The 555,313-nt window shown below is 37.5% G+C and overlaps 5 protein-coding genes, 1 long non-coding RNA gene and 1 pseudogene across 21 annotated transcripts; 2 read left to right on the top strand and 5 right to left on the bottom strand.

Annotated features, from left to right (window-relative positions):
- Window positions 1-141,915: 141,915 nt before the first annotated feature.
- Window positions 141,916-201,771, top strand: PLEKHG3 (pleckstrin homology and RhoGEF domain containing G3). 10 transcript variants are annotated; one of them, XM_074236126.1, is made up of 20 exons: window positions 141,916-142,278; window positions 142,524-142,803; window positions 152,310-152,365; window positions 177,690-178,082; window positions 178,845-178,942; window positions 180,193-180,262; window positions 180,845-180,891; window positions 181,011-181,161; window positions 181,309-181,440; window positions 182,100-182,282; window positions 182,556-182,648; window positions 183,867-183,953; window positions 184,475-184,508; window positions 184,891-184,989; window positions 188,988-189,164; window positions 189,773-189,855; window positions 190,279-190,605; window positions 191,185-191,298; window positions 192,147-193,512; window positions 193,999-201,771. In XM_074236126.1, the coding sequence occupies exons 4-20, from the start codon at window positions 177,729-177,731 to the stop codon at window positions 194,778-194,780; spliced, it is 4,197 nt and encodes a 1,398-aa protein (XP_074092227.1). In that variant the 5' UTR covers window positions 141,916-142,278; window positions 142,524-142,803; window positions 152,310-152,365; window positions 177,690-177,728; the 3' UTR covers window positions 194,781-201,771. The 10 variants fall into 10 exon arrangements, with proteins under 10 accessions (XP_074092227.1, XP_074092228.1, XP_074092233.1 ...); XM_074236132.1 differs by having other exon boundaries at window positions 141,917-142,278; window positions 189,126-189,164; window positions 189,773-189,795; XM_074236130.1 differs by having other exon boundaries at window positions 141,917-142,278; window positions 189,126-189,164.
- On the bottom strand, window positions 198,814-381,942 carry SPTB (spectrin beta, erythrocytic). Of its 4 annotated transcripts, none has more exons than XM_074236122.1 (37): window positions 381,812-381,942; window positions 329,701-329,899; window positions 313,099-313,250; window positions 309,432-309,605; window positions 304,713-304,804; window positions 304,191-304,271; window positions 303,518-303,633; window positions 302,561-302,673; window positions 301,563-301,750; window positions 294,018-294,135; window positions 293,164-293,322; window positions 290,233-290,535; window positions 289,042-289,192; window positions 286,801-287,671; window positions 285,063-285,200; window positions 269,330-270,086; window positions 268,777-268,979; window positions 268,019-268,109; window positions 266,492-266,638; window positions 263,989-264,252; window positions 262,179-262,385; window positions 261,483-261,572; window positions 246,647-246,925; window positions 245,032-245,162; window positions 241,684-241,888; window positions 240,906-241,280; window positions 238,499-238,743; window positions 237,211-237,349; window positions 236,789-236,873; window positions 235,954-236,150; window positions 235,122-235,171; window positions 234,401-234,479; window positions 228,268-228,330; window positions 206,758-206,987; window positions 204,430-204,603; window positions 203,702-203,744; window positions 198,814-203,296 (listed from the first exon to the last, which is right to left on the bottom strand). In XM_074236122.1, the coding sequence occupies exons 2-37, from the start codon at window positions 329,843-329,845 to the stop codon at window positions 203,129-203,131; spliced, it is 7,023 nt and encodes a 2,340-aa protein (XP_074092223.1). In that variant the 5' UTR covers window positions 329,846-329,899; window positions 381,812-381,942; the 3' UTR covers window positions 198,814-203,128. The 4 variants fall into 4 exon arrangements, with proteins under 4 accessions (XP_074092223.1, XP_074092224.1, XP_074092225.1 ...); XM_074236123.1 differs by lacking the exon at window positions 381,812-381,942 and adding an exon at window positions 357,052-357,180; XM_074236124.1 differs by lacking the exon at window positions 381,812-381,942 and adding an exon at window positions 332,401-332,545.
- Window positions 356,614-366,278, bottom strand: LOC141522589 (small kinetochore-associated protein-like; annotated as a pseudogene).
- A 42,229-nt stretch (window positions 381,943-424,171) lies between the features above and the next one.
- On the bottom strand, window positions 424,172-453,924 carry LOC141522585 (uncharacterized). The gene is made up of 3 exons (XR_012478241.1): window positions 453,510-453,924; window positions 439,653-439,699; window positions 424,172-424,235 (listed from the first exon to the last, which is right to left on the bottom strand). It is a non-coding gene; the product is annotated as an uncharacterized LOC141522585 (long non-coding RNA).
- On the top strand, window positions 453,458-474,193 carry CHURC1 (churchill domain containing 1). The gene is made up of 4 exons (XM_074236121.1): window positions 453,458-453,632; window positions 463,977-464,112; window positions 464,917-464,987; window positions 469,993-474,193. Exons 1-4 carry the CDS (start codon window positions 453,594-453,596, stop codon window positions 470,083-470,085), a joined length of 339 nt encoding a protein of 112 aa, XP_074092222.1. The 5' UTR covers window positions 453,458-453,593; the 3' UTR covers window positions 470,086-474,193.
- Window positions 474,194-476,842: 2,649 nt separating this feature from the next.
- On the bottom strand, window positions 476,843-484,192 carry GPX2 (glutathione peroxidase 2). 3 transcript variants are annotated; one of them, XM_074236109.1, is made up of 4 exons: window positions 484,110-484,192; window positions 483,891-483,961; window positions 482,980-483,252; window positions 476,843-481,026 (listed from the first exon to the last, which is right to left on the bottom strand). In XM_074236109.1, exons 3-4 carry the CDS (start codon window positions 483,199-483,201, stop codon window positions 480,676-480,678), a joined length of 573 nt encoding a protein of 190 aa, XP_074092210.1. In that variant the 5' UTR covers window positions 483,202-483,252; window positions 483,891-483,961; window positions 484,110-484,192; the 3' UTR covers window positions 476,843-480,675. The 3 variants fall into 3 exon arrangements, with proteins under 3 accessions (XP_074092210.1, XP_074092208.1, XP_074092209.1); XM_074236107.1 differs by lacking the exon at window positions 484,110-484,192 and having other exon boundaries at window positions 483,891-483,978; XM_074236108.1 differs by lacking the exons at window positions 483,891-483,961; window positions 484,110-484,192 and having other exon boundaries at window positions 482,980-483,380.
- An 18,464-nt stretch (window positions 484,193-502,656) lies between these two features.
- On the bottom strand, window positions 502,657-553,653 carry RAB15 (RAB15, member RAS oncogene family). 2 transcript variants are annotated; one of them, XM_074236106.1, is made up of 8 exons: window positions 553,474-553,562; window positions 551,666-551,750; window positions 511,292-511,352; window positions 510,212-510,272; window positions 508,811-508,888; window positions 507,573-507,662; window positions 503,441-503,506; window positions 502,657-503,250 (listed from the first exon to the last, which is right to left on the bottom strand). In XM_074236106.1, the coding sequence occupies exons 3-8, from the start codon at window positions 511,336-511,338 to the stop codon at window positions 503,092-503,094; spliced, it is 501 nt and encodes a 166-aa protein (XP_074092207.1). In that variant the 5' UTR covers window positions 511,339-511,352; window positions 551,666-551,750; window positions 553,474-553,562; the 3' UTR covers window positions 502,657-503,091. The 2 variants fall into 2 exon arrangements, with proteins under 2 accessions (XP_074092207.1, XP_074092206.1); XM_074236105.1 differs by lacking the exon at window positions 551,666-551,750 and having other exon boundaries at window positions 553,474-553,653.
- Between the last annotated feature and the right edge of the window lie 1,660 nt (window positions 553,654-555,313).

Genomic DNA, 555,313 nt, shown 5'->3' with positions numbered 1-555,313 from the left:
GCTAAAGAATGCTGCCCTTTCTCCTGTATTTAGAATAAATTAAACTTTGGTTGTCTTCCAAGAGGTGAGTAACTGCCAAGAACTGGCTTTTCTCAAGATTTAAATGTAAAATTTTGATCATTTCTTTAGAACTCATTGGCACAAAACTCAGCTAATCAACTCCCTATAAAGCAAAGAAATAATCAACAAAAAATGAGCTTGTTGCCCTGAGCTACTCAGTCATTTGGCATCCTCCAGAAAAGAGATTTAAAGAAAGAAAAGTTAGTTTTTACTTTCATCAGTGAACTGGATGATGGAATTGGGAAGAATGGAATTATTGAAGTGAGTAGATGAGACAGAATTATATTTGGTTGCTTTATATTCCAAAATAAAGGAACAATGCTCAAAATGACCTTGTTCAATGAGAGAAATAATCCAAAATAACAGAAAAAAGACAGAAGACTAATTAGGTTTACTAATCAATGAGAAAAAAAGAAGTCATATTAGGTTACAAGCTGGATATTGGTTAACAAGAGTTTTGTTGTTGTTGTTGTTCAGTAGTTTTCAGTTGTGTATAACTCTTTGTGACTACATTTGGTGTTTTCCTGGCAAAGATACTGTAGTGGTTTGCTATTTCCTTCTCCAGTTCATTTTTATAGATGAGGAAATTCAGGCAGAGTTAAGTGATTTGCCCAGGGTTACACAGCTAGTTGTGTCTGAGACTAGATTTGAACCCAGGAAGATGACTCTTTCTGATTCCAAGCCCAGCACTCTAGTCACTTTGATATCTAACTGCTTGACAAGGTAGAATTGTTATACATCAAAATAACATGATTCTAGAATGTGGTTATGGGATAATGATGGGCAAAATCTTCTAAATCTCTGATTAGTTAAGTGGCTTTTCCAAAGTCACACAATTAGTAAATAGTTCTAATTTCAAATCTAGTACAGTCCCCCTCCAACCTTTCCTGTACAAACTTGTCTTCTGGAATTAAAAGCCCTTTATAATCTGTCTCCAACTTAGTTTTTCCAGTTTTTTTTCCTTATACATTACTCCCTTCTGTGTATTCTGTGTGCCAATCATACTGATCTACCAGGAGAAAGAAATGAAAACCTACTCTAGTATCTTTGTCAAAAAACAAAACAAAACCAAAACACAACCCCAAACTCCATGTATAATATTATAACAACATAACACAACAACCTCCTAGGGTTGTTGTGAGGAATCAAATGAGATAGTATTTGTAAAGTGCTGACACTTGGTTACTATTATTATCATCATGTCATCATCTTTGATGATGAGGAATAATTGATCAAAGTTGAAAGAAGAAAAACTTGGATTCTGAATTCCTGGATTATTTGTTTTTTAAGAGAGAAAAAGTATTTACACAGCTGTTACTGTGTACCAAGCTCCTAAGGATCAATGGTCTTTCCCAACATCACACTCAAGAATCACCTACTTTTAAGTTTTACTTCCAGACTGGGTTCCTGTTAACTTTCAACTACTTTCCCTCATTGGCAGTTGATGTGCTCTCTGAAAATACCAGCCACATTCATCATTATAATCAGTAAGAAAAAAATACAGTTGGGGAGATAAATAACATTACTGTATTTCCTCATGTATAAGTTACACCTTTTTAAGAAAAATTTGGGGTCTAAGAACTGAGATAATAGATTTTTTTTTATTCGCATTTCCTGCCTTTTTTTGCCCTTTTTGTCTTTGTGCTCATTCTTTTGCGTTTGTTACTGGCGTATTAAGTTACGTTTTGCCATGCTTTGCTCAGAAAAGATTTTCATCCAGTGCTGAATTCAAGTTCAAAGTGATCCAGTTTGCAAAAGTGGAAGGTCAGCCTGGTCCTCCTCCAACTGAGAAAACATTCCAAGACTGGCTCCCAGAAGAAGAAATCCTCCTGAAGATTCCCGGGCAGAAGAATGCCACAAAAAGGCAAGGCAGCCAAATGGCCTGAGTTAGAGAGGGAAGTGAAGAGATGGATTGAAGAGCAGAGGGTCAGTGGAATTCCTGTGTCCACAAAAATGGTTCAGCAGGAGATCAGAAGAATTGTGATGAACAAGAAATGACTGATTTCAAAGGACACAATGGGTGCTTCAGGTTCATGATACTGAATGGCCTGAGCATGCATCTAGGCACTAGACTTGCCCAAAAGATGCCTGAAAGTGATGAGCAGAAGGGTCTTGAATTTCGTGATGAATTAAATGAGTTCATTAACTTTATGTAATACTTCTTTTTCAGATTTTGGACCCCCAAAATAAGGTGCATCTTATACATGGGGAGATACAGTATATTTCAAAGCAAAATATAAAAATATTTAGAGATTATTTGTGCTATTTATTGCCCCAGATTTATAAATTAGGTGTGTTTATCTTGGAGAACTGTAGATTAAGTTTTGCTTTATAAATGAGAGTGTGAATCATTTCCTGACTCTGATAAAACATTATTGAACCTTGATACTACTTCATAGGAAATTATAGGGATAGATAAGGCAGTAAAACTCAAACCTTTTTTTTCCCCTATATTGGTGTGAACCACACGTATTCTATTGTCCTGTTGTAACATTTCATAATTTGTCCTACTAGGTTTATGAAACGTCATCTTTTTAAGTTAAAGTAAGGTTCACTTACTACTTTGAAATTTAGTTTTAAATTCAGGTGAATTTACATATGGATCACAGATTTAGCAGTTGAAGGGAACTCAGAGGTGACTCAGTCCATTTTAGAGATGAGAAAATTGAGAATCCAGAGAGGTTAAGTGATTGTCCAACAACACACAGCTAGGAAGTAGCAGAGCTGAATTCTAGTCTGGGTCTTCTGACTCCATTTCCTAATACTCTTGCATTGTACCACACTGCAAGGTTTAAATGTACAAGAGCATAGCTAGTTCTAAAGCATTCAATGACTTTATAAGGAAGAGATCTTGTCAAATTATCTAGTTTCATTGAAGTTAGATGTTGAGCTTCTTGAGGGCAGGAGCTGTCTTTGCCTTTTTTTGTATCCCTGATGCTTAGACAGTTTTTCCTTGAATTTTTAAAGAGTTAATAACATCATGGGGTGATGTCTTGACTTGAGAATGGGACTATAAGTGGGGCAGAGCTGTGCAGAGTCAACAGTCTCATGCTCTTTTCCAAAGGCAGTTGAAATCCAGTGTCAAGACAGAAGTCAAAATGACTGGGGATGACCAGGTACAGTAGATGACTTTATTGTCTGATGCCTGATCCAGCTCTAACTGCTTCAGCCCTTTGTGGGTTTTGGAACAAATTGTTCTTATCCTCTCTTTCCCTGAGGGACTGTCTTCACCCACCCCAGTAAATAGCTAAACCAGGTTGAGGGTGATCTAAAGGCTTGACACAAAGTAGATGCTTAATGAATTGTTGACTTGGCTTCAACCACTCAACTTACAAAAGAGAAAATCAAAACGAATCCAGTTCTCCTTTGATTACATCATACTACAAAGTTCTCTGATTTCTGCATCCAAGGTACTAGATTCCTCTCTGGATAAGTGTTTCTCCTCTAGTGGTTCAAAATCTTTATTGTGTCATAGATACCTTTGTCAGTCTGGGTAAGCCTAATAACCCCTTCTCAGAATTATGTTTTAAAATAATTGATAAAAAATGCTAAATTTCAGTTAGAGGTTTGGGAAAATAAAGATGTAATTTTTTTCCCCATGCAAATTCATAGAATCACTTAAATCTGTCTACAAACTTGAGGGTTCATGGTTAAGAACTTTTGTTTATTAATATACATTCCCTTAGATAAAAATCAAAAGGGTAATATGGTACAGCTAGAGCTGGGGTTAAAGGACATGGATTTGAATCCTGACTCCACCATTTACAATCTGTGTGACTGTGCAAATTACTTAACCTTGCAGAGCCCCCTGTTCATTTGTAAAATGCCTGGGGCAGATTAGATGATATCTGCACTGCCTTTCAGCCCTGATACTATGATCCAAAGGCAATTAAGTAGCACAGTGAATAAAATTTAGCCTCTAAAAGTCATACAGCCAGTAAAGGACAGAACTGGGATTCAAACCCAAAGTTTTTAGTTTCTAAGTCTAAATCTCTCTCTCCTCTAAACTGGGGAAACATATGGAAGAAAAAAAGGATTCTAAGAATTGAAGTTACAAGCAAGTCAAAATTAAGCTATGTTTGAGTTTTCTGTTAGTGCTTTGAAATCCTTGGGTGAATTTAATTGATTACCTTTTAGGGGTAGTAATATGTAAAAGAATTTAAAAATAAAATGTATAGGATTTTCCCCAAAATGTCTTTATATCTTTATATCTTCATATACATACATATACATATATATATACATATATATATATATATATCTTTTATATCTTTATATCTCCTCTATATCTTTCCCCTCTTCTTATTGTATTAACACATCTACTCTTTGGTGAAGTTTTATAAGCCTTTCTTCTTTCATAGAAGAAAAATTAGTAGGAAATAGGGTCCTTAGAAAGATTTGAGCTCCCTAAGCATGGAAACAATCAATAAAATTTCCAGTTGGCCTCTATTTATTCTCCCTCTAGTGTTCCTTTAAATAACAAGAAGGCTGAATGTTCTTTAAGCCTGATGAATAATACTACATAAATAAACTCCTCCTAGTATTTGTAGTTAGCACATTCTGTTTGTGCTGCATTAAAGGCCAAAATTCCTGGACCGGGTCATATTTACCTTGGAGGCTCAGATGCCAAGAGCAAGTGAACTCAAAGATGTTCTCATTGGCATAAACACATGGTCTCTAATAGCAGCAAGCAACACAACAGTACTGGCCTAATCTATGCATGAGGAAAGTAAACTGGAGTTGCAGGCACCAGGTTCCTACAAGCCTGTGAGTATACAACAGTGAATCAAGTTTGAATATTATGTAATGTGTTTATAAAAAGAAGCTGGGAAAAACAAATAAAAAGAAAGTATTATTTAGTCATGACAACATTCTACTTATTGGCTACTCAACTATTTGTCTTGTATATATCCATGCAAAAGTAACTAGGATTTATATCAAAATGTCATTAGTCCAACTGTCCATTTCTTTTTTTTAGGTTTTTTTTTTGTGCAAGGCAAATGGGGTTAAGTGGCTTGCCCAAGGCCACACAGCTAGGTAATTATTAAGTGTCTGAGACCGGATTTGAACCCAGGTACTACTGACTCCAGGGCCAGTGCTCTATCCACTGTGCCACCTAGCAGCCCCCTAACTGTCCATTTCTAACGTGCCTAATAACTCTCATGGGAAGTGTGGCCTGGTTCATTTCATTTGATGAGAAATTATAAAATGTATTTGCAGCATTTAAAGTTATTTAAAAAATCTCTCAGACATAACTAAAAGTTTTGATCTGGTTATTGGTGTCCTTGATTGACTTCATACCAGTGTAAACTATGAATCTGTAGTTCAATCTTACACAAATTGGGATCAATCTTTGTGACTTTTCAAAAACATTGGGTTAGGATTCTATTGAGATTTTAGGATCTAAGAAAGTCTAAATTTGGCTCCTGGCTTTCTCTGCTCCCTGCCTAGCCTTTTCCCCATGTAAGCAGAAGGGCTTACAAAGCATCAAGAAAGAGCAGATTTATTACAAGCAACATGAACAACAAAAGAGGAAAAGATATACATTGTTTTGGAGGAAAAGTCCTATGCATTATTATTATTACCTTGAAAAGATAAAAAAAATCGACAATTATAGACCCATCTGTCTACTTTCTCATAGCTATAAAATGTTTATGAGAAACATCTACACACATATCCAGAATTTCTTTGGCAAAATGTAAGGATAAAAGAGGCAAATTATATTTTATAGTAAATTTTTTAGCCATATAATTGATTGAATATACAAAGAATCAAGATCCCACTGCCCTTATTATTTATTTTTTTAAAAGTGCTTAATGGGGCAGAGTCAAGATGACAGAGTAAGGTCAAGGACTCACCTGAACTCTCCTAAATTCCCCTCCAAACAACTTTAAAATAACATCTCAAAATGAATTTTGTAGCCACAGAATCAATAAAAGGACAGGGTAAAACAATTTTGCAGCCAAAGACAACTTAGGTCACAAGAAACCCCTTACTGGATCAAGAGTGGAGAACATTCCAACCAAGGCTGAACCCTAGCATACCTGTAGCAAGCCTGGGGGAGACTGAATTGGCAGCTCTCAGCTCACTGATGATAAGGAAGTCAGATAACTGAGTAGAAAGATATTACAGGGGACTCTTTGCTGGCACTGGGTGTAGGACTCAGTTGCATTATCCATATGTGGTTCTGAGTCAGAGTATCAGGGGCAAGGGGCACTAGCAGGAGCAGGGTGGTCACATAGACCAGAGCAGAGGTCAGTATAGAAGGGACCATACCCCTCCTTAGATCATGCCATCTTGGAACAACTGCAAACTTACAGACCCCCAAAACTAACTCTGAAAACAGCAGCACAAAAAACCCTGAAGCTTGAGACTGTGTCCCTTGCTACTAGGAGTCCAATTTTAACATAAAAGTTGAAAATCAAGAAATAGATTGGAAAAATGAGCAATCTACAAAAAAAAGAACCTGATCATAGACAGGGAAGATAAACACAAACTCAGTAAAGTAAAAACCTGCCACATCCAAAGATTTAAAGAGAAATGTGAATTAGTCTTAGATCCCAAAAGATTTTTCAGAAGAAATCAAAAAGGATTAAAAAAAATCAAGAGAGGTAGAGGAAAAATTGGGGAAAGAAATGAAAGTGATGCAAGATGGTCATGAAATAGAGTCAACAGCTTGGTAAAAGAGGAATAAAAAAAAATCCTGAAGAAAATAACAGAAATAGAATAGACCAAATGATAAAAAGAGCACAGAAATCCACTAAAGAAGAAAACTCCTTAAAAATCAGAACTGGCTAAGTGGAAATATGAGATACCAAAAAACAAAAATCACTGAAGAAACAACTCTTAAAAATTTGAATTGGACAAGTGGAAGTTAATGACTTCATAAGACACCAAAAACCATAAAACAAAATCAAAAGAATAAAAAATAAAGGAAAATGTGAAATATTTCATTGAAAAAACCTGGAAGCTGGATTGAGGAGGAAATAATTTAAGAATTATTGGACTACATCAAAGCCACGATATCATCTTTCAAAGAATCATCAAGGAAAACTGTCCAGATGTCCTAGAACCAGAGGACAAAATAAGAAATGGAAAGAATCCGTTAATTACCTCCTGCAAGAAATCAAAAAAAAAATTAGTAGCATTACAGCTAAATTCCAGAATTCCCAAATCAAGGAGAAAATGATACAAGCAGTCTGAAAGGAACGATGTAAAGCCACAGTAAAGATTACATAAGATTTAGCAGCTTCTACATTAAAGAATTGGAGTGCTTGGAATATGATAGGGCAAAGGAGCTAGGATTACAACCAAGAATCAACTAGTAAAACTGAATATAATCCTTCAAGGGGATAATAGATTTTTAATGAAATAGAGGATTTTCAGGCATTAAAAAGTGATGCAAGGCATTAAAAAGTAGGAGACTTGCTAGATATATGCAAAGAAAAACTATCAACTTGTGCTGCATATTTGGTGAATGTAAGCATTTAACCAAACTATGGAACTTGTCTGTAATGATTATCTCTGATGAGATAGCTAGCAGATAGATAGCATTTATGAAGCATTTTACATAAAACTTTGAGGTTTGCAAAGGATTTTACATGTTACCTTATTTCATCATCAAAGCTCTGTGATTTTATATATATATATATATATATATATATATACACATATATAATTCATTTTATAGATGAGGCAACTAGGGCTCAGAGAGAAGATGTAATTATGTGATCATACACAACTATTAAGTGTCTCAGGCAAGATTCAAATTGTTTTTCTCACTTTAGATCCAAAGTTCTACCTAATACACCACATAGAACAAAAGTCATATCTTAGTAGCAATTGTTCCATTCACCATCTACACAGAAGCACACTTGACTAGGAGCAAGGAAGCATCCACAGTTGCCAAGGAGAAGTATTTCTTGGTGCATGATTTCCTACCAGATATTCAGTTTAATCAAGGCAGAGCCTTTGAGTGATTGAATATGCTGAGAATATAAGATTTTAGGACTGTTATTATTCATTAACTATTAAAAATGTAGAGCCAAATTTAACATTAATATAAGCATCTAAATTTGTAGCATTGAGAGCAAAGGAATTCCATTCTTGGCAGGTATCCAGATGTCTGGAACTATGTCATACCATCCACATAGGGGCACAGAGCCTGAATATTTCTACCTTACACTGTTGAACATACTCAAGTTGAACATACTCTGAAACTAGAATAAAAATTTCAACATGGGACAAGAGTCAATATGTGACAATTCTACCTTAGATGTACAATTTCAACAACAACAACCACAATAATAATAATAATAATAATAGCTATGATTTACATAAGACTTACATAGGCACTGTGCTAAGCAATTTATAATTATTATTCTATTAGATCCCTACAGAAATTGTAGGAGGTAGGTTCTATTATTATCACCATTTTAGAGATGAGGAACCTGAAGCTAATGACCTGCTCAGGGTCACTCAGCTACGAAATAACTAATTTGAACTGATCTAGCCTCCTTCCCATTGAGTCACCTATCTAGCTGCTAACATAGGGGTGAGAGCCATGTCTATTATTGACCTGTGTGCTTTGAAGTTTCAAAATATGGAGTGTATTTCTTTCATGAATATATTATATTGATAGAATCTACCTTCTAGTAATCATTTCAGCTCAGAAGGGATCTGATATAAATATGACAATATGATGCCCTACTCCACTATCAACTCAAGATTTTCATAAAGGAGTTTTGCTGAGAAATCTTGGTCTTCAGAAGACATACAATTTAGAAAATCAGTGGAAAACTATTCCATCACAAATTGTTGAGAGACTAGGTATATTGCCTATTTACAGAATAACCCTAGAGAAAGGCAGGGATCATTTAAAGACAATTCACTCCTATTGAACAACCTATTGACAAACCCTCCTATTGAACATATTAGTAGACTCATTTAGCCTCTGAGCAGGAAGACAGAAGTAATAGAAATCTCAGCCAAATGAATGCAGGAGATCAATTTTATTGACCCATATCAATTTTGTAAAAACTGTTTGAACCATAAATCAGCTCACAAAAGAAATATTTCCAATGAAAGACACCTTGTTTACCATTACCCATCCACCTTGACTCAAATTGAAAACTCCAATCTGCACAGGGAGAAAAAAAATGAATCCAAATTTGACACCTTTCCTGTAGAGAACTTCAGCTATAGAGACTTCTAGGACTACAGAGGCAACCCATACATGGCAATGTTCATAGCCTGAACTTTGGCAAGTTCAAGTTCAGAGAGATAGGTCTATAGCTGTGCTGAGGATAAGGATAAGTCCAAAATCTTTTAACTAACTCAGGCCTAGAGGCAGAAAGGACTTATTCAGTCTATGACCAGACTAACTTAGTATATTACAAATAAACCAAGAGAAGTAATTAGATATGTATGTAGCCAGATAATAATACTAAGTAAGGATTGCCTTATGTTTTCTTTGCATGCAAAAGCCTATGTCTATTGTTTTACAAATTAAATACTGCATATTTTGAGTTATACTTCTGTTTAATTATTTTGATATTATGTTTATCTACATATGTTTATATATTATATTTGTTGCATAACAACTTCTGTTAATTAGGTGCTGTTTTCTTTTTTGTTTAGGTATGTACTTAGGCTTATATCTGTGTTTTCATAGATCTATCAATATTGTTAGAATTAGTTTTTATTCTTTTTTATTGTACATGATTATATATATATATATATATATATATATATATATATATATATACATATGCAGGTATTCTTGGGATTTATGTGTCTCATGAAATGTGTATATTTAGTCACTGAAAAGACTGTAAAGCATTGCTTTTTTGGTTTATTTTTAGAGACTGAGTCTCCCTATCTTGCCCAGGATTTAGAGTCATGGTCCATTCAAGGGTCTGATCCCTCTCTAATTTGCATGGGAGCTTTGACCTTTTCCTTTGTTGAACTGAATTGGCTCACCTCTCCTTAAGCAACATGGTGGGCCCCCAATACTTGTGTTTTACTCTATTAGCTCCTGGCTGTCCACCTGATTAATTTTAGTTCACTGAAGCTTAAAGCTCACAAGTCCAGGAGATCCACTAACCTTCACCAATATTGGGATTACAAATATGTACTGCCACATCCAGTAGTATAATCGACAATTCCAATGTTTTCTATTAGGTTAGGTCTGTTTGTATTGTCCTGGTGCCATTTGCTATGAACTATAATATGGGGATGATTAACTGAGTTTATAGGATGATTATCCTTGTTATTTTAAAGTATTTGATGTTTCTTTTGATATTTATGATATATGTAATTGTAAATTTCAAGTATAAACTAGCTAATTTTTGCAAGGTATTGGAAAATGCATTGACATAAGTAAAAAATAGAGAATCTTCTGCCAGTCTTACTCTAAAGTCTGAGTCCTTTCTGGAAAAGGTCAGAAGTACGTCAGGTTAAGGACCACAGCAATTCCCAGGCAAATCTCAGGTTGGGGGCAGGGGAAAACTATAGCTGCCCATTGAAGAGCAAGCCTAGAAAGTTCATCAGCTGACCTATCTTGCACCCCCTGGAGGACTTACCAGCAGCTAAGGGACCTACCCAGATCATCAACCTGTTATCAGATCAACTGATTTAAGAAATATATCATTGCTCTCCAAAGAACAAGTCCAGGTGACTGATTGGTCAGATGAAATCTATCATTTATAAGGAGCAAACCCAAGTAATAATAATAATAATAATGATGATGATGATGATGATGATGATGATGATGATGATGATGATACCCTGCATTTTTATAATACTTTGAGGCTTGCAATGTGATTTACAAATATTATCTCATTTTGTCTTCACAATATCCTGCAAGGTAGATGTTATTATTATCCCCATTTTACAGATTAGGATATTGAGGCTGAAAAAAAGTTAATTGAGAAGTCTATGGTCACACTACTAGTAAGTGACTAAGGCCAGATTTGACCCAAGTGTTCCTGACCCTCAATCTAGTACACTAACCTAGTACTCTGGCAAGTATTCCTGATCAAGCTAGTCTATGAAGGCAAATTGTTGAATGTGAACTGTTATTATTCAATCATATCAACCATGTTTGACACTTCAAGACTCCATTTGGGATTTTTTTGGCAAAGATACTAGAGTGGTTTACCATTTCCTTCTCCAATTCATTTTATAGATAAGGAAACTGAGGCAGGGTTAAGTGAATTACCTAGGGTCACACAACTAAGAAGTGTCTGTGGTCAAATTTGAACCCAGGTCTTTCTAATTCGTAGTCCAACACTCTTATCTACTATGCCACCTAGCTTCCCCTATTATTAACATAGTCACTTGAATTTAAATCAAAATTTACCTTGATATAGTGGAAAGAGTAGAGTTTGGATCCCAGTTGCACTTTTAGCATCATAGGAAAGACAATGCAAATGGACTGCTAGAGAAAATACATCAGCATTTTCACTCACCCAGAAGTCAATTATAAACAGAATAGTTTAATAAACAAAATGATGCAAACACTAACTGGCATATTTTGAAACTAGCTCCAATCACTACAGAGGATAAGATCATGTGACTACAATTGTATTGGGTTCTTATGTCAGTACAATGCATAGAGTCCTGGGATTGGAGGGCAGGAAGACCTGAGTGCAAATCCTTTCTCACACATTTACTAGCTGTGCAAATTGATACAAGTCACTTAATCTCTGTCTGCCTCAATATTCACAATTGTAAAATGGGGATAAAATAGTACCTACCTCACAGAGTTATTATGAGTATCAAATGAGATCATCTTTTGAGGGGCAACTAGGTGGATAGAATACTGACCTTGGAATTAGGAGGACCTGAGTTCAAATCCAGACATAGATATTTCCTACTTTAACTGTATGACCTTGGGCAAGTCACTTAACCCCAATTACCTCATATTCTCATTCCAAAAATAAGCAAATAAATAAATGAATGAATGAATGAATGAATAAATAGATAGATAGATAGATAGATAGATAGACAGATACATAAATAAATAAATAAATATATAAAAGATCATATTTCTAAGTGCAAACTACCTGGTACATAGTAGGTGTTGAATACTTATTTCTTTTCCCTTGGGTGTTTGCCCATCTCTGTATGTATTGCTGTGTCTACTGGTATCTTTGGAGATAGTATCTAGTAGAAAAGGTAGTGTGGAAGAGAAATAGACACATGATGGAGGTAATTTAGCTAGATTTTATCAAAGTTTTAAATATAGTATATTATTTTTGTTGAGAAGATGGAGAGATACAGATTAAGCAATAATATAATCAGATGATTTCAGGTCTGCTTCAATGTGCTTAGACCTGTTACTGATTAACATTTTTATCTCTAACTTGAATAATGGCATAGATAGCATGCTCACTCCTACTGTAAAAAGACACTAAGTGGGAGGAAGATAACTAATACAATGGTTGACAGAATCAGGCTCCATAATGACTTTGGCTACCTAGATTAGAGGATGAACAGAATCTATAAAATGAAACTTAATATGGAAAATTGTAAAGTTTTATACTTTTATGCAAAAAATCCTCAATTTTTCAAATATAAGATGGGATTTTTGTTGAGTCATTTCAGTCGTGTTTGAATCTTTGTGACTCCAGGTGAGGGTTTCTTGACAAAAATACTAGAGTGGTTTGCCATTTCCTTCTCCAGCTCATTTTACAGATGAGGAAACTGTGTCAAACAGGATAAAGTGACTTATCCAGGGTCACATAGCTAGGAAGTGTCTGAGGCTGGATTTGCACTCATGAACATTATGGGGGTTTTAGTGGATTTCAAGTTTAATATGAATCAGTAATATGATATGGTAGGCAATAAACTGAATGTGATCTTGGGTTGTATTAAGAGAAACATAACTTTCAGGAACAAGAAAGTGATAGTGCCACCATATAATGCCAACACATGCCTCATGTGTTGAGTTTGGGACACCGTGGTTTAAGAAGGATATTGATCACCTGGAGAATGCACTGAAAAACTCAATCAGAGAAATGAACAGTCTTGAGTCCATGTCATGTGAGATACATTGAAGTAACTGGGCATGCCCCTGAAGTGGAGATGATTGCTAGCAGGAGGAGAGGATGGGGAGGGAAAAGGCATGGGAACTGGTTCCAAAAAGGGCTGTCAGGAGGAGGAGGGATGACATTTATTCTCTTTGCAGTCCCAGAAAGTCCCAGCAGGTAGAAGTTATAAAGGGGCCGATTTAGACTTGTGGTCAGGAAAAAATTCCTAACAATTAGCACCATCTCAAAGTGGAATGTCCTGCCTCAAGAGGTGGGGGATTCCCACTCTTTGGAGGTCTTCAAGAAGAGTTTGAATGACTTGCTGGATATGTTATAGTAAGGATTCTTCTTACGTATGGGTTTGCTACTGAGGTCCTTGCTAACTCCTGAATTCTGTGTTTCTACTTAGGGTATGATGCATGCATTCTGGAGGTCTGGGTAAGAGTTAACACTATCTGAGAGTAGCCTATGCTTATTATACTTTTAGATTACGCAGAAATTGCAAACCTATTATCGTCTGAGACTAATACTTTGATCCATTAGATATATTCAGCAAGGGCTGGAGAAGTAAAGCCTCCACGGGCAGTGTGTTGTGGTAGGGAGAATGCTCTATAGAGAGAATGACATCTAGAAAACCTAGGTTCACATCCTGCCCCTGCCCACTCTTTGAAATCAGTTTCTTTATCCATAAAATGGGAACAATACTATCTGTATTCCCTATCCCCCCCATCCCTCAGGGTTGAGATGACTTATGCAGTTGAGGTAGCCTATGTAGAGCATTCTGTAATCTGTCAAGCACTATGCAAATGTGAGTTATTATTATTGACTTTTCCCAATCTCCTCAACCACTTCTAATTATGAATATCACCCCAGGTGTTCCAAGCTTGGCTGTGCCAAGACACTTGTGCCTGCTGAGACCTGTCTTCTCATGGTTGAGTGTCTCTTAGTGCTTTTGACATGAAACTAGCCTCTAGGAAATTCTTCCTTATTGTGCATGTAGAGGGTGGGGATGGAGGGGAGTGGTGCATAAAATAATTCACCTTTTCCCAAAATATTTTTCCATAATTATAGAAAATTTCATGATAATGTTTCTGAGGGTGGGTGCTTTTTTTCTTCCTGTATCTGTGGGAGGGTTTTCTTAACCATTTCCATGCATTCAAACTTCCTATAAGAAGTGAGTTTGTTGGGTTCATTCTGAACATTTTATTTGAAAATGTTAAGTATTATCTTTAGCTTTACTGAAATGATCAGGAATTCATCCTCAAAACTCTGCCTTTACTTATACTTAGTCAGTCTATTGCTGTTGGATGGTTGACCACATACTGACATCTAGGTGATAAAATGGATAGAGTTCTGGGTCTAAAGTCAGGAAGACTCATCTTCCTTAATTCAAATCTGATCTCAGAAGCTCACAAGCTGAGCAAGTCACCTAACCCTCTTTGCCTCTGTTTCCTCATCTGTAAAAGGAGCTGGAAAAGGAAATAGCAAATCACTCCAGCATCTTTGCCAAGAAAATCCCAAATGGGATCATGAAGCATCAGACATGACTAAGTGAACAACAATAATAATGTACTGAAATACTGAAATATTAAATATGACTTAAAAGGCTCTCATTATATTGCATATATTTCTGATTTAATTAGAGGAAACTTCATTTAGTTGGGGACTGATTTCTAGGTTGTTCCCTTAGAATGCTCTCAATCTCTAGGTCTTTAGGTCTTCTAAGTTTCCTTGGATAGCATTCCTAGGCAGTGCTAGCATAGTCCATGAATAATGGATGACTTCCCATCACAGGTTCAAGTACAACTGCATGGTAAATAACATTGAGAAAAAACTAAAAGTTGTTTTTAATCTTCCCCTTTGTTCCAATCCAGTCCCTGAGAGCAGTCATCTAAGTGCATCTACTGTACTAACTTCTGTGAATACAAAGACAAAATTGTAATGCCTCAATGAATTACAATGGCTCTAGTTCTTTTAGGCATTTAAAACCCTGCACAACCTGGCTCCTATTTACCCTTTCAGGATTATTATATTTAACTGCTCTTCGCAATCAGATATTTCCAGCTTTCATTTCTGTTGCTTATACAAGATGTCCCCTATTCTTGGAATGTAAATGTCCACCTTTAGGAATTCTTAGTTTCCTTCCAAGCTCAATTCTTTCACCACTTTCTACATCAGACTTTCTTTATTGCCATTTCCCAAGGACTAGTGCCTATCCCCACCCTCCAAATTATCTTTTTATATATAATTATAGATATAAATATATATTTTATATATAAATGTATGTATATATAATGTATGTCTATTTTCTATAGATATAGATAGATACACACATTATCTGGAATATATGCTCTTTGAGACTATTGTTGTTTTGTTATTCAGTTGTGTCTGATGTTTTGTGACCCCATTTGGGGTTTTCTTGCAAAGATTCAAGAGTGGTTTGCCATTTCCTTCTCCAGCTCCTTTTAAAATTGAGGAAACTGAATCAAATAATAGAGTTAAGTAAATTGCTCAGAATCAAACAGCTAGTGAGTATCTGAAACTGGATTTGAACTCAGGAAGATGATTGTTCCTGATTCCAGGTTCAGTGCTCTTACCTACTGTGCCACCTACTTGCCGTCCTTGAGGCTAGGGAATGTTTTATATCTACCTAGCCTCAGTGCTTGATATTGGATAAATGAATGCCTACTGATTGCTTCTACTAGAAAGATTCAACATGTAAACAGAAAAGTATATAGATGATCATTAGAGGAAGATAAAGCACTAACAATTGACATCCAGAAAGGTTATAGATTGATTATGAATTGATTCTTGAAGGAAATTTGGAATTCTAAGAGGCAGAGATAAGGAGGACTTGCCATTCAGACATGGGGAACACACTCCCTTATGGAAATGTTTGTACAGGGAAATCAAGGAGTTGTTCATCAATTGGGGAATGACTGAACAATTTATGTCATTTTGATGTACTATAAGAAATGATACTATAGTTTGTGATGCTATACATTGTGCTACTAGAAATGATGAAAGAGGTATCACAAGATGTGGCCATTCTTCCTCCTGCATGAGCACAACTGGGAAAACAATATAAAATAGCAACAACATTGTAAAGACAAAAAATCTTTGAAAGATTTAAGAATTCTGATCAATGCAGTGACCAGTCATGCTGCCAATGATGAGCCACCTTCTGCCAGAGAGGGGATTGATTCATTGTGCTGAAATGAGATATATATTTTTGGACATGGAGACTATGGAAATTTGTTTTGTTTGATTATGCACATTTGTTACAAGGCTTTTATTTTTCTATTTTTCTTTTCATTTGGGGATAGGAAAGGGGGGTATTAGTGTTTGTTCACTGAAATCTTTAATTTTATAAAAAAGAAAATGTCTATGCAAAAATACAGAGAAAGCAGGTGGAATGTAGAGTTTATGAAAGAGAAGATTATATATGTATATATATATATATATATATATATATATATATATATATATATGTAGTGAGAGAAAGAGAGAAAGAAAAAGAGAGATGGTCTAGAAAGGTAGACGAGTCATATTGTAACATATCCACTCTACCATCTGGCATCAGTGTGCTTGCTCTCTTGTTTAGGGACTAGCATCTTTGGTACCTGTGTCTCCTCTGTCCCTTTTCTAGTTTAAAGTGATATCTAACTGGAACAGTGAATAGAGTTCAAATCCTGCTTTAGATACTTATTAACTATATGATCTTAAGAAAGTCACTTCCCTGTTATTTGCCTCAGTTTCTTCAACTGTAAAATGGGGATAAGAGCACTTATTGGCATGGTGTCTGATACTTAATAGGTGCAAAATAAATGCTGTTTATTATTATCTTACAACATCTAGTTGAGTTTTTTTTCTGAACAAAGTATGTGTTCCAAAAATGTTGTTAACTGAATAATAATTTTGTTCAGTTCTTACTGGTATACGGGAGAAGGGCATTAGCTTTTTGGCAGAGAGTGGCAAAGGCCAAGGGAATATGATGGGGACTTGGGCTCTTGGAACTGAAATTTCCCCAAAATTTTTATGTAATTCTATTCTAGTCCCATAAGCTCCATGGTTAATTGAGTTGCTGTTTAGGATAGGAGGAACAGTGGCCACATTTTCAGATACCTATGCACACTCACACCCTTCTGTTACTAGGGTTATGTATCATTGTATTGTTTATTGTATTTCACTAGTAATCTAGTTTTCTATCTCAGTGTTTTCTTCAGCTTAACCATTTCTCCAGTAAAAATGATAATTTTATTCAACCAAAGCCAATTTGGAGGATCTTTATTTTCAATGACTCACTGTATTTCCAGACCATAATATCTGGCCTCATTCCAACCTCACCCTCTCTAGGGTGTGGTTGAGAAAACTTGGCATTGAGGCTCATTCCAGACCATTCTTCATGGGAAACTTCTGTGTGAAGACCTAAAGAAGACACTGCCTTAATCATCTTTGGTCACAAGATTTGGATAATACCCAAGCCTCTGTATCTATAGTAGCTATGATATCTTAGTCTTATTTTCTAAATAACTACTAATACAAATATAGAATCTGACAACCTCTAAATACTGATTCCTGGTCTTTAATTCAAGGTCTTGTTTGCTATTATGGTCAGCTAGATGGAGCAGGGTATAAGCACCTGAGTTCAAACACAACTTCAGATATTTGCTAGCTGTGTGACCCTGGGTCACACATTTACCCTTGTTTATCTCTTTTTCTTCATCAATAAAATGAGCTGGAGAAGGAAATGGCAAACTACTCCAGTATCTTTGTGAAGAAAACCTGAAATGGGTCACAAAAACTTGTACATGACTGAAAAATGACTGAACAAGTGTGGTGTAGTAGAGTGAACAAGCCTGGGGTCAAATCCTACTTTTTCTACTGTCTATTGTGAGTCATCTCTCTTCCTTGGGTTTAGTTTCTTCATTTCTGGACTTCACCACCTTGCCTCAATTGCCTTCTCACCATGTATTTCCTTCATCATGACCTTCACACCTTGGAATACTACTGTGCCCTGCATACACCTTCTCCTATTGATGAATTCTTCTAGAATTTTGAGGAAGAGCCATTCTTCATTCCTCTCCCAGCTCTGCTTCAGATTTTCTGGACTTAGTCATTACATTCCTCTGTTGGCATTATCTCCCCTACCCCATTTTTAGCTCCCTTTTGTAAGTCTTCTCCTATTAGAATATAAATTATATAAGGACAGAGATTAAGGCTGTTGATGGCAGAGTGGATAGAGGACTAGGTCTAGGGTTGGGAAGACTTGAGTTTAACTCTGGTCTCAGACATTTACTATCCATGTGAGCCTGGGCAAGTCAACCCTATTAGCCTCAGAGAATAAGTAAAAAACACAATATGGGCACCACTCTCTTCAGTTCTCACTCCTTTTATTCTCAGATGAAATGAAATTAGATTCCTGTTTAATGACTAACTCCAGACCAGTAAAAATTTTCACTTCTCATCAGCAATTGTTTTAAATCAGCAAACATTTATTATTGTTACTAGGTGCCTATTCTTGTGCTGAAGAGAAAAAGAAGTGTAGGACTTCATCCTGGTTCTTCTCATCGTTAATTAACTAATTAACTAGTTGACATAGACTTACAAAGACTCAGTCATATAATAATCGCTAACAGTTCATTTGTAATAAAAGGTAGGTGACAAGGTAATTCTTGATTAAATATCAAGCTCAGACTAGATGCTATAGAACTTCAAAAGAGAGATTGATTTCTGTCAGGTAGAACTTCCTGAAGAAGGAATTTGAGCACAGTCTGATGAGATTTGGAAGATAAGTTAAGGAGTGACAGAAAAGGACAATTAGAATACAATGTATTCTAATAAACTTATAGTTTAATAGTTTTGTCTTCCTGACTTCCCATCTTCCTTTATATTTAACCAAGTGAGAAATCACTTCAGATTTCTGAGAGAGAAAACAAATTAGTGGTACCTAGGATAGATTGAATCTTTGTTTTTGTTTGTTTTTACAAGGCAATGGGGTTAAGTGACTTGTCCAAGGTCACACAGTTAAATAAGTATTAAGTGTCTGAGGTTACATTTGAACTCAGGTCCTTGTGACTCGGGGACCAGTGCCCTATCCACTGCACCACCTAGTTGTTCCTATATAGAAATCTTAACAAAGTGATGAAAGGTAGTGAAGTGGTGCAGTTTGCAATTATCACATTGCCCCATAGTTACTTGTGGATATGTCTTCTTGGAAATGCCCTGTTTAAGAAAGTCTTAGCAACTCCTATGAAAAGTTATTCAAAGATTTCTTATTGAAAAAACAAAAATCTGTAGCTAAACACTAGCTGAGAACAAGATAAAGACCTGAATAAGGAAATGAGTGGAATAGTACTAGAAGCAGAGATAGAAGGAGGCTAAAAAAGTAATAATAATAATGATTGTATTTATATAGAAAAATCTGGTCTTAGTCACTTACTGACTGTGTGACCCTAGCAAGTCTTTTAACCCTGTTTGCCTAAATTTCTCCTCTGTAAAATGAGCTGGAGAAGGAAATGGCAAACCACTCTCATCTCTTTGCCAAGAAAACCTCAAATGGAGTCACGAAGAGTCAGACTCAATGAAAACAAAACAAAAAAGATTGTTCAAACACAGCCAGAAAGCAACAGAATTGAGATTTGAAACTAAGTCTTCTGACTTCAAATACAAATCTTCCCTTCATAATTTTATCTAAGATGGAACCTGACAAGACAGGCAAAACAGATGATAAATGTAAGGTCTCAGAAGTTGACATGGATCTGAAATACCTCCCCTATCATTTTTCTACTGCTGGGGTTAATCCAGAGTTTGTCAGTATCCTTGTTTGCCTAAACATAAAGCCTTCTCTGTTGCTTCTTTTAAGCTAACAAACACTACAATGTGATACCCTAGTGGATATGTGAGACATTTAACAAGAACAAACATTTATTGAGACCTCGTTATATATTCTTGTTATTCTAGGGTTAAGAAATCTAAGGGATCCAGAGACCTCTGTCCTCATGGAGTTTATATCCATTTACATGTCTGGGAAATTTCATTTCTTAGTCCTCATTAAAATTAGTACCTTCTTTCTGAGAATATCTCCAATTTATTTTCCATATAACCTGGTTATATAATTGTTTGCCTGTTGTCTTTCATTAGGTGACAGGCTCCTTGAAAGCAGAGTTTTGGGGCTCTTCTCCTCTCTCTTAGTTCAGCACTTAATAAATGCTTATTGATGTGATTTGCAGTTAATGGAACTATAGTCATTTTAGAGTCATGGAATGTTAGAGCTGGCAGGGAATCTTTAAATGCAAACTGGTCTAATGCTTTCCTTTTACAGGTGAGGACTCTGAGAAATGATATTCCTCATGATCTCAGAAATTGTTAATGACTGAGCTGGAATTAGAAGCCAACCCACCTAGTTATGGTGCCTATGGCACCATAAATATTTTTAAAAAATAAAAATTCCTATGCAGAAGAAAATCTTTAAACCAATAGCAATGTGATTGAAGAAATTATCTGAAATGAAATCTATAGTGAGGCATTCCATAGATTTTTTAATCAGATATGGGTTGGTCTGGAAGACCTCTTGAGTCTCTTCCAACTCTGACTGCAAGAATAAAACCTGAAAAATGCCTGAGCCAGCAGTCAGGAAATCTGGCCTCAGCTCTGCCCACAAAACACTTGAAAAATTCCTTTAAGGAGTGGAAGGTAACAAGCACACACAAAATATGAGCAAAATAAATACAAAAGAATGGAGAGGTGGAGGGTGTCGAGCATTAGCTATTGATCTTTGAACTAAGTTTTGAGGGAAATTAGAGATTCTAAGAAACTGAGGCAGGGAGACAGTGCTTTCCAAGAACTGAGGAAAAGCCTCTAAAAACATTAAGGTCAGTTGGACTGTGTCATAGAGTGTATGAAGAGAATAATGTATAATAATGTTGGGAAGGAAGTTGTAATCAAGTTGTGAAGGGTTTTCAATGCTTGATTGATCATAGAGAGTGATTTATGTCATAATTTAGTAAACTCTATGGCTACCTTCTAAGAATGTTTTTATATAAGACAGGCAACTAGATGGAACCCTGGTTAAGAGAGATAGATCTGGAATCAGGAAGATTTGAACTCAGGCACAAGTTGTGTGATCCTAGCCAAGTCATTTAACCTCTATCTATCTTACCTCCCTCATCTGTAAAATGGGAATAATAAAAGCACTTACCTCTGAGGATCAGTATAAGGATCAAATGATTTAACATTTGTAAAGCATTTTGTGAACCTTGAAGGGATATATATAAATACTAGATATTATTATCAGTGCTTAGTATAGTACCTGATCTATTAGTAGGCACTTAATAAATTGAGGAAACTAAGGCCTAGAATTAAATAACTTGCTCAGAATCACACAGGTACTAAGAGTCAGAGGCAGGATCAGGCCATAAGTGACTCAGTCACTTAACCTCATATTTGCTTCCTAAAGCGTTTTGCCAGAATGGCAAAGATGTCAGCAGAGAAAACCAGCTTGTGTATTTTTCTCCACTTGTGTTTCTCTCACCTTCTTGAGACTTATTAAAGTTTCAAGATAAATTGTGAGGTAGGATGCCAGCTACTAGAGGTGGAGTCCATTATAAATTTGGAGGCACCCATAAAAAAGGGTGTATATTCATATAACAAGATAAGCTCCAAATGAATAAATGACAGAAATGAAAGATTTTGTCATAAACAAATCAGTGAAGTGAGGAAGAAATTACCTTTTGGCTCTATGGCTAGGGAAGGATTCATAATTAAACAAGAGATGAATATTACATAGGATAAAATTTTGATTACATACTTTTAAAAGTGTTTGCACAAACAAAAGAAGTCCAAGTTAAAATTCGAAGGGAAATAACTGGGTAAAAATCTCTATCGCAAATTTCTTTGATAAATATCTCATTTCTGGGATAGTTAGGTGGCATAGTAGATAGAACACCAGCCCTGCAGTCAGTAGTACCTGAGTTCAACTCCAACCTCAGACACTTAATAATGATCTGTGTGACCTTGGGTAAGTCACTTAACCTCATTGCCTTGTAAAAACAAGAAAGAAAAATGCCTCTATTCCAAAATAGGGGTGTATGGGGTTTTGAAGAAGGACTAGGACATATGGTGTGAGGATTTGCTTAGACTTTCAAGGCTACTTATTTACCTTTGTGTCCATCTGTCACCCATCTCTCAAGATGTGGCATGCACAAAAGCCACATCTCGGTAAAGCCCTTTCACCAGAAACCAGATGGAAGGTAACAGATAAATCTCAAACCCATTGGTGGGTTAGGGAAATATCTACACTAAGCACATGAAGACTTCCCCCAGTGGAATAGGAAGAGAGCAATTTGTTCCAAGAGAAGAGAGAATAAGCCTGACAACTTTGTATCTCTGACTCACTGAAATCCAATTCTGCAAATGAAGACATCACTCTGTGATGTCATTGTTCTTCCTCAAAAAAAAATGATAAATGATTAACATTTCCAAAATAAAAGAAACCAATTCAAATGTCTAAAAATAATTTTTCTTTCCTATTATTTTCTACATGATAAATGATTAAAGGATTAAAACAGTCTACTTTTAGAAGAAACACTTGCTATCAACAATCAAATAAATGAATACTCCAAATCACTAATAATTAGAGAAATGCAAATTAAAACAACCCCGATATTTCACCTCATATCCATCAGATTGGCAAATTTGACAAAAAAGGAAAATTATAGATGATAGAATTGTTGTGAGAAGTAGGCATATTAATGCACTCTTGATAGAAAAATTATTAGTCCAGCCATTCTGGAAAGCAATTTCCAGGGTTACTAGCTTAACCTAGTAATACTACTATTAGACCTAAATGTAAAGAGATCAAAGAAAGAAGAAAAGGCACTATGTATACAAAAATATTTATAGCAGTTTTTTTGGTGGTAACAAAGAATTGGAAACCAAGAGGGTATATGGAATATGAATGTAATGGAAAACTATTATACCATAAAATGATGAATGTTTGGTAGAATAAATAAATTTATTAAAAGAAAAAAATGATGAAAGAAGTTTCAGAGGAACCTAGTAAATCTTGTATGAACTGACACAAAGTAAAAAAACCAGAAGAACAGTTTAGGCAATAACAACAGCATGATAAAGACAAATAACTTTGAAAGACATAAGAAATTTGATCAACAACCAAGCATACTTCCAGAGGACCTATGTTGATACATGTTGTTGTCATTTGTCCATTGTTTTTGAAGAGGCCCAATGACATTATAATGTTGGGGTGAAATAGACTGATGCCTTGATTTGCAGGTGAATTGAATTTAAGTGAGGCAGAGTTGTACAAAGTTGTCTGACTTACTCTCTCTCTTCCAGAGTCATGGAAGTCCAGTAACAGGACAAAAGTTAAAAAGTCAAAAGACTCAATGACCTGGGATGCAACAAATGATCTTCAGTCACCTTCATGGCTATTGGAACAAATTGTTTTCATTTACCCATTCCACAACAGGAGGTCTTCACATGTTTGAAATAGACATCCCTCAACTCACTGATGGGTTTGAGGTCTATGCCCTCTACCTGTTTTAGTCTTTCTGCCAAGAAGATTTTACCTGTGTGAGGCAATTGCATATGTTATCCACCTCCTAACAGAAAGGCCATGGACTTAAATATATAGAATAAGACATACATTTGTTGGATATAATCAATAATGGAATTTGTTTTCCTTTACTGTGCATTATTCTTTTTTTTTTAGGTTTTTGCAAGGCAAATGGGGTTAAGTGGCTTGCCCAAGGCCACACAGCTAGGTAATTATTAAGTGTCTGAGACTGGATTTGAACCCAGGTATTCCTGACTCCAGGGCCGGTGCTTTATCCACTACACCACCTAGCCGCCCCATACTGTGCATTATTCTTGTAAGGATTTTTAAAATTTTCAATGATGATGATGAGAGAAAAGCAAAAATAAATGCTTGTTAACTGAAAATAATTTTTAAAAGTTAAAGACAGAAAAAGTACATATTTATCCCAAACCCCCATATAAGATATGGACGGTGTGGAAAGGCATGACATCTTCCCTGAGATGAAGAAGTGAGTAACTCATTCTAACCCAAACAAGAGTTGGAGTACTCTCCTTGAAAAGGGCAACAAAAGAAAGTCTACCATCTACTTGAGCAGATTTTTGGGGGTATCACCTCAGTACTGCTAGGTGGGTAGGTGAGAAGATGACCCCACAATGTGACAAATAGCTCCTGAGGCATGCTGCCTAGGTTTCTGGTGAACACAGTAAATAACCAGAGTAAGAAGAAAGATAGGAGGCTTCAAAAGAGGGCAACTAAGAAAGCAAGTCTGGGACAGTAGCAACAGTGATGTTGTCTTCTGAGATGAGGTACAAGTGAGACAGATTTGGAGATAGATCTTCATCAAAGTTCAGGTTCAGAAGCAGAAAGTTAATAATTAACAGCTTAGGACATAAAGGACTACCTAGAGAGGGCAACTACTGAAATATGAGTTTCTTCAAAGGGCATATGTTCACTTTCTCTACTGATGAATAATCTTGTAAAAGATTTTTCTCATTTGTTCATGGGAATAACTTGTTGTATGGTTGTGGCCACCTCTTCATGACGCCATTTGAAGTTTTCTTGGCAATGATAATGGAGTGCTTTGTCATTTCCTTCTCCAACTAATTTTACAAATGAAGAAATGGAGGCAAAGAGGATTAGGCAACTTGCCCAAGGTCACATCTCTAGTGATTGTCTAGGTGGGATTTGAATTTATGAAGATTAGTCCCCACACTCTATCCATTGATCCAACTAGTTTCCCCTTAAGAATAAACCTACTGGGTAGTTTTTCCTTTGGTGCTTTGTTTTTAAAATTTTACTAAAATAATTCTTAAATTCTTTACTAAAAAATCTATTTTGGTAACAACAATCCTCAAAGTCAGTTTTTACAGCCTAGCTATATTTCTGTCTTGCCTAACCCTCAAAGAATCTGGGTGATGGAAAATGTTTTAATCTTCTTCTGAGTGGTGCTGTAATTCATCTTCATTCAATTAAATATGCAGATGGTTCAAATCCGGCCTCAGACACTTAATAATTACCTAGCTGTGTGGCCTTGGGCAAGCCACTTAACCCTGTTTGCCTTGCAAAAAAAAAATATGCAGATGGGAATAGAATACTTATCTCTTGAGTGACAAAGGGATAGAGGGAAATCAAGTTTTCTTTCAAAATGGTTTGAAATAAAAGTAAGCAAACTGAGACAAGAAAATATTAGAGGGTTTGCTCATGTGGTCAGAATAGGGACAGTATTTAAGCCTTCCTCGTATGAAAAAAGATTCCTCCAGTATACTCAGCCCTTACTCTTTCATTTCATTTCTTTGTTGTTGTTCAGTTGTGTCCAACTCTTTGTGTCTTAGTAGACCATGACATGCTAATACTGTTCATGGGGTTTTCTAGGTAAAGGTAGTGGAGCAGTTTACCATTTCATTCTCCAGTGGATTAAGGCAAAGAGAGGTTAAATGGCTTACTTAGGGTCACAGAGTGAGTGTCTGAGGCCAGATTTGAATTCAAATCTTCCTGACTCCAGTACCAGCTCTCTATCGACTGAGCCACCTTGCTGCCTTCTAGGCAAACAGATGTTAAGTGACTTGCCAAGCTCAGATAACTAGTAAGTGTATCTGAAGCCACCTGAATCAGGTCTTTCTGATTGCAGGCCCACTGCTCTGTCCACTGAGTCACCAAACTGCCTCTCATCTCATTTCTGGGGACTAGATTTTTCATTCAACATTTTTTGTTGTTTCTCATCTGTAATTTGCTAAGTCCAGAGAACTGCTGTTAAAATACCTTCAATGAATGTTGACCAATAATTTTTCTGTAATTTATAGTCTTAAATAGTTCCTTGAGGACTCTAAGAAGTTGTGACTTGTCTATGATCACACAGTTAGTATATGAAAGATTGCACTTGAGCTGAGACCTTTCTAATTCCAAAACCAGTTCTCTAGCAACTTTACCATATAGTCCATCACTCTACAACTTGAGGTTTTTAAATTTTCCAATGGCCTGTGATTTTGTCAACATGGGAACTCATTTCAACCAATGTAGATTACCACTCCTCTATGACTTTATGGATGATCTTTCTGAGTGTCTATGAACAAATCAATCAATCCATCAATGTTTATTTAAACACCTAGAAAATATGTGCCAGTCAGAATACTAAACACTAAGGATTTTTTTTAAAAAGGCAAAAAACAGTCCTTGACTTTTAGGCTTCATAATCTAGTGGAGGAGACAACAAGCAAATATATACAAATAACCTTTACATAGAAAAAATAGAAAATAATTATCAGAGGGAAGGCAGTAGAATTAAAACTACATCACTGCAGTAAAAGTGACTAATCTATTGCTATCCTCAAATCTTTCTATTGTAAATGGGACCTGCCACGGATTCTACTGCTATAACCTTGTAGAAGGTAGAACTAAAATCTTCCCCTCTGCTACTTGAAATAAAAAAACTTTAAAATGGAAATAAGCAAGGAAATGGAAATACTTTCACATATGCAGAAGTCTAAGGGCAATATGAGATACTTTCTTCAGTACAGTGTAAAAGAAACAAAGGGACACAGAAGTCTAAAGGGGAAATTAGAGGTACCAAATTAGAGGTACTTCTTCTATGATTTTGCATTAGCAACCATCTTGATGGATAATTTCTGGAGAGTGGAGTGAGCCAGTCAATGAACAAACAAAAAGAATGTTTCTGAGACTGGGGGGAAAGTCCCCAAAGGAAAATTTATGAAAGGCATTTTCTCAAAAGACCAAATGTGCCTTAACCTTTCTTGAAGCCCTTGGAAGAGAACTGGGAGCATTCAAAAATATTTTTACTGTGTCAGGGATGTTATGTTAACTGCTTTGGGAAGGAATTTAATGCCATTTCATTATATCTGGTGACATGGCAAAAAACCATTGTAATGACATACTTTAGTTTAGCTCAGAGTTCATCCAATTCTGAAGCAAAAAAGTTTTACTTAAAACTATTAGAAATTAGCTAGTTTGTGTGAGTCATTTTTATTTCTATAGGCCTTATTTTCCTCCTCTATAATAAGGAATTTGAATTTCTAGTGTCCATCCCAGTTCTGAGATTCTATGATTCCATAAAACCTGTGGAGCAATTTGAGTATAGGTTCAGGAATTCAAGACAAAGATTGGCAGTTTTAACTTGCTCCTATGGTATTACTAAATAAAGCTTTTCATAGACTGTATGAATGGCACAAGCACTAGCTTCTGGGAGAATGAGTCAAAAATACTTACTCATCCCAACCATATCAAATTGATCTCCTAATGGAAGAAAAGCAAGTCAATCAATAAGACAGATCTAATCTGAAGCACTGTTACTAGTCTGTCTGGATGTGGGTGTTGTCTGATTCATGAGGGGGCTCATACAGTCTTGAGCCTATGGGTTAATTCACAATGGAGTTGTTGTCATTACCCTGTGGGGAAAAGGCACTAGCAGTAGCAACTCAGTGAAAAAGCAGTAGTTGGTAGATCAAGAAATGCTAACCCTGTGGGAAAGGAGCAACTGAGAGCTAGGGAGATAGAAAGGTGATCTGGAAATCTTGGAAGCAACAATTGGCCAGGTTATAGATGTTTCTTCCACCCTTTTCTAATGGTAGTTATGAGAATCTGTAGGAGTGTGTGTGTGTGTGTGTGTGTGTGTGTGTGTGTGTGTAGAGGAGAAGGGAGAGGATGCTTCTTGTTATTTACCTTGTTTTGTTTATTTCAATCCCTTTGCTTTGAATTAATATATCTTCTAAGTTGAATAAAAGAAGAAAAAATGGGTAAAGTCTTGTGAGTTGTGCTTTTAAATAGATAATGACTCAAGAGCTTGAACCTGAGCAAAACTTATAGGAAGTTAATGGGACAAGGAGTGGGAAGGTTGTAGATATGTGTGTGTATAATATATGTATATAGGTATGCTTGTATGTATTGACTCTATCAGACTATTTGTACAGTATATTTATCTATATGTCAGAGATAAGTTCATGGATTACCAGAGGATAGAGCACTGACCCTAGAGTCAGGGGGACTGGAGTTCGAATCCAGCATCTGATACCTGATGCTTGCTGTGTGACCTTGGGCAAGTCTGATTCTCTCCTATTCTGGGCCATCTCCAGTCATTCTGATTCTTATCTGGCTACCGAATCCAGATGGCTCTGGAGGAGAAAGTAAGACTGGTGACTTAGCACAGCATCCCCTCACTCAAATCCAATTCATATGCTTGTCCTGGCATCAACCTCCCTGATGTCATGGTCTTCTTCAAAAATAGACAAAAAAAATCATCATATTAGCAAGGATATCTACCTTAACTTACAGGCTTTTATATCTGACTTGGACCACCTGGTACTGCTTTCTAGCTCTTGAAATGGATGCTACATTGACTCTAGGTTTAAAGTGAATGTAAGCAGCAATTAATTCTGGCCAAAAACTCTAAGGGGGTTCCCCTTCGAGATTGATTTTTATTTTTTAACTAGGAAAGAGGCAATTTTTTAAACTAATTTCTGACCTTAATTGCTGAATAGGCTTTGCCTTTGACAAATTGAGACCTGGGGGAAAAAAAGGCCAAGGTCTTCCATGGCATCTGGGACCATCTCTAATCATCCTGATCTATTTCTTGCTAGTGGATCCAGATGGCAGTTCCAGAGGAGAGAGTGAGAATATTGACTTTGTATAGCTTTGCCTCATTAAAAATCTTATTCACTTACAATTCGTGACATCACCTTCTTATTGTCCTGGTCCTCCTTGAGATAAAAGATGTGTGTGTGTGTGTGTGTGTGTGTGTGTGTGGTGTGTGTGTGTGTGTATAAAAGATAACAACCTCCCAGGTAAATATAAGGAAGATCATTCTGTAAGCCTCGTCTATTCCACTGATTCACTAGGCTGCTCAACTCTTGAAATTTGCCCCCTGTGACTCTCATAAGAAGGGACTGAGGAAAACTAGGACAAGGAAGAAGGAAATAGTTGTACAAATTCAAATTCTGGGCCCCCAGATACTAATTTCAGAAAAAGTTACTTTTTCTCTTGTTAGGGCATCCTAATGGTCTAGTGTGAGAAAAATGACAAAAGCAACCAGAGTCAGAGTGAAGGAGGTACAGCTTTCAGCACTTCCAAAACTCTGAGTCTCCTCTACATTGTAGGGATGATTGAAGACTGCATAATTTTTTAAAATGTCAAAGGGTTCAAAATTTTAAGCATTATTGTTGGGATGGAGGCAAATAGTGGAAAGCAGAGCCAGAAAGGTTTAGAATGAGCTTTCAGAAATGGGGAGGACCCTAGAAGGTGGGAGTGGGTGGACTCTGCCTTGATATGAACATATAAAACTTTGAGCACTTCAAAGACCAGGCCCTCAAAGATTGAAGCAAGCACATACTTGAAACTTTGAATCATCCCATACTATTTCTTCCCACTTTTTTTTCAAGAAAAGAAGTCTTTATTTGGAATGATTCACTTAACAGCTTATAAATCCAGGGGCACATAAAACAGACTTAGAGTAACTAAGAAACCCAAAGAGTTTCAGAAGACATAAAATAAATCATCTCAAAAATCCTCTTCCAAGGGTAGTTTGAAGTCTGGAAATTTAACCTCAGAAGGAAACATTTAAAATCTGAAGTCAACTCTCTCTTTCCACAGAGGAACAGTGATAATGCTGCTAATAGAATTCTGTTGGGTAGTTCAAACTTAACTTTCTAAAACGAAATGTTCTTTCTCTCATAGGCAAAAAAAAGTAAATCTTGTAATTTTCTATGCCATTAATGAATCTTTAGATAGAGTCATATATCAGAATATTTTTGGAGATATATATATTTTTGGAAATAAAGATAGGATTTAAAAACCATCTTCCCTCAAATCTCTAATAATTTGGAATACTGCCCTACAGACACTTCTGATAGCAGTATTGTGTCAGTTTTATCCTAAGAATCAATCAATAAAAATCTAATAAAGTGCCTACAATGTGTCAAACTTTGCTAATCTCTGAGGATTAAAAAAAAGAAGCAAAATACAGTCTCTGCCCTCAAGGAGTTTATAATCTAAATGGGGATAACATTGAGCAAGTGAAAAGAATAGCAGGGCAGCTAGGTGGTGCAGTGGATAGAGCACCGGCCCTGGAGTCAGGAGTACCTGAGTTCAAATCTGACCTGAGACACTTAATATAATTACCTAGCTGTGTGGCCTGGGGCAAACTACTTAACCCCATTTCCCTTGCAAAAACCTAAAAAAAATAATAATAAAAGAAGAAAAGAATAGCAAATTTAAGAGTCAGGGAATCTGAGTATTAGCTCTTGCTTAGTCAGCTGTATGACCTTAGACATGCTACTTTTCCTCTCCAGACCTTATTTTCCTCATTTATCCAATGAGGAGATTAGAGTCAATAATCTCTAAAGTTTCTTCCAGCTCTAAATTTCATAATTTTATGTTTTCACAGGACCCCTTCCAACTCTAATAATTTTATGATTCCCTCAACTTCATAACTATTTCTTTTCCAAAATTGACTGAACTGTGTTATATAACAGGACCTGGCACATGTGCAGAGAACCTGGGATGGCTACTTCCTGCAGGGAGACATAGGGGAGCCTGCTTCTGAGGGAGTCATGATGTGTAATGGAAATAGCTTGGAAAGACATTGGAACATGTCCAGGTGTTCTATAACTGGTTCTGGTTAGCTAACCACGTTTTTAGGAGGTTTCTTGATTGTCTGTATAGTTAGACTGGAGAAGAAGAAGAAGAGGAATCTTCAGAAAGGGCTTAGTTGGTCTCAAATTCTCATTTTGTTTGGCACCTCCATCTTGCTGAGTCACTGTGACCCCTTCATTCATGATCTTTCATTTAAGACAATGCTGAAGGAAAGAATCTTTCTGCCCTCCAAGAGCATGTGGCCCTGTAAATATAGACCTGGAATCTTTGCCCATCTTGAGATGTATACTTTTGTCTTTGGTGAAGGAAGCTCCAATTTGGTGGGTTTTAAAAGGTCAGGAGGACAAGTATCCAGGCTTCTAGGCATCTGAGCATCCTACCTTTGCAGCCAGATCAGCATCAATGCCCTGAGGTCCAAAGAATAATCTTCAAGATCACACCCAGAGGTAGTTAGAACAGGATTCATCAGCCAATTGTGTTACAATTAGATGGGAACTTGGAGGGATTAATATAATATTCAAAACTGAGTCAAATTTGAGCCAGCTCTCCCCAGAGACCAAAGGGTTACTGATAATATGTCTTCAGAAGTGTTGGACGTGATTCTAATCAATCAATGTTAAGTGAGTAAATGGAATTAGGGCAATTAAGAGGAACACCACTGGTAGGATACAGAGTCAACAGCAAGAGAGAAGAGACACTCCAGTCCCTGGAAAACCCTAGAACCAAAGGATCTCTCCAGAACTGATTATTAAATTTTTAGTGTGAGCATTTATACCTCAGGAATGGACAACATTACAAATCAGGACTTGTTTTATTGCTTTGTTGATTTTATAGACTTATGAAAGAGATAAAGATGTTAACAGTGTAAATTAAACTTAAAAGTATAACGTATGCACATTTTTCTTTTTGGAAAGTTGGTAAACATTTTACCAGCATACCCTTGTCTTTGAAAGCACAGATATAGCCAGGCTGGTTCTTAGTCAGAGTCAGGCATGTTTGCTATATCAAGCAAATAAATAAATACTGAGTTTTTTTTTTTAAATTCAGGTTGATGAATCCATGGATCATTGGAAGTATTTTCTATGAGACTCAGATTGTGATCTCCTTCAGGTAGAATGACTAGATTACCAATAAACTTGGTGACTTGTACCTATAACTTGAAGAGGCTACTCCACATGTTCTCTAGTGGGATCAGTGGCATTATGCTTGGAGAAACAAATTCAGGATAGGAGGGAAAGTTTGAGAAGAAATGGATATGGCCAAGGAGAAGATTTATAGAACTAGTTGGAGAGAGGAACTATAGCAAAGTCTCATTAATTTGGGATTACTGGGAAATAAAGCAAGTAATTATTACAGAAAAATTTGAATTATTAAGGAATTTCAAAACAGTAGTCTAGAATCAGAAGAACTAAATTTAAGTGTCACCTTCACCACTCACTAGCTGCCTGATCTTTTGATAAGTCAGTCCATCTCCCTGAACCTTGGTTTCCTTATCAGTAAAATAATAGGTTGAATCAGATGATTCCTAAGGACTGACAATCAATGCTTAATTTCAAGTACATGAATTACTTTCAGGTCCCATTGCCCTAAAGGAGGTTCTACTTTAATGATTAGCTCGAAATTATTTATATTTGCTTATTAAGGCACTAGCTTTATTTTAATATTGACTTGGAGATATTTGTAGGTAGACTTTAAAAAATGGGAAGAATAAAGGACCAGAAGAAAGGTAAACTAGGTTCTAATTCCTACTCTTGCCAGTCACTGAACTTTACAAACCTGTTTTCTCATGTATAAAATGTTGTGCTTAGACTCAGTCTCAGAGATAGGAGAGTTTTTGAATCTAACAATCCTATGATTGCCTTAGTTCGGCAAACATTTCACCAGTAGTGCTGTATGTATCACTAATTTACTTAACATGTCTTTTCTCTCTTCCCCTTTCCCCCTCCCCCCCCAAGACTGAGTAGTGTAAAGGCAAACTCGATCTCAAGTGCCATATCAAATGGCCAAAAAATAAAGTTAATGCTAAAGGTTGTGAAATAGAAAGTAAATGCTGCAGTGGATAGATAGTCCTGGACCTAGAGTCAGGTAGACTCATCTTCATGAGTTCAAATCCTGCCTCAGACACTTACTAGCTGTGTGATTCTAGGCAAGCTGCTTCATTCTCCCTCAATTTCCTCACCTGTTTGATGAATTGTAGAGGGAAATGGCAAACATTTCAGGATCTTTTCCAAGAAAAATCCAAATGGGAGCGTGAAGAGTTAGACATGACTGAACAACAACAAAGGCTTTTTATTCTTGATTCCTATGCACAAATTAGAAGAAAACTCCCATTGGCTTATGCATCAGTAGAGAAAGTGAACAAATTCCCCCTGGGAAAGCTCACATTCCAGTAAAGTTGCAAATGTAACTGCTCCAGGAAGCCCCTTATGTCCTAAGTTGTCATTTGCTAACACTCTGCTTTCAAACCCCAAAATTGCTAGGTTCTGTCTCCAAACCTGTGATTCATTGAAGCATTCACTCAACTGCATTTCATCTCAGAAGTTAACTTCGCCGCTGCTACTTTCCCTGGCTTGCTTTCTTAGCTGCTCTCTCTTGAAACCTCCTTGCCTGTCTTCCTCCTCTGGTTGTTTACTTTGTTAGCTGGGAACCTAGGCAGCCTGCCTCAGAAGCTATTTGCCACATTGCTGGATCTGTCTTCTTATCTTCCCACACAAGCAGTCCTGAGGTGATGCTTAAAAATTTCTGCTCAAGAAAATGTAAGAAAAAAATGCTAGTAATCTCCAGAGCAAGAACTGAGTCTGAATACAGATCAATGCATACTGTCTATTTTTTTAAACTTTATTTATCAGTTTGTTTATCCATTTTCTTCCTCATTTTAACTAATATGGAGATATATTTTACATGATTGCACATGTCTACATTTTATCAAATTGCTTGAAGGGGTGGGAAGAAGGATGAAAGAATTTAGAAATCAAAATTGTTTTCAAAAGAAGTTAAAAATTGTTTTATATGTAATTGGAAAAATGAAATATTAAAAAGAAAGAAAAATTGGAGTTGAGAGATTAAATGAATTGTTCAGAGGGTAGATTTGAACTCAGATTTTTCCTGATTTAAGGACCAGAACTCTATTCATAGCATCATCTGTCTTGGAGAGATGCATCATGAATGAATGAAAAAGTATTTAAGCATCAACTATGTACCAATCATAGGGGAATACAAATAGAAAAATAAGAAAGTCTCTTCTCTAGTTTATATTCTAACATGAAGAGACAATATATATGGATTTCATTTGCAAATCAGATGAAAATGATGTATGGTCCTTAGAGAATAGCAGCAAAACAGATGCTAATGCATCTCCATTGATAAAAACCAAATCTACTCTATGATGTTCAACCATTTGACAATGTCAAGGACTTTGGTGGTGGGTTTTTTCTGGGTCTTTAGAACCTGTCACTACGAAGAGCTAAAGGCCACGAAGTAGTGACCAGGTTGCATCTCCACAAGGATTGCTCTAATCTACTGTGGTTCTGAGGGCTGGGCTAAAAGTATGTCTGATGGACTGGAGGTGAGGGGCTCCTGCTATTACTGGGATCCATATGTGCTTCAAAATGTTGCACTTAAGAAGTGGTATTAGCAGATATCATTGAGGAAATACATAACCACGAAAGAAGATGGGTGAGAGCCTGTACTGAGTGCTTCACTTCTTGAAGAAATGAAAAATACCTAGGGAAAGACTTTCAGCATGTTAGGTGGATGTTTTCTGAGAAATCTATGGAAGAACATGTATAAAAATAACATAGGATAAGAAGATATGGATGGGTTGTGATCTACACCAATGGAGAGAACATATACATTCATAGGATCATAGATTCAGTAAAAATGTAAGAAATCAATTTGCTGAGGGACTTTCTCTGTGTCTTTTTTTTTATGTTTCTGCTAGGTAATGGGGTTAAGTGGCTTGCCCAAGGCCACACAGCTAGGTAATTAATAAATGTCTGAGGTCGGTTTTGAACTCAGGTACTCCTGACTCCAGGGCAGGTGCTTTATCCACTGCGCCGCCTAGCTGTTCCTTCCTCTGTGTCTTTTAACATTTAGCAATTATTAGTACAGTATGTACTCAGGTCATGTCATCTCTTGCCCTCTTTTCATTCCAGTTCACCTCTTTTTCCAATCAGCCATGCACAAATCCATGTTGGTAATCCACTCTAGCTTAAATATGCCCACTTCAAATCTTTCCATTGCCCTTTGACTGAACTGTAATCCAAATTCTTTGGAGAGTAATATTCTATGATCTATAGCCATATAATATCCCCTAAAAAACTTTGGTGTTAAAGAGATATGACTTTGCTCCAGGAAGTATCTCATGAAAATACTGGAATAATTTCTCAAAAGTAAAAATATAAACTGCTCTTTTCTCCTTTCCCAACCTGCCATGTCTGCTCACATGAGCTCACATGGAACTAGGTTCATCTTTTATTTTTTAAATTATTTTTAAGATTTTATTTATTTTGAGTTTTACAATTTTTACCCCAATTTCACTTCCCCCCACCCCCCACAGAAAGCAATTTGTCAGTCTTTACTTTGTTTCCATGTTGTACATTGATCCAAATTGAGTATGATGAGAGAGAAATCATATCCTTAAAGAATAAACATAAAGTATAAGAGATAACAAGATCAGACAATAAAATAGCAGTTTTTTTTCTAAATTAAAGAGAATAGTCCTTGAATTTTGTTCAAACTCCACGGTTCTTATCTGGATACAAATGGTATTCTCCATTGAAGACAGCCCCAAATTGTCCTTGATTATTGCACTGATGAATAAGCGTGTCCATCAAGGTTGAACATCACCTCCATGTTGCTGTTAGGGTGCACAGTGTTTTTCTGGTTCTGCTCATCTCACTCAGCATCAAGAACCAGGTTCATCTTGAGGGGGACTGAACTCAAAAGTATCACTAGTTCTTTGGTTTCTTAACGTCTCTGCTTGCATTTTTTTTCAGGAAAAACCTCTGAAACAAAGTTTTGCTATAGTTCATATCCAGAGTTCCTCTTGGCTTCTTTCATGTCCCAGCTAAAATTCCATTTTCTAGAAAAGGCTTTTCCAATGCTTCTTAATACCAGTGCCTTCCCTCTGCTGACTATTTCATATTTCTCCTGTCTGTAGCTTATAGCTTGTATGTCATCTCCTCCAATAGACCAAGAGTGCCTTAAGAGCCGGATTATCTTTTACCTTTCTTTGCATTCTCAGCACTTAGCTTCTGGTACATAGTAATAATAATTAATAAATGTTTATTGATTGACCAACTGGCTACATGAGTAACAGAATTCCCTCTTTCTCCACTTCCAAAGAAGGTACTCTGCATAATATGGGTATCTGGTATGAGATGACTTGTTTACTCCACCAAAGACAATACCTAAGATGCAAAGGATCCAAAGCACAAATGAGCAAACCCAGGAAACATAAATGCTCTTTAGAGAGCTACAGCTAGGGAGAAGACTTTTTGTGGGACAGCTGAATAGGGATTTTTGCATTCATCTCAGATCTGCCTATCTGAGAAACCAACATCAATTATCATGGAAGGTTTTCAAGGTTCCAAGCAAATGCTCTCCTGGTGTCTCTAGAGGATTAGTAGATAGAAGCTGAAGCAAAACTGGTAGTCTGGGGTGTGGTGTTGAAGTTTAAAACTTCTTAAAGAAAAAGAGTCCATGAGAATAAGTTTTGAGTTTATTCCCAGGAAGTCTTATTCCTTATATGCTTATTGGATTTAGAGTAAAAAAAAAACAAACTTTCAGCACATCATAATCAGCTCACTCATTTGACCAGACTGTTCCTTTTCGGGGAGGGAGGGTCTGAAACAAATTCTGCTATATATATGAGCAAAAGAGAATATTATTGTGCTTCAAGAAATGAAAAAAAGGGATAAATTCAGAATAACCTGGGAAGACGTGTCTAAAGTGAAGTGAATAGGACCAGAAGAACAATTTATATATGTGTGTATGTGTGTGTGTGTGTGTGTGTGTGTGTGTGTGTGCATAAAAGAAATTTCAGATCATTGCAAGCTGTTCTCCTTTTGTTTTGAAAAGGTTTCAAATTTGAAAACAAATCCCAGGGGGCAGTTGGGTGGGCCAGTGGATAGAGCACTGCACTGGACCTGGAGTCAGGAGGACCTGAGTTCAAATATGGGCTCAGACATTTAACCTAGCTGTGAGACCTTGGGCAAGTCACTTAACCCCATTTCCTTAAATAAAATAAAAATATATTTTTAAAAATAGTTTTTATTATTATGAACTTGATGAATATGAACAAGCATGAACATTTCACAATACAAAGAATAACAGCAACAAAAAAACCACTGCATATGAATCTTCATTAAATATACTTGGTTATAGAGGGCTATATTTCATAATTAAAATGATAGTTTATGTTTGCTTCCCTTTTTGAACTTTCTTTTGCTTCTTTATGTTAATTTTTAAATGATGATTAACATATGTAATATTCTTGCCTTTTTTAGTGTCACTATAATTCCTTGCCCTTTAAAAAAAATCCCTTTCATATAGTATATTAGAAGACTAGTAGGCTCATAATGATCTGATCTTTAGAGCATACATGGATTTGCCCTTGGTTCACCTCTGTACAGTCCTTCCTCCCTCCCACCCAAAAAATAGGTACTGTATAATCATGCAAAACAAATCCAAACAGTGGTCAAATTTCTGTCAAAAGGTGGAAAGCATGATTCATTGTTAACCTTCAGAATTATGATATTCAATGCATTAATCACAGATCTTTCATATTATTTTCCTTTATAATGTCATTTGAAAACATTCTTCTGGTTCTGCTTACTTCACACAGGTTTTCTCAAATTTCTGTGAATCCATTCTGCTTGCCATTTCTTTCAGCACAGTAATATTCTATTGCTTTCTTATGTCATCATTTATTCTATCATTTTCAATTGATCTATATTCCTTATTATGCAGTTCTTTGTTATAATTAAAAATTGTATTTTATACAGCTTCATTCTTGCTCCCCCCAAATACAGAACCTTATAGGTCACAAGCAGAAGTATGTCAGTAAATGTTTAATATTTACTGGAAGGGAGAAAAAAGGGAAGGACAGGAAGGGAAGCATAGTGGATACGTCTTTTTACTTAATCTACATAATTAACATCTCTACTATTTTCTTAAGGCCAGATAATCAACAAAACCCAAAATCAAGCCCTGATTTGTAGTGTTTGCTGTTTTCTGGAGGATAAATGCCCACAGTGAAAATGTCACAGTCAGCTCTTGGGAGCCAGGTCTGGTACCATACTATACTCCAAACATGGGAGACATCTCTGCCTGTGCTGATGCTTGGCTTTCTTCTTGATTGACTTTTTCATTGCCTGTAGGCTTCTGGTTGACTGGGATTGGTTTTTCAATACTGGGATAAATGATATCACTACAATTCCTCATTGCAATTTTCAATTTTTTGATCTAGTGTTAATTTTAGGTTTTTCTAGATAGCATAAGTGTATGGGAATGAAGTTTCCTGCCTTAATTCAAATAGTCATTTTGGCCAGACTGTTTCATTTCATTTCATTTCATTCCAATACTGAACCTATTGCTCCCGTCAGTCTGGGCCAACTGCATCAAATGATCAATAATCACATGAAAATATTACAAATCACTAACAATAAGAAGAATGGAAATTAATACACCTATAAGGTTCCACCTTGTGCAAGGAACAATATTTTCAAGTAAATCAGGCTAGTTTTTCTTGAGGTCTTACCTCATGAAGATTAGATTAGTTTTTCTTTCAGATGAATTAAAACTATCCTTGAGACTTAATTAAGGCTGAGACTACTGACATAGCTTATGTACAAAAAAGTCAGGGAACAAAAAGATATCTCTCCCCTGTCAGACTTTTACCTAGCAGACCAATGTGATTCATACAGACAGGGAAAGTGTGCCCAACCGAACCAGTGCTATATCTTCACTGAATACCTTTTCCCCTCCTATAATTAAGTAAACTACTTGTTAGTGAATGAATAAAAAAATGGAAAAACAGCTTCATCATCATCATCATCATCATTATGTTATAAGCATCATGTGGAAAGCTGGAATTACAAATATAAAAGCTAAGAAATTTCCTTCCTTAAAGAGCTTACATTTTAATGAGTCCAGAAAATTACAAGTTTGGTAAGTGAAATCATAGTGGCATCACTTCTATAGATAGAGTGCCGGACCTGAAATAAGGAAGACCTGACCTCATATTTGTCCTCAGATGACTATGCCACATATGTATCCAATGAGAGCATTGTACTCTAAGTATGAGTCCAGTCTTCCCATGTATGATATATGTATTTGTAGGAGTGTGTGCTCCAGTTTTATGTGGAAAATACTTTATAGCTTCTGTTTTTGCTATATCATTTGAATAAATACCTTTTAGTATGATCCAATTAAGTCTTCTACCTGATTGATTATAGGAAGCATCTAACAGGGGCTCAGGAGCTGTATAGCATTTGAGGTAACAGTTGACTTCTATGGAATCAATCTGTGAAACTACAGAATATATGCAAGTTGAGGGAATAGCCCTGGGTTAGAAATAAGAGAATACTTGCCCTAAATGTTACAAAGCAGAGTTTGCATTTTGGGAGATGGAAAGAAGGGAGTTTTGAGAGGGATTAAGAGGGTGGTAATAAAGATACCAAAACAAGGAAGAAAAGAAAGAAAAAAATCAAAGAAAACAAAATAAAGGATGTCAATGAAACTTTTAAAACTATATTCAGAAGAGCAGAAGGAGGATCAGAAAAGGATTGATATAAGCAGGGTAGTGTTGGAATTACCATGGTAAACAATATGTATACTTTAAAAATCTGTTATGTAACAGAGTTCCATAGTGTCATACTCTATTCAGTTTTATATTAAAAGTTCATGTTTATAGATGCTATCAAGTCTGTAGTAATGAGAAATTGAATGTAATAAGATAATATTAATGAAAAGTTTATATAGTATCTTAGCAAAGAGACTTAAAGATATTTGATCTTCACAATCATCCCATTTTTATTAGTCCCCTTTTATAGATGAGAAAAATAAGCCTTAGAAAAATTAAATGATTTGCCTTGGGTCACAAAGATAGTATTTACCTTGCCACATAAATTTCAGAAAAAAAAATCCCAAAACTTCTTTATCAAGAACCTTTGTTTCTGGTCAGCTAGTTGGTTCAGTGTATAGAGTGGTCCTGTAGTCAGGGGGACCTGAGTTCAAATGTGATCTTAGACACTTAATACTTACTTAGCTGTATGATCTTGGGCAAGTCACTAACCCCATTGCCTTGCAAAAAAATAAACAAAAAAGAACCTTTGTCTCTCCACTAAGGCTTACTAATTTTCTCTGGTTCTACTGCTCAAGAATTTTCAAGTTCAAGCCCAGTATGATTTGAGGATTGTCATAAGTGTTATTTTGAATGACAGGATGGGATTGACAAAGGATGGGAGGTTAGGAAAAGTCAAACATACTGTTTATTGGAGAGGGACATTAATGGGGAGCACTGTTGTGGAAGACCAGGTAGTCAAAGAACAAGCAGCCTGAAGACTTGAGAAAGGAAGTGCTAAAATTGATTGCCATCCTAAATCACCTTGGGCCTGTTCTACTTTTTTTTTAATCTGAGCTTTCATCAGTAAAAGGAATGCCCTAATATGACCACACCTTCAACAGATGTTACAGATCAGCAACTTCTGTAATTTAGAAGTTGAACAATTTGCCCTGTTCATATTGCTAGTTTTCCTAACAGATGAGACAAGAATTCATATGTACCTAATTTCTTTACTATACATACCTTCCCTCCTTTACTGCTTGAATTACATTAGTTGTTCTCAGGGCAAAATTGTGAAGCTAGAAAAGTCTGTGCTAGGGTTCTTGTTCATCCTGAAGTCCTTGTTCTTATCTCCTCAGCCTTCCTGTGTTTTGATCTCTCTTTTTAAAAATATTATGTATTTATTTTAATTTATGGAATTAAGCAAACATTTCATAGCACAGTATAATAAAAATATGGTTAAACATGAAACTGCAGAGGCAGGTCAGTGGCAGAGTGGATAGAATACCAGTCCTGGAGTCAGGAGGATCTGAGTTCAAATCCAACCTCAGACACTTGGTAATTACCTAGCTGTGTGACCTTGGGCAAGTCATTTAACCCCATTGCCTTACCAAAAAAAAAATGAAACAGCAAATCTATTGTGTACAACATGCTATTCTTTTTAAATGTATGATAATCATGTAAATTTCTTTTTCCCCATTTTTCTTCCTTCCATCCCCTATCTCCAGTCCTATAATGGCTATCATTAGATAGAAATATATAAATATAAAATTATACTTCTATTTATCAGTTCTTTTTCTTGGTGCAGATATCTTTCTTCATATATCTTTTATAGTTAATTTGGTATTTATAAAAGTCAAAATGATTTATTCTCTCAAAGTTGTTTTTAAAAATATTGCTGTTTCTATATACAATGTTCTCTTTGCTCTGCTCATTTCACTTTTCATTATTTCATGCAAGTCTTTCCATGTTTTTTCCTAAGATCAATGAGCTCATCATCTCTTATAGTATTTTTCCATCACAATCATAAACTTCAACATGTTCAGCCATTCAGCAAATGATGGGCATTTTGGCAATTTCCAGTTCTTTGCCACCTCAAAGAAGCTACTATAAACATTTTAGAATGTATCATTTCTCATGAAACTTTGCTCTTTAGTCCCAATCATCATTGAAAAATGGATCCGGGATGAAGTAGTTGAGAAGATAGGTATTCCTTTCCTTTAGGACCCTCAATTTAATAGAAAACTCCTGAACACCTAATACTCATCAAGATTTAAATAATGATAGAATTCCATGCACTTAAAGTTGTGATAAGAGATTTTTCAGTGGAGACTTGTCCCTTCCCAGTATTTCTCTAAACCATATGGAAAATTACCTTTCCTGTTGATCAAAAGTCTAGTCCTGACCACAAGAGTCACAAAGTAATTTCTGAAATCTATCTTGAGTCAATCTAATACTACAAAGTTAGAGAAGACCTGTGAGATACTCTAACATAACACGGTCTTTTAACAGATGAGGAAACAGAGTCAGAGAAGTTAACTTATATACCCTACTGTTTAGAAACAGAGCCAGGGCTAGAATCCAGATCTTTTGATTCCCCAGGTCTATGTTATTTTATTATTTTTACTTACTAGTATTTCTTTTCCATTACATGTAAAGACAGTTTTCAACATTCGTTTTTGCAAGATAAGTTCCAACTCCGCCCCCCCCCAAGACAGCAAGCAGTCTCATATTGGTTTACCTGCACACTCATGTTAAACATATTTCCTTATTAGATGCGTTGTGAAAGAAGAATCAAAACTAAAGGAAAAAGACTTGAGAAAGAAAAAAAAAGCAAAAAACAAACATTAAAAAGTAAAAATGGTATGCTTTGATCTGCATTAGGGAAGTGGATAGCATTTTCCATCACAAATATTTTGGAATTGTCTTTGAGCATTGTACTGCTAAGAAGAGATAATGCTATTAAAGTTAATAATCACTGTTCATATGTACAATTTTCTCCTGGTTCTACTCACTTTACTCAGCATCAGTTCTTGCAAATCTTTCCAGATTTTTCCAAAATCTCAGTGCTATGTTCTTTCTATTATACTGATGTCTCTTTAGAGTTAAAGCAACCCCTCTTCTCCAACCTCCCTCACAATTTTACCTATAGTACACTTTAATAAAATATACACTTATCAGGAAGATATAAACTATTAACATATTAACATGAGTTCATTTATCAGATTTCCAGTTGTTGTCTAGGATAGAAGAGAATTCCACCCTTGAAGGAATAGGAAAACAGAAAGGAAAATTTGGAAGATGTGGGAGATTAAGAATGATCCCCCCCCCCCAAAAAAAGAATGACCCAATACATTAGGGAGATCCATGAGAAGCACCTTAATGGTAAATCTTGGGATGCCCAAGGGAAGTAATTAGGCATTAGGCATGGACCTATTAGCAACAAAAGATGGAAAGTTATCTTCTGAAATGCACTATAAATAACAGAGAAGGTGTTGACCTGCATTGAAGGCCTTTGTACCAATGGAAGCTCTGTTCCTACCCACTTTACCTAGGACTTGCCTTATTCAAATTTAGGGAACTAGGCCTGGAGTCAGGAAGACCTGAGTTCAAATATTAGCTCTCCTGGGCCTTCCTATTTTCTTTCTTTCCTTTCTATCTTCTTTCCTCACTTCTTTTGAACCTTAAGTGTAGACAAAGAAAAATCTGGATAAGGAAAGCGCAGGAATCTGGTTCTGAGACTTAAATCTGTGTTGCTGTGGTTCTCTATAAACAGAGTGACTGGAAAGTTGAGCCAGTATAGGGAACATTGCCACTTCGTGGACATTCCTAAGAATAGCACCCAGAAAATTCCCAGTTCATATAACCTCCCCAACCATAACCAAACTTTTCTAGTTTCTCAGATCCACTGGATTGAGGTCTGCTCCATTATCAGAAACTGAAAAAGAGAGGCCAACAGTACTTAAGGTCCTTGGGGAGAATTTCACACTACAATCTAAGGTTTCAAAATTCTTTTTTTTTTTTATGATAGACATAGAAAGAATTTCCATGTATGGTTGTCTAACAGCCTTGGTTTAGAGGAAATGGGAAGAGCAATCAGACCATTTGCATTTTAACCATTAAAGACAGGTCAATATTAAACCGAACTCTCAGACATTGAAAGGTATTTCTTTGACCTAAGCTAATGACTGCCTAGATAGATATCACAAATTGTATAACATTCTGAAGTTTGTTAAATTGAATTATGTGGCCCAGTGCTGGATTTGAAGTTAGAAAGGATCTTGGATTAAAATCCCAGCTTTGCTGATTACTGCCTGCAAGATCTTGGGAAAGTTCATCAAATTCTTTTAACCTTTTATATAAAATGGGGGTGGGGGTGGGGGTGGGGTGACCTAATTGGACTCTCTTCTAACTATAAATCTATAATACCTATTTTTATTTAACCTCAAGGAGTCTTTGATTCTATGGAATCTAGAACAATTCCCAGTTAGTAGAAAAAGGTCCCTGAACATGATTTGTGCTCAATGAACATGTATGACATTGGTAAACTGTATTATTAATTCATTAGATAGAGGGTCAGCCTTAATATTACTGGCTATATAATCTTGGGCAAGTCTCCTAAGCATTCAGTGTTGTAAGAAATCCTCTAAGACTAAGTTCCAGAGGGGGTACTTTGATGGAAAGTTTCCTCACTTGGGGGTTCCCCATATCAACAAAATTACATAAAGTCCCTATTTCTATCTTTATTCCTCATCATTACCTCATGATGTCACTGGTTCCCTTCGAAAACAAAAGACAACAGCAACAACAACTGACATGTCATTAACAGAGGCATAATTAGGAATTCTGGCATCTAAGACAAACACAATTGGAATACCAGGTGATAGCCATTCTTATGCATGATTGAGGTAGATTAGAGATTGAGTGATGGGAGATGAGGAATTAAGTAAATACTTGGGAGGTCAGGATTGTTCAAAGGGGGAGGGAATGGATGGAATGGAGAAAAATTGTGAGCCTTGTACTAAACTCATTGGGGAAGAGGAAGATTGATCTGGACTTGGACAAGATGGATTGAACTTTAAAGAAGGAGTGGTTTCTACATGATGGAAGGTCTGAAAAATGGCAACAGTGAGCAAGGATTATTTAGCTTCCTCCTGCTTCTGTGTATTTAGAGAAAAGATGGAGTCAGCCTTTGGGATTAGAGAGTATGGTCAACAGGAGAAAGTTAAGCTTCACAAGATGAAAGGAACTGGGAAAAATAAAAGAGGGGTTTATTAATGATAGGAAAATCTAGGAGGCCCTGTGGAAAGGGAAGGCAGAAGAGAATAAAGATTGGAGAGGACTAGAATGGGCTGAGATAGGCAGAGACAAGGAAGTTGGGGAGATAGTAAAGCAAAGGAGATCTGAAAACAGGGGGATATGGCAATAGGCAAAGGCAAGATAGACAGCAACTCTACTCATTCAAGTACCCCAGGACCCTTTTCTCCCCTCCTTACTTCCTTAGAGGCACAGTTTGATGGAAGACCTTGAGGATTAATGGTATGAACAACAGTTAGAACACAAAGGGCTAGGGTACTTGAGAAAAATCTTGTTTTTCTTGCCTTAATTATGGCTCTGGCTATCATACTTTAGTTTATCAAATTAGAGGACTTTCACCTGGAGTGAACAGGAGGAACCTATGAGAATGAATGGAATGAAATGGAAAAAGTATTTATTAAGCACTTTTTATTATGGTCAATCAACTAGCAGATATTAATTATCTAATAAGTCCTATGCTAAGAAAAGCAAAAACAATTCATGCTCTCAAGATATTTACATTTTAATAGGGAAAACAACATATAAATGATTATGTAGAATACATATACATATACATATACATATACATATACATATACACTGGATAAATTGGAGGTATAAACAGAGAGAAGGTTCTAAGATTAAGGAAGACCAGGAAAAGTTTCTTACAAAAGACAGGACTTTATATGAAACTTGAAGGAACCTTGGGAAGTCAGGAGGTAGAGATGAGGAGGGGGGAACATTCTAGAATGTTCTCCAGGGAAGAGACTCACAGTCAGGAGCTGGAGCATCATGCCTGCAAAGACACCACTGCCAATGGAGAACAGAATGAGACACAGATAAGTTTTGATGTAAGAAAAGGAATTGTGAAAGTCCAGAACAGAGGAGAAAATTTGTAGAGAGAAGAACTGATAAGATCCTTTAAAACGAAAAAGTATAGTCCAAGGACTTTGGGTAACTAGGAGACTAATGGGGAGGGGAAGGAAACTCAGAAAGGGAGATAGGCAATCCTCTTATGGTGTGCCAAATAAAGAAGTGCTCTACTTGGTAACTTTCCTCCTTCCTAATTTGTAACTTCCTAACTTTTCCACTCTCTGATCTGAATTCAGAAGTCTGAGTGCTCTGTGGAGTCTATAGGGATGTTGCAGTTAAAATTAAGGTAAATTGAGTTACAAAACTCCAAACACTCAATTTTTTAGTAAGTCTAGTAGTTACCAAAAAAAGGGTCTTTCAATGCCTCAATAATACAAATGACCCTGAATGAGGGATGTTGAATTATTTTATGGACAAAAAAAAAGGAGTATCCAAAAACTGAAAGGCAACATTACAGAAGGGGAAATCAATGTGAAGCATCACAGATGTAGGGGATAGTGTGCTTGGAAATTTGTAGTGCAGAGCTAGTAGCAACCCCTGCTTCCATCTTGTCACTATGGAAAGCTCATTAATGGTGTTCACCTGCATGACTAGCTAGTGTCACAGCGGTAACAGAGCAGTCTTTCTTGAAGAACAGTCGGTGTTGCAGAATTAACAGTTCAGATTCTCTGACATTCATCTGCATACTTCAAGGATAACGGATCTCCTTGACATAAATAGGATAGTGATTTGCAAGAAAACTGAATTTCTAAACTTAATTAACTAAGAGAGGAAAGCCAAACTTATGAACATAACTCTCAAAGAATTATGATGCAGATAAATATACAGAATGTTGGCAGTGGTTTAGAATAGAATCAATCACAAAAATAGAGATAATATTAATTTGATTTTCTCAGGGAGACTTATAGAGTAGGGTCAGACTGATCCTGGGAAGTGCTGGCATTGAATTCAATTCACAATTATTTATCTACTAGAAGGATGGAAATTTAAGAATATATTGAAAGACTAGGTTTTTGCTTCAACTGATGCTCTTGATCCTTCTTAAATATGTTAGACAAAAATCAAACATTCCTTGCCTTCAGGAACCTTATATTGTAAAGAAAGGTCTCTCTTTGGAAGATCTAGAGAAAGGAAAGGACACCTGAGGATAAATATTGACTTGTATGACTTGAAAGTAGAAAACCTTACCAATAAGGGGTTATAGTTGAAGGAGCTGGGCTGACTTCAGATGCTAGAAATAGCCAGTGTTTCTGGGGTCTCTTTTTGCTATCCATCTGCTCTGTGTGTGCAAGTTTGTTTTTTTTTGCAAGGCAAATGGGGTTAAGTGGCTTGCCCAAGGCCACACAGTTAGGTAATTATTAACTGTCTGAGACTGGATTTGAACCCATGTACTCCTGACCTCAAGGCCAGTGCTTTTTCCACTACGCCACCTAGCCGTCCCATGTGCAAGTTTGTACTAATGGTTTGGAGTCCTTTTCTATGTTACCTGCTTTCTGGGCCTATAAAGCACTTGACACAGTTCTTTTGTGTTCAATTCCACTTGTGCAAATGATTCTTTCTGCAAAGACTTTTGCAAAAATGCATTCATTTTTCTTACCCACTACAAAAACATAAGGTCATTAGAGTTAAAAATTAATCTTGAATTGACTGCTATTTCCCAGTCAAATTTAAATGTGTGGAATTCATCCCTGATGTCTCAATTATTCCTGCCAGTTACCTTTGTTTTACCACCTGAGATCCATTTTTGGATTTTTACCTAGAGATTTTTTACCCCAGAGACTGTAGCATTTTCCTTTGAGTATCTTCAGCAATAGCTAATCTAAGTGTGATCTTCTTTTGAAAGTAGTCAAACAGGGCTAATTCTAATGGAGGAGATAATATTTGAGGTTAAGAATGAGATATAATTTCTGTTCTTTTGATAGAAAGATGGGAGGGAGACATTGGGTATAAAATGAAGCAACCTTTGTCAGTTGATGTTTGTTTACCTGTTTTATTTTGTTACAGTCAATAAATATTAAGTTCCTACTATGTGTTAGGCATGGTGACAATTAACCCCAAGGGAAGATTATCTAAGTAGGTGGTGGTTTGGGGCAATGATAGCTGTTTATTTTCAAAGAGGACCAATGACATCTTGGGTGATGTCTTCACTTGGTCAAGAATTTTATTTAAGTAAGGCAGAGTTGCCCCAGTTATCAACCTTACTCTCTTTTCCAGTCATTGAAGTCCATTGTCAGGGCAAAAGTCAGAATGATGGTGATGACCTAAAGTGAATGATCTTGGTATCTTCAATGTCTGGCAACTTTTAAATGTTCCACAGTGCCCACTTCTGAAATTTTCATGACCGTTGGAACAAATTGTTCTCATATGAAAGCAAAAGACATCAATAAAAACTTTAAGAAGGAAGAATGAGGTATGAATGACTTTTTCTTCTGTGATTCTTAAAATGATACTTAAGGCAATTCTAAAAGAGAAATTTAAAAAAAATGTTTTGAGGACCAACCAAAGTTATGATTTATCAAGAGGACTATTTTAAAAGACAATGCTCACTATGATATATGAGCATGCTCACTATGATATATGAGCATGTTCATTTAAAGAGAATAATTCTCATTATTTTGTAAACAGACTTTCTATACCCTTCTCCTACACAAGGTCATGTCTAACTTCCTCATAGAATCATTCAAGAGAACATCTCCTAATACATATATTCTATCCTATATATTTTGCATATGAGAAAACTGATGTTAATACTGATAAAAATTCAGTCAAGGCCACTCAGCTAGCAAGTGGTAGAACCATAACCAGGGTGAGACAACCAGATTTTTGATTACAAAGTTCAAAAACTTAGGGAGCACCAATAAGAATATCTTGGAACCTACTTTCTCTCCCACCTCCTTTACACTCATAATTTCTTCCCCTGCCCACAACTTACAAACTAGGACCACAACTTACAAACTAGGTATCCTGACTCCTAGTCAAGTTCTAACTATATTACAAAATATGTCTCTCTCTCCAACACTAATATTAGAGGAAAATAGATAATAGCATTATAACTGGAAGGCATCCTCATGGTATAGATGAGTTAGCTAAGACCCAGAGAGATTAAATGAATTACTCAAAGTCATATAGTATGTGTCAGAACCAAGATTTGAACTAAATCTAAAGACTAAAGTCTTCTGTTGCCTGCATTGATGTCTCTCTCATGTAAAAATCCCACAGCTTTCATATTTACCCAGGTTCATAAATACCATGAGGCTTATGGGAGTATTGTCCTATTTAAGACTCCAAATTCAATTCAATAAACATTAAGTGCCTACTAGGTGCAGGATCTGTGTAAGTAGTAGGGATACAAAAAGAGGCAGAAGACAACCTCTGCCTTTAAGGAGCTTACAAGCTCCAAGATATCACCTTCACCAATAGCTTTTACTTTTTATAAAGTGAAATGGGAGACTCTAAACAACAACCTGAAAATTCACCAAAAAAAGGTCACTGCTGCAATTTATGCATCCTCAGAATGCTTCTTGCTCTCTGTAATATTTTCCTTGTATTAAATTATTAGAGAGTACAGGAGGTCTTCCTCCTGACACTAAGTTTCAAGATTTTATTCTACAAGGAAGGTGGAGGATGAGCCCTTTGCCTTTGTAGCATTCTGAAGCCTTTGGGTTTTTTCCCCTTAATTTAAGAAAAGAAATGTCCACTAGAGAAAAATGGAATTTGCAACTGTGACCCAATCAAGACTACCTATTGGCAAAGTAGCCTATCACCTACATGGTAGAATTTTAACCCTACCAAAAAAGGCCTCTCTGACCCAAAAAATATTCCTTCCTAATGATGTCTAAAATTCCCTGAATGATTCACTTCTCTTTATTAAATGTTATTTTTCAGGAATGCAGTAAAACAGAGGAATAAGAAAGCCAGACCTCTACCTAGGTCTATAAAGGAAGTAGTGGGACAAAATCAGGACACTTTTTAATGTTGTTTTTTTTTTTTGTAAATGCAGATCTATTTAATGCCAGGTTTCTCTCAATAAAACATAATTTTCTTTTTGTGATAAGTTTTGTTTTTACAATGAAGACTGAACCATGCCAGAAGGATATTTTTCAACTCTTCTTAGTTTATAAATACTTGGTCCAGTTCTTTTCTCTAGTTCTCTTTTAAAATGCAAATTATTTTCCCTTTCTTCCCTCCCCCCCTCCTTGGCTACACATTAATAACCTAATACCTTAGGTCAAGGAATTTGTCAACTCTCTTTCCTCTCATCCCAAAGGTGAGGGTATGAGTTTCTGGGAGAGAAGAGGGGATGTAAGAAAAAAGGGGAAAATGAGAACTTAAAGAATCCAAGGTTCTAGGACAGCATGGAAAATTCCTAAGAGAATTTCTAGCTACTTTTCCATTTTACAAAAAACAAGCCCTCAGGTCATTGGAATAATAGACCCAAGGAATATTCCATAGTACAGCCACATTTCAATAAGGAATTTAACATCATCATCTGTGATATTCTTTTAGACAAATTGGTGAATTATAGACTAGATGAGAGTGAAGTTAATGTGGATTTTGAACTGATTAAATGCCTATACCCAAAGTACAATGACTAATATACTTATGTCAACCATGAATGACATCCCTAATGAATTTCCCCAAGTATTTCTCTTTGTCCCTGTTTTGTCTAATATTTTTGTCAATGATTCAGATGAAGATTTACTATACTGTTCAGATCTTTAGTTTATATAAAACTGGGATGATAGAATCAAGATCAAAATAGGAAGAAAGCTTAATAGGCTAGAGCTTTGGAAAGGATCTAATAAGATTTATCTTAATAAGAGTCATATAATTTAATAAGAGGGTTTGAAAAAATCAGCCATATCAGTTTGGGATGAGGAAGGCATGGATTGAGAATAGTTCATGTGAAAAAAAGTTGGAGGTTTTAATGGATTGCAAATGCAACGTTGGTAGATAGGGTGGGATGGCAACCAAAAGGGCAATGAGAACTTAGGCTGCAATAAGAAAAGAAAAGAAAAGTAATAATTTCATCACACTCTTTCTTGATCAGAGTGCATCTGGAATACTGTATTTATTTTAGTTTAGGAAAGATTTTTTTCAGATTGAAATTTTTATTTATTTTTGAATTTTACAATTTCCCCCCAATCTTACTTCCCTCCCCACACCCCCCATAGAAGGTAGTCTGATAGTCTTTACATTGTTTCCATGTTATACATTTATCCAAACTGAATGTGTTGAGAGAGAAATCATATCCCTAAGGAAAAAATAAAGTATAAGTGATAGCAAAATTACTTAATAAGATAACAGATTTTTTTTTTTAATTAACAGTAATAGTCTTTGGTCTTTGTTCAAACTCAACAATTCTCTGTCTGGATGCATTTGGTATTCTCCATCACAGATGCCCCCAAATTGTCACTGATTGTTGCACTGATGAAATGAGCAAGTCCATTGAGATTGATCATCAACCCCATGTTGCTGTTATGGTATACTTCTGGTTCTGCTCATCTTGCTCAGCATTAGTTCATGCAAATCCTTCCAGGCTTCTCTGAATTCCCATCTCTTCTGGTTTCTAACAGAGCAATAGTGTTCTATAACATACATATACCACAATTTGTTCAGTCATTCCCCAATTGATGGACATCACTCAATTTCCAATTCTTTGCCACCACAAACAGAGCTGCTATGAATATTTTTGTACAAGTGATGTTTTTACCCTTTTTCATGATCTCTTCAGGGTATAGACCCAGTAGTGGTATTGCTGGATCAAAGGGTATGCACATTTTATTGCCCTTTGGGTGTGATTCAAAATTGTTCTCCAGAAAGGTTGGATGAGTTCACAGCTCTACCAACAGTGTATTAGTGTCCCAGATTTCCTATATTCTATCCAACATTGATCTTTCTCCTTTAGGAAAGATATTAATAAACTGATATTAATAAGTGAGGTGATCAGAAGGGGACTCAAAACTGTGTCACATGAATACTAGTTGAAGGAAATTAAAATATTTAATTCTATCCCATTCTATAAGCATTTATTAAGTGTCTACTATATACAAGATGCTGGGAACAGAGACAAAAATTTAAAAGCTTTGGAGCACAGGACCAAGGAGGAACATGATAGCTATCCTTAAATATTTCAAGAATTGACTCATGGCAGAGGATTCAATCTTTTTTTTGTTTGTTTTATTTTGTTCCAGAGTATGGAACTACAAACAATGAATGGAAATTCCAGAGTTTCAATTTCAAATTAAAATAAGAAAAAAAATTTATACTAATTGAATACAAAAGAATTATGGGCCACCTTGGGAAGCAATGAGTTTCTTATCAGCAAAACTTTTGAAGTCTGGATGACCATTTGTCAAGAGGTCAGTATATAAACCAGAGCATTGAGATGATACAGTGGATAGAATGGCAGGCCTGGAATCAGGAAGACTCATCTTCCCAAGTTCAAATCTGACCTCAGACATTAATTAACTGAGTCACCCTGGGGAAGTCATTTAACCCTATTTGTCTCAGTTTCCATATCTGTAAAATGAATTGAATAAGGAAATTACATCATTCTCTAGTATCCTTGCCAAGAAAACTGTAAATGAGGTCATGAAGAGTTAGAAATACAACAGCAGTTGCAACAACATAATTATTTGGAATAGAATTTCTCTTTATAATTTTGTTGGCTACATACATACATACATACATATATATATATATATATATACATATATATATGAATGCTAATGATTTCCATGGATTTATTTTATATTCTTCAATTTTGATGAAATTATTATTTCAATTAACAATTTAATTGACTCTCTAGGATTCTCAAAATATATCATCTTATTTACAAAAGGTGATATTTTATTTTCTCTTTGTCATTGTTTATTTTCTCAGAATATTTTTCTTGTTTTATTTCTACCCTGAGAAAAGTAGTAGTGATGAGACTTTCGGGGCAGAACCAAGATGGCAGTGCAAAACCAGCATGCTTCAGGAGTTTTTCCCTATAGAATGTTAAATGAAGCCTCTACACAGACATTAAAGCTATATATTCCGCAAAAAAAAAAAAGACAAAAATTGAAATGAATTTTCAATTGTAGACATTGTGGAGGAGCTTCAGTGAAGGTCTGTCTGTCTCTTCAAGAGAAAGGGGAAAGAGAAACCCAGTGAGGCAGAATTGGAAAGGTAGCAGGAGCTTTTAGCCATGGCATAATCCATGTCCCAGCAACCTGACAACAGCATAGGTCCCAGCAGCTAAATAGCAAGCCAGTAGGGAGAGTCCCAACCCCAAAGAAAGCCTGAACCCTGGCAACACTAGGGCAAAAAACAGGACTGGGTTGGGAACAAACCTCTGCATAGCAACACCTGGAGTATTATAAGCTGAAGATCAGACCCCAACCCCAGCACGAAAAGCTCAGAACTGTATCAAGGAACAGAGCTCATATAATCAAAATGCGCAAAAAAACTAAAAGAGCACTAACAATAGCTACTATGTAGATAGAGATGATAAAAATGCCACTTAAGAAGAAGAAAACAATGAAAAATTACCTACATGGGAAGTCTCAAAGGAGTCTATGAATTGGATTCAAATCTAAAAGCTCATAAAAGAGATTAAAAAAGAATTTAAAAACCAAGGAATAGAAGAAGAAAAATGGAAAAAAGAAATAAGAGCAATGCAGGAAAATCATGAAAAAATTAATTAAAGAAGTCAACTCCTTTAAAAGCAAAAATAGCCACCTGGAAAAAGAATATAACTCTTCAAAAAATAAAATTGACCAACTGAAAAGGAATGCAATACATCTAAAACTCAAATCAACCAACAGGAAAGGGAATGCAATTCAGCAAAAAGTAAAATTACCCAAATGGAAAAGGATAAAAGTTAACTGAAGAAAATAAAACCCTAAAAGTAAGAATTGGACAAATAGAAACCAATATATAAGACTACAAGATTCCATCAAACAAAGTAAAAAAAGACTGAAAAATTGAAGAAAATATAAACTACTTTTTAGGAAAATGACCTGAAAAAATAGATCCCAGAGTGATAATTTACAAATTATTGCTCTATCAGAAAGCCTAGATCAGAAAAGGAGCCTGGAAAATATATTTCAGGAAATTATCAGTGAAAACTGTCCAAATCTGCTAGATCAAGTAGACAAAATAGCCATTCAAAGAATACCTAGAACTACTCCAAAAAGAGACCCCAGGATAAAAACTCCATAGTCAAATTTCAGAATTCTCAAATAAAAGAGAAAGTATTGCAAGCAGTCAAAAAGAAACAATTTAAATACAAAGGAAGCCCTATCAGACTTATGTAGGACTTATCATTTTCAACACTGAAGGATGGGAGGACCTGGAATACAATGTTTTGGAAGGCAAGGAACCTTGAGTTACAACCAAGAATTTACTATCCTGCAAAGTTCAGCATATATTGTCAGAGGAAAACATGGATGTTCAATGAAATGGAGGACTTCCAAAATTTCCTGATAAGACAATTCAATCTTCAAATACAAGACTCAAGAGATGCATAAAGGGTATACAGAAAGGGAAAAAAAAAACAAATGTTAGTCAAGAATTTTAAATTGTAGGGACAGCTAGGTTGTGCAATGAATAGAGCACTGGCCCTGGAGTCAGGAGTACCTGAGTTCAAATTTGTCCTCAGACACTTCATAATTATTCAGCTATGTGGCCTTGGGCAAACCACTTAACCCCATTGACTTAAAAAAAACCTTAAAAAAAAAGAATATTAAATTGTATACAGCCTTACAAGGGAAGATAATACATAACTCTTGAAAATTGTATTTCTCTTAGGATAGTTAAAGGATTGAATATAGCTGAAGAGATTGTATTTAGAGGATATAGATATGGTTGATTCTTGTCTTTGTTGTCTTTCTATTGAAGAAGACCAAAATGACATCACTATGTTTGAGACTGTGACTGATAAGACCAATACTAGTTCAGAGTGCTCTACCACAGGTTGTACACAAATAGTCCATATGAAAAGCTGGGGTATTTACTCTAAATTTATATGTCTCATGTTTCCTTTGACCTACTTTAATTCTGTCTTGCTCAGCATTTTCTCTGATGAGAGCATCCTATGCTGGGTGGTCATGTGCCAGTGTCTCCCAAATCTTACAATCAGTTGTAAAGTTCTTAAGAGATATCTTCAAAGTGTCCCAGTACTTAGAGTATTTAGAAGTTCTATTCATAATTAAATCAGAAGTGACTTTACTAGATACTAAGAGGTTTGTAGTACCATAGGGGCAGAGGGTGGAAACCTACTTAGAAAGGCTGGACATAAAGAGATAAGGAAGTGATTTTATCTTAATCCATATTTTAGTTGACAAGGGTTTAAGTACCATGATTGGGGAGCTAAAGGAGTGGGGGGAGTGTGGAGTGTGGGAGAGAGTATGCTTAGGGGGATACAAATGGTTCATGAAATGATTTAGCTTTGTATGATGCTTTAACTCATGAGGATTGTGTGTCCATGAAAGGGGTAAGATATAAAATGATTATAAGTGGATGTGATTCATGACTCTTGAAAAGTGTATTTCTAATGAGACAGAAGAGGGGAGGATACTTAGTAAGTCTGAGGTAATGCTGCTTATCAATCAATCAATCAATCTTTGATTGTATTTTGGTTGATAGTACTTAGATAGTACTGTCAGGTCAGATAAAAGGAGTACTGACAAAAGAGATATAAGTACAAAGCAGGGTTAAAACAATAAAAACATAAAAAGGAGAGGATTAGGCATTAATAGATAAATAACACCAGATGAAGAGGCACAAAGACATATTAGGGTAGAGGGAAAGAAAGGAGGGTGTGAATACTGAGTAAGTCCTATTCAATAGATTTGGCCCAAAGAGGGAATAAGATATGTTCCCGATTGGGTTTTAAAATGTATCTTACTCTACATGGAAGTGCAGTTAGGGGAAGGGAAAGAAAAGGGAAGAAGGGACTGATAAAGGGGAAGGCAAAGGTATAAGTGAAAGTAAATTTAAAATTTAAAAGAAAAGTTGAAGGGGAAAGGGAGCAAAACATTGATGAGGGGGCAGCTAGGTGGTGCAGTGGATAGAGCACCAGTCCTGAAGTCAGGAGTACTTGAGTTCAAATTCAGCCTCAGACACTTCATAACTATCCAGCTGTGTGACCTTGGGCAAGCCATTTAAACCCATTTGCTTTGCAAAAACCTAAAAAAAAAAGTTTGTGAGGAGAAATAAGAGAAAAGGAAAGAGGAAAAGTATAAATGGGGAAAGATAACATGGAGGGAAATAAAGAATTAAAAATCTTAACTGTAATTGTGAATGGGATGAATTCTCCCATAAAATGGAAGCAGATAGCAGAATCTATTAAAATTCAGAATCCTTAAATATGTTGTGCTCAAGAAACACATTTGAAGCAGAGAGATACACAGGGTAAAGGTAAAAGGCAAACTATATTATGCCTCAACTGAAGAAAAATCTGATTTTAAAAAGAAAGAAGGAAACCAAAATACCAGTATCAAAAATGAAAAGGGTAACCTCACCACCATTGAGGAGGAAATTAAAGAGATAATTAGAAGCTATTTTGTCCAACTGTATATCAATAAATTTGATAACGTGAATGAAATGGATGAATATTTACAAAAATATAAATTACCTAGATTAACCAGAAAGAGGAAATAAAATACTTAAATAACCCCATTTCAGAAAAAGAAATTGAAGAAATCATCAATAAACTCCCTAAGGAAAAAGTCTCCAGGTCCAGATGGATTTACAAGTGAATTTTAGCACACATTTAAAGAACAATTAATTCCAATTCTATTCAAACTATTTATAAATATAGGAAGAGTTTTGCTAAATTCCTTTTATGACACTAATACAGTGCTGATACCTAAACAGGAAGAACCAAAACAGACAAAGAAAATTATAGACCAATCTCACTATTGAATACTGATGCAAAAATCTTAAATAAATTTTTAGCAAAGAGATTACAGCAAGTTATTGCTAGGATAAAACACGATGATCAGGTATACCAGGTAGGCAAGGATGGTTCAATATTAGGAAATCACTAAACATAATTGAACGTATCAATAACAAAACTAACAGAAATCATATGATTATATCAATAGATGCTGAAAAAGCCTTTGACAAAATACAACATCCATTTCTATTAAAAATACTAGAGAGTATCAGAATAAATGGATTTTTCCTTAAAATAATAAACATATCTATCTAACCCATCAACAAATATTATATTTAATGGGGATAAACTAGGAGCATTTACAATTAGATCAGGGGTGAAACAAGGATGCCCATTATCACCATTACTATTCAATATAGTATTAGAAATGTTAGCTTTAGCAATAAGAGAAGAAAAAGATAATTGAAGGAAATAGAATGGACAATTAAGAAGCAAAACTTTCACTCTTTGCAGATGATATGATGGTATATTTAGAGAACTGGAGAAAATCATCTTAATTGCCTAGCTGAGTGACCTTTGGCAAGTCACTTAGCCTCATTGCCTTAAATAATTTTTTTTAAAAGAAAGCAATTAAATTCAGCAAAGTAACAGGATATAAAATAAATGCACATAAATCATCAGCATTTCTATAAATAAACAACAAATCCCAAGAGCAAGAGCTATAAAGAGACATTCTATTTAAAGTAACTGCAGACAACTTTAAATACTTGGGAATCTACCTCCCAAGACAAACTCAGGAACTGTATGAACACAATTACAAAGCACTTTTCACACAAATAAAGACAGATCTAAACAATTGGGAAAATATCAATTGCTTATGGTTAGGTTGAGCTAATATAATAAAAATGATAATTCTACCTAAATTAAATTACTTATTCAGTGCCATACCAATCAAACTACCAAAATAGCTGTTTTACTGAGAGCAATAAAATGTCAAGAATATCAAGGGAACTGATGAAAAAATGTAAATGAAGGTGGCCTTGCTCTAACTGCTTGGAACTGGTTAAGAAATAGAATAATGGGGGCGGCTAGGTGGCGCAATGGATAGAGCACCAGCCCTGGAGTCAGGAGTACCTGGGTTCAAATCTGGTCTCAGACACTTAATAATTACCTAGCCGTGTGGCCTTGGGCAAGCCACTTAACCCCATTTGCCTTGCAAAAACCTAAAAAAAAAATAGAATAATGGATCAGTGGACTAGGATAGGTTCAAAAGAAATAGTAGTAAATGACTACAGTAATTTACTGTTTGACAAACTCAAAGACATTAGTTTCTGAGATAAGAATTTGACAAAAATTGTTGAGAAAACTAGAAAATAGTATGGCAAAAACTAGGCATAGATCTATATCTCACACCCTATACCAAAATACCAAAATAAGGTCAAAATGGATACCGAATTTAGGCATAAAGGGCAATACCAAAGACCAATTAATAGATCAAGAAATACTCTATCTGTTTGATCTATGAAAAGGAGAGAAATTTATCATCAAACAAGAAATAGAGTGAAATACATGATAAATTGTAAAATGGATGATTTTTACTATATTAAATTTTAAAAGTTTTTGCACTAATAAAGCCAATGCAACCAAGATTAGAAGAAAAACAAAAAACTGGGAAACGTTTTTCACAACTAGGTGTTCTGATAAAGGTTTCATTTCCAAAATATATAGAGAAATGAATCAAATTTATAATATTATAAGCCATTCCCCAATTGATAAATGATCAAAGGATATGAACAGTTTTCAAATGAAGAAATTAAAGCTATATATAAAATCATATGAAAAAATGCTCCAAATCAGTACTGAATATAGAAATGCAAATTAAAATAACTATGAAGTACCATCTCACATCTATCAGATTGACTAAGATGACAAAAAGGGAAATAATCAATATTGGAGAGGTTGTGGGAGGATTGGGACTGTAATGCCCTGTTGGTGGAGTTGTGAACTGATCCAACCATTCTGGAAAGCAAAATGTAACTATGCCCAAAGAGCAATAAAACTGATCATATTCATTGGCCCAGCAATACTAATATTAGGTCCATATCCAGAAGAAATCATAAAAAAATGAGAAAAGTCCCACATGATATAAAATGTTCATAGCAGCTCTTTTTCATAGTGGCAAAAAAAAATGTAAATTGAAATGTCCATCAATTGGGGAATGTCTGAACAAGTTATGGTTTATGAATATTATGGAATTATTCTATAAGAAAACATGAATGGTTGAATTCTAGAGAAGCATGGAATGAATTACAGCATGGAATGATGCTGAATGAAAGGAATAGAACCAAGGAGAGCATTAAATATATTAACAACATTATGAGTTGATCAGCCTTGATGGATGCTGCTCTTCTCAGCAGTTCAGAGAGTTAGGACAACCCTGGGAGACTTGTGATAGACAATGCTAACTACATCCAGAAGAAGAAAACCAAAATAATAATCAAAAAATCCTACAGAGGGGTGGCTAGGTGGCACAGTAGATAGAGCACTGGCCCTGGAATCAGGAGTACCTGGGTTCAAATCCAGCCTCAGACTCTTAATAATTGCCTAGCTGTGTGGCCTTGGGCAAGCCACTTAATACCATTTGCCTTGCAAAAAAAACCCCTAAAAAATATAATAATAATAATAATAATAATAATAATAATAATAATAATAATAATAATAGCAGAAGCTAAGTGGGACATTGGATGGAACACTGGCCCTGGAGCCAGGAGCACCTGAGCCCAAATCCGGCCCCAGACACCCAATAATCACCCAGTTGTGCGACCCTGGGCAAGCCACCCCAACCTCACGGCACTATAAAAACCAAAAAAAAAAAACCCCAAAATAAAATAAAATGATAGTAATAATAATAATAATAGTAGGGGTGGCCAGGTTATGCAGTAGACAGAGCACTAGCCCCAGAGTAAGGAGCACCCAGGTCCAAATCTGGCCTCAGACACCCAACAATCACCTAGCTGTGTGATCCCGGGCCACCCAATCCCATCTGCCCCACAACTCCCCCAAAATAACAACAACAACAACAACAATAATGATGATGATGATGATGATGATGATGATGATAATAATAATAATAAATGTGCTTCAGTCTGTGTTCCAACACCACCAGCTCTGTTGTGGGTAGATCACATTTTTAGGATAAGGCCATCACAAAAGCTACTTCCATAATTTTCTACTGTTGCCATTGCTGATTGCAACTTCCTCCATTAGTACTTCCCCACTACCATAACTATATTTTCATTCTCCTTTCACTCTGTCTCTCTTCTTAAATGTGCTGTAGGGTAGCTGAGTGGCACAGCAGACTAATCAGCAGCCCTGGGACCAAGAGGTCCTGAGCCCACCTACCACCCCTAAGGCCCAACAACCATCTGGCCTGTGGTCCTGGACAAGACCATCCAGTCCCAGCCCCTTGCAAGAAGTAAAAAAAAAAATGTGTTATATCTGACCACTCTCCCTCACAGTTCACCCTCTCCTCCATCACTCACATCCCCCCCCATCCCCCTGTCCCCCTTCTCTCCTTCTTATTCTAGATGGCTATACCCCATTGAGCATATATGCTGTTTCCTCTCTGAGCCACCTCTGATGAAAGCGAAGGTTCTCTCATTCCCCCTCGCCTTCCCCCTTCCATATCATTGCAATAACTCATTATAATAAAAAAAATCTTATTATATGAAATAGTTTAGCCTATTCTTCCTTTCCTTTCTCTTACTCCCATTACATTTCCCTTTTACATTGACTCCATTTTTACAATATATTATATCTTCAAACTCAGTTCTCTCCTGTGCTTCATCCATAAAAGCTCCTTCTACCTGCTCTATTAAATGAGAAGATTCAAATGAGTATTTTCAGTATATTTTTCTATGCCAGAATACATGTAGTTCATCATTAAGTCCCTCATATTTTACCTTTCTTCTCTACTCTCTATGCTTTACCTGAGTCCTGTACCTGAAGATCGAACTTTCTGTTCAGCTCTGGCCATTCCAACAGGAACATTTGAAATTCCCCTGGTTCATTGAAAGTCCATATTTTTCCCTGGAAGAGGACATTCAGTTTCGCTGGGTAGTTGATTCTTGGTTGTATTCTAAGCTCCTTTGCCTTCCAGTATATTATATTCCAAGCCCTACAAGCTTTTAATGTAGTTGCTGCTAAGTCCTGTGTGATCCTGATGGCAGCTCCACAATATTTGAATTGTGTCCTTCTGGCTGCTTGTAATATTTTCTCTTTGACTTGGGAGTTCTGGAACTTGGCTATAATATTCCTGGGGGTTGTTTTTTTTTTTGATCTCTTTCTCAGGGAGATTGGTGGATTCTCTCAATTTCTATTTTGCCCTCTGCTTCTAGGCTATCAGGGCAATTTTCATGTAGTAATTCTTTGAAAATGATGTCAAGGCTCTTTTCCTGATCATGACTTTCAGGTATTCCAATAATTTTTAAATTATCTTTCCTGAATCTGTTTTCCAGTTCAGTTGTTTTTTTCAGTGAGATGTTTTACATTTTCTTCTACTTTTTCATTCTTTTGGTTTTGAAGTATTGTGTCCTGACTTCTTGTAAAATCAGCAGCTTCCTTCAGCTCCATTCTAGACCTGAAGGATTTGTTTTCCTCTGAGAGCTTTCTTATCTTTTTTTCCATCTGACCAATTCTGCTTTTTAAAGCATTCTTCTCCTCAATAACTTTTTGAACTGTTTTATCTATTTGGCCTAAGCTGGTTTTTAACATGCTATTTTCTTCAGCATTTTTTTGGATCTCCTTGACTAAGCTGCTGACTTCTTTTTCATGTTTTCCCTGCATCTCTCTCATTTCTTTTCCCAATTTTTCTTCTATCTCCCTCACTTGATTTTTTTTTTTTAGGTTTTTGCAAGGCAAATGGGGTTAAGTGGCTTGCCCAAGGCCACACAGCTAGGTAATTATTAAGTGTCTGAGACTGGATTTGAACCCAGGTACTCCTGACTCCAAGGCCTGTGCTTTATCCACTACACAACCTAGCTTCCCCTCCCTCACTTGATTTTCAAAATATTTTTTGAGCTCTGTCATAGTCCAAGACCAATTTCCGTTTTTCTTGGAGTCTTTGGATACAGGAGTTTGGACTTCCTCATTTTCTGACTATTTTGATCCTTCTTGGGATCATAGACAAAGTATTTCTCAATGGTGTTCCTTTTTTTTCTCTGTTCACTCATTTCCCCAGACTATGCCTGTTCTTGGGGTGCTTCCTGAGCTTTTGAGTATTATTGTGTCATCCCCCCACAAGGGTCTCAGTGTGTGAGGCTCTGTCCTCCCTCCTGGTCTGTGAATGACAATAAGTGCGCCCCTCTGCCATGGGGCTGAGGTGGGGGGGGGCTGCTGTTCTATGGGGGGCCTAGACTGTGATCAGGATCTGAATGTGGTCAGAGCCCCAGAGTCCTGTTCCAGGGACAGAGGACAGACCTCGGAAGTCTCTCTCTACTCCCCTACCTAGGCTGAGCACTCAAGGCTCCTTTGCCTGGGGGCTCCTGCTTACTGGCTCTGCCTGCTTCCAGTTCCTGGATCCAGGCTGCTGCAGACATGGAGGCTGGTCACTGAGTGCCCTCAGGGCTGGTTTTCACGGCTGGCACTGGCAGAACTCCCCCCCACCCCCGCACTGATCTTCCAATTTGTACCCAGTGCTCCCTGAGTGTAGGTCAGGAAACTGCCCCCCGCCCCATGAGCACCAGCTCCCGGTGCCCTGGGGTTGCCTCCAGAAGGCTGAAGTTCCTTCACTCTGGCCACCACCCTTCCAACCTCATGGAGCCCATCCTTTCCACTATTTTCCAGGTTACCTTGGTCTGGAGAACTGCCTCACTGGATCCCTCTGTGGATTCTGTCTCTTGAAAATTTAGAGTTTTTATTTTATAAGTTTTGAGGAAGAGCACCTAAGAGAAGCTCTTCTCCTGTTGCCATCTTGGCTCTGCCCCCCCGCCATTTCTAGAATTTTAATAGAAATGAGTGTTGGATTTTGTCCAGTCTTTTTGGCATCTCTTGATAAAATGACATGATTTTTATTATTTATATTATTAACATTGTTTATTATATTTCTAGATTTCTTTATATTGAACCAATACTACATTACTGGTATAAATCCAATCTGATAATACTATATCTTTAAAAAACTTATTGTAGCCTGTTTGCTAATATTATTTAAATCTTTGCTTCAGTGTTCATTAGGATTGTAGTTGTTTAGCTGTGTCTGACTCTTCATAACTCTGTAATTGACCATGGGGTTTTCTTGGCAAAAAAGTCATTTCTTTTTCCAGTTTTATGCAGGCAGTGATTTAAGTGATTTACCCAGGGTTACATGGTTAGAACTATCTTAGGTCAGATTTGAATTCTGATTTTTCTGACTCCAAGACCAGTGCTCTATTCATTTGTGCTACCTAACTGCCTGCCTTCCATTAGGAATATTGGTCTATAATTCTTTTTGTCTGTTTTTCTTTTCCTTGGGTAGGTGTCAAGAGTATTTATATCAAAGAAAGAAATTAAGAGTGTCTTCTTATTACATAAAAAAGTTCACGTAGTATTAGAATTAATTGTTCCTTGCATTTTTCAATAGAATTCATATAAAAATCCATCAGGTCTAGAGTTTATTTCTTTGGGGTTTCATTTATAGTTTGGTCAGTTTCTTTTCCTGATAGTTATTGAAATAGTCTAATTCTTTTCTAAATCTGGACTTTTGTAATTTTGTAAATTGCCATCTATTTCCTCTAAACTACCAATTTTGTTAGCACGTAATTGGGCAAATTGGGGTGGTTTTTTTTGTTTGTTTTTGCAAGGCAATGGGGTTAAGTGGCTTGTCCAAGACCTCACAGCTAGGTAATTATTAAGTGTCTGAGGTTGGATTTGAACTCAGGTACTCCTGACTCCAGGGCCGGTGCTCTATCCACCACGACAACCATGCTGCCCTGGCAAATTGGTTTTTAATATCCTTCATGTCCTCTAAATTTTGGCAAGTTTTTCTTTTTTTTCATTTCTGATATAATAGCTTGGTTTTCTTCTTTTTAAAAAATCCTGTCTACTCCGAGTTTGTTTGTTTTTTTAAATAAATTAATTTTCTTTTGCTTTTTAAAATCTCTTCTTTAGTTTTCAGAATTTCTACTTTGTTAGAAATTTTTTCTTTGTTCTATACAAATTTTTAAAACTTTAATTGCATACCTAATTCATTGATTTGATCTTTCTTTTGTTGTTGAAATCCTTTAGATACCTAAAAATATATAAATTAAAAATACAAATGAAAAGCTACAAATATACATATAGAATGGATGGATATAAACACATCTAAGTAAATAAAATTTCCCCTCAGAACTAGGCAATTTTCACTTGTAAGTTCCTAAAATATGATATCCAGGCTTGTTTTTTTACTTATCATAATTTTTAAATAGTTCTAAACATTTTGATTTGGCTTGTTTTCCAAGTCAGTTGTTTTGGTTATTATAGTGCTTAGATTTTCTTTTTCTCTTTCCATTTTTTGTTTTGTTTGTATATTTCTTGTTACATTGTTGAGTCTGACCCATTATAATTTTCAGAACTTTCAATCCTTAAGATGAGGTTTTTACACTTTCAATTCTAAGGTGTTGATCTTCCTTGTCACGCTTTCCTTTTCTGTTTTGTATCTTATTTCATTCCTCCAAATACTCCTGTTGTCCCTGCAGCCAGGGCAATTTTTTTTCTGAGGCTTTCCTTTCGCTTGTTTCTGTGGGTCTCTGAAACCAAAGTTTTAACTGGTATTCATAGTTTCCCTTATTGATTAGTGGGGTAGGGATAGACAGGAGTATACTTGGAAATAATCCTTTAAACTGAATGGTGTGGGTGGAGCCTGCCAAGTTCTGGGTGAAGTGGTCCTGACTAGGTCCCTGCTCAAAGGACCCCAGACTCCTCCTGTGATGGATTCAGGCAGGGAGCTCTCTCTTTGTACAAGACTCCATGACTTGTGGTGGGCTCTCCTGGGGTTCTTCCCCCATTCCAACTAGTTTCCCACCACAAACTTTAAAGAGTTTCAGCCAGATTTTGCCCAGGAAACTTTCTCCCTGTGTTTGTGTAAGGTGCTGTATGAGCCCACTGATATTGTTCTAGATCTTTCCTAGAAAGTCCTGAGACTGCTTTCTCTGCCAGGTTAGGGTTGAGTCGGGACCTGGGTGGGGATGAGCTAATCACAGGCTAGTTTCCTAGAGTTTTATGCTGGACTAGCCTAGAATTCCTTGAGCTTGCTCCCTCCAGGCTAGGCTCATGCCTAGTCAAGAGATTGAGGAAGGCTTGGGGTAAGCTCAGGTGCTCTCTCGTTTGGGCAAAGAGTTCCATATTGGATAGTCCAGAACCTCTCAGCTTAGAACTCTATGTGATTCAGAATTTACTGCAGCAACCAGATGGGGAAAGCTTGGTCAGGAATGAAGTGTAAGATCTGCCCTGTCCCCCATCTTATCTTGGCCATCAACCAGACAACTTGACTTGTCTGTCTTGGGTTGTCCAATCAATTTTAAGGGTTTCTCTGGGAATTTCTGAGTTGAATGGAGGGATCTAATGGTAATTATTATGATCCTTAATAGATTTTTTATTTTGTGGTTTCTGCTTATCTGCATGTAATGAGCAGGACCAGGAGAATAATTTATATTAACAACAGTATTGAAAAGCAACTTTTAAAGACTAAATAATTGATCAGTACCATGACCAAAGATGTCTAATAGGGTGTTCCATCATTGACCCTAATGGGGGGGAACTTGAAATGCTAAGTATCCTAACATTACCTCTTCCAGCTTTCCACACATTGCCCTGCCTCAATTATTTTAAATTTTCAATTTTAATGGATGAAAATTCACCTTTCCCTTTCATCCTGCCTCTCAAATCCATTGAAAAAAAAAGAAAAACAGGGGTGGCTAGGTGGCACAGTAGATAGAGCATCAGTCCTGGAGTCAGGAGTACCTGAGTTCAAATCTGGCCTCAGACACTTATTAATAATAATAATTACCTAGATGTGTGGCCTTGGGCAAGCCACTTAACCATGTTTGCCTTGAAAAAAACCTAAAAAAAAATAGCAAATACCCATAGCCAAGCCAAAAAAAAAATCCCCATTTGGTCAAGTCCCATTACCTGACAGGAGGTAAGTAGCATGTTTCATCATGAACCTTCTGGAATCACATTTGGTCAATGCATTGATCAGATGTCCTGTTTGTCTTTGCAATGTTGTTATTATTAGAAATTGTTCTCCTGGTTCTGATTATTTCATTGCTAATGCAGTTAAACCAGCAGAAATAGAACAAAAAAATCTACTTAATGACTACAATATGTAAATGAAAATTATACTGAAAGAAACCCAAATCCTGTCTTCCAGAACAGGCAATGAAATAGTCCTGCCTTTTCTTAGTACAGAAGTGAGGGTCTACGGACATAGCACACCACATATATTATTAGACATGGTCACTGTCTCAGTTATTATTACTTTTTTGTTATAAAGAAAAGTTCAATTCCAGCAATGGGATAGAGTTAAGGGAGCTACTTATAGTAATTATTGTAGTTGTTGTGCAGTCTTTGCAGTTGTGTCTGACTCTTCTTGACCCCTTTTGTAATAATCTTGGGCAAAGATATTGTAGTAGTTTGCCATTTCTGCCTTCAATTCATTTTGTAGATGAGGAAACTGAAGCAAATAGGATTAAGTGATTTGCCTAAGATCATATAGTCAATAAGTGTCTGATACCAGATTTGAACTCAGAAAGATGAGATTTCCTGAATCCACATCTGGCACTACATATTGTACCACCTAGCTGCCTAATTATTGTAGTGAAAAAAGAAAAGAAAACAATAAAACTTATTTTTTTAAATGTCATGAGTATTCAAGTTCAGAATAAGGCAAGATTAATGCATATTAATAAAGAAAGCAAAAAGGGGGTCATTTATATTTTTTAGCAATGTTCAGGAGAAAATAGTATCAACTGCTGCTCAGGGTGGATGGAACAATTATAACAGACAGTATTATAAAGCAGAACTATTCAACTCATACTCTCTGTTTTCTTTAATTAGGAAAATCATTAGGAAATTGGAAATGGAACAACTAAAAAAAGTAATAGGGAGTTGAAATCATAGATAAGACAGGAAATAAAAAAGTAAATAGCTGCTCCCTAATGAGTTAAAATCTTGAGACCCAAACCACCTACATCTCAGAGGACTAAAAGAATTGGCAAATATAATTGCTGAGCCACTGTCATTGTTGAAAGGCCATGGGAAATAGATAAAATAATGTAGAAAACCGGAGAGAGAAAAATGACTTTTTTTAAGGGGACAGTGATATCTGAAAACTGTACATAAATACCAGTAAACAATTTCAGTTCATGACAAAATTCTCAGAGAGATGGTTAATGAATAACTAGAAAGAAAAAAATAATAGTGAACCAGTATGACTTCATTAAGAATAGGTCACATAAAACTAATTTCTTTTCTTCCCCCTTATTTTTTTTTTTGGACAGGAGATCTAATCCTAGCAGATCAAGGCTAAGATGTAGATATGGTTTACCTGGATTCTTAGCAACGCATTTCACAAAGGTACTTAGACTATCTTGTGGGAAAAATGAAGAGACATGCACCAGGGTATACCATAGTTAAATGGAGTTGAAACTAGTTGAATGACCAAACCCAGAGTAGTCATGTTAACTTCAAAGGTGATCACTAGAAGAATGACTGAAATATTTAACAATGTCACCAGATTTAAGTCAAGGGGTAAAGGGCATGCTTATAAACTTTGCAGATGGCATAAAGCTAATATGGAACAATAATAAAGTGGGGGGAGATTAGCTAATACATTGGTTAATAGAGTCAAGATTTTAAAAGGTTAAAATATTAGGCTGAAGTAGTCAAGTTACAATTTCATGAAGACAATTATAAAACTTTATATTTGGCTCTCAAAAATCAGTTTCCTATGAAATATGGAGAAAATACGATGATATAGCATTTATCTGGAAAATGATCTGGGATTTTTAGCATAGTCCCATATACTATAGTTTTGACAGTAAAAAAAAAAAAGGCTCAAAAAGATTTTAGGTTCCAGTAAAAGGAGATGTGCCCAGAAATTGAAAAGTGATAATCCTATTGCACTATTTATGAAGGATACTGATAAACTGGAGAGGGACCAGAAGAGAACCAGGTTAAACTGGAAAATGTCCAGAGGCAACCAAGTTGGTTAGGGGCCTTTAGTCCAAGTGACATATAGATAGGATATCCATATATCTATCTATCTATCTATCTATCTATCATCTATCTATCTATCTATACATATATATACATGTGTGTATATATATATATATATATATATATATATATATATATATATATATATTGTTTAACTTGAAGAGTAAAAGACCTCATGGAGAAATGATTGCTGTCTTCAAGTATTTGAAGGGTTATCATGTGTAATCGGGATTATACTCTGGCATGGCCAAAGATGACAAAACAAAGAGAATAAATTGAAATTAAAGAGACAAATCTATGTTTGCTTTAAGGAAAAGCTTCCAAACAATTAGAGCTTTCTGTATTTGGACCATTTCTACTGTTGTTGCCTTTCTAATAGCTTAGCAGAATGGCTAGTACATTGTTATTGTTTCAAAGAGGACCAATCATTTGATGAAATCTTCAACTGGTCATGAATTGGATTTAAGTGAGGTAGAGTCACACAAAATCATCAGTTTCACTTTCTCTTCCAGAGTTATTATCAAAGTTCAGTGGCAAGACAAAAGTCAGGATGACTGTGATAGTCCAGGATGCAATGGATGACCATGGTGTCTTTGATACCCAGACAACTTCTAAGTGCTCCACATTCCTGACTGTTGACATCCCCTAACTCACAGATGGGTCTGAGTCCCATAGATTACCCTTAACCTGGTTTAGCCTTCTACTGAACCAGTTTTATGAGGGCGTGGTCGCTGTGCATGCTATAGCTTCTTGGAGCAACAGGTGAGAGTTGGGTGAAAGGTAGGCACCAAAGAAGATCAGCAGCGCTGGAAAGAGCTCAATAAACCCTCACATTAGAAGTGCTAGTCCTTCCTGAATACCCAGTAGGTAATTAATAAAAACTAGTTGACTGATCGACTGACTCATCAGGTATGTTGGAGATTCTTGTTCAGCTGACCTTCCCACTCTGAGATTCTGCAATTCTATAATTCTGTGAAAAGTCCATGACATGGAAAGTTGAAAGGCATCAGTAACAAATTCAACAAAATTGTATTGAGCACTATCATTTATGCAAGGATTACATTTGTGCAAAATAATCTCCTGGGGTGCTTTTGAAAAGCTAGATAGAAGGAATAGAAGATAGAAGAAATCCTATCAACACAGAATAAGCATCATGGAATATTTAATCTCAAGGAAATGTTAGAACTTATCTAGCTAGATCCTGTCATATGTAGTGTAAGAAAGATTTAATTTAAGTTCAATATTGTATCCAGAATCAAATCATTCATACTTTATATAAAAGTTTAGGATGCAGAAAAAGCATCAGTCGGTAAAAATTCCATTCTGTTCTTTCATCGGTGAAATCACTTGTATGATAAATCCCAAAAGTATGCAAAGTTTATGAAAAGTTTCTATTTTAATATAGTTTTGATTTAATAACTGAAAAATCTTCACACTAGGGAGAAACTTTCTAGTTTACTAAGAATAGGAAGTGCTTTGGTTTGAACTAAAGCCAATGCTAGAGGTATAATTTACCACCATCAAAGCAACCCCTGCTTTGAGGTAAAGAAAAAAGAAATGAAAAGGCATTTTTTAAAAAAGTTTACATAGAGCAAGGTAGCACAGTGGATAGAGCACCGGCCCCAGAGTCGGGTGTACCTGAGTTCATATCTGGCCTCAGACACTTAATAATTACCTAGCTGTGTGGCCTTGGGCAAGCCGCTTAACCCCATTGCCTTGCAAAAAAAAAACCTAAAAACAAGTTTACATTATTTTTATTAGCCTTCTGGTTTTCCATGATATTCCTTTCCAAATCTATCCAAACTCACTTCCCCAGTGAGTTATTCCTTATAACAAATATTTAAAAAGAACATGGGAAAAACACAGTTTAGCAAAATTAAACTAATTTATTGACCTTGACTCCAGTATATGTAATATTTTATACCTATAGTCCCTAAACTCTGCAATGAAAAAAAGGAGGTATATTTTTTTCAGTTTTTCTCAGAGGACAGATTTGGTCATTATAATTGTATAACACTCAGTCATTTTCTTTCTTTGGATTTTCATTGTTGTTTTCCTGGTTTTACTGACTTCATTCTGCTAGATCACATAAATTTTCTCAAACTCTTCTTTGTTCTTCATAGCCCTTGTTTCTTAAAGTATTTCATTACATTATTGTGCCATAGTTTGTCAGTCATTCCCCTATTAACAAGCACCTACCTTGTTTCTGATTTTTTGTTGGCATAAAAAAACGTTGCCATGAATATTTTGGCATACATGAGGTTTTTCATTCTTTTTTTTGATGTCCTTTGCATATGAGAGTCAAAAAGTATGGGAATTTTAGTGACCTTTTTTCTTTTTAAATCATAATTCTAAATTGCTTTCCATAAGGGAGTAGGACCAATTTACCCCAACAGGGTGCTAGTGTTCATGATTTCTCAAAACTCTTCCGACACTATTTTCATATTTTAGTAATCTGACGATGACATTCCTTGGGTTGGAGTACTAAGAGGTAATTCCTCTGTCAGATGTACCTATGATTCTAGAATTTTTTTTAGCTTAACTTTTTGAAATTGCGTTTTCTATTATGAAGTTAACAAAATTTGAAATGTCTGAAATTTGATATCTGAACATGTAATCTCATTCTGCTCCTCTAATCCATTTCTTATCTGTCAAGAGATGGGAAGTGTGATTCGTCATCAGTCTTTATCATGATTGGTCATTGCATCAATTAAAATTCATTAAGTCTTTCATAGTTGATTTCCTTAACAATGTTGTAATCATTTCATTTCACTTTGAATCAGTTAATATAGTCCTCTCAGACTTCTCTGAATTCATTCCTTTTGCCATTTTTATAGCACAACAATATTCCATTATATTAACATACTATAATTTACTTAGTCCTTACCCAGCTGATGGACACCCACTTTGTTCCTAGTTCTATCTTTCATAAGGAATCCACTAGAACTGCAATTGGTTATTAGTCTCATAAGACTTTCTAAATCATGAAAAGTTGCTTGACTCTTAAATATTTTTGTTGTCTAAATTGTTTTCCCAATTTTATTTAGTTCACTCAGCATTCTCAGAGATGTTTAAATTTTCATTTCTGTTTTAGTGATTTAGAACTTTTTTATATGGATGTTAATAACTTGCCTTTTGTTGACCATTTATTACTGGGAAATAACTTTAGTTCTTACATATTAGTATAAATTCTTTATATAACTTAGATATCAAGCCTTTGTCAGGGAAATTTATTATAAAGATTTCTTCTGTTTCCCTTCTCATCAATTATATTGATTTTGTTTATGCAAAACCTCTTCAATTTTATTGTATTTGAAAACTATGCTACTATGTTTGTTTACTTCTATATGTTATAAAACTAATCTGTTCTACTGATCGAACTTTCTGTTTTTAAACTAATAGCAACTAGTTTTGATGATTTGTAGTTTGAGATCTGATTTTGCTAGACCCTTTCCTTTCCCACTTTTTTTCATTCTCTTGATAATCTTGACCTTTTGTTCCTTCAGATGAATTTTGTTATCACTATTTCTAACTCTATAATAATGTTTTGATAGTTTGGTACAGGACTGAATAAGTAATTTAGACAATGTTGTAACTTGTATTACATTAGTAAAACCCTCCCCACAAACAAGGAATATTTCTCCAATTATCTAGTTCTACCTAATTCTATAAAAAGTGTTTTCTAGTTGATTCATATAGTTTCTGTGTGAATCTTCATAGACTCACATTCCATAGTTATTCTGAATAGAATTTCTCTTTCTATCTTTTGCTTTTTGATTTTGTTGGCAATCTACAAAAATATTGATTTATGTGGGTTTATAATTTGATAAATTATATGCTTCAATTAATTTTTTAGTTCATTCTTGTTTTTTTCTAACTAGACCACCATATAAAAGCAATAATTTATTTGTTTTATACCTATGCTTATTCCCTCAATTTCTTTTATTTTATTTCTTCAGTGAACATTTCTAGCCTGATGTCCAAAAAAATGGTTTTAATGGATAGTCTTGCTTTACTCCTAACCTTACTGAAAAAAAAACCCCAAATTAGTTTAAAGTTTTCTTTTTTTGCCTTGTCCCTAGTTAGGTATTAATATCATATTTATGTTAAAGAATTTGTAAGAATCCTTTCTTTTTCTATTATTATAATATATCTTAGAATTAACTGTTCTTTGAATGTTTAATATAATTCATTTTGGGGGAGGCAATTGGGATTAAGTGACTTGTTGAGAGTCACATAGCTAGTATCTGAGGCCAGATTTGAACACTATTGGTTTTCTATGCACTGTGCCATTTAGCTATTCCAATATAATTCACTTATAAATCCAGCTGGTCCTGTTTTTTCCCTCACTTTGGTAATTCATTTGTAACTTGCTCAAATTCTTTTTCTGACATAGGGTTATTTAAATAATCCATTTTTTTGCTCTGTTAACCTGAGTATTTTACATTCTGCATAGATAATAATTCATTTTATCTATGTTATCAGCTCTGTTGGCATATGATTGAGCAAAATAGTTTCTGATAACTTCTTTTCTTTGAATTTTATTAGTGTCCTACTTGAGTCATTAGGTCAATAAACTCCTCAGTTTCTTTCTGGCATGAGCATGCCTTTCAAAAGGCTGCAATATAATATTGGGACCACCAGAGGACTCTTAATTTGTCAATACTTAAATTACTCTTCTCACTGACAATATGGCCCCTTGACAGGGTTGTTAAGCGGGTCAAACCCTGGAAATTGAATCCATAATTATCCAGGGAATGAAATAAGATAAAATAATCTTCAAAAATTATATACATATACTTCTTAAATCCACATATTAAAGCAGTTCAAAAACCCAAATACTAAAACAAATCCTGGAGGCTGGATCCAGAATTATCCAGGGGATGAAATAAAATATCTATCTGTTTCTCTATCTATTTGTCTGTCTATCTGTTTGCCTGATTGACTGTCTGTCCACCTATTTCTAAAATTCATATATTAAAGACTACTCTAGTACTCTCATCTCATACCTTGGTTTTTTTTTTTTATTTTATATTACAAGCCTTCACATTCACAAGACTCTGGTAGTTGAACTATCATGATCATATAGTTTATTGACCATAGCAAAAATAGAGAAAAATGGGTTAAACATTTCTATATGGTGCATCTGCCTTCTGCCATTGCCCAAACCTCCTCTCACTTGTTTGTCCCTCCCCTCCAACACCCACCCCCCAATTTTCAGGTGAAGATTGGTAGAATTTTTGAGCCACCCACCTCCATAGCTCATGGAGAAGAAAAAAGAGAAGTGGTATGTTTCTGAAATCTCAGGTCTGAATCATTGCTAACAACAAGAGAAAGAAAGGGAAGGTTGGGGGGAGAAATCAGTCTCTTGCTCTTACTCACCATCTGATAGGATTCTTAATGGCAGCTAGTCTCTACAAACTTTCTAGTCTTCCTCATGCTCCAGAAACTGGGTCATTTGCTAAGGTAGGAGCAATATCCTACTCCTACCCCCATGAAAGCTGGGCTAGTTTTCTTCTTAAGAAAATATTGAAAGGCAGCTAGGTGGCACAGTGGATGGAGCATGACCCTGGAGTCAGGAGGAACTGAATTCAAATCTAGTCTCAGACACATAATAATTACCTAGCTGTGTGATCTTGAACAGGTCACTTAACCTCATTGCAAAAAGCAAACGGACAAAAAAAGATATTGAGACCATCCTTAGTTACTTGATTGTTTCAGTGATCTAAAGTCTCAGACATCTTTTTCAATGCCTGAGTGCAAAGCACTTTGATGCTTGGCTGGTAAAAAATAATGAGCAACTCAGTCATGGAAGCTTCACTCAGTCAAATCAATTCTAAATGTCCTCAATACCTATCCTTCCTGATATAGCTAAATAAATACCTTTTTGTTTACTATTGAATAATCCACAAGTGTCTCTTTTTGTTCCCTTATTGAATATAAACCAGGGAACTTTGGACTTTGTGAGACCCAGCCCAGAACACCTGGAGGCTGGTCTCTGGCAGTCTCTTTTGCCATCTGCTTGAGCCTTAGATCCTAGCAACAGCAGTCACCATGGTCAAATCCTGTCCTTTCTAGTCCAAGTCACCTAAGGCCAGAAGCTCAGATTCAATAATAGTCACAACTCTTAGACACCTGCATAATAATGAGCAATTCTGCATCTCAAGATTAACAGAAGGAATAAGAGATGATCAATACTATAGGCCAATATGGATCTATTACCTTTCTATCCAATTGCATAATTTCCTAACTGCTATGACAGAGGTCTCAGAGATTCCTTATGAGGGAAAAATAAGCCTCTGTTTATACTAGGATTATCAGAAACCACTTTGCTTATCTCTCTCTCTCCCTGAATCATCATTAACTGGAACCCAGAGGAAGATAATAATTCAGACAGATAAGAGGAGGACAAGACATGAGCATGGATTACTCTGAGAAATAACTTAACAGATGTTCTAACCAGCCTCCAGCTCGCACACTATAGGTTCCCAGCAGCTGCAATTTTCTAATCCTTCCTAGCTTATTCCCATTTCCTGCTGTGAAACAAGGATGCTTTTCTCATTAGGCTGTGTTTTTCAGCCTTCAGCCTGCAGTCTCCATTTTAGGTAAGAGTTTACAGTGGTACAAATCTCTGAAAAGAAATGGTCCCATGTGATATATTGTTGGAATTTCCTGTGAAATAGTGTACGGTTTCATTGTTAGGAATAACTGCAGGTACAGAATTCAAACACGTGTGTGTGTTTGTGTGTGTGTGGTGTTTAATTCCATATAGGGAGTGCCTTTGGTGAAAAAGATGTGAGAAAGAAGGAGAGAGAGAGAGAGAGAGAGAGAGAGAGAATGCAGAAATTCCTTATTTCCTACAGAAGGTTCAATTTGAATTCTCAGTCAATTTTTAAATAACTTCTGAACTCTAACCTTGTTTTAAAATAGCCACCACTGACTTCACATATCTAAACTCTGACTGATGCTAACATTCTTGTGACCATAATTTCCAAGGCAAAAATCAAGGTTTTTTTTTAAGAATTTATTGTCTTTTGTTTTTATATCACCTATTTCTGGATATATTCTCCTTGTTGCTCCTCAACCCTCAATGAACTCTCCTTTGTAATAAGAAAAATTACTTAAATAAAACCAACTGGCACAATCACTGACAGGGGAAAAATTCTATACCCATAGTTCCATGCCTTTTTACCAAAAACAGAGAAGTGCATTTCCTAATACCTGCTCTGGGACCAAAGTTGTTCATTATAATGACTCAAAATTTAACTTCACTTAAGTATAAAAAATAAGCTTTTTTACAGAGAACTGATAAAAATATATTTGCTTTCTTGAACTAAGACTATCTGAGGCATATAGTAACTAACCAATATGTGAGAGCGAGATTTAGAAAGTAGGCAAAGATATTGAAGTTAGAATGACAGTGAAATTATGGGGATTTAAAAAGACACCTTATAGATATAAACCAATTGTAAGTGTTGGGGGTCCATTCAATCACTCAATGTTCAGCTGATTCACCTCAGTTGAAGTATCTATATTTGTCATCTCTGTTGAATCAATCAATCAGTATTATAAATTAAATGTAAACCAGGCCTAGACATCTCTCTCTGGAATCAGTCAATTGATCAATCAAGGATATTAGACAAGGTAAGAAAAGTCTCTGAAAGACTTCTGATATAATGGAGTGGCTCTATGTAGGAGATATTGGGCTAGATTGAAGAAACTTGTTCATACCCTGTAGACCATCATAGAATCCATTGTCTAGTAGCTTAGAGGACAGTAAGCTATTTCAATCAAGTTTCTGAAAGTGAATACCTTTTGGAGAGGGTTCTTGAGCATCTTAGTAAATACTCCTTAAGCAACTACCTGTATATAAGGGTACTTTTTGCCACATTCTACCCAGAAATGACTCAGAAAACATTTTCATACTGTACTGAATTCAAGTTCAAAGTGACCCAGTTTGCAAAAGTGAATGAAAATAGTGCTGCTGAAGGTCAGTGTGTCCTCCTCCAACTGAGAAACTAATCTGAGGTAGCTATGGGAAGAAGAAACCCTACTGAAAAATGCCCTGGCAGAAGAAGACCACCAGAAGCAAGGCAGCCAAATGACCTGAGTTAGAGAGGGAAGTGAAGAGATAATGGAAGAGCAAAGGACTGGTGGAATTCCTGTGCCCACAAAAGATGGATCAGCAGGAGGCCAGAAGAATTGTGATCAACAAGAAGTGACTGATTTCAAACGAGACACAATGTATGCCTCAGCTTCATGAAACAGAATGGACTGAGCATGTATCCATACACCAGACTAGTACAAAAGATGTCTGAAAGCAAGTTCAATAACTTTATGTAATACATTTTTTTTTCAAATTTCGGGTCCCCAAATTAAGGTGCATGTTATACATGGGGAAATATGGTATATCTCTAGAGCATGAGGTATGATACTATGAACTAAAGAAAGTGTCATGGGAATCATACACCTGGAGAAGAAGGGAGAAATAATATGATTGAAAAAGATTAAGTACCCCATATTTTTTTTCTAGGCACTGGTATGTGAGTTTACACAGGTAAAGGATCTACCAAGTTGTATATAGTCCATAGCTTAGATGACTGTCCTACTTCTCACTTAACAGACAAGTCAGATCCCTAAAACTTAATATCTATGTCTGTTCCAGACTCTGGGAGTATTTTGAGAGTTTGGGAGGTTGTTTTTGTAGAACTATTGGCTAAAAACCCCTTTCAAATGTGTTTTCCCTGTGATTATGGATTGATAATCATTTGCTCAACCAGATAAATTATTTTTAAAAAGAACATTCACTAAAATGGTTTAAAGAGTTTAAAAAAAAGTTTATAACATACTCTCCCACCAAGTCCAAGGGAATAAGCTCAAGTTTAGGGAATCTATTTGGCAAAAGGGGAGACACAGCTTATGGCTGCAGGGAGTTCTTTTCTCCCCTTCATAAGGTGTTAAGAGGTTCCCCTTGGGCATGGTTTACTCTCTTCCTGAGCTCATTAAAGAGCCATGAATTTATGTTTGGTCTGCCCTTAGCTCCCAATGCAAACACTGCTGTCAACTGATCCAGGGTGACCACTAAGACTCCACTGAAAAAATAGATAGTCCAAAGATCTCCAGGGTCTTTGAAGTTTACATGGTCTTTCTATTGCAAAGGAGAGGAAAGGAAAGGAGCATATGAAAGTGAAGGAAGTCAAAGTGGAGGCCTCTACACTATCTCCAAGTTCCTCCTTAGTGGGTTTTATTGGGATAGGATAAGGCACTTCAATCTATGGAATGACTCAGGTTCTCAAATAGCTTATAAATTATATGTGCCCATTAGAGTGTGACCAAATTTCTTCAGACTTTCTGAACACTCTTCCTGCATAATGTCACTCTCCTTCTAAGTACTTTTCACATTTAGTCTAAAGCCTATAATTGACTTGTTGGGTTTGTTGAAACTAACCATATGACTAAATCTGAGTGATTGTTTTCACCTATTTAACCAGGTATTATCTTTTACTGTAATTGGGATAAGGTTTGAGTAAACCAATTTTGAGTATTTGAGTGAACCAATCAAGCCTACCATTACATATATGGTCTAAACAAAAATCAGTATAAGTTAGGAAATGATTTTCAATAAATAGGGAAAACTTTTAGAATAATTAATTGACACAAGAAAGATAAACGATTAAAAAAATTTAAAAAGATTTATATTCACTTATTAGGCCTATACCCACCAAAGAGTTCAAAGAGGAAAAGGACTCAAAAATGCAAAAAACCCCAAAATATTTACAGTGTATCTTTTTTTATAGTAGAGGGCTAGAAATTAAGGATATATCCATCCACTGGGTTATGTCTAAAGCAAATAAATTATGCTTTATGAATGTAATGGAATATCATTGTACCATAAGAAAGTACAAAAGGAATGGTTTAAGAGAAACATGGGAAGACTTGTATGAACCATTGCAGAATGAAGCAAACAGAACCAGGAGAACAATTTATACAACAACAACATTGTAAAGACAATTTCAGAAGACTTCCTATCTGTTCAATGCAATGACCATTCCTGAGAACACATGATGAAGCATATTATCCCTCTCCTAAATCAGAGAAATCATCAACTTAAAATGCCAAATAAGATATACATTTTTTGAACATGGTCAATGAGGGAATTTGTTTTGTTTGACTATCCAAATTTGTTACAAGGACTTTATTTTTTTTAACAATTAAAGGGAAGAGAAAAATTGGGAAAGGGGAGATAAAGGATAAAGTCAAAAGTAATATGAGGCTCAAATGAGATAATTAATGTAAAATGCTTTGAAAATTTTAAATTGCTATGTAAATGCCAGTTGTTGTTATTGTGATTATTATTAATTATACTGCAGTCACCAGGCCTCCAGTCTGGTGATGCATTCTTTCTTAAGCCTTCTACTGAAGTCCATATGAATTCTGGCAATGTTTATAGAGCAATAAAAGGGTGTGTTGGTAAATGTTTAATAACTGGTCTGGGGGGGCAGGGGGATGGAGAATGCATGCACACACTTTTAAGTTTAAATCTGTATTAACTGAAGATAAAGCACACAATTTGCATTTTCTTAAGTCTAGACAATCAACAAAGGAATAAATCAAGTTCTGATTTGTAGCAGTTGACAATTTTTCAATTGAAAGTTTCACAATTTGCTCCTAAAAGTCAGAGCCATCTTCAACATGCTATTGGATAAGTTCTCTCTGCCCCTCAAATGAGAACGGGTCAGCAGAAAGGTCACAAGAAATCATAGTTTGAAAGTTCAATGCTGAACTTATACTTTTTTAAAAGAAAAGGAAACTCTACATAATAAAAAGTTATAGTTACATGTATACCTAACTCATGGAAATGCTCATTTTATTTGGTGTTTATTACCTTCAAATTTTAGAAAATAAAATCAAAAAATAAATTAATGGAATCAAAAGCAAGTACTTCTGGTTTGGGAATCTGAAAGGTGGAAAGTGATTTACAATGATAGTCATAGACATCATAGATTTAGAACTAAATGAACTTTTAGGATCATTAAATCCAATTCAGTCCCTTGACAAATGAGCCTAAGGTCTAGAGAGGCAAAGGAATTTGCCCCCCACTTACACAGGTAATAATTTTTTTCATTATCAATATTTTTATTACTCAATCCATGTCCACTATCTATTCAGTAATACAGTGAGTCTACCCTACTCATTCAGAATTCTGGGCTTGTGCAACAATTGTAAAAATTTTAAAGGAAATGAATGTATCCAAATGAAGGAAGCAGGACAATTAAGCTGTGAGAGCAGGAAAACAGTAACTTCTGCCATACTCCTCTGGTGGCCAACATTCTCTTTCCCACTCAAAGTCTGCCTATTGGTATTGTATAAAAAGAAGGAAAGCCCAGATCTATAGGCATATATCTCTTAAACTGTATACAGTGACAATGAAGCTACTTTTATTGGTGAGACTGTCCAATAACCAAATAGGTGAGGTCTCTTTATAGAAGATCAGCATGGGTCTCTGGTGTCTGGCTCACTAAGCTGTCTTCCCTGTATTCCTGTTCCTGTTCTTGTACATTGAATGCATCCCTGGGAAAACTTCATGGACTGGGCAATGCTATCAGTTTACTTGAGGTCTTAGACACCGAATAGACTACAGAACTGAGTAGTAAATGACTTTGCATGATCAGATCATCGGATTTCAGATTCTAGTTGTAAAAAGAACTAAGCAGTCTTTGAGTCCAAATCTATCATTTTATAAATGAAGAAACTAAGACTCAGAGAGGTTAGGTGATTTACCCAAAGTCACACAGGTAGTAATTGATAGAAACAGGATTTGTATTTGTATTCGTATTCTCTGATTCCAAATCCTGTATTTTTCCCATTGCACTACATTGTATCCCCAGGGGGCAGCTAGATGGCATAGTGGATAGAGCACACGCCATGGAGTCAGAAAGACCTGAGTTCAAATCCCATCTCAGACACATAATTACCTAGCTGTGTGACCTTGGGCAAGTCACTTAACCCTATTGCCTAACATTTTTTAAAAATGTTTTTTAAAAAGATCTAGGTAGAAGAAAATCTCTAGTATTTTGGGGCACACTATTGAGGACATTGTAGAAGGATATGGGTCAGATCTTCAGTAGTAGGTATAGATGGTTATCATTTATTCTAAAGTAATAAGTGTGTACTTTGAGGCAAGTCACTTAGCTGACCTCAGTCTTAGTTTTTTCAGATCTTAAAATGGGATTACTACCTTTTTATGCTTACTTAACAGTGTTGTTTGTGAAGCTTAAGTGAAATAATCTATATAAAGGTGCTTTGCAGACTTTCAAGTGTTTATAAATGTTAGTTGTTAAAATTATAATTGTTGTTGTTATATCATAGTCCAGTGAAAGTGGCCTGATTAAAAAATCCTAGCATTCAGTTTTTCTGGGACTTTTATGATAATAAAACAAAAAAAATTATTTATAAATTTCCCAGAGGGCTGGCTAGGTGGCATAGTGGATAGAGTACCGGCCCTGGAGTCAGGAGGACCTGAGTTCAAATCCAGCCTCAGACACTTAATAATTACCTAGCTGAGTGGCCTTGGGCAAGCCATTTAACCCCATTGCCTTTCTTTTTTTTCCCTAGAAATATTTTAGTTTACTTAAATTGTTTCCATTGCCTTTCAAAAACTTAAAAAAAAAGTTTCCCAAATAAGTGAAAAGGGGAATTTGTGGAGTTTAAGTAGAAGAATCCCAGGGTTATGGAAATGAAATGAAAAATTTGTTCCTGTCTCTGTGTTCTGGTGCCTGCTACTTCAGCAGGCACCAGAGCAGTCTATATTAGCCTAGAGTCTGAATATATTTCCAAAGTATCAGCAATTTGGAAAACCAGTAGGGTTAGTATGCTAATACTTGTCCATCTTCAAATCATCTGGCTTGTGTCAGTAGGCCTGCTTTGCTTTTGGCTGCCCAAATATGTTCTTATTTTGATATAGGCCAATGTTGGTGGTGGGGCTCATTAACCTTGCTCAAGTGCTCATTTTTTTTGTTGTCTTTGTTTTGTTTTTGTTCTACATGACTGTTATACTGAAGAGAAATATGCAAAGGAGGAATAGCAAAGAAAGGAAAAAACCACAGCATGGTCTTAAAAATGCAATGAACTCATATGTTTACACAAGTCTGTATTTAGAGAACATAGAACAGGGAAATGGATTTAAAAGATAAAAATATCATAGGATCATAGACCTGGAGTTGAAAGGGATCTCAGAGGCCATCTAGTCCACTCCCTCATTTTACAGATGAGGAGACTGAGGTCAAGGAGACCATCAAGTGACTTGTCCAAGGTCACATAGATTGTAAACAGTAAGGGTAGGACTTGAACTTGGTCCCTGGACTTCTGTGTTTTTTCTACTCTACTAAGAAAGGGAAAAGATGAGGAAATTGGGGAGAAGGGCACTCTGCCTAAGTTATATATATATATCTGAATTCATTTTTCTCTTGAAGCTACTATTTTGAACACTCTGTTTCTTCTTGTAAACCATAAAATTCCAGGTTTATTCAAATATGATTTTATTTTATCTTAATAACCTAAAAACTCTTTCCAACTGAAAAAAGTCTAAACTTTTAAGTTTAGCATTCACAGTATGACTCTAACCTATCTTCCTAATCTTATCTCACAATGCTTCTTTTCATGAAGCCTAAATGTCAGCTGAACTGGATTATTAACCCTTCTTATTTTGAATTGGTGAGATAGTTGCAGCATTGTAGAGAGAGAGAACTGGTCTTAGAGTCAGGAAGAGCTTGGTTCAAGTCTTAGCTTTGATACATCCTGGACAACATACTTAACCTCTTAGTATTCCCAAGAGAGATAAAGAACTAGGTATTTGATAGAAAAAGGAGTCCTTACCAGGAAGTTCCTTTAATGAAATCATAAGTCTGGTGAAAACAAAACAACACAAAACTGCACATGGGATCCCAATCTGGATGACATAAGAATTGGCCTCTGGAACTGAGAGACAACAATTTTTCTTCCCCTTTGCTTCTAAGTCAATATTCTTAAAATGTTCTTCAAACTGGGGAGTGAATTTTATTTGCCAGTACAATGCAAGGGATGAGAACTCTGTGCAGTGGAGTAGAACAGCTCATTTTGGGGGAATCTGATTCCTTGGGTGCCTTCTTTTGAATGTCATTCTGTTGTTGCAGGTTCATCCTGAAGAAAATTTCAGAGAAAGTTGTTATAAGCCAATGAAAATTCTAAAGCATAGCATTTCCCAAAGGATTGGGCAACTATGATGCTGCATAACAAGTCAGCAATATCACGCTTTCTGAGTCTTTCCCTGTCCTCTTGGGCATACCTAGGCAGACAGAGGATAGGGAATCCTTACAACCTCTATGCATTTGTTGCCAAAGGTGCATGTGTGTGTGTGTGTGTGTGTGTGTGTGCATTCACATATAGTCTCTTTTACATAAGTGTAGATTGATAGAAAGGTGGCAGATACCCACCCATATGTGTCAGATACCCTGTACCTAATATAATGCTCTTTGACTGATGCAAGGTGGTTTTTCACCTGTTACATTTGACACTCATCCTGGAATTTGAATGCACAAAATACTTAATCACGGGAAAGGAAATTCCTGGGCATTGCACAAGGATTAATTTAGATGAGTTAAGGAGACCATTCCAGATCTCAGACTGTACTTATTTAGTCATTAATAATGACTTTTACATGTAATAGTAATAATATCTGCTATAGTCCCTGTCCTGTCATGTTTCCATAAAAAGTACTGAAACCTTCACTGATATTTAATTGACCCAGAAGACTAAGTTTTAACACTGAACTAAATTTCTTTTGGTCTTAGTAGAAAACCTGAGCATTTTTACAAATATTATTTCATTTGTTCCTCACAATAACTTTGTGGAGTAGGTGCTCTTATCAGACCCATTTTACAGATGAAGAAAGAGAGGCAGACAGAGAATAAGTGACCTGCCTAAGGTATGTTATCTTAGCAAGTGACTGAGGTCAGAACTGAACTTGGATCTTCTAGGCTCCCAGTCGAATATACTATCCACTGAGTCACTTAGCTGCTTCTTAAAAGGTAAAAAGAGCCAAGATGTCCTGAAAGGGAAGACTTGTATCTTCTGGCCTCTGTAATTCTGGCAGCAGGGCCATGTACCTCAAGGTACCCCTACCCAATGCAGGGGAAAGGTTAGAAATTCAAGTGTCTATTGGCATGCAGGTAGATGTGGATGAATTCTTCATCATTTAATGCCCCAAAGATTTTAAATATTATAAATGGATATTATTGAATTTTCATAACTTCATATTTAGGAATGATAGTATTCTTCAGGCCAAGCAGTTTTGATAATCCTGGGACCTCCTTAGAAACTGCGATTGAAGAATTATCTGTGACCTAAACTGAATAAACTCTTTAGAACTTTTTATATGGCTTTTGCTAGGCCATTGGGCTCTGTGCCACATGGATTTGTTGCAATTTTTGACATAAGGCTCTGGGGAAGATAATACTTGATCTTTCCCAGGAGTCCAGAAATTGGAGATATGGACAAATGTGTCAGATGCACACCAGGTGATTTACTGAAATATGAGGGAATAAAGAAGGTGGAATGTCAATTTAAAAAGTGTTTCTTCTCTCTAAATTGTAATTCTCTTTATTTCTAGGACTTATAGTGAAGTCTGGGTGAGGGGATCCTAAGGAGTAGACCAAAACACACACCCTCTGTCTTGCCTCTGACCCTGGAAGAAATGGCAGTACTCAGACCCTGGCCCAGATAGTCATTGTTGGCACTGGCAGAGCAGGGAGAAATCTGTACCCTCCCTGCAGATAATGTTTGCCTTTGACAGAATGGGTGGCATTGCTAGCCTTTATGCCAGTGAAATGGGCATTGATATAGGTCTTACAAATTGTGGCCAAATGCATTAACCTCAGGACATTGGCATGGACAACAGAAGGATGGAGTCCATATTACTATAATCTGGAACTGATAATAACTCTATAAAAACTGTTGCCAGTATAATACCTAGACTCTGTTTCTTGACCCAGGTGAGTCTGATAACTCTTTCTTGGGAAGGAGTTAAAGGACCAATGGATGCTGCCTTTAGAGGTGTCTTATTTTCTAGTGAAGGGAAGCCTTCTTGCAGGAGGGCTTCATCAGATGGCTGACTGTAAAGGGGGAAAGATGCCAGCATCCCCTTCCATGGAAATCACTAGAAATCCTGAGGGTCTTATCTTCTCAGCTTATTTTTTGGGGGGAGGGAGTGGTCATTTTTGGCTCTTTCCTCATCTCTCACTTACTCAACCTTAATCACTAAATGGGCATTGCCTCAGTCAAACTGTGACCTGGGAAAGTTCTGGTTTTAAAAGACCAAGATCTCCCATTGCATCCAGAATCATCTCCTGTCTTCCTGATCCATATCCAGGCCCCAGACAGCTTCAGAGGAGAAAGTGAGACTTTGCACGGTACCCCCTTCACTTAAATACAATTCATTTGCATGTCATGACATCGCTTCCTATGTCATGGTCTTCTTCAAGAACAAAGGTCAAAACCCTGGGAGACCTGTTTTGTTTTTTGCAAGGCAATGGGGCTAAATGACTTGTCCAAGATCACACAGCTAGATAATTATTAAGTGTCGAAGATTGGATTTGAACTCAGGTTCTCCTGACTCCAGGACCAGTGAATAAAGCAGCAATCCTAGAGTCAGGAGGACCTGACTTCAAATCCAGCCCCAGACATAAAATAATACCTAGCTGTGTGGCCTTGGACAAGTCACTTAACCCCACTGGCTTGCCAAAAAAGAAAAAAGAAAAGAAAACTTAATCTACGTGCACTGAAGTAATAATTGGTTATTCAGTAAGTTTGCCAAGACTCCCTTTCTGTCAAGATCCACAAGGAATAATTTCTACTATATGTATAGTTATATTTTCCTCATTTTGCTTTCCTAATTTTTAATTCTGCCATATCAGAGGGGTCTTCCTAACTGTGGATAAATATATTATCTACTATATAGGCTAGACTACACTTCTCAAAAGGAACTGAATCTGTCTTCAGACTTAAGGGGAATTGAGGCTCCCTGTGGCCGCTAGGTAGCACAGTGGATAGAGCACCAGGCTGGAATCAGGAAGATTCATTTTCCTGAGTTCAAATCCAACCTTAGACACTTACTAGCAGTGTGATCCTAGCAAGTCATTTAACTCTGAATCAGTTTCTTCATCTATAAAATGAACTGGAGAAGGAAATGGCAAACCACTCCAACATCTTTGCCAAGGAAACCCCAAATAATGTCAAGAAGAGTCAGACGAGACTGAAAATGACTGAACAAGTTTCCTTCCAGGCACAAGGGGAGATGGGAGGCAGAGGAGGTAGAGCTGTGCCTCACCTCAGATTGTACAATCCCTCACAATCTGGGTTGAGTACTTCCAATAAGCACGTGCCTGTACTACCTCTATTAGGCTCATATAGTGCAAATCCTTACCCTCATCTTGTTCGTACCTCCCCAGTCATGGATCTCACCTCATGTCACTGACTCAAGGTTCAGACCACTGAGATACCCCACCCACAGTAAATCATTTGGGGTACATTTGGCACATTTGTCCAAATTCCCTGTTCTGGGCTCCTGGGTTGGAAATAACACAATGTCTTGAATTCTGAGCATAGTTAGCTGCTCTTTTCTTGGCCTTCTGACTTGAGAATTAGCATGGCCAACACTTAGGCAGGGAACCCACATTTAACTGAATTAAGACTGTATCTTTGAGGATTATTCTTTCTTTGCTATAGCTAAGTAAACTTCCCTATAATTTTTTAATTTTAATTTTATTTTTCCAATTACATGCAAAAATTTTTCAACATTTATCTTTTCTTTGTAAGCTTATAAGTTCCATATTTTTCTACCACCCTCCCTTACATCCCCCTTCTACATGGTAGCAAACAATCTGATAAAGGTTTTACATGTTAAACTTCCTTCTATTAATTATTAGATGATCTACATGTATCTCATTTTAACCAAATTCTATATTTGAAATACCAGGTAAACCTGAATCAGGGTCTCTCTATAATATTAACCAATCCTTAAGGATTTTCAGAAAAGTTTTATTATCAAAACATATAATGAAAACATAGATAGATAGATAGATAGGTAGATAGATAGATAGATAAAACACTAAAAACTCATCCCATACCATCCCCATTAAACTTTCCCTGGTTCACTAACTAGAACCTCTAAATTCCTGGGAATTGTTGCTATTGCTTAATCTTCGTTTTTTTTAAAATTTTTAAAAAAAATTTCCAATTTCATGTCATGAAAGTTTTTTTTAAACATTCATGACCTTGTATATTTATGTTACACATTTTTCTACTACCCTCTCTTTCTACCCCCTCCCCTCATCAGCAGTCTGGTAAAAGTTGTGCTTGTACATTTGTGTTTAACATATTTACATATTAATCATTTTGTGTTTGAGAAATTATGAGTAAGGGAATAGAAAAAAAAAACCATGGGATAGGAAGGAAAAACATAAGAGCAGTTTTTAAAAAGTAAACATAGTATCTATTCAGGTTCTGTTGGGGGGTTTTTTGTCTCCCAAGTGCAGCCCAATGGTTGGTACAGAGGATAGAGCACTAGATTAAGTTTTTAACCAAGTATTTGCAAGCAAAAGTTCCTTGAAATCTTTGTCTTACTCATCTTTGTAGTCATAGAATTTTTGTGCTTTGTGTCAGCCTGATCTTATTGAATGTTGTTTAAATGATATTTAGGAGAACATATTTATAGATGTATTCAAACTGAAACTGAGGAATTAGGTTATAGGTATGCTAATCCTTTTATTAATGTTTGGTGTACTCTCTCCCTGTATATATATATATATATATATATGTGTGTGTGTGTGTGTGTGTGTATACATATATGTATACATATATGTATACATATACACATACACATACACATACACATATATACATATATGTATATAGTTATAATTATGGATTTAGACTTAGAGAACCTGAGTTCAAATCTCATCTCTACCATTTATTACCTCTATGACCTTAGACAAATTGTTTAAATTTTCTGAACCTCAGTTTCCTCAGTTGTAAAAGGACAAGGAAACTAGGTATAGACCACATCTCAGCTACAAATGGGCACATGACTTAGATATAAAGGGTGGTATACTAAGCAAATTAGAGGAGTAAGAAAGAAATTACCTATCAGAGCTTCAGATGCGGAAGAGTTCATGTCCAAACAAAAGATAGATAGGATCACAGTTAAAAAACTCTGATCAATATAGTTAGTAACCATGATCCTAAGGGACCCATGATGAAAAATGCCACCCATCTACTGACAAAGAGGTGATTAATTCAAGATGAAAATGAGATGTACATTTTTTTGACCATGGCCAATAAGGGAATTTGTTTTGTTTGACTATCCATATTGTGTTATAATGATTTTATTTTTCCTCTCTTTATCAGTGAGGGAGACATAGAGATGAGAGGAAAAGAAAATAGATTTTTGTTCATTGAAATAAAATAAGAAAATCACAAAACAATAAAATTACAGAGTGGTAAGAACTGTTGTCTTTGGCTTTGACTGGGAGTACTAGATTAAAGAGCTGAGCTATGAAAGAAAAAAACCCAGGACTAAGCTCTGGCTGCCCAATTAGTGTTTCCTGTTCCTCATGGCAACATGTTAGGACCAGTTTCTATCTCTTCCTGAACAGCCCACTAGCTGATTATAACTTTTTCCTCCCTGTACATCTGAAAGGCATAATTCCAAATTAGGAAAAGCTCTAAAAGCACCATCTCAGAAGACCTGAAAGGCATTCAATTCCCAGAGGTCAGAAACCTATCATCATTTCTCTTTTTGCTTTGGATTTCAAAAGGCAAATACTGTATTTTGAAATGTGGAATTAGTCACAGAATCACTAAGATGCCCTCCAGTACAATTTGAACTTGAAAAAAAATTCCATGACAACATATGTAATAATAAGATTAGCATTTAAACAGAGCCATAAGAGTTGCAAAGTTCCTTGCAAATATTATCACATTTGATCTTTATAATAGCCCTATGAGGTAGATACTGCTTTTATCAGAGGCATACCAAGATTAAATGACTTGCTCAGAATCATACCAAAGTAGAAGACAGAGAACTTTACTGCACCTGTTCCCCTTATGTGATATGTGAAGTCAAATGATTTATTTACGGTGAACTGTAAAAAGTTTAACAGAGTTGCTGAGGCCATTCCTGAAGGTAACCCTGACACTCTGAGAGTGGAATGGAATTGCTAACCCTGCCTTTTTTCTTATTCCAATGACTAAGATAAATCAAAAGCACTTGCACCAAGGAAAACAGTCTATTACATCTTTGCCATCTTTCTTCAGAGCTACCTGACCCTTTCTCATGTGTTAGCACAATGTGGTGGGCAGAGACCTGAATGGTTTCCCTTTCTGAGCATATTATTGTATGCCATTAAATTGAAGACAAGACATTAACCAGACTGGATGGCTGTGGAAGCAGAGGCTCTAGGGTAGATGGCAGTGGATGTGTAGGACAAGGGATGGACAAACTACTGACCTTAAGAAAATCCAGAGTCCGGCTTGGTTTATCAAGGTTTGAGGAGTATTGTACTTAGAGGGAGTTAAATGAGTCTAGATACAATTTGGAATGTTGATTGGCATGTGTTTTTCCACAAGGAAGCCCAGGGGCTTACTGGACTCTATGTTTTGGAGAATCTACATTCCCCATCCTGGCATCCTTATTTTACTTCCTATTTTATCAGGGTCCCAGTGCAATAATCTTGGGATGTCTAAAGTGCATCAGACTCTTCCTCTGGGCCTTCAGGGAACCTCTTCCCTGAACTTTAGGGAACCTTTGATTTTAGATGTCTCTGTCCATAAAGCTCAGATTGAGGGGAGGCACTTAAACTTTAGGTTTTTGGAAGTATAAGATCCCTGAAGTAATCATTCAATATACCATTTATGAAAACAGTTGCTTACCTGTCACTGATCTTAGTTGCTACAGAACAGATGATATAAAGTCATACCATCCCCTTTCATTAAAATTGTCTGTTATGAGTTGTTTTGAGATACAAGATGCTCCATTACTATTTCCAACAAGATGGGAGATTTGTATTGTTAAATGCACATGATACATTTAGGATAATGCTTGCCCAGATCCCATGGATGTTACTATCCTTTATGAAAAGATTTTATTTTACCAGAAATTCAGGCCTTCAGTCCCATCCCTAACATTTGGCTTTTTCTGTTAACCCAATGGACCTTTTGAATATGAGGATCTGACTCCAGATATTTGGTTCACCATTAGCTCTGCTTGCTATGAAAGAGGCATTAGAAACTGGAGTTCAAAGGTCATTAATCTAGTAACAAGAAATACTCTGAGGTGGGGTGTGTCTAAGGAGAGGATAGGAACAGCAATAGCCATGCAAGGAAAAACAATCTACCTAGGAGGCTGGGCTATGACCCACTTGATTGGTATGTGAGAGAACCTGGAAGGGATAAGCAGATAAAATCTTCATCTGCACTAATTTATAGGTGGCAGACATACCTCTGGTCTAGTGGTATGGGGCCCAGAGAGAGCAAGACTGAGTGTTGCCAATATAGCTCCCAATTTTGAGGGGGGGGGACATGTTAGCATTCATCAGAGAAATAATATGCCCTCTGCTGAGCTAGAGCTAGATAATTGGCATAATTCTGTTATAAGAAAAGTAGAGGTTGGAAGTAGGTCCATTTATAATGTGGGCATGTGGGTCATGGATTCATGTTGATCTGAATTTAGAAATATATGATGCCCTCCCTCCTCCCCCATCTACGGATGAGGCAACAGAACTCTTTGTGCCTACTAGAAAACCTACAGATCCTTGTGGTCCTCAAACTAACCCTAGCAGTCAAAATGGCCCTTCTCCCCCCTCTCCCATTTTGGATAAGATCATGTTCTTTGACTACTAGAATTTCGTTTTCCACCTCCAGACACCTAGATAACATATATTCAGTCAGTGCCACCCTAGAAAAGGGTAAGCTTCTTCTGACCAATCAATGTTTAAGATCAAGTCTCCAGGAAGACTTAACTGATAGGGATAGTCTATGTTTGGACATTCTGGTTGACCCCCTCTGACCTGTTTCTATTTCATCCCTGAAGCAGAGTTGGTCAGGTCTCAAGATTTGGTGAAAAGACTCAGATCTCTCTCAATTGGCAGATATCCTTTCCCTGGGAAGATTTCAAGCGCTTCTCAAAAAAGCTTGGGAGACCAAAGGGTGGTTCAGTTGAAAACTGCCTTACTTTCTAACATCCTGGGAGCAGGTAAAACTGTCCCTGAATTACTATAATGAATTTATATTTACCTAGAAGAAAAGGAATCCCCAAGCTGGTTTAGTAGAATCAGATTTCTGGATGAAAATGAGGGAAGAGACCATCCTGAAGCTCTGTTAAGTAAGAAACAATTAGGCAAGAAAACTGTATGCTCCAGAGTAATAACCTCATAAATACTTCATTTACAAATGAACCTGACTTGAGGCAACTAGGAGCACAGTGGATAGAGAACCAGCCCTGGAGTCAGGAGGACCTAAGTTCAAATATGTTCTCAGACTAGATACTTACTAGCTGTGTGACCTTGGGGAAGTCACTTAATCCCCATTGCCTCAAGAAAAAAAAAAACAATTGACTGACCCATCATGAGGATCAGTGACTGTCATCCTTTGTGCTGTGGTCTTGATGTTCCTGGTGCTGTGCCCACTTATTATTCTCCCTTTCAGTCAATTCCATTCTGAACTGCCCCCTCCATTACTCCCCCCAACAACCACAGCTACCACAAGATGAATCCAGGACACCATCCTTCCAAAAGTAATGACTTCAACTTTTTGTATTCCTTCTCCAAATGTGGTCTGTATTCCTTCAAGAGACCATCATATTCTTCCTTCCTTCTTTTCTTTCTTCCTTCTTTTCTTCCTCTTCTCTTTCCTTTCTTCTTTTTTCTTTCCTTCCTTTCTTTGTTTCTTTCCTTTCTTCCTTCCTTCCCTTCCCTCTCCTTTCTTTTTCTCTTTCTCTTTTTCTTTCTTTTTTCTTTTCTTTTACCTACACTCACTTCCTTTTCCCATGCTACCTGTGTCAAGCATTTAACATGTCAAGATCAGGACTGTCCAAGAATAATTTTGAAGTCCTTTCAGTGATGGAAGGTATAACCCACCAAAGTGGGAAAGGTAGTAGAATCCATTCTATTAGAATAAATGAATATTCATTATTACAATCTCACCATTTGATCTTTGCTAGTCTTTCTCTAAAAGGCAGGGAAGATGTCCTCAATTCTTGATTGACCTGGGATATTAAGAGATTTAAGTCTTTGATGTTGTTTCCCCAGTATTCTGAGACATAAATGTCTTTCAGACATTGTTGTTCTTCAAATTCTCAACTGTTGTAGAGTTCACACACCTTCTGACTAAATGTGTTTCCATATGGAGATATGGTAAGCCTGTGTGCCCACCAGAACTAGAACTATATCCTTGTTATTCATATACTTTCTTTTAAATGTTATTTTAAATTAACAAGCATTTATTTTTCTCCTTCCCACCCCTTGCCCACTGGAAAATTAAAAGAAAAACAAAACTCTTGTAGCTCATATGTATAGTCAAGCAAACCAAATTCCATATTAGATAAGTACAAATATATCTCATTCTGCATTTTGAATCTATTACTTCTCACCAGATGAGTAACATATTTCATCTTTTTTTCCTGGGGAATCATCATTGGTTATTGAATTGATCAGAGTTCTTTTTTTTCAAAATTTTCTTTTTAATATTTTTTGTTTTTGTACAAATGATTTTTTATACATTATTAAAATATTCTTGTTTAAGAGTAAACATAATACCCCCTCCCCCAAAAAATATAGACCCTCATGAGCAAGAAAGTAAAGGAAAGAGAAAAAATAAAAATAAATAATAAAAAATGTGCTTTAGTCTGTGTTCTAACACCATCAGCTCTGTTGCAGATGGATCACATTCTTTATGCTAAGTCCATTACAAAAGCTACTTCCATATTTTTCCACCATTGCCATTGCTGATCACAACTCCCTCCATTCGAACTTACCCACTACCATATACTATATTTTCTCTCTCCTTTCACTCTGTCCCTCTTCTTAAATGTGCTGTAGGGTAGCTGAGTGGCACAGCAGACTGTTGATAGAGTTTTTTGTTTTGTTTTGTTTTTTAGGTTTTTGCAAGGCAAATGGGGTTAAGTGGCTTGCCCAAGGCCACACAGCTAGGTAATTATTAAGTGTCTGAGACTGGATTTGAACCCAGGTACTCCTGACTCCAGAGCCAGTGCTTTATACACTGTGCTGCCGCCTAGCTGCCCCCGATAGAGTTCTTAAGATGTTCAGACTTACTGTAGAAATTATTCTCCTGTTCACTTCAAACTGCATCAGTTCATACAAGTTTTTCTAAAATTGTTCCTTTTCTCATTTCATATGACACAATAGCATGCCATCACATTCTTATAGGATAATTTATTTAGGTGCTCCTTAGTAGATGGGCATGCCTTTAGTTTCAAGTGTTTGAATATAACAAAAAGAGCTGCTAAAAATATTTGTGTGTGCATGTGGGTGGGCACGTTTGTGTATATACATTTAAGGCAGCTAGGTAGAGCAGGAGAGCTCTGACATTGGAGTCAGGAAGAACTAAATTTAAATCCAATCCCAGACACTTGCTAGCATGTGACCCTCTATCCACCTCAGTTTCTTCTTCTGTAAAATGGAGATAATAATAGCACCTACCTCACAGAGTTATGGTAAGAATCAAATGAGATAGAATTTATAAAAGTGCTGTACACAACTGACACCTAATAAATACTTATTCTCCTTCCTTTCTCATTTCTTCTTTCTCTGCCAAGTATATACAATTCAATGACTTTTTGGGTATAGTTACAAATTGCTTTTGATAATGGTTGGACTAGTTCAGTTTCACCAACAGTGCTGAGAAATAAAAACATCCAATCGCCTAGTTTTACAAATGTAGATACTTGAGGCTCAGAGATGTTAAAAAAAAAAAAAGTTGTCCAGGATACAACAGGTAGTCTTATGGAACAGCTAGAAATTTAATAGTCTTCTCTTCACTCCTCTTGCTTTACATGCTGCTATAGAATAACTTTCTTGGCTAGTCTTCTACCTATATGTTAGTATTATTTACTGGATCATTTTCTAACTCCTGCCCCTTAATTATAGTTATTCCTTAAGGTCTATCCTAGCCTGTCTCCTCTCTCTGCGTATTCCCTCTCTCATCATTGTCATTAGCAGCAGCACCAGAAGCAACATCTAACCACAGCAATGTGGGAGTGATTTAATTATGTTTTGAGGAGCTTCAAAAGAAAGAAAAGGGAGGGGGAAGAGAATACACTAGGGTAAAAAAAGAGGAAAGAGGGGAAGGAAAATTGTCTTTAATCTACCACTTAAACATCTGGACAGAGAATGAAAGTCTTAAAACGGATTGAGTGAGAAAGAGAGAAGGCATTATCTTCTCTTCAGTTTTATTGAGAGTGATCATTAAAAACCTTCAGAAGAGGAAGAATATTATATATAGGGTACCTATTTTAAATCCTGAAAGACAACCTGTCTTCAGAATGATTAACTTTAAACTTTCACCAGTCTCATGTTCTTGTTTCCTAGAGTCTACATAACTCTATGATTCTAGAGATCAACGACAGTTGTGATATCTTCTAACATCACAATGTTCATTTGTACATTTTCAGTCATTTTCTAGTTATGCCCAACTCTGTGACTCCATTTGGGGATTTCTTGGCAAAGATACTGGAGTGGTTTGCCATTTCCTTCAGCAGCTCATTTTACAAACACATTTAAGCAATTTGCCCAAGAACACATATCTATTAAGTTACTTGAATTCATGAAGATATGTCCTCCTGATTCCAGGTCTGGCACTCTATCCACTGTACAATCCCACTGCCCTTAACATCTTATTGTGGGAAAGTTCAAAAGCATCACAGGGAGCTTTTTTAGCTAAAATGGCAGAACCCTGCTTCACCCCCCCCCCCCAAACAAGAGCCATCCTGTATTCAATTGATTCAAATTGATTCAAAATGATCCAAATTATTTTGGTATTTTTGTATTTCATGGGGCTCTGCTCTATCATTTTTGTCAGTAAGCCCAAGTACTTTTGCATTGAATTCGCTGCCTCAAATCCTTCCCATATTGTTCCTCTTACTGAATGTTCAAGTGATGATTTTATCTCTGAAAGATATACCTTTTAGCATATAAAGTGAGAAAATGAAGCATTAGTTTGTGATGTGACTTTGCACACAGATCTGTCTTCCCCTTATAAACAATTTATAAGCATTTCTTTCCATTTTTTGATGTTGGAAAGTGGATATTAGGTCCTGGGAAGACATTCTGTTTTGTTTTCTACTTTTAATATATGACATATTTAAGGCCAAGCATGGTATCCTAATCCCATCTGGGTTTGTTTGTTTTTTTAAAGCTATTCAAGTTAGTCTGAAGGTTCTTCTTAGAATTCTGGGGAAGAATTTTGGGTGTAGAAGAGGCAAAAATAACCTGAGTTCAAGTACGGCCTCAGCCACTTAATAATTACCTAGCTGTGTGGCCTCCGGCAAGCCACTTAACCCCATTTGCCTTGCAAAAATCTAAAAAAGGGCAAAAATAAACAAATAGAAATAAATGAATAAATGCTTATGAAATTCCCATTACCTCAATTTACCCCTCTGTAAAATGAAGGAATTAAATTAGATCGTATCAGCACTAATGTGCCCTTCAGTTCTAACATTTTCTGTGTAGTGTAGTTAATTATGTTAGATTTTGAGTCAAAAGAATTAGATTTACAATCATAGAAGAATAGATTTTTGAGCAGGAACAAATTTTTTTTTTAGGTTGGAACAAATTTTTTTTAAAGATAGTCTAACCTCCCTTATTTTACAGATCAAAATATTAAGGCTAAGAAAAATGAGTTGAATGTTGCAGGTGGAAAATGAGTTGAATCAGAATGGAGATTCAAACTCAAGTCTCTTAGCACTTGTTCTGCCATTCTTTAGCATTAAGATCCTAAGAAAGTACCTTTTTTTTTTTGAAAAACTTCTCTAGAATTCAGTGCCTATATCTGTAAAAGCATGGGATTTAGATGATCTCTAAGATTACATCTGTTCACTAGATTGGTATAGTAGATAAAGTGAGTTAGGAATATTTGGCTTTCTGAGTTCAAATCTGTTCTCAGACACTAAACTAACTTTGTGACTTAGGGCAAATCACTAAACCCTTTCTGTCTTGGTTTCCTCATCTGTAATATGAACTGGAGAAGGAAATGGCAGTATCCTTGCCAAGAAAACTCCAAACAGGGTCATGACAAGTTGGACAGAAGTGAACTACAATAGAACAAAGATCACTTCTAGCTCTAAATGTCTATGATTTAATATAAATATGGTATTATCTTGGTCCATAGCTTTAAAATCACTCTTAATCCCTAGAAATATGAAGTGAATGCAATCTAAATTCATTAGGGTAGAACAGGCTTTCTTCTTTTGAGCATATTAAAGTTCCCTTGACAGTTTGGTTTAACAACTGGAATTTTTACTCTAGGCTTTGTTCACAAATTTGTCTGGTCTGGAAGCAAATCTTTCCACGTCTACGAGCAGCTTATTTGAAGAATGGAGAGAGAGCTGACCTCAAGACTAGGAAGATCAGGTTCATGTCCTGCCTCTGATACATCCTGGCAAGTCACTTAAACTTTCAGAGCTTGAGACAACTTTCTAAGACTACATGCTGCAGAAAAGGTATCAATCTGCATTAGTAGAGAGAGTTTCCTCATCTGGTAATCCCCAACCCAATAAAATCATAGTTTTGGTTCCTATCCTATGAGCAAGATACTTTCACTTGTCAGAATTCTTGCCTCTCTATCCCTCAATCTGTCCCTCCCTAGGTAGAGCCAATGGAAGCAGCTAGATGGCTCATTGGATAGAACATTGGACCTGGATTAAGGAGGACCTAAGTGCAAATACAGCCTCAGACACTTGCTAGTTATGTGTCCCTGGGAAAATCACTCAACCTTTTTACCATAATCTACTGGAGAAGGAAATCTTTGTCAGGAAAATCCCATGACCCACAGGTCATGAAGAGTCTGACAAAACTGAACAACCTTAACAAGCTGAAATAATAGGAAATAAGTCTTAGGGGGGGCAGCTAGGTGGTGAAGTGGATAAAACAGCTTGGAGTCAAGAGAACTTGATTTCAAATATGACTTCATTTAATGCTCACTTAGTTGTGTGATGCTGGGCAAGTCACCTAATCCCATTAGCTTACAAAAATTTAAAAAACAAACAAATAAGATATCACACAGAAGGGATTAAAAATCAGAAAACTAGGATTAGTGTATTTACTTATTAATGAGATGAATACATGTTTACTAAGTAATATAAATTATGTAATGATATTATTTACTTATTTATGTGATAATATGATGGATTTGGAATATTTAAGACTCCTAGTTGGATTCACCACCTTAATCTCTTCTCATTCTAATCTATCTTTTACATGTATGACCATTTCACTCCCATTACTCAATAAACTCATTGGCTCTTATTTACCTAGAAAATCAAAGAAAAATTCCATTATTTGCATTTGAAGCTTTTTCACACCCTCTCTCCAGTTGAACTTGCAATCTTAAATAGTCCTCCTCTCTTCATTCTGAAATATATTATCTCAATGCCAAAAACAGATCATCCACTAAATTCTTGACTACTTTAATGATAATTTAGTCCTTCAAATGTTGAAGAACTAACTAGAAGAAATTCTGTTCTGAATTTCAATGAGAATCTTGGGAGAATTTGTGACCATTCCATTTTAGAATTTAGGATATGCATCTGATTTTTAACCTAGGCTTTTGGAAAGCAGATTTCAAGATTTCAGAGGAATGATAGGTAGGATAAAATTCTAAATATAGGAAGAGAAATAATGTCAATGGTGAAAAGATTGATGATCAACCAACCAACTTAGATTTTTAAAGGGTATATATATATTTATACAAACACACACACACACACACACACACACACACACACACACACACACACAACTTTTGTTCTTTCTATGAAGACTATGTAGGAAAAAAAAAAAGGAAGGGAGGAGATACTTCCTCTTCTGGACTCCACCCTTGGAATGTGGGCATTATTACCAACTTCATCTAGACATTCTCTTTCTTCTCTTAGTGGTCAGTACCTGTTCTCAAGTTATTACTTCCAACTTCATCCCAAAAAGGGAGTTTGGAGGGGGGGAGGATAAGGAAAATAGAAATACGATCTGAGAATTCAACCTCCTTCCAAACAATAATGGCAATGAACTCAGTTTAGCTTAAAAACAAACAATGCATCCAGAAAACCCTAGATCCAACTTCTCCTGCCTTGCCAAACTTACTTAAAATACATTAAATTTCTGTTTTTAACTATATATGCTCCTAGACTAGAAACCTGGCATTTTGGAATAAGGGCCTGAATTTCTATCTTTTTAGAAAAATTATGTGTGTGTATGTGTGTGTGTGTGTTTGTGTGTGTGTGTGTGTGTGTGTGTGTGTGTGTGTATGTGTGTGTGTGTGTGTGTGTGTGTGTGTGTGTGTGTGTGTAATTGCCAAACACTGCCCATTCTCTTCTGCCTTCCCTTTCCCAAATACTAAAGCACACAATCAAGAAGTTAGATCAAATCAGTCAGCTTTGGTACTAGTTAAATCAACAAGCAACTCTGAAAAACAAAACACTGGCTTGACTATCTATCCTTTAGAAGACAGTGATATAGAGTCACTTCAATATGAATTCTCAGTCAGATGAAAGTCCTTATCTCAATGCCAAAAACAGATCATCTACTAAATTCTTGGCCACTTTAATGATAATTTAGTCCTTCAAATGTTGGAGAACTAACTAGAAGAAATTCTATTGTGAATCTGCTTCTCCTTAAGGAGGAACTGGTTTTGAGGGTGGAAACAATGGAAACCTTAGGAGGATATGTGACCATTCCATTTTAGAATTCAGAATATGCATCTGATTTGTAACCTAGGTTTTTGGAAAGCAAATTTGTCATTTCTACCTCAGTGGAAAAAGGTACCAGCTACTGCTGTGGATCTTCGGTTACAAACAACACCACTGTGATCAACTACCATTACTAACATATATCTCTTCTCTTTGCTTTTGCTTCACCTTTTTCATTTGGATCCTAGATTCAACCTCCCTGCACAGAGGGATTCCATGTCAGCAGCATAACAACATAATAACAAGGATCATACAAAGGTATTACATTAATATGGGGTGTAGGGTACATTTAAAGATAACTAGTACCTTGGTATGAGGGCTGCCAAACTTTTTTCAGGGATGTTTTCTACCTTTGACAACCACATGAGCCACCTAACTCTCACTTGTGACTCCAAAAAGCTGTAGCATGCACAGCAGCCACATCCCAGTAAACCATTTCAGCAGGTGGGTTAAATCAGGCTGAGGCAGTCTCAAGTTCATCAATGAGTAGTGGGGAATGTCTACCCCAAGCATGTGAAGTCTTCTCCTGGTGGAATGGGCAGAGGAGGTGAAGCAGGTGCTTAGAGAGCTTGGTTAGATATTGAAAATGCCAAGTTTATCCACTGTATCTAAAGTCATCACCAGTCTTGATACTGTCTTGCTATACTGGATCATGATGACTTTGGAAGAGAGTGTGAGTGGTTGCAGCTCTACCTCACTTAAATTCAATTTATGCACATAACAAAAGACCTCACTCATTACCATTTCTCAAAGTCCTCTGGGACAGACAAGTGATGAAGCAGCAGGTGCGGATACACTAGGACCTATAGTCACAATCTTGCACAAAGGCCACCCAGGGCCATAGGGTTGTTTCCACTGAAAGCAGCAGTGGGATTTGGCAGCCCCCCGGGTGACTGAGCAGCCCTTTAAAGATCACACTACTCACCTCCTGATATGAAGAAGGAGCTAGAAAAGGTGCCCTAAAAATTGTCTGCTTACCCATTGTTTGATTACTGGGGCAGGTAGGGAATCCCACAGTGTAGTTGAAACACAAAAAACTATGGTATCCAAATAACAACCCTGAGTTAAAAATGACACTGTGAACTCAAGAAGTTGGAGCTGGATACCTGTTTTTTTTCTGGAGTGGTCACAGTGAAAAGGAACACTGTGAAGCTGGAGTAGATTTTGCAATCAAAACTAATCTAGTGAACATTCTTGAATGCCTACCAAAAAGAGTGAATGACAGACTCATGACAATGAGATTGCCACTTCCAGGAAAATGCCATGCTACCATCATCAGTGCCTATGCTCCCATCGATACAAATGCTGATGAAGTTAAAGAAAAATTTTATGAAGACCTGGAGACCCTTATCATCAATGGACCAAAAGAGGACAAGCTTATAATTCTAGGTGATCTTAATGCTAGAGTAGTCTCAGATTATCAGACATGGTAAGGAGTCCTTGGAAGGAAGGGAGTTGGAAACAGCAACAGCAATGGTCAACCTTCTACATGTGCATCTCATGACCTTCTCATCACAAAAACTGCCTTCCTAGATTGGACCCTTGTAGCAAACATTGGCATCTTAATAGACTATGAGATTGTAAGAAGAAACAGATGGTATGAGAATGACAAAGGCAATGTGTTGTACAGAATGCTGGACTGATCACAGCCTCATCTAAATTAAATATTTACATTTATTCAAGGTGGGGGCCCAAGGCAAAATGAATGCTAGAAGATTTACTCTCAAGAGATGAGTGTCTCTTTAAGTAGGAATAATTTGTTGCTAACTTGGAAAGAAACTGAATCAACACACAGTTGTCCACAATAAAGCAGAAAAAGAGTGGGGAGTTTTCAGAGATTTGGTGTTCAGCACTGAATTTGCTCATCTGAGCCAGAACACTCACAAACACCAAGACTAGTTTGATGAAAATGATGGGGAAAAACAGAAGCTGCTAAATGAAAAATGGCAACTCCACAGGGTTTGCCAGCAGGATAGTTCATCCATTTCTAAGATGGCAACATTTAATTCCATTAAAAGTAAAGTCCAAGTGAAGCTGATAGAGATGCAGGACTCTTGGCTCAGTAAAAAGACAGATGAAATTCAATTTTATTTAGACAATAATAAACCAAAATGCTTTTATGATGCTCAGAAGGCTATTTATGGGTCAAAGACATATGGTGTATCTCAACTACTCAATGCTGATGGACTAATATGGGGTGTAGGGTATGTTTAAAGAAGACTAGTATCTTGAGGACTTGATCCTAGAGAGATGGGCTGAACATTTCCATACTGTTCTTAACAGACTATCATCAATGAAGAAGCCATTGACCACTTACCTCAAATTTAAGTCACTCAGTCCCTAGCTGAAGTTCCAACTGAAGAAGAGGTTTTGAATGCCATAAAGATCCTTTCAAGTGGCAAAGCACCTGGTGCTGATTCTGTTCCAGCTGAGATCTCCAAGGTTGGGAGTCCATTGCTCATCCAAAAACTGACTGAAATTTTCCAGGTTATATGGTATAAAGAGATTCTCCCACAAGAATTCAAGGATGCCTCCATAGTCCATCTCTAGAAAGGTAAAGGGAAGAGATTGTTCTGTCTCATTCATAGAGGTATTTCTCTTTTAGTCATTGCTGGTAAGATTATTGCCAGAGTCCTTCTCAACAGGTTGATCCTTCACCTGGAAATTGGTCACCTTCCTGAGAGCCAGTGTGACTTCAGAAAAGGTAGAGGAACAGTCAATTTGGTATTTGCTGCCTGACAACTCTGGGGAAAATGCCAGAACAAAACAGATCTGTAGATATCTGAGCAAAGTTTTTGATAACATCAGTCATGAGGATTTATGGAAAATTATGTCAAAATTTGGTTGTGGGGAATTCATCAATATCATACATCAATTTCATGACAACACACATGCCCAGGTTCTGGATAGTAGACGATGCTCTCAAGATTTCCCAGTCACCAGTGGAGTAAAACAAAGATGTAGTCTTGCTCTCGTACTCTTAAATTTTATTTTTTTAATTCATTTTTATTGAAGGCAATAGGATTAAGTGACTTGCCCAAGGTCACACAGCTAGGTAATCACTAAGTGTCTGAGTTTGGATTTGAACTCAGATCCCCCTGACTCCAGGGCCTGGTGCTCCCATACTTTTTAGCATGATGTTTTCAGCCATGTTAGTCATGTTCATGCCTTTGATGATGATGAACATGGCCTCAAAATCACCTACCACACTGATGGCAAATTCTTTAACTTGAAAAGGCTACAAGCCAAGACTAAAGTGGAGAGAGTATTGGTGTATGATCTTCTGTTTAAAAATGACTGTGGGGGTAGCTAGGTGGCACAGTGGATAGAGCACTGGCCCTGGAGTCAGGAGTACCTGAGTTTAAATGTGGCCTCAGATACTTAATAATTACCTAGCTGTGTGGCCTTGGGCAAGCCACTTAACCCCATTGCCTTGCAAATACCTTAAAAAAACAAAAAAAAATAAAAAATAAAGATGACTGCACTCAGTGTACAGCCTCTGAAGCTATGCAACAAGATATGGATTGATTAGCTACTGTTTGTGCTCAATTTGGTCTAACAATTAACACCAAGAAAACATAGGTAGATACTCCATCAGCCAGCACCACACCATCCATATATGGAACCATTGATTATAGCAAATGGAGAAGTTTTGAGTACTTGGACAAGTTCACTTGCCTTGGCAGTGTCCTTTCCAAGGAGGTATACATTGACAATGAGGTTGACACATGCATTGGCAGAGCAAGTTCAGTATTTGGGAGACTGAAAGAAAATATGGGAGGGGGCAGTTAGGTGGCAGTGGATAGAGCACCAACCCCTGGAGTCAGGAGGACCTGAGTTCAAATCTGAATTCAAACACTTAAAAATTGCCTAGCTGTGTGACCTTGGGCAAGTCACTTAATCCCATTGCCTTCAATAAATAAAAACTTTTTTAAAGTATGGGAGAGAAGGGGTATTTGACTGACTTCCAAACTGAACATCTACAAAGCCATTATGCTGACCTCATAATTATATGCCTGTGAAACTTGCATGGTGTGTCCTCATCAGTGAGGGTGCTGCACTCTATGAGGAAGGCAGAATTGAAACAACTCAAAGGAAACATTATATCCATAAGTTTATATTATCCACCCCAGGTATTCACATGGACTATTTGTGCCCAGCCTGTGGTAGAGCATTCTGAACTTGCACTGGTTTGATCAGCCACAGTCAGAGACACTGTAATTTGTCTCAAACATAGTGATGTCATTTGGGTTTTCTTTGATAATGAAGGACAAGAATCAAAAACCAACCAAAACAACATAACCTTCTGAAACTGTATGTTTCCTCATGAAAATACAACAAGACCTCTCATTATTTCCTAGAGCAGGAAGAAATAACATTGTCTATTTGGATCTACATTTTCCAAAAACTCTTAGAGCTATGCTCTGAGAACTTGGCCTCTGTCTAAAGAGGAACCAGTCTCCACCAAATCTTGCTACATATAGAAGAGTGTCAGCAAAGGCAGATAACAGCACGAATAAAAAAAAGGTTCTATAAAAATAGTACAAGGATGTTTGCTCTTCATTTTTTTCAGTAGTATCTGAGGCTTCATGACCCCATTTGGAATTTACTTGGTAAACATACTGTAGAAGTTTGCCTCTGCCTTCTCCAAATCATATTATAGATGAGGAAATCAAGACAAACTGAATTAAGTGGCTTTTCTTAGGTCATTCAGCTACTGTCTAAGGACTTCCTGAATCTAGGCCTGGTGCTCTATCTGCTGTACCACCTAACTGCCCGGTGAAAGGACTGCTAAACCTCAAAATACTGAGAATATTTAAGGAGCGCAAAAGGGTGAGATTATAAAATGTTTCATGGAGGGAAAATAAAAAGAATAAAAAGTGAGAAGGCAGACTTTCTTAATTCTAAATTCAATTCTGTTTTCTCTGTCAAGGAGAATGATTTTTGAATTGTAAAGAATAGGATAAAAAGTGATTGAGGGGCGGCTAGGTGGCATAGTGGACAAAGCACCGGCCTTGGAGTCAGGAGTACCTGGATTCAAATCTGGTCTCAGACACTTAATAATTACCTAGCTGTGTGGCCTTGGGCAAACCACTTAACCCCATTTGCCTTGCAAAAAAAAAAGTGATTGAGAGGCAGATGGTAACTAAAATAAGTAAGGAAGTAGCAAAACAGCACCTAAATGACCTTGATAAGTTCCTGTCACCAGGCACAGAGGAGTCATATCCTTGTGTACTGATGTAATTGCTGAGCCACTGTCAATCAATAAGCATTTATTTAGCACTTACTTTGTGCCAAGTCATCTCACTTATCTATTGAGGAACCTGTGTATGGATCAAGAAGCAACAATTAGAACCAAACAAGGAAAAATTGATTAGTTCATAATTGGGAAAGGAGTACAACAATGCTATATATTGCTACCTTACTTATTTAGCTTAGATCATGAGAAGTGCTGGGTTAGATGAATCAAAAACTGGGATTGAAGTTTCTGGGAGAAATATTAATAACTTCAGATTTGTAGCCAACATCTCTCTGATGGTAAAAAGTGAAAAAGAATTAAGAACCCTCTTGATGAGGTGGGATTAAAGTTTAACCAAAAAAACTAAGATTATGGCATCTGGGCATTATTTCCTGGCAAATAGAGGAAGAAGAAATGGAAATAGTATCAGATTTTATATTTGGGGGTTCCAAAATCACTGCAGATGGTGACTGCAGCCATGAAATTATAATATATCACTTCTTGGAAGGAGAACTATAGCAAATCTGGAAAGCATACTAAAAAGCAGATACATAACCTTACCTACAAGGATTCATATGGTCAAAGTCATGGCTTTTCCAATAATAATGTATGACTGTGAAAACTGGACAGTAAGAAAAATTTAGTGCTGTAGAATCAAGGTTTTTCAAGTCAAGGTGTTAGAGAAGACTTTTGAATGTTTCTTGTTCAGCCAAGAGATCAAATCAGTCAATACTTAAATTAACATTGACTATTTGTTGGAAACTGAAGCCCAGATACTCTGACCACATAATAAGAAGACAGGTCTCATTAGAAAATACTTTGATGCTAGAAAAGACTGAAGGCAAAAAGAAAAGGGGATGGTAAAGGATGAGATAGATAAACAATATCATGGAGGAAATGAACATGAACTTGGATAGACTTTGGGAGGGAGTAGACATAGGTAAGCTATGATCTGTAGTATCATAAAGAATCAGACACAACTGAACGATTGAACAATGAATGTGCCAGGTGTTGTTAAGCAGTGGGGAATAAAATGAAGACAAAAGGCAATCCCTGCTCTCAAGAATGCTGTCAGTGATCTTTCAAAGATTATGTAAAAAAGAAAAAGGATCAAAGGATTATAAAAGGACAAATATTGTACCAATTTCTAAAGAGAGAGAGAATGGAGTCTGCCAGTGAACTTGACTTCAATCCCTGGGAAAAAAATTATTCTGTATAACAGATTGTGGACAGATGGACCAAAAGAAGATCCTAAAGCCGGTAAGGAATAGATTTTAATGGCTTATGATGGCTGTAGACCACTTAGAAATGTGAAACTTGTGCTTGTTATTTGCACACACACACACACACACACACACTCACGAATATTACAACATTCTGCATGCTTGGAGAATTTGTAATAGAAAACTTTTGGAACTCATGGGCATTGACTGACAATGGTAAAAACAAGCCATATCTTAGGAGTGACAGATAAATTTACAAGATATACACAGGATATATATATATATATATATATATATATATATATATATATATATATATATGTATATATAAATGAGAAACTAAAATGCTTTCACAGTTGCTAAAGTATTGTGGGAGAAGTATTTTTCGGTGTATGAATTCCCCATCAGGATTCATTTTGACCAAGTTAAAAACCTTGAAGCAAATTGCTTTTAAAGAATGTTGATTTTGGCAGGAATTAAGAAATTTTAAAATTATACAATCTTCTAGGAGGTCCAAAACCTGAACATTTTACAAATGATATATGACAACATTTGAATTGAAACTTTTTATTTTCCTTGGGCTAGAACCAATTACCATATTTCACACAAGTATAATTTCAAATAGTATAAATTCAAATAACTGAGATCGAGGATTCCTTATTAACATTTATCTGAATGCAATTGTAATTAAATAGCTATGAACATATTGGGAACATTAAAGCCTGAACAAAAATCTCAATAGAGCCCACATCTGACATTTTTAGTTCACGAATACAACTCTTCCATGAATAACATCACAAAATTATTAATATCTGAGTGTGAACTTCAGTTACCTATCAATTTGTACTTTGGACACTCAAGCAGAAAAGGATATGACTGCTCATATTCCCAATTAAGAGAAACTGAAGAAAGTTCATCATCTCAGCTCAGAAAGATTCTTACAAAAGTAAACAAAGGTACAATGTCCAAGTTTGTTTGCCAGGTGACAACATTTTACTAAGAAAATATGAGTCATGCAACATACTAATTAAGTAGTATATGGATATTTCCTTCTTTTCAAGTTAATGAGAGCCTGGGCAACTTGACATTGTAACAAATAATGCCAAAAAGTGGTGGGACTTTTATTAAAAAAAATTATAGATGCCATCTATTGTCCATATGAAGTCAGTTGGAATTCTCTCAAAATCAAATGGAAATTAATTATCTACTGTTATAATAGATCATCTAGTTATAAAATATTAGGAAGAAAAAATTTACATAAGTAAACAAGGGTACAATGTTCAAGTTTGTCAATCAGGTGACAACATTTTGCTGAGAAAATATGAGTTGAGGAAGATACAAATTAAGGAATAAATGGATATTTCCTCCTTTTCAAGTTGGTGAGAGATTGGACAACTAAGCATTGTACCAAATAATGCCAGAAAATGGTGAGAGTTTTATAAAAAAAAAGAATTATAGAGACTATCTATTATCCATACAAAGTTAGATGAATTTCCTGAAAATCAAAAATCAAACAGATTTTAAAAAGGTTTTATCTACCAGTTAATCCGAATTAAATAATAGGAAAGAGGAAGGAACAAGAATTTATTAAGTATCTAATAAGAGCCAAATTCACAAATATTACCTCATTTGATCTTCATGACAACTCTGGGAGGTGGCTACCATTTTTATTCCCATTTTACAGTTGGAAAACTGAGGCAGGCACAGATTAAGTGACTTACCCAGGTTCCCCAACAAGTGTTAAAAGGCTAGATTTGAACTCAGGTCTAACAGGCTCCAAATGAAGGTGATGTTTCCACTGAAGAAGACAATATATATACATAAGGAACCCTGTGCTACAACCTGCATAAGTTTCCCTGACAAAAGTCTCATTTACAAGATAGCTAAGAAATGGACTCAAATACTTTCAGATATACTATTGAAATTGGTATGCTACTTTATTTTATTAAGGATTTATCAAGGTTAATCAAGTTACTATTTTCCTTCATTATGTGAGTTTTAAATTCTTTTTTTTTTTAGATTTTTCAAGGCAATGGGGTTAAGTGGCTTGCCCAAGGCCACACAGCTAGGTAATTATTAAGTGTCTGAGGTCAGATTTGAACCCAGGTACTACTGACTCCAAGGCCGGTGCTCTATTCACTGTGCCACCTAGCTGCCCCAGTTTTAAATTCTTTAAGCCTGCAAATTTGGTTCCCTAAATGTATGAATCATCCACCATCCACTTATAAGAGAAGCTAACTTAAGATAAATAAAGGTCAAATGTCTTACATGAAGTGTATATACTGTGCAAATTCTCCTGGTCTAGGCTGTGCAAAATCTCATTCTTCAATTCTAGTCAACTGTAACTTGAAAATGCCTATAATTCTGAAAGTTTGGGGGAAAACTTGATTTCTTAATGGGGGAAATGTGTCCTCCCAATTATCATATTCAGTGACTTATTACCCCAATCCAACTTCTCTGGAGATAATTCTACTTTAGATTCTAGTGTAGGGTTTCCCCCTAAGTGAGGAAAAAGGGGAGTAAAGGAAGTTCCCAATACACTACATAAATCATATATATGAACAAATCATTTTATTCCCACAAGAAAAGCTGTGTTTTTTTCTTATTATCCCATGGTTTTCTTTCTTTCCCCTTAGTTCTAACTCCTTTTACACAAAATTACTAAGCATATTAAACAAAAATTAACATATACAACTTTTATGATGCTGAGGGGAGGGGGGGGTAGAGAAATGTGTAACCTATAAATATTTAAGTAGGGGTAGAAAAATGTGTAACTTATAAATATGCAAGTTGAAAAACTTTAATAACATGTAATTGGAAAAATAAAAGAAAACATCAAAAAAAGAAAAAAGTTGATAAGCAAAAGAGATTCATAGTATGCATTAGTACAACTATTTTTTTAGGGTTTTGCAAGGCAAATGGGGTTAAGTGGCTTGCCCAAGGCCACACAGCTAGGTAATTATTGTCTGAGACCAGATTTGAACCCAGGTACTCCTGACTCCAGGGCCGGTGTTTTATCCACTGCACCACCTTAGTAGAACAATTTAAACAGAATTCCAAAAGTCAATTTATAGATAGGTTATAATCTTTTGATCTTCTGAGAGACTGTAGACCTCATCCTAATAATACGACAATTTTTTGTCTCTCATATCCTTGACTCCAACCAAATTCCATTGAAGTTGCTGCTGCAACCACAATTTGATGGTTACTATATATGCTACCTTGCTGGCCTTCATACCCTGATGAAACTCTCAAGATCATCCTAGATTCATACATCTCAAAACTGCTGCTCAGTTGACATAGCTGTAGAAGGGAACATAAGAACATAAGAGGTGGCCCTATCCAGGGGGCTGGAATGTGCCTGTGGTTATAGAGGGACAGATGAGGGATAAAGCTTCCCATATTAGTATCCATTTCTCTGTCAGCAACCAATAGTGAAGTGGGGGCCCTCCACTTAGAGATGAGTCATACATGGCTGGAAGCAGATAGAGAATATCTGCAAATTCTCAGATTTCCACAGGTCTCTAGGTTTAGTCACCAGTAATGATTACAGAGTATGCTTTTTAAAAAAGAGTAAAGTGGAAGGACACCCAATACATATGCACTGTGATGTGTCTTTCTAATGGACTGCTGTGATCTTGTTTCTTTCTGCTTTTCTGACTTAGTTTCTTTTCCATCTGGGTTTTATTGGTTTGTTTATTTGTTTGTTTTGGAGACTGAATTTCCCTGTGTCCCTGAGACTGGAAGGACAGTGACCTTTTGTAGGCCCAATCCAGTGACTAACTGAAAAGAAAGCTTTGACCTCTTCTTTTTCCATCTGGGGACATTTTGCCTATTTTTAGGCCACCCCACTCACAGAGCCTCACCATATTCATACAAGATATAGTATAGACTTGTACTAATTAACATGGTCCACTGCAGTTCAGAACTCCAGAGTATAAATGTCCTTCAATCTCCTTAGTAGCAAGAATTATAGATAGGTCCCACCTCTCCCAGCAAGAGCTCTTTTTAATACAGAGGAAGAAAGATACAAAACAGTCCATCTCCCAACTTCACATTTTTTCCTCCAGTGTCCCCCAGGTCTGGGAATTCTCTTCTCCCCCATCTCCATCTCCTAGCTCCTCTGGCTTCCTTCAAGTACCAGCTAAAATCCCACCTTCTGCCAGAAACCTTTCCTAGTTCATTTGAATGTTAATGCCTTTCCTCTGAGATTAGTTCCAGGTTCCCCAGACTATATCTTATTTGTAAATAGTTGTTGCACATTATCTTCCCAGCCCCCCATTGTGTTGTGAGTTCCATGAGGTCAGGGAATGTTTTTTGACTTTGGTTGTAGCCCCAGTACTTAGCACTGGCACAAGACTGACATTTAAAAATGCTTAATGTATAGTGTGATGATCAACTATGATAGGCTTAGTGCTCCTCAGCAGTACAATAATCAAAGATGACTCTTAAGGACTTGGGATGAAAAATACCATCTACATCCAGAGAAGGATTTATGAAGTCAGAATGAAAACTGAAGTTTGCTATTTTTTCACATTCTTTTAAATATTTTTTCTTTGTATTTTTTCTCTTTTGTTCTGATTCTTCTTTCACAACATGACTAATAAGGAAATATGCTTAACATGTATGACCTATATTAGATTGCTTACTGTATTGGGGAGGGGAAAGGAAGGGAGAGATGCAGGGGAAAAAATTTCACAAAAAGGAACTTTGAAAACTATATATGTAATTGGAAAAAATAAAATAATATTAAGATAATTTTTTTAAATTGTTCAAAAACCCCCCACCAAAAAAAGTCCTTTTGAACTTTAGGGCACTTGGTCATTTTAGACTACTTATGAAAACCAAAGCCTAGAGAAACTGCATCATTTTTCACATGCTCCTTAACATCAGGGACCCTCTATTTTATTCACTCAATATCTCCCATTTGTCCTAATATAGGGTGATTTGGTAAATCACATGCTCAATGCCCAGAAGATTGGACTCCTGTGAGAATTGGACTCACTCCTAACTCTGAGATCAGACACTTACTTTGTTATAACACTTCTGTAAAATAAAGGCCATGGTTCTTCTCCTTCCTCCTTTGCCCTCCCACAACTAGATCTTCCAATGTCCTGAGTGCTTTTTTAAAAAAAGAAATTTAATTATTTCCTTCCCTTTTGTCATTATCCTTAGAGATTCATGATGTTCCCTCTAGATGGCATAGCTAAACTGCTAGCCTTTGCACTGTCTGACTTTCCTAGTTTATTCAGAAGAAAATATTAAGGCAGTATCCAGCAAGGAAGTCAAGTGGATTTTCATGCACACTTTTTCTACTGAGTACTTTTCTTATTTGTCCTCTGTGAGCTCTAGAAAAGTAAGAAATTTTTCAATCCAATTTGTTAAAGCACCTACTAGGGGCGGCTAGGTGGTGCAGTGGATAGAGCACCAGCCCTGGACTCAGGAATACCTGAGTTCAAATTAGGCCTCAGACACTTAATAATTACCTAGCTGTGTGGCCTTGGGCAAGCTACTTAACACCATTGCCTTGCAAAAAAAGTACCTACTATGTACAAGATGTTGGGGCAGGCTGCTGGGGATTGTGGTGGTAAGGGCTATATGAGAAAATAAATTACAACCTATTCATTAGCTGTCTACAGCAAGGTAGGTGATCATTTGTTTTTCAATCAAATTCCACATTTCAGGACTAGGACAAATGACTTCCACCAGCCTCAGTTTCCTCAACTGTAAAATGGGATCTATATATAACTCCCAAGGTTGTTGTGAGTGTTAAACATGATAATATTTATAAAGAACTTAGTACAATATCTGGTATGCCATAGATATTTAAGAAATGCTTCTTCTCTTCCTCTCCTCTTTTCCTTAAAGCCATATAAATGCCTCTGCATAAATAGTGAATAGTAAGTTGGACATGGAATTTGAAATATTTGTTTATTCCCATCTCTAATATTCACTAAATATAACACTATGAGCAATTCCCTCAATCAATCTGAGATTGTTTCCTCCTGTGTAAAATGAGTATGATAATAATATTTTGTATGGTTGTTATATTTATGTACATGTTAACACATTTATATTTATTATATTTTTGTACCTTAAATTATATATGCTTATACATAATATAATAATATATAACCTTATTTGAGTCTTGCAACAATTATACAAAATGGTTACAAGTAACAATACTTCTTTTACATATAAGGAAACATGTAGTATGCATGTATGTAACCCTGTATATATATATATGTATGTATATAAACTTTTCAAACTTTAAACCACTGTATAAATGTCCACTGCTATTGTAGTTCAACAATTGTATGGTAAAGCTAGGAAACCAAGATCCAGAAAGTGATTTAGCCCTTTGTCATACTGCAAGGTTACTAATGGCAAAACTATGACAAAAATCCAGGTTTCTTGCATGAGTCATTCTTAGAACTTTGACTTTCAGCATGAGTAAGAAAGGAAAATTGAAAGAACTGAGATCTCAAATCTTTGATTATTTTAGTACAACTAAATAATTTAAGGTCTTTAATGTTACTGCTTAAATCAAGGAGCTCACCTAGAAAATGACTGGAATCAGCTTTCAGTGTATAAGGCTTGGTTTTCTTTGGTCTCAGGGTCAGATTTCTGTGAATAACCTAACTTTACCAGGGAAATGTCAAACAGTGTCAAAGCATCCTGCATGTTCTACCATCTCTCATCTTTCTATATCCTTTCTTCTTCCTCTCCTTCAAGTTCCCTTCCCTCTTTCAAAATCATGGTATGAGCATTGTGTTTCATTTGAATAATATCCATGTGGTGGTGTAAGCATAAGTGTTGCTTTGCTTATTCACTTTAAGCCTGAATCAGCTTCCTATAAGTTATGGGAGGAGGCTAGTTGGGGGGGGGGGGGAGAAGGAGGAAAGAGAGACAGACAGACACATATACACAGAGAGAGTCACACAGAGAGAGACAGACAGAGAGAGAGAGAGAGAGAGAGAGAGAGAGAATGAACTTTTAGGTCATCTCAAGAGGAAAAAAACCCAGCCCTGTCCCTTAACAAAAATGGTCGTTCTCCAGTTTCTTACCTCTCCACATTCTTGTATGTTTAGCATTGGGTATTTCAACACGTGAAGACATAGTCCCTGCCCTGGAGGCTCACAATCTGCCCCATAGCCTAAATTATTCTCTAAGAATATAGCATTTGAGACAGAAATTACTTGTCTGAGATATGAGACATCTTAGGTTTTTTTTTTCCCCACATGCTTATCTTTCTCTTTAAGTCTTTCTTCCTTGTTAGGATATAATACACACACACACACAGATATAATACACACACACACACACACACACACACACACACACACCTATGCATGCATGCTTACATATACATATATTCCCAGACATACCAAAAACTAATCCAATGTGAAGACTCCATGCTAGTTTCACTAGGAAAGACTTTGTAGAGAGTTTCAGGATGTAATCAAATTTGGTGATAGAATTTTAAAAAATTACCTTGGTGCAGAAAACAGCTAGGAGAAGACAAGAAAAAAGAAAACTGAAAAGAAACAATTAGGATCCAGGAAGAACAAAGGGAGTGAGATAATAGTGTTTGAATCTTTGGATACCCAGGCTGAGAAGAATCTTGAAATTAAGAAGATAAAGAATTATGCTTGAGAAGGAAGGGTTGACAATTCTGAGAGGCAAAAAGAACTCATTTAAAAGAAAAAATAAAAATCAATAAAACTCAGAAGACTTGAAATGATTCATAACTAAACTTTCTATTCTGTAGGAAAGACTGGTACCAAAATAAATGATCATATATTTGGTCCAGTCATGAAAAAGATAAATAGAATGTCTCATGGTTAAATATAAGTAGACCAAAAATCCTATTGCCTTCCCAGTATGCATTAATAGAAAAAAGTTATAGCTCTCTTGTGTTCTGTTCTAATCAGAGCATATATGAAGTCCAGTACTAGGAACCATATTTTAAAACACATCCAGAAGATTGGAAAGGAACTCAAAACAAGATCTTGATGGAATTGGAAATGAGAAGACAAGATACTACAATAGTGTTCAAATAAGTAGAAGATTTTCTCTGCATAGTCCTCACAGATATTACAGTAAATAGATACTACCAGAAGGAAGATGTTAGCTTAATCATGGGAAATAATTTTTAACATTTAGAGTTATACCTAAGTTGAATGACTGCCTTGGGAAAGTGGTCAGTAAAGGAAGTCCAGAGGGACTAGACTTCAAATCTTGTCCAATTCATTTGCTAACTGTATGACTCTGGACAAGTTATTTAACCCTGTTTGCCTCAGTTTCCTCATCTGTAAAATGAACTGGAAAAGTAAATGACAAAGTATTTCATTATCTGTGCCAAGAAAATCCTAAATGGGATCATGAAGAGTCAGACAAGATTGACTATGAGTTCTCCATCACTGAAGGTCTTTAATCAGAAACTAAATAATCACTAGTTGAAAGATTGTTGCCAGAATTCACACTTTGAAGAGGAGCTGAACTCGATAACCTCTTAACTTTCCCTCCCTCTCTGCAATTCTTTAATATCAATATTATACTCATAATTACACTGAATACAAGAATATACTATTAGAAGAAAGAAGATGAATGATCTATATTGATTAAGGAATGATCTTGGATAGGATTTTAGGAACTGAGAAATCCATTTCCAAGAAGATAGATTTAATTATGAGAAAGGAGAAACAACATTAGTGTTGTTATTTGTCTGAGAGAAAATTATTAGCATTCCATTGGAGAAGAATAGAAAAGCTAGGAGAATGAGGTCTGGCTTCCTAGAATTTAAGAGAGAGAAGCCATCTTAAGAAATCAATCAGTGCCCCTAGGTGTGGTGGTGATCCAAGCCTGTAATCCCTGTTTCTGGGGAAGGTGAGGTCTGAAATTCTGAGTTTGCAATGGGTGAAGAGCTTTTTGGGTGTCTACATTAAGTTTGCACCAATAAGGGGAACCCCTAGCAACAGGAAGTCCCTAAGGAAGGAGGAACTGGTTCAGGGCAGAAATGAAATGAGACAAAGTTTCAACTAAACTTCCAACTTTATGGAAATAGGAAGAATCAGTCTTGTTTTTTTGTTTTGTTTTAGGTTTTTGCAAGGCAAAAGGGGTTAAGTGGCTTGCCCAAGGCCACACAGCTAGGTAAGTTATTAAGTGTCTGAGATCAGATTTGAACCCAGATACTCCTGACTCCAAGGCCAGTGCTTTATCCACTGTGCCACCTAGCTGCCCCTAAGAGGTCTTGAAGAACACCTTAGTGTAGTAAGGAGTGATGAGTTTGGATTATAGTAACACCATCTTGTCTGACCAGATATGTGACCAAGTCACCTCACTTTCTCATCCTCAGTTTCCTCATCTTTAAAATTAATATTATATTAAGTTTTTATCATTCCATTATTATTATTATTGTTATTATTATTATTATTATCCATGTGACTTTTGAACAAGTCACTTAATTTTGTAGGTCTTAACTTCCTCAGATGTAAGATGAGGGTTTGAACTAAACCAATAAATCAACAAGAGTTTATTAAGCCCCTACTCTGTGGCAGACACAGTGCTAGATACTATGGGTAGAAAAAGCCAGGATAGTTTCTGAACTCAAGGAACCTTCTAAGTTGCTGGCCAACTCTAAAACAGTCGTTCTTCCTTGCTCAGTTCCTCTTCTCTTTTAAATCACTCAATTTTTCATAAGCCTTACTTTATCCTAATTTGCCCCATTTTTACCATAGCATTACTTGGGGTGCCTTCAGCTACCTTTGTCCTGGGGAATTATCTGACTCTATGTATCTATTGATTTACTTATCTTGAAGTGCAAATTTGTTATCTTATTTGAGCAAAGTTAATGGAAACAAATTCTTCCTACCCTCTGTATAATTGAATGTAATTGATGGGGCTCTAATACTCAGCTGCCATGGCCACACTAGCATGAAAAACTAACTTCTGAATATTGCTGATGTTGCAAAACTGGAAACAAAGGAAACTCCGGAGGAAGGTGCTGCTCTTGAATGTGTCTGAAGCATGAGCTGTCCAACAATCTCTCTGGTCCTTATCTCTTGTTGTTAAGTCATTTTTTAGTCATGTCTGACTCTTCATGACCCCATTTGGGTTTTCTTGGCAAAGATATTAGAGTGGTTTTCCATTTCCTTTCCATTTAACAGATGAGGAAACTGGAACAAAGAATTAAGTGACTTGTCCAGTATCACACTGCCACTAAGTATTGAAGGCCAAATTTGGACCCAAGTCTTCCCAACTCCGGACCTGGTTCTCTATATACTGCATCACCTAGATAGTCTTTTCTCTTTAACCTGCATAAAAGTTAATTACTTTTCATCAGCAAATATTTATCAAATGATGGTTATGTTCAAGGCATTTTGGCAGACTAGAAATAAGTAGGAACCATAGTTCATGCCCTCAAGGAGATTGCAATCTCCTTGCAATATTTGGGGAGATCAGAAAACTATTAAATAATGTTAGGCAGTGTATACTAAGTATACAATGAATGAAATGGGTAATAACAGAAAGAAGGAAAGGGAGAAATACAGACACAGAGAAAGAAAAGAGAGAGACAGAAGCAGAGAAAGAAAGTGATAGAAAAAAGGGAGATAAAGAGAAAGAAAGTCAGGAAAAGATAGTGATAAAGACAGAATGAAAGAGACAGAAAGTGAGGGATGAAGACATAAAGACAGTGAGAGAGAGAGAGAGAGAGAGAGAGAGAGAGAGAGAGAGAGAGAGATGGCTGTGGGCTAGGGTAATTGGGAACTCTGAAGATTAATATAGGCAATTTCTTCTTAGATTTTAGATAGGCCGTTTCATTAGAGTTCCTGCTTTGGTAGTTTAGTCAGGACTGATGGAACTGTAGCTCTTGGCAGTCACAGAATAACTCTGTTCTTTTTTTCTTCAGAGGCCATGTGAACTGGGCAGAATGTGTGAATAGTTTCCATGGCATAATACGACTATATGGTGCCTCTGTATGTGTGGGGGAAGGGTTGAAAAGAAAGCATCAGCCAATTTAGTTTTCAATAAGAGGAGTTGGATCAACATATTCTACTGCTTCTCATAGTAAGTTGAAGCAAGGTACAGAACTATTTTTCTTAGATGGGATGGGTACTAGGAGTTTAAAGAGAGGAGATATGTAAATGGGAGGGTTTGAAAGCTTGTTTGGGTGACTATTTAGAAGTCAGGGGCGTTAATGATAAATCATTGCCAACGAGGAAACTGGAGATGATTCAGAAAAATAGTGATCTGCAGTATACTCAGTAGGGCCCTTAAAGGAAGACACAAGTATAGGAGACAGAACCTTTGGGAGGCAAAACAAAATGCATGCAAATGAGTTGCTTTTTATTTGTCTCTGGCTGTAGTCTCCCTTAAGCAAAACAGAAACCATTTGACTGGCCTGCATCCACAGAAAGTCAGAAGACAGAAGGAAATGAAATGCCCTGAAAGTTTTCAGGTAAGTTCACTCAAATAATTTCCTGTGCTAGAAAGGATGCCTCCTTAGCCCACTGACTCTCTTTATAAAACTTGCTCTTATCAGTCAGATACCTCTGGGGAAGACAATCATTATCCCATATTATCTTCTCTGGCATAATGAGAAATTCATTATGGAATATTTGGAACAGGCCTAGATTTGGAGTCAAGGGATCAGGGTTCAAATCTTGACTTTGTTCCTTGCTTCTTGAATTTCTTTGAACAATTCACTTACCACTTAAGCTCTTTTGGTTGTTGTTATGCAGTCATTTCAGTCATGTCAGATTTTTTTGTGTCCCATTTGTGGTTTTCTAGATAAAGATATTGGAATGGTTTAGTAATACCCTTTTCCAGTTCATTCTACAGATGAGGAAACAGAGGCAAACAGGAGTAAGTAATTTGTCCAGGGTCACACAGCTAGTGTCTTAGGCCACATTTGAACTCTAGAAGATGAGTCTTCCTGCCTCCAGGTTGGGTACTATATCCACTGTACCATATAGCTGCCCCAATCTCTTTTGATTTGTTTTCAAATTAGGAGAGTAGATCAGATGGCCCCCAAAGGTCCCTTCCAGCTCTAAATCTATGATATTATGATTTTATTACTTGTGTAGACTCTGGGAAAGTCACTTAAGTCATTATCTGTGGCTATCATAGTGACTAGGTAATAATCTAACATCTTTCAATTCATTCTAAAGATACCTGTTCTGGCCTAGTTGTTCTCCTCCTTGCCCTGTCTGATGTTTTCACCTTTAGCTCTTGATCTCAGTTTGTGTTTTGCAATCAATATGATAATAAATAAGTATTTATTAAGCATTTTCTATGTTAAACACTGTTTTAAATGCTGAAAATATGAAGTTGGGGGGGGGAACCAACAATCCCTATCTTCAGGTAGTTCAATCTTTAATGGAAAAAACAACATGTAAATAAATAGATACATCCATAATATATACAAAGTGATAACAAGCAGTCTGAAAGGAAAAGGCCTTAGTAGCTTTTGGGGATCAGGAAAGACCTTTCAGAGAAAGTGGAATTTAAGCTGTATCTTGAAGGAAGCCAAGAAAACTGAGGGACAGAGATGAGGGAACTGAGCATTCCAGATGTGAGAGAGGGCTAATGCCAAGGCTTGGAGACAGAAGATGCCAGTGTAACTGGATCTTAAAGGATTGGAGAAGAGCAATATCATAAGAAAGCTAGAAAATTACAGGCTAGGTTGTGAAGTACTTAAAATGCAGAACAGAAAGCTTTGTATTAGATCTTGGAAGTAATAGGAAGCCACTGGAGTACTTAGGACAGGGAGGAAATATGGTCAGTCTCATATTTTAGAAAAATCACTATATCATACCCAAAGCATAGGTGCACCTCATCCTTCAGGGGCTTTCTATTGTCTCCAGGAACAAATACAAAATATTCTTTTTGACATACAAAGTCCTTCATAACCTAGGCCCTTCCTACTGCATTTTACTCCTAAATCCAGTGACATTGACCTCCTAGCTTCTCCACAAATGAGACACTCCAGATCTTGACTCCAAGCATTCTCCCTGGCTATTCCATATGCTTGGAACACTCCTTCTTTCATTCTGATTACTGATATCCTTGTCTTATTTTAAGTCTCATCTAAAATAAACTGTATAGGGGCAGCTGGGTGGCACAGTGGATAGAGCATGGGCCCTGGAGTCAGGAGGACCTGAGTTCAAATCCAGCCTCAGACACTTAATAATTACCTACCTGTGTGACCTTGGGCAAATCACTTAACCCTATTGCCTTAAATAAATAAATTTAACATGAACTAAGCTGCAGGAAGCCTTCTTCAACCTCTCTTAATTCCAGGACCTTCCCTCTCCTTATTATTTCCCATTTAATCTATATATAGCTTGTTTTATATATATATTGCTTTCATATTGTCTCCCCTATTAGACTGTAAGCTCCTTGAAAGTAAGGGACAGCATTTTACCTCTTTTTGTGTCCTCAGTGCTTAGTACAATGACTGATAATGGTTTAATAAATGCTTATTGATTGATTTGTCCATAAATAATTATTAAGTACCTACTAAAATGATTAAGCATTAAATTAAAATAATTAAATGTAAGACCTGGAATTGAAAGGGGACAAGGAATGCTTCCTATAGAAAGTGGAATTTTAGATGGGACTTGGAGAATCCAGGGAATTCTTGGCATTTGGGTGTAGAATGGAGTTGAGGGGAAAGAAAACTGAAGCTGGGAGAACAATTTGAGATATTTTAGTTGTCCAGGCACAATGTAATTATGGTTCAAACTAAGGTAGTTTGTATGAGGAGGGAGAAGGGGGAATGTCATCCAGAGATTGTGTAGGTAGAAATGATAGGATTTGGCAATGGATTGGAAATGTGGAATGAGTAAGGGTCGAGAGTTGAGGACACCTAGGTTGGGAGTCTGGGTAACCAAATGATAGTGGTACTTTCAAAACTCAAACGATAGTGGTACTTTCAAAACTCATAGGAAAGTTCAAAAGGGGGAGAATTTAGTGATGAAAGAGTGAGTTCTATTTTGGATATATTGTGTTTGAGATGCCTATGGGGACATTCAGTTTAAAATGATAAATCATGGTGGTGGGGACAGTATTATGAAGGGATTAAGTGGGAAACTTCAAAGAGAGATTACAATTCTGATCTGTAGGCTGAAAAGGTACCTGAGGGCCTACAAAACAAGATGGTTGATGGAATTCTGTATTAAAAAGATCCCTCATTTTTCATTACACTTGCATTGGGGGGGAGGGGAATGGGTATTGGTTGGTTGGTGGTGTGCAGGCCTGCAGCCCGGGGGCTGTAGAGGTTACCCAAGACAATCCTTTCTTTTAGAGAGGCAAGCTGCATAGTGGGTTACTGGAGCCACAAGCTGTTTATACAATGTCCTCTGTCTTCCTTAGGGAAGAATGGCTTTATTATTATGGTGGTCAGGTGACTGGCAATGATTCTGCTAGCTGTAATGTATTCAACCTGAAGATCATCTAGAAAGCAGCATAGCTGCTGCTGCTGGCTAATATGAACCAATACAACATGGAGAAGAGGAAGAAGTGATATATAGGCTCTGAATATGCCTGCACTTTAACTTTGTCTCCTTCTGTTTTTTTTTTATTCTATCTCATTCTTCTGTCCCTTTCTCATCCCTTTCCCTCATCCAGTTTTCTTCCTTTGCTGATCCTCATTGACATCTTATCCAATTTTGGTATAGAGTACCCAGCCTAACATAAAGACTCATATTTCTGAATTCAAATCTGACCTCAGACATTTACTAAATTTATGACCCTGGGCAAGTCACTTAACTCTGTTTGCTTCATTTTCCTCAACTGTAAAATGAACTGGAGAAGGAAATAACAAACCACTCCAGTATCTTTGAATTGGGGTCATGAAGACACAACTTATCAACAATCAAACATCCTATTATGCCAACTAGGCAGTCCAAACTCTTGAAACTCAAACTCAGAATCCTGACATCATGTTGTTCTTCATTGGAAAAGTACTTGGCATTCAGCTTCACATTCAACATATCTAATGTTCCAGTTTGTGGAAGGACTCAGTAATTATCTTGTCATGAGTGCAAGTCAAAAAAACTTGACCAGGATGAAGCTACTTTTTTTGTCTCTCTGTATCTGTTTGGGAGCTTGGCCTTAGGACTGTTTTTGTGGGAATATTCAGTGGGGGAATAAAATACCCACAACTATTTCCACTTCTCAGGGTTCACCAAGTTCCCTTCCCAAGGCAGCCTTCAATGTAGGTGACCATTTTTTACACATACCCTATTCTGCAGCTAAGTTAGTTATATGCTAAATACCACTCTAATTTAGAGCAACCTGATCCCAGGAAAATGAAACTGCAGTCTAAAAGTTTGAGTTTTATATATGAATATCAGGGACCCAATTGGATATTTGGTTCCCTGAAACCAAAGATGTATAAGAAGGATGGAGGAGAAAAGAAAGGGAATTGCTATAGCACTTACTATGTACTAAGTTTTGTGCTAAGTACTTCTATGAATATCTCATTTGATCCTCACAAAAACCTTGAAAGGTAGGTACTATTATTATCCATATTTTACAGTTGAAGTTGTTTCAATCCTGTCCAAATCTTTGTGACTCTATTTGGCAGAGATCCCATTTCTTGGAGAGATTTGCCTTTTCCTTCTCCAGCTCATTTTACAGATGAAGAAACTGAGGCAAACAGGATTATGTGATTATGTGACACACACAGCTAAATAGGCATTTGAGGTCAAATTTAAACTCAGGAAGAGACTAAGGTAAATAGAGGTTAAATGACTTATCCAGGTCATATAGCCAATAAGTGTCTGAGGCTGGGTTTGAACTCAAATCTTCCTAATTTTTAGGTCCCAAACTCTAGCCAGTGCTCCACCTAGCTGCCTCTGGATGCACGGAATGCAGAGGAAATGTATTATCCCATCTATGATGGAAAATACAGAAATCCTAGTTTAGAAGCTTGGGGAAAATTGAGACAAATTGAGACAAAGGAAAAAACCTTCAAGTAAGATCCTCCTTTGGACTCAAGCTCCTCTTAGTCATTTCCCTAGCCCACCACTTTCCCAAAAACAACTGTCTCCTCATGATTTTCTGTAAGCCCTATCCCTTTAAATAGGAGATGAAGGATATAGGAAATTACTGCTAAAGTTCTTGACTTATAAATGATTTTTTTTCAGTTTTGAAAACATTGGGACTAGTCTTTATAAGTTTCTTGCCATGGAAATTTATTCTTTAATATTAAATTCTCTCTTATAGTTTACTGAGTACATGATAAAGTTTATTTTTTTCTCTTTTCTCCTGTTGTACTTATATTTAAAATAAAAAAAATTATAAAAAAATCAAGTATCTCCAGTGATTTTAAGGGAAATTAAGGCCTGGGAAACTTAAAGGACTTAAGGATAGAGATAACAAGTATTTCAGAGACTTAAGATGACAAGAGAGTGCCCCCCCACTAGGAGACTGAGGCAAAACAGTGGTTCTAATAATCCTGGCTCTACTGTTTACATGCCTCTAAAACTGGGCTCCAGGCTTCATAGGTCCTCCTTATTCTAAGATACAGATCCTATTGATCTGTTATCAAGTCTGAGGTTTCTGTCACGGAACTAGCCAGACTTCCAACCAAGGACAGCACAGCCTACTCTGCTTGTGTCTCCACCTATGCAGAGCACCTCAATTTCCACTGGTTTCTTCTCATCTTCCTCTTCCTTTCTGGCTGCTTGTCTCTGGGGCTAACAATTCTAGGGTTCCTTGGGGCATGGAGATGGTTCCTTGGCAGTAGGAGCCTACTTATGGTCGCAGAGTTTAGGCTGGGCCTCTGCAGTAGAGTCAGGCATACCTACTGTCCCTGCCCTGAAGCAACTGGTAGCTTGAGGGCAGGTACCTCATGTCAGAGATTAGGAAGGCTCTGGGGTGACTGCAAGTGACTCATGAGTTTCTCCCATCCCTATTCTCTTATTTCCTAGAGTTCTGTATAGCTGCACAAGGATTTCATATCTCTCTCTTGGAATGGAAGGGGGTGCTCAGGAGGGACTAGTACAACTCATGTAGACCAACAAGTTCTAGCAGGCCCCCCCATTTCTGCCTCTGATGAGTCTGAAGGAGGGGTTCAGCCATTATGGGCAATTCTTTAGGGATAGCAGGGTGGATCTCAGGAGTCAAGGGGCAATTGGTATAGAGGAGTAACTGAAAGGCTTCTGTATCTTCCTTTGTCTGATGTGACTCTAGAGTCCTGAGGGAGGAAGGGTTCCATAATTGGGACCCAAAGGATCCCCTACCTTCTTCTTCTTTTTCCTTCCCATTCCCTTTCTTCTTCCTCCTCTTTCCAAAATAGTTGATTCCTGGGAAGCTGTAGATGAAAAGAATTAAGTAGTTTGAACTAGATGATTCTGGGAATCCAAGCATGGAGTGGGGCTTCAGGGACTGTAACTTTAGAGGCTACAGAAGGTATATCTGAGGAATCCTGGTCATCCACTGGCATTCCCTCAAGAGGCAGAATCTGACTCTCATGAGGCCTCTCTGATGTCTGTTGTCACTGAAGATTTGGGGTTTTGAGGCTAATTCCTATAGGTTCCCTTCCCCAACTTTAGATTTTGATGCTGGAACTGGACTCTGGACCTCCCAGTCATAATCTTCTGACATCTGTTCCTCTGCCTCTCTTTATAATATTTCTCTGGAAACCTTTACTTCTATCACCTGACTCTTAGTTTTTCTTCCTAGGGCCTGTCTCGAAAAGATATCTTTTTTAGAGGTTTGCCTCTCCATTTCTTTTGTTTGTCCATAGCTTTTGATGTCTCTCTATGTCATAATAAAAACTGGAGGAAATGGGCTTGGGGAAAGGAGACTTTAAAAGCAATCTATGAGGGTTCTCTGACTCTGGGAGGTAAGACTTAAATTTTAATTCAAAGATAATTGCAGAAGTTCATATATTATTACAAAAACATCACTAGATACTACATAAAGTTCATAGGTTAAGTTCTTTAAAGAATGAACAAGATAGTGAGTTTTAGTAGGAGTAGAGCTAAGTAAAGAAGAAACAACCACAAACTGGACTGGTGAGAACAGCTAAGGGAGGAAAGAGTATGAAAAGTTATTTTGGGGATCATGCTCCCCCCAGAGTCAGCTACCTTCACAGGAAGACAAGTAAACATAAGTAGTAGACAAGATAAGTAATAGAGAAAGGCAAAGGGGGAGGAGAATTTGGGGAATGACAATCCCCTCAAAGCAGGCTGCCCTCTAAAGGAAGGTGAGCCATCATAAGTAGTAAAGAAGGTTAATGGGGCAGGGGATATCACTCCCCCCCAGAGTGGGCTACCTTCCAAAGGTAGAGGGATCATTTGTAAATGATTATTGATGAAATTACCCATCTGAGGGGCAGGTAGAGGGCAAGATAGCTAGAGTGCTAGACTTGGAATCAGGAAGATTCATCTTCCTGAGTTCAAATCCGACCTCAAACACTTACTGTGTGACTCTGGGCAAGTCACTTAATCCTGTTTGTCTCAGTTTCCTCATTTGTAAAATGAACTGGAGAAGGAAATGGAAAACCATTCGAACATCTTTGCCAAGAAATCTCTGCCAAATGGGGGTCACAAATACTCAGATATGATTAAAATGTCTGAACAACACCCATCTTAGATCAAGGAAATCTCTCCAGTCTGAAAGGATGCATAGAAATGCTTCCATCTCTTCTTCCAACTACACCCTGCATTCCCAGCATAACTAATCCTCCTCATCTGACACTGGAGCTAGGTTCAGAAAGCTATAGGCAGAGATACCCTTGCTCTTTTGATTAATGTAGGCAGGCATGCAGTATATAATATTGCTCAAACGTCAGTCTCTCAACATTAGAAACAATTATCTCGGCATTAAAGAGCCTTGCTAGTTAGTATTCCTGAGATCTTTTCTCCTAGTTCCTGGGCTCAACTCCAGATTGGGTTTCCCTAGCTCCCACCCACTCCTTCTGGCTCCTTACAGCAGCAACCTTGTCTAAGAATTTCTAGACTAAAAGGAATCTTAGAGATCATTTACTCTAAAGGTCTTTATTATATAAATAACAAATCTTGAAGACTATGAACATTATAAATATCTTGACTAATGTCACACAACAAGAAAACAGAAGAGCCAAGAACCTAGGTCTCCTGATTCCCCAACAATTGTCCCTTATTTCTTACTGTTATCTTTTTTCTTTTTCCTCTATAGGTTCCCTAGAATTCTCCTTTGGGCTATCTATCTTCTACTATAGATTCAGAGATATGTTCACACCTTACTTTCTTTGTTGTTCAGTTGTTTCAGTTGTGTTTTACTCTTTGTGACCTCATTTGGGATTTTCTTGGCAAGATACTGAAGTATTTTTCCATTTACTTCTCCAGGAAACTGAGGAAAAGAGAGCTAAATGACTTGCCCAGGGTCACATAGCTAGTAAATGTATGAAGTCAGATTTGAATTCAGGAAGATAACTGTTCCTGAATTCAGACCCAGTGCGCTAACCTCTGTGCTGCATCTTAACCTTTATTTCTTGTTTATTATCTTCTTTGGAATGGAACTTGGATTGTACCTTATAAGAAAGGAAACATGTAGGATCAAAAAATCCAAAAATCCAGTCTCTGTGCCAACCTTAGGCACCACAGATAATGATGAGAAGGAATAAACTCCTTGAATCCTTGTAATCCAGTGAAGATTTAAGTTCATTTTCATATTTTTTTCACATTCCTAACTAAAAATTAAAAAAAAAAGCCAACCAGTTTTGTTCAAAATTGTCAGCCTCACCATCTCCTCCAATGTCTAGTGGCAACATAACCTGGGTTGCAAACTGAGAGACTTTTGACCATTGTGCCTTAGGAAGATGTTGGCATATTCAAGGGAGTTGGAAGGGAGAAAGGGACAGATTGCTTCCAATTAAGTTATGGAAATAGTCAAATAAAGAGCAGGTTGCCTAAGATTCAGCTACACACACACACACACACACACACACACAAAAACACACATGTAGTTTTACTTTACTAGACTAACTAAAGTCTCAAAATGACAGTGAGGCGGTGTATATACATTTTGTGCCATTTTTATATCCACATAATCTATAGATGATTCAATAACCCCCTGCAGTTAATTTAAGATAGTTTTGATTATGTCTTTGTTCCTTAAAATCCTCAAACCTGACTACTGTATTACCCACATCCTAGATTTAAGGTCAGAGCAGATAAAATAATGAAAAGTAATAACGTACTCACAATCTCACAATAAGCCCATGAGTTAGGTAGTAAGACAAGTTCTGAGAGTCAAGGAGTTGAAAAGTTCTATATTACATTGCCCAGTACTAGATTTATTGATAAAACTTAAACCACCAATGAAGCAAGCAACACAAAAAGGATACAAGGATCCATGTGCAAATCTGCTTCTCTGGGCCACTTTAAGTCAGTCTCTGTAAATGCAGTTGTAGGAAACAAGACCAACCCTAATTGTAAACTGGTTATGAGTGATTGCAGGAATGAGAGGCACCCTTTGGAGGACAAGGGGAGTTGGAGTCTTTTTAAAATATTCCAATCTAGGATAAGTAGGGGCAGTTAAGGTACCACAATAGATAGAGTGTTGGGGAGACAGACTCAACTTCCTGAATTCAAGTTTGGTCTCAGATACTTACTATTAGAAAAATCACTTAATTTTATTTGCCTCAGTTTCTTCATCTGTAAAATGAACTGGAGATAGAAATGGCAAACCTCTCCAGTGTCTTTGCCAAGAACACCCCAAATGGGATTATGAAATGAAGTGTTGAACGCAAGAGTTGAACTATTAAAGGATAATCCCAATCACTTTTTGAATACATCTAACTTGAGTAAACTAGATAAAAATAAAGACCAGGATTAATAAATTTCTTTGGTATTATGGACTGCATATTAGCTATTTCTTATCTATATATCCACATCCTTTTCTCTTTGGGGAAGAAGGCTAGATGATCAGTATAAATAGTATTATATTCATTTTATAGAGCATGAAACTGAGAAAAGAGACAAAAGAAAAAGAATTTTTTTTTATCCTGTCAATACTTGGAAGGATTTCATGGGTCTTTCTTAAACTCATTCAATTCCATAACATCATTTTGGTGGCACTGAGCAGCAGTAACTTTAAGAAAAAATCTGAGGTTGTAATCTCAGTTTAATTCTCTCCCTAGTACTACCTCTTCAAATTTTTTCATGGCACTTTACCTGTCTTTCCTTTCAAAACAACATGACCTAAAAGATAAAATGCTAGATTTGGGGTCAGGAAAACCTAAGTTTGAATCCTGATTCAGATACTTATTAGCTAAGTGACCAGGACAAGTCACCTTACTTTTCTAAACCTTAACTGAGAGCAATAATAGCAACAAGATCCTCTTGTGAAGAATAAATGAAATAATACTCAGCAAATCTTAAAGCATCACACAACCTTCTTTTATACTTGGTTTTATATATATATATATATATATATATATATATATATATATATATATATATTCTAACCATTCTAACCAATTTTATAGACTAATGATTCCTTCAAGGTAAGGATAATGCTCTTTTTCTGTCTTTGTGCTGTCAATACTTTAGCTTTGTGCATTGCAGATGATAGGTGTTTAATATATTTGTTGAATATGAATTCTTATTTTTTCAGAGCCCAACATCTTTCAGGGCATGAGTCAATGAACAGGTGATAATTTGCATGACTGGTTTAAACCTAGTCTGGGTTATCTGGAGTTCTTTTTTACTATACTAAACTTTGTACTGGATATGTCCTAACTGTCCCTGCTTTTTTTTTTTGGAGGAAGAAGGTTCTGGGTGGAGTCCCAATGTAATAAATTATCTTCTGTTTGGATGATTTTCTACTGTTAGGTGACAGGTTATTCTCTTTCAAAATACTAATATATACATATATACATATATTTATAAATAAAATATATTAAATTCAACTTTCTCTTGACCAGGTACTCAAAAACACTTGTGACACTGAAATCTTAGAGAACTTCTCATTTTAAGTAGGTGTGTGCTGGATTCTTGTGGGGATAAAGTGAGCAGTTGACCCTTGATATATCTGTAAAATGAACAGAATAGATCTTAAAGATGTTTTTCAAATCTAAAACTTCATGATCCTACAGTGAGAGAAAAGTATGACCAGAGCTCATCAGGAGGTCTCTTTGGTTTATTGGGATAGATGGAAGTTGGTTCTTTCCTCAACTGGTGGTGGTTTGGGGATCACCTGGTATCCTCATATGGTCTTTTGTAAAGTTCCTGTCATAGCCAATAACTCTTAGATCAATGAGGTTTGCCAGAGTTCATACAACCAATTTCTGTGTCGAGGAAGGAGATTGACATCAGGTGTCCTTCCCATTTCCTATTCCTCACCATCTGTTTTTCTGGACTGAGTCAGTGACTGTGATGTTCCATTTCAATTTATCCTGCTTCTCTTCTCGCCACTCCACCCCAAGGGCCTGTGGCCAAGGATAAAAAGAGGAGGGACTGACAAACAAAAGGAAACTAGATAAGCTAGCATAACCCTGGCCTCACTTTTCTCGTTACAAGTTCTGATCTGGAGAGATCAGAAACTAGTGTTCCCTAGATCCTAGCTCTGAATTCAGACACAGACTATGAGGAGAGAGTTTTAGGGCCTGAGACCCATTTGGGGAATTAAGAGGTGACAAGGTATAAGGAACAACAGACCCCATTAGACCACCTGCTCTTTAAGAGATTTCTTTTTGCTTGTATTTGTATCTTCAGCACTTAACAAAGTGCCTGCCAAATACAGTAAGAGTTTAATAAATATTTGTTGATTTGACTTGGAATCAGGAAGTGACAAAACAAGTCATTTAATCTCTGAGAATAAATTTTCTTAAATGAAATGAAATTATAATACCTCCCTTATAGGGTTATTATGAGGAATAACATACATTTATATATTTGCTTTCAAAGAATCCTACATTGTAAGAGCCAGAAAGGGTCTTTAGGATCATCCAGGCTTGAGTTCCCAACCTTTAAAATGGATGGGGGCGGGGGCAGCACAGAACTATTTCAAGGGGAGGTCCCCAAATGCCTCTACTTACAACATAGGGTTATTTTCGTCTCTCTTTAGTAATAGCCAAATGTGAAATATAACAGTACAATTAAAAAGCAAATGTGCCTTCCATAGATCGAATTCCTTTCTCCATATATGCATTTTTAATCTTTTAAATGTACATAGGGATACATAAGCATACTGTAGCAATTATTAAAACACTGATTCATTTAAATGAATTCAATCAGTTTTTTTATCATTTTATATATATTTTCAATAAACAGATTTTTAAAATAGAACTATTTTTATGTAAGAGTCTGTAAAATAATTGTTTTGGGGGCGGCTAGGTGGCACAATGAATAGAGCACCAGCCTTGGAGTCAGGAGGACCTGGGTTCAAATTTGACCTCAGACACTTAATAACTACCTAGCTGTGTGGCCTTGGGCAAGCCACTTAACCCCATTGCCTTGAAAAATCTAAAAAAAAAATTGTTTTGGTTTGAAAAAAAGGGAATTCCAATTTTCAAAGGAGAATCCGCAATCTCATAAGTGTCTGTATAATCCTGAACAAATTATTTTACCTTTTTCCTTATCTGCAAAATGGAAACCAAAATTTGCACTTTGGGAACAAAGGATTACTGATTCCAGATCTATGTCCTACCCAAAAAGAAGAGAAGGAACCAGCAGATTTTTCTTCTTTGGGCTTTTGTCCTTTAATTTAGTCTTGATCCCCAAGAAGGGCTCTGTTTTTGCTATATTTTCCAAATCTCTTCTAATAATTAACTGTTAAAATTAATCCCTCTCCTAAAATGTTACCTCTCTCTTTAGATGTTTATCAGATTACCAGCCTTGTCCTCCCACTAGAAAAGTGATAAGTGATTGTTGTCTTTAAGCAAACTTCCTTTATGCTGTTAACCATTTGGTGTTTCTTAAAGGAAGTCAAGTTCTTAGAGCTGGGAAAGAAGAGGAACAAATGTGCAATTCTGGAAAAGATGGGGCAGGAAGCCTTTTAGGAAAATGTTCAAATTTCTGTGTCTTCTTCACATCCTTCTTCCGCTCCCCACATCAATTCACTGAATGGCCTTTTTTGTGTAGAATTTTGGATGGTTCATCCTATTTGACCTGCCTACTGCCCCAGGCAGGAGTGGATTACTGTGTGCCTGCCAGGCCTGCTTCTCTTCTCTGCGTACTCTTGGTGATCTCATCAACTCTAAAAGGTTCAGCAATGAATCTCCCTGTTTGCTTGCTGTTCTTTTCTGCCTGGATCTCAAATTTAACATTTCCAAAATGGAATTCATTATTTTCTTCCCAAATCTTCTCTTTTTCTAAACATTCCTTTTTCTATTGAGGGAATTATCATGTTTTCAGTTATTCAGGTTAACCTACATGACTTCCCAAACAATTGCTAGTCTTGTTGATTGCACATCTGCAATATTTCTTTACACTCATATAGCCACATGATCATCCTAATTATGTTGTTTTTGTTGTTAGTTATTTCAGCCAAACCCAATTCTTCAGGCAGGTAACCTCCCATGGGGAGGACAATAATAGCTTAGGGGATGGTTTCTTGTAAATGATTTCCTGTAAAGGGGATTGTTTAAACCAAGTTTTGAAGGAAACATGACTTTCTAAGAACTGGGAGTTAAGTAGGGAATGCAATGTAGGCTTTGGAAAATGCCAGTACAAGATTGAAAAGAAAAGAAATTTCAACAATGCAAGAGAGAAATAATTATAAAGGCCTAAACTGAGATGGGGAGCAGCTGTGTTACTCTAGGCAAGTCACTTAACCCTGATTGCCTCAGTTTTCTAATATATAAAATGAGCTGAAGAGGGAAATGGCAAACTGCATCAGTGTTTTTGCCAGAAAATCTCAAATGGGATCTCAAAAAGTCAAACTGAAATGACTGAACAAAAATATACAAAATTAGTTCTATGTATGCATACATAGTATAGATGCTTAGATATAGATATATAAAAATCTCCTCAAGATAAATCGGAAATAATCAATTTCCTCAACAATTAAGAGGGATTTGGAAAGGCTTCCCATAGGGAATGAGATCTTAACTAGGACTTGAAGAAAATCAGGAAAGTTGGGGAAGGAGAGCATGCATGAGTAGAGAACAGACAGTGAAATTGTCTGGAATCAGGTGATAGGGTGTTTATTTCAGGAATAGCAAGGAGGCCAATGTCACCAGATAGAAGGTGAATTTCTTGAGGGCAAAGTCTTCATATCCCTTTCACCAGGCATGGAGACTGGCACATATTAGATACTTAAATGCTTATTGATTGATCTACTATTGTTCCTAGAACACATTTCTGACTAATTACACCCCAACTCAAAAAGCTAATGTAACCAGGATATAGACTCCTCAGCCTGTCATGTAAAAACCTTTCACATTCTGGCTCCCGATTATCTTTCCAGATTTACTTCTTCTAAATCTACTTGACAAACTTCATAGTTCAGTCAAACTGGTCTATTATTTCTTTCCCAACACCCCTATGTGCAGGTTATCCCCCAAACCTGGAATGTTTTCCTCCATCATCTATGCCTCTTAGAATTCCCAGATTCCATAGAAACTTAGCCCAGTTCCCCAGTAGGTAGGATTTTTTCTCCTCCTCAAATGATCTTATATTTGCTTATCATCCATATCACAGGGTTTAAGGGTGCCACACCCCCTCCCATCTGTAAAACTCATGTAAAATTTTTGGCCCTCCCTACCAGAGAAAAAGTCTGAATTATTTAATATTAAAAGATAAAATATGTTGATATCATATAATACTATACATATGTATTTCTGAATTTCTAAATTTTTTTCTGTTATCTGTTGGTCTTAGCATGTTATCTGAAGCTTCTGAAAAACTTCAAAATTTTTTCTTTTAATTTCTTATGCCTACCCAAGATATTTCAAAACTGAGATGGGGAAGGAATGACTGTATTTTTAAGCCCCCACCCCAGGAGACTATATCTTCCTTGAGAGCTAAGACTATTTCATTTTTATAGTTCACCACAGTGACTCCCATTGGATAGGTTTTGACAAATATGTGCTGAAATGAACTCTATATCAAGTGAAACAGTACATAACTTTATTTTTTGTTAGCATAACTCTAGTCGAGACAATTGTCCAAAACAGTTTCAAAGGATCCCCGTGAAAAAATGCTATCCACTTCCAGAGAACTGATCAACTGGTTCAATGTAGATTGAAGTCTGTTTTTTAAACTTTATTTTTTCTTTGTATGTATATGTCTGTATATGTGTTTGTGTGTGTGTGTGCGTGCCTGCACATTTTCTTTTGTAATGTTACTAGTATGGAAAGTTATTTTGCTGGAATTCCCATGTATAATCAATATCATATTACCTGCCTTTTCAATGGATGAGGGGAAGGGTGGAGGAAGGCAGAGAATATGGAATTCAATATTTTTTTTAATGAATTTAAAAAAATTTACATGTAATTGGGAAACATTAAATAAAATATTTTTTTAAAGTAAAAATATTTTTATTAGCATAAGGACAGAGTCAGTGCCTCTGAAGTAAATTGGATATAGGTGAAAGATTCCATCGGATTTTTTGAATTTGAGGAAGAATAAGATCAGACACTATGTTAGCTGTTGGCAGATAACACTAGGGAGGATGCCTTTCTGGAGATGTCTGTGTCTTCCCCAGTATGGTTACAAGGATTCTGCCCAGTAGAAGATGCAGAGGCATCAGAATTGACACCAAGGTCCCATATACAAACTCTTGATTAGAGCCAAGTTGCTTATTCCCAAAATAAATTTTCTTTCCCTGTTTTTGTTTAAAGCACACCTCAACTCCCAGTCCTCTCCACTTGTACAACCCACCTGAACACCCATCCTTCAAACCATATCTCAGATTTCTCTTCTTCTAGAAAGTCCACTCAATCATTAAGAATTCTCATTACATGTTGAGGAGGAAGTGATCATGAGTAGGGTGAAGGTCAGAATTATTATCTGTATGATCAGAGTATGAAAGAAAGTTTGGTGCAGAACAGTGGACCCATAGTTATGACCTATTGAATATATCATGTAGCTTTTCAGGGTCTATTTCCCCGTCTTAAATTGAAACTAACAATCTGTTGTTACCTACCCTGGGGATTTTTGTGAAAGAAATGCTTTTGCAAAGTTATATTGTTATATGATAGGAATTATTAATAGAAACAAATCAAGGGTTAGCAAGGTTAGGCAAGAAACTGGGAAGAGAATGTGTCTAAAATTGCTTTTATATTAATTGTTGAGCACATAATGCATACTAAATTAGTATATGTCAATGATTTGAATTTTGGCCTGGAGAACCCAACTCCCACTCAATATAAGGTCAAGTGACCTAAATGACAATTCTTTTGTCACAACCCTGAGTTTGGTGATGTGGTCTAATGGTTTGAGTAGAACATCTGGAGATGAGCTTCATTTTGTCAAAAACTTAATTGTTTTGGGCTAAAATAAAACAATAGAAATTAAATTATACATGAAGTTTGTTATCTAAGATTTAACATAAAACCCATAAGTGGTAGTCATAGAAATAGCTTCCCAGAGCAGAATGAGAAAAAGAGTACTTAAAGAAAACACACAAAGAATCATAAACCTTTGGCAGCCTACCAATCGGGTTATACATTAGTGCATAAAGGTGTCATTGATTACTTTATGATCTTCTTATCCATCTATAAGGCCTATTCTATATCAGAACTGACAAAGATTCAATTAGCAGCAGGACTAGTGTATCCTTTCTGATATTTTATGTTGATCAGATGTCATAGACATATAACACATGGGATTTCTCCCTTTCCAAAAATGAAGTAAGTATATGAGTTTATTTGGGGCTCCTACCCAGATCAATTTCCTGCTTTCTAAGGTTGATCTTTCTCTACTTGTTGACACAACTTGGGAAAGCCAATTTGTCGATGCAATTAGAGGGGGGATCAGGCTAATTTCCACAGTCAGAGTCAACCTTCAGATTTATAGCTGGAGAGACATAGACCTTGAGAAGGACAGAGGCTAACATTCAGATTTATAAACCATAATTAGGGACTGAGAAAGTCAGTTTTTGATTAGAAATATAAGAGTTGGAAACTTAACTTTCACACTGCAGAGGATCTATTTTGAATGTCTCATCATTTCCATCATTCATTCAATAAATATTTTGATGAGCTTCTTTTTTCGTTTTTTCATGTTATTTATTTTCAATTTTACAATTCCCTTAATCTCACTTCCCTCCCCCACCCCCACAGAAGACAGACTGTTAGTCTTTACATTGTTTCCATAGTATACATTGATTTGATGAGCTTCTAAACGCCTTTCAAAACAATGTGTTAGGAGATAAAGAAATCTATAAAGGTGAATATGACTTGATTTCTTCCTTCAAGGAGCTTATAGAGGGACTTGTACAAAGAAAGTTCTGACCAGTTCAGTTCCCCTTGCTTCCCCTCCCCCAACCCCCCTTTATTTAAATGGATTCTTATTTCCTGTAAGATAAAATACATATTTCATATTTTGGCATTTAAAGCTCTGTAAATCCATGTTTCCAGTCTTATTTTATTTGCCTTTACATACTCCACATTTCAGTCAAAATTCAGCAGCTAGTCTCCAATTTCCTTCTTTTCACAAACGTTTTGCCTAGAATGACCCTACTCATCTCTGCTTCTTGCAGTCCTGTACCCCTTTCTACATGAAAACTTCCCTGATGTCCTCAGCCAAAAACAATTTCTTCTTCCTCAAGTTTCCCAAGAGTACTTTGTGTGGATCTCTCCTCTGGTATTTTGCACTGTGATGATTTATGTATCTACAGAAGACAAATTCCTTGAGGACAGGAATTGAGGACAGAGTTAAGATACTGTCTTTGAGGTCTAAAACTTTAAAAGTCCTGGGTACAATAGCAGGTGAAATTTTATGGAACAGTTGTCTTCATGCCATGGGAGGAAATCTAGTCTGATGGAAGTAGAAGAGCGGCTGAGGAAAAATACTGCCAAAAGTTTGAAAAGATATCATAGAGAAAGGCAGAAAAGTCTTTCATACTTATTTTCCTTGATTATTTATCTGAAGGGTGTCTCCTTTCTGCCTGCCTGTGGAGAGTGGACATTACTTCACAGAAATGTAGGTGAGCCCTGTGAGGGTAGGGGAGAGGCAAGCGTTGTCATAGTAACTGAAGCCAAGATGTCTGCAAGTTCTGCTAATCCAGTGCCTTAGAGGCTGTTGTTATGAGGGGAATGCAGAGCAGTGGATAATTAGCAAAGTTGTAGAGGCTTAACATGGGGGCCTGGGTAGAAGCATAAATTCGATAGGAGTACTGTCTATCTACTCTGATTCAGTATTTATTAAGCACCAGTCATATCCTCAGACCCCCGTCCCCCACACACCCACACTGTCCCTATATTCCCCAGCCATAGGAGAAGGCACTATAGCCATTTTTTTTTTCTTTTTATAGACTTAGTTTAGTGTCATGGCCTCTCAGTGAGCCTTTGGCAGAAATAATAGGATTTAGAAGTGTGGGACTGCTTAGGGTCCCATTTTAATATGTAACCTCCTCTGAACTTGCCACTCAACAGATTGGATTCCTAGGGAAACAAATACTACCTAGTTTCTATGGTATCACATCAAGCCCCAATCAGTTGGTGTCACCTCTGCCCTTCCCACAATAATCAGTAGCCATAATGGATTCTTAGAAAAGGCCTTTACTAAGAAAGCAAATGGTAATAACAAAATATTCCCCCTGAAAATCTGGGCAAACCCTAGCTTATTTCACACATGGCAATTAGGGGAAGAGTGAGGACAACTGAGAGTGCAATGCTAGTAAAGTACACAGATAGGAAACACATGATGCCAAACAACCCCCAAGGAGGTACTGAAGGGCCTCAATATGCTCTCTCTTTGTGAAAACCTCAATAAACTCCCTCTAGGCTCAGTGTCTTTGCTGAGGTGATTATTCATCTGAGCTTCTCTCATTCAATTTTAAGAGCTAACTCTCTTAAATTCACAGCCTGCTCCCTTCTCAGTTGCTAGAAGACCCAACTCGAGGCATGAACAACAACCTAAATCAAATGGAAGTTGCTTTCTTGAGGGACTATCTTTCTATATCTGTGCAAATCATGTGAGTGCTTCTGCTTAATGTTGAATGTAGTATCTCCTACTCCTGGAATAGTTTTCTTTTAAAGTAACATAGCTAAGGTAATGAAAGAAGTAAAGAAAAAGTCCCTGTCTCCAGCAAATCCCTCTCAAGGGTCAAAATCTTCCTCCCTCTTTTGACCTAGACTGCCTATTTTAGTCTTTTAAAGATCCTTGGGGTATAGACAAATTTTCAGTCCAGTCAATTCAAAATAATCCTCTAATTACATCAGAGAGGGATTTTCACACTTTGTAAAGGGATCACTAGGTGTTAACATACTGGTAACCTGCCCTGTAGTTATGGCAGTATGACTCTACTGGAATTATAGCTATTTAAAGACTTCCCTTTCTTCTTTATTAAAGAGCATCCCTATCTCTTTTCTTCCTTGAGCATTATTTCTGGGAATAACCAGAGATTCTTTCTTCTCTCACTACTAATTTATTCACTAGTACCCATACTAAACCACTGTTTCTCTTCAGGAACACTGAAGTCTGGACAATTATCAATAATTATTATAACTATCAAAGTAGTGCTAGATCACAATAGTCTTCCAACTGTCCCCAACCTCTCCCTTCTCCAATCCATCCTTTAGAAGGTGGCCAACAGCCCAAATTGCAAATATAATCAGATCACTCCCTTCTTCAGAAAACTTTCAGTGACTCTAGAACAAGATATATATTTTTCAGCTTGACATTTGAAGCCCTTCACAAACTGGTTTAAGCCTACATTTCCAGATTTATTTTACTTTCCCAAGGCCACACAGCATGTGTGGGCAGATTTGAACTCAGGTACTCCTGACTCCAGGGCCAGTGTTCTATCCACTGCACCACCTAGTGGCCCCTTGGAATGCTTAGCTATTAAGGCTCAGTACAATTGCTTCCACCTAAAGAAAGTCAGGTCTGATCTCAATATGCTCGTTCTCTCCTCCCTCAAATTATCTCATATGTATTTATCTGTCTACAAAATATCCTTGACCCAAAGGACTATGTATCATTTCTGTCTTGGTAATCCCAGTGACTACCCCAATACCTTGACTATGAGAAACATAAATTCTGGCTGATTGAATTGAGTTGGATTATGGGAGAGAAAAAAACTGAAATCATATGGTTCTAAACAAAATCTTAGAAATAAAGAGAAAAGAACTAGATAGCTAGAATGTCCAGTATTCAGTTTTTGCTAGAAATGTATGGACTACATTTATATGTTTAAAAACTAAGAAAACAGTGAGAGCAAATAGTAATAATAATAATCCATAGCTCAACTAGGTAACACAGTGGATAGAGCCCTGATCCTGGAGTTAGGAAGATCTGAGTTCAAATTTGACTCTCAGATACTTATTAACTGTGTGACAATGGGCAAGTCACTTAACCACAATTTCCTCAAAAAATAAAAAGGAATAGACTATGTAAATTAACCAGTGATTCCTTCCCTTAAAAAACCCCACATTTATATACTAATAACTCAAATTTACTTAATTCTAAAGATTTTAAGGTATTTCCTTGTTACATCTCAGTGAGGTAAGTAGTTCATAACTCTTTATTTTATAGATGAGGTCATTGAATTTCAGAAAGGACACTACTTACTTTTAGTCACACAGATATTAAATAGGAAAAGTAAGATTTGAACCCAGGCCTCTTAATCATGGCAAGAATTCCAGACCAAAGGGCAGACCACAATTTTGCCATTATGAACCAACAGAAATTTCCAATATTTTGGTAATAACTGAGTCTAGCAATAGCTTACTAGAATTCTAAATGTAGCATGTAGCTCAGATCCAATCTAAGGTCATGAACTTGTAGAGATTTGATATCAGGAGGGCAGAAATCAGACCTAGATCAGATTTATTTGGAGACATTGAAAACTTGTAGATCTCCAGTCTGAACTCTCACTGGGATCCTAGAGTAACAGCATACTCATTACTCCCAAGAAAGTAATAGCAGGACTAGCTTAGAAATTACCTTACAGAGCTTGATCCTCACATAAAGTCTGAAGTCAAGAAATAATCTTTAAGAATAAGCAATCAAGCAAATAATAAAAGAATTCCATCATAAAAAAGCTGTTTTGAGGACATGGTCATTCAAGACAATCATGGAAAAGAATTGTTCTAAAACATTATAAGTAAAGCCTTATGGAAAAGCATAGTTCAGACATATGTTCAATTAGAATTCTTGGGAAAGATGAACAAGAATTAAAATATTTTTTACAAAATAAATAACACTAGAGGCAAAACTTGAAAAGAAATGAGATCTGTGGAAGAAAGGATTAGAAAGGGAACTTATTGTTCATTTTTTGTTTTCCAAGATAACCAGTGACTTTCTGTATGATGTTGTGACTTCTGAGTGAATTGGATTTTAAGTAAGACAGATTTGAACAAAGTCATCAGCCTCACTCTCTCTTCCAGAGAAATCAAAGTCCAATGGCAAGACAAAGACTGCCTGACTGGAGATGGACTAGGATGCAGTCAATGATCTTGGCACCTCCTATAGCTGACCAAGCTCTAAGTGTTCCATAGTTCTTTCTTCAGCTTCCTTCATGGCCATTAGAACAAAATATTTTCATACACCCATTTTGTTAGGGGATGTCTTTACATTCCTGGGGCAGACATCCCCTTAACAACCTGAGAGGTTTGAGATCTGCCAGTTATTCTCAACCCAGTTTACTCTTTGCTGATATGGTTAACTGGGGTATAGATGGTGTATATTCTACAGTTTCTTTAAGCCACAGGTGAGACTTGGATGAGAGGTCAACACCAAAGGTGAATGAGTAACTTAATTTAGCTCTGAGCAAAGACATTTTTAAAAATTATATATTTTTTCTAATGAGCAAAAAAATTATCTTCTTTCTTGTCTACCTCCCTCCTCAATTAGAAAGAAAAACAACCCCTCCATATGAAATATATGTAGTAAAATAAAAAGGGTCTCAGCCCTTACACAAGAGGTGCTAGTCCTCCCTAAATATCTATACATCTCAGAAAGTTAACTAAGAATTTTGCATAAGAAGATCAAAACCTTGGCCAAGCTACAAACTCCCTGAAAATCAGAATAAACCAAATAGAAAATAATGATTTCATGAGTCAACAAGAAATACTAAGACAAAATTGAAAGACTAGAAAAAAATAGAAGAAACTGTGATATCTCTTAGCAAATTCAACTGATCTAAAAAAAAAACAGTAAGGAGAGATAATTTAAGAATCATTCAGGGGTTTGTGGTGGCAAAGAGTTGGAAACTGAGTGAATGTCCATCAATTGGAGAATGACTGAACAAATTGTGGTATATGTACATCATTGAACATGTACATATATTTCTTTTGTTCCCTACTAAGAACAAAATGGAGTCAGAAAGTTACATCCGGAAAGCAGAGGAAAAAAGGGTGATCCATGACTCATAGGTGAAGTGATTTGTCCAAGGGCATGAAATCAACACCTTAATATCTCAAAATTGTCATTCGTTTTTGAATGACTTTACCAATGCAAAAACATCACCTTTTTATTTACTGATAAGAAATGTGAGTATAAGTGACCTCCAGAAATAGTTCACACTCAACTTCTGTGTTCTTGACATACCACAAAAGATTGGTAAATATTTCTGCTGCAGACACAGAGTTAAAACAACAGCTTGTTGCCTCAAGTGCTCCCTGCCCAAAAGTGGCAAGTTTCTAAGGTTTGGGGAACTGATGTCACTTCCTTCTCATCTTTCCCCTTCTCTCTGCAAAGTTGCTTCCCTTTTCAGATATCAGCTTTTCTCTCTGGTCAAGAATATGGACCATTGTGGCTGAGGATGAGTTAAGGATGAATAGCTCATTCCCCTCCCTTCTAATAATATCTGGACTTCAGGGAAACTGAACTTAAAACTCTAGAATGGTAGAAAAAGTTATTATTAATCAGTAATTTGCATTGTAAAAATGCAACCTGAGATTCATAGCTCTCCCTAATAAAATGTTTGTTGGAGTTTCTAAGACATTTTTGAAGACAGATGTCTTATGATTCACTCCATAGACACCAAGGAATGCTTTGGCACTCCATCCTGTATCAGTCCTGTTACATGAAGAAGGCATTCCTCCCTCCATCCCAGTTCTTCTTATTTATGGAATGCATTACTAGCTCAGGTTTTTATTTCTTCAATTATCACAAAAAAATCTTTATTTTTCTCCCTCTTAGGTCCCTCTTTAATACAATTTGAAAAGAAAAAAGAAAAACAAAACTCTTGTAACATATATTGGTAATCAAACAAAACAAATTCCTTCATTAGCCAAGCCATTCTGCGACCAAACCCATTGTCAGGAGGTGGACAGCATGCTTTAGACCCTAGTTATTATTTTTCAATCAGTCTAACTTTCCTGATGTCTATCCTAGCAGTTAAAATGAATGAACAATTTGGAAAATCTCTTTATTGAGAAAGATGAATGATGTGTGCTTATTGATTTGATATTCCTGAGGGTAAGCAATTGGCACTTAAGGATTGCATTAAACAAGTACCTACTGTGTGAAAGCAGTTAGACCAGTTTATTAGGTATTTGACCCACCAATTTCCTATGTATTTCTTAGTGAGTCACCTCATGTGTCTTGATTTTCCCACCCATAAAATAGTAAAGAATATTTACCACCTACCTGCCTCATCACTAGTGTGTTGTGAAGAATAATTAATCTGCATTTGTTAAAGCACTTTAAGATCCCTGGATTAAAGACATTACTAAAGTTAAAGGTATTATTATTCTAATAAATTACTTAATAGTAGGGTGAAACTACTTGGACATAAGCTGGTAGCAAGGTAAAGAAAGATCCAGGCTATCTTATAAGGGTTACTTACCTAAAGTTTCTACATAATCCTTTTTTTACTTTCCCAAGCTTCTGTTATATTTAATGTAAGTTTCTCATTTTTTCTTAAAAACAGTTCATGTATTAAAGGCACTGTACTAGATACTCTTTCATTGTGAATGCAATAGAAGTCCTCTGGAATGCCCTGATACTTGGGTTTTATGTAGGATGTTCTGGTTATTCATACAAAAACAGCTAAAGCCCCCATTCCAGCACAAAACTATACATATATCAGAATGGCAAAGAAGTGGAATACTTCTTTGTCACTCAAATGAAATGAGTTCAATCCTCTACAAGATCCATCCCTTAATTCCCCTAAGTCCCCTAGGCTATTTGGGTAAAAGACACAGTCATCTCCTAGATTCATGTGTCAATTGGGGAAAAAACTGACAATCTACCATTTATTACTCTCTGCCTCTCACTCTCTGCCTCTGGCAATCAGTGATCTATTGAAGCATTTCAAGCTTTTTTGATCTCTGGGATGCCTATGTGCAGAGACACCCTAGTAGATTTCATTCCACAAAATTCTTTTTTCTTCTCTTCACTCTATCTACAATTTAGCTTTCCTTTTGTCTCTGCTGAGCCCTGTGCAATAGTCACTCCATTTTTAAAATCTCCTACCTCTGATAAGACTCCCTATCATTTAGTGTCTTTACCTCATGACATAACCATTCTATTGTCAGACATACAACTTCCTGAGGTATAGTGTTCTGGGAATTCTTTTTTCAATGAGTCATTCTCTTTGGGTCTCAGGTAGAATGAAAAATAAAGTCTTGAAGACTTCTCCCAAGCTCACTGAATGTGTGTATTTTTTTAAATTTTATTTTATTTAAGGATAGAGTTAAGTGACATGCCCAAGGTCACACAACTAGACAATAATTAATGTCTGAGGTCAGATCTTTTGGATTCCAAGGCCAGTGCTCTATCAACTGCACCACCTACTAGCTACACCATGAATGTGTATATTTTGCACAAAATCAATAATTGAGTATTTACTCAGAATAGTATGATGCTGTAACACTGTGAAAGTGCAATGTTGTATAAGGCATAGCCCTTTCAAATAGTAGCATTCTTGTTAAAAATAAAATACACCTATACATTAATCAAATAGAAAAGAATATAAGATAATAAATTATAAGTGCTATATTGAATATAAGATACTCTAAAATATATGCTTGAGGCAATTACTATTATGGATGCTCCTGAAGACAAGAGATATATTGATGATCAGATTCATGGTGGTGTATGACAAGCTGTGCTTTAAGAGATTTATTAGTATTTGGATGGGGGAAGGAGAGAGGGAAAGGTTTCCTAGCTGAAAGAAAAATCTATAAGAGATATGGATACAGGAATGAATAAGACTATAACTGATGGATTGAAAACTCCTGGGGAATAGGTACTGTCACTTCAAATTACTTTTTTTTGGGGGGGAGGGGGTTGTTAGGCAATGGAGTTCAGTGACTTGCCCAAGGTCACACGGCTAGATCATTAAGTGTCTGAGGTCAAATTTGAACTCAGGTCTTCCTGACTCCAGGGCCGGTGCTATATCCAAATTACTTTCATTCATTAATTTTGTCCCTTCCTCACCTCCAACATCCAGTTTATTGCTCTGCCCATAGCAGGATTTTCATATGATCCTAGCTTTGGAATAAAAAAAATGTTTTTTGGGTTTAAATCCTGACTTTTCCTTTCACTACTGGTGCCTTTAAAATTAAGGGGTTGGACTGGATGACTTCTAAAGACCTCTTCTAGCTCTGAATCTATGATCCAAAGACCTATAGCTGTTTAAACTTTTACCCTTTGAAATATGGTTATGATTAACTAACTTTCTGTAACTTACTCATTTCCCTATACAAGAGAGGTTCAGTTTAAGGATCCCTTTCCTTCTGTCTCTCCCCTCAACTATGTCATCAGATTGGGAGGAGAACCACTGACTTATGTCAACCTCCAATCTCACTTGGATTTTGAATTTGCTCTCTATTTATCTTATTCTTTTCTATCCACTTCCCTTGTATTTGAATCTTGTAAAAAGTTACAGGAAAGAGGGGTGGCTAGGTGGCGCAGTAGATAAAGCACCGGCCCTGGAGTCAGGAGTGCCTGGGTTCAAATCCGGTCGCAGACACTAAATAATTACCTAGCCGTTTGGCCTTGGGCAAGCCACTTAACCCCATTTGCCTGGCAAAAACCTAAAAAAAAAGTTACAGGAAAGAAAGTTGGGAATTCAAGAACTGATGAAATAACTAATCAGTCTCTACTCATTCTTCAACTAATGGGAGACATCACCTAGATTTTCTGAAACTGAGTTTTCCTATCACACACAAAAAAAGGAGGGTAATGTTTTGACTTCAGTTTCCCTAGAAAGCCTTAAAAATCCATCAGAAAACATTTATCAAATATCTGTGTGCTAGCCCTTCGGATGGATGGTGGCTACTCAAAGACACAAATATAATAGTCTCTGTTCTCAAGGAGCTTACTTTTTATAACGGAAGAGATTATGCAAGATATATTCGAAATCAATACGGGGCAATTTGGAGGAGGGTCAGGGAAACAGCACAACACTTCATGTAGGAAGTGTTTTATGAGCAGTCATAACTCTTAAGACACCAACAACAGGGTCGGCACTTTTCAGGATCTGGTTAACAGTTTTTTCTGAGATGTCCCAGGTTGTCCTGGAAGTCCAGAAACTGACCAGACCATTGCAGTTGCTGTGTCTGCTACCATGTATTTCTTCGATTTTTCCTCCTAGTGTTAATCATTAGCTGAGAGCCCCAAGCATAGCTTCAATCACAGACAGACCCAGAATTTCCCAGCAGCCACCCTCCCAAGCCGGGCGAAGTTTCCCCTGGCCTCAGCTGTGCTGCCCTGTAGCCTCCAATAGCTGAATTCCAGCAGCAAAGCAGTCTCCACCCACTGGAAAAATTCCTGATCCGCCCATCTCTCTCCTCCCAGGCTGTTGCTCCTGGCTCAGTTCTGCACTGACTTCCTGCCAGGCCCTGGGAAGTTGTGACCAGGGGGTCTCCCCAGGGATCTTTCTCATAGAGAATTGGCTGCTCGCCTCCCCCTTGTCCAGTCCCTGCCAAGGGGAAGGGGATGGTTGGAGTAGGCGGGGGGAGCGGGCTGGCCGTGGTCCAACTACTTTCGTAAGCGTATTTCAAATTGTCCTCAAGACCATTCGGACACATGGGCCAGCCCCGCGGTGCTCGGGATCTCCTTGCTGCCTTCTCACTTTGGAAGCCACTGGACTCGACTGAATTTGGACACCGCAAGGAAGCCCGGTCATCTGGTGAGTGCTTTCTCTTCCCTCGCCTTTTCTTCCCTCCCTCTCCTCTGCCTTTCTGATAGAGGAAGTTAGACCTCCCTAGGTTGGACAGTTTAGGAGAAAGGCTCTCCCCGCCCCACCCCCCCCTCCCCACACCGAGCCCCTCATCCTTACCCCCAAGCTTCTTCACCCCTCACCCCCAACCCACCACCTGAGCACCCGGGGACTCGACCAAAGAGGTAACAGGGTAATGTTCTGTCTCATTGCAGGGAGAATTAGTGATCACGCGGCTGGGATTATAAAAAAAACATTTTAATCTGGAGACATTTTCTGGCCTTTTGCCCCTACCCCGGAAATAGAGGGAGAGAACACCCTGTGGCAAAGTGAAGGACTTTGAATTTGAACACCGGGAAGCGCGGGCAGGCCGGAGATTTCGATCCCTTTTCCCCCCGCCCCCTTAGCAGCCCGCTAGATTGAACACCTGGACTGCTCCCTCTGCATTCAGGGCTGGTGCCTAGCGTCTCTGCCCACTGAAACCCAGAAGACAAGGTGAGTCCTCCTAACCCTGGATTTGCATTTCCAAACAATTTTAGGGAGATGGGCCTCTACTCCTCTAGACTCTGGCTGGTTTCTAAGGTTTCTTCTCCAATCCTAAAGGAGTTTCTGGGATTTTATTGTTGGGATTGAAGGGATTAGTATAGTTGGATGCCAGAGGCAAGAATTTTATTCCAATTGGGTTTCAGTTATAGTTCTGGGAAGAGTTTAAATTGAAACTGTTCCGTAGGGAGGGTTTGTAGAAGATGGGAAGGAATTTTCATCTGAAGCTTGGAGCCATTTAAAATGGGATAATGCCCACAAATGTCCCAAAATCCTTAAGTCTTGTTATGGAGGGAAAAGATGGGGAAGGGGGAATAAAATTCTGTCCTTCCTCCATCTCAAATACCAATTTTTAGAACAGTTCTGCTTTTTAGTTGGGGGGGGGGGCTCTAGCAGCCCAAGAAATCCTTCTTGGTTTTTGGGTCCCTCTTTCTTTTCTCCCTTCTCCCCACTAATATTTAGAAGAGGTGAGGATGAGTGGATCACAACCAAAATATTTTTTGGAATTGATTCTTTGGAACTGGGAACTTTAATGGTGGGAGAGCAGACTAGTAGAAAATGGGGGAATTAGGTGGTAAGGAAATCTCTTGAAAACTAGAAGAGATAAGTTGTAAGAAAAGAATAGGAGAGGTTGAGAAGTTTTATCCTTATAGCATTGTCAGTAGTGTGTTGATTCCCCACATTAAGTGCATCTTTAGGTAACCCAGGCCCAGTATAATAGGTATTGTGAGCCCTGGGGGCTGGGAGCTGTGTCTTTGCTTGTACTTTGCACATTGCTGTTGCTCAAGAAATAATAAGCAGTGAGAATAATGACAAGCCACAGAAAGTGGAGGGGGCTCTCTTCTAGGCAGCATTTTAGTCCTTTTTTTTTTCTCGTGCCTTGTTTTTTGCTATGTAAGGTGCCAGTTTAAAGTGGATCTGTGAGGGAATGATTCTACCATAATTGTTCCCAGTGGGATACCCAGCCAGCTGGGATAAAACAGAATTGGTCAAAAGAAACCTCTGCCCTCAGATGGGTTGTGGTTCCTGCCTGGCTTGCTTCTCAGCTTCATTAGGATTTGGCATCAGGGTTTCTCATGGCCTTAAATGTTTGGGGTGAAGTGTGACATGTGCTGCATCAGCATACTCATGGAGCCTTCCCTCAGTTCTACTTTTTTTTTGTTTGTTTTTGTGTTTCAATTTTTGTAAGGCAATGGGGTTAAATGACTTGTCCAAGGTCACACAGCTAAGTAATTATTAAGTGTCTGAGGCTGGATTTGAACTCAGGTCCTCCTGTCTCCAGGGCCAGTGCTCTATCCACTATACCACCTAGCTGCCCCCTCATTTCTACTTTCTGTGGTGATATTACATGCAGAATTGTTTCCTGGATGAATTCAATGTGGGGGAAATTGAAATTCCAAAGGATGAACTTAGTTTTGCTGAAGGGCTAAAGTTCAGGAAAAAGTACTCTGCTTATTCCTACCCCCTCCACCATCAGTTTTCCTGGTGATCCCATGTCTTTTTTCCTCCCCCCCCCCCCCCTGCAGTCAATGAAAGGGACCCCTCAATTCCCACTTGTTGAACCTGTCTTGAGCAGTCCTTGACAGATGATACCAGGAGCCAATCCCAGCCATTTACACCCACTGGTATACTACATTCCCCAGGGTCCTAGTTTCAGGGTAAATATTTGACTTGCCATATTCAGGGATTTCACCCAAGTCAGTTTGTTTATACAGCAGGAGACAATCTGAAGTAAGTAGAGGAATGGAATGGAAAGGGAAGTAGGCATCTCAGATTTGAGGATTATCTTCTTCCAGCCCACTTTAGTGACTGAACTACAGTGATTAGGGCAGGGATGGGAGGATTAATAGTAGAGATGGATGGTTTCTCTGCCTGGAGATTCCTAGAATTCAAGATGCAGTTTGGTCTTCATTTAGCTTCTTTGGCTTCCCCCCCATAGACCCCCCTCATCTGTTACTTTTCTCTGGTTAGTTGCTTCTCCAGATGCCTCTGTTTCATTACTAAAGGCACAGCTAATTCTTCCTTTCCCTCCAGGAGCCCTCAGTCAGGGGCCCAGGCAACTGGAAAAAAAGCTGCTGGAAACTGTTGTTCCTGGGATGATCTCAAATTTAGCCTCTCAAAGTTCCATCACAACCCAGAGACCCACCCTTTCACCCTTAGCCTTCTCTTAAAACTCCACTCAGTAGTCTCTCCTCTCCTTTGCTAATTAGTTCAAACTCTCCCTTTTCTTCTCTCCCTCTTTTTCTACCCCTCGGTTCTCTTGACCTCCCAGTCCTTCTATAGAACCAGAACTGCTCAGATTTAGCTAATTTCCATTTCTTGGTAACATTCATGCTTTTGATTCTTTAGCTGCCGCTCTGTGTGATGGGCAAGAGATTTAAATTTGTTTCTAGTCATTTGTGGCTTGTATAGTATAGGAGAAAGAGCTCTGTATTTTCCACAGGAAATACTGGAATCAGACAGATCCCAGTTCTCTAATCACTCTGGGCCTCAATTTCTTTTTTGTTTAAAGTGAGAGGGTGGTAGATTAGATTAGATGATCTCTAAAGTCCTTTCCAACCTTAAGTCTGTGACTTCCATGTCTAGAAGCAGTTCTGAATGACTTTGAACAAGCAGGTCCTCAGTTTTTCCAATAATCAATCAACATTTATTGTGTCCATCCTCTGCCAGACATGCTAATTTTGAGGTTACAAAAAAGAGGGAAGAGACAATTTTTGCCCTCAAGGAGCTCACAATCTAAGAGGAAGATAATAAACAAATTATACACACACACACATAGACACAGGTTATATACAGATTACATTTTTGTTGTTATTGGGGTAGCTCATTGGTACAATGAATAGATTACTGAGCTATGCAATAGACTCATCTTCCTTAGTTCAAATCTAGCCTCAGACATATCCTAGTTGTGTAACCCTGGACAAATCACTTAATCCTGTTTACCTCAGTTTCCTCATCTGTAAAATAAACTGGAGAAGGAAAAGGCAAACTACTCTAGTACTTTTACCAAGAAAACTTCAAATACAGTAAGGAAGAGTGGATACAACTGCAGCGACTAAACAACAACAAAATCCATAGGGGAAGACAACAAACAAATATGTACAGTCAAGCCATAAAATTAAATAGCAAGTAATTAACAGAGAGAAGGCACTAAAATCAAGAGGGGTTGGAATACTTTTCTGGACTCATTCTGTGAGGGGGTAGAATTTTATTGTTACAGATAAAGGGACTTCAGTTTTAATTCAATTTCAAATCCCGAAAGGTGTAACTCCACTTCTCATCCTTTTTTTGGGTGAGAAATATAACTATATTTTAAGTCTGGAGCAAGAGAGAAAGTTCAGTGGCCCTTCAAACACAAGGAAAGTCCTTGTAAATGGATGGGGATTTTCCACTGCTGTTGTGGAGCTTTATACTGGGACCTACATGCTCCAAAACAAAGCAAAAGATCTGATCTCTGACAGTCATCGATCTCACTCATTGGCTGCAGTCTTTCCTAGGAGGAATTCCCCCATTCCCTATGAACTGTGATGAATTAGACTTTCATCTTTGGCTCCCCTCCCCCACTCTGCAGCTGGAGAGATAGTTCAATGGTCAGACCTTATTCTTCCTAAAGGGAAAAGATCCATTATTAGTCACAGCAGGTATACCTATATAGGAAATGGAAGAAGACTGGGAAAGGAAAGATGAGAAATCACTAGAGAAATGTATACTCTTGGATTGATAATAGAAAGAACAGGCAAATTGTTTAATACAAGTAGAGACAATTTAGGGAATTTTGAAGTGAGTTGGGGAGGAGTTTATCAATGGAGGTGTGGATAACCTGAGTTTCAGAGATTAGGGTAGAGAGTTTTGCTTGTAAATGGGATCAGAGTTTGGAAAAGCATGGGGAAAAGTAATAATATAGTGAGAGCTCACTCAGCTTTGAAACCTGTATTTAACTAGTGGAAAGAGCACTGAATTTGGACAGGTCAGAGACCTAGGGTTTAAGTCTCAGCTTTGCTACTTACTACTACTAATCTCCTTGGGCAATAATTTTACTTCTCTGAGTCTCAGCTTCCTTCTCATCTGTAAAATGAAGGGTTTTTACTAAAATGATTCTAAGGTCCTTCCCAGTTCTAAAGCTGTCTTTTTATCCTATGACCTTCCAAAGCCAATCAGAAAAGCCTTCTCTACCCTATCTCATTAATTAGTTAATGGCTCTCCCTACTAACTTAAATAATCTATTTCAAAGGAGTCAAATCTCCCAAACTTAGTTTTATATATTATATATAATTTTATATATATAATTTTATATTATATTTGAACAATTTCTTGGACTGAGTCAGGAGGCATAATATATCATAGAATATTAGAATATCAGAATCTGAGCAAGTTCCTCTTTATAATATCCTTACCTAGAGATCATACAATCTCTTCTTGAAGACCCACCCAGGGAGGGGGGCTTTACTATTCTCCTCCTTTTCCATTGTCCCCTCACTTCCACTTTGGAATTTTTGAATTCCACTTTACTATAATCTGCCTCCTGGCAACTTCTGACTCACTAATTCCTAGTTCTGCCCTCCCAGTCCTAACAATATAAATCTAATCTCTTTTCCCCCTAGATTGCTTTCCTACTATTGGAAGACTACAAAGCAAAATTAGGGGTTCCTATATCCAGGGAAGTGGTGTTGGCTTTAGAACCCCTATTTCTATTGAACCTCTGCTTTACAGGCTTATCTGGTTAAGGGGTTCTTTACTGCCCAACCCCAACCTCTCCAATGGAGCTCAGTGATGAGGGTAAAGATAGATTTAATCATACTTCAGAGAGGAAGTTGCAGTAAGAAACCTCTAGGCACCGAACTACAGTGAGCATACAAGGTTCTTCCTTGACAGGATAAAGAAGGTTGAGTGATTTAATTTTAGAGGATAATGAGAGATGGAGGTTGGATAAAGCTTTGATCACAGGTGAAAGAAAATACAACCATAGGTATTGGCATTTTATTATATATGTTTTATAATGTGTGTAGAATATTTAGTATGGGTAGTGAGCTGTGATTGACTTATTGGGTGAAGAAAGTGTTGTCATTCTCTGCAGGATTGATGGCAATTGGATGTAAATCTGAGAGTGCTATGGCCCTCTAGTGGTCAGAGAGGTTTTGTGTGTGTTTGAGAGTCAGTCAATAAACATTAAGTGCCTTCTGTGTGTCAGGCTCACCTACAAGCACTCTCTCTCCTCCTCTCTTGTGTATGTGTATCTGTGTGTGTGTGTGTGTGTGTGTGTGTGCGTGCGTGCTTCTTGCTTTTGCTACTCATAAGATCTTGGTTGGAAAAAGAAAGATTCCTAGAGTCTTAGAATAGATCTGAAAGGAAGATCAGAAGCCATTTAAGTTAACCTCATTTTCAGTGTTTGCCACCATTAGCAATTTTCCCTTCTCCTTTCCATCTCCTGAAATCTATAACCCCAGGTGTAGGAGGAAGGATGTAGGTACTTCTATTGAGCAGAAGAGCAGATGTTTGGAGTGACTGTCATTTTTCAATCTTCTGGTATTCTACTAGTGGCAAAAAGAGGGTAAAGAGGTTCTTGAGAAGTCAATCAATAAAACCAGAAGAATTATTCTTACTATAGTCTTACCTGTATGACTTACCTGTACCTGTATGACTTCTAGCTGCAGTTTTCATGTGAGAGACTCTATGCGTGTGTGTGTGTGTGTGTATTCTTTTTGAAATCATAAAATCTCCAATTATTTTCCTTACTCTGATTTACACCGAAATGATAGGTATGTTTTAAATACTTCTCCCTCCCTAAAAGACCAAGGCTTGAGTTTGTGTTTACTTACCTCTATTTATTTACCACCTGGGTGACCATGTCATTTTCCTATTCAAAAATTTTTAGTAGTTCCATGATGCCTCTAGGATAAAAATTGTTGTCCCTCTAAAATTCTGCTACATTAATCCCCCCCCCATTTCACTTATAGAATTCCCAGCTTCCTTCAAGACATCTCCTACACAAAGACCTTTAGGATCCCCCTAGTTGTTGGTGTTTGCTTCCTTTTGAATTAACTTTATATAACTTTGCATATAATTTGTATTTATTTTATCTGTGTACATATTGTACCTCTCCAACTTACAATAGTAACTCCTGTAGTTCAGAAACTGTATCTTTTTTTTAGTCTTTTATCTATAGTACAGTGCCAAGGAGTTTAATAAATATTTGTTGAATTTAATTGACCTTGGGCAAATCTTTTTCCCCATTTCTTGGGACAAGTTTTTTCTTCTATGAAATGAAACAGTTGGATTGTCTTTTCTCTAAGCCTTATGACCCTCAGTTAGGCAGAATGGGCTGCTCTACCAGTATGTCTGGCTGGGGAAAACATATCGGTAAGTGTCTAAATGACTCTCAGGGAACAGTCTTATATCAAATGGATGGCTTAAGATATGCAAATATAACTGTTGGGGAGTTTGCCGTGGTACAAAGTGGGAGGAGATTGATAGTAGGGCTAGGGAATGGGGGAACAAGTAACTATCTAGAGTTATAACTTTAGTTATATTTGGTCTGCAGTGATAATATTCAAGGGTATTGTATTTCCAGTTATCTTTTGATATGTGTTAACCCAGATGTACTGGGCTATGAAAATGATAGGTTGTTACAATTCTAATCTGTTAGAAATTTTTATTTATAGTTTTTTTTTTTACATCATCAATTTTCCCCAGAATCTCTTTTCCTCTACTCCTCAGAGAGCCATATTAACAGTTTCTACTACCTTTCAAATGAGGTCGTTTTTTTTAATGCATTTAACCTATGAAAAGGGCTGACTGCCATTGTTTGTCCCTCAGATAGTACTCACATATGTAGGGCCAGCATTCTGTTCCTTCCCCCAACCGGGGGGCCAAAGGAACATCTCTTTTGCAAGCAGCAACCTTCTTGGATCTTTTGCCTTAACTCAATTCACTATTGACATCTGCAACCCCTTCCTTTCAGGGCTTATCTTAGACAAGTGAGGAAGGCCAAGCCAGTCAGGATTTGAAAAGGCCCATCTCAAATATTCAGTGTATGTAGCAATGACCTCCAGATCTTTTTGACTGCATATCCATGTCAGCAAAGCAATTTTTTTAGCTTGTATCCTCATTATATATGTATTTGAAAATTACATGCATATACTGCTATACTAATATATCAGAAAACTACTCAAAATGAAAATTAGAAAGGATGTAATTAATATGTAATAAGCAATTTTATCTATTAATTAAAAACCTTTGTTCTCTAAAATAAATCTTTGCTTAATACTATGATATAGCAATTAAAAATTTTTAAGTTCTCTGTATTTCAATATGTGGTTTTATTGACAGTCATAGATGGAAAAATTCCCAAAGATATGTAAATCCATATGGAGGAAGTACATTTCTGGCTGTACTTATTATATCATCATTTTATTTTTTGTATGCTATTCACCAATTATACAAGTTTGGCAAATAAAGTTTCATCTTCCCTGATGCCAATCAATTGTTTTTCAAATTAATTTGAAGGTGTTGCATTTCTAATATTTTTTTAAAATTCATGAGAACTCTGAACAATTTAGAAAATCAAAAGTTAGAAATGAGAAGGCTAGAAAATTCTGTTTCCAACTATTTTAAGTGTGCAAATCTAAACGTTTATGTAGGAGGCACACTTTTTTTTTTAGCAACAGAAGCTTAGTTTTTCAATTACTTGATAAACGGATGGCTTTATGCTATTATTAGCTAATAACTCAAGACATAATAAACACCTAGGGTAAGGTTCATCATTAATTGTAATGGATGTAAATCCATATTGCAAATCTTGCTGAAATTAAAAAAAAATTTTATCCAACTTCTCAGGTTTGATTAGATTGTCTTTGTTTTCAACTCAAAATGTGACTGGCCCATATTAGCCCTAGAAATGTCTGCTCCCTGGTATTGTTATTATTAGTAATTTTCTTCAGTTCTGAGATATTTGTCTGATTTAGAGGGATAGTTAAAACTTGAGAAATCCATTTATTTAGGTATGTGAAAGTTGTAGTCAGTCACTATTTTTCTGAAAGTTAAGGAACAAGTGATCCTACTGTCCTTCCATATTTTGGAATTCTCACTTTTCTTTAAGAATATCTTGTGTAGGGCAGCTAGGTGGCATAGTGGATAAAGCACTGGCCTTGGAGTCAGGAGTACCTGGGTTCAAATCCGGTGTCAGACACTTAATAATAACCTAGCTGTGTGGCCTTGGGCAAGCCACTTTAACCCTATTTGCCTTGTAAAAAAAAAAAAACCTAAAAAAATTTAAAAAAAGAATATCTTGTGTAATAGTGTTTGTCCTTCATTTTCAAAGATGATCACAACATCAGGGAGGTGATGCCATGACAAGCAGGTGAATTGCATTTGAGTGAGGGTATGCTAAACCAAGTTATTGGCCTCACTTTTTCCTCTAGAGTCATCTGGAACCAGTGGCCAGATACGAATTAGGACAACTGGAGATGGTCCTGGATTTGGGGCAGTCAGGGTTAAATTACTTGCCCAAGGTCACTAGTAAGTGTGTAAGGCAAGTGTCTGAGCTTGGACTCAAACTCTCATCCTCCTGAATCCATTATCAGTGCTCTATCCACTGTGCCACCTAGTGCCCTGGGTCTGACTTATGAACTGTAGTGAGGATATAAAGTATCAAATTGTATATTTAAATGTTACTAAGGCTTAGTTTTTTTCAAATATGACTGTCTGACTGGCTTATGAACTGTAGTGAGGATAAAAAATATCAGATTGTATATTTAAATGTTACTAAGGCTTAAGTTTTTTTTAAAACTTTAAAATATTGAGTACTAGTAATTTTTTTTCTTGAACCTAATAGATCTTTTTGAACAATTCCTGGAGGGTGTTCCACTTTGGAGCTCATTAGTTTGGAGGACTTGCTGAGTGGTCAAGGGACTCTCTGACTGATTGTTTTTAACTTGAGTTGGGACTGACCTGCCAACTGAAAGGAGGCAAAAATCTTGGTTCTCACAACACTTGGTCCCAAGTTTCAGATATTTTTATCTCCCACATAAGAAGAAACCTACATTGGGTAGTTGTGGTCAGGTTCTTTTGGTCTTTTCTTCCCCATTGTGGGAGGATCAGGGTTTCTGTAGTCTGAGAATTACTTTTATTTCAGGCCCGTTGTTTGGGAGGGTAAGAGACACAAAAGCAGTCGATTACCTCTGTTCTTGAGTTTGGAATCTAGCTGATACACATGAAAACAATTTAAGATTATTTCTACTGCTAAAAACAGCAAAGGTTTATAGATCCCCCCATTTTACAAATGAGGAAGTCAAAGTCTCAGAGAAGACTTGCCCAAGGTTGCACAGGTGAATACATATGCAGCAGAGTATTGAATGAAGATTAAAGTAACATAAATATGGGGGAAATTAATAACAAGATGTTTGTACCTATATCCTACTTATTAAAAATAATAATTGCTAACATTCATGTATCTATTTAAGGTTGGCAGAATCACTCTATATTTTATTTCATTGGACCTTCGCAGCAACCCTTTGAGGTAAGTATTTTTATTACCTCCATTTTGCAGATGAGGAAAATGAGATTGAGAAAACTCAAGTGATTTACCTCAGGTCATATAGCTAATGAGTGTCTAGTTCAAGATTTCAATTCAGATCTTCTTGACTTCATGTCCACCAAGTTCTCAATCCACTGTACCTAGCTTCCTAACCTCTCTACTTCCTGTCATTTCTTCAACTTCCCTCTCTTTCCACTTTTAAGTTATATAAGTACATCCTGGGGACTTTCATGCTTTTAATTATGAATTCACAGGCTTCATTTTGAAGATATACTCTTTAACTAAGAATATGGCATCAGGTCAGGTCAGAAAACAGGAGAAATGTCGTACCTCATATATGTCATTTATTAGGTATGTAATGCTTCTTGTCCTAAACTAATGGAGATATTCCATATGTAAAGGGGAAAGTGAGGACTGGCTAGAGGAGAAAAGTATTCTCTTTGTCCATCCATCCTTCGAATCTAGTCTCAGTGAAATTAAAACCAAAAAGTGACTTATCCGTGGAATGGGGTTATTGATAACCTGACTGCCCCTTATTCCTGGAATGTTCTCCTTCCTATGTCTATCTCCTAGTTTTTTGAACCCAGTTAAAATCCCATCTACCTTCCCCCCCTTAATTCTAGTGCCTTTCCTTTGTTGAGTTTTCATATTTATCCCGTCTAGAAATAGCTTATTTGTACATAGTTACTCACACAACCCTCCACCCATCTTTCTCCCTTTAAACTGTGAGTTACTTAACAATAGGGATGGTCTTTTAATCTTTTTTTTTTTTATCCCCTGCACTTACCAAAGACTCTGTTACTTAGGAGGTTCTTAAAAATGTTTAGTCAATGACTGACTTACTGTGACTGATTGACCTACTACCCCTTTGCCCCTAAGGTTGTTGTGAAGACTAATGGGTTAAAGTCCACTGAGGGTTTGAGAGCCTCGGATGAGGGAGGTGCTGTATAAATAGTGTTGTATTATTGAATGATCTAGCTTTGTTCCTATACCTTTGGTATTTGACTTCCGGTATTTAGCTTCTCACGTGTTCAATCTTTGGAGGTATTTGCATGTAAACAGCAGAGTTCTGCTCACCTACTCTATTGTAGGCAATCACCAAGTTCCGCGCTTCTGCGGATGGGAAGTCTCATTTCCTTCTTTAAAAAGCCCCCAGGAATCAGGAATGAGAGAAATGCTGAAAATATGCCCTACATGCGGAACTGTGCTTGAATAAGGCATTTATTGAAAAGGTTTTGCAGAAGGCGGCACTTGTTCTTTAATTTCAAAGTTATTTGTGTCTGCTTGCTGCTTATTTAAAGGAGTTTGTTAACTGCTTAAGTGCCAGGTCTCCTGGGGTATGAATGCAACTTCTCAGCCTCACATTACAAAGACACCAGGGAGCCCCCTGGAGGAATGGAGATTTCTTTATCTCTCTGCTCAGTTTAGAACCTTATTTCTTAGTGACTTCACCAGAAACCAAGGCATATTTCTTCTTTTTAATCATGTTTCTTGTAGACATCAGATTGTGTGGTTTTTAGGTTACCCTGGTTTTAAGATTGATTATTATGTTCACATTTAAAATGATTAATGTTACACTAATATTTTCTTCCATTTTTTTCTTCCTTATTGCCCTTGGTGGGGAGGTGGTTAATCTCTACTTTGTTCCTTTCCTTAGTTTTCATTAATCTTTAATCTCTAAAAGGTTGTGCCCATCTTCAACTAGGTGGTGCCTAGTTCTTTGAATCTGTCGAAATTGCTATTTTCTTTTCCTTTTATTTATTTAATTATTGCTCTCTTTTTTCTTTTTCTCTACTTTCTCTTGGTAGCTTTATTAGCTCCCATGAGCTTTAATTACCATTACTATGCAGATGACATATATATGCATGCATTTATATCTAGATAGATAGATAGATAGATAGATAGATAGATAGAGCCCATTCTCAAACATCTTCAATAGGCTATTGGACATTGCAACCTGGTTGTTCCAGAGACAACCCAAAATCTCTCCATATCCAAAACTAACCTCTTTCACTTTACCGTCTCACCTTTTCCAAACTTGCAGAATTTTGTCAATATCACTGCCATTTTCTAATCTCCTAGATAGAATTGTCTTCAACCCCTCCCACTCCCTTAATCCATAGATCTAATCAGTCATCAAATCTTATTGATTCTACTCATAACACAGCTGATCTCTTCTCTCTATTCACATCATAATACCTCCAGTTCAGGCCCTCATTCCTTCTAGCCTAGACTATTTCAATACCTCCCACCCCAGTTGGTTACCCTGCCTCCTCTTCCCACTCCATTCTTCCATACTGCTGATAGAGTGATTTTCTTTAAAAGCTTATTTACCTGTGTCACTCCCCTCCATAATTGCCTCCCATTGATATAAAATATAATCTCCTTTGATTAGCATTTAATCCTACCTTCAAGCCTTCTTGAATATGACTCTTTCCATCTTCAATTCAATTAACTTGCTTTCTCTTTCTATGTCTCCTGTCCATTTGCCTTTGCAGTTATTAGTGCACGCATTCTCATCTCATCTCTGCTTTATAGGATCTCTCTTTTCCTTCAGGATATCACCTAAGTATCACCCCATTATATGAAGTTTTTCCTGATTTTCTTCATAGACACTTATTTATTTTTTGCAAGGTATTGGGTTAAGTGACTTGCCCAAGGCCACACAGCTAGGTAATTATTAAGTGTCTGAGGCCACATTTGAGCTCAGGTACTCCTGACTCCAGGGCCTGTGCTCTATCCTGGCACCACCTAGCTGCCAACACTTATTTATTGTTTGTTGATTGCTTCTCTTTCCCCAATTATTATAGTAATTAGTTTAAAATCTCACCTTCCACTCCAACTTTTGCTTTGTTCTCATTATTTCTGCTCCCTTCCAGTCTGTTTGCATTTTTTCTGCTTTGTTAGATTTGAATTCTATCTATCTTTTATGCTATTATCTTTGTAGCAGAGGCAGTAGGTGTCGCAGTGGGTGCAGTAAGAGTGCCTAACTTGGAATCAGGAACACCAGAATTCAAATCAGAAATCAATTAAAGACTATATGCCTCAGTTTCTCCATCTGTAGAATGGGGACAATAATCACACCTACTTCACAGGGTTGTTGTGAAGATTAGTGAGATAACATACAGTTCTTTATAATCCTTAAAGAATTATATAAGTGAGTTATTATTTATTCTGTACTGGTCAAACCCACAGCAAATCCAACTAATGAGAAAACAGATGAATTTTCTTTTTGAGGAAGAGGGGAGAAAAAATGGAGAAACTTAATGATGTGCCAGTTCAGCAAGGGGAGAAACTCCTCTTTCCTCTCATAGCATCTCCCAGTACTAGTATTAAACAAGAATTGTCTTTGTTCTTTTCCTTAACCTCTTCACTGCCCTGTGTAGCTCCCCAGAGCAGACTGCATGTTGCTGTAGTATTCTTAGATCTTTTGAGGTGAGAGACTGGGTACTTGAAAGGATGGTCTCTAGAGGTCTGGTTCTTTGAGGTCTGGTGCTTTGTTGGCTTTCAGAAAAGCCCTGGTAAAGCATAGTTAACCTCCCTCACACCTGTTACTACAGCTTCTCTTTTCTCAGAAGCCCTGGAGAGTGCTTGTTTTGTTTTGTTTGATTTTGAAAAGTGTAGTGCTGAGAGGGCCAGTACAACAGGTGAGCATAGCCCTTCCCATTCAGTGTAATCTCAGCACTGGCCAGGGCCCAGATCCCACCACTTACTCAGAAGGCAGTGAATGGTGCCAAGGTGAGTGAAATAGCTGCCCACTGGTTCTTTTGGGCTTGGTGGGTATAATGAACAGGGTTGAAATATGGGGTGTGCAGCATAAACCCATGTGATCTGGATTTACAGCCACATTTTTTTATTGTTTTTTGAATTTTACAATTTTTCCCTCATCTCAATTGTCTCTGCCCCCCCCCAGAAGGCAGTCTAATAGTCTTTTACATTGTTTCTATGCTATACATTGATCAAAATTGAATTTGTTGAGAGAGAAGTCATAATCTTAAGGAAAAAATAAAAGATAACAAAATTACATAAGATACCTTTTTAAAAAAAAATTAAAGGTAATAGTCTTTGGTCTTTGTTTGTTTAAACTCCATAATTCTTTCTTTGGACATAGATGGTATTCTCCATCGCAGATACCCTAGAATTGCCCCTGATTGTTGCACTGATGAAATGAGCAAGTTCATTAAGGTTGATCATCACCCCCATGTTGAACAGTCACATCTTTCTAGGCAATTGGCTCTTCCTGTTTGATACCTCTGCCCCATGCAAATGTTCTTTCCCTTCCCCCTGCACCTTCACCTTCTTCCCAGGGCTTTAGGGTCTGTCTAACTATTGCCCAGCCTCAATTACATCCTGTCTAGTCCTTTTGTTTCAGAGTTGGGAAGAACATTTTTCTCCACCCACTTGGGAACTGGTTGGATGAGTTTCTTTGGCAGTTGGGTCTCTCTAGTTGAGGTCCCTTAGAAAACAAGAATGGGGGTGGGGTAGGGGGTTTTGTTGAATGGCCAGGAATACTTTAGCACTGAATTTATGAAGAAGTTACAGATGTGGTTTGTGGCTCTAGGTCTTTGATAGGGCTAGCTAGTTGTCTCTGAGATATTGTTATCCTATTGTATCCTAGTTATAGAGCTAAATATCATCCTCTCTCCTTTTACAAATGGGGAAAATGAGACTCATAAAATTTAAATGACTTTTCCAAAGTCACAGAGGTATAGTAGTAACTGTCAGAGGTGAAGCCACTAGGCTATCTCCCAAGGGTCAGGAATGATTTCTGGTAGACCAGAGGTAGAACATGTTGAATTAGTTTTTGATTTTTCTCTCAAAAGCAGGGTGGAGGTTAAGCCTGAGAGACTGGAGAGTTTCATTGAAAAAAGAAACAGAAGGGGACAAGTAGGTTAAAATTTTAAATGCTTTTTTCTGCAAGGTGAGAAGTAAGTTATTAGACTTGGAGTAAGGAAGAACTGAATTAAAATCCAATCTACATATGCTCATTAGTGAAGTAACCCTCTCTAAATCTCTCAATCTCTTTATGTTTTGATAACTCTCTAAGATTTATCTACTAAGTCATAGAAAGGTGTTGATTTGTGATCTGTGTTGGTAGGAGTTCCTCTTAATGAGAAAATCAAAATATCTCCTATAAGTTTGAACCAGATGGGTAGGGGCAGCTTGTTGGAGAATGAACTCACCATTTCTTGATACTCCCATATTTCATTCAAAACCCAGGTCTATTTCTATACTTCTGTTGTTGCTCTTTAGGGGTTTCAGCCATGTCCAACTCTTCATGATCTTTTTGGGGTTGTCTTGGCAATGATCCTGAAGTAGTTGCCATTTCCTTCTCCAGCTCATGTTACAGATGAGGAAACTGAGGCAAACAGGGCTTAAGTGATTTACTCAAGGTCACATAGCTAATAAGTATCTGAAGCTGGACTTGAACTCAGATTTTCCTGAGGCTGGCACTTTTTTTTAATAAGTTTTTTTGCAAGGCAAATAGGGTTAAGTGACTTGCCCAAGGCCACACAGCTAGGTAATTATTAAGTATCTGAGGTCAGATTTGAACTTAGGTACTCCTGACTCCAGGGCTGGTGTTCTATCCACTGCACCACCTAGCTGCCAAGAGGGGCCTGGAATTCTTAATCACTGTACTACCTAACTTCCTATTTCTTTTTTTTAATTTATTTTTATTAAAGATATTATTTGAGTTTTACAATTTTCCCCCAATCTTGCTTCCCTCCCCCACCCCCACCCCACAGATAGCACTCTGGCAGTCTTTACTTTGTTTCCATGTTGTACCTTGATCTAAATTGGATGTGATGAGAGAGAAATCATATCCTTAAAGAGAACAGAATTCTCAGAGGTAACAAGATCAGACAATAAGATATCTGTTTTTTTCCTAAATTAAAGGGAATAGTCCTTGCACTTTGTTCAAACTCCCCAACTCCTTATCTGGATACAGATGGTACTCTCCTTTGCAGACAGACCAAAATTGTTCCCAATTGTTGCACTGATGGAATGAGTAAGTCCTTCAAGGTTGAATATCACTCCCATGTTGCTGTTAGGGTGTACAGTGTTTTTCTGGTTCTGCTCATCTCACTCAGCATCAGTTCATGCAAATCCCTCCAGGTTTCCCTGAAATCCCGTCCCTCCTGGTTTCTAATAGAACAATAGTGTTCCATGACATACATATACCACAGTTTGCTAAGCCATTCCCCAGTTGAAGGACATTTACTGGATTTCCAATTCTTTGCCACCACAAACAGGGCTGCTATAAATATTTTTGTACAAGTAATGTTTTTACCCTTTTTCCTCATCTCTTCAGGGTATAGACCCAGTAGTGGTATTGCTGGGTCAAAGGGTATGCACATTTTTGTTGCCCTTTGGGCATAGTTCCAAATAGCTCTCCAGAAGGGTTAGATGAGTTCACAGCTCCACCAACAGTGTAATAGTGTTCCAGATTTCCCACATCCCTTCCAACAATGATTATTATCCTTCCTGGTCATACTGGCCAATCTGAGAGGTGTGAGGTGGTACCTCAGCGAAGCTTTAATTTGCATTTCTCTAATAATTAATGATTTAGAGCATTTTTTCATATGGCTATGGATTGCTTTGATCTCCTCATCTGTAAATTACCTTTGCATATCCTTTGACCATTTGTCAATTGGGGAATGGCTTTTTGTTTTAAAAATATGACTCAGTTCTCTGTATATTTTAGAAATGAGTCCTTTGTCAAAATCATTAGTTGTAAAGATTGTTTCCCAATTTACTACATTTCTTTTGATCTTCATTACATTGGTTTTATCTGTGCAAAAGCTTTTTAATGTAATGTAATCGAAATCATCTAAATGGTTTTTAGTGATGTTCTCCAACTCTTCCTTAGTCATAAACTGTTCCCCTTTCCATAGATCTGACAGGTAGACTAGTCCTGGATCTTCTAATTTGCTTATAGTATTGTTTTTTATGTCTATGTCCTGTAACCATTTGGATCTTATCTTGGTAAAGGGTGTGAGGTGTTGGTCTAATCTAAGTTTCTTCCATACTAACTTCCAATTATCCCAGCATTTTTTATCAAAGAGGGAGTTTTTATCCCAATGGCTGGACTCTTTGGGTTTATCAAACAGCAGATTACTATAATCCTCTCCTGCTTTTACACCTAGTCTATTCCACTGGTCCACCACTCTATTTCTTAGCCAATACCAAACAGTTTTGATGACTGATGCTTTATAATATAATTTTAGATCGGGTAGTGCTAAGCCACCTTAGTTTGCCCTTTTTTCATTAAGCTCCTGGCAATTCTTGACTTTTTATTTCTCCATATGAATTTACTTACAATTTTTTCTAACTCATTAAAGTAATTTTTTGGAATTTTGATTGGTAGGGCACTAAACAGATAGTTTAGTTTTGGTAGAATTGTCATTTTTATTATATTAGCTCTACCTATCCATGAGCAGTTGATATTTGCCCAGTTATTTAAATCTGATTTAATTTGTGTGAGAAGTGTTTTATAATTGTTTTCAAAAAGATTCTGAGTCTGTCTTGGTAAATAGACTCCCAAATATTTTACACTGTCTGAGGTTACTTTGAATGGGATTTCTCTTTCTAGCTCTTCCTGCTGTTTCTTGCTAGACATATATAGAAAAGTTGAGGATTCATGAGGGTTTATTTTATAACCTGCAACTTTGCCCGAATTGCTAATTGTTTCCAGTAGTTTTTTCGATGATTTCTTGGGATTCTCTAGGTAGACCATTATGTCGTCTGCGAAGAGTGAGAGTTTTGTCTCTTCCTTCCCAATCCTAATTCCTTCAATTTCTTTTTCTTCTCTAATTGCTGATGATAACATTTCTAATACAATATTGAATAGTAGTGGTGATAATGGGCACCCTTGTTTCACCCCTGATCTTATTGGGAATGCCTCTAGCCTCTCCCCATTGAATATAATGCTTGTTGATGGTTTCAGATAGATACTGCTAATTATTTTAAGGAACAGTCCATTTATTCCTACACTCTCTAGTGTTTTTAATAGGAATGGATGCTATATTTTGTCAAAAGCTTTTTCAGCATCTATTGATATGATCATATGATTTCTGATAGGTTTGTTGTTGATATAATTGAGTATACTAACAGTTTTCCTAATATTGAACCAACCCTGCATTCCTGAAATAAATCCTACTTGATGGTTTCAGATAGATACTGCTTATTATTCTGAGGAATAGTCCATTTATTCTTACACTCTCTAGTGTTTTTAATAGGAATGGATGCTGTATTTTGTCAAAAGCTTTTTCAGCATCTATTGATATGATCATATGATTTCTGATAGGTTTGTTGTTGATATAATTGAGTATACTAACACTAACTTCCTATTTCTAAACTTGGGAAATTCCATTTTTTTAAAAAATCTTTTATTCTTTCCAAATATATGTAAAGATAATTTTTATCATTTATTTTACAAAAAGGAAATCATTTCATTCCCGATTTTTGCTGATAATGTTTTGACACATCATAAAACCTTTCCAGGGTATTCCTAGTTGAGTCTTCACTAGAAACACTAAGTTAAGAAACATAAATGATTGCAATTGATCATACATATATCCTTACATTCTAGTAGACTGTTAAAATAAATGATGGTTGCATGTTTTATAAATAAGTACCTCAGAGGTCCTTTGTTTTTGATCTTATGTTTTATTCACAACTAAAACTGTCTTCAAGTAGGTGGAGTAATTGTGTATGTATTTTTTTGGTACTACTTTGTTTACTCAGCATCATATTATTTCCTGGTGCCATAAAACATGTTGGCTTTTGAGTCAAAGGCTTGAATTCTGATTGTACTGCTAACTAGCTTATCCTCCATAGTATATTGGATCTTGGGCAAATATCTGGATCCAGGTTTCCTTATCTGTAAAAGAAATGGATTGGATTAGATAGATGACCTATGAACTTTGTATTTTTCCATTTTTCATCAAATTTTATATATTTTTCTTATTATGTAGCAGTAATGTTGCATTACATATATAAAACATCATTTGTCCAGTCATTTCCTGGTCATTGGGCACATTAATTAATGAATTCAACAATTCAGTTGAACAAATAGAGGCATTAAATTTTTTTCTGTGACCATTTGTTTTTAATGGCACTTTCATTTCAGCATCCCTCTCTTTTGCCATGGCCAATAAACTATTGTAATACAGAAAGAAAATAAAGAAGAAAGAAAAGGAAAGAGAAAATTCAGTAAAATTAACCACATCAATTGGTATATCCCTTGAAAAGAAGGAATGGAGTTATATTTTCTTGTCTTCTCTTTATGGCTAAACTTGATCATTATAATTAGACAACTGAAAAAATACTTTAAAATTTTTTTTTATTTAAGGCAATGGGATTAAGTGACTTGCTGGAGGTCACACAGCTAGGCAATTATTAAATGTCTGAATCTAGATTTGAACTCTAGTCTTCTTGACTCCAGGCCTGGTGCTCTAATCCACTGCACCACCTAGCTGCCCCAACTGAACAAATATTAAATGTTTATTTGGTTCCAGATACTCTGTTAGGGCAATGAGGGAGCTGCAAAGGCAAAAACAAAATAGCCACTACCCTCAGGGAGTGAAGGGACATTACATTCCCACTCCTAATCTGGAGTGCCAGACAGAGAATACCCCATTCCATCATTAGTGCCATTGATGTCCCAAAACATTCTTCCTAGGCTATATCCCTTTCAGCCAAAAGGTGAATTTCTCAGGTTTCTCTGTTATTTCTCTGTTCAATAATTTTTTTACTTTCAATTTTATTAATTAATTTATTAAATTAATTTATTTGATTTTTCAGGATTTCCAATTTGGTGTTTACTTAGGGATTTTTGATGTTCTTTTATTTAGGCTTTTTGGTTGCATTCTCTTTGAAATTATTGTTTCTATGACATCATTCTTTGGGAGGTTTCTCCAGTACTATCAATAGAAAAGTAATTCAATTTAAAACCTGCTACCTATGTTTGCTTAAAGCAGAATGTGAATCTGATAAGTCCAAGTTCTTTGTACGGTACTTAGTTTTTGTACTAATATAGTTTCTTGGCAGTCAGTTGACAGAGTGGAGGAGAGCAAGATCTAGATTCAAATCTTGCTATGTGCCCTAAACCATTTTACTTAATCTCTCTCAAGCTTCAGTTTCCTCATCTAAAGGTGAAAAGAGGATAACCATAGTACCTACTTACTCATGGTTTTTTGTGAGAATCAAATGAATAGCAAATAAAATGCTTTGTAAACTGTAAAGTTTATCATTCTAGTATTATTTTTTTTTAATTTTAAAATTCCTCTGGACCTTATCCTCCTTCATAAGGGTTGATATATGCCTTTAGCATGCTTGGATTTTTGTTTTCAGAGTATAGTGTATAATTCCTTTTTTCCTAGTCAGTGATTCTCTTCTCTCTTTAGCTTGACTCACCTATAGAAAAAAGAGTTTCATAGGTATGATATTCTTTACTCTTCTTGGTGATGATTATGTTAATGAATAATAATATTATGTAGCTCTTTATAGTTTTTCAAAGTATTTTCACATTCATTATATCATTTTAAAATTTTAAGATCCCTTCTGATAAGGTGTTGTGTCCTAAATCATAATTCTGAAAGATGAAAGCAACTGAAATAGCTTTGTTCAGTGATTCTCTTAATAAACATCAGGAAGGTGTAAAACAGGGAAGCATCCCCTTCAATGAGGAGTTCACACTTAGCAAATTTTAAGCTCTGTACTAGGAGCTGAAGAACCCAACAAAAATAAGAAAGGCCCTGCTCTCAAGTAGCTTATAGTCCACTGAGGGGAAAGATCATGTAAGGTCAAACAACAGGAAAGAACAAATCAGTCTCTACAAAAGCTACAAAATATTTTTTCTTTTAGTGGGGAGCAAACCAGTAGCTGAGAGTCTCTGGCTTCATGTATAAAGTGAGATTGAAGGTTAAGCAGAGTTTTAGAAGGAAAAAAAAAGATTCTTTTTGGTTTTTCTTTTGTGGAATCACAGGATTTATTTTTTATTTTTTTCTTTTAGGTTTTTGCAAGGCAAATGGGGATAAGTGGTTTGCCCAAGGCCACACCGCTAGGCAATTATTAAGAGTCTGAGGCTGAATTTGAACTCAGGTACTCCTGACTCCAAGGCTGGTGCTCTATCCACTGCATCACCTAGCTGCCCCAGGATTTATTTTTAATAAATTTTTTCACATAAAATCTATCCCCACATTTCTCTCCCCTATTAAATAAATAAAAAATAAAGCTCTCCCCTTTTTATATTTTTATAACAAATATACACAATCAAGCAAAACAAATTTCCATATTGTCTATGTCCAAAAAATATATATATTTTTCAACCTTCAATCTGAGTCCGTGACTTCTCAGTGAGGAGGAGGAGGAGAAGGATAGTTTAACCAAGGATTCTAAAAGATGAAGTTAAAATGGAGGCATTATTCCAGGAATGGAATAATGACTAAGATGTCATGGGCAAGAAGCAGCAAGGAGGCTATTTAAGCTACATTCTATTGTAAAAAAAACAAGAAAGGATAAGAAGGTAAGGGCCAGCTTTAAAAAGTAATCAAAGAAGCTTCTATTTCATAATGAGTTTCATAGGGAGTCACTGATCTTTACTGAAAAGGGAAGTAACATGGATAGACCTTAACTTTGGGAAAATCAATTGGCAGCTGTGTCATAAACTGGAGAGGAGGCAGATAGAAAAAGAAAGGCATTTAGGAGACTATTGCAGGATCTGAACTAAGGTGATGAGTAAAAAGTAGATATATGAGAGATTTGTTAACTGATCCAATAGTTGGTGAAAGTGAGGAGTCAATAATACCAAGATTTTGAAACAGTGATTGAGATAATTGAGGTGCCCTCAACAGAAACAAAGAAGTTCAGAATGAAGGCTGGTTTGTGGTAAAAAGTAATGAATTCAGTTTTGGATTTGTTGAATTTGAGACATCTGTAGGACATTTAGTTTGCCAAATCCAATAGATTGTTAGAAATAGTGAACTGAAACTCAAGTAGCAGAATTCTCTGTGGATAGTGAAGTTCTTCTTTTGCAGATGTGCTGGTTGTATGAGGAACTTGCATAACTTCTTCGGAGAAAACTGTAACTACTTAAAACTTTTTTACTCTTCCACATAGGAAAAACAAAGTGGATGAAGAATATCTGTTGTCCATACAATGACATGTAGTAAAATGGACAGCCTACAGTCTACCTCTTTCTTTGTCCATCAGTATGTATATTTGGAACAGATGGTACAAAATAGGCCCAAAATGAACTGGAAATCAGACTACATCACTTTCTGGAAATTATCACATTTCTTTTAATGATCCTATGTTTTAGAGACATACATTAAAGTGAGAACAGGTTGCAATATATTACTAACGAGGAAGTTTGAAGAACTATAAAGGCTATTAGCAATATAAAAGGAAAAGATGGACAAAGAATGACAGGTGAAAAACTTGAGTGTTCCACTAGTGTCCTCTCAACATCAGGAGAAAAAGGAAGGTCCCAAGCACATTAGGTAGATATCTTATGGCAAATAAGATCATGGACAGAAGGTACATGGGCTTAAGTTGGGATTTGCCTCACTGGAGGGAATATTAGATTGAGAAGGTCACAGATCCATCTGAACTCTCCCATTTAGTCCTTGCCATAATTCCTTGCTATAAGAACTTGCCAAAAGTAGAGAGGACAGGTGGTTTTGAGTCCCTAGGATTTTAGGACTAGAGCTGGAGGGGACTTTGGAAGTCATCTAATCCAACTCCTTTATTTTATAGAAGAGAAAACTGAGGTCCAGAAAGAGTGATTTAGTGAAGGTCACAAAGGTAACAGGACTAGAATTTACATGCATTTTCTCTAATTTCAAACCTTAACTTCTTTTGTCTGTGCCATTCCAGCCTTGTGACTAATGAAAATGCTCAGTGTTTGTGACTTGTTCAGAAAGCACATTAGGTAAGGCCCAGGTTTTCCAGCTGTTAGTTCCTCATTCTTTGTACTGAGTCATGCTTTCTTCCCTTTTTTTTTTAATATTTTAATAGTATTTTTTCCAATTATATGTAGTTTTCAATATTCATTTTTGTAAAATTTTCTCCCACCTCAAGACAGCAAGCAATTTGATATATTAAACATATTTCTATATTACTCATTTTTTGAAAGAAGAATCAAAACAAAAGGGAAAAACTGTGAGAAAGATAAAAACACACATGATAAAAGTATGCTTTGATGTATATTCAGACTCCATAGCTCTTTCCTGGATGTGGCATTTTCCATCGCAAGTCTTTTAGAATTATTTTGGATCAAATCTATTATAGTTGGTCATCTCACAGTGTTGCTGTTACTCAGGACAATGTTTTCTTGGTTCTGCTCATTTCAGTCAGCATCAGGTCATGTAAATCTTTCCAGGTTTTTTGAAATTCGCCTGCTGAGACATGTCTTTAATCCCCATTGATATCTCTGCTAAGTTTTTGTTCTTATTTATGCTTTTGGAAATGAGGAATTTGTTGTATCCTCCATTCCCTCTTTGACATCACACATCTCTCTGGAAGCCTTAACTCTCTTCCATGCTCTTGGCTTACCCAGATTTCTCCTGGATAACTGGAACCATTGTTAATGCTGTATTTTGTTTATTTGCACCTTATTTATATGGGAAATAAAAAGTACATTTTATTTTTTGCAAGGCAATGGGGTTTAGTGGTTTATCCAAGGCCACACAGCTAGGTAATTATTAAGTGTCTGAGGTTGGATTTGAACTCAAGTATTCCTGACTCCAGGGCCAGTGCTCTATCCACTGCACCACCTAGCCACCTGATTATAGTAATCAAAGAAATAGGGACACATAAGCTAAATATAGAATAATTTTAAAATAGTTAATAAACAGAAAACACTAGAATTAAGAGGGATTGTGGGAAGAAAGACTTTCTCTGTGGGGTCAGTGTTGTATAAAGGGGATATGAAGCACAGGTGTTCTCTTTGTCAGGTAGTCTCAAGGTCTAGGAGAATGTAACAGGACCATTGCTAGCTACCTAAGTCATTCTGAGATTCAGCAAGTCCTTTGAACCTGATGCAATGGTAAATATTCTAAACTAGAACAGTCTGGTCCCTGTTTTCTCCATTTTTTTTTCAGTCTCCCCTCCCAACAGGTGGCCTTACAACAATTTACTGATGCAGTGAGCCAGACAAGGTCACCTTTGCAGTCACTAATTAGCCTTCTCTCCACCTCTCTGCTTCCCAGCAATAACTGGTTCTGAGAACCTCCTGGTAGCTCCAGAGGCTGAGGACCTTGCTAATAATAAGAAGGTTTCTTATCTGGGAAAGCTTTATCTTATTTACAGAGATGAAACTCTAAAGGACAGTGAAGTGGGACATCTAAGACTTTCCTTTTTTTTTCCTCTTTTTTTTTTTGCAAGGCAATGGGATTAAGTGGTTTGACTGAAGGAAGATTTGAACTCAGGTCCTACTGACTCCAGGTCCAGTGCTCTATCCACTGCACCACCTAGCTGCCCCACTTACCTTGGTTTTGTTAATATTTTCTAGGAAAAAATTAATTCCTCATCACTCATTCAGACCTGACTTTCATTCCCACTACTCCACTGAAATACCTTTCACCAAGGTCACAAATTGCTAACTCCAGTGACATTTTTTTCCTTTTTTCATTGTCCTTGGTCTCTATTTAGTCTTTAACATTGCAGGCTACTCTTTCCTTGGCTTTTTTTTTTTTTGCAAGGCAATGCGGTTAAGTGGCTTGCCCAAGGCCACACAGCTAAGTAATTATTAAGTGTCTGAGGCTGGATTTGAACTCAGGTACTCCTGACTCCAGGGCTGGTGCTCTATTCACTGTGCCATCTACCTTCCCCTTTCCTTGGCTTTTATGACAGTTATTATGCCTCGTTCTTCATGACCCCATGGACCATACTGTCAGTAGGTTTTCTTGGCAAAGGTAGTGGTTTGCCATTTCCCTCTCTAGTGAATTAAGGCAAACAGATTAAGTGATTTATCCATGGTCATGCAGCTAGTAAGGCCACATTTAAACTCAGGTCTTCCTAACCTCCAAGCTCAGCACTCATGTCTGCTGAGCCACCTAGCTGCCTCTTTATGAAAGTAAACTCTCCTAATCCTCCTGATTGGTGAATCTCTGGGCCAGACACAAATAATCTGTGAACTTTTCTACCTTCTCCTTTGCACCCCAGTCCCTCCTCTCTGCCCCTCAGTCCAGTTTCTTCTGATGGTTTTCACCATCAAAATATAAGTTCTTAGAGATGGGGGACTATCTTTTTTTTCCTTGTATTGTATCCTCAGTACATATCACCATGACTGGAACACAGTAAATAAACTAACCTCTCTTTCCTCCTCCATCCTTTCTCCCCCTCATCCTAGTCATCCAGACTTGTAACTTGGAAGTTATCATTGACTCATTCTTCTTGCCTCACATCTAATAAGTTGTCAAATGCTATTGACTTTACTTGCATAATATGATCAATTAATCTTCTCTTTTCTATTCTCAGTGATTTTGGCCCTAGTTCCTTCTTTCTTAGACTATTCTAACAGGAGGTCTCACAGATTTTTCTGCTTTCAAGTTGATCTCTTTTCCAGTCCAGTCTTCATTTTACTCTTCAAGTAATTTTCCTAATGAACCACATCTTGACTCAGAAATGAAGTCACTAATTAAAGCATAAACCTTTGATCTTGGCCTTCAAGGCCTTCCTTGATGATTCCTATCAGCTTTCCAGCCTTACCTCATAATACTCTCCATGTACACTACATTCCAAACTAGTTGTTGCTACTTGCTTGCCCCATTCTCATCCGACCCTTTCCCAGTAAAACTAAAACCTTGGTTTGAGATGTATGAAGGGAAGGCTAGAACAAAGACTTCATACTTCTTCCTCAGTTTTATTTCTTTCATAGTTTGTGTTTGTGTATTGTTTGTGTATTGTGTATAGTTTGTATGTTGTTTGCCCCTATTAGATCCTTGAAAGCAATGTCTGTCTTGTCCATCTTTTTAATCCTATACATTTTCAATGAATTGTACCAGAAAACTTGAAGGGATTTACTTGGTGTGTTTTGTGTGTGTGTGCTTTTGTTTCATCATCTGTGAAATATGGACATTCTTCTAATTCATTTGCATTTATTGAAGATCTCTTGACATGGGACCTGATAAGACTCTCCCCACTAGGTTGTGGAAGATATCTCCCAAGATCAAACTGGCCTGTTTCATTCATGGTTTGCCATGAAAGGAGAGAAGTTTCAGAGATAGAGTTCTGTCCTGAAACTCTAGACTTATTCTTTCCTGTTCCAGACTGGCTCCCTGTAGTTTTGCCTATATGGCTTCAGGCTAAATGATTAGTTGCTGGGGTGAATGCCTAGCCATTTCTCCTGGGCCCTTTCTGGACCGTTCAAAGTTCACTAGCATTGACTAATGACACTACAGTGGAAATTCATTTCCTGGCTAGGGGAAATGAAGTGGATTCCAAGTGGTATTTTGAACCCTCATTTCACTTATTTCTTTGATCACAAGGGTGATAAGAGGACTACAGTTCATTCCACAGGTATTATATTGTACAAGGTTTGAGGAAGATATAAAGGAAACTTTAAGTAGCAGAGATTCACTTCTTAGAGAACTAGAAATAAGGAAAATAAGATATGAGGGAGAAGGAAGTTTTCTGAATTTGTAGTGGGTAGAAGAATTTTGTAGGTACTCTTCCTAAGCATTGGATGATCATCTCTGGTGAATGTTATCATCTAGTGGCAAAGTTGATCAGGTTGCCTTGGCAACCACACAGCATTCTCTTCCCAGTTCCCCTTCCCTACAGTTTAAGTCCTAGGGAGATGGTCCCCTTCTCCCAAATTCTTCTTCTTGCTGCCCTAGTGTGGGAGGGGAAATATTTCCACAGGATGGGGGTATTTATTTTTCAGTAAATTTGAGATGGCTTGGGTTTGCCTATCACAAAAATTCTGCCTGGTCACACACTCCTATGGTGACAGTCACATTGCTCAAACTGAGCCTCAAAGTAACTTTCCCAGGGAACATTCACACCCTTTTTTGAGTGTCAGTCCCTGTGAAAATCAGGTGGAAAATGGATGCCTTACCATGAAGAAACTCTATTAAAGTAAAAGAGCCCAAAACCCAGTAATAAGAAACCTGTCCAGATAAACCTGTCCTTTTGCTGTAAGAAAGACTCCAATTACATACTTAAATTTGTGCTGGTTATGCGTCACTGTTTCTTAATTTTAAGTGGCCCCTTTTTGGTCACTGGTTAAAGATGGGATAAAGAGAGTTGTGGGAGAAAAATAGGGGATGGTGGTGAACAGATGCTGGGCAGATGAGAGAATGGGGCACTTGAACAGGCTGTGAGTTGTGAGAAGGAACACAAAGTGGGGAGCAGTATTGGAGATCAGAGGAGAGGAAGTGATTTTTCAGTAACTCACTTGGGGATCTCCATGTTGAAGTCAGCCTGCTGCTCCACCCTTTTTTTTTTTAACCCATTTCTTCTGCCTTACTCCATGCCAACTGGCATTCATTCCTAAGGAGAATTCAAAAGTGTAGAAAGGGAAATGGCTGAGGGGAAGAACTTCTCAGAGTTCTTAGAATATCACTTCAACATGAGAATGGGGAAGTTTGGAATGAAGCCTGCTAAAGTCCACAGAGGAAGAAATTGGTTGAGTTTATGGAAGTTGATTTAAATTTTCCATTGGGGAATATGGCTAATGGCACTTGGAGTCTGGGGGGTGGGAGATTCTTCCCCTTTCTCCCTTCTTGTTTCTAGAGAGCAGACAACAGGGTGTGGCGCTGATTTCCAGTGCTTGGGTGTGGGGTTGAGTGGCTTGTAGGTGAAAGGATGATGTCAGTCTCCTCAGCACTTTACATGTTTGTGCTGAGCCAAAGGATTTTCTAGGGAATCCTTGGAGATCTTCATGCTACTGGCACAGAGGTCAGTAGAGAGCCATTCCCATCCCCTTGCTACCTTCACTATTCCCACCATCCCTTACTTCTTTCTTGAACCCAAAGTGCTTATGACTCTTGAAACTTCATCTGATTTTACTGACTCTAGAGTTTAGTAAGTTTGCTGCTGGTTAGGCATAGTCCTAGGGTATTTTGTTTTACAGCTTTTTGCCTTGATACTAGGGGGTTCCAAGCCTAGTTGGCTAAGAAAACCAATATTCATGGGATGGGGAGGGAAAGGAGAAACAGGGAAGAGGAGAGGGGAGATAATTTGAGGAATATATTACTTTGTATATTTTCCATTTATTATATATAATAATCAGAGTTAATAACTAGGATTTATATAGTACTTTAAGGTTAGCAAATTATCTCACTTGGTACTCACAACAACCTGTGAGAGGTAGTTGTTCTTATCCTCATTTTACAGAGGAGGAAACTGAATGCCACAGAAGTGTCCAACGCTACCCACCTAGTAAGTTTGTGAAGAAGGATTTGAACTCAGATCTTCCTCACCCTGAGATCAACACTCCATCCACAGAACTTTCCAGTTGACTCTATGATGAGATATTTTCACAACTAGAATAATAAGCTCTTTGAAGGCAGGGACTATTTATTTTTGATTCTATATTCCCAGCACCTAGTGACCAATGCTTGGTATACATTAAGTGCTAATAAATGATTGTTGACTGAAGGAATGAAAACTTGGCCTTAGCACTAAGGCTAGATGTTGATTCTAGTAAGAACCTATATGCTATATATGTTTATATGTATGTATATGTAGATCAATAGAAGTATGTGTACATATGTGTGTGTGTGTGTGTATATATATATACACATATCCACAAATACTTAGATGTCTATAGCTATCTATCTAATTATCTACTTTATTCACACACATAAACACATACTACAGGCCATTCTGTGAGAGTACATATAAAGCTTTAACCTTAGTAAAATAGGAAGAGTTAGACGTCATCAGATCTCAGTGCTAAAGGACTAAGATTTTAATGATTTCAACTCCCAAAGAAATAAAGGATACTAGGTTCCATTCTCCCCCTCAGTTATAAGGCATATTTCTCAGTTCCTTCTCTGTTGTCATCAAAGAAGAGATATTAAACCCCAAATGTGTACAGTGTAAACTCTAAAAAAATGATTATTGGGTTTCACAAATAAATAGTTTGGAGATGGTGGCTTTCCAGAGGCAAGCAGCTAGATGACTGGTCTTAAACATTTCCTAGCTCTGTGACCATGGTCAGATCATTTAACCCTGTTTTCCCCAGTTTCCTCATCAGTAAAATGAGCTGGAGAAAGAAATAGCAAACCATTGCAGTGTCTTTCTCAAGAAAATCCCACATTGGGGTCACAAAGAATTGGACATGACTGAAATGACCAAACAACCATAATGCCTGGTATCACTATTGACAGGTTGAGTTTCTGATTGTCATCCTTTTGCTGTGTCTCAATCTGACACATAGTAGGCACTTTGTTCCTTCTCTGTTCCCCTTGGGCAAAGAAATATATTCCAAGGTAACTGATAAGACTATAGGCCTGAGAGATTAAGGACTTGAGTCCTTCACTGTGAGCCTGACCAGATAAATGACCAACTCCTTTGACTGATGATGATGAAATGACCTTGATTCTCCTTGGAGGGCTAGCATTTGGAAGACTTAGATACAGACCTAAATTCCATTTTCACCTCTAACTTTACCTGTGTGATCTTGGGTAAGTCATAACAACTCTGAGACTCACTTTCCTCATCTGTAAAGTGTATGAACTAGCTAGATGACTTCTAAAGTTCCATAACTTTGATCCTAAGAGATTTCAACAAGGGACTTGGAAATTCTTATAGAAAGTGACTGTTCTTATATAATAAGATGCTTGTCACATGAGAAAAAGTATGGCTACTCCTCCCAGGGAGGGAATACTTAGGGTTTCTCCAGTGGAGGTTTGGTGATGAGAATTATGAAAAAGAAATCAAAATTTATACCACCTTTAGAGATTTCAAAAATATTTTACATACAAAGGCTCATTTGATTCTTCCAACAATCCAATGTGATTTCAAGTGAAGAAGTCAAGATAGGTTAAGTGACTCAATGAGAGTCACACAGCTGGTTAAAGTGTCTGTAAGCCCCAGGTCTTCCTGATTCTTACCACTATGTGGATACCTAGGTGGTATAGTAGTGGTGGACTGCTAGTCCAGAAGATGATCAGCTACTATCAGCTATGTGATTGAGGGTTAAGTAAGTTTACCTTGCTCAGCCTCACTTTTTTTATCAATTAAATGGGGATGATAAAAAGCATAATACCTACTTAACTGGGCTATTGTAAGGATCAAATGAAATAAGATACATAAAGTGCTTTGTAAACTTTAAGGTGTTATATAAATTCTAGCTAGGCCATCCCTATTCATCTTAATCCATATATAGCCACTGAACCCAGATGGTTTCTGAGGGAGAAAGTGAGGCATCACTTTCCTGATGTCATAGTCTCTTCCAAGAATTTAAAGTCAACCAACAATAGTAATAGTTCTGATTAAAGTCTTTGGGGGTCCAGATGTCATTGAACTTGAATCCTAACAGTTTTTTTAATGGAATTTATTGACTTTTTTCTCTAATCCTCATTTGATCTTTATCCTTTCTTGATACATAAGATCTTATAACATCTTTGGGTTTTTTTTTGTAAATATGATTTTATTTTTTCCAATTTACAATATTAATTTTTTGATGGAGTTCCAAATTTTTCTCCCTCCTTTAAGTTCCCACTTCCCCAACAGTAACAATCTGATATAAACCTATAACATTTTATACACTAAAATAGTGTCATCATGGAATATTGATTATATTTTGATTTTATATATATATATATATATAATAATTTTGATTATATTTTTACTATATTTTACCTAGTAAAGTGACTGATAAGTTCCAAGGTCATTCTTCAGGAGACAATTTTAATTATCAGTCTTAGTTCTTGCTCCTTTGTGAGATAAGATTCATCAGCTAGTAACTTAAGCACTTATTAAGACCTATGTGACAGGCACTGTCTTAGGTGTTCAGAACACATATAAAGGCAACACATAAAAAGGAACCTGAATTTCCAATGGAGAAGACAACATGCAAACAGTTATCTAGGAACAAGATATTTACAAAAATAATTTGGAGATGTATCAGAGGGAAGGCACTAAGATTAAGGAGGACAGGAAAATGCTTCTTGCAGAAATTGGGATTTTAACTGAGTTTTGAAGGCAGTTAGAAAAGCCAGGAGATGACAATGAGAAGGGAAAGAATTTCAGACAATGTAGAATAGTCAATGAAAGTACTCAGAGAAGAGAGATGACATGTCTGGGGAAAAGATGACATGTCTGGGGGAGAGCAATGCAAGGTGACCTGAACTGTAGAGCACATGGATGAGAGTAAGACTAGAAGAGAGTTCTGTTAAAAGCCCCAACCTTTATTGTTAAATCATGGGTAGTAAACTGGGTAGTTTGGTCTTATCTTGGTATATGGTGTGAGAAGTTGGACTCATGATAAAGCATGTTATCAGCCTCTAGACAAAGAACTGATACTGTCTGAATATAGACTGAAGCAGGCACTTTCTCCCTCTTCCTCTTTCCTTCCCTCCCTCCTTCCTTCCTTCCTTTTCCAAAATGACTAATATGGAATTTTTTTTACATGATTGCACATGTATAAGCTATATGGGATTGTTTATCATCTCAGGGAGGAGGGAAGGGAGGGAGGAACACAATATGGAACTCAAAAACTTTTTTAAAATGTTTTAAAGAATTGTCTTAATATGTAATTGGGGAAAATAAGTATTATTTTTAAAAAGTTCCCATCTCTCAGGGGTCTCAGAATTCCCACTAAGCCCAAGATATTGGGGCTCATTGGGAATGAAAGGAAACCTTTCAGGTTCTCTCTTCCTCTAACATCTTCCCAGGAATTGCAATGGACATTGCTGTCAAAATTGAATTTGGTCTTCATGGAGGAAAGCAGCTATATTGGACCGGGGCGGGGGGCGGGGTACCACCTCTGATGAGGAAAATAGATTTTTCCTACACCTAGGCTCCTCATGCGCCTACTTGAAGCAGGTTGGCTAAAGATTAACTCTGAGAAGATCCTCTAGAGGATCAGTCTGCACATCACTGGGCCCTAATTGTGAGAGTTATAGCTGTTTTGATTCTTTTGTTTAAAAGATTGCCACATAAGTTTCTAAGGGATCCTTTATAAACTCTTGCCTTTTTCTTTTAGCTGTCCTTTAGGACTTGACTGTCTCTAGGTGCAATCTGGAGGTCATCCATGAGGCCTTTTTTGGGAGAAGGATTTTTGGGGTTGTGGATTTCTCTACCTCTATTATTCTGGATAGGTCCTTATATGGGAATAAGCAGGAAGTGATACCAGATTCTGGACAGTGAGCTCTGAACCAAAGCAAAGATCCATTCTCCCTGGGTCAAGGGTTAAGGGCAGGGAAGGATCTTGTGTTTTTGTCTTGCTTTGTGCTCGATGACACAGTATTAAGTTGCTAGCAGACTCTTTAGAAATGCAAGGCAAAGTTAATTTAATGGCTCCTTTGAGAATGGAATCAAATGTAGCACTATTACATTTATCAATGGAAATTCTTCTGGGGAGCTCAGAGTGCTGTCACTGAAATCATTTTATTGATCTTCTCAGGGGTCTCTTATGAGGCAGCAAGCTGTCATGAACAGTCTAGAAGACCTAGTTACATACAGTCTTCACTGCTAATTTGGGGAGAGAAATGTTTTATTGATGGTCTTTTTCTTGGGAGGGGTCATTTCCAATTTGTCATTTCCAATTATTTTTACCCTCTCATTAAAAAAAAAGCACAGTACTTTGATAATCAATAAGCACATAACAGTTTTTTATTTGTTCATTCATTCTTAGAAGTAGACTTAAGCCAAACAACTTAATACCCTGACCATTGTTTTTTAAAGTCCTTCATAACCTGGTCCTTTCCTACCTTTCACCTCCATGAATCTTACAATCCAGTGACTGACTTCCTTTACTGTTCTCCCACAAGATACTCTTATCTCCTGACCACACTTTCATTGACTGTCCCATAACTCTATTGTTCCTTTTATCTCTTTATCTTCTTGGCTTTCCTGGTTTTCTTCCAGTCTCAACTAAAATCCTGCCTCCCGAAAGAACCTTTTCCTAGCGTCTTTTTTTTTTTTTTAGGTTTTTGCATCACTCAGATGTCACCCCTTTCATGAAACCTTTTTCATTTTTTTATGTATTACACATTACTGTGACAGGTACTAAGCAAGTTCTGGGAACATAAAGAAAAGCTAAACAAATAAATGAACAAATAAATAAAAAGACCCTTCCCTCGAAGAGGGATTACAGATCAGGACCTCAGATAGGAATTCTCTCTATAGCATTCCTAGCAAGGGATTATCCACTATCAATCTCATCCTGAGGCATACCATCCCACTTTTAGATAGTTCTCTTTGCTAGGAGGAGGGCTCAGTGGTTAGAACACTAGGCCAGAACTCAATTCCTGCCTCAGACACTCACTAGCTATATGATCCTGGGCAAGTCATTTAACCTCTGTTATGAAGCCTTTCTTGACTCCCATACAAATTATTAATCCCCTCCCTCCCTCTTGAAATAAATGGCTTTATTTTTTTATTTTATTTAAGGCAATGGGATTAAGTGACTTACCCAGGGTCACACAGCTAGTAAATATCTGAAGCCAGCTTTGACCTCATGAAGATAAGTTTTCCTGATTCCAAGCCTGGCATTTTGTCCACTGTACCATTTGGCATAGTGGATAAAGTATAGGCCCTGGAATTAGGAAGACCCAAGCACATAGTTAGTATTTAATAAATTTGTGTATAATTGAATGAAAGATTAACTGTGTAATCAGTTTTTAGGGCACTGCATCAGATGCTCTAGTCCAATGGTTCTTAAACTTTTTGCATTCAGGAACCCTTTCTACTCTGAAAAATCAAAGACCCCTCCAAAGAGCTTTTGTTTATATGTCATCTATGGCTATTTACCATATAAGATCTCTTTAAGAATTATTACTCTTTAAACTTTATAGAACTTAGTCATAGTGGTGAGAGAGTCAAGTTAACCATGACTTTGATATAGTACTTTTATATGCCCCCAAATCATCAGATCCTCTCATCCAACAGGAAGGAGTATGTAGGGAAGTTTGTTGTCTTATTTTATAAATGCAAAATTGAGATGGTAAGGCCTTAATCAATGACTCAATGTCACATTGAAAACAAAGCTAGGATTAGATTCCAGTTCTCCTAAGTCCTAGTTCCAAGTTCCTTCTGTTATACCATAATAATAGAGCTTTTCCCTTCAAAGAATAAATAATCCAGGGAGTTTAATGGTTCTAAATCTTTAGTTTATAAACTATGTATATGATACAACTGAAGATGACAGATACCAATCCAGCATTCTGGGAGGAGATGGAGTTCCAGATAAATTCTCAGGGCAAGGTGTGTCAATGCTGATAGAGATCTATCTTCTATCTAATATCTTCTATCATCAGTGTTTGATTAATTCACCCTGCATAGCACAGAGTATAATATGCTATTAGAGTGAGCTTCCAATAAGTAGCTTTTGATAACCATCTTTTGTTTAGGAAAGTTTTCATAAATCACTTGATTAACTTGGGCTCCTTCTATTGCCTTCTGAAATGCAGTTATCCCTTCACATCTTGGGTTAGGGGTATGGCATCACTGTGATCAGGAAAATTCATGTAAAATTTTTTGACCTTTCCTTCATACCAGAGTAGTTTTTGTTTCATTTTTCTTTTATGTGGTATTTATAATACCTTATTGTAAAATTTGGGTTAAGTAATTTGGTTATAGACTCTGTGTTGTCTGCTAGTCTTCATGTGTTGTCTGCAAATTTCACAAAATTTCCCCAAATTCCCATTTAATTTCTTATGCCAACCTGCAATAATATTGAAACTATCATGTGGAAGGGATAACTGAAGATGAAAATTCAATCCCTTGGGGACTTCCCCTGGCATAGTCCATCAAGTAAACACTAACTTGTCAGTCTTGTTATTCATCCATCATCAGTATCCTCTGCCCTTGTGATTGGAGGATGGAGCTATGAACTTCGCTAATGAAAAGAACAGGACTGATATCTCATTTCTTCGTTCATCTTCTTTCATTTGGGAGATGGAGTATAAGGGGATAGTGTAAGGTCTAAGACTACTTCTCTGCTTGTGTCTCAGGAGCCAGCAACCACTGGGATCTAGGAAGACTTTTATTCTGGGGTCCCTGGAGACATTCAAGTATCTTTCTAGGAGAAGTCTCTCCTATTTGGAGGCCCTTTTTCTAGGTTCTAGCTGGAGATCTGTTATGCTTTCAAGCCTTAAATTTTCTTCCTTTGTCCTTTTAGAATGACCCAAAAGTTCCTTCACTAAGCAGCAATGCCAGGATGCCTGTCTCAGTCTCCTTACATCAAGATGCGACCCAAGAGCGTCCAGTGAGCTTGGCCTCTACCATCTCTTCTTCAGGCTCATCCCGGGACAGTCAGACCATGGAAGAGCACAATGGAACTGGTCCTGTAACTGAGGGAGAGTCTGGCTCCATCCATGCCTGCTATATTCCTAATAACCATAACAATTCCAGTAGCTGGCTGAATCTGAGAGGATCCCTAAAAGGTTCCCCATTTAGCTCCCGGTCTACACCTGGGCCTGGACATCACAAGTTGAGTTACCTAGGCCGAGTGGTGCGAGAGCTTGTAGAGACAGAGCGCATGTATGTACAGGATCTCCGAAGCATTGTTGAGGTGAGCCACTCCCCCATAGGCAAGGTCTCCTTGCCTATGCAATCATTTTTTCCCCCAGACCATGGTGGTATGAAGGGTGGAACTTGGAGCACATGTCTCCAAAATAGGTCAAGGAGATTTGGATTCTACAGTAGCCAATTTATTAGCTGATTTCTCCACTAGAAAGGAAAAACTTTCTTGAAGATTTAGTTTCAGGGGAGGTGGCTAGGTGGCACAGTGAATAGAGCACTGACCTTGGAGTCAGGAGTACCTGGGTTCAAATCCGACCTCAGACACTTAATAATTACCTAGCCATGTGGCCTTGGGCAAGCCACTTAACCCCATTGCCTTGAAAAATCTAAAAAAGATTTAGTCTCAGTAATTTCATATCCCAAAACTAAAATTTAGAAAGAGAGCTTGACTCTCAGATGCCTTGTTTATCTGAATTTACTGAGACCACAGATTTTCAGTTTTGCCCCGTTGTTTCTTTGACTAGTCAGACCAGGAAACTAAGTCACTGGAATGTAGACTCCTGGGAGCATCAATATCTGAAAGGCAGGAGGAAAGGGAGAAGGGTGAGGGACTGAAAGGGATATAGTCATCAGATTCACTACCCTTAGAGTTGACATGGTGGCAATGAGTATTCTCATGGAGTTCCCAAGGAATAAAGCTGGGAAGGGGCTCTATCAAAATAGTAAAAAGGAATAGGAATGAGTGATACCAGAGTATGCTGTACAGTGGGAATGGTATCATGTTGTCCTCAACTGACTTCTCCCATGACAGGATTACCTTTTGAAGATCATCGATACACCAGGGCTGCTGAAACCTGAACAAGTCAGTGCACTTTTTGGAAACATAGAAAACATCTATGCATTAAACAGGTGAGTGAAAACTCAAGAGCTTCTCTTGTTGGGATAGGGGTAAGGGGCACAATGCTGAATGAAGAGTCTGCTTTCACTCCTGCCTTCCCTCATTAGTACCCCTTCCTTTCTACTCTGGGATGGACCTAGTTCTGCCAATACAACCTCCTTTAGAAGCCAGAACTACTGGATACTTGGAAGTACCTCCTTCTTTGGATAGAAATATTAGTGTAATTTTTGGTTTACCTCCATAGATTGGGGCTTCTTGAAAGTCCCCTAGACTATAGGTTGTTACTGCCATTTCTTCTTTAAGGATAACTCTTTTTCTTTCCTCTATCTTTCTCCCCTTACTTTTGTGTCAGTAATTCCTCTACATCTTCCACTGGCTTCTAGACAAGCTAAATGATCCTGGTGACTTGAAATGGTTAAGAATTCTTTTGGTTTGTCTGTGATCTCTTCTATGAAATAACATGATTAGAAGAGGGGGGAAAATAGGGATAATAATAATAATACCTTGTGTCTAAATAGGTGAGAACAGGCAGGATAATAATTCTCCCTAGGAGGAACTCAATGAAAGGGTCCTAGAGAGCAGAAATTAGATGAACTTTAGAAATTAGATGAAAAATACAGGTAGAATTTTTTTCTGGGTTATGTAGGAGGACGAGTTATTATGGTTCTGGGGGAAAGGAACTTTCTTGAGGGCAGGAAAAAGATTGGAAGAATGTAGGACCAAATGAAGAGGGAGACATTTAAGGGAAACACAGGAAAAAATGTCCCTGGGGTCACTTGCAGTTTTCCTTTGACTTGTGATAACTGCATCTGAGCTTGTATATAGAGAATCTCACCTTGGTTCATGTCCTGAAATACTTAATCCAGGAACTTTAATGTCTATCCCAGAGAGACTCTCTTTTTCCTTTCCTTTAATCTTTCCCTTTGTGTGTTTGACTCCCTCTGCCAGCGCTGGAGCAGTACTCCCTCCTAAAGGTGGGTAATAATATCCCTCCCCTTTACCCATCCCATTCAATGAAAATAATTTTCCCTCCCTCACCTTCTCTGGTTGTGCAGTGTTGGCTGAGCTTTGTGGTTCTTGGTTGTATAACATTCAATGCGGTTGGTTGAAAGGCCTCCAGACCACACAGCATGACTTAACTTACAGGGCTGGATGTTTTTCTGGAGCATGTTAGTGACTGGGGAAGGCAATTGGATAAAGCTTGTGGCAGCTGCAAAGAAGTGAGTCCCAAATCTGATGATTTTTCTTTCTCCTCACTCAGTCAACTCTTGAAAGACTTGGACAGCTGTAATAATGATCCAGTGGCTGTGGCTAATTGTTTTGTAGAAAGGGTAAGAACATAAGATACATAAAGTTCTTTGCAGACTTTAAAATGTCATGTTAATGTTGATGATGATGATGCTGTTGATGATAGTGATGGTGGTGATAATTTCAGCTAGTTTCAGCTAGGGTGGTACAGTGAGAGAGTGCTGGACCTGGAGTCATGAAAACCTGAGTTCAGATTTGACCTCAGACATTTACTAATTCTGGGCAAGTCTTTAACCTTATTGTACCTTGGTTTCCTCATTTATAAAATGAGGATAAAATGATATTTGCAAAGATTTTTGCAAAATTTAAAGTGTTATATAAATATTACTATCATTATTATAGCTATTACACTTATTACTTGAACAATTCTACTGACGATCTGAGAGTGACCATAAATCTTTGTAATAGGCTACTATAGGTGATCTGAGAGAAAAATAATAGTCTTCAATGAAGAAGAAAGGCATAGTACAGTTGAATTGGGAATAGGGACCAAAGACTTGGAAACTGAATGGGGCAAAGTACACTGGGAGGGTCTCAGAGGTATGACTTGGGTAAGTCTATGTTTACAGCCATAATAGAAAATCCTCTTTTCCCTTTTTCCTTAGAGCCAAGAATTTGACATTTACACCCAATACTGCAACAACTACCCAAAGTAAGTAACTCCAGGACGGAAAGGGGAGGGAGATTTGAGGAATAACCAAACTAGTACCATTTTGCTTTCTACCATTACCATTTCTTCCCAACGATTTCATTTCTTCCTTTTCCCTATAGTTCAGTGGCAGCCTTAACTGAATGTATGAGAGACAAACACCAGGCCAAGTTCTTCCGGGACAGACAAGAGGTCTTGCAACATTCTCTGCCCCTGGGCTCTTTTCTGCTGAAGCCTGTCCAAAGAATTCTCAAGTACCACCTCCTTCTTCAGGTAAACTGCATTTGGACTTCATCTCTGAGATCTGGTTGGGGTTTGATCTCTGGGGTCTGATCAGGATTGGGGAAGGCAACACTTGGGTAGGCAGCCAGGGTCTCAAAAGAGAGATCAGAAACTTAATATTCTCTGTCTCCTGTGTAGGAAATTGCCAAGCATTTTGATGAGGAGGAGGATGGCTTTGAGATGGTTGAGGATGCAATCGATACCATGACTTGTGTGGCTTGGTACATCAATGACATGAAGAGGAAGCATGAGCATGCTGTCCGACTACAGGTACTTGGGGAACTGGAAGGGAGGAAGGGAGGTCAAAAGGGTGAAAGGACAAAAACTATCATGAAGTAAGTCAATGCAGTTGATCCTCTTAGGGGAGGAAAGCAGATGAAACCTTCAGAAATGACCTAAGAAGACAAGCAGATTACATGCTGGTTCTGAGGTGGAGGTGTATCAATAACTTTGTCATATTCGTCATGAAAAATCACATGGTAGTGACAGAACAAGGTAACATAATAGAGTACTGGACTGAGACAAGAAAACCAGAATTTGAATCCTGAATAAGAAACTAACTTTCTGATCCTAGGCAAATCACTTCATTTTATTTGGCCTCAGTTTATCTGCAAAGTAGGGATAATAATAGCTCCTATTTCTGAGGGTTGCAGTGAGGATCAAATGAGATAACAGGTATAGAATGTTTTACAAACTTTAAAAATATAGAAATACTAGTAATTATTAGTATTGTGCTATTATTGTTAATATGATAGACTACACCTAGTTATTTCCTCTACCCTAGAGTCACACTGTGGCTCCTGAATTTTGCCAGAAGGGGAGAGCTGAACTCCTTAATCCTGGCTTGATCCTTTTTTGCAGCTCTTTCCTATCTGTTGGAAATAAAAGAATCTTTAGAATCTGATGTGGGACATATTTCTCATCTGCAGGAAATCCAGTCCCTTCTGATCAACTGGAAAGGACCAGACTTGACGACCTATGGAGAGCTGGTGTTGGAAGGCACTTTCCGAGTCCATCGAGTTCGAAATGAGAGAACTTTCTTTCTCTTTGACAAGGCATTGTTCATTACTAAAAAGCGAGGAGACCACTTTGTCTACAAAGGTCACATCCCGGTAACCAGGCATTTCCTTTCCTCCCAACCTAGACTAGAACTTCTACTCTGTCTTCTTGTGGGAAAGCTGCCTGTTCCTTTTCTTGTTTCAGAGTCCAGTTTGGAGCCACCTCTGTTGTGGTTCTGATTCTTTTCATTTCTGTCCCTCCCAGTCTTTGCCTTAGGAATATAGAATAGATTTCCCCATAGTTTATGAGAATTTTGCATTCTGGATTGATCTTCTAGAAAGTGTCTAACATTTTTTCCTCTTTCTCCTTCCCTGGATCTTTGATAGTGTTCCTCCTTGATGTTAATCGAGAGCACAAGAGACTCTTTGTGTTTCACAGTCACTCACTATAAGCACAGCAAACAACAGTATAGTATCCAGGTAAGGAATGCAGTATTGTGTAATACAGGGGCCGTGTTAAAGCAGAGGAATGGGAGAGGTTATCTTTTTTTTTTTAAAGAAAGATTTTATTTATTTTGAGTTTTACAATTTTTCCCCTATTCTTGCTTCCCCCCACCAAGGCAGTCTGTCAGTCTTTACATTGTTTTCATGCTATACATTGATCTAAGTTGAATGTGATGAGAGAGAAATCATATCCCTAAAGAAGAAAAGTAAAGTATAAGAGATAGCAAAATTACATAGTAAGATAATGGGTTTTTTTTTCCCTAAATTGAAGGTTTTTTTCCATTTGGTCTTTGTTCAAACTCCACGATTCTTTCTCTGGATACAGATGGTAGTCTCCATTGCAGACAGCCCAAAATTGTGCCTGATTGTTGCACTGATGGAATGAGCAAGTCCATTAAGGTTGATCACCACCCCCATGTTGCTGTTAGGGTGTACAGTGTTTTTCTGGTTCTGCTCATCTTGCTCAGCATCAGTTCATGCAAATCCTTCCAGGCTTCCCTGAATTCCCATCCCTCCATGGAACAATAGTGTTTCATGACATACATACCACAGTTTGCTAAGCCATTCCCCAATTGAAGGACATTCACTTAATTTCCAGTTCTTTGCCACCACAAACAGGGCTGCTATGAATATTTTTGTACAAGTGATGTTTTTACTCTTTTTCATAATCTCTTCAGGGCATAGACCCAGTAGTGGTATTTTTTTTAGGGTTTTTTTTTTACAAGGCAAATGGGGTTAAGTGGCTTGCCCAAGGCCACACAGCTAGGTAATTATTAAGTGTCTGAGACCGGATTTGAACCCAGGTACTCCTGACTCCAAGGCCGGTGCTTTATCCACTACGCCACCTAGCTGCCCCCCCAGTAGTGGTATTGCTGGATCAAAGGGTATGCCCATTTTTGTTGCCCTTTGGGCATAATTCCAAATTGCTCTCTAGAAAGATTGGATGAGTTCACAGCTCCACTAACAATGCATTAGTGTACCAGATTTCCCACATCCCTTCCAACATTGATCATTGTCCTTTCTGTTCATATTGGCCAGTCTGAGAGGTGTGAGGTGATATCTCAGAGATGCTTTAATTTGCATTGGGAGAGGTTATCTTTACAGGAATCAGAAGGGTACTGTGCATTTTGGGGTTAATCCCTTGCCTCTTGGCACAATTTCCCAATTGCTCTTTCCTCCTGAATTTTTTTCCAGGCCAAATCTGTAGAAGAGAAGCGTTCATGGACCCATCACATCAAAAGACTGATCCTAGAGAATCATCATGCCACTATTCCCCAAAAGGTGAGGGGAACAGAGGAGCCTTGGGCTTCCTGGCTTTCTGTGGGAAGGAAACATTGTGATCACTGCCTCAAGAAGTCACTATATCTTTCTTATGGTAAAAGATGACTGATGAATACAGTTATCCTTCTATATCATGGAATCTGAAAATCTGGAAAATTTGTGTAAAATCTTTCGACCATCCCTTTGTACTGGAAAAGTCTGAATATTTTCTTTTACGGGGTATTTAAAATATTTTATTGTAAAATTTGTGTCAAGTATTTGGTCATAATTTATACATTTCTAAGTTTTCAAACTTTTTCATGTCATCTGTAGCTTTTGCAAAATCCCCCTAAATGGGAGGATTATAGTTATTTCTTATGCCAACCTGTGGTATGTTGAAATTGCATTAGGGAAAGTCAGAATGTAGAAGGGATTCCTGTAGATGACATGAGTCCTCAGCAAAGTTCTGAGCAGTCCTTTAGGAGTCATTAAAGTTATACCAGATGTTTGGAAATAATTTATTCCTTTTTCTTTTATCCCAGGCTAAGGAAGCCATCTTGGAAATGGATTCTTATTGTAAGTTCTCCCTGCTTGCCTGTCTTGTTTCTGAATGTATATGTAGTTATATCAGCATTTCCTATGGGCAATCTTTATCTTCACTTTCTGTTCCCTGGCTTGATTTTTGGCTTCCTGTATCCAGGGAGCTTAGAGGACAGAAGAGCAGCAACCTTAGAGATGAGAATGGAACATACTGACAATGGCAGCCTGTTGTTGGGAATGGGTGGATAGCATTGCCAGTCTTCTACTTTCTTAAAGACACTGATTTTAGCAAATGAGAACGGGCATTAGAAGTATCTAAGGTACTGAAACTGAAGGAAAAGGGAGACTGGATGTGTGAAGATTTTAGAATACAGAATTAACAGATAAAAAAATGAAATGTTTTATAATTTGTTTGTAGACCCCAACCGATACCGCTACAGCCCAGAAAGGCTAAAAAAGGCTTGGTCTTCCCAAGATGACATGCCCACTCAAGTGCGTCAGTGTCGGAGACAATCTGGTAAGGACAAAGATGATATGTGAAATTCTACTGTCAGCCAAGTAGGCCAAAAGTTGGATGGATGGATGGATGGATGGATGGATGGATGGATGGATGGATGGGTGAATGAATGAATGAATGAATGCATGAATGAAATTAAAAGGTATTTATTCAGCACCTGCTATATTAGGTGCAGTGCTAAGTGATGGTGTCACAAATAGGAAAAAGGGAGTCAACTTATCCTATTATTTGAAAGAACACATAAAAGAAAGTTCACCCACAAGACACAGATAAAAAGATCAGAGGTTAACATGACAACTATCTTAACTCCTGACCTACTCCAACCTTGAATATGGCTCCTGGAATCTCTGTAACTAAATATTTAGAGTTGTTGTTCTATCTTCTTTCCATTGAAATAAAATATGATTATGTGGACAGCTGGGAATATCTTTTCCCTGCATGGTATCTTTGCTCATATAGCTCAGGGGAAAAAAAATGGGAATAAATAAACTAAAATTAGGAGATCTGAGTTCTAGTTCTGTTCCTACCACTTACTGTGTACAAGTTCCTTATCTATAAAATGAGCAGGTTGGTGCAGCTTTAATACTCTATGATCCTAATTTATCTCTTGTTCTTTCTCTCCTCATGGAGCTGGGAAAGCTACATTATTTACTCTTTCTGAACTTAGCACTCCTATATTTCTGGGCCCCTTTTTAGCTAACTTGCAAGCTAAGGTATCTCCAGGACAAGGGAGGACTAGCTCTTCTGACATCACTGTTGGTCCCTAGCCCACTTCTGGAATGGCAGAGCAGTTAAGAGGAACTGGGAAAAACAAGTCAGATTTCCTAAAGTGGCACCAAATTGAGACTAGAAATATTTACTTTGGGTCTTGGGAGGAAATTCCATTATCCCTTCAGATCATTCTCTGCCTGGGACTATACTCCATTGGTTTATTTGAATTAAATGTTCTTTTTGAGAAAAGTTGCATCTGCTGTTACTGCATCTTTTCATACTATTCCATCCAACCACACCCTCCTCCAAAAAATCACTCTGATAATGTTGGGTCAGGAATGGATTTGACAGTATCTCATTCTGTCTTGGTGAGCTGACTTCCTGGCTATGTGTATATATGAGAGAGACAAAGAGTAAGAGACAGACACTGTCAGAGAGAGAACCTGTTCACACTTCTTTTTTTCTTTCTCTCAGTTTCTACTCTCAACTGTCCTTAGCCGGAACTCAGGGACAGATGTGGTTAGGGTAGGGGCTCCACTAGATTTTTCCACTTGATGGCAGATCAGACATTAGCTTGTCTGACTTAAAAGATAATTGTATTCAAAATTTCTTGAATGATCTGGAGTCAGAACTTGACTTCACTTTCAACAAATATTTACCAGGTTCTGGTTAGCCTCTGCACAATCCACAAGCCCTCACATATCTGCTTGAGAATGTCTATATTTGACCCTTGGGCTTTATTCTCTTTGGAACCCAATTGTTCTTGACAATTTTTTTTTTCTTTTCATTGAGGCTCTACAGTAGAAATCTACTCTGAATCTCAGATTACTTTTGCTTAGCCTCTGGAGCAAGTGCCAAGTGCTAAAGTGCTAGTCTTGGAATTGGGAAGAACTGAGTTCCAATCCTCCCTTAACCATATTGAGTTGCTAAACCTTTCTCAGTCTTAGTTTTCCTCCTCTGAAAAATGGGGATAATTCTAGGACCTCATTGACAGGGATGAGAATCAGATGAAATAGCTTATGCTCTTTGCAAATCTTAGAACATTAGAAATTAGATATTTTTATCATTATTATCTATCCAAAAGCAAGATTTTCATTTATGCAAAAAAAACCTAAATCTCGAGTCTTTTAATAGCATTTTCTAAAAGGTCACAAATTGTGTGTTACTCTCTGTGTCATTCACTCATAGTGCTTCTGTATTTATACTTCTGCATTTAATTTTCTCCCTTTCCTTTCTAGAAATCTACCATGCTTAATATCCTTTTTTCTTTTAGTATCTTTTCAACCCTGCTTTCTATCTTATCTCTTCTTCCTTGATATTGTCCTCTTAACATGCATTGTGCATATCAACAGAATTTTCTTTAATTGACTTTTCTGCAGTTTTTCTACTATGGATCAGATATACATTGGCTGTTTTTGGCAATAAAATGGTAATACTTGGGGACCATCATAGCCAAAGAAAAGACTCATGTACAGGAAAATATTAGCTATCCTGAAATTTTTGGAGATGGTTTCCTGATATTTTAGGATTTCCTTCTTTCAATCCATTGGATTTAGAGTGTGTGTGTGTGTGTGTGTGTGTGTGTGTGTGTGTGTGCGCTTTTATACATATTATAAATTGCCCCTGTGAGGCAAATGGGGTTAAGTGACTTGCTCAGAGTCACACAGTTAGTATGTATCAAGTATCTGAGATTGGATTTGAACTCAGTTCCTCCTGATTCTATGGCCAGTGCTCTATCCACTGTATGATGTAGCTGCCCCCCCCATACTCTAAAAAAAATTTTTTTTCTGTTTCTTCATGTCCTCTGCTATCAAGTTATTTGCTACCAGTCCCATTGAGTATGTGGTCTTTATAACATCTACTTTGCCTACTTTGAGGCCATTTTAAAGAGCCTTTTTTTGTTCCCAATGGAGGAAGTCCCTTGACAACTTGTTTGTTAGATTTTACTCTTCATTTTTAAATTGTTTGTCATAATTGTTGAATGCTTTTCTATTTTTTATTCTTAATTTTAAAAACAGATGAGTTGTAATTTAAAATAATTACAAAGAAACTTAAGTTTCTGTTTGGTCTTTGCTTATACAGTAATTAGTTTTATTTTTTTCCTTTGGGTCAATGACCTTCAACAGATAAGTTCTCTACCTTAGCTCAATAACCTTGGGAATGGCTGTTATGTAGAAAATTAATGATCAGTAACTTGTATCTCCTACTTATTCCAATTGGGCAAGGTTGAGAGTTGAGTTAAGGAGTCAACTAAGTAATAAATTGCTCCAGAAAGTGATTAGTTGTCTAGTAAATAATCCTTGAAGTTCAAGGGAAGACATTTTTTGTTTTGTTTTGTTTTTGCAATGCAAGGGGGTTAAGGTCACACAGCTAGGTAATTATTAAGTGTCTGAGGCCAAATTTCAACTCAGGTTCTCCTGACTCCAGGTTCAGTGCTCTATCCACTGCATCACCTAGTTGTTCTTCAAGGGATGACATTCGTATCCTACACCATCTCTTCCCACTAATTTTATTCTTATGTTTCTTTTCATTAAATTCACTAAACCTTTATTGGCTTCATAGAAAAGGTATTCAGGCTTTGAGGAGATGCCTTTTAAAAATTATTCAAACATTTTTTGGTCCTGGAAGCATTTGTAGTAATCAGCAAGGGGTGGAATCACCTAATGTATTTTTTTATCCTGTCCCTAGAGCCTGGTCACCCTCAGTACAATCAGGAGATACTCCCCAACAGGCTGCACAGCTCCATGATGCTGGACCTTAAGGGTTGCAGAAAGTCCGGTGCGAGTTCTGCTCTCCAGCTTGGGGCTCTGTGGCGGGTGTTCTGGGAGCTAGGGGTGTGGAAAATGGGACTGTACTAACAGTTTTCACTAAAATAGACCCTGGAATTGAAGGAGGTAGTGATTTTGAGGTAAAGTGAGGAATTTATTTGGCTGGAACAGTTATCTAACTAGTCAGTTCACTTAGGGAGGAATGGACCTTGGTTTCTATTCCTGCTGCCCTAGCAGCATCAACATTTTAAAAATTGAGCTGAGTGCCAAAGATTCCTTCTGTATACTGTGTAGGGAAAGTTTCACCATGATCTCCACTTTTCTAGTCATAATCAGTGATCTATAGGACTGACCTTCCTATTCTCCAATAAGTACATGTCCAGATGAGATATAGAAGGCGAAGGGTCTGGAACCCTGTTTTGCTGAACTCTATAGGAATAGATTGAGAATTCTACAGAAGCTAATTTTTTTGTTTGTTTTTTTGTTTTGCTGTTGTGGAAAACTTGTTCAACCAATAAGGATTCTGGGAGAAAAGGGAGGGTGTCGACTCGAAGTTGCTGAGAGGGCCTAGTGGCATTGTAAGCTTGGGGCTAAGACCGGGCAGAATTCATTTCCTTGGGTCATGGCTGACTTTACCAAATATACTTAACTCTCCAGAGCCAACTAAACAGCTTCTCAGGCAGTTAAATGACAAAGGTGAGTATTCATCCCTACTGGGATCTTGGGGGTGATATGGGGGGGGGGGGGCGGGAGGAAGGGAGGTAGAGAAGCCTCTGCTCCAGACACAGTACCAATGAATGGGAATTAGGCACAGATACTATCATTATCCTCTAGCAGACCAGTAGGAGCATAGATTGATAAGAGGGTAGGTTTATGAGTTAGAAGCTTTCAGCTTTTAGTTTTTGCTTTTTCACTGTAACCCTGAACAGATTCCCAGTTATGGATTTCATCTATGTAATGAATCAAATGAGTTGTTAGCAAGGAACTATCCTTACTTCCTCATTAATGAGGAGTCAGGGTGGCTTATGCTTTGATCCTGATGTGACAAATCCTTGAGGTGAGAAGAGTGGCCAACCTGAACTGCCTGGCTATAGCATATAGCTATATAGTTGTATTCCTATCACTTTGATCCTATTTCCTATCAATAGTTTCTTAGAAATCCTAGAAGTTGGAATAAGGATCCCAAAGATGGCACCCAAATCATACCCTCAGTTGCTATAGTCTTCCTGGCTTCTGTAGGGAGGTCATTTATTTGATTTACATTCTCTTTTTTTCATGTGATGGGGATCTGATGATGGTGGTAGCATCAAAGGCATCGGGTCTTAAGGTAAGACCAGTGAGCGGCCTGGAGATGGGATACAGGATGGAACAGGGAAGTGGTTTTCAGGTGGGTAAGGGTATCCAAGCTGAGTCAATCCCTTCTCCCATGAAGCTGTCATTTCTTTTATTTTCCCACCATGTTTTCTCCTATCCATGAATTGTACCAGGGAGGAATATTTTCCATGCTCTGATTCTGTTCTGTTTCCTATCTCAGTCCTCGCCTGAGGCCGTGCCATTGTAGGCTATGCTTGGGACTAATGCTCCCAAGTAACATGCTTCCTAAAAATCTTTCCTAGGTTGCCTCTACCCTGTGCCTCAGTTTCTCTCAACTGTTTCTCCTCTACCTATCCCCAGCCTTATATTGAGTCCCTGGTTGGTACAGTGGAATAGACCTGTTACTACCACTTGCTTGAACCTATCAGAAGTTGAAAGGTTGGGAGGTAGTTGAGATTCCCAGGTTACAAGAAGGCCATGTTTGTACCTTAAACAGCATGCAGGTAGCGCTGAAGCCCTCTTGGACTTTGGGCAACTGCCCCTTACAGGGGAGCAGCAGTCTGAAGCTGAAGGAGCTGCTCAGGAGGAAGTGGTGGAGGAGCAGGTCCTTGAGAAGGCCTCTCCAGAGGATCTGGCTGTGAGCACTGGCAGCAAGAAGGGGGCCAGGGCTGAGTCCCAAGGTTCAGAGGAGGAGGAGGAGGAGGAGGAGGAGGAGAGTCTGGTGGTAGCTGAGCAGGTAGCCGACTTTGCCAGCTCCCTGCTGGCTGCCCTCCACTGCTGGCACTATCGAGCCAACGCTTTACTTTTCTCCCGGGGCGCTATGGTGAGGTGGTCTTTTTGATCTCCCTTCCTCTGCATGTTCCCCGTGCACAGTGAATGTCTGGCTCAGAATTCCTACCCTTCACCTTCCTTTCTCCCCTCCCCCTTAAGCTTGGGTTCTTTCTATATCTCAATAATCAGTATATCCATCTCCTTAATAGCTCTTTTACCCTGGTGAGCCCCCAGCATGCTCTGCTTTGCCATCTGGGTTAACCTCATGCACTATTTGGTGAACAAAACTAACAGGCAATGGGGTGGTCTGGGTTGAAATGGGGAGAGAGGGAGATACAGATTGCAGGATGACCTTAAGACGGTTGATTTTCTTTTCTCTTATTTTAAAAGACAAATTTTCTGGAGCAAAAAGGGGCTCTGTTGACTTTTGTCTCCAGGTTTTCTTGTTTAGTTCAACTCTAGAACAATCGATTCCTGAAGCTGAAATTTCCAGATTAGCCCAGCAGCCATTCAGTAATTCAGAAAGGTGCCTGCAGATATAAGGGTCCCCCAAAAACCACCTAAGTTGGGTCTCTAATTTCTCTCCATGTTTTCCAGGGCTGGGTGTTGATTTCTTCTCTTTTGGGTACAGGTCAAAGGGCATGATGAATATGAAATAGCCAAAAGCTATAAAAGGCCCAGTGGCCAGTCTCTAATGAGTCCTGAGAAGTGCAAGAGCTTTGAGTCTGTCTCTTCCCTTCCAGAGGTAAGTACTGGGTGATCAAAGGGCAAGCTGGACCCTTAAGGGGGGTACTGTATTGTCAGAAATGTACCTCGGACTCCTTGGAGTTGCAATCACTAGGAAGCACAGTATCTTTTCATCCTCATCCTTGAGGCTTCATCAACCTTGGAAAATTATTGAGGCTCCCCAGCTTTTTTATTTCAATTCAACAAATATGTATTAAATGTGTGGTCTGCAAGACACTGCTCAGATGATTTTTATGAATACAGGTTGACCTCTTACCCCTTGTCCACTCAGAAGGAATGGATGCTCAGAGGTTGTTGCCAAATCTCCAACTTATACATTTGATAGGACTCTAAGTGTGGGACTTTGTTACTATTTTGGAGCCACAGAGGAGGTTGATGAAACTTTTTGTATCCCCTCCACAGCTTTGAGTAGCAGTTGAGTCCCTGTTCCAAGCCCCAAATCTACAAAACCCCAGTAGTAAAAATGCATATTGGTGAAGGCTTTAGTGAACCATGAATGAATGAAAAGCCTTAAAAATTGACTAGGAAATCCCCTCACCTTCTACTGCAAGACTATCAAGGCTTTAGCCTGGAGATTAGAACTGGAGTTACCTACTGCATGTTGAGACTAATAGATGAGGGTGGAATGCCATTTACGGCCCTCACTTTCCCATTTAATAGTTTTTCCAGGAAGTTTGGAAACATGTTCAGGCTCCTAGCTGTTACTCGTGTCTATCTCACCCAGCCCCTTTTCCCTGTCATTTGCTCTAAGTAAGGTCTGTTGCTGGGCTGTCAGGAAGCCAGGTTATTTTTCCCTGGGTGTTCTCTGAAAAAGAGCTTTTATAATTTTGTAATTGCGTGTTTCAGGCTGAACCTGATACAGAGCCTGAAGTCAGGCAAGGGCTGTTTCCAGTCATAGAAGGTCATAGCGGAGAAGTGATGCAGTCTTGCATCCTGAAACAGCACCATCAAGAGGTGCTACGGCCTGACCATCCAGTCAAAATCGTTGACCATGCAGTTGCTGAGAGTCCAGAGGATCTTAAAAACCTCAGCAGTGAGGAAGAGGAGGAAGTGACAGTGTCAGTGCCAGACAGTATTCTGCCAACATCTGTACTGGACCAGGCTAGCATCATTGCTGAAAGGTTTGTCAGCACCTACTCCCGCCGCAATAGCCTGGCTCTGGAGGATGGCAAAGCCAGTGGTTTGTTGACTCCTAGACTGGTCAGTCGGAGTAGCAGTGTCCGGAGTCTTGATGGTATTGAGAAGGGGTCAGCCACCTACTGCAGCACCATAGACTCATTCAGCTCCTTGTTGCCCCTAGAAGCAGACCCTAATGCTGGAGTGGCCTCAGAAACCAGCTCTACCCTCAATGGGACTGTACCTTCAAGCCCTAGCTGCTCAGTAGAATCTGAAAGGTTGCTTAACAAGAAGGAGGATATGCTTTCGACTCGAGACCGACTGTTACTTGACAAGATCAAGAGTTACTATGAGAATGCAGAACATCATGATGCAGGCTTTAGTATTCGGCGCCGGGAGAGTCTTTCCTATATTCCTAAGGGCTTGGTAAGAAACTCTGTGTTCAGATTCAATAGCCTTCCCAGGCAAGAACCTAAACCAGTGATCCCTGGGCGCAAAAGACTAGAAAGTTCCCGACCTGCCTCTTGGACTCTTTTTGATCTCACTGGGCCAGGCCAGGCTAGTTCCAGGAATCCTCCCCCCATCACTGATGTTGAATTTCGCCCATCAGCAGAAGTAGTGAAGATGTGGGAAGGAATGGAGTCCTCTGGGGATATCTGTAAGAGCCCAGTCACGAGGAACAAGATAGAATCAGGCCTGAGCCAAGAGAATGGTTTTGACTTGCATGAGCCGCTATTCATTCTGGAGGAGCATGAGCTGAGTGCTATCAGTGAGGAGGCAGTTGGGTCCTCCCTAGAGGTCCAGAGCCGTGCCCAGCTGGCCAGGGAGCTAAAGGAGCTAGTAAAGGAGTTGAGTGACAAAGATGAAAAGCTATCAACTCCCCTGCACCCTCACATCATGCAGTTCTCCCACATGATGGACAGGGAGTTGACTGAACGTGTCAAGAACAAGGTCTACCAGCTAGCCCGTCAGTACAGTCTCAGGATCAAGAGCCACAAGCCTACAATGTCAGAGCAAAAAAAGATGGATCCAGAGCAAGAAAAGAATCTGACCTTGCCCCACCTGCAGGAGGAGATCCGAGAGCTACCTTGCAAAGGTACAGCAATGGGTGTTGACAGGAGGGACATTTTTCTGCCAGCTGATAGGGAGCCAGTTGGCTCCTGAAAGTATGAACTTTTATATATAAAAGTTTTGTTATTATGAGTATTTGCTCAGTAATATGGACCAGCAGTCCCTGGTCATAACTAGTGAATAAAGAGATATTGGTGGGTGGGGGTGGGGATGATATTTATAATCTCTGGGAAAAAGTTCTTACAGCAACTTAGTTCCTAAAGTTTTTTGTATTGCATTTCTCTTTTCCCCTCTCCTCAATTCATTATCATCTTAGATCTCTTCCTTTTGCCCTGTCAAAAATGATATGGGAATGAAAACAAGAACAAAATGAGACATTAAAACGACTAGTCAACATGTTTTTGACAACCACCAATCAGATCATCTCCTTAATAGCTAGCAATGAAAACCTAATTTTCCTACTTCTCCTTATCTTTCTTGGGACTCATTTTGCTATTCTTTTCCCCCACAGGTAAAGTGAGACCATTACTGTCCCTCTCAAATAATGAACAAGTAATGGACTTAGAACATGGTCCCTCCAAGTCCACCTCAGCAAGGGAGAAGTCACCTCGATGCTTCTACAGTCCTGCTGGCTCAAAGGCCATCTCTCCTGGAGGCTGGACATCTAACCGCACTCCCCTTAGTCCTGTTGACACAGAAACTTTTCACTGGCCAGATGTTCGTGAACTCTGTTCGAAGTATGCTTTCCACGATGAGGGTACGCAAGCTGGACAAAGTCAGCGCCATGGTCAACCTGTCAACCGGAGCCTCTCAGTACCAGAGAATATCATGGAGGCACACCCAGTGGGGAAAGTGAGTCGCTGCTGCAGTCTCAACACCAAACCAGGCAGAGGAACCCAAGAGATTACCCAGCTTCAGCCTCGTAAGGATCTATTTTTACTTCGCTCCTCCCAAACCACAGGACGGGATGTAGATGAAGCCTTGTACCTCACAGCTGACTTGACCTTGGAGAATAACCGACGAGTCATTATCTTGGAGAAGGGACCACCCCAACCACTGGTAGGTGAGGAAGAACAAGACAACTTCACACAAATCCAGTCACCCACCTCCCAAGAAAAAATCTACTTGAAAGCAGTGGTTAAACAATGCAAAGCTCACCAAGAATCAGAAGAGAGGCAAGAAGAGGGGGACCAGGACCCTCAAGTAGGACAAGGGGATATAGCTGATATGGGCCAACAGGGTCGAGTGAGAAACCTAAGGGAAAAATTTCAGATCTTGAACTCAAATGGTTGAATTTGGTTTCTTGGAAAAGAGAAAGGGAACAGCTGGGATGAGGGAACAGCTGTTCCTGTGTCTGGACCTTCTTAGACTTCCCTACCTGCATCCCAATTCCTCATAAGCCCTGACTTCCCAAATTTGCCTGATATCATTCTGTGTGGAGTAAATCTTTAGATGTTGTATCCTCCCTTCCTCCTCTAAGTTGACACTTGGTGCTGATGGCACCTTTAGCACACACTATGACCTGTTGCCTTGAGCTGCTGACTCAAAAGCTCCCTGGGGATTGAGACTATTGTAGGACCAGACTGTATTTCAGCCTTTTTGGGCTATTTCCCTTTTATGTTTTTCTCTTTTGGTAATAGACCAAATATTTAAGCTTACTTCTCTCTAGGGAGTGGTACCCACAGGTAGTGGTTTGCATCTTGCCAGGCTGAAGAGCATACTCAGAAGAAAAATGTGAGAAGATTTCCTTTATTAAATGTTCCCATTCCAACAATTCAAGCAGAAAAGAGAAGTCTGGGACTTGAACAATTATTTATTACTTTCCAGTCTGTGGGGTGTGTGTGTGTGTGTGTGTGTGTTTGTATGTATGGTTTTTTTTGTTTATTTCCTTCTTCCCCTTTCCTATTTTTAAAGAATGTACAGGTACTCAGACCCATTTTCTCCCTTGCCAATGGTGCAATAACCACTGCTGAGCAGCCAATTCTGTCTCTTGCCTCATTGTTAGGAATTAGAAGATAGGGCAGTCAAAGATTGGAATTATTGCTTCAGGCTGGTGTTTCCTTACCTTTGGGACCATGCCCTTCTATTCTCTCGGGAAGGAAATGTTCTGGAGAACTGAGAGCACTGAAATGAAAAGAGAATTTATTCTCTGTAATACTTTACTCCTAAGCTCAGTTTCCCCTATGAATAGATGGGGTTCACATAGTGGGTCCCCCTTCCTTCTCCCTCACCCTGATACTAGGACTTAGAGTTCTGCAGGGAAAGCAGAACATATAAGAACTAACCTTGAGAAAACAAGTAGTGTAATGTTTACTGTGAAAAGATGTCTTAACATATAGGTGAGGATCTATGGTGCCAAATACCTTTTCCCCTTCTGGGTCCTTCCTTCCCTGCTTCCTGCCTCCATCATCACCAACCTGGTGAGCCAATGGCACTTTTCACATTGTCAGTATTATTCTTGCCTCATGAGTGTCATAGCTGGTAGGGAGAGGTCCAATAGATACTGTGTATCATTTTATAGTTATGCAAGTGATAAGAAAGATATCAAGTGCTACGTGAGATGTGGGCAAGGAGGTGAGACAATGATTAGTGACGAGATCAGGAGAACAGCCAATATGAATTGAACATCAAAAGACAAGTGGAGTTGACATTTCAAACACAGGAGCATGGGGAGATCATAAGCCAAGGCATTAGGAATCACAGTGGGTAAATGCCTGGGACAATTGAGAATATGTAGCAAGAAAAGTCATGAGAGAAGACAGGAAAGGCTTCAGATTGCTGAAGAATTTTAAGGAGGGAAGGGACATGCCTATATCTATGCTTCAGAAAGATTAATCTGAAAGCAGTATGTGAGTGAACTGGAAGAGATGAGAGTGCCATTTGAGAGGCAATTCAAGAGTATGGTATTATAGGTCTGTCCTAGAGAGAAAAGATTACAAAAAAATCATAGAAATAGAATAAATAGGATCTTTTTGTAGATTGGTAGTGGCAAAGTGAGAGAGGGAAAATACCAAGCTTTTTTTCCTTGGAAGACTCATCTTTCATGGTGCTTCCACATCTGGAATTAGGGAAATTGGAGATTTGAGGGAAAAATTTTTGTGCATGTGTTTGGGGCTATTAACACATCTACCTGGTGATCATAGGTCTAGAATTGAAGAAAGTTTTAGAGATCACTTATTTTAAAGATATAATTGAAGTTAAGGGAAATTAATGATATGCCAAAGTTACAGAGGTGGTATCAGAAGTAGGATCTGAACTCCAATTCTTATGAACTCCATGCTCTTTCCCTTTGGTGTAGGAACTGTATAATGGAGCTTGGAAGAGGTACAGGTCTGGATTAGAAGTGAGACCATAAGATTGAGTGACAATGTCACAACATCATAAAAGGAATATGAGGAGTGAAAACAAAGTCTTGGGGGATAAATCATCTTAAGGGAGGGGAGAGGGGGAATGAACTAGCATAAGAGACATTGAAGGAGTGGTTAAATAGAACAAGTAGCAGACGGCATCTCTGAAACCAAGAGAAGAGTTCCTTGGTGATATGTGAAAGAACAGTTTCAGATGAGTGGTGGAACAAGAAGACTTATTTGACTGTGGTTTGGGATTAAAGTGTGTGTATGTTAAGAAAATAAGTATATTAGGAAGAGATGCTTTTCCAAGAAATTTGGCCATAAAAGGAAGGAAAGAGATAAGAGTAGAAGTAGCTAAAGTTGTTTAAAGACAAAAAAAAGGAAACCTTTTTTACACTGGAGGAGATATATAGGCAGGTGAAAAGTGACATTGGAGGAAAGATTGATAAGTGATTACTGGAGCAAGGTCTTCGAGGTGAAACTGAATGGAATTAAAAATGAAGATGGGGCAGGTAGGTGGTACAGTGGATAGAATACAGGACCTGAGTTCAAAGCAGACCTCAGACATATAATTACCTAGCTGTGTGACCTTGAGCAAGTCACTTAACCCCATTGGCTTGTAACCCCCCCCCAAAAAAGAATGAAGGTAATTTGTGTGTTTGGAAACTGGAGAGCTTTAGCTATTTGAGGAAATAATGAGGAAAGCATTTGTATATGATAGTATGGGAGATAAATTGGATAGATAGGGAGGGAGCAAGATAGAGAGGACAGAAAAGTTTGGACCTTTTCCTACAAAGAATGGGAAATACAGATTTTTGAATAGGGAGGTTTTATGGCAAAATTGCTTAGGGTGGTAAGGCAGTTAGGTGATGCATCAGATACAGCTTTGAAGTTGGAGTCAAGAAGACCCAAGTTCAGATTCTAACTGCTGTTCCAATCTCAGATATTTATGAACAATATTTATGAACAGAGATGGTATCAGTAGGATCTGAACTCCAGTTCTTATCAACTCCATGCTCTTTCCCTTTGGTGTAGGAACTGTATGATGGAGCTTGGAAGAGGTACAGGTCTGGATTAGTTTTCCTCATCTATAAAATATAGTTTCCTCATCTATAAAATAGGGATGATAATCACACCTACTTCTTAGTTATGAAGATAAAATACATTAAAAATGTCAAAGAGCCATGTACATACTATAATACTATTATTATTACCTAGATCAGAGTGACATGAGACCTGGACTAGGGTACCAGTGGCATAGAGAGGAAAGGACAGCAGTTATCAGTATTGTGTAGTGGGAAAGGACTGGATTATAAGTCATGTCTGGGTTCAGGTTTTCTGAACCTGGCTCCCCTTATGTATCCTCTAGTAAAATGAGATTAAATGAGGTGCTCTCCAAGGCTTTTTGCAGTCTTAAATCCTTTGTGTCTCCAAAGTGTTGCCTTCCTGATAAACACATGCATATTTCCCTCAACCACAAACCAGCCTCACCTTGTCTAATTTTCCCTGATGCAAAGCATCTGTGGATATAGGAAGCAGGTGAAAAAACTGGGTGATTTGAGGTTGCAGTCATAATAAGGGTGTAGAGTAAGGCCTTTCCCATAAAACTTTTCCTACTGGGTAACATCTTTCAGAACTTGTGTTTTATCGATATATCATGTATGTATGTAATATCGATATATCAAGAATCCAGGAGCACCAGTTCCAATGTCATCCCCATCTTCAGAGTGAAACTTGGCCTTCTAGTAAGGCTTTCCCTTAGGGAATGAGTTATTTGAAGAACTTTCTAATTAGCTAAAAATGTTTTTAAAGATCAAATTTTTTTTTGATTTGGATAATTTTGAGTAGAAATTTTTCAAAATTGTATGCCTACTTCACAGTACACTGAACATAATTTTTCTGAATAATTGAGGATCACCATCATGAACACTAATTATTGTACTATTTAATACTGTAGGTGCTCTTTGAACCAACTGTACAGGGATGTCTTTTCCATACTGAATGACTTCAGATTGCTATAAGTGTTTTCAAAAAAAAAAATGTATCTTCTCTATTTGTCAGCAGTCTGTCAGTTTTTTCTTCTCACTGTTCTTAATCATCTCATTACAGCAGCCCTTCTCCTGGTTTCTAATTTATTGCTAATTTGATGTAGCCTTAGAATCCAGATAAACAAGTAATGTTAAAACTGTTCAAAGAAAGAAGAGTGAATTGAATCTGGATAAAACTCTGAGAGGCTCTCCTGTGGATAAAGGATATTAACTATAGGTGGGCTTGACACCTTACTTTAGCTGCCCAGAGGTCAGCTCTTCCTTTCAGTTTCCCCCATGACATTGAGGATACACTGTATTACTAGAGAAAGACCTGACCATTAGGAGAACCTCCTGGAAATGTGGGCTCCACATAACCTCTGATGCTAAGTCATTTGTCATTCCCCTATATGAAAATTTTTTAACTTGCCTCAGGAAGCACCACAGGATTAGAATGTGTCTAACCTGTTGGGAGGGGAGAAGAGAGAAGGAGTACTTACCCCTGCATTTATTATTGAGCTTCCATTAGTTTAGAGGCCTTTGATATTGCCACCACTACCTTTCAGACTCCATCAGTTGCAGTACAGAACGTTGAATTTTTCCTTCTTACTGACTGACTTGACTCTCATACCTGACCAATTCCTTTTCCCAAATCAAAAGGGCAGCATTCAAGCACGTGAAACAATAGAGTTCAGGGAGTTATTAGTTTATTAGAAAAACTATTAAATGAGTTGGGAAGCTCTTCCCAAGCAAAAACTTGGGTTTGATTTTCCTCTCTGGATAGTGGAAGCACATTTGAGCAAATGGTATTCAGCGCCCAACTGGGTGGAGGGTCTGTGCTCACTGGACTCTGTTATTCTCAGGGCTCCCCCTCAAGCTACTCCCACCCTCCCTGAGTTCTCTTGTCCATGGTATAAAGTTGTATGATGAGCTGACATAATTTCCCTTCTCTTCCTTGTTCCTGTAATCTTTTCCAGGAATTCTTGAACCTAGTATCAACTTCATCACAGACCTCTTTTGATAAGAATATCAAATAGGGAATTGGAGGCCCTGTCCTGCAGCACACTGGTCCAGCCCAGAGCCAACATCTAGATGAGGGGAACAAGGGATAAGTGGGTAAATGAGAATCAACTGAGCCACTCCCTCAGAAAACCATTTTGGAGAGAAGAAAAGCATGTTGGGCTAGTAGGGACAGGGTGTGAACTTGATACAGGAAAAGAATGAAAGAAAAAGACTATAAAGTAGAAAATATAAGGAAAAAACTGGAGCTCCCCTGGAGCTCAGTTCTCATGCATGACAGCCCATGAGTAAATTTTCCTGCAGTTTCAGCCTAGTTCTGTCTCCTGCCCTAGGTGGTGGTCAGGATGATAGAGATAGAAAGGATCAAAAGACAGTATTTCCATTAAGTGAAGGGGCTGTCCTTATGAACTCTCCCAGGGATGTGGGGTGGGATATTTCTCTCTTCTGAATGTGCCCTTTGTTTAGACTAGCATGGGATGGGGAAAATAATATGACATTCTCTCCATCTCAGGTAACACCTTAAGAATTCCCCCCACAGAGATGTCACGGAAAGCTGCTCTCTTAAATTAGGGTCAGTTTTTGTAGATGCCAAATGCTGCTTCACCTATTTTGGGGGTAGGGGGTGCAGGGGAGGGCACAAGCAGTTACCCTTCCACTTCATAGTTACCTGAATGCAGTGGAATGCTACAGTACTAGAGTGGCCTACAGAGAGTTGGAATTAGGTAAGAGATCTGATATCAACTAAAGGTTATGTCATGGATCTAGGACCCAAAGAAGATTCATAGTTCCTGAAATGTTAAGACTCACTATGGGAAAGCTAGGCTCTATCAAACAACTTCCCATGATCTTTGTTCAATATAGCATGTTCCACACATGAAATCTGCCTTGAGGTAATGCCAGACAAAAGGACAAAAACCATACAGTCTTCCTATATGACTTTCTTCAATCATCAATAGCTAGGGGTTAATATGAGAAGGGAGAACTTGGGAGGTGTGGGCCAAATGGATGCCTCTATAGGCTTCTGGCTACCAGTAGATACAGCTTGAGCTGTTGTTGCTCAATATTTATCCACAGTGCTGCCCCAGCAAAGCCCTGACCTTTTCAAAAGGAATTTCAAGTTACTTCAGTTCCCTTTCTTCTGTAAGACATAGAGATAGACTGCAGATCCTTTCATTGGACCTGTGAGAATGAAGATACCTTCCTCTTGAAAGTTCTGGTCCTTAATCCATTTACTCTTTCCCCTTGGGGAAATGTCATGTCTACTTTTGCTTGTTCCTGGAGTCTCCAACCTCCGCCTCATCACTGGCCCCATCCTTCCTGACAAAGACATCACTTGAGTTCATGTTACTCTCAGACTGGAGCATTGGAAGAGAAGACTTGTAAAATATAGTCTCTGACCTCTGGGGATGGCCCTGGTCCTGGATGTACAGATCTCAAGTTTATCTGTGAGCAGAGGGGGGGAGTGGATCTCTGCAGCTATCTACCCCCTTTAGGACACAAGGCCTTGCCCTTCTCAAAGATATTCCTCTTTGAAACCCCAAGGATAGATGAACACACCATTACTGTGTGGTCACATCTGAACAGGCTCCAGTTCTAGAATGAGGTGGTATTCTACCTACATGTATTGACTACTTGCTTCTCATGGTTAGGGACACCCTTCATTCCCCAGGCAACCTCTGTCTCAGTGGAGTGAGATAACTCTGGGCTTTCTCCTAATCTGGTACCCTTTAAGGGTACCAACTGGAAAGGAAGACAGAGTGTAATGGGTTCTTCAGCTTTGGAGCATTATTCTCAAGATCCCCTTAGCTGCTGTCCTTCTGGAGTGTGGAAAACCTGCACTGTTACTCCCTCAAGTGCCACAGACCAGCAAGGAAGGAAAAAAGGTCCTGAATCTGATTTTATATATATATATATATATATATATATACATATATATATATATATATATATATATGTATATATATCAGTCTCTTCTCTCAGGGCTTGGGAGTCAGGAGCTCTAACCATTTTTAAAGAGCTCTCTTGGTCCCCTCTTCCTATCACCCAAGTAATAATGATTTAGGCAAATTGCTGGCAATATACACAAAGGACTCCCAGGAGACTGGCCTTAGGAGTAAGGAGTAATAGCATTGGGAAGTTAGAAGTGTATGGCATTGGAAATTAAAGTTCCATTTCTTGGGAAAGCCTGGGGAACTGCACAGTAATCCATGGTTCTGTATTCATTCTTTAGCCTGTCACCCACTGTCCGAATGCTAAGATTCCGGATGTCCTTAGCTACAGGGTGCTTATACAGGGACAGAGAGGCTCCTGACTGTGTAGGAGCTGGGCAGCTTGTCTCTTCTCTTCTCCTAAGGCCACCCCATTGAAAGGGTGAATGAGTGTGAGAAAGCAGTCAAAACCAAAGGTTGCTTGGATGCAAAGAGGAAGAAGTCATGTGTGAAGTCTAATAAAAGGGCTTTCATCCTAGGGGAGAGGGTGGGACTGGTGAATCTATACACAGCTCAAGGACACAGGATATATAGGTGTCTGATTAATATGTAGAAAAGGACTTCCTCCTTAATTGGCAGAAACCTGGAAAGAGAATGGTGTCTACACAGGATCCCTTTACACTCTATGGGCATGTCTCAAATCAAAGAAACTCCTACCTCAATGATTTTCCAAGCTGGACAGGGCAGTGATATTGAGAAAAGTGGAAAGTAGGCCCATCCTAAATTGGAAGAGGGGGAAAGTGATAGTGGTCAGGGAGTCCCCAGTGTAATGCCCTCAAAAGTCAGCCATACCTTAAGGCCTTGGCATGGGATGAGATGAAAGCTCCTTGTGTAATTCAGTGTTAGTGCTGAAAGGGAATGGAAGTTACCCTCCAGATGGTTCTGATTCAGTCCAACTTTTTCCCCAGACCTGGGCCGAGTCTGATCCTTATACCCTATGAGCACATAGGGATGGAGTGGGCTACAGACAAAGGCTGGGTCTATGAGGCTAGGGGGAAGTATGGGGAAGGGGAAGAAGGGATTGGCTGGGTAGTGGTCAGTGGGTTGTGCCTGAGGTAAGCTGTAAGGTAAAAGCATCCTGCCTGGACAGTGTGGGGTGAAGGGCTGAGGAAGGGAATGATGGTTGGCCTGGGCTGGGGGCCTATGCATTGAACATCCTGAGCAGAATCAATGTTGTCCAGTGGAGTGAGGGTCCAAGGCAGACCTTTCACCTCTCTTTCACCTGCCCCCATCCCATGAAGGAGCAGAGGAAGGAACTATTTCTTTTTGGGGAAGAAGCTAAATCTTTTCTCCTTGTCTTTCTTTCCGAAGCTGGTGTCTGTGCTGGCGATGGAGGGGAGAGGGAGGCTCTGAGCCTTAACTTGAATGCTTTGGGACTCGGTGATAGCTGTGCTCACACCCTGAAGCCAAGAAAGCATCTCTTCCTGTGTAAGAGGAGAAGAAAAAAGGGGAAAAAAAGGGAGAGATGAGTGAGGGAGGGAGCAGGAGTTAAGTATCCACTACATCTTGGAAAGAGGGTATGTTATGAATCATTACTTTCAGCTGCATTGATCACAGACCCAGTCATCACTATGATTATTTGAATATATGTGTAAACATGTATATGAAATGTACATACAAAATTGCCTGAAGACAAAAGTCTATTGTGTATTCCATAGGATGTTTGGGCTAAGATAAGACCAGATGTGTTCTAAGAAGGACAAGCATAACCTGCCCCTCTTCTTAAAGGAGTTTGACCACATATTCCTCCACCTTGCCTCCCACCCATGGGGTCCTGCATAATGCTACCTTCTCTGGAAATATCTGTGCTTTTTCTATTCTGAACTTACCTCATCCTTGCCATGGAAAAGCCATTCACTGCCATTACTCAACCTGGAATAAGAAAGAGTTTCTTGTTCTGTGGTGACCCCTTTAAGCCCCAACAGAGATTAAGCAAGAAGCTAATTCATATTTTTTAAGAATTCTGTAACCCCATTTTCCACCCCTCAACAGCTCCTATCTCTGGCCAAAGTATAATACAGAACCATTTGACCCTAGGACCTTTTGAATTTTGAGGGATCTTTGAGTATTGGGCTGATCTTGATACTATTCCATCCTTGAGTAGACTACAGTTCAAGTTAGGAAATTTGAGGTCTCATCAGACTTAACTAAAAGTAAACTAAAGCCCTCCTTGGAGGTTCCAACATCTGCCTGGCTGAATCTGAATGGGAGTCAATTACTCCAAGAAGTCATGAACCCAGTCCAAATTTCACAGTATTACTTAGTCTCCTTAGAAGTCGTGGTGGGAGGGGGCAGGCTTCTTGGGGAATAAGGGTTGACTTAATTCCCCTCCCCATTGTTCTAGAAGGAGCTGAGAGCGCAGATAAACTCTATGCTCTTTGGCCCTAGATAAGGGTCCTCACATGTGGCCATGTCCCTTTCAGCTAGCACTTTGTTTAATTTACCAACTGCTTCTATCCATATGAATGTCACACTACTTTGAAGAGATGTTCTAAATTCTTGATGCTCAGAGTAGAAGAATGGATGGTCCCTGTCCCAGCTTCCCATATAACTTCACCTCAACTTGAAGACATGCTTCTTCTTCTTATAGTCAGCAGCAACTTCACAAATGGCATGCCTCAGACCCAAAGGCTCTTCCCCATGGTATGGCACCCCCATGGCCAAATTCTTAGCATCCTTGTAGAATGTCAACTCATTATTTCTGAGCACACAGTATAGATTGTTCCAGGACCTGAAAACGAGAAGAGTAAAATTTCTCATCATTCCTAGGCCCAGATGCAAGTTCTTAATATTTTTTATACTGATATAACATTTTAAAAATAATCTCAATTCAGTCTCACAACAACACTGCAAAGTAGGGAGATTATGCTCACTAAAGCATAGAGGTGAAAAGTCTCACTCAAGACCTAGAACTTGGGGCTCACAATTATATAATACTTTACAATTTTTTGCAGTTTTCAGAGGCTTTCCCATATCTCATCTCTGATGATCTTCACATTTTTCCTGTGCTCAGGAGAGATATGTTATCTCCATTTGATAGATGAGAAAACTGAGGTTTAAAGTTATAAATGATTTACTCAAGGTCACAAAGTAATTGTGTAATTCTAAAGACCTCCACCTGTACATCTACTACCTTCAGATCTGGTCCCATTGCTCATTTCACTATCACCCAGAATTATAATGCCTTTAAGAAGCTCTGAAATTCTTCTGTCCCACCACAACATCCTGTTCTTTCATCTCTCATATGAGCTGGTGTTACACATCAGATCTTTAGACTTCCTATTGTGAAAGTCATCTATGCTGACTTTCTTGAGTCAGCCAGACTTCTACCACCACACCATGAGGCCTGCTATCTTACTGCATCTCAGTTACTCCCTGCAGAGGCCAAGTCCTCAACTGAGTGAGGATAATATGGAATAGACCCAAAACTCATCTGGCAAGGGTTCATCTGATTCAAAATGCTTCTTTATAGCGAGCTGTACCAAGCTAAATTGGCTCCAGGTCAATATGAATCAGACCAGGGAAGTTTTTGCTCCCTTGGTCTTAGAAGATTCATTTTACTATTTATTAGGTTTGAGAATATGGCAAACTTCAGGTCTTTGGGATGAATAATTACAACCCTTTGAAATCAAAACTAAGGACTCTTGGGTCTCTATATGGCTACTGTCCATTGGAAGGACTTTTGAAGAGCATCATTACTGGAGTTGACTGGAGTTGGTCCTGGAAAACAAGGTAAAGAGATTCATAACGTTCTATACCATGGTCCATAGCATTCTGGTGAAACCTATGGGTCCCTTCTCAATACTATCTTAAAATATATAAAACAAACAAGTTCACAGACCTCTGCTAGGGGAATAAGCCTAAGGAATCTGACCAGGATGTGGGTGGGCCCCAGTATCTGCAAGTAAAATGAAGCCCACAAGGTTTCCCTAGGTGGGTCCTCAGGCTGTGGGAGTTGGGTACATAATAATTACTGGGGCTGCCTTAGGTCTCATCCCCTGTTGCTCCAGAGAAGCCCCTGGAATGAAACACTAGGAGCAGGTGAAGGCCATGGGGAGCTTCAGTGACCATGGAGGGTCCACTCCACAGGTCACTTAATCACTATCATGCTTTATGTTTTTGGATAGGCCAGTAGTGATCTACTTGTGTGAAGATTTGTACAACCCATCCTAGCAGTAGCCTCTTCATTAACCCAGTATCAGGGGAACCCCTGCCATACTTGAGGTATATATGGCATCTCTTATCGCTCAGAGATCAGAAAGCAGGGTAGGTGTTTTTGTGCTATCCTCATCCCCTCCCTTTCTCTGACCCCAGCTTTTCACTGATCTAATCTCCAGTTGATGGTGAAAGATGATGTCTATAATCTGATGGGGAGGAGGAAGGGAGAGGAGGATGTCATGCCCGAAGTCAAGCCTCATAATCAACCCTTAACAAAACCAATTTTGCTCTTTCTCCATTCTCATATACCAAGGAAAGGACCACTATGAAGTTCTTTGATCACTGAGATCATGTAATCAGAGGATTTAACGGCATGAAAGACAGAGTTCACACCAATCTTTTCATTTTATAACTAAAGAAACTGAGGCTAAAGTACTAAATGACTCATTCAAGGTCACAAAGACAATAAATAGCATAAGAGGAATTCAAACCCAGATCTTGTGAGCCCAGGTGCAATTATCTATAGCTACATTAATGCTCTTTGAGGTATTTTCATTTTCAAAGGAAGGAAGCTTTTCGACAAATTAATGCTGTGGAATAGATAGCTAAGGGAGGGAAAATAACTCCTTAAATCATCCAATGTATGAGGCTGCCTCTTCTGCTACCTGCTCAGCCTATAAATAAGGCTGTCCCTGTGTTGTCCTTCCTGTCCCTTGTTGATCCCCACCTATTGGATGCCTTCTTATTGGGTCCCTCCAGGTCATGCTTGCGGCCCAGATATCCCTCCATCTGCATGCTGTAGGATCGGTCCAGCTGGGCAGGTAGGGTGGTCGCTGTTTCCTCATTCTCACTCATAGGTGTGTCCAGAGCTTTGAAAAGCGGTTCCAGGGTCAACTTCCCTTCTCTGCCTGTCCTCGCCTCCTGTTGCTGGTGACTTGGCTTGTCTTCTTTTTGTGTCTGGTGACAAATAGGAGAGTCATACCTCACTGAATGTGACTAAGATTCTATGGATGATAACAGTGGTTCAAGCATGTCAGAGGGGCTGAAAGGGTCATTAAACATGGGTTCTTTACTCTCCTCCTTTACAGGCAGGTCTGGAAAGAGAGATCCAGGTCCTGAGTGTATTTCCACTCAAACCCTCCCTGCCTCAACTTCTAGCACCTCAGAGTAGTAGATGTCCAATATTCCAATACCTCAGAGCAGTAAATGTCCATGGACTTAAGAGGAGGGAACAGGAGCTTGGTCTTCCCCTCTTCCTGCCAGGTATCCTTTGCCAACTCTTGGCTATCTTGGGTCCCTCACTTCGTCATCTCAATCATGCCTGACCATCCAGACAGTTCCCCATCAATGTTACTAAATTCCACCACCATCTCCCCAACCCTAGTCAATGCAATGTGGACATCAAATACTTCCACAGAATTATAGATTTAGCACTGTTAAGGGACATTTTACAGTAGAAGAAAATGAGACCCAGCATGTGTGTTTGTGCAGAGGAGAAAGTATACACATGGCTTGGGGGATGGTTTTATAATTTATGTCCTTTTGACACCTCCTAAATGCCTTTTTGTAAAAGCTAATTGATGTCACTGGTTGGTCAATATTGGAGAGCTCATGAATGATAGAGCTAGAAACTCCTAGGATGCTCTAGGAAGCATGAATCAGTCACCCTTTGGGAAGGGAGTAACTATTACAGAAAGGATTCAATTACTAGTCCTCTGGTGGAGACTTTTTAGATGGGGGAAGCTAGATGGGTAAGTGAATAGAGAATCCCAGAACTCAAGTCAAGAAGACCTGAGTTCAAATCAAAATTTATTAACTGATACTGGGCAAGTCTACCTCAGTTTCATCAAAATGAGAACTTGGCATAAAGTAGGTGCTTAATAAATGCTCCCTCTTCCTTCTGACTTCAAATCTAACACTCTGTCCACTGAGCCATAATGCCTCTACCTTCAACAATGTTAACATGTGTTTCAACCTTTCTCTTCAATTCATCTCCTGCCATTATCCTCAGAGAAGTCAATAGCCAGGGATAATCCTTCAAACTCCCATTTCTTGGTTTCATATTCTACTTCACCTACATCCTTATCCTTCACTTCACATCTTTGACCTTTAGTCATTTGCTTCTTTGTTCACCTTCAACCATAAGCAACCTCCACCACTTTCCTCTAATTTTGATTTTGGCTATGAGTAACTGGGTTGACTATTTGCCTTATATTCTTTTTCAATTTGACCTTAATTTGGTCCTTATTACCACATTGCCTTCCTTATTTTTCCTATTTATATTAATTTTCTGTTACATTCCTGACAGATCTTTTCCATTTTCCTCAAATTTTGAACCCTATCTCTTTCTTTCAGCTTGTCAGAGGATAACTTTAATTCCCATTGTAATGCAAAGATTAAGATCATCTTTGCTGAGCTTCCCTAAGTCACTGCTGCCTATTTAAGAACTTCTATAAGACCACTTATCCTTTTTTCTTTATTTCTTTCAGTGATGCTAGAGTCCTCTATCCCGCTTCTTCCAAACTCTTCATTTGTACCCTTGATTCCATTGTCTCCCTATTCCTATGTGATCTTATTCCTTGGAGCATTTCTTCTGACAATTTCAATTTCACTTATCTAGGGGTTTTTCTTAGCAAAAATGCTCAGTTCTCCTTTCCCTTGATATTCTGCATCCTTATGTCCCATGACTAGTAATATCAACAGGTTGATATGAGATGCAGGTTATTAAGAATCTCCCTGATAAAAAGAAAAAATATTATTCTCCCAGAAACATCTCGAAAAATGCTTCTCTATTGTTCTGATTATCAGGAAGAAGGAAATGTTCCTAGAGAATGGAAAAAATAAAGAAAAAGTATCTGATAAGGAAGGAAAGATTTCTGCTCTGTGATAGGAAATTTGTGAGGAGAAGAATGTGACAGAAAAAGGAAGGAGAGGCTCTAAATCATTATTGATTAGAGAAATGCAAATTAAAGCCTCTCAGACTGGCCAGTATGACCAGAAAGGACAATGATCAACATTGGAAGGGATGCAGGAAATCTGGGACACTAATGCACTGTTGGTGGAGCTGTGAATTCATCCAGCCTTTCTAGAGAGCAATCTAGAATTGCATCCAAAGGGTAATAAAAATGTACATATCCTTTGATCCAGCAATAAATTACTGGGTCTATACCCTGAAGAGATGATGAAAAAGGGTAAAAACATCACTATTGTTCTATTAGGAACCAGGAGGGATGGGATTTCAGAGAAGCCTGGAAGGATTTGCATGAACTGATGCTGAGTAAGATGAGCAGAACCAGAAGTACATTGTACACCTAACAACAGCAACATGGGGGGGATGATGATCAACCTTAATAGATTTGTTCATTTCATCAGTGATACCATCTATATCCAAAGAAAGAATTGTGGAGTATAAACAAAGACCAAAGACTATTACCTTTAATTTAATTTTTTAAAGGTATCTTATGTAATTTTGCTATCTCATATATACATATATATATATATATATATATATATATATATATATATATATATATATTCTTAAGGATATGACCTCTCTCTCAACACATTCAATTTTGATCAATGTATAGCATGGAAACAATGTAAAGACTATCAGACTGCCTTTTGTGGGGAGTTGGGGGAGGGAAGAGAGATTGGGGGGGGAAACTGTAAAATTAAAAAAACATTTAAAAAAAGAAAAAGGAAGAAGGAAGACTAATGAAGTTTTTTAAACAAGTATCAGGGACAGAGCTGGATTATTCAAGAAAGCAGAAATTTTTTGCAATCATTAACATTTATTAAGCGTCTATTTGCTAGGCACTGTGCTAAGCCCTGTGACAAATTAGCTAAAAGGGGCAATGGACTCGCACCATATATTTTAAAACATGTAAATAAAATATTCATAAGACCAGAGGAAAGAAGGATAGTGGAGAGCATTTGGAAGGAGAAGCAAAGGCTACTTTGGTAGAAGAATGATACTTCCCACTGAACCAGAAAGAAGAAATGAATAATGCATTCAAGAAAGGGGTCACAAACTTGCCACAGAGAAATCATAACGTAGTAATGGGGGAATTCAATTATCTGAACATATGATGGAATTCCTGGCTTTCTTCAAATCCTAGATAAAAGCTAGCCTTCTATAGGAAATCTTTCTTGATCCTCCTTAATTCTAGTGCCTTCTGCTTATATAAATTGAAATAGAGCAGGTGAACAGAACCAGTAGGTTATACACAAATACTGTTAAAGACTTATCTTCTCTGATCAAGACAATGAAGAAAAAATGCTATCCACCTCCAGACAGAGAACTGATGAACTCTAAGTAAAAATTGAAGTACGCTTTTCCCACTTCCTTAATTTTTATTTTCATGTTTTTTTAACATGGCTAACATGGAAATGTTTTATATGACTTTGAATGTAAAACTGATTTTAAATCATTTGCCTTCTCAATAGGTAGGAAAGGGACAGAAGGGAGAAAATCTGGAACACAAAATTTTGAAAAAATGGTGGGGCAGCTAGGTGGCGCAGTGAATAGAGCACCAGCCCTGGAGTCAGGAGTACCTGGGTTCAAATCCTGCCTCAGACACTTAAATTACCCAGCTGTGTGGCCTTGGGCAAGCCACTTAACCTCATTGCCTTGCAAAAAAAAAAAAGTAAATTTTTAAAAGATGTGATTGAGAAATACTTAATGAAATAAAAATACAATTTAAAAATAAAAAAATTTCAGTTTGTCTTATCATGTATACATTTATCTCTCATATATATATGTATCTCCATATATATAGATACATCTATCTATCTATATAATATATATGTATATGTATACATATACATATATACATATATATATATATATATATATATATATATATATACATCTTGCTAGTAATTGATTGTCTCTATTAGATTTTTAGTTTCTGGAGAGTAGGAGCTGTTATTTGGCTTTCTTTGTATTACCACTCTGTGGCACAGTGCTGGAACATATAAACATTTAATAAGTGTTTATCGACTAACTGGAATTCTCTCTTGTTGAAAGAAGAACAGGTATTATATTCTTGATTTGTCTTAATGAGGTGGACAAAGTCATGAGATAAAATGCGATTTTGGATTTGATTTAGACTTTTTCATCCTCAAGCCTTGCTGTTCCCCCAGCTCTTTATCCTGAAGCCTCTTTCCCCAAAGTGTATCCCTGCCTTTTCAACTTTCTTTTATATTTTGTCTTTCTCCATCAGAATGGAGGAAACCCCTTGAGGGTAAGGACTATTTCTCTTTCTGCTGGTATTTGTTTTTCCAAAGCTTAGTATGGTATCTGGCACTTAGTAAAGACTTAATAAATGCTAGTTGAGTGATAAAGTTCATTCAACTTTTATTCAATATTTATTAAGCACCAACTGAACTGGCAGTATAAAGACAAAAGCAAATGAATTCTTGCCTTCAAAGAACTTTCATCCTACCGAAAGAGAAAATATGTACACAAATAAATACAAAAAAATATATAAAATAATGTTCACAGAGAGAAAGGGCTACTTGGGGGGGGGGATAAAAGAAGGAATCATTAAAAACTTCATATAAGTATAAGGTCCCTTGGCTTCATTTTTTAAAAAGTTATGGATTGGATTTTAGGAGGTGGAGGCAAGGAAGGAGTACTTTTCAAGTATGTTGTTCCATATCTTGTTGAATGACAGGAAAAGAGAACAATTATTAGGTTGGTTTGATTGGTGAGTGCACAAATGGGAATAATATGAAATAAATAATTCGTTTGTTGTTCAGTTGTTTCAGTCATGTCCAACTCTTTGTGATCTCATTTGGGATTTTCTTGGCAAAGATGATAGAGTGGTTTGCCATTTCCTATTCCAGTTCATTTTGCAGGTGAGGAAATTGAGGCCAATAGGGGAAACTGAGGCCAACAGGTTAAGTGATTTGCCAAGGGTCACACAGCCAGCCTGAGGCTGGATCTGAACTTCCAGACTCCAGGGCCAACACTGTACCTTAACTGTAATGTAATAATGATATTGGAAGAAAGTGATCATTCCATTTCAGAGTCCATGATAGTTAAAGATGAGAAAGCTATGCATAACTTCTTTCACAACCCAGATTTTAAGAAAATGAATTTTAAAGCGTTCAAAGAAGTCCTACAAAATACGTCAGCCCCAAAGGGATGGGCTAGTTTCAAGAACAAAATTCAAGTGATACAAACGGAAATTATTCCACTGAAGAATGCAATGGAAAACTGCTTAAGGAGTCTCACATGGATGTACAATGAATTAATCCATCAACTTCGAGAGAGGAAAGGGAGACACCAAAATCTCCCATGGATGTACGATGAATTCATCCACCAACTTGGAGGGAAGAAAGGGAGGCACCAAAATCTCACATGGATGTACAATGAATTCATCCACCAACTTGGAGAGAGGGAAGGGAGACACCAAAATTTGGCACCATCATGTAAAATCAGTGGAAGAAGGGTGAAAGCCCAGAATGAGCTGAGTCTGAAGATAAATGCCAAAGAAAACAAAAGGGGATATTATGCTAAGGAAAAAAGAAGGATCAGATAATGGAGAAGATGGTAAGGACAAAAGTAAAAGCAAGATAACAAAACAACTTGCCTCATTTTGCATTTTTTCTTCTGGAAAGAATGATCTTTGGATGGAAAGAACAGGATAAAAACGGCTAACTAGAAATTGAAATCTATCATAAATAAGGAAATGATAAGAGTACCTAGCTGCCTTTATTGAGTTGACATAATCTGATCCAGACAAACTATATAACATGATATTGAAAGAAACCAGCAATGTGACTATTCAGATTATTATCAGTGATCTTTGAAAATTTTTAAAAAATTAAAAAGTTGTTGCAGGAAAGGAGACAGGCAAATATTATCCCAATTTTCAAAAAAGGAAGGAAAAAGCAAATTTCTTGAAATAATGGGCTTAATTTCACTATAGGAGTGATTCTTGAAAGTTAAAGTGCTGATTACCAAGAGCCAAAATGGATTCTTTAATTTGAGAGACTTCAGAAGTTCGCTAAGCTCTGCCCTCACACATTTTATATTCTATTGTGAGAAAGCAATATTTATACAGATAAGAAAATACTTAGAAATATTAGTTATTATATCTTAAAGGATAACTGAGACTTTTGGGAAACCCTGTATAAAATACATACAAAGTAGTTTGATGGAGAGAGGAGAACCCGAGTGAGAGAGGAGATCAAGAAAGATCTTTTAAAAGAAATGTCACTTGATCTCACTTCCTTTGTTTTATCTTAAACTAAAAATTCCAAGAGCCAGAGATGACCAACAGTATCCCTCTAGGATTCTTCTCCTTCAATACTATCTCACTCAATAATCTCACCAGCTTTCAGGTGTTCAATTAGTTTCACGAACGTGATTTCTTGATCTATATAGCTAATCTAATCTTTCTCTTGGGAGTAGTTAGGTGGCACAGTGGATAGAGTGCTGGCCCTGGAGTCAGGAGGACCTGAATTCAAATCCAGTCTCAGAAACTTAGTAGACACATGACCCTGGGCAAGTCACTTAACCCTGTTTCTCTCAGTTTCCTTATCTGTAAAATGAGTTGGAGAAGGACATGACAAACCAGGATCTTTACTAAAGAAAACCCCAAGTTTTCTTGGAGAGCTGGTCATGACTGAAACAACTCAACAACAATAACAAATCTTTCTCTTGAGCACTAGTTTTAAAGTCACAACTCAAATTGGATGTCCCTAAAGCTTCTACCTCAAAAAATCCCCCTCAAGATATGCCCCCTTCTGTCCTCTCCCTTAGCTGCTCCACTGGTGCAACCCCCATCTTCTAATGCCTAGACTATTAAAACAAACTCGTTAGTCTCACTGTTGTTCCAAGTCCATTCTACCCACCATTCAGCTACCAAAATCATTTTCCTAAAGCACATTGATCTATACCACCTCCTCCCTACTCCCAATCAAGGGAGCAATGGCTACCCATTCAATCTAAGAAAAAAAAATATAAGATTGTCATTTAAAGTACTTTATGGGAGGCTAGGCAGCTAGGTAGAGTACCAGCCCTGGAGTCAAGAGTACCTGAGTTCAAATCTGGCTTCAGACAATAATTACCTGTGTGGCCTTGGGCAAGTCACTTAACCCTACTGCCTTGCAAAAACCTAAAAAAACCCCATAAAAATAAAAAAAAAATACAGTACTTTACAACTTGGCTTCTTTCTGTGTTTCCAGTCTTATACTTTATTTCCCTCTATGTATTCTATGATCTAGGAAAACTGGCTTCTTTGTCTGCTCTTCCAGAAACAGAAAATTCCATCTCCTCTGGCTTTTTCACTGGCTGTCCCTCATGCCTGGGATGCTCTCTTTCTTTACTGGTGCTTTTTTGTTTTTCTGAGTTTCTTTAAAACTCATCTCAAATTCTAACTTCAGCAGGAGGAACTACCAATGACTTCCCAGTTGTTGGTTCCCTCTAAGATTATCTTTCATTTAAATTATATTTATCTTATATGTATATAAATATTCACATTTTGTATCCCCTCTTAGAACCTGAGACATAACTGTTCCCATCTTCCCACACTCACCTAACACTTATTACAAACTTATCCTTCTTTTTTGTTGTTGTGCAGTTGTGTTGGAGTCTTTGGGACCCCCTTTTATGATTTCCTTGGCAAAGATACTGGAGTGGTTTGCTATTTCATTCTAAGGTTTATTATACAGATGAGTAGGGTCTAAATCTTCCTGATTCAAAGTTTAGTGCTCTATACTCTTTGCTACCTAGTTCCCCCTTCTTCTTAGGCATATAATATTTCATTTCATGATAATTCTTTGTGTACCATCCTTATCTTCCTTATTAGATAGAAAGGATCATGGGGACAGAGATCATGCCTTCTTTATTTTTTTAAAGATCTTTCTCAGTTCCTTTCACAATAATCAGCAAAATATTGGTTTAATAAATTTTTAAAATGGCATTGTATTCTCCAAGCTTTTCTTACTCTATGCATTCCACCACATGAAAATATGCTTTCTCGTATTTTTAATTCTAATGTAATTTTAGAAATTAATGATCAGATCTCCCATTAAAGAAAAAGACCATTTTATCTCTCTCCCCACCCCAATCAATAAAACTCAAAGGGCTCTCCATTTCTCAGGTATCAAATCTAAAATGGTCTGGGTTTTAAAAAATCTTCACATCCTATCCCTTTCCTACTTTTCCATTCTTTTTACCCTTTGCCCCCATCAGGACCACACAGGCCTGCTAGCTGTTACACACAAAACTCTTTCTTCTCAATAAAATCTTTTCCCAGGCTCTCTGGTATGCCTAGAATTCTTTCCCTCTTGACCTTTGGCTTTGCTCAACTCAAATCCTACCTTTTGCAAGAGGCCTTCCTTGGATCTCTTCCTTCCCACACCCCATTACCTTCCCTATACAGGATATATTTTGGGGGTGTGTATAGTTGTTTGCATTTTGTACAGCAGAATCAGAGCTCCTTGAAGGTAGTCCCTACTTTACACAGCTCCTGTGTTTTAGTCTTAATTTTTGTGTCCTCGATGCCTGCATAATATCATAATATAGTGCCTGGCCCATAATAATGCCTCTTTTAAGGCTAAAAGTTATTTAGCACTTAGGGCAGCTGGGTGGTGCAGTGGGTATAGAACTGGCTCTAGAGTAAGGAGAATAGAGTTAAATCCATCCTCACACACTTACTAGCTATGTGACCCTGGGCAAGTCTCAGTTTCCTCATCCATAAAATGAGTTGAAGAAGAAAACGTCAAACCACTCTTTGCCAAGAAAACTTGAAATGGGGTCACAAAAAGTCATATATGACTGAAATGTCTGAACAAAAGCAACATAAAACAAACTTAGCAGGTACAAGGTGGTACAGTGGATAGAGTACTATGCCTGGAGTCTGAAAGATCTGAGTTCAAATCCAGCCTCAGATGCTTGCTATTTCTGACTCTGGACAAATCACTTTACTTCCATTTGCCTCAATTCTTTATCCATAAAATAGGGACATACTGGAGAAGGAAATGTTGAACCATTCTAGTATCTTTGCCAAGAAAACTCCAAGGACAAAGCCTATGGGGAGGCTCACATAGAGTCAAAAACAATTGAAAGAGTGAGCAACATGTGATCAGGATGTGCTTAGGCACTGTGTTTTACAGTTAACACATTTGATCCTTACAACAACTCTGGGAGGTTGCTATTATTGGCCCCATTTTTCAGATGAGAAAATTCAGGCAAGGAAAGGTTAAATGACTTGCCTAGAGTCACACAGTAACTGTCTGAAGCTTGCTTTGAACTCCAGGTCCAGCAGTCTATCCACATTGCCACCTAGCTGCCCCTAGGCATAGTAAGAGCTTAATAAATGTTGGAGTCCTATTCTGAGGCTTGTAACTTCCTGAAGGCTATTTTTAGCTAAACACAAGATCTGGTAAAGTTAGGTTTTTGAATGTAGGCAGTAAGCTTCAAGCTTGTCATGTGAAAACTGAATTAATGGAGTTCAGAAAAATTCACGACTAATGATACTGACTACATAGTGAGCTTTTGTGACTATAGCAAGTCATGAAGACCATGTACTAAGGCGGGGAGGCATTTCAATCTGACCTGCAGGAAATAAAAATAACAAAAAAAATGGAACTTTGAATAACTCAAGTATGAAAAATCATCAAATCATAAAATATTAGAGGGAGAAAGGACTTTAAAGATCATTTAATCTGATCCTCTCATTTGTAATATTAGCATACTTGAATCCAGAGAAATGTACTGATTGGCCAGATGATTCAAAGCTGGTTCAAGGCATATTTAAGTCTAGAACTTGGTCCACATACTCTGAGGGCACTGTTTTTTGATGCACAATGTGAATAGTTTAATGGATTCAATGAATTCTTGGAGTTTACTTGTCTTTTAGGAGGGCTTTCTGAAGATTCATGCTTTTGCCCAAAAGAATCATTACATTAATGAGGATTTTATTGTTATGGGGTGATAAAGGGAATGTCTGGAAACAGCAGTTGATGGAACTAAGAACAGCTAACTTCTCTGCCTATAGGAAGAGCTGATCCTGATTAGATCCTACATACAATTTCCTTTCTTGAGTGAAAACTAGATATTGTGGAGATTCCTTACTGGAATTTAAGAATTGAAAGAGACATGAGAGATCATTTAGTCCAAACTAAGTTAAAAAAAAAAACCTATAAAATTCTTTTGATCTGATATTGATCTGAGATGAGGGGTGATTTTACTTTTACTTTAAGATCCCTAAATGACCTATTTCTTTTGGAAGTGTTCTTTTAATAATTAGGCAGTTATTTTTTGTACATTTAATAGAAATCTGCCTTTGTATACTACCACCCACTCACCAATCAATTAACATTAATTCAGTGAGAGATACCAACAGAAGGCAAAATACAGTCCCTGACATCAAGGAGCTTCCAATCTATTGGCCCTTTGGGGGTACAAAACAAATGAAATCCTTCCACATGACAGAATTTCAAATATTTGAAGACAGCAATTTGTGTAACACCTAAGTCTTCACTTCTCCAGGATAATTAGCTCCAATTTTATCATTAGCTCTTCTTATGCACTTAAGTTATTTCTAATGACCTAAGTCATACCCATTCTAGTTTTCTTGTAGACAAGTCCTATTTTTCCAATGTCCTTCCTTCAAAATGATGCCCAGAAATGAAAACAATACAGATTTTTGACTAGGGCAGTGTGAACAAGACTCTTCAGCAATGAGTATTTCTTAAATACCTTTGTGCCAAACATTCTTCTAGAAACTGGGGATATAAATACCTTATAATGCTAACATTTTCTATAATGAAATTAGCTTTGGGTTGTTTTTTGTTTTGTCATGTCACACTGTTGATCTATATTAAGCCTTCAGTCAACTAAAATATCTAGATCTTTTTTCAAATAAGCTTTTGTGATTTCTTTAACCTACAAAATTTATCCCTGTTTAATTTCACCTTAGCAATTTTAGCCTTTTAAGATATTTTTGTATCTTGACCATTACCCAGTGTATTAGCTATTTTCTCCAGCTTTTTCTATGTAAATTTGACAATTATGCCATCTATGCATTTATAGGCAAAAATGGAAAAAGATGTTTAGCAGCACAGGATCAGAGACTGACCCCTCTGGTATCCATATAAGCCTACTCCAAGGAGGAAACAATCTGTTCTCTGGATTCATTTGTTCAGCTAGTATTTGGCATTTTCTCACTTTGTCCAAAAGGATAGCATATGAAACTTTGTTGAAAAATGCAAAAGTTTGAAGGATATGGCTGACTCCATTTAGAGAAAAAATGGCAAGTAAGGTAGCAGACATTTTAATCTGCATCCAAAGGTGTGAATTTGGGGCCTAGACAAGAAAAGATCCTATTTTTCTCAGTGTTTAGGAGTGCTGGAAGCCATCAATAAATATCTTATTTAATGGGAATAAACTCAGAGCATTTCCAATAAATTCAGGGGTGAAACAAGGATGCCCATTATCACCATTACTATTCAATATAGTATTGGAAACACTAGCAGTAGCAATAAGAGAAGAAAAAGAAACTGAAGGCATCAGAACTGGCAATGAGGAAGAAAAACTTTCACTCTTTGCAGATGATATGATGGTATACTTAGAGAACTGGAGAAAATCATCTAAAAACTCCTTGAAACAATTAAGAAATTCAGCAAATTAGTATGATATAAAATAAACCCACATAAATCATCAGCATTTCTATATATGAACAACAAAACCCAAGAACAAGGGATAGAAAGAGAAATTCCATTTAAAATAATTGTAGACAACATTAAATACTTGGGAATCTACCTCCCAAGATAAACCCAGAAACTGTATGCACACAATTATAAGGCTTTCCTCACCCAAATAGTCAGATCTAAATAATTGGAAAAATGTCCAATACTCATGGTTAGGTCAAGCTAATATAATAAATAATAATATAATATAATTAATTAATTAATATAATATATTAATTATATTATATTATAAATAATATAAAGAAATAATATAATAAAAATGACAATTCTACCCAAATTAAATTACTTATTCAGTACCATACCAAACTACCAAATAACTACTTTACCAAGGTAGAAAAAATAATAATAAAATTCATCTGGAGCAACAAAAGGGCAAGAATAGCAAAGGAACTGATGGGGGAAAAAAGTAAAGGAATATAGCCTAGCTCTACCAGATCTAAAACTATACTGTAAATCAGCAGTCATCAAAACTGCTTGGTACTGGTTAAGAAACAGAGTAATGGATCAGTGGATTAGGATAAGTTCAAAAGAAACTGTAGTAAATGACTACAGCAATTTACTACTTGAAAAACCCAAAGACATCAGCCTCTGGGATAAGAACTCACTATTTGACAAAAATTGTTGGGAAAACTAGAAAATAGTATGGTAAAAACTAGGCATAGATCCATATCTCACACCCTATACCAAAATAAGGTCAAAATGGGTACAGAATTTAGACATAAAGAGTGATACCATAGATAAATTAATAGACCAAAAAATTATCTATCTGGTCTTATGGAAAAGGAATAAATTTATGACCAAACAGGAATTAGAGCACATTATAAACTGCAAAATAAATGATTTTTGACTATAGTAAATTAAAAAGTTTTTGCACTAATAAAATCAATGCTGCCAAAATTAGAAGAAAAGCAGAAAGCTGGGAAACAATCTTCATAACCAGGAGTTCTGATAAAGGTCTCATTTCTAAAATATATAGAGAATTGCGTCAAATTTCTAAGATCACAAGTCATTCCCCAATTGATAAATGGTCAAAGGATATGAATAGATACTTTTCAAATGAATAAATTAAAACTATATCATAAGCATATAAAAATGCTCCAAATCACTGTTGATTAGAGAAATGCAAATTAAAACAGCAATGAGATATCATCTCACACCTATTACATTAGCCCAGATAAGAAAAAGGTAAGATGATCAATGTTGGAGGGGTTGTGGGAGGATTGGGACATTGATGCATTGCTGGTGGAGTTGAGAACGATCCACCCTTTCTGGAGAGCAATATGGAACTATGCCAATAAAATTGTTCATACCCTTTGGCCCAGCAATTCCAATTCTAGGACTATATCCAAAAGAAATTGTAAAAAATGGGAAAAGTCCTACATGTGCCAAAATATTCATAGCAGCTCTTTTTGTAGTGGCAAAGAATTGGAAATTAAGGGGATGCCCATCAATTGGGAAATACTAAACAAGTTATGGTACATGAATACTATGGAATATTATTGTTCTATAAGAAACCACAAACGGTTGGACTCTAGAGAATTAAGGAATGACTTATGGGATCTAATGCTGAGTGAAGGAAATAGAGTCAAGAGAACAATGTACACATCAACATTATGAGATGAACAACTCTGATGGAAACAACTTCTTTTGACAGTCCAGAGAGCTAAGACAACTGCATTAGACTGGTTTGGGGACTATATTATCCCCAACAAGAGGAAGAAAAAGAAAACAAAACAAAACACACAGAAAAAAACACCATCCCTACCAAATCTGATGAACCCTTTGTAAAAATTATCTCTTATGTATCGCTTTCCCTTAATCCTAATTCCTCATGCCAAAAATTACTAATTTGTAAATATGTTTTTACAAAATATATATGTAAAATGCTAACCCAACTATTCCCTATTAAGGGAAGGGTGGAGGGAAATTTTGTAACTTGGAAATATGCATATACAACTGGATGAAAATTTAAAAAAAATTAAAATTTTAAAAAAAGGAGGCTGGAAGAAAATCCAATGTAATATAGGGGATAAGGAATAAGATAAAACAAAGCAGCTAGGTAGTGCAGTGGATAGAGCACCACGACTGCAGTCAGGAAGACTAATCTTCCTTAGTTCAGAGAGGCTCAGACACTTACTAGCTGTGTGAACCTGAGCAAAGTCACTTAACCATGTTCTCCTCAAATTCCTCATCTATAAAATGGGCTGGTGAAGAAAATAACAAACCACTCCAGTATCTTTGCCAAAAAAAAAATCCCATATGGGGTCACAAAGAGTCAGGCATGACTGAAAAATGATGTTTTAAAAGAACAATGACAACTCTTCTCCCACCCCTTCAGAGTCCCAAAATGGGAGCCTACAGACTAGGAGAGTGGTAACTGTGAGAAGGCTAATTTCACCTCACCAAGTAATGATATAATGAACTTGAAGTTTATCTCATCTCTAGTTTTTAGTCTTAAAGTCTCTCATGTTGCCTTAGAAAGAACAACTGTGTCCTTAAATAAATTTTGTGTTCTGGACCACAGTAATAAGGATAAGGAAAAGAGAGGTAATAGGAAAGAGAACTGGGAAAAAATAAACCCAGAGTTGAGGGTCTGTGGAAAATGAATCTATTCTTTTTTAATCCTTTATTAGTGCCAGCTAATCACATAATAACTAATAATCTAATGCTTCTTCTTTTGCATAGCAGGGAGGGGAAAAGAGGAGGTTACTCTTTGTTCTCAATTCTATCCAATTTCATCCTCCTCCTACCCAAACCATCATCTCCTTCACCTGAAAATATTTTCCACTCCCAAGTCTTCAGTGCTTAGCACCTAAATATATCTCTATACTTACTCTGCCTTCCTCAATATAGGTTCCCAGTCATCCTTCTCTCACAGGCTTGTTTTGAATAAATAGGCACTGCAGTTTTTACCATAAAGTCCAGGTTAGCAGCTGGAGGATAGACTGTGAGGATTGGGTCCTTCACCACTCCAGAGACATATTCAATGATTTCTTCCAAATTGTACTCAGATGAAGGCATTATTTAAATGACTTTTGTTCTGAAGGCAAAGATAAGTAAGACTTGAGAATGAGGTCAAGTAAGAGCATTAGTGGAAATGAGTTTATGGGATATCAGCAATAGGGTACTGTCACCGGTCAGGAATATCCTTATTCACTTTGTGCTAGGGAAATTGGTAGTTTCTATTTGGAGGGGTAGGAAGAAAGAAGACTAAGAAAAGGAAAGTGTCTTCTATAGCCCTAACCCCTAAGGGGCCATGGTATGCTTACAAGGGAAAGTAGTGATGGGGGCACCATGAGACAAGCCCTATCCATTTTCTTTTATGTCTTCAAGAACATATCCTCTCCTGCTTTCCCAAATCGAAGACCTTCACTTCCAGTTTTAAAAAAAAGGACACACAGAAGGATTCCTAAGAATTTATAGATTATTCCCCTTCTCTTCTTTGGTTTTGCCAAAGTTTTAGTCAATGTGTATTGGGTATAAGGTGACTAGACCTGTGCATTCATATAAAGAACTCCCAGCAGAGAAAACGCCCTTTGCTAGTATAGGCTGGCATCTTCTCTGTAATATTGTGGGGTTTTGTTTTTTTTTTTTGGTTTTTATTAGTCAATGGGGCTAAGTGGCTTGCCCAAGATCACACAGCTAGGTAATTATTAAAGTGACCGAAGCTGATTTTGCACTCAGGTCCTCCTGACTCCAGGGTTGGTGTTCTATCCACTGTGCCACCTAGCTGCCCCTCTGCAAAATATTGTTTTAGCAAGTTGTCTGGGCAGTGCAAGGTTCAGAGATTTGTCTAATGTCTCAGTCAGTACAAAGCAGAGATGGGATTCAAATCCATTTCTGTGTCTGAGGTCAGTTCTGTATCTACTATTCTTTTAGTACTTCTTGGTCAAAGTGACTATTTTAACATGCTCACTGAAGGAAGAGTGATAGAGGAGAGTCAAGAGAGAAAGGGGAGGGGCAGCTAGGTGGCACAGCAGGTATGCCCAAGATGTGGAGATTAGATCCGAAGTTCATAAATTGGGGGAGGTGGGAAGAAGTCTTTTTTCAGACTGGTTTGCATTTCTCTTTGAGGTACTCATAAGAGAAATTAAGTGGTTAAAAGACTCCTTAGGAAGTCAGAGAAAGAAGCAAAAACAAGCCTAGATTCGAGGTGTGGCATGCATCTCCTGCTTCTAATTTATTTTTTGAAATTCTTCTCTTCCTTCCAGGCTAAGCTTAGGTGTGACATCCTTGATATATTCCCTGTTCTCTCTCCTCATATTTTTCTTAATCACTTTAAATGTCTCTTTTCTTTATTACATTTTTTTCTTGTCCATGTACCCCCAACATGGTATAAGTTTTTTAAGAGCAGAGAATGATCTGCTTTTTTCCTCTATATATTTTCTGCTCCCTGGCTTTATAAGTTGTTGTAGGGAGATGTTAAGTGCAGAATAAATATTTGTGGAGTGGAAGGTAAATTAAAGTGATTTGTACAAGAGCCTTGCAACAAGAAGTCAATCCGGCTGTCACAGATTCAGTATAAATCAATAAAAGAGGCTACAAAGTTCTATGACTTTGCAAGGGATTGTCATTGAGTACTATTAGACACTTCACAGCTATTTCCATGATCCCAAACTACTTTATGAAACAAAATTCCATCTTTTAAAAATACTTATTTTCTCCAAGGATGATTGCAAATTTCTGAAGACTACGGTCTCCAAGGATGCAAAGTTGCAGGTCAATCAATGGAAAGATTAATGGTGGATGAAAAGAAGCTATAGCACATGAATAATGATGTTGTCTGCTCAAGAAGAGGTGAGATACCAAGGAAATGGGATGGTGGGAAATTGGATGATTGGGGAAAAAATAGGTGAGCTGGCTACAAGAAGGAATAGAGTTCATGCTGAACTAGTACCAATAACATGTTAACAAACCTCAACAATGACTCTAATACATTGACTTGATTCTCTATTCAGTTCGATTCAACAATTGGTTATTAAGTACCCAATCTGCAAAAGAACTGGGCTAAGCCTATGGATGTAGATAAAAAAAACCCAAAATCAAAACCCTTTAGGAACTGAAATTCAAAGGGAGAGAATAAAATACATATAAGATCAGCAAATACTATGTAATTTGCATAATTTATATGCTTAACTATGTATTTTTTTGGTTATTTGTGTTGTGGATCTGCTATTGAGGAATTATGGGAAGACAAGGATGCACAAGATAAGAAAACAAGTGGATGAGAGATAATCTAAATGGGTGAAAGATAATCTCATAAGGATGCTATCTCAAATCCATTATTTTTTCTTTTTTTTTTTTGCAAAGCAATGAGTTAAGTGACTTGCCCAAAGTCACACAGCTGGATAATTATTAATTGTCTGGGTCACATTTGAACTCAGGTCCCTCTGAATCCAGGGCTGGTGTTTATCCACTGCACCACCTAACTGCCACTAAAGTATCTTTTTACACTCTGCAGATCTCCCAAGCACTATGTTTATATTCAATATCTACTTCAGCCAATTCAATGAGGTACCCATTAACTGATGTATAATTATTCACCTGTTTAGAGTTGATTACTCCTGCATCTAGCTTGCAGTTAAGGTGCTAATGGCCAAAGGGAAGAAACAAGCTAGTCAGAGAAAAAATTGAAGCTTGAGAAAGGTTAAGTGGTGACCAACATTACACAAGTAGCATGGGAGAGATTTCTGCTTAACTTGATTGCAGTTTATCAGCTGCCTACCATGATGAAGTGATCAGACAAGCTGGGATAAGGGTGGAGTCTATGGTCACAGAGTAAAGGTAATGACCAGTCCAAGTGAGCAAAAGGTCTTGACCCACTCATGTGAGAGGTGGGAGTTACTGCTAAATTAATCCTGAAACTATTCTTGCCATGATATGTAGACTGTTTTGCTACATGGTACACCTAACTTATAAGGCCCAAGAGAAAAGACAGCAAGGTTGAACTACTTCAAGGGCCCTTGGATATTTTCCTCATGATTTAGAATAAACAAACTCTTCTATATATTCTCTTAAAAAGAACTTGGAGGCTCACAGGGGAAGCAGTAGTTATTTACCAATGCCATTTTAAATGTTATATAGACATTTAATATTGAGATTTGGGCAAAGAATTCCTGGAAAGTAAAAAGATCCAGAGATAGGCAAACAGAAAACCTACACTGTAGCTGAATCAACAGTGTAAAGAGAGTGACCTGAAGAATAATTTCAGCCAGGAGAGCACTCTAGTTTCTTGATTGGGATATATTATATAGCTAGAGTGTGCATAAGAGATAATGGGCAGCTAGGTGGCACAGTGGATAGAGTACTGGCCCCAAAATCAGGAAGCCCAGAGTTCAAATCTCTAATACTAGCTTTGTGACCTTAGGTAAGTCACATAATCCTGTTTGCCTTAGTTCCTCATCTGTAAAAAGAGCTGGACAAGAAAATGGCAAAACCAACCCAGAATCTATGCCAAGAAAACTCCAAATGGGATCATGAAGAAGAGTCAGATACAACTGAAATGGATGAATGAACAAAAACAGATAATACTATCCCATATTTATTTAAAACTTTTTGCAGTATCTATGAGTAAGGAAGTACAAATGTATTATCCCATTTTTACAGATGTTCAACCAGGCTCGGATAGATTAAGCTAATTGCCCATAGTTGTCACATAACTAATAAATATTACAGATGAGTTTTGAACCCAGGTCTTCTAACTCTTCATAAAGCAATTTTCCCATAAAACTATGTGTTTTCTCTCTTGTAGTTCGCTTAACTGGAGTGTAAAAAGTAGTACAGATAGTATGACAAGTTTCCCCATGGCTAGAGGAAATTCAAGTTTCCCAAAGAAGCAGGAAAAAAAAATATGAATTTAAGATGTGCCTAAGGGATAACAGAAGAGTAAGGCTAGCAATGGGTGGGCAATCTAGAGAGGTGAGTTAGCAGGGGAAGTCCTGAGGTCATTCAGCAGAAATTTGTAGGGATCATAGTTGGAATTAAGCAGAACAAGGTAGATACGATTGTCCCAGGGAGAGACATTATAATTTAAAATAGGAAGGGAATTTAATGATAATGTAGTCCAACCTCCTTGTTTTACAGATGAAAGCAGTAAGGTCTAGAGCAGTTGGATGACTTGCCTAAGGTTAAACAGAGTCAATATTTAAAACCAGGTCCTTTGACTTCAAATCCAACATTTTTTTCCATTACACTGGGAATACTCTGCCAAGCTTGCCAATTTTGTGTTGTCCTATTCCAGTAGATTTTTGCTTCAGCCGGGTATAGTATTCCTCCTGCACAGTGGTGAGGAAAGAAGTAAAAGACAGTGGGAAGCAGTGGTGCATGTAGGAAAAGATCCATTTTTTCCCCCAGGATCTTATAGAATAACAGCAATGCATACTGTGCCTAAGTGCATGGAACTGATTGCAGATTTGGGATGACTCTCAGAAAATCAGAGACCTGAAAAGATTAGGAGTTTGGTTTTTCTTCCAGCAATGAGACACAGTTCAGGTATGACAGTAAGAGTGGTAAGAAGGGGAATGATTGAACATGAAACAAAGTAGAAAAACAGGAAAAGAAAAAACCTAGAAGGCATCAAAAAAATCAACTTTTAGTACAAGAATAAACATAAGAAAAAAAGTCTGTTCTGACACTAAAAGTTGGTGCTTTATTACCTAATTCTTTATTTTACAAATGATCACTGAAGTAAACTAACTGCTTTAGGCATTTATTCAAGGTCACACTGACTTTGTCAGTGGGCAAAGTCAGGGTAGAACCCTATTCTTGTCAGGTTACAGTAGTTTTAGTACAGAGCAGCAAATGAGACAGAGGCCTGGGATGAGAGGGACTCTGGGTAGGTGGCTCCAGGTAGAACTGATCCCACCCAGTATTTGGGGGTACAAGAGTGTTGTTAATGGCAACATTACATTTCATAACTGGCATTCATCAGAGTTGAGAGGATCATACTTTCTATCTCAGGTGTGAGAAAGAATAAACTAGTCTGTATAAATGAAAGTATGGTAAGAAATTCCATAAGGAAAGCAAAGTCCCCTTCCAAGAGACTCCAAATTTAAAAAGGATGTTTAAGTAATTCCTATGAATAAACAATGTTTATGTAATTCCTGTGGATAAACAATGTTGGTGACAGGTAACATGGTTGCATTGTAAGAGGTAGATAGAAGGGCAAGCTGCTAGAGAAGACACACTCCTAGGTATATGATTAGACAATGGAATAGCTCTTGGGTGGTTCAGATTCCTGAGAAAGGCCGGTCATGACTTGCAGCTGAGAGCTTCTGAGGTTGGTGACTTAACACAGCACCCCTTCACTCAAATCCAATTCATGTGCTCATCATGGTATCACCTCTCCTAATTCTATAGTTTTCTTCAAGAATGAAGGACAAACATTTATTATTATTATTATTATTACATGGATTTCAGCTCAATTTCTATCTACTAAGAGAGGATTTCCATCACGGTTTGTGACTGATAGTGATGCTAAGTAGAATGTTTCACTCTGAGGAGTAGGACAAAGATATACTTTAGCAAAGAAGATGAAATTGAAAGCAACAAAAAAAGATAAAATCAGTCAATCAACCAGAGTGAGAAACTGAAATAAACAGGAGACTAAAGATGATTTAAAAGCTAAAATATGAGACAGCAAAGAAAGACCCTGGCATTATAATCCAAAGGTAAGAGTGTTATGGGACCAAAGTAGAAAGACAAAGATCATTTTGGTAATGCAGCAGCTAAGTCAGCTATCTATCATATAGTAGAAATGGAGACTTAAGAGTAAGTTTTTAAAAAAAGATTAAAGACTCCACATATATTATAATTGAGGTGAAAAAAGACTGAGAAAGGGCCAGATTCTCTTTAGAGTAGGGATTTTTAAAAATCCAAGAAATTAGTAATTTCAATGAGAGGATAATAACCATTTTTTCTTATGAACTTGCCTTCATTATTATCATTAGCATTATTATTCAGTACTCCTAGATTCTAGGTATTATTTAGTAATGGGTTCTTTATATTACTGATGAAAACAATTCCTGACTTCAAAAATCTCACACCCTTGACCTCCCAACCACAGAAATTATCATGAGAACAATAGAGATTTTAGAGAAAAAAAAAAGGATGACTTTAAACCCCCCCCAGGATGCTGTACTATGATGACTTCCATCTTCACATCCCATTTTTGATCTTTCTATATGTAAGTCTTATTGTCATCTACTCTGCTAACACAAATCTAGAAAAGAAATTTTGATAAAAGGACCTGAAGATAATCTGGAGATCTAGAGAGAGACACAAAGCAATTCTCAGGTGTCTTCCACTGAGTGAAAATAAGGGAAAGAGCAGTGGACAGATGCAGGAAAGAATCCAAGTTTTCGTTCTGGAAGTAGGAGCAATGAGACTCCACCTTAGAAATGTAGACATATGAACTCTTATACACATTAACTTAATTATTCCAGTGGTCAGGGAGAGGACAGACCATCCCATGTTTGAGGGGAAATTATTATTTACTTGCCATGCCTACCTCTAATGAACAAGTGATTTTCATGTCTTGTCTGTGTCTTGGAATGGGGTGGAGGTGGTTATGCTAAGGGAAGAGGAGTAAAGCTTGTGAAGGCAAGAAAGAAACAATGGCTTTTTTTTCATCTAAGACTGATAATGCATACTATTCTAGTAGTTTGTTAAAAACTCCCAGTCAACTACATGAGTGCTAACAAGAAGAGGAAAACCTCTGAAGCCAGCTGAAACTAGGACTAGAAGAAATGTTGAAAGCAGGTCTGCCATCATTGTTCCAAATTCACCCACTCTTAGAACCTGGCTAGTAGTTTCAGTGAAACCAAATCAAAGAGAACTGGTCACTTTGTCATTCACCCAAAATTAGTCTGTGATAGAGGAATTAAGATAAGGAACCCAGTACTCCAAGTTAAACTCAAGGGATTATTGAATTCCAGATATGAAAGGAACTTCAATAGCCACCAATTTCAACTCATAACCTACCAAAAAAAAGGACCCACTACAATAAACCTTAAAAAGCTGATAATCTTTGAAGACTTCTAATTGAAAGGAAACCCACAGGACTTTCTCCTGAGACAGCTTAATTCAAATTTGGAATGGCTCCTAATTTTAGGAAAATTTCCTTTACCTTGAGTCTAAATTTTCAGGACCAGTGTTTCAAGATTAAGGGACAGAGGGGCAGCTAGGTGGTGCAGTGGATAGAGCACCAGCCCTGAAGTCAGGAGGACCTGAGTTCAAATGTGACCTCAGATACTTAAAAATTACCTAGCTGTGTGATTGTAGGCAAGCCATTTCACCCCACTGCCTTCCAAAAACCACAAAAAAATTTTTAAAAAAAGATTAAGGTTTAGAGATTAAGAGTGGGATTTGAGGCTTCAGTGCTTTGCCCCAGATTAAAGGGTCTCCACAAAACAAGAATTGTGGCTAGAAATTATTTCTGTCAAACTGCAGGGAGTGACTTTCTGTATTTTTCTCCTCTCTTCAATTAAGATAGGACCTGTGTTTTACAGGCCTTTTATTACTGTTAAGTTGTGGATTTTAAAAAAATAGAGAAAAAATGAATTCCAAATTTTGCATTTTAATAATAATAGCCTTATATTCATTTAACATAATAAAAATTTGTGAAATGCCTCCTATTCATTATCTTCACAATCTGCTTGGGAGGGAGGTACTACAATTGTCCTCACCCTCTGAGAGGTTAGCACTGTGAGCTGAAGCCAAGTCTTGTCACATATAAGATAGATTAGATTTGTTTTATTTGGTTCCAAAGTACAGAGTCAGGAACAATGTATGGAAGATGAAATGAATCAAATTTAGGTTCAATCAGGGGAACAAAAAGTTTCTAATTAGTTTGACAAAAAGTGGAATGGACTTTGATGAGAGGTGGTGGGCTCCTTTTTCTTGGAGGACAAGAAGCAGAAACTGGACAACCACCCACTGGCTATATTGTAGTGGGATTCCTTTTTTTGTGTTGAACCAAACAACTACTGAGGTCCCTTATGATGCTCACATTCAATGATTCCATGCTCACCACTCCTTCCAGTAGGCCATGTGCCCTTAATAAAAATGGACATTTTTCACTTTTCATAGAAAAGAAGACCAGAAACTCCTTTACACAGATGTTAATTAACAGCTCTGGGGAGGCAGGTTTTAAGGCTTTACTTGTTTCATAGCAAAGACAGGAAAATGGAGGTATACACTTGCCTAGGGGTTAATTCCATCAAGGGAAAGGGTTGGGGGAGATTCAGGTCTACTAGATATTGGACCTCTTAGGAAAATACAGTCCTGGGGGTGGGAGGGAAGAATCTGACAGATCAGAGCCCATACCTACTGTTGTATTCAGGGCTCTACTCTATGGAAAGAACATTAGATCCAATCATCCATATAACTCATGAGTATTATATCTTAAAGAGGCCCTAGACTTAACTTAGTTCAAGTCCTTGGTTTTATGAATGAGAAAACTGAGACTTAGAAGTAAATCTACTTGTTCAGGATCATACAATTAATAAGGGGTAGAATCCAGATCTTCTGTCTCCCAATTGAGGTCTCTTTTCTTGATAATCTCTCCTGGCAGCAGTTGAATAAACTTCTCAACAGAAATAAACTAGAAATAGTAGATTAAGTATAGGTCTTCTTTAGTCTCTTTTCAACATATTTCATTTTTATAATATTTTCATATATTCTCTAACCTCCCAATATTTTATAAGGAAGAAGTTATTATTTTATAAATAACATTGTCATTTAGTGATAAAGAAACAAAGGAAATTAATTAACTTACCCAAATCCATACAGCTAGATAAGGTAAAGCCAGGACTAGTGCCCAGGTCCCTGATTTCTTATATGATGCTCTTCACTAGATCAGATAACCTTTTCTTTACCCTCTCCCCATAGGCTTATCCCAAGGTTTGGCTTCTGCATTTCTGCTTCTTGTTCCTTTTGCTGCCCTCCTAATATACTCACCTATCACCTGCACCATGCCCTGGATAACAGGCACTGTTCCTGTGAGTCTCATGAAGCAGAGGAAAAGCAGAGTGGAGTGGGATGGAAAGAGGACATTCCTATGAGAGTCCTACACAATGCAATGTCCCTTCATGCTGTCCAGGATAAGCTGCCCTTGCAAGAGATTCTAGAAAGGCCCAGAGATAGGGCAGGGCTTTTCTATTATTCTAGAAAATTTTGGCAAGTCATTCCCTGAGCAGTGGGATTGTTTTATAATACTTTATGATAAATGATAAGTCAAAAAAATTCAAACAATTTCTTGCTATTGTGTCCTTGACAAGACAGGGAAGCAATTACATTGTTGCCAAGTGTCACAGAGGTTGAAAGAATAGTTTAAGTAAAATGCTCTAATGTCCAGTCATGAATGTCAAGGAGATAAAGAAGGTCTCCAAAGGTGATTTATGTCCCTTATGCAATAAGTAAACATCACTATATTAAAATTTTTATTTTGTTATATAATGGTTAAAGTATTTATAGTTGGGTTCATAACCTGGAGTTCAAGAACTTTTAAAAATATCTTAGAAACTATTTCAAAATTATTGAGTTTTTTTGCAATTTTATGTTTTACTTGAATATTCAATAACAAACTCTTTTCTGAGAAGGGGTCCATGGCTTCCCCAGTTTGTCAAAGGAGACTTTGACACGAAGAAAAGCTAAGAACTTCTAAATTCTAGAGTTCACTCTCAACTGAACTGAACATATTTGAAAAATTTGAAAGGAAAGGGTAAATTAAGTGACTAATAGTATTTTCTTGGAAAGAAGGCAAATTGGACTGAAAAATCTTAATGAATTCAATATAGATTAATCTTTGAGAGCGTATATAAATTTATACATAGATTTATGAGAGGGAGCATGTATAGGGCATGAGGAATGGGAGTATGATGAATTTCTGGGATAGCTCTCTCCCAGTAGCTGGATATTAATAGTGATATATTTGCTAGATTGCATTCTGGTCCATCCCACTCCCTCCTCACAAAACAGGGAGAGAAGGCAGGGAAGTTTGTCATGCATGAGTGATTTTTCACATGAAACAATGTAAGATGGAGACTAAGCATGTGTCTATTCTACAGGGTCACCAACACCAAGAGAGTATATACCTGGGCAAGAGTTCAGCTATCAAGTTCCCCAAGGTTTTGTGTCTAATAGAAAGAAAATGTTTCCAGTGGGGTTAAAAGGCAGAAAATTATTTTCAAAGTTGCTCTTTGGTCAAAATAATCTCCAACCTTCCATGCCTTCTTTTTTCTCCTCTTTTTTGTTTTCCTTGAGTACCCATCCCCCCCACCAAAATCACATGCCCATGAAAACAACAGGCTAAAAAAAAAAAACCAGGAAAACGAAGCAACAGACCATCCATTTCTGCCAGGGCTATTGCTTCATGTTCATTTGACTTACTGCTTTGATTTCTTTTTGGCTCAGGCCATGTGCTGGTTTACATATTTATATAAAGTGTTGCTGGCTTTACAGAAGTGTCTTCACATAAAGAATAATACTCACCTTTCTCCCTGAGTATTTGTTCCATGTTTCCCCTTCCTCCCTATTTTCCACACAGGATATTTCAGGAGTTTGGCTTAGAGGGAGTTAGGATAGGGGACAGGGCTCTATTGCATATATAAATCAAATACACATACACAGACACAAATGGTGATTAAATGCTGTTTGGACACAATAACACACACAGACACTATATACAATTCCATAGCAATTTATACTAGGAAGAACAGCCACAGGGCAGGAAAGGAGTGAATCTCTGGAGAACAACACTGGCATGTGACTTCAAGTCCTGTATCTCCAGAAGAGGTAGAGGCAGGGTCTATTTTGGGAAGTCAGACCACAAAACACAATTTTTTTTTTTTTTGGCAAGTGTTGGGCTTGGGATAGTTCAGCTCTGCTCCTGTTGCCATGGCTGTCTGCTGGTTAGTGGGAGTTTTGGATACATTTCACCAAAGACCAGGAAGAAGGATCACCGCATGCAAAATGAACTTTATTAGGAGCTTCTGAGGTGGACTCTGCATCCTCTACACCCCTGCTATTGCCCCTCTGCTGAGCACATCAGGGCCACAGCAGGTTTCTGAATTTCACTGGAGAGACACCCACTGTGCATGTGTGTGTATATTTAGAATATGAAGATGTAAATGTGTTGACTTAATCTAAGAATGATACTTAGAAGGGCCTGAAAAGGACCTTAGAGAGATCATCCAATCTAACATCCTCATTTCTCCAATGAGGATAATAAAGGACACTAAAATGACTTACTTAAGATCACACAGCAAGCTAGTAGCTGAATTGGGATTAGAACTCATGTTGCCTGACTCCTAAGAGCTTTCTTACCACTACCCCACTCAGGTGTTTGAGAAGGAGGAGGCACAGATCTGGTTTTGGCATGAGATCTGATACAGTGGCATCTCACAGAAAACCAGTTTTCATCTTGAGTTAATTTCCTGCCCCTGTCTCCAAATTTTACTAGTGTACAGAAACCAAGATAGGGTAAGATGAACGAGGACCACACAAAGCTTCATTTACACCAAGGAAATCCACAGAAGCATGCACTTGGCAGGATGACTTGGGCATGGAGGGATAAGTTGTGCCATGCAGGTAGGGATGCTGAGCATAGACTGGTGGTTGTGCAAGAGAGCTTCTTGCTTTCTTCTTGTTCGCTTTTGTAGGCTTGTATTCATTTGATTTTCATTACCAAATAATTGTTCCCCTACAAAAATGTCATTATATATTTACTTACCCTCATCAGAAAACTCACTGGGATCTGCCACTTACCTTGCCACCCTGGCCCCATTTTCCTCTTCGTCTGGATTTTGTATTAACCATAATTTCTGACAACCCTCTAGAGAGCCCCTGAATGAAATCCTCAGATCTTATAGCAATCCTTGAGTCTCTTCTGCTGTCTCCTCTGCTATCTGCACCCTTCTTCTCACCCCCTTCATTTCTGACATGCTAAGAAATACTTCTCCCACTCTTCCACTTTACCCCCTTCTTAGCCTCTAGGATCTCCACATGTGCACCCCACTGAATCTGATGCATTAGGCCAGGATGAGAGGGAATTGAGAGAGGTGGTAAAAGTTTTCATTAAAAAATTGGAATTCATGAGGATGGAGGATGGGGGAACAGGTACTTCCCATTCTCAAGGTCAGAAAAGAATGATTCTAAAAAATGAGTCCAACTCAGAAGATCCTGCAGGTGGAAAGAAAAGCACTCCATTTTTAAGGATAAGGAAGGAGTGGAATGGAAAGGAAAAGAAAAGGTTTATAAACAGAACACCTCAGCATGAATTATTTGGTTTTCCCTCTGATATGAACAGTGATATATTTATCCATTATCATTTATTAAACTAAATAAAATCAAACTAAAGAGGAAAGCATCTCGATAGAAAGGCACATAATCTCCTTCCAGCATTTCATTTTCACAGAATTGAGGAGGAAGGCAATTATATTAGAGAATTAAGTCAACACAATAAAATGAGAAAGACAAAAGGGGAGGGGAAGACAGAAGGGCTAGGGTAGTGATGTGTGCACCATTCTCAGCATTCCTGCTGACTGATTTGGACTGAGGTCTAGGATGGATGTGGCATCTAGGATCTAGGGTCTGGTGGGCAGGGATTCCCAGGAACTAGACCAATGTGATAGGAAACTGACCGGTGATGTTCTTTCAGTTGCTACCCGATGGGGACCCTGAGGAGGCTCCCCAGCTGTCTCACCTTCCTCCTCCTGAGCCCTGAGGAATATGGAAGATCAGTTAAAAACAAATAGTTTCATAAGGCAGCACCTACCAAATGGAGACTGACTTCTTACATATAATCACACAGATAAAATTAGTTGGATAATCTATAATCAGATTTCACTGTGTACAGATGCTTAGAAAATAATAGCAAGCTTAGCCTGTAAAATTTAAATACTTCCTCCCCCCCCAAAAGAAGACCATAATCCTTTGAAAATGGAAGAGTCTCCAATGTAAAGCAGCCATGTGAACATGGCTCCAGGAAGAATGAGTGAGTTTTGTTTCAGTGGCAGTGATCCAGAGCAATAAAGCTCAATTCTGTTTATTCTGGATTTACCTTCCCGGTTTTAGATCTCACATGATTCAAAAGAGCTCTCTCTTTGCCTTCCATGAGTAATTTACAAAGCCCCCAAACCCAGGACTTCTTAGGGGTTTCGTTTTCAATATAAATAACCATAAACTGAAGATCAAGATGCACATTTGTCATAGCCTCATGAGGCTCTCAGGATGCTACACCTGAGGGAAAACTCTCTGTTTCCTCTTTTCCACTGAGTTTTCTAGTTCTGGTTCCCTGCCTCACTCAGTATTTAAAGCTTATTTGTCTAGAGACTCAACTGGCTCTGTTCTTGTGGTACTTACCCACTTTCTTCTGTGGGTCTTTCTGGAGTCTGGCGTTCTTTTAGCTCAAGCTAGAGAAAGAAAATATCATTCACTGGGTCAGGAAAGATAAGAGTGAAAATGAAAATGAGGAGACAATGCTATCAGTGAATTAGTTTTTCTGTGTTATGCCCTAAGAAGAGCCTTTCCTTAATTCTTCCTCTTCTTGCCCAGTTCAATCACACTACAACTACTTAGGTTCAGAGGCTCTAAATCTATTGATGTTATAGTTACCAAACCACCTTCCTTTTTCAGTGTCACAAAATAGAGCTGGAAGGGGGCTTTAAAAGTCATCTAATTCAACCTCAATTTACAAATGGGGAAAATAAGATAGAGATAAAATGACTTGCCCAGAGTCACAAAGGTGGTTAAGGGGATGGTAGAGTAGTTCCTGGCTAAATCCCATAGTCATTTCACTTAGACATGTTTCCAACCCTGTTATCTTGTATTTATTTATTTATAAGTCTTTGAAAATATTATCATGTTGACACATTATCCAGCTTAATAATGAATTACTTAATGAAACATTCTTATATCTTTTTCACACATGTATTTTGTTTCTGTAAAACTATAAACAACCTGATGATAGATGACAGAAAGCATCTTCCAATTTTTTTTTTAGTATTCTCTCCATTACTCTCCTCATTTACAGAGTTCTACATTTAATAATGAAGTAGTCTTAAACTCAACTTTCTCTGCAACATCTCCCTCATCCCACACTTTGAATTCCTAGAAATTTTAGGACTCAGTAGTTGCCTCCTTCTCTTTAGCTTTTCCCACGTTGGCCCCAACACTTGGATGCCCCATAGCTCACCGTGGTGGGTTTCTCCAGGGCAGCAAATCGCTCTGCCCAGGTAGCAGTGGACTTTTCAAAGGCTTCATGTCTCTTGATAAGCTTCTCCACGCTGTCCACCGTATGTCCAAAGTCCCTGCTGGCCAAGTAAGGCTCCTGGGCAATCAGCCATGCTTCCGCCACAGAAGCATCCCGAGAGAACTGACACACTTCCAACACTGTCACAAAGAACAAGTCACAGACCCACACACACAGAAGACCTCAAAAGGTTAGTTCTGCCCCTTTGCTATGGGATTCCTAGGCTGCTCAGCAGAGAGACTATATAGTTTGTGGAATGGCAAGTTTAGGAATGTCAGCTCCTTGAGGGCAGGAATTATTCTTTTCCCTTTCTTTGAGTCCTCATCACTTATCATTTTGCCTGTCACTCTGCTTAATATGAGTTTGTTGCATTGGCTTGCTCCACAGTGCAGATTTCAGCAGCCACCTGGTATACCAGTCTTCTCACTAATGTCCATGGAACCATCTACACTTTTATTCTCAAAATCTCACAGAGTTAGGGTCAAGACCTTGAAAATCTTCTTCCAAGTCAGGCTTAAGATCCTTGATTAATTTTATGTAACAAAAGAAGGAGGCCCAGGTACAAACCAGAAGCCTTTTTGGTTAACCTTCTTGGTTAAGAACTCCTGTCTGCATTGGGGATGGGGGGGGGGGTAGGGAATGGATGGATTGTGGATAGTCCTTCTTTAGATTTAGCTGATCATAAAACTGGGGAGTTTTATGCTCCTCCCCCTTCCCATCATCCACAACAAGAATCCCCCAGCATGGCCAACTTCATTGTCCCCAAGGCAGCACTCACATAGACGTAGCCGCTCTGAGCGACTGTCCCATTTCTCCATCATCTCCTGCCTTCTTGACATTACTTGATTCAGCTTCTCCTTGATCTGCAATGATATTAAGGAGATTTTTTTTGATTCTGGTCTGGAGAGCTCAGACCATTACCTCATACCTCAGCTGTTTATATGTTCAACAAGTACATATTTTATCTCTTTATTTTATGTTCTCCAAGAGTGGAGACCACCCTGAACAACATATTGTATACAGAGTCTAACATTTAGAAGGTACTTAAGACATTTATTGAATGAATGAATTAATGGATGGACAGATAGATGGATTATTGAAGACATTTCTGGAAGAGGGAATGATACCTAAACCCAGGTGGTCCACAGTTTCCCTCTCTGGAGGAGCCAGTCCCCTATTCTAGACCTTCTCCCTTCTTACCTCTTCTGAAGCCTGGTGCTGCCGCTGAAGCAATGATTCTCCTAACTCAAGACATGTGCTGAAATTTTTGCTCCGGGTTTCAATTTCTGCCTTGATACCTTGGTGGTACTTCATAAGCAGTTCCACAGAGGACACATCCCTGATAAAAGGGGCAAGTGGAGAGGGAGAGAAGGATGATGGAAAGGAAATTCAGTCAAAAGACTACACCCTGAGGCTAAAGACAAAGGAGGAATTTCCTCCCTGGAGAATTCTCATGCTCCTAAAGGAGGAAAAGATCCTAAAAGCTACATGCACATTGTGTATTTCTTCAGAATTCCTACTACAAGTTCCCAAATTACAACATTCCGGGCTTCTAGGTCACCTACTACATGATTTGAAAGGGTCGGACCACATCAACCTCTGACACAGATCAGTTAGATTAACACTGGGTCACTCTCCTGGGTGTCCTCTATGAGTCCAGTTGCAGATAGGGAATCTGAAGGAGTAAGAAAAGCTTAGTGATTCCCAGGGCCAGAGACTGGTTCCCTGGGTGGGGTCCAAGCAAAACTAGCCACCAATAACATGATGGGTCCCAAGGGCAATGTCCTGGTCTCTGGGGGCAGTACAGATGAAATGGAGGAAAAGTGACTCTGAAGGACAACCTAGAATTTGAAAACAGTTGGTGCTAACTAAATGTATGGCTTTAAACAAACTGGAATCTAAGATGCTTTATATCTTTATAGAACTTTACAATGCTATCTCCTCCATTGGGATTCCCAGTTTTGGTTTATTTACTCCTAAGCAGAAAGAATACAATTCTCTCTCAGAATGAGGAAAGGGGAGGGACAATTTCACTAATCATACAATGTTGGGGGATACCTGGGCTTATGTATGGTCCAACCATGAGCTGTTCAAAGTCCTTTACTGCTGAGTGAGCTTAGCACTCCCAGAATTCTGAAATTATGATTCTTGCTAATAATTTCTTATACAAGCTGGCACAAGCATCCAGGACATAAACGGAAGTGAGAAAGGGCACTTTCAGCTTCAGTCCAAGTCTAGACAGGACCCTTGGGTTTTCCAGGTTCCATAACAATCAAGCATCTCTGCTCCCTCCCTGAACCCCTAAGATCCTGCGTCAACAAAGCAATACCAAGTCACATAGACTCTGGCCTCAAAAGATCCCCTGCTCCACCCCTTTTTTTTCCTCCTTCAGAGAACAGCAGTTAATCTGCATCTAAGTCTATGAGCCCCATCTTGTGGGAAAGTAGCCACAGAAGGAGAAGACACATTCCTGCCTTGATTGTCATACCTGGGTTTCTCCTGAGTTTCTATCTGCCGGATAATGCTTTCCATCCAAGAGAGGAGGTCCCGGACCATGCTGAAGAACCGGAACTTGTCTGCTGTGTCCACCAGCTGGGTCCGGCGACCTGCACAATCATCTAACAGTGTCTGCCATGCAGTGGACATTTTTTGCTCTTTGCTCTGGATCTCATCAGCCTTCTCCCCAGCATATGCAGTCTGTAGGCGTGTGGCCACATCCTGGAACTGCTGCACCTGTAGTCATCGTTGTTGTCATTGTGAGATGATAAATTACAAGTCTGTGGTGCTTTACCTTTTTCAAAGCGCTTTTTATACACAACCACATTCCAACCTCACAACAACCCCATGAGGTAGGTGCTATAGGCATTATTATAGCTCTTTTACAGACTGGAAAACATATTCAGAGTAGCTGAGTGATTTACTCATAGTCACATAGCTGGTAAATGTCAGAATCCATGTATCCTTGGATTCATGGATTCTTCTGGATCCATGGATTCTTGATCCAAAGACCCTTACTCTATACACTCTTTCATATTGCCTCATTCAAATACTACCATTGTTCTATGTGACAGAGGAATGGGATGATGGGATGATGGGATGATGCTGGTGATAGTGATGGTGAAATCTCTAGGACAAAAGTTCCTAAGTCAGGGACATGGAATGACTTCAAGGGTCAATCAGAGGGTGGAGAGATGGACTGTATTTCACCCTCCTGCTCTGCTCCTTAAGCTAATTGTGGGCTTGTCTCTAACATAGTTCCTTTGACCCTTTTCAAGATTTGATCTCCTGTGTGGTTGCTTCTGATACAGATCCCCTTGAAGAAGTGATAACCTATCCCCCCCTCACAGCAGGTAAGCAGGTAAGATTTCTTTACAGCATCCTCACTTATGGTCTCCCATCACTAGAGCTTCATATTTTGAGCTTCAGGGCAGGAGACAGTGAATAAACTCTATTACACCTCTCCCCTTGCTATTTTTCATTTAGGAAGAGTGAATGTAACAGGATGAACAGGTATGGATATAATATAATTGCATTACTTTTATCCCCAAACTCAGTCTTTCCTGAATTTCTCTGTTTCACAGAAATATAGGTTTAGAGTTGTAAGGGAAGAGATCACTGAGTATAAATTCCTTATTTTATAAATGAAGGAATTGAGCCCAGAGTCATAGAGACAGTTAATTTCTGAAACAGAATTTGAATCCAAGTCTTTTCATTCCAGATCTATTGATCTTTTAATTATACCACAATGCATCCTCTATATCGCAAAAAACTTGATTGCTGGCACTGTTAGCATGTGTTATTTATTCTATGACCAACAACTGAGTGCAGTACTTGGGGAACCAAACAATGTTCATATTGACATTCTTTTTATAAATAAAACCAGAAGACATTATTGAAGACATATATGACTGGAAAAGAAGACAAGTCAATCATGTAGGGATGACAATTGAGTATACTGGCATTCCTGATATATTTTTTTTAAAAAAGGAGGCTTCAAAGGTTGAGTAAATCCTCTGTGAAGGATTTATGGGGAAAATATAGAGAAAAATCACAGAGGATGAGGAGATCCTAATTTCAGAGATATTCTACTGCTTCCTATAGATGGGATTCTATGTCCTATCCCCTATGCCTTTTCTTATGCAGTCTCCCATGTTCTCCTTCCACCTGGCAGAAATACTGGTTTCCTAAGATTCAAGGCTCAGTTCAGTTATCCTCTCATAAATCCTATCCTAATCTCCTTAGTGCCCTACCCCCATGAAATTAATTTATATTTACTTTCTCTCTCTCTCTCTCTCTCTCTCTCTCTCTCTCTCTCTCTCACACACACACACACACACACACACACACACACACACACACACACGCTGTCAATAGAAGGTAAGCTCCCTGAGGATAAGAATTATTTCATTTTTCATAATGGATTTCCAATGCCCAGGCCAAGGCCCAGCAAATACACATAGTAGGCACTTAATGAATGAATGAAGAATACAGAATCTGCACCAGTGGGAAAGAGTACCTTTGTTGATTAAGATACCTATCTACCAAAACAAGACCTAAATATTCTGACTCATCACTTTCAGTTCCAACCATAAAGCCCTACGTTCCCTTTTTTAGTCAGTACCCTTTTAGATTAGGATATATTGAAGGTAACAAAAGAGTTTATCACCTTCTTTCCCAGACCCATTATAAACATAATTTCAGTGACACTCACACTAATTCTCTGAAGTCCTCAAATACCCATTTTATAAGTGGGAAGATGGGGACAAAGAGTAATGATTTTTAAAGAGTTACAAAGAAATCAGAGATAGTCTGTGAACACAGAGATAGAAGGTGGGTTTTCTGGGTCTCCATATGAAGAAAGACACATGTGAGTAGATAGATGAGTAGAATGATACCTGAACTCCTAAGAGATGTAATTCTCGCTCAAATGCTGTGTGAACACGGTGGAAGGATTCAGCAGTACTAGCATCAAGTCCCACATCTTCAGGTAACTCCCGGTGTTTCTCATCAATGAGGCCCAGGATTTCTTCTCCCATATAGAAGTACCGGTGCAGGTCATAGGAGGCAGCTAACAACTGCATTCGAGTGTCTATGAGCTCTAGTAGGTCAGCCCAGATCTCATTCAGTCCATCCTTCCACTCAGCAATGGTGGCGGCCTCAGCATGACCAGCATCAATGAGCCGCTCAATTATCAAGTTAACATTGTCCACCCGTTCCTGCCCAATTGCCCCAGTCTCCCGGGCAAAGTCACGAAACTTGTCCCGTAGCAACTAGATATGAAGGAGAAGAGCACAAGTTAAGAAAAAGGTAGTTATGAGACTCTTGGGTTATTGTAGGTGCCATAGCACTTTCACACTCTAATCACAGACTATTGTACTGTCGAAGTATATATGTTATCTATGGATCTATCATCATACCTTTTTCAAAGAAAAAAATTGAAATTCAGCAGGATTACCCCCCTAGAAATATTATCATACTTCGGATTCCATTTTGATTACATTCTGATGCTTAATAGGAGATGAAAGATTAATTTTCAGTGTTTTGCTGAAATTGAAAATAGAGAGAGGAAACGAATAGACTGCTATTGTTATACACCTTAAAATAATTACAGACTCATGTCTTCCCTTTTTTAATGCTAAAAATAAAAATGAGTGTTCTTAATGTGAAACTCACAGTAACATGGTCAAAATCTTGCCCCATTTCTTGGGAAGAGGCCACCACCTCTCTTTCTGCAATCCACTGTTCCAAGTCATCTGCCTCTCTCTTCAGTTGGAACAAATGATACATATTTTCTAGCTTGCGTTTCCGTTCCTCAGCCATATCTTTTAGTCCAGCATATTGTTTGTCCACCTGCCCCTGGAGTCGGATAATCTGTTCCCTAGGATTAAAAAACAACAACACACCAACTAAAGTAAAAAAAAAACCCAACAAAATTCCAAGAAAAGGAGTGATCTTGGGCATCAAAGGCATTAGAGGAAGAATTCCAAAGCACTGAGATATTTTGCAACTTTGAGTTTATCTTTCTCTTCCACTGTTCATCTCCAAGTGACCAAATGGAAAAACTGAAGCATGAGAAGCCTCCTTAGTTTCCTGAGACACCATGGATAGGTACATGATGGAGTATCCAGGTGCTCTGCTTCCCATACTAAGGTGACTTCCATTGGACCACAGTGCCTGTGGCAACAAGAAAGTCCCATTTAACAGATGCTGGAGGTGAAATGCTGAGTCCCTAAATGAAACTCTGCAAAAGATTTCCCTCTGTCTGAGAGGAATGATAAGTCATTCTTTTTTACTGGATCTTCAGGTATTGCAAGAAGTTTTGATGACTAGATTTCTTACCATACCAGCAATCTCCTTAGTTTGGATCAATCACAGAAATAAATCAGTTCTTATCCTTTGCCAAAGTCTGACAGATCATCAGCCATTATCAGAGAGAAATGCAACTGGCATCACCTATATAGCATTTAAGGTTTACAATGACTTTATAAACATTGCCTCATTTGAGTTTTGCATCCTGATGATGTAGTAATCAAGTGATTTGACTACTGTCACAGAGGCAGTAAATCAGGCAAGAGTCTACCTGACCTCAAAGCAAACTGGACCTAAGTTATTAAACCTTGCACAACTTTCCATCCAGAGTTATCACTACTAGGCCTATCAAAGAAATGAAAGAAAGAAGAAAAGGACCTATATGTACAAAAATATTTATAACAGCTCTCTTTATATTAACTTTAAAAACTGAGAAATCAGAATGTGCTCATCTATTGGGGAATGGCAAAATGGATATAATAAAATATTATTATACTATATATATATATATATATATATATTACTATTATTATGAAATAGGTTTCAGAGAATATTGGTAAATTCAACAAACTATGTATGAAATGATATAGAATGAAGTGACCAGAACCAGGAGAACAATCTGAATAATCACAACATAAAAAAGGCAAAATAACTGAAAAACTTCAATTAAGGCAATGACAAACCATGACTCCAGAGAGCCAAAGATGAAGAACAATACCTTCTTCCTGATGGAGAGCTGATGGACTCAAGACATAGAATGAAACATATATTTTTGGACATGGCCAACCCAAGAATTTGTTTTACTTGATCCTTTCTTTCGTTCTTTCAGTCAATCTGTCTATTTAAATCTTTATGTAAGCTATAAGACTTTTTGTTTTCTTTTGTTGTTGTTGAATTAGAAATGGAAGAGTGGAAAAGAGAGAAAATAAATACTTGTTTATTGAAAAAAATCAAATTAAATAAAATATATCTGACAACAAGTCCAGCACTCTGTCTAGCAGGCAGGCTTTTAATTATTGGAGGAAAGGCTCAAATCCTCATCACTGAAGGGATGGAGAGAGTACACAATAAAGGCAAAGAGGTTCTTCTGTGATGTCCACAGAAGAACATCAAAGGACTCTGGACCATGTTCCCGGAATCACAAGGACAATTTTTATGGTCGATGGTGTGAACTTAGTATATTTTCTTAATTTCCTTAGTAACTGGTAAGGCCATGACTGGAAAGTTACCTATATTTTTCTATTCCAAAGTTAAATGGTATAAAATAAAACAGAATATACTTCTAGGTGGCACAGTGGAGAATTCACTGGACATGGAGTCAGGAAGACCTGAACTCAAATCCTACCTCAGATACTTAGTATTATAAGACCCTGGACAAGTCATTTAACCTCTGTTTGCCTTAATTCCCTGATTTATAAAATGTGAATAATAATAGTATCTGCCTCCCAGGGTTGTTACGAAGATCAAAGGAGTTGACATTTTTATAAAGCAATTTGTAAGTCTTAAAGTTCTGTGTAAACATAAATTGTGACTATCCTTTGTCTCCTCCAGAATTTTAAACTACAAAGCTCAAATAACAAGATCTTTTCCCCTGTAAAATGTATATTGACATTTATAAAGATAATTCTGAGCCTCTGAAAGGCTCTTTGGGTCATCAAGAAAAAGTTAAATTAGATTTAATACATTTAATGTCAAGCATATTTTACTGTATTCTAACTCTGAACATATTTGGCATGTATAAAAACTCTGTTCATCAAAATACTCAATAAACTCCTCCAGTAAAATCTTACTTTGTTGCCTTATGGTACACAAGTGATTCTGGGCTCTAGAAGTCTATCCTGGTTGAGCACAAGATATAATAATAACTACCAGACTAGAAAAACTTTGAACATGAGCAGTTTGTCATCTAAGAACTAACTTAGATGAACATAGGGAGATTTCTCCCTATTACTTACAGATTATAAATCAACACTTGATTTAATTATCATGCTTGATATTTCAAGCATAAAAATCACTTCTGCTAAATAATAATGAAGTTGTAATTCGATATTGAATACTTAGGGTAACTATTCATTTAACTAGATTAATAATAACTAGTATTTATATAGCACTTTTAGTTTACAAAGCACTTTGTAAATATTATTTTATCTGATCCTCACAATAACCCTAGGTATGTTATTTTTATTCCACTTTAACAGATAAGGAAGCTGAAACAGGCAGAGATTAAATATCTTGCTGCCTTTGGTCATACAAATAGTAACTATCTGAGGCAAGATTTGAATTAAGTTCTTCCTAATGTCATGTCCAATGCTCCATCCACTGCACCATTTTGCTGACATTGTCAGATTTTCTTTTTAAAATTTTTTTTATTTAAGACAATGGGTTAAGTGACTTGCCCAAGGTAACACAGCAATGATTAAGTGTCCAAGGCCACATATGAACTCAGGTCAGCCTGATTTCAAGGCAGGTGCTCTGATCACTACACCACTTAGTTCCCTCCCCGAGTCAGATTTTCTAAAACCAAAGCTAAAAAAATCAGAGTAAATCAAGATATTGAGAACAAAAGTTACCTCAAAATACACATTTTTGGTGGAAATCATAAACATTTTTCCCATCAAATCATCTATATCTAGGTTCTTCTTCCCCAAATTACCAAAAAAACCCAAAATAAGCCTGTCCTAAAAGAAAAAAATGAGCCACATTGTTACCTACCCTTCAGGGTGACCTGCAGATAGAAGTTTCTGAGCCCTGCCAGCCAGTTGCTTGATATTCTTCCCATATTCCTCAACTGAACGTTGCTGCCTTAGATGTCGTTTTAGCATCACAATGGCACTCTCTTCATCCTGGAGGGAAACACACACACACAGAACCAACAAACAATTTGATTTCTTCCCAGTCCTTTTAAAGAGTTCCTATGTTGCACCCAAAACTTTACAAATACGGTTCATCTAATATTAATCTGGAGAGACAAAGTGACTTAAACCCTCTGCACCCATTCTACTCTATTTTCCCCCTGCTTCCCAATATGCCTCTCCACTTCTTTAGCCTAGAGTCAGATCATGGCAAGTCCTGCCTTCACATTTTGTTCATGCTATTTCTCTTACCTGGAATGGCTTTCCTTTTTCTCCTCTTCCTCTCCAAATCCTATCACTTCCTCCATGAAGCCTTCTGATTATGATCATAGCTTTAGAACTGGAAAGGGAGCTCAGGGGTTATCTACTCCAACCCCCTCATTTTATAGATATGGAAGATTAGGCCCAGGGAGGTTAAGTGAGCCAAGGTCACATATGTCGTTAAGCATCAAGAGGAAAGATTCAAATCCAGACCTAGGTATCAGAATCAGAGATCTTTCCTCTGTGTCTGGATTCCTATGATTTTACTACACATTTTAATAATGTCTGTTGCTGTTTCACATATGTGAAAATCATATATAATTATATTAATATATGTTATATGATATATTAATATTAATTGGTAGAGTATGGTTCACTTTTAAAAACTTCTTTTATGTTTCTTCTTTCTCATGATTTCCCCCTTTAGTTCTAATTCTTTTTTCACAACATAACTAATATGGAAATATATTAAGCAAAATTGTATATGTATAACCTGTATCAGATTACTTACTACTATGGGGAAGGGAGAGGGAAAGGAAGTGAGTAGGAAAATGAGGAATTCAAAAGTTTACAAAAGATGAATGCTGAAAACTCTCTTTGTATATAATTGGAAAAAACAAAATAAAAAAATTGGTATGGTATGTAATATACTTGTATATTAATACCAATTATTGGTTCCTCAGAAATAACATGAGACTCTTAAGGCCCATGTTTTATACTTTGTCTCTATTATCTATGGTGTTTAGGCCAATTATAAGTGTAGAATAGTCATTCAGTAATTACTTGCTGTCTGACCAAAGTGTGTGAGAGAATCAAGGAGTAGGGTGGAAGAAAAAGAGTTGTAGAAGGAAATAAGGGGAGAGGAAAATCAGACAATACCATATTCAAAAGAGTTGTATCAATTAAGTGGCACATTTGTGTTAAAATTGAAGTCTCTTTTCTGAGAAGGATGTCCCAAAGTAGAATATGTGAGATTCCTACTCTACCCTCCAACTCTAAGACCCTAACCCATTTCCTTCTCACCTAAATTTACTACATACTTCTTAAGCTTGACAGACTTTACCCTTCTTGTTTCTTAGCTCTGCCCCTTCTTTTTGGTTCTTTGACCAAGGACATTTGAACTAGAAAGAGGAACTGGTTTTCTCCTCCCATCCTATAGTGAACCTAGCTGACTCCCTCAATCTCTCCATCTCCCAACCCACACACTAACTGACCTTGGGAGTCTCATCAGAGATCACATAGAGTTCCTGTTCACTGATCCAGGCCTCTGCCTCGCCAGCATCCAGGTAGTACTGCTGAGCCTCATTGGCCTCCCGTAGCCGCTGCAGCCGTTGAGCAGTCTCATCCCGGAGCGATGCCCAGGAGCCCTGCAGATGCTCCAGGCGCTCGGCAATGTCTTGGCAGTCTATCTCAGCCACCTCCACTAGCTTATGCCCTCGATGCAACACATCCTCTATCCGGGGGGCATGGCCCACAATTTCATTCTGTAGTGTCTGGAGAAGACAAAATAAGGGGATTCCTTGCACTGAGTCAGCCATAGCATCATGGGATCATAGGAAAACTGAAGCAGAAAGAGTTCTTGGAAGTCATCTCATTTACCTCTCATTTTATAAAGTAGGAAACTGAGACCCATAGAGGTCATAGGATCCTAGATTTAGAGCTGGAAATGACCTTGGAGAGAGATAATTAGTGGAGGGTTCTTAGCTTGTTTTGTGTCATAGACTATTGGCTGTCTAGTGAAGCCTTTGGACATCTTTTCAAAATAATGTTTATAAATACATAAAACAATGTGCGTATATATACATATATAATGTATACATGTATATATATATATATATATATATATATACATATATGAGATTACAAAGGAAGTCAATCATACAGAAATAAAGTTAAATACACACCCACCCACACCCACATTCATGGGCCCTATTTTAAGAACTCTGATAATCCAACCTTCTAATTTTACAGACAAGAAAGGTGAAGCTCCAAAACTATATCAATTTGCCCAAGAGCTGATATTTGAACATGCTGCCAATACAGCCTGTTTTCCATTGTTCTGGTGAAGAAGCAACTTTTTTCCAAAATCACATTTCTGGTTTCCTACCTCATGACTTCAATTCATGCTTCAGACTTGGTTCTGTTTCCTAATTTTCTTTCTTTTTATCTGTGATTTCCCTAGTGTATGAAACACTGAGTGCCACTCAGAAAAGGTCAACTATAATCTATATCTTAAAAAAGCTGCCTGAGGTGCCAAAAGGAGAATTGACTTGGTTACACAACTAGTAATGTATAAAAGAAGTTCTTCCTAACATCAAGGAAGGACTACACTATTCTGCATCTCACACAGAATAAAACATAAAAATTTCACAATTGTAAGGGATCTCAGTCACCTTCTAGTTCAACTCATCTGAAAAGAATCTCCATAAAGACCATATCTAACAAGTGTCCTTCTAGGCTCTACATGAAGACCACCTATTGGTGGGAGTGGGGGTTGGGGTAGAGAACCTAGTAACTTGAAAAGCATTCTATTCTGTTTTTGGACAGCTGTAATTGATAATTTTCACTGCTATTAAGCCCAAATTTGTCTCCTTGAAACTTCTATCCATAGCTCCAACTTCTGTCTTCTGGGGCCAAAAAAAAGGGACTATCTCTTCACCTTGAAAGATTGTCTAAAGATCTGGACACAGTTATAAAGTCCCCTCTTTTCTTTAGGTTAAACATTCACATGCCCTTCAACTGGTCTTCATATGATACAGATTTGAAGTCCTTCATGATCTTGGATATTACTCTTTGGATTCTATCCAGTTTATTTTTTCTAAACTGTGCAATCCAGATTTGAACACAATACTTTTGGGTATGGTCTGACCAGGACAGAATACAGAGTATATCACCTCCCAAGTCCTAGCTGCATTAATCCTAATTATATTAAGGTTTTTTGGCTGCTACTTCATACTGTTTTCTCATATTCAGCTTGCAGACTGCCTAAAACCCCAAATCTTTTTTGGGGGAGGCAATAAAGTTCAAGTAACGTGCCCAGCATCATACAGCTAGTTAGTATCTAAAGCTGGATTTGAATTCAGGTCCTCCTGACTCCAGGGCTGGTGCTCTATTCACTGTGCCACTTAACTGTGGCAATTCTTAGATCTTTTAAAAATAAACTGTTATTTAACCATGCCACATCTACCTTTTAGTTTTTTTTTCACTTTCTTTTTGGCAAGGCAAATGGGGTTAAGTGACTTGCCCAAGGCCACACAGCTAGGTAATTATTAAGTGTCTGAGGCCGGATTTGAACTCAGGTACTCCTGACTCCAAGGCTGGTGCTCTATCCACTGCACCACCTAGCCTCCCCCACATCTACCTTTTATTTGTGAAGCTGACTTTTTGAACCTAAGCATAAGTTGTATGAATCTTTATTCTTATCAAATGCTAAATAAAAGCTAACTCAGTTGCTAATGCAAAAAGAGGATCTCAGCATCTCTATATGATCATCTTTATTTTGGATGGGGGGCTTGGTCAGAGTTAAGCAATTTGCCCAAGGTCAAAGAGGTATTAAGTATCAAATGTCTGAGGCTATATTTGAACTCAGGTCCTTCTTAGAGCTGGTGCTCTATCCACTGTGCCACCTAGCTACTGGTAAATGAATCATCTTACTTCACATTTAAACAATGATTTATTTTATACCTGGTTTGCACTCCTCCCCTCCAATCAGGAATCTAACTAATACATATTTAGTCACAAGGAAGACCACTGTGAACATTTGCTGTCCCCTACCCTGGAACTCTCTTCCTCCTTAGCCCCACCTCCTGCCAACCTTAAAGTCCTATCTTCTGCAAGAAGCCCTTACTGATTCACTTAATTCTGTTTGCCTCAGTTTCCTCATCTGTAAAATGAATTGGAGCAGGAAATGGCAAACCACTCCAAAAGCTTTGCCAAGAAAATTTCAAATAGTTTCATGAGAAGTCATGACTGAACAACAACATAAGAAGGGAGAAGAAAAAAGTCAAGGAAAGAAAAAATGTTTGGCTTTTTTATGTCATTTTTTTAAAACTTTTTTCTTTTCAGATATGGAAATATTTTCCTTTGTTCTGGTTTACTTGAAAGGTGCTATTTTCTATTTGTGTTAATGGTCCTCAAAGTATTACTCAAGGACTTCTGGGATACTCAGAGACCTTACTATTTAGATAATAACATCTTATTTGTCTATTGACATATTCCTCCCTTTTCAAACTACATATCTGTGTGAAGTCAAATTTCCTTCATATACTTAAAAAGAACATATCATAGCAGACTGAACACAGAACCAGATATGAGAATCTGTTTTATAGTCAGACATTATAGAGATTTGCAAAAACATGAAAAATATTTTTGTGAAATTTTTTGTTTTGGAAAATAGTCATTTTCTTGAAAAGTAATGTGATTTATGTTAACACTCACATTAACATTTCTATTTTATTAACATGTTTATTGTTATTTTAATGAATCAATAAATATTGAAAATTTTTATCAGTTTTAATTTTTAATACAGCTATAGATCTAGGTGGTGCAAACACAAAAGCTTTTTTGGGGTCCTCAATAATTTTTAAGAGTATAAAGAGTCTTCAATGATATTTAAATATGTAGAGAACTCTATCCTAAGACCAATAATTTTGGGAAATACTGCTCTATGAGCTTCTACTTTTTGGGTTGCACCTCATTTCCTATTTTAGGAAGCAGCCTCCAAAATGTTTCCATCCTGCAAGACACAAAACCTGTGATTTGGTATGATATTCCCTCCCCAATTCTCTCAGCTGAGGACTCTGTTTTAAAGTTTACTAAAAAAAATTGAGGTTATTCTCTCAGGTTCCCACATCTTCCCTCGGCATCTTATGTCACTCAGACATCAATTTGCACTACCTCCTCTTTCACTCCTATATCTTATGAAGAGGCGGTCTTTCTCCTTGACAAGGCAAACATCACTATGTGCAGCCTTGAGCTGAAATCTTCAGTAGTTTGCTTCCAATATTGTCCCCACTCTCTAATTTTCAACCTTTCCCTATCTACAAGCTCCATCCCTTCTACAAATATGCCCATATCTGTCTATAAAAATCTTCCATTGATCCACCCATCCCCATTAAACTATCATTCTATATCTTTCCTCTTCTAGCTAACTTCCTTGAGAAAATCATCTATAATAGGTGACTCTTTCTTCTTTCACTCACTTCTAAACCTTCTGCAAAAGGTTCTCCCCATTGTTCTCCCCAAAGTTATGAGTGATCTCCTAATTTCCAAATCTATTATTTCTTTTCTCAATTCTAATCTTTCTTGATCTTCCTAAAAGTCTTTGACATTGTTGACTGTCATCTCCCAGATACTTTCTCCTCCTGAGGTTTTCAAGACATCACTCTTTCCTGGCACTGCTACCTGTTTGGCATCAAATAAGAAGGAGTTTTGCTGCATCTGCATCCAAGGTCACGTATACTAACCTCTAACCTAACTATGCCTACTAATGTCCCCCAAAGCCCTATCCTTGTTTATCTTCTCTTTTCTAAAGTATCTTGTATTACTGTTTTCAATTATCTTTATGCATATATCTCTTAATTTCTTTCCTATGCTGTATTCTGATATCACCACCTGCCTTTTAGACATCTAGAGGTGGAGGTTCCCCAGGCATCTCAAACTCAAAATGTCCAAGACAGAACTCATTGTTTCTCTTCCTGTCCCCCAAATCTCCCCTCTTCCCAATTTTACCATTACTATCAAGAGCATCATCATCCCAGCCACCCAGGCTTACAAACTCAGTTTTATCTTTCAGTCCTCACTTACACTCACTACATAAAGTCAATTGTTATTATTTCTATCTTTACAATATCTCAAAAATTTGCCCTCCCCTGCACTCACATATCCATCACCCTTACATAGGTCCTCCAGACCTCTCACCAGGACTGTTTCAATAACCTAATTGATCTCCCTATTTTATGTCTCTTCCAATTTCAATCCATCTTCTAATTGGCTGAACTTGTGGAAAGTGGAACCTTTACAAAGAACTTTGATAATTCCTACCACCCAACTCAAAAAAATTTAGTGGATCCTTGTATTAACTAAAATTTAATATACATCTTGTTTGGTATGCAAAACCTTTACCACCTCTCCCTTTCTGACCTTTCCAGTCTTATATTTTACTCCCCCTCCAATTATTCTCTGATCAAGTTATATTGGTCTATTTTTCAATGCTTCATGTGCAACACTTCATCTATCAAATCTATTTCTTGGTATTGGCTACCACCCAAGCTTTTGAATGTTCTCCCTTTTTTACCTCCACTTTCAAGATTCAGGCCAACTTTTATCTTTTGTACCCACTTTTCTGAGTTACCCCATCTGCTTGTGCCTCCCCTTTGAGATTACTTTCCTTTGTACTACATATCACTGTTGTACATATGTTCATTAGATATATACACATATATGTCTATACACAGAAAGTTGGTTTGCATATTTCTCCCTCATTAGAATATAAGCTCCAGGAACTAGCTTTTTGCCTTTCTTTGTATCACTCATCTTTGTGCTAAAGCACAATGACTAATACAGAATGGTAATAATTATAAATAAAATAAAAATAAATAAATTTCTAAAAAAAATAAATTTTGATAATAATAAAAAAGCAGTGTTTTCACCAGACCTAGGGCGTGGTGCAAACACTACTTTTAAAAAAAAATAAGTTTTATTGATAAGTTTTTTGTTTTTATATCACAGTCATTTCTGAATAACCCTTCCCCGTCCCCAACACATACACAACCCTCCTTATTAACAATGTGAATCCTAAAATTATAAGAATCTCTTCCAAAGCCCAGGCATCAGAGTGCGGGATACTTTTTCTGTAGCAGCTACCAAAGAACCGATCGGATCTGGTAGCCCCAAAGCAAGGGGAAGCATCATTAGAAGATAGCAGGGCAATCATGTTCCTCTTCCCCTTCCCTCTCTGCTCTGCCCTGTCCCCAGTGCTGCAGCACAGTTTACTGGGGCTTGGGAGAGGCTTTTGTAATTTTAGGGTTCACATTGTGTCGTTGATCAGATAAAGATTAATGATTTTAAAGAAAACTGACTTTTCCTCCTAGAAACACCACAAGAGGGTACTAGGACAGATTTTGAGCCTGACACTGACTCTAGTTTGAATTGTTTTGGTTTTAAGTGACTGGGTGGGTGCCGAGGACTTATGCCTGGATCTAAGTGAGGCATTTCTTTGGTGAAGTTGCTTGGTGTTTAACTCTCTGACATTTTTTTTTTTGGTGAAGTTCAAAGGGATTTGTCCAGTATTTTTGTCATATATCTAATGACTATATGTTTTTTGGTTTGATGTCTTATTGTGGCTTCTGGTGTTTAATTTTACGTATAGTCATTGCTGTTTAATTGTTTGTTGTATCTGATCATGGGACAATCTAAATCTAGGATTAGAGATCCAGTGTAAAGGACACCTGTTTTCTACATGACTAAGCATTGTAACTCTAATGACCATGCATTTTATTTTGTTAGCATTGGTATAAACTAACAAGTGATGATCCTAAATTATATTGGTCCAGATAGGGATCACTGGAAAGACCTAAATTGAACCATTTTACAACAAAATTAATTTTAAAAACTATTAAGACTTCTTATAAGGTATGAGAATGTCATCATTGTTTCAGTGAGAGAGTACAAAGTTAAAATTTCTTCACTTAAGACATGTAAAAAGGTTTTTGTTCCACCTATTGCTTTAGCCCCTCCCCCTATGGAGTTGCTGGTATCTTCAAAACTCACTCTTCTCTCTCCAAAAGTTCCAGCATGTCTTCCTTTTAGCTTCTGTTCCTCCTCCTTATTCATTACATTCTTTACCTTCTAAAGGTTCTTGTTTTGGGGGATCCATCCCTTTTGCAAACTTGGATCACAATCTAAATCCAAGTAAAACTCCATTATTATCTGCTCCCCTTCATCCTACCCTCCCTAGTCCTAAGGAAGCCTCTACATCTTTTTCTCCCATCCTCACTCGTCACTTACTCTTCCTTCTCCTCTCTCATTCTTCTTTTTTCTTATTTTTCTTACTCTCATTCTTTCTTCTCTCCTTGTTCTACTCTTCCTTTGTCTCATCCTTTTATTTCCTCTCATCCTTATCCAGCAGTATTCCTTCTCTTTCCTCTTTTATTTCATCTCCTTATTCCCCCAATATTAATCCCTTCATTACCCCCTCTCTTTGACCCTCATTTTTTCTTCTTCCTTCATCTCCTTCTCTTCTATTTCTTGTGTTCCTGTCTCCTTATATTCCTGCTTATTCTTCTCTCAGTCTCACCCTGATAGCTCTTATCCTAAATTCTTCTCATCAATATCTTTCCATCTTCTCTTCCTACTTTATTTATTCAGTTTCCCCATCTTCCTATCCTTCTATTCAATCTTCTTCTCTTTCTCTTGCTCCAAAAGATCTATTTTTTAATGAGATTACCCTATCTCCAGATAAGATTCCCTATTGGGGCATTTCCTTTTAAAGTAGTAAATAGACCATGCTGTCAGATAAAGATGGGTTATATCTGATATTAACCTTTATACTCTCCCACAGTATACATTCAAACCATGGAACAGAGGTGAATTGCAAGTTTTGAAAAAAAGATTTCCCTGTCCCCTGTCAAGATCCAGTAGGATTTAGTGATCAATTTAAGATTACTCTGCAATGCTATGGCCCTGGAAAGGGGAAAGTGAAGAAATGGTTCAAAAAAGCAAAAATAGAAGTCACTTTTGAGGAGTTCAGGAGACAAATTGCATAGCTTATACAAATACTATAGGTGATACTTTAATAGAGGCTATACCATTTACTTTTCCCCAACCAGTGGATTTTTCAAAGATGAAAAATGTTACTCAAAGACAAGATAAAAACAGTATTTCAAATTTTTGATCATTTAGCAGAGGTTTTTGATACAAATTTTGGTTTAAAGCATGATTAGGAAGGAGGTCAGACTCAGTTTCTCTCTTATTTTGATAACAATCTTCAACCATCCTGTCATGGAATATTAAAATTACCTGAATTACCAGCCTGAATGGCAAATTAGGCATCCCCTGTTCACAGCTGAACTGGCTATTCAGCTTGCAAAGAACATAACAGCTCAGTTAGAGAAGAATCTCCAAGAGAAAAGGGAGTTGAGAGTAAAGAAAGATAAAATATATACTATGCAGCTCAAACAATTAACAACTCCTATTCAAAATTCAGCTGTTACCAAAAGTCAGTCTGAGAATCAATAGGGATTTGTCATTATTGCAAGGAACCAGGTCATTGGAAAAAACTGCAAAATTTTGGAGAGCAACAACAACAAAATGCAATTAAAAAGTCCTGTTTCTCTTGGACACAGCCATTTTCAGCTACTGCCCTGTCTTGCTTTCCTGTGGTACCCAACCTCCACACCCTGCTATCTTTCATTTCTCCTTCTGCTACCATATGCACTGCAGTTGATCCATGTACTATTTTTCCATTCCAACTCAGTAGTCATTACGTTTTTGCTTTTACATAGGAAGGACAGCAATTTACATGGACAGTCTTGTTTGTAAAACTGGTCCATTCCATTCTTAAACTTTGTTCTAAAAATCTGGCTACAGCTCTCCCTCCTTATCTCATCTGCATTGGAGGTTTTCTCTTCTACATCCCTCAATGCTGCCTCTCTCTAAATCTAAAAAGAGAGCCCAGGTTAGCTGCTGTTCTGAACTCTAAGTTTGTTTTGTAAGGGGGAAAACAGAGAGGGAAGAATATAAGGACCTATAAATCCAAATTTATTTTGATTTAATTGAAAATTTAGTTCTGAAGGAAAAAAAGAACAGGATTACCAAAATTAATATATGTATTAAAACTATATGATCATCTTTTTAATTAGATAATCATATATATGGATTGATTTTCTGTGCAATACTAAAAATGTATATTGTATTAACTTGAAAGGTATTTAAGTTTAAAAGTACATAATTGTGATCACTGTATTTGGATTGTCCTAAATATTATAATAGTAAGAAATACCGATAAATATAACAGGGCAGATTCTCTTATAAACTAAATGTGTGGGAATTTAAAATTGTTGATCACAAACAGCGTATCTGATCCTAATGTAAAGACCTTTATTGGATTTTCTCTGACCAATTTTAATTGGCTTGATCTGATAGAAATTTAAAACAGACTAGTTTCCTCAGGGTGACCAGAGACTACCACTTGCTCATTTCTACTGTACCATAGGTCACTGCATGCCTCCTAGAGTCTATTGTAATTATTACAAATGGGAGAATAAGAGACCTGGAACTCTTCAAAAGGAGAATCTCCCTAGGTTTAAAAAAAAAAATTAGAGATTTAGAAAAGGATTTGAATTAAGGTTGTTTGTCTAGGCTGAGAATTGTGAATTTTTAAATTTGAGTTATTGGGGCACATAGGTGAAACATTTTGGACTGGGAAATATATTTTTAAATTATATTTTTCCTTCTGCACTATGTATTTTACATTGCTAAAAGAAAATATGCCCCTACCCCCATGTTAGTTTTCAAGTTATTGAGATGAGGTCAATAAACTTTTAGTAAAGTACCTTGCACCCCACTTCCCCCCACCACCAAGGATTTCCCCTGGCATAAGGAAAGCTCTTTTAAATGGATCCCTGGTCTAGCCTGAAAAGATTAAATCTTTCAACTACTGCCCCTCCTTTACTTGTTCTTAATTATCTCATCTCTGAACTCAGTATTTGGGATTTGATTGTTAGATATGGGGTATGTAATAGAAAATCTAATGCATCAGTGTTGTAGAATTTTGGCACAATGGGGATGTAATTGTATAATTATAATTGTCAAGCTCACTTCCTCTATTCCAACTTTGATTAATAAAATCAAGGACAGGAAACTCTATATTTTCATTCATTATGTTGATAGTTTAGTTTTTGACCCAGCTGAAGTTAATTGTTAATCCTTCTGTTCTCAGTTAACACGACTCAAAACAACTTGGAATTTCTTTTGATCCAACTACTGTAATGAAGTGAGCCTTGAATGTTTCTGTTGCAGTTTTCCTAAATCTGATTGTTCTTATAGCTGTTTTGGTTGAAATTAGTTATATCTGTTGAAATTTTTTAAAATCATCTAAGATGTTCTAATTGTTTAAAAGGATCCTGAAAAGCAATGATTTATATTTGTCTATTTTTAAACATGGTTAATAACTAAACATTCTGTAAAAACTATTATAAAGCCTCTTTCAAGAGGCTATTGGGAATATTGATTTTTAATCCCAAATTTATTTCATTTCTTTAAATCTTAGTCCTTATATTCAATAATATGAGTTGTGGGGTTTCTCTGTTTAATATAATATTGTTGCCACTGAAAGATTATAACCATCACATGGCATATTTCTGATCCTTTAGACTTTAAAGTTTAGAACTAAATCTCTGTTAGATTATAGGAAATTGTTTTTAAAGACCTCATGAGACTGAAAATTGGCCTTTTGAGTTTGAAATCAGGAATCAAGGAAATTAGGTTAGGCCATCAACCCTATAGGGTTCATGAATATTTGTAGGTGACAGGGTCGTTGAGAAAGATTGGGAAAGCGATTTTCAAAAAGTTCTGAGTGTACTTTTCTCTTTTCTCAAATAAGATATTTGGAAATGTCTCACCTGGCAGATTTAAAATCTGGCTCAAGGCATTTGATCATCTAACTAGCCTTACCTGGAAACTGATATCTGAATGAAAAAGGATATTCATCCTTTCTTATGTCTTTGCTTCTTGTGGTGAAGTCTTATGATCATGTCAAGAGATCAACATAAAAGGAAAAAATAAATCCAAAGATGGTCTATTAAAATTTTTTCCCCCATTTTTCTTAATTTTCAAGAGGAATATATTTTTCTTCTCTTTCTGATTCTTTTAAACATGGGCAAAAGGTTAAAACCAATTTATAAACCATCTACTAGAAATAAATTATTCCAAAAGTGATTATTCTTATGGCAGTTATTTTTGTTAGTGGAACATCTTCCAAATGGGGGAAATAAAATAATGCCAAGTACATTTTTGTTTTTAGTTTTTGCAAGGCCCCAGTTAACCCCATTGAGTTAAGTGACTTGCACAAGGTCACACAGCTAAGTAATTATTAAGTGTCTGAGGCCAAATTTGAACTCAGGTCCTTCTGACTCCAGGGCCGGTGCTCTATCCACTCTACCACCTAGCTGCCCCAATGCTAAGTACTTTAAAAAAAAAGTCTTTTAAAACTGGATTATACAAAATTAATTTGGTTCTTAAAATATTCTATTTGTAAACCAAGGTCCCTGTGTGACAATTGTTAAATCAAAGAAGTTTTGAAATATGAGTTTTGGCTCATTTATATTATTGACTCATATATTATATTATTTATATAAACTCATATTGATGTGTTTAAAATTTGTGTTTGGTTTTATTTTTATCAGAAAGGAAGATATAGTGGGGCGGCTAGGTGGCGTAGTGGATAAAGCACCAGTCCTGGAGTCAGGAGTACCTGGGTTCAAATCTGGTCTCAGACACTTAACAATTACCTAGCTGTGTGGCCTTGGGCAAGCCACTTAACCCCATTTGCCTTGCAAAAACCAAAAAAAAAAAAAAAAAAAAAAAAAAGGAACATACATACAAAGTAACCTGAATGTACTTGGTCATTGACAGACTCTTGGAAATACAAAATACATCAGATATATCCAGAAGAAAGAGGAAATGGAACAGAAATTTGTATTATTTACTTTCTCCCTCTTGCACTTAAGTGTCTGAGAACAGATTTGAACCCAGGAACTCCTGACTCCAGGGCCGGTGCTTTATCCACTACGCCACTACGCCACCCCATCTCTTGCACTTCTTGACAGAAAGAGTTATTCACTCAATGGGGCTGACCCCTTTTGATCTTTGTAACTTGCCCTTGACTCTGTAAATGCATCATCCACCCTTATTGATCCACCCTCCTCCAACCTCCTCCTGCCCCACCAAAAGACCTTTTGTTTGTTGCCTGACGATTCCCTAGTGATGCTATTTTTCCCACCAATATGCCCCTCATGGGATTTTCTTTGATGGATCTATAGCCAATGTAATGATGTCATCTTTGATCAAAATGGGGGGGGGTGTCAAAGTATAATAATTACTATAAGTTTTTACAACTATTCCTAGTCAAAGGTCGATTTTTCTTAGCTATTGTAAGGAATATGTCCTCCTTAGATTTTTAAAGGAAGACTTGTCCACTCCTCTTTAGTCTAGAAAAGAACTGCGTGTTTTATAATTTGAAAAGAGTACTTGCTCTGACCTCCAGGTACTTAACTCAAAAAAAAAAAGTTATTTCCTTCAGAAAAAATAGTAATGTAGAAGGATGGTTCTCTTTGATTTCAAATAATAGAATGGTCTCCATGGAAGTTTAAGGTTTTGTCTATTCTTGATATGTATATTTTGTTCCCTTCCCCTTGTGATTAGAAGTTTTAAGATCTTCCTCAGCATGGGGTGGATATTATTAGAATGGCCTCCATCTATAGGTTAATGGTAAATCCTGGAGAATAAAACTTCATGTCTAATCCATGTATTTTTTTCTGTTATATTATTTCAACCCTGTGTTTTGACCCTCTGAGAGCTATGTTTTAAGGTTCTTATTATCTTAGGGTTCACAACAAAGAAAAACAGTTAAGCAAAACCACCTGAGATAGTAACTAAAACATATAGAAAACATTCCGCCCATCTAGTCTACTATTTTGCTACTGCAATGAGATTTCAGTTCATCATCTGTTCTCTTGGACTGAGACTGGTCAAGGGGATGAGAGTCCATCTTCTTTTATGTGTTCTTTTCATTTACCAAATTGTGGTTATTATATACAAAAGTCTCCTGGTTCTGCTTATTTCCTTTTGCATCATCAGTTCACAAGTCTTCCCATGTTACTCTGAATTCTTCATATTAATGTTTTCTTACAGCACAATACTTTAGGCTTATCCCTAAATTTGCCCCACTATTCCCAGATGACAATTATCCACTTTTTGAGGAATTGCCATTAGCTTGCAGAATGGTCATTTTTTGAAATGGCCTTCAGGCAACCACCATGCCCCATTTTCTTGGGCAACTCTCTTTAGTCATTCCTGACTTTCTTCTCACTTCCTGGGCTTCAGAATAGGTTTTTTTTCTTCTTTCCACCTTCAATATTGTGCTCTTGTGGAGTATCTATCTGGGTAGGCTGCTTTGCCCCTCATCCCCTTGACTAGAATTTCCTAATATTTTTAAAAGATGAAAACTTCCAGAAGGCAGGGATAGAGCAGTATAGTGTATGTGGTATAATAACCAGAATATTCCAAGTACATAAAATATTAAATAGCAATACATAACCCCCAAATTTGCTGAAATTTAGTGTTAAACAAAGATTTCTCTATTGTGTTAGAATCTTTGTGCTTATATTTCAAGAACTTGCCCATTCTCCTTCCCATGGGATTTTATGATCTCCACAAATTTGCCTTATAAGTGAAGTTTTTTTTTTTAAAGCATTTCTCCCAAGTTTTTAGCTAGGTAGGTGTGTGTTTTTGGTTCAGAGTTAGAACTAGAGGGGATCTTAAAGATTATCTAATCTAAAGACCTTACTTTACAGATGAAGGAAGCTGAGGCCTCTGGAGATGAAGTGACTTGCCCAAGGTCACACAGTAATAAGTGGCAGAGTCAGAATTAGAACCCAAGGTCTTCTGACTCCAATTCCAGGGTTATTTCAACTACACCATTATCCTTCCCCCAAAGATCCTTGTTTTCCCTTCTTGGTTGGGTGAATCTCATCTTTATTTCCTGAAACAGCACCCCAGAGCCAGGGAAGTTGAAACCTTCTTGGTGATACAATTTATGAAGCCAGATGTTGACCTCAAGGATACATCTGTTCTTTACAGCTCCTTCTCCTAATGAAGAAGAATTATAAAGAAAATTAAGCCATGTCGGTGCCCTTCAAGACCCCCTGGTCTAGAACCCTTTCAGTCCTTAGAGTCTGACTTGGCTGTACCATTGATACCTATGAGACTAAACAGCAAGAGTCAAATACCAAAGAACTATCTAAGGTGTTTTGGAAGGTTCTTTCCTTATACTCCAGGCCCTGGCATAACTCCTAGGACTCTATGTCCTGTCTATAGATTATAATGTCTGCTATTCTTCAGTGAAAAGCTCTAAATGCTTCTAATCAGCAATTCTCTCAAAGGCATTTGTCATTCTCTTAGCACCACTGTTCTCCCAGGGCTGAAAAGCAACTCTCCCCAAGAGAGGACGGCATAACAGTTCCTGACCTAGATACTGGTCCGAGTAGGGCAAGGAGACCTTCTGTTTATGGGAGAAATCTGCAACCATATTCCTGATAGGCAAGGAAAAAGTAAAACCCTATAAAACTGGTGTCCTCCCCACATTTAACTTTACTTAGCATTATGCATTTAAAAAAGAATAGGGTACATTTGGCATCTGTTCATTTTCAAAACCCTTCCCTGACTGGTGCCATGTAGGCTCAAAGCCCATCCCTGGCTGAAAATCAACTAGCAGATGGATGTGTTCTCAGAGAATAGCATCCCAGGCTTAAATAGTCTTCTGGCTTGAATTGGTTCCATTAATGCCAAAATAATTCTGGTGTCCCATTAACCTTCTAAGTTCTAACCTTACTCAGGATTCAAACTTAGACTTGAAAATGAGACACGCAAGGATGTGATGTGATCCTGTGTATATTACTGGCTTCTTCTCATTAAGATCCAAGAAATATATCTGGTAGGAGAACATGGAAGTGTATCTGATAGGAGAGTACATTAATAGAACATAATGATCTTACCTGACACCTACCCACTTTGGTGACCTGAAGACAAAAGACAGAACCTGTATAGCCTGGTCCCACAAATTTCTGTGATATTCCCCCAAAACCTGTTTCATTCTCTCTATTTCAAAATTTGCTCTCTGCCTTAGGGAATCAACTTGACAATGAAAACCCATCCACATATCTAACCTATCTATTGTAGTTTTTCTTTCCATGGTTAGGGATTGAGGCCTAACTTCCCAGATAGAGAGAGGATTAAGCCACCAGCTGAGATGTGAGAGAGTATTGGGCTCACCTGGTTTTTCTTCATGAGCAACTGCACGCTTTGTAGGTTAGTTCCATAGTCAGCTGATTGGGCAAGTGGCAGCCTCTCTTCCACCCAGAGCTAAAGAAGAGCAAAAAGTGAAGGGATGTGATGAGACTAAGGTTGCAAAAAGATGCTCCAACAGTCCATTTTTCAGACCACATCCCCACTCCAAATCATGTAGTGAGGTAATATCATTCCTCAATTCAAAAACCTTCAATGGTTTCCCACAGTCTACAAAGTAAAACAGAATTCCAATCTTAATGTTTAGTGACCTTCCTCCCCAAATGTTCTAACTTATTTATTTTCTCCTCTCTTCTCTTAAACTATTCCCTTTCATGTATTTTTCATTTGAATCAAAATTAATGACTCATTTTTTTTCTCTTTGTGCTTCTGCTCACACTAGGAAATGGACAACCCCCAACTTTGTCTTTATTTCTGTCTTCTCCCTTCCAAGTCCAACACTGATGTTACTTTTTCCTTGAAGGAGTCTCACCTTTTGACATTTCCCCCTTGTCTCTTTTGACATCAGATTGTAAACTCCTTGAAAACCAGTTGTGTCACATTTATCTTTGCATTTCCCCAGTCTAGCTCATAGCCTTGTATAATATGTTTAAGAAATGTTTGTTGAATTGAATAAATTTGAATGGCCACTGTACTAAGAATAGAGAGAGGCAGGGAACTTACCGTTTCATCCTCTATATCTCTGTTAATCTGCAACTTGGCTCTAGATGACTCCAGTTGTTTCTTCCTCTTACCCAGAGGCACTAAAAGGTCCAGGAAACGCTTTTCAATACTTAACTCTGTCCCTTCTCCTTCATCCCCAACTGGGGGCACCTGGGACAACAGCTCTCCCAGTTCCTTCTTCCTCACATTCACTTGATCCTCCACCCTCTGAAACCCAAGAAAAATAGTGTCACCTCACCCTCAGAGTCCAAACAAGTTGTGAAGTAAAATGAGATTTATATTTCTTCCTACATATCCACATTCAACCCTTTCTTTAAATTCTAACTCATTACATCTGCCTTGTAAAGCCTTCCTTGATGACATCAGAGGATGGATATTGGAAACTATTCCTCCTCTGAAATGTTATAGTGTTTACAACTGTGCTACTCTAAGAACAAATCACAAATCTACCAAAAAAAAAACTACAGAGTAGCGGGCCAGCTATTGGGAAAACTAAACACGGTCTATAATTTTTCTCCAGTTAATAGAACAAAAATAAAAGTGACAATTATGAGAAAAAATGTATAAACCCCTTATTTGAAGAGAAATATAGATTATAAATAATTCTACAATAATACACAGATTAATATAATTTTGTATGATTATTTTATAAGGTATACCATATATTCTCCCTCTCACTTAAGGCAGTTTACAGATAGATATACAATTTAAGGTATAGTTGAAAGTCATTAGCCATGAGTGCAAATCCTCCCCTAAGAACATTTTTGTATCTCCTAAGAGGAAACAGATGACAAGCAAGTTCATAGCAACTGAGACTCCTTCCCTCCCACCTGTAGTCAAATCCCAAGATTCTGTCAGACCCCAAACAAAGGAGCCCATGATAATGTCTACTAAGGAGCCTGATCCTGAGAAAACTACACTTACAGCATCAAAGTCTATTGCAGTAAAGTTGTGAAAGTGTCCTTTTACCCAATGCCTTATTCCCTTAAGGAGTCTAAGGTCCCCAGTGAAACCCAATGCCATCAAGACTTTTCCTCCTTTGGTAGATAGGTCTAACTCTTTATGTCTCTTTCCCTTTCTTTCCCCTCTCCACCAAACCTGTCATTTGTTTTTAAAAAAAGAATTTCATAAATTGACACTAAATGAAGGGTTAATAGAGCACAGTCCAGGTTTAGTGTGCTAGATTTCCCAAGGAAGTAGTAGATGACAATATATTCTCAAACAGTTAATAGTAAAATTTCAGTCATCAGAGACAAGTGGTTGAGAGAAATTTGAAGGAGGAGAGTCTTCCAAGAGCTCTATTCTGGAAGTAGTTGCCTACTATACTCCACAAAGGACAAACCTGTTTCTCTTTATGCTGATCACTGAGTATTGGTAGAGGTGGGAAAAACTATGGCCACGCTGCTCTGAGCCCTTGCTTCTGGAGGTATTGAGAGAAAAACAAACTATCTAAACTAAATAAACTAAAAAAAACATTCTTTGTCTTGTCTGCCATTCATATCTATGAAGTTAAAATCCCAACTAAATTTCAGAGGAGAGTAATGCTTCATTGCCCATCCACCAGTCACCACCAGTGAGAAATCACAGTCACTATCAATCAGGAAAGTGCAAGAGAAAGAGACATATTACAAAGTTTTCTTGGGGAAAGAAAATCCAGGATTAAGGTCTAGGATGCCTTGGGTTCTTTCTAGTTTTGTGACTAACCAACAGCTTTCCATTTCTGAATTTTTATATCCTCATTTATGAAGCAATGAGAATATCTACAAGAAAATCCTTCCTATCCAAAGAACTATTCATCTAGTTCAACTACCTTCAACTTAGTCAGCATTCGGTTAATGCTGGTCAGGTCTTTGCCAGGGTCATCAGACCTCAGCTGGTCCTCCATGGCACTGATCCATTTGTTGAGGTCTGCATAGGTTTGGGCGTGCAGGTCTGAGCGACTGGCAGCAAAAAGGTGCTGGGCCTTCTCCTGTGTGGTGGACTGTAACTCGTCCCAGAGTCGGTGCAGTTGCCTCAGGCGTTGGGTCACCACGTCTGTAAACTGTGGCTTCTCCTCCATGAGCTGCTTTCCTTCCTGAGTGGGGAATAAAGAAGAGAGTTTTCCCTGAGGCCTCTGGAGGAGACTGTCCTTTCTACAGAAGGAAGCAGTCTAAAACCACTGAGGCAGGTCACTGAAAGAACAAATAGAGAATTAAGGAGAGAGCAGAATTCCAGAATCAAGAAAAGAATTCAGAGATGGTAAAAACACTCAGAATTCAGTCTTTGGAGGAGTCATATTGCCACAGTGATGGGTGCAATGTTAGCAACTCAATATTGCAGTAGAAGTTGGAAGAAGGAAACAATTTTACCAGTTTGTGCAAAAAAAAAAACAAACTTCTGGAGGCTCACAGCTACATAATTTGTCCAAAATCTCCCTTTGCAGTCTCCCTCTACTCCTTATTCTGCCCCCCCTTCTCTTCTTCTGAGACTTTTCCTCTTGAAATGATTTTAAACTGATTTTAAATGCATTGAAACATACATGTGAGGCACTGGACTCCACCAAAGGTAGTAATGACAACGTCTGTCCTACACTGCTTTTTGCTGGGCAAATAATAAAAGATACAAAATGAAGTGGAAAGAACTCCAGATTTGGCATCAAAAGATCTGGGTTTAATCCTAGCTAAGGAGCTCGATAACTATGAGATGATGGTCAAATTAATTAAAAAGTCATCCTTGACTTCTTTATATAAAATGGACAGAGTGGAGCAGATAAGGGATAAAGCACCAACCCTGGAGTCAGGAGAACCTGAGTTCAAATCTGAACTCAAATATTTAAGAATTACCTAGCTGTGTGACCTTGGATTAAGTCACTTAACCCCATTGCCTTAAATAAACAAAAATTTAAAAAAAAGAGAATTACCTTGCTGTGTGACCTTGGACAAGTCATTTTACCCCACTGCCTTGCAAAAACCAAAATAAACTAAAATGGAGAGTAAAACATGTATTAATAGTTTCATAGGATTGTTGGTGAGGGGTCATGTGAGATAAGAATACAAAAAAAAAACTTTACTGTTACAAAGTGCTAAATAAAATAAAACTTTTTTCTTTTTTAAAACTATAATTGCAGTTATAAAATGTAAAATTCCTGGGTCTAATTCTTGTGGCATCTTAACTTGTGATAGTCATAAAATCCCTTCTTTTTTTAAAGTCTTAGTTTTTCCATCTATAACAGGGCTTTCCAAAATACATGCGGCCCCAGTGTGATTTTATGATGGCCCTTGTGAGTTAACTAAATGATTTAGTAAAACAAAGCAGAGCTACCACAGAGCTCTCACTAAAATGGCCAATCAAAATATATTATCTATTGTTTCAATAAAAACTTTTAAAAGCAAGGTTGGACAGCCCTGATCTATAAGATGATAAAAATAATCATTCACCATCCTTTCATAAAGCTCAATGACAGTGAGGATTAACAGTGGCAAGCTAGATGGTTCAGTGGATGGGGTTGGGAGGGTGGGGTTAAAGTCAAGAGAAAACTTTTTGAGTTCAAATCTGGTCTCAGATATTCACTATGTGACTCTTTGCAAGTCACTTTGCCCATTTGCCTCAGTTTCCTCATTCATAAAATGAGCTGGGGAAAGAAATAGCAGAACTACTTATATACCTTTGGCAAGAAAACAAACAAACCCTAAATGGGGTCATGATGAATTTTATATGACTGAACAATAACAGGAATTTGATCAGCTATCTTATCATAAATACATCTAATTCTGGTCAGTGTTTTATACCCCTTGGATGAGAAAAATTAAATATTCCCCTGAATAGTTATCATTATCCTGGCAACATGTCTTAAAGGACCTTGACTTGCTTTTTTAAAATTTTTTTTATTTATTTAAGGCAATGAGGTTAAGTGACTTGCCCAAAGTCACAGAGCTAGGGAATTATTAAGTGTCTGAGGTCAAATTTGAATTCAGGTGCCTCCTGACTCCAGGGCTGGTGCTCTATCCACTAGGCCACCTAAGCTGCTTCCTTGACTTGCTTTTGTTATAGTGTCCAAAATGTCTTGGGGACAGCTCTTATATTCTTATGACCCTTGTAAATCACTAACCAACTCTGCTTTCTCATGTCCCCATATCTATAATGGGGCTGTTACTGTAGGAAGTTGGAGGCTATAAGGGCTTTTGTCTATATAAGGGACTTTAGGGGTGACTCTTGAAGAAAAATGAGGTTATGGCACCTACAAAAATCCTATGATTTCAAGAATATCATATATGACCTGGGTGAAGCTCCAACTAGGCACACCTGGACACAGTGCTAGTCACCATCTGCTTTACCTTATCCACTTTCTCCAGCCACCCTTGGTTGGAAGCCAGTTCTGCCATGAATGCTTGATGTTTCTGCCATTTGTTGTGCAAGTTTCGGGTTTCTTCATAGGAAATATCTTGAGATGATAGTAGCTTGTCATTGATCCAGAGAGTGAGCTGTACGCAGGAAACTTAGGTTAAACCTACATAAGAACTCAGAACAAAACTACCACCTATTAGGTTTGTGAAAGAAGTACATTCACAGGAACCAGAATAGTTCAATGTGCCAAAAGGAGAAAATATGATAATGAGAAAATTCTTGCTCCATCTTCCTCCCCCTACCAGATTTGATTGGGAAAATCCCTTCCCTAGTAGGTGCTGGTGTTCTTTTAGTGTTGACATTGGGCTTCCATTGTCCCTACCATCCTTCTAATTGCCCAACTTTCTGGTTTTGAGCCTGGTAAAACATTGTGTAACTCTATTATCTTATCTTCTACTCATAAAAAACTTCTTTTCCTATTATGAACTCTTTGTTTATGCAATGTATCACCCCACTAAACTTGAAATTCCTTAAGGGCATATATAAAAAAGACACTTGATAAATGCTTATGAATTGACTTCTTGGAATTGACTTACTTAAATTTTAAGTAAGATACTGCTAATGAATAGAGAGCAAATGTTTGACAAGGAATGAGATCAAGAAAAGCTCATAACCATGAGGATGGTGATGGGTATTAAATGTTTGTAAATTAAATTAAGTTAAATATTTGTAATTAAATATGTGGAATCTCATACAGTCTCAGCTAATAACCTACAATCTGCAAAAAGCCTTCCCTCTTCTTCCTTAATGCCTTATTCTGAGAGATTATATTCAATTTATGCTGAACATATCTTATAAAATTTGTTATCTTATAAATTTGTTATAAAATCTGTTATCTTATAAAATTATTTCCCCCATTGGATTCCTCTCCTTGAAGGTAGGGATTGTTTTGGCCTTTATTTGTGTCCATAGTACTTAGGCTAATTTCTGAGACATACCACATGCTTAATATAGGTCTGCTGACTTGACTTGGATGCTAATACTGCATCATTCCAAAGCATCCTTTTCCAAAAATCAAACAAATTTGTCTTAAGAAGGTAAAGGTAAAGACTAGTAAGTATAAAGTTGAGGTGTGAAGTGGATATGGGAAAGGTTGCCTAGAAAACAGTCCCTACTAAAATGTAGTGCCCAGTGGAGAAGCACTGCAAGCAGAGCATATAAACTCTGGATGAGATGACTTTCTCTAAGAGGTAATTCCCCTCAACTCAGGTTACCAGGGAAGTCCTAAACCTTACATATCAGGCTACTTTTCCTGAAGGGGCCATCTGAAAAGACAGGTAGTCAAGCCTTTGGGATTTCTTCTGCATTTTTTTTCCCCCTCTTGTACAACCATATTTATTTTTAGAATTGGAAGAGATTTTAAAGGCTTTGGAGATGGGGATAGGAAAGGGTAGGAGTGTGGGGGAGGGATCTTTGTGGGATAGTTGATTCTTGAAACCCTTCTTCTGGGGAACTACCTCCTGACAATTTTGTAGGAAGTTCTGAAGATCCAAGTTGTCTCTCAGGAGAATCGATACTTCCTGGGATTTCTCATTATTCTTCTTGTTCCTAGAAGAAAAGATGGCCAAAAAGAGTTACAAAAATAAAGGAAATAATACTCCCCTTCCTTTGACTTATTACCAAGGCCTTGGGAATAGAATGCTAGGCCTAGCATAAAGAGAATCTGAGTTCAAATTTGAGCTCAGACCCTATGACCCTGGGTAAATCACTTAACCTGTCTGTTTCAGAATAGTATTTACCTTCCAGAGTTGTTGTGAGGATCAAATAAGATAATAATTATAAAACATAAAGCACAATGTATAATAAGTAGTATATTAATGTTAACTATTAACTGATTATTAACAACAATATGTCTGAATATTAGACTTAAGAATAGATTTGGTGTTTTTTGAGGTAATTAGGGTTAAGTGACTTACCCAGGTTCATACAGCTAATCTGAGGGTGAATTTGAATTCAGGTTCTCCTGTCTCCAGGATCAGCTATTTGCCCCAACCCTTTTACTATCATGGATTTCTTTGAACCCTGACCTGACCCTCTCTTCATTACTATAAGAACTATGAAATTTCAGTTAGAGGTTAGTGAAAATAAAAGATAATTCTTTTCTATCAAAGTTTCTGGTCTCCCCAAATCTGCAGACCATAGATTAAGTACTCCGGCTTAAAAGGTTATCTAATGCAGCTTCTTACTGATATGCATCCCCCAAGGGCTGGATTACCTCTCCTCGATGAGCAATACTTTTTCTTTGATTTTGTCAGAGTAGATATTTCCCTCATGGACTAGCTTGTTCCCGGAGGTCACGGCATTCAAAATCTTATCCTGGTTATTCTCCATGGACACTAAGAAATCCTCAAACTTTCGGATTCCAGATTCTGCAGCTTCTAAGGAATCTGGAGGCTCCAGGTGAGCAAGAGTGTATTCCTGGTGAAGCAAATTCCAGGATGGTACACATGAAGTCAAGCCAGAGTGGCAGCAAGGAAAACTTTTCACTTATGATTACCCCAAATACCTTTGAGGGTCCTATATGGGATGTTAAACATTCAGAGAGAAATTCAGGTCACTCTCTTGGCTTCCCTACTTTAACAGAATAAGGGAGGAAGCATAGTCAGTTTGATATTTGGGGTTGTAAAAGCTAAGCATATTGGGAAAAGGAGAATTTTGGAGAAAAACCCAATCCCAATTACTCCTAAAGAAATCCTCAGTCTCTCCCCTTGTTGACAGAAGATGTCTTCTCTTGCCCCTCTACCCCTCAGCCACCTCCCTGTTTGTACCTGATTACTCAGGATTGATTCTGCCTGTTTGGCATCCTTTTGAAACTCCTGGAAACCAAGGCACTGGTTAAGGAACTGGCCCCGGTTCTCCCACATCTTGCAGAGGGCATCCCAGCCTGTGTCCACACCTTCAAGCCTCTGGCCCAAGAGCTGGTACTCTGGATCAGTCTGGCCCTGGATCACCTTCTCCCCAGAATCCTTGACATTCTTATAGTCATCTTGGTGTCCATCAATCTCCTCTTTGATGGTCGCATGCTGTTGGAGGAGCTGCTCAGCCTCGGGCAGGGAGTCAGGTGCATCTTCTGAAGCCACAGCCTTTTGGGCCATGAACAGCCATGCTTGGAAGTCATCAAGGTCTTGCAGGAACTTCTGCAGCTGACTGGCCTCACCTAGGGATGCTTCCTGTCCCTGAAGGGCCTGCTGCAGCTTCTGCCACAAGTCTTCAACGTAAGCCTGCCGCTTCCCAATGTCCTCCTTCAATTCAGGATGCTCCTGAATCAGCTGGTGGGACTCCCATTCTAGGGCACCTATCCGGGACTGGATAGCAGCCACATCCCGCTCAAGTCCATACAGTTTCCGCTGGATGGCAATCACTCCTGCTAGATCCCTGCCAAGATCTTTTGTTGACTCTACCACCTCAGTTTTGTCCTGAATCCACTTGCCGGTCTCCTCACAGTCCACACAATAGTTGTGAACACTGAGTGCAGAGTCCACTGCCTTCCGGCAATTAGACACCTTGGTCTGGAATTCTTCCCATCTGATGGGAAGAGAAAAAAAACAAAATACATGATTGGCTGTAGAAAGGAATCCAACAGGGATTAGAAAAAAAATATTTGCCAATATTTTCTAAGGTAATAGTTTATGTAACTAGGAACAAATATGGATCTAAAACCTAAAAGAAACCAGATTAAGATCTGTAAGGAAACAGGTTTAGGAGAAAAGAGGAATAAGTATTTTAGTTCAAGTGGAGACTGAAGAACCAAAAATACTTCAGACTATTAACATTCATGTATTAAGCTGCTGTATTTCATATGGATGAATTTGGAAGGGTCTAAAGGTATGGTGGTAAGCTAAGAAATTGCAGAATTTCCCAATAAGATTCCAGCGCTATATATATATATATATATATATATATATATATATATATATATATACATATACACACATATATATATAATATATGTCCTATCTATGTTCCATATATACACATATGTATGTGTATATATATGTATATCTTATAGCTCCATAGTGCTATCTATGTTCAGTCTTCCAAGGAATGGACTGGATATCTCCCTAAGATATACCCTCAATCCTCATGAGAAATAGGATTTTAGAATATAAGCTCCTTGAAGTCAGGGCCTTTTTTTTTTGTATCTCAAGCACCTGATGCCATAGGTAATATCCTATTTCCCTATGAAGAACCTTGCACAAAATGTAGAATGTCTTGCACATAATAGGCAAAAAATATTATTTGAAAAAAAGTGCTTAATGAAATTAATTGGATGTCCATTTTTAATACATTGCTATATATGGAAGTGAAAATATGTTGTAGCAGAAAAATCAATAGACTTGGAGTAAGAAAAAACTGAGTTAAAAGCTCATTACAAGCTATTTGTAATATTTATTTCATTGGATTTTACCTATAAAATGAGAGCAATAATACTTATATTGTAGCTTATACTTTATAACCTATTAAGTACTTAATATGCATTTTCAGTATATAATATTAATATATGCATATACTAGTAAGTTGGAGATTCACTAATTCAATATTTATTGTTTAATATGAGTAAAGCATTGTCTTTGGTGCTGCTGGATGGGGTACAAAGCTGGATAAAACACGTTCTCTGCCACATGGCTTAAATTTCTACCATTTTACTAAAACACCTCTCTCTAAAAATCACCCTAAAAGCACAAAATTCAAGAGGCCATGAGATGCATGGTGAGAGATAATGGGCAATATCCCTTTAGCAGTGAAGAACTCTGCACCAAAAGTAGAATGGCCGATATCAATAAAGACATGTATGTTCAAAAAAGGATTCAGGTTGATCATTTAGCAAAAGCAAATGATATAGAATATATCATTTGCATATATATGCAAATATATATAAAGCATACAGCAAACAGAAAAATAGAGCACAAGCTCCACTGGTATACATACAAGGATACAGGGAAAGTCTCTAGAAAAAGACTGAAGATTTAGAAGAAGAGAAGGCAAAGGATATACAAGACGAGGAAGGATGGATGAGGATCTGTACCCCTAGAATGGATGTTCTTATCAAACACAAATCCACACAATCGCAAATTTATTTTCTGATCATATGTTTAGAACTGAAGGGGACTTGGAGGTATTCTAGTCCCACCACCACATTTAACATGCAAGGAAACTTGGGTTAAGCGAGGATAGGGACTGTCCAAGGTCATTGAAGTAATAGGTGGGTAGGTTTGAACAGTCTATTATACCATGGTGCTTTCCTGTTGTCACCACAGGGAGGCAGGGTTGCACAGAGAATAGAGTAATGAAGACTTGGACCTCAGATGTGTCCCCACCATATATACAAGTCACTTAACTTTTGTGAACCTCCGTTTCCTCAGCTGAAATGAAGACCAAATCTAGCCTTTTTTTATTTTTATATAATCACAATAGTTCCTCATATATAAGAGGGCTGTTGAATGTCTTTTCAATTATGTCTTAATCTTTATGATCCCATTTGGAGTTTTGGGTTTGTTTTTTTGGCAGAGATTCTGGAGTGGTTGGCCATTTGTTTCTCCACCTCATTTTACAGGATGAGGAAATTGAGGCAGACAGTTAAGTATCTTGCCTAGGATCACAAAATTTATAAGAATCTGAGGCCAGATTTGAACTCAGGAAAATCAGTCTTATAGACTCTAGGCCCTCTATTAGAATATCCCATATAGAATATAAAAATGGGGGCCAGTAAACTGTACAAATTGGACAGCTGGGGATAGTGGAGATCCACTGGCAAATATCCCCTGGCAAAGTGGATAGAATACCAGGTTTGGAGTCAGGAAGACTTGTCTAAAACCAGACTAAACCTGTTTTCTCAGTGATTCTTTCTGAATAAGGAGTTTTTCACCCAGTACTTGGTGTAAGTTGCATTTACTGAAAACAACTTTGCTCTGTTTCCTTCTAACTTCTCTTTTATAATATAATTTGAAGGATAATATTGCTAAACCCCTTCATTTCTTCTATTTTTTTTAAATTAGGTCATTAGATAGTCTTAACCTTAAAGGTCTGTAAATGAGCTATACTCTAATTTCATCTTAGTCTATTAAGTATCTGAGGCAGCTAGCTGGTGAACTGGACTGGAGTCAGGAAGATCCGAGTTCAAATCTAGCCTTAGACACTAGTTGTGTGAACCTGGACAAGTCACCTAACGACTGTTAAATGTTAAATATCTTTTCAAGAAAATCCCATGCTCAGTATTGTTATACTATAGTTTATAGGGTCAGGAAGAGTCAGAAATGATTAAACAACAAGAAATTAACAATTTACTTTTATCATTTAATTCACATAGTATTAAATCTGTAGATTAATTTGAATAACAGAACTCTTCTCATAGTGAACTCCTTGAGAGTTGAGATTAAGGTTTATTAGCCACAGGCTGCAGTACAACATACTCAGGGTCTGTTCACATGTACCACTATTTCTACCACAGTATGATATGTGATTAACCTGTATGTGATTTTGGGGCAGCTAGATGGCATAGCAAATAAAATTCCTATCTTATAGTCAGGAAGACATGAATTCAAATACAACCTTAGATATTAGCTGTCTGATCCTGGGCAAATCATTTAACCTTGTTTGCCTCAGTTTCTTCATCTATAAAATAAGTTGGAGAAAAAAATGACAATGATCATTCTAGGATCTTTGCCAAGAAAACCCAAATAGAGTCACAAAGAGTTAGATATAACTGAAACAACTGAATTACAACAAACAATAACATTCTTCTCTTATTGGCCCAATGGTTCAGCTACCCACAATGGATAATGATTCATTCATTTGTGTCTTCTTTTATTTTTGTGAAAATTGTTTTCTAGTCCTATTTATATAAGTCTTATGTGTAATTAGGTCAATGCCCAGATATTTGATGCAGGGTTACTTTAAATGGGATTTCTCTAACTCTACTTGATTTATTAGAAATGTTGATAACTTTGTGGATTTAATATTGCAGTCTACTACTTGCAAAAGCAATATCTCAATACTTATTCTCTAGAATTTTCTAAGTAAACCATCAGATTATCAAAAAAAAGATAACTTGATCTTAATTTTCCAATGCTTATTTCCTTATATTCTTTAATTTACTGTGATAGGCAGCCTTTCTAGTACTATGTTAAAATTTTGTGATAGTCAGCATCTTTGCTCCATTCCTGATCTTCCTGGGAAATTTTCCAATGTTACTCCATTAAAAATAATACTAGGCTTGTAGTTTTTAGATAAATATTTTTGCTAATAGGAATTGCTCTATTTTATTTCTATACTTTTTAGTGTTTTTTTAAAAATATAAATGAATGCTTTGCTATAGATTTTCTGTATCTGATGACAATCATATAATTTTGTTTTTCAATTATTAATATAATTTATTTTGCTAATTGTTTCCTAATGCTGAATTATCCTTGTATTTCTGATATAATTATAGCTTGGTGATAATGAATATTTTGGGGAAACAGTGTTATATTATTTTGTCACGGCAATACCTTTGCATTGATGTTTATTAGTGATTTTGACATCTCCTCTGCTTTATCACTCCCTTAGTTTGACCCTATTTTTTCAAAAATAAATAAAACTTGCACTTTACCAAACTGTGAGACAGTTAATGGGTTAGGGAGATTATTTTATTCTTGAATGTCTGATAAAATTCACTTGTAAATTCTCTTGAACACAAATGAACAGAAGAATTCATTTGTTTATTACTCAGTTTAACTTTATGAAATCAGGATGAGGTAATTTAGTCTTTGTTTTGTTAATTTTGGCATTTTAAGTTTTTATGGTTATTCAGTCATTTCATTTAGTTTTTCAGTTCTGTTGCCATTTGTTGATAAGGCAGTTTGAAACTTTTTATTTCTTCTCCACTTGTGAAATCTTCTTTTCTTGCTGAATCTTTTAAAAATCAAATTTGCAGGGCAGCTAGGTGGTGCAGTGGATAGAGCACCAGCCCTGGAGTCAAGAGTACCTGAGTTCAAATCCAGCCTCAGACACTTAATAATTACCTAGCTGTGTGGCCTTGGGCAAGCCACTTAACCCCATTGCCTTGCAAAAATCTAAAATAAATAAATAAATGCATGCATAAATCAAATTTGCTTATCTTTTACTAATTTTCTTAGTATTTGAAAAAACTTCATTTTATGTAATGGGTTAATAAAGTTTCTAATTCTGTTAAATTTAACTTTAATTCTTTAAAATCTTTATTTTGTGTTCATTTTTGGATTAATTTTTCTGTCCATTATTTCACCCAGAGACACACAGACACATACAGAACACACAATTTTCCTTAAGAACTACTTAAGTTTTAATTTTTTTCTATGATTTAGGTCTTTGACCCATTTATTATTAAAAATATTGTTTTTAATCTCCTTTTAGATTCATGTCTTTTGGTCCAATTTTCTTAGTTAACTACCATTTTAAGTGTACTTCAACCTATGAAATATGGTTTTTTGTTTTGTTTTTTAGGTTTTTGCAAGGCAAATGGGGTTAAGTGGCTTGCCCAAGGCCACACAGTTAAGTAATTATTAAGTGTCTGATGTCGGATTTGAACTCAGGTACTCCTGACTCCAGGGCCGGTGCTCTATCCACTGTGCCACCTAGCCGCCCCATGCCACCTAGCTACCCCTGAAGTATATGTTAAGATTTCTTGTTTTCTGAATTTAATGTGATGGATTAAATCCCATAGAAGCCTGAGAACTATGGATATTTGCTAACATTCTTACTCAGAAATCTCCATTATTCTTTCACATTCAATGTGCCCAACACTTTATTCAAGTCTAATTTCACTTTCACTTATTTTTCTGTTAATTTTGTAATGTTAAAGTCACTTAGCATTAATATCTAACTTGCTTTTTTTATTTCAGTAAGCTTTTCCTCAAAGAATTTAACTAATAAAGCTATAAAATTATTCACATTTAATACTAATATTGTTTCATTGTACTTAGTGCCTTTAGTCTTAATGGTGCTTCCTTGCTTGTCCTTAATTATTTAGGTTTGTTGTCATCTTACATATGATCATAATCATAACTCTTTCTTTTCTGGATACAGTTTGAGCATAACAGTTTTTCTTTGAATCTGTTTACTTTGGGTTTTTTTTTTGGGGGGGGGGGTTAAGGATCTGGCAAGGCAAATGGTGTTAAGTGGCTTGCCCAAGGCCACACAGCTAGGTAATTATTAAGTGTCTGAGGTTGGATTTGAACTCAGGTACTCCTGACTCTAGGGCTGGTGCTCTATCCACTGCGCCACCTAGCTGCCCCTGAATCTGTTTACTTGAATCTGATTGTCTAAGATGTATTTTTGCAAGCATCAAATGGTTTAGTTTTGTTTCTTAATACATTCTCCAATTTTCTTTCTCTTTATTGATAAATTTGTTCACACTTTCCTTTTTCCCATTTCAGAAACTCTCATTTTTCAGGCAGGAAATAATGACTATACACATGGTACTATGTATGTTTAGGGGAATCATATTAGGATATTAACATTAAGTTTTGGAAGGATTTATCTTTGTCCAGGTCCATTATTTCATAGGTATAGGGAAATGCAAGTATGAAAACTCCCTTCAGGGATGGAGATTGCTAGCTTCTCTAATTTACAATCTTAGAGAATTGGCTGGGGAACTAAAAGGTAAATGACTTGACCAGGATCACAAAACTAGCCTGTGTCAGAATCAAGACTTGAACCAAGCCTTCCCGACTCCAAGTTCAAATTCATTTTATCATACTGCCTCTCAGCATATAACCAAAAATTATGGAAAATATATGAATGAATGAAAGAAAACATCTATAATTACCAAGTATCAAATTCTAGGGATACAAAAAAGAAAATGATGACCTCTCACCTCAGGAAGCTTACTATTTTCTAGTAGGAGGACATAGAGTGACTGTGTATGTGTATATGTGTGTGTGTGTGGGGGGGGTAATATTGTATTGGTCAGGGAGAAGTATTTTGGTTTGCAAAGTTACAAGGATGATGAGAGGAGGGACAGTGGAATAGATTGATACTTTCTAAGAGCTAATTTGATTTTGGTTCCAGAACTAGAAAATGGTTGGGAGTGGGAGAGAACTCCAGGAACTGAAATTTGGTAAAACAGCCAAGGATGGAGTAAAGTATTACTGAAGTCAATCTTATATATATATAGAGCCTGAGACAATCACTAAATTCTTCCCACAGTAGGAATTCTGACTTCCAGGGCTTTCATTTTCAAATTCTTTTGCTATCTCAATAGATTGTATGTATGTATGTATGTATGTATGTATGTATGTATGTGTATATATACTTTCAATCTTGATACTTTATAGTACAGGTTGGTGTCAATTAAGTGTGAGTAAAAGCAGCTGAAAGAATTAAAAATTAATCTTTTATATTTGATTGAAAATAATTATGTGAAGTGGTTGAGAACTTTCTAGAATATGATGTCTTCTGGCCTCTTGCCATGACTACAGTAGATGGAACATTTTCTTTTTCTTTTTTTTTAGATTTTTCAAGGCAATGGGGTTAAGTGGCTTGCCCAAGGCCACATGGCTAGGTAATTATTAAGTGTCCGAGGCCAGATTTGAACCCAGGTACTCCTGACTCCAAGGTGGGTGCTCTATCCACTGAGCCACCTAGCCGCCCCTGGAATATTTTCAAAGGACAAACTTGACCCTTTGGATCATCAATATTATTTGAGATATCTATAGGTCTCTTCTTTAAACCTTCTAATAGAGCTGAAAGCTTCCATGAGCCCTCAGATAACTAATCTGCTGTTGTCTGCAATCAAGTTGTATAACAGGTATAATATAACTGATCCTAGAGTTATAACATTATTTTTGGCACTTTTAGCTGTCTACTGAAGCTGCTTATTATTCCCATTCCTCTCCTTCAATCAGGCCCATTATCCTTTAATTAGCTTGTTATTCACATTTCATTTTTTTGGTTCTGAAGTAGGTCACTGAGTCCCATTTATTACATGCCTGAGAGTCACCATGGGGAACCCAATGAATGAATTAAGATTGGAGTTGGGAAAAATCATGTTCTGTGATAAGAATCCTTGGAATTTTCCCTAACTCTTAGAGCAAAGCAGAGCTGACACTGGACAATAACCTGGCCAGTGACTACCCAAACAGTAATAGCCTATGGGAAAAGTCTGCCAACCAGTCACTGAAACATCATGGAATTGATTAAGATGGAAAACTGGGCTTACTTTGACATGTACAAGTGAGAGAAGTGAAAAAAGAAAAACAGACATTCCTTAGATCAGAGTTATCAATGTGGCCAATACTCTTCAAGCATTTAATTGGAAAATATATAATAAAATAAATAAAACATGATAGAACATAGATAATGTTAATATGTAGTTTTTAAGTCAACATGTGTTCCACAGGGATCTTCACATATGGTATAGTGGACCCCAGTTTCCTTTCTAGTTTGAGCCCACTTAGATGAATGGACAGTCTGACCTAGAGAGACAGCTTTAGTTTGTGAAGTAGGATTTCTAGATTCTATTACTAATTTTGTTTCATGACTTTGAGCAAATCACTCTTGAATTATGACTCAATCTTTCTCCATCTGAAAACAGACTGATTTCCCTTTTGGAAAGGGGGTAGTAAAGATTCCTAAGATAAAGGGCATTGAGCTTTTAAGACACACTGAGGAAAATTGTAATTACAAGGCAGTATTGCTCATCCATTACTGGAAAAAAGATGTTTCAGCATTTACTTACTGCCTTGGCAAGAACCAGAACCACTTCTTTTTAAAAACCTAGTTTTCCTTGCTAATTCTGGGACACCTGAACTGCTGGATGAAAAAGTCAACTTGATGAAAATCATTTTTCACCCAGACTCAGATTCAGAGCATTGTAGAGGATAAAAAGGGTTATATAGAGAACCACAGAAAGTTGACCATGTGTGGGTCCCAGATTCCTTCCTCATCACCAGCCCAGTCAAAACCAAGTACACAAGGCTTATAGAATCACCTTCCTTACTAGAAAAAAAGGCACCCAATAGCTGAACAGTCACTTAGGACTTGTGAAAGAAAAAGAAATTTTACACAGACATGTTCAAAACAGAGACCTGGATCCCATAAAGTGACTCTTCAAAGAACAAAACATGCCATGCTCTTGTACAATATCCTTTTGTCTCATGGTAGTATTCAGGATCTAAACAAATTTGTAGGACTACTTCATTTAAGTATATTTAAGAATATTTTTGCACTGCAAAGAACTTTTTTGGCACAGTTATATTGGGTTTCTTTTTGTAGCAATTAAATACATAATTTAAAAACTATCTAAAAATAAAATGAAATATTTATTTCACTTTAAAGAGATGACCAAGAAGTGTAAAGTTTATCTTTTTTTCCGGCAAGACAATGGGGTTAAGTGACTTGTCCAAGATCACATAGCTAGGTAATTATTAAATGTTTATGGCCACATTTGAACTCAGGTCCTACTGTCTCCAGGGCCAGTCTTCTATTTACTGTGCCACCTAGCTGCCTCAAGTGTATCATTTTTTAATGTTCAACATTATTATTATTTTTTTTATCAAAGATTTTATTTGAGTTTCACAATTTTTCTCTTACTTCCCCCCCCCCAAGGAAAGCAATCTGTCAGTCTTTACTTTGTTTCCATCAACATTATTATTTTTTAAGAATACATGTCTTCCCTGGTCCCAACTGGACCAAGAGTCAAGGTATCTGGGTTCAAGTCCCAGATCTGCCACAAAATTACCAGATGACTTTGGGCAAATCTCTTAACTTTGGTCAGTCCCAGTTTCCTCATATGTAAAATAAGGAGTTTTGAATCAATGAGCTCTGAGATTGTTTCCAATTCTAAAATTCTTTGATTCAAAGACAATATTTTTTAAGAAGTCTTGAGCAATATTAAGGAAGGACCTGGGGAAAGAACCAAAAGAGCCTCCAATTCAGAACTATGCTTGCTGGGAAGTATCAGCAAAAGCCACAAGAGGCAAATATCATGCTCTTTTTTCCAATGTTATTGGACAAGACTGATGAAAACAGGGTATATGAGTCTGTGATTGTTGGGGAGAAGGTGGAGTCATGACCTTTTGGTTGAGTGATCCAGATTTTACTCCTAACTTTGCAGGGACCCTTGTTTGTTTCTGTTATATAGAAAATGTTATCCTTCTGGACTACTCTGAAGCCTTTGACATTATTGATCATCTCCTCATTACTCTCTCCCTAGGATTTTGGACCATTATTCTCTCCTGCTTCTCTTCCTATCTAACTGCTACTTCTCACATCTCCTTTCCTGGATCTTCATCCAGGAAATGCCCACTAACTGTGGGACTTCCACAGTGCTCTGTCCTGGACTTCTTTTCCTCCCTCTACACTATTTCACTTAGTGAGTTCATTAGCTCCCTTGGATTCAATTATTGTATCTATACTGATTTTTTTCAAATCTACTTATACAGCTTTAACCTCTTTGTTGACCTCCAGTCCCACATTTCTAACTGCCCATCAGATATGTCAAGGATGTCTGATAGACATATTAAGCTCAATATGTCCAAAAGTGAAATCATCTCTCTCCAAGCTCTCCCAGCTTCCAAAATTCCCTATTACTGTTAAGAGTACCACTGTTCCCCCAGTCCCCCAGACTTAACCTAGTGTCATTCTCAATTCCTCACTCCCTCTTACCTTCCAATTTCAATTTGTTGCCAAAGTCTTCTGATTTCACCTATGTAATAAGATCTCTCCAATATGTTCCCTTCTCTCCTCCAATTCTTCAATCACCCTCATGCAGACCCTCATTTCTCCATGCCAGAACCACTGGAATAGACTATTGGTTGATATGCTTCCACTCCACTCCACTCCACTCCAGTCCATCCTCCATTTAGTCATCAAAATTATTTTCTTAAAGCATAAGTCCAAGTATGTTACAACACACACACACACACACACACACACACACACACACACACACACACACACACTCTCAATAAACTCCAGTGGCTCCACATTGCCTCTAGAATTAAATACAAAATCCTCATTTGTTGTTTAAAGAACTTCATAATCTAATCCCTACCTCCCTTTCCAGTCTTTTTACAACTCACACCTCACTCTACCCCAGCCTCAATTACTCTTTGATCCAGTGACTAGCCTCTTGACTGTTTCTCAAACAAGTAACTCCATCTCTGCTCTCCTTCCTCATCTCTGCCTCCTTGTTTCCTTCATATCCCTGCCATTTTACCTCTTCAGGAAGCCTTTACTAAACCCTCTTAATTCTAATGCCTTCCCTAATTAATTGACAGACCGACTGACTGCATTACAAAGAAAATTAATCAAATTGAATATGAGGCTTTTCCCTTTCTTATATCACATCTTTTCTCTCTTCCTTTCCCAGGGAAAGCGAGTTCCAGAATCAACTTTCAAAAAGAGCTTATCATGCTTCCCAAAAGTGAGGAGAAAGATAAATCTAAAACCCTACACTCAGATAAAAAAATATTAACTGCTTAGGGAGATGACAAGAGGACACCAGATTTAATAACAATTTATGTGAAAAGTTCTAAGGATCTTATGCAGGTACAAAACCAGTATGAGGCAACAGTATGACATTACTGACAAAATGGTAAAGCATTGTTGATCAACATTAATATTTATACTATATAGATTGTGGAAGTAATGATCTTATGCTTTGCATTGATTGAACTAGGTCGAATTTCCACATTTTAAGGATAGTGACACACAAGATTAGGTTCACAGAAAACTGACCCACTCATTAAACAAAGCATTTATTGGATAGATTCCATAAGAAAGCTAGCCAGAAAATAGTTTCAAAGCCTTTAGAGGCAGGAGGGAATTTGTGGACCAGTTAATTCAATTCACTTATTTTAAAGATTAAGAAAATGAAACCTAGAGAAGATACTTTGCCAAGGATACATAGGGTTGCTAAAAAAAAATTCAATTTTAAGTTAGTTGTTGTTCCTATTATACTTCAAACACAACTAAGGCGGAGGGGGCACTAAGGCAGTCTGATGTACTAGAAAGAAAGACTTTAGAGTCAGAAGAAGTAGTTCCAAAACCTAGTTCTGATTCTTATTTACCTGTGTGATCTTGGATAAATCACTTTTATTTTCTCAATCTCAATTTTCTCGTTTTAAAAATTAAGGTCTTAATTTAAGTGACTTTTCAACATCCCTACCAGCCCTTAAATAAGATATATATATATACATATATATATATATATATATATATATATATATATATATATATATATACACACACACATACTATGAGTTCTAATAAATCAATAAATGTACCAAATTTAGGGAGTTGGTTAAGCTTCTCTTAATGAGTCATATCTATATGCTGATCCTTTACAACTTGTCCCTCCAAGTCCTTTGTCTCAAAGTCACCTTGTTTCCATTTAATTCTGCATCAAAACCAATCCTACAAAGCTACCAGAGATTTCCTGTGGTCTCATTTCTGTAACATGGCTCAATAAAAACTATTTTTGCTCCTTTTGCTGTTTGTAGAACTGATCTAAAGACAGGAGACTCCAAAACAGACACACTGCCCCAAAATTCACCAGCTTCACCTGAGAGGGTCAAGTCTATAAAACACATCATGAAGAAAATAGAAGGCAGTATAAAATTCAGGGAAATGATGAGCACTACCTTCAAATGTTTGTAGGGCAGTCAAGTGGAAGGCAAATTAGATTAAATCTGTACAGTTTCAAAAAGGCAGAACCAAAGCCAATAGGAAAAGTCACAGGGAGGCAGATTTCAGTTTAATTACTTAATAAGAACTTTTTAATCAGAGCTATCCATAATAGTATGGGCTGCCACAAATAGAATGGATGCACCCAACCTTTTGAAGTTATTCCAAAATATTTGGAATAAAGCAAGGGGAGATGGCTAGGACTCCCTAATAATAGAGTTTTTTTCAGAATTCCTTAAGCTCTAAGGGACTTTTGAATCTGACCTGATGGTAACCTACCCAGAAAGCAACTAGCCATGATTTTGACTCCTAAGTTTGCTTTCACCTTTGGAAAAAAGGGATTTGTGGGAGAAAGAGAGACAGTCTGACTTGGTGAACAGGTGGAGAGTGACACAGGAGGTAGAACAGCATGCCAGGCAGTCAGACAACAAACACTTATTAAGCACCTACTAGATTCCAGGGTACTAAGCTTTCCCAATTGTCTGAAAAGGAGACAGGAACGCATATTCCAGAGTCCTCCAGTGACCATCTCAGATGCCAATTCATGATTGTTGAGACCACCATGGAGAGTTTCCCCTGTGCCTTACAAGGGGATAAAATCCTCTCCTCTATGATCCACTCTATCTATTCCCTTGATTTTACCTGTTCCCTACTGAAGAACTGGATGGAGGGAAAATCAACCACATTTCTCTCCCCTACTTTACAATGGTAAACTTCGACTGCCTTTAAAACTATTCTGAAAAAGGTATTGTTTTTAAATGTTTTCTCACTACATGTGTGACAAGTTATTAAAATAGGGATGGTCATTCAAAATTGTGCTAATTCTGTTTAAACACTGGCAAAAAGAATGGGGGAAATGGGAAGAAAACCTAGAAAAGAACTAGTTTGAGAGTACCAAGATCTCATAAACCCAAACAATTTGGATCTAACAGTAGGGATTCGAGCCATATATTTAATTTAAAACACAGTGTATCAGAGGAACAAAGATTACAGACTTGAACTAATAAGAAGCTCCAAGATGTATGGATTCTTTCGTTTTCAAACTGGTAGTCATCATTTTTTCTTGGCACTCAGGTTTTAAAATAAAGGTCTATCCCAGAGTGAGGTATGAATTGAAAGAAAGTCACATATCCATGAAGGGAAGAGAGAGGACCTCTCCCCTTTTTCAGCCTGCCTTGTTTGCCAGTACCACCTGGCTCACTGTCTGAAGAGATATTCAAGCAGAGGCCACTTAATCAATTATCTGTCAAGGATTCCTACACTGGGTGGGACTATGGTTCTAAAAATGAAAACATAAGCCTTTCCTATGCCTTAGATTCTCTCAAATAAAGATAGGGTAATACAATCTTGCAGCACTAGGGATGATGAATGACTTAATAGCCTTTAAGAATAAAGATCTCTGACTACAGCTCATTAAAACAACAGTCATTTGCCTAATAAGCTATTTTTTTCCGTTACAAGTTTGTCTAGTGCAAAGATGCTCTAGTTTCCTCAATTAAGAAAAAAAAACAAAAATAGACCAACCATCACGTTAGAATCTGAAGAGAACCACCATCTATCTAGTTAAGGGACTAGACCTTTGTAAGGACTGGACCTCTATAAGGACACCATACTTACAAAGGGATTTCTAAAATTACATTTTTGTACTTTGAGGTATGCAATTGTTATCAGTTATAGGTAGTCAGTCTTATATTAAAGTCCCAATATACTCTATTCACTACCCTCCTCCCTTCTCTAGGGTATTCTCTAGAAACTCCCGGTTTTGTTAACATTCTCTCCCCATCCTACTGTCATACTGCCTGAAAAAATTAGTGAAAAGGAAAATTTTAATGATTGTTACTTTGGAGCTACAATTCCTATGAAATCCCTCAGCAATATCTTTAACCTCTTGGTTCCAGTCTTTTGACATAGCCTAGTTGAAGGCTTGAAGCCTCTCTGCCTTAACCTCCCAGAAATGACTCAGTGTATAGGGTTGGGTGAAGACGGGAATAGGAGAAAAGCAAATCTCATAGAAGATTTCTGTCCTCAGAGATCCCCTTAGGAACCAGTAGGCAATTAAACTGTTTGAAAGATTCTCCCTCTAATAGGGCTCTTTTATAAAAGGGTTCTCATTTTCATTAACAAGTTCACTTACATGAAAATCATCTGTAGACAATTTCATTGCTGAAGCTGCAATGTAAGGCAGGCAAAAAGCCCATCCACTTCTGGATTAAATTAAAGAAACAGCAGAAAAAGCAAAACAAATAAAAAACAAAAATAATTCAAGCCCTCTCCTCTGCTCAAGAATCCCAGGGGAAATGCAGTAGTTCTACCATAAGGCCTCATTCTGTCTCCTGGCATTCTCAAAATGATACCCTCCACACACATACATGCACCCACCCACACACCCACACATGCCCACACACATATTTACATATACAGACACTCCACAACTCCTGTAACGCATATATATACATGACCAGAACCAGGTCCATAGTGTTTACATTTTGATGAACATTTCTCTAACCCTACTCACTCCCTGGAGAATTTGGTGCCTACCAGGTAGAACCTGGCACCTCCTATCCTATTAAGTGGCATGGAGAAAAACAAGGTGCTGGGATTAAGGCTGCAGCTGAAGAAAACAGTCTTTTTATTTACTTTTTGTCTCTCATTAAAATGTGAGCTCCTTTGAAATTAGAGTCCATGCCCTTCCTTATTTGGGCCATAGTAAGCATTTACTAAGTGACTGGCTGATGGACTGTTATTCTGGGGGTAAGCCAGGAGGTAAGAGCTGCCGAAAGGGCAGTCTGACACCCAAACCTCTTCATCCCAGTGATATAGATGTGAAATTGTTCCACCCTAAAGCCTGCTCTGTACCTGTTATTCAGATGCTCCTGACAAGTCTTCACTTCTGCACTACGTGGGTGACCACTTTCCACGAGACTGTTGGCAGCAAGATTTACCCCATCAATCTGAGTCATCAGCGTCTTCATTTCTTGGTCCAGAATGTCGAACCTAATACACACATTGCAATGTTCTGAGTATAATGAAGCAACAACAACAGAAACATCACCTCTAGATATGAGGTCAAATCCCAGAGAAGTAAGATTTCTAATTCTTTCCCACCACCTCATACATAGTATGTTCCTATATTTAAAAGGGAAGAAATTAGTGAAAAAGGGGATTTTGACTACTGCCACTATGGGATACCCTCAGCTTCACCTCTAATCTCTTGGTACTAAGACTAATCTTTCAATATAGCCTAATTTCAGACTTGCAATCTTAATATCATGGGCTAATGTCATAAAAGTCCCTCTCTTGGACTGCCATAGGCAGAAAGGATGGTTAATTAGGCATACTATAAGTTCACTTAACCGAAGAAGGAGAAAGGGTTTAAGCAAAGGGTTTGGTGATTGATATCAATGGTCAGAGGACCAGAAGAACCAACCTATTATCCCCACCATTTCACCCACCCCCAGGTACTGCTTTCACTACACTCTGATCTTCCCTCCTATTATGGGTCAATTATTCATCTGTAGAATAAAAGCAATAATAATAATAATAATGGTAATGCTTTGTCCCCTCCCTTTCATTGTCAAAAAAGACCATGACATCAACAACACAATAATAATAATAATAATAATCATAATCATAATAATCATAATGCTTTTCCCCCCCTTCATTCTCAAAAAAGATCATGACATCTGGGAGGTGCTGCCACAGCAAGCACATGAATTAGATTTGAGTGAGGGGTGCTGTGCTAAGTCACCAGTCTCACTTTCTCCTTCAGAGCCATCTGGGTCCAGTGGCCAGATATGAAACAGGACCACTAGAAATGACCCTGAATTGGAGTCAATCAGGGTCAAAAATCTTGCCCAAGGTCACACAGCTAGTAATTTTCAAGTGTGTGAAGCTGAATTCAAACTCCAGACCTTCTGACTCCAAGGTCAGTGCTCTAACCACTGTACCACCAAGCTGCCCTCTCTGTAAAGGGGGGAGGATAGAGTATGTGATCTCTAAGATCCCTTACAGAACTAAATACTATGACCCTAGTTTCATTAGTTTCAGTAGCTAGTAGAGCTAGAGAAGAGAGAACTGCTCCAGCAGCTGTAGGCACAGGAAGCCAGTTTTTCCTGAGGAATGGGAAGGGGATCTGCAATATCCTAACAGAACTTGCACTGAGCAGAGGCTTCTTCTAGACCCACTGGAATCCAAAACTCAGATTCTAAACCTTGACTTTGGTTTGCCCTTCTGAGGAGCAGTAAGAAGTGATGGTGAAAATGTTAAACCCCATCATGGTCTCTGGAGGATAAAAGGGCATCACCAACCTCATACAGGGTCTCAAAGTGACATATCCTACTAAAGAACCTTTGTCCAAACAGTAGAAAAAAGCCTTGGGGCAAATTATTGGTCTTGCAGTCAGGAGGACCTGAATTCAAATCCAGCCTCAGACACTTTACACTTAATAGCAGCGTGACTCTGGGAAAGTTACTTAATACCGATTGTCTCAAAAAAATAAAACAAAAAGAACCCCTAAAACCAACTAAGCAAAACAGAAAAAGAAAAAAAAGCTTTGGTGAGGCTAAGGCAAAGGATGTGTTAACCTGGATCTGACCTGTGCTGAACCACCTCTAGGTCCTCCAGAGTATCTGGGATCTCCATCTGAGTCAGCCACTTCTCCTTTTCCCCCATCCACAGTTCACAGGCATCTGTCTCACCAAATACTGTATACAAATCCAGGGCATCCTGGAGCCTTTGACGTCGCAGATCAGCCTGGGCTACCACCTGCTGGTAAAGTTCCTGGAGAGCCTGTAGCCGGTTGTTCACATCAGGAGAATCTCGGAATTCTTGTGGGAAGCTCTGGGCTTGCTGTTCCAGATGCTCCATCACCCCTCGACTCTCCTCCAGCTCCTCCAGAAAGTCCTTATGTTTCTTTCCAAGGGCCCGAGTAGCCCCTTCATCTTGTCCGACATCCTCTCCTGAGAGCAAGCGAAGAGCATCTTGCAGCCAGGCCTTCAGGTCATCAGCATCCCCCTGGAACTGGAAGAAATTCTCAGCATCCTGGAGGTTTTTCTTGCGGAAAGCAGCCAGTTCCTTCAGCTGATCCCACAGAGCAGACACTTCTCGGATGCGAGCCTCAATCTGTGGGTGTCCAAAGTGTTTTTGGGTTACCATCTCCTCAGCATCCTTCATCATCTGGTCCAAGTGAGCATCTAGTCCCCGTAGTTCATCTTCAAAGGCCTTGTGCTTACGCTGCAAGATTAACACACTGGTCAAGTCCTTGCCATAGTCCAATGAAGAATAGATCTGCTCTTTTTCCTTGATCCAACTCTCTGCCTCATCCATCTCCCAAAAAAACTTCCACAATCTCTTGGACTGCTCCAGCCGGGCTTTCCTCCCTGCAGCCATTGAGCTTAACTCCCCAAAGCACAGTTCCAAGTGGCTGACCCGATCCTGGATGACCTGGGGGTCACAAGGCTGGTAACCTGAGCAAGGAAGAAACCAGAAAAACAAAGGAAAAGAAGAGGTTCATTTTCACTGTAATATTAAAACCAAGGATGTGCATTGGCCATAATAACTCACATTTTTTAGCACTTCAGAATTACAAAGTATTTTCCATTTAATAGTGAGTTGGATAATACGAAGATTATTCAGGTTATGAAGCTGAAACACAAAGAGTTACATAGATAATAAATGTCAGAGCTAGGATTCAAACTCGGGTCTCTTGTCTAGCAGACCTATTTATGTTTATCCCATAAACTTACCTAATGAGGCTATAGGTCAGGATGCTAAAGACCTAGAGGAAAGTGAAGTTGTTTTTTAAACAAATTTTAATTTTGTCTCTTGGAATACAGAGAAGCTAAAAAGGATGGTCCCTGGGGACTAAACTATCCTCTATGGTTCTTAAGGGTGCAAAAATCCATCTCAATCCACTATATCTAGTCAGCCCCAGACTATGATTTACAACTCATACAGCCATTTACATCCAGCTTGGGCACCTTGCCACTCTAATGATACTTATGTATTCTGTCTTTTTTACTCTGGGACCAATAATCAAATTAGTATTGTCATTGCTACTAGAAATAGAAGAGAGAACAATAGCAAATCCTGCCTCTTGCATTTAACACCTATGGCCTTGGGCAAATTACTCAACTTCTCTGGACCTTAATTTCCTTATCTATAAAATGAAGGGGATGGATTTGAATGCATCTGAGATCCTTTCTAGCTTCAATTCTATGGTATGTCTCTATGGTTCCACTCACTAGTCCTGTGACCCTATCAGATTAAACTCCCTTCCCTTCCCATCATTCTCTTTTATCTTTTGCTTCCCTCTTTGAGGTCAAGGACCACCACATTTTTGTATTTTAATCTCTAGGACCAGCACATAACAGGTGCTTAATAATTGCTTGTCAAATGATTTACTGAAGATTTAGTTCACAGTAGGACTGTTTGTTGTCGATGTTCAGAGCCTTTCATTCTAGTCTCTGATCTACAATTTACTCAACCCCCTACTTGGCCAAAGGGAAGCATGCCAAACCCCAAGGGGAGATACAATGACAAGATCTCATTGGTACTTGACCTCAAGGAATTTGTGATTTTCATCTTGTGATATATATATAATCTTAACTGGGTGTAAGGGTGAGGATTTTGTGATACTTGCAAATTCTATTTCAAATCCTGTTTGCCTGAAATCTAATACCATTTTTTCCCTCATCCCTTTCATGGAACTCTAATTGGTAAAGGCAAAAGGAAACTGAGTTTTTGGACCCTGAGGGGAATATAGGCTTTCCTGAACTTCACAGAAGGGGAGAAAAGGTGGAATCTCGAAGCCAAGAGAAAGCATTCTTTGCTCAACCTTTTCCATCTGTGAACTGGAGAGCAGCTGACGTGATGGCCTTCACTTTATCCCCCTGGATGGCAATGTCAGCTTCCATCAGTTTGTGCTTCTGAAGTAGGTCCTCTACTTCCAACAAATGCTTCCCAAACTCAGAGGAGAGGAGATGAACCTAGGAAAAGAGATGGTAAAAGTGAGGATACTGGACCTCTACAGGACAAAAAAAGGAGATGAAAATCTATCAGTAGCCCTCAGACCAGGGTAGCTAAGACTAATTTATTTTCAAACTGTGATTTCATTGGAATAATGAAGAATTTACTTCACTAACGCAGGTCAGTGCCTTCTCTGAAAATTCTGGTCTTAGTTATCTGGGGCACTGAGAGAGGTTAAGTAATTGACTCACTCCTGGTCACACAATCAGCTTGTTTCAGAGGCAGGATATGATCTCACATCTTTCTGATGCCCAGACCAGCTCTTTCTCCTCACTAAACGATATTGACTCTCATGGTAAAGATTTAACTAGAATGTAAGTCCCCTTCTTTCTTCTGTATGGGACCAAAGAACATGGGAGCAGGCAAAGTTTAGTGGAAGACAGGACAGGGGGTTTGCAGGCAGCCCTTTAAATTGTACGGAAATTTGCTTGCTATAGCCTGGTGGTGATTATTCAGGCTGAACATTCTGACTCTTGGTCTTTCTCCCTTTTAGATAGTCACCTCACTATTCAATTACTGTTACTCACTATTCATTACGAGGTGAGGCCAAGTAGGTAAATGTAAATCAACTTGTACACTGCTTAACAGCTGGGTTGGGGGAAGGAGAGGAGAAAAATTTGTCTGGAAGAAGTAGAAACTATAAGACCTCAGAGATTGTCTAATCCAACCCTTGCTGAGATCATGAATCCTTGTCTTTACCATTCATATCTATATAGATCATTTTACATCAATTATGCAGATCATGAGTTAACTGTTTCCCTATCCTGAGCCAGGAAAACTGACAACCATCCTCTGCCTCCTAACCTTGGGCAGGAAGGACTGGGAGGCTTCAGTCTGGTGTGTTTACAAAAGCTTTTGTGATTCCTGGATGAAAGGAGTCAAAGAAGCATAAATTATTAACAAAGTTCTTATCCTCCACCCCAGGAACTCAGTGACAGAGTAAAGCTGCTAGATGTTGACAATAGAGATGGGAGAGAGATCTGCCACTGAGAGGCCAGACCTTGATCTCATCTATCCAGTCGATGCTGTGAAGCATATCTTGGAAGAGCTTCTGCAGTGTCAGGGTCATCTCCAGCCGTTGGCGCCGAGACTGCAGCAGATCCAACAAGTAGGACCACATACGCAGGATGTTGTCCTTTCTCGCCAGGATGCGCTTCAAGTCATGATAGTTCTCCTTCTCCAGCTCCTGGGCCAGATCCTCCAGGGCCTTTACCCTCTCCTCATAAGCAGCAGTATCTGTCTCAATAGCTTCATGCTTTTTCTTGGCTGCTTCCACAGCTGCTAGGTCATAACCAAAGTTATCCTGTCCACCAGGGAGAGAACATAAGAGATGGAAACATCAGATTCCTAGCCTATTTGGCATATTCATTAGAAGATTCAGACCATGAATAGACACAATAAGGTCATCATCAAAAACTGACCTTTATGCCAGTGGGTCACTGGAAAGAAACTTTCAGGTTCATTCAAATAATAATTGCCAGCATTAGCAGAATACTTTTAAAGTTTACAAAGCAACTTTCATATATTATCTTATTGAACCCTATTACAGGTCCCTGGAGTTGGCTTGCAACTATTCCATTTGAGAGATGAGGAAACTGGGGTTCAGAAAGAGTTTAAAAAATCTGTCCTGTGTCATAAAGCTACTAATTGTCGGAGATGGGGGTTTGAACATAGGTCTCAACTCCAAACCCAGCATTCTGATTTCTTTTCAATACTTCTAGCTCTGACTGCAAATGATTATAGATTTAGAGGTAGAAGAGACCTTAGAGTCAGATAATCTAATCCCCTACTTTTGCAGATGAGGAAACTGAGTTCACAAGTAGTATCAGAGAAAGGATTTGAATTCAAGTCAACTGATTTCAAATTCAATCTCTTTTCATTCGCCACATTGCCAGATGAGTTTGAGTGGGAACTAGTTTTGCTCTTTTTATTTTCTAACTCAAAGCCAAGTTCTGAAAGTCTCAGGAACTCACAAGTACTTTCTAAGGACTGTCATTATGTAGTCTATGATGCTTGAGTAACTTCACATTGGCAGTTATCCCTTAATATTTTTTTCTCTTAGATATGGGCAGGGCAAAGAGCCCATCTGCCTACAGTCTGGTTTCCACAGATATTTGCACATGCAAATCATTTTCTTCCAGAGTACTTACTTTCTTCCTAGACTGAATTTAACTTAATTTCTATATGCATTTTAGAGGGGAAGAGACATTCTGAGAAAAAAAGGCTTTGTGGTCAATTGATGATGATGTTTGTAATTCATTCTCAAAGCAGACCATGATGACATCAGGGAGGTGATGCCATGACAAGTACATGAAATGGATTTGAGTGAGGTGGTGCTGTGCTAAGTCACCAGCCTCAATTTCTTCTCCAGATCTATCCGGATCCAATGGTCAGATATGAATCAGGACAACTGGAGATGGCCCAAGATGCAAGGTAATCGGGATTAAGTGACTTTTCTAAGGTCACTAAGCTAATAAGCATTACGTGTCTGAGGCAGGATTCTCCTGATTCTATAACCAATGCTTTATTCACTGTACTACCTAGTAGCCCCTGTAGTCAAGTGCAGATTAAATAAATATGTCAGAATCCTGCATTCCAAAGTCTTTTTTTCTTGGAGCAAAGTATAAAGAACCAATAAAAAAAATCACATTGCTCTTTTTCTCTAATATACACACACATACCCAACCTTAGCTAAGACTAACAGCCCATATAAACCAACTTTGATGAAACTTTCTGGAAATGAGGCTTAACATCCATAATCTATCTCCCATAGGGTTACTTAAAGATAGAAGCTAAGAATTTCTGGTCACTCCCAATTTAGACTAAACCAGAAAAATATATAAAAAGAGAAAAACCACAAGCACTGATCTGCATTCAAGGGTAGGTACTTTCATAGCAAGAAAAGATGGGAAGAAATTTAAAAAGGCAAGTGATAAGAGCTAATATGTTACAGGAGGATAGAACAAAAGATTGTATCTATACCTAAATGTTCATATTAATATTTTTTGTGGTGGCAAAGAATTGAAAATGAAGTAGATGCCCATTAATTAAGGAATGGCTGAATAAATCGTGGGATTATAATGGAATATTACAACGCCATACTAAACAATGAACATGGATTCAGAAAATTATGAGCAGTCATAGATGAATTGATACAAAATGAAATAAGTAGAATCAAAAAAGAAATATACAATAACCACAGTAACAAATGGAAACAGCAAAAACCAAAACAAAGCAAAAAATACGGAACTAAACATTTTATTTATAATAATTAAATTTGGATTCAGTGGAGAAAAAAGAAAATGCACCTCCCTCCCTTCTTTGCAGAAGTGAGAGATCATAGGTATGAAATACTATATTTACTATCAGTCTCAGATGGTATCTTCTTTCATTTCACTGCTTTTATTCTTTTTCTGTCCTACAAGAAACTTGTGGGGAAGAATGGGAGAAGGATATATTCAGGAAAGGTAATGTAAAAACAAGGATATCAAAAAATTTTAAAGCACTGGTTGGTTGGTTGCTTAAATAGTCGTGCATAATCCCTGACAGATTTGCCCATATCATACCCCATCCTTTATACAAAGTAAAAGGTAACAAAAGAAGCATCAGAGTCACAATGGAACATAAAACAGGAAGACTTCTGAAGCAAACTAGATAGGACAGTAAAGAAATGAGAAGCTTGCTCATACACTGCTAAAGCAACAACATCACTGGAAGGTCTTTTAAAGAAAGTATGGATATTCCACACTTTTAATGTTCCCCTCAGTTATCCATCTTTGAGATGCTAAGCCCATAAAGATGCATCCATCAAATCTACTGGGTTGCCTCAGTACCACAGCTCTGTTGTGAATTCATCTCACCAGAGGTGGACTCCTATGAACCTTTTCCCTGTAAGGAACCTGAGAGTAATTTATAATAACTCAAACATTACCTGGGCAACCAGGCGCTGGTTCTCACTGAGCCACGTCTCCCTCATTGCAGCTTTGCGGTCAAAGCGCCGGGCCAGTTGTTCTAATTTTTCTTGCCGAATGAGTTCATTCCTCAAGGCCAGCTCTCGTCGATATTCAGCTTCTTCTAGACTTTCCCAGGCCTGCATGCAGGGACATCAGAAGTGTAATATACTGGAAAGGTAGGGGTTCCATGATAATGTATGGTACCACCTCTTCAGGAGGCACTTAGTACAATTAGGGTACTTGAGGGTGAGGGTAGAAGCCAATATTCCTTTGAATAAATGAGGATAGGCTTGTAATATAACAACAGCCTATACCCCATATATTCAAATGATCAAGTTTTTTGAAATCAAGTTTTTCTCTGATCCTTCATAGCAGCATCAAGGCTGGCCTTCACCTATATTATAACCTATTAGAATTTCCTAGGTTTTAAACTACTGCAAAATTTTTTTGCATTTTCTCTCCCATTAGAATGTGAGCTTTTCTTTATATCCTCAGCATTTAGCATAGTGCCTCATACTTCATATTTAATAAATGTTTGTTGACTGATTTCTGTAATACAGAAAGAGAAATAGTGAAAAATGTTATCTGCAAATGTTCTTGACTTCTTGTCTTGATGGCATCCAATGAAACAGAGGCTTAGAAATATATTCTGTGCATCAGTATATATACTGGATGGAGTTGATGCATAGTGGATAAATTTTGACTTGCAGGTGGAATCAATAATGCTGAAGATGGCTTAATTTACCCAGTTCAGTACTGACCAATTCCCTGCACCAATATCTGGAAAACAATCAACCTCCCTGGCATAGAGTAATGGAAAATGTAGCTGTACCCGGTTAATGTCAGAGACAAGTTTCCCTTCATGTGGTGTGTACACTTTCTGATTGTTGGCCCTCATCCTGGACTGGATGGTGAAAAGTAGGACTTCCAGATTCCCCTTCTCTTGAAATCTAAACAAAAACAGAGGGAGAAAAATTAGTATCCAGATATCCAAAGTAAAATCTCCTACTCAAACTAAAGTTATTTCAGTGACTTAGAATTTAGAAATCATGCTACATTTCCCTTTGAAGTTAGGGATGCAGGAAAGGGAGTTGGAAACAATGATTTATAGTCCTATTTGACTGTCAAAATACCTGTGGTCATCTACCAGCCAGGACAAAATAAACTTGTATCATTATAATACAGCTTAGAGAAAATACCCACTTTCATCTGAGTACTTGTGTCTCATTTGCTTCCATAAGGGAATTGTAACCCTGACCATATGATTTTGTATTAATCAATATCAAGCAATACCTCAGCCATTCTGCACACAACAGAAGTTATCTGGTAAGCTCTTCGAGTCAATTTTTCATTTACTAAGTCCATAAAAACACTAACAAGGCATTATTCTCATAAAGACATGCTACACTAAAATCTGTTTTCAAAAAATCTGTAGGATTATAACAAACTTAAGTTCACAGCAAGTCCCAAAATCTTTTTTTAAAATTATTCTTAAAGAACTGCACATGTACAATTTTTATCAGATTACTTACTATTCTGGTGTGTAGTAAGAGAAGGGTGGGAGGGAGAAGACTTAACAAAAAATGAATGTTGAAAATTATCTTTATATATAATTGAAAAATATTAAAAATTAAATAAAGAAAGTTAAATTCTTGATAAAAAAGCAAAAGCCAAGTTGGTTCTTTAATGATGTCAGAAAGGAGAACCAGAAAGGCTATATAGACCTGAACCCCCCGGTTATGACTCTAACCATGTGGCCACAATTTTACTACCAGTTCTGCAAACCTCTATGAAATCTTATAAATTTCAATGACATCTTCAATTTACTCTAAAATAATAGAAGAGGAAAACAACTCAACCGATAAAATCAATATTATGAAAATGAACAATTCTGAGCAGTAAAATAATCAACCATAATTCTTGATGAAGAACACTGCCTATTTCATGTCAGAGAGATAATGAACTAATATGCAGAATGAGAAACTCATTTTGGGATATGGCCAATGTGGGAATTTGCATACTTGACTCTACTAATATAATAAAAGAGATCATAGACTAATATGCAGAATGAGAAACTCATTTTAGGATATGGGCAATGTAGGAATTTGCATGCTTGACTCTGCTAATATGATACAACATTCTGTATTTCAAATGAAATAGTTTCTGGAACATAGTAGGTTCTAAATAAATGCTTATACCCTTCTTTCACTTTTCTTTCATTGAGCAGGGAGAGACAGAAAGGAGAAAAAAATCTTAGTAACTGAAAAATATTTATCAAAATTAACAGAAGGGAGGCGCTCTCTGATAAAACTCATAAGCTAAGGACTCTAACTAAACTTCCGAGAGACAGAACCCACAAAGGGACCCAGAGAGGAAGTTCTCCTACTCAAGGTAACCTGAAAAAGAGCAGAAAGGCTCTGCTCCCCTGGGGTCGGAGGGGTGGCCCGCCAGAGGGGTGGGGCCCACCAGAGGGGCTGCCGCCAGAGGGAAAGAACTTCACCCTCCCGGAGGCAGCCCCAGGATGCTGGCAGCCCCAGCTCACAGCAGTGGGGGAGTCTCCTGAGCTACACCCCGGGGAGCACTGGGCACAAAGTGGGGGAACAGCAGGGGACCTCTGCCAGAGCGAACACGTGGAGCCCAGCCCCCAGGGCACACAGCTAGCAGCTTTCGGCAGCCCAGATCCAGGAACAGAAGCAGGCGGAGCCAGTAAGCAGGAGCCTCCAGGGCATGAGCCCATTGAGCAGAGGGAGGGGAGTGAAGAGAGACTGCAGAGCTCTGTCCTCTGCCTCTAGAACAGGACTCTGGGGCTCTGAACACATTCAGATACTGATAGCAGTCTAGGCCCCCACACAGAACAGCAGCTGCCCCCTCCACCTCAGCCCTGTGGCAGATGGAAGCGCATATGGTTACTCACAGACCAGGAGGGAGGACAGTCACACACTGAGACCCTTGTGGGAGTGCCCCAAAAGCTCAGGAAGCACCCCCAAAACAGGCTTAGGCTGGGAAAATGAGCAAGCAGAGAAAAAAGAGGAATACTATTGAGAAATATATTATCTATGATCCCAAGAAGGATGGATATACTCAGTCTGAAGATGAGGAAGCACAAGCTCCTGCATCTAAAGACTCCCAGAAAAACAGAAACTGGGATCAGGCTATGACAGAGCTCAAAAAAGACTTTGAAAATCAAATGAGGGAGTTAGAAGAAAAACTGGGAAAAGAAATGAGAGAGATGGAGGAAAAACATGAAAATGCAGTCAGCAGCTTAGTCAAGGAAATCCAAAAAAAAAGGCTGAAGAAAATAGCATGCTAAAAAACAGCTTAGGTCAAATGGATAAAACAGTTCAAAAAGTTATTGAGGAGAAGAATGCTTTAAAAAGCAAAATTGGCCACATGGAAAAAGAGATAAGAAAACTCTCTGAGGAGAACAAATCCTTCAGACAAAGAATAGAATTCAGGGAGATCGATGAATTTACCAGAAATCAGGAATCAATACTTCAAAACCAAAAAAAAATGAAAAATTAGAAGAAAATGTGAAATATCTCATTAAAAAAAAAACTGATATGGAAAACAGACTTAGGAAAGATAATTTAAAAATTATTGGAATACCTGAAAGTCATGATCAGGAAAAGAACCTTGACATCATTTTCAAAGAATTACTACAGGAAAATTGCCCTGATATTCTAGAAGCAGAGGGCAAAATAGAAATGGAGAGAATCCACCGATCCCCCAGAGAAAGAGATCCCAAAAAAACAACCCCTAGGAATATTATAGCCAAGTTCCAGAACTCCCAAGTCAAAGAGAAAATATTACAAGCAGCCAGGAGGACACAGTTCAAATATCGTGGAGCTGCAGTCAGGATCACACAGGACTTAGCAGCAACTACATTGGAAGCTCATAGGTCTTGGAATATAATATACTGGAAGGCAAAAGAGCTTAGAATGCAGCCAAGAATAAACTACCCAGCAAGGCTGAATGTCCTCTTACAAGGAAAAAGATGGACTTTCAATGAACCAGGGGAATTTCAAATGTTCCTTTTGGAATGGCCAGAGCTGAACAGAAGGTTTGATCTTCAGATACAGGACTCAGGTGAAGCATGGAGATTGGAGGAGAGGGGGAAAATATGAGGGATTTGATGATGATGAACTGCATGTATTCCTGCATAGAAAAATGACACTGATAATACTCATATGAACCTTCTCAGCTAATAGAGCAGGTAGAGGGAGCTTTTATAGTTGAAGCAAAGGAGAAAGCTGAATTCAAAGATAAAATATGGTGTAAAAATGGAGTCAGGAAAAAAAGGGAAATGTAATGGGAGAAAGAAAAAGGAGAGGGGGAATAGGCCAAGATATTTCATATAATAAGATTTTTCTTTATTACAATGAGCTATTGCAATGATATGGAAGGGGAGAGGCAAGGGGGAATGAGGGAACCTTTGCTCTCATCAGAGGTGTCTAGGAGAGGAAACAGCATATATACTCAATGGGGTATAGACATCTAAAGTAAGAAGGAGGGGGGAGCAGGGGGAAGGGGTGGGGATGTGAATAAAGGAGGAGAGGATGGACCATGGGGGGAGAGTTTTCTTTTTTACTTCTTGCAAGGGGCTGGGATTGGAAGGCCTGTCCAGGACCATGGGGCCAGGTAGATTCTGGGCCTAAGGGGTGGTATGGGGGCTCAGGGTCTCTTGGCTCCAGGACCAGGGATCTGTCTGCTGTGCCACTCAGCGACCCTACAACAAAGTCAGAGTAAAAGGAGAGAGAAAATATAGTACATGGTAGTGGAGAAATAAGAAAGGAGGGAGTTGCGATCAGCAATGGCAATGGTGGAAAAATATGGAAGTAACTTTTGCGATGGACTTACCATAAAGAATGTGATCCACCCATGAAAAAAAAATTAACAGAAGGGCCTAATACAATATTCTGTAGTTCTTCAAGAACTCCTGTTCTAGGGATCAGTCCTTTAGTGGGGTCACCAACACAAGAAACCTCAAGAATTAGTGCTCAAAGGTTTTTGCAAGAGTTTTGACTCTGAGTCATATAGCCAAGAGATAACACCCCCATGCACAATACCTATCACTCTCACCAGGGATGATGTCTGTATTGAATTTAGGACCTTAAAAGTAGGTCAGTGTCAGAAAAGAAATCAGATACTTGTTTATAGGTACATTCTAGACTCCATGTCTCACCTTTCTTATTGAAGAGCCATGAATAGAGAACTTAGAAAGATAAAAGGCAGGGGGAGGAGCAGGTGTAATGGATTTGTGATGAAATCTGCTTCTAGAGAGCTGAGCAATATATTGGTAAATAAGCAGGTTCATACTCTATGTCTAAATCCGTGTGTACATATGCATGAGCATGAACTGGGGGAAGAAGCACTTACTGTGTGCTTAGTGCTTTAGAAATACTATCTCATTTCATCTTTACAAGCAACTCTTAATAGGTAGATATCATAAAAGTCTTACTAATAAAACATTTATATAGAGCCTACATGGTGTTGTTTCATAATTACTATCTCATTCAGTTCTCATAAAAATCCTGTAAGAAAGTTGCTATTATTATCTCCCATTTTACAAATAAGAACAACTGAAGCAAACAAAGGTTAAGTAACTTTCCCATGGTCACACATCTAGGAAATGTCTGAGCCCAAATTTGTACTCGGGTCTTCCTGACTCCATCTATCCACTGTCTAGTTACTTTCTAGCTACAAGTCATTACCCAAGGTGAGGTCAAAAAAGAAATACTGTTTAAATTTAGGCTGAAAATTTCAGCAGTAGGAAGCAGCTAAAGGAGGTAAGCTAAAGGAGGAAGAGGAAGGATTACCATAATGATTAATGGTACTAGACTGAGATTATAGAGGATAGTGGGATCAGAAAAATAAGCATTTCATTAGAGCAAAGCAATGCAGAAGTCCTAATCTCTGAAGAGCAGCAGGCTGAGAATCAAGTCTGGAAAAATCACTTGTTTTATTTATAAAATGGGATTAATTAATAAACAATGCCTAACTCCCTACACAGATGGGCTATATGGGGCTAGGTCCAGATAGGAGAAGGGAATATGAATTGACTTATCAAATTTTAATCTCTTGCACAATGGAGAAATATCCAAGGAAACTGAAATTGCCAATGAAATCTCAATCTATGTCAAGAGGCAGCAAGATCTGCGTTCAAGTCCTGCTTCTGCCACATACTGACAATTGTGATCCTGAGCAGCCACTTAACTTTTTTTCTCACCTATCTCTCAAATTGAAGAAAAGATCCTGACCTACATAGTTAAAGAAACTTTTCTCATCCAGGAATTTCCTAACCAAAGAAAGCAGAAATTAATCCCTGTCCCTAATCTTGTCAGTAAGTTGCCTTCTCTTTCAAGACCATACATTACATCTAACATCATTAACCTCACAAATGACTGCTAAATTTTTATATCTATATAGTTATAGGGACAATAAGGTAAATATATCTTGCCTCTTTAAAAAAACACCCTATAAACAACTCATCCTATAAAATTAATAGTGTAAAAACTGAACAATTCTGAGCAGTAAAATAATCAACCATAATTCTTGATGAAGAACACTGCCCACTTCATGTCAGAGAGATAATGAACTAATATGCAGAATGAGAAACTCATTTTGGGATATGACCAATGTGGGAATTTGCATGATGGTGCTTTATACAAAGTAATAGAATAATGGTGTCATTTCTATAAACAAACATCTCTCATTCTGCTACTATTTATGAATGCCATCAACTTAAGAGTTAAGGGAAGAAGTGCCCTGAACTCTCCCCTCTTCCAAACTTCCCTATTTCTATCCTTCCAGCTACACAGGTATACAGCTTCAATGATTTTGGATTCTTCTTGCTCCTTCACCCCCCATATCCAATCTTCTGTCCAATTTTTTTTAATTATATAAATATTTTATTTGTTTTCTAGTTTTATACAATAGTAGTTTCTACACATCTTTTTTTGCAAAGTTTTGAATTTTAAAATTTTTCCCTTCCCTCCCCCTCCCCCAACAGAAGGCAATCTAATATAGTCTTTACATTTGTTTCTATGATACGCATAGATCAAAATTGAATGTGTTAAGAGAAAAAAATATATCCTTAAAGAAGAAAGAAAAAAAGAGAAGCAAAATTATGTAATACATAGGACAACTTTTTAAAAATTGAAGATAATAATCTTTGGTCTTCATTTAAACTCCATAGTTACTTCTCTGAATATAGATGGCAATCTATGGATTTCCTAAAATTGTCCCTGATCATTGTACTGATGGAGTGAACATGTCTATCAAGTTTTATCATCACCCCATATTGTTGTTACGGTGTATAATATTTTTCTGGTTTTACTCATCTCATGCCACATCAGTTCAAGCAAGCTTTTCCAGGCTTCTCTAAAATCCCATCCCTCCTGGTTTCTAATAGAACAATAGTGTCCCATCACATACATCTATCACAATTTGTTCAGCCATTCCCCAATTGATGGACATTCACTTGATTTCCAATTCTTTGCTACCATAAACAGAACTGCTATGAATATTTTTGTACAAGTGATGTTTTCACCCTTTTTCATAATCTCTTCAGGGTATAGACCCAGTAGTGGTATTGCTGGATCAAAGGGTATGCACATTGCCCTTTGGGCATAATTTAAAATTGCTCTCCAGAAAAGTTGGATCTATTCACATCTGCTGTTCAGTATTAAAGATTTACTCATACAATACTTGACATGTCATTTTCTCTCCACTCATATAATCACAAGCCTTGTTCAGACCCCTATGACCTCTCCCCTGGACTACTGAAATAGCCTCATAATTGATCTGTAGCTTCTCCTCTCCAATCCATCTTTCACCAAATCAAGATTCCAAAGAAGAGGTCTGACTATATCATCTTGTTGCTCTAAATAATCTAATTATCATCTAGGATAAATAAAAATTCCTCTATTTGGCTTTTAAAGTCCTTCACAACCTGCCTCCATTCTAACCTTTCCTTCATACACTGTATTTGTATTTTAGCCAAAATGGCTTGTTGGCTGCTTAAGTATTCACAACACTGGACTGTTTCCATGTCTCTGCACATGCCTACAACATACATACTTCTCACCTCCACCTCTTAGAGTCAATGTCATCTTCTACAGAAAGTATATTCTGATAAACTGATATTCCCATTCTCCCCAAAATTATATGGCATATATTTTATATTTAATTTTCTATGTGCATGTTACTTTTACCCCAATAGACTGTAAGCTGCTTAAAGAAAATTTCTTTTTTTTTTGTCCTTATATCCTCAGTTCCTGGGATATACTGAGTGTTTAATAAATGTTTGTTGAAAGAATAAATAAATGTATTCTTAGTTAACTCAATAAATATTTGTCTGTGCAGATATGACCCTTACTTCGGTGGCTTCTCCACAGTACGATAGGTGCTGAAAGATTGTAACTGCTGTTGCAATCCACTCAGAGAGTTAGCAAATTTGCGACTGTTGAGAACAGTAATAGTCTGCTCAATCCAGGTAAGCAGATCAGAGGCCAGCCCACTGTATTTTTCAATCATCTTCTCAGTCTCCATGGCATGGTCAATCACCTGATAATTATAAACAATACTGGCATTATTATTATTATAAGATACAATATTAGTTATTATACTAATGATGATATTAATGAATGATGACACCATTCACGACAATCACAATTGGGGCAACCTTTGTAATGGTTTACCTCTTTTTAGGCAAATTATGCACCAAGCAACTAGGGTGAACCCATTTCTCTACTGAGTTGCACACATTTAGCTCATTACTCCTTCATGGAGCAAGGAAGCCAGACAGGTCTTACTTCATTTTTACTGACACAATGTGAAAAACTCAAGTCCATCAGTATCCAGAAGGAAGTATCCCTTGGGGAAAACATGTGTAGCTCACCAATACAGAATAGCAATCACTGCACAAACTGTCTACACAATGTCTACACACTATAGGGGCCTAAAAGCTAGAGAACACTAGAGGCGGGTGGCAGACAATATCGTTCCCTTAGTATTTGATTCTTCTTGGTATAATGGGACCCAAAACTACAGACAATACTGTCTTTTAGGAAAAGATATGAAATTAAGAGAATTCAAGCTTTGGGAGTCTCGGATGGGTTTGGCAAAGGTCTGCACCAGCCCTGAAGATAAGCTACTTTCCATCAAGACCCTTTGCAGGTTCATCAAAACTAGAACCCAAGCAAAGCATGTCCCACATAGGGAATTCATAATGTTAAATGCTGTGCTAACATCACTGATAAAAGGAGGAAAAAAGTTAGAAGTCTCAGAAATTCCTAGACTTTGAATTGACTCCAGCATGAGTCCACCAAGAAGTGGGAGAAGGTGATTTGCCAGAGTTTTCTGTCAGATCCATACCTTGCCAACACGCTTGCCCTCCACAGCCAGCACCTTCATCTTGGAGAAATAATGGTAAAATGCCACCACGTAGGTAATGATGGATTTTTCATCAGGATTTTCTGTAAAGACATCTGCAAGGAAAAAAATGACCAGCCTTCTTATAGCTTAATCATTCAATTGGGGGGGGGACTAGAAGCTTAGGAAAAACAGGTTTATTATAAGGTATTTATCCTAAAATCACCTTATTGCTATAGCACAGAGCTTACTATAATTGTGGATCACAGAACTGACAACAGGTAGCAAGGAAGCATCAGAACAGAAATAGGGGAGAAATGGTTCTGTGGTTTAAGAGACAAGAAATAAAAAATCCAAAGGGAAAGTAATTTGTAATAGAAGAGAAGGGTTAATACACTTCATAATGGATTAGGTATGAGAAGAACTTCACAAGTTACACTATTAGACACTGAGTTGTGCACATGAGAGCTTATAAAGTCATGTGGACTCTCAGGGATCACTTTGCACTCAGAATTGAGGAATAGCTCATTATAATTGTGTAGTCATTTCTAGGAAGGGCAATAGAAGCAAGCTCTGATTGAGTCCCTGTCTAAAGCTGTCATTTACATGGAGAATAGGGCTTTATTCTAAAGCTCTAGTACCTGGTAGTACATGTTTTCTCCCTATGGTGATTACCATCCACATATCTTATCTCATAGTACTCAGTTACATAACATAATAGATTCTGGGCAACCTTATTGCTTTCATGGTCTTGGTCTCTCTCAAGAAATCCACCTTATCCTTCAACTTCCAAAATGGCAAAAGTTGAACTGCCTCCTTCACATAAAGGTATCTTTAGCAAGACTGTCCTTTATACCCCATTCCAGTTATTTTTTACCCTGGTGAAAAAATATTCCTAGTTATAACTTTGGGAAATATCGAAGGAATTGGATTGAGGCTAAGAGAATATATTTGGTTTACCTTCTGGGTCAAGGAGTGGGATGATACCCAATTGTCTTTCTGCCACATCAAATGCATGTTCCAGGTTATGCCGAGCATTGGAATCCTTCAGCTTCTCAAAGTCAATAAGATCTGGCCTGGGAATGAAGCCAGAATATTAAAACACAGAATGCTAGTAGGAAATCTAGTAGGAAAGTTATAACATGGGATTAAGCCTGCCCACAGAAAGGGACAGATCTTGAGCTGATAAAGGGAAACAGCATGGGAGAAAAAGTGGAGGTCACAAGAATGATGAAGAAGAAGTTCAAACAAAGACCAAAGACTACTACCTGGAATTAAGAAAAAACCTGATATCTTATTATGTAATCTTGCTCTTATACTTTATTGGAAGTAAGATTAGGGGAAAAATTGTAAAACTCATAATAAATAAAATCTTTAAAATGAAAAAAAAAGAAAGATGAAGAAGGAATACTTGCGGGGGGAAGAACAGAACAAGAGAGAGAGCAAAAATGAGATTAGGAATGGGAAAAAAGAGAGCAGATGATGTGATAAGCATTTAAGAAAGGGGAATACCATATTAAAATGACTAATTCCTAATGCATAAAATTCATACAAATTTCAAACAATATCTTGCATGTGAAGTGCAAAGTTCCAATTAATTAACTATCTCAACAGGATCCCAGAAACCTCTTACCGATGCTTGTGAATCAAGGCATTAAAGGCCAGCCCATCCTTCCAGCTGGAGGTAAAGTTGGTGACATTGACGTGAGGATAACTGTATCCAAGAGAAACATTATTAAAAGTGAGAAAGGGGCTTCATTGGATTCTCAAATGTGTATAAATATGAAATGTGAGAACCATGACATTTTAAAGAATGTTTTTATCCCCATTCCCAATCATCCTCAATATCAGACAATAATCAGTTAAGTCTCCCAAGGATGTTCTCTCCTCCAATGGCCAGGGATCAACTAACTCATGTGCTTCCTCATTAAAAGAAAGACCCAATAATTTTAATGAAGAATCTCATAATTAATAATTCAATACCATAAGTAAGGATAGATTTTACACCAATTACTTTTAGGCTGAGGTTGTTTGGGGTGATAAAAGGTTTGTGTGCCCACTTGATCTTTGGGAGCAGTGCTTTGGGGAGGGCAAGGCAGCAATGGTGATGGTGGGTATGAAATAAGTCATTTGGATTAGCATTTACAGAACATACCCTGACGTCTTCATTTGACACCAAAGCAATAGTGCATCCTTAGCAGAGCGAGTCTCTTGACCCTCTTGAGTTTGAACAACTATGTCTTGGATCTGGCAATGGAAACAAATAAGAGAGATTCTTTCTGTGCATTTTGGTTTCTACTGTGCACTGTCTCTCCTCTCACTCTGATTAATAGTCTGACCTGGTGTAAATCCCAACAAAAAGCATGACAGAAATAATAGTCCATCCCCAAATCATTACTACATCATTACCCTTTGGTAATGGGGCAGGTAATGAGTCATTCATTAACTTGAGAACTTGAAAGGGATGCTGAGAACTAACAGGAAGACTTCATCTTTGGAAGGACAAGGTCAGGCTACAGAAAAATGTCACTAGCTGGATGAACTGCATTTTAACTACTGGTATTTTTTCCTTTTCACTCTCCTAATTCTAGTGTTATTTTATGTATCTCATTCATCCACAGAGTGAAATCAGATCAGTCAATAATCTAAGTTTCCTATCTGAAGGGCTCTCTGAATTCAAACCAAACAGTTATCTCTACATGCCCCTATACTTTTAGCCCCTAAAGGAGTTCATTCTTACCAGAGGCTATCAAACTTGAGCTACTCAGGATTAGACAGTCAACCCAGTGGCTAGAATGTTCTGTCTCAATACTCCTTCCAAAATTCCCATATGCCTACTGTGGTTCTAGAATTTCAGGATGAGATAGGAAAAACATGGAAAAAAGAAAGAAAGAACAAGTCTTTCCAACATAGCTAGTGTTATTTCTGACTCCACTCAAACAGAATAAACAATTGCCAAAGATTCTCCATTGGCTTTAATGATCTGGTTCTATTCCCAGGTTACTCATTAAGTCAGACATGTGAACCCTAATTTCATTGTTCTGGTATGGGTTTTCCATAATGATAATAGATTTATTATAATAAGCAGTATTTTTTTTATCACAAGAAGTTTAAATTAAATATATTATTTCATCTGACCATCACATCATAATGTAGATAAGGCCAGTACCATTATACTCATTTTAAAGATAAGAGAATCAAGGTCAAGGAGAGAGATTAAGTAATTTGCTTGAGGTTAGACAATTCATATATGTTGGAGATGGAACTCAGATTTAGGTCTGTTTATATTTAATCTCATATTCTTTCCAGAGGATAAATTGGCAGCTATATGTAACTATATATTTATATTCATTAAAAATTGTTCTTTACTTGTTTTCAGTCATGTTCAACTTTTCATGACCCATTTTGGGTTTTCTTGGCAAAGGTATTAGAATGAGTTGTCATTTTCTTCTCCAGTTCACACTTTACAGATGAGAAAATTGAGGCAAACAGAGGTTAATTGAATTAGAGTCACAAAGATAGTAAGTACCCAAGGCTGTATTTGAATTCAGGTCTTCCTGATTCCAAGTCCAGGCCTCTATCCACTGTGCAACCAGCTACCCTATAGTGATAAAGAGAGGACCTCAAGTCTTGTCTCTGACATCATACTTGTTATGTGACCCTGAATAGTCACTTAACCCCTCAGGTGTCCTCAAATGACTTTCTAAGTCTATAAAGGAGCAAAACAGTTGCTAATTTGCATTTGTGAAGTAAATTTCCTCATCTTGTCCTCACTGTTTCAGTGACCTTGTGGACAAGTCTGAGGGATTTCCCTGGCAAATATGTGTGATTTGTCCAATTACATAGCCAACAAGTATCTAAATCTGAATTTGAACTCAGATCTTCCTAATTCTAGGGTGTGTGCTTTAACCACTACACCACCTACCTAACTCTAAGATGTCCCTTCTTCAATGAAATTATAGGCGTGGAGGGGCGGAGCCAAGATGGCAACAGAAGAAGAGCCTTTCTTAGGTGCTCTCACTATAATATTTCAAAAACCATAAAGTTGTGACTCTAACTAAATTTTCAAGAGACAGAACCCACAGAAATATCCAGTGAGGCAGTTCTCCAGACCAAGGTAACCTGGAAGATAGTGGAAAGGCTCGGCTCCACAGGGTTAAAGGGGTGGCCTGGAAGCCATGGCTCACAACAGCAGGGGCAGTTTCCTACACCCTGGGGAGCACCGAGTACAACTTGGAAGATGGGGGGGGGGGGCCTCTGCCAGAGTGAGTGCTGAAGCCCAGCCCTCAAGGCACTCAGCGACCAGTGGTGGCCAGGCAGCCCAGATCCAGGAAACGAAGCAGGCAAAGCTGGTGAGCAGGTGCCCTCAGGCAACTGAGCCTTTAGTGCTCAGCCTACCAAAGGTAGGGGAGTGTAGAGAGACTTCTGAGGTCTGTCCTCTGTATCTGAAACAGGACTCTGGGGCTTTGACCACACACATAAACTGATCATAGTCTAGCCCACCCCATAGTATAGAGGCCCCCCATGCCACCTCAGCCCTTGGCAGAGGGGTGCACTCGTGGTCATTCATAGACCAGGAGGGAAGTCAGAGTTTCACTGACTACTGGGATCCTTGTGGAGGGGGTGGTGTCCCAATAATACTCAAAAGCTCAGGAAGCATCCCAAAACCAGGCACAGTCTGGGGAAATGAGTAAACAGAGAAAAAAAGAGAAAAAAGAGGAACACCATTGAGAAATACATTGTATATGATCCCAAGAAGGATCAAAATACTCAATCTGAAGATGGGGAAGTACAAGCTTCTGCATCTAAAGACTCCAAGAAAAATGGAAATTGGGCTCAAGCTATGACAGAGCTCAAAAAAGATTTTGAAAATAAAGTAAGGGAGATAGAAGAAAAATTGGGAAAAGAAATGAGAGAGATTCAGGAAAAACATGAAAAAGTCAGCAGTTTAGTCAAGGAGATCCAAAAAAATGCTGAAGACAATAAAATGTTAAAAACCAGCATAAGTCAAATGGATAAAACAGTTCAAAAAGTTATTGAGGAGAATTGGCCAGATAGAAAAAGAGATAAGAAAGCTCGCTGAGGAAAATAAATCCTTCATATGTAGAATGAAACTAAAGGAAGCTGTTGACTCTATGAGAAGTCAAGACACAATACTTCAACACCAAAAGAATGAAAAATTAGAAGAAAATGTGAACCATCTCATTGAAAAAACAACTGATCTGGAAAACAGATTCAGGAAAGATAATTTAAAAATTATAGGGATACTTGAAAGTCATGATCAGGAAAAGAGTCTTGATGTCATTTTTAAAGAATTCCTACAGAAAAATTGCCCTGATATACTAGAAGCAGAGGGCTTAACAGAAATTGAGAGAGTCTACCAATCTCCCCCAGAAAGAGATCCAAAAAAAACCAACCCCCAGGAATATCATAGCCAAGTTCCAGAACTCCCAAGTCAAAGAGAAAATATTACAAGCAGCCAGAAGGACACAATTCAAATACATTGGAGCAGCTGTCAGGATCATACAGGACTTAGCAGCAACTACATTAAGGGCTTGTTGGGCTTGGAATATAATATTCTGGAAGGCAAAAGAGCTTGAAATGCAACCGAGAATCAACTATCCAGCAAAACTGAACATTTTCCAGGGGAAAAGATGAACTTTCAATGAACCAGGGGAATTTCAATTGTTCCTGTTGAAATAACCAGAGAGGAGCAGAAAGTTTGATCTTCAAATACAGGACTTAGGTGAAGCATAGTGAGTGGAGGAGAAGGGTAAAATATGAGGGACCTGATGATGATGAACCGCATGTATTCCTGCATAGAAAAATGATACTGATCATACTTATATGAAACTTCTCATTTAACAGAGCAGGTAGAAGGAGATTTTATAGATGAAGCACAGAAGAGAGTTGAATTTGAAGATATAATATATTATAAAAATGAAGTCAATGGCTAAAAGGGAAATGAAATGGGAGTAAGAGAAAGGAGAGGTGTAATAGGCTAAGATATTGCATATAATAGCAATGAGCTATTGCAATGATATGGAAGTGGGGAAGGCAAGGGGAATGAGGGAAACTTTGCTCTCATTAGAGGTGGCTCAGAGAAGAAACAGCATATAAACTCAATGGGGTATAGACATCTACAGTAAGAAGGAGAGGAGGACAGGGGAAAGGGGGGGATGTGAGTGATGGAGGAGAGGGTGAACTGTGAGGGAGAGTGGTCATATATAACACATTTCTTTTTACTTCTTGCAAGGGGCTGGGATTGGATGGCCTTGTCCAGTACCACAGGGCCAGATAGTTGTTGGGCCTTAGGGGTGGTATGTGGGCTTGGGGCCTCTTGGCCCCAGAGCCAGTGATCAGTCTGCTGTGCCACTCAGCTACCCTACAGCACATTTAAGAAGAGGGACAGAGTGAAAGGAGAGAGAAAATATAGTATATGGTAGTGGGGAAGTATGAATGGAGGGAGTTGCAATCAGCAATAGCAATGGTGGAAAAATATGGAAGTAGCTTTTGTGATGGACTTATCATAAAGAATGTGATCCACCCACAACAGGTGGTGTTGGAAAACAGACTGAAATACATTTTTTTATTATTTTTTGGGGGGAGGGGATATTATGTTTACTCTTAAACAAGAATATTTTAGAAATATATAAAAAAGTCATTTGTACAAAAAATATAATATTTTTATTTATTCAGTAAATAAAGTATCTATTTATTCAATAAATAAAGTATCTATAAAATAATAAAATAATAAAAAATAACTTCTTCCTATTGGAAAAAAAGAAATTATAGGCATGGACAAATATTCTCTGAACTTTTTCTAAACCAGTTCAACAAATCCAAACTCCCTTTTCTACCTGTAAAAACTTACCTGGAAGCGAAGAATGATAGTCCAGATGAGACCTAGGACGAGGCGGTGGTTGCCATCTACGATGTCATGAGAACCCATATTTTCCAAATGTACTCGCTGCTCCTTGAGAAACTGCAGGGCTTTGTCAACATTCTCCAGGCAGTGAATCCGCATCTTCCCTTTTGTAGGCTTTGGCTGAGAGGAGACAGAGACAGCAACTAAAGTAAGAATAGCAGTGGACATAGAAGCTAATGATAAACTTTTTCAAGTTCCTGTAGCACTGGAAAAGCAAAATATCCTGGCTGATATTAACAAACCATCCAAAAATCTGAATACATCCTATTCCTTCCTCAAAACTACTAAATTCCTACCTTTTTTCTTCAACAAGGTTTAGCATTTTTCCTAGCTCATTCAGAGTTGTGTTGTTTGGATGATTTGGTACATTTGCTGGGTACACTTGCTGAGGAATAATAAGGTAGTTCTTACATTGGAGATAGTGAGATTTATGCCAATCAACAATTTCCTCACCTCACCTCCAACACTTGCTGAAGAATAACAAGGTAGTTCTTATATTAGAAAGAGCGAGATCTACGTCAATCAACATTTTCCCCATCCTCACTCCCTGCCTCCCCACAGTGCCTCTGTAATAAGAGATGAAGAGTATATAAAAGGAAATTTCAACAGAACTACCATTGGCTCCAAATATCAGTGGTACTGGCTAATTAGAAATATTCAATTCAATAATCATTTATTCAGCATCTACAATATTAGATGTTGAAGATAGAAACACAATAACAAATAGACCCTGCCCTCAAGAAGTCTCTCAGGACCACAACTAAAGAACTGTTAATGTTCACTCCAGGGGAGGCTTTACATCAGTTCTGTAAGACAAGGAATCCTACTTAGAGATAGAAAAAAGGATGTGAGGAAAAATAATCTAACAAGGGAAAAATATAGGACATATATTCCCATTTTGTATTCAATTCAATTCAACTCAAAGCACCTGTTGATTATTCACTATAGCATAATGGAGAATTTCTGAATAAATGGATAAGTATCTATAAAATCTAAGTCGGGTTTGAAAATTGGGAGCCCTCTCTGATGCTTTTAATGTAATTTGTATGACTTGATTTATCACAAAAGAAATATTTATAACCTATGGAAAATAGACTTTTTTGCCATCAAAAACATGTGCATTTACAAACAGTAAAATCCTTCCTTTTACCCTATTCTGTGCTCTAAAAGGAAATCTATGGATCCTACTCTTAGTTTCAGTTCTATGTCATTCATTAGTCTAACCCTAGTTGTATGCCCATGAGCAAGTCTCTCAAGTTCTGATTCAGTTTCTACATCCATAAAATGGAAATATTAATGCTTGAAATACTCATATCACAGGATCCATAGGATCATGTTTAGATATGGAAAGGATTTTAGAGGTCATCAAGGCCCTCATTTCAGATGGAGAAATTGCAACCCAGGGAGGTGACCTCAAGTCACAAGCTGGTGGAATTAGAGGGTACTGTTGCAGGGGGGAAAGTATTTTGCAAGCCTTAAAGTGCAATATAAATGGGCCTCTTAATATTAATTCACTCTATTTTAACAATTGGAAAACTGAGCTACATTATTATCTATCCAAGGTCATAAAGCAAGGCAGTGAAAATGATTATAATAGACCTGGAATAGCTGTTACAACCTCAAAATTATTGGATAATAACTGCAATTAAGTGGTATAACTGCTGACAGCTTCCAAAAAGTTTCTATTCCCAAATCCAAGAAAAGGAACAATAATCTCAAAATATCTAGTGGGGTTTCTTAATAATAATTCAATAGGCTGCTCATATGATTGTCAAAGGCAAGCCAAGATTAGGAAGCAAAAGTTCCTGGCCAAGTCTCAAGTAAAGAACACTCAGTCTAAGACATCTCTAATCTGGCATTTTGTCCTACGGAGTGAAGGAAAGTGATTACAAGAAGAGGAGAGGGTTAGATGGTCATAATAAGAACTGACTTTTAGAGCAGAAAATTAGCAAAATGCTTTACACAGATTAATTCATTTTATCCTTACAACTCCTGGGAAATAGGTACTCGTATTATCCTCATTTTACAGATATGGAAATTGGGACAGAATTTAAGTGATTTATCCAGGGTCACACAGCTAGTAAGTGTCTAAGGCAAGATTTGAACTCAGATCTTCTTGATTTCAAGAAATATTCTAAGCAACTAATCTCCCAGTTGCCCCTTACTATGAAGTTAAGATTAAGAGATTATGTCAGTGCAGTAAATGTTTCCAAATACAGTGGGGAAAACTGGTCAGGGCACTTCCTTAAATAAGTTTTCCCTTCCCCCCCCCTGATTTGGAATAATTCCCAAGAAAAAGAAATGGGTGAGTTTCTTAGATTCATGATGACTTGAGAAAGCACGTAATTCAGTGCCCCCCCTTTTTAAAAAAAGCCAACCATTTTGGACAAGCAAGCTGAGAAAGAAAAATGTGGGAATTTTTTTTTTTTAGATTTTTCAAGGCAATGGGGGTAAGTAGCTTGCCCAAGGCCACACAGCTAGGCAATTATTAAGTATCTGAGGTCGGATTTGAAGCCAGGTACTCCTGACTCCAGGGCCAATGCTCTATTCACTGTGCCACCTAGCCTCCTCCGGTTAATCTCTTTTAAAAGATTTTATTTTGAGTTTTACAATTTTTCCCCTAATCTTACTTCCCTCCCCCCACCCCCCCACAGAAGGCAATTTGCCAGTCTCTACATTGTTTCCATGGTATACACTGATCCAAATCGAATGTGATGAGAGAGAAAACATATCCTTAAGGAAGAAACGTAAAGTATAAGAGATAGCAAGATCAGACAATAAGATATCAGTTTTTTTTTCCTAAATTAAAGGTAATCGTCCTTGGTCTTTGTTCAAACTCCACAGTTCTTTCTCTAGATACAGACGGTATTCTCCATTGCAGAAAGCCCCAAATTGTCCCTGATTATTGCACTGATGGAATGAACAAGTCCATCAAGGTTGATCATTGCCCCCATGTTGCTGTTAGGGTATACAGTGTTTTTCTGGTTCTGCTCATCTCCCTCAGCATCAGTTCATGCAAATCCCTCCAGGCTTCCCTGAATTCACATCCTTCCTGGTTTCTAATAGAACAATAATGCATCATGACATACATATACCATAGTTTGCTAAGCCATTCCCCAATTGAAGGACATTTACTTGATTTCTAATTCTTTACCACCACAAACAGGGCTGCTATGAATATTTTTGTACAAGTGATGTTTTTACCCTTTTTCATCATCTCTTCAGGGTATAGGACCAGTAGTGGTATTGCTGGATCAAAGGGTACACACATTTTTGTTGCCCTTTGGACATAGTTCCAGACTGCTCTCCAGAAAGGCTGGATGAGTTCACAGCTCCACCAACAATGTATTAGTGTCCCAGATTTCCCACAAATCTTCCAACAGTGATCGTTGTCCTTTCTGGTCATATTGGCCAGTCTGAGAGGTGTGAGGTGCTTTAATTTGCATTTCCTCTAATAAGTAATGATTTAGAGCAATTTTTCATATGACTATGGATCGTTTTGATCTCATCTGTAAATTGCCTTTGACCATTTGTCAATTGGGGAATGGCTTTTTTTTTTTTAATTTGACTCAGTTCTCTGTATAAAAAATGTGGTAAATCTGAGAAGCCTTACCAGCATCTCTCCTGAGAGGACTTCCAGAAGTTTGATGAGCATCCTTCCATCTCGCAGATCCTTGTAGAGGTCGGCAATACGGCAGGACACACGTGCCAGGTGTGAGTTCACCCATTTCGTGAAAGTCTTCTTCTGCACAACTTCCCGTTCATCTGCAAAAGGAGAAGAGTTCCAGGTAAGGTAGATAAGACTGCTGAGGATCAAATGAACTAGGCAAAGGAGGTTTAGACACATTCTATGTCTAAAATCTGAAGGAGAATATTTGATAGCCATAATCCAGGTCCCACTTTTAACAAACAGAGACTCCATACATCATTAACCTTAACCCTAATCCTAATTTCCTGCTATTAGCTTTTTGACTACATAATGCTATAGTACCATATCACAAATAGAAATTTAATCACTCTTGATCTGGACAGATTGGCCACCAATGCTCAGAACTGCTGCCCCAAGTAAACAGATTCCTTCAGTCTCCTGCTCTGTTTCCTCTAAATTCCTTTTCTCCTGGGAATTAACCAAGTATAATACCCCGCAGTGTTCAAACAATCAACTATCTGTAATGATTTTTCAAAAGCTGGCAACTAAGGGACAGAGGTAATGGTTAAAAGAAGCTTTATCTCTCACTGGTACTGAATTATACATATAAGGCAAACATTATGTTGGTAAAGAAAATCACTTCCTTAGGTAAGGAGCAGTTCTTCAACCTGCAGTTTCAACTCTGTTCATTCTCTGGACACTATAGATTTATTTTCTAGGATATATCATGGAGGAGGACCAAGAAGAAGTTGGAGACACAGACAAGAAGAAATCCCATAGGACAAAGCTGTGATTTCATACAGGGGCCATATGAATTCTGACAAAGAATGAAGCAGACCTTTGAAAGGTTGGCTTAAGTCTGAAGAGAAAGGAGAATGGAAGAGAGAGAAGAAAGACTGATAAGGAAAGGAAGAAGGGATGGGGAAATGGAAAAAGATAAGCATGGAAAAGGAAGATGGCTAAGAGAACAAAAGAGAGGGGGAAAAATATCCTGCTTAAATTTGTAAATAGCCCAGGACAACTGATTTCTGTGTAAATGGATTTGATGATTCAAGTCTCCAAAAGATGTGACATGTGTGGCTTAGTCCACTGGGAAATGACCTCAGGAGGGTTACAATTGTTGCAGAGCTGTCTCTCTCTGGAGTGACCATGCCAGAACCACTTCAAGGGCATGACTCAGGTGTCTCTGCTGGCTCACAACAGTGAGCTTCCTTCCTTATACTCCCAGTTAGTTGGATGCTTGAAACTTATACCCTCTCACTCTGAACATAAGGTAGAAACTTATACCCTCTCATTCTAAGCATGAGGGAGAAAAAGGAGAAATGGGTTGACTACACTAACCTTAAATGCCCACAAAAGAAATACATTAGCCAGTATCTTGACTTAAATTCTGCAGGCCCAAGTGAATTTCATTCAAGACTCTTATTAGTCTTTGAAAAATACACTGATTTTATAGTCTATATCGTGGTTTTAAATGAAGATTTTTATGGTACCATAGGGATTTATGGTAACTTGCTTAAACTCTGATGATATGTTTATGTGAGGGGGTATTGAAGCTCAATAAGACTAGCTTTTCCTGTCCCCAAACAGACAATCTTCAGTCACTGCGTTAATATAATTTAGAGGTGACCTAGGTTTTTAGTATTCCAAATTGTCCTCTGATTAGTATTATTTTCAAACGACACATGAATTCTTTACATGTAATAAAGATGAAGAACCTAAGGGTTTAAAATAGGTAGTTTCCTGATCCTGGGCCTTAAGAATCCCCTTGTGGAAGACATGAACAAGAGATGTTTAGAGAAAAGATGGCAGGGCAGTGATCTCCACCAGAAGTTCTCCAAGTCTCTAAGAACCCCCAGTGGTTTATTCCTGAGGTCTTTTCAAAGGCTAAATTATTTTCATATTAATGCTAACAAATTATTTGCTGATTAAAACAATCCTCCTTTTTATTGCTATAAATGTGTGTGAAGACAGATTTTCTTCATATAATCAAAACAATACATCACAACAGATTGAATTCAGAAGCTGATATGAGAATTCAGCTGCCTTCTATTAAGCCAGACATTAAAGAGACTTGCAAAAATACGTAAATCAATGCAACTATTCTTGTCAAATGTTTTCTGCTTTGGAAAATATAGTTATTTTTCCCCAAAAAAAGTTATTTATTTTTACATGTAATATATTTATTATTATTATTATTGTTTGTAAAAGAATGAATATTTTAAAAAATCCATCAGTTTTCATTTCAAATACTGCAAATACTGATAGATATAACCCATGAAAGCAAAAGGGCTTTGGAGTCCCTCACTACTTTTTTAAGAGTAGACAAGGATCCTAAGACCAAAATGTTTTAGAATCACTTTATGTACAGTGATGGAAATAGTTCCCAAACAATGAAATCCTTGATCTATTGATGCATATTTTTCAATTGCCAGAAAATATTTCAAAATATTGAAGATTATGAGTAATTTTACCCCAGTTCTTTTAAAAGAAAAGCAGTTAAGTCAGGAAAGAGAAGCAGAAATCCCCAGAGGCTAACTGTCATACAGAAGGGAAGGTCCAGGAATAGGGATTAATTTCCATTAGCTCCTTCTCTCTGGTGGAGCTTTATAGCTCACTCAGCATATTTGTTCCAGAGCCCATCCTGAGGCTTTCAAGTGGAATTCTGAGTTGGTGAAGCAATGCCAAATGAAAGCCTGAGGCCTTGTTCTTGTACACAGGATGTGCCCATGGGAGAGACTGGAAAAAAGAGGGTAATACTGGCAACAGCTGCAGCAGCACACCTGGGCTTGTCCTCAGTGGGTCCTGGCCTGTGCTACTGTGACATATAATCCCTGGCTTCTTTTCTGAGAGATCCTATAAGGAGGATCAACTTAGATGAAGGGTCGGAATGTGATGTTTTCATTTTCTGAGACTAAATCATGCCAGTGACTAGTAGAAAGAAACTAATTCTGGAAAGTAGCACTTGTCCTTAAATGACCATAAAAACAAAGGTTATTTTTACTTTTCTATAGCCAGTAATGCCAACTTCACTATCCCTTATAAAAAGTCCACATTTAGTTTTTAACTCACTTTTACTCCCTACCAGACACTGGCCATTCTTTTTCCTTTTTTAGAAATGTATTTATTTTTCCAATTATATGTTTTCAACATTCAAAGATAGTTTTCAACATTCATTTTTGTAAAGCTTTTTCCTTCCCACCTCTCCCTCCCCCTCACCTGATATAGCAAGTAATTTGGTTATACATTCACAATCATGTCACACATCTGATCATCATTTTTCTACCCCAGTCAAACAATTTTTTTGTCTCTTTCTCCTCCCCTACCACAGAGCTGGCATCTCTGCTTGTGCATTGGTCTAAGTAACATCTCTTCATCTACCTTTAAAAGTTTGGCTTTAAATCAAAACATCATGTCAATAAATATTATTGAACACCATGTTTCTCTTCTAACCTATGTGATCACTCCTTCTTAGTATACCTTGCTAGCTCATCATTTAGATCATATCTTGTTTGTTATGGTTTTTTTTTGTGGCAAGGCAATGGGGTTAAGTGACTTGCCCAAGTTCACACAGCTAGGTAATTATTAAGTGCATGAGGCCAGATGAAATCAGGTCCTTCTGACTCCAGGGCAGGTGCTCTATACACTGTGCCACCTAGCTTCCCCTAGATCATATCTTGTAACTGTGGCGGTATCTCAGACTCTGACTGGAACCTGCCCTCCTCTCTGTTCTCTCTCTCTCTTTACTCCCTCACTTCCTGACTTCATCAGCTCCCATAGGGTCAATTATCATCTCTATGAAAATGATTCTGCTTCTACACATTCAGCCTGAGTCTATCTGTCTGTCTGTCTGTCTGTCTGTCTGTCTCTCTCTCTCTCTCTCATCTCCAATTGGATATTCTTATAGGCATATCAAATACAACATATCCAAAACAGTTTCCTCTGCTGTAAAATGAGCTGGAGAAAGAAATGGCAAACCACTCCAGTATCTTTGCCAAGAAAACCCCAAATGGGGTCACAAAGAGTTGGACATAAATGAAAATGAGAGAACAATAACACAAAAAGGACAGTGAAACATCACACAGGCATCATCATAAACAATCATTTATAAGCATTTATTAAATGCTTTCTAGTGCCAGGAATTGGCAACTAGAGATATTGTGAATAAGAGGGAAAAGAAAGTGAGAAACCAGTTTGGAAATGAAGATTTGAGAGCCATTTACTGACTAGTGGTAGTTGAAATTATAGCAATATGGTTCTATAAGGGAGTAAACAAACATAGATGAAGATACAGCCCAAAATTTGACTTTTTAAAACTTTAAAGATGCCATTTGAGAAGAAAAAGGAAGTTTTGGAAAAATTCACTGATTTACTAGGGGAATAGACTTCTCCTTTTCCCCAATTTATGTTCATCTAAAGCTTTGAATGATTTACAAAGCACTAAAGACAATCCTTACACTCACTCAGAACAATCTTATGATTGCAAACATTATGACCATTTTTACAGATGAGGGCACCAAATTGCAAAATGATTAAGTGACTTGCCCAGATATAGCCAAAAAGGGTTAGAGTCAATATCCAAACACATCTTGTACATCTAGAGACCATAGTTCTTTCCAATAAACCATCTTAACTCTCTTTGAAGAGAAAACAAAATCTTATCAGAGCTTCAATCAATTCATTCCTCAATGGGAAAGCATTACATATAGACTGGTAGGGGAAAGGAAGGAAATAACCATTTGTAAAGACCCTCCTATATGTGCCAAGCACTTTGAAACATCTCATCTGATCCTCACAACTCAGTGAGGCAGATACGAATATTATCCCCATTTTATGTCTGAGAAAACTGAGGCAATCAGAGATTATGCAACTTGCCAGATTCACACAACCAGAAAATGTCTGAGCCTGAACTGAACTCAGAACTTTCTGACTCCAGGGCCACTTTATGTGTCACCCGCTGGAGACATCCTAGGTAGAACTATTAGAAAAGGTAAGGGCACATGACTACTGTGGCTCTTCTAGACACTTTTCACAAAGCTACCATTCCCTTGTTATGTTGGAGGCAATGCTGTCTGGAAGAATATAGAAATATAGAAGATAAGACTTCTACAAATTCACTTGCTTCCATGTAAACCTTCTGATTTGATCTTGAGCCACTTTCCTTCCTATGGGCCTCTTTTAGCTTCTCCATTTAAAAAAAAGAATGAAAAATTACTGCAGATATTCAGGAAACAATGCCCTTGATCCCTCTTCTGCAGAATAGAATGCAGAAGCCAGACAAGCTGGGAGAGCTAAGCAATAGCAAGTATAGCTAGAGCTAGAGTGTAACTGTGTCCACTTTAAACATGGCCTAAAAATTAATAGGTATTTCCCAAAGATGGCATTATCCATTAAAGCAAGTCACTCAGCCTCTATAATGAGGGGAGAGAGCCAAGTTTTATTATTAACCTCAATATGTTAATATTTAATAGACTATTCATGTAATGGTATATCATAGTCAACCTCAGTTTAGAGCAGTTGGTCATTCCCCTGCAAAGCATTCTCAATTTGAGACTTTCAGAAGTAGAACAAGCATGACTTTTACTCCTATTGGGAGGGAATGGATAAAATAGGCTGAGATGTTTTGGGAATGGCAGATCTGCCTAAAGAGGACAAAATCTTAAGATGGCTGGTCACAGTGAGGTGGTAAAGAGAGGACAATGACTAAATTCTTTTTTTAAATGCAATTTTATTTTACTTTTTCTAATTACATTTCAACATTCATCTTTTTTGTAAGATTTTGAGTTCTCAATTGTTTCTCTATTTTGATCTTAACTTAATTCTTGTTTTGTACTAATTAAGTATCAATAGTTTTAGAAATTAGAAAAAGTAACATAGTTTCCCACTACACTTTCAGTTCATATAACAAAGGACTCAATTTCTTAGAATTTAAAAAAAATTAATCATTTCAATAATAGGAGTGAATAGAAAGTCAGCTGCAGAATCAGAAAGTCCTTGCTCCAAAGTCCTCTTACTGCCTCTGTGAACTTGCACAAGCGACTTAACCTCTCAGCGCTTGCAGTAACTAACTCTCTTAGACTATCATGTGTCGAACTTAGAGGCAGATTTCTCACCAGAAATTTCCTTATCCTCCAACAATGAGAGAAGATGCTAAGGGGACTCTTTCCATTTGGAAGCAATACAATCACAAATCCAATCCTGATCCTACACAATGAAAATACAGGTCTAGCAATCTCTTGCAACAGTTTTGTTTTTCTTTGAACTCTCACAGGTAACAAGACAATAACACAATAGTCTATGATTGTCAGTGGCTTAATTTCTCCAAGATTTGTCAGCTTAAGTAACAACTGACCCCATTTCCAGTTTTCCTGACCCCAGTGCTCCATGTGAAATTATTCAGCCTCTTGACATAAAATCTTTTATAAGTCAGGACTTATTTCTGTAGTGGCAACCAAAAATCTTCTGTAAGGGAATTTCCAGGGAACCTAGGAATGTCAAAGGGCAAGAATACCTGCAGACCAAGCTACTAAGGAATTAGGATATCTATTAACTGACTATTTGTACCAGGGTCTAAGTGTGGTAGAGGTCAAGAAGATGGATGGAGGGATGTAATGGTGGAACCATGTGATTCAATCCACCAGGACTAGCTGCAGTTTCTCGACCATGATGCCAACCATAAATTTTCTATTCTATCATACTTCTGAGATACAGAAGGGCCATAGAGGGATATAACCTTTTGAGCCTCATATTTCCATTTCATTCTCAGAATTCCTCTTTTCAGGTGAATCATGTCTCTCCTAAGGGAGCTATATCTGTTTCTCCCAGTTTTGCCTTCTTTCTTTCAGGGTTAGTAGAGAGTACACTATAGGCAGAGAAATGGGAGAGGGACAAGTAAAGAACTAGCAATATGATTGAAAAATTCTTCTTGGCATTGGGTTCTATGTTGTAACCAAAAAGGGCAAAGAAAGGAGAGAGAGAGAGAGAGAGAGAGAGAGAGAGAGAGAGAGAGAGAAGACTTATGTAAGGAGGGTTTCCAGAGGAACTGCCAGAAAGCCTCATGTCCCACATGCTCCAAAATATTCCAAAATATTGCCTGGAATCTCTTTGGGAAAATGAAGATTTGGTTCCTATTTTTTTCCTCCTCTATGCAGAGACTGCAGTCCAAGGAGCAAAGCAGACACACAAACTATTCAATGCTGAGGAAGAACTAGAGGAGCCATGGTTCAAAATATACTTGCTAAAACCACAACCCTCACCTCTCACCTTGGGTTATGTACCACTGAAGTCAAGCCATCCAACTTTGAAAGCTGAGTCGTGTCAGGCCAAATCCTCAGATTCAAATCAAACATAGGTTGGGTAATCACATTTGAAAGCTGCTGTTTTTTCAAACAGAATAACCATATGGCTTGTTTACAGGGGCATCAGGAAGAGGGATGCAGTGACTAGGATGGAAGGCCAAACAGAGAGTATCCCTTTCTGCATCAGAGATGTCTGAATGGAACTAAGAAGAGGTAGAAAGAATGGACATTACAAATGCTCACATCTATAAAATGGAGATAGAGCAGATCAATGAAATGGATGTGTAACTAAAAAAAAATTGAAAAAGGAACAAATTAAAAATCCCCAACTAAGTCCCACATTAGAAATTCTGAAAATAAAAGGAGAGATTAATACAATTGAAAGTAAGGAAACTATTAAACTAGTAAATAAAACATTAAAATAGATAAGCCTTGGGTTAATTTGATTAAAAAAACAGAATACTAATATCAAAAATGAAAAAGGTGAATTCAACACCAATGAAGAAGAAATTAAAGTAAAGATTAGGAGCTGTGTTGCCCAACTCTGTGCCAATAATTCAAACAATCTAAGTGAAATGGATGAATATCTACAAACCTATAAATTGCCCAGATTAACAGAAGAGGAAATAAAATATTTAAATAACTTCATCTTAGACAAAGAAATTGAACAAGCCATCAATGAACTCCCTAAGAAAAAACTTCCAGAGGCCAGATGAATTTACAAGTGAATTCTACCAAATATTTAAAGAACAATTAATTCTAATACTATATAAACTATTTGGAAAAGTAGAGAAAGAAGAAGTTCTACAAAATTTCTTTTATGACAAAAATATGGTATTGATATCTAAACCAGGAAGGGTCAAAACAGAGAAAGAAAATTAAAAAAAGAAAATTTCCTTAATGAATATCAATGCAAAGATTTTAAATAAAATATTAGCAAAGAAATCACAGCAAATTATCACCAGGATAATACACTATGACCAGAAAGGATTTATATCAGGAATACTTGGCTGGTTCAATATTAGGAAAATTATCAGTATAATTAACCATATCAATATGATTATCTCAACAGATGTAGAAAAGGCTTTATTTCCTTCTCTTTTTTTGCAAGAAAATGGGGTAAAGTGACACATCCAAGGTTACACAGCTAAGTATGTATTAAGTGTCTGAGACCGGATTTGAACTCAGGTCTGCCTGACTCCAGGGCCGGTGCTCTATCCACTGTACCACTGTGCTGCCTCCCAGAAAAAAAGTTTTTGACAAAATAAAGCTTCTATTCCTATTAAAACATTAGAGAGCATAGGAATAAATTGAATTTTTCTTAAAATGATGAATAGGATTTATTGAAAACCATCAGCAAGCATTTTATGTAATGGTGATAAGCTAATAACTGTCCCAATAAGATCAGGAATAAAACAAGGATGCACTATTATTCAATATTGTATCAGAAATGTTAGCTTTAGGGGGCAGCTAGATAGCACAGTGGATCGGCCCTGGAGTCAGGAGTACCTGAGTTCAAATCTGGCCTCAGACACTTAATACTTACCTAGCTGTGTGGCTAGGTAATTGGGCAAGCCACTTAACCCCATCTGCTTTGCAAAAACCTAAAAAAAACAAGAAATGTTAGCTTTAGTAATAAGAAAAAGAAATTGAAGGAATTAGATAAATCATCAGCATTTTCTCTATTATCAACAAAGCCCAGGAGCTACAGATAGAAAGAGAAATTTCACTTAAAATAACTGTAGACAATATAAAATACATGGGAGTCTACCTGCCTAGAAAAACTCAGAAACTATACGAACATAATTATAAAATACTTTTTACACAATTAAAGTCAGATCAAAATAATTGGAAAAATAACAATTGCTCATAGGTAAGCCTAACTAATGCAATGAAAACTATTATATCTAAATTAAATTACTTATTCAGTAGTCACTTATTTCTTATTTATATAAATTACTTATTCAAACAAAACAAAAAAATTATTTTATAGAGCTAGACAAATAATAAGGAAATTCATATGGAAAGATATCAAGGGAATTGATGAGAAAAATGCAAAAGAAGGCAACCTAGTTGTACCAGATCAAAACTACATTATAAAGCAGCAATCATCAAAACTATTTGGTACTGGCTAAGAAATAGAGTGGGGGATCAGTAGAAGTTGTTAGGTACACAAGATAGTAGTAAATGATTGTAATAAATAATCTACTGTTTGATTAACTCAAAGACTCTAGTTTCTGGGATAAGAACTCACTAATTAACAAAAACTGTTATGAAAACTGGAAAACAGGATGGAAGATCTAGGCATAGACCAACATCTTAACACCTATACCAAAATAAGCTCCAAAATGCAAACATGATTTAAATATGAAGGGTGATGCCATAAACAAATTAGGAGATCTATGGAGAAGGGAAGAATTTATGACTAAGCAAGTGTTTAGAGGATGTTATGAAATGCAAAATGGATAATTCTGATTACATTAAAATAAAAAGGTTTTACACAAACAAAACCAATGCAACCAATTAGAAGGAAAGTAGAGAGCAGAGAAACAATTTTTACAGCCAATGTTTCTGATAAAGGTCTCATTTCTAAAAATTTTAGAGAACTTATTCAAATTTATTTGAATACAAGTCACTCCCAAGTGATAAATGGTGAAAGGATATGAACAGGCAGTTTCCAGATGCAGAAATTAAAGCTATCATATGAAAAAATACTCTAAATCACTTCTGATTAGAGAAATGCAAATTAAAACAGCCCTAAGTGTATCACCTCACAAATATCAAATTGACTGATATGATAGAAAAAGAAAATGATAATGGGAAAATTGGGACACTAATGCATTGCTGGTTGAATTGTGAATTGATCCCACCATTCTGGAGAACAATTTGGAACTATGTTCAAAGAGCTACAAAAGTATGCATACCTTTTGATCCAGTAATACCATTAGTAGGTCTGTATCTCAAAGAGACCATAATAAAAGGAAAAGGACCTATCTGTTCTTTTGGTCCTAAAATATTTATAGCAGCACTTTTTGTGGTGGCAAAGAATTGGGATTTGAAGGGATACTCATCGTTTGGGGAATGGTTGAACAAGTTATGGTATATAGATGTAATTGACTACTATTGTGCTATAAGAAAGGATGAACATGGAGATTTCAGAAAAATGTGGAAAGATTTACATGAATTGATGCTTATTGAAGTGAGCAGAACCTGGAAAACATTGAACATTGTAATAGCAACATTGTATAATGATCAACTATTCCAAAAAACTCATGATGGAAAATACTATCCACATCCACAGAAAGAACTATGGAATCTGAATGCAGACTGAAGCACACTTTTTTTTTAAATTTATTTTTTATTCTCATTTTGTACAAGATATTGTATTCCTTTTTTTGAGACATTGTATTCTCTTTTTTTTTTGCAAGGCAAATGAGTGGCTTGCCCAAGGCCACAAAGCTAGGTAATTATTAAGTGTCTGAGACTGGATTTGAACCCAGGTACTCCTGACTCCAAGGCAGGTGCTTTATCCACCATGCCACCTAGGCACCCCTGAAGCATACTTGTTTCACTTTTCTGTTGTTTTTTGTTTTTTCTTTCTTGTGATTTTCCCCTTTTGTTCTTATGCTTCTTTCACAATAAGACTGATCTGTAAATAAATGTATTTAACATGATTGTACATGTGTAACCTATGTCAGTTTGCTTGTTGTCTTAGGGAACGAGAAGAGGGAGAAAGGAAGAAAAACTTGTAACTCAAAATCTTATAAAAATGAATGATAAAAAACTATATAAAATTGGGAAAAATGAAATACTATTATTAAATGGGGGAAAATTTTAAAAGAAAGTGGGGTTTTTTTGCAAGGCAGTGGGGTTAAGTGACTTGCCCAAGGTCACACAGCTAGGAAATTATTAAGTATCTGAGGCTGGATTTGAACTCAGGTCCTCCTGACTCCAGGGCCAGTGCTCTACTTACTGTGTCACCTAGCTGACCCTAAAAGAAAACTTTTAAGGAAGCCAAAAAAAAAAATGGACATAACCCTTAATTGATGTTTGATAAAGAACTGAAGTGAGCAAGGTGGGGTGTGGTTCAAAAGAAGCTAGAAAGCAAGAAGAGTTAACACAGTGATGGTCCAAGAAAAAAGCAAACAAAAGACTTGCAATCTTTCCTGTTCTTGCTCATTCACATATTCGAATCTACCACTAAACTATGTCTAAACTCATCTTTTTTGTTTGTTTTTGTAAGGCAAATGGAGTTAAGTGGCTTGCCCAAGGTCACACAGCTATGTTATTAAGTGTCTGAGACTGGATTTGAACTCAGGTACTCCTGACTCCAGGGCCAGTGCTTTATCCACTGCACCACCTAGCCGCCCCCACTTAAACTCATCCTAAAGACTGGCTTGTATACCAGGACAAGGAGGATTTGTTGATAGCCAGCCTTGTACAACACCAGATCTCATTAATCCCAGATATTCTATTCTGATCATGTGGCAAGTCAAAATCTATGGGCACAAGAAGAAAGAAGCATTGACCTAATAGTGAGAGAAAGAGTAATAGATGGATATGAATCCCACTTAGGTATCTGACAAAAGATAAATCATTTAATCCCTCAGACCTTTCATTTTCTCACCTGAAGAATGGCATAATGCTACATCATACTCCTCAAATTGTGGGGAAAGTGCCTTCTAAACTTTACTCTATTATTATTAATATCCCAAGGCCCTAATTCTTCCCTCACCACAAGATATTCAAGGAAGAGTGAGGAGTTCAAGGACCACATTGATGAGGAAGAAGAAGAGTATTGCCAAACAGGTAGGGGAAGCAAGGGAAGTAACTAGACTGTTATTCTGAAAGGTCATGTCACAAGATTATGGGCAAAGAGAAAAGGTTACCCAGTAGGACGTGAGTTCAAATCCAACCTCAGACACTTACTATTTGTATGGTCATGGTCAAATCACTTAACCCTGATTGTCTTCCCCCTAAGAAGAAAAGAAAATAAAGGAAGAGAAAAGGAAAGAAAAGAAATGCCAGGCCTCAGTCCAGGCCAACCTCCCCATTCCAAATATCTCTAGTTACAAAGCATAGCAGCAGCAACAGCATCATGTAAAGGACTGATGGGATGCCCATGCCTAAAATCATTTACAAACCATATCTCTAGAGAATGAAAAGAAATATTATAATTGAATATATTTATTGCTGTCATTTAGGATTCCGTGCAAGAATTCTAAATACCATAAAGTCTCTTAGGAAATCTTAGGTAATCCTCTCAAAGAAAGACTTGAGGAATGCAATAGAGATAGAGCAGCAAATGTCTAACATCAGGGCAGAGTGACATATGACAGTCTTCTAACTAATTCCACTCTCCAGCAAACCCTCCTTGGGGGTCAGCTGTATTACCTCTAACCCTTAATACAGTGTCTGACATGGTCTGGATACTTACTATTTATTGATTGAATGAATATGAATTCATTAATCCTTAAATACTGATTCTGTGTTAATTCACTGGACTGTCTGAGTCTTGACCCAGGCTACTGATCATTCAAGACACACTCCAAGATAAGAGCATATTTTTTAAAAATATCAGAATAGAAAAAGTATTTCTCCTAATTATTAAGAAGACTGTCTGGTGGCTTCCCATTCTATTCAGTCATAAGAAGCACTGTGGCAAAGAATATAAACTCTAAAGAAACCTGCATTCAAATCTCTTTTCTAATATTTACTACCACCTTTTGAACAAGAGCAGTAAAACCAGAAATATATCTATAATATCTAATCCAAGATACTAATAAGGAATAAATGAAATATATTCAAGTATGTTGCAAGCCTTAGAGTACTATATAACTAATAAATATCATTTTCATTGTTTCCAAATGCTGTCATCAAACTTTTTTTTTAGGTTTTTTTAGGTTTTTGCAAGGCTAAGTGGCTTGCCCAAGGCCACACAACTAGGTCATTATTAAGTGTCTGAGACCGGATTTGAACCCAGGTACTCCTGACTCCAAGGCCAGTGCTTTATCCACTATGCCACCTAGCCGCCCCATGTCATCAAACTTTTGAGAAAAAAATAATCAATAACATGGTGAAAGTAAGGGATGACTGATGCATTGTTCAAAGAAATCAAGAAAAGTTCCCAGAATGTTGATGGGGCCCCTTGTGTTGAAATTATAGGAAGAAACAATCGTTATATCCTAGATTTAGAGGTGGAAGGAATTTAGAATTCCATCAAGTCCCACCTCCCCTGGTTTTACAGCTGAGGAAACTGAAGTACAGAGAGGTTTAAATGACTCACCCAGGGACTTACACCAAGAAGTGTTTGAAGTTGAATTTGAACTTAGGTGTATCTTGACTCTGCTTCCAATGCTCTAACCACTATTCCAAGAAGTTTATCTTGTTAAACAAAGAAAATAATGTCCTTTTATGACTAAATGTCAATAAATGTTCAACCCCCAAAACTGTTTTTAATTCTCTGGATACATAGCCTAATAAAGTATGCTATGTCTATGGTTACACTAAATGGACAATCTCAGAGGAACAGTATCTTTATCTGCATCAATAGAAGAAGTACCCACATAAATGAGATCATAGGTTCATTTGAGCATTTGAGAATGACCAACAAACTCTTTAATGGGATAAATGAATCACCCCAGTGAAGACTATGACATCATTTGTAAGAGTTCTTTCTTCTACATTACTGGAGTAGCTTTGCAATAATGAGATTGGCATCAACCTAATATATATCTAAGTTACCTCTAAAAACAAAAGGAAAGCCAAACAGTATTTTTAGGGGTTTTTTTTTTTGAAAGCCAAACAGTTTGAAAGAAAGTAAAAACCATAGGAATGATGTGGTAAAGGTGATCTCCTAAGAAATGAATTATCTGAGAAACAGACCAAGAAAGACCAACTTTTCATGTGGCTCCTGGGCAAGGCACACAAGGAAAAACTTTTTCATAGCACACAAGAAATAACTCTTTCATCACACATATACACTATACTGTGTCCCAGCCAACCCAAAGGGTTTAATAGAGGTTGATTAAGTCAAAATAGCCCAATGTTTTGACACTGGCTAGAGAATGAATTACAAATGCAAATAAGATGGTGTTATTTTACCTCTGCCAATAAGAAAAACAAGAATGCAGTTTTTAAAAATGCTGAATTTGGAATCAGAGGACTTGGGTTAAAAATCCTTGCTCTCACACTTGCTACTTGCAGGAACTTGAGGAAGTCACAAAAATTCTAAACCACAATTTCCTCCACTGTAAAATGAGAGGGGTGATCTAAATAACCTGATTTCCCTTCTAATTCTAGATCTATGATCCTACAATGTAGATGGGAAAGGGAGAGGAAAGAAAGAAAAGGATATTTTCTCCATTAGTCAGATCAAAAAGCTCATATCATGAGATAGAGATTAATCCTATGCCATTGTATTATATATGTTAGCTAGCAGAAGTAGAAAGGATGCTTTGTGAGCAAGAGGTAACCTTTAATACTTTTTTTTTTGTTTTGTTTGCAAGGCAATGGGGTTAAGTGACTTGCCCAAAGTCACACAGCCAGATAATTACTATTGCGTCTGAGGCCGGATTTCAACTTTGGTCCCCCTGACTCCAGGGTTGCTACTTTATCCACTGTGCCACTTAGTTGCCCCCCCAAATACCTTCTTTTTTTGCAAGGCAATGGGGTTAAATGATTTGCCCAAGGCCACACAGCTAGGCAATTATTAAGTGTCTGAGACAGAATTTGAACTTAGGCACTCCTGACTCCAGGGCTGGTGCTCTATCCACTGCACCACCTAGCCACCCCACTAATACTTTCTAAGATATAGGTACAATATAGGACAAGATAAGTGTCAAAACCCCAAGTTTGCCAAAAACCAAGAAGTTTGCTTCAAAAAAGTTTCCCTAAAGTGATCTCAAAAAATTTACATTGACATGATGTTTTAAGGTTTATACATCCCTTGAATAGTAACCTCCAAAAAGGCATAGAAAGTAGGAATTTTTAAGCATTTTTATGACATGTACCCCTTTAGCAGTCTGGTGAAGTCTATCGACCTATTCTCAAAATGTTTTTAAATAGATAAAATAAAACACATAGGATTATAAAGAAAGCTAATTATATTGAAATATGGTTATCAACATATTACCCAAAAAAGTTCATGTACTCCACTGAAAGTTTCATTAAGAACCCCTAAAAAGAATAGGGATATCAACTAAGGAGCCAGAAGATTCATACCCCACGCCTCACAACAAAGTTTTTCACAAAGGAAAGGAGAGTAGAATCAATTGAATGAGAACATATGAAGAGGATTGAAGGAGGTTCCAAAAGCCAAATAGTGGTTCAGGTAGAAGGAATGCAGTTCTTACTCTTCCCACCTCTTCCCACACATAAGATGATCAAAAATCCTTGAAAATGTTCAGGACCCAGGTTATTCCAGGTCAGGATTTAGTAATTAAGGTTCATTATAAGAAATATCAAACAACAAAAATTATATCTCAGTAAATAAGAGGAAATAATATTTTAGCAAGGAAGAAGAGAAACTATTTACACTGGAGATTTAGAATTTTTAGAAATGAGTTAACAACTCCCCCCAAAAAAACAACAATCCAGAAATAAAAACCCAGAAATCCCATCATGAACTTAAGAGGTAAAAAGTAGGTGAAATTTAAGATTTACCTTAGAAAACCTTTCCCTCCTCCTTTTTTGGAGTCCTGAGAAGTCTGCCTGTTCTCAATTTCATACTTGGCTACTCTTTTCTTGAGGGACCCTTGGTAGGTATGATGATCCCAGAGCCCTTTTGGGGAGTTACAGCTCCTCCATAATCCTCCAGACAGGAGGAAGGTTAAAGGGAAGGGAAGTTAAGATTAGAGCGTAGTTGATAATTCATCCTTAACACACTGATAATTTCATTCAGTTGACTGAGCTGTCTTTGACTCTTGAATGTGGCTACAGATCACTCAGGATGGCTACTTCAAGTTGCTTTGAGTACAGTACATACATACAAACACACACTCACAAACAGAACCTTTTTTAGAGAGTGAATGAAATATGAATGAACTAAAAGACAGGTGTAAACAGTGGCTGTCTCCAATACTATCGAATCCTCTATGAGCAAACTCCCATCAGATATTAGTAGGTTTCCCCCAAGATGCATCCCCAACACCCCACCACCACCATTTACATGAAGAGGCTTGGGAAAAACAGGTGGTCTTGGGGAGAGGAGGGGACCAAGGAAGGTTCTTCCCACCCATATCCAGTCATTCACCCTTCAGAAGAGTACCTGCTAGGGCCTTGATCCGAGACCTCTCAAAGAGCCTGGCCGAGCTATTGTCATTGTCCAACTCGTTGTCTGGGGAGTCCCAACGGGCATTGATCCTGCTGTACTGTTGGATGCCCAGGTTGTCAAACTCAGTGGCGGATGTCATGTTGGGAGGATCTCAGCAGCAGCAGCTTCTGCCTCAGTCCTCATAAAAGGACCCCTGGAAAGAGAGCAACATGTACTGAAGGGTTAGCAATCCACCCCTTCAGACTTTTTCTCAGGGGAAACTTATTCGGAGCCTCTGACAGAAACAAATCCTTCTAAGAGCAGCGCACTGGGCCATCTGCCTTAGCATGCTTTCCACCTGAGGTTCCTGGATCATATGTTATGAAATATTGCAGCACCAGCAGCAACAGTAACAATGACGGCGGCAACAGTGGCAGCGGCAATAGAAGGGACCAGGAGAGCTGCATGCAGCAAGAGCATCCAGGGCAGCCAGCAGGTGGAGACATCGTTGCAGTGAACCAAAGCTCCCCACCCCCTTCCCAGGCTCAAGACAGGACTGCTCATGGGCTTGGGCTCCAGAGGCTGCAGAGGCAACTGCGCTGGCTAGGAGGGAAGCATCTGCCCACCAAATTGAGGCCAGAACACGATGGGGGGTTGGGGGCAGACGAGGAGGAGGGAAGGAACAGGGGAGGGAGGGAGGAAGCTGGGGAATAGATTCTGTAGCTTGAAAAGAAAAATGAATAAATGGGGGATAGGGAATGGAAAAAGCCAGCTTAGGGCTGTCTCCAAAGCTTCTGAGCTTGTGGCAGCTCAGTCCTGGAGAAAGTTCACCCAGTTAATCCACTAAATGAATACCCATGCTATGAGTCTGTGCCTTTGGGGGCTTCTCTTTAGCTAAGTTGGGTCTGGTCCATAGGCAAAGAGAGAGAGAGAGAGAGAGAGAGAGATCTCCTGTTGAAATTCACGGAACCATACAGCCTTGCTTGACCTGTATGCCCAAGTCCAGGAACACCTGGCTGCCAACGTTGCAATGCTTTGCAAGGGAGCAATGTTTACATGGGACAATTGGTGGCTGAGAGTCCTTTATGTAAGGGGCAGCTTCAGAAGTCCCAAATCCTAGCTGTTTGTTGCCACTTGTTTATTCTGTTATACGACCTTTGAGAAGTTATTGTTCCCCCTTGACTCTTAATTCTCCTCTCTGTAAAATAGAATCAATAATTTCTGATTCCCAATGACCTTCAACCAAGTCTCCCAAAGTTATTTCACAGACTTAAGAGATAATACTTGTAAAATACTTCAGATAAGAGATTTTTATTTAGAACATTCTGAAAAAGGCTTTTATCATGTTAATAATAATAGAAACAAAGAAAAATCTGTGATTAACAATATTTTAAAAATTCAGTTGTTTTTTGTTTTTACATAAGAAATGCAGATGGCTAACAATCTAGTTGTAACTTGAAGTAGTAGTAGTGCCCTATTTCTTAGGGGCATAAGAGAATTGCAAACTTGTCTCACATAAATATACCCTTAAAAGGGACACAACTCATATTTTCTAGGGTCATAGTTCCCTTTGCAGTCACTGCCATTAGTGGTTAATTAGTCATTTGGGTAAACTGGGATTCCCCGTTTTGCTAGCATCAGTATAGACAAAACTCTTATTCTCATGTAGTTGCTTTTTTCTCCAAGTTTTATTAGATAGTTACAGAGGGAAAAGTGATAGTAAAATTAGACTTTAGAGAAGACTATCAAGTTTATATCTTAACTTTTTGTGTGTCTTGAATCCCTTTGACAATCTGGAAAAGTTTATAGATCCCTTCCCAGTGTTGTTTTTAAATGTATAAAATAAAATACATAGGATGAACAAAGGAAAATAATTTTATTGAAATATAGTCATCAAAATATTAAAAATAAAAAGTTCATAGCACCCAGATTAAGAACCTCTGGTCTAGAATCATTTTGTTTAACCCTTCTGTTCCAGACTCACAATCCAAACCCTGGGGAGAGGGGGCTGGGGGCCCCCAATTCTCATCTTATATGGGACCTCTCATTATAGCTTGTCTTATTACTTATGCTCTTCAATAAAAACAACATGCTCTTGCGGTGCTTTATATAGAGCAACAGCAAAATAACCAAAGGAAACAAATATAGACTCTTTAAAACAGCAAGAATTTCACCACAATGTTTGCCACTCACTGGTTTTTCCAAGTTTTTACAGGCAGAAAAGGAAGCATGTAGTGAAAGCTAATTGTGCCATTCTACGTACTACTATACATGACAACATTATGTTCTCTATTATGCTATGATGATATGTCATGTCATAGCTTGTAGTAACCTGGGAGACAGATTTACTTCAATCATGACACTCCTTTGCTTCTTTAAAAGGGACAGACTGGCCTGGGTAAGGTGACTCAAGTAGATCAGTTCTTGACTGAACTAACCAATTAGCCTGACCAAGGTAGTATGATTTCTTTTTTTTTGCTTTGCTTCATTTGTTACTACTCCTCACTCCTAAGGGAGAAGGGGCATCCAAACAACATTAGAGAATCAAATGTGGCCAAAGCCTCCTGGGAAGAACAGGGTTGCTGTTCTATAGAGGTGTGATTGAACCATGCATGGTGAAGGTAACAGGACCCTGGGTCTTCGTCAGAGCCCTGGGCTATTTTTAAGAGTGGCAGAGAAAGGAACATGCAGTGAAGGACGTGGGAGTGAAATTACCCTTGCCTTGACTCCGTAAATAAAGTCTGTCCCAGAAAGAACAGAGGTAGAAGGCAGATTGGTAGGCCTGGGGTTCAAGACAAGATTGATGGCTCTGGGTTCAGAAGAGCAGCAACTCGGTAACAATTCATCCTGCTTAAAATATCCCTCCTGTGAAGGAGGCAGAAAATGAAGGACAGAACCAAACAGCATTTTGTTTTCAGATACTTTTTAAAACAGTTATAACTAAAAATATATATTGAGAGGTTTGTTTCCTTGGAAATAAACAAATGAAGATGGTTCAAAGAATGATGTGTAGGACCCACTTCTTATTCCTTAAGCTATATTCTTCTCTATAAAGCTCCTAGGTAGCATCCAGGGGAAAGCAACTTAATACTCAGAAAGAGTGTTTTCCTGGTAAGGTGAATTTCACTAACTTCATACAGTCAAGGAGACAGCATGATATCTATATGTAATCAGCAGGAGAAATATTGAGAGCTCTCTGATGAGTGATATGAATTATATAAATGTTAAGACAAAAAGATGGAAAAGGAAAAAGTATGGCAAAGCTGAGAAAAATTGCTTTGAAGATTAAAACCTATCCTTTGCTCAATGAAATCCACTCTTCTCCCATAAGAAGTTTTCTCACATTTTCTTATTTCTTTCTTTTTCCTTTTTTGGGGAGGGGGGGAGGAGGAGGGTGTAGAGAAGAGGCAGTTAAAGTTAAGTGACTTGCCCCAGGGTCATACATTTAATATCTGAGGCTAGATTTGAACTCAGGTTCTCCTGACTCCAAGGACAGTGATCTAGTCACTGTGCCATCCAGCTGTTCATTTCTTATTTATTAATCTAAAGTTGGCCCTGCAAAAAGCTTTAGTATAAGAAGGCAAGAGGGTAGGTAGAAAGGGTTCAAATTTAATTAGCCATATCTCTAAATTGATAACCACAGGTTTGGGTTCGGCACTTTTGTTATTCAGTTGTTTCAGTCACATTTGTATGTAACGGGATAATGTGACTTAACCAGGGACACACAGCTGAGTGTGTCTAAGGTCAAAAGAGAATTCAAAACAACGAGTCTTCCTGATACCAGGCCTGGCATTCTATCTACTATACCACCTAGCTGCCCTTTGGGTTTGGCACAAAAACTCTAATTTACAGAGACACTAAACATAAGGTTAATCTAAAATCTAGAACCACAGAATAATGTAGTAGGAAGTTCTCTAAATCTGAAGTTAGAAGACCCAAATTCAATTTCCAGCTCTCCTATAAGTCAACTGTGTGACTTTGAATAAGTCACTCCTAGACTTGGAAGTTTTTCTATAAATTAAAAAATTAGATGGCCTATAAAATCCTTTCTGGTTCTAAATAATCCTAACTCAACTCAAGTTCTAAGGGAATAAAAGAATCTCAGAAACAAGGCTGAGGCATTAATATTTGTTGAACTGAAAAGTATTTCCAATCTCCTTATCTCCTCTCTCACAAAATAAAATATGGCATATTTTCCTGGCCACAGGACATTGATAAGAAGCAAAGTGTCAAAATATATTTCTAGAGAAAGGAAAATGGGAGAGAGGCATTGGGGCAGAGAAAAGGGGATAAGAACTTATCAGACCAAAGTAGGAACAGTGAAATCAGTTCTGTCTAACTCTGCTACTATTAACAAACTCTTGCTCTGGAGAGATACAAATAAGTCATATGGATTACAAGGGGTGGTTCCCTTCTTCTCTGACTTTTCTCTGATCCTAGAGCCAAAGATAGTATGTTTTACTGTCTTGAATACTACTGAATCCCAGGATATAGAATTCTGGCTATTCAATTCATCAAGCATATATTAAACACCTATTAAATGCCAAATACCTCCTAGGCACCGAGAACACAAATAATGAAAACAGTACCTACTCTCAAGAAGCTTCAACTCTACTGAGTGACTTGAATATATAAATAAAAAAGTTTATACAAAACAAATTTTATTTTTGGATGGGGAATACTAGCAACTAGAGGGATCAGAAAGGACTTGTAATGAGGCAGAGAGGAAGACAAACATGTCAAGCCTAAGGGATTGACACTGCAAAAGCAAATTGGAAATGAATACTGTGAAAGAACAGGAAATAGGTCAATTTAACCTATGTTAAATGTATGAGGGGAAATAATATGTATGGGGGAAAATAATATGAAATATCTAAAAAGATAGATTGGAATCATATGTGAAAGACTTTAAACACCAAAGAAAACACTGTGTCTTTTTACTAGAGTCACTAGGGAATAAGACTAAAAGTTTGCTGGTTTACCTGTTTGATTTTTAGAGCAAATGAATGATTTATCATAATTAAGCTTAAAAAAAATATTCTTATTGTATTATCTTTGGCTACCTCTAATCAATTTTCTTCTACTGCCAGTTCATTTTGGTCCTGGGAGCAAGATGCATCAAAAGTTGATCCTTGAAATTCTTCCTAAAGAGCAGTAACTTCTACAAGGCTCATTGGGAATACAAACAAAGGAAAAAAACACCATCCCATCATACAAGGAGTTCCCATTAAAATGGAAGGGACAATATGCAAAAACTATGCACACACCATCAGTATCTAGATGGTACAATGGATAGAGCATCAGTCCTGCAAGTCAGGAGAATCTGAGTTCAAATCCAACCTCAGATACATTCTGAGCAAGTCACTTAGCCTTTGCCTCAGCTGCTAAATGAGCTGGAGAAGATAATAGCCAAGAAATTGCCAACTGCCAAGAAAACCCCAAATGAAGACACAGTGATGACTGAAACAACTCATAACAACATGTACATTCTAAGATACACCCGTAAGAATGTATGTATGTATACGTGTGTGTGTGTGTGTATATATATATATATATATATATATATATATACATGTAAGATGCATGGATAGAGGATAATGAAGGTAATCTCAGAGAGTATTAGGAGTATTGAAGGGGGACATCTAGAAAAAGTCTCTGGTAGAGAAGGGATCTGAGTTAAGTCTTGAAGGAGACTAGGGAAGGAAGGAGGTGAGCCAAGAGAACAATCCAAATGTGGGGTCACGTGCTCAGAACATCAAGCAAGTCAGAGTTAATTTTGTTCTTTTTAGAATAAAGAGGACAAAAAAAGAGGTGGAAAAGAACCATGGAAGGCTTTAAAAGGGGTCAGATTGTGAAGGGTTTTAAATGTCAGTCTTTTATATTTAATCCAATATTATTTAGCCCTAGGTAGTAACTTAACAAATGTTTACTGACTAATTAATTATGAAGACAAGTAGTAGGAAGTAGGAGTTTATTTAGTAATAAAGTGGAAGGTTGGTTTTAGGAAAATCACTTTGGTAGCTGAGTGGAAGAAGGCTATTGCAATTATGAGATGAGGCAGCTAGGTGGCACAATGGATAAAGCATTGAACCTCAGGTCTGGAAAACTCATCTTCCGGAGTTCAAATCCAGCCTCAGACTAGCTGTATGATCCTAGGCAAGTCACTTAACCTTGTTTGACTTGGTTTCCTCATCTCTAAAATGAGCTAGAAAAAGGAAATGACAAAAGGATTTATGCCAAGAAAATCCCAAATGGGGTCAAAAACAACTAGAAATACCTGAAATGACTGTACAACAAAATTATGAGATGATGAGGGTCTGTACCAGGGTGAATAAAGAGAATATGTAAATGAAAATGTGAAAGTAGAAAAGACAAGACTTGACAACAAATTAGATAAGCAAAATAAATGTAAGTAGAGTATAGCATAAACGTTGTGAACCTGGGTGACTGGGAAAATGATGGAACCCTTGACAGTCAAAGACAAATTGGAATGAGCTGAAGCATTTTGAGGAAAGATAATGAGTTTTATTTTGAATACACTAAATATGAGATGTCCTTAATAATACCCATTTAGGGAGGATCAAGGGGTTGTTGATGATGGAAATCCGTCACCTCAGGAAAGAAATTAAAGCCAATTTGGAAACCATCTATATAAAGATGATAGTTGAAACCATGAGAAGGTATGAGATTACCAAGACAGATAAGATAAGAGACAAAAAGAATGAACATGAGAGTCTAGGGTAGATATTATTTGGAGAAAGATTCAGCAAAGGAAACTGAAAAAGAATGATCAGGAAACTGAAAAAGAATGATCCTACAAGTAAAAGGAGATACAAAGGAGAACAGGGACAAACGATGTCAATTTACACTTTCATTTTCTTTCTTTTCTTTTTTAGTTTTTTCAAGGGAGTGAGATTAAAGTGACTTGCCTAAGGCCACACAGCTAAATAATTATTAAGTGTCTGAGGCTGGATTTGAATTTAGGTCCTCCTGACTCCAAGCTGGTGCTCTATCCACTGCACCACCTAGCTCCCCCCAATTTTCACTTTCAACAGCATCAAATGTTTCAGAAAGATAAAGGTAGATGTGGACTGAGAAAAGGCCATTAAAATGAGCAATTAATAGATTACTGATAATTTTGGAAAGAACAATTTCAGTTGAATAATAAGGTCAGAAGAGATTGCAGAAAGAGAAGAGGAAATAGAAGCCGGGAGGAATTCTACCTTAAGGAATTTAGCTAGAAAGGGATGGGCTAGGAAGAAAGTTAGTAGGAATGGTTGATCAAGCAAGGGTTTGAAGATAGTTAGACATAGAAATGATTACAGTCAGCAGGACAGGAGCCATTAGAGAGGGAGAGGTGGAAAATTAGGGATATAGTAAGGATGATAGATGAGGCAATATGCTGGAGAATTTGGGAGAGGATGGGAATCAAGAATACATGCTGAGGGCTTTGCCTTGACAAGATAAGGGGTCTTTTCTTATGCTAGACAGTTGTGAAGGAGTTATCTTGGGAAGATGTCTGAAGGATGAGATGAGGGGAGAAGAAGGAGCTGTAGGGAAAAATCTCAATTATTTGCAGTGAGATATGAGGTGATATCCTGGGGGGGGGCATATTTTGGAAGAGTTTAAGGAACCCTTTCTTATTCTAATCCTATCACTAATATACAACTACCTACACACACATTAGAAACTTCATTGTAAGAGGAAGATGCAAATATTTGCTCCTTTAAGAATAAAGCGGGGCGGCTAGGTGGCGTAGTGGATAAAGCACCAGCTTGGAGTCAGGAGTACCTGGGTTCAAATCCCATCTTGGACACTTAATAATTACCTAGCTGTGTGGCCTTGGGCAAGCCACTTAACCCCATTTGCCTTGCAAAAATCTAAAAAAAAAAATAAAATAAAGCAAGAAGTGAAATTAATTCAACTACATCCTTCTATATACCATCCTATATATCATCTGGTTAATGGTGAGGTTTATTTAAACCTCATAGTCATAGAACTAGTTGCTTCCTACACAAAGCAAATATTTCTTTCCCCACTGGACATTTTTGCTTTTTTGTTGCTGTTAATATTGCTGTGAATTTTTTGTTCCCCATTTTTTGCTAATTTTTGAAATATTAAATAATGATAGTTTGCAGCTATCATATTTAGCAAGACATTTAAAAACTAAACTTCCTGATCAAGAAGGTAAATTTTTATAATTTTTCAGCAGTTTATGGTTTTGCAAAATTCAATTCAGCACTTTGTGGTTTCAGTAATTCTCTGAATATTGAAATATGCTGGTGCCTATATTGGGTTATTGCCATCAAGAAAGACTCCACAGTCTATGTCCAAAGTACTGGGAAACCTAGCCTTTTAAACCAGTTATCTCAGAGTTTTTTTAATCACACACCCTCAACATAAGTATATTTGCTTTCAAAAAATATGTTATAATTATGTAAATTATTAAAATTTTCTGAAAGATGAGAAAGAAAATATTTTGAAAATATTTCCTAACAATACAATAAACTTTTGCTCAATAAAACATTATCAAAAATAATATTTTAATGAATTTAATTTGATTGAAATAATTTAAAAAAATTTTTTTAACACTTTGTAATACAACAATCTGAAGTTTCCTGAAGTTAGGTGCATTTGAATACTTCAATTTAATGATTATCATAGATTATTTTTAAAGCCTGTCACAGATAGATAAATATGGAAGAAGTGCATCACTGGCTGTGCTTACTAAATCAATATAGTCATTTGTCAACCCCATCTACCAATCATGTAAAGATTTTTGCTGAACTTAAAGAAAACCTTCCAACAATCACTTTGTCTTTGCAAAGTAATCAGAAGATGCTATACATTTTCATTTTTTAAAAATAAATTGGTTCAAAATCCAACAAAATTTCACCTTAAAGGATAAGATTTAATTTTTCTTTTTCAGATTCATTTTATTTTCACAAAATAATCTGTGACATATTACTGACAGTTACTTTTTGTCACAGAAAAGATGAGAAATTTTGGAACATTTTTCATTAAGAAATAACTAGCAAACATATGAATGTTAGAGCAACTGATCCCTCAATAGTTGTTTCTTCATAAAATGCTTTTATTAAAGAAGTAAATTACTGCTGAAAATGTATCTTCCCTATATATTTCCTTTAGTGACTCAAAAGACAATAGTTCTTCCTGTGTTTTAATATTTTTTTTGTTTTTGCAAGGCAATGGGATTCAGTGATTTTCCCAAGATCACACAGCTAGGTAAATTATCAAGTGTCTGAGGCTGCATTTGAATTCAGGTTCTCCTGACTCCAGGGCCAGTGCTCTATCCATTGCACCACCTTGCTACCTCTTATGTTTCATTATTAAAATAAAATTTAGTAACACTGAACAGGTAGATTAGAAAAATCTGTACTTTCCTTTGACTGAATAGAAAATCTCCCTCACTGATCTACTATCTCTTTCTTCAAATCTTCATCAATTTTTTTCTATGCAGCTTCCAACAGTATTTACTAGCAGAGGAATGTACTTTAGTATTTCACCATATATTTTTCCATATATTGTTTTGGTCATTTTTGTTTGTGAAAGGAAAAGCAATCCTCTCCCAGTGTTAGATCTCTCATGATTATATAAGAAACCTTAAGTCTTTTAAAAATTTATCATTAAATTTACTGAAAATGCAAAGTATTTAATTGAGTAAGAAAGACTAAACATTGCTGAAAAAAATTATAGAAATTTCCTTTGTGCTCAAGATACTTAGCCTTCAAATGTCCTACTGTTATATACCTGAAGGCACTATATAAATACCTGCCCATAGATTGAGGAATGACTAAACAAACTGTGGTACATGAATCTAATTGTAATATCACTGTGCTATAAGAATAATAGGTATGATAAATACAGAGAAGCATGGAAAGATTTATCTGAACTGCTGCCCTGTGAAACAAACAAAGCCAAAAACATATTATATACACAATAACTTACAGTAATGAAAATTAAATGACTACAAATGTTATGAAATGATAAAGAACAAGCTTCAAAAGATGAGATATGAGAAGTTACCTCCTATTTCTTTGCAAAGATGGGATTCATGACTGATAGAACATCAACAGGGAGATCAGTGGCATAATAGAGCACGAGTCCTGGATTCAGGAAGGTAAGTTTAAATCCTGTTTCATTTTATTAGTCACATGACCTTGGACAAATCACATAACTCCTATTTGTCTTCATCTATAAAATAATGATAATGGTAGCACCTACCTCCCAGGGTTCTTAAGAAGATCAAATGAAATAATAATTGTAAAGTGCTTAGCACAGGTCTGTCATATATAAGTTTCATATAAATTCTAGTTATTGTTATTATAATATATTCTCAGATTTGAGTGCTAATTTTTTTTTAATGTTAATGTTATAGGAATGAGTCTCTGGGAGAGTGGGGAGATACCAGAGGAAATTTAGGCAACATAAAAACAAAAGCTATTAATAAAAATTTATTTCAAAAAATAGTAGTGGGAAAATGTCAGCTTTGCCACTTTTATTAACTTTATCTTTGGGGCAGCTAGTTGGCACAGTGGATAGAGCACCGGCCCTGGAGTCAGGAAGACCTGAGTTCAAATCCAACCTCAGACATTTAATAATTACCTAGCTGCGTGGCCTTGGGCAAGCCACTTAACCCCACTGCCTTGCAAACCCCCCCCCCAAAAAAAACTTTATCTTCAATCTGTAATTTTTTGACTCCAGGGCCGGAGTTTTTGTAAGTTACTTAACCATTTTATCAGGAATAGTTTATTTAGAACTAGGTAATATATATTCTTATACGTAAATCTTTTCATCTAGTTAAAACTAGATAATATAATTTTTAAAATCCACTTAATCAGGCCCTCACAAACTGTAATATTTCCCAATAAGTTGGAAGTAAGTGAATGAATTCAGACTCTATCAACCTCTTCTCATTAGCAATCTCCCATTCTTCTAAGTATCTCAAAAACTATATGTAAGGAGCAGCTAGGTGGAGCTGCGGATATAGCACCAGCCCTGGGCTCAGGAAGAAGTGAGTTCGAATACAATCTCAAAACAATTACGGAACCTAAATAAGTCACCTTACCCTATTACCTCCAAAAATAAATAAAATAAAAGGGAAAAGAATCTCATATACAATAATAAAAAACTATGTGACATGACCATAGCAATAAAACATGTGACATGACAGCATAAAAGTGGCCATAATAATTTTATTTTGCTTTTTAGATCACAAGAAAAAAACTTTTCAAACTATACTTAGTTTGACAAATGATTACTTACACATTGACTATAAGCTAGTTAGTAAGTATGATCATTTCATTTAAAAAATTATTATCCCCTGTATTATCTTGGGAATAAGACAATCTTGTAAATAACTCATTAATGATTCACTAATGTAGCTAGCCAAGCAGGTGAATTTCTTTTATTAATAAGCGAGAGTTAAATGCTCTGATTTCAATTAAGCAGAAAGTTTTCAACAAAATACCACTGCTTTTTCTTCACGCAGTTTTGCTTAATGGATGATGGCAGACTTTAATCTGTTATTCATGTTTGGTTATTTTAGTTATGTCTAGATATGTTTACGAGGAATAGGGAAAAACTTGTCAGTTTGGCTAGACTGCATAGTTTAGAAAGAGAATTAATGAATAATTCCAAAAAGGTAGGTTAAGTTCAAGTTACCAAAGTCTTGATATGCCAAACAGATATTTATATTTTGTTCTAAAATTACTTTGGAAGTCACTGGAATTTACTGAGTTAAGGGTTGGAAGCTGATGTGGTCAAACCTGTACTTTAAGGAAAACTCACAGTTATATGGAAGATAGATTAGGGAGGGAAAAGATTTGAGGGAGAGAGACCAATTAAGAGGCTACTGCAATAGTACAGATGATGAATGATTGAAATGAAATGGTGGATGGGAGTGTAAAAAACCAGAGTTCTAATGAAGGATGCTATCTATCTTCTCACAAAGGTGAGGGGCTTGGATTTGTTACACTTTGTTTAACTTTCACAAGGAAGGATTTGGGTTTTTTATGCTATAGTATGGGTTGAGGGGGGCAGGGATTTGGGGTTGTTAACTGTCAAAAATAATGGAGAGTCACTGAAGTACTTTTAAACACAGACATAGACAAGCTAACACTGAATTTATTACATTAAAAAAGTAATTGAGACCTGCAATTTCATATATCACCCTCTTTTTCTGTTCTTTATAGAACTGTTCACATTAATTGGTGTTTACCAGTTAGCAAATATATATATATATATATATATATGTATATATATATATATATATTTGCTAACTGGTAAACACCAATTATATATATATATATATATATATATATATATATATATTTTAAATATGAAAAAAAATTCTATAGAGATAGAAATGTCAAGTTTTGGCAGCTAACTGGATACTCAGCTATGGAAAGTAAGGAGTCAAGAATAATAGAGAGATCATAAACACATATGCCTGGAAGAATGGTGGCATCTCCAACAGAATGAGAAAATTTTGGAAGAAGCATCTGGTAGTTATTGGGGGGGGATGGGAATAATATAAACAAAACTTATTCTCTTCCACACACACACACAAACACACAAACACACACACACACACACACACACACACACACACCCCTTGCCTGCTTTCATCACTAAGCAATGAAGAAGAATATAGAGGGAGCAGGGATACTGGGAGATTGGGGCACTTCGTGTCCACTATAGGTGTCTTGGCTGGTAGCTACCCTGAGGAACTGTCTTGCAGCGGAAGGAAAGTTATTTCAGTTGTGTCCAACTCTTTGTGACTCTATTTGGGTTTTTGTTGGCAAAGATACTGGCCACACAGATAGCAATTATCTGAGGTTAAATTTTGAACTCAAGAAGATGATCTTCCTGATTCTGGGTCTAACACTATCCACATTGCTCTCAGAGGAGGATTCAAGGGAATGGTGAAGGTAAATTGCAAACAAGTTCACAATTAAACATAGAGAAAGGAGAAATTGCAATCCTCCCATCTTCCCTCTCTTCCACTGATTCATTATTCAAATCTTGGGAGTTCAAGCTATGTAGTCTCCTGGGATTATTCCCAGGAGCTTTGGAATTCCCACTTTGGAAACCAAGGTTGTAGGTAATTGATAGATCATAGTCCGGACCTTTTTTCTTCAATCTATAGGCTTTGAGCGCCAACTGCTATATCATTATCATGAAAAAGTCTCCTGCTCCACATTAAACTCTGGAATTGACCCATGATGGGAAAGGGAGGGGACATACAGATCCAAGAAGATCTCAGCAAAGACAGCTAGAAAACAGGTGCTACTCAGCTTCTAACAGGGGATTTCCCATGAACTGTATGTAGATTTCTTTACATCAGCATCTAGTAAGGGCTCACAGCCCATACAGAGAGAAATGTCTATTAGGATCTAAGAAGGAGAGTAAGCAGAGGTTAATATTGTTCATATCCAGGGTGGCTACATCTACAAAGGGTTTTTACTAGCCCTGGAAATAATCACTTGCCTACTTGTAAGCATAGTGAGGCTTAAATATCAAAAGGAAAATAGCAAGAAGCATATTTAGCTTTGTCCTTTTTTTTCTTTTTCTTTTCTTTTTTGGTAGGAGGTTGTCCTTCCAATCAATCAATCCAACAATAAACATTCATTAAGCAGTAACTATGTGTCAGATACTGCTAAATGTTGAGGATACCAAAAGAAGCAAAAGAATCCCTGCCCTTGAGGAGTTCACATTAGGTTCCTATCTGTAAAAAGAAAGGGGTAGTAATATATAGTATGTTGACATTCTAGATTTATCAGTAGAAGAAACTGATATCTGCAAAAGACAAAAGAATCAGAAAAGAAGGTATTAGATATCGTTCATTTGTGTCTGACTTATTGTGACCCCATTGGTGTTATCTTGGCAAAGATAATGGAGTGATTTGCCATTTTCTCTTCCAACTCATTTTTACAGATTAGAAAACCAAAACAGACGTAAGTGACTTGCCTAGGGTCATACAACTAGTAAGTGTCTGAGGCCAGATTTGAACCCTGGAAAATAAGTCTTCCTGACATCAGGTCCAGCAATGTGCCACTTAGCTGCCCATGCAATGCATTACAAGGTCTTCCCAAATTATTGAACTTGGGGCTCTTTACAAGTACAGATTTTCCCTCCTCTTCTGATGGAATTCTCCTCACTTTTCAGTCTTCTTATACCTTACTTTACCTTATAAAACCAGTAATCCAGTGACACTGGCCTCTCTGCTCTTCCTCACAGAAGAAATTCCATCTACCACCCGGCTTCCTTCAAATTTCAACCAAAAAAATCTCACCTTAAAAACAAAAGTTTTTCCCATTTTCTCTTAATTTCTCTTAATGCTAGCGCCTTCCCTCCGCTGATTATCTCCAATTTTCCTTGTATATGGTTGTATATACATTGTCTCCCTCATTAGAATGTGAGCTCCTTGAGAAAAGGAACTGGTTTCTTGCTTTTATTTGCACAATGTCTGGCACATAGTAAGTACTTAATAAATATTTCTATGTTGAATAATTGAATAATAAGAGCTACAGGTTAGATTCCTATACCCAGCTCTTACTAAGTCACAAGATACACTGATTGGATAGACTGCTGAGCTCCTTTATAGCTATCCTAGCAAGAAACTAATTTATGATTATACATAATTAGGAAAATGTTTTGGCTAACCAATATATTCCCTTCCTTCACTTAGAATCCTGCTGCCTTAGATTTTAATGTTCTAAGATATTAGTCTGATTGCAAACAAGGCAGAAACCTGGCCTGGTTGTTTGTCATTCTCCATGGAGCCACAGACTCTGGTGCCAGACTATGGAGTGTGTTCAGTGCCAACTAAGGAAAGTCTGACTTTTATTAGAGAACTTGAACCATAAATTCAAGTATTTATGAAGTTCCTTTTGTGTTTTGTCTTCTCCCCCTAGATTGTAAACTCCCAGAAGGCAGAGACTGCTTCATTTTCTTAATTGTATTCTCAATGCTTAACACGGTGCCTAAGAAACAACAGACACTTAATAAACGTTTCTTGAATTGATTTGAATTGCCTACTGAGTGGTCAGTCTTTGTGCTAGGGGCTGAAAATACAAAATCAAAATGGTTTCTGCCTTCAAGATGCTTATATTTTACTAAAGAAATATATAATATGTATACAAGTATACAGTACAAGGTAACTTGAGGAGGGAGAAAACTTTAGGGAAGCATCAGGAAAGATTTAAGAAAAGAGGTGGCTGAACTTTAATAAAAATAGAATTCTGGGCATGAAGGGATAATCTGGAAAGAACAGGCACACAAATGGGAGATAAAAGATCAAATGGGGAAAACTGCAAGTGATACTATTTTGCTGACAGTAGGAGTGAATAAAGAGAAATTTTAAGCTTTAATGACATAAAACTTCACTAAGACTTTAGGGACATCCTATATAAAATGTATCGTAAAATAAGAAGTGGGAGCCAGACTGTAGAGGAATTTCAAGATCAGGCCAAGGAGTTTGTTTGTTTGTTTGTTATCCTGAAGATAAGGAGTCACTGAAGATTGTTGAGTAGGAGAGTATACAGGGGACCAACTTGTGCTTTAGGAATGTTAATTTGGCATCTGTGTGGCTATGGATTGGCGGGGTGGGGGGGGGGGATACTGGATTCAGGAAGATGAATTAGGAGCCCATTGATCTAAACCAAAGGAGAGAGGTGATAAGAACCTGAATTAGAGTATGTAAATGGACAGAATGGGTAAACAGATGAGATACTGGGGAGACAAGACTTGGAATCTGATTGGATTAAAGAGATGAGCCATCCTACTAACTTTTCTGACAAAGACACATGTATTTATATAGTTGCCAAAAGCATCACAGCCCTATAAAAAGCATAATCCTAAACCAAGTACCACACTCCTTCTGATTCCTTCCTTTTCAAGTTGCCTCTAGTCTCTTTCCTTCCTGTTCTTCATTACCCCACTAATGTAAAAGTATTGGGAAGAAGGGGATTGGGAATCATAGTTATTAGAAGTCACAACCTCTCAAGGTTACTCCTAGCATTCAGAGGGACACAGTAGTATGTTTCCTTTCAGGACCCTGCCAATATGATTTAGGAGAATGGCTCTATAAGAAGAGGAAGGGGGAAGAATACTAAGTGATCCTCAGGTAAATATGTTAGAAAAAAAATCATAGGCTTTCAAAGAATAACTGGGATTGATGGTGCTACTAAGTACTTCTCATCCTGATACTTGGGATTAAATATTCAGATTGGGGATCTCCTATAACCCCCATCTTGCTAACTCAGAGCTAGATTAGGAAAATCAAGAGATCAAGACAGGATAGAATGTTTATATGCATGAGTGCATAGGTATTATTGTTGGGCAAAATTGGACATTAAAAACTTTACTTCAAAGGAAATGTGGGACAGTGAGTTAATAAATGAAAAATAATTTGTAAGCTATGAGTTCTAAGCCCCATTTACTTTTCAATTATGTGATAATAGTTTAGTTGTACACCCAACCCTCACCCATATGCTAAATGATTGTGAAACTTTTAGAGTCAGCATCTGACCTAATTACCTTAACGTACTTGTCAAAACCTTAACAATACTTCAAGCTCTTCTTGCTCCTCTTTTCAAACCATCCTTCATATGACTGTAAATTATATTCCTCAATTACAGGTCTGACCATATTATCCTCCTGTTGTAACTCACTATTCATATAGGATTACAAACTTCTTTGGCATTTAGTACTCCTTACAACCTAGCCCCAAACTTACTTTTACTGTTGAATTATACAATACTCCCCTTCACATACACTCAATCCATTGAAACTGGTTTTCTTGTTGTGCCACATACAACATTCTATCTCATCCTCTGCACCTTTGGGACAACTAGTTGGCACAGTGAATGATTCATGAAGATCTATGTTCAGAGCTGACCTCAGACTGGGTGACCCCAAGAAAGTCTGTTTGTCTCAGTTTCTTCATCTGTAAAATGGGGATAATAATAGCACAATAACTCTCAGAGTTCAAATAAGAGAATCTAGATTCCCCTCCTACCTCAAATGAGATAATAATTTTAAAGTGTTTTCCACAATATAAAAACTAGTAAGTAATTTTTATGATAACTAATGTTATTATTATTATAACACAGACTAACCATCCCCTACCCCATGCCTACCTCCTTACTTTGCCTAATACAATTCCTCCTTTTCCTTTAAAACTCAGCTCAAACACCAGGAAAAGGTCTTCCCCCTACCTGCTTGGTGCCTCTCTCCCTGAACTGTTGTTTGGGTTCTCTTGGCAAAGACAGTGTAGTGGTTTCCCATTTCCTTCTCCAGTTCATTTTTTGAACTGGATTTGAACTCAGGTCTTCCTCATTCGGGGCCTGGCACCAGCTGCCCCACCTTACTCAGTTACATTGTATTTATTTGGCATATGATTATATGCTATAATGTAATTTCACTGAAGGTATGAATTGTTTCATTTTTTTCTTTCATACCTCCATTACCACCAGCACTATGTCAGATACACACTTAGTAAATCTTCCCTCAGAACTCAAATCAATTCAATAGGATGCTGACTTCTAGAAGAGGAGGAGGTTAAAGACTAAAATTTCTTTTTCTCTAAAATAAAGGAGAAACTGTGACAAAAGACTTTGGAAATACACTTTCGTTACCAACATTTAACTCTAAGGCAAAGTGATGAGCAGGCATTAGAATGAGAATTTTATAACCATTGCTTTCCTTCCACTCCCTCTCTGGTTTATGGTGGCATGATGGGTAAACAGCAGCAAACAAAAATCTCACTCTGGGTAAAAACCACCATATTCCCCTGCAGGAGAGAGGGGAGAGGGAGCAAATAATCTACTATGGGGGTGAGGGGAGGCAGGAGGGGGATCCAGATTTGGTTAGAATAACCTCCTAATTGGGGGGACAAATAAACTAATACAGGTACAGAAAGGTCTCCCGTTTTTCCTACTTCAAGGAAAACAACTTACACTACAGGTCTCTCTTATAATAAAGATGGAGGCTTCCCCTCCACTCTGCTTTCTCACCACAAAGTCTTTGCTTCTTAAATGAAAAGGACTCTATTAAAAGTCTAACAATTGAATAATACATAAGGTAGGGGTGCCAGTTTATTTATTCATTCATGTTAACGCTTTCAAAATAAATTATTTAAATTAAACTTTAAAACTGTTTCTGACCCACAAGGACACTCTCCACTCCCATCCCTTCCCCATCCCCCCCTTCCAGAAATAGCTTCTAACTAGAGGATTCTTCCCTTCTTAGCCCAAGGTAGCTATGTTTGCCTTAGGGAGTCTTTCCTAAGAGAAATAACAGGAAGCTGCATTCAGAGGAACAGTTCTTACCTACGAGCAAAGACAAGGGCAACATTTTTAAGTCTGGGCATTGAGCCAATACCAGCTGTATGAACTCTCCAGGTCTACAAAGAGAGCATCACTATTCAGCTCATCAGCTGGTCTAATAACAAATTTCTCTAAGCTTTGTTGATGGAACTACAAACTGATGACTTATTCAGTTTTATTTCTACTACCCCAGGCTTTAGCAGAAATTTGTTGCTCTTTCCATTATCAACATCACCATCATAGCATTTATATAATACCTTAAAAGTTTGCAAAGTGCTTTATATGTGTACATCTAACATGCTTACATATTACCTAATTTGATCCTCACAGCGATTGTTATTCCCATTTTATAGATAAAGAAATTGAAGCTTCATAAGTCTAGTGACTTGACCAGAGGTGTCACAAAACTAGTAAGTGTCAGAAGTAGTATTTGAACAATTTGATTCTAAGTCTAGCACTCTATCCACTTCACCATCTAGCTAACTGATACACACAAAGTAAATCTCAATATTGAATTCATAGATTTCTGGATCTGCCCACTTCCATGAAGCAAGAGGAAAAAATGAGGAGTGGATGCTCATTTCCCCCATTAGGCAGCATTCACTACTATTAATACTTTTTCACATCCTTCTCCAACCCCCCCCATATCTGCTGGTTCCCCCACTGTCTTGTAGCACAAATACTTCCATCTTCCTAACCACTGTCCAGATTCCTTCATTAAGATACTTTCCAAATATGCTTCCTATCTTTTTTTTTGGGGGGGGTGCAAGGCAATGGGGTTAAGTGACTTTCCCAAGGTCACACAGGTAATTATTAAATGTCTGAGGACAAATTTGAACTCCTGTCTCCAGTGCTCTAATCACTGCACCACCTAGCTGCCCCTCCAAAGATGTTTCCAACTAATGTTTTATGTTTTTATATTTCCTGATCTTTTCTGCCTGCCCTGCCCCCAAACTAAATTAACTCAACATGAGACATCCTCAGAGAATGCTAGTTTCATTCCTCCCATGTAACAATACATTTTAATAGTGACTTTTGGAAAGACAATGACTTAATTCAAAGGAGTGACCTTAATGAGGATGATTTCTGGCCACAGGGGAATAAATTTTTTTTTCGTCAAAGAGATGTCTCCCTGTTCCAGGTAAACATCTACTCTACCTAAGGTTGTATCTGCCTCCTTGACAGCATGATGAAAATACTTTTGCCCTTGATTTAGAACTTGGTGATATGAGGCATGGAGTTGGAGAGAATGATCTGCCCAAGGTCACAGAATAACAAGGAGGAATAGACCAACAAGAAAATTTAGATTTTTTGGCTTCCTGAGGCTGAATGATTCGCTCACAGCATATGTTTACACCACTCAGTCTCATTCCCAGTCTGATATCAGCCTTGAAGGATTTATCAAGCGTACACTAGCATCTGGTAAATATATGAAAAATGCTGGATTATAGGAAAATGTCAGTTAGCACCTTTCTACAAGGAATATATAGAACTTTGCTGAACCTCTGTAAGTCAAAAACAATTCAGCGTTTTTCCAGAAACCCTAATGTTCCTTCCAAGAGGACATTGTTCACCTCTTTCCCTTCTAACTTGTCAAATACACCTGAGGACTAAAATAGTTTTCATAATTAATAGAACAAGAACTTTGCCTTTTTTGTGTCATAGACTCCTTTGCAATCTGGTATAGACTCAGAATAATGTTTTCCAATAATTGAAGGAAATGCCAAATTTCAATTAGAGGTGAATGAAAATAAAAATTGAATGTTTTCCCCATCCAAGTTCATGAATCCCCTGAAATTCTTACATAATATACTCCATGTTAGGAAACCCAGTTCAAGAAGGTGCTAGACAAAGGTATAGAAGCAAAATAAAGCTCCATCTATCTTGTTCTATGTGTAAGATGCTGAATGTTTTAAAACAAACCAAAAAAAAAAACCCCTAAAACCCTAGAGGAATAATATCTTCAGAATATAAAAATGGACTAACGTTTGTGCAACAAAGTCACGTGCAACAAAGTCTAAAAGTATATTTTGCAAACATTTTAAAAATATTACAGGGTTGACACAGGATACCCTGAACAAAACAAGATCACATATCCAAAACTCTTAACTTTGAACAAATAAGATTTTGGAGAGAACATTAAGAGAACTTGGTCAAAGGTCAAAGAAAAGAATGGTTCAGTAAATGTGAAAAAAAATTGTAGCCTCCAAAAGGAAAACCCTTGTTACAAGTCAAGTGTGACTGACACAGAACAAAACCTTGAGATTCGGGGTAAATAAGGGAATTAATCAGGTCCTTTTCCAGAGAAGAAATCGCCCTATAAAGAGGAAAAAGTTTTTTATCCTCTGTCATCTATCATTTATTGTGTATATAAAGCATAAGATGCAGACTCTTACAATCAGGTATATGGTTTGAAAGAATGAAAATAGTTCTTTCTCTGCTCTGAACATCAATTTTCCCTCATTAGAGGTGAAAAGATTCTAACTATCCCCAACCCTTCCTCCCTAGAAGCTCCATGATCATGGGCAAGCCACTTAACCCCATTGCTTTGCAAAAACTAAAATAAAATAAAAGAAAGGAAAAGAAAAAAGAAAAAAAGAAAAATCATTCTAAGTAAAAATAATACAGGACTATATCTGACTAGATATTAGGCAGAATAAGAAATGCAACAGGAAAGAAAGATGATCCAAATTGAAAGAGAAGATTCTAAAGTCACAACTAATCCACCTTCTGGGTTTTAAAAACACAAATTAACCAAGATAATAAACATGCACACAAAAATTATGTTTTCCTTGAGAGTCTCAAAACACTTTTTCAACAAAAAGATAAATTTTCACATTATAGATGTAGATACAGATGTACAGATTATAGTCATTGATAAGATGTCATTGATAAGGATGATTTTATCAAAGAAAAGTCAATAGCTAGGTAAGAATGAAGATTTTTTATTTGCAGTACCCTAAATTCCTACAAGACCAGCATTTTTTCCCTAAGAACTCTCTTTAGCACAGTATACTTTCATATTTAGAATACAGACTGTTAGAATTGGAAGGGACTTCATTTGAGATTTTATAGTTCTCTTTGTTCCTTGAAGAAACCAAGTCCCAGAGAAGTTAAGTGACATCTCTATTGAGAGAGACTGCCAGTGACTGGACATTTACTGGGGTTCCTAGCAGAAGGTTTTACAAGGTGCAACAATTTGATAACACTCTTTACAATATCCGTTAAATAACGTTAAATAACGCAGCAAATGTTATCATTCAAATGCAGTCCAGAAAAAGTATCATTAGTTCTGAGCACTGTAAGTAAGCTACTCAGAATCTTCTAGCTATAGAACATGTGAACTCCCTCTATTTAGAATGAACTATCTTCAGTAACTACTACCATTTTTCCCTGGCTCCAAATTAACTACCAGTAGTAACAGACAAAACCTACCCTTCTCAGTTGGCCATCATGAGAGGTAGAATACATATATGTGTGCATATATATATATATATATATATATATATGCACACATATATATGTATATATATATATATATATATATATATATATATATATATACACATATACATATATATGGTTGAGGGGAGCTGTGTACACATATCAGTGTAGATCATTTGAAAGATACAGAGAAGTGAATGGTTATAGCTAAACAACCAAAACAAAAAAAAATCAAAAGGTAATGTAAAATTCTTTAAATTGCTCAATAACAATTGCAAATAATAAAAACACTTCCTTCATTCAGAAAATCCAAAAAAAGACTTCACAGAAAAACAAAGCAAACTGTTTATTAGAATAATGAGCCAAGAACTTTTATCTGTATACACTGGAGCCAGACTGGACATTTCATAGGACAACAAAGTCTATTTCTAGCTTTGTTGTTCAGAATCCCCAGAGTTAATACCAAAAAGAAATGATTTTCATTTAGGTCAAATCATTTTGAAATCTTTGGAAAAGGTATAAATGAACATGAAAAATTTATCATTTCAATTATGTATGAGTTCCTGATATAGAATATCTACACATTATCTAATTCTCCTTTTGGGGTCACATCTTACTAGAAAAGAAAGCTCCTTAATTAGTTGTGAGGATTAACAAACATTCCAGTTCTAGACCTAAGGTCCCATGATCCCTAGTTTTCTAAGGTGCTCAAACACATACTTTATGTAATGGTATTATTGTTACAGTTATGTGAAAAAAAAATGCTTCTAGTCTCTTCCTCACACTCCCTAAGGAAGATAGTATTTCAATCAATTTTGAAATTAAACATTGAATTTTTGTCTTAATTCTTTATAATACACAAAAACCATACAAACAATGTATTTTTCTCATTCTTGCTTGGACTACAGTCATTCTTCCCATTTGTTGTTGTATTTTTTACTTTTAAAATTTAATGTTTTAATTAATTAAAAAGTCTATTTTCTCTCCCTCTCAAAAGTCCCCTCATCTCTCTTGCCCAAAACACCTACTATTGGAAAGAACAACAGTGGGTGAATACGCTGTTAGCAGTGAGTACTAATTGAAGATTTGCTCTAAGGTGGCTTCTCCCATTTGGAAAAGTGCCACCAGATCTGCAGAACAACCTGATAATTTTGGACACTGATGACTCGGCATGCTTGCTGGACTCTGCAAACGCTAACTTTGTGGGTTTCAGCCACACATACCACAAGAGTTATTTGGCAGTTTCTGAGGTTAGAGAGATCAACATGTAAGAACTCTTTTGATCTCCTTCCTGCTTAACAGTACTATAACCTAGAACTAGTGCCTCCCTTCTGTAACACAGCTATAACTAGCACATTTTGCTCCTGAGGCAAGCAGTATCAACCTTAAGACAAATTAAAATGTAACAGGAAAATTTCAGAATTCACCAAAAGGCAACTAAAAGGGGAGCAAGGTGGCTGAGTGGAAGCATGGAGTTAGGCAAAAAGTGTTGTTTACCTAGCTGTAAGTGGCAGAGGACTGAAACCTAAGATATGGTAGTCCCCAATTTTAAATTATTCTTGCTTAAAAATGTCAAGTCAGTGCTACTGATACTGAAGGTAGGACTCAAAGTGCCATCAGCTTCTAAATTCTAGGATCCAAGATGCAGAGTCCCAGTTGCACCCTAGCTATAGCCTAATCTACAGACTAGTTCTACCATCCTCCACTCCCATTAGTGGTCTATAATCAGATTAAATCAAATCAATATACTATAACTTTGTTTTTATAACAATAAAGTCCATCTAAATCTCAAAACTTTATCTGAAGGGTCATAGCTACAATGAGTGAACTATAGCTATGATATCTGAAGATACTTAATATTACAAAAAAAATCAGAAAGCTAGAAAGGAAAAAATCAACATTTTGTTAATTAACTCTTCACTGTTCTGTAAATAAATCATACATCTAGTGTATATACAATTATTCCTTATTAACCAATCCAATCCATTGCCATACAGGTTTCTGGACTCTAGATCATTAAAGCTTAATTTATCCACACATGCAAAAAATGTTAATTTTCAAAATAATCCTAGAACACATTTCTAAGATTCTAACCTGATCTAAACCCTTAAAAATTAGATAAACTTCTGGTCTCAACTCTATGATAACAAACATATATTTTAGAGATCAAGAAGAAAACAAAATTCACAAATATTTAAGCTCTTAGTATTTCATGGTCTCAACTCAGAAATGTCAAGATTCCTGAATCTCTAGTTTGTTTCTCTTATTGAATTCTCTTATTACTCATTAAGGATAGACTACGTGTATGGCACTCCTCAAGGAAGAGATATGGTATTCTTCATTAGAATATAAAGGGCACATTAATTTTAAAGGCACAAAGTAATTCATTTAATAGACCTGGCTAAGAACTTTCAACTGTCACAACTCTCCCCACCTTCATAATCTTAGGTTGGCAGAGCTGCTCTATTCCCTCCATTTATCTCTTTGTGCTCTATACAGTTGACCACACCCAACTCTATATGAATACTCTTATCAGAAATATCCACTTAACAAACGGAATCATCCTGAACTGAGGCAGTTGCTTAACTCATCAAGCAGACTGGAGTTTGGTATATGCATATAAATAGTCATACATGTACAACTGCACTCACATCACACATATAAAACACACATACACAGCTATAGTCTCTTTCCTCCCTTCCCCAGATCCCCCTCACCCTACCCCAAGTGAAACTACAGCAAAGTTATACATCTTTGGAAATTTAAACCCCCAAAATTATAGGACCTGACCACCCCTTGACCAATTCCTTAACCCTATCAAATACATTTTCCACAATGTCTAGAAAATTAAGAGCACATACAATTTGCTACCAAAAAAGAATCACAACATTTTCAAACTTCAGATTTGGTGAATCTTGAAACTTCTTCAAGAAACTAATAAATTTCTCTTATAATGGAAGTCTTCTATAACACTGATGTCAAGGGGACAATGGTCATGCATACATACATATATATATGTAATATACATATATATGTAATAAAACCAACTGCATTATGCTATAATTGTTGGGGGGAACATGATTTGATGTTCAATATACCTGTTCCATGTAATATGCTGGAGTTCTATTGTATAGATTTATGAGGTACTAAAATTATTTTGGCTCATTTTATTTTTAAAAAATACATGTCATTTCATTAATTATAACTTGATGACAAGTTTTTTTTTCCCTAATGTTAATGTGACTTTTAATTATCCACCACAATTTTTTGTACATAGATATAAATAAATACATGTTTTAAGAAACTTTCTAATGGTTTTCTACTTCCAAAAAAATTGAAAACAATATCTAATAAATACTATTGTATCATATGAAATGCCTACAGAAATGTTAGCTAACTTACATGTATCAACTCCTGTGATCAAAGGGGAAGTAGAGAAGTCCTGAGTTGTGGTAACTTGATTACAATTCATAAGGATGACTTGGCATTCCCTACTCTCAACATGGAGAAGCCTGATCTCAATTGAGAACAGAGGCCAAGAGGTTATTAGAAACTTTGCCCAATATATGTAGTTGTAAAAAACTGTGTGTACAGAGAAAAGGACACTGGCTCTGAAGTCAGAGGATCCTGCCTCTGACATTACATTTCTGTGCCCTTGGGCAAATCACTTAATTTCCCTGTACCTCAGTTTCCTCATTTATAAAATGAGGGTATTGGAATAGATAATCTTTGAGGATCCTTCTGGCTTTTTTTTTGGCTCTACAATTATCAGATTATGATTGCATGATTCCCTACTGCCTTTAGGACAGGACACTAATTCCTCAACCAGGAATTTCAAAGCCTGCTACCATTTGGCTCCTAACTTTTTCTAGTTTTATTTCATATTTCTCTTGGGAACTCTGATCTAGTCAAACAGGATTACTGTTTGTACAATATTACAATATGTCATTCCATCTCCTATGAACCTTTTTCAATAGTGTTTCCCTCCTCACTCCTGCTCTACTTCACATGCAATTCATCATTCTCATGATGTCACTGGTCCTCCCTGAGAACAAAATGGAGGATGAACAACCACAAGATTCTCTAACTTCCATCAAAATACAGCTCAGATGACACCTTTATCATTAGGTTTTTTTCTGATCCTCCCTCCCCCCAATTATCAGCATACAGCCTCTTGAAATTGCTTTATATTTACTTTGCCTTTATTTGTGCCTGTGCGTTGTGTGTATGCCATTCCCAGTAGAATAGAAGTTCCATTAGGACAAGGACTATTTTCTTTATAGATTTGTATCACCAACAACTAAACTAGTATTTTGCATATAAAGTGCTTAATAAACATTTGTTGGGGTGACTAAAAATCTCACTTTTGACTAGTCCTGTATATATTTTAATAAAATTGGGTCTAACTATAAGTTGGAAAATTAATTTCTACTTAGCTGATTTTTTTACATGCTCAGCAGCTATGACCACAGAGAAGTCATTCCTGTGACCAGGCAACTTAGGAGTCTATTGACATATCTGCTTTAAAAGTGTACTAAGCAAAATATTTTTGCTCCACTAGGAAAAAAATGCAACAAAAACTCATGCTCTTTGAGACAGAAAGAAAAGCAGAGCCTGTGTGAGTAAGTAAATGAAGGAGTCAAAGAAATGAGAGCAGGGTTCACCTCATCCAGGGATATTGAACACCTTTTACCCATAGCACCTCTAAAGTCATTACTTAGCACTTGTAAAAAGTGTTTGTTTGTGTGTAGATGCCACCTCAGGCTGTGATTTCCTCAGTTTTCACAAGCTAATTTTGATCATTATTAGGCCAAGAGGCCAATCCACAAAGTGCCAAGAAATGATAATGTGACTACCTGACAGCAACAAGCTAGAAAGTCTTTTTTTTATTTGTTTTTATTTATAGAACTATTTTATTATAAGAAAATAATAAAACCCAAACACCAAGTGAGTTGGACCAAAATGATGACAATAAAGAATCATTCCAAGTCTTATTATTCTATTCAGTTATTTCAGAAAGATGTTAAGTCATCTACCTGCAAACCTTCCCTCCTCTTTTAAGTAAATCTCTACAAACTTTTTAACATTTAAAATTTCCAGGCCCCAATCTGGGAATGATACTACTTGGATGTTCTGATAAGTCATTTCAATTTATTCTGCCCACAAGCTGAATTGCTATTTAGTTATTACAGGAAGGCTACCCAAAGGTCTATCTCTCCTAGTTGGAGCTTAAGGTTATCTAACCACACATGATTCACATATCTGACTACTTGGACAGCATAAGTTTCTTTGGCAGGAATATTTTTCAATATAAACTTAGATTATTTTGTTTCTGAAGATATTTTAGTTGGGAGAATAAGGGAAGTCCTATTTTAGGAAAACTTAAGAAAATGTTCTTATAGTTTGACCTAAAGCTTAAGGAATATTCTCCTTTTTCCAGATTGCTAACATTTGTTTCATTTGCTCAATGGTGATTGTGAGTTCATCTTTTTCATTGTTAAATGCTTCCTGTTTTTTCTAGGAAACGAGCTCTTTCCTCTTCATTTATCTTCAATTTAGCTTTCAATACCTGTAACTCCTCCATTCTCTTTGTAGCTATCTGGTTAAAATGCTTCAGTTGATCTTTCGGTTTTTCGAAGACTCCACTTCCTCTTTAATTGTTTCTTGCAGGTTTCCGAGGATCTGTTTGCCTGGCTCAATACTGCCATTCTCCAAAACTGCCAAGTAGTTATCCTGAGATTTCTCCAGCAATTCCACCCTTTGAGTCAACACCTTCACCTCTTCCTGACTTTCAGTTAGCTTCACGTGCAACTGCTTGTTAACTGCCTCTAACAGTTGGTTCTTCTCTTTGAGTTCTTCCTCAGCTCTTTGTTGACTTAAAGGTTTGTAGCTGCAATGATAATTGCATTTTCCAAAAAAAGCTAAAACCACTTTCCAGTTGCTAGAGATGACCGCTTGAGCAGTACTCTGCCACTAGAATAAAAGGACACTAAACTTGAAAAGAAAAGCAGTTTCATTTGCCCCGAGTCACCTCTTTTTAATGTTCTTCTTAATATAAGGATCCTTAGTCTTCATCTGCCTCTGCTTGGTGGTTTTGTACAATTCATTCTCTGGGACTGTTGAGTTGAGGCCCTGTGTAGTTCTACATCTTTGGATCTCTGGGGTATCTGACTACTAGAAGCAGACCGAGAATGTGTCTCCCGGACGCTCGCCGGCCGAGGCCGGGTGCGCGGCTCCCTGTCTGGCCGCGCTCTCCATCAACCACCGCCCAGACAGTCTCCGAAGCCGCCGGCAGCACAGCGCGCGGGTCGGTTATTTCCTAGAAAGTCTTTTAACAGAATTCACCATTCTGCCAGTGGTTCCCTCTCTTGGAAAACACCTCAAAAGTTCAAATATTGACTACAAAAAGTATTTAAAAAAACAAACAAACCTACATTCTACATAAATGATGATACGTAGACCATATCTCGCAATTCTCAAACTAGGAGACTCCAGCTATCAATGATCCAAAGATTCCACTCTGTTGAGGCTATGCTGCTGAAAAATTATCATTCAAAATTTAGCTGACCAGGGAAAAACTAGTGAGAATGAAAAAGAAGTTCTATTCAATCTGTCTCTCAAGTACCAATGCTCACCATAGAAGGGGAAACTAACAATGAGAGAACCCTGGGTCAAACAATTAGAACTTTACATTACAAATTTACAAATTGTTTTCTTCCCAATAACTCCATGAAGTAGGTCATGGAAGCCATTGTTACCCACATTTTACAGATGCTAAAACAGACTCAGAAGTGACAAAATTTTCCTGAATCACACTGTAAGTGTCACAGGAAGGCAAGGAATTGTCAAAGCCAAAACTTGAATCCAAGACTTCTGACTCTTGAGTTCATTTTTTCCCCCTCCATTATACTAAAAGAGTACAATTACATCACAGTTCTTGCTAAAAAATACTAGTTTTACAAATGGTATCATTACACATTTTTAAAACTTTATCATCATTGACTGCTTGGTCCTATCTCTATACTACTGACTTTTTCACAAACAACTGACTATTTCACAAACAAGATATTCCATCTCTCAGCTCTGGGCATTTTCTCTGGCTGTCTTTCTTGTCTGGAACATTCTCCTTACTCAAGTCCTTTAAGTTCCAACTAAAATCCCACATCCTATAGGAAGCCTTCCCTAACACCTCTTAACTCCAGTGCTTTGCTTATGTTAATTATTTATCCTGGCTACAGCTTGCTTTGTACATACTGGGTTGCATGCTGTCTTCTCCCATTAGATTTTAAGTTCCTTGAGGGCAAGAACTCTTTTCTGCTTTTTATACTGCACCTGATAAATGTTTATCAATTGAATACAAACATAGGATTTCAAGTAAGCCATACAAATACTTATTAAGCACTGTGTACAAAACATTGTGCCAAATCTAATAAGTATGACATGGTCATTGTCTTCAAAATGTCTATACTAAATATATGTATTAAAATATATGTCATAAATTCATAAAAATTAATGTTATAATGCATTATCTAGAAAATATGTGGTCCAATTAGGTCTTCAATCACTGGGTTCCTTTTTAATTAAGTGCCAAATGAATGGTACAGGACTTTGAATGAATTTATACATTAAAAGCAATATTTTAACTATTCTACTTATTTTAACATTTTACAAATTCATGCTTTCATACCAGTTAGTATACAATCTTTATCAATGGAAATTGTAACCCCTGGGTACATCAGAAAACAATTTAATGAATTGTTGCTGCCAAAAGATAAAATCACTACCAGACTGGCTCTTAGGTAAACAGTCTCTCCAAACTTCACTCAGCTGGTCTTCATGTGACAATCTTTATTTTATTTACTTTTTTTTTAAACAATCTTTCTCTGAGCTTGTACTCAAAGCCTTTTCAGCATGGTAAGAGCTGGAAGACCTTAGGGTCAGTTACTGTAACCTTCAAGAATTCAGCATCCCTGCTACAATGAGTCATGAAGTAGTATTTTTTTTTAATTTATTTTTATTAAAGATATTATTTGAGTTTTACAATTTCCCCCCGAATCTTGCTTCCCCCCCCCATGGAAAGCACTCTGTCAGTCTTTACTTTGTTTCCATGTTGTACCTTGATCCAAATTGAGTGTGATGAGAGAGAAATCATATCCTTAAAGAAGAGAAGAAATAGGATATTTTTTTTGTGGAAGTTATTAGTGATAATCACTATTAGCCTAACTAAAGAGGCAATCTCAGAATCAAGCTCATCCCAGTTCAGTTCTCACATTTGATGAATGCTAGCTATCACTCTGGGTAAAAAACTTAACCTTTCAATATTTTAGTCAATTCTTAAGAAAATGGCAACCGGCAACTGGTAGAGTTCTCTATTCCAATGAAATTACAATTCTACTTCTATTCTACTCATTTTGGTTCCATTTTATCAAGTTCAGGCACAATGACCAAAATCAAACTGGACAAGTAGATTTCATTCTGTTTCACTCCTCCTCTGAGAACATTAGATGTGGCAAGGTTCTCTGATGATTTCCATTTTGTTTATGGTTCAGAAGAACATAAATTTAAAGTTATGAGGAACCTTACAGATCATATATTCCAAACACTTTACACACTTTACAAATGAAGAATCCTGAAGTCTAGAGATGTAAATTGACATGGGCAAGGTCACACAGGCAATAAGAGAAACAAAATTTAGACTTGGGCACACTTTCCATATCTATCACTTTTCCCACTGTGCCACAAATCATTTCTCCAACTTTTTCAGGAGTCATTTGTAATTTTTACTCTTCTCTAAAATGCTAACCATTTCTATCAGTGATTCATTTTCAAACTTAATGAAAATGCTTTCTAAATTCTATCATCCAAATCACTTGTTGTTCATTCAAGTCTGACTCTTCATGACTCAGGGTATCAATTAGCACTATTTATCCTAAAGGTGGTCCTAATCCATGATCATGTTCCATGATAGTATTTATCCATATCATCTTCTGCCATTCCCTTTTTTTTCCTTTTGTCTCTAATTTTCCCAACATCAGGATTTTTTACAATGTGTCCCATATTCCCATTACATGACCAAAGTATTTAAAATTCAGCATCTCTATCAGTAAATAACCTTACATCACTTAGCAATATATGAAAATAGACAATTTCTCTCTCTCTCTCTCTCTCTCTCTCTCTCTCTCTCTCTCTCTCTCTCTCTCTCTCTCTCTCTCCTCTTCTCTTCTCTTTCTCTCTATCCCTTGGTTGTTTAAAACTAGAGCGGTCCTAGGTGAAATTTTGAGGCATATTGTTTTTCACCACTCTCAATCTCTTTCTGAGACTTTTTCTTTCTTCCATGGCTTCTACTCTCTAACCTGCTCAAACTAGAGCCTAGTATATATCCTCCAAGAGTCATTTGCTTCTTTTAACTCCACCTTTTCATATCAAAGGAAAAATATCTGACAAACTCACACTGAAAGGCAGAAAACATAATAAGATGTTGTTCCCCTAAATCAAAGTGAGGGGTTACAGCATTATCTTTTCCATCCCTGCCATACTAACATCATTCTTTTTCTCTGATAAACTGGTATAAAAGTATGATATGATTGACTATGCCACCCACCATCAAACTCCTTCAACCAAGTTTTGGGATGGAAGAGGCGGCACTTAGGGAACCTCCTTCTGGTCTGAAAAGAAAAGGATTTGTTTTATTTAAAAAATCTTTGTTAAAAGTATTTTATGGTCTAAAGGTATTCAAATACTAAACCTGAATCATTGGACTGGTCTTAGGTCTGACCTAGAATATTCTATAAGAAGAGAAAAGACAGATGCCAAGAATATTGAGGGGACAGAATGGACAAGACTTGGCAAATGAATTGATATGGGGAATAAGAAAAGGAAGAGTCAAAAATGACTCATATAACTTGAATGACTGGGAGATACAAAATACCCTCAAAAGAAATAGGGACTGTGGGTAACTAGGTGACTTAGTGGATAAAGTGAGTCAGGATACCCTGAATTCAAATCCAGCCTCAGACACTTAGTAATTGCCTATCTGTGTGACCTTGGGCAAGTCACCTAATCTCATTGCTTTAAATAAACACACAAACACACACACACACACACACACATACACACACACAGAGAAAGAAATAGGGATTCACAGCAACTCTTTGTGGTAGTAAAGAATTAGAATCAGAGAAGATGCCCATCACTTGGGGAAATGGTTGAACAAATTATGGCATGTGAATATGATAGAATATTATTATGCTATAATAAATGATGAAGGCAATGGTTTTAGGAAAACCTGGGAAGATTTATTAACTGATGCAAAGTGAAGTAAACAGAATTAGAAGAACAATCTGTATACTAATAGCAATATTGGGGAGTTAATCAACTGTAAAAGACTTAGTAATTCTGATCAATATAATGTTCCACCACAACTCCAAAGGACTAGTTATGTAAAAGAGTATCCTCCTCCAGATAGAGAACTGATGATGAATTCACAGTATAGATTGAAGCATATTTTTTCTATCTTTATTTTTTTCACAGGGTTTTGTTGGGAACATAGTTTATTTCTATATGTTTTGCATGGTTTTCTATGTATAATGGATACCATTCTTTTTACTTTCTTAGTAGCTGGGGGAAGGGGCTAAAGGTGAAAATAAAATATTTTTTTAAAAATAAAACCAAAAATAAACAGGGAAGTTTAGAAGACAGAATAGTTTGAGGGAAAAGAAAGATAATGAGTTCTATTTTGGCCATATTGTATTTGAGCTACCTACAGATTACCCAGGATAAAATGGTGCTATAGAGGGGAGATCCCAAAGGGCAGGAATTCTCCCCCCGACCTATTAAGGAATAGGGAGTCCTATTCAATCTTCTCTTGGCAAAACTACCAAGCTGGGCCTGGTCAGAGGGAGAGGGTAGGTGCATTAGGAAAATAGACACACTGGCAAGGCACCTGTGCAGTGTTGCACTCAGACATAGAGGGAAGGGATACCGAGAACAAAGCTGTGAAAATACTGGCTACAATCCAGGCTCTGACCTGACAAACTGGATATCTAGCAGATGGTACTAATGCATACAGCCCAGTTGGCCTTGCATCATCTAGGACCTGAGTAAGGAAGCAGAGGGGAAGCAGAGAGGAAAAGGGAAAAAGATAGGGGGAAGGAAGCAAAGAAAAGGAAAATTTAGATTATATAGTAAGATATATGGATAAAGTAATCAAGGGAAATATAATGTCATGGTCTCTATGAAGTAAGAACTTATAAAATCCAGTGAAGTAGAAGGGAAAAGAGGGGAGAGGGAAGATGACTATATTACCAGGCAGAGAGCTCTGAAATTGTCCTAACAGTCATTTTCCCTTTGATCGTCACTTTTGCCATTAGCAAAATCAGTAAAAATGGCATTTTATGATCAAAACTCCTTCAAAACCCTGCTATCTGAGGAGGAGAATCTGGCATGGGAGAAAGATTCCACAACAAAATTCTTTCCCCTTCACTTCCTCCACTCATTCAATATTTTCACCAGAATCTCCTTACCTTGTATCCAGAAGCTAACTGGCTGTTTCTCTCAAGGGGCTTTCTCTAAGAAAGTTCAGGAGCAAAACAAAAACCCCAGGATACTGGTAGTATTCTTGTTCTGCTTATAATTTTTGTGGCTCTGGACAAAGTCACTCCTCTCCTATCACAATATTTTTCCTCTACTACGAAGTGTGGTGGCGGTTTTTGCCCAGCCTACCTCTCAGGGACTACACATAAGGATTAGCTAAGAATAACAACAATAGCAAACTTTAAGAACTGAAAGCCAAAATGCTCACTAATCACCTCCCCAGGCAGAAGACTCCATCCCGAGTACCACAGTGATTAAAGATTTCCAGGCTTTTAGAAAGTGAATTAAGGAGCAAAATACACAGAAATGTAGAAGTGTGTCAGTACTAGAGTTTGCAACTGCCTTTATTTGAAAATGGCTCTCTGATGGACTCCGCAGAATTATCTCTTGCTAAACAACTTCCTCAATAGCATCAGAGAGGCAATTCCAAGAGAACTTGCTAAGGGTCCTTGAGAGACCAAGAGGGTCACTGCCACTGACTGGTTGTAGTTTGGCCACAAATGTACCATGTAACATTGGACAAACCTATTACATTAATGTTCAAGATACAACATTTTGAACTATCCAGGGTTTTTTCCCCCTTGAGACTCAAAATAATACGCAAGTCTATATTAAATATCCCACTTACATAGCACAGTAGATATAGTGCTTTACTTGAAATCAGAAAGATCCAGATTCAAATGTAGCCTTGGACACTTATTTGCTAGCTGTGTGACCCAGGGCAAGTCCCTTTACCTCTTTTTAATAGCATCTTACTTCCCTGGGTTGTCATGAGGACAAAAGAAATATTTATAAAATGCTTATAAACCTTCAAACACTATATAAATGCTAGTTATTACTATTATTATTACCATTCTTGGTGAAATCTGTGTGGAAGAATGGAATAAATGCTCAGGAATAAGCTCTTAGCTCTTTATTAAATTCTTTAAGAACATTATATGTGGAAATAGCAACTACAACTTGCCCTTAACAAGCAATCAGTATTCATAGAATGATGCAAAAGAAAGAGAATCTACTAGAAGACTATATGGCTTCAAGTTTTGGCTCCATAACCATGTTACCTTGGGTAAATCACTTAATCTTGCCAAATCTCAGTTTCCTCACTTTTGAGATAAGGGGCCTGGACTAGGCAATCTCTAGGTCTCATCCACCTGGATCTGAAGTTCTGTTTCTATGATAGAAGGCACTTACACAAACTCATTACAGCACATATTAATACTGTTCCTCCTTTGTTTTGTAAGAGGATCAATGTTGCCACCTGATGATGTCTTGACTTGCAAGTGAACTGGATTTAAGTGAGGCAGAGCTAAAACCAAGTCACCAGCTTCATCTCTCAAAGTCAAGTTCTCTCAAGTTTAGTGGCAAGAAAATGTACAGAGTAATCCCTAGAAACAATTTGGTGAGTCTCTGTGACAATAAGTCATCCACAAAGAGCATCACAGTCTAATTTCTAATATGATGACACTGCAGACATGAGAAAGAAAAATGACTAATAAGTTAAACTAAAGAAATCCCCTATTTTCAGTTTAAAAAAAACAAAAGCCTCAACTTCTTAAGAGCTAAAAGAGACCTCAAAATTTATTCGAGAGAGCTTGTTCCCTTTACATATTAGGAAACTAGGTTTAATAGACTTAAATGATTTAACTTAATCATGTACAAAGTTATTTATTGGCAAAAAAAAGGCCAGAAGTCAGGTTTCCTGTTAGCTTCTTCCATGACCTTTCTATGATTTCTCATTGACACCTGTGAATGCTCCTCTGCCTTGGGTCTGGAAGTAGAAAAGCATCAAAGGAATAAACTCTAGACTCCTAATCTGAGTTTTTCCACTTGTCATATGACATTGTTTGAGTCAATTGATCTCTCCAGGCCTCAGATACATTATCTACAAAATCAGGGAATTGAACTAGGTGATCTCTAGCCATCTCCCAAGTGTAATTTTCTATGATTAGGTTTTCTGGTACTGTGAATATTCTAAGAACAAGAAATATGGATCAAGTTTTAGTTGCAATAAACTTCAAGGGGGCATACAAATTCATGTATTGCAATTTTATTTTATCAAACATAACAAGTGAACCATTTTTCAGGAATTTTTTTTCTACAAAGGTTTTTACTATAATGATATTTGCTGAAACAAGATTTTTTCAAAATAAAGTGTTTGGTTCCTTTGAGTCTTTTCAATGCTTAAGATAGTGCCTGGCACATGACTGACTGTTAACTAAATATGGGATCTCATTAGTATAGTATAAAGAGTATAACAGAATGGGATCAAAACATTTTAAAGAATAGCTAGATGGAACCAATAAAATAAACACGACAACATTTACTTGTGTAACCATCTCACATGTGCTAAAAACCTGCTACTGCACATTCAACGAAAGTGTCAAAGCAAACTGGGGCTGCAGAAGGCAGTGTGGCAAGCCCATTTTTATTTAAAACCTTCATGGAAAGAAGTAGGGGAGTGTAGTGGCATATTTAATGCACTTTACAGATGAGACCAAATACAAAGAATTCAGATACCAGAAAAGACACCACCAACACCAACACCACCTAGAGAGATTGGAAACATGAGAGGGAATAAAATGAGATCAAAGAGAGCTCACAGGCTTAAGGATGGGAGGACTCATTGGGGGAGGGGGAGAAGCAGAGCATCCAAGACAGATAAGTGATGGGAAGGAGCCGTCTGGAAAGCACGAAAAAGACCTAATAAAGCCAGAGGGAATCTCACAATAAGATACTGCATCAATTTAGAAAAGGGGTGGGGAGGATGAGAAGGAAAAAAGCCAATGCTATTTTGAGCCAAGTATGCCTCAGTATCAAAAGGTTGGTGATTGGGGCCCTGCCTGGGAGGAGGGGCTAAGTTGGCCACAGCTGTGAAATTGGACTAAGTGTCTGGTTGCTACCCCAGGCTCCCAGGAAATGTCTTTCCTTATCCAATCTGGCTGTAAGAGAGGCTCCCCAAGAGGATTTGAATAAGGAAGCCATGCAGATTGGCTTTCCACTCCCCAATCACTCTGGTCTCAAATATAAGATTGGTCTCTCCTCCTTTCCCTTCTTATCATCTCCATCTGAACAAGGCCACCACCATTAGCCCTAAAAGAGGAGTTCAGCAGGGACCCTAAATGAAAGCTCACTAAGTTCCCACCTTTCCCCAAGGACTGAGGTAGTACTGATCTAATATAAACAGCATCCTCTCCACGTGCACCACCACCACCACCACATGAAACCATTTTTGTACACTATTATCATGTAAGAAAACCCTGGGCGGGGGGGGGGGGGGGGGACCCCTCACACTACCCACCAGGGCAGGTCCTTGTGCTTCTGTCTTTCCCAGGAAGATGGTTTGGGGTAGGAGGCACTTGACTTCCTAGCAAACAATTCTGTCGTTCATTAACACTATCCGTCCAGGAGGAAATCCTCCAGTGACATGAACCAAGCAAAGAAAAAACATTCACACCCAAAGAGCTTTCAAGAAACAAGATCCCTCCCTTATCCTTATCAACCACAAGATTCTCTTACACCAACTCACTGAAAGTACCTCTTTGTTTCCCAGGAAGGTTTTACCACATTCTTTCCAGACTTCTATAAAACATCCAATTGCCCCCTGGATTCTTCTCCAAAAAGAGCTTCAAAGACATGAACCATCTTCTGTGTCTCCACCCCCACCCCACCCCGTTTAAGGTCAGGAGCTTTAAGAGCATATAATAGCTTTTAAAGAAAAATGAAGAATGGAAGAATTATAAAGTTTTCAAGTCAAAAGAGGCAGAATTTGCCCCAATCTTCCCATGTCTTTAAAGATGGTGCCAGCTCAAAGTCTGCCACTAACAGAATATTCTGAGGAGTCCATCAAGATTGTCACAGCCATGATCAACTATGGTAGACTAAACTCCTCTTAGCAGTTCAATGATCAAAGACAATTCTAAAAAGACTTGTGATAGAAAATGCCATCCACATCCAGAGGGAAAAACCTACGGAGTTTGAATGCAAACCAAAGCATGCTATTTCCACTTCTAAAAATTTATTTGATTTTTTTCTCATGGTTTTTTTTGCCGTCTGTTCTGATTCTTCTTACACACCATTACTAATATGGATATATATTTAATATGACTATACATGTATAACCTTTATCAGATTACTCACTGTCATGGGGAAGGAGGAGAAAAGGGAGTAAAATATGCAACTCAAAATCTTGCAAAAAAAATGAATGTTGAAAGTTATCTTTACATTTTTTAAAACATGCTTTAAAAAAAAAAGATCATCACAGCCAACTTTCCCAAATGAAAGCACTTCCCCAGTCTCCATACCATTTGCTTCATTCATTTGAAAGTATATTGATTCAATATTGTCTATGCAATGGCATCTCAGCCAGGTCCAAGGCCACCAACATTTGAGAGTTACAACTTGGATTATACTAATGAGTTATCAATGCCACTACCATAGCTGTTTGTGTCCCAGCTTTCACAAAAATATTTTCTTCTCTCCACCACCAGTTCAGAAGAGTATAATTAGTAAGCAGAAGACAAATTGGATCTCAGAATCCTCATTCCCACTGAACAGTATGACCTTGACAAAAATCATTTTCTCAATGATTGTAAATCAGATATGGGAACATGTACTACCAACCACTCTTTTGGAAAGGTTTCAGAGGAGACCAGATGATGTCTGCAAAGTGCCATCATTACACTGTATTTATGGAGTATTTATCTTCAGGAAGGCTAAATGATTTAAGAAGCTTCACATTTAAAATACACACTATTTTTAGCTTAGCTCCCTTTTCTAAGAAGGAATTTTTCAGTGGTCAAGTATTCCTTCCTTGTAAATGTCACTAGCTGAAGGTCAGTTAGTGACTAAGGATTAGACTGCAATATTTTCAAGTCTAACCCAAGAAGGCAATTCACTTGGCTAGTGGAAAGAAAACTGGTCTTGACATCAGAACACCTGGGTTCACATTCTGGATTTGCTATTCACTAATTGTTTGAACTTGAGAAGCTATTTACTCTCTAGACCTTAGTTTATTTGTATCTGGATAAAACAAGATGGTTTCAAAAGCTCCTTCTAACGTAAATCTATGATCTTTAGAGTCCACAATCTACCTCTTTTTTTGGTAGGTTACACAGATTTTATAAAAATAAAACAGATGTTCTATACATTCATAAACTGGAGTAGTACACACACTCCTTTAGGATTTATGTATTGATTCCTTGAGAATAACTCTGCAAAACAAAAATTATCCCTGGTCTTTTCTTTCCCCACTTGGATTGGGAGAACCTTAAAATTAATTTTCTCTATTTTTTCTGAGTAACTTTTAAAAGCATGGTCAATATTTTCTGGGTCATAAGTAGTATGAGCAGCTAGATAGTCTGATATATTGAAGGTACAATACTAAGTTACCATCCTCTACTATAAATCACACTCACAAAATGAATTCCATGAAAAACTTGCAGCTGAATTGCACCATCAGAGTATTTTTCTGATCTCACAATCAAAATGTCTTTACCCAGCTTCTGAAATGCAAACTATTGACTTAGCCCAAGAGATAAAATTCTCTAATTCACTCCCAACTAATAGTGTATTCTTTGATGACAACAGCAATAAGTAGACATACTTCCTTTTCCAATGCCACAATCCTTTTTCTTTACACTCACATAGAATAAAAGGTTTCATCCTTGCCTCTGACAGGTTTAGAAACATCCTTACACCTTAAGAGTATTCACATTATGTAGCATAAGGATAGTATTTTTCTGAACATAAAATATATAGCCTCTATTTAAGAGAACCTTGAAAGACAAAGCCATTGAAAAGGTTCACAAGATTGGATGATAAAGGGAAAAGAACATTGGTTTTAACAGCAAAGGATCTGAGTTCAAATACTGGTCCTGTCACTTGAATGTGGCACCCATTTCATTTTTAAAGCTTCACAATATGCTTACACTAGGATGTACAAATTCTTTATCCTATTATCACTGAGGCCATATCTATGTATTATTGTCTTTTGATGACTTTTTTTTTAACCATTCAGGGTTCTGTTGCCATAAGTAAGTCCCTTTTCTTTTCCTTAGGAAGCCTCATTGTTTTCCTTATGCTCAGATGCATTTTACAGGATTAATTTTGTCCCTTACTTCCTGACTTATTTCAAGTCAGCTAAAATCCCACCTACAAGAAGCTTCTCTCAGCCTTCAGCAAAGCTAATGCCTTCCCTCTGAAGTTCCATTCCATCTTGCTGTTCAGTCCATTTTCTTCTCCATCTTTCCAGCTGAGACAAACAGGGTTAAGTGACTTGCCTAAGGTTACATAGGTACTATATGTCTGTGGCCAAATTTGAACTTAGGAAGATGAATGGTTTCTTGACTCTAGACTCTAGACCCATAGCCATATCCATTAAGTCACCTAGCTTCCCATTCGACCTATGTATCTTGCATGTACATAGTTGTTTGCATGTGATCTACTCTATTCTTTGAGGGCAGGGACCATTTTTACCTTCCTTTATATTCCCAGATCTTAACAAGATGCCTGGCACATTTTAAGCCATTAAAAAATGCTTATTTACTGACTGACCTTATCTTTTCCCCTTCCTTATGCTCTCAATACCTTCCCAAGGGCCTCTGAAGTCCTTTTCAAAGCCAAGAGCAGAATTCTAAACTCCTACCTATATCTAAAGAGGTCTAATAGCCCTATTCTAACTGCCTCTGGAAGCTAAACAAGAGCTTCTGTCAATCACCGAGCAAAAAAAAGGGGTGAAAGAGAGGAGAGAGGTTGAATTGCAGTGGGAGTGTGTGCATGAGAGAGAGTTTTGTTGAAGAAACAAAAAATACTGAAAAGTCCTGAGCAAGCAGTATCCTAAGTCCTATCAGTGGTGAAACTGACTTTTTATAAGGGTCGAATAGAGAATAAGGGCATGAAGAAATAAATCAATGCTTCCTTTGACCATTAACAAAGTATTTTCTATCTCAAAACATGTTAAGAAAAATATAAGTGAAATATATTCAGGGGGAAAAAATCTGTATGGGGAGCATTTTGTGGGGTTTCTTTCTCTGAAGCCCATGCTCTCTTGGCTACTGTTATGAAACTAGCTCAGGAGTATCACCCAGAACACCCACTATAATTCCATTTCATTCTGGGGGTCATTCTGAAACATTCACTGGAAAATCAGATGGGAGGATCTCCATCTGGATATACATAACTAACTGTTTAAGAATATAGTTTTATCATCAGAAACAGCCTAATGTTCGTTATTTTAAAAATCCTAAATTCTGAAAACAACCATCAAATGCTAATAAAAGAGTATTAGCTACACAAAACCCCAGAAGTTTTTTTTTAATGCAAATTTCAGTACAGAGTTCCCTAAATTCCTGTGGAAATTTCTTTTTAATCTTCTACAAGGCAAGTCTTCCTTCTTTCCTAGTCTTGTATATTCTTGGAAGCTCCAGCTAGAATACTAGGTAGTAGTAATCATCATTATTTAAAGCACCTTTAAAAATTTGTCCAAAGTAGACTCCAGAATACTTTATTGTTATGTGTCATTATGTATTACAATTTTAAAGATTTGCCTGATGTAACAAAGAATTAAATTTCATGTCCAAGATCACAAAGATAGCATGTGTCAGTGTACAATAGTGTGTGTATACAAAGTATAATTTAAGTAGGGGAGATACTGATTGCTACTTTAATAATATGCTAACAAATAAAAATAAAGCTTAAAAACCATCTAAAAACAAAACCAAGTTGTGATATTTACTTTACTCTAACAAAGCTAGATTGTATACTTTTAAAAAACAAACAAGCATTTACTAATTGCTAAAATGTCCAGATATTGTACAAAGTGCTGGAATACAGTCAGTCAATCAATAATATTTATTAAGTGTCTAGTTACTACACTAAGTTATTATAAAGAAAGACAACAAAAAATTCCTGCCTTTAAGGAACTCCCAATCCCATGCAGGGGACAACAAACAAACAAACAAACAAACTGCTACAGGAAAAATTGGAGGTAATTAACAGAGGGAAGACACTAGGATTAGGGGGGCTCAGGAAAAGATTCTTATAGATTGTGAGATTTCATCTGGAACTTGAAAGAAGCCAGGTTAGTCCAGAGGCAGGATGTGGCAGGAGAAAGCTGGAAGATGGCTAGGGATAATGCATAGAGTCAGATGTGGAAGAACTTGTGTGAAAAATAGAAAGATCAGAGTTTCTAGACTGCAGTTAAGTGGAGGTGACTAAGATATAAGAAGATTGGGGCGGCTAGGTGGTGTAGTGGATAAAGCACTGGTCCTGGAGTCAGGAGTACCTGGGTTCAAATCTGGTCTCAGACACTTAATAATTACCTAGCTGTGTGGCCTTGGGCAAGCCACTTAACCCCGTTTGCCTTGCAAAAACCTTTAAAAAAAAGATATAAGAAGACTGGAAAGGGAGGAGTGGACTAAGTTATGAAGAATTTTTAATGCCCAAGAGAGAATTTCCTATTTGATCCTAGAGATAAGTTGGACAGAGATATGAGACAGAAAGACAAAAAAAGCAGGTTACCACAACAGTCCAGATGTAAGGTGATGAGGGCATCCATCAAGCTGGTGGCAGAGTCAGAAAAGAGAAGATCTACACAAGAGATAATATGAATCTAAAATCAACAGGAAATGGCAAAAAATTCATTGAAGTGGAGGGATGGGAGAAAAAATACTGGGAAGAAGAGGATAACATCTAGGTTGGACAGCAAGAAATAAGTTAGGAAGAATGGAGGATTTTAGGTGGGAAAAATTATAAGTTCGTTTTGGGGGATTCTAAGTTTAAGATGTCTGTAAAACATACAGGTCATGCAGTTGGAGTTGCAAGATTGGAAAAGGCCAGGAGAATGTTTAGAGCTAGATAAGTAAATTTGAGAATCTACATGGAAAAGAATCCATGGGAGCTAAACTATGAAAGCTTATAATCTTTTTTCATTTCCAAATTAAGTCCATTGTCAATATGCAGGAAAAATCTAAACTGTTTATATGGTACTAAGCATCACAATTACATTTGCAAAGAAATTTCTATAAAGATAATTAAAGAGCTTTCATTAATATAAACTACATATTAATTAGGAAGGAGTACTTTTAAAAACAAAACATTTTTTTAAAGTTAAAAATTATAAGCTTGTTTTGGCTTCTTAGATTCTCTAAGTCCTGAATACCTTTCCTCACCCCATTAGTGAGCTCAGGAGCAAAGTATTGTAAAACCAGTCTACAAATATTCATTGTCTACTAAATACTTTGCCCTATAAGACACCCAAAGAAGTAATGTAAAAATCACAAAGTTCCTGCCTTCAAGGAACTTAAAAGTTATTTCAAAAGATTAGATAGACACATTAAAAAGTTAAATGTTTTGACAGACTCAGATCTGTGACTGCTTCATTGGTATAAGGAACTCTTGGTACAAAATGAACTCCAATGAAGTGTAGCAACTCATCTGTAATTTATGATTTTAAAGATTTGCTTGATGTAACAAGGAGTTAAGTTACATGTCCAAGATCACAGAGATAGTATCAGACACAAAATTTGAAACTAGATCCTTCTTGGCATGTAATTAAGTGCTTTCCACTTATTACTATGCTTCTAATTGCTTTGATTCTAAATTGCAATTCTTACTATAGCAAGAATCACATAATATATGATATAGTATATTATGTTATGGTATGAGAGATGAAAGGATATATAAGGATATCTATGATAGGATATAATATATGATAAATTATGTAAGATATGTAAGTAGCAATGATTAAAAGTATTCTAAAGACTTCAGTCAAGGAAGATGGGCTAGATTAGGCAGAAAAAGATATCCATAGAAGAGGCAACATATGCATACAGCATGCTTTATGACAAAACAGAAACAAACCAAAAAACCTCTATACTAATGAAATATGAATGGAGTATATTCATAAGTAGACAAACATAGTTATACACCATACCAATTTTGAAAACAACCTAAGCTGTTGAGATTTCAAACCTATTAAATGTATACATATGTTACATATATGTATAATGTTTTCATAGATTCATATGTATAAACATATAGGCAAAAAATATGAAATAAGATCAAGACTCTTAGTAGCAGATTCAAAACATTTTTTTTTAGTTTTCGCACAGCAATGGGGTTAAGTAACTTGCCCAAGGCCACACAGCTAGGTAATTATTAAGTGTCTGAGGCCAGATTTGAACTCAGGTACTCCTGACTCCAGGGCCAGTGCTCTATCCACTGCTCCACCTAGCTTCCCCCCAAAACATTTCTAAGATTTGTTTTTGCCAAATCCAAACTTCATCCCTGCAGCATCTTAATCTGAATTTTCTGGCATAGGTGCTGTAAGAATGAATTTAAAAATTACTGTGACAGTTTACTTACTAACAGAAAGGTCATCACTCGTCTTCTAATACTATTAATGTTACTCTGCATTTCCAAAGTTTGATGAAAAAATGTTCTCCAAATTTCCTCTATTTTTAAAAGGCAATATGATAAAACCTGCCTTGGACTCAGGAATACCAGGATTCAAATTCTGCTTCTGACACTTAACCAGTCAGGTATCCATAGCTGCTTGTCACTAAACCTCTTAGCGCCCCCAGGCAACTCTCCAAAAGGATAAATCACACAAGAATTCCATTGAAGGAAGAAGTTTCCTTACCACAAGTTCTCTATACCAATGAAATCCCAGGCCCAGAGAAAGGTCTTGCCTTTATAATGATGCATAGCAGCTATCTGAACAAAGATTTTATTGATGCACTTGTAAATACCGAATATCATCCTTCAAAACAAGACCTACTTCTCTATCTCTTCTATCCCACTTCCCCAACCAGAAAAAAGTACTTGTAAAATGCCTTTCATTTCTCTGTCCATTTAAAATTTGATGAGTATAATACTAAACACAATCTGCCTATGTTTTCCAGACTTAAAATGACCACAACTAAAGAGTTTTAGACCAAAAAGTTAAGTATATACAGTAACCACTCAAATATTCTTTCTTTTTTTTGTTTATTTGTTTTTGTTTTTGTTCTTTTTTTGCAAGGCAATAGGGTTAAATGATTTGCCCAAGGTCACATAGCTAGGTAATTATTAAATATCTGAGGCTGAATTTTAACTCAGGTTCTCCTGACTTTAGGGCCGGTGCTTTATCCACTATGCAACCTAGCTGCCCTTCAAATATTATTCCCTACCTCTCTACATCACCTTTCCAATAAAAATATACCAACAACTGAACCATGTGTCTGTGTCATACATATTTCCTGTCTTGGGAGTTTTCCAATCAACCAACATCCAAATGCAATCTGATAGGGTAAAAGACTTGAAAGTGAAAAAAAAACAAAAACAAAGAGAAATCATATTTCCCACTTCTGTATCTTAGAGAAAATGTAGACAAAATTTTAAGGAGCAACTTCAAGCAAAAATACAGCTTCAACCGCACATCTAATGCTTTGTAGCAAAACAAACAGATGTCACGAATCGCCCACAATCCCTTTTCAGTGCATTTAAGTAAAAATGATTCCACTCCATGTCAACTCCTCAGCAAAAACTTCAATTTTTAATAAAAATTCAAAGGTTCCCTAATAGGAATCAAGAATTCAGACACTCATAATCAATGAACAAATCCCACAGTTTGAGGTAGATGTTCCTGGGAAAGAAGTCAGGAAACAATATTCCTAAATTGCAAGCTTATATTCAACAGAATGGAATCTCCTTGAGGGCAAATATTATTCTTCGTTTCTGTCTTTTATCCATAAAGTCTAGTAAAGTGTATTACAGGTGCTTTAATTTTATTTAATTGAATTGTATCATTATATAAAGACTCCATCTGTTGCCTCTAATTTGAGCAAACTTGACTAATATGCATTTATTACAATATCATTCATGCATATACTTAGGGCCTCTTTGGGGGGCTAGGTTAAAGAGAAATCTAACTAACTAAACTCAATCAAAATGTGTCACTGAAGGCTGAAAACAATCACAACTTCAACCTTGCTGAAGATCTGTAATAAGAAATTATAGCAGTAAGTGTAGAATGAGCCAAAACAATAAAACCTCATCAAAAGGATAAATTTATACTTATGTACGAGACAGGCAGCTAATCTCAGGCAAGTGTTTTACACCCATCTGAGAGGTGGTAATAATCATTCCTTGAATGCCTTAGGAAATAGAGAAGAGCTGAGCATAGAGGCAAAATTATCTGATCAACTTTCCCATTCCTCCTCTGATAGATCTTCTTAGTCTGCCTTATTTCACTTAAATGGCTGTGAATTCCCAGATCAGATATACTACATCCAAATTTAAGTACAGAAAATATATTTTGAAGGTAACTACAAGTTATTTTCACTTTATTCACATTTTGGATTATCCAAGTCAGTCTCAGTTCTTCTTCATTAATGTGGGAAACCTAGAGTTGAGAGTAATTGAAAGTAACTCTTCTGGAATCAACTAAAACTTTATTATTTTTAGATACTAGACAATCTGATTACAGTTAATAATATCCAGATCCCAAGTGACTTTTGCTACTTTTTTTTGAAAATTATGTTATACACAAAGGATTTATTTGACTGTTAACTTCCCAGAAAATTGTAGTTTAGTACTGGATTGCATGCAAAGAGATAATGAAACACTACAATGAAGCCAAGGAAGCCTGTATGGTGATCAGATAAAAAAGTAAAATTTTGTCCCCCTCAAAACAAAAAAAGGAATACCTTTTTCCTTTCAAGAGTGCTATAGGCTCAAATGCTGTATATACTGTCAGACAAGGTCACCTGTTAGTTGGTTTTGCTGAATTGTTTTTCTGTTATGAAAAAGACTCATGAAGGATGAAGTACATGTCCAGAAATGAATGAAAGGCATCAGTAATAGTATTTTTAAAAAGAGGAGAGGGAACAGAAGAGGAAGGAGAAGAAAAGGGAAAGAGGCAAAAGGCAAAAAAAAAAAGGAGCAAGGGAAGAGGGAGTGATAGAGGAGAAAAAACTGATAGAGAAGAATAAAGATGGAGGAGAAAGAGGGACTGATGGGGAAAGAGGGAAAGAAAGAGGAACGGATGGGGAGGAAAAAAGAAAAAGGGAAGAGGGAGATGAATGAATAAAGAAGAAAGGAGCAACAATGTCAAGAATGTACACTGATCATTTATATTTGCAGCCAAGAGAACCAGGAAGAGGAATGTAAGAAGATGATATCAGAATGTCATAAGTGGACAAGATGGTTCTGCATGGGAACATTCTTGTATACTTGAGTATTAAAATAGCTCATGAGTTGTAAGACTAGGAATCCCTTAGTGAATGGTATGTAGCTGAGACTGGCTAACATTGGAAAGTACCTCAGGTATTCTGCCAAAGGACTGAGAAATAAAAACTGTAAAAAGGAGAAACATAACAGAACTTGTTGTAAATATTTATAGAACAATAATCACCAAATGCTTACTTGAGCCAGTTTGTTCATTCAACAAACTTTTAGGTTCCCTACTATGTGCAAAGTACTGTGCCAAGTATAGGGAATGATGCATAGTTTCAAAAGCATCTCTATGGAGCATACAATGTAGCAAAGGAATAAGATGCAAATACATAAAACTATTATAAGTATTTTAGGGAGGTACAAAATAATGCTATGCGAGATCCAGATGAGAAAGTCATTAAATAGAAGAGTTCAGGGGAGGCTTCCTGGAAGATGACGTTGAAATTGAAACCTAGAAAATAGGTAGGAATTCAAGAAGAAAAATTGCAGCCAAAAAAACATGTCAGTCACATGAAGCAGCCTGAACCAAGGCATGGAGATTGGAAAGTGCAGAATGTATCAGAGTGAGGGAGCAGAGTATTACTGTTTGGCTGAAGCATAAAGTATATAGAAAAGACCAAATAAGGCTTAAAATTATGGAGGGCCAATCAGAGGAAAGTGAAATTTATATACCAAACAATAGTAATCCGCAAAAGATTTTCATCAAAGAAGTGATATTGCCAGATCTTATGCCTAGGCATCACTAATGAATCATTAAACACCTATTATATGCCTCACACAGGAACTGCTCAAAAATGCTTATTGAATTAAGCTGCCCAATCCTAAATGCTAATCTAGATGGCCTCTGAGGTGTCCTCCCCGCTAGAGCTATTACCCAATCACTGAAGGGGGAAGGAATGGAATAGGTTGTAATAATTCAGTTGAATAGTAATAAAGACCTAAAATAAGGTAGTAGCAATGGGAACAGAAAGACTAGGATGGAAGTAAGAGAGCTTTCATGATAGCTTACCCATGACTTGGTAATGGTCTATGAAAATCAAGGGAGCAAATTTTGAACATGGGAGGCCAAGTAAATGATAATAACATTCATTGAGATGGTGGGTTTGAGAGATGGAACAGATTTAGGGGTAAAGATAAATAAGTTCAGTATAAGACAGGCTTAGTTTCAGATGCTGGTGAGATAAGCCTTGACAATAGGGGATCTAAAACTCAGAAGAGAGGTTCATGACTACATACAAATATAGACTCAAGAGTCAAGCATAGAGCTAGTAGTTGAAGCTTTGGGGGTGAATTAGTTCACCATGGGATTACAGAGAGAAATGAAAATAGAACTGAGGACAAGTGCCCTGAGGAACAGCCACTGCAAGATACAAGATCATAAGGAGTCAACAAAGAGGAAAAAAGAGCAGAGAGGAAAAAATCAAGAAAATGTGATAATCCTAAAGTTAAAGGAGAAGAGTTTCCAACAGGAAAAGGGGTGTTGCTAAACAATGTCAAAAATTGCAAAGTGGTGCAAAAAAAAATTGTAGAAAAGGAGAAAAAAAAGCACTGTATAATTTTTTGTGATTGACTTATTGGGAAGTAAAAGATCTGAGTTCTACCTCTGCTAATTTATTTACCTGTGTAACCTTAACAAATGACAACTTTCATGGACAGATTTTTTTAATAAAAAGAGGAACTATATCATGATTCTATGAATTAACAATTAAGAAGTCACTGATGAGCTCTCTAAATGAGTGGTAGAGGTCACTTTGCAAGAGGTTGGAGAAAGAATGAGTGGCAAAGAAATTAAGAAACCTAAGATAGAAGTTTAGCAGTTAAGATAAATGGGAGCAATATACTAGAAAAATTAATGGAAGGCTGTTTTAGTTTTGGTGATGGCTGAGAGTATTTTTTAATGGAGGTTAAGGAGCCAATAGTAGACAAGATGAAAAGAGATCAAGAACACAGGTAGAGGTATTATTCTAAATAAGGAGTAGGATCACATATCCTGTTTATAGAGGGAAGGAGTAAAAATTTATGAAGACACTGAAAGCTTTGACCAACAAAAAAGAAAAGTTTATTATTTTGACAGTAGGTCTCCCCAATTGCCTCCCCTCCCTTGACCCTAGCATTCCCAAATAGAGAATACCTCATTCCCCTAGCGTGACAGCTGTCACAGGAAAGAACCATCTTTGTCATATGGCCAGGAGGTTTTAGGTTCCAATTCTGAACTAATGTCCCCTAATTCCAGAACACATGTCCCTTAATTTTTCTGCCTCAATTTCTCTATCTTTAAAGATCAGGTGACATCATTCAACGCCTTCCGAAAAAATGGAGAAATCAGGAAAGATTTTGAGACAAAATAAGATTTTCTGATTATTTTTAGTGTGTGATTACTAATGTTTTTCTCTACCCTTCTATCCATAAATCTGTCTTTCCTCATAGAATCAAATTTGTTGTTCTCATTCCTTGTGCTTTCAAATAAATTTGTAAATTATGACCATAAATTTGGAGCTACAGGATAACATTAACAGCAATGAAGAGAAGTAAATCTTGTGTCATTTTGTGCCTTAGGCCACAGAAAATATTAACTATGGATTTGATTGGGGATGTGGTACATGATGTAGAGTTCTGTACAGATTACACACACACACACACACACACACACACACACACACACACACACACACAAAAAACTCGACCATTTCAAAAGTAGTTTAGTGGTTAAGTTTGGGTTAACATAGACATCCCCCCCAAAAAAAAAACAAAAACAAAAAAAAACATAGACATCCCAAAGACCTGATACCTCTCTCAATTTTGCACATTACTCTTCTACAAATGCACCACACACACACACACACACACACACACACACACACACACACACTCCTCTATGCTATGTCTCATCTAATTTGAAACATCTCAAGAAAAACTGTAAACACTAATTACAAATATGTAAAAATGTGTATAAATTATCAAAATCCGTTAAGAAATTTAGAAAGATATTAAGTTCAGAGTTGAATGATCATTGTGAACCATTCCCCTTCTCTGTGAACCTGATTAAGTTCCCAATTTTAAAAAGATTCAAGGTGCTCATTATGGCAAAAGAACTAGACAGCAGAAGATGTTCCCTCTCTCTTCTTACCAGGAAGAAAAGAAACCTCAGTATTTTGGCCTGGCAGAGTTTCAGGAAGCAATTATGAAGGCAGGAAAGATATGAGCTAGAATTATATACCAGCCATGAATAGTCAGAATCATAGCCACACAAATTATCAACTAAAAGCCATCCTAATTAAAAAAAATAAAAAACAATTTTAAAGGTCTCTAAAGAAAAACCTACCTAACAGACTTTGACCAGATGACCTCTAGGCTCCTACTCAACTCTAAAAAGGACAAGCAACAAACAAAAACAAAATTCTAAACATTTTTCACAGTCAAAATTAAATCTTTTTAGCTATTTCCAGGTTTCTCCTCCCCTCAAATCTATGTTCGAATCTATGTTTTAACTGCTGTCTACAACAATACAGGTGTGTCCTTGAAGAGGCTTAAAATCTCTTAACAATTTATCCGCAATACCCTTAGCAGCCAGCCAATGATTTTCTTCCTCTACAGACCAAGTTGTAGAATTTGAACCAGGAGCCTAAAAATAGAAGATTCTGAAAATAAGGACTTCTCCTAAACCAAAGTTTCCAATCACCTGAATCATGTGCACAAAACTATCAATATTATTTCAACCCTTGCACTTCATTTACAATCTCAGTAAACTCACCCACTTCTTGACTGAAATCATCAGGACACAAAAGAATTTAGATATGGAAGGGGTCTTAAAGGTCATCACCACCTCCCCAATTTACATGTGAGGAAAATGATCTATTGAAAAATGAAGTTATGTGCCCAAGGTCACTCAGGTACTGTCAGATCAGGGATTTAGGCCCTAGTTCTTTTGATTCCATCTTTACTGAGCTTTCAGCTATTCCTCAATGTCTCTGTATAGGCTCTCCCATATCCTAGTAAAGAAATTGTGGTCTTTGAATTGAAAGTTCTTTGACTAAGGTTAAGCAAAACTAGCACAGGGCTAGGAGGCAGACTGCCTAGGTTCAAGTAGCCCCTTAATAACAAATGACCTTATCTCTCAAGAGTCCCAATTTCCTCATGTGTAAAATGGGAGTGTGAGTATATTTAATCATATAAGTTGCTGTAAATATACACACACACACACCAACACATACAAATGTATATAAGGTATGTAAAATATCAAAGGAATATATAGATGTATACTATCTTTGCTATATCAAATTAATGAAGTATCCCTGAAAATATCTAAAGCCCATTAGTGTCTGATGGAGAATTAAGAATCACATCTGAGAAATCTCTAGTTGTAGCAAGTTATCTAGCTTTTGTCAGTTAGATGCCACCCAGGACACATTCCTTAGAAAGCAAAGAATAAGCCCTGACTCTAGAAAGGAACAGCCAGCCACACACAGTTCTGGGCTGACTGACAACCTCTATATCTCCCCACTTAAGCTTTAATGTGAATTCTCAGTATGCAAATATTGTCACCTCCCTTACCTCCCCCCTCCCATTACATCTGTAACATCTAAAATTTTAATTTTCAGAAACAGGGACTCCTTTTCATTTTGCTTCAGCAACAGTTAAGTGCATTATTATTAACTCCCAGCACTTCTAATTGTTCACTCCAAACAGAGGCTTCGTTATTAATAGGCTATAAATCAAGGCCCTACCTGAAACTCGTTGTCACGGAAACTGTAACTTTAACCCTCCTCCATCCTGCTCCCCCACCCACCCACCCACCCCAAGATCCTGGGAGCTCTGTACCGTGCGTGCCTAAGTTTTCGTTATTTCTCCTACTTTTTGCTTTTGGTCTGGGTCAAGTCCTGGTCAGGGAGATACAAATCCCGAGCATCTCGGAAGAGATGAGTATCCTTTCATTAAGAGTAGGTTCAGAAGGGCTAGGGAAAACCAGTTGGCCGGAACCTCCCCCCCCCCCCCGTCTCGGTTAGCCGAGCACAGAATATGATGCCCCCCGGGGCCTGCCACCCTATTACACTATTCTCCCTTTACAGGGAGTCCTACGATCCGGGAAGCGGGAATGCTAAGTTACACAGAAGCGGAGCTAATTGGCCCCAAGAGGATGAAAATGGAGCGGGGGAAGGGATAGCAGAAGGACTTTGGGGGCAGCTCCGAGGTCGAGAGTAGGCAAACGCAAGCCCGCCTCGGCCCCGGAGGCTGCGCTGGACCCGCACCCAGAATGTGCCTTTTCCCAGTCTCTCCCGCGCAGGACTGTTAGACTCCAAGATCCGCGTCTCCAAGCGCCTGGCTTGATGGGAACCTCATTGGCCGTACCTGTCCCTGCAGCCCAGGCGACTCAATGCAGCCACTGCCCCTGCCGCCCACCAGCCCAAGCTCCCCGTCCCCCTTTCCCTCAGACCCCCCCCCCAGCGTTCGAGTCACGCGCCCCTTCCTCGCGCGACGGACCCCTCCTCCCCGACTCCTAGTTCGTCCCTCCCTGTACTCCTCACCTGCACTTGGGCTGAAACTGCAGCCACACAGAGCCCTGAGCAGTAGCGGGGCAAGTGGGGCGCAGAAGGAGGAGGGCAGCGCGGGGCTCCTGGCAGAGCGGCCGCCGGGCGCCTGGTGCTGCCGAGCCACGGACCCGCCCAGAGATATAAATAACATTATCTGAGGAGGGACATTCCTGCCGGGGGACATCGCTGCTGCCGGGACCAGATAGTCCCGCGGCGGGGGCGGAGGAGGCGGGGCCACAGGCTCCCGCAGCGCCGAGGCCCGGCCCCGGTCTACCCCCACCCACATCCCCACACCCGCCAATCACCCTTCCGAGGCCCCTGGGAGCACCTGCCCGGCCACACTTTGGCCTCCTTCCTCCTCCCCTCCCTCTGTGGTCCTAGGCCCTCCTTTAGGCCCCCGACCCCTCCTCGCCTCGGGCCTTCAGCACTGCTTTTGGGTCGGGAGCGGGCAAAGCCTGGCAGAAGCACAGCGCTCGCATCTTTCCACACACATCCACTAACTGCGCCCCAGCCGTTCCCAAGGAGAGCCCCCTGTGGTGGAGAAAGATTGGGCTCCCTTTTTTGGGGCCTAATTCTGGCAAACGAAACTATGAGCCCTACCTAGACAGGGATGGATAATTCTGCAACCTTTCCTTCCCTTATACACTGTCTAGTTGCATTTTTTTTTTAAAAAGGTCTCTACTCCTTAAAACTAGACACTTGCTCTCTAACAGTTAAAGAGCCAGTACGGTAGATGAATGGTATACACTGGAATTAGCCCCTTTTGTAGTTTTTTTATTTTTTTTTTTTGTGCTTTCCAAACCTCAAGAGTCAATTTCTCTGGAGCTATATAAAATTGTGGCACCTGGATGCATCGACCCAGAGGCAATCTGGCTATCCTTCGTCCTTCCCTAGATCAAAGGCGGGGAAAGCTCTGTGTTATTGTATCTATGCGAGCCTCATGTATTTGGAAGAACCGTGCAAGGCTGCCAATGCAAAGCCTGCAGTTCCGTAGTGATCACACAGCGCAATGACGATAATCAACAGACATGCACCGCAGGCGACTCCTGGCTGGCTGGCTGTTGGTCTGAGAGCGGGATCTGAAGCTTCACAAAAACTCAAAACTGCTCCTGGGGTTTGGTAGAAAGAGCCAGTCAGATAGAGGAGAAACTAGAATGATAAATGCTGTCAAAGTGGACAGAGAAGACTCAGAGCCTGCATTAAGAGAGGTCTCAAGTCTGTCTTGGGAAAGTCACGATTTTCTATGCTTAATATAATTTCAGGACTCCTAGGGACTCAAAAGATGTTTGTTGATAAGGATTATAATGCATCACCCCCTTGTCCCGTTCACCCCCAGTTTATCTAGACTGGAGTCCCTGAATGGTTTCGCACTTTTCCTGTCACTTTCACCTGAGAATCACAGGTATCATAGGAATTGGCTTTTGAGATGAAAAGTCTATGAATATTGAAAAGTTTTAGCGATCTTATGCAGTCCTCCCGGTATTTACGACAGAAGATAAGCATTCTGAGTTATTTTCTTGAGTGCGATTATGCTATTTTCCAGTCTTCCTCAAGGAAAAACTTCTTACCAATCAACAAGCTCTTACAGATCTCAAAAATGCATCCAGACCTTGAAGATTATTTTTAGTAGATGAGGAAACTGAGGCCCAGTGCAATTTGTCCTTTGTATAAGGTTAATTGTCCTTAATTTAAGGTCTTAGAGGCATGAATAAAATTAATCTTCAGATTCAGCATTATGCTCTTTCCTCTCCCATACACCCTCCTGCTTATTTGGCAGGTGTACATACCCAAAATACGTGTTGGAAGATATAGGTTGAAACATTGGTTTACAGGTTGAAAACTGGTAAAGATATTCCACTATAGATACATTTTCACCTTCTGATAAGAATTGGACACAGAATCTTCCTGAACTTATGACAACTTTGGCAGATACTTTAGGTCGAAAGGGCTAGCTCTGCCCTAATAACATCTGATTTACTCTCTCTGGATCTTCTAACAATCATATCTCTCAAAAAGACAGCAACTAAAATAGGAAAGAGCACTCTAGCCTGTGCCCTCATATCAGAACTATTAACTAGGATGAAGAAATCATATCTTTATCACTGAAATTTAGAGATTGTTAACAGCATTTAAAGTCCATCAATAAATAAATATTCATTTGCACCTATTTATCAATAATAATTAAGTTTGGAAGCTACCAGATGGTCCACTTTATCCAACCCCTCACCCTCTAGATGGAACTTTTCCAAGACTCTGCTTTCTCCCTTTTGGCGATTTCCCCAACATCAGCCTTGGTTGCTGTTGAGGGTCTCTGTTTCCCCCAACAAGGTCTTGTATCCTGAGATCTAGGTTCTCTCTTTAGGTCTCCCCTTTCCTTACCACTAAATTTATCTTTAAAAGTTGAACTTTTCATGTTGCTCTCTAAAGAAGAGGGTTTGAGAATGGAGGTGTGTTTGCTCCAAGTACCAGAATTGTTACTTTCTCTGTTTCCCATCACTACAACACTACACAATCACTCTACACAATGAGTTAAAAAATAAAAGGAGGGGTGCCTAGGTGGCACAGGCCCTGGAGTCAGGAGTACCTGAGTTCAAATCCGGCCTCAGATGCTTAATAATTACCTAGCTGTGTAACCATGGGCAAGCCACTTAACCCCATTGCCTTGCAAAAACCTAAAAAAAAAAAAAAAAAACCCAAAACACCCCCCTTAACTTAAAAGGGGAATGCTTCAATTAAAAACAATTTAACAAGCATCTTCTGTTAAGGAAAATAGGCCATCTTCAAAAGCAGAGACTGTCTTAAGTAGAAATTCTGATCTGTCTTTGAAAGAAAAGAAAAATAGAAATGATGTCATTAATGATTGGGAATATCTCCTATGAATACAGATATTAAATATATTCATGATCCTTCAACATTTTATCTATGTAACTACAAAAAATACATACAATAAGAGAGATAATTCCTTGGCTATAGGTTTGTTATTTATAACCAAATAGTTAAATGCATTTTTTTCCTCTTTGCTGCCTTAAAATTCATTATTTGCAGTCACAAAGAAAAAAATATCATAAAAGCCCCAAGTCCATGGACAAATTAACTCAAGATCTTATGAACTGCTCAGCTGCTTTCACTCCCTCTACTTTAGCTGAAAGCTAAATAATTCAATGCAGCCTCATTTGCTATAGAGCCTGTCATAGTAACAGCATCCCCAAATGCTTTGAAGCTAATAGAGTTACAGTAAAATGATAAATCAGAGTAGAGGGAGAGAGTTTAGAAATAGAGGAAGGGATAAAGAATATTTTCAAATGAGATTGAAAACCATTCCAAAACTCACTCACAAAAGTGTTTTCTAACTAAGAACCAGTGACCTGAACCAAAATACACCATGAACCCCAACCTTAAAAAAAACTCAATTTGCTGAAATGTGAACAAAACTGAATCAAAATATTATTTTTTAAACTGAAGATATATTTTAGCTTGCTTCTTAATTAAAAAAAACACAACTTATCTAATAAACCAGTTCAAATAGGAGCTCAACTACATGTTATTTTCAGAAACATGCATCAAAATATCTCCAATTCAAAACCTAAATCTCACTGATGTTTCATTTTAATTCTGCTAAAAACAAGTGATGAATCATGAATGAAGATTCAGAAATAAGTAGATGCATTTCCATCCTTCCTCTAGAAACAATAAAGGGTATGTTTGTCCTCAAAAGCAGACTGACAATAGTATCAGTTCCAAAATCTTTCCAATGGCAACATAGAGAAGCACATGACAAGGAACGCTTTTTCCCTCTACTTCATTATAAGGTCAAAAGAACTTGAAAACTCGACTTAGAGCCAGTAGACTCCATTAAAATAATAATAATGATAATAATAATAATAATAATAAATAAAAATCCCAGTTTCCTTTTGAAGCAATTTCATTCATTTCAAAGTTCCCTTGACCAACCATAGAGAAAACAAGGGATATGGGTAGCCTTCTGCCATCCACTCGTCATCCATGATGCTTCTGGCAGGGTCTTGAAACTAGCCATCCATAGCCATCTTTCTGCTTTTCTCTTTCTGTACTCTATACCAGAAATGTGCCAATTCATGCCAGTTCTTTGATGAAAAATATCACAATAGGGTTCTTGTGGGGGTCATGGTAAATTTCTCCATTCCTTTTCTAGAGTGCATGTTTGCAATAGTTTCAAATAGACAGATGTGTTAGACTAAATTGCATGTAATTTTAAAATACAGTGTGTCCACAGGAGTCAAAAAGAAAGAGAAAAAATTCATATGACAAATTTTGCTATATCAAATTTTACATACAGGAATTAACAAACAAAAATTCTGAAATACTATGTTTTATAGTGGAATAAACATCAAACTTAAATTCTTAGTGCTGATCCTGAATTCTGGTGCCAGGTCTACTGTGTGAACTTGAGCAAGTCTCTGCCTATGTGATCTGTGATTTTCTCATTTGTAAAATGAGGGAGGGGATTGGACTAAATTATCTCTTAAGATTCCCTCTAGATTCAATAATCTTTTTTTGTCCAGATGAGTCATTTCTAATTATATTGGGCTGTGCTTAATATTAAAATATATTTCACGCTAAAACGATAGGAATTTTTTTTTTTGCCCAGAGTTCACCTCTTTCTGTGCCTAGTTGTCATTGTAGAGAGAGGGCTAAGACTGGAGTCAAAGCTGTGGGACCCTAGACAAGTTATTTAACCTCTTTTTGCCTTGGGGTCTTTTTTTTAACTGTCAAAGAGGGATAATAAAAGTACCAACCTGGCAAGGTTGTGGTGAGTATAAAATGAAATGATATTTATTAACACTTAATATAGTGCCTATGATCTGGTAGGTGCTCTATAAATGTTTATTCCTTTCTTTTTCCTTTCCTTTTCCTTCTTCAAGTCACCATTAAGGTATAAATTAACTTGTACAATGATCATCCCACTGTGTGTCCCATTTATAGCTAAACTAACATAAAAATGATCATAGCAATACCAGGAGTGGCAGTGAAAAATTATGTGCTACAAAAATGATATCTGCACTCTAGAATCCAGATGATTTTTTGCCACTGCTACACATCTACTGCAAGTCCTCCATTTGTCTTCAGGCTGCTTCCTTGAAGAAATATCTTTCTTTTCCAGGAAAGTAATGAGAAGAAACTGGTTCACAGTGGAATAGACTAGGTGTAAAAGCAGGAGATGATTATAGTAATCTGCTGTTTGATAAACCCAAAGAGTCTGGCCATTGGGATAAAAGCTCCCTCTTTGATAAAAATTGCTGGGATAATTGGAAGTTAGTATGGAAGAAACTTAGATTAGACCAACACCTCACACCCTTTACCAAGATAAGATCCAAATGGTTACAGGACATAGACATAAAAAAACAATACTATAAGCAAATTAGAAGATCAAGGACTAGTCTACATGTCAGATCTATGGAAAGGGGAACAGTTTATGACTAAGGAAGAATTGTAGAACATCACCAAAAACCAATTAGGTGATTTCAATTACATTAAATTAAAAGCTTTTGCACAGATAAAACCAATGTAACCAAGATCAAAAGAAATGTAGTAAATTGGGAAACAATCTTTACAACTAATGATTCTGACAAAGGACTCATTTCTAAAATATACAGAGAACTGAGTCATATTTTTAAAACAAAAAGCCATTCCCCAATTGACAAATGGTCAAAGGATATGCAAAGGCAATTTACAGATGAGATCAAAGTAATCCATAGCCATATGAAAAAATACTCTAAATCATTAATTATTAGAGAAATGCAAATTAAAGCTTCTCTGAGGTACCACCTCACACCTCTCAGATTGGCCAGTATGACCAGGAAGGATAATGATCATTGTTGGAAGGGATGTGGGAAATCTGGGACACTATTACACTGTTGGTGGAGCTGTGAACTCATCCAACCCTTCTGGAGAGCTATTTGGAACTATGCCCAAAGGGCAACAAAAATGTGCATACCCTTTGACCCAGCAATACCACTACTGGGTCTATACCCTGAAGAGATGAGAAAAAAAAAGTAAAAACATTACTTACACAAAAATATTTATAGCAGCCTTGTTTGTGGTGGCAAAGAATTGGAAATCCAGTAAATGTCCTTCAATTAGAGAATGGCTTAGCAAACTGTGGTATATGTATATCATAGAACACTATTGTTCTATTAGAAACCAGGAGGGATGGGATTTCAGGGAAATCTGGAGGGATTTGCATGAACTGATGCTGAGTGAGATGAGCAGAACCAGAAAAACACTGTACACCCTAACAGCAACATGGGAGTGATGTTCAACCTTGAAGGACTTGCTCATTCCATCAGTGCAACAATTGGGAACAATTTTGGGCTGTCTGCAAAGGTGAGTACCATCTGTATCCAGATAAGGAGCTGTGGAGTTTGAACAAAGTGCAAGGACTATTCCCTTTAATTTAGAAAAAAACAGATAGCTTATTGTCTGATCTTGTTACCTCTTAGACTTCTCTTCTCTTTAAGGATATGATTTCTCTCTCATCACACCCAATTTGGATCAAAGTACAACATGGAAACAAAGTAAAGACTGACAGAGTGCTTTCTGTGGGGGGGGAGGGGGGAGGGAAGCAAAATTGGGGGGAAAATGTAAAACTCAAATAATATCTTTAATAAAAATAAATTTAAATTAGAGAAGAAACTGGTTCAGCAATATTCAGGGAGTCAATGAAAGAATGTATAAAGGAATGAAGGAATGAATGAAAAGGTATGCTGAGAGCATAAAGGGAAAAAATGTGCTATTCTTTGATGATATCCAACTTTGTTTTTTGTTTTTGTTTTAATTTTTGCAAGTCATTGGGGTTAAGTGACTTGCCCAAGATCACACAGCTAAGTAAGTATTAAAATGTGTATCTGAGGCTGGATTTGGATTCAGGTCCTCCCAATTCCAGAGCTGGTGCTCTAGTCACTGCATCACCTAGTTGCCTCCTATATCTGACTCTCTGTGACCCCCATTTGTGATTTTCTTGGCAGATACTGGTGTGATTTGCCTTCTCCAACACATTTTACAGATGAGGAAACTGGGGCAAATAGTGTCCAGGGTTATACAACTAATTAGAGTCTAAGACTGGATTTGACCCCAGATATTCACTCACTGTATCCACTGAACCACCTTGCTGCCCCAAAGGGAAAAAAAAGAAAAATAATAAGGCAGGAAAATGCTACATGTACCTGATTTTCAGCTGCAAGTCAGATGAAAAAATCCAGTGGTCCAGCCCAGGAGTCCTTGGGGTATAGAGATAAAGTAGTTAATTATGGTTCTTCTTTGATATCATTTCAATTGATATTACTATATCTGTTTCTGATGTTGAGAATGTTTTGACGTTAGTGCTGATAAGAACTTTTTTTGCAAAGTCTTTGAAAATGTCTCTGATGAAGAAGTTTGATGGTTTGGTGCTGATAGAGATGGCAGATGCCTTTTCCAGGGTTGCTCCCTTAGAGGATGGATACAGGGGCCAGAGATATAGCAGAGTTGATGTTCTGGGGGATCCTATTAATGCCAGGACTTTTAGGCTTAGTGTCCTGTATTGTCTCCAACATGATCTAAGGGGAAAGAGTGGTCAAGGTACTGGCAGTGGTTTGATTTTACTGATACATGCCTCCTTTTTTCTCTCCCTCAGGGGGCATTGTTGCTTCAGCTAGACCAGCTTGTCTCTTCAGTAGGTGGTGTTTAGAGCTAGACTGGATTTTTAAAATGTGTATAATCAAGAGCTGACCAAACATGAACCCTGAAAAATATAGTTTAAAAATAAGAAATTAAACTACTAGTTTGGTTCATTTAATAATTTGTACTAATTTTTTCCTTAATGATAATCATCTTCAACAAAAACAATTTTGTTAATTGTTTTTGTTTGCTTTAATGAGTAGCTTTTGAATTCACAAATGTTTTTCATAATATTTCCTGAGACCACTGGGAAACTTTCAATAAGGCTTGGAAAGCTAATGTCATAAAAGACTCCATTGGTTCTACAAATTGATATAATTCCCTGTTCTGTTAGTGGAATAAGTTCCAACAGCTGCTAGTCTTCTGCTGGGTATTCCTTCAATGTTTTGGAATCTATTAACATTCAGACATAGCATTTTGCAGAAATTGCCAGATTTCACTTAAAAATTTAGTCTTTTCTCATTTTCCTTCAGGTGTAAGAAATTATGTTTTACAAATTATTATTTGGAATTTTGTGTTTTTCAAATGCTTTGATAACCATTTTAATAAGAATTCTAATAAGTAAATCCTTATCATTCTCCATATCTAAAGATGAAGAAACTTTGAAATAGTAAGTTTAGATAATTTTCCCACTTTCATATAGGATTCAAAGCCAGAAATTTGTCAGGTGATTGCTTATTCAATAAGTACTATCTCTTGATTATCAAATAATAGAGTGCCATGACATCTAGTTTAGATGTTCTGCATTATATTATTACATTCAAGCCAAGAAACAGAAAGCCCCAAATCACTCTGAGACAAATCAAGAGCTCTATGCTTCCTATTGTTCAATTTCACTATCTTGTTCATTGGAAAACATTTCAGTGCCTAACCCTATATGATAGAGTGCTAGATTTAGAACTAAATGATTAGAAAAACATATTGAATGAATGATAAAGACATTTATTAAGCACTTACTAGGTATAAAGCATTGTGCTAAGCACTAAGGATACAAATAGGAAACAAAAATGTTCTTGTTCAAACCAGAAGAATACACTAAAATGCAACACTGAGTGATGGTCAACTAGGATGGACTTGTTCATTTCAGTAGTACAATAATCAAAGAAAATTCTAAAAGATTTGTGATGGTCTATCTATATCCAGAGAAGAAATCATGGAGTCTAAATGAAGACTAAAGCTTACTATCTTGAATTTTTTAAAAGCCGTCTTATGTATTATGCTTTTTCCATTTCCATTTGATTTTTCTTTCATAGGATGATTAATATGGATATATGTATAACATAGTTACACATATATAACCTATATTAGATTGTTTTCTATCGGGGGAGGGGAAGGAAAGGGAGGAGGGAGGGAGAAAAATATGAAATTCAAAGCTTTACCAAAAAAATGATTATTGAAAACTATCTTTGCATGTAGTTGGATAAATAAATAAATAAATAATTTTTAAGTGTTCTTGCTCCCAAGCAGCTCACATTCTAATGGGGGAAATGACACATTTATGCTTCATCTACAAAAGTTCAAAAAAAGTAGATAATAGCAGATAACCAAGATTAAAGGAAAAATTATAAAATTCAAAATTAATTAATTAATTAATTATTTTTGAAAAGAGGACTGAAATCATGACTTTATTCCTTTAGTACCATACTTTAACCATTCAAATTAGCTAGTTAACTTTAACAGTTAAGATTAGGATTATAATCTATAACAAATTGATATTCAATCATATCCAACTCTTCATAACCCCATGGACCAGTTTTCCTTTCATTCTCCACTATCTCTCAAAGTCTGTCCTGGTTCATGTTTCCATGATACCACCTGTGCATCTCATTTTCTACAATCTGTTAATTGCCTTCAATCTTTCTCAACATCAAGTTTTTTCCCCCAAGAGTCCTGTCTTCTCATTATGTGGTCAGAGTATTTAAGTTTCAGCTTCAGTATATGATCTTCCAATGAATAGCCTGAATTAATTTCTTTAAGTATTGACTAATATGAGCTCCTGGCTATCCAAGGGACTTTTAAAGTCTACTTCAGCAACACAATTCAAAAGTGTCAATTCTGCAGCTCAGATTTTCTCACAATCCAACTCTCATAGCCATATATTGTTAGTGGAAAAACTATAGTTTTGGCGGAGCCAAGATGGCGACATGAAGGGATCAAGTCTTAGGAGCTCTTTCATAAAACTTCTAAACTAAGGACTCTAAACTTTCAAGAGACAGAACCTACAAAGGGACCCAGTGAGGCAGTTCTCCTACTCAAGGTAACCTGGAAAAGAGCAGAAAGGCTCTGCGTCCCGGGGTCGGAGGTGTGGCCCGCCAGAGGGGTGGCCAGCCAGAGCAAAAGAACTTCAGCCTCCTGGAGACAGCCCCAGGGCTCTGGAAGCCGCGGTTCACAGCAGAGTGGGAGTCTCCTGAGCTGCACCCTGGGAGCACTGGGCACAAAGTGGGGGAACAGCGGGGGACCTCTGCCAGAGTGAACATGTGGAGCCCAGCCTTCAGGGCACACAGCAAGCAGCTTGGGCTTTCAGCAGCCTAGAACCAGAAACAGAAGCAGGTGGAGCCAGTAAGCAGGAGCCCCCAGGGCATGAGCCCATTGAGCTGAGGGAGGGGAGTGAAGAGAAAGAGACTGCTGAGCTCTGCCCTCTGCCCCTGGAACAGGACTCTGGGGCTCTGAACACATTCAGATCCTGATCCCAGTCTAGGCCCCCCCATAGAACAGCAGGGTCCCCCCCACCTCAGCCCTGTGGCAGAGGGGGACGCTTATGGTCATTCACAGACCAGGAGGGAGGACAGAGCCTCACACACTGAGACCCTTGTGGAAGTGTCCCAAAAGCTCAGGAAGCACCCCAAAAAACAGGCTTAGGCTGGGAAAATGAACAAGCAAAGAAACAAGAGGAAGACCATTGAGAAATATTTTGCAAATGAGCCCAAGAAGGATCAAAATACTCAGTCTGAAGATGAGGAAGCACAAGCTCTTGCATCTAAAGACTCCAAGAAAAACAGAAATTGGGCTCAGACTATGATAGAGCTCAAAAAAGACTTTGAAAATAAAATGAAGGGAGTTGGAAGAAAAACTGGGAAAAGAAAGGAGAGAGATGCAGGAAAAACATGAAAATGAAGTCAGCAGCTTAGTCAAGGAAATCCAAAAAAATGCTGAAGAAAATAGCATGCTAAAAACAGCTTAGGTCAAATGGATAAAATAGTTCAAAAAGTTATTGAGGAGAAGAATGCTTTAAAAAGCAAAATTGGCCAGATGGAAAAAGAGATAAGAAAACTCTCTGAGGAGAACAAATCCTTCAGACAAAGAATAGAATTCAGGGAGATTGATGAATTTAACAGAAATCAGGAATCAATACTTCAAAACCAAAAAAATGAAAAATTAGAAGAAAATGTGAAATATTGAAAACAACTGATATGGAAAACAGACTTAGGAAAGATAATTTGAAAATTATTGGAATACCTGAAAGTCATGATCAGGAAAAGAGCCTTGACATCATTTTCAAAGAATTACTACAGGAAAATTGCCCTGATATTCTAGAAGCAGAGGGCAAAATAGAAATGGAGAGAATCCACCCATCCCCCTGAGAAAGAGATCCCAAAAAACCAACCCCCAGGAATATTATAGCCAAGTTCCAGAACTCCCAAGTCAAAGAGAAAATATTACAAGCAGCCAGAAGGACACAGTTCAAATATCGTGGAGCTGCAGTCAGGATCACACAGGACTTAGCAGCAACTACATTGGAAGCTCATAGGGCTTGAAATACAATATACCAGAAAGGCAAAAGAGCTTAGAATGCAGCCAAGAATGAACTACCCAGCAAGGCTGAATGTCCTCTTCCAGGGAAAAAGATGGACTTTCAATGAACCAGGAAAATTTCAAAGGTTCCTTTTGGAATGGCCAGAACTGAACAAAAGGTTTGATCTTCAGATACAGGACTCAGGTGAAGCATGGAGACTGGAGGAGGGGGGAAAATATGAGGGACTTAATGAGGATGAACTGCATGTATAGAAAAATGATACTGATAATATTCATATGAACCATCTCAGTTAATAGAGCAGGTAGAGGGAGCTTTTATAGTTGAAGCACAGGAGAAAGCTGAATTCAAAGATAAAATATGGTGTAAAAATGGAGTCAATAGGGGAAAAAAGGGAAATGGAATGGGAGAAAGGAAAAGGAGAGGGGGAATAGTCCAAGATATTTCACATAAGATTTTTTTTTATTACAATGAGCTATTGCAATGATATGGAAGGGGGGAGGCAAGGGGGAATGAGGGAACCTTTGCTCTCATCAGAGATGGCTAGGAGAGGAAACAGCATATATACTCAATGGGGTATAGACATCTGGAGTAAGAAGGAGGGGGGAGCAGGGGGAAGGGGTGGGGATGTGAATAAAGGAGGAGAGGATGGACCATGGGGGGACAGTGGTCAGATATAACACATTTTCTTTTTTACTTCTTGCAAGGGGCTGGGATTGGAAGGCCTGTCCAGGACCATAGGGCCAGATAGATTCTGGGCCTAAGGGGTGGTATGGGGGCTCAGGGCCTCTTGGCCCCAGGACCAGGGATCTGTCTGCTGTGCCACTCAGCGACCCTACAGCAGAGTCAGAGTGAAAGGAGAGAGAAAATATAGTACATGGTAGTGGAGAAATAAGAAAGGAGGGAGTTGCGATCAACAATGGCAACATTGGAAAAATATGGAATTAACTTCTGTGATGGACTTATCATAAAGAATGAGATCCACTCTCGACAGAGTTGTTGGTGTTGGAACAAAGACTGAAGTACATGTTTTGTTATTATTATTTGGGGGAGGGTGCAGGGCAAGTGGGGCTGGGTGGCCTGCCTGGGGCCACATAGCAGGGTGATCTTTAGATGTCTGGGGCTGGATTCGGACCCAGGTGCTCCTGGCTCAAGGGCCAATGCTCTGTCTACCACCCAGCCACCCCTACTATTATTACTATTTTATTTTATTTTGGGTCTTTTTTTTTTTTCTTCTTTTTGGTTTTTGCAGGGCAGTGGGGATCAGGTGGCTTGTATGTCACAGGGCTGGGTGATTATTGGGTTTAAGAGGCTGGATATGGACTCGGGTGCTCGTGGCTCCAGGGCTGGTGCTTCGACCATTGTGCCACCTGGCCATACCTACAATTATTACTATTATTTTTTTAATTTTAATTTTTCTCTCTCCCCTTTACTTTTTTGCCCAAGCAAGTCTATCTATATTCATGGTGGGAGGGGTATTTTGTTCACTTGTAAACAAGTATATTTTATTAATGTAAAAAAAAACATTTGTACAAAATGAGAATAAAAAATAAATTTAAAAAAATAAAGAAAAAAAAGGAAAAAAAAAGAAAAACTATAGTTTTGAGTATTCAGACCCTTGTCAACAAGATGATGTCTCTGCTTTTTAGTATGCTGTCCAGATTTGTCATAGTTTTGCTTCCAAGGAGCAATTATATTTTAATTTCATGGCTATAGTCACCATCTATAGTGATCTTTGAGTCTAAAAATATGAAATCTAACACTACTTCTATTTCTTCTCCCTTTATTTGCCAGGAAGTATTCAGTTGCCAAGATTTTCATTTGTTTTTATTTTTTTTTATGTTAAGTTTCACACTGGCTTTTATATTCCATTCTTTTACCCTCATCATCAAGAGGCTTCTTAAGGCCTCTTCACTTTCTGTTGTCAGAGTGTAACAGCTGCTTATGTGAGTCTATTGATATTTCTCCAGATGATTTCAATTCCAGCTTTTGATTCATCCAGCCTTGCATTTTGTATGAAGCGCTCTGCATATAAGTTAAATAAATAAGGTGACAATATACAACTTTGTTGTATTCCTTTCCCAAATGTAAACCAATCAGTTGTTCCAGGTTTAGATCTAACTCTTGTTTCTGGGCCCACATACAGATTCCTCAGGAGACAAGTAAAATGATCTGATACTCCCATCGCTTTAAGAACTTGCTACATTTTGTTGTAATCCACATAGAGTCAATGAAGCAGAACTAGATGTTTTTCTGGAACTCCCTTGCTATTCCCATAATCCCACAAATGTTGGCAAATTCCTCTGCCTCTTCAAAAACCAGCAACAAATTAAAAGTCTTCTTAAAAGCAAGGTAACTATAGCATCAAAATTTTACACCAATCTCTTTCTGGTATAGAGATGATCCTATTTTCTGAGAAACTAGGTCAATAAAATACAGCTCAAGCTCTTCTCCCATTCTGGAATTGTTTTTGATATGGTTAGCAGATATGACTGCTCTACAAATATCAGTCTAGCTGATATTTGGAAGAACTCAGAAGCAGAAGTCTGGCAGCTTAGTAATAAATTCTACTTGGCAACTAATAAAACAAAGAAAAATACAAAATGGCCCTCAGTCCTTGGGAGTCTTTTTTCTTCTTCAGTAAGAATGACAAAAGAGAATATAGAGTGCCAAGAACCTCCCAGTTTTTAGACCAAACAACAAAGAATTTACTAAGCATCTTCTGCATTTTGGGGCAACACAGTTTCTGCCCTCAAAGATCTCAAGTTCAAGTCAAATTTAGATATGTTGTTAATAAAAACTTTCCAACAAACTGTTGTACAATCATTTCTGTCCTGTCTGACTCTTTGTGACTTCATTTGGGTATATTTCTTGCAAAGATACTGGAATAGTTTGTCATTTCCCCCTCCAGCTCACTTTACAGATAAGGGAATCAAGGCAAATAGAATTTACACAAATGTCTGAGGCCATTTTCGAACTCAGGAAGAATGAATCTTTCCAACTCAAGGTCCAACACTCTGTCCATTTTGCCACCCATAATTGCTTAATAATTAGAGCTAACCAAAAGTAGAATGAGCTACTCTAGTAGGCTCTCCTTCCTTTGTGGTCTTCAAGTAGAAGCTAGATGACCATTTCTCAAGTACATACATCTTTTTGTATTGATTGAACTAGATCAGAAATACTAAACAAGCATGAACCAGATTAAATATTTCTTAGCTTAGTATCTGAAACATAGCAGTCACTTAATATTTAGAAAAATAAATAGGGGCGGCTAGGTGGCATGATGGATAAAGCACCGGCCTTGGAGTCAGGAGTACCTGGGTTCAAATCCGGTCTCAGACACTTAGTAATTACCTAGCTGTGTGGCCTTGGGCAAGCCACTTAACCCCATTTGCCTTGCAAAAATCTAAAAATAAATAAATAAATAAACAGACAAATAAATAAATAAAAATACAAGACATATAATATTATAGTATAAAACTAAGTCAAGGTGCAGCTAAGTGGCATAGAGCACTGGCCCTGGAGTCAGGAGGACCTGAATTCAAATCCAGCCTCAGACACTCAGTAATTACCTAACTGTGTAACCTTGGGCAAGTCACTTAATCCCATTGCCTTGCAAAGCCCCCCCCCCCCCAAAAAAAACTAAGTCAAGAATGATTGTAGCCCTTCCAATTCCCATTTCTTTAATTTTGTGATTTTTCTGGGGTGTGGACAGAAGATGCTTATAGATAAGTAAATACCTGATATATGGGTTATAGGGAATAAATTTATTATTTCATTCTTGCAGAGAAATTCCAGGTGAGGAAACTTCCCCTACCAATGAATACTGGGAGTTTCTTAGCAACTTGGAACCTTAAAAATTTCCCAGAGTCCTGGGAGATTAAGTGATTGGTCAAGGGTTATATGTGTTCAAAGGTAGGACTTGTGCCTGGGTCTTCCTAACTTAAGACTAGTTCTCTAGCTACTACACCTTGAAAAGTCATCAACAATTGAATAGTTTGGATAGAGCATAGGGTGAATGAGAGGGAGTAATGCATAATCAGCTTAAAAAGATAAACTGCATCCATATTGTGAAGGACTTTAAATTTTTATATTTATATTTTATATTTTGCCCTAGAGAGAAGTCATTGAAGCTTCTTGAATAAGAGAGTGACATGGTCAGACCTTCACTAGCAGCTAGATGGTATAGTGGAGTGAGCTCTAGATCTGGAGTTCAATAATCAGTCAATACACATTTATTAAGTACCCATTTATGCCCAGCACTTTACTCAAATCTGAGAATATTAAAAGAAAAAAACAGTTCTTACTTTCAAGAAACTTACACTCTCATGGGGTGGGGGGGTGGGGGAAGCAGAGTAGGAAGGGTTACCAATCTGACACATATTAAAGAAAAGTTCAAAGGATAACCTAGAGATTAATCTACAAAAATCTCAAAATTGATTGAACACTGCTAAATCAATATTTCCTCTCTGATCCTAAGAGAGTGCTTTCTAAATGTACAAAGTAAACAAGGGTAAAAGCAGGTTTTTAGTTGAAGCTCACAGTAGAGAGATGAGCATTGTGGGGCAGAACTTATTGACGCCCTTTTTATAAGTGTGTTTGGGATGGGGAACTACATTATAAAATGACCTTTAAAGTCCCAGGTCATCCTAATAAAAGCCCAAAATAAATGTCTTTTTACTTAATCTCTATCTGCTTTAGTTTCCTCAACAGTAAAAATGGGACTAATAATAGTACTTGCCTAAGAGGGTTGCTGTGACAATCAAATGAAATAATATTTGTAAAGAATCTAGCAATGACTAGAACATGTTGCTACTAGTCCTTTGTTCTCAAAGAAGATCATGACATCAGTGAGGTGATGTCATGACAAGTATGTGAATTGAATTTGAATGATGGGGTGCTATACTGGGTCCTTAGCCTCACTTTCTTCTCTGGAGTCATTTGGATCCAGTGGTCAGCTAGGGATCAGGCTGACTGGAGATGGCCCTGGATGTGAGGCAATCCGGGTTAAATGACTTGCCCAAGGTCACACAACTAGTAAGTGTCAAGTGTCTGAGACCAGATTGAACACAGGGCCTCCTGACTCCAGGACTGATTCACTGTACCACCCTTAAGATAGCCTCAAACCTAGTGGGAGTTTAATAAATGCTTGTTCTCTTCTTTCACTTTAGAAATATCAATTTAGCAGTTCTATGTAAGATAGATTGTACAGGAGTGAACCGGGAATCAGGGAGACCAACTCCCTCTCCAGTCCATCCTCTACTCAAGTTAATCCTCCTAAAAAGCAGTTCTGATCATATTATCCCACCACTAGCCCCAAATCAATAAATTTCATTTGCTCCCTATAATCTTCAAGATCAAAAGCATACTCTGTTTGCTTTTAAAGCCCTTCATAATGTTCCCTCTTGCTTACCCTTCCAGTCCTAACACAGTTTCCCCTCCATAGACTCTGCAATCCAGTTACACTGAACTCCTTGCTTGTACTCATTCACAATGTATCATTTCTTGACTCTGCACTTTTATCGGCTGTTCCCCCATGTCTGGAATCCTTTTCCTTTTTGTCTCCTGACTTCCCTGGTTTCCCTTCAGGTTCCTTCTAAAATCTCAGTTTCTGTAAGAACCCCTTCCCAATCCCACTCTTTTAAAAAAATATATTTATTTTAAACTATATTAACATGTATTTCCTTCCACCCTCCCTTCCCACCCCCCTCTCCTCAGCAGTCAACAGTCAAGTTAGCATTGTACATAAATTTTTTTTCTTCAGTTTTTACAAGGCAGTGGGGTGGGGTTAAGTGATTTGCCCAAGGTCACCCAGCTAGGTAATTATTATGTGTCTGAGACTGGATTGGAACTCAGGTTCTCCTGACTCCAGGGCTGGTGCTCTATCCATTGCATCACCTAGTTGCTCCCAGTACATACATATTTTGATAAACATGTTTACAAATTAGTAATTTTCAGTATGAGGAATTAGAAGTAAGGGAAATACAGAAGAGATAATTTTTATAGTGTTCATCAGACTTGGAAGGGGTGTGTGTGTGTGTGCGCGCGTGCATGTGTGCATATTTTGTTTTGTTTTGTTTTTCTTCCTCTGGATGGGAATAATATAGTCCATAGCCAGTATAATATTGTTGTCCTAGCTCTCTGGACTGCTGAGAGGAGCTGCTTCTATCAAGGTTGTTCATCTCACAATGTTGTTGTTGATATGTACATTGTTCTCTTGGTTCTACTCCCTTCACTCAGCATCAGATCCCTTAAGTCATTCCATGCTTCTCTAGAGTCTGACCACTTATGGTTTCTTATAAAACAATAGTATTCCATATTTTCATGTACCATAACTTGTTTAGCCATTCCCTAATTGGTGGGCATCCCCTCAATTTCCATTCTTTGCCACTAAAAAAGAGCTGCTATGCTATGAAAATTTTGGAACATTTGGACTTTCCCCCTTTTTATATAATTTCTTCTAGATATAGACCTAGAATTGGAATTGCTGGATCAAAGGATATGAACAGTTTTACATAGTTCCATATTGCTCTCCAGAAAGGTTGGATTAATTCACAACTCCCAATCCCCCTTAATCCAAAAACAGAACAATTAGTGAATAAAAAAGATCCTCATGGAGAAACTTGCTCTCTGTCCTTTCTACTACAGGACTAACTCCTATTTGTGTCTTCTTTCATTTGATAGAGGGCTTTGTGAGATTTGAAATGGTCTGAGGAGTCACCAAAAGTGGCCACTGCAACTGCTGCTTCATAGCTCTGAGGATCGATCTGGTTGAACCAGTAGATCAACACTGGGTATTAATAGTAAGAGAGTGACTTATCCATCAGGGTGACAGGTTTAGAAGTGAACTCAGTGGTGAAAGGCATGTTTATAGAAGCTATTTTAAGTTTGAGCCTATTTCTCCCAGATGCCAAGGTAGTAGAACAGGTAGTATGCCCTAGTTAGGGGGAATGCTTTTGTAATTAACTTGGTTCTTGCTATCTCCTTTTTAGTAAGTATTCCTTTGTAAAAGATTAAAATACTGAAAAAGATTAAAACTACTTTAATAGGTTTCCACTTCCAATCCAATCCAATAATCATTTATTACGTGCCTACTATGTGCCACTTATAACTATGTACTAAGCACTAGGGATACAATTAATAAAAAAAACAAAAGATAGTCCTTTTCCTTGAGGAGTTTACAATCTAATGAAGGAGTAAGTAAAAAACAATATAAAAAAAGAGGCAGGAAATAGGGTGGGGATGCAGTAAACAGGGCACTGGGGGGATACAGTTCCATGAAGTTGAAACTAGCAGAGCAGCAGATGCAAAATGAATTTCCCTGATAAAAATCTATTTCCTCAACAATCTGTCCAGGACAGCACCATCAGATTAATCTTCTCACAACCCTTGCTTTGACGATGTCATTCTTTTGATCAAAAAACCTTCAATGTCTTAATACCACCTACAGGACAAAAAACAATTTCCAACACCATATCTTTAAACAGTCTTTCCCACACTTCTAAATGCACTTCCTTCTCAATTCTAACCTTAAAACCCTTAGTCCTTTCCTGATTCCCCCCAGCTACTAAGGTATCCTCCTCCCAATCACCTTGTATTTCTTTTGCATGCATGATATATGTGTGTGTATGTGTGTGTGTGTGTATATATATATATATATATGTATTATATACATGTATACACTTTTAATATCTAAATATCTAAATGTATGTGTGTATATTTCATATATCATTTTACATATTTGTGTAGATGCCATGCATACACATGTGTATATACATATATACCACATGTATACAATATGTGTGTGTTTATTTTCAATTCTAAAAGAGTGTAAGCTCCTTGATGACAGAATTGTTTCATGTTTTCTTTGTACCCTAGTATCTAAAATAGTGTCTGACACATAGTAGGTACTTAATAAATTATTAATGATTGATTTGTAGTAAAAATAATTAAAAATATATATCCTACTGATGGTATGATTTTTATATGTAGGCCATATTTTATGAAATATGGTGGTATATACAATACCTAGAGAGAAAGAGCCCCTTGAGCCATCAGTTTTTATGTTCCAGTTCAATTAGCCTTCTCCATTAATGTTATATTTTGCTGAACAAATCAAGTCCAAAGATAGCAAGCAAATGAGGCAGAGTCTCCTGTATTAAACTGCTTCTTCCTTTTCCTTGAGCATTTGAAAGCACACTAATGGAGTTCATCCTATGGAAAATCACTGATGTAGAAACCCAGAAAACATCCTTTAGTGGAAACTGCACATAAATCAGACTAGGCAGGGGAGGGAGAGTGAGCACCCAAGGTAATGTTGCTTCCTTTACTCTAGAAGTGCTAGGACAGCTGAGATGAATAACTAGATAGGACAAACATCCTCAGTGTATTCAAACTGGGGAGGACTATAAAAGATGACTCGGTCAGAAGAAAGAGCCTCTCACTTCTCCCATCCTAATGGAAGAAAAGAGTTAGAATCTCTTAGGAAGAGACCAGGTGTACTAGGGCAAGGATATGAATGACCAAGAAAAAATCTCAGAAGGATGCTCTACACAATCTCTTGTTTATAATGTAAACTTCTGGAGGGCAGGGTTCTCTCTTTTTCATTTTTCTATTCCCAGAACCAGATTAATGAATATTCATTGTAGTATAAGAGAAAGAATGGCTTATAAGTCAAATGACTTGGTTTCAAATTCTGGCTTTACTTTGGGCTAATTACAAAACCTCTCCAAAAAGCAAGATTACTCACCAATAAGGAGGTTGGACTAGATGATCTCTAAGGTCCCTTCTAACATTAACCCTGTGATGCTACATTTTGTATTTATTTTATGTTTATTTTTTATTATTAATATATGTAAATGTCATTTCCCTTGACAAACTTACTTTGAGAGTAGGGATTGTTTCATTTTTCTCTTTGTCTACACAATTCACAGCACAAACCAGGCACTAATACATATATGCTGATTCATAATTTCTATTTCTATTATACAGATAAGGAAAATGAGGCACAGAGAGATTAAATGACTTTTCCCAAGTGACATAACTAGTGTCAAAGCCAGGTTTCAAATTTGGTTCTTCTGGCTCTAGGTCCAGTTTTTTTATGCTATACTGATGATGATGTTTATCCTTTGTTCTTGACCATGCCATCAGGGAGATGATGCCATGACAAGCACATGAACTGGATTTAAGTGTGTGTGTGTGTGGGGGGGGGTGCTGTGCTAAGTCACCAGCCTCACTTTCTTCTCCAGAGTCATCTGGGTGCAGTGGCCAGATATGAGTAGGTATAGACCAACATCTCACAATATACTAAAAATAAGGTCAACTGGAGATGACCCTTTATGCAAGGGAATCAGGGTTAAGTGACTTGCTTGCCAAGTCACACAGCAAGTAAGTGCTGAGCGGCAGAGGCTGAATTCAAACTCCCATCCTCCTGACTCCAAGGCCAGTGTTTTCTGTCTACTGCATCACCTGGCTTCCCTATACTATGCAATTTAGGGAGAATATAGGTAATAGTAATTAATAATAATAATAATAATATTTATATAGCACTTTAAGGTTTACAAAGCACTTTAGATCTCTTATATTATCTGATTCTCACAATTTTAAGAAGTTGGTACAATTATTATCTTTACAGAGAAGGAAACTGAGTGGATAGAAATTAAACGACTCATTTAGAATCACACAAGCTAGTATAAGGCAGAATAGAACTCTGATATTCCTGACCTCTACCTAGTCCAACATTATGCACTGTGCCACTTTGCTGTTTTAAGATTTAAGTAGTTCAGATTCACTGGTGTTTTTTTTTTTAATTTTATATATCTCAGCTACTATTCCTTTTGTCCAAGCCAGAAGCATCATAATACTCAATCTTTTGACTGATCTATCAACTCATTGATGTAGCTTTCAAGTTATACATGACTGCACATTCTCTGTACTTCTTGCTTATAACTCCTATAAATCCTCCACAAAGCATCTATATTGGGGACTATAATTTTATATCTTTTGACATTGTTATGAAATAAACTCCTTGTAAATAGAGATTATTCCATAGCTCTAACACCTGGCATACTATCTGGCAAAATAAAGGCACTTATTAAATACTTGTTGAATGATATTTGATCTGGAATCAATGGAGTCTGTAGTCTATCCATCTGTTTTTCCTTGCTGTTGCTACATGACTGTTCATCTTCTTTCCCACTTAGACTTCTCTTCAATGATGTGAGTTTCTTATATGTATGTGATGGAAAACCATCATTCTATAAGAAATCATAAGGGATGGGATTTCAAAAAAGCCTGGAAAGACTTGATACTGAATGAAATGAGCAGAACCAGAATATTATACACACTAACAACAACATGGGATGATAATCAACTATGATGGACTTGTTCACTTCAGCAGTGAAAAAACAATTTTAAAAGACTTGCAATGAAAAAAATGACATCCATATCCAGAGAAGGAACTAGAGAGTTTAAATGAAGACCAAAGTTTATTATCTTCAAATTTTAAAAATTGTTTTATGTATTGCGTAATTTTGTTATCTCTAATGTTTTCTTTCTTCTATTTGAATCTGATTCTTCTCTCACAACACATTCCATTTCGATTTATGTTTAGTATAGTTACAAATGTAAAGCCTATATCACATTGCTTTCTGTCAAAAAGGTGGGAAGGAAAGGAGGGAGGGAGAAAAATTGTAAAACTCAAAGCCTTGAAAAAATAAATGATTGGTGAAAATTACAATTATATGCAGTTGGAAATATAAATAAAATATTTGTTAATAAGAAAAGATGTGAAGGAGGGTGGACTTCCGGCCAAGTTGGCGGAGAAAAGACAGGGACAGTTCTAAAGTCTCCTGATCTCTTCCCCATCTATCACATGAAACAAACCTCTTAAAAAGAAATCTGAACCACAAAACCCAGAAAGAAAAGCCAGGAGAAAGAACATCTACCTCAGGATTTGTTTCCCACAGCAGCCTTGGCGGAGTATCGGCTGGTGAGTCTGGGCTCAGAGGGAGGATCAGCCCCGATCAGCCAGATTAACAGCTGAATTGGAACCGGGAGTCCGAGAGCCGGACCTGCTGGATCAGTGGTAGGGCTAGATGAAAGGGGCTTGGGTCCACGGGGAAGCAGAGGTGCTGGTGTTGGTGCTGTCCCCCTGGAGCATGGGGAAGGGGCTGTGGGAAGAGGTCTGGTGCAGGAGAGCTACGGACACCATTGCTGGACACCTCCTGTCTGAGAAACTCTGAGTCCACGCCTCCATTGCACTGAGGCCCCCTTCAAAACAAACAATTACAAACTACTTCTGCCTCAGGCCCAGGTGTGTGAGCAAAAGAACCAGCCCAGCTGAGGAATGACCTCAGGCCAGGGTAAAGCCCACCATTGATTGAAGGCAAAAGAATTCAATAGCTCCAATTTCTTCCCTCAAGCAAAGGGAGAAGGCCTCTCAACCAAGGTCACAGACACTCCAGAGAAATCAACAAGCACCTCCTACTATCCAGCCAGACAAACTGCACTCAGTAAAGCCTTTAGAGATCCCAAGCCCAGGTGAACCAGCCCCCCCCCCCCCCCCCCCCCCCCCCCCCCCCCCCACCCCCCGCAACTCAAGGTCTTAGCATAATGAAGAAGGGTCAGCGGAAAAGGTGGATCCACAGAAAAATTCCTGGAAGGGAAAGACCCCAACTCAGAGAGACCTGGAACCTCTGAGAAAAATACAATCTGGTCTCCAGCAGAGAAAGACTTCCTTGAAGAAATAGGGAAGGAACTTAAAAATTTGGGAGAGAAAATTAATACCTTGCAACGAGAAAACAAAACCTTAGAAAGTACAATTGGACAAACACAAAAGGAGAATAAATCTCTCAGATCCTCAAATGAAAATAGAAATTAATTCTCTCAAAACCTCAATTGGTCAGATGGAAAGGTCTTTCAAAAGTAGAATTGACCAATTGGAAAAGGAATCGCAAAAGGTTAATGAAGAAAACTCCTCCCCAAAAAAGAATGGAGTCTACAGAAACTAATGACTCCATGAGACAGCAAGAGTCAGTTAAACAAAATAAAAAAAAAGAAAAAATAGAAGCAAATGTAAAATACCTCATCAACAAAACCACTGACCTCGAGAATAGATTGAAGAGGGGCAACCTGAAAATTATAGGACTTCCTGAAAACATTGAAGAGAAAAAAAGTCTGGACTTAATATTACAGGATCTAGTAATGGAAAACTGCCCTGATATCATGGAATCAGAGGGCAAAGTAGTTATTGAAAGAGTACATTGATCCCCACCAGAAAAAGATCCTAAAATGAAAACACCAAGGAATGTTGTGGCCAAACTGCAGAACTATCAGATAAAAGAGAAAATCCTGCAAGCAGCCAGAAAGAAACAATTTAAATATCAAGGAGCCACAGTAAGGATCACACAGGACCTGGCTGCATCAACTTTAAGGGATCGAAGGGCCTGGAACGAGATATTTCGAAGAGCATGGGAGCTTGGAATGCAGCCAAGAATCTACTTTCCTGCAAAGCTAAGCCTTCTCTTCCGGGGAAAAAGATGGACATTTAACAAAATGGAAGAATTCCAAAAATTTCCTGATGAAAAGACCAGAGCTAAACAGAAAATTTGGACATCAAACAGGAGGTTCAAGAGACACATGAAAAAGGTAAAATAAAAAATGCAATCCAGTAACTTGAAACTGGCTATATCCCAGCATGGGGGTGGGGGGAAGAAAAAAAAAGACCCTTATAAATCCTGAGAAATGTAACTCTAACAGAGAGAATATACCTAGCCAGAAATGATAGACATCCATGACCTATCCATGAGACTACTATCTAATGGGATGTAACTGGCTTTAACCCCACTTGGGAGAAAGACTCTAATAACTGTCAGGAATTTTGACTCTATTCAATAGAATATACTGAACTAGAAGGGATAGACACTCAAAATTTTCTATGACTTAGATAGAATGATCTAAAAAAATACACTACCTCCCTAAAAAGGGGGACAGGAAAGAGACGGGAGGAGGGAGGGATTGAATGGGGTAAATCTCATTACACTAAGAGGTACAAAAAACCTATGGTAATAGAGAGGAAAAAGGGAGCAGAGGAGAAACACCTGAATCTTCTTCTCATCAGATTTGGCTTAAAATCAACCTACACATACTCAGTTAACTTATAAAACATCTAACCTTTCAAGTATTAAAAGGGGAAAAGGGGAGGGGGGATGGAGAAAGTGAAGGGGAGTGGGGGAAATAAGGGGAAATAACAAAAGGAAGGGAAGGAAAAAGGGAAAGGGGAGGGTGTGATATAGGAGGGCAAACACACTGAAGGGGGTGGTATTCAGAACTGGGGAATATGGAAAAAAGTGGGGGAAAGGGGGAAAATAAAAACAGAGGGAAGATAGCACAGAGGGCAATAAAGAATCAGTAATCATAACCTTGAATGTGAATGGATGAACTCTCCCTTAAAATGTAAGCAAATAGCAGAATGGATTAAAAACCAGAATCCTACAATATGCTGCTTACAAGAAACTCATTTGAAGCAGAGAGATACACATAAGGTTGGAGCAAAATATATTTTACTTCAGCTGAAGTAAAAAAAGCAGGGGTAGCAATCCTTATCTCAGACAAAGCAGCAGCAAAAATAGACAGCATTAAAAGAGATAAGGAAAGGGGTGGCTAGGTGGTGCAGTGGATAAAGCACCGGCCTTGGAGTCAGGAGTACCTGGGTTCAAATCCAGTCTCAGACACTTAATAATTACCTAGCTGTGGGACCTTGGGCAAGCCACTTAACCCCATTTGCCTTGCAAAAAAAAACTCTAAAAAAAAAAAGAGATAAGGAAGGAAACTTTATCCTCCTAAAAGGTACCATAGACAACAAAGTCATTTCAATATTGAATATATATGCACCCAGTGGGACAGCACCCAAATTCTTAGAGGAGAAGCTGAAAGAACTACAGGAAGACATAGACAACAAAACTCTACTAGTGGAAGACCCCAACCTCCCACTATCAGATCTAGATAAATCGAATCATAAAACAAGAAAGAAATTAGGGAGGTAAATAGATTGTTAGAAAAATTAGATATGGTAGACTTATGAAGGAAACTGAATGGGGATAGAAAGGAATATACCTTTTTCCCTGCAGTACATGGAACTTATACAAAAAATGACCATGTACTAGGACATAAAAACCTAATGATCAACTGCAGAAAGGCAGAAATAGCGAATACATCTTTCTCAGATCACAATGCAATAAAAGTCATATGCAATATTGGGCCAAGGAGATATAGACCCAGAACAAATTGGAAACTGAATAACCTCATTTTAAAAAATGAGTGGACCAAAAAACAAATTATAGAAAGAATTAACCATTTTATCCTAGATAATGATTATAATGAAACAACATACCAAAACCTATGGGATTCATTCAAAGCAACTCTCAGGGGATATATTATAGCTCTAAATGCTTATATGAATAAATTGGAGAAAGAGGAAATCAATGAACTAAACATGCAACTAAAAAAATTAGAGAAAGAACAAATCAAAAATCCCCAATCAAATACCAAATTAGAAATTCTAAAAATTAAAGGAGAAATTAATAAAAGCACAAGCAAAAAAACTATTGAATTAATAAATAAAACCAAAAGTTGGTGTTATGAAAAAACCAATAAAATTGATAAACCTCTGGTCAATTTGATTAAAAAAAAAGAAAGAAGAAAACCAAATTGCTAGTATTATAAATGAAAAAGGTGAACTCACCACCAATGAAGAGGAAATTAAAATAATAATTCGAAATTATTTTGCCCAACTCTATGCCAATAAATTTGATAATCTAAGTGAAATGGATGAATATTTACAAAAATATAAATTGCCCAGGTTAAATGAAGAAGAGATTAAATACCTAAACAACCCTATCTCAGAAAAAGAAATTCAACAAGCCATTATTGGACTCCCTAAAAAAAAATCTCCAGAGCCTGATGGATTCACAAATGAATTCTACCAAACATTTAAGGAACAATTGGTTCCAATCCTATATAAACTCTTTGGAAAAATAGGAAAAGATGGAACTCTGCCTAACTCTTTCTATGAAACCAATATGGTACTGTTACCTAAACCAGGAAGAGTTAAAACAGAGAAAGAAAATTATAGACCTATTTCCCTGATGAATATAGATGCAAAAATCCTAAATAAAATCTTAGCAAAATGATTACAACAAGTCATCACTAGGATAATACATTATGATCAAGTAGGATTTATTCCAAGAATGCAGTGTTGGTTCAATATTAGGAAAACTGTTAGTATACTCAATTATATCAACAACAAACCTATCAGAAATCATATGATCATATCAATAGATGCTGAAAAAGCTTTTGACAAAATATAGCATCCATTCCTATTAAAAACACTAGAGAGTGTAGGAATAGATGGACTGTTCCTTAAAATAATTAGCAGTATCTATCTGAAACCATCAGCAAGCATTATATTCAATGGGGAGAGGCTAGAGGCATTCCCAATAAGATCAGGGGTGAAACAAGGGTGCCCATTATCACCACTACTATTCAATATTGTATTAGAAATGTTAGCATCAGCAATTAGAGAAGAAAAAGAAATTGAAGGAATTAGGATTGGGAAGGAAGAGACAAAACTCTCACTCTTCGCAGACGACATGATGGTCTACCTAGAGAATCCCAAGAAATCATCGAAAAAACTACTGGAAACAATTAGCAATTCGAGCAAAGTTGCAGGTTATAAAATAAACCCTCATGAATCCTCAACTTTTCTATATATGTCTAGCAAGAAACAGCAGGAAGAGCTAGAAAGAGAAATCCCATTCAAAGTAACCTCAGACAGTGTAAAATATTCGGGAGTCTATTTGCCAAGACAGACTCAGAATCTTTTTGAAAACAATTATAAAACACTTCTCACACAAATTAAATCAGATTTAAATAACTGAGCACATATCAACTGTTCATGGACAGCTAGAGCTAATATAATAAAAATGAAAATTCTACCAAAACTAAACTATTTGTTTAGTGCCCTACCAATCAAAATTCCAAAAAATTACTTTAATGAGTTAGAAAAAATTGTAAGTAAATTCATATGGAGAAATAAAAAGTCAAGAATTGCCAGGAGCTTAATGAAAAAAGGGCAAACGAAGGTGGCTTAGCACTACCCGATCTAAAATTATATTATAAAGCATCAGTCATCAAAACTGTTTGGTATTGGCTAAGAAATAGAGTGGTAGACTAGTGGAATAGACTAGGTGTAAAAGCAGGAGAGGATTATAGTAATCTGCTGTTTGATAAACCCAAAGAGTCTGGCCATTGGGATAAAAACTTCCTCTTTGATAAAAACTGCTGGGATAATTGGAAGTTAGTATGGAAGAAACTTAGATTAGACCAACACCTCACACCCTTTACCAAGATAAGATCCAAATAGTTACAGGACATAGACATAAAAAAAATACTATAAGCAAATTAGAAGATCCAGGACTAGTCTACCTGTCAGATCTATGGAAAGGGGAACAGTTTATGACTAAGGAAGAGATGGAGAACATCACCAAAAACCAATTAGATGATTTTGATTACATTAAATTAAAAAGCTTTTGCACAGATAAAACCAATGTAACCAAGATCAAAAGAAAAGTAGTAAATTGGGAAACAATCTTTACAACTAATGATTCTGACAAAGGACTCATTTCTAAAATGTACAGAGAACTGAGTCATATTTTTAAAACAAAAAGCCATTCCCCAATTGACAAATGGTCAAAGGATATGCAAAGGCAATTTACAGATGAGGAGATCAAAGCAATCCATAGCCATATGAAAAAATGCTCTAAATCATTAATTATTAGAGAAATGCAAATTAAAGCTTCTCTGAGGTACCACCTCACACCTCTCAGATTGGCCAGTATGACCAGGAAGGATAATGATCATTGTTGGAAGGGATGTGGGAAATCTGGGACACTATTACACTGTTGGTGGAGCTGTGAACTCATCCAACCCTTCTGGAGAGCTATTTTTGGAACTATGCCCAAAGGGCAACAAAACGTGCATACCCTTTACCCTTTGACCCAGCAATACCACTACTTGGTCTATACCCTGAAGAGATGAGGAAAAAGGGTAAAAACATTACTTGTACAAAAATATATATAGCAGCCTTGTTTATGGTGGCAAAGAATTGGAAATCCAGTAAATGTCCTTCAATTGGGGAATGGCTTAGCAAACTGTGGTATATGTATGTCATGGAACACTATTGTTCTATTAGAAACCAGGAGGGATGGGATTTCAGGGAAACCTAGAGGGATTTGCATGAACAGATGCTGAGTGAGATGAGCAGAACCAGAAAAACACTGTACACCCTAACAGCAACATGGGAGTGATGTTCAACCTTGAAGGACTTGCTCATTCCACCAGTGCAACAATTGGGAACAATTTTGGGCTGTCTGCAAAGAAGAGTGCCATCTGTATCCAGATAAGGAGCTGTGGAGTTTGAACAAAGTACAAGGACTATTCCCTTTAATTTAGGGGAAAAAAAAACCAGATATCTTATTGTCTGATCTTGTTACCTCTGAGAATTCTTTAAGGATATGATTTTTCTCTCATCACACCCAATTTGGATCAAGGTACAACATGGAAACAAAGTAAAGACTGACAGAGTGCTATCTGTGGGGTGGGGGTGGGGGGAGGGAAGCAAGATTGGGGGAAAATTGTAAAACTCAAATAATATCTTTAATAAAAATAAATTTGAAAAAAAAGATGTTTGTTTCATATGCACAAACTTGGTGATTATGGATTTATTTAAGAGGTTCTGCAATGATTTAAATTTTGATGCACTCAGTATAATATCATCTTCAAATGGAAACATCTAGAAGACCTTATTATCTTTTATTTGAATTCTCTACAGGACATTCATTGTTTCAGTGACAAACAACATTAGTGAGCATGTTTCCCTATTTTATGCTTCTGTTCTAAGTTCAAAAGACTAATTTCAGAGATGGGGTAATGTTCAGTTTTTCCAATATTTAGCAAATGCTCTTCAAATGGATGTTTAGATAGTAAGCATTACTACTATACCATTAAAAAGTGAAAGGACACAATACAGACTGTGTGGTACAGGTACTGGATCCCAAGATAATGAAGAAAAATACTAAAACACAACTGTTTCCAGTCAAATTTAAAAAAAAAACCTAGAGAAACATTTAAATATGAAAAACCAACAGGTGTTGGTTTCCACATTTAGGAAATTCAGAACAGTCCCTTTCTGGCAACAGTGCTCTTTAACAGCAGAACAATTTAAGGTCAGATCCTTCTATAACCTGGGGCTTAAAGTCAATTAGCATAAGACTTTAATCCTTAGTAGACAGATATTGATTATTCAACACATGCAGAGGGATGGCACTGTTAAGTGTTTAGGAGAAGGAAATAACCTGGAATTTTGGCCTACAGTTTCAGGAGAAAAAAAAAGACATGCAGTTCCAGATTTTCTCCAGGGAGAGGTGCTTAAGGGGAGAGAAAGACTCAAGAAGTCAAGCAGTAGAGAAACAGATATCTTGATCATATCCCTTGGGGAAGTTCCCCTTGGGTAGGATCTGGGACTTTTTGCCTTGTTGAACTGAGATCTCTTACTCCTACTGGTAGAGTTCATTCATTCTGTATATTTTCTGGCATATCCTCATCTTAACATCTCTGATTTTGTTGACTATCCATTTGGATAAATGGGTTTATTTGCTATTCACTCCATGTGTTCTTTGTAGAACTGGTATTTTGGTGAGAAGGGAGTCAAGTGTTGGGTATCTAGTTTGGGCACTTCTTCTTCATGAAGGAATGGCAATCAGGAGCTTAGTTTAACCTAAAAATCATCCCCTATAACTAACAAAACTTAGGTACAGGGGAGGTTGGGTAGATAAAATTCTAGTCCCACTACCCTTTCTCTCTGAAGAGAACCAGCCTCTGCTGGCATCGCCTACTTACCCTCCTGGCAAGAATCAAAGTCTCTCTTGGAAAAAGGTAGGCAGAGAAGTACCTAGAGTTATCTTTTTATCTACATGTAATCTGAATAGATTTATATGGAATTCATAATCTACATAGACAACACACATATCCAAACCTCACACTTACAAAGAGTCAAAGCCTTGCTTCTTCATATCATGCTTAAAGTTTCACTGTTTAAAATCTGGCTTTAAATGGTTGGAAAATCAGTCTATTGGTGATTCATGAACTCTCTTTTTGAATTTGTGAATGGTCTTTAGCTGTTAGCTTAAGGATGATGTCAGTAATCATGAATTGGGTGAGTGGTCTGCTCAGTGGAGGTACCAATAATTATACTGAAAATAACCTCAAAAGAACTTGAGGACAGGAGGGAAAGTTCCAATACTGCCTCAGAAACTTACTTAGTTGTGTAATCTTGAGCAAGTCATTTAACATCTCTTGACTTCAAAGTATTTATTTGTCAAATGGGGATAATTATAGCTTCTATCTCTCAAAGTTAATGTGAGGACCAAACAAGATAACAATCAAACAAATGTCAGTTAGGTTAGAACAATGGATAGAAAGTTGGGACTGGAGTCAGAATCCTCAGATACTTACCAGCTGTGTGACCCTGAACAAGTCACTTAACCTCTGCCTACCTCAGTTTCCTCAACTGTAAATTGGGCCTAAAAATAGCACCTACCTTCCCAAACTGGTTGTGAGGATTAAATAAGATAATTGTAAAGCAATTAGCATATAATGCCTAGCACAAAATAAGCACTAAATAAAAGCTGTTCAGTTATTTCAGTCACATATGAGATTTTCTTGGCACAGATACTGAAGTAGTTATTAATACGCTTTGAAAAACTTAAAGCACTATATGAATACTAATTATTATTATTATTTTTATTATTATTGTCATCATCATCATCATCATCATTGTTATTATTAATGAAAGGGAACCTAGTAGTTCCCAAGCTGGCCCATTTTACTCTGCTCAGTTATAAGACATATTGTTATTCAGTAGAGACTAGCTCTTCATGATCCCATTGGAATTTTCTTTCTTTTAGAATTTTATTTATTTAAGGCAATGGTGTTATGTGATTTGCCCAAGGTCATACAGCTAGGTAATTATTGTCTGAGGCCAAATTTGAACTCAGGCCCTCCTGAATCCAGGGCCAGTGCTCTATCCACTATGCCACCTAGCTGTCCCCCATTGGGATTTTCTTTTTTTTAATTTAATATTTATTTATTCTCATTTTGTACAAATAATTTTTTATACATTAATAAAATATTCTTGTTTAAGAATAAACAAAATACCCCCTCCCCCAAAAAATATAAACTCACTTGAATGATAGAATAAAGGGGAGAGAAGAAAAAATTAAAATTAAAATTAAAATAATAATAGTAATAATTGTAGGCATTGGGATTTTCTTGGCAAAGATTCTACAGTGATTTGCCATTTCTTTTCCCAGTTCATTTTACAGATGAAGAAACTGAGGCAAACAGGATTAAGTGAATTGTCTGAGTCCCTTCATTCCATCCACAGTGGCACCTAGCTTCCCCTTTTATTTATATTGAGATATCTCAGCAATTTTAACTCATTATTTTACACCTGAGGACAAATAGAAATTTAATCCTTCTTCCATATTTATTTGAAGTCAGCTATGACCCTGGTGACCTAATTAGTCCCCAGACTGGGTCACCATTTCTGAATCTGATCTCAGCATACTTGCTTGGTTCAGCTAGGTTCTATCTCTGCAAGGAAATTCTGCTATGAACTGTTCTTCCAACCTGATCCCAGTCCTATCTGTGTCTGGACCAGTCTGGACCAGAAAAGACATTCCTTCTGTTTGAAATGACTTCTTCCATCTTCACTCCTTGCTTTAAATAATATGAACTCAGGTCAGCCTCTACGGAGCCTTCCCTAATCTTTAGTCATTTCCTCCTCTAGAACATTTGTGCTACTTTGTATTTATGTGCATGTGAATGAGTATATGCAAATATCTATACATACAAACATGGGGTGGCTAGATGGTGCCGTGGACAGAGCACCTACCCTGGAGTCAGGAGTACCTGAGTTCAAATCCAGCCTCAGTTACTTAATAATTACCTAGCTGTGTGGCCTTGGGCAAGCCACTTAACCCCATTGCCTTGCAAAAACCTAAGGAAAAAAAAATCCAATATACATACGAACATAATATAAGCCTAATATATAATACAACGATATGAGTTTTGTTATGTAGATATGAGCACAATTCTTTATATATACATGCACATATATGTGTATAATATATATGAGCTCTATTCTTTAAGAGCATATTGTTTGTCCTTCATTCTCAAAAAAGAGCATGATATCAGGGAGGTGATGCTATGAAAAGCACATGAATTGGATTCGAGTAAGGGGGTGCTGACCAAGCCACCAGCTTCACTTTCTCCTCCAGAACCATTTGGGTCCAGTGGCCAGATATGACACAGGATGACTGGAGGTGACCCTGGAGGCAAGGCAATTGGGGCTAAGTGACTTGCCCAAGGTCACACAGCTAGTTTGTATCAAGTGTGTAAGGCAAGATTTGAACTCAGGTCCTCTTGACTCCAGGGTTGGTGTTCTGCCTACCTATCCTCATGTATGAGGACATATCTATATGCATACATATACATATGGGAATATAATATATATATACATATATATATATATATATATATATATATACACATATTATATACACACCAGCCATTTATAGATCACAGATCCAGGGCAGACTTGGCATCTCTATGTATAAAATATGCAATCATGTGTATATATTCACACATATACATATACATATATATATATATATATATATATATATATATATATATATATATATACACACATATTATATACACACCAGCCATTTATAGATCACAGATCCAGGGCAGACTTGGCATCTCTATGTATAAAATATGCAATCATGTGTATATATTCACACATATACATATATATATATATATATATATATACACATATTATATACACACCAGCCATTTATAGATCACAGATCCAGGGCAGACTTGGCATCTCTATGTATAAAATATGCAATCATGTGTATATATTCACACATATACATATATATATATATATATATATATATATATACGTGTTTATGTGTATATCTATTTACTGCAGCATCAATATACAGATAAAGTACCAGATTTGAAGTTAGGAAGACATAAGTTCAAACCCAGCCTCAGAAATTTAGTAACTGAGTGAACCTGGGCAAGTCACTCTACCCTAGTTGCCTCAGTTTCCTCATTTGTGAAATGAGCTGGAGAAGGAAAAGGCAAATGATCTTTGTTAATAAAGCCCTAAATGGGGTCAGGAAGAGTCATACACAACTGAACAACAACAATATGTTGTCCTGCCCTTTCAACTGACCTGAGAGAAATAGTGATATCCTTATCATCTAGCATAGCCCAATATGGAAGAAAACATTCAAAAAGTTGAATGAAAGTGATACTGACTTATCCTATCAGAGACGGAGGTTTTAAAAAGTTTTCAAAATCATCCAATATTTCCTATTAACCTTCTTTTGGAAAGATGTTATTTGGTACTATTGAGAAATATCAGTTGGAAGCTAAGATGTTAGAGAAGCAGGAAGAAATACATCTGAATTCTGCCCCACAACTCCTCTACAAAGATCTAGAAAATACATCAGACCAAGATTTGATCAGAAAATTCAAGAGAAGAATCACACCAAGTTATTTTTCTACCCCAGGTCAGCAGAGGAAAATAAAGAAGTTTGAACTTGGGTTCCAGCCAGGAAGTGCTTTTGTGTAGTAGCATTCCAACACAGGGAGAGGTTATTCACCAGAACAAGAAGAGGTCTAAAATCTCTATCAGGAGATGAGCACCCTATCCCCACTTCTCCCCTGCACACCTAGCTGTCCTTTTATAATCAGGATGCACAAGTAGAAGTCCAAATGAATGAGGAAGTGGATTAGATAACATTTGAACTGGCTGAAGGAGGAAAGATTGACATGGGCTCACGTGCGCACACATGCACAGACACACACACACAAACAGAATAAATATAGAAATATACTTCACTCAAGATGGAAAGAGGATAAGGGGCAGCTAGGTGGTGCAATGGATAGAGCACTGGCCCTGGAGTCAGGAGTACCTGAGTTCAAATCCAGCCTCAGACACTTAATAATTACCTAGTTGTGTGACCTTGGGCAAGTCACTTAATCCCATTTGCCTAGCCAAAAAAAAAAACAAAAACAAACAAAAGAAAAACAAGATGAAAGAGAAGGGACAGTAGAAAAAGAGAGTGGGACACAAAAGGAAGGGTAGATTTAGGGAGGGATTCATCCTAAGCAAAATGAACTGTAAGAATAAATAGAAATATTTATAGTTTAAAGAATTTTTATGGTGGCAAAGAATTGTACCCATCATTTAAGGATGGCTAAACAAGTTATGGTATATAAAGGAGATGGAATTTTATTGTGTTGAAGGGAATGCCTTCAGAGAAACCTGAGAAGATTTGTATGAGCTGAGGCACAGTAAAACAAGCTTAGCTAGGAAAACAATGTATATAATAGCAAAAATACCAGAAAAAGTAACACCTTTGAAAGAATCAGAAACTGATCAATGCAATAAATTTGATTCCAGAGGACTCAAGATGGAACATGCTACCTACCTCCTAAGAAAGGGTTGATGATCTCAAGAGTGCAGGTTAAAATATATTTGGCAGGAGGAAGGGAAATGGGTAGAGGTGGGGTGGAGAAGTGGCACATGGGCCAATGGAGTAATTTATCTTGCTTAACTATATATGTTTGTAACAAGAATTTTGTTTTTCTTTTTCTCCCAATGTGTGGAAGGTTAAAGGGAGAAAAGATACATTGTTATTTGTTGGGGAAAAAAAAACAATTTTCCAGAGCAAAAAAAAAAAAGAGAAGAAAAGAAAAGAAATTTAAAAAATTATCCAGGGGCAGCTAGGTGGCACAGTGGATAGAGCACCAGCCTTGGAGTCAGGAGTACCTGAGTTCAAATCCAGCCTCAGACACCTAATAATTACCTAGCTGTGTAGCCTTGGACAAACCACTTAACCCCATTGCCTTGCAAAAAAAATTTTTTTTCCGCAAATTTTTTTCATTTAGTTCTTTTAAGTGTTTCTGAAACTAGGCACCCTATTCTATCCTGTTAACCTGAAAGTTAACCCTTTGTGTCTTTCAATGGGAAGCCCATTTTTTTCTTACTTGATTACTACACTATTAAAGAAGGATGTCCACAGTCCTCAAATAGGAAGATTTAATTCCATTTATAACTTGGAATTTACTTCAGACAGCAGCCTAAAATTGTGTAAAAGTAAATACTTCCAATAACTAACTTACAACTAAATATTTTGATTTTAAAAATTCCACTCTTTTGATTTGCTTGACTTATTTTTGCTTCATTAACATATGGCAGAAGATATGACTTCACTGCTGGCATTAGCATGAGAAAGAAGATAAAGAGGAAAATAGAAAGAGTTATAGTCATTCAGTCCTTCTCCTTTCAGGACCAGAAGCTACCAGGAAGAAATTAAAACACAAACTGAAAAGTAAATGACATATAGGAGATGAGATGTTAAGACAGAATATTCTTAAGCAGGAGATAATTCACAGGATAGAAAGGCAAATTGCCTGGTAATTAGAAGGAAGAGAACTAGAAAAGGGGAGTACATAAAAATCAAAGGGAATGTGACTGGATGCTAAAAATGTAATAGAAATAACACCCTAGGCAGAAACTTCTAGTGATAAACCCCCCCCAACGCTCTCTGCTTCCAAAGATAAAAATCAATGTCAGGCAGCTTTACAAAGGGTTATGCTGAAATATCTGTGGAATCTCCTTAATACTAGTTCTCTAAGGAATATATCTCCTGATATCTGTAATAGCTAGGTAGTGTGATGATGGCTTAGAGTGAAGGGTCTATAGTTAGGAAGACCTGAATTCAAATCCAGTCTCATATACTTATTATCTGTGTAACTTTGGGTAAGTCACTGAACTCTGTCTTGATTTCCTCAACTGTAAAATGCCAATCTTAACAGGGTTATGAGAATCAAGAGATACAATGTTTTTGCCTGTTACATAGAAGGTATTTTTAAAATGATTTTTCTCCTCTTTCCCTTCCTGATGAAGCTTTCCCTCTTCTAGTATTCAAGACCTTATGGTGATCAGTTGTCTTATCTAAAATTAGTTTATTATCAGCAAATACAAAATTTCTCCAAAGGTTGATAAATATATTTTCTGAGAAAAAGGCTTACACATGTTTCCAAAGTTACATTCCAACTTGGGTTCCTTTTTTATGTTTAGAAGAACCTCAGTTCACTATCATATCTCTCTGGGATTCTTTAGATTGGACATTTTTCTGTCTTAGAGAATTTAGGCAAGAGGGCAACCATGACACTGGTATAAGGGAATGTGACTTGAAAAAAATGAGTGGTTCTCTACCACTCTACCACATATACTTCTTTTCTCTTCATCTTCTCTCCATCTCTCTTCCTTACTCCCTGCCTCCTTTTTCTCTTCATATCTTTCATCTATCTTTTTTTTTGAAGGCTAAATGGTTTCCTATTTTAAAAAAATGTTTTTATTGAGGCAACTGGGGTTAAGTGACTTGTCCAAGGTCACACAGCTAGTATATATCAAGTGCCTAAGGCCACATTTGAAATCAGGTCCTCCAGATTCCAGGGCTGATGCTCTATTGACTGTGCCACTCAGTTGCCCCTGATTTCCTATTTTTTAAAACATTATTTTTTCCCAATTACATGTTATAACAAATTTTTTCCTTCTCTTAATCTTCCTTGCTTCCTGATCATTTTCTTTTTGACTTATTTTCTTCTCTCTTGTGCCAGCGGCCACCTTGAATATCATTTAATCACTCAGGACCAGAGAAGTTCTTTTAGTTGATAGATCTACCTGCCTAGAAGCAGAAGACTGAATCAGATAGATAACTTACAGATTTAGAAGTTAAAGGAAAGTTAGAGGCCATCTAATCCAAAAGCCTAATTTTTGCAGAGCAATAAACAAGATTATAGGGAATTCTAGTGGCTTACCCAAACATCATACAGGAATGGAGTGACACAGTCAGGATTTGAATTCAGATTTTCTGATTCTGAAGCCAGTTTTGCTTTCCATTATACTGTGCTTTATTATGCAAAATTCTTATGGTTTCTTCCAACTTTGTGATTTGATTCTTGGCTTCTATAACATGTATCTAAATCCTCCCATCTCTCTTTTACACACACACACACACACACACACACACACACACACACACACACACACACACACATTTTACTTAATTAAATCTTATGGAATCAGAGGAAGATCCTATTGTACTTCACTTAGACATTTTCATGAGAAACTGTGAAGCTTATCTAACATTACAGAGAATGATAGTGGACTCAGAAGACTGAATATGACACCCATTCCCTCTCCTTAAGGGGCTCTTATTCCCAGGACCATGCCTGAAGCTAGGAATGTGTTAAAGCCAGCTCTTATCAGCTCTAGAGTTGCTTGTTAAATTTTCAGTATGAGCAATTATATCTCTGAAACTGAGAAACCATAAAAATTAGAACTTGAGAATTTTATTGTCTAAACTTGAGATAGAGAAACTGTTAATAATGCAGACTCAATTTAAAGGAGTGTCATGCATATTTTTCCCCTCAGAGGGCTGGTTGTTAAATGTTTATCAGCACATCATTTCATACCAGCCAGACAAGGTCAGTCTTAGAGAAGCTGACTTCTAATGATAACAGGGTTAGGCTCCCTTTTCTCTCATTTATTGTCTCATTCATTTGTCTGCTGGCGCCATGGGGACAAGTTATTTAAGACTCATTTTCTGGCTCATGTCGACATCTCTGCAAAAATTAGGAGTAGAAAAAATACCTACCCAGGTCTGTATTAGTTATTACTTTCCTATCTACAAAAAAAAAAAAGAAAAAAGCTAAGGCGCATGGCAGAAACATTGACAGAGAGACTTAAACAGGATTAAGAAATAACTTTTTTTTTAAGGTTTTTGCAAGGCAAATGGAGTTAAGTGGCTTGCCCAAGGCCACACAGCTAGGTAATTATTAAGTGTCTGAGGTTAGATTTGAACTCAGGTACTCCTGACTCCAGGGCCAGTGGTGCTCTATCCACTGTGCCACCTAGCCACCCCCAAGAAATAACTTTTAGCTACCTTTTGTTGAGTCTTTTAGTCATGTTCCACTCTTTGTGCCCCTATTTGGTGTTATCTTTGGTAAAACTGAAGCAAATAAATTTAAGTGACTTGCTCAGGGTCACACAAGCAAGTAAAGGTCTGAGATACTCTAACCACTGCATCACCTAGCTCCATTAGTACAATCTGCTTTACAGGTAGTTAGGTGACTAAGTCTGGAGTCAAGAAATCATACCTCAGATATGGACTCTGGCAAGTCCCTTAACCTCTGTTTGCCTTAATCCACTGAGAAGAAAATGACAAACTACTCCACTATCTTTGCCAAGAAAATACCATGGATAGTATGGTTCACAGGGTCATGAAGAGTCAAGTTAATGACTCCACAACAACTATACAATCTTCTAGGAAGTTGATACTTTAATCTCATCAGAATACAAGGTAGGGTTTTATAATTAGTTGAACATTCCAATATCTGGCTTTTACTTTCTGTGATTATACACTGGGTTGGGGGGTTGATCAAAGACCAAAGTCTTTTCCCAGGCCCTATATATGAAAACAATAAAAATGAAATCTTTGATCCTTGATAATGATACTCAAGAAATCAGTGATCTATTGTGTTGGGAGCTTCTACCAATCAGGTAGATTGTATTAAATCCCTCTTGCCCATCTGTAATAATTCTTGACTATGACCTCCCCAAAATCCAACACAAAGGGTACACTCAACATGTTGGAGACATTCCCTTCTCTTTCCTGATATGTCGAAGGCCAACTACCTGTTTTCCTTAATTCTTGCCATGTGCCTAGTCCATCTCCTTTTGCCCCATAATTTTTTAATTTTATCATCACTCATTCTTTTTTAGAAATCTCTGTTGCTTCTATTTTGAAACTGACTATTGCCTTCCTTATACCTTTCCTCCATGTGATACTTAAGTGTACTCTTCAGAGGTACTAGGATCCTCTGAAGGGAGAGATGGGGAGGGAAGTTGGAGATTAATTAATTGACCATGGCTATCCATAAGCATATTTTTATATACACAATATAATTTTACACACAATGGCTTTTGTTATGTAAATTATATAACAATTTATGGATAATGTCATTTTTCTAATGTAACAAATTAATTCTATGTCTGTAAAGGATACTAAATAAATTAATTCTACATATATTTCAATTGTCCCAAAATTTTCACCAAAAAAACTGACAGGAAAAAAACTGTGCTTCAGAATTTCCATAAATTTCCATAAAAAGTATTTATATAAAATCATCAGCAAGCATTATTAGTAATGGGAACAAAACTAGCAGCTTTCCTTAGTAAGATCCTGTATGAAACAAGAATGTCCATTGTCATTAATATTATTGAATATTGTAATGAAAATCCCAGCAAAAAAAGAAATTGAAGGAATCATGTTATGTTCCCGTTAGCCTAGCTGCTCAGGAAGTGTTAGGTTCCTGCCAGCTAATTTATCCTTACCCAGGCAAATGTTGAAGGGGCAGGAGACAAGGGAGACAAGGCTGACAAGTTCTCCTTAAAGTTCTCCAAGTTCTCCAGTTTATTAAACCAAATACAAGTGCTTAAATATCCTCCCTAGTTCCTGGTCCACTCCCATTTCCCAGGCACTTAGCAAAATAAGGCTCTAGTCCTAGAGGACACCAGGTGATAAAGGTTTACAGTACTCCCATACACCACATTCCCTTACACATCCCCCTTTTTGTTTTTCTTTTTGAAGATTCCTTAATTCAATTACATAATGAAAGCATGAATTCACAGATTTATCTCAGAAGGGAGTCATGATTTGTGATATTTCTCTTACCATAAACGTGTGATGATAGATGAGACAAAGAATATATAACATAAGTAACTGTTTGACAATTATATCAATTTAACATCAAAACAAATCAGATCGTATGAATAACTCTTTCCCAAAAGAAATCATTAAATTATATGATTCAATATTCCCAAATTCCTTGAAAAACAATTTATTCCGATTTTATTTTCCTTCTTAACACACACACAAATTCTCAAGACTTGTTACAAAATTTAGGCAACTAAATTACTCTCAGTTTCTTTTTTCTTTAAACACAAGGTAGAGGAGGTCTTTTTCCCCTCCCTCTTTTCAAGTCTCCTGAGGGCAGGAAATTTACCCCACTTTGGGCTGCATTTGAACTGTTGGTGGAAATTCAACTGGCAGTGGGGGGGGGCCCTCTTGTTGGAGGAAGGGTGGAAGGATCAAGAAGTCTACATTTACTAAACCTTAAAGTCTCAGTTAACATAAGTTGAATACAGCTGTCAATCAATATTGGATTAACAAAAATTTAGCTCACAGCTGAGATCATTTCAGAAGCATGGCTAGGTAGCTAGGTGGTGCAGTGGATAGAGCACTGGCCTTGGAGTTAGGAGTACCTGAGTTCAAATGTGACCTAAGACATTTAATAATTATCTAGCTGTGTGGCCTTGGCCACTTAACCCCATTTGCCTTGAAAAAAAAATGGTATAATCAGATAGGCTCAGATTCCAACTTCATTAATTACTTAAATTAGACCTTTTTAAGCAATCAAATTCAAAACCCAAACTAAAAGGAGTAACATTTAACTTTACCTATTTCAGATCTGAATTACACACACAGGAGTTTAGATATAAACACAAACACAGAAACAATTCTCTTGTATCACATTTACCAAGCCAAGATTGATATCCTGGCCAGTACCAGATCTCAGAATATAGAAACATTTTCCCACCTCTCCAAGCCAGTAGAGAGATGTGAAAATGTCCTATTGATGATTAAATACATATATACACATAACACACCAAAATATTAGTCATAAGCACAGGCTTTGTTAACAGATGAAATTTGAATTTCCCAGTCCCAGAAAAAAGTCTTCGTCCCCTTTTTTTTCTTAACTAATTTACCACAAAGATTCCCAATCAATAGCCTAAGAAAAACATAGTCATTGCCCAGCCCCACCTCCCCAAATCAGGAAGAAGCATGTGGCTCTCTTGATTTCTAAAATAAATTTTTTGGGGGGTCTTGCCCTTTCTGTAGGGAAGCATGCATTCCTTCTGAGACAAAGGCTTGAGTTTTGAAGTTCCAAAAAAGGAAAATTTCTCTTCTCTCTCCCACCCTCTGCCTGCAGAAGGTGGGGGCAGCAGAGAATGAGAAAGCATTTGCAATTACTCGAGTTGTTAACAGCAGTACAATTTGGAGTTATTGCATTTTCTGAACAGTAGCCAGCACCATCACAAACTGTCCAATAGCATGTGACATTTTTGCTCTCCACACAGAAAGTGCAGTTAGTGTGTACTTTACAACTTTCTGGTTCTGGAGCAAGAGTCGTGTAATGCTTGGTTGTAGGCTGGAGAGTGAAATTCGTTGTGGCTTTCTGGAGTGGAATTCACTGTAGGCATCATGGTCAGAGTCAGGGTCTGCTGCACCAACAAGAAGTCTCTAAAGTTGGTCATAGGGTTTGGGGGTTTGGGTCGTGCTTAGCACAGTTAGGCAGGCAGCAGCGGCCAAAAGGAACAGCAAGCAGACCCCCGTTCATGGCGCTGGTGGTATGGACTGCTGCTGAGGAAGAAGATCAGACCCCTGAGGTGCTGCCTCTGAGACTCCACTTCTGGCTCACTCCTCAGTGCTGAATACTTATTTGTTTCTTCTTACTCTCACTTTCCTTCACACCTCCTTGTTCCAAATTCCTTAAAATCAACCCCCTGGGAACAATCAACCTTTTACCTCTCTGAAGTCTTCTGCTCTGGGATGTGTCCTGGAATTTCTCTTGCTTGTATCTGCTGGTCCTTATCTTGGACTCCACTCAGGTAGCTCCGCCTTTGTGTCCCTGTTCAGGACACCATTTGTTATGTTCCTGATAGACTAACTGCTCAGGAAGTGTCAGGTTCCTGCCAGCTATCTTATCCTTACCCAGGTGAATGTTGAAAGGGAGGGAGACAAGGGAGATAAGGATAACAAGTTCTCCTTAAAGTTCTCCTAGTTCTCCAAGATCTCTGTTTATTAAACCAAATGCAAGTGATTAAATATCCTCCCCATCCCTGGTCCACTCCCATTCCTGTGTCACTTAATAAAACATCGCTCTGATGCTAGAGGACACCAGGTGATAAAGGTTTACAGTACTCCCACTCACAATAGTTCCTTACAGAATCAGGGGGCTTGCGATTCTAAAACAATCTCTTTTTGCAAACAATATGCTATTACTCTTAGAAAATCTCAAAGATTCAAATTAAATGAATAATTTTAGCAAAACAGGAGGATATAAAGTAAAGCCACATAAATCATCAGCATTCCTAAATATCACAAATGAAATTCTGTAAGAAGTGATAGTAAGGCAGTGGAAAGCTAGATGGCATAGTGGGAAGCTAGATGGCACAGTTGGAAGAGCACCAGCCCTGGAGTCAGGAGTTCAAATGTGACCTCAGTCACTTAACACTTACTTAGCTGTTTGACCTTGGACAAGTCACTTAATCCCCTAGCCTTGCCAAAAAGAGGAAGAAGAAGAAGAAGGAAGAAGAAGAAGAAAGAAAAAGAGATGGTAAAAAATATTCTATTTAGAATAGCTCTAGGCAATATAAAATACCTAGTATTACCATCAAAGCAAACTCAGGAATTATATAAACAACAAAAAAATCTTTTTGTATAAATAAAATTTATCCAAATAAAATCATATTTAAATAATTGGAGAGAGATGTTAATTGGTCATGGGTAGGCAGGGCCAATATAATATAAATGACAATTTTATGCTAACTGATTTACATAAACACCATCCCTATTAAATTACAAAAATAAATTATGCTGAATTAGAAAAATGATAACAAAATTCATTTGAAAAACAAAAAGTCAATAATATCAAAGGAAATAATAAAAAAGTATAAAGGAAGGAGGTATAGCAGTACCTGGTGTTAAACTCTATTTAAGGCAATAATTATCTGCCTTAACTATCTGGTACTGGCTAAGACATAGAAAGACAAGTATCAATGGAAAGAATGGACATATAATATACAATACTAAATAAACATAATAGTCTTGTATTGAAAAATGTAGAGATTTAAGATTTTGGAATAAGAATTCATTATTTGGTTAAAAATATTGGGAAAACTAGAAAGCAGTATGACAGAAATTGGGCATCAACCAAAATCTCACACCATTTATCAGATAAGTTCAAAATGTATACATGACATAGATATGAAGAAAGATTTTACAGGAAAATTAGAAGAACATGGACTATATTACTTATCAGACTTAAAGATAGGTGAACAGTTTGTAAATAAATAAAAGATAGTCAAGTTAGATGTAAAATGGCTTATTTCAATTACATTAAATTAAAAAGTTTTCATACAAATAAAATAAATATAGCCAAGATTAGAAGGAAAGCAGAAAATTGGGGGAGAGGGGAAGTTTATAGATAGTTTATCAGATAAATGTCTCTTATCTAAAAATATAAAGAACTTTGTCAAATCTTATGAATACAAACCATTCCTCGATTGATAAATGGTCAAAGGATTTGAACAGGCAGTTTTCCAGTGAAGAAATCTAAACAATTTAGAGTTATATAAAAATGCTCTAAATGATTATTGATTAGAGAAATGCAGATTAAAACAACCTTGAGATAGCAGTTTATACCTATGAGATTGGATAAAATGATAGAAGGGGAAAGTAACAGGGATGTCATGGCATCTCATTCCTGATGTCTTGGTCCTCTTTTCAAGGACAAACAACAATAACAATAACAAATACTGTACTACAATAAGGAATGAAAATAACATAGTGTTCCCCAGAGTTCAAGACCATATGAACTCCTTCACTGTTATGGAGAAAACTAAGGGTAATCACAGTGTGAAGGAACTCTCTTGTTGAAGGAATGACTATAGAAACTGGGGGATGAGGCAGATCCCACATTGCAGTTGGAGAAGATGTGGAAAAATTGGAACACTAATTCAAATGTTAGTATTGTGAACTGATCCATTTTGGAAAGTTATCTGGAATTATGTTCAAAGAGTTATTAAATTTCCTATACCCTTTGACCCAGCAATACCACCACTTGGCCAACTGTCAAGGAAAAGAACCTATATGTTTTAAAATATTTAAAGCAGTTCTCTTTGGGGAGGCAAAGACCTGGAAACTGCAGGGATGTCCATCAATTGGGAAATGGCTGAACAAGTTGTGATATATGATAGTGATGGAATATTACTGTACTATAAGAAATGATTCAGCTCAATAAATTAGAAAAACATGGAAAGAATTGCATAAAATAATTAAGAGTGAAATGAGCAGAATGCAGGGGCGGCTAGGTGGCGTAGTGGATAAAGCACCGGCCCTGGAGTCAGGAGTATCTGGGTTCAAATTCGGTCTCAGACACTTAATGATTACCTAGCTGTGGGGCTTTGGGCAAGCCACTTAACCCCGTTTGCCTTGCAAAAAAAAAAAAAAGAACCTAAAAAAGAAAAAAAAAAAAGAAATGAGCAGAATGAAGAGAACATTGTATATAGTAACAGCAATATAGTTGCTCTTTTTTGTTTTGTTTTGGTTTTTTTAGATTTTTCAAGGCAATGGGGTTAAGTGGCTTGCCCAAGCCCACATGGCTAGGCAGTAATATAGTTTTAAGAATGACTTTGAATGAAGTTATTGTCTATTATAAATTTCCAAATTAACTATAAAGAACAAATGAAGAGAGTATCTGCATCCAGAGAAAGAACTGATAAATAGAAGTATGTATAGAATAATTTTACATACATACATACATACATACCAATTTGCATCTAATCTCAAGTACAAGGCAAGAAAGGAAAGGGAGAAAAAGAAATTTACATGATCGTTTTGTTGTCTTTTTAAAAGGAGTAGTAAATTGTATCTAGTAAATTCACAGTTTCATGTACATTCATTTTTTTATTATACTATATTAGGGAAATGCTTAGCCTTTATTCCATAAATTACAAATAAAATTGGAGTAAAAAAATTCCCAGAAACTTTGAATCTATAATTAGTGCAAAAATTCAAAGTTTCTAATCCAGTCTCAGACACTTAATAATTACCTAGCTGTGTGGCCTTAGGCAAGCCACTTAACCCCATTTGCCTTACAAAAACCTAAAAAAAAAAAAAATTCAAGTTGTCTGGGTTATTTGGGGGGAATTAAGAGAATTCATATTCAATTTCTAGTTTCACTGATTTCTTTCTTACTTGGTACAAATCATTTTCTCTCCTATTTTGATCACCCTAACATTATACAGGAATAATAATAATTTGATTTAAAAATGTGTTATTAATGGGACAAAATGAAAATCAAGAAAAATCTTTGACAAAAGGTTTAGGCACTTTAGTCATTAGTATTTTGAAAATGAAAGCACGCAACAAAAACATCTTTCAGTCTAGAATGGAGTCTGAGAATTGCAAGAACTTCTGAAATTCTCCCATAACTTTTCTCAGACAAGTGGTCATTCAGTCTCTGTTGGAATAGTTCTAGTTCGATGGAACTCACTACCTCATAAGATTACCTAAATAATTAACTAGCTCTAATTATTAGCAAAATTTTACTTACATTAAGCCAAAATATCTTTCCCTATAATTTCTACCAAGTGATCATGGTTCTACCCTTTGGTGCTAGGAAAAATAATTCTCATTCCTTTTCCACATGAGAACCTTTTAAATACCTGAAGACAGAATTTATCTTCCTTTCCAAGGCTTCTCATCTCTAGACTGAATATTCTTTCAATCATTTTTGACATTAAAAATCCAAAGTTTCCTAGAATTATTGGATTTAAAGTGGGAAAAAAATCTTAGGGATCATTTGGACTTTGAAGTTGAATTCCAAAGGAGTTAAGTGATTTGTTTAAGATAGTCTAGGTAGGAATAAAAGATCCAAGATTTGAGCTCAGGGGCAGCTAGGTGGTACAGTGGATAGAGCACTGGCCCTGGAGTTAGGAGTACCTGAGTTCAAATTCGGCCTCAGACACTTAATAATTACCTAGCTGTGTGGCCTTGGGCAAGCCACTTAACCCCATTGCCTTGCAAAAAAAAATCTAAAAAAAAAAGATTTGAGCCCAGATTTTCTGACTCCAATGCACAGCCCCACCTCCTCACTTAAATCCAATTCATTCATATGTCATCATCATATCTTTGATGTCATGATCCTCTTCAAGACAGGGGAGGCTAGGTGGTGCAGTGGATAGAACACTGGCCCTGGAATCAGGAGTACCTGAGTTCAAATTCGGCCTCAGACACTTAATAATTACCTAGTTGTGTGGCCTTGGGCAAGCCACTTAACCCCATTGCCTTGCAAAAAAAAAAAACCACCTAAGAATGAAGGACAAATAACAACAACAGACACTATACTATGATAAGAAATTAAAATAACACTTGTATTCTCTAGAGTTCAACATCATGTAAATTCCTCCATTGTTTTAGAGAAAACCAAGGGCAATCACAGTGATACCAAACTCTTGTGGAAGGATGACAGTAGAAATGGGGGAAGAGGTTGACCACACATAAACCTGGAGCTACATGCATGTGCTCCACCCACTAAGTGGATCTAAATGGTCAAAGGATTTGAACAGGCAGTTTTCCAGTGAAGAAATCTAAACAATTTAGAGTCATATAAAAAATGCTCTAATTAATTATTGATTAGAGAAATGCAGATTAAAATAACCTTGAGATAGCATTTTATACCTATGAGATTGGATAAAATGATAGAAGAGGAAAGTAACAGGGATGTCATGGCATCATTTTCCTGATGTCTTGGTCACAGGTTGTGCCAATTGCTCTATATCCAACATTTATTTCTCTCCTGGAATGAAATTCTACATAAATTGCATAACCTTTCCAACTGGATGTCCAATAGGCATTGTTGTTCAGTCATTTTTTAGTCATGTCTTTGTGATAGCACTTGGGATTTTCTTAGCCAAGTCACTGGAGTGGTTTTCATTCCTTCTCCAGTTCATTTTATAGATGAGGAAACAGAGGAAAATAGAATTAAATGATTTGCCCAGTTTGTCACATAGCTAGTAAGTACCTGAGATTGAATTTAAACTCATGAAAATGAATTTTCCTAACTCTACCTCCAGCACTATCCACTACACCACTTGGTTGCCCCTTCCTATAGGCATGACAAATGAATTATTTCCAAAAGAGAATTATCTTTTGCCAAAAACCATTCCTTTTCCCTAACTTCTTTATTTCTGCTAGAGCACCACCACCTCGTTAGAAACTTAGATTTGTAACTTCTATGTCATTCTCAATTCTTCCTTCTTTCTCACACATCTTTCACATCAGTTAAGTCTCTTCCTAATTCTCCTATTATTATCATCAAGCATAATACCATCCTCTCAATCTCTCAGGTTCATATCACCAAAAAATTATTGACTTTGCAACTCTGAGTGATTCACTTAGGAGTTTCCTTTAATAGTATGAATTATATTGCCTTTCCTTAACCACTAATCACTTGTCCCAGACATAGTTATCCACTAGTTAGCAGTCACTGTTGAGAATGCAGGGGTGGGGAATGAGGAGAGGGTTAAATTTCCTCAGAAGATGTGATCTTATATTAATATAGAAGATGATCTGAAATATTTGATTAGCACAGACACATAAATGCTTGTCTGAAAAACAGAAATCTGAAAGCTTTCCTTAAGAATAGATGGAAATATAACATGATGTGCTGTTTTGTATCCTGTCACTTGTGTCCTATTCATCTATATGTTAACCTTTAAGCATTAGTTCTAATTTCATTTGCCCTCTCTCCTAACCCTTGTAATCTTTTCCTTCTTAGTTTCCTTCCTGGATTCCCCGCCCCCCCCCCCCCATCCTCTCTTGGAACTGAACACAGCCTCTCTTAGATTTTGGAATGTAGAAAATCTTTCCTGAGGTCCTTTCACCTCTTTGCAAAAGGAGAAAATTTTTCATTTAATGCACAATTACATGCTGTATCAGATGACAAAATCTCAGACTTAGAACAACCTCAGAGGTCATATGGTTCCACTACATGAACAGGAAATCCCTCTATAATGTTCATATGCTAGGAACAGCTGCTTGAAGAATTTCTTTGATGAGATGCTCACTATGTTCTAAACCAACTCATTCTGATCTTGGACTCATCTAATTGTCAAGTAGATTTTCCTTTTATTGATCTTTATCTGCCTTTGTGCAGCTTCTATAATTGATCCTAGTTCTGACTTCTAGGGTCAAGCATACTCCTATTGAAACTGATCAGTCTCTATCTTCTTTTTTCCAGGTTAACTATCTCAGTTCTATAAAACAGAAAGTAGGAGGTAAGTGGAAAAGAGGGCCTCAAGTCACATGATCAAATGAAATACTGTCTAAAAAACTGCTTCTCACAATGTCTGCATTTCAAAAATGATTTTTTTCCTTCCTTCTTCCTTTCCAATCCTCTCTTCATCCTGTTACCTTTTTCTAGTTTATTCTCAAATTGTCAATATCTTTCCTTGAATGAGGAATCCTTGAAATGCACACAATACACCAAATATGATCTGACCAGAGAATTGTATAAAAGAATTAATACATCACTTATGCAGCTTTTAATGCATTTTAAATCTAAATTAGGTTGTTTTGACTGTCATGTCATTGGAACTTAAAATTCTTGGATTTTTTCCTTTTTTTTAAATAGTAGGGAGTTATCAATTGAATTCTCCTCAGTCAGTTTAAAAAATTATAGGGTGAGGAACACTGTCAAAAATGGACATCTTCTTATCACCTCACACTTATCAGAATGGTTTATATGAATGAAAAGGAAAATGACAAAGTTGGAGGAGATGTGGAAAAAGTAGGACATTAGTTCATTGTTTGCAGCATTGTGAACTAATCCAACAATTCTGGCATTACATGTAATTGGAAAAAATAAATAACTATTTTCAAGAGTTACCTCTTTACTTAGGGAAATGTTCTTTCTTTTTAAAAAATTTTATTTATTTATTTTGAATTTTACATTTTTTCCTCTAATCTCGCTTCCCTCCCTCCACCCCCCCAACAGAAGGCAGTCTTTTAGTCTTTGCATTGTTTCCAATGGTATACATTGATCTAAGTTGAATATGATGAGAGAGAAATCATATCCTTAAGGAAGAAAAATAAAGTATAAGATAGCAAAATTACATAATAAGATAATTTTTTTTTTTAATTAAAGGTAATGCCTTTTGTTCAAACTCCACAATTCTTTCTCTGGATAAGATGGTATTCTCCATCACAGATAACCCTGAAATTGTGCCTCATTGTTGCACTGATGGAATGAGTAAGTCCATTAAGGTTGACCATCACCCCCATGTTGTTGTTAGGGTATACAATATTCTTCTGGTTCTGCTCACCTCATTCAGCATCAGTTCATGCAAATCCCTCCAGGCTTCCCTGAATTCCCATTCCTCCTGGTTTCTAATAGAACAATAGTGTTCCATCACATACATATACCACAGTTTATTAAACCATTCCCCAATTGATGGACATTCACTAAATTTCCAATTCTTTGCCACCACAAACAGGGCTGCTATGAATATTTTTGTACAAGTGTTATTTTTACCTTTTTTTCATAATCTCTTCAGGGTATAGACCCAGTAGTAGTATCGCTGGATCAAAGGGTATGCACACAATTTTGTTCCCCTTTGGGCATAGGAAATGTCCTCTCTTAAGATGACAAAGCACAACTCTTTTGATTCCTTTTTTTGGAGGACATTGGGGGTCAGAGAGAGGGTGCTATGTCAAAGATGAATGGTAATTAATTGAACATCATGGGAAATTTGTCCATTGGATGGGTCACTGAGAATGACAGAAAAATTTCTGTCTCTTTTTACTCCCTTCTCTTGGACACTCTCCTCTAATGCTTTCTTTCCTTTAAACTTCTAGCAGCAATGAGAATAAGCACTTGGCATGGGGAATATGTTTTTATGTAGGTAAGCCTGACTCCTGATCACTTTCTTCTGCCTTAATGCTTTCTTCTCTGAACTCAGGTCAGCTATTTGTTATCCTAAAAGATGGACATTTCCAGCCTTGTTGATAATCTCATAGGTCAAGAGTTTTTGGAAGTATTGATTCATATCTAAGCCAACTAGAAGGAAAAAAAAAAGCTTCCCACAGGAAATAACTACTACCAAGAATATCCAGTAAATAAAGGACTAAAGAACACCATGCCTTGTTCAGGAAATCTGGACTGTGTTAATTGTTTAGACAATGTGACTCCTGGTGAATACAAATGCAAAAATCTGTTCAGCAATTACCAAAATTGTCTTTTCCTTTCTGAGACAATTATACTGAATGAGCTATTTGAGATGTTTTATGTTCTAATATTTTTTAAGAGTACCCGCAAGTCTTTTACATTGTAATCAGTTTGTGCTATATCCTCTATATCTAATGTATGTATTATAAATTGTTATATAATTATATAGTATTGTATATATTGTCTTCCCTGTTAAGCTTTCTTTACCCTAGCAGTTCATGTAAGTCTTTCAATATTTTTTTGAGTTTCTATATTCAACATGGTTGGTTCTTATCCTAATTTATCAAAGAAGACCAAAATGACATCACTATGTTGGAGACAAATTACATTGTGTTCGACTGTGACTGATCAGAGAGATACAAGCTCAGAACATCCTACCATAGGTCGGGCACAAATAGTCCATGTGAACACCTAGGTTGTTTACTTTAAACATATATCACACATTTCCTTTGAGCTGCTGCAATTCTGCTTTGCTCATAGAGTACAACATCCTCTCTGATCAGGGCATGCCATGCTGGGCAGTCCTGGGCCAGTGTCTCCCATGTTGCCCAATCAATTCTAATGTTCTTAAGTGAGAGCTTCAGTGTGTCCCCATATCACTTCTTTGGACCCCCTTGTGAGTGCTTGTCTGTGTAAATTCTCCATAAAACAGTCTTTTTTTTGCCTTTTTTTTGGTATGTTTGACATTCTAACAACGCAGCCAGTCCATCGTGGTTGCACTTTCTGTAGTAATATTTGAATGCTTGGCATTTTAACTAGAGAAAGGACTTCTGTGTCTGATATCTTCTCCTGCTAGGTGCTCTTCAGAATCTTCCTAAGACAATTTAAATGGAAGCAATTTAGTTTCTTGGCATGGCGCTGGTAGACTGTCCAGGTTTCACAGGCATACAGCAATGAGGTCAACAACAATGGCTCTGTAGACCTTCAATTTAGTAGTTAATCTAATATCTCTATTCTCCCATACTTTCTTTTGGAGCTTCCCAAATACTGAGTTAGCTCTGGCAATGAGTGTGTCAACTTCATTATCAATGCACTTCCCTGGAAAGTGCCAAGGTAAGTGAACTTGTCCACAGTGCTCAAAACTTCTCCATTTGTTGTAATCGATGGTTCCACATATGGATAGTGTGGTGCTGGCTGATGGAACACCTGTGTTTTCTTGGTATTAATTGTTAGGCCAAAATTAGCACAAACAGTAGAGAATCGATCCATACTTTGTTGCATCTCAGCTTCAGAGGCCACATTGCAGGCACAATCATCTGCAAATAGAAGATCCTGCACCAACACTCCCTCCACTTTGGTCTTGGCTTGTAGCCTTTTCAAGCTGAAGAATTTGCCATCAGTGCAGTAGCTGACCTTGAGGTCATGTTCATCCTCAGTGAAGGCGTTTGATAACATGGCTGAAAACATCATGCTAAAAAGCATGAGAACAAGGACACAGTCTTGTTTCACTCATTGATGACTGGGAACTCTCAAGAGCATCGTCCACTATCCAGAACCTGGGCAAGCATGAAATTAACATACAACACTGATGGACTTCTCTGGGCAACTAAATTTTGATATAATTTTCCATAAATCCTCATGACTGATGCCATCAAAAGCCCTTGGCAGATCTACAGCCATTGTATATAGACTCTTGTTCTGCTCCTGCCATTTTTCCTGGAGTTGTCGAACTGAAAACATCATATCAACTGTTCCTTGACCCTTTCTGAAGTCACATTGGCTCTTAGGGAGGTAATGATCTTCCAGGGGAAAGATCAGCCTATTAAGGAGGAATCTGACAAGAATCTTACCAGCAGTGATTAAAAGAGAAGTTCCACTGTGATTGTAACAAAACAATCTATTTCCTTTACCTTTATAGAGATGGACAGTGAGGCATCCTTGAATTCCTGGGGGTTAACCTCTTTAAGTCATATAACTTGGAAAATTTGTCAGCTTTTGGATGAACAATGGACCCCCTACCTTATAAATCTCAGCTGAAATAGAATCAGTACCAGGTGCTTTGTCACATGCAAGGAACCTAATGGCATTCAAATCTTCTCCAGTTGGAGCTTCTGCTAAGGATGGATTGACTTTAATTTAAGGCAAATGGTTAATGACTTCTGCATTGATTGATGATGGTTTGTTAAGAACACTATGAAAGTGTTCAGTTCATTACTCTAGGATTATGTCCCTATCATTAATCAATGTGGTTCTATAAGTTCTGAGAAGTGTGATGCACCATATGTCTCTGGCCCATAAACAGCCTTTAGGACATTATAAACATACTTTAAATTGTTAATATCTGCACAAAATGAATTTTATCTGTCTTCTTACTGAACCAAGAATCCTGCATCTCTCTAAACTTCACTTGTACTTTACTTTTGTTGGAAATAAATGCTGTCTTCCAAGAAATGGATGAATTACTCTGTTGGTAAATCCTATAGAGTTCTTGTTTTTCATCTAGCAACTTCTGTATTTCCCATCATTTTCATCAAACCAGTTTCATGACAATGTGATTGCTATTTTCAGGAAAATGTCATGCCAACATCATCATATGCTCCCACCTTGACTAATTCTGATGAAGTCAAAGAAAAATTTTATGAAGACTGGGTGACTCTTATCATCAATGTACCAAAAGAGTACAAGTTTATAATTATGGGTGACTTTAATGCTAGAATAAACTCAGGCTACCAGACATGACGGGGAGCCCTTGGGAGGAATGGAGTTGGAAACAGTAACAGCAATGGTCACCTAATACTGAAGGCTTGTGTATCTCATGACCTTCTCATCACAAACATTATCTTCTGTTTACCTGATTAAAATAAAACTTCCTGGATGCACTCTTACAGAAAACATTGACATCTAATAGACTATGTGATTGTAAAGAGAAGAGATGGACACAAAATGAGAGTGACAAGGCAATATGTGATGCAGAGTGTTGGACTGATCACACACACTCATTTTTTCCAAACTAAATATTCACATTCAACCAAAGCAGTGGCCCCAAGGTTAAATGATTACCAGAAGAATGAATGCCAAGAGAGAACCTCTCTGAGTGGGGATTGTTTGTTGCTAACTTGGAGGGAAAGTTGAACCAATACACAGTTGGCAACAGTGGAGCAGAAAAAGAGTGGAGAGCTTTCAGAGACTTGGTTCCTCTGAGCAATGCAGTTGCAGTTGCTCATCTGGAACAAGCCTGGTATATTCACAAACATCAAGCCTGTCATATTCAACATATACCATGGTATAATAATATTCTTTTACACTGATGTACCATAATTTGTTTAGCCATTTCCAAATTGATGGATACCCCCTTTCTACCTCTTTACCACTGTGTATTTGGATATTAATAAAATTTTTCTTTCTTTGGGGGCATATACCCAATAATGAACTCTCTGAACCAAAGGATTAATACATTTCAATCACTTTTCCAGCATAAATTACAAATTGTTTCCAGAATGGAAGGCTCAATTCACAGCTCTACCAATAGGCTAGTAGTGTTACTCTTATGCTGCAATCACTCCAGCATTTGACTGTCTCTGTCTTTTGTCATTTTTGCCAGCTTGCATGGTATAAGAATAAGTTGTAATTTGTCTTTCTCCAATTGCTACCAATCTTAAGAAATCTTTCATATGGTTGCTTAGAGCTTAAGGTTCTTCTGGGAATTGTTTATTTCCTTTGATATCTACTCCAATGGGGAGTAACTCTTGGTGTTATATGTTTGTATTCATTCCCTTTGTATTTTAGGTAAAGTGTCTTTATGAGAGATAATAAATGAAGATTTGTTCTCTAACCAATTGTTTCCCCTCTTCTCCTTGCTGCATTGATTTCATTCATACATAAAATTTTCAATTTCATATCATCAAAATTGTTTAGCTTTAGGGGAGAATATCCTCTACTTCTTTTTTTAAGGATTCCTCCTTTCACCATAGTTGTAAAAAATACTTCCCTATCCATTTTCCTCTGATTTTTTTATAATGTAAAATTTTATATTTGAGTGTCCAGTTGAAACTTATGTGACATATATCATAACATGCTGGTCTAAATATGATTTTTTTTGCCAAAATCTTATTCAGTTTTCTCATCAATTCTTTTAGTAAAGAGTTCTTCCCTGAGAAATTTATTTTCTTAGTTTTATTGAATACTGGACTGTTGAGGTCAATTTTTTCTGATTCTTATTTATCTAGTTTGCTGCATTAATTTTTCATTTGTTCAACTAGAAGTAACTAGTTTTGATAATTATATAGTATATTTGAGAGTACTCTCTCCCCTTTTACTTTTGTTTTTTCATGATTTTCCTTGAGATTCTAGATCTCCAATATTTTGGTTCCTCCAAATAAATTTTATTATTTTGTCCAGATAAATAAAATAATCTCCTGATAGTTTGAATAATATGCCATTAACTTGATATTTTTATTATCTGAACAATGAATATTCCTGAATTGTTTAAATTACATTTATTTATGTTGAATATATCTTGTTAGACTGACTCCCTGACATTTGATGAATTTTGTAGTTATTTTATATGGTATTTCTCTTTCTACTTTTCCTACTAATTTTTTGTATTGCTATATAGAAATTATAATAATTTTTATGGGCTTATTTTATGTCTCATTACTTTTCTAAAGATAATTGTTGTCTTGATTAGATCCCCCCAGTCATTTCCTCTGATAGGTCTACTACTACCTCCTGAGAGATCTTCTCTAAAGATCTCACCTTTTTCTAATAACCCTCCCACAGTGTCCATTCAAGCATACAAATTCAACCAGTAGTTTAAAGTGCATACAACAATGCAAAAAAGTTACAAGTGCAGTATTGAGTTCTTCAACTCAGTTGGGCACAGTTTCATGCATAGATTCAATTTAAACATGTAAGACTCCATAATAGTCTTGAGATACAGAGAACATGAACAATACAAGTTTAAAACAAAGCAGGGTTTGAGAAAGACAAAGAAAAGCTTAAATTTTATGATCAATTCCATATTTTTTTCTTAGGACATCCTTTCCTTCAATCTATCAGTTCCAAGATAGCAGTTTATTCCTCTTATCTCTAGGAAAGTAGGGTCTGAGTTAGGGTTTAGTGCCAAATTAAAATTGCTCTTCTTGAAACCACTCAAGGTCATATTTTGCCCAAAGAATATAGCACATTGTAGAAGTTATACGATTTAGTAGAAAGAGCTATTAGGAGTCAAAAGATGTGAATTCTAACTCTGGCCCTTCTAACTCTTTGTATGACTTTTTATGCCTTAACGTATAAACAAATAACAACCTCTTTGAGCCTTTGTTTTGTTCTCTCTTCGAGAGAATTACATTTTGAAGGTCCTCTCAGCTACAAAATTATGCAATTCCATTTTGAAATAGCCTATGACTCTAACCACTTCCTCTCCTGTACATAGTCTTGGAAAAGTATTTAAAGTATTTTATTTAATTAAAAGTATTTTATTTAATCTCTCCTTATTCTTTTCAAATGCTACAGTTCCTTTACATTTTTTTTTAGGTTTTTGCAAGGCAAATAGGGTTAAGTGGCTTGCCCAAGGCCACACAGCTAGGTAATTATTAAGTGTCTGAGTGTGGATTTGAACCCAGGTACTCCTGACTCCAGGGTGGGTGCTTTATCCACTGCACCACCTAGCTGCCCCTATAGTTTCTTTAACTGTAATAGTTTATCCTCATTTAAAATGTTGCCCACTTTGAGTGGACCAGAACTCACGTCAATATTGTAGTTAATTGTTTTCTTAGTAATGGTTCCATAATCCTGGATTTCGTCAGTATGGGAGAACTCCTGGTATGGTAACTCTCTCTATCCCACTTCTGGGCTGGTCTACTGGTATAGTCAGTTAGTCAACAAGTGTTTATTAAGTACCTACTATGTGACAAGCCAATTGCTAAGTGCTGGGAAATACAAATACAAGTAAAAAGGACAGTTCCTTCCCTCAAGTACCTTATCTTCTAATGGGGAAAAACACTACATAAAGGGAAGGTGAAAGAGGAAGATGAAGGTACTTGGTGAAGGGGTTTGATAGCTTAAGTCTGGAGGGTCTAGTGGAGAGGAATGAGAGATATGAGTAGTCTGGACTCCCTTTTTAAATGGAAATTCTTAGGAAAAACCATCAAAATGTGAATTCTGGGGCTAGAGTGAGCTTCCAGGAGGAAGAAGCTTCTGAGGCATGAGCAAACTCTTATGGCATGGCAGCAATTATAATCAAGACTTAACAATTAATTTAGACTCCATTTTGGAACAAAATGACACTTATAAGTCATTCAACAGTTAACTAAAGATGTATTTAATATATTTTAATGGTTATAGATGTAGTGCCTATGTGACATTGTTTTCTGTAGGGGGAAGAAAAAAATGTAAAATGATTGTTGAAAACTACTACTACATGTAGTAGTTAGAAAAATAAATAAAGAAATGGAGGAGAAAAAAGATTTATTTAGCTATAGCAGAAAAAAAAGATAGTCAAGAAATCTAGCCATTAAGGACACTTTGAGTTGGTTCAGCAGAATGAAGATCCTTTTTTAGTTGCCCATTATCAAGTGAGAGCTCCTCAAGAATGCTTTGTACAAAGGCTACCAGATAGATCTAAATAACCTGAGCCTTAAGTCTCCAGAATCAACCATGTCTCAAAGAAAGTCATAAAACCCTTTAAGGAAATACTAAACTAATTTGCTTGGGGCCAGGAAAAAGGATATTGTACCTACTCTAGTAAAAAAAAGTGCAAAGATCTTCCTCAAATGTTGTTGCTCAGGAGGTTCTGTTCTGTCTGACTTTTTGTGACCCCATTTAGATTTTTCTTGGTAAAGATACTAGAGTAGTTTTTCATTTTCTTCTCCAGCTCATTTTACAGTTGAGGGAACTGAGGCAAACTAGGTTAAGTGATAACTAGAGTTTGAGGCTAGATTTGAACTCAGGTCTTCCTGACTCCAGGCTGGCTCTAGATACAATATACAACCTAGTTGCCTCTTCCTCAAATCCCATTCCAGAAACTGAAAACATCTATGTCTTAGTAGATGAGTATTAGAGAATTGTTTGGACCACATGAGTTAAATGACTTACCTCAGGACTGGGACTGATTTGTTCATTCTTCTGATAATTTTGGTTCTCTGCATTGAAACAAAAAGACATCATTCAATATTTAACAAAAGGATATTTACTTAGCCATAGCAGGACATTCAAAAAGGACAAATACTGAGAAACACTTGAATTGAATGAGCAAAGCAAAACTCCCATCTCAATTCATGAGTCAAATATTTTGCAAGTCCATCCAGTTGTTCATGACTGCTTTGAACTCTAGTGATGAGGAAATGATGTCTTTAGGAATGTCTTGTTCTTTTTTGAGGAAAAATTAGCCTAACTTAAAGGAAGGGAGGAATTAGACTATAGTTCCTACAACAAGAGGTTTTTAAGCAATTATCAGAGATACTTCCTTACTCCAAGACTTGCACTCTGTCTACCAGTTCAGCTGCCTCTAAGTTAAAACTCAATTTTATTTACAGTATTTGACTCCAGCCAGACTTGGATTTCTCTTCTGCAGAAATAGAATGAATAATGAGTTTGCCATTCACCTTAATTTACTTGAGTCCTTTGTTATCCAAGAGAGACTAAAACAATTTCAGAATAAAAATCATCTACTGCGGGGCAGCTAGGTGGTGCAGTGGATAGAGCACTGGCCCTGGAGTCAGGAGTACCTGAGTTCAAATGTGACCTCAGACACTTAATAATCACCTAGCTGTGTGGTCTTGGGCAAGCCACTTAACCCCATTGCCTTGCAAAAACTGAAAAAAAAGTCATCTACTTAGGAGGCAAAAATGAATGTTCCTCAAATTTAACATGCCAGCGATCCACTGGGTATCTCAGAACACCTCTGATGTGCCAGCAGCCGTGGAAATGACTCAAACTGATTCATACCAGTCCCAAATGGTCAGAGCCTGCACAAATATCCTGGTTCTGGGTACTGTGCATTTCTCTTACTCCCCTGCCTCCTTGTGTTGTAAAACCATATAAACCACTTCCTAAACTTCCACTCTTCAGAGCAGCAGACTAGATTCTTCTGTTCAATGAACAGGCATGTGCTGCACTCTCCCAATAAATGTTTCTGGGTTTTGTGCTTGAACTGTGCCTCCATTTCCTCTCTTCAGGCCAATACTTCAGTATACCCAATTAATCATTCTGCCACAATTAATCACTTCCAAAGCACATGATTTGGGGAATGTGAAGTTTTGCCACAAAAGCTATAAATTTGGGCACTGGAGATGAATATTATCACTTGCATTTGAGGTTAAGAGATGAGGAAAACAAATCATAGAAGATTGTGTATTGTTTATTGAGTTTCATGTCTTTGGAAAAAAATATGTTCATACACAGAAGAGGTAGAGTAGACTAAACTGTTATAAGGCATAGCAAATAAAAAGGCTTCATATCAGTCGCTGAGCTGAACTTAAGATATGTCAGCTGTAAATCATTATGATTGCTCATGGGAGGAGTATCTAACATTTAAATCTGCTTGCTTTAAGGCCTACAAAACTCTCACATTAACTAATATTCATACTTAATCAATATTCCTAGTAATTCAGTCATCCTGGTCAGTCAGTATTCTAAGAGAGGTACTATCCCAAACTCTCACTTTATACTGGTAGTTGGCTACCCAGAGTACAGTTATCCTCAGGGATAAATCCTGAGGGGTTGAGAATGGAGATCTAGGACTATAGTTTATAAACCCTAATCAATATGCTTCCCTCAATAATTAGCAGTTGGTTTCAATCAGCCAGCCAGATTTAATTACCTTTTAGAAAGTAGTATTTCCCAAAGTGGTACAGAAAAAATAGTTGGTACAAAACATCCCCCCAAAACTGAAACCACCCTTTCCCACAAGTATACATAAATTCCAGAGGAAATTGAACCCAAGCTTAGTAAGTCCTTATGGCAAAATGTTAACTCACAGTTTAGGAAAGTTTTTGTTTTTGTTCTTATTGGGGGGGGGGGTCAAAAATCCTTTTTTTCTCTTTGTGGAACTCTTAAGATGGTTTTCTTAGGGACTGTGTACCTTTCTGCTGGGTTCCTTTCAGAGTTATGGTCACCTTTAAGTGGCACAGTAGATAGAGCACTTGGAGTCAAGAGGACAGGAGTTCAAATCCAGCCTCAGATACTTGACACTTACTAGCTGTGTGTCCTTGGATAAGTCACTTCACTCTGATTGTCTCACATCCAGGGCCATCTCCAGTGTCCTGATTCATATCTGGCCACTGGACCCAGATGGCTCTGGAGGACAAAGTGAGGTTGGTGACTCAGCACTGCACCCCCTACTCAAATCCAATTCATGTGCTGTCATGGCATCACCTCCCTTGATGCCATGGTCTTTCTTCAAAAACAAAAGACAAACATTTTTTTAACATTAAAGATTTTATTTATTTTGTTTTACAATTTTTCCCCTAATCTTACTTCCCTCCCCCCACCCCCCACAGAAGGCAATTTGTCAGTCTTTACAGTGTTTCCATGGTATACATTGATCCAAATTGAGTGTGATGAGAGAGAAATCATATCCTTAAGGAAGAAACATAAAGTATAAGAGATAGCAAGATCAGACAATAAGATATCAGGGTTTTTTTTCTAAATTTAAGGTAATAGTTCTTGGTCTTTGTTCAAACTTCACCGTTGTTTCTCTGAATACAGATGGTATTCTCCATTGGAGAGAGCCCCAAATTGTCCCTGATTGTTGCACTGATGGAATGAGCGAGTCCATCAAGGTTGATCCTCACCCCCATGTTGCTGTTAGGGAATACAGTGTTTTTCTGGTTCTGATCATCTCACTCAGCATCAGTTCATGCAAATCCCTCCAGGCTTCCCTGAATTCCCATCCCTTCTGGTTTCTAATAGAACAATAGTGTTCCATAACATACATATACCACAGCTTGCTAAGCCATTTCCCCAATTGAAGGGCATTTACTTGATCTCCAGTTCTTTGCCACCACAAACAGTGATGTTTTTACCCTGTTTTCATCATCTCTTCAGGGCATAGACCCAGTAGTGGTATTGCTGGATCAAAGGGTATGCATATTTTTGTTGCCCTTTGGATGTAGCTCCAAATTTCTCTCCAGAAAGGTTGGATGAGTTCACAACTCCACCAACAGTGTAATAGTGTCCCAGATTTCCCACAACCCTTCCAACAATAATCATTATCCTTTCTGGTCATATTGGCCAGTCTGAGAGGTGTGAGGTGATACCTCAGAGAGGCTTTAATTTGCATTTCTCTAATAAGTAATGATTTAGAGCAATTTTTCATCTGTAAATTGTAAAAGACAAACATTATAAACATCTTTCCCTCATTGTATATTGTTTGTTTCTGGCTCTTGATGTGGATTCTGCTCTTAGCCACAGCTATCCTAAGGACACCGATAGGAATTTCAAATTTTTTAACCCTTCAAAGTTTACAAGGTCTTCCTCTGTTCAAGGAAGCTTTGGTCAAGGAGGACAAAAGCTCTTCTATTTCCCAAGCAATTCCTTCTTGGAGCTTTTTGGAATGACTTCCAGCACCAACCTGATCAGGTGCTTATATCCTGAAATCTGAACTGGCTTGCAACTTCAATCATCTTCTCTGGCCTTGTCAGACAATCCTAATACACTTCATGTGTAATGACATTTCACTTCATCCAATGGTTTTCATACCTTCCAAACTGATTAAGAAGTTGCACCTTGTTTTAATGCCTTGGAATGAGTGATTGATTCAATAGAGGTGGTCTCCCTGACAAAGGCATCAAAAGGTATATAACATCTTGCTAGTGACTTGAAGTAGAGTATGTGAATGACTTTTTTCAGTTTGATCTACCCCTTACACAAATACACACACACATTCACATGTGTATATATATGAATATATATATAATGTGCGTATTTATATTGTGTATGTATACTCAAAAATAATTTTATTGAACTTTCCTCCATCTGCCTGTTTCAAAAATTTACTAATCAGGTTCCCTGACTCAAATATCTCTATTCCAATCCAAATTATACATATCAGCAAAAGTGATTTTCCTAAAACACAGAGTATGAGCATTACACACATACATGCATACACACACACACACACACACACACACACACACACACACAAACACTCAGTAAAATTCAGAGCTTCCCTATTACCATAGAATAAAATAGAATTTCCTCTGTTAGGTATTTGAAGTTCTTCACAACTTGGTTCCTTCATACATTCCCAACCTTATTATCCGTTATTGTTCCTCTCTCCCTGCAAACTCTCATCCTACAGTTATTAATATCGATCAATTAGATTTTTCACCACAAACATTCCACCTCTCATTTCCATGCCTTTATACCAATTGTCCTCTAAGCCTGGAAGGCTCTCCCTTCTAACCTCCACCTTTTGTAAACCTTAGATTCCTTTTAGACAGCTTAAGGAACGCTTTACACCCACCACTCCCATCCCAATTGTTACAGATTTCCCTTCTAAGGCTGTGTTGCATCTATTTTTTTAAACTCTTGTCTAACATTAAGCTCAGCTTGCAGTTGGGGATGGGGGGTTAACCCAGGAGGTAACAGAACTACTCACATTCGCTTCTTCATTAAGGAGAACCCTCTCAGCTCTAGGCTGTGACAGAATCCAGATCAGGTTTGGTCTTAGAATCTTGGCTTCTTTTGAGACTAGGGTTGGTTCCTGTTCTCATTCAGACAACTCAAAGGTAAATTATTTGAAGCTTAGATTTTATTTCATGTATACAAGTATCCCCAAAAGGGGTAGAGAGAGAAAGAAAAAAAGTTTCTCAATGTATAATATAAAACAGGTATGGAACAGATATTAATTTCTAGCATGTAACAAAATGCTAAGACTTACAATGCTCATTGACAAAGAAACACAAAACAAAATTAATCTCTCCTTGGAAGTTAATAAATCTCATCAGAATTTAAAGTAGTTTGTGGTAACATTGAATAGACAGCCTCATTTCACTTTGATTCTGCACTGGCCAAAGAATTTCCCATCATTCTCCTGTGAGTGTCAGTATCTCTGATGAAGACATTCCCTTTGGCACCAATCAGCAGGATCCAATGCGGATTAGAACTTCTCAAACACATAAAGGTGCCTCTAAAACTGGACCTGTTCATTTTGAGGTGGATGCTCAACCTACTCAGAAAAAGAAACTCAAAGAAAAAGAAAAGAAAGCTAAGGCCTAGGTAAAAGCTAGGTAAGAGCTTACTCAGCTGAGTCTATATTCCACATGGGAGGGATTGTGAGATGCCAGGAAAAGGAAGGGCTATCCTTTATGTATTAACACTACACAAGCACACACACACACACACACACACACAAACACAAACACACAAAAAAGTACTGGAGTTATGTAATGCTACGTAGAGGGGGAATAAATCTCCTTTTAACTGATAAAGTATGTTTTCCACACCTCTTGTAATGGGTGGTGATGTTTGTCCTTTGTTCTCGAAGAAGACCACGACATCTGAAGGTGATGCCATGACAAGTTCATGAATTAGATTTGAGTGGGGGGGGGGGGGGGCGCTGTGCTAAGTCACCAGCCTCACTTTCTCCTCCAGAGCCATCTGAGTCCAGTCACCAAATATGAAGATGGACCTCGATGTGAGGCAATCAGGGTTAAGTGACTTGCCCAAGGTCACACAGCAAGTAAATGTCAAGTGTCTGAGACTGGATTTGAACTCCCGTCCTCCTGACTCCAAGGCCAGCATTCTGTCTAAGGGACCACATTGAGTTTTCTGTGTAACACCAAAGTGACAAATCCATTCTTCAATGAGGCACCACATGGCCAGAAAAGCAGCTGGGAGGTTTATCATCCCCAAAGAGCCCAAGTTTTGAACCAGCACATGTGGTCAGACAAAACCAGAAAGAGCAATTCTGTCTTCCATGGGATGACTCTTGTCATAAGCTTTATGTCCACTTATTGTCTCCATTGTTAGAATGTTAAGTTCCTTGAGGGACTTTTGGCCTCTGTATCCTCAGCATGTAATACAATGTTGGGAACACAGTAGGTGCTTAATAAATGGCTATTGATTGAGTTGTATAATTAGAATTAAAACTGCAGCATATAATTCCAAGATGTTTCTTAACTTTTTTATATTTATATTTTTTACACAAAAACTTAAAAGGATAAGTAAGAACATCAATGCATTTTTTTCACCTCAGGCACTAACAAAAATTAAGTGATGAGATAGGAGAAAGGAGAAGAAGGAATTTTAGATTTCCTTTAAAACAGCTCATTTCTATATAGATTCTCCAGTTACTTGTGCCTTCTCTCCCAAAATGACTTTGTATTCATTTTGTATGTATTCTGTATATATACTTATATAGGTGGGAAGACAGTGAATAGAGAGCTGGCCTTGGAGTTAAAAAGACTCAATTTTGTGAATTTAGATACAGTCTCGCATATTTTCTAGCTGTGTGACCCTCGGCAAGACATTTAACACTGTTTGGTTCAGTTTAATTACCTGTAAAAATCACTCCAGTATCTTTGCCAAGAAAATTCCCCAATGGGTTCACAACTAATACAATTGAACAATAATGACAATGATGACAACAACCACCACCACAGTGTATATAGATGTTGCATCCCATGGAGCATGGGCAGGGATGAGTCTAGCAGTGCTTTTCTATGGAATGTGCACCAAAGTTTTTCTGAAAATTTTTGGAAACACATGGAACTTGGCACTGAGATCCCTTTTTTGGTCATCAAGAAGAAAGAGTTGATGACTCTAAAGATCTTCTGTCAATGTCTTCTCTTCCTCTCTGAAGACTATGTTAATACTAGTTGAGCCTGTCCCTAAAGGAGAAGAGCAGGGGCATCATGCTTTCCCACATCCCTGCTAGTTTTGAGCATCTGTTCTACCTAGACAAACTCTGTTCTACCTAGACAAACTTAAGACTAGATTTCAAAGCCCTGGCTGCCTTCTGTTTTATAGTCTTTCCCTATGCACAGGTGCTTGATTATTCAAAAATGATGTGCCCTAGCTTGTGAACAAGAATTCATAGATCCTGGGTCCTCAGTGAGTGCAGGAGGTATCTTCATTATGTCCACCAATGCATTTCTTCAGAGAGAAAATGATCCAATAGCAGGAAAATGAGCCTAATCCTTGACTTGGCAAGGTAGAAGACATCTACTTGCCTAAAAGGAATTCTATGGACTAAGACAAAATGAGCTAGGATGAAATGCAAAATGTTTATTAGCAATCCTGCAAACTGCATTAAGTCTTAATGTCTTAAGCATCAATTTCCCAAGAGAGTAAACAGTAATTATAAGTTATTGCTGTTCATTAAAGTTATTTTTTTTCTGGAAATTCAAGCTTGTGGGCCTTATGTATGTTAAATATTTCTTTCTTTCTATAGTGTACATTAAATACTTTTAGAATCTCCTTTATTTGGGTAGAGTCTAGACTTGAACCAAAACTAAGCTTTAAGTAATTTTCCTCCAGAGCTCCAGGGTAGGAACATAAAATAAAGATAAAGCAGGAGGTTGAACCCTCTCTTTGGAGGTTAGTGTCCCCCAAGTTTGAAACTGTTTTGCATGTATGTATTTAGAGGTGGAAGGACCTCTTGGAGTGGGAGGGAGAGGGTGCAGCACCTCAGTACTTTGGGTCTCAAATCAGCAGTTTATTGTTATATATGTCCATGTACCACCTGGTAGACTTCTGTGGGCTAGACCAGTTTCCATGGCTTAAATGCATAACCCTCTGGGAAATGTAGTTGGGTTTTTTGAAGGAATGATTGCCCAGAGCAATATGGACTGAGAAAGAAAAGTGAAACAGGTGGTTTTGGGGTAGTTGTGTGACATTCAAGTGAGGTAACGATCACATGGAATGTGAAGCAGGCTGAGATCAATAGTAGCCTAAGAGAATATTTCCCTTCTAAGACAACAGGAAGAACACTAATCTGCTGGAGAGCTGTAAAGATTGTTTCCATCGAAACTCCCCTCTCTGGTTGTAGTTCTAGTCTGGGTAGATACAGTGCAAGGAATATGAAGTAACTGGACTGTCTCTATCCATCCCTTCCAGCCTCCAATTGATTGTTCATTAATAATCAGGTTTCACCTGGCTTTTGTATTGTAAGCTGTTGCCTCTATAATGATTTTTCCTATCACTCTTTAAAAGTTAACCCATATTATGTATTTTTTTCTGTACATTGGTTTACAATGTAAGTCCTAGTTATTCACAAAAACTGACAAGGAAATGTTCTTTCTAATGCAGAGATTAGACTCTAATGAGTCCCATCCTCTTGTTGAGTTTATCTCTGTTTCTGATGTATTTCTTATTGGGGCATAATTATAAATCACTTATCTTTATTAAATTTATTCCTTATAAAGCTATAAGCTCCTAAAGACTAACCTTAAAGGAAAACTCAGGGCCATTCACGCTCCCCACCTCTCCTGAATTAAACAGTTTAATTTTTGCTGTTGATGTAATCTGGGTATGAGGCTCATTGGTGGAACCCAGGCAGCCTTGGGAAGAAGGTACAGTCTTTGGAAGAGGAGTTCCTCCCATGTACCAGTCAGAGAAAGAATATCATATTATTTTCAATTTATGGCAGTGGAGGCTGCTGGGAAATGTAGTTTTCCCAGCTGAAGGGAGACAGGAAGGCACTGAGAGAGGCGGAAGCTGTGCAAAGAGAAATCAGAAAGTGAGAACAAATGCTAGTAGTGGGAATCCATGACATTTGAAAAGCACCGCTACCATTGATAGACCATAGAATTGACTATAATTCTAGGATGCTGGAGCCTTGTCTGACTTGCTGATACATTTAAGGTGTGATTTGCCTATATATAACTTGCAACTTTACCTAAATGTGCCTACTTCTTGGAAATGTGGGGGCATGGTGAATTTACCCACCCTCCACTTTTCCCTCTTTTGACCATGAAGCCAAGTAGTTGAAGGAAATCCTCTTCTTCCCCCTCCCCCATTCTCCATCTATTTAGGCATTCCCAAAACAAACAAATCCATCTCTGTGCCATTTTCCTACCCTTCCCATCCTGATTTTTTTTAAATATATAAGTGCATTTGTACCCATTCTCTCAGCCCTTGTCATTTCTTGAGATCAAAGGGGGGGGCACAGTTTTGAGGGATTTCCACAAATTATCTTCAGTAAGATCAGGCAGGTCTGACATAGGAGGTCAAGAGAGTTTACAGTAGAATTGTAGAGAAAATGTAATTCTACCAATGAGACTATAATCCTCCAAAGAAGAACTCTCACACTTGGACTAGGGGCTTGCCTAGGTTTGCCCTGAAATAGGAGCCACTGGAGACATGATGCCCCTAAAGATAAGAATGATGATCTGGGAGGCAAAACTCTTACTCTTAGTTTGGAGTGAGGGAGAACTAAGAGAGACTAGAAGAGGAAAAACTCAGCTCCAAGCTGACTCTGAAGGTATGATCTGTACGAATTTAGATTCTGCCCCTTTTTTGTTGGAAGGGGAAAGTAAGAACAAAGACCTTGTCTCCCCAAATCATTCATCCCCAGTTCCATAGTGAGTTAGTCAGAATGTATATGGTAAAACAGTGACACCTAGTGAATATATTCATATTTTCTTCCTCCCACCTTCACTGCCCATGAAAATGTTTTGATAGCACGGTCTGTTTAACTTTTGTCTTTGTAGGTCAAATTTAGTATAGTGCCTAGAATCCAGTATCCAATTAATAAATGCTTGTTGATTTATGTGAACTAGATGGCCAACAAATTATGATAGATGAACTTATGATAAAAGACTATGCTTCATAATCTATTAATGAGGAGAGGGAACAGATCAGATTCATTAAAGGAAACATCTCTCCCACTCACATTCACAAATAAAACCCAGTCTCTATGTCATCTGTAACATCATCATCATCATCAAATACTATTTAGTAATTATCTAGGTGGGTATGGTACTGCCCTGGATAAACTATTTGAAGACAATCCTAATATAAAACATGCCATTGTCCACTAGAAACTTAGATTTCAAATATAGGTTGCCCCAAGAGTGGTCTGAACAACTTTGTAGAAATCTGATATCTATGACTAAAATGTGCTCATGTGCTCATTTGAATGATCCTTCCATTCTCTCTGGGAAGATGACGCCTCCTGACAAGAAGACAAACTATGACCCCTTAGAACCTAAAAATCATTTAGTTCCCAAGGACATTCTTTTTGCATAATCTGTAATAGCTGCAACATTTTTTTTTACATCATCCTCTTTCTAACTCTAATAGAGCATGAAAACTATATACTTTCCTTTTGTAGTTGCTATTGCTGTCTTTTACATTATTTTAATGAAGGTAATTATTAAAGAAATAGGTGGCACAGTGGATAGAGCCTTGTCCTTGGGGTCAGGAGAACCTAAGTTTAAATCCAGCTTCGGACACTTAATAATAATTAGCTAGCTGTGTGACCTTGGGCAAGTCACTCAATCCCATTGACTTACAAGAAAAAAAGAAATAAAAAATGAGAAGATGAAAAAGAGTAGCAATATTTGAAGGCATGTTCCAAAGGAATATAAGTACATACTCCATTAAAAAGAAAAGCACAAATCCTAGCAGAAAGAGCTGAGAAGAAAAAGATTGGGTTCTAGCCCTGGCCTAGTTACTGTTCCCTTAACTTTAGGGTTTACATGTGCTTCAGATTTGTTTCCCCCACCCCCAAAAAAATAGACATAACAATACTTGTTTCATCTCCCTTCAAGGATTTCTTGGAGAATTAAATGAGTTACCAGAAGTGAAAGCACTTTAAAAAATAATCCATATAAACATTTGCTATGATAAATCCATTCTCCTAACAAAATAGTAATGTGAGCTATGGCATCACTGGCATGTATAGCATTGTACATGTGATTTTATAACAGCTGCAGCTCTACATGAGAGCCTGAATACAAAATGTTACAATTTTAATGTTCCTTTTGGCACACAGTTTTCTATTTTTAGCATTACCCAATTAAGGAGCCATGTTTCAGGATTGGTTATTATGTCTTTTAATTTCCAGTTAAGTCTCATTAGCTCTTCAATCCCTCTTTATTCACATTACTATTATAAAATAGACCAAGAGGAGGCACCAGTCTCCTTCAACATCTTTTTAATCACCCATGTATAATGAAGATAATTTGTCAGAAGAAATAGAAGAGAAAAGGCAAATCATAGAAGTTAGAACTAAAATGACCCTTATAAAACATCATTTACAGATAAGGAAATTAAGACTCAGAGATATTAAACAGTAGAACTAAGACATGAACTCAGGTCTTTTAGCTCCAACTCCAATATTATTTCTAACCCATTCCTGCCTTTGAGAGACAGCTCTATATCATAATTATTTATAGTGTCTGTTACTGTGATAATGAAGTTCTTTGGATTCATGAAACACAGGAAAAAATTAGTAGAACAGTCTCCTTTTGTTTAAATTACAGATAAAATAAGGTTATTTATTAAACTGGTTCAGTAAAAAGAACACAGAATAAGGAAGAGGAAGAGCAAGTTATTTGTGTAATCTTGGCCAAACTGCTTCCCTTAGCTGAATTTATTTCCTCATCTTTAAAAGGAATGGGTTGAACTTTAATCTATAATCTAAAAATAGCACTTCTTCTAAGTTCTTTCTTGACTTTGCACTTTTAAGGTGGGTCCCCAGAAGCTAGCTACTATAATCAAAGCAAAGAAAGACATTTTCTAGGATGGCACAGTAGAACAGTAGCTACAAAATATTCTCCTCATAAATATGGAGCAAACTATCCCACAAATTCACACACAGCATCCATCAGAATAGTGAACCACAAACAGAATACAATGGCAATGAGGTATATAAATAGGGAAATCACATGACCATATTATAAAGCTTTGATTTTCTCTCCACATGGAATCCTCATGCTGCTTCCCTGGAAGCACAGTATCTATCCTGGGTAGATCACTCAGGATCCATTCCTGGCCATAGTTTAATTCTTTTCTTTTTTCTTTTTTTTGGGGGGGCGGGGTTGTAAGGCAGTGGGGTTAAGTGACTTGCCCAAGGTCACACAGCTAGGTAATTACTAAGTGTCTGAGGCTGGATTTGAACTCAAGTACTCCTGACTCCAAGGCTGGTGCTCTATCCATTGTACCACCTAGCCGCCCCCATAGCTTAATTCTTGATTACCAGGCTTAGCTCTTTATTTGGTACATGTTAAGCTTTCTTTTCTGTAAAATGTCTCCTGTTTCATGTTGCTAACTCGCACTTCATCTCTGCAGTCATACCTGTTCATAAAGTGTTTTTTTCTCTCTGCTTCCTGGTAGATGATATGTTTCCCAATGGGTAAGTCTTTCCATACAAAATGTTATAGACAATGGCCTACCAACTCCTTTATTTTCTGAAATCACAACTGTCTTTACACTGTTTACCCCTTCATTATTTGTGATTATTTCTTAGGTTGAAGTAAATCAACTAATCAGGGACTAACTCCTTACTTTTTGCTAGTAATGCCAAAGCTTAAGGAGTTTTTAAAACATCTGTGTGTCACACAGATATTTTTTAAAACTCCTTAAGGTTTTAAATACTTTGTCTATAAAATACTTTGTTTTTAAATACTGTTTTTACCCAAACAAAAAACATTAAAGTTTCTGCCCTCCAGAAGTTTTGTGTACCTCTAGTGACAGTGTTTACAGATGAGCAAATACAGAATATGCAGAAAGTAATTTGGTGGGGAAAGAACACAAACAGCCCTATCATGATCAGAAAAGGTCTTGTCTAGGAAGAGGTGACATCTGAACTAAGCCTTGAAGGAGAGTAGTGGTTCCCAGAGAACCTATGATATAAAGTATTCTTTAGAACATACATGTATTTCAATCGCATAAAGCACTTTTTGTTTATTTGTCAACAAAAATTTGATCTCTCATTAACCTTTTCATTGTCCTATGAGATACTTCTTAGGTGTAAGGGATTCAGATCCTTCCTGATGTTTATTTACTTCTGTGATCTGAACAACTCACTTAATTTTCCTACCTCAGTTTCCACATGTGTAAAATAAGGGGATTAGACTAGCTGGTCTCTGAAGTCCTTTCCAGCTCTACATCAATGATATGATAGTGATGATGCTTGTAGAATTTTAATCATCATTCCCCTTTAAGTATAGCAAGAACTAAGGACAGAGAAGGACTTATTTGCCAGTCTCTTGGATGGCAAGGTGATTTGTCAAGTTTAAGTTAAGAGACTGAGCTGGAGTACAGGGCAGTCATTTTCTGTGTTACAAAAATAATTTTATCCTAAGATCCTGTTCTCCTGATTGGGGAATCCCATTAAGGAATACAATTTCATAGGAGGCCCAGGTTTGTTTGTTTTTTTAACTTCTTTTACTCACAGCTCCCCCTCCCTCAAATCCAGTTCAGTTACTTGTCCAGGCATCACCTCCCTGAAGTCATGGTCTTAGTCAAGGATGAAGGACAAACATCCTCACTGACTCCCAGAACTTTGAACTTGACCATCGCAGCTGCAACCTCACCCCCTTTATATGCTATCTTGCCCCATTAGAATATAAGCTATATGAGTGGAGGAGTTCTCCCAGAGCATGGGCTGTCCAGTTTGCTTACATTTCTACCCTTGGTGTTTAGCACAATGTCTGATACTGAGTAAATGATTAATGCTTGCTCTGTGGATTCAATCTATCTACCCGTCATCTATCAGCCATCCATTTGTATTCTAAACTGTATATCCATAGCTTATAAATCTATGATTTATCCATCTGTTTATTCATTCTTCATCTATTTATCCATCCCTCCATCCATCCGTCTGCCCCTCATCCATATCCCCACCCTTCCCGCCATCATTTCCCAGAGTCCTCCGCGCCCCGCGGCCTGTTCTCCGGACCTGAAGACGGTCGCTAGGGGCGGGATTTTCCACTCTCTCTCTCTCCCTCTCTCTCCCTGTTTCCGGGTCCCTGGGGACAGGCACTTGGGGGTACCTACGGCGATCCTCGCCCAACTCCCGCGAGATTACGTCGTCCCGGAAGTAGCTGGTCGCCGTGACCGAGAGGCGCTGCTTATACCGCCATGTGTGGGGACTGTGTGGAGAAGGAATACCCCAATCGGGTGAGCTACCGGACGTAGGGGCTCCCCCGGGCCCGTTGGCCCGGAGCCCCGACACCTCCGACCCTGCAGATGGGGAAGGAAGGGCTGCTCGAGGTGTAAGCGTAGAAATAGCTTCCCTCCGGCCCCCTGCGCTGGGCGGGCTGACGCCGTCCCTGCCCTTCCCTTGTGCGCGGCCGGCCCAGCCCGGGACAGCGGATCCGCCGTCGTCCGATAGAATTCCCGTGGCTTCCTCTTGTCTTTCGAGAGTTCTGTTTCTATTCGAAAGTACTGTAATGACCCCTCCTGATCGGGCTGTGCATCTTTTCCCCTTACGTCATCTTTTGTTCAGGAATTAAACCAAATTTCACAACAGATTTCCTCAATTTTTTTTTCAATCGATGAAATCCCCTCCCTCCCTTTTTCTCTTGAGAAAGGAAAAAAACCCTCGTTTCAAACATATATAGACAAGCAGAACGACACCCTTCATTGGCCATGTCCACAAAACAGACACCTCAGTCAGCTTCCTGAGCCCATTATATCATTCAGGAGGTCGACAGCATGTGTGATGTCAAGACCTCTGGATTCCAGCCTGAGATAAATGTTTCTGGCACACAGCAGGCGCTGTATAAATGCTTAATCTTTCCCTTCCTCCTTATGATAGAAAACAGCCGTAGCAGTACTTGCATTGCCTACTTCACAAGGTTATTATGAGGAAAGTGCTTTGTAAACCTTTAAGCACTGGAGAAGTGTGAGTTGTCAAAGATGAGGAGTGGTGAAAATTAAAGATTTTAAGCACTGTGTTGAAATGTTTTAACTCCTTGCTACTTATAGCACTATGTTTTGTAGTAATTTTGTGTGGATCTTTTTATGGCCATATTTTTTCTGTTTAAAAAGATTTTATTTTAAGAGTATTACCTATTTTGAAGAATCTTATATTTGGACCAGTACAGCATTTTCCTAAAAGTAGAGGGATATCCAAAGACATTTAAGATCCTATGTTACTGGGGCGGCTAGGTGGCGCAGTGGATAAAGCACCGGCCCTGAAGTCAGGAGTACCTGGGTTCAAATCCGGTCTCAGACACTTAATAATGACCTAGCTGTGTGGCCCTGGACAAGTCACTTAACCCCATTTGCCTCGCAAAAAAAAACAAAAAAAGATCCTATGTTAACTTAGGGGCAAAGAATATCAAGTAAGGATTCAAAAGTTCTAGTGTCATCTCTGCTATTAGTAAATAGAAATTTAGACAAATCTGTTTGTTTCTATCTCATCTGTACAATGTATTTCTGCCTACCAACTATTTTGTTATTAAATCTCTTTCTCAAAAGAGGGAGAGTAGGGTGGATTTTCATTGATTGAAAAAAAAGAAAATAAGGGAAAACTCCACTGGGAAATCTGGTTCAATACTCAAGTAAAATATATGATTTAGGAAAAAAAACTATGAATGAGAATCATAATGTATAGGAAAGCCCTTTGTAAGCTCCAAATAGTACATATATACAGCATAAGGACAAAATTATCTGGGCTTCATTTTTTTCAACTGTAAAATAAGGGTTTGGACTTATTTTATTATGATCTTAAGAACCTTCTGAGTAATAGATTGTTATGCCCTTGAAACAACTTAATATCAGCATAAGGCAATAATGATTATGTCTCAGAAAAGAGTGATAGTCAATATAGGTTATAGGAGTTTAGAAAGGGAGATCAATATGGACTTCTACTCTTGTAGTCTTTTGGAAAAGATGGCATTTAAACTTGATCTTATAGGATTTTTAGTGGGAGGAAAAAAAGAACATTGTAGGACAAGGAGGACCATGAGGCAACATAGATGAGAGGAGAGAGTGCTGGGTTTAGAGTCATAGGTAATGGGTTCATATCTTGACTATCACTGCCTGTATGATCCTGGTCAAATTATTTAACCTCTGTGGCTTCAGTTTCCTGATCTGTAACATATTACTTAAGAAGTCCTTCTATCTTTGAATATAGGATGTTAAGATCTTATGAACATAAGCAGAAAGAAATCAAGGAGATGGATAAAGAACTCCCCTTTCCAGATATTTCATATTACTATTCCTCTTCCACTCTGCATCCCAGTCAAACTGGTCTGTGTTTTGTGCCTTATACATGATACTCCATTTTCCATTTCTATAACTTTGTATAGACTGCCCTCCCCCAGCTCCCCAAAATGTTTGAAATGCCCTTTCTTTCTTCTAAGTTTTGGGGTAACTAATTGTTTTCAAGATTCAGCTTGTGTGCCAGTTTCCAAAACCTTGACTGACTCCTTTCCCTCTTAGCTAGTAGTATTACCATTATACCTTGATTGTAGTAGGGGTTTTTATAAATGTTAGTTGTATTGAATCATTCATTTCAACAAATGTTTGTTGAGTAGCAACAACAGGAAGATAGAGTTTTAGGTGGAACCCAATTTCAGAATTGGAAGGGACCTCAGTATCCACCATCTAGTGCAATTCTTTTTTTTTTTTTTTAGGTTTTTGCAAGGCAAATGGGGTTAAGTGGCTTGCCCAAGGCCACACAGCTAGGTAATTATTAAGTGTCTGAGACCGGATTTGAACCCAGGTACTCCTGACTCCAGGGCCAGTGCTTTATCCACTATGCCACCTAGCCACCCCCAAAGTGTAACTAGTCCAATTCTTAAGGAATCTTCTCCAGCATATCTGACATCCAGTCTTTGCTTTGAAGAACTCTATTGAAGGGTAATTTACTTCCTCCATAGGCAGTCCATTTCTCTTTTGTATGGTTACAATTGTTTCAAAACTTTTTTCTTAAGCCAAAAATATGCTGCCTTGCCTTCAGTGTAAGAGGTGTTCAAGAAGGACTAGCAGCACCTCTGGTGTAGGAGCCCTTTTCAAAGCTTTAGCGTTCATCTGGGACTCAACTTTCACCTGTGACTTAAAGAAACCCTGGTAAATCATCTTGGCAAAGAGGCTAATTTTGAAGTTAACTAACAGGCCACAAATCTGTTGATGAGTTAAAGGGTGGCCCAACCATGTAAAGACTTCTCCCAAATGTGAACAGTTTCAAGGGCCATGAAAGTAGCCGAAGCAGGCCCAATGGAGTGTTTAGAAGTTAGATATCAAAGATACACCAAGGTCACCCACTACATTCTGGGCCATCACAGTCATTCTGACTTTTGTCCTGACATTAGACTTTGATGACTCTGAAAGAAAAAGAGAAGCTGTTGATTTTGTACAGCTCTGCCTCACTTAAATCCAATTTACCCACAAGTCAAGACATCTCCCAGTGTTCTCATTTGCCCTTTTCAAAAAAATGAAAGACAAACAACAATAGCTGGTAAAATTAATCTGATTTCCTTATTTCCCAGTTTACTCAAAACCACAGAACAGGAGCAGAGAAATTAGATGTCGCCAACTGAGATTACCCCCAAAATATTCAAAGGTAGAGAATGACAAAATGAGGAGTGTTAGAGTAGTATTGTATTAGAGTAGTTTTGAGTGAAGCATTTCCATGGAAAGCCATGGAGTTATGATTGGGTATGGAGACAAGTAAGTAGATTGGGTGATTTATGATGTTAGGGCACCTAAGATCTAGAGAAGGGCATAGGGTTGAAGAGATAGAAAGATAGGAGGCTGTGGTAATTGAATTTCAAAGTACTAGATCAGGACTGTCCAAAATATGGCCTGCAGTGCAATTTTATGCAACTTGCCTGTGAGTTTTAATTTTCATGAGCAAAAAAATAAAGTAATAATTTGCATGGAATGCATATTTGATTTTTAATTCCATCATTAATAATCACGTTGATGTTAATTTTCTTTGGTATTTTTAAGCAGTATTACAGACAGAACATATCACATGGAATTTTTAATTGATTTGTGGGATGTGTTCTATCTGTACAATAAAGACTAGTCAGTATGCATCTACCTTTTATACTGTTGTGTTGTTGCTTTATTGTTTTGTGTTTGCTTTTGCACTTCACTCCTTTGCCTGTTGTATTGATGACATGTGTTCCCCCACTTTCCAAGAAGTTATAAGTACCATGACTTTTCATAGTGCTTGCTAAACCTAAGGTAAGACTACAAATTAATTTTTATATTAGTGTATGTTATTTTTTATTCTGGGTGCAGCCCTCGAATAATTATTGTATTTTAATGTGGTCCTAAGATAACCTAAGGTTGGACAACTGAGAAAAAGCATTGAATTTAATAAATAGGATATACAGGACTTCCAGTAACAAAATCTCAGAAGAATAATGATGCCAAATTAAGGGGACTAAAAAAGATGTGCATATTGAGGAAATAGAGGCAGCAGATATAAATCGTTCATATATAATAGGTGGTTGTATTAAAGGAAAAAAGGGAAAGAGAAAGGAAAGACTTGATGGGAATAGAGAATTGTATCAAGAGAAAGTGTCATTAGGATAAAAGAGAACAAGTTGAACACAAGTAAAGGTCAAGGGTAAGGAATCAATAGGGAGGGAGAGACTGAAAATGTTAGCTAGGGTGGGGATAAGGGGTTAGCTTAATGGGAAGTTCCAAATCTGGAATATGTAGGTAGTCGCTAGTTCAGATTGCCAATATGTACAATATTTAGAGGTTTCTCTTTCAGCTATGTATAGATGTCTGGAGGTTTGTTATGGGTGCATTTCACAAACAAGCAACAAATTGGCCTGAATTCAGTGCAGGTGGTGATATATTTACACTGAATTGCTGAACAAAATTTTGAACCTAATATGAAAATGGACAGTATTAATTTGTCAAATCCAATTTTTTTACCAAACTCAAAACTTTTTTCCCCCCAGAAATTACCTAGAGAATTAGTTTGAAACAAAACTGAATTTAGTTTTGCTCTTTTCTAGGACTGTTATTAGCACATGATCTGGGATTATAAAATCTTTTCCATAGTAATACAGAATTGAAACCAGTATGACTTTCAAACCCATTCTTTGCTTTACTCTACACTATTTAGCAGTACAAGAACATTCATTAGAATCTCATTGATTTTGGTTTTATTTTTATTTTTTCCCCTGGGGCAATGGGGTTAAAGTGACTTGTCCAAGGTCATACAGCTAACAAGTATCAAGTGTCTGAGGCCAAATTTGAACTCAGGTCTTCCTGACTCCAGGTCCATTACTCTTTCCACTGTGCAGCCTAGAAGCCCCAAAACTAAATAGAGAAGCCAGCCTTAGTTAATGAAAAGTGACTTTATATATAAAAATTTTTGTTAAGTTTTATATTGTCATATTTTCCATATATAGTAAGACTGTAATCTAATAAAATTCCTTGAAATACCTATAAATGATTCTCAATACTAAATACTCAAATGTTTTGCTTAAAATTATTATCAACAGATAATTTAGCAGTTATTTTTGTTGTTACATCTTCTAAGGAATCCTGAGAATTTATGATGTATAGATGTGAGACAGAGTTTGTAAAATGATATTTTATTCAAATATTGTTTGGCAATCAATTAACAACAATAGGCAAATTGGGTCCTCTTAAAAAATCTGTTTTTGTAAATATTTTTTAACATTCTCACCATTCTTATTTACAGTGTTGTGATTTACACTGTCTATACCAAAACATTTATTTATTCAAGTAAATTGAGTATGGTTCCTTGTAGAATTACCACAAATTCCTGAAATTAACTTATCACAATATTCTTTCTGGTTGAGAATGAAGAGTAGATATTCCTTATGGCAAATACATGTACATATTTTTTTAGATGCCCAGTCACAACTTAACTATATTTCTCAATAGTACTTATTAATGTTGAAATTTATTTTTAAACCATATCTACTTGTTTCTGGTAACATTTTGAAATTATTATTGTATTTTGACATTTTTCCCTTCCCAGTATAAAGGAGCTCTGTAATATTGCATATTTAAATTTACATTCTCAAAAGTCTGATGATTATAAAAATTCATTTACAAAGGTACCCTTGTAGTTTGTTATTTTCACTGCTTTCAGTGATATGTGGCTCAAAAGCCATGTCTTGAATTTGTGTGGTACATTTATATTCAGATTATTTTTTATAAGAAATTATATTGTATATATTTCCTAACAAAGAAGTTATATTGTATATCTCTTCTTTTATGCCATTTCCTGAATTTTGCATTTTATAAAGAGATCACATTTTGTGATAAATTCTCAGATGGCAGCACTCTGAGAAAATAGCATAGTTGTGTTAGAAATAGCATTGAACTAGGAATAAGAAGACCTTGTTTGGAGGAGTGGCTTGCTCACTTAGTAATCATATAACCATGTTATTTAACTTTCTCATCTGTAAAATCAGAATAATAATTCTTAACTTCCTTCCCAGAGTTGTTGTGAGGCTCAAAAGAGTATATGTGCAAGGGTAAACTGTAAAGCACTAAACAAAAATACTTTTTTCTTTTTTTTGTCTAATTATATGTAAAAAGAGTTTTCAAATTTCATTTTATATAAGATTTTGAGTTCCACATTTTTCTACCTCCCTCTCTTCCCTCCCTCCTCCCCATGATAGCAAGTAATCTGATGTGTCATACATGCACAATCATATTTAACATATTTCCATTCAGTCAAAAGGGGATAAAAAGATGACAAAGAAAAAAAGATAAAATATTTTTAAATGTGAAAATATAATATGCTTTAGTCTGCGTTCAGGCTCCATAGCTCTTCCTCTGGATATGGCTGGCATTTTCCATTTTAAGTCCTTTAGATTTATCTTTCATCATTGAACTGCACAGCAGAGCTAAGTTCATCACAGTGGGTCATCACACAATATTGCTGTAAATGTGTGCAGTGTTCTGGTTCTACAATACTTCACTCAGCATCAATTTGTGTAAGTCTTTCCAGGTTTTTGTGAAATTGACCTACACATGATTTCTTACAGAACTGTAGTAATCTATTACCTTCACATGCCACAATTTGTTCAGCCAATCTTCAATTGATGGATATTCCTTCAATTTCCAATTCTTTTCCACAGCAAAAATAGCTGCTATAAATATTTTTGTACATTTGGATCTTTCCCCCTTTTTTTTATTATGTTCTCTTTGGGTTTAAAGGATCAAAGGGTCTGCACAGTTTTATAGTCCTTTGGGCATAGTTCCAAATTGCTCTTTAGAACAGTTAGATCATTTCTCAGCTGTACCATCAGCACAGTGATACCCCAGTTTTCTCATATCCCTTCCAAATGTACAAATGTACTTCTAAAGGTCTATGATTTTATTGTTTTCACTTAAGTGGAGCACAACCCTTTTATTCCTTAAGAGTTTTTTTTTAATGTATTCCTGTCACCAAAAGAATTAAAAAATCACCTGCTAATGAGCTTCTTCAGATTTAGTTACAGCTTGGCCTATAGGACTTAGCAGAACTTGGGTTTCATTGGCATTATTCCTATAGAACATAGGGCTACCTCCCTGATCTGAAGAGTCATGAGAATAGAATCTCAGTTCTTATAAGGGTAAGATAGTATCCTTGGAGAGGTGGAAGAGGGCAGCTAGGTGGCATAGTAGATAGAGCCTGCCTGGAGTAAGAAAACTCATCTTCACTGAGTTCAAATCTAACCTCAGATCACATACTAGGTGTTTGATCCTGGACATGTCACTTAACTGTGCCTCAGTTTTCCTGTAAAATGAACTGGAGAAGGAAATTGTAAACCACTCCAATATTTTTGCCAAGAAGACCCCAAATGGATCCACGACTATATAACAAAAATTCTTGTAGGTATCAACCTGTATATAGTTTTTTGGCATTTTTATAGATTTGGAAGGGGAAGGGACCTTAACATTTGATCTAGATTAGCAAGCCTAAATTTAAAGTTGTGGAAACAAGCCCAAAAGAGGCTATGACTTGCCTGACATCACATTGATCACCATCCCATTTCCATTTCTTCTTTCATAGATCCATCGCACAGTTTCTACCTTATTTTTTCCTTCTCTGTTTTATTGTATAAAATTTGAGTCAAATGTAAAGCACATGAGTTATGAACTGGAAAATGTGTCCTATGGTCCAGAGTAGTAACATGATATGCCTGTGATTGAATGTAATCCCTTTTTTCACAAAATACAAATTTTTTAAATCAATTCATAGGGCTGTTGGCATGATTAAATTTTCTTGAGGTAGTTAGCTAGGAAAGGATGGATGGAGGGTATAATTTTTAATTGTTTAAAAGTTTGGGGGCAGCTAGGTGGCACAGGGGATAGAGCAGGAGTCAAATCCGACCTTAGATACTTAATAATTGCCTAGCTGTGTAGCCTTGGGCAAGCCACTTAACCCCATTTACCTTGTAAAACCCCAAAACAAAATAAAATTTGTTTAAAAGTTCAAAAAGGAAAATTTTCCTTGAGCAAAATGCCTAAATTATTTTATGAAACATTATTGCAAATTGTTAAGAGAGAGCAAACTCCCTTCTATTTTGTATTTTATGGGTTACTGATCTCTTGCTTTCTCTTCCCTACAAATCATCACCTGCAATTGGGAACCTTTTTTGACCCAGGAATCATATTTGACTGAGTGGTGATTATATTAAGAACTAAGAGAAGAGTTATTTTAAAGTTCCACTTAGTAACTTGTAAGTACTATCAGAAGGCATGGCAGAAGGGATAATAACCAGAATTTGAAAGGCAGAGACCAGGCTTTGAATATTCTTATCAGACCTAGACATAGTTAATGTAACCCTAGACAAGTCACTTCACTTCCATCAGCCTCAGTTTTCTCATCTCTAAAATCACTCAACAAGCATTTTTTTATTTCCTGGATATCAGTGGAACAATTTAAATACAATAACAACAAACTTGCATTCTATTGGGCAGACAACTTGTAGGAGTACTAGGGGGGAATCAAAGAAGGGCTTTGTGTAGAAGGTGGTTTTTAGCTAAGTCTTGAAAGAAAAAAGATTCTAGAAGGGGAAGAATAATAGCATCTGGCTCACATCATCCTCACATTGTGAGGATCACATGGGCCAATGTCTTTAAAAACACTGCAAATCTTAAAGCATTATATACATTCTCTGGCTATTAGTACTTCTCTTTCTAGCTCAGTTACTTGTTTTTATATAACATTTTATTTTCCCCAATTACATGCTAAAACAATTTTTAAACATTTTTTAAAGTTTTGAGGGGCAGCTAGGTGGCACAGTGGATAGAGCACCGGCCCTGGAGTCAGGAGTACCTGAGTTCAAATCTGACCTCAGACACTTAATAATTACCTAGCTGTGTGGTCTTGGGCAAGCCACTTAACCCCATTTGCCTTGCAAAAACCTGAAAAAGAAAAAAAATAAGAATGATTAATACTTTGTAATACAGTTTGAGATCTGATATGGCTAGACCACATTCCTTCACATATTTTTCCCATTGATTCTCTTGATATCCTTGATCTTCTGTCTTTGCAGAAAGATTTTGTGGTTATTTTTTCTAGCTCCATAAAAATAATCTTTGGTAGCTTGATTGGCATGACACTAAATAAATAGATTAATTTAGGTAGAATTGTCATTTTTATTGTTGGCTTTTTGTACCCCTGAATATTTTTCCACTTGTTTAGTTCTGACAGTTCATATGAGAAGTGTTTTGTTCTTGGTTTTGTCTTGGCAGGTAGATTCCCAAGTATTTTGTTTAGAGTTATTTTAAATGGAATTTCTCTTCCTATCTTTGGCTCCTGAACTTTGTTGGCAATATATAGAATTACTCATTTATATAAGCTTATTTTGTATCCTGCAAATAGTTTTTAGTTGCTTCCCCAGTATTATCTCAGTTAATATTACATAACTACATATTCCATTTTTAGTGACTTTTTTAGCATATAGGATCAAGAATTCAGGGCTAGAAAAGACTTTAGAGATCACAAAGTCCAATTCCCTTATTTTTTCCAAATTAAGAAACAGGCTCAGAAGATAAAGTGATATTTTTAAGATCACATAGGTAATATATTATGATATTTGGTCTTTGGCAAGGTACAATGCTCTCAAAAGCAAAACTGCATCACTTTAATTTTTTTTTATTTCTTTAAGGCAATGGAGTTAAGTGACTTGCCCAAGGCCACACAGCTAGGCAATTATTAAGTGTCTGAGGTCAGATTTGAACTCAGGTACTCCTGACTCCAGGGCCAGTGTTATATCCACTGAGCTACCTAGCTTCCCCCAAACTGTATCACTTTAGACAATTAAAAAGTTCATTCTCTGAACTCCAGTTTGATATAGAGGGTTTTGGCACTTTTTGTAATGTTTTTTGATACAGTCTTCCAGTGAGCAAATTTCTGGTCCTGATTTTCTCTAAAAGTCTTATCTCCATATTTATTGAAATTTTTTAACAGTAATTTTGAAGTGAAAATGTTTTATTATTTTAAATAGTATGATTGATTATATAATACTGCAGATTAAAAAAAAATTTGTGTTGTAACTTTTGGCATTTTAGGGTAACACTTGCCTGGAGAACGGATCTTTCTTGCTGAACTACATAGGCTGTGCAATGTGCAATAAACGAGATTTTATGTTGATTGCAAACAAGTCCATGAAAGAGGAAGATGGAGAAGAAATAGTTACCTATGATCGTAAGCAGGCTTTATTTTTCTTAATTAGTTAGCATTATAGTAGATTTTAGTTTTATATGTATCTTGTACGGTATATGGAATATAGTAAGTATGTTAATAAATATGATTGATTGATTCTAGAAGAGGAATTTCCCAGATAATTGTAGCCTTCATAAATATAAGGCAGATGAGGCATTTGCCTGCAAGGGCAACATTGAGGGGACAGAGAATATATAAATTATTAATTTACTGTCCCAAGCACCTTGCCCTCAGAATAAAACATTATTTATATTCTGATTTCAGTTACAAATTAGCTGGTTATAGTGCTACAATTGATTGCCCCAGGTTGCTCTGGTTTTTCAATTTTTATTATAAGTCCTTTTTAATTTTTTCATTACCTTTCTCACTTTTTCCTGAACTGTTGCCATGCCTGCTTCTAGGTGAATCTTGTTCTTTTCTGGTCTATTCCTTCTAATATTCTGTACTTGGAGAAACCAAATTTTAAGGAAAACCAAATAACCTCATTTATTACAATTATGTGTAAAGTGAAAAGAAATAGTTCCAGAATGAGGAGTACAGGGGCTCTCATCTGGCTTTGAGTGGAATTGTATATTCTTTCAGGCCACAATTTCAAATCTTTAACTGTAAAATATACAGTGGTACAATGTTTTGTTTTTTTTAATAAAGGTAAGTATAATAAATTTCCTTAAGTGTCTCATTAAAAAAATAGAGCTAAGGTACTTTTAAAGCATTTGCCATGTTAAGAGGAAAATGTTAATATTCTAAGGCAAATGAAATGTATCATTTTTCACATTTGTCTTGCAGATGTGTGTAACAATTGTCATCATATAGTAGCCAGACATGAGTATACATTCAGTGTCATGGACGAATATCAGGTAAATATCTTAAGTCTTTGGAAATTTATTTTTTAATATTCTAGAAAAACCTAGTTATAGTACTCAGAAGTTACTAACAAGGGGCGGCTAGGTGGTGCAGTGGATAGAACACCAGCCCTGGAGTTCAAATCCAGCCTCAGACACTTAATAATTACCTAGCTGTGTGGCCTTGGGCAAGCCACTTAACACCATTGCCTTGCAAAAACCTTAAAAAAAAAGTTATTAATAGATAGAATCTAAATTTACAGAATCTCAGATGATCTCAGACAGTATATAGTCCCACCTTTTCCCTAGCAGGAATCTTCTCTATTATCATCCCCAAATGTAATTGTGAAGATTTAGAATACTAAAGAATTCATCACCTCCTGAGGCCACCTTTTATACTTCTTAGACAACTCTGATTTTTAGTTGTTTAAAATAGCTCTCTGAAGTTCCCACCCATTAGTCCTGCTTCAGACTTCTAGAGTCAAATAAAACCAGCTCAGTCCCTTTCCAATATGACATCATTTTCAGCTACTTAAAAATTGCTGTGATGTCCACCTTGCTCTACTCTTCTCTACACTTTCTTCTATCTAATCCTCTTAAAAGAGTTGTAAGGCTTATCAACATCCTGATCATGCTTCTCTAGGTGCTCTTCAGCTTAACAACAACCTTTCTAAAATATGATGTCCATAGCTAAACAAATAAAGCAGATTAGAGCAGAACTATATAATCTCCCTCATTCTAGACATGATATTTTATGTTAATACAGATAAGGGCAAAATAGCTTTTTTATTTGCTATATTTAGTTGCCACAAAAGATTTTTAGTTCCTTAAACCAGAGTCCTTTTTTTATATATACTATTATTTGGTCACTCCTCTCTCCCTTGATAGTTTTGTCATTGATTTGTTTTTTTACTTAGATTTAACTGTTGGATTTTTATCATTAGATTTAACATTTATCCTTATATTATTTTGCCATTGTTCTATTCTGTCAAGTTTTTTTATTCCAGTCTTGTCATAGTAGCTCTTCTTAGCAGCATCATATTCACAAATTTTATCTGCATGCCATCTAAGCTTCATCTGAGGCATTCATTTAAACCAAAGTTTCTTAAACTGGAATTTGGATGAAAAAAAAATTACAACTTTATTTCACTAATCTTGAATTAAGATTTGTATTTTTTTAATTATTTAAAAATATTATTCTAAGGAGTCCAAAGTCTTCACCAGACTGCCATTCCTGAAGTAAACTTAAAAAAAGATACTTCCTTCTACCTGCATCTTTATGTCTAAGTAAGAGAGGAAAGCTCTGGACATAAATGAATCTATGGAAAGCCAAGTCAAATCATATGTTCTACTGCTCATGGACCAGGATTGCTGTCTTTGTGTTCTATATGAAAGACACTAAATTATGACTGTTCATGTGACTGTTGATGTACCTTTTTAAAATTTGTCTGGTTATCATGGACAGCTATTCCATTTATGGTATTGGCCTCTGCATAGCCACAGAGACGTTATTGTCAGACCTAAAGTTGTGATAAAGAAGCTACTAAAGAAGGTAGCAACCCTACAATCTTATTTCTAATAAAAAAATAAGATAGAAATTTTCATAACCTGAAATTTATAGCTAAAATAAGTAAAAAAATCAGTGTCTTATTTTTAAAACAAGTATTAAGCTTAAGTTAGGTCCAGAAAAAGCAGGTTTGCCTACTTTTAGCAAACTGTATATATGAAAATCTTTAAAATCTGTTCTTGGGGAAATTATTTACGTTATAAGAAAGTTCTTCACAAAGGAGTCTGCTAAATAGTACACAAACTTACAATGTATCATCTTTTAAGAATTGCAGAATTTTGAAGTTTGAAAGAACTTATGTTCCCAATTACTCCACCCCTACTCAAAAAAAAAAATTCCCACTACCATATATGAAGGAATGATTGTCCTTCCTTTGATGGAAGACCTCTGGGACTTTCAGAGTAGCCTATTCTGCTTTTTGAATAGCCATAACTGTTAACAAGTTTCTCCTGACACCAAGCCTAAATTTTCCCCTTTACAACTTTCACCTTTTTTCCTTTGTCCTCTACCCTGTGGTGACAAACAGAACAGAGCTAATCTTTCTTCCTTGTGCCTACCCTTCAAATATTTAAAGATAATAGAAAGAATGCTTTTTGAAATCAGAGGACGTAAATTCAAATCCCACCTATACTACTTTTGTGATCTTAGGAAAATCTTAACCTTTCTGGACCTCAATTTTCTCATTGGTAAAATGAGCATCTATAAAAAAATCTGTAAAGATGACCTCAAAGATATCTTCCAGGCCTAAAATTAAGATTCTGTATCCCTGTTTTGTTTCTTGACTTATAGAAATTTGATTTTGTGATTTTTCAGTAACATATAAAGCCAGCCTACTGATGAAGGGCTCATATTTGTCTGATTATTAGACCCAAACTAAGTCCTAGAGGTTTAGCTCTGAATTACTGTTCCAATCTGTCATAATAGCCCCTTTTCTTTAAACTATTCCATAATTTATTCTTAGTTACTTCATGTGCATTTAAAAAAAAAGCTTTACTGATGTTTCTTAAGGGCAAGAAACATATTTTTTCATTTAATGGTATCTATGGCACTACTGATGCCTAATAAACATATATTGGCAGAATAACTGGTTGAAAATAACTTCAGTTGTTTCCAGAAGCTCAGTCAAGATCCAAAGGAGCAGCTTCTTCTCTAACTTATTTATTTCTTTCAGTGACACTGTTGCCCACCCAGACACCCCAGCTTTCACACTTCCTACATCTGATCAAATACCAGGTCCTGGTGATTCCTTCTTTACTATATATATCTTTCATTTAAAAGCAATTAAAAAGGTTTGAGAGATATAGTTTCTGGGTAATTTAATCATTTTATTAACAGAGCCAACACATTTATCAATAAAAGAATGGTCATTTGACTGGCAGACCACACTCAGGGCTTATATGTTCTTTTGGAAGAGGAATAGCAATCAATTCTCATTAGTTGACAATTCAGGAAAGAATGCATATTACAGTGAAGAACTGAGTGACATGATGTTACCCTGGGACAGAGAGACTCTTTATATTCAGACTACTACCAGCTTTGGACAGTCTATTCAAAGAATTTTTACTCCACCCAAGCCTGAACCAAACCTTCCACTTGGGTGGGGTCTTGAACAAGAAAGTTTATCTGATCTCATTATCAGCAATGTCCTTCTAGAGACTGAATCAGGACTTGAGATAAATGGGAGAATAGCTGGATCTCTTCAATTCATTATTAATAATCATTTCTCATATCAATACCCTTGTTTCTTTTCCCTCTGACATCTAAACTGTTTCAATATCTTTCTGACCAGTCATTTTCGGAGTCACCCTGTGGTCTATTCTGTGTGCAAGTACCAGATTTATCTTTCTTATATATACACAATTGGTGGTGTCTATCCTGTGCTCGAAGCCCTGCAAGAGATCCTTCCTAAAGAAAGTTGATACTCCTTAGCTTCAAATTAAAGGCTCTTCATAATCTGACACCAGACTCTATCCAATTTTTCTTGTACATGCTCCCACATGCTTTAACCAAACTGGATTACTCAATATTTTGCATATGTCTAGTGCTTTCTTTCCTTTAATTCAATTATTCCTTGGTCTCATAATGCCTTTTATTCTTCTTATCTTTGCCTTTTGAAACTCAGTTCATCCTTTAAGATTCACCTCAATATTATATCAATATCCACATCATATCTATATCAAGTATATATCCAAAGATATAAAATATTTTTTGTTCTCCGCCCTCTCACTCAGAAATTATTTTCCTTCCTCTGACTTCCCTTATTAGATTATGAGCCCCTTGCAAGCAGGGGCTGATTTTGCTTTTCCTTATATCCCTAGCACCTACCTAGTGATGAAGTTTAATTTGGAGTTGAGCATAGTGAAGAATTCACTGTCAGAGACCCAATGTCAGAGACTTAGGGGGACAAGATAGATATTTACACTTCTCCAAATAGAATGAATTCCAAGAATTAACAATTTGTGAAAAGATAAACCAAACTCTTAAAGGTAAAAGCAAGGAAGGAAAAGTTGTGAGGGATTTGGGGAGGTCTTAGAGAAGGATACTATGCAAGTGTGGTTTAGGAAATCACATCAGAAATCGTTAAGGATAGTTTGCTCATTACTTGGGCAACATCATTATCTCAGCATTGTTTGTGCACCTCAGTAGGCAAATGGATCTGTTCTGTGTCTGGGTCATGACAACTTTGACATAATGTACAGGATACAGGGTACATGATATGGGGAAGTTTCTGATTAGATACAGGATGGTGAGATAGGCTCTATCAGTTCAAGGAGAGGCATAAGAGTTGGTAGGAAAAACATAACATTCCCTTAAGTTATGCAAGATGGGGCTTTGTGTATGGAAAAGTACAAGGTAAGTTAACTATTTGCTTTCTACCCAGTATTTCCACTTCATAATTAGCACAGTGCTTGTCATAAAGTAAGTACTTAATAAATTCTTCATGTTTTGACTTTACTTTAGATCTCTTTTTATGCATCAATATCAGCCATATTTTGTATTCTACTATACATATTTTATTTCTCTTAATCACACTGTAGATTTCATGAAGTCAAGATCCTATGATTTATCTTAAAAGCCCCCCTAACATTTTATTCTCTGATTATGGTTAATGATAAATGTTTGCAAGTTAAATTGAAAAAACAAAAGGTCCTGAGCTCAAATCTGAATTCTCACTCCCCACTCAACCCTCCCAACCCCCCTTCACTTGATGATTTATATGTAATTTGTTGAGCCCAACATAAAGCTCTTTGCTTTGAGGTGATGGGTGGAACTCAGACTGTTTTCTTTGTATGAAAGGCTCTGGAGATACAGTGCTATTGTTTTTGGAAGAAACTGATATTGAAAGCATGTTTATGCTAGTTTTCAGGTAAAAGCTCTTACAAAACAGAATCAGAACTATAAAGTGAACCTCTGAGTGTCCCAAGAGTAAATATGCACTTTATTTTGTTCTAGGAATACACCATGCTGTGTCTGCTATGTGGCAAAGCAGAAGATTCTATCAGCGTCCTCCCTGATGACCCTCGACAGATGGCTCCATTGTTCTGAACATCCTGCCACAGTTTTACTGTAACTATGTCATTGTGCTGGCTCAGAGTGCTTGAAAACCTGGCAGTGTCACATTTTGTTTTCAGTTCAAATGGCTTGTTTGCTTTCAAAGCTTAGAATTGGCTAGGCTAAAAAAAAAAAAAATAGTTTAACTGGGTACTCTAGCCTCCTGTTGACATCATCAGAATCAGAATGATACTAGCAGCTGCATGTCTCTGGGAGAAATAAAATGACTTAAATTGCCCCAACAAGTATATCTTTAAAGGAGAAATGAATGTCTCTTCTTGTGTAATGGAATAAACACTGGCCTGCAAATCAGAAGATGTGTTCTAGGGCCTATCCACTATACTATGAGAACTTGAGTCACTTCTCTGGGCCCTAATTTTCTCATCTGTAAAATAGAAATAATAAGTCTTGTTCTACCTTACAGGAGTATACATATTGTTGGGAAATTATGTATGTAATTACACTTTGAACATTGTAAAAACATTCTGCAGATCATGGATTTGGAATCAAGGATCCTGGGTCTGCTTCTAATTCTACCACTTTACTTGCTGCATGACCATGGGCAAGTTAATTGTTCTCTAGGCCCCAATTTTCTCATCTGTAAAATGAGCCTTTTTAAAATCTTTGATCAAATGATCTCTTGTACACTTTTTAAAACATACATATTTGGAAGACTTGGTAATATTAAAATATACCTTTTAAGATTTAAAAGTGAGGAAAGAAGGCAGTACACTGTTAGTACCAGGTACATTGACTGCATTGTGCAATGAATCTCCCTTTTAGCAGTCCTCTATAAGCATGAAATAAATCTCTGGTGAGTTTGAGAGGAGGTTTCAAATACCAGTGACAACACACATGGGAATCCTGTAACTAGATAGTGACCAGCTGTTGTTTTATTCTTGGAAAATCTTTGCACTTTGCTTCATTCCTATATCTGACCCAGTGTTGCAGCCTCTTAATAGCATTCATCCTTAGTAACAGGAAAAAAGTTCTCCAGCAAGGCTTTTTTTTAATTTGGTAGAGCAAAACCATCCCCATGACTGTTCAGAATTTTCCATGTGCCCAAAATTAGCCATTCAGGCCTAGAAGGAAGATGTTCTTCACTTCATCCTTTCCTTTATAATATATTTTTGTTCTGGTTTACATATATTTTTAAAATTGAGGCATAAATCCCTTTTGTGTTTCTCTAACATTAGATCACTCTTGATACAGTGTTACAGTCTCCCTTTGGTATGGTTTTAAAGTAATATAAAATATACTTTTATTAATATAGAGCATTATTCTGTACAGTAGGTCTGATAAAAAGACAACTTCTTGAACTGATTTGCTTTGTAGGCCTGAAGAATGAGAGTGGGGAAACTACAAATTTTTAATCTTGGGGGGTTTCAAATGCACTTTAATATGTGGTTTTATGTAGTCAAAAAATATAATGTGCATATTCAGGCTTTATTCAGATTCACTTCTCAATTCTCAATCATACTTTGTGAATGAGAATAAATCACTTATTTATTTCTTATATCACTGAGATTTTTATTTGTCAATGAAGATATGATAAGAAAGTTCTAGATTTGTTTTAAAAACAGGATAGGGATTTGTATGAATGGACACAAGGTAAAATAAGTAAAACAAATATATATATATACAATGACTACAACAATGTAAATGAAAAGATCACTAAAAAGGAGTTCAACTCCATGTAACCCATGTAACTGAAAAACTAGTGATGGTCCTAGAGAGTGGGGAAAATGAAACTTATCTCCCTCTAGAATAATTACTCTGGAGTCTGAGAACCTGGGTTCAAATCCCATTCTACTTTATTATTTTATATAGCAAGTCACTTAACCATTGTGGGCCTTAATTTTCTTACTTGTAAAAAGAAAGGATTAGACTAAACTGCCTCTGAGTTATATTCCAGCTCATCTAAGACCTTATCAAGTGCTTTCTATATATAAGCACTGTGTTAAATGTTAGAGATACAAAAAGAGAAAAGACAACTCTTGCCCTGATGAAGTTTACCACCTAATGGGATAGGAGTATGCAAACAAATATGAACAAAACAGTCTATATACAAGACAAACAGAAAATAATTTGACACTTGGGAAACACTAGAATTAAGAAGAGTTAGAACAGAATACTCTGTCAAGTTTGTTCAGAGTATTTTTTTACCTAATTTTTTTTCTTGTTTACAAAGAAGTCACTTAGAAAAGACTGGAGACAAAAGGCATCAATAAAATGTTTTTTAAAAACTGATTAGGGTTTAACAATAATAAAAAATAAGCTTTTATATAACACTTTCAAATTTACAAAATGCCCTGTCCATTTTATTTCAATTGATCCTCACAACTCTGTGATGTATTATAGATATTATTTTCCAATTGATGATAATAACTGAGGAAACTGAAATTTAGAGAGGTAAAATGATTTGCACAAGATCATGCAACTAGAAAGGTCCAGAGGCAGATATGAACTTGAGACTTGAGACTAACATTATTTCTGCAGACCCAGGGTTATAGAAACAAGAAGTTGTTCAATTCAACCCATATCCCTCTCCCCCCAAGAATCCAACTCCAAGGTTTGTTGTGAGGTGAAAATGGGATATTTATAAAACACTTAACACAGGGATCAACATTGTGGCCCCTGGGAGCCCCTTAATAAAATGCTTTTTCCCTTATCTTCTAAAATCATGTCAACTTAATTTATTTCTCTCATAAATCAGAATATATGATCTCACATTTTACCTTTATCCCAAGTATTATGATAGGATCATAGAATTAGAGGGATTTCATAGGGCATCTAAATTCAACTTTTTCATTACACTAATTGTCGGGGGTCGGCCCTGACCGCCTGGGTGGATAGGACCTCCCCGGGAGTGAGGTCAGACCAACCCAGAGAAGACACGGCTCCTTAAGGGGAGCAGTGGCTTCGCCTGGTTGGCCTGTGTCGCTTGCTCCAATCGGGTGGTAGGTTCTGCCCTCGGGGCGGATTGGGGTGGCAGCCCGGAAATAACTCCCTATATTATCCAGAGCCCTGAGCTATTCGGGGGATCCCTCTGCACCTAATAAAACATATGCCTCCTGAAGACGTGTCTGCCTGAGTCCCTCCTCGCTGATCCCCGGGGGAGGGAAAAACCAGGGACGCCTGAAGCAGTGCCCACTGAGGAGCTCACTGGGGGGTCCGGGGAAGAAGACCCCGGACAACTAATAAGAAAACTCAGGAAGAGTGAAGGATTTGCCCAGGGTCACACAGGTAGTAAGCAACAAAGATAGAATTTGAAGCCAGATCCTTGGATTCTATAGCCATTTTCCTTCCCAGTTTCTCAGCCATGTTATTTAAAATAAGAACTCATAAAGAAATTGATATTTCTTGTGGCCTCCCTAAGTTGAAAAGCATTGATGTACCACACCTGAAGGAATTTGTTAATGATGAGTCACACTGAATGAATCTCCTTTCTTATATCTCAAATAAATCTGGTTCATTGATTTTGTTTACCTAAGAAACTGAGGCTATTTGTCCATTAGATACTATTTCTAAGAATAGAAAGGAAATGAACCACATAAAAAGTAAAGGTATGACAACTTGTCTACCTCTTAATAGTGGATCCATTAGAATGTAGGAAAGTTAGCATTTCATCAAGTAAATGTCCTCCAATTGGGGAATGGCTTAGCAAACTGTAGTATATGTATGTCATGGAACACTATTGTTCCATTAGAAACCAGGAGGGATGGGAATTCAGGGAAGCCTGGGGGGATTGGCATGAACTGATGCTGAGTGAGATGAGTAGAACTAGAACATTGTACACCCTAACAGCAACATGGGGATGATGATCAACCTTTATGGACTCATTCATTCCATCAGTGCAACAATCAGGGACAATTTGAGGCTATCTGTGATAGAGAATACCATCAGTATCCAGAGAAAGAACTATGGAGTTTGAACAAAGACCAAGAACTATTACCTTTAATTTAGGGAGAAAAAAACTGATATCTTATTGTCTGATTTTGCTATCTCTTATACTTTTATGTTTCTTCCTTAAGGATGTGATTTCTCTCTCATCACATTCAATTTGGATCAATGTATACCACGGAAACAACATAAAGACTGGCAAATTGCTTTCTGTGGAGGGTGGGGGGGGGGAAGTAAGATTGGGGGGGGGGAATTGTAAAATTCAAATAAAATCTTTAAAAAAGGGGAAAAAAAGAAAGCATTTCATAAAATATTACCTTAGTCACTATTCAAGGTTTAGTTTCCTTCTACTCTCCTTGAGTGCAAGACATTTTTCTAGGTCTTTCAACAAAGACCACTATAGCTGTAATTCTAATGTCTGTGAGAAACCCTGAATTATTCATTCAGACTGAGCTTGATGGAAAAGGACCAGAGCACTGCACTGGCATTCCAAGAACTAAATTGCTAATGGCATAATGCCAACATCAGGTAATACTGACTCTGTGGGTGTTATTGGCTATGTGGTAGATCTAACATCACATTAATTACTACTGAGATTAAAAAACAAAAACAAATCAGACTTTATCTTCTAAATTTTAAATTTTCTTTCTTCAGGAATGGGACACTTGGTTTTGGCCTGATACTATTTCAGGTGAAGCTACATAAATTGCCTGTTGACATTAAGAACAGTTTTCCTAAGAAGACTTTGTTCTTTAAGAAAAGGGAATTGGGGGGCAGCTAGGTGGTACAGTAGATAGAGCACTGGCCCTGGGGTCAGGAATACCTGAGTTCATATCTGGCCTCAGACACTTAAATAATTACCTAGCTGTGTGGCCTTGGGCAAGCCACTTAACCCCATTTGCCTTGCAAAAACCTTTTAAAAAAAAAGAAGAGGAAGAAGAAAAAGGAATTGGGGGAGAGGAGAAAATTCATATTGAGAAACTGCTCAAGTTGAAAAATAATGTTAACTCAGAAGTGGCCATAGTGTACCAGTTGATATTAGAGAGAGAGAGAGAATGAGGGCTTTTGCTCTTCAATTTAGGTTTTTTTTTTTTTTTTTTTTTTGGTGTTTGCAAGGCAAATGGGGTTAAGTGGCTTGCCCAAGGCCACACAGCTAGGTAATTATTAAGTGTCTGAGACCGGATTTGAACCCAGGTACTCCTGACTCCCAAGGCCAGTGCTTTATCCACTACACCACCTAGCCACCCCTAGGTATGATTTCTTAGACTGCCTTATGAAATGAAAGAATAATTTACACAAATTTGGAAACCGAGCAGAAGGACCATAGCCTTATATATCTACACTTCTATTTCAACTGAATCAAACTCAGAAAAATGGTTTGGGAACCAAAGTAATTGAGAAGGTGGCACTATTCCCTAGAATCAGGATTTAATCAGTATTGATTTGGGGAGCTATCAGCAATCTACATAGCCATGCAAATCACTTTAAGTATATTATTTCATTTGAATCTAATTAGCAACTCTATGAGGAAAAAGTTCTCTTAACCTCATTTAACTGTTGAAGAAACTGAGGAACCAAGAGATTGAGAGACATGTCATTAGTCTCAAATGCAAACCTTAGATCTTTCCAATTCCAAATCCAACCCTCTGGCTATAGTGCTAATTCTTCCACATAACCTAATATTTCATACCTATCTATTTGAGATGTCTAAAAATTCTTATTTATTGGAATTTTTTCTGTTTGCTTTTTTCCACTCAAGAAGAGAGTAATGCTTTTCCAACTAGTCTGATATAGGTTAGGGCCCTGATTTTCAGATGGGTAGAGACTTTTCATCAGAAATGGAAGCTAAGATTTAAGTAACACTCTTAGTCTTCTGCCAAGTAAGCAGGTTCTTTCACTATTACTACTTGACTGGTTGACAGGTAAAATGCCCAGGTGGAGAAAATGGAGAAAACAGTTTCTTTCTGACCCTCTTTATACTTGCTCACACCACAACATATTGTGCATTGCTGAGTAAGTTGTAATACTTAGATGCTGAGTAAAAGGCAATATTTCATAGTGCCCCCATGGACCTTAAGGTATTCAAAGACCACCTTAACTTTTTGGAGTATCCCCAAATATTTAGGGATAGATTTAAGAAATTCTTGAGAATTCCTAAGTAGAATATTAGGGGATATTTTGGACCCCAGTGACATTTTCATTGAATTCTAAATACTTCTTAGTGTCTCATAGAGGATAACTGGATATACTGTTCTCATAATCTAATTAACTTAGCCTATACTGGCATTGTTGCACTATTGACATGGTATAGAGGGGCTTATCCTAATACAGACTTAGGATCAGAATACTAAAGTCTCAAACAAGGAAACTGGAGATCCCAAGAAGACCATAAAGTGAACTAGTTTTACTGATATTCACAAAATGAAGGACAGTCATGGTCTACCTTCTATATGACCTTTTCCTGATCTAGGGACTAGTAGCTTTGAACAACAGTACTCTAGCTATAGCTGCTCTAGAAGACACTTAGCTTGGAGAGGATTTATTACTGGAGGGTGTGGGTAGGGGTGTACAAAGCTTATTTATTAGCTGAGAGCTCCAAACCGGAGTCAAGCCAGTTGTCAGAAAGGAGGAAGAGAGGCAAAAGAGGAATAATCAAAACTTAACTTAGAATCATACAGGATCACCTAGGCTGTTAGGGGGTTTACAGATGAATATTGTAATCTTTTCTCCCCCCTGATACTCCTGGACCCAATGTAGCCCAGAAACTGAACTACATTGCTGGATAGCAGATGATTTTTTAAAAATTTTTAAAGATTTTATTTGAATTTTGAGTTTTACAATTTTTACAATTTACAATTTTCCCCCCAATCTTACTTCCCCCCCCCCAGAAAGCAATCTGTCAGTATTTTGTTTACATGTTGTGTACATTGATCCAAATTGAGTGATGAGAGAGAGAAATCACATCCTTAAGGAAGAAACAAAAAGTATAAGAGATAACAATATCAGACAATAAGTTATCTTTTTTTTTTTCCTAAAGGGAATAGTACTTGAAATTTGTTCAAACTCCACGCCTCTTTATCTGGATACAGATGGTATTCTCCATTTCAGACAGCCCCAAATTGTCCCTGGTTGTTGCACTGATAGAACAAGCAAGTCCATCAAGGTCCATCACCCCCATGTTGCTGATAAGGTGTACAGTTTTTCTGATTCTGCTCATCTCACTCAGCATCAGTTCATGCAGATCCCTCCAGACTTCCCTGAATTCCCATCCCTCCTGGTTTCTAATAGAACAATAGTGTTCCATGACATACATATAGCACAGTTTGCTAAGCTATTCCCCAATTGAAGTACATTTACTTGATTTCCAATTCTTTGCCACTACAGACAGGGCTGCTATGAATATTTTTGTACAAGTGATGCCTTTACCCTTTTTCATCATCTCTTCAGGGTGTAGACCCAGTAGTAGTATTGCTGGATCAAAGGGTATGCTCGTTTTTGTTGCCTTTTGGGTGTAGTTCCAGATTTCTCTCCAGAGAGGTTGGATGAGTTCACAGCTCCACCAACAGTGTAATAGTGTCCCAGATTCCCACAACCCTTCCAACAATGATCATTATCCTTTCTGGTCATATTGGCCAGTCTGAGAGGTGTGAGGTGGTACCTCAGAAAAGCTTTGATTTGCATTTCTATAATAATTAATGATTTAGAGCAATTTTTCATATGGCTATAGATTGCTTTGATCTCCTCATCTGTAAATTGCCTTTGCATATCCTTTGACCATTTGTCAATTGGGGAATGGCTTTTTTGTTTTAAAAATATGACTCAGTTCTCTGTATATTTTAGAAATGAGTCCTTTGTCAGAATCATTAGTTGTAAAGATTGTTTCCCAATTTACTACATTTCTTTTGATCTTGGTTACAGTGGTTTTATCTGTGCAAAAGCTTTTTAATTTAATGTAATTGAAATCATCTAGTTGGTTTTTGGTGATATTCTCCATCTGTTTCTTAGTCATAAACTGCTCCCCTTTCCATAGATCTAACAGGTAAACTAGTCCTTGATCTTCTAATTTGCTTATAGTATTGTTTTTTATGTCTAAATCCTATAACCATTTGGATCTTACCTTGGTAAAGGGTGTTAGGTGTTGGTCTAATCTAAGTTTCTTCCATATTAACTTCCAATTTTCCCAGCAGTTTTTATCAAAGAGAGAGTTTTTATCCCAATAGCTGGACTCTTTGGGTTTATAAAACAGCAGATTACTGTAATCGTCTCCTGCTTTGGCACCTAGTCTATTCCACTAGTCCACCACTCTATTTCTTAGCCAATACCAAACAGTTTTGATGACTGATGCTTTATAATATAATTTTAGATCAGGTAGGGCTATAAGCCCCCTTCTTGTGCACTTTTTTCATTAAATTCCTGGAAATTCTTGACTTTTTATTTCTCCATATGAATTTACTTACAATTTTTTTCTAACTCATTAAAGTAATTTTTTGGAATTTTGATTGGTAAGGCACTTAACAGGTAGTTTAGTTTTGGTAGAATTGTCATTTTCATTATATTAGCTCTACCTATCCATGAGCAGTTGATATGTGCCCAGTTATTTAAATCTGATTTAATTTGTGTGAGAAGTGTTTTATAATTGTTTTCAAAAAGTTTCCGAGTCTGTCTTGGCAAATAGACTCCCAGGTATTTTATATTGTCTGAGGTTACTTTGAATGGGATTTCTCTTTCTAGGTCTTCTGATAGCAGATGTTTTAATGAAAGCTAAAACATCTCTTTGTGGATACAGATGAATGGTTTTAGTTCAACAAAAATTTATTGAGAACTTCTTGTTCAGTCATTAAGTAGTCTGACTTTACATGCTATATCTAAATGGTTTTCTTGACAAAGATCCTGGAGTGATGTGCCATTTTCTTCTCCAGTGTATCCCCAATTTACAGTGAGGAACTAAGGCAAATAAGGGTTAAGTGATTTGTCCAAGTAAATTCAAATAGTAAGTATCTGAGGTCACATTTGAACTCAGATCTTCCTGATTCCAGGTCTAGGTTTTATATTCTGCACTACCTAACTGGCCCTCAGTTATTAAGCATTTACTAAATGTGAAAGACTACATTTTTTGTACAGGTCTCTAGGGATACAAAACCAAAAGATAGTCCCTTCTCTACAGGTACTTCCATGTGGAGGTGGTTGGGGGAGAAGAGCTGGCTATGATATGTAAACAGATAAGATGATACAGTATACAGGACTATTTGAGGAGGCTGGAAAAAACACAAACAATTAGGGGGATCATGTCTCAAGAAGAGTAATGTTCTAGAAACTGAGGGATCTTATGCCAAAAGGCATTCAGAAACTGAAGTAAACAGGGTTAAAGTGACTTACCCAAGGATCATACAGTGTCCCAGGTCTTCTTGACCCCAGACCCAGTGTTCTAAGCACTGTACCACCTAGCATAATGAAGAATGTGACTTGAACTGTGGAATTTCCCAAACATGGACTTGGCTTGTTAAGAAATCTGGTTTGCCCTAGTGCTCTAGCTCAGTGATAAACCCTCTATTTAGCAAGATCCTTGTAGGGAACCTCTCCTTTTCACCCTAACAGAAGAAATGACTGGCATAGGTATCCAGACCAAAAGAGCTAGATTATCATGATTTTGAGATTAGGAACTGGAATGTGAATTTAGGATTCTAAGGAAAAGCCTGACAAGGAGGCAATGACAAGTTTTTCTCTTAGCCAGATTAAGAGAATAAAAGGCTTTTTGTTTTCTCAAGCACCTCACCTACCTTCCCTTTTAAAAAAAATTAGTAAAAGTTAACCAGCTAGGGCAGATAGGTGGGCAGAGCACCAGGCCTGAGTTAAAATCCAGGCTCTGTGACAAAGTGTCTCCACCCTGTCACTTAACCCTGTTTGCCTCAGTTTTCTATTCTGTAAAATGAGCTGGAAAAGGAAATGGCAAATCATTCCAGTATTTTTGCCAAGAAAACCCCAAATTCGTCAGGAAGAATTTCATGTGACTAAACAACAAAATTTATTTCCTAGATATTTCTGGAGATAAGGAGTAGCTAATACAGATGTATTCCTGACTTCAGCTCTAGCTTTCTAAAGACCTTGGTTAAAGGACTTAAAGGTCTTAAAGGTTTTAATTCATTTCTTTGTCTCTCCAGAACTCTTCACCAATTCTGAGGAAAAACCATAAAATAATAAAGCTTTTGATATTTCTCCAATACCAAATCCAGCACTTAATCAGTGCCGACCTCCCAACTCCCATATAACCTGAACCTCAAGCTAGACTCCTTATCAGGACCACTGCCCACCACCATACCTACAATTTCTCTGCAGCTTTTCTTTGCTGTTAAGGAAAAGGATTCAGAATATGTAGCATTTTTCCACACCTGATCTTTATTGGATTCACATGGGCTAGAATTTAGGCCCTTCACAACCCTCAAGCATCCTTTCTTCCCCAAGGGTTTAAGAAGATGCCATCATCCTGTGAAGAGTCAACCTAGATTTTGGAGTCCTTCCTCATCACCAACATTCTAGTGTTAGGAAGCCAAAAGGGAACAGGTGGAGGAAAAAAAAGTAAAATATATTCAACTGAATCTAGCAGATCTTGGAAGGATGCTAGACCCCGGAAAAGGGAACTCTGAGACTGGAGTAGGGGGAGATGGGGATGTATACAGAACAATTCTATATGGCAACTTTGAGGAGACGCTTGATGTCTGGTTCGATGTTGATGGTGGGGAAAGATCGACTATATCGGCGAAAGGGCTCACCCTCAGGCCCCACTAGGAACTTCTCAAAGTTCCAGGCAACATCTGAACGACGCACAGGACTCCACATGATGAGCTTGGGGTCTGTCATGAGGGAGAATGGATCATCATCAGGGTAGGGGAGTTTATCCTTCAGGTAGGCAAAGACAGGATGCTCATTCTGCCCATTCACTTCACACTTTTGGACAAGGACAAAGTTGGGCTGGAAGCCAGCCCCAGGGCGGACATACTTGAGACTGTTCAAGATCTCTTCATTCTGACAGTTTTCCTAGGGGGAGAAAAAAATGGTGGAAATGGAATGGATGATATATACCACATCAATCTTTCACATATCTTATACTTGCCATCTATAATCTGTCTCCTCTTCCCTTGCTTTCAACTTTGTTTTCTCCCCAGTCTTATCCATACTTCTCTTCCTTAACTTGAGGTTTTTACTTTGCAAAGTACTTCCTCTTGGCACCTTGCCTATCATCCAAACCTTTCTTGGAAATCTTTATATTTTGCTTCCTTGCCACACACATTCTTTGAACTTTAATAGCTCTATCACTGAATGAGGCAATCTTTTAGCTATATCCTGGGTGTAACCTACTCCGAGTGCTGCTGGAGCCTTGTATTTTAGAGAGGGAACAGGTTGGGGAGGGGGGTACTGTAAAAGATTTCAGATAGTCAGACTTCTCAAAAGAGCTTGATATTACCTTCCCCTTCCCCTACTACTAAGGCTGCTCTTCATTTGTAAGTATTGAATGTAGCCTCTCCCTGCCCCAACAATCCCCCCTGTCCAATAGGAATGGGGCATTGAAGAAATGGGATTTCTAGCCCCTTGCTCCTACCCTTCCATCCTAGAACTGAACAGAGAGGAGAAAACTGTGATGTAGACAATTCTTACTCAAGATTGCCTCTCTCAGGTCCCATTCTCCATAAAGTAACAACAGGACAATGAATGAACTACTTCTGAGCTGATTCACTGATTTCCCACAAGAGACAGAATGAGTTTAAAAGGGTGAAAGATACTAAATGTGTGTGTAGGGGGGAGAGAAAAAAAGAAACCCTTTTCTGGTGAAATAGCCCTGTTCCTGGCTTTGGAGGACAGACATCTGTCTAGCTGTAGATGGTGTAGCTCACTGCACCTGTGTTCTCACTGATATCCTCATCCTTAGCTAATGCTATAAGTTCCTGAATGATACCATTTCTCCTTTCCATTAGCCTAGGAGCCAAGCTACTTCTGTAGCTTTGGAAAAGCTTTTCTCTCTGCCCCACTAAAATCAATTAGTAGAGTCATGGCGAAACCATGTCCCCATCATTCATCTTAAGTATTACTAGACCACTTTTATGTTGATGTCTAGTTAATTGCTACCCCATCATGGGCTCCTTCCAGCTGCTTACTCTTCAGACGAATGGAGTGGCACTGAAGATAGCAGCAGCATTTATCTCTGGCCTATTCCTACTGCAGTGGTCAGTCTAACATGGTACAGATGCTGACTGCTTGTCTCAACCATCCTTTTTGACCTTCCTCCTTTTACCTGCCTCTCTGGCTTCCCTATCTTCACAGCTCTCTGATTAGAATTACCATTGGGACTTGGCTGCTTTCCCCAATGGAATTGTGCATAGAAATGGTATAAACCCTTAAAAGGTAGCTAAAACATTGAGAACTGAATATCTATTAGTGGTACACTTTGCAAAAAAAGGATAGATACAAATGATATTTGGATGAGCATGTACACTGTATAGTCATCCCCTTCACCGATTGACTTGGTTGCTGACTAGCATTTGAGATAAAAACACCTGGTTTTTGTATAGTACTTGAATAGTATAATCCATATTTTTGTATGATATAATCCTTTGTATAGTACTTTTCAAACTGGGTTCACATGCATTATCATAACCCCCCTGCTATTAATATTTCCCATTTTATAGAAGAAAAAATTGAGGCTTAAAGATGTTATCATTAGCCCAGTGTCACATGGCTAGATAAGAGTAAACCCAACCCAAGACTCCAGACATAGATCAGTCCAATTTACTTTTCTTTCCATTGTATCATACACCAGTCTGAGACTCCCACTTTAAGTCATTTGTGTCCAGATGTAGCCATTGAATGGTCAGACTCAGACTGACTGCATAAATTCCCTTTTGCTATCCCATACACACACACACACACACACATCACTTCCACTGAGAAAATATATAGTCCTGCCTCAAGGGCAGCATGCCAGGTACCCCTCACCTGATGCCCAAACTGGTTGCAGGGGAAGCCAAGTATTACAAGGCGCCTCGGGAAGCGGCACTGCAACTCGTTGAGTTGGGTGTAGTCCCGAGTGGTCGTGCCTCAGAGAGAGGCCACATTCTCGATGAGTACTGCACGACCCCTGAAAGTGTTGAAATCTATCTTCTCCCCTTCCAGGCTGGTAGCACTGAGGTCGTAGAAAGATTTGGCAATGTGAGCCATGGTGAGAAGACAGAGTGACTCCTAGATGGGTGTGGAGCCTACTTAAAGGCCCTGTTGAGGGTTGGGTGGGAAAAGAGGAAGAGGAGGAACAAGAAAAAAGGGAGAGTCTTGTCCTTTGAGGTTGAATGTTCCCAGAATGACTTAGCACAAATAATCTTATACCTGTTGGAGTAATCTGAGTAAGTGCCAGTTATTTATAGCCTCTAAACAAAGCACCTGCCCCACCCTGCCCTGCTTGGCAACCTAGGCAGAGTTGATTTGTTATCTCTGGGTATATGTGAATAATTCAGTCTCTGCCCTACCTTAGGAAATTAGAACCCCTGAAATCTAATGGGGCGGAGGGAGGGATGAGAAGTAAAGTGATGGTATATAGTAAAAGCATTGACTCCTACCTACTAGTGGGTTGCAACTTTTCTCAGGGACATTTGAGTGCCCATCACATTCTAAAGAACAAAAATTGTTTGGATGCCCTTATTGCAAAGACCAGATATTACCATTGTGTCAATATTCCCTTAGTCAATGCAAAATGAGACCTTTTTATGATTTTGAGACTAATTACTTTGAGAGCTTCTGAGGCTAAAAATCTATGAACAATCTGGGTTTCCTCTAAACATATCTAAGCTGATCAGCTCTCATAATTAGTCTATCACTAGACCCATACTCAAAACTTTTTTTGTTGTGGGACTCACCAGATCTTATCCTCTGCTGGCATAGCCTTCAGGAATCAAGGGCCTTTGTATCATGAGATATTGGATTAGGACTATAGAAAGGAAGAAAACAAAGCATTTTTAAAGTACTTTACAATTATTATCTCATTTGGTCTTTAAAACAAATGTAGGGGTGTAGATATTATGTTTACAAATCAGGGAATTGAGAAAAAGGTTAAGTGACTGCCCAAGGTCATTCACCTTCTGTCTGAAGCTGGATTTGAACTCAGGTCTTCTTGACCCAGCACTCCATCCATTGATCCACTCTGTCACTTTTATGGGATAAAACCATATAATTATAAATCATTATAAATCATCAAAATATCCTAGAAATACCCAGAATGTCCTCAAATAGCATCTGCAAGAACCAATCAACAAACATTACAATAAAATATGCAGGGTATACTCCCCATCACAAAGTTAATTGATTCCATGAAAATGGATGTTGGGAGAAATAGCATTAAATTGATTGTGTGCCCTTGGGCATTAGCACAAAGAGAGGTGAACTCTCTTGGAAAGTTTCCTCAGCTGTAAAATTAAACCTTTAATACATGCTGGCTATGTAATCACAGGCAAATCATATAACCTTTAGTGCCCTAAGTAACTTTCTTTTTCTTTTCCTTTAAAAAATTCAAATTTTATTGAGAGTTTTCCAGCTAAAAGTTGGCTTGGAAACAAAGTGGTCTTCTCTTTAGCAATAGAAGTCTGATGTATTCCTGTCCATCATGAAAGAAAACTGCTATGGCCAAATTTGGAAGTGTCATTTATAAACTTCAATTCAAATTTCTAGCAGATGACATTTTTTCTATACCAGCAGGGACTTTCATTTGGTGAAAACAAACTTAATGGTCCAAAGTCTTTAAGAATTATATATATATATATATATATATATATATATATATATATATATATATATAAAACAAATCTTCCCAGAGATAGCAAAATTTGTGGGTGTATTATTTTTATTTTACCTGATTTTGTTCTTGACCTATCCTGTAAATCTTGTTTATATCAATGTGAAGATACCCTTTCTGATCAGCCCAGGCCTCAGAGAAAGCCACATAGGCAAGTACCAAACTCCACATATAAGCCTCTTCATGTAGGTGTTTAAATAGAACAGTTCCTAGTGATGATCTTTACAATTTAGTAAACTGATATAACTCTTGTCTTTGGTCATCCTCCCTTTATGATCACCTTTAGTCAATCCCCTCATCCTACCCAAGCACAGTAGACCCTAGCACTTGATTCTCTAGTTTTTTTTCCCCAGGCCCAGTCCAGGTTCTCAGTCAATGCCACTGAAATTTTATGGGGTGAGACTTCTTCCTTGGGGGACGGAGGGACCTCTGGGTATAAGCAATGACCCCTGATCTTAAAGTCTTTGACTACTTGTTTCTTGCCATTGCCATTCTACCACTTCTTATAGTATTTAATGAAGGATTTCTTTGATTTATGCCAATTTGTTGTGCAACTACCTCTTCGTCTACTCATTGAGGGGAAGGATGGTTTTGAATTTACAGAAGTTACAGGTTTGTATGTAGCCATAATGACTATAATGATCATGGTGGATAGTGTCTGTTTGGCCCACTTATTTCCTATCCACCTTAGAACCAGACCTGTCGGGGCGGCTAGGTGGTGCAGTGGATAAAGCCCTGGAGTCAGGAGTACCTGGGTTCAAATCCGATCTCAGACACTTAATAATTATCTAGCTGTGTGGCCTTGGGCAATCCACTTAACCCCATTTGCCTTACAAAAACCTAAAAAAAAAAAGAACTAGGCCTGTCCATTTGCTGAACTGTGTGGTTCATCACAATCTTGTAGCCTAGGAAGTCTTGTTGGAGTCATCTTTGGGAAAGCTCTTCACCATTCCCTGGTGTCTTCTGCTTTGTTTCCAAGGCAGGAAGTACAGAGATCCAGACTTGGAGAGGAAAGTTGTCCAGGAGGACATCATACTGCCATCACCAAAGAGAATTGAAGAACTCTAGATTCTTAGTATCTTTTTTCTTAAATGACTATCAATTTATCCCACGAATAGAATTGTTTGTGAATCATTGTTTGAATGTTGTCTCCTCCATTAAGACTTTGAGTTCCTTTAAAGCAGGGATTGGTTTTTGTGTTTGTTTGGGTTGGGGTTTTTTGCCTTTCTTTGATATCTCAGGTGTTGGCAGGGTGCCTGGCACATTGTAGGAGCTTAATAAATTTGACTGGGCATGTGCAAAAGTTCCCTCCCTTTATGTACATGGAAACCTCTTATCCTAAACAAATTATACAAGTTTAAATAACCAAGAAAGAAAGGAAACCTCACTGACAGGGTTCTGAATTCTAACCTGGGGACTGATAAATATTATTTGGGATCATAAATGAAATGAATATCTATAACTCCAGAGCCCCATTGCCCTACCTCAGTTTGAGCTAGGTTTGAATCTCTACAGAAAATTCTTTAGATACCTAGTTTATTTAAGAAAAAAATGGAAAGGGTGGCTGGGTGGCACAGTAGATAGAGTCAGGCCCTGGAGTCGGGAGTACCTGAGTTCAAATCTGACCTCAGACACTTAATAATTACCTAGCTATGTGGTCTTGGGCAAGCCACTTAACCCTATTGCCTTGCAAAAACTAAAAAGAGGAGGAGAAGAGGGAGGAGGGGTAGGAGGGGTAGGAGGAGGAGGAGAAGAAGGAGGAGGGAGAGGAGGAGGGGAGGAGGAGGAGGAAATGGAAAGAAATAGACTGAGTGTTCCTATAGGAACCCTCTACCTGACCTTATACCAGATTCTTTCCAAGACTGTGGAAAGGAAAAAAAGAGGATTGATACTAATGCCTAAGGCCCAATTCTAGGTTTTGAACTGGAACAGTGAAATTAAGGGAAAAACCAGAGCAAGTTTTAGAGGTCAGATCAGTCTTCTGACCTTACCAACTGTAAGGTCCAAAATTGTTCAATCTGTAAGAAAAATCACTGAGGCAGAGCTCCAAGCCAATAGCACTTTATTAAAGGGTTCATTGAACTCTTACTCTTACTCACTATCTGAGATTCCCCTTTATAGCCAGAGACACAAAAAGGGCAAAGTAAAATATAGTTTTATAGGATGACCAATTGACCTTGTTTTGGGCATTCCAGGAGGGCCAGAAATGATGCATCAGCATGGGTAGTCACAAGATGGGCAATGCAAAGGTCATAAAAATAGGTTCTTCCTCATATTGGGCAAGAGAGAATGGTCCAGGGGTACAAAAATAAGTTAGGGGATTTTACATATAACATTAGGACATCCCTCCCACGCTGAATTTGGTCATTGTGGTTGGGTAAGTGAACTTTATAATTAGTATCATAAAGTTTGGGGCCTAATATAAGAAATTATTCTTTATCTAAGATATGTACATTTTAATATGATTATTTGATTTATATATTCATTGTTGTTTAGACTGACTAAATGTATATTACTAGATAAATACATCACTAACAATTGCTAGCAATCATTACTCCTATGTAATCACACTGAACTGATTACTACAGATTGGAGCAAAATAGGGGTCTTCTTAAAATCATCTTGAGGTTTGTAGAAGATGCTCTAGCTTGCCACCTGGTCCAGACTCTCTACGTTATGGTCTCTGATTGGCTGCTCAGAATCCCAAGCTGATCACAGTTCACAGTGGTTGGATTGAGTGGTCACTGCCCACATGACTTTCCTATAGGTTCTCAGGATAAAAGCAAAGCAGCAAAAGTAGACACTATCTTTCTGTATTCTTTGTACTGAATGAAAGGAAGTCAAAGAAAAGAAAATGGGGACATTCCAGGGCACTGTATCCTACCACTTCCTTTTTTTCCTCACCAGTCTTTTTCTCCTTTTTGGGAACTTCTGGTGAGTGGGGAAGATAATCTTCAGGACACAAATTATCACTTGTCTTCTCAGCATCTTCACCTGGGAACTCCAGGTGGTGAATATTGTCATCATTATCATCATCATCATCATCATCATTCAAAGAGTATAATGAACATAACTGTGGATACATATATACACAGAACCCTGACTGGTATGTTTTTCCTGAGTAACAGTATAATATCAATTAATCAATTAGACTTAATTGGCTTTTAAAATGAGTTATTATGGTGTCATGGTTGGTGCAAAATACCCCCTCCCCATTATCTCTAACATACTCTCTCATTAGTCTATAGAGAGTCTAAGGAAAAGTGGAGCAGAGCATAGAGTATGTGTGTCAGACATTATGTAGTTCTGAGTTTCTGGCAATCATTTTATAGTAGTCCCCAAGATGTTTTCATTAGGAGTAGTTGGTAGATTTCTCCTAGAATCCTTGTAGAGTCTTAAAACTGCCTTTTCTTATTATGTCTTGTATATTCTCATTTCTCAATATAAACTCCACACCAAATGTTCCAGAAATGCTGCAAAGACTACAAAGTAAATGAAAAAAAGTCTCAAATTCTCCAGCCCTTCCTTCCTCCCTTCCTCCCCTCCCTGCCCTGCCTCTGCTTCAGAAGTAATTCCTTCTCAGGTATTTAAAACTATAGGCTTTGACTACAAAATTGCAAGATGCTCAAATTCCTAGGTTCCAAAGTGATCTGCTCTTTTATGCAAAAATGCACAAGATATCATCAGATTCCCTCAACCAATCTGAACATAATTCCTGTGCAATATCATTCCAGTTCATCTAAGGACATTCAAGGACATCTAAATTGGTCAAGGATTTTTCTATACTTAGCCTGAAGTATGTGATTGATTAGTTGATATAGATAACCTTGTTCATTTCTCTGAATGAATTAATAATTGGTTTTTCCTCACTGGACAAGTGTATCAAGTCATAGTATCCTATCTCTGAAATGAAGGGAATAATGGATTCCTTTATCTAACATATGTAATATTTGTATTAATATATATGATTTCTATACTCATGTTAGTTGATTAGACTGACTGAATGTATATTACTAGATAAATATATCACTAATAATTGCTAACAATCATTAATAACCTCTATGGAATCACACAACTGATTAATATTGATTGGAGCAAAATAGGATCTCATTAAAATTTGTATCCCATCTACTTAAGTTTATGGAAGGTGTCCTAATCTGCCACCCAGTCCAGACTTACCTCTCTATAGGACCAAACACACACACACACACACACACACACACACACACACACACACAACCCTACATATATTAAAGTGGATTAATAGATAAGAAAACAGAAATAACATACATAATATATATTTGATATGGGAATGTTTTGTAAAACCAGGCAGGAGCAGAGAGAGAGAAATAAATATAGTCAAGGTCAGAAAAATGAGAAAAATAGAAAAAAGAATAAAAAACTATATCTGTGCCGCAAGAAGAATAGTCAGTTTTTTATATAATGATTTATAGTCTTTCAAAAAGTATATAAGTAGCTTTTAAGCTCTTGACATCTGTTGTCTTTGGTTCAGTACACTGGAGTGAAGGACTGGAACTAATATAGGAAACTATTGTATCTCTATTTGGAATGAATTGATTGCAACCTCTTTTATCCATGGGGAAGAAGTGGATGAATAAGTGGAGAAGAAGGAATTTTAAGTTTCTGTTCAAATTTTAATGATTAAAGCAAGAAAAGTCATAAATAATGCAGAGATAATAAAAAATTTTGCCTCTGGGAATCAACTTTGGGGATAGGGCACAATTCCTTTCTACAGTGCACCCTTACATTTTCCCTTGTAGTCCTCTGCTGGTATAGTACAATCCCCAGAGTATCAACATGGTGCCCTTTTCCTAAGATCTTTCTTGAGGAAGCAAAAGCTGGATTCTAACCTGTGAACACTACACCCTAGTCTCCCAATAGTTTTTGCCCCAGATTTAAAAAACAACTCCTAGTTATGACTGAAAAAAAAATGAACTAGAAGCATAAAGAGGAGAAAGGAATAATCACCTAGACCAAGACTATGTAGTGTCAGTAAACTCCCAAGATTTATTTATAGAATCAGAATCTCTTACTTCAAAGGCAACTTGTACATATTAATTTTAATCCTAGGAAGTTAAAGTTTCTGATACTTTGGCTGTCACTCACCAAACAGTCTTCCATCAGCATCCTGTTGTACCCTATGGTAGAGAAATAGCTGGGAAATGGGCTACCCAATCTCTCTCTCTCTCTCTCTCTCTCTCTCTCTCTCTCTCTCTCTCATAATTGGTAGTAAGTGACTGATCCAGGGGTCACACAACTAATAAGTCCTCCTGACTCTGGTAGTGCTCTGTATAATGTACCACTCCCAGATACCCATTCTCTAACCTTTACCCCTAAATCACTATGAATATTGTGGGAAACAGTCGTCATAAAATATCCATTCTTCACTATTCAATGCATAACTTTGATCATGCCACTCCATTGCTCAAATAACTTCAGTGATTCCCTATTCCATATCAAATAAAGTCCAAATTGTATCATCTGACATTCAAAGTTCTTATTGTGATTGCATTTCACTTCTCCATCCTTATCTGACATGACTTTTATTTTATGTACTCCAAACAAATTGGACTGCTTGCCATTCCAAAACTAAAACAGCTTGAATTAGAAGGAAATGCAAGAAGCTGAGAGAAAAAAAAGTACAATAAATTTCTCTGATCAAAGTCTTATTTTATCAAATATATAGGGTGTGGGCAGGTAGGTGGTGCACTGACCTTGGAATCAGGAGGATCTGAGTTCAAATCCAGCCTCGGACACTTAATCATTGCCTAGCTATGATTATATATATATATATATATATATAAAATTCTTTGGCAAGTCACTTAGCCTAATTTCCTTAAATAAATAAATTTTTTAAAAATCCAAATATATAGGGTGCTAAGCCAAATTTGTAAGAATGATATCAAGGAATATGAAAAGAACAGTTTTCAAAAGATTAAATCAAAGCTATAAATAGTAAAAATACCCTAAATCACTAATAATCATGTACATGAGATCGGCTAGGATGGCAGAAAAGGATAATAACAAATGCTGGAGAGGATGTGTAAAAATAGATACTTCTCTGTAGGTAGGGCTGTGAATTAGTCTAAGCACTCTGGAAATCAATTTGGAACTATGCCCCAAAAGCTATGAACCTGTGCATACCATTTGACCCAGAAATACTTCTACTAGGTCTATACCCCAAAGAATTCAAATGGAAAGGACCCATAAGTATCAACAATATTTGTCATAGCACTGTTTGTTATGACAGAGATTAAGAAATTGAAGGGATGTCCATCAATTGGGGAATGTCTGAAGAAATTGTGGTGTCTGAATATGATAGACTGTTATTGTAGTATATAAAATGATGAAGGCAATAGTGTCAGAAAAACCTGGGAAGATAAATGAACTGATGCAAAGTGAAGTGAGCAGAACCAGGAGATCAATTTATATAATAATAGCAATTCTGTAAAGCTGATCAATCTATCAAAGACTTAGCAATTGATCAATACAATGATATCCTATAGTTTCAAAGGACTTAAATGAAAAATGCTATCCCATAGAGAATTGATGGACTCAAAAGACAGTTTGAAGCATATATTCTTTTCTTTTTATTTCTTTTCATAACATGACTAATGCACAAATTTGTTTTGCATGACTTCATATTTGTAATGTCTATTGCCTTCTCAATGGATGGAAGGAAGAAGAAAATTTGAAATGGAAAAGAAAATTAAATTTTTAAAAATTTAAACACCTCTTGGGAGGAGGTATTTTCTCATTCCTCTTATTTGGGACCAAGCTTGTCTAGAACATATTATTAAAGAAATATTTTAAAATTATTCAGGAAGGGAACATAATGGGATTATCAAGGACAGATCAAACTAATGTTTCTTATTCAACCCAGTCATTTGACTAGTAGATCTAATGCTTAATACACACTCATGTTCTTTTCCTATCATTCATTTCATTTATAGCAACCATATGTCATTCCTTTACACTTTGAGTCAGTCCCCTGCCTTTGGATTCTTTGAAGACTGAAGTGAAGACTGAAGTATCGATAAGAAGAATGATAAACTCTAAGTGATAGTGCAGATAGGCAGATCTTGGAACTGGTTAATTTACTAAATTCAAAGAGAAGTGGCCAGTGTTAACATGGAAGGAAGTCTCTAGTAAAGTACCCCAGAGAATGGGCAGCTAGGTAGTAGACAGAGCACTAGCCCTGGAATCAGGAGGACCTGAATTCAAATTTGGCCTCAGACAGTTACTAGCTGTGTGACCCTGAGGAAATTACTTAACCCTGATTGCCTCAAAAAAAGTATATAAGTATACCCTTTTCAATTTGGTATTTGGTATACTCTATTCAGTATTTCGGTCAGTTTATCAAATTTTCAGATATATAAATTTAGGAGCAATATCTAACACATTAAATGACAGAATCAGTATCAAAAATATCTTGACATGCCAATCTCAACAAATCTAATGGGAGAAACTGTTAATAGGAACAAATGTAAAGTCTCATACTTTGACTTTATTTTTAAAAAATCAGCTTCACAAATAGTGTGGGAGGAACATGACTGGATGTTTGTGTGAAAAGGAGCTGGGAGTTTTTAGTGAGCTGAAGACCTATATGAATCTTCAGGATAGCATGGCAGTAAGAAAATGAAGGTGGTTTTCTCTTAGAAGGATCCATGCTGATGTAAATGTACCTTCTCAAGATTCAGATCACAATCCATTTGTAGAAAGAAGAATATCAACCAATATTTTGCCACGTAGGCTAGGATAGTCCTTTCCTTTAAAAAGTATTGAAACATGGGGCAGCTAGGTGGCACAGTGGATAGAGCACCCGCCCTGAAGTCAGGAGTACCTGAGATCAAATCAGCCTCAGACACTTAATAATTACCTAGCTGTGTGGCCTTGGGCAAGCCACTTAACCCCACTGCCTTGCAAAAACCTAAAAAAAAAAAAGTATTGAAACAATCCTTGAGACTTAATTGGTTTAGGAATCTGAAGCTTCAAGCCATTGACCAGGTTCCTGGTCACTTGGTATCAAAAAAAATAAACAGGTTACAAGGAGCTCCAACTGCTCCCTCAGATGGCTTACTAGTAGACCATCATGGGCAACACAGAGAGAGGAAAGTCTCAAGCAACTTGATCAAGGCTATATTTTCAATGACCGTCTTCCTTTCTTTTCTCCTGCCATGGTGAAGCAAGCCTCCTTTTTCTTACCTTGTGAATGTTTCATTAGTATCTTATTTTGTCCTTATCTCAATCAAACCTGAAGGATCTGAGTGGTTTGTTAAGACCTGAACTACTATATTATCCATGACTTCTCAATTTGTATGATTCTTATACATATCCTTCCTAAAATTCTCCAGAAAAGATCTATTTCACATGATGGAGACCTTCCCCTACATTATTTAACACTGTGTGAGAACCCCTATAGCACTTCAGTTGTCCTTGTTATCTCTTGCTCTCATTTTTCTTACCCTACATTTCCTTTATACCCACTGCAGGCATGTCTTTTGTCCTGAGTCACCTGCAATTCTGATTGTCTGAAGATGTTAATGAAGCTATATGATATCTTTTCATAGAACCCCATGATGTTTTTTTTAGACTGTAATAGAGGAGGCATAGTATCTAGAACAAAAGAAGTGTTTTTCTCCTCTCCTTTACTGATGTCTGGAGTAACATGTTCAGATCTTTATACTTCACTTTTAAAAAGCACTGAAATTGGGGTGGCTAGGTGGCACAGTGGATAAAGCACGGGCCCTGGAGTCAGGAGTAATAATTACCTAGCTGCGTGGCCTTGGGCAAACCACTTAACTCCATTTGCCTTGCAAAAACCTAAAAAAAAAAATTGTGAAAAAGCACTGAAATACAGGAGCATGACTGGAATGGAAAGCATGCCAGAAAACTGCAGTAAATTCTTTGGAACAATTGTGAGAATCAGTTCACACCAATTTGGCAGAACTGATATATAATTTTAATGTTGATTTCGGCAAATTGATTGTTAATTTATTTGAATCCCACCACTCCTTTGGAGCTACTCTCCCAAACTTCCATTTGTACTAGCAGGCTAGGTCCCCAGATTAGGGCTACTACATATACTCAGGGTTACAGAGTTAACCTGGAGGTGGTTTCTAATGCTCTAAAGTCCCCACATATGCACTTCCCAACATGTTTATCACACAATTATCTTTGGGGAAGAGTTATTTACTATGGTGTTATGGTAAAAATGGTTTGCACAAAATATCACCCCAGAGGTTTGCGACACATTGTCCCACCAGCATCTATAGAGACCAGGGGAAGTGGACTCAAACTTAGGAAGCAATGTGACAAGAGACAACTCACAGCCCCTGTTTGCAGAAAGTCTTTCCTAATGTTTCCTAATGTTCTAATGTATAGTATAGCTTTCTGCTGGGCTCCTTGTAGAGCCATGAATCTACCTTTCCTCCTCATAATCAGTTTATCTTTGGCTCACAGTGCAGACATGTGCACCCACTATTGCTATCCTGGGAATGCTCTAGGATGTATCTGATGCTCAAAATTCTCCTGTCCTCTGAGGTTCATTCATTAGGCTCTCCTCTGGTCAATGTAGGGAAGGCAGGAAACTGAGGCAGTAAGGGTGGACTCCTTGTACCATGGCACCATAAGTGATTCCTTCTCAGGACTTTGACGGGAGGTTTCTCTCTCTTGTTAGGTGCTCAATTCTCTTGGGTTTTTGAACTGTCCAAATAGAAGATTTCTAAGGTGTGACCAATCCTAACAATTTCCTTTCTCACCTAATTAAAATTCCTTTTGATTAATTGATCGATACCCAGATTGTAATTCCACTTAGTTAAAATTCTAAAGAATTCAGTGAGACTCATCTCCTTTAACAAAGGTCCTCAGAACTAAATAAGGCAGGGTTACCCTCTTTTTACAACAGCATTGGTTGAAGGAATTAAGGATACTTGGGAGAGATCATTTAATAGTGACATGTAACTGTCAGTGTTTGAAGGACAGTCAAATGGCAGAGGGATAAGACTTAGTTTTCTTGGGCCCATTGGGAAGATCTAGAAACAAAGGGTAGAAGTTGGATAGACCCACCTTTCTGGAGAGAAATTTGGAACTATGCCCAAAGGGCAACAAAAATGTGCATACCCTTTGATCAGCAGTGCCACTACTGAGTCTATACCCTAAAGAGATGATGAAAAAGGGTTAAAAATAACATTTGTACAAAAATATTCATAGCAGCCCTGTTTATCGTGGCAAAGAATTGGAAATCAAGTAAATGTCCTTCCATTGGGGAATGGATTAGCAAACTGTGGTATATGTACGTCATGGAACACTATTGTCCTATTAGAAACCAGGAGGGATGGGAATTCAGGGAAGCCTGGAGGGATTTACATGAACTGATATGCTGGGTAACATGAGCAGAACCCGAAAAACACTGTACACTCTAACAGCAACATGGGGGTGATGACCAACCTTAATGGACTCACTCATTCCATCAGTGCAACAATCAGGGACAATTTGGGGCTGTCTGCAATAGAGAATACCATCTGTATCCAGATAAAGAGGCATGGAGTTTGAACAAAGTCCGAGGACTATTTCCTTTAATTTAGAAAAAAAAACTGATATCTTATTGTCTAATCTTATGTATTATACTTTATGTTTCTTCCTTAAGGATATGAATTCTCTCTCATCACACTCAATTTGGATCAATGTATATAACATGGAAACAGTGTAAAGACTGACAAATTGCCTTCTGTAGGGGGTGGGGGAGGGAAGTAAGATGGGGGGGGAAATTATAAAACTCAAATAAAATCTTTAATGGAAAAAAAAAGTTGGATAGACACAGATTCCTATTTTATGTAAGGAAAACATTCCTATCAGAGCTGCCCAACCTTGGGAGATAGTGATTTCCTTTTCCTTGGAGATCTTCTGGTGGAGCCTGGATGACTGCCACTTGTGGAAATATTGTAGGGAAGAATCCTCTTCAGGTTCGATTGAACTAAGTTACCTCTGAGCTCTTTAGGGACAGGAAGGATGCTGGATTTCATGTTTTGTCTCTGACGGGCTAGTCCAGTGCTTTTTCTCACGTTAGGCAGGTGATAAATATTAGTGGATAAAATGATAACATGAATTGGTGTAAAAACAGCCAAAGGGTCAATTCCAAAGGTGCTTATAAGGGGGCATGTATGCTTCCAAAGAAGCAATAGAGATAAGATTCAGGCAGCTGAATTTCCTGTGAGATTTCCAATGAATTCACAGCTAAGTGACCACAAAGGGCTCTGATGCTTGAAGTCCAATAAAGGAATCAAAAAAGTAATTGTATTAGTGCCTTGGATTTCTTCTGAGGAGTTCAAGACTCAAAGGAGAACAATGTATAATAATGCAAATAAAACCAGTAAATGGCAGCTGAATTTCGATTAATTGCAATGAATAACCTTGGTTCTGAAGAAGTGACTGACAGACCTCCTGGGTTCAGAGGTAAGGTTTTTTTTTTTGACATTATGTTTAAGTGTTTTCAAGTGTGCCAAGAGTTTTTTTTTTTTTTTGAGGGAGAATGGAGAAATATCATTTTATGATTTTATAATTTTATAATTTTTCAAGGCATTAAAATGGGAGAGGGAGAGCAAAGTTCAAAGTTAAAAATGAGAACCTAGAGCAGTCTATGACTATTACAGTTTTTTAATGCCCAGACTGTTTTTTTTTTTAAGTTTTAATCTCTCCATTTTTAAACTGGAGGCATCATAGGCTATGGGATCCTTGAGTCAGTTCCAGTCTTTCAAGTTCCTTGAGAGTAGGAACTTTTGTTCATTTTTGCCTTTCTATCCTGACTTAATGGTTATAGAGACCTGGCCTCAAAATCAGAAGACCTGAGTTCAGATTTAGCCTTTAGCCTTTCTATGCTAAAAAAATAAAATCGAGTATTCCCTTATGTCAGAGGAAACCAATGTTTGATTCTCTCATGGGGAAATTTCTATGTCTCTTTTAAGAAACAGTTGGCAGTGCAGTAAATTGAGAATTGGACTTGGAGTCAGAAAGATGTGAGTTCTAAACTCTCTCAGATATTTATTAACTCTGTGATCTTAATCATTTAACCTTTCTGAGCCTCTGATACTTCTGTAATAAGATGAGATTAAACTCATTGATTCCTTTCCAACTCTGTATCTATGATCCTATGTTCTTATGATCTGTGACCATAGAAAAATTACCTGATTTATTAGGGTCTCAGTGAACTCTCTAACTAGATGGCATAGTGGAGCACCAGCCTGGCATCAAGAAGATTCATCTTCCTGAGTTCAAATCCAGCCTAAGACACTAGCTATAAGACCTTGCACAAGTCACTTAGCTTTGTTTGCCTGTTTTCTCATCTATAAAATGAGCTGGAGAGAAAGAAGTGGCAAACTACACCAGTACCTTTGCCAAGAAAACCCCAAATGCAGCATTGGAAAGTTGGATACAACTGAAAGTGACTCAATAGTAATAGAACTCTAAAATCTAAGTGGCAGATTTAATGATTTGCAATGGCAGAGAAAAGTTCTTCACTAAGAACTTCCTACACTAATGAAAGCATGAACCCAGTTAAAAGAAAAACTCTGCCAAGCACATAATGGATGTTTAAAAAATGTTAAAATGAAATTAAATGAATTAAACAGTGTTAAACAATGTTGGCAATTCTGGGGAAGAAATGAAGGAAAATACTCTTGACGTTGTGCCATCCCGACTTTTCAGAAAGGGTTCTTATCTCTCTTGCAATCTAGGTCTGGCTAGAGCTGCCAGACATGTATGCAGGTAGCCAAAAAGAATGTTGTGTTTTTTTTTTAAGGAAAGGATTCCCTTAAAGCTCCTTCTCTCAAGGTGAAATTTGCTGTTGTTAATTTTTTTTTAAAGTAAAGCTAGGGGCAGCTAGGTGGCGCAGTGGATAGAGAACCGGCTCTGGAGTCAGGAGTACCTGAGTTCAAATGTGGCCTCAGACACTTAATAATTACCTAGCTGTGTGGCCTTGGGCAAGCCACTTAACTCCATTGCCTAGAAAAAAAAAACCTAAAAAAAAAAGTAAAGCTAGCAAGAATTGGGGGTGAGCTGTGCCCTTTGCTGAGGTTAGGAAGGAGACTTCCAAATCTCTACCAGGCAATCAAGTAATTAGTATTTGCCAGTGACAATGGAATGAACTATTAAAGTGTCAACATGCCCCGAATATGTTTTCATATTTTTCCGGTACTCCCTAAGGTTTTCTTAAATCTTCCATCGACTACTCCCTTGTAATCCCTTTGCCGCAGGACAGAATGAGTTTTTAGTCCTGTCATATCTCAGTAGTTCCCCTCATCATAAGTGCTGCACTGACCCTTAGTAATCTCATCCCACTTTTTAGGAAAAGCAATTTTTCTAGTGGCAGCATATAATTGTGTGTGTCAATAAACTTACAGAGCAAGATAATTCACATGACTTTCCCCTTTCAATTTAACAGAAGAAGTATTAGATTATTTGTCAGAATATAAAAGTTCTAACTTTTCTACTTATTGTCTTTCAGAGCATGAGTAACTAAACTTCCTTGGTTTTGTCTTCTTATCTGTTCAGTGGAGGTAAGACTACTTTCCCTGTCTACCTCACAGAAATTTTGTACAAATGCAGTAATTGTTGTGAAAAACTTTTGTACTACACAGTACTATAAACACATAAGGTGATGGGTAATCAGTACTTAGCATTGAAAGGGGCTTAGAAAACATGTATTTCCAACCCCATTTACAGGTGCTGAAACACAGGTAGAAAGCCAGTATTCAAGGTCAGCCTTATGATCTCAAATCCAGATACACTAACTTTCTATTTCTAACCCATTCCTCCCCCTTTCTACCCAATATATCCCTAGCTTCTTCAGCTTACTGAAGTATTTATAGCAGCTAATTTTGTGGGGGCAAAAGAAAATCTGAAGATAAAGAGGATGCCAAATAATGATATAATATACTGGAAGAAATAAGAGAAAAACTGCTTTCAAAGAGACATAGAAAGTCTCATATGAACTGATGCAGAGGGAAGTGAACAGAGCCTGAAGAACAAACTATACTCTACATAATTATTACAAAAACAATTTCGAAAGACTTGAGGACAGATCAACTAAATGATCAATTATTTTCCAAAGGACCAGTAAGGAAGAATGCTGCCAATCTGATTGGGAGATAGTGCACTATTATGAAAAGAAATGCATTTTTGGATGTGACCAATGTGGAAATGTTTTGCTTGGTTATGTGATATAAAGTTTTTCTCTTTCTTTTCAGTTGGAGTGGGGCAGGGCATAGAAGGAAGGAGGGGAAAAAAGAATGCTTTATTTTTGCCTTTGCTTCCCTGAAGTATCTAATATATAGTTGAAATGGACTGGAAAGATTTGGTCCTTTTTCAGAATTTTAAGTAGACCCTGTTCTACTTCCAATTAAAAATAAATGCTAGTTTTAAAAGACATTCCTGTGATGAAGATGATAATTAAACTTCCCCAAGAACCTCTTACAGCAAATGTTGGGGGGGGGGTTCTTTCTTGTGTTTCATTTTACAGTTTCAAACCATTTCTCAGAAGGATAAGAGATATTGCAGCCTCCAATGTGGACTTGTTGTCATTAGATAAACTACACCAGGAATCACAGTACTGTGACTTAGGGCAACTAGATCCCTCCTTTATACTAACAACCCCAAATCTCTATTCCCCTCTCACTAAGACTTTCTATATCAGGACTGTGATACTGCAGCCCTGCTGAGATTTGAAATTTCCTTTATTCTGAAAACATCAGTGTTTAAAACAGATAAGCCCCTGCTCACAGTTCATACAATGAACCCCAGACACAGGACAGCAACATTCACAAGTCACAGAGACAGGCAGGGGCTTAGAAATCAATGTCATTTTTGGATCAAGGCTGTGTGCCAAGACAGCAAGGGGCAGGGATGACAGAGATGGGCTAATAGACAAGGTGAGAACTGCAATGGCCTAGTCTTCATGCCATTTCCATGGGCCATTTCCTAGTCTTATGGAAGAGGTATGTAACATCAATACTGCCCCCCCCCAAAAAAAAAAAAGGCTTCTCCCTTAAAACAAAATCTTACCTTCCACCAGTAGGCACTTCCCCTAACATACAAATATTTTCTTTCCAGGACCCCTAGCAAGGAATAGAATCTAGCCCCTATCCTCCTGAGGGAAGAAATGTGAATCTCTGCCCAATTTACAGTACCTACCACAAGCTCATGGATGTAGGGAGAGCTTAGAAAATGTATGAATTGAATTGGAGGCCACCTTTACCCAAGATATCACTGCCTTACTCTATGTCCAGAAGGACCTTCTAGTTTGAAGGCAGGAAGGCAAGGCTTTATCTGTACTGAGATATTGTGATTTCTCCTACTAATGACTTTATCCCCTCATACAGAATGTGTTTTGTATTGTTATAAAGTACTTACAAACCCTTACATATTATAGTCATCTCTGCTTGTGTCTGTTCTTTCTAATCTATACACTCCATGAGTGCAGGATTCCAGTGTTTTATGTAAACTCTATTTGTCCTCAAGCAACTATTGTAGTGTAGGCCCTCACCACTTCACAGTGGTTCTCTTGCAATAAGGCTTTTGGTTGGTCACCATTTTAGTACAACCTTTGTTTAGCTGCCAAAGCGATTTTCTAAAATGCAGGTCCAAACAGATTATCCTCATACTCAGTAAACCAATTTCTCCCTATCACCTCCAGGATCAAATATAAAGTCCTATTTGGAATTCAGAGCCCTTTATAATCTAGCTCCAATTAGTCCCTCTCCTTCACCTTTCCAGTCTTATACCTTACATAACTCTCTTCCCTCCAACCCTCCACATAATACTCTGATCAAGTGACACTGGCCTCCTTGCTTGCTATTCTCCACTGCTCAGTTCTGGGTATTTCCCCGGGTTCTTCCCTATACTTGGAATGTTTTCCTTCTTCATCTCTGCCTCTCAGCTTCTGGGTTTCCTTCAAGTCCCAACTAAAATCTCACCCTCTCTAGAAACCTCTCAAACTCTAATTCTAGTGCCTTCCCTCTGTTTTTTTATTTCCTATTTATCCTCTATGAAGCTTCTATTTGCTTATTCTCCCCCCCCCCCATTAGAGTGTGAGATCCTCGAGGGCAGGGAGTCCCTTTTGCTTTTCTAGTATCCCCAGTACTTAGTGAAAATCTGACACTTAGTAGGCACTTAATAAATGCATATTGACTATCAATTAAGCACCTAATAGAGACTTAATTTAGCTGATTTAAAAGGAGTCCTATAACTTTTTCTCCTCTTCCTTAACCTTTAGTCTCTCCTTAGTTATTTTCCTTCTAGCCTCAATTTATTCCCATTTTTAGCTTCCCTGGTCTTTCTGTAACCTGAGTTATAGGGAAGAGACTGAACTGAACTATTTAGATAGTGTATTGGAAGGGGTTCATGGTCAAGCACACACTCTTTACTCAATGAATCTTGCTTCTAAGTTGTTGAATCCCTAATAGACATGTAAAGAGTCCCTATCTGAGGTAGCTGGATAACTGACCTCTCCTCTATGCTGCTCCTCTATTGGGATGCCAGGGTGGGGTGACTCTAAAGGGGAGCTGATTATCCTAATCTTCCCAGGGTCAAGCTAGAAGGCAAGTTGGGTCCAGCCTAGGATTCTGACATGTGAAGCCTCAAGAACCCACAAGGTTCTTGATATCTTCTGAATTAAAGGAATTCTAGATAAACATCACAGCCTCCCTTTTTCCTGCTGGCAGTCACAGTAATGCGCTTTCAGCTGTAAATATTCCATCACCAACAGCCCACTGGAGGAGCAAGATGCACACGTTTCATCCTTAAGGGTTTCCAAAATGTCATTAAGAGCTTCTCACCTAAGCTTTTGTACTTTTCCCACTCCTCATCTTCATTCCTGAAACAAAGATAGGATATACAAAAGCCTATGGCCTTCTTTCACTAATTCCTTGTCAAGCAAATCCATGGCTTAGGTTAGGAAGGAAGTTGGATTCAAGAAAAGGTTCCTGAAGAGATAATGTTTCTCTCTCCAGTCCCAGAGGATCACAGGAAAATGCTTTTCTCAGTTAGAAAGTGAAGGCAGAAAATTAACTCCCCCTTTTCTTGAAGGTGCAGTCCAAGAGATGTTGCCATCATCTCATAGACTACCCTGCTCTTCCATGGCCCCCCAACCAATCCCTAAGAGTTTGTCTCTATTGGTAACATTAGTCCCAAAATCTTCCCCATAGTAGAAATTCATCTCCCTGATCTATTTGCTTTAAATATAGGAATGTAGGAACAGAAAAATGCATGTGCTTTTGAGTAGGAAGAAAATAGGAGGAGGGAAACAAGATCAACTTGACAAAGAAGTCAGTTTCCTCCCAAACAAGGGAATGTCCTTCCCACCCAACCAGAACCCTTTTCCTTAGCAGCTTCTTTCCTTTACTCAGCCTCTGGCTGATTTTTTTTCTACCTCCACGTTTAATTTTCTAGTAGGAGAGGAACTTCACTAAAAGTTGGGAAGTAGCAAAAACTACTAGAAGGAGTGAGGCAGGGTCAGACACCAGGGTAGGGAGTGGGAGACTTGGATGGAGGAGGGAGTAGGTAGGCTCTGCCACATGCTAAGGTACTGTCCTGCTGCTCCCTCCTAGTTTCCTCACAACACGATGGCAAACGTGATGCAAAAAAGAAGGAATTCCATAGGTAGTGGTACTTCCCTGTAGTGAGTAGAGAAATAAAAAGTCTCATGAACCTGGTTCCAGTTCCTTAAACAAGCCCACCAGGCAGAAGGGAAGAGAGAGAAGAAAGGAATGGAAGAGTTGATAACACTGATAGTAACAAAGGGTAGGCAAATCTCGTGTTTGTGTATGTTTGTGTGTGTGTGTGTGTGTGTGTGTGTGTGTGTGTGTGTGTGTGTGTGTGGTGTGTGAGACAAAGAGAGGCAAAAGAGTAGATGTGTCTATGGTCTCAGGCACTCTAGGAAAATAGCAAAGAAGCAAGATGGGGAAGAAAAGGGATAGAATTGTAGATGCTCATCACTACACAGCTTGGGAACATGGGAAGCCTGAGGTTCAGGGAAACATTTAAGGACACTAGTGCCTGAAGGGGAAAAGAAGGTCACTAAGAGAGGACAGGGACTCTGCTCCAGAGGCTGGACAATAATACCTACTGACATTCAATGAAGTTATCTGGGTGAGGGAAGAGCAATAAGGGAGTGAGACCCAGAGCCCTTTACTGTCCCCTGGTCTGTGGAGGGGAAATTGTGGTACAGGGCAGGAGGGGTGCCCTGCATGGGTTCTTCAACACCAGCAATTTTTTGAAGAGTTCCCTGTGCCCTCAGTTTTGTTGTCTTTCTCTTCCAACTCAGCCAGTGCCAATTCCTCCTTAGCATGTGCTCGGAGACCGTCAAGCTCTTTCTTGTGTGCCTGCAGAACCAGTTCAGTCAGTCGAGTGAAGGACTAGGGGACAAAAAGACATAGGTTAGCTCTATTGATTAGTCTTCTGAAACTTCCCTTCTCCTGGCCACATAAACTCTTGGCTCTAGGAATATTTTGCTTTTACCTTCTCTCTCCCTCAACCCCTCACCATGACTGGCTCTCTCCCCAGGTAAATCCCGCTCTACTCCCACCCTTGGCCCAATTCACTCACCTCCTTTATGTTGAGGTTGGTGCAGGCACTAGTTTCAAAGAAGTCCATGCCATACTCTTTAGCCAGCTGCAAGGAGAATAAAACCCCTGAGATGGGGTTGGCAAGAGAGGAAGAATGGAAAATTGCCCTTGAGGTCCCTGAAAGCTGGTGGAGAAATCAATTTTCCTTGGAATTACCCATCTCTTCTACTTTCTGAGAATATTCCCCCTTAGTCCCCTAGACAGTGTCTTAACTCTGTCCCCTGACTTCCCAATTCTCAACTTTCCCATGACTCTTCTAGCTTTATTCCCAGGGGATCCATTTTTTTAATCTTTATTTTATCTTTGTCCCATTCTCTGACCTGAGAATGAGGATAAGAATAAGCAAATAGTAGGGAGCTGAGGAAGGGCAATGGGACTTGGTTTCCAGATTATTGGACAGAGTCCCATCAAGTTCCTTCAGATAGCTTGTCCCAGTCAGTGGGAATTTTTTTTTTGACTGTGACATCTCCTGCCCTCTGTTCCTGGATCCATATAAGGAAGCTAGAAGTTTGAAGAAGTGAGAATACAGACCATTTCCAGGCTAGAACTACAGACTGTGTACAAAAGCATAGAAAGGAACTATAGGAAGAACAACAGATGAGTTTGATCACCTGTTTTTGGTGAGGGGGAAGTTCAATTCTGTCCAATTCATCAAGCATTTATTGAGTATTTTGGGCTGTATGGGTGGGTGTGAGTATGTAATTTTTCAGTCATGTCCAACTTCATGACCCCATTTTACAGATGAGGAACTGAGGCAAACAGGGTTAAGTGACTTGCTCAGGGCCATATAGTTAGTAAATGTCTGAGGTTGGATTTGAACTAGGGAAGAAGAGTCTTCTGATTCCAGGTCCAGCCCTCAATGAACTATGGCACCACTTAGCAGTCATTATTGGGTATACAAAGAGAGAATGAAAAACCATTGCTGTTCATCAGGAGAAGCATGCTTACATTGGAAATATCTATCTCTTTTACTTCTTTAGGAAAGGAATGTGCAAACTATACTGGAAAAAAAAACTGCAGTTAGGTTGTGAAAGACTTTAAACATCAAGTAGAGGAATTTATACTTTATTTTAGAGACAATAAGGAACCAAAGGAAGTTCTTGAGCAATGCAGTGTCATGGCCAGGACCATCAATGTGGTAGCTGTGTGGTAGACAGATTAGAGAGAGAAGAGGCAGGAAAACTGATTACCTTAGGAGTTCCCTTACTTGCCTAGGTCCAGGCAAGATAGGTGATGAGACACCCTAGATTACAGTGACTGTAGTAAGAGGAGAAGGACTGAATTGACAAGATTTCAAATGTTACTTAACATCCCATGTAGCCATCTACCAGTCACTAGGGTTATCTCAAGCACAGGCAGTTTGTCACCTAGTCTGCATCATTGCCTTATTAAGAAAATTAACCCTCCAGATACTCACCTTCACAGACTATATCTACCCCCTTCTCAAATGCCCATCTACCTAATTAATCCATTCATTTCTAGGATCATGCACTGGAGTTGATCTGTTGTGATAATGGAATTGGTGAAAATTTACCTAACATATCAGAATATCCCACTGCTTCTCTACACCAGTGTACTCACTCTACTCCCTTTCTACTTCTTGTTCTATGATTCTATTTTAATTCTTGTGATTGGATAGGCTTCTTGAACCACTACTCCCTTATTAGGAAGTTGTCTCCCATATTAGAAAAGAATCTCATCCATTTCCAGGTAAAGGGCTGGATTCAAAGTATAAATTGAAGCACATTTTTGGAGAATATGGTTAATATAATAATTTATATTAAAATACATGTTTCTATTTATATTAACATACATGTTTGTAATGGTTTTTTTCCTTGTTTTCTTAATGGGGAGATGGAAAAGTAGAAAAAAGAATTCAAGGATCGTTTTTTTCTGAAAAAATAATAAGCTCTTTGAGGGAAAAAAATGATTTCATTTTTATGCCCACAGAATCTGGTATTTAGTGGGTATTTAGCATATTTGTTGATTGTCTGATTTGGCATCTGAATATTATGGGTGAGATAGAGTCTGAAAAAATCAAGGATGATTCCTATATTTCTAACCCAAGTAACAGGGAGAATGATGGTAATCTTGATAGAAATAGAAAAATGAGAAATAGGATATCATATGGAAATGGTGGGAATGATAATGAATTTAGACACATTGAGTTTCACAATTGTGAAACATCTAAACAATACCTGGAGATCTAGGACAAGAGCCCAGGAGAGAAGATGGCTGGAGAAATGGCTCTGGGAATTTCTGCATAAAGATGATTGTGAAATATAGAGGAACTGATGAGATCACCAACATGGAGACTATATTAAGTGTCTGAATCCAGATTTGAACTCAGGTCTTCTTGACTCTAGGGTCAGTGCCCTATCTACTGTACCACCTAGTTGCCTGACTGATATTTTAATAATTCTAAACTAATTAAAAAGCAAATAAAAAGTCAATAGTTGGGTACTTAACTTATACTAAAAGAATATTTGTGGTTACAGAATTGGGGAGGTGCCTACATGTGGCAGGAGCAATATATCTCTGAGGGCTATCATACTGACCCATAGCAGAAAGTAGACTGGAGGAAGAGCCTTTGAATTTAATAAGAGACTATTGTGGGGCAGCTAGGTGGCACAGTGGACAAAGCTTCGGCCCTGGAGTCAGGAGTACCTAAGTTCAAATCCAGACTCAGACACTTAATAATTACCTAGCTGTGTGACCTTGGGCAAGTCACTTAACCCCACTGCCTTGTAAAAAAAAAGAGAAAGAGAGAGAGAGAGAGAGAGACAGACAGACAGACAGACAGACAGACAGACTTGGGAAATTCTGACAAGAACAATTCCAACTGAAAGGGGAGCAGAAGGATAAAAGTACATGACAGGTTGAAAAATGAGTAAGAATAAAGTAGAAGCATTAAGTATAGACAGATTTTTCTAGGAATTTAGTTTGCAGTATAGGAAAAACTACATGATTAGTGTCTGATAGGATCAAGTGAAAGTTTTTTGTTTGTTTGTTGAGAATGGGAGACATCCAGGGAGATTTATGGCAGTAGGGAAAAAGCCAGTGGATAGACTGAAAATTAGGAAGAGAGAAGGGGTGACTGAAAGCAAAATCTCCTGGAGGGAATTCCCTGAAGGAATTAGATTAAGACCCAAGGTTGAGTTGAGTCTTACTAGCTGTGTGATCCTGGGTAAGTCATTTAACTTCAATGATCCTCAGTTTCCTATCATATACATATATACATACATACATACATATATACATATATATATATATATATATATATATATATATACATATATAAAATCTCACAGGGGAGTTGTGAAGATCAAATGAAATTGTCAATCAATGGATAAACATTTGTCAAATGCCTACTATGTCCTAAGCAAGCACTGGAGACACAAAAAAAGAGGCAAAAGAGGTAAGCCCCCTGCCCTCAAGGAGCTTACTATTTAATAAAGGAGAAAAATATATACAAAGCAAGCTATAAACAGGATAAATAGAAAGTGATTAACAGAGTGAAGGCACTGTAATTAAGAGGATTTGGGGAAGGTGTCCTATTGAAATTGGGATTTTTAGTTAGGGCTTTTAGTTAGCAGTTACAGAGGAGGAGAGAGTATATAAAGTATTTTGCTAACCTTACAACATCATGGAAATGTGAGTTATTATTGTCATCATTATTATTACTACTACTATTATTATTATTAATATAACTCTCTCCCTAGGTCTTTTGGTGCTTTTACTAATTTACAGTGATGATGACAATAAAATTCTTTATGAAGAAACTGTTGAGAAATAGAGCTTTGTTCTTCATCAGAGCTCCTATATTAGCCCATTTACCCCAGTGGCACTGGGATAATAATAGCTATCACTAGAATAGCACTTCACTTTAAGTTTTGCAAAACACTTTACAAATATTATTCCACTTGATTCTCACAACAACCAGAGAGGTAGCTATTATTATTATCCCCATTACACAGATGAGGAAATTGAGGCAGAGATCAATGATTTATCCACAGCTAGAAAGTGACTGAGGCTGCAGTTAGAACCTACACTTTCCTGCCCCCAGGTTCAATATTTTGTCCACTACACCACAGTCCCCCCCCCCCACTTACCTGCTGGCCTTGTTCTCTTCCCACTTGCCTTTTCTGTTCTTCATCAGCCTTATTCCCAATAAGGATTTTCTGGACTCCTTCTGGTGCATACTGGGAACAAAGAAGACAGGACTAATATTGCCTACAGCCTCTCTTCTATCACATCCCCACTGCTGTATACCACCATTTTTCCCCAGAGCTCTTCCACAAAACCATCTCCAAATTCAAGAGTCACAGGACCATTGCAGACAATTTGTCTGCCTGGCTCTGTTTGCAATAGCCTTGCTCACCTTAGGATATGTCAGAAAGGTAGCCACAGTGGCAATTTAGGGTACACACTTATTTGCCTGGAGTTGGTACTTTAAACATTGAAAGCCTCAGAATGTTACGGCCAAGAGAGACCTTAGGTTTCTTAGATTTAGGCTAAACCCCCTCATTTTACAGATACACTAAGACTTCTTAGATCCTTCTTAGAAGGATCCTTATCAGTTAGGTTCTGTTTACTGTGAGTCACACATGGACCTCTTTGTCAGTCTAACGAATCCTGTGGACCTCTTCTCAGACTAATGTTATAAATATATAATAAATTAAATAGGATTAAAAAAAGGAAACTAGGGGCAGCTAGGTGGCACAGTGGATAAAGCACCTGCCCTGTAGTCAGGAGTACCTGGGTTCAAATACGGTCTCAGACATTTAATAATTACCTAGCTGTGTGGCCTTGGGCAAACCACTTAACCCCATTTGCCTTGCAAACTAAGTTAGGGAAAATAAAAGTGGAATTCCACCCCTATCCATATTCACTGACCCCTTGAGATCAGTCCCTGGATCAAAAGGTCAGAACCTCATTATAGATCATCTAGTCCAACCCCCTCATTTCATAATGAGAAAAATAGAGGTCAGAGAAGTGAGATGATTTAACCCAAAATCATAAAGCTATTTATTAAGGGTGCCTCACAGAGAACCCAGGTATCTGAACACCCCCTTGATTCTATCTTATCGACCCTGAAGGCCTATGGAAAAAAGTAGTTCATAGATCACAGTGAAGGTTGAGGCACATCTTGATTCAAATTAAGTCTGTGGAAGAGATATAGGATGTGAGAACTTTCAGATCTTCCTTAGGGTCTTGCTTTGGTCCTCAAACCATGGAAACCAAGATATAGAATTTATTCATTAGTATCAGAGCTCTAAGTCTTCCCATCTCATCTACACCCTTTGAGGTCTCTGGCCTTCACTTAAAGGGAATGTGCGGTTTGTCTTACCTCATCCACATCACTGACCCACTTCATGATGTGCTGGTAAGACCGTTCACTACTGATGTCATAGACTAAAAATATTCCCTGTGAGGGGGAAGAGGGGGGGAAGAGAGAGAAAGAGAAAGAAATGAGGGATTCACACAGACATACACACAAGAAAATATCCTGAGAAATAGGAAGTCAAAAGAGGGCACTTCAGCACCATAAGTGCTGGGACCCAACCTCCCTTCTTCCCTGAAGAGTATGTATACTGCGCTGACTACCCACCCCAGATCTTAAAAGTCCAAGTTACTTTGGCTTATGATAATATTATTTCCTTTGGTCTTGGAGAGGTGATTTTCTTTACTCAATTAATTTACTTATGTATACCTCTTTGTGTGTGAGCCATATCCCTCTAAGTTCCATGAAAGAAAAGGTCCTGATCTACATGTAGTAGAAGACAAAAAAATATTTGTTGAATTGGATGTTGCTCTAAGTTATCCCCACCTTCTCCAGAGATCATTTCATTTCTATCTTTGTATTCCATTGCCTGGGATATAGTAAGTCCTAAATCATTGCTTGTTGATTGATTGACCTCCTGATATCCTTGATGACCTTCCCCCTAAGATCTCATTCATACTTCTCCATTGTGCACTTATGCATGATTCTGTATTATAGTCATCTGTATATGGATCCATTCTAGGACTTAGTAGAGAGCCTCATAACTAAAAAGTACTTTAAAAGTTTTATTGACTGACTCATTGTTATGTTTAAGACCAGTCATAGAGGGACTACAGCCTGCAACACAACCAAGGTAGTAACAATCAGATTATGGGAATATATGTATCATAATTTCCCCTGCTAAATTGTAAGCTTCATGAAGATAGTAAATAAATTAATGAAAGAAAGCATTTATAAAACATTTGTTCTGGGTGAGTCTATGCTAAATGTTGGAGATAAAGAGAGGCTGTGTCTTAGATAAATTTTATATATCTTCAGGATGTACTAGTAAGTACATCAAAAAGGAAAAGATTTCTACTGGAATGGAAAGAGTAACCCTTTCCTGAATATCACAGGCTGCAAGTTCAGAATTCATGACCTCTCACATCTTTCTCATAAAGCACAATGGGCGTCTTTTTAATTTCCCTTTCTAATAGACTTAAGTCATTTGGTTTATATTAATTCCCAGAGGCCATTCATCCCCAAACTGAAATCCCAGTGCAGGTAAACATTGCACTATGTGCACTGGATGAGGCAGTCACAGAAATGTTAAAGGAGACATTAATAAATGTTTGCTGAAAATATGAAAACCCACATACTTTTTTTCATAATGCAAAATAAAGTTACTTCTCCTTGCAACCTCTGAACAGAGAGTCACAGAATTAAGCCTCTCTTCTCTCCAATTTCCTGAGCAAGGGACTTACTTACCTGGGCCCGCCTGTAGTACTGCTTGGTGATAGTCTGATATCTTTCTTGCCCTGCAGTATCCCTGAAACAGAAAGCCAGGTTCTCCAGAATAAGGGCATGGTACAGCAGGAATGGGGAGGGAAGGAGGGAGAAGGGAAGGAAAGGAGGGAGAAGGAAAGGGAAGAAAAGCTTATCCTGAAAGAAAAGATGAATGTGTAAATCAATGGAATTTTATGCCTTAGGATCTGGCAGGAAATAAGGACCTAATAATGAAGAGAAGAAGCCAGATCTGACTATGAGCTTTCATGAGGGAAGGCACACTAGTCTCCTTGCCTTCCTGGGAACCATACCTCTGAGCCAGAAAAGGCAATGATACTGAGCATCTCTGGAAAAATCAGAACATATGGCTAGATGATGGGAGCAGGGACTGTTTTAATCCCCATCCTGCCATTCTCATTCTCCAAGGATCTCACTGAAAGCTCCTCCTCCATCACTCTGAAGTCAAGATATAATTCCTACACATTTCCTAAACAATAGTGCATGAGGTTTTGAACCAGAAAGCCACAGTGACTTCTGGTGGTCATATATGGAAACTGCACTATGGTTTTCTGGGAGGGCTCCAAAGTTGTCTAACTTGCCCTCATACAATGATTTCCTTATCTCTGCTTTCCCTCTTTCTTCCCTCACACCACTGGACCATGACCCTTCTGTTTCTCTCCCAAGAGATGTTTCGGGGCACAGTGACAATTTAGGGATTGTTGCTGTTTAGTCATTCAGTTGTATCCACCTCTATGTGACACCATGGACAAGGGTCTATGGAGTTATCTTGGTAAAGAAACCAGAGTGATTTGTCATTTCTCTCTCCAGTTTGTCCCTATTTTAAAGATGAGACACTGAGGCAAAAAGGGGTTAAGTAATTTGCCCAAGATCACACATCTAGTAAGTGTCTGAATCTGGATTTAAACTCAGTTTCCTGACTCCAGGTCCAATGACAATTTAAGGGTAGCCTAACACTGAAGTTGGGCTGTAACTGTTTCCCTCTTCCCCAGGAAGCGATCCCACATGCCTGCTGATTCCTTGTTTTCCTCCCATCTAACTCACCAAATCTGTATCCGAACTTTGATGCCATCTACTTCTATAGTCTTCATCTTAAAATCAACTCCTGGGGGAAGAGAGGAGAGGAGGAACAGGTTAGGAGATGCCCCCATCAGAACTAAGAAAGCTCAAGGAAAAACTAGAAATTTTAAAAGGATAAGGAACATGACAGGAAGACTCTGGTCAGGAGACTGAGGGTCATGTGAAACAGAGGCCTGCTGGGGAGGCAGGAAGAGGCAGAAGTGACATAAGGGAGTTTTTCATAGTTGCCTCAATTAACAGTTTTAAAAAAATCCAAAATCTGTCTTACTGTACTTATGTGTGAAATCTATTTATAAATTCGGGAAAAACTTTTTCTGTTTACCTCATCCTAGAGTTTTAATTCCTAGAAATAGCAACTAAACCAACTATACATACCTTGTTTTTCCCCTTCTACCACATTTATCTTGAGGAGGCCTTGGGATACTCCTGAACACTTATCAGCTGATCAGAGGGATGTTTACAGAACTTGGAGTAGGGAAAAGCCTTAATTCTTATTTTGGACCTTTGTTCATACCTGTGAAACTAGGGTTGGTTAGAGAGTCTACCATGGCCCTAGCATTTGGGTATGGAAAAAACCCCCAGTAGAATACTTTATTACATAAGGTACAGGACACAGGCTAGCCCAATTTACTGCTAAAACCAGTCAAAAATAGAAACTTTTACCCATGATGGGGGGGGGGGGGAGATTTCCAGCAAGGGAAAACAATGAAGAATGTAACACATCACTAGAAGAGATGTGGCTGGCTTCTTCAAAGATAAGTGACTCTCTACTGAAAAATAGTGCTATACTTTCCATTCCCCAATGTCTCCAGAAAGACTGACCACAACACTTTTGTTAGTTTAAACAATCTGAAAACATGTTAGCTTAAACCAATATGGGTTCTACTTCATATTTCATTTGGATAGTATCTTATGAGTTTTCATCAGCTAGAGGGAGAGGCTTAGTATTATATTAGATCAATTGTTTGTGTTCTCATTTCATTCCTAGAAAAGTAGGTATCCAAAAGGGAACACCAATATATTAAGGTATGTAAGCAAGATAGCACCTCTGGATTTCCTAGGAGGACTAATTATTTAAGGAAACTTTTCATGGCATGAAAGTGGATATGGCATCCAGTTTATGGGGACAACAGTTGGTGGGGCATCTAATACATAGAAGACAGTTTTGTCTTATTGTTGACCTGACTCCCTACCCTACCCTTGTCTCTCACTATTTAAGGCTTGGCCTCCGGGAATTAATATAAACCAAATGACTTAAATCTATTAGAAAGGGAAATTAAAGAAGACACCCATTGTGCTTTATGAGAAAGATGCAAGAGGTCATGAATTCTGAACTTGCAGCCTCTGATATTTAGGAAAGGGTTACTCTTTCCATTCCAGTAGAAATCTTTTCCTTTTTTGTGATGGTAGGTGCTGAAGATATATGCTGCTGAAGATATATTGACTCTCACACCCAGTTACTCTTCTTCCTTCCCTCCTAAAACCTCTATCCCCAGTATATCCACCTAGGCTATCTTTTTTTTTTTTTTTTTTTTTAACATTTACTATGAATCAGTCACTGTTCTAGGGATATGATGATTTTTTTTTGTCCTTCATTTTTTTTTTTTTTTTTTTTTAGGTTTTTGGAAGGCAAATGTGGTTAAGTGGCTTGCCCAAGGCCACACAGCTAGGTAATTATTAAGTGTCTGAGGCCAGATTTGAACTCAGGTATTCCTGACTCCAGGGCCAGTGCTCTATTCACTGTGCCACCTAGCTGCCCCATTATCTTTCATTCTTAAAGAAGGTCATAACATCAGGATATGATGATTTTTTTTGTCCTTTATTCTTGAAGAAGGTCATGACATCAGGGGAGGTGATGCCATGACAAGAACAGGAACTGGATTTGAGTGAGAGGTGTTGTACTAAGTTACAAACCTCACTTTCTCCTCCAGAGTCATCTGGGTTCCAGCACAGTGGACAGAGCACTGATCTTGGATTCAGGAGGATGGGAATTCAAATCTGACCTCGGACACTTGCCATTTGCTAGCTGTGTAACCTTGGGCAAGTCACTTAGGCCCAATCCAGGTCCTAATTCATATCTGGCCACTGAATCCAGATGGCTCTGAAGAAGAAAGTGAGGCTGGTGACTTAGCACAGCATCTCCTCACTCAAATCCAAATCATGTGCTGTCATGGCATCACCTTCCTGATGTTGTGGTTTTCTTTGAAAATGAAGGACAAATATCATCATCATTATTATTATTATATAGGACCCTATAGGACCCTGACCTCTACATTGGATCCTTTCCTATGTTAATGATCCTAACTTTTCTCTCTACCCCAAAAGTGCCAACTTCTAACATTGGCACTGTGAAAAGAAAAAAAATCAATATTACCTCTGATTTCTACTATATTGGTTTTACAAGGTAACTGATTTTGTACTATATTGATTTTTATAATTGGGTTAGCATTTACCTGAATTTACCTTGCTCAGAAATAGAGTTCCCTCTGAGTTAATTTAAAGATATTGTTAAAAGGGAATGTTGTTGTCACTCATGCAGTTAACCCCTGGGACATTTGGTGTTTGTAAGTCCTAACAAGCTTAACCTTGGACCAACCATTCCCCCCACCCCACAAGACTTCTGTCCTTGCCTGTATTTGTACAATTAGAAAAGGTTTGATCTTCCCCAAGGGGAGCAAATCTGATGGTTCCCATTTTCTAGTCAAGATTGCAAGAGGCAGATGAGTCCCATAAAATAATTAATATCCCTTAATTACCAGAGAGGGATTCCCCCACTTCTTCTTCTTCTTTTTTTTTTAGGTTTTTGCAAGGCAAATGGGGTTAAGTGGCTTGCCCAAGGCCACACAGCTAGGTAATTATTAAGTGTCTTGAGACCTGATTTGAACCCAGGTACTACTGACTCCAGGGATGGTGCTTTATCCACTACGCCACCTAGCCGCCCCTTCCCCCCACTTCTTAATGGGGTCACTGGTCTTGCTGGGGTAACCAGTCTGACCCCCCCCTTTGTTAACAGTTAAATTCATCACTTAATAAACTGATTTTGTTTTGAGTATGTACCTCAATGAAACTTTATTGCATTTACACAGTGGAGTTTAAGTAATTATACTTTTTATTTGTATACCACCATTACCAATACCTCCCTGCTAAACTCTTCAAGTATTGTCCCTCATTGTCTAACTTTTACTGCTCCTTTGGAGGAAGGCTAAAGGATGGATATGGCTAGTTTTTTTCACTTTCATTTGAGGGAAATTTATTTTTAGCAGGTAAGTTGTACCCTAGAGAGACAGCATGACATAATGAACTGTCCTTAGAATTTATATATATCCTCTCTCTGATGAACTAGCTGTGTGAAATGGGCTAAGTCCCTTAATCTTAATTTCTTTAAAAAAAAATTTTATTCTTAATTTAACAAACACAAAATAGCATAGGCACTATGAAGTGGAACAGAAAAAGAGGATATTTATATAAAACTGTAGATCTCTATTACATATAAAAGAAAACTGAGTGACACAAAGGAATCAGAGCACTGGACAAGGAATCAGAAAGATGAGTTCAAATCTGGCCACAACTTCTAGCTATGTAAACTGGGGCAATTGTTTACCTCCTACCTGCCTCAATTTCCTTATCTATAAAATAATAATAGTATCTAACTCCCAAAGTTGTTGTGAAAATAAAATAAGATAATTTGGAAAGCTCTACATCAAGGTGGGGAACCTTTTTCTGTCAAGGGTCATTTGGATATCTAGCAACTTAAAAATTAAAAATTATCAAATATTTAATTAATTCACCTCTAACAAGTACTTAGATTTATTGAATTTTTTAGTCCCACCTGTATTTGTCTTGGGAGTGCCAGACCAAATTATTTCATGGACTTTGTACAGCCCATACATAGATCAGACATTTCCCACTCCTGTTCTATATAAATGCTTCATTATTATTATTACTATTATTATTATTGTTATTGTTATTACAGTTTGGATTTCTTTTCAAGTGTAGAACAACCTATAGTTTTCAAAGCTACCCTGCTTCTTTGACCTTCTTTTTGATCTTCTTTCTTCCTTTTTTTTTTATGTTTCTACATTTTTTTAGTACTTCTTTTTTTGAAATAATGGGGGTTTAAGTGATTTGCCTAGTGTCCCACAGCTAGTGAGTATCTGAGTCTGGTTTTGAACTCAGGTCCTCCTAACTCTAGGACCTGTGCTCTATCTACCATGTCACCTAGCTGCCCTTTGGTCTTCTTTCCTTTCTTTTCACTCCATTAAAAAAAATGCCTCAAGGATTCTCTTTTCAATCTTGAGTTTTTTGTTTTGTTTTGTTTACTTTTCTTTTTCTGCTACCTTATCTTTAGGTCAGCTAGGTGGTGCAGTAGATAGAGTACTGAATTTGGAGTCAGGAGTTCAAATCTAATCTCAGTCATTTGACACTTACTAGTTGTGTGTGACCTTGAGCTAGTTACTTAACCTTGATTGCCTCGCATCCAGGGTCACCTCCAGTCATCCTGATTCATATCTGAGAAGAAAGTGAGGCTGGTGACTTAACACAGTACCCCCTCACTCAAATCCAATTCATGTGCTTCTCCTGGCATCACTTTCCTGATGTCATGGTCATCTTTGAGAAGGACAAATATCCCAAACCCTGTCTTTACTTTCCAATACTTCCCTTTTATCTCCCTGAGGATACTATTATACTATCATAAATACAAAGAGGAAAAAAATTTCCCAAGGTCAAATGCTGAGACTATAATGTTTGAACAGAAAACAAATACCTAGTCACAACATAGAGCTCCCCAAACACCAGGGTCCCTCAGTACCAAAGATGCCTTCTTTCAATGAATTCCTCATTTGAACCCCAAATGAGAGGGTTTGTCCACTAATCCATCATTGGAACATGTTACAAGCTTTCCAAAAAGCTAGACAGATTAAATTCATTTTCTCTCCCTCCAGTCATACAGACCAATAATTATTTAATTAGAAACAAAACTGAACAACCTGATCCAAATCAAGTTGGTCGGACATGATTCATTTTTCACCAGCCAGGGCTGACTCATATCTATTGAGCTGTACTTTTCCAAGTGGGCAATGCCTGGCAGCCTTGAAGAACAAGAGCAAACACATTTAAGAGGGGTATTGGATGTGAGCCAGGTTAGAATCTTCAGGCTTGATTTCTCTTCCCAAGAAAAACAGTCACTATGGGAAATTCACATACCTGAGACTGTACCTTACAATGCTGACCTCACAGTAATAGTCAAAAATTACTATCAATCAGCAAACATTTATTAAGTATCTACCCTGTGCCAGATACTGGACTAGCCTCTTGAGACAGATATAAGAAATAAAACAACCCCAGTTTTCAAGGAGCTCATATTCTAATGGAGGAGACATTAAGGATATGGATATTGTTGCTTTTGCTTAGTTATTTCAAGTTGCATCTGACTCTTCAAGACCCCATTTGACATTCTTGGCAAAGATGCTGGAGTAGTTTGCCATTTCTTTTTCCAGTTCATTTACAGCTGAGGAAACTGAAGCAAACAGGGTGAAGTGACTTACTCCAATAAGTGTCAGGGGTCAGATTTTAACTCAGAGTGCACTCTACCCACTGCATAACCTAGCTGCCCAGGAAATTATATAAATATGAATATAGATATAGATATCAATGTAGATGTGTATAGATGTATATATACAGAATAATTGCAAAATAGTTGATTAACCAGTAACAATGCATCCATAATATATTAAAGACCTTCATAATTTTTAAAAATTTAATCATCATAAAGACCATGTGAAATAATGGTGTGGTCAAGAATTAGTATCAACAATAGATATCCGAAGACTAAGACTTACATATGGCCAGGTCATGTGATGTTAGGCTGTCTCTTAGACAAGATAGGGAAGTTTTCTGACAGGCCAAGATGATATTAACTCTTTCTTATTTCTATGTACATACTAGATCCCTGGGGAGGCATTTGATGAAGGTAGATATCAAATAAGAAAGACACTGCCAGTTCTGAATAAAGACATTTTCCTATCCTCCCCTCCCCCAATCCTGATCAAATTAAAACCCTTACCATCTATGTTTTACCCAACCTGTTATAGGAGGATGGGACAGAAAGAGGGTGAGGTGACTGGATCTTAGGAGAATGAGTGCACAAGTGCATGGTTCAGCAGCTCAGACAGGGCTCAGGCCTCCTAACTATACCTCTAACTGTCAGTGGACTCTTGGGCCAGGATCATGCCTAGGTACTTGCAAGCCTAAGGCAATAGTCCTTCCCATCATTTCTCTAGGTAGTAGGAACTACCTAGCCAGCATAATACTTACCTCATTGCCTGCCTATATATATATAAAATATAAATTAACAATAAGAAAACTTAAAATTCTTAATGTAATAAACCATTTAAAAATAAAAGTGTCAAAAAGACAGCCAAGGAGATTGGGTTAATTCTTTGTGCTCCAGCATAAAGTACATGGAAAACACATTGGACTTGAGTCAGGAGTCCAAGGTTCGAATCCTAATTCTAACAATCTGTGACTGTGGACAAGTTACTTCATTTTTCTCAGCCTCAATCTCTCCTTCTGTAAAATAGGAATAATAAAACTTATTTTAAAAAAGTTATTTTAAGGAACATCACTTGTACAAAAATATTCATAGCAGCCCTGTTTGTGGTGGTAAAGAATTGGAAATTAAGTGAATGTCCTTCGATTAGAGAATGGCTTAGCAAACTGTGGTATATGTATGTGATAGAACACTATTGTTCTCTAGAAACCAGGAGGGATGGGAATTTAATTAAAAACAAAACAAAACAAAACAAAACCATTAACTGATTATGTAATTTTGCTATCTCTTATACTTTATGTTTCTTCCTCAAGGATATGTTTTCTCTCTCATCACATTCAACTTAGATCAACATATACCATGGAAATATTGTAAAGATTAATATCTGTGGGGGGTAGGGGTAGGGAAGCAAGATTAGGGGAAAAATTGTAAAATTCAAAATAAAATCTTTCTTAAATCCAAAAAAGAAAGAAAGAAAGAAAGAAAGAAAGAAAGAAAGAAAGAAAGAAAGAAAGAAAGAAAGAAAGAAAGAAAGAAAGAAAGAAAGAAACCAGGAGGGATGGGAATTCAGGGAAGCCAGGAAGACTTTGCATGAACTGATGCTGAGCGAGATGAGCAGAACCAGAAGAACACTGTACACTGTAACAGCAACATGGGCGTGATGATCAACCTTAATGGATTTGCTTATTCCATCAGTGCAACAATCAGGCACAATTTGGGGCTATCTGAAATGGAGAATACCATCTGTATCCAGAGAAAGAATTATGGAATTTGGACAAAGACCAAAGACTATTACCTTTAATTAAAAAAAAAACCTGTTATCTTATTATGTAATTTTGCTATTTCTTATACTTTCTATTTCTTCCTTAAGGATATGATTTCTCTCTCATCACATTCAACTTAGATCAATGTATACTATGGAAACAATGTAAAGACTAACAGGCTGCCTTCTGTGGGGGTGGGGGGAATCAAGTTTAGGGGAAAATTGTAAAATTCAAAAATAAAATCTTTCTAAAAAAGTTATTTTAAGGAATTTATCTTATAGTACTATATAAATATGAGCTACTATTGATAACAACAGGAAAACAATTCAAGGATTCTAAAATGGCATCCCTATCTTTTTCTTCTTCCTTGCTTGATTTTTTGCCCTTTCCTCTGATTAACTGACTCATCCTGTTAACCTCAGTTTTTTTTAAATTTATTTTTATTAAAGATATTGTTTGAGTTTTACAATTATCCCCCCAATCTTACTTCCCCCCCCACCCCCACCCCCACTGAAAGCAATCTGTCAGTCTTTACTTTGTTTCCATTTAGCCTCAGTTTTAAGTAAAGTATCCAGATCAGACATGTTCCTCTTAAGGTTTCACTCCTGATGCTCTGAATTTTCTCCACCATGTCCCCTGAATCCCTTCCTCAACCCAATCCCCATTCCTTTTCAGCTTCCCCCATTAGAATGTAAGCTCTTGGACAACTGGGACTTTCAGGGGCCACTAGGTATCACAATGGATAGAGCACCAGCCCTGAAGGCAGGAGTACCTGAGTTCAAAAATGGCCTTTGACACTTAATAATTACCTAGCTGTGTGGCCTTGGGCAAGACACTTAACACCATTTGACTTGCAAAAACCTTTAAAAAAAAAAAAGAGGGGCAGCTAGGTAGCACAGTGGATAGAGCAATGGCCCTGGAGTCAGGAGTACCTGAACTCAAATCCCACCTCAGACACTTAATAATTACCTAGCTGTGTGGCCTTGGGTAAGCCACTTACTTAACTCCATTTGCCTTGCAAAATCCTAAAGAAGAGAGAGAGAGAGAGAGAGAGAGAGAGAGAACGAACGAGAATGAACAGGGACTTTTTTCCTTCTTCTTATGTTTGTATTTCCAACACAGCACAGTAGCTAGCATGTAGGTAGCTGTTGATGACTTGATTCCTTTTACCAGGCTTCCACAAAACTGGAGTCTTCACTGTTCCTCAAGACACCTTTCACTTCCCACCTCTGCTTTCACTTATGTAATTCCTTCCTCTTGGACTATCTGCCTTCAAATAGCTATCAAAATTCTCCCCATTTTTCAACAGCCAGCTCAAGTGCCACATTCTCAATCAACTATTCCCCATTATTCCATCTTGAAGTGACCCCTCCCTCTTCCATGCCCCATTTTTCTTACTCTGTAATTCCACTGTAGCAATTACTGCAAATTGACTTATTATTTTTGTATTTGCGTGTACATTCTTACCTTCCCAACTAGATTGTAAAGACCATGTCCTATTCATCCTTATATGCCCTGCAAAGCCCAGAACAGTGATATTTGTTGAATGAATGCATGCATGAATGAACACCTTCAACCCTTCATTTTGAGAACTGTATGTTTCATACATGAATGACCAAAGATAAATAGGCTTTCTTTTTTTTTTTTTGCAAGGCAATGGGGTTAAGTGACTTGCCCAAGACCACACAGCTAGGTAATTAAGTGTCTGAGGCTGGATTTGAACTCAAGTACTTCTGACTCCAGGGCCAGTACTCTATCCACTGCACCACCTAGCTACCCCACTTTCTTCTTTTTTGGGGAATGGAGAACCCTCAGGCTGAGGAAGGGTAAGAATGCAGCAGGATATTATGGCCTTGTAGTTCCAAAGAACTTAGCATTATGGCCCAAGGAGAATGCAAATTAGATTTACCAGCCTAAACTCTGTGTGTTCAGGTCGTAGAAGAAATAGGAAGACAAAGAGGTTTAGAATAAATAAGAATCATTTTACATGTAAGCTACTTGTCATCTCCACATTCTTCACATTTCTACTTAATCTTTCCCAAAAGAAATAATCTTTCAAACTCTTATCTTTGCCCAGAGTTATAGTCTTTCTATCATTATCCTCTCATGTCAAATTCTTAGCCTTTTGCGAACAACTGGTTTGCACCTAGAAGGAAAAAAAAACATTCATTGCTGAAGAAAAAACCTACATAAAAACTCTGGAAAGCAGACATGAAAACATGAATGCTTGAGCTTAAAAATCACCTATGCTGTCCTTTTTCTCCAGAGAAGAAAAATAATGATAACATATTTGTGGAGCACCTTTAATTCAGAAAACTTTTGGACAACATTGCATCAGTCCTTAAAACATCCTGTGAAACAGGTCAGTTATACAGTCAGGAGGGAAGTCAAAACTGGTAAACAGGTCTCAGCTCCCATCCCAGGGTTCTCCCAACTCTCTGCAAGTGGCCTTCCAATAAACAAAACGTTTTAAATCTGGAAAGACAATTAAAGAACATGTAGTACAATTTCTTAATTTTACAAATGAGGAAACTGAAGTTGAATAAGGTTAAGTGTTTTAATCTAGATCACATAGTTATTTAGTGGACTACAGTCCCAAGAGATGTCATGAATTATGCAACAACATAGCAGTAGAATGATGTGACATGTCTACATATGGTTCCAATCCCAGGGGCACAGCAAAATCCAAGGAAGGAAAAATAGCCTAACTGGGTAGTATTTTCTCTGTGGTCCCAGGAAATCTTTTTTGGAGACCTATCTATGGACTAAGGAGGAAGGAGATAAAGCTCCAACTCAAATTGGTACTTGCTAAATACTGTGACCTACATTTTTGGTTTGTTTGTGATCATATTTTTTTGAACAAAAATAGGACACTAGGTCTGACAAAGGATGTTGCTTTTGCAAAACTTCATTGGAAGTATAATTTATTTTCCTGAAATTGGAACTGTCCTGTTATATTTGAGATATGATAGTCACAGCATTCACAAATAAAATTGGTTAGATTTTGTGGGACTTGAGGTAGGACCCCAAGGCAGTGACATTTGTTATTTAAACTAGTTCATGTTTATATGTTTTATCTCCCAGTCTAAATGCAAAAACAGGAACTATGTTTAATTTTTCTTGTGAGAACCCCTCTATTTCCAGTGCTATAATACATAAGTAGGCATTAAGCAGATTCATGAATGAATGAATTCCACACACATACATACACAAAGGAAGGTTCTGAAGTTTATATAATATCAAGAGCAAGGTAGCCATCTTCTGTCCTCATCCTTTCTTCCCTTTCCCTTATATTTTCCATTATCCTCTGAGGTCTCTGAAGATTTTAAAAAGTAAACAAACAACTCTTTAATTAGCAGACAAGCACCAGAAACTGATAAATATCTGTGTAAATGGGACTGCCCCAAGTATGAAAATTTAGCTTGTCTCAGCAGGGCACTACCTACAGGCAACAACTGTACCTTCTGTGACCCTGGCAGAATGCCTCTGTCCCATTATCACTGCCACTCCTCTGCCCATGACCTCCTTTCCTCCTTAGAGCCATGCTCCTCCATTATTAACTGCCAACTGCCATCACTGTCACAGCAGGGAATGTCAGAGTGGTGCCAGCTGCTACTCATTAAAATAGAGAAATCCCAAGGAGTTCTGGTGCTGAAGCTGAGGCGTAGCCAGATGCAGACAGGGGATGAGGCTACTCATTGCTCCATTCTCAAGAACCAGCTATCTTCAGAGACCAAAAGAGAACAAGGACCAAATTGGGCTAAGGGGTTTTCTTAGAAAAGATACTATTGCCTTCCCCAGTGGATTAAGAGACTTGCCCAGGTTAACACAGCTAGTATGTGTCCAAGACCCAATTTAAACTCAGGTCTTCTGGACTCCAGGTCCATCCACTGAGCCTACCTGGCTGCTCCTACCCAATACAATCAACCTCAGAAGGAGGTCATTTGACTTACATGACTAAAGAACTTAGATCAGAAGGCAGAGATCTTGGGCAAGGGAGAAGCAGTGATATGGGAAGCATCCTGCTAGGAATCACAGAAGATATAAATGCTGCCTATAGGTAGAGTGCTGGACCTGGAGTCAGGAATCCAGATCCAGTCTGCTATATTGTAGGGACCCCCCCACCTCAGATTTGAACTCAAGTCTTTCCAATCCAGTCTCAGACACATACCATCGGTGTGACCCTGAGCAGGATACTTAACTTCTGTTTGCCTCAATTTCCTCTTCTGTAAAATAGGGATAATAATAAAATTTACCTCCTAGGGTTGTTGTGAAGATCAAATGAGATAATATTCATAAAAAAGCTCTTATATAGCACCAGTCATAGCAGGCATTATGCAAATGCTTATACTTCCCTTTCTCCCCAGAGAGAAAAAAAATAGAAATAGCTCTCAGAAGCATGTTAGAAAATCACTGAGTTAGGTGGGAAAAGACAGACTATAGTAGAGGCAATAGGACAGTACTGTGAAAGGGAAGAAAATACTTGAGGTCTGGAAGGAAGAGAAACAGAAGCACATTCAAATATGTTCTTGCCATGCCTATCTTCACCAATTAATGAGCAAACTTCACTCTCTCAAACCTTAGTACCCCATGGATTAATATCCAATATTGGGCTCCTACTGCCAAGATACTGCCACATTTTATTGAAAATGGAGCTCCCCTTGGGAGCCAAACATAATCAAAGCAGCACAAAGAAAGATGAAAGGAGTGATCCAAAGACTTAGTCATGGGATTCCTCCAAGAAGAACAATCCAATTTTCCTTAAACTCAAGGCAGTAACTTAATCCTCATCTAGGTATGACTGACTATTTTACTCATAAGTACTGAGAAGTGAGCTAACCCACTGGAAGCAGGGCAAGGAGACTGGGAAAAAAATATATTGAGAAAAAATATCAACTCTAAGAACTGAAGAACTCTTTATAGGAAAGTCCCTCTGGGATGTCCATCAGGTGGGGAATGGCTGAATAAGTTATGGTCTATGAATGTTATGGAATACTTTTGTTCTATAAGAAACCAAGAATGATTAGCTCTAGAGAAGCATAGAACAAATTATAGGAACTCATGATAAGCAAAGGGATAAGAATCAAGAAAATGTTGTGCATATTAACAACAACAACATTGTGAGTTGATCAGCCTTGATGGACATAGCTCCTCTTGGAAGTTTAGAGATCTAGGAAAACCCTAAGAGACTTGCTATGAGCAATGCTAACCACATCCAGAGGAAGAAAATCAAACCAAAACAAAACAAAACAAAATGAACAGAATTTGAATGAACACTAAATTCACTTTAAAAAAAATTTTCCTATGGTTTTCTTTCTTTTCTTTAATCCTAATTCCTTATACAGAAAATGACTAAATTTGTAAACTGTAAACATGTTAAACGCAAACATGTAGATACAGTATTCACCAGACTGATGCTGAAGGTAGGCCAGAAGGAAATTATGTAACTTAAAAATATGTATATGCTTGTGGATGAATGTTAAAAAAAACTTTCATAAACATGTCACTGGAAAAATAAAGTCCTTCTGAAGTTATCCATATCCATTTATAAGTCAAGTCAACAAGTAAGCTTGGACTATGTGCCAGTCACTATTCTAAGCATTAAGGGTACAAAGAAAGGATAAATCAAGAAAGGAAGAGTAACAGAGGATAAAACTAGGAGTAATATGTGAAAATTGTAAAGAGCATTTCAATTTAATGTAAAAAAAAACTTCTCCACAATGAGAGCTGTGAAATGATTATTATTAATAACCAATATTTAGGGGGAAATCCAGAATCCCCCCTTTTTTTCTAAAATCCTAAACTCAAAATTCATTCTCTGAAAGGGCATTACTGATGAGGCTGGATTAACTTTCTTAACAAGCTTATCTAAACACCACTCAGGTGGGGATTGATTTGGGTGGGGATAAATTCTTTGAATAGATTGCCCAAGGCTGGGAGTGGCTAAGAATTAAATGACATAATAAAAGTTCATTCTTTCATTAAATTTTAACCAGAGTGTTTGCCATCCTCAATAACATTCTTCTTTCAAGGGCAAATAAACTGTGAGTCAGAGTCTTGATTGTCTGGCATTCAAAAGAGCCACAGACCTTCTTTTATTAAAAATCCTGGCATCATTAATAAAACAACCAATTACCCAGAAAATATGTCTCTTGAACTTTTTAAAGATCATAGCTGTTCAAAAGTGGGAAGGAAAATAGTGAGTTCCTCTCAGTGAAGGTCTTCAACAAAGTCTGGATGACCACTTGTCAAGCACATTACTTTAGAAGAGTTTCTTGTTCAGGTCCAGGTATAACTTAGTCTTTGAGACCCATTCCAACCTTAAGGATCTGTTTGTAACACAATTCTCCCTGGCAGTAGGCTAGACTGGACATTATTGTTGCAGTCACAGTAAGAGAATTGACTAAGATTGCTTCAGGTCAACTAAACCCTAATCTAAAACTCAGCAATCCTTCTGCTGTGAATCCTATCCTCTGAAAGGGGTGAAAGGATGGAATGACTAGTGACTGATCTAAATGAGCAAACCTGAAGATCTGGTAAGAAGTGACATATCAGTCTCTAGTAATGTAGACAGTTGCTGATGGCCTGATGATCTATCTGCATCAAACTATTAATCACTAAAATTCCAAATACAAGAAGTAATGGTTAACCATCTATTGAGCACAGTTTTGATGATTTTGTTATATGATAAATCTACTCTCATCATAATGAGTGACAAGGAATCTAAATGAATGAATTTGTGCCTTTGAGGAAGGAGATCCACCCAAAAGATGCTTCAAACACAAAAGCAAAACAGAAAAGGGGAATCATTATGAAGCAAACCAGCAAACTCATGTTTCCTACTGCAAAAACAGCTATGCTCTCCCTGCTGAGTCTTCAAAAAATATACTTTGGGGGTGATAATTTATATTTACATATACAGATTACATAAATTTAGATATACAAAGCACTAAACTCACAATAAGCCTACTAAGTAAATGCAGCAAGTATGATTATCTTTATTTTAGATATAGGGAAGATGAGAATCAAAGAGACTAAAGTGATTTTTTTCCAAATGTCACAAAACTGGTACTGGTCAGTACCTTGATTCATGTGATCCTAAACCTAAAGCTGCAAGGACCTTAGAGTTTATTTAATCTGACTCAGGTCACTTCTGACTTCAAGTTCAATTTCTTTCCATTAGATCATGCTGTCTCCCAGTCTGTGGTGATGCATAAGAAGAGAGAAACAGTGGTGATGTACACCAGATTTAATTTGCCATATTGTGGGGATCACTAGAAAGCAATGTGAAAAAGGGAAGCAACTACCAGCAATCCTTTTCTATTATCATACAACTTATTACTTACACATGCAGACACACACACACACACACACACACACACCCCACAGGGCTTCCCTACTTATGCTTGACTTGTAGGTCATGAATAAAATTTAACAGTATATACAAGTACATGCCTAGAACCAGCTGGAGCTTGAAGGGAGGAGAATGTTCAAGTTTCTGCACACTGTAAGAGTCCTAGTGAAAAGAAGGAAATACAACATCTACTATGTGCTGGCATTGTACTAAGCACTTTATAATATCCATTTATTCTCACAACAACCCTTTCTACAGTAGAGGAAACTGAGGCAAACAGGTGAAGCGACTTGATCAGAGCCATCTATCTAATAAGAGTTTGAGGCTGGAATTGAACTCAGGTCCTTTTGATTCCAGGTACAGCACTCTATCAAGTGTGCCATCCAGCTGCTAATGCAAATCTTAACCTCTTTCTGGACTTCAATTTTCCCAGTCGGGAAGTAGGATTAATGATGATCCTTGTCTTTGTCCTAATTGGAAAACTTCTAGAATACTTATGTGTTCATACTAACAAGTTGAATGCAAAAACAGAGAATTTACAGGGTCTACAGTCTCATTTCTCCAGTTAACTGTAACCACCTTGTGGAATGGAACTTTTGTCTTTGTCTCTTCAGTGTCTGGCACAGAGTAGATGTTTAATAAATATTTACTGAATGAAATTGAGTTTCAGAAGTTTGGTGCATCTCACAGAGAAACAGATTCAAATAAAATATTAGATTACAAAAGAGTTTCCAGTTGAGAACCAATCAACTGAAGATGTGAGTGGATATAATGGACAAATATTGACTTTCACATTGTAAAACCCATCACCAGACCATGGGGAGGTCAGGAGGGGAATAGGAAAGGGAGGAAGAAATAGAGACCAGATAATAATGTATTGGATGTGGAGGGGGAAAGGAGGTAAAAATTTTATCTTGGAGAAGTGAATGCAGGAAATACTTGTCCCTGGAGTCACCATTATAGAGTACTCAGAGCTATAGACTGATTAATAACTATGTAATCTTAATAACACTGTGCTTATCTTCTCTCCAAGGACCTTAAAGCATGTTCACATGTATTATCTCATTTCAGCTGATAATATGGCTGGGAAAAAGAAGCCTAGAAGTCTAGGTCTATTATGTCTATGTCAAAGGAGAGACCGAGAAACAAAGAAAGACACCTTTCTATACCAACTTCCCCATTTCCTTCTCTCCCCACAATGAAAGGAAACTGATGAAAGGTCATTCTATGGCAGGGTACATTTGGCAGAGAACACAATCCCAGAGCTAACAGTCAAACCTGTCTGACAGGAAACTTAGAGGGACTTTCATTCATTCCCCTGGGCTTCCCATTACCACAAGTAAAAACAGGTGCTGCTAGAACAACCCTGTATCTCCAAACCCCAAGGAACCTCTGCAAGATCAGCAAAAAGCAAAGGGTATAAAGATTCAAGAGTCTGGTCTAGGAAGGATGAAATCTACTTGGGGCAGATTTAGAAACAGCATCTATTATTTCATTCACTGTAACAGAGAGAGGGCTTGTGTCCAACTAGACTCAGTGGTACATTCTGAGGACTCAAGTTTAAAGGATCATTCTTTCCTTTTGTTGGCAACAAAATTATGTCTTCACACATCCTCCTTCCTTCTTTTGGTTTCCACCAATTTGGGGCTCCAGCTTAGGCAGAGTCTACTTGTCTGAGGGACACAGAAACCATTTATGATCCCTTTATTAAAGGTTCCTTCTTGACATGGGAGAAGAGTGAGTAACCCCTCACATATTTCCCTGAAGAGGGGCCCCAGCAAAGGAGAACCTGAGGACTCAGTTCCATATTGACTCCAGATTCTTATTATGCATTCCATTTCTTTAATAGGATTATAGTCTCTTCAGTTGTTCTACCTCTCTTCTCAGACTACCTTTCCAACTGCCAGTCCCATGCATCCATATGCTACTACCCCTCTGCTTTCTGCAAGACTCTCTTTTCCTCAGGAAAGAGTTTCAGCTTTTTCAGAAATAAAATTGCTGCTAGAGTCAAATTCCCTGCAAACTCTATAAATCTTCTTAGGACTTTCAGCTAAATCCACGATCAGAATGTCTCTAGTTTCATTTGACCTTCTGTTCTTTAATTTAGGAGTCACGTTGCCCACTCCATTCCCAAATATATCTTCTCAGGCAGCAATGGTAAAACTTTGCTTTTTCTTAGATAGCTTCAAGGTATCTTTATTTTTCAATCTAAGCAAATTCATATAATCCACCCAAAGTTCCTTCTTTCTCAGTCATGAGGTTAGTTTATAGTTCAGTCGGTTCAGGTATATTTGACTCTTTATGACCACATTTGGGGCTTTCTTGGCAAAGATACCAGAGCAGACTGTCTTTTCATTCTCCACCTCATTTTACAGATGAGAAAACTGAGGCAAACAGGGTTAAGTGACTTGCCCAGGATCACATAACAAGTAAGTATCTGAGACCAGATTTGAACTAAGGAAGATGAGTCATCCTAATTCTAGGCCTGGCCCTCTAAGCCCTAATGCCACCTGATGTATCCCCCTTTAACTAGTCAACCCTATTGAATTTTGGGGAGATTCAGAATGGCATTTGCCCTCTTTTCAATTGTTTTTTTTCCTTTGGCATTTGGGCCAAGTTTCTATTACTTGGGGATTCTCTGAGAAATTCTAGAGATCTCTAAAAGGATAGAGGGAGGTAAGAAATTAATTCATACTGGTTCAGGAACCAGTATTAAAGAGTGAAGGGCCTGCAGTAAGCAAAGCTGAAGACTTTTTCTGCATTTGCTAGAAATAGAAGTAATTCATCCTCCAACTGCTGGGGAAACTGTATATAGTTCAAGATGCTACATCTTTCTAGGGAAATGGAATTGCAGGAAGACAAAAACTGTAAAGTTAAGTGATCTTAAATCTTTTGTGTTAATGCAATGGAATGGGGAACATTTATGTTAGGCACTGGAATGGTAAAAAAAAGAAAATTAAAAACAAAAATAGTCCCTGCCTTCAAGGAGTTTACAATCTAATAAGGAGTATAAGTCACATATCTGAATAAATATGATCAAAGTAGAATGTGATAAGAGAGTGTGTATTAAAAATGTCATAAGACATAGGAGATGCAAGAATTAATTTTTAATGGAAACAAGGGGAGTCAAAATAGGCTACATAGAAGGGGTGGTGCCTAGTGCCTGAACTGGTCTTTAAAGAAAAAGAATTTTGATAGGTGGATATATGGAAAAACTGGTTTCAGGCATCAAGTTTAGAGTTGTAGCCAGCCTTCTTACCAGTCTTTTCCTCCTCCAATACATATTATAAACTAATGTCAGATGAACATTCCTACTTTTATCCTACCAATTTTATTTATTTATTTATTTATTTATTTATTTATTTTAGGGCCCCCCCCCCCCCCCCCGCAAGGCAAATGGGGTTAAGTGGCTTGCCCAAGGCCACACAGCTAGGTAATTATTAAGTGTCTGAGACCAGATTTGAACCCAGGTACTCCTGACTCCAGGGCTGGTGCTTTATCCACTTTGCCACCTAGACGCCCTATTCTACCAATTTCTTGATCAGAATTCATTCTCTCTATTTCCACTTCATAAGATCACCAGTTTAGAGATGGAGAGGACCTTAGTAACCATCTATTTCAACCCTATAGGATAAAACCTCAATTTTTTAGGCCTGGTATTTAAGATTGTCTAAAGACTGATTACAAACTTCTTTCCAATGTTATCTTCGACTACAGTAGTACACAAAACCATTGTCACAACAAACTGATGTATTTTTGTCTCCTGAATATGCCACATAAATTCCCAGATCTATGCCTTTGTTTAATCTCTTCCTTGCTCTGTAATACCCATCCCCTTCCCTTTCACCTATCTGCCCTTCAAAGCCTAGTGTAAATTTTACCTTTTCCATGAAGGTTTTGCTAACCATCCTAGGCCAATTACCTTCCTTTTCTGATCTCCTATTATACTATCTATATCACTTATTCAGTACGCTATGATAGTTCTTGTGCTATTATTAAATTAACCTTTGTGTGGTTTAACTTCCCCTGAGTAATGTCTCCCCAACTATATTATAACTCACTGAAGGTAAGAATGATATATTACATCAGCATAGGCTTTGCACATAGTAAATATTCAACAAATAGCTTCTGAATGGTTTAGAATAGCCTTATCACAAGGCATTGATAAGAGGTCAGAAGACCATCCTTTCCGCAACTAGAGATTCTTTCACCCACCTAAGCTAATGTAATCAACCAGGAAAGAAATGCTTTGTTCACTTTCTTAGCTACACTGTCATACTGGCAGTCTGTCCAGAATAGAAAGGGGAGAAGAGTATAGGGAAAAAAAAATACCTCTTCTACTCTGAAACTATCTCATCATCTGATCTCTGGCCAGGCCTTGTCCTAGTTAGCAGAGACCTGAACAAGGTCTCAGGTTTCTGAAGTGGTTATAATAGATAGGAAAGAATGTAGCCATCAGCATGAGAAAGCTGTCAGCACAAGTTCAAGCCCTGGCTAGGTTTTTCCAATGGATTTTTCTTGTGATGAGGGAGTTTTTGTCACCAAAATTGAAAGAATCAAAGGGTCTTTATTTATGTCTAGGTTCAGAATTTCAATTCCAGGATAAGACTGCTAATTCCTCTTTATCCCAGATTCCTAACTGGAAAAAATGTACTTCTAAATAGATGATAATATCAATACATGGCAGTTACAAGATAGTTTCCATTTAAAATATGATTAATATGACCCAGTCATATTAATCACATTTTGAATGGAAGTTATTTTATAACCTATATCAGACTGCTTGTTATCTTGGGGAGGGGGGAGAAAAATTTGGAACTCAAATCTCATAATAGTGAATATTGAAAACTATCTTTATATGTAATAAGAAAAAATAAAATACTATTAAATATAAAAAGGGGATCATATATATCAGTTATACATAAAAATATGTTTATATGAAGATTGTTTTTAAAAGATAGTTTCTATTGTATGCACTAAATTTTGGTTTTCAAAATTGTTTTTTTATTTTTACACACACTGATTTATTTGATTCCTCCCATCTTGTGAGCTTAACAATGTAAAAATAATCCCCATTTTACAAATGAGATGAGGAAATGCAGGTCCAGAGCAATAACTTGCCTGAGGTCACACAAAACTAGAACTAGGACTAGAACCCAAGTCTTCTGATTCCATGTACAAGGCTTTATCCATTATATCCTGTTCCTTTTCTTAATAGAACATAAATAGCTATTACTCTTTGCCCTGGTTCTTTAATCTGTGCCTTACTTTGTTTCTTTTAACCTACTACTTGTCTTTCCCCAGTCCATATGAAACTACTTTACAAAGTTCTTTATAACTCTTTGATACTGGATGGTAAAGCTCAACTCAAACCCCTTTCTTCTCAAGTTTAATTTAAACTTAAAATCATACCAAAGGAATGAGAATTATAACCCCCTTTCCCATACTTTAAGCTCTTGAGCATTCAATATAAAGCTAATATACAGAAAAAGATGTTTTTCTTGTCTTTGCAAATATATCAGAAGCCAAAACCCATTAAAGTTCAAAGGAATGATGGGTGGAGTAGAGGCATATATTATCTACCAGTAATTTTCTAAGAATATTGCTTTAGATGAAATAATAGAGAGTAATGGATACCATAGGAATAAATTCATGCAAAATATATTCCTGGGACATGGAGTCATTGTGTGTGTGTGTGTGTGTGTGTCTCACTGTTTCTGTCTCTGTCTCTGTCTCTGTCTCTCTCTCTCTGGAAAGGCTGAAGGCTGGTGAAAGTCTAGACCCTAGGAAAAGAGGCCTGAGAAGAATCTGGAATGAGGCAGGGAATACTAGTGCTAAGCAAATGTGAGCAAAGTTGGAGTGGGCCAGAAGCATTGTGCTGGACTGGACTAAGCTGGACTAAGCCAAGTAGAGTGAGATCTGGGGAGTTTAGAAACACTGTGTTAAGGTGCAAAGATACAGAGAAATGCAAAATACTGTAATACTGTAATCCCTTCCCTCAAAAGTTACATTCTCCTAGAAGAAAACTATGCATATCACAAATTAAATATAAAGTTAATTCTTGGAGGAAGGATTAGTAACTGGGGGAGACAAACTAGACTTGTTTTGGAGTTGAATTTTTAAAAAGTTAAAGATTCTAAGAGGCAGAGAGGAAGGCAGGAGATGAAATATGGTGTTAGTTTCAAAATCCTAAGGTACACAATGCTCTTCCCCTTCCCCAATGGAAATTAGACTATTTTACCTTTAAAAAAAAGGATTGAAACTGCTTTCAAAAAAGTTTTTAAATTTAAAAAATAAACTGAACCTTTTTTTTTAATTTAACTGGCTCAGGTCATTGACCTTTCTGGTTGCTTTGGTATAAAACAACCAGGATAAAAACTAGCAAGATAATCAACATCAACACAGGAAAGCTAAAGAAATGCCTCTTTTCATTTCAGTTTTAAACCTAAACTGCCATGGAACTGACCAGAATCCAGCCCACCCCCATGATATTTGTAGATAGAGGATGGCCAAATTCAAGGAAAATGAGGCCCAGATGGCTTTCATTCTTCTGTTGATACTTCTGATATGAGACCTGGGAAAGATATTAATTTAGAAAGGCCAAAGTCACACACTGTACCTTGGTCCATTGTCAATCAACTTGACTCTCACTCTAGACTTGGATGACTCTTAAAGAGAGATAAATGATAACTTTTTGAAGCTTAAATCCAATTCAATGGAAAATCATTGGTCACCTCACCCACCTCTGGCAAGAATGGTCCATTATATGGGACTACTAGGTGGTGCTGTAGATAGAGCACTGGCCCTAGAGTCAGGAGTACCTGGGTTCAAATCCGGTCCCAGACACTTAATAATTACCTAGCTGTGTGGCCTGGGGCAAGCCACTTAAATCTATTTGCCTTGCAAAATCCTAAAAAAAAAAAAAGGTCCATTATCATAACCTATTCCACCCCCACTCTCCTGGAAATTATTGACAAAACTGTGGCAATTCAGTAACTAGACACCAATAAGAATAGGATATGTCCTTGAAAAATGGTATCCTGAAGATAGTTGCAGTAAATTGTTATTGGATGAATTTTTAATTGTTTTTTGTATTTGAAAGACTAGAAGCTAAGTTAGTGCTGGGCCTTCTACTCAGAATTCAAGTTACAGGGAGGGATTGAATTTGGGGGATAAAAAATTTGGGGTTTCTTTTTACCTAAAAAAGACAAAAGATGAAGAAAGACTCAATAGAAGTTTAGTATCAATAAACGTATTGAATAAAGAAGCTACAAATATCAGAATAGTTTTAGAGGAATGGCTTTTATTTTGGAAGTCTTAAGTATTTCCCTTGCCTGCCCCTTCCCTCCAAGGTTTTTTAAATGGGTAATGAACTTTAACCCCAAGGGTATTCATTATAGTGACATTTTTTTGTGAATGTGGAGAGAAGTTTGATTTTCTAAAGCTTTTCTAGCATTATTAAAATGCTGAACCAAGCTGAAATATTGGTGAGGAGGGAGAGGGAAGTTTCTTTGGTGTTCTGAAATTTATAGAAAATGCTATTGAAACTGTTGTTCCAACATCAACTATTAGTGTTTTAATGGATTTTTTTCCTCCCTTATTTGAAAACCTATTTTCTGGGGATAAGTCATCTGTTGCTGTCCACTAGTGGGAATCCTGGTATAAGACTGGTTTCCTTTGATCCTTTTTTAGTAAAGGTTCCAAACATTTGATTTAACACTTTAGAAGAGATTTATTAACTAAATAACAACCTGTAGCTCTCTATGAGTGGTTTTACTGAGTATTCCTAATGGCACATATGAATATAGAAATGGTTCTAGATTTAACATCAGGGAATAATCAATCCCCTCCCCCTCCCATCCCCCCCCATTGTAAATGACCCCTTGAAAAATGCTGTTTAAACTTTTATCAGTTCTTCTTCTAGTTATGCTTCTTTCACCATCAGTCAACTTGATTTAGTGACTTTCTCAGCAGGAAATTTGCCTCAGTATCTGGGGTTTTCTCACCCCAGAATAAACTGGAAGCCTCTAGCCCATTTATCCCATTGGTGAATTCTTTTCAGGGCCTCCACTATGGGGAGGGGCCAAGGCTGGTCATCCTCCTTTTCTCTCTTGGTTATACTTCTGACTCCAGAATTCACCACCATTCCCACTATCATATGTGTTCCCACCACATACACCCCTACAACCCCCCCTCCCACCACACACACACACACACACACACACACACACACACACACACACACTTTAGCTTTCTTTTCTGTATTGCCTTTCTGTATAGAAACAACAAATATAAACTTGGACTGATTTAGGGAGTTATGGACATGGGAGATGGTGTGATTAGAACAAATTCTGCAGAACAGAACTTTGAACAACAGGGAATCCCCTTATTAGTGCCTGATTAGGGGATTCCCTGTTGTTCAAAGTGATTCCATTGTTAAATGTGAATTCAAGATGGAAACAGCCTCAGCTCTTCCCCTTCCTCCAACCTGACCTTGGCTAAGGATGGGTCAAGTTTTCACTGGCCTGATAGTCATCCTCCATAGGAAATGATGTTGTTGGACTTAGAGTAACATACCTTAGGATAGGAGAGATCAGCACATAGTTTGCATTATGAAGAATACCTGGAGCCAGGTGCTAGACCACTCCCCAAGTGCCACCCTTGTCCAACCCACTGCAGAGGTACATTTAAGTCAGACTAGAAGAGAAGCTGACTCTCTCTCTTCTTCACCCTACAAGACTGGGGAATCTCTCTCTCTCTCTCTCTCTCTCTCTCTCTTCCTAAGGTAGTGCCACATGCTTCCAGCCTAGGACCACTAGAGAACTATAGGCCTCTATGTCATGTGGCCAGACTAAGGCAGTCCTTTATGGCTGTTCTCTCTTTCCCTCCTCATATTCAGCACAGCCAGGTCTCCTGACTATTTTCCTTTCCAATTTCTTTTCCCTCAGGCACCTGGTCTGGTCCTTTACTATTTAACCTGTCCTTAAGATGCTTGATGCTTCTCCTGAAGGAGAAAAGATTTTAATCTGTATACTTTGCAGACTTGTATAATAAAACCTGTACAGTTTTAAAATTCCAGGGCTATATGAATTCTTTCACCATCAAGACCTCTCAATCTTAAATTGGCCACACCAATCCTCTTGTAACAGGTCAAACTTCAAGAGATAGTGGAGGATAGAAGGGTCTGGGCATGCCATGATCCATAGGTCTTGAACAGTCAGATATCACTGAATTGGAACAACAGTATTGGAATATTAGCTCCTGGAAGACTGTCCAGCAAAGTGGGGGCTGTGGAGAAAGCTGTGAGGGGAGTTGAGATGATGTTCAGACACTGGTCCTGAGGCTCAGGTATTAGGAAGGGGTACTGAGAGTAACTGACTGGTTCATCTACCTTGCTGCCACCATAGTGTGCTGTGGTCATTGGACCACTTTTCCCCAGGGAAGGCTTAAAGAACCAATGGAGCACCGGGTTATGCTTCTTTCTGGAGAAAAAGTGGAGATAAAAATATCCACCCAGAGATTTCAGAAAAGCCTGGAAAGACTTGCATGAATTAATGCTGAGTGAGATGAGTAGACTCAGAAGAAAATTGTACATACTAACAACAACATGTGATGATGATCAGCTTTGATGGACCTGCTCACCCCATCAATGCAATAATCAGGGACAATTTTAGGGGATCTGTTATAGAAAATACTCTCTGTACCCAGAGAAGGGACTATGAAATTTAATTAAAGACCAAAGCTTAATATCTTCAATTTTTAAAGTTACCTTCTGCATTACATGATTTTGCTATCTTTAATGTTCTTTCTTTTGGAGCTGTATCTTCTCTCACTACACATTCAATTTTGATATATGCATACCATGGATGCAAATGTAAAGACTGCATTAGATTGCTTTCTATTGGGGGGGGGGAGGAAGGGAGGGAAGGAGAAAAAAATTATAAAACTCAAAACCTTGCACAAAAATGATTGGTATGGGGTCTAGGTGGTGCAGCAGATAAAGCACCAGCCTTAGAGTCAGGAGTACCTGAGTTCAAATCTGGCCTCAGACACTTAATAATTACCTAGCTGTGTGGCCTTGGGCAAGCCACTTAACCCCATTTGCCTTGCAAAATCCTAAAAAAAAAATGACTGGTAGAAACTACCATTGTATGTAATTGGAAAACAAATTACAAATATATATAAATGAAAAAAATAGCTACCCAGATCTTACAGAATAAGGAGAGGAATTCCCATGGAGGCCTCAAATGCGACAAAGATTTGATACCCTCTTCAATCCTCCATGATATTCTAAAGAAGAGGAAGGCCCTAGATGGTGGGTCAGGAAACATTGTCATTCATTTATTAAACACTTACTATATCTAAGGTAGTATGCAAAGTTGTGCTCTCTCTCTCTCTCTCTCTCTCTCTCATGCATGCACACACAGAGTGGTTTGACATCTTTTTTTTTTTTTTTGTAAGGCAAAGGGAGTTAAGTGGCTTGCCTAAGGCCACACAGCTAGGTAATTATTAAGTGTCTGAGACCAGATTTAGACCCAGGTACTCCTGACACCAGGGCCGGTGCTTTATCCACTGCCACCTAGCCGCCCCCACAGAGTGGTTTGGATAGATTTCTGGACTTCTGTCTCCCATTTTCAATTGCTTCTGCTGGACGTCATTCCATTCTTTTGGTTTTGGTTTTGCTGTCTTTTGGTTTTTCATTTCCTCCTTCAGTGCTGCTTATGCAGGGTTTTTGTATCCTTGAAGTCAGGATTATCCAGTAACACTCTTAAGGTCATTTCTGTGGTAGAAAGTCTTCTAAAAGACCTTACCAACAAGTGATATGGTGTGGTAGAACAGTACCCTAAGCCCCTCTCCTGCTAAGTTAGGCTAATTTTAACTTGAGATATTGTTAGTGGTGGCTAAGAATTAGAAATCAAAGGAATACCCATCAATTGGGAATGACTACTAAACAAGCTATGGTATATGACTATAATAGAATATTATTGTGCTATAAGAACTGATGAGCAGGAGCACTTCAGAAAAACCTGGAAAAACTTACATAAACTGATGCAAAGTGAAGTGAAGGAACTAGGAGAACATTATACACAGTAACAGCAATAGTGTTTAAAGAAAAATTGAATGACTTAGCTATTCTCAGCAATACAATGATCCAAGAAAATCCCAAAGGACTAATGATGAAGCATACTATACCCCCCTTCCAAAGAAAGAACTGATCTTGTTTGAATAAAGACTAAAACAAGCTATTTTTCACTTTCATTCTCTTTCTTTTATTTAAATATTTTTGAACAAAGAAACTAATATGAGAAATGTTTTACATGACTGCATATGTATTTAAAATTTTTTTTTAAATGTTGACACTATCCTTAGTATATAATGGATTTGGGAGACTGAGACGGGAACCATTGATGGAACTTTCTGGTCACTTGGACACAAAGCAGCCAAGACAGGAGAAGATAAGAACATTCTCTCAGGATTCTAATCACATAATAGAGAATGATCAACATCTACCCAGGAGAGCACATTTAGCTGAATCAAGGCTATATCCTGGATAGTCATCCTTTTGCTGCCTGAATGTTCTTCCCCTACTATGGCCAAGTAAATTTTCTGTTATCTTTTAGATGGACTGAGAGTTTCATTCCCTTACAGTTTTGAATTGAAACTACCCAGAAACTGACCTGAGTCAGAACTCAGCAAATGGTATCATATAAGTTGGCCAGCAAATAGTGCATTTTAAATTAGAATGCAGAGTGTGAGGGGGATGCAAATGATAATCTGGAAAGATACTACAACCAGATTGGGACAGATATTAGAAGCCAATAGAAGGCTAAACAGTCAGGTCCAAATAGTACAAATCAGGAATTTCCTTCTACATTATTATATTATTAATATATATGATATTATTATTTTTATAACTACATTATAATAATGGGGTTTTTGTCCTTCATTCTCGAAGACCATGACATCAAGGAGGTGACGTCATGACAAGCACATGAATTGGATTTGAGTGAGAGAACCAGTAGCCATATTATACCTTCAAATAGTGCACATTCAAATACATGCAACTATATTTTATATTTATTAATATCCTATGTCTCTTCTGTCCTTTGTAGCTAAACTCCTCGAAAAAGTCATCAAAAATAAATGTCTCTGGGCGGCTAGGTGGTGTAGTGGATAAAGCACCGGCCTTGGAGTCAGGAGTACCTGGGTTCAAATCCTGTCTTAGACACTTAATTACCTAGCTGTGTGGCCTTGGGCAAGCCACTTAACCCTGTTTGCCTTGCAAAAAAAAAAAAACCTAAAAAAAATAAATGTCTCTACTTTTTCTCCTCACTTTTTTCAATACTTGATCACTCTATCCTGGTTCTCCTCCTACCCCTTTATCTTTTTCTGGATCCTTTTCCAGATCTCACCTTGTAACCATAGGTGTCCCTCAGAATTCTGTTTTGCACCCTCCTCTCTTCTCCCTCTATGGTGCTTTCCTTGGTGATTTCATGACAACTTCCATGGATTTAATTACCATCTCAGTACTGATGATTCTCAGATCTACCTCTTCTGTTCCAAACTGTCTGCTGGCTTCTAATCTCACATCTCTGTCTTTCAGATATCTCAAATTAGATGACATCTAAAACTAAATATTTCCAAATCAGAACACTGACACTGGCCTCCTTGATGTTCCATAAGCAAGACACTCCATGTCTTTTCTTCATTTCTAGGCATGTTCTCCTGGAACACTTTTTCTTTTCCCTCTGACCCCTGACTTTCTTGGCTTCCTTTAAAGCCCAACTAAAATCCCACTTTTCAGGAAGCTTTTCCAATCCTTTTTAATTCTAGGATACTCTGATTATTTTCTATTTACCCTGTACTTTGCTTGCTTTGTATATATCTGTCTGCATTACATTGTAAGCAACTTCAGTGAGGGCAGGGACTGTCTTTAGTCCCTTTTTTGTATCCTCAGCTCTTAGTACAGTGTCCTACATATAGTAGGCACTTAATAAATATTGATTAGTTGATAAGTTGGCTGACCATTTTAGGGTATTGATTATTCACACTAGTTGTGAACTGGAGATTTTTGAGCAAGGGAGTGACATAATCAAGTTTATGCTTTAGGAATATCCATTTGGCAGAGGTATGGAGGATAGAGCCACACCTAGGACAGCAGTTAGAAGGCTATTTCAATAGTCCAGATGAAAAGAGATAAAGATTTGAATTAGAGTGATAGTAGTGTGAGTAGAGAGAAGCATAGTGATGTAAAAGATATTTTAGAGGATAGGAACAAGATTTGGCAAATGATTGAATGTGCTATGGGAAGGAAAGTTGTTGATGGCCCCTTTAGCAAGTTTGGGTTAGAAGGTCAGTTATGACTACAAAAGAACCTAAGCTCTGGTGACCCTCAAGCTGAAGGCTTTCCATGGAACTCTGATTTGATAATACAACTGTGTCATTTGTGACCTCACTTGTTGATAGCCCGGTTCTTGAACTCCTTGACTTGAGTTACATCCTGCCAAGTTACATCCTGCCCAAATTAGAGTTACATCATTGTTTTTATCCTGTATGCTAATTTTGTGGTTTTCTGCTATTAAAAAACTGTTTGATACTTTCAAAAGACTGCTCTATTAGTTGTCCTGCTAGCACCCCTATCCAAGTGTACACATGTTTGTTTATTTTCTCTCCTGAGCTGAATGAGTCCCCTGGTGGACAGGAGAACAAAATGAGAAGTTCAGGTTAATAGCAATTATTTAGAAGAATGGTTATACCATAGAATAAAATAGTTCAAATTCAGAAAAAAAAGAGAGAATGATGTTGAGTTTGACATCCAGTTTGAAAAATCCAATAGATTAGAGCTAGACAGGTAAAGCTGGGAATCATTTAGGAGGAGGAGGAGGAGGAAGAGGAGAAGGAAAAGAAGAAAAGGGAGAAAGAGAAGGAGGAGGAGGTGGTGAAGAAGATGAGGTCAGTAAGAAAGTGTGGGGAAAGAAGGAAGGGGAGAAGATATCCAGAACTAGTTAAAATTTTCCTAGTCATTACACATTTACACATTTAGATAGCAATTAATAGTGGTATTGGTATATGTGGAATAAGATAAGGAGTCATAGTTTTAAGGAGAGGAGAGAGGAACCATTCAGGAACCATGAATTAGGGAAGAAGGATTTTGATGAAAGAAATTAACTCCAGAATGTTCTGATCAGTCCCTTTCTTAGGATGCCCAGATTTTTCATTGGGTGAGAGGAAACATGACATGGAAAAGAGTGCTAGTCTTTGAATTAGGAGGGTCCTGAAATCAAATACTGCTTGAGACATATACTAGTTATATTCACTTAAACTCTTTTGCCCCCACTTTCCTATCTCATAAGGCTTAAAAGAATGAAACAATTCAACTATCAGCTCTATGCAGATGATTTCCTATATATGTCTCTATATGGTATATGTGTATAAATTAGATATAGCTATATAGATGATGGGGGCAGCAGGTGGCATAGCGGAGTGCTAGGCTTAAAGTTAGGAATACCCAACTTCCCAAGTTCAAATACAGTCTCAGATACTTAAAAAAGAGGAATAGCAATCATGGCCTCTGCCACTAGATTTCATAAATATCTTATAAGTCTTTGAGGTATCATAGTATCACCTAAATGCTGACTTAGTCCAACATTGCTTGACTAGTGATATTCAAGTTTTCCTTCCAGTAAAAGAAAAGACTAAGAGATTTCTGGTCCTTCAACACCAAGTCCAATTTGGGGTGATGATGCAAAAAAGCTGTCTGAATAAGGGCTGTGGAAAAATGATTTTATTTTCCAAAGTCAGCTGATATGCTTTGCCAGTAAACTGGTATCTCAGTTAACAATAATAAACATTTATGAAGTACTGTTAAGATTTGAGAAACAGGGGTGGCTGCGTGGTGCAGTGGATAAAGCACTGGCCCTAGAGTCAGGAATACCTGGGTTCCAATCTGGTCTCAAGACACTTAATAATTACCTAGCTGTGTGGCCTTGGGCAAGCCACTTAACCCCATTTGCCTTTAAAAAAAAAAGAGTTGAGAAACAGGAGGCTGTAGGCAAAACTGCAGATTTAATGACAGTAAGTATACTCTTCACTTTCTATATCCACAAGACTTAAGAGAGAGCAAAGGACTTTCTTTTTTTATATTAATTTTTATTAAAGATATTATTTAAGTTTTACAATTCCCCCCCCCAATCTTACTTCCCTCCCCCCATCCCCCCCACGGAAAGCAATCTGTCAGTCCTTACTTTGTTTCCATGTTGTACCTTGATCCAAATTGGGTGTGATGAGAGAGAAATCATATCCCTAGAGAAGAGACAAGAATTCTAAGAGGTAACAAGATCAGACAATAAGATATCTATTTTTTTTTCTAAATTAAAGGGAATAGTCCTTGAACTTTGTTCAAACTCCACAGCTTCTTATCTGGATACAGATGGCACTCTGCTTTGCAGACAGCCCAAAATTGCTCCCTATTGTTGCACTGATGGAATAAGTGAGTCCTTCAAGGTTGATCATCACTCCCATGTGAGCAAAGGACTTTCATAAGTGGGGGGGGGGGGGAGAAGAAAATGTTCTATGGTTATGTTACCATAGCACAGTCCTATTAGTACTATGAGTATAGTTTGCCCCTTCTTCTATGTCTATTTAAAGAGCTATGTCTCAACAATGATTTTTTAAAAATGAATTCTCAGGGATGGATCTTTCCCACCCACATCCACTAGAACAGATATATATTCTTGAGACTCTTCCATTCTCTTTAAAAATAGACTCAGTCTTTTGCCAAATACCTAGCCAAGCTGGCTACTGCTCTATGTCATCATCACACTCACAGTCCCTTTTAGATTCTCACTGTGTGTGTGTGTGTGTGTGTATGTGTATCTGCATATCTGCATGTGTGTTGTTCCTCACTCCCTATTCAAGACATATCTTTGGCTATAGGTAAGCAGCTAAACTTGGACATGGAATCAGAAAGACCAAAATCCTATTTACTAGCAGTATGACCTTGGACAAATCACTTTAACCTCTGTCATCCTCAGTTTCTTCAAAGGCAGCTACCTTATACCTTTTATTGAGGATCAAATGAAAAGAATATTTATAAAATATTCTGTAAAATTTAAAGCACTATGTAAATATTAGCTATTATTATTATGTGCCCTGAGGACTTTCAGTTAAAATGCTTCCATGATGTATAATAGAGTAGCCCTGTCCAATTTTTCTTGCAGCACTTAAATATTACATCACAAAAAGATTACCATCCAGATTAAATAATGATAATTTAAAAAAACCCAAAGTGAAATTTGAAAACTTAAAGGAAAAAGATTTAGGAAAAAGACAACAAAACTATAATAGTTGTAAACCTCAATGTATTTTTTTCATACTTAAACAAATCTAACAAAAAGCTAATAGGAAAAATCTAAAAACTTTGAATAGGATTTTAGAAGTCAGAAAAGATAGATATTTCACAATTTCTGAATTGCAATAAAAAGGAATATACATGTGTTAGGGCATAAAAAATTACAAAGAAATTTAGAAAAATTAAACATATCCTTTAATTACCCCAATACAATAAAATCATATACAATAAAGTTATTTTAAAGAAAGGATTAAAATTAATTGGACATTAAATAATGTAATTCTAAAGAATTCATGAATCAAGGAAGAAATTATGGAAATAAAAAATTACTTAAATGGCAACTATGAGACATCACACTAAAACTTTTAGCCCTCAGAGTAATCCTGAGTAGAAAATTCATACATAAATATATTTTCATCAACAATATATTTATATATGTATATATATACATATATATTTACACACACAAACATATAAATACACAAATGTGTGTGTACACACACGGAGAGAGAGAATATAAATCCATGAAGACATGAAAATTTAAAAAACTAAAAAAACAATAACTTTTAAATAGAAATAGGAATTCTAAATAACATATATGAAATTAACAAAATTGAAAGCAAAAAACCCCACCAAAACAAACAAAACTCCATTAAACTGACAATTAAACCGAAAAGCTAGCTTTTATAGAAAAAAATAAAATAGAAGAGATAGATGAGTACCTAGTCTGATTTTAAAAGAGGGTAAAACCAAAATGTTGATTTCCAAAAAAAAAAAATTTTAAAAAGTCAATTCTTTAAAAAAGAAGAACAAAGAATATTATTAGAAATTTTTTTTGCTGAATTTTTTTCTTGGGGGGGGGTTAAGAAGAATAGATATCTCTCTCTTGCCCAAGCTAGAACTGCAGAGGCACTTGTGGGCCATCACTGATTTGTTATTAACCTACTACTTCTAACCTGGGCCAGTTTGCCAGCAGCTAACTATATGGCAGACACCTGACTGTCTTTAAATTATTACAGCTCAGAACTTCAAAATTCAAGCAATCCACCAGCCTCAGCCTCTCCAACACCTGAGATTATAGGCATGCAATACCATCTCCAGCTATTTCGATAAATGTTATGCCAACAAAACAAAATGGACAATTTAGGGGCGGATAGGTGGTGCAGTGTATAGAACACCAACCCTGGAGTCAGGAGTACTTGAGTTCAAATCTGGCCTCAGACACTTAATAATTACCTAGCTGTGTGGCCTCGGGCAAGTCACTTAACCCCATTTGCCTTGCAAAAACCTAAAAAAAACCAAAACGGACAATTTAAAAGAAAAGGATAAATATTAGAAAAAAAGTGAATTGCCAATATTATTAGAATTAATAGAGAATATTAATTTCAGAAAAAAGAAATTGAATAAGGCATAATAAATGAATTGCTGAAGGGGGGGGGGGACCCAGAACAAGCTGAATTTACAAGCAAATTTTACCAAACATTCAAAGAAAAATTCATTCCAATATTACACATACTGTTGTAAAAAGAGAAAATTTGAAGATCCTAACCAATTCCTTCTATAAACAAATATGGTCTTGATATTTAAACCAAGTAGGTGAAAATCAGAGAAAGAAAATATAAACCAATATCACTAATGAATATTACCAGAAAAATTTTAAATAAGGTATTAGCAAAGAGGTCATAGCTACACATCAAAACAGTTATGTATTATCATCAGGTAGAATTTATACCAGGAATATAAAGTTCATTCAATATTTTTAAAACTATAAATTGAATAATATATAAATAACCCAAATAATCAAAACCCCATGATTATATCAATAAGAAAAAAAGACAAAATATATTATTCATTTTTGTTCAAAATAGAAAAATGTATAGGAATAAACAGATCTTTATTTAATATGATAAATACTCTTGACTTAACACTGAGCTAGTATTATATGTAATGGAGATAAACTAAAGGCTTTGGGGGCAGCTAGGTGATGCAGTCATTAGAACACCAACCCTGGAATGGCCTTAGTCACTTAATAATTACCTAGCTTAATAGTTACTTAATATTAATATTACTTATTTAATATTAATAATTACTTAATATTACTTAATAATTACTTGACAAGTCACTTAACCCCATTGCCTTGCAAAAAACAAATAATTAAACTTTTCAATCTAATCAGAGATGTTCATTTATTATTGAACACAGTGATAAAAATGCTAGCTAAAAAAGAGGGAAAAAAAGAAATTGAAATTTTGTATTTTTCAAATGACATGACTGTCCATATTAAGAATCCTAGAAAAATTAACTGAAAAATATAATTCCATCAAAGTAGCAGGATATAAAAGAAACCAAAGAATTCATCATTCTTCCTAAATATTACCAACCCAAACCAGTAGGAAGAATGTTAAAGAGAAATTCAATTCAAAATATCTACTAAATGTATGAAATATCTAGGAGTCTATCTTCTAAAACAGTCATGAATACAACAATCAGAACACTGTACAGAAAAAAAGACAAACATTAGCAGAAGAGATATTAATTGCTTATGGTTTGGGCATGATGATACAAAAAAATAGCAATACTACTTAAATTTATTTATAAGTATTGTATCTATTAAAAGAAGCAGGTAGATGGATCAGTAGATAGAATGTTGGATTTGGTGTCAGGAAAATAGATTTCAAATCCAGCCCCACTTATATTCTAGCTGTGTGATCCTAGGCAAATCATTTACCCTATTTTAATTCACTGGAGAAGGAAATAGCAAACCACTCCAATACCCTTGCCAAGAAAACCTCTACTATCCATAGGGTCATGAAGAATTGGACATGACTCAAAAAGAACAACAAATGTCAAATTTATTAAATGTTTACTTTGTAGAGCAAAGAAAAATTAATAAAATTCATCTGAGTGAATAAATGAAGAATCACTGAAATCCTGAAAAAAAAAATGGAGAGAAGGGAATCTTAAAGTACCAGATCTCAAACTCTATTACAAAGCAATAATCATCAACAATTTGATAGTTTAAAAGTTTTGTTTTGTTTTTTAAAGAACAGATTGTGATCCAAAAGCAATGAATATCATTAGCATAGTGTTCAAAAAAAAAAATTAAAGGATCTCAACTACTGAAGTTAGAACCTACTATTTAATGAAACTGCTAGGAAAATAGGAAAGTTTTCTATCAGAAATTAAGATTAGATCAATATCTCACACTATATATTAAAATAAGCTACAAATAGATATATAATCTAGATATAAAGAGTCAGGTCAAATATAATTGGAGAAGAATGGAGATATACTTTCATAATTATGAATTGGAAAAGATTTCTTGACCAAAGATAGAGAGGATAACAGGAAGTTAAATCAACAATTTCTTAGTACATGAAACTGAAAAGGTTTTGTACAAGTAAAACCAATTAAGACACAATTAAGTAGAGGAAAAATTATTAGCAATTATTTCAAGTAAAGATTTGATATCCACTGTATTTAAGGAACAGATTTAAATATATAAAAAGAAGATCCATTTCCCAATATATCATTTGAGAACAGGCAGTTATCTCATTATCTTTCTCAAAAAAAATCCCTTCCTTTTCTTCCCAATTTTTGTTCAAGGTACTACTGTCCCCTCAGGCAGACTCACAAACTAGATATCATTTTCAACTTCTAATCGCTCTTCCTCCCTCCTCCATTTCTAATCAATTGAATTGGATATATAACATCTGTCCTACACAACCCTTTCTCTCCCCTGACACTGCCACCACTCTGATGCAGACCTTTATCTCACACCTAGATTTATGGAAATAGCCTATTAGGATGCATCCAAAAACAAAAAGCAAAAAAAAGATGAACTACATGAACTAAACTGGAGTAGAACCAGGAGAACATTGTATACAGTAATAGCAATATTGTATGAAGATCAACTGTAAATGAACTATTCTCAGCAATTCAAGTAATTCTAAAGGATTTATGAAAAATGCTATTCATCACCAAGGAACTGATGGAATCAGACTACTAGAAGCATATTATTTTTTACTTTATTTTTCATGATTATGTATTTTCTTTTGCAACATGGCTAACATAGAAATATGTTTTATATGACTGCACAACTATCTATATTAAATTGCTTACCATTGGGGGCAGCTAGGTGGCACAGTGGATAGAGCACCAGCCTTGGAGTCAGGAGTACCTGAGTTTAAATCTGGCCTCAGACACATAATAATTACCTAGCTGTGTGGCCTTGGGCAAGCCACTTAACCCCATTGCCTTGCAAAAACTAAAAAAAAAAAAAATTGCTTACCACCTCTACCATCTCAGGAAGAGGGGAGAAGAGGGAGGAAGAAAGAGAATTTAGAACTCAAAATTTTTTAAAAAATAATTAAAATTTGTTTTATATATATATATATATATATTAGAAGATATACATTCATATAATAGTTATACGTATAAATATGAAAATAAATAACTCACTGATTAGTTTCCCTCCCTCAAGTCTCTCTCTAATCTAGTCCATCTCCACTCAGTTGTCAAATTGATCTTCCTAAAACTCAGATCTGGTCATATCACTTCTCTATTCAATAAGTTCCAGTGGCTCCTTAATCACTTCCAGAATCAAATATAAAATTCTCTGTTTGGCTTTAAAACTAATAGATTTTAAAGTTTCTATAATCTTGCCCCTTCCTTTTCAATCTTCTTACACTTTACTCCAGCTTCTATGAACTTTGCACATCCTTCTTGATATTCTGAGAACATAATACTCCAGTTTTGTTTCTCTCTCCTTATCTCAACTTCCAGGGTTCCCTGGCTTCAATCAAGTCATAAGAGTCCTACCTTCTGCAAAAGTCTTTCTTACACCTCACACCTCTCAGACTGGCCAATATGACCAGAAAGGACAATGATCAATGTTGGAAGCGATATGGGAAATCTGGGACACTAATACATTGTTGGTGGAGATGTGAACTCATCCAACCTCTCTGGAGAGAAATGTGGAATTATGCCCAAAAGGTAACCAAAATATGCATACCCTTTGATCCAGCAATACCACTACTGGGTCTATACCCCAAAGAGATTGTGAAAAAAGGGTAAAAACACCTTACAAAAATGGCATAGCAGCCTTGCTTGTGGTAGCAAAGAATTGGAAATTAAGTAAATGTCCTTCAGTTGGGGAATGGCTTAACAAACTGTGGTATATGTATTTCATGGAACACTATTGTTCTATTAGAAACCAGGTGGGATGGGAATTCATGGAAGCCTGGAGGGATTTGCATGAACTGATGCTGAGAGAGATGAGCAGAAACAGAAAAACATTATATACCCTAACAGCAACATGGGGGTGAGGACCAACCTTGATGGACTTGCTCATTCCCTCAATGCAACAATCAGGGACAATTTTGGTGTATCTGCAATGGAGAATACCATCTATATCCAGAGAAAGAATTGTGGAGTTCGAACAAAAACCAAAGACTATTATTTAGGAGGGGAAAAAAACCTGTTATCTTACTATGTAATTCTGCTATCTTCTATACTTTATTTTTCTTTTTTGAGTATATGATTTCTCTCTCATCACATTCAACTTATATCAATGTATGTCATAGAAACATTGTAAAGACTAACAGACTACCTTTTGTGGGGGGGGAAAGATTAGGGGAAAAATTGTAAAACTCAAAATAAATAAAACCTTAAAAAGTCTTTCTCAGTCCTCCTTAATTAGTGCCTTCCCTCTCAGATTATCTTCAATCTATTCTGTATATATCTTGTTTGTATGTAGTTTTTGCAAGTTTTCTCCTCTTTATGAGCTCTTTGAAAACAGGGACTGTTTTGTTTTGTATCAAAATTATTCATAGCATTTTCTTAAAGCTTTTTTTTTCTTTCCAATGAGATGTTCAGATTTTGAGACCTATCAGACATTGATGGGGAGGTCACTAGGAAATGACCCTTCAAAAAGACATTGTCTTCACCTCAGGGTTGAGAAGCAAAGAGACTGTCTATATAAAAAAACTATCAAGTTCTTTTTTCTTTCCTTTACTTTCACTTAGTCTGATATCTGAGAGTGGGGAGAGACTTGGGAAGAGTTGACAGAAGGAAGTAATGCATATAATTAAAAGGCAGTTGTGGGGGTGGCTAGCTGGCACTGGATAGAGCACTGGTCCTGGAGTCAGGAGTACCTGAGTTCAAATCTGACCTAAGACATTTAATGATTACCTAGCTGTGTGGCCTTGGGTAAGCCCATTACCTTGCAAAAAAACCTTTAAAAAAAAAGGCAGTTGTGACCCAAAAGATGTCAAAAGAAGAAATGATTCAGGAAGAACTTTGCATTCAACAATGCAATGAAATACAGAATATACAGTCTTGAGTTGAGATGGTGTTTAACTGGTCCAGAAATATCTAATGTCTAACTTCCTAAAAAAAATTCCAGGGTCTGATTTTCTGACATTTTTGTAGGTAGTTCCCAGAAATGTCTAGACTTGATAATCTTAAAGGTGGAGTACCTAGTCTCCTGTACCTAGAACAAAATAATGACCGACTTAAAAAAATATTCATAGCAGCTCTTTTTGTAGTGGCAAAGAATTAGAAATTGAGGGAATGTCCATCAAGTGGGGAATAACTGAACAAGACACTATTGTTCTTTAAGAAATCATGAGAGATAGGATTTCAGAAAAGCTTGGAAAGACTTGCATAAATTGACACAGAGTGAAATGAGCAGAACCAGAAGAACATTATACACACTAACAATAACATGGGATGATGATCAACCATAATAGACTTGTTCATTTCAGCAGTACAATAATCAAAGACAATTCTAAAAGACTTGTAATGGAAAATACCATCCATATCCAGAAAAGGAACTGTAGAGTTTAAATGAAGACCAAAGTTTATTATCTTCAATTTTTAAAAGTTGTCTTATGTATTATGTTTTTTGTTTTGTTTTTCACAAGGTAATGGGGTTAAGTGACTTGTCCAAGGTCACACTTGCCCAAGCCAGGAAATTATCAAGTGTCTGAGGCTGGCTTTGAACTCAGGTCCTCCTGACTCCAGGGCTAGTACTCTATGCCACCTACCTGCCCCTTGTCTTATGTATTATGATATTTTTTTTGTCTGTTTTCTTTCCTCTATTTGAATTTGATTCTTCTCTCAGAACACAATCAACATGCATCTATGTTTAGCATGGTTACAAATGTGGAACCTCTATTAGACTTTCTAACAGGGTAAGGGGGAGGGATAAGAGAGAGGGAGAAAAATGTAAAATTCAAAACCTTAAAAAAAATGATTGGTAAAAACTACTGTTGCTCATAGTTGGAAAAGCAAACAATAAAATATTTTTTAAAAAACTTTCTTTGTATCTCCAGTCCCTGACAAATAGTAAGAGCTTAATAAATGCTTGTTAACTTATCAAAAGAAGAAATCCAAGCTATTGACAACCATATGAAAAATATGTTCAGAATCACCAATAAATGAAATGCAAATTTAAAACAGCTCTGAGGGTTTTACCTCCCACCCACCAGATTGGCAAAGATAAAAAAAAAAAACGAAAAAAGATGTCAATTGTTGGAAATGTTGTGGGAGGACAGGCATACTGATGCACTATTGGTGAAGCTGTTCAGCTCCATTCTGGAAAGTAATTCAGAACTATATCCAACAAGTCACTAAACTGTCCCTAAACTTTGACTCAGCCATATCATCACTAGGCATATACCTCCAAACAGATCAAAGACAGAGGAAATATTCAAAAATATGTACAAAAATAGCAATACTTTTTGCTATAACAAAACCTGGAGATAGCTATCAATTGGTGAGTGGATGAACAAATGATGGATATAAATGTAATGGAATATTATGGGTGCTATTAGGAAAGATAAAAGGAAATAATCCAGAGAACTGAGGTCAGAGGAGGATAAGAATACAGATGGTATTCTCCATCATGGATTCCCCAAAGTTGTCCCTGATTGTTGCACTGAGGGAATGAGCAAGTCCATCATGGTTGGTCCTCACCCCCATGTAGTACAAAGTTTTTCTGTTTCTGCTCATCTCACTCAGCATCAGTTCATTCAATAATTTCATCTTTCCCTCAAATACATGCCTCTTCCTAACGTGCCTGTTTTTGTTGAAGACACCACAATCCTTCTGGTCACTCAGATTTGAAATTCAGTCATCCTTGCTTTTTCACATTCCCTCATTCAACCCAACCTTCAAATAGTTGCCAACTATTATCAACTCTTACTTCCACAATATATCTTAAATTTAATCCCTTTTCAATACAGTCTTTACTTTACTTCAAGGATAAGAATAGTTTAGGGAATTCCTATTTCAGGAAACTCCTCGTATCAGTGTAGGCCAGTATGAGGCTAAATAACTTGCCTAGGGAATCAGTATGTGTCAGAGGCAGAACTTGAACCCAGGGTTTCCTGACTTCAAGGTCAGCTCTCTATCCAATATTCAAACATTGTACAGCATCCTCTCTTACGTAATGAATGTGAAAGAGGGAAAGGGGAGGGGGAAGAGGGATAGGAAAGAATGGGAAGAGAGACAGAGACAGAGAAACAGAGACAGAGAAACAGAGACAGAGAGAGACAGAGACAGACAGAGACAGAAATGTAGACTCAGAGAAAGAGATAGAGACAGAGATAGAGACACAGAGAGAGAGACAGAGTGAGAGAGTTCAGTGAAACCTTTTTTTTAAAAACCTCACAGAAGAGAATAGAAGATATTTGAGGAGAGAAACAGAATAGCTTTGACATTAATACATTGAGTTTTCATATCTATTTTTAAAAAAGCTATTTAGAGATTTGGGGTTTCATATAAAGTCCTCTTTTTCTATTCTTCAATGTATAATTAAATATTCATGTTGGTGGTGTTTGTGAGGCTCAGATTAATGAAAATTTTTTAAAGTATTTTTTAAATACCATTTATGACCTGGGAATTCAAACCCTCTCCCTTGTACCATCCTAACTCCACATTATTCTATCACTGTGTCTCAATCTTCCCAGCCAGTCCTTCAATTGATTCTACCATTCCCTCAAGCTATAGGTATATATTTCTTTTCCCTTTCATAGCCAAAGGACTAGAAAAAGCTTTCTACACTCATTGCCTTTACTGCTCCTCCCAATTGTTTCTCCAACTCCTTCCAAACCAGTGTTCTCTTCCAGATTACCAATGATATCTTTCTTAAATGCAGTCTTTTCTCAGTCCTTAACATTGTTTACTTGACTCAGTTGACTAACATTACCTATTGAGTCCTCTCTCTTTTATGAGTTGTCATGACAGTATTCTCTTTTGACTCATCTCTTTTCTTATTCGGTTTACTTTGCTGGTTATATCAACAGTGTCTCACCTCATAACTGTGAATGACTCCCAAGGCTCTGTCCTGGGCTCTCTTCTCTTTTCTATATATACCTCCTCAGTGATCTCATCAGCTCCTGTGGATTCAAATATCATCTCTATGCAGATGACTCCCAAATTTGTATATCCAGAACTAATCTCTCTCTAGGTCTCCAAACCCACACCAATATTAGCTTTTCTGATTAGACATTTTTAAATGGATGTCCTGAAGGTATCTCAAACTGAACAGTTCAAAATAACTCCATCTTTCTCTCAAATGAATGCCTCTTTCTAACTTGCTTGTTTCTGTTGAGGGCACCACAATCCTTCTGGTCACTCAGATCTGAAATTCAGTCATCCTTGCTTCTTCACATTCCCTCACTCAGCCGAATCTTCAAATAGTTGCCAACTATTATCAACTCTTACTTCCACAATACTTCTTAAATTTAATCCCTTCTCAATACAGTCTTTACTTCAAGTCATTTTCACCCCTTGTCCATACTACTGGTCTCTCTGCTTCAAGCTTCTAGGTGGCACAGGGGTCTGTAGTCAGGAAGATGTGAGTTAAATCCAGTCTCAAATATAACAGACCTTCTGCCTCTGCCTCAGTTTCCCCATCTGTAAAATGAGGATAATAATAGTACCTATCTCCCCAGGGCTGTTTTAAGGATGAAATGAAATCATAGTGGGTGCCTAATAAATGCTTGTTTCATTCTTTCCTTCTCCAATCCATCTTCCACATGGCCATAGCATAGATCTAACCATGTCATTCTCCTGCTCAGAAGAGCTCCATTTGTTCCCTATTGCCTCTACGTTAAAATACAAGTATCTCTGTTTGGCATTTAGAGCCCTTTACAATCTGGCTCCAGGCTTATTACTCATTATTCTCCCATTCACTGAAGGTCTGTTCCAACCAAACTGGTCTCCTTGCTGTTCCTCACAAACAATACTCCATTTCCTATTTTTTCTGCCTCTCCATAGGCTATCCTCACTGACTGAAGTGCACCCCTCCTCACCTCTTAGAATCTTAACTTCTTCCCAAGTTCAGCTTACATATCACCTCCTATTTGAGGCCTTCTTTCCTAATATCCCTAATGTTCTAACTGTTCAGTGTCAGAACTCCAATTATTTTGGATTTATTTTCCACATATTTTGTATGTGTACTGGTTGTTTCCCTGTGGGACAATAGGAAAACCTTGAGGGCAGGGACTCCTTTTAAAGTGTATTTATACCTGGGGCACTCAAGTAAGGCCTGTAGATTGATTCTCTGTAACCATTTCAAAACACTGGATATCCCTCTCCCTCACCATGATCCAAAGTCTCAAAGTCAGCAGCAGCATCTGTTGTACCCTTGGTCTGGTCTTCAGAAAAACATGCTCTCTAGCCTGATAATGATGCCACTTTGAGGATATAAAGCTCAGGGCCCTATAAATTGCAGGCTATCTGTGGGGAAAAGGGAAGCCAGATACTGACTCTCATTCTCTTGGGTTCGCGGCATCACGGCTTGCTGCTCCACAGGAGCCCAACTAGGGAGAAACAGAGTCGCGAACCCCTACTTTCCATTCCTGAAGCACTTCTTTCCCCAATCTCCAGCCTTCTGGTCTCAGAAGGGTTTGCTCTCAGCTGACCACGGGGGGGAGGACAGGAAGAGTCTAGCCCTCTTTCCACCCATTCATTCGGAGGCGGCGCTTCCCCGGCACCCCGGCAGAGGGAGCAGCCCCCTGGTGGCCCCTGCCGGGGGCCGTTCCCCGCCGCAGGGGCCCCGCTGCCCCCGCCACGGCTCCCACTCTCGCTCGCTCTCCCGCAGCCGCCGCCCCTTACCGATGGTGGAGATGTGGGACGAATGGAACTCGTTGTCCGTGAAGCGGCACAGGAGACAGGTCTTCCCGACCCCGGAATCCCCGATCAGAAGCAGCCGGAAAAGCACATCGTACTGCTTCGCCATGGCTGGGGCCGGGGGGGCTGCGGGGCGGAGGCGCCGACCGGGGAGCGGGCTAGCCCCGCTCGGCCGGGGCTGCTCCAGCCGCAGGCGCGGGCGGCATCGTGGCCGGCGCCCCGCGGGGGGATGCTTGCCGCTGCGGCGGGCCGGGGCTCCCCGCCTGAGCTCCGGGCGCTCCGGCGAGCCCCTCGGCGTGGGAGAACGAAGCCCGCCGAGGGGCCGGGGCCGGGCTCCGCGCTCTCTGCGGTGGCCGTGGGAGGAGAAACGCCGCCTCTGCCCGCCGCCTCTGCCCGCCGCCTCTGCCCGCCGCCTCTGCCCGCCGCCCGCCTAGCGCGGCGTTGGGTGCAGCAGCGGCGGCAGCGGCGGCGGCGGCGGCGGCAGCTCCCGCCCGCCCCTTCCTCCTCTTCGCCCCGAGGAGCGCAGGGAGAGGGGGCGGGGGAGCTGAGAGAGTGGCGAGCTGGGACTGGGAGAAACGGGGGGCTCGGGGTGGAAGTGGGGCGACGAGGCTCTAAGAGGGAAGGTGGCGTGCAGATTCACAGAAGGAAGGCCCCTCTGACTGCCGGCGCCTCAGCCTTCTCTATTCTTAGGGGAAATGAAATTTTGAAGAAATAATGAGAGCACCTAGGAAGATGCAAATGTGGGGTTGGGGAGAAAAGGTTGGATTAAGGACCATCCTATTAAATGCTGCTTTACATTTTCACACCTACCTCTGGGTTTACTTTGCTAAAACGACTGGGATTGAAACAAAAATCTGGCCTTTTAGCCTTTAACCCACCTGCTTGAGCGGGTATACAGGATTTCTCCGTTATTTGGCTGACATTGTGGATTCCAACCATGGCTTATTTGAGTTCATATCGAGTCATCGAGGGCTATGAAAAATCCAAAAGCTGATACTGGTGTTTAATATAGCCTCTGATTCTTTCTATGCCACATTAATTTCATGTTTAAAATAGGAAGGATGCTGCTCATTGCTTCACAAGAAGGACAGATGCTCATAAAACTACAACTGCAAAATACTCATTGATCTCTGTTCATCGCTCTAGTTGCTTAGGAAGGCAATGGTATTATTTTAGGCTTCTAGATAATATTTAATCAAGATATTGGCCACCTCTACCCTCCTCCAATGGTAGAAAAGAGTGAATTGCCCCCTTAAAGACATAATTTAGCAATAAAGAATGAGTTGGGCACTTAGAAGAGTGAAATAAAATGTTCCCGAAACCCTTTTTTTTTTGTCAAGAACCTGCACTAGAGGAGAACAAACCTAGCTTATCAGACAAGAGAGAAGTGAAGTAATAGAAATATCTACCTAGTTATACAGTTGGAAAAAACTAGAAGACCCAGATTCTAGTCCAACTATTACATTAAAAGAAATCTCTCTCTCTCCTCTCTCTCTCTCTCTCTCTCTCTCTCTCTCTCTCTCTCTCTCTCTCCTCTCTTTTCAAATATCCAACAAATGGTCATCCAGCTTTGGTTTAAATCCTTCTTCTAAGGGGGACTCCATTGCCTTCCAAGGCTACTCATTCTAATTTTGAATTGGTCTAATTTCTTGAAAATTTTGTCTTCCATCAAACCTAAAACTAGTCTTTGAAATTTTTGCCCTGTGCTCCTAGTTCTCTTTTGGGATAATTTAACAAATATTCCTCCTTTTCCAAGTGAAGTTCTTCAAATACTTGAAAAGAGTTTTTCTAAATCTTTTTTTTCTCCAGGCCAAATACCCTAGTT

This window comes from Macrotis lagotis, chromosome 4 (assembly GCF_037893015.1).
Source record: "Macrotis lagotis isolate mMagLag1 chromosome 4, bilby.v1.9.chrom.fasta, whole genome shotgun sequence".
Classification (NCBI taxonomy): Eukaryota; Metazoa; Chordata; class Mammalia; order Peramelemorphia; family Peramelidae; genus Macrotis; species Macrotis lagotis.
This window is presented reverse-complemented; position numbering and strand designations above follow the sequence as displayed.

Bases quoted from the DNA above. Each gene is read 5' to 3' on its own strand.
- PLEKHG3 (XM_074236127.1), top strand. From the start codon at position 177,729: ATGCCTGTCTCAGTCTCCTTACATCAAGATGCGACCCAAGAGCGTCCA. The intron at 182,649-183,866 runs GTAAGGAATGCA...ATTTTTTTCCAG, and splicing joins AACAACAGTATAGTATCCAG to GCCAAATCTGTAGAAGAGAA. The intron at 193,513-193,998 runs GTACAGCAATGG...TTTCCCCCACAG, and splicing joins CCGAGAGCTACCTTGCAAAG to GTAAAGTGAGACCATTACTG.
- SPTB (XM_074236122.1), bottom strand. From the start codon at position 329,845: ATGACATCCGCCACTGAGTTTGACAACCTGGGCATCCAACAGTACAGC. The intron at 302,674-303,517 runs GTAAACCAAATA...TTTTCCTTGCAG, and splicing joins CCCACTCCTTGACCCAGAAG to ATGTCTTTACAGAAAATCCT. The intron at 237,350-238,498 runs GTATGACAATCA...CCCTTTTATCAG, and splicing joins GAAACTCAGGAGAAACCCAG to GGATGTGTCCTCTGTGGAAC.
- CHURC1 (XM_074236121.1), top strand. From the start codon at position 453,594: ATGTGTGGGGACTGTGTGGAGAAGGAATACCCCAATCGG. The intron at 464,113-464,916 runs GTAAGCAGGCTT...TTTGTCTTGCAG, and splicing joins AGAAATAGTTACCTATGATC to ATGTGTGTAACAATTGTCAT. The intron at 464,988-469,992 runs GTAAATATCTTA...ATTTTGTTCTAG, and splicing joins GTGTCATGGACGAATATCAG to GAATACACCATGCTGTGTCT.
- RAB15 (XM_074236105.1), bottom strand. From the start codon at position 553,597: ATGGCGAAGCAGTACGATGTGCTTTTCCGGCTGCTTCTGATCGGGGAT. The intron at 503,507-507,572 runs GTAAGTGGGGGG...TTCTCCTTGCAG, and splicing joins GAAGAGAACAAGGCCAGCAG to CTGGCTAAAGAGTATGGCAT. The intron at 503,251-503,440 runs GTGAGTGAATTG...TTTGTCCCCTAG, and splicing joins CCAACCTCAACATAAAGGAG to TCCTTCACTCGACTGACTGA.